Source organism: Scomber scombrus, chromosome 5 (genome assembly GCF_963691925.1).
Source record: "Scomber scombrus chromosome 5, fScoSco1.1, whole genome shotgun sequence".
NCBI classification, from domain to species: domain Eukaryota; kingdom Metazoa; phylum Chordata; class Actinopteri; order Scombriformes; family Scombridae; genus Scomber; species Scomber scombrus.
In genome coordinates, this window is record NC_084974.1 from 4,647,742 (window position 1) to 5,056,488 (window position 408,747).

General features: G+C 39.4%; 17 protein-coding genes and 2 long non-coding RNA genes across 33 annotated transcripts; 17 read left to right on the forward strand and 2 right to left on the reverse strand.

Moving 5' to 3' along the window:
* The first annotated feature begins 21,506 nt into the window (after positions 1 to 21,506).
* Positions 21,507 to 41,227, forward strand: LOC133980439 (alpha-2-macroglobulin-like). The gene is made up of 36 exons (XM_062419161.1): positions 21,507 to 21,633; positions 21,747 to 21,927; positions 22,227 to 22,383; positions 23,338 to 23,390; positions 24,023 to 24,043; positions 25,147 to 25,312; positions 25,400 to 25,484; positions 25,596 to 25,740; positions 26,436 to 26,553; positions 26,671 to 26,780; positions 26,867 to 27,034; positions 27,509 to 27,736; positions 28,627 to 28,690; positions 28,786 to 28,931; positions 29,298 to 29,447; positions 30,378 to 30,518; positions 30,613 to 30,703; positions 31,085 to 31,250; positions 31,556 to 31,781; positions 32,259 to 32,385; positions 32,547 to 32,668; positions 32,769 to 32,820; positions 33,361 to 33,444; positions 33,984 to 34,160; positions 34,834 to 34,909; positions 35,194 to 35,350; positions 36,120 to 36,194; positions 37,781 to 37,943; positions 38,256 to 38,443; positions 39,287 to 39,499; positions 39,820 to 39,944; positions 40,151 to 40,241; positions 40,328 to 40,396; positions 40,478 to 40,580; positions 40,753 to 40,794; positions 40,979 to 41,227. Exons 1-35 carry the CDS (start codon positions 21,548 to 21,550, stop codon positions 40,791 to 40,793), a joined length of 4,365 nt encoding a protein of 1,454 aa, XP_062275145.1. The 5' UTR covers positions 21,507 to 21,547; the 3' UTR covers position 40,794; positions 40,979 to 41,227.
* A 719-nt stretch (positions 41,228 to 41,946) lies between these two features.
* Positions 41,947 to 43,518, forward strand: LOC133980456 (uncharacterized). 3 transcript variants are annotated; one of them, XR_009925176.1, is made up of 3 exons: positions 41,947 to 42,161; positions 42,273 to 42,982; positions 43,065 to 43,518. It is a non-coding gene; the product is annotated as an uncharacterized LOC133980456 (long non-coding RNA). The 3 variants fall into 3 exon arrangements; XR_009925177.1 differs by having other exon boundaries at positions 42,290 to 42,982; XR_009925175.1 differs by having other exon boundaries at positions 41,947 to 42,982.
* An 8,445-nt stretch (positions 43,519 to 51,963) lies between these two features.
* On the forward strand, positions 51,964 to 57,316 carry LOC133980453 (tubulin-specific chaperone cofactor E-like protein). Its single transcript, XM_062419185.1, is given in 5 exon segments — positions 51,964 to 52,128; positions 53,129 to 53,268; positions 53,386 to 53,567; positions 53,675 to 53,931; positions 57,186 to 57,316. Coding segments are annotated over 5 exon segments (858 nt in total). The 5' UTR covers positions 51,964 to 51,980.
* Positions 57,317 to 76,566: 19,250 nt separating this feature from the next.
* Positions 76,567 to 96,143, forward strand: LOC133980441 (alpha-2-macroglobulin-like). The gene is made up of 35 exons (XM_062419162.1): positions 76,567 to 76,700; positions 76,814 to 76,994; positions 77,295 to 77,451; positions 78,405 to 78,457; positions 79,092 to 79,112; positions 80,217 to 80,382; positions 80,470 to 80,554; positions 80,666 to 80,804; positions 81,488 to 81,605; positions 81,723 to 81,832; positions 81,919 to 82,086; positions 82,561 to 82,788; positions 83,694 to 83,757; positions 83,853 to 83,998; positions 84,365 to 84,514; positions 85,446 to 85,586; positions 85,681 to 85,771; positions 86,151 to 86,316; positions 86,622 to 86,847; positions 87,325 to 87,451; positions 87,613 to 87,734; positions 87,835 to 87,886; positions 88,589 to 88,672; positions 89,212 to 89,388; positions 90,064 to 90,139; positions 90,424 to 90,580; positions 91,351 to 91,425; positions 93,013 to 93,175; positions 93,488 to 93,675; positions 94,522 to 94,734; positions 95,055 to 95,179; positions 95,386 to 95,476; positions 95,563 to 95,631; positions 95,713 to 95,815; positions 95,988 to 96,143. Exons 1-35 carry the CDS (start codon positions 76,615 to 76,617, stop codon positions 96,026 to 96,028), a joined length of 4,359 nt encoding a protein of 1,452 aa, XP_062275146.1. The 5' UTR covers positions 76,567 to 76,614; the 3' UTR covers positions 96,029 to 96,143.
* A 764-nt stretch (positions 96,144 to 96,907) lies between these two features.
* LOC133980457 (uncharacterized) lies at positions 96,908 to 98,123 on the forward strand. Its single transcript, XR_009925178.1, has 3 exons — positions 96,908 to 97,378; positions 97,490 to 97,668; positions 97,979 to 98,123. It is a non-coding gene; the product is annotated as an uncharacterized LOC133980457 (long non-coding RNA).
* A 7,649-nt stretch (positions 98,124 to 105,772) lies between these two features.
* LOC133980447 (tubulin-specific chaperone cofactor E-like protein) lies at positions 105,773 to 150,263 on the forward strand. 3 transcript variants are annotated; one of them, XM_062419169.1, is made up of 11 exons: positions 105,773 to 106,790; positions 108,534 to 108,661; positions 108,826 to 108,896; positions 110,632 to 110,811; positions 111,807 to 111,946; positions 112,064 to 112,245; positions 112,353 to 112,609; positions 115,700 to 115,826; positions 145,651 to 145,767; positions 145,870 to 145,981; positions 146,444 to 150,263. In XM_062419169.1, exons 2-11 carry the CDS (start codon positions 108,636 to 108,638, stop codon positions 146,648 to 146,650), a joined length of 1,419 nt encoding a protein of 472 aa, XP_062275153.1. In that variant the 5' UTR covers positions 105,773 to 106,790; positions 108,534 to 108,635; the 3' UTR covers positions 146,651 to 150,263. The 3 variants fall into 3 exon arrangements, with proteins under 3 accessions (XP_062275153.1, XP_062275154.1, XP_062275155.1); XM_062419170.1 differs by having other exon boundaries at positions 105,773 to 106,556; XM_062419171.1 differs by lacking the exon at positions 105,773 to 106,790 and adding an exon at positions 109,495 to 109,564 and having other exon boundaries at positions 108,338 to 108,661.
* A 5,667-nt stretch (positions 150,264 to 155,930) lies between these two features.
* usp2a (ubiquitin specific peptidase 2a) lies at positions 155,931 to 198,482 on the forward strand. 5 transcript variants are annotated; one of them, XM_062419147.1, is made up of 13 exons: positions 155,931 to 156,065; positions 168,802 to 169,639; positions 189,927 to 189,977; positions 190,573 to 190,696; positions 190,872 to 190,983; positions 191,709 to 191,819; positions 192,941 to 193,005; positions 193,113 to 193,216; positions 193,498 to 193,578; positions 193,699 to 193,777; positions 194,626 to 194,730; positions 194,923 to 195,043; positions 197,198 to 198,482. In XM_062419147.1, the coding sequence occupies exons 2-13, from the start codon at positions 168,866 to 168,868 to the stop codon at positions 197,280 to 197,282; spliced, it is 1,812 nt and encodes a 603-aa protein (XP_062275131.1). In that variant the 5' UTR covers positions 155,931 to 156,065; positions 168,802 to 168,865; the 3' UTR covers positions 197,283 to 198,482. The 5 variants fall into 5 exon arrangements, with proteins under 5 accessions (XP_062275131.1, XP_062275130.1, XP_062275132.1 ...); XM_062419146.1 differs by lacking the exon at positions 155,931 to 156,065 and having other exon boundaries at positions 168,736 to 169,639; XM_062419148.1 differs by lacking the exon at positions 155,931 to 156,065 and having other exon boundaries at positions 168,736 to 169,639; positions 193,501 to 193,578.
* Positions 198,483 to 201,394: 2,912 nt separating this feature from the next.
* Positions 201,395 to 204,717, forward strand: LOC133980434 (GTPase IMAP family member 4-like). 2 transcript variants are annotated; one of them, XM_062419152.1, is made up of 5 exons: positions 201,395 to 201,528; positions 201,603 to 201,757; positions 201,842 to 202,082; positions 203,151 to 203,501; positions 203,595 to 204,717. In XM_062419152.1, exons 1-5 carry the CDS (start codon positions 201,513 to 201,515, stop codon positions 204,152 to 204,154), a joined length of 1,323 nt encoding a protein of 440 aa, XP_062275136.1. In that variant the 5' UTR covers positions 201,395 to 201,512; the 3' UTR covers positions 204,155 to 204,717. The 2 variants fall into 2 exon arrangements, with proteins under 2 accessions (XP_062275136.1, XP_062275135.1); XM_062419151.1 differs by having other exon boundaries at positions 201,395 to 201,757.
* Positions 204,718 to 204,880: 163 nt separating this feature from the next.
* Positions 204,881 to 208,718, forward strand: LOC133980826 (TLC domain-containing protein 3A-like). Its single transcript, XM_062419634.1, has 5 exons — positions 204,881 to 205,169; positions 205,877 to 205,960; positions 206,103 to 206,322; positions 206,443 to 206,538; positions 207,940 to 208,718. The coding sequence occupies exons 1-5, from the start codon at positions 205,048 to 205,050 to the stop codon at positions 208,234 to 208,236; spliced, it is 819 nt and encodes a 272-aa protein (XP_062275618.1). The 5' UTR covers positions 204,881 to 205,047; the 3' UTR covers positions 208,237 to 208,718.
* Positions 208,719 to 208,926: 208 nt separating this feature from the next.
* Positions 208,927 to 217,081, reverse strand: gemin4 (gem (nuclear organelle) associated protein 4). The gene is made up of 6 exons (XM_062419633.1): positions 216,874 to 217,081; positions 213,805 to 215,817; positions 212,465 to 212,624; positions 212,089 to 212,359; positions 209,494 to 210,198; positions 208,927 to 209,335 (listed from the first exon to the last, which is right to left on the reverse strand). The coding sequence occupies exons 1-6, from the start codon at positions 216,893 to 216,895 to the stop codon at positions 209,114 to 209,116; spliced, it is 3,393 nt and encodes a 1,130-aa protein (XP_062275617.1). The 5' UTR covers positions 216,896 to 217,081; the 3' UTR covers positions 208,927 to 209,113.
* Positions 217,082 to 217,246: 165 nt separating this feature from the next.
* LOC133980295 (tapasin-related protein-like) lies at positions 217,247 to 224,756 on the forward strand. Of its 3 annotated transcripts, none has more exons than XM_062418973.1 (8): positions 217,247 to 217,347; positions 218,419 to 218,595; positions 218,677 to 218,952; positions 220,857 to 221,186; positions 221,619 to 221,954; positions 223,075 to 223,164; positions 223,380 to 223,396; positions 223,520 to 224,756. In XM_062418973.1, the coding sequence occupies exons 1-8, from the start codon at positions 217,302 to 217,304 to the stop codon at positions 223,532 to 223,534; spliced, it is 1,287 nt and encodes a 428-aa protein (XP_062274957.1). In that variant the 5' UTR covers positions 217,247 to 217,301; the 3' UTR covers positions 223,535 to 224,756. The 3 variants fall into 3 exon arrangements, with proteins under 3 accessions (XP_062274957.1, XP_062274956.1, XP_062274954.1); XM_062418972.1 differs by having other exon boundaries at positions 223,384 to 223,396; XM_062418970.1 differs by lacking the exons at positions 223,075 to 223,164; positions 223,380 to 223,396; positions 223,520 to 224,756 and having other exon boundaries at positions 221,619 to 222,394.
* A 393-nt stretch (positions 224,757 to 225,149) lies between these two features.
* Positions 225,150 to 229,805, forward strand: dhrs13b.2 (dehydrogenase/reductase (SDR family) member 13b.2). The gene is made up of 8 exons (XM_062418969.1): positions 225,150 to 225,260; positions 225,449 to 225,625; positions 225,701 to 225,976; positions 226,172 to 226,501; positions 227,408 to 227,755; positions 227,861 to 227,953; positions 228,132 to 228,151; positions 228,274 to 229,805. Exons 1-8 carry the CDS (start codon positions 225,215 to 225,217, stop codon positions 228,286 to 228,288), a joined length of 1,305 nt encoding a protein of 434 aa, XP_062274953.1. The 5' UTR covers positions 225,150 to 225,214; the 3' UTR covers positions 228,289 to 229,805.
* A 5,026-nt stretch (positions 229,806 to 234,831) lies between these two features.
* On the forward strand, positions 234,832 to 282,658 carry smtnl (smoothelin, like). 3 transcript variants are annotated; one of them, XM_062418975.1, is made up of 10 exons: positions 234,832 to 234,861; positions 253,549 to 254,466; positions 276,053 to 276,134; positions 276,912 to 277,172; positions 277,337 to 277,399; positions 277,488 to 277,548; positions 277,635 to 277,781; positions 277,888 to 278,011; positions 280,086 to 280,237; positions 281,831 to 282,658. In XM_062418975.1, the coding sequence occupies exons 2-10, from the start codon at positions 253,792 to 253,794 to the stop codon at positions 281,955 to 281,957; spliced, it is 1,692 nt and encodes a 563-aa protein (XP_062274959.1). In that variant the 5' UTR covers positions 234,832 to 234,861; positions 253,549 to 253,791; the 3' UTR covers positions 281,958 to 282,658. The 3 variants fall into 3 exon arrangements, with proteins under 3 accessions (XP_062274959.1, XP_062274958.1, XP_062274961.1); XM_062418974.1 differs by lacking the exon at positions 234,832 to 234,861 and adding an exon at positions 253,069 to 253,145; XM_062418977.1 differs by lacking the exon at positions 234,832 to 234,861 and adding an exon at positions 253,069 to 253,145 and having other exon boundaries at positions 276,915 to 277,172.
* A 1,862-nt stretch (positions 282,659 to 284,520) lies between these two features.
* Positions 284,521 to 286,816, forward strand: sebox (SEBOX homeobox). The gene is made up of 3 exons (XM_062419796.1): positions 284,521 to 284,623; positions 285,390 to 285,574; positions 286,139 to 286,816. The coding sequence occupies exons 1-3, from the start codon at positions 284,521 to 284,523 to the stop codon at positions 286,814 to 286,816; spliced, it is 966 nt and encodes a 321-aa protein (XP_062275780.1).
* A 2,814-nt stretch (positions 286,817 to 289,630) lies between these two features.
* tmem199 (transmembrane protein 199) lies at positions 289,631 to 293,068 on the reverse strand. The gene is made up of 6 exons (XM_062419349.1): positions 292,510 to 293,068; positions 291,698 to 291,771; positions 291,080 to 291,169; positions 290,864 to 290,906; positions 290,614 to 290,726; positions 289,631 to 290,419 (listed from the first exon to the last, which is right to left on the reverse strand). The coding sequence occupies exons 1-6, from the start codon at positions 292,691 to 292,693 to the stop codon at positions 290,324 to 290,326; spliced, it is 600 nt and encodes a 199-aa protein (XP_062275333.1). The 5' UTR covers positions 292,694 to 293,068; the 3' UTR covers positions 289,631 to 290,323.
* Positions 293,069 to 293,696: 628 nt separating this feature from the next.
* On the forward strand, positions 293,697 to 306,706 carry poldip2 (polymerase (DNA-directed), delta interacting protein 2). Of its 2 annotated transcripts, none has more exons than XM_062419144.1 (11): positions 293,697 to 293,919; positions 300,768 to 300,849; positions 301,171 to 301,268; positions 301,358 to 301,457; positions 301,971 to 302,046; positions 302,198 to 302,305; positions 302,609 to 302,745; positions 302,982 to 303,008; positions 303,680 to 303,805; positions 304,368 to 304,447; positions 304,588 to 306,706. In XM_062419144.1, exons 1-11 carry the CDS (start codon positions 293,702 to 293,704, stop codon positions 304,700 to 304,702), a joined length of 1,167 nt encoding a protein of 388 aa, XP_062275128.1. In that variant the 5' UTR covers positions 293,697 to 293,701; the 3' UTR covers positions 304,703 to 306,706. The 2 variants fall into 2 exon arrangements, with proteins under 2 accessions (XP_062275128.1, XP_062275129.1); XM_062419145.1 differs by having other exon boundaries at positions 293,698 to 293,919; positions 300,774 to 300,849.
* Positions 306,707 to 308,412: 1,706 nt separating this feature from the next.
* lrrc75a (leucine rich repeat containing 75A) lies at positions 308,413 to 375,558 on the forward strand. The gene is made up of 5 exons (XM_062419175.1): positions 308,413 to 308,661; positions 318,457 to 318,585; positions 354,428 to 354,540; positions 372,748 to 373,021; positions 374,956 to 375,558. The coding sequence occupies exons 1-5, from the start codon at positions 308,413 to 308,415 to the stop codon at positions 375,556 to 375,558; spliced, it is 1,368 nt and encodes a 455-aa protein (XP_062275159.1).
* Positions 375,559 to 381,091: 5,533 nt separating this feature from the next.
* On the forward strand, positions 381,092 to 390,602 carry crk (v-crk avian sarcoma virus CT10 oncogene homolog). The gene is made up of 3 exons (XM_062419431.1): positions 381,092 to 381,592; positions 382,422 to 383,011; positions 387,318 to 390,602. The coding sequence occupies exons 1-3, from the start codon at positions 381,373 to 381,375 to the stop codon at positions 387,453 to 387,455; spliced, it is 948 nt and encodes a 315-aa protein (XP_062275415.1). The 5' UTR covers positions 381,092 to 381,372; the 3' UTR covers positions 387,456 to 390,602.
* A 3,519-nt stretch (positions 390,603 to 394,121) lies between these two features.
* Positions 394,122 to 405,363, forward strand: ywhae1 (tyrosine 3-monooxygenase/tryptophan 5-monooxygenase activation protein, epsilon polypeptide 1). The gene is made up of 6 exons (XM_062418730.1): positions 394,122 to 394,378; positions 396,011 to 396,210; positions 396,893 to 396,999; positions 397,225 to 397,431; positions 398,781 to 398,917; positions 403,977 to 405,363. Exons 1-6 carry the CDS (start codon positions 394,315 to 394,317, stop codon positions 404,027 to 404,029), a joined length of 768 nt encoding a protein of 255 aa, XP_062274714.1. The 5' UTR covers positions 394,122 to 394,314; the 3' UTR covers positions 404,030 to 405,363.
* The last annotated feature ends 3,384 nt before the right edge of the window (positions 405,364 to 408,747 follow it).

The window sequence follows — 408,747 nt, forward strand, 5'->3', positions numbered from 1 at the left end:
AAATCATGCTACACAACAAGGGTCGCCTGATAATCATACTACAACAGTTATTTCAGGAGAAAAAAAATTGCATATTTTTGGGGAATTTTATTGTGAAAAATCGTCAATAGCGTTACTATTATACACGGTATACTCACCAAAATCATGCTACACAACAAGGGTCACCTGGTAATCATACTACAACAGTTATTTAAGAAAAACGTGGGTTTTCTTATTTTTGGGGAATTTTATTGTGAAAAATCATCAATAGCGTTAATATTATACACTGTATACTCACCAAAATCATGCTACACAACAAGGGTCACCTGATAATCATACTACAACAGTGATTTCAGAAAAATGTGTTTTTGTTTATTTTTGGGTAATTTTATTGTGAAAAATCGTCAATAGCGTTAATATTATACACTGTATACTCACCAAAATCATGCTACACAACAAGGGTCACCTGATAATCATACTACAAGTTATTTCAGGAAAATGTGTTTTTGTTTATTTTTGGGGAATTTTATTGTGAACAATCGTCAATAGCGTTAATATTATACACTGTATACTCACCAAAATCATGCTACACAACAAGGGTCACCTGATAATCATACTACAACAGTTATTTCAGGAGAAAAACATTTGCATATTTTTTGGGAATTTTATTGTGAAAAATCGTCAATAGCGTTAATATTATGCACTGTATACTCACCAAAATCATGCTACACAACAAGGGTCACCTGGTAATCATACTACAACAGTTATTTCAGAAAAACGTGGGTTTTTTTATTTTTGGGGAATTTTATTGTGAAAAATCCTCAATAGCGTTACTATTATACACTGTATACTCACCAAAATCCTGCTACACAACAAGGGTCACCTGATAATCATACTACAACAATTATTTCAGAAAATGTTGTTTTTGTTTATTTTTGGGTAATTTTATTATGAAAAAACGTCAATAGCGTTAATATTGTACACTGTATACTCACCAAAATCATGCTACACAACAAGGGTCACCTGATAATCATACTACAACAGTGATTTCAGGAAAAATGTGTTTTTTTAAATTTTTGGGTAATTTTATTGTGAAAAATCGTCAATAGCGTTAATATTATACACTGTATACTCACCAAAATCATGCTACACAACAAGGGTCACCTGATAATCATACTACAACAGTTATTTCAGGAGAAAAACATTTGCATATTTTTTGGGAATTTTATTGTGAAAAATCGTCAATAGCATTAATATTATACACTGTATACTCACCAAAATCATGCTACACAACAAGGGTCACCTGATAATCATACTACAACAGTTATTTCAGGAGAAAAAAATTTGCATATTTTTGGGGAATTTTATTGTGAAAAATCATCAATAGCGTTACTATTATACACTGTATACTCACCAAAATCATGCTACACAACAAGGGTCACCTGATAATCATACTACAACAGTTATTTCAGGAGAAAAAAAATTGCATATTTTTGGGGAATTTTATTGTGAAAAATCGTCAATAGCGTTACTATTATACACGGTATACTCACCAAAATCATGCTACACAACAAGGGTCACCTGGTAATCATACTACAACAGTTATTTAAGAAAAACGTGGGTTTTCTTATTTTTGGGGAATTTTATTGTGAAAAATCATCAATAGCGTTAATATTATACACTGTATACTCACCAAAATCATGCTACACAACAAGGGTCACCTGATAATCATACTACAACAGTGATTTCAGAAAAATGTGTTTTTGTTTATTTTTGGGTAATTTTATTGTGAAAAATCGTCAATAGCGTTAATATTATACACTGTATACTCACCAAAATCATGCTACACAACAAGGGTCACCTGATAATCATACTACAAGTTATTTCAGGAAAATGTGTTTTTGTTTATTTTTGGGGAATTTTATTGTGAACAATCGTCAATAGCGTTAATATTATACACTGTATACTCACCAAAATCATGCTACACAACAAGGGTCACCTGATAATCATACTACAACAGTTATTTCAGGAGAAAAACATTTGCATATTTTTTGGGAATTTTATTGTGAAAAATCGTCAATAGCGTTAATATTATGCACTGTATACTCACCAAAATCATGCTACACAACAAGGGTCACCTGGTAATCATACTACAACAGTTATTTCAGAAAAACGTGGGTTTTTTTATTTTTGGGGAATTTTATTGTGAAAAATCCTCAATAGCGTTACTATTATACACTGTATACTCACCAAAATCCTGCTACACAACAAGGGTCACCTGATAATCATACTACAACAATTATTTCAGAAAATGTTGTTTTTGTTTATTTTTGGGTAATTTTATTATGAAAAAACGTCAATAGCGTTAATATTGTACACTGTATACTCACCAAAATCATGCTACACAACAAGGGTCACCTGATAATCATACTACAACAGTGATTTCAGGAAAAATGTGTTTTTTTAAATTTTTGGGTAATTTTATTGTGAAAAATCGTCAATAGCGTTAATATTATACACTGTATACTCACCAAAATCATGCTACACAACAAGGGTCACCTGATAATCATACTACAACAGTTATTTCAGGAGAAAAACATTTGCATATTTTTTGGGAATTTTATTGTGAAAAATCGTCAATAGCATTAATATTATACACTGTATACTCACCAAAATCATGCTACACAACAAGGGTCACCTGATAATCATACTACAACAGTTATTTCAGGAGAAAAAAATTTGCATATTTTTGGGGAATTTTATTGTGAAAAATCATCAATAGCGTTACTATTATACACTGTATACTCACCAAAATCATGCTACACAACAAGGGTCACCTGATACTCATACTACAACAGTTATTTCAGGAGAAAAAAAATTTGCATATTTTTGGGGAATTTTATTGTGAAAAATCCTCAATAGCGTTAATATTATACAGTATATACTCACCAAAATCCTGCTACACAACAAGGGTCACCTGATAATCATACTACAACAGTTATTTCAGAAAATGTTGTTTTTGTTTATTTTTGGGTAATTTTATTATGAAAAAACGTCAATAGCGTTAATATTGTACACTGTATACTCACCAAAATCATGCTACACAACAAGGGTCACCTGATAATCATACTACAACAGTGATTTCAGGAAAAATGTGTTTTTTTAAATTTTTGGGTAATTTTATTGTGAAAAATCGTCAATAGCGTTAATATTATACACTGTATACTCACCAAAATCATGCTACACAACAAGGGTCATCTGATAATCATACTACAACAGTTATTTCAGGAGAAAAAAATGTGCATATTTTTGGGAAATTTTATTGTGAAAAATCGTCAATAGCGTTACTATTATACACTGTATACTCACCAAAATCATGCTACACAACAAGGGTCACCTGATAATCATACTACAACAGTTATTTCAGAAAATGTTGTTTTTGTTTATTTTTGGGTAATTTTATTGTGAAAAAACGTCAATAGCGTTAATATTATACACTCTATACCCCTTCCTGAGGAGGGCGGAAAGGGCGCAGCTCAAGAGATTGGTTGGCATGGGACTCAGACCATACCTTAGGATGGAATGCAGGATTAGGGCGCAGCAGCACTCCAGCATTCCCAGGCAAGCAGCGGCAGCACTCTTAATGCATCAAAAGGGCATGTAGCTCACCCACCCTTTTTGTCGACACAATAGCCAACAAGAATGTAGTCTTGAGCGAAAGCCATTTCAGCTCAACCGTTTACAGAGGCTCGAACGGCCCATGCCGCAAGGCTGACAAAACCATCTCCAAATCCCATGGGGGGCACAACCCTGTGGCAGTTTACGAGGCCCAATATGGGCCGCCTTTATGGCTGCCACAGTCCCCCTCAAAGTCGAGGGAGACTTGCCTGCCTCTAACAGCTCCTGAAGGAACTGAAGGATACCAGGTGCCATACAGGAGAGGGGATCCACGTGTCGTGTGGCACACCATGATTGAAACACCCCCCAACGATAGGAATAAGCAACCCTGGTCGAGGGAGCACGGGCCCCCTGCAAAGTACCCACTACAGACTGGGGGAATCCCAAGGCTAGAAATTCGGCCCTCTCAGGGGCCAGGCCCAAAGCCTGAGGCCCTGGGGAAAAGGATGAAAAAGAGTTCCCTCGGCCTGGTACGGGAGGTCCCGGCGAATGGGTAGCTCCCACGGTTGTCCCTGAAGAAGGGGCGGAATCTCGGCAAACCAAATCATCTGGGGCCAATTGGGGGCCACCAGGATGAGGCTGGACTCTCTGTAGGAGTTGGTGCAGGAGGAGGAAGGGAGGGAAGGCATACAGGAGGCCCGTCCCTAAGGGAGGATTGTCCCTCCCGATGGAGAAAAAGAGGGGACAATGAGTGTTCTCCCTGGATGCAAAAAGATCTGCCACGGCTGTGCCGTAGCGATCCCATATTCCGCTCACAACCTCTGGATGCAGCTGCCACTCTCCGGGGAGGGGTCCCCCCCTGGAGAGCCGATCTACAGCAAGGTTCTCCTGACATGGCACGTATGTGGCCCTCAGGAACTTGAACTGGGGATGAGCCCACTCCCATATTGCCCGAGCCAATCTGCACAGGCGAGGGGAACCTAGGCCCCCTTGCCTGTTGATATATGCCGCCTCTACTGTACTGTCTGTTCTCACCAGCACATGGCGGTCCTGTAGCTCTGTCAGGAAATGCAGAAGAGCCAAATGGATAGCCTGCAGCTCCAAAACATTTATGTGCTGCGCTAACCAGGGTCCGTGCCAAAGGCCGATGATGCCCTTGCCTTCGTGGACAACCCACCAGCCTACCAGGGATGCATATGATGACACCACCTGGCGACGCAACACAAGCCCCAGTACCGTCCCACGTGCCAAGTTGGTCGGCCGCCGCCTCCAACGGAGAGCCACACACAGTCTGCGCATCACCAATACGCTGGCCTGCAGATTCCTCTGTGGGCAAAATCCAAGGCCTAGGAGGCAGCGCTGCACTGGGCGCATGTTCAGAAGAGCCAGGGGTATGACATGCACTGTGACTGCCATTAACCCCAAGAGGCGGAGACATAGCCAGGTCACCCTGGCCCCAAGCCGGAACTGGGACAAGCAAGCCCTGAGGGCGGCCTGTCTCACAGGAGTCAAGTAAAGAGTCCCTGCCCTGGCATCCAAACACATGCCTAGGAACTCCGTGGACTGTGAGGGCTGGAGCCTGCTCTTCTTCCTGTTGAGGTGCAGGCCTAGGTACTCTAAGTGCTGCTGGAGACGAGCCACATCTCTGCGGCACTGCCCCTCCGAGCGAGCACACACGTTGGCTGGCCTCCAAAAGGACCACTGGAAGCAGCAGAACCTAATTGAGGTGGTCTTGGCTGTGGGGCTGGTCCCGGCCCCGTCGGAGCAAACCAGACATCTCTTGTGTGACCGGCAAACCGGTGTCACGAGCCGCCACGCTTTCACCAGCCCGGGTAGCAAAGACAGTCGCAGCAATCCAGAGAGGGGCCCGTAGACCAGCTCTCCCAAACTCAAAGTAAGTGGATATTGTGCACACAAGCCGTCTAAACACCCCCCCCCCCCCCCCCCTACATATGGAATACGTAGAATGGAGAGATAGTCTTGACACAATATAGAACATATGTTAGAATATATATTAATAATTTTTCCTCAAGCTATTTTTTTATATTCAAAGTCAAATGTTATCCACCAATAAGAAAATATAGTAGACCTAAGGAGAACACCAATGCCCATGTTGCAAATATTTAAATCACTCCAGTTCTGAAAAAAAAAAAAAGTTTATCTGAAATAACTGTTGTAGTACGATTATCAGGTGACCCTTGTTGTGTAGCATGATTTTGGTCATCCTACACTGTATAATATTAACGATATTGAAGATTTTTTGATATAAAAAATCTCAAATTATATCAAAACTAATTTCCCCAAAATAAATGTTGTAATATGATTATCAGGTGACCCTTGTTGTATAGCATGATTTTGGTCATCCTACACTGTATAATATTAACGCTATTGATGGTATTTCATAATAAAATTTCCCAAAAATATGCAAACTTTTTTTTTTCCTGAAATAACTGTTGTAGTATGATTATCAGGTGACCATTGTTGTGTAGCATGATTTTGGTGAGTATACAGTGTATAATATTGAAGATTTTTGAATATAAAAAATCCCCAAAATTATATCAAAACAAATTTTCCTAAAATAAATGTTGTAGTATGATTATTAGGTGACCCTTGTTGTGTAGCATGATCTTGGTCATCCTACACTGTATAACATTAACGCTATTGATGATTTTTCACAATAAAATTCCCCAAAAATATGCAAAAATATTTTTTACGAAATAACTGTTGTAGTGTGATTATCAGGTGACCGTTGATGTGTGGAGTGAATTTGGTGAGACAACAGTGAATAAAAGTGGAGATATTGAATATTTTTCGCTTTGGTACTGCGCTTTGTAGACGGTCCTTAAGCACTCGCTTTTCCGCCCGCAGTGCATAGAGAGCAATATATTTCCTGCAGCCTGAAGGACGACTCGTTTTGGCGAAAATGAGTTTGTAGTCAATAGTCTACCTTACTACGATAGGAAAGAGACATTTTTTATGTTTTAACAATGTTTCGTTTGTGAGTTATTGATCCCTGAAGTTCGAATCTGCCAATCTCTTTCTGACTTTACCCAAGTGTTTCCCCACCAGTTCTCTGTGCTACGTTTGGGTAGACTTGTAGTCAAGACCACCTAAACCGAGACCAAGACACTACCAAGACCAGAGGTTATCAAGACCGAGACCAAGTCCAAGACAGACTGAGTCAAGACCAAGACCAAGACCAAGACCAAGACCAAGACAAAGTCGAGACGAGACGAGACCGAGACGAGACCAAGACCGAGACCAAAAAAAACAAAAAAAAAACAGCTAGTGAGCTAGTGTTACACCATAACTTGCATCAATTGAATAAGAGCAGCATACTGGGGTAAGAGGTTCAGTCCCAGTTTAAATTCAATTTAAGAAGGTATTATTTCAACTACAGACAGAACAATGCAGAGACAGAGCATGTCATGATACATAATACTAACACATGCATGATCTGGTCATGTGACATTGGTATGGATAAAGAGTTTGGAGCCAGTACCAACTGGCTAGCTTACCTCTCCGGGTGTCTCCGCTCCTGGTGTCTGGTGAACGTTGATGTGGTCCCGGCTGTTTCGGTGAGAGAGACTTTGCAAAACTTGCATTTTGCAGAATGCTTCTTTCTTGCACCTGGACTGCAAATTTCTTTATGTTCCATGAATGCAAATTTAATGATGGCGGAATTGGCTGACATTATTATTACTAGGTCTGACTGAGACTGACAGCTACGACGTAAACCTAACGTTTCGCGCTGGCTACACTTGCGTCTTTTGATTCGATGAGCGCCAGTTTCTTAATCACAACAAAATACATGTATGTCATTGATTGGTTGCATTTGAAAGGTTGCATTTGAAGGGCGTGAAAGGCGAAATAATTTAATGTTGCATTATCGAATGTTATGTTTTTTATCATGGACATTATTTGTTGCAAATCTCCCGACCACTATGTCGACCTGAGACCGCAAGACCAAGACAATGAGACCAAGACAAGACCGAGGGATCCGAGACCAAGACAAGACCAAGACCAAAGACGGTCGAGACTGTGACAAGACCGAGACCACGTAAAAGTGGTCTCGAGACATCCAACTCTACTCAAAAGGTTGCACTTATACCTAAAAACAATATTTCGTGACTCTTGACGAATATGCCCAATTTGGCATGTGTCAGAGTTTGTCAATACGTACTATATGGGAAAAGGCATTAGGGGGCGCTAAAGAGCTGTTGGGGCAAACTTCGGGGCAAATGTGGTACCAAATGAAAGAACTCATTAGTTGAAACCAATGTGGCCGGTTTCAGGACTCTGTGAACATTGTAAAGGCCTCAAAACGGTGTTGGAAAAATGAAAATTGGTGAACGCCACGCAGCGTGGTCGACTTCCTGTTGGGTAAAAAAATTCCACAAAATTAATTTCCCCTTGATCCGATGAGAGCTGTGACATATTAAAATTTCATGCAGATCCGAGAGGACTTTTGGTCACATGACCTGACGTTTGGGGGCGCTATTGAGTCCCCTTACCACACTTGCGTCCAATCACGTTGAATTATAAAAAAATTTCACCAGATGTGACGTCTGTGCAAGGTTTCATGAGTTTTCATGTATGTTCAGGCCAAGAAAAAAAAGAGGGAGAAGAATCTTGGCAATAACAATAGGTCCCTTGTTCACTGGTCAGTGACTCGGTCCCTAATAAAGGCATATGATCACACATAGGACATGGAGACAACACAGACCTACAAAGACATCAGCAGGAATGCTTGAGCTGGTTTTAAGGCAGGCACAGTTGAAGGCTACAGAGTAAAAGTGAGTTTGAAGCATAGACTGTATATAAAATGGACGTAACATCCGTGACGTCACCCATTGGTTTGTGGACTGCTGCTTGGAATCGAATAGTTTCGGATCTGAGCAGCACCATCTTGAACATTTCCGGTGCATGCCAGGTAAAAAAAAACGCCCTAATGCATACCCTGCTTTATCGTCAAATATAAAATCAGGAAGGCCAAAATTTCACAAATGAACATCATATTGCATTGAAAAAGGCTTTAAACTAGCGATTGATACCATAAACACATTTTGAAAACGTTTACTGAGGTTAGAAATCAAGTGAGAAGTTGGTGAATTCTCCATTGACTTGTATTGAGACGGAAGTCCTTTTGACACCAAAACGGTCGCCCTCCTGGTGGCATTTTCATAGAATGCATTTTTAAGTTACTTCCGTGTTGGCATCATTTCAGAGGACCGGAACCCCCCCCCCGTCTGGTTTGAAGTTGTTTCATGAAAATCTTAATGGGGGCGGGGGGCCCTGTGCCTGTATCACTTCAGGCCAATTCATGCTTTCTGTGTCTGCATGGCTTTTAGGGTTCCACATAAGGGTTGATGTAAACTTTGTCATCGACCCATGTCTGCAAGGTCTGCGTGGACCCCTCTGCGGACATCCATGTGCAGCCCAAAATTTGTGACCATGTGAACTGTAGAAGAACTGTGCAAACTGTGCATCTGCTGGAAAAGCAAACAGTAATCCCTGTCTCATCTACTGTATGAATGTACTGTATCCTATTCTCATAAAGGTGTTCAGCAAAATACAGGAATTCCTGAGATGCCCTGTGTAATACAATACCCGTACAACTGCATTGGTGTGGACGTGTTGATTTAAGTTGATGGTGAGACAATGAAATATGATCCAGCAAGTTGTAACGACCTCAGACAGGAAGGAGGACTCAAACGCTTAACTCGAAGGAAATTTATTAAACAAAAAACGCTCTCAAGGAGGATGATAAAACGGAACAAAAAACGCTCACTTGGAGGACAGAATGAAACAAGGCTTCTCGGGCTGCATGACGGTGACGCTGACAAGACAAAACGAACTGACACAAGACAAGGGAGACAAGGACTATTTGAACATGAGGTAAGGGGACACAGGTGGAACCAATCAGGGGCGGGGTTGACAATCACAGCGGAGGGAAGGCACACAAAGGGAGGAAGTCAAGATCTGAAACAAGAGGGAAAAGGTGAGTACAAAATAAAACAGGAAGTGCATGACAGGACGGGACATGAGTGACTTGACTAAATGAAAACATAAAGGACCAACACATGACACAAGACAAGACATTAACAAATTTGACGAGACATAACAGTACCCCCCCTTCTAGGGCCGACTCCTGACGGCCCAGGACTCCCAGAGTGGGCATAAAAGTCCCTGACCATACTCTTGTCCACAACAAAACGTGAAGGGATCCATGAACGCTCCTCTGGACCATAACCTTCCCAGTCCACCAAAAACTGTTTCCCACGGCCACGGTTACGAACCGCCAGGAGCTTCTTAACAGTATACACAGGCCCGCCACCGACAATCCGGGGGGGCGGAGGGGGGGCGGCGGCAGGCACCAGAGCACTTTCCCTGACCGGCTTGATCTTGCTGACGTGGAACGTGGGGTGGACCCTCAAGGACCTGGGAAGGCGTAGACGCACAGACACAGGGTTAATGACCTTTGATATGGGAAATGGACCCACAAACCTGGGAGCCAACTTCCTGGAGTCGACATGAAGGGGCAAGTCCTTGGTGGCTAACCACACCCTCTGGCCAGCCCTGTAGGGAGGAGCTGGCTGTCTGTGTCTATCTGCCGCTGCCTTCATCCGAGCTGAGCTCCGGAGGAGGGCCCGCCGAGCACCGGCCCAAATCCGCTGACAGCGTCTGACCATGGCATGAGCGGAGGGGACCGTGACCTCCTTCTCATTGGCAGGGAACAGGGGAGGCTGGTAGCCGTTGACACACTGGAAAGGTGAGAGACCTGTGGCAGACGAGGGAAGGGTGTTGTGGGCATATTCCACCCAGACGAGGTGGTCGCTCCAGGTGGTTTGGTTCTGGGAGACAAGGCATCGTAGGCACGTCTCGAGCTCCTGGTTGAGGCGCTCAGTCTGCCCGTTCGACTGTGGGTGATACCCGGAGGACATGCTCACCGTGGCACCAAGGAGCCGGCAAAACTCCTTCCAGAAGCTGGAGATGAACTGCGGCCCTCTATCTGAAACGATATCACTGGGAAAACCATGGATCCTGAACACATTAATCATCATGACCTCTGCAGTCTCTTTGGCAGAGGGTAACTTGACAAGAGGGATGAAGTGTGCCATCTTGGAGAAGCGGTCGACCACTGTCAGGATGGTCGTATTACCTTTAGACAGCGGCAGTCCTGTTACAAAATCCATGGAGATGTGGGACCATGGTCTTTGAGGGACTGGCAGCGGGTGCAGCAGGCCTATTTGGGCCCGAGGTGAGGCTTTATTTCGTGCGCACACGGGGCAGGCCGCCACATATTCTGAGACCTCCCTTTCCATGGTCGGCCACCAGAACCGCTGCTTGATTACATAGATGGTTCGCTTGACGCCTGGATGACATGTGAGCATGGACGTGTGAGCCCAGTGGATTACCTTGGAGCGTAATGACAGAGGGACAAACAAACGGTTTTGTGGACACTCACTAGGTGCTGGGCTCACATCATTAGCCTGCTTCACCTCTGATTCTATCTGCCATGACACCGCTCCAACCACACGGTTCAGTGGAAGGATTGTTTCGGGTTCTTTGGCAACAGGTTCAGGGTCATGAAGACGGGATAGAGCATCTGGTTTAGTATTTTGTGAGCCTGGGCGAAAAGACAGTGTGAAGTTGAACCTGTTAAAGAACAAGGTCCATCTAGCCTGACGTGAATTGAGCCTTTTAGCTTTCCTGATGTATTCAAGGTTCTTATGGTCGGTCCAGACTATAAAAGGTTGTTCTGCCCCCTCCAACCAGTGCCTCCACTCATCTAGAGCTGCCTTGACAGCCAACAGTTCCTTGTTTCCCACATCATAATTTCTTTCTGCAGGTGTCAACTTACGTGACAAATAGGCGCATGGATGCACCCTGTTGTCTTCGGCGGACCTCTGGGATAACACTGCCCCAATGCCCTGATTGGACGCATCAACCTCCACCATGAACTGCCGCTGGGGGTCCGGAACCGTGAGCACAGGAGCTGTGGTGAACCTTTCCTTGAGGCACCGAAAGGCTTTCTCGGCTTGGGGGGTCCACTGAAAAAGTATCTTGGAGGAGGTGAGTGCATGCAGTGGTGCAGCAACAGAGCTGAAGTTACGAATAAACTTTCTATAAAAATTGGCAAATCCCAGGAACTGTTGTACCTTTTTCCTGCTGTCCGGAGTCGGCCAATTAGCCACCGCACTGACCTTTGCTGGGTCCATCTGTACCTTGTTGGCCGTGATAACGTAGCCCAGGAAGCTGACAGTAGCTGCATGGAAGTCACACTTTTCACCTTTGACATAGAGCTGGTTCTCCAACAGCTTCTGAAGGACTTGACGAACATGAAGCACATGTGACTCCTCATCTGGTGAAAAAATTAGAATATCGTCGATGTACACAAACACAAAAATGTTCAAAAACTCTCTCAGAACATCATTCACAAATGCTTGGAAAACAGCTGGAGCATTGCATAGCCCAAAAGGCATGACCAGGTACTCGTAATGACCATTAGGAGTGTTAAAGCCCGTCTTCCATTCGTCTCCTTCTCTTATCCTGATGAGGTGATAAGCATTCCTGAGGTCTAACTTGGTGAAGACGGTGGCCTTTTGGAGCAATTCAAAAGCAGATGCAATTAACGGAAGCGGGTAACGGTTCTTTACGGTAATGTCATTAAGAGGGCTATAGTCAATGCATGGCCTGAGTGAACCGTCTTTCTTACCCACAAAAAAGAAACCTGCACCAGCTGGAGAGGAGGAGGGTCGGATTATTCCTGCCTTCAGTGAAGAGGTTAGGTATTCATCCATGGCCGCTCTTTCCGGCCCAGAGATGGAGTAGAGACGCCCCTTGGGGATGGGGGCACCAGGTAACAGGTCAACGGCACAGTCAAAAGGTCGATGAGGAGGGAGAGACATGGCCTTCCTCTTGTTAAACACATCTTTTAAGTCATGATAGCATGAGGGTACATTACATAAATCTGGACAGTCAGTGTCAATGCCCCTGCTGCGTTCACTTCCTGGGCTCTCAGGGATGTTGGTCTGCCTCACCTGATTAACTTTACATGAGTGTGCACAGTCTCCTCCCCACCCCTTGATTTCCCCTGAGCGCCAATCTATGTGAGGGTTATGTTTTTTAAGCCACGGAAACCCCAAAATCAGTGGATGCTGTGCCGAGTTAAACAAATGAAACTGCATAACCTCGGTGTGGTCGTCTTTGAACGTCACCTGAATGGGTTCAGTACAATGAGTCACTCTAAACAGTCGACGACCATCCAAGGCACTGGCAGTTACCGGATGGGTCAGAGGAATAGTCTTAACCTGGTTCTGTCGAGCTAAGCTCCAGTCCATGAGACTTTCGTCTGCCCCAGAGTCAATTAAAACCCCATGAGTAACTGTCTGGTTGTTGATGGAGAATTCTACCTGGGTCAGTTGACGAGGAGGAAAGGCGGAGGTAAGCCTGCTCACCAGCGCTCTCCTCATGGCTGGTGAGCTCGACCCTTTCCCCGGACAGGTGGCAAGTTGATGGCCTGGCTGGCCACAGTAGAAGCAGCATCCCTCTTGCAGACGACGCTGTCTCTCCTCTGCAGTGATTTTGGTTCCCCCCAGCTGCATAGGTTCCTGTGGCTCTTGGGGAGGCCGCATTCTCCCAACACCTCCTGGCATGGGAGACGAAGTGGCCCTTGAAGGTTGGAATCCCGCAGAGTAACCTTCGTGACCTGGAGGACGACCTGCAGTCCGACGCCGCTCTCTCTCCCTTTCTCTGAGCCTGTTGTCCACCCGAATAGCCATGGCGATGGTGGCTTCCAGGTCCTGGGGGAGCTCTAAAGGTGCTAAATGATCCTTCACAGGCTCAGTAAGACCATTCATAAAAGCATCTATTAGTGCGGGTGTGTTCCACCCACTATCTGCGGACACAGTGCGGAACTCAATGGCATAATCAACCACTTGGCGCTGGCGCTGTTTGAGCTGCATGAGGACCCGAGAAGCATCTCTGGCAGGTGAGGAGTGATCAAATATTTTACTGAAATTATCTTGGAAATCTGCGAGTGACTGACAGATATTAGAGTCTCTGGACCATTCGGCCGTGGCCCAAGCGGCGGCTCGGCCCGTTAAATGGGACACAATGAAGGCAACTTTAGCCTGGTCTGACTCAAAAGCTGCTGGGTTGAGCTTAAAGTGCAGGTCGCACTGGACTAGAAAGGTTCTACAGTCACCTGAGTTCCCAGAGAACTTCTCAGGGGGGGCCAACCGCAGGGATATGGGGGCAACTGGTCCAGTAGGTGCCGCAGCTGAATTCTCTGCCGGTGGTGTTGCCGGGGGGGCTGTGTCTAGGCGCAAAAGGACTTGGTGTAGTTGACCCGCCAGGTGGTTGACCTGAGAAGTGACTGAGGCTTGAAAATCCTCCTGACGCTTGGAGAGTTCCTCCACACCCCGGCCGACGGTGCTTAGCTGCGTTGCATGCTGGTGGATATTTGTGACCTGTGCAGCCATGGAGGTTTGGAGATTCTTCAAGTCAGCTGAGTCCATTGTTGGTCAGTTCGTTCTGTAACGACCTCAGACAGGAAGGAGGACTCAAACGCTTAACTCGAAGGGAATTTATTAAACAAAAAACGCTCTCAAGGAGGATGATAAAACGGAACAAAAAACGCTCACTTGGAGGACAGAATGAAACAAGGCTTCTCGGGCTGCATGACGGTGACGCTGACAAGACAAAACGAACTGACACAAGACAAGGGAGACAAGGACTATTTGAACATGAGGTAAGGGGACACAGGTGGAACCAATCAGGGGCGGGGTTGACAATCACAGCGGAGGGAAGGCACACAAAGGGAGGAAGTCAAGATCTGAAACAAGAGGGAAAAGGTGAGTACAAAATAAAACAGGAAGTGCATGACAGGACGGGACATGAGTGACTTGACTAAATGAAAACATAAAGGACCAACACATGACACAAGACAAGACATTAACAAATTTGACGAGACATAACACAAGTCCGGTTGGATTAACCGATTGTATCTAAGATTCATAGACTGATTTTAAAACTCTGGAAATGTATCACACTGCAACTCTCTTTTTTTTAAACATTTATTTATTATGGATTTTGTTCATTTTACAAACAAACAGAACAATACAAAACAGCACACTAGCACACAATAAGGCATATTATAAAGAAGCAACATAAACAGAAAATATATAAATATGTTATAAAGCGTAGATATAGCATATGGTTTTTACTTATACAAATTCCACACTACAATCGTAAAAAATACATTGTATATACTTCAAAATAAAGACAGGACAAAAAACAAAACTAAAACTAAAACTAAAGAGACCAGAAATTACAATTATAATATAAACAACTTAGTCCTATTTGTCATCCATCCAACCATCTACATCCATATTATTATTCTCAAGAAAATTATAGAAAATATTCCATATTCTCCAAAACTTGTCAAGTTTGTTCTTTGTTGAGTAGCTTATCCTCTCTAAAGATAAAATAAAAGGTCATTCCCCTCAACCATTGTGCTGTGGTACAAGGTGTGTCTGATTTCCAAGAGCAAGCAATACATCATTTGGCTTCTAAGAAACAAATGTTCAACAACGACTTTACTCTTTGGGTGGTAATGAAGCCCTCTGGGTAGAGATTTAATATGCATAATTTAGGATCAAGAGGAACTTCCTCACCAATGATTTGGCTAGCCAGATCTAATACTCTCCTCCAAAATGATAGTATCTGTGGACATTCCCAGATACAATGGAATAAGTTGCCTTTTTGGTCTTTACATTTGAGGCAAGTGTCAGGTATATTGGGATTAAAGCGGTGCAGTTTAGCTGGAGTTATATACAATCTAGTTAGCCATTTATACTGCAGTAGTTTTGAATTTGTATTGATAGATTGGGTCTGACCCCTGAGACATGCATCTGACCATTCTTCCTCTGTTAAATCATCTTCTGTTAAGTCCAAGTCTGTTCTCCACGCTTGTAGTAAGCGTTCAGATGAATCTTTAGACTTACTCACAAACAGCTTATATAACAATGAAATTTGGCCCCTGGCATGTAAAAAAGCCAAAGTGTAGTCTTCCAGGGAAGATAGGGGAGGAGGTTTCATACTATTGCTCAGTTTGGAGAGGATGAAGCTCCTTAATTGCAAATATTTAAAAAAGTGCTTCGTAGGAATCCCATATTTTGACTTAAGCTCTTCAAATGACATAAGAACTAAGTTATCATTGTAGAGGTCAGCTATTTTGGCTATACCCTTAGAAGCCCAGATTTTGAACCCAGAATCCGCTCTACCAGGTATGAAGTCATCACTTCCAAAAATTGGAGAAAATTGATATAGTTTATTAGTTTCTCCCAGATATGCAAGAGCGTTGTGCCAAACCGTTAGAGAATTTTTGAGAAAGGGGTTACTAGTATGTTTAATTAGTTTTTGTTTGTTTGCAGAGTGTATATAAAGGTTTAAAGGAATGTTAACTAAGTGAGATTCTATTAATACCCAGGCTGGAGGAAGATTTCTCTCAAAATAAAACATGCTGCTCTAATTTGAGCTGCCCAGTAATACCATTCTAGATTAGGAAGTTGTAGCCCACCTCTATCATATGGCAAGTATAATAGGGAAAGTCTGAGCCTGGGGCGCTTGTTATTCCAAATAAAGTTTGAGAAAAGCTTTTTAAGTAAATTAAAGAGTGCAGGAGGGGGAGCAAGTGGAATAGACTGAAACAAGTACAAATATTTAGGTAGAATAGACATTTTCAAAACATTTATTCGCCCAATCATAGAGATTGGTAAATTTTTCCATCTATTTATAAGGTGAGTAACCTTATCTGTTAAGGAATTGTAGTTATTAGGCACAATTTTGTCAATGCTAGGGGCTATCTTCACACCTAGGTAAGAGAAACCCTTCAGGGATATCATAAATGGAGTGTGTATTGGAGGGTGTAGTCTTTCCCTTTCATTCAAAAACAATATTTCCGATTTGGAGTAATTGATTTTATAACCTGCAAAGCTACCAAAGTAATTTATTAAATCAAGTAAAGAAGGTAAAGTCTGTTTTAAATTGGAGCAAAACAAAATTACATCATCCGCATACAAGGCTATACGATGTTCCATATCCCCTTTAGTTATGCCTTTGAAATTAACACTCTTCCTAATTGCCATGGCAAGAGGCTCAATTGCCAAGGTAAATAACAATGGAGACAGGGGGCAACCCTGTCTTGTGCCTCTATACAACTTGAAGGGAGCTGAAGACAGACCATTTGTTAGAACTTTAGCCTGAGGGTTAGAATAAAGAAGCTTGATCCAGTTAAGAAATTTCCCCTTTATGCCATATCTTTGAAGGACCTCAAACAGGTAATGCCACTCTACCTTGTCAAAAGCCTTCTCGGCATCCAATGACAAAATAGCAGTGTCCATACATCCACTTTTCTCAAAAACAATATTAAGAACACGTCGTATATTGTGAAAGCCCTGTCGCCCCATCACAAAGCCGTTCTGGTCAGGGTTCACCATTTGTGGCAAAAGTATATCTAACCGTATAGCTAATACCTTACACAACACTTTAAGATCATTATTGAGGAGTGAGATTGGTCTATATGATCCACATAAGGTAGATGCTTTCCCTGGCTTTAATAACAGTGTAATTATTGCCATATTTAGAGAGGATGGGAGAGACTCACTCTCCAGAGACTCTTCATACATTTCAAGCAGAGGTGGTATTAGTGCATCCTGAAATGTTTTATAAATTTCGATGGGGATCCCATCTGGGCCTGGTGACTTTCCCCCTTTCATTGTACCAATGGCTGCAGACAACTCTTCATTAGTTATGTCCAGGTCTAAGTCAGCCAGCAAATTCTCTTCAAGAGGAGTAATGTTTAACAGATCCAAAAATTCATTTTGTTTTTGTAAAATTGAGTTTGAATGATCTGTGCTGTACAAGTTCTGATAGAAACCTAAAAAGGCATTGTTAATTTCCTTAGGGTCACTTGACTCTACACCATCATCCAACTGGATTGTATTTATTGTTCTTTCAGTTTCAGATTGTTTAATACGCCAAGCTAGAAGCTTACTAGCCTTTTCCCCTTGTTCATAATAGGACTGTTTCAGTTTCAGCAGGCTTTTAGTTGCCTTATTCACAGACATAACATTATATTTAGCTCTGAGTCCATTAAGTTCCTTAAATGACTGTTGAGAGGGAGTTTTAAAATGGACTGTTTCAATATCCTTTATTTTTTTTTCTAGTTGTTCCATCTCCAACCTCCAGGATCTGTGCTGATAACTTGTGTAGCTTATCATCTGTCCTCTCAGGAAGGCTTTAAATGCTTCCCACCGTATAGAGGCTGATGTTTGGGTTGTGTTAATTTCAAAGTAAAAGTCAATTTGTGCCCCAACAAACTTAATAAATTCTGGGTCTTTAAGCCAAAATGACTGAAGACGCCACCCTGTTGGGTTATTCAGAGGCTGTAGCATGTTCAAACTAAATGAAACTGAAGCATGGTCTGAAATGATGATGCTATCATACCAGCTACTGGGGACTATGGATGTTAGAGAAGCAGAAACCAAAAAGTAGTCAATTCTGGAGAATGTCTGACAGGTGGCAGAAAAACATGAGAAGGTTGACTGCTTAGGGTGAGTTTTCCTCCATATATCAATTAAGTTAAGCTCTCCAATAAACTGTAACAATTCCTTCCTTGACTGAGAATGGGAGGCATCTATCCCAGTAGATCTATCAACATCAGGCTGGAGAGTGCAGTTAAAATCTCCACCTATGATGAAGTTTCCAGGCAAATCGGCCACTGACAGAAATAAGTTTCTGAAAAATGAGGGGTTGTCGTCATTGGGCCCATATAAATTGACAAGATTTAACCTGACTGAAAGGATTTCACATTGGATAACAAGGTATCTCCCAAATCGATCTTCCTTAACATCAATAAGATGAAATGGTAGTGAATTGTGTATTAAAGTGATCACCCCACGTGCGTGGGAACTAAAAGAGGCTGAGAATACTCGGCCAGGCCATCTCCTCCTCACCTTCACTACATCTTCAGGAGTAAGATGCGTCTCCTGCAAAAAGACTATCTTGGTTTTCAATTGTTTAATCCTACACATTACTTGCTTGAGCTTGACAAGTTTATTTAAACCTCTTACGTTCCAAGAGGTGAACTGAAGATTATATAACATACTATGTTACTATAATGTAAATGTGTGTTGGAACTGAGTATTGAGTATTGTACAAAAAGGAAACTTAATAAAGTGCAAAAATAAACAAATATGTGCCTTAAAACATGAAAATCAACATAACAAGGTGTATTTCCCCAAATGAAATACACACACGCCTCCCCTGATCCATACTTCCAATAGGCCGCTAAACAGAGCCTGACTATGGAGCTTAAGCTGGTCCACCATGTCCACATGCAGAGGAACAGCATGCCTAGCGAACATGACAGAGCCACACAGAATATCAAACTTGAACATAATAGTGTGTTGCAATCAGACAGCTACTTTGCCACAAAGAGTAGACACAGCATTTAACAGTCCACAAATAGTTAACTGTAGCCCAAATGCGTCCGCATTCTCTAATCAGTCCAGAGAAATATTACCTGTATTGCGTCCGCCTTTACCACGCTATTCAGAGTCCACTGTTGTCCCACTTGCTTCAGATTTTAATTTTCGCACAAAAGCCTCCGCTTCCAATGCTGTGTCGAAAGTGTGCCGTCTTCCCTTGACCGTCACCAAAAGAGTAGCAGGATGGATTATTCCATAACGCATGTCGCGCATAGAGAGGGAGGAAAGTTCTTTCTTCGCTGTGTCAAAGACTTTTCTCCGTTTAAGCAGGTCAGCAGAAACGTCGGGGAAAAACATAACCTTATCGTCGACCAGTATTTTCCCCTTGGCCCTGGCAGCTTTCATAACCCTGACTTTGTCTGCATAATTCAGGAACTTCATCACCACCACTCGAGGTCGCACAGTGACTTGCGAGTTCACCTCGTTGATCGTTGTACCGACCCTATGCGCCCTTTCTATAACCACTGGCCCAGGAAAATGTTGTTCACCAAGCATTTCAGGAATCCATTTTTCCAAATAAGCAAACAAATCACCACCTCTTTCTGTTGACTGGCAGACCCACCAACCGAAGATTAGAGCGGCGTGCATGGTTTTCTAAGTCATCCACTTTTAGTGCTAGCTCTTCCATAGCCGTTTTCATGCTAGCGGTCTGTGTTTTCTGAGATGTTAAATCGTCTTCATTGGTGCTAATTCTGTCTTCTGCTTCGGTCATTCGGCCAGTCAGTGCCTTGAGTTCACCCTGCACTCCCTGGATAGCGTTCATTAATCCATCAAACCTTGACGTAAAATCCTCCTTCAGTGATTGAATAGCATCAAGAATTTGGTCAGAGCTAGAAGCATCGTCAACTGACTTTGCTGGTGGCCAGGAGGTATCCGTTGATTTAGTGGTTTTTGGAGCTTTGGCTTTAGGTTTCGTCAACATATTAGTAATTTCTGTATTTTAAGAGACAAATAGTAACTGTTGCTTAATTTAAAGAAGCTGGCTGATAGCTGCTACATTAAATCCATATGGGAGCTCTCTGCCACACGTGTGCCTAGCAGTGCGCCATAACCGGAAGTCCTGCAACTCTCTTTACAAATGTGCACATGTGGAACATGTCTGTGTTGGTGGACCCCTCGATTATAGTATGAATTGAACTGTGTGAGACCAGGCTGGATGAGACCATTTAACCCTTTATAGACAAACAACAAGATTTTTTAAATTCAATACGCAAATTAACAGGGAACAAATGTAGGGAAGCAAGAATGGGACTAATGTAATCTCTTTGTAATACTCTTGCAACAGCATTCTGAACTAATACCAACATGCATGTAGGTGGGGGAATATGAGTGCATGGATTATTTTTCTCTAGGTAAGACAATGCAGAGAGAACATGAGAAATAATGTTTGTCAATTGCTGTGATGCAAATAATATAACTTCAGATTCATTTTCATTGAGTTTGAGAACTGTTGTGGTCATTCAGGATTGTATCTCTTGAAGAGAGTTATTGAGGTCAGTTTGTTGTAGTTATTTAGGTCTTGGGGTAGGTAGAGAGAGAGAGAGAGAGAGAGAGAGAGAGAGAGAGAGAGAGAGAGATAAAGTTTTGGCCCAAAAGTAACAGTAAAATCAGCAGCTCATTGGACGTTGTTTCACTGCAAGCACTCATTCTGGTTGATAAACATAATGACATTAGTAAACTATACTGAAAATGATTTGAATAAAATAAACATAAAAAGTGGTAGCACACAATGCCTTTTATTATATCTTTTGCAAATACATGAGTGTAGTGTATTTACTGTTGCACTGTTTCAAACAGCTAACAAAATAATTCTCTGTTTAAATCAATCACCAATGTTTGACGACATTATCAGCCAACAGAGATTTACTTACTGGAATGCTTACTTGAGCTGTTTGCACAAACGTCCTACACTGGGTAAAGGGCAATGTTGCTGAAATCTTCGTACTGTAATACCCCACATAATTAAGGGAAAAAAATGACTGCAACCCTTACATCACGGCACTGTTGCTATTGGAATGGTGAAATATCTTAGATCACATTACAGAAAGTTTTACAGTAAGATATAACACTGCACTATAATTAAATAGCTTTTAAATACTTATACCCATGTAAATAATATAATGTTCAGTTCTTTAAAAACTGCCAGATAGATGTAAACACATGCTCATTATCAATTCAAAACTGAAAAGTGTCACCTGTTGGATTTGAATTGCAGTCAGCTTTACATACTACATTCAACAACATGTCTACAAAAGATTGACTTACGGGATGCCTGTAAATCATCAAATAAAGGGGTTACATGGTGTGTCAGGGTGTTTGTGTTGAGCGGGGGTGGGTTTCTGTATCAGGGACTATTTAAGAGATGCTGAGACTGAGGGTTATCACAGTCAGTCATGGGTCGTCCTGGAATTCAGCTGCAGACATGGACACTGTGTGTCCTCTTGAGCTGGATGTGTGTGGGTTTAATAGAGGCAAGACCGTAAGTTTATCTGTACTGTTTCTCTTTTTGTTTGTGTAATAACTAGTCGGTGTTTCTTCCTCTATCAGACCCAGTGAGGTATCTGCTGTATGTGTATGTTTCTGTGGCTGTAGGCAGTATATGGTCACCATTCCTGCGGTTATGGAAGCTGGAGCTGAGACCAGATTCTGTGCGAGTCTCCTGCAGCCAACCGAGAATGTGGTCATGACTGTCACTCTGATGTCCGATGTGAAGAACACAACTCTCCTCATGAAGTCAACCGACACAGACCTCCATGAATGCATTACATTTACGGTCAGCTCTCAAGATAGAAAATATGTTAATTTGGAGAACCTCAATATAGCACATGATGAAACACACTTGCACATATTTGAAACACACTGGAATTATTCACATTAAAAAATAATAAAAAATCACAAAGGTGTAAACTGACAAATGCAATACATCATATGTGATTTCACATTTTAGGTTTTTAACAGATCTGAAAATAGATGAAGTTAAATATTACGAGACTCTTCACTTGAATTCTGTTTTTAAAGTATGAGATTGTGTTTTCCTTTGGCTAGTGTCTATAAAATATATTTCTTTCACAGACTCCTACAGTGCAGAATACAGAGGTGCAGACATTGGAGGTGGAGGTACGAGGCAACAGATATCACTCAAGAGAAGTCAGGAAAGTCATGTTCAAAGCCTATCGACCAATGACATTCATCCAAACAGATAAACCAATCTACCTTCCTGGACAAACAGGTAACCATCTATGATGCTGAACCCAGTATACTACCATACCCCTGTGCAAACAGCTTAAGATGGGTAGAAAACCCTTTGCCACAATGTCAAAATACCACATATATGGACTTTTTCAGAATTTAAAATACAAAGTTTAAAACTTTTTTAAATGACTGTATAGAGGTACATTTTTTATGTGGCACCTCCCATTTCTCAACCCTTTTTATCTTATGACACACATTGCTCTGGCTAGCTAACATAACTACAATATAGAAGTGCTAAATGCTAGCTATTAGCAGTAATAACACTAGTCCACTACACACAGTTTATACTTACAACTAGTGTGAAATTACTTTGTGTCTTTATTTTAAACCATTAATGGGCATTACAGGTTAAAGCTTTTTAAAGTCATGCTTATATATGAAAAAAATGAACATTAGGAAGAAGTTCCTGCTGTTTAGGAGATGCACAAGCTAAGAGAACATACAGTACCAACCAAAGGTTTGGACACATCTTCCCAAGGCAAACTTTTGACTGGTACTGTACATTACTATATATTAAATTAGTACTGCCCACATACATAAAAATCATGCTTTTTCCATTCATCAAAATATACCAGAAATATGTGCCAGATGTGTTATGTTTGTGCAATAGCTCATATTGCATAATTAGATTAAACACTTACAAACATGCACCTTATGAAAATCCAGGGCTAGCTATTCACTATCTAAGAGATTAAATGGAGGTTTCCTTTTTGTGATATTGAACATTTTCTATGTTACTTTTGCATTTGTGCAGTTTGTAGCATAGAAGCAACTTCTTATGTTGATCATCTTACAAGCTATCATCAATCATTCCGTTTTTTTCCCCCCTGTCTAACAGTGTCTAACCCATACATGGGATAATAATGATTTAGTCTTAGTAGACAGATGTTTAACACTGTGTGATATGAGCTTTGTGTAATCTCTTTTTCAGTCAGTTTCAGAGTCCTTTCAATGGATACCAAGTTCAGACCTGTCAGTAGTGTGGTGAGTGAACTGTCTCTCTTTTCTTTCCGATTTAATTTATAAATCACAGTACTGGTGACACTGTGTGACGCCCCAGTGAACTGGAGTATACACACCAGCTAGTTGAACTGAACAAATGTTGCATAATAAAATGATCGACATGGGTGTGCTATTTAACCAAGCATGTTTCTAGTCAATCTGCTCCTGAACAAGGGTCAATAGTACAACCTGGGCCCCTTTAGGTAAACCTGTTTGTGCTGAGTCAAACGATTTTAGCTGATCCTGCGATAAATCTGTCAACCTCTATCATTTCTCTCTGTCTTTTGTATGCAGCACATAATCCTGTTTTCATAAGAAATAACTGGATCTATGCTAAAAATGAAATAAAAATCTCTTTGTTTGTTTTTCCAAAAAGACTATTAATCAGAATGCTAGTTTTATTTTAATGTCTGTTAAACCTGTTTCATTCAAAAATATAAGAGCCCTAGTCTATATTGACTGTGTACAACAATGAAAACATCGGAGTCCTGAGTATGTGTCATCACCGATCTCCTAAATAAACTTTAAACACTTTAACTTGAACTCACAGGATAATGTGTGATGAGAACAATAAACTAACTCCTTTAACAAATCTCTCTCTTTCTCTTTTGCAGTACAATATCATTGAAATTGAGGTAAGGCTATAATGAAAATATCCACTATCCAATATCCATTTTTGGAAGTCATTAGCAGAGGGGGTTGGGTTGGGTTTTTTATTTTATTTTCACACTATCCAATTGCCACCCCTTAAAGCTCATGAAATATTCATTGTAAGTGGAACTTAAGTTCATATTTCTCTCAACATTTTTAACTATGGGTCAGTGACAAATAAAGATTGGCAAGATGAGCATTTCAAAAATATCTTCAAAAATTGTCTTAAAAGCAGCATCAGGTTTTTTTAAATATACATTTTGTATTTTTGTTGGTTTTATGTCATTTGAAATGACATTTGCACCATTTTTTTTTTACCAAAAGTAAGACTGAATGCTCCTGAAAATGTCAAATGGTGTAACCACAAAAGAATGATAAATATAAATATTTGATCCAGCTACAGTGTATTTAAGTGTACTTATACAAATAATTACTTAATTTAAAAAAAAAACTTGAATGGTTTCTGATTTACATGATTCCCCAGATTAAATGTAATATTTAGAACAATTGTATTTCATTACCTTTATTTAATATAAAAAGGTTATAATGTCAGATCATGCCAAACTAGTTGATTTTTATGGTTACACCACTTAGACATTTTTGCCATAATCCTCTAATATATTCTCTCAAAATGGATTAAAAGCTGAAATTTGATGCTGGCTCCACAAACATAGGATGTGTGCAGGTTATTCATGCATTTATTTTCACATTTTAACCCCTTTAAATTTGACTAAACCACATGGACACAAAAAATATAAGTGACCTATATTAAAATAGATTCTTAAGTACCAAATTTTGTCTGCCAAGATACAGAATGTACTGATACCAATATATCTGTCACTGGACTTTTAGCCTGCCAATACATTCATCTGTAACTATTTATTAATAATTTCAGATAATATGTTTCGTAAAAAGTAAATACAATGTCAAGTACAATTTTACACTATGTAAATGTCAGCCCAGTGTCATCTGAGGGAGACTGAGGAAGAAAAAGAATCAGTGAGCAGTATGTTTAGGGCTGTGTTTGACATGAGTTTCCTATTTGTGTCTTAAATACATGTTCTTCCCATTTCCTTTCATTTAACAGGATCCTCAGAGTAACCGGATAGGACAGTGGCAGAATGAAACATCCAATAGTAAAATACTACAGTTTTCTTACTCCTTGAACTCTGAGGCCCGTGAAGGAATCTACCAAGTTATTGTGACGTCTGGTGAAGACAAATTCTACCACAGCTTCAAAGTCGAGAAATATGGTAAGTAATGGTCCATTTCTTTTCCCTTCCATTTCAATCTATTTGTAATGCAGCAAGAATGCTGATGAGTATCTTTTTCCCCACCAGTTTTGCCTAAATTTGATGTAAAATTGAAAGCATCTGATGAAGTAAGTATTGAGCAGGAAGACATCACAGTTGATGTATGTGCAAAGTAAGTACATATCTAAAATATATCCAGTTTTCTTGAGTCAGTGACCCTTTTGGAACAACACTCTGATATTTATTTGTTTGTTTGTTTGTTTTTGTTTTTGCATCGAACTAGGTACACATTTGGACAGCCTGTGCCAGGAAGTGTTAAATTTGAGATGTGCAGACCTTTGAGTCACTATATTGTACGAACTTATACAATGACCCCTGATGGGGGAGTCCTAGACATAGTTACTCCCTGCCACAAGGAGACAAAGCAGGTACAGTTGTTATAGTGACCATTTGTTTATGTGCTTCCAACAATAAAACCCTCTGTAACCAACTGGGATATACATAGACGACTATGTTCTAACCTATGTAATATTTTGTTTTATATAAATAATGATAAGTTCTATATCTGTATTAATCGAACTCCAGGAATCCAAAATGTTCCTAAAATATGTTTGGCTTCAGTTTTCTTGTCAGCACTGATGTTCCAGTTGTTTTTCCCTTTTTGTTCTCCTTTTCCTTTAATTTTTTCTTCATGTGGACAAAGAACACTCCCATTTTTTCTCTACACTTGACAGTTCACATTGTAATCTCTCATCAAACACACTGAATACGGTTGATTGTGACATACCATATTACCACTTACAACCAAACCTGTTTGGATCCACTTGGGTATTTGACATATTGGCATCAAAAGGAGACCTGATCTGATTAGACCCAATAAGTTGAACTTGGACCCGGACTCTCATCAGAGCAAGAACTGCATAAAGCCAATTCTCTTCGTGAGGCACCTTTGCTAATTCTGCAGATATTCCTGCCTTATAGACTATATTTCTGAATATAATATATTTTAAAAAATGGAAGGAAGGAAATTCCAAATTGTGTGAAGTTTAAGGTTATTAAAGGAGATAGTATGAGCACTCCTTCAACTTTTTCTTTTCTTTCTTCATTTGATTTCACTTCCTAGATGGATAAGAAAGGCTGTGCCACTTTGACCATCAAAATGTCCACTTTCACAAAAATTGACCAAAAGGCAGTGCAAGATGCTTTGGATATCACAGCCCAAGTGGAGGAGGAGGGGACCGGTAAGTCTTCTTATATTTTATAACATTTCTATTTCAAAAATGAATTTGTATAATTTTTAAAACAAACAAACAAACAAGCTACAATGTGATGTATTTTTACAATATGATCTCGTGCAGGTATTTCACACCAACAAGGGAAAAGAACAATTATTTCCTATGTTGTTGGAAAGCTGTCATTTATTGACACACCCAAGATTTATGAGGAAGGATCAACTGTGGAAGGAAAAGTAAGTGCAAAACCTGGTCTTTACTTTTCTACACACAGTGTAATTGAAACAATGAGCGTGCTCAATGATACAATTTGTTCTGGCAGGTTAAAGCAGTATACTATAATGATACACCCATTGCTGACAAGCCACTCTACTTGCTTGAGGGACAAAGTTGGTCACGACAACAGCTACAGAATCTCACAACTGACAGCAATGGTATCGCTACTTTCTCATTCAGCACAGCTACCTTCCAAGGGGACATCCGCCTCACTGTAAGTAAGAAGTAGCGTTAACAACCTGTGTCAACACATCAAAACTCTCTCCCCCACATGATAACGCAAATCAAAAACTCAAATCTACAATGGCCTTGAAATATACTCTAACTGACCAAGGTCTGATAGGAGCTGGTGGACATATTGGAACTAGTTTCTATACCAAAACATTTTCTTTGGTTGTGATTTTACCACCAACCCAATTGATTAATTTTGTGCTTAAATTAGATCAGCTTATTACATAATGTTCGTTAAATGTTTTCATTTATATTTTGATCACACTATGCCCTTAAATATAGTGTTATTAGAAAGCAGAAGGAAATTATAAGGACACAAAGCATATTGGTGAACAACAGGAAAATGACACTAGTTGAATCATAAAACCATTCACAGAACAGTTATGGCGTTTTCTAAAGATTGCAACAGCCTTAACCACCATCAGCTCATTTATAAACTTTATTTTCTACACTCTAGATCAGCACCGAACCAACACAGGGGTACTCTCTGTATAAAACTCCATACAATGAGGCTGGAGAACACACATTGTCTTTGATGCAACAGTCATCCCCTGATACAAAGTCAGTCAGCTTCCTGGAGGTGAAGACAAAGGATGGACCGCTTACCTGCGAGTCAGAAGAGGACATCTCCATTAAATACACTGTTGCTGGAGAGGCTCAGGGTTCTGCAGATTTGATGTATCTGGTGAGTGGTGGGCAAGCTATTTCTCAACTTGTTCCCAGTTGTCTCTTCCAGAAACATGGACACTGATTTTGAGAAACCTCCACAAGCCTAAGAAAAGTCATTATTTGCAAAGGCAACCGCAAAGTAAGCAGCAAATGTGCAGTAGTAGCAAGCTGTTTTAAAAAAGTTTGTAGATTCAGTTTTATGTTTTAACATTCTGAATGAACTAATATTACATCAGTGAAGTCAAATCCACAATGCTGGATTCGTAGGTTAACAAAGCATTTGAACATTTGAAAGGACCACCTTCTCACCAGTCAGCTGTGAGACAAAAGTGAGTCCTACAGGATCCCATTATGGTCAAAATAGTGACAATTACATCAGATCACATTAACAAACAAGTATTAAGACTTTTCTAACCCTAACCCCAAACCCCAACCCTAAACCCTAACTTTATTATGTCTTAATCTTCACATTCCGAAGTGTCACGATTCTGTTATAAAACAAAGCCTCTAAAGCAGCTTCAACTCTATTTTCCTGTTTTACATGCATGTATTCTAACTACACTGATGTATTGAGAGCCCTTCCAAACAAAAGGTGACCTAATCTCAACACTGTACCTGAATGCCTCCAGTGAACAGTAGACACACTGATGTAATGTGAGAATTACATCCCACTGCTACCAATTACTAAACGCAGTATGTTACAAATCAGGGCGCATCGATATTTAAGGCATCAATTTTTTTGTTTAGTTTTTGTAACTTTTACCTTAAGAACTCATTACTGACACATCTTTTGATATGGACATTACTCACATATTCCACTAAGAACTTCATAACACTGTTGTAATCTGTTGTTAAAATGAAGGTAAATGATTCATTCTTTGTGTCATTTTCTCTCAAATGCTTCAGGTCTTATCCAGAGGAGCCATTTTAATGCTGGGCTCTAAACAGATTCAAGTAGAAGATAAACCAGGTGGGTGACTTTGATCACAAGTTTGGGTGGAGGCATGTGAATCATGACTGTTAACAGAAAGCAGACAGTTCATAACAGTCGGTTTGCTTTTTCAGTGACTGAGGGTGAGGTGTCCTTTAAGTTGAAAGTGTCTCCAGAGATGGCACCAGGGATTGTTGTTGTGGCTTATGCTATCCTCCCCAGTGAGAATGTGATGGCCCACAGTGCAGACTTATCCACTGAGAAATGCTTCGGTCACAAGGTCAGTGAGAGAGGAAAAATAATTAAGATGAATGTGTCTGTCAGACATGGCTATGGAATCACACACCTGTTGAATGACATAATAACTTGTTGCCCTCACTGAAAACTTGTCACTCATTTGAAGCAATAAAGAGCAAAAGACTGTTGATTTGCTGCTACTAAATCATTTTTGGAATTGCAATTGCCCTTGCTGTAAGAGGGAAGGGGATACATTATCTCAGTGATTCCACTAAAATGCCTTCTGTGTAAGAATTAATCTGGTCTGTTGGCAACAACACACATTTGTGTCATGTTGAGGGGAACACAGGCCCTCAGGTCATACCTCTAAAGTCCAGATGGTGCAATATGTGTATTGTGTGTGTCTCAGGTATTGCTGGAGTTTTCTCAATCTTCAGCTGTCCCAGGAGAGGAGAGCACCATGCAGTTGACGGCTCAGCCTGGTTCTCTGTGTGGTGTTAGCGCTGTCGACCAGAGCGTCCACATCAAGGAGCCAGGGAAGACTGTGAATGCAGACAAGGTAACTGCTGCATCATCAGTCACACAGAGGTCACAGGCTATAGCCCAGACCCCACCAACCACTGCAGAGATATAGGAAATTAACTTAAGTGCATTTAACGGTAATGGTAACTGCTGAGAAATGCAGTTCCAGTGGGTGTTTTGCCCCATCAGCCAGAAGGGAAAGACAAGGAGTCCATTCTAGTCGAGCAGCAACTACTACAGCTTGAGATTGAAGCAAATGCTGAAGAACCTTAAATTGCAATGCCATTGACAGCCACTAGATGCTCCAAATGACTCCCATTCAAAAAGACCCAACTCCTCTTTGACTTCATTTTTTTCAGCAAGTCATTCTGGTCTCAATCACTACATTTTGGCCTTTTAACAAGTGTTCTGTTGGTCATTTTGGAAATGATCACTCCATGAATAAGATTGGAAGACTTATGGTAGCTTTGATGTCTACAGAATGTACATTGTTTGACAGCTGTGATTGACAGCTGACTGACCTGCTGCTCTCTCTGGCTCTGGGACTGTCACTGTCACTGAGTCAGAGTGTGAAAGGCGACAACCCACATTCCTTATTTGGACGTTCCTGGCTCCAAACAGAAAAGATGGAGCATAGAGCAGCAACTCTGGGCTTCAAACCGGCTCCAATGCAAACCAATGGTTGACATTGCAACTTGATATGTCCATCTTTTTATAAAGTCTATGTTTCTAGCCCATTTCCCACCTCAAATAAAGAGCAGTCAACAACCCTTTCCCTAAACATTGGATACTTCCAGGTTTGTTTCCCTTGTAGTGGATGAGACAATCCCAATAAAGACTACCAAAAGTTTATTCAAACTTTTTTTTTATGACCAATTTTAATTGCTGTGGTTTTGTCTTAAAATATAAGCAGTTTTAGCATGCTATTGTGTTGCAGATTATAACTTTGAATCAACTTTCTTTTCAGATTTTTGGCTTATTGCCTGTCACAAAAGCGTCCCATATTCCATATGAAGTTAGGGATTCCGTATCATGCATGCATGTGAGACCCAGAAGATATGTTTTGCCCAGACGTGACGGGACAGATGATGCTTATACAGTTTTCCAGGTAAATCCTACACAACGACACGCAAAACATAATTTTTCCTGTTGTACATGTGATGAACTTTTCGGTGACATCTGTGTGTGGTTGGATTATCTAGAATAATGGGCTGAAGATGGCAACAAATTTATTTATCAGAGTGCCTACATGCCTCCAGTATAAAGGAAGAGAATACCACTACAGCCAATATGGTGAGTAGTTTCGACTTTTTTTGTTTTGATATGATGTTAACTGTGTCATTGCTACCATTCACTTCTGTTTAAATATTTTTAGGGCTGCACCCCAAAAAATCGCTGAGTCAATGCATCACTTAATAAATACCAGAGTTGACTTGCACATTGTCAGTGGAATCACTTTTTTCTCTTGGAGGCCGCATTTAATAAAGAAATAAATTAGTAATTTAATGTTGATTAGTATGTAAACCTTTAACAACAAAGCACAGTGTTTGTAACAAGATAAATGCATACTGTAGATGAGAATACAGTCCCCTCCCCCCTCCATGCTGTGCTGTCAACTGTGAAAATCCTGAGTTGGGGGACAACTATAAATATTTGTTGTATGTTTCTTTTCAGGTGTTAGAGGCGGTTGGAATTATTCTCCACCTATGTTATCCAGAATGGATGTTGGTTTGGGAGGGGCAGGTCCAGGTGATTCAGGCGGCGGTCTTTCTCCTCCACCAATAGTGACAGTCCGCTCTTTCTTCCCTGAGACTTGGATATGGGACCTGGTGGAAATTGGGTGAGTTTCTGTCACAAAGGGTCTTGATGATCATGAAATGAAGAAATGGGAGTCTCAAGATAAACTATTGATGTGTTAAGAGAATTGGATGCTGTGTTCGAAGATGGTGTCCAATTCATTACAAGCGATAGAAAGATGTTTTTTAGGCTTCCCTGGGCTTCTGTGTTTTTAGGGCATGAAGCATGGGCATTAAAGTTCTACTCTGACTAAGCTGGCTGACTTCCTGAACACATTGATCTCATGAAAATAATTTGCTGATGTTTCTTTGATACTTTTTCTTTTTAACCCCTGATCTGCTGATCTAGAGAGTCTGGAACAAAGGATGTTCCAGTCACTGCCCCAGACACCATCACCACCTGGGAGACGGAGGCTTTCTGTTTGTCCCCTCATGGTTTTGGCTTGGCTCCAAGTAAAGAGTTCACCGTCTTCCAGCCCTTCTTCATCGAGCTCAGCTTGCCCTACTCAGTCATCCGGGGGGAGCAATTTGAACTAAAGGCAACCGTTTTCAGCTACCAGTCCAACTGCATGATGGTAATTCATATTTGTACACACTTATTACTGTTACATGACAGTTAGGCCATAATCTGCCTCCAAAACACCATAATGTTCTTTGTGTGTTGACCATGGTAGCTGCTCTGTGAGGCTGTATGTAGGAACAGTGGTGCTTTAAGCTACATGCTTATGTCAGCAACATGGTCATAAGAGAGGAGCAGAGTGCAATGAACAATCTAAAATCTGAAAAGACACAGAAGGGAAAAGATTATAAACTTGTCCACTGATTCAGACTGGAGCAAACCAGCTGTAGGTTTTTTGTCATTTTATTTAAACAGCTTACAGTAATTTTATGGTCATAGCACATTTTGGTTCATCCCTAGTGTGTTGTATCTTTTATTCCTAGCATTGGGACTTTTTATAAATAGGGTTCGGTTGGCTACATAATGGCCGCAGTTAGCAATTGTCATATGCCAATCATCAGTTTTATAATCAATGTTTGTCTCTCCTAAACAGGTAACTGTGACTCCAGACCCCTCCTTAGATGAAAACCTCACTCCCCTCTCTGGTAACCAGCACACATCCTGTCTGTGTAACAATGGAAGAAAAACTGTCACCTGGACCATGGTCCCTGCGTCCTTAGGTGAGTGTCAAACTGTACAAACTGCTGTCCTTTTTTTACCAGCACAACTCTCCTTCAGTGAGAACACACCTTTGTGAAAAACATTTTAGAATATTTTGGAACTTTTAAAATCTGAGAAAATGATCAATCAAGTTTCATACACAGTTTTTGATCATTTCAAGGGGTTATGAACGTGACTGTGAGCGCTGAGGCTGTGGCTTCTCAGGTTTCATGTGACAATGAGATTGTGAGCGTTCCAGACAGAGGTCGCATCGACGTGGTAACACGACAACTCATTGTAAAGGTTGGTAACCTAAAAACAAGATGACAAAGAAAAACATTTAAATCTGCATTTAATGTAAGATAAAAGTAACAATGGAACTCACACTCTCCTTTCCTCACAGGCTGAGGGAACTGAGATGACAAAGACCCACAACTGGCTGCTCTGCCCTAAAGGTCAGTATGGTTGATGGACCATCAAGAACCCATCACACCCAAAGAAGCTTCAGTTTTGTGGCATTCTTATTTTCTTATCAGTGGTGGAAGAAGTATTTAGATCATTTACTTAAGTAAAAGTACCCATGCATCCATGTAAAAATACTCCATTACAAGTAGAGCAGAATCAGCGTGATGTAGTTAAAGTATTACAGTAAAAATAGTGGTTTTCTCCCTCTGACTAGCATCAGTGTTAGAGCAGCACGTTACTGTTGTAGCTACTGGAGGTGGAGCCAATTTCAACTAATTTATATACAGTTAGCTTGTTTAGTCCAGTGGTTCCCAACCTCGGATTTGGGCCCCCAGATAAATCTCAGGGGTCATGAGATGATTAATGTGAGAGGAAAGAAGAAATGATACACAAATCCGTTTGTACTTAGTCATTTTCACCACTGTAATTGATGATCCACTGACCTTCATGTTCTATCGTAATAACAACCTTGTTTTAGTTGTGATTTCTGCTTTCTCCATCTCAGCTGACTGTTTTCTGTCTGTACACAGAGGAGACATTGACAGCGGATATAGTTTTAAAACTCCCTGAGAACGTGATTGATGGATCTGCCCGTGCCTCAATATCAGTCCTGGGTAAACACACATTTTATTTGTATTTGAGTTTTGCTTTAACTAAACAAATCCTTAAGTCTAACACGCTTCCTCCAAGCCTCCTCCAATGGACACAAGGGCTGGAGTGTCATGACATGTTTTGGTTTTATACTTATACAACTTATACTATAAAATCATTGCAGTTTTATGTAACACATTAAACTAATTTCTGTGGTCACAAAATGTGCATAAGTGCTAGTGATTGCAGGATTATGCTTGTACAAGTAACCCAAAAAATGCAATACAGTAGTGGGAAAGAATACAGAAACTCCTTGTATGGACTGCCTGCTGTATCTGTTCTTTTTGAAACTTGTTATATTTAAGAAAAATAGTTTGAAATAAAAACCTATTTTCATGCTTTAGTTTGTGTAAAACATTTGACTTGCTGTTTCTAAGCATATTACTTTTTTAACCATATACTTAATATTTTGCAAATAATGAAAATGCATTTTTACAAATCATATGTATTTAAATTAGTAGTGTTTATCAGATGCATTTAGACACTTAGTATTTTTGTGCAGGTGACATCCTGGGTCGGGCCTTGAAGAACCTGGATGGACTTCTGCAGATGCCGTATGGATGTGGGGAACAGAACATGGCTCTCCTGGCTCCCAACATCTACATCCTCCAGTACCTGAAAAACACAGATCAGCTGACCCTGGCCATCAAGGAAAAGGCTACCAATTTCCTGACAAGTGGTGAGTCTTTGATCAACACCTTCAAACCTGCCATTATCATTATTTATCAAGTTGTTTTGTGTTTGCCATCATTACTTATTGGCTTGGCAGAGAGGTTATCTGTCAAACTTTCAAATAACAAAATTACATGTTAAAAAAGTGAGCTAAGAAATAAAATACCTTGGTCTTTTAGTTACAGTACATGATGAAGAAGAAGGAAGATAACAAGCGACTTGAACTGATGACAATAATTACCATTCTTACTTGTTTCTTGTTGGTCTGGAGGCTATGAGTGGATTTCTGATAATAAGTTTTACTTTTCATTTTCTCAGATTTGTCATTATTAACAGTCCCTAAAGAAAAGAAACTCAGCAATGTGTTTAAACATAAAAGAAGAAAATTGTAGCCATTTCCATTAAAGTTCGATATAAAATATACAAAACTGAGACTAAGAAAATTACTGAAAGGGATTGAAAGAGATGAAGACAGTGTTGTGAAAAAAATCATAAACGAACATAACTGCTGCAAATTGTCAGAGAAGGTGGCATGATTTGGTATAACTGAGGGAAAAATAACTGACATTCAACTGATATGCATTTTATATAATTTTAATAGAAAATCATGAAGGTAGACCTGCCAAATACGTTTGTGGAAATAAAAAGTGTTTAATAGATATACTTTCATTGTTACACAGGCTACCAGAGACAGTTGAACTACAAACATGAAAATGGAGCTTACAGCACATTTGGAGCAGGACGGGGGAACACTTGGTGAGAACATTACTGAATCATATCTACATATACTTACAGTAAAGGTACAGTACATGATGTGATCATTGGCAGCTGGTGGCTTTTGTCTTTCTGGAAGCATTTAGTACTAGAGATTAATGATATGATTATCACTTTGAAGCTAATTACTACATGAATTATCACAACCTTTCAATCATGTTTGTTATGGTTATTGTATCGTGGTAACTATCGTGAGACAGTGCACACTTCAAGTGCTTCCTCTTGTTATGGTTTCTCAATGTCTAACCTTGTTTCAATATCCTTAGGTTGACTGCTTTTGTGCTGAGATCCTTTGCCAAAGCACAGTCTTTCGTCTACATTGACCCAGAAAAGGTTAAACAGACTAAGAGGTGGCTGGAGACTATTCAACGCAATAATGGCTGTTTTGAACAGTTAGGAAGACTCTTCAATAACAGAATGAAGGTACCATAAGATCAAAGTTTCCATTCATGGTACAAGTCAATTAATCAATCAATCAATCTTTATTTATATAGCGCCAAATCACAACAAAAGTCATCTCAAGGCAGGTCTAAACCGTACTCTTTAATTTAATTTAAAGAGACCCAACATTCCCACATGAGCAAGCACTTGGCGACAGTGGCAAGAAAAAATTCCCTTTTAACAGGAAGAAACCTCAGGCAGAACCAGGCTCAAAGTGGGCGGCCATCTGCCTCGACCGGTTGGGGTAGAGAGGAGAGAGAGAAAGGATAAGAGAAGTACATTGGAAAACGAAAAAAAAAAAGCATGTGAGAATAGCGGGTCCAGGGCATGAATCTGTCATCCAGACATCTACAACCCCAGATTACCTGTGAGACGAAAAGCACAGAGAACTCCGGGGGAGAAGTTTAAATTAGTGAATGCATTTATAGTACATGAATGTAAATGGACATAGATGGATAGAGAGAGGGAAGAGGAGAGAGGAGAAAGAAGCTCAGTGCATCATGGGAGTCTCCTGGCAGTCTGAGCCTATAGCAGCATAAACTAGGAGCTGGTCCAGGACAAGACTGGCCGGCCCTAACTATAAGCTTTATCAAAAAGGAAAGTTTTAAGCCTACTCTTAAATGTAGAGAGGGTGTCTGGTCCCTGGAATACCCTATTCCCAAGTAAAGGGGATAGGGTTAAGAGTAGCTAATGTAAGCCTGAATATTTTCTGTACAATGCTGATATTATTTATAATGCTTCCTCTCAATAGGGTGGTGTGTCTGATGAAGTCACTCTCACTGCTTACGTCACTGCTACCTTCTTGGAGATGGGCATGGCCAAAGATGTGAGTACTGTCTTTCGAAATATTTACAGTTGTGTTCACTGCCAACCCCATGTGGTAAAAAGTGTGAATACACGACATAAACCAATAACTTTTAAGTAAATTTGCCATAATCTCACTTTCATCATGTATTCCCAATGTGTTTTTAATTTTATTTTTTTGCAAGGAACGGTAACTTTCATAATACACTTTAGCTTTAGTATACCGCATTTCACAGCAAGTCCTGCAAGCGGAAGTTGTTAAATGCTAACAAAATTACTCAGGAAAGTGATGACTGACTTTCTTGATTGATTTTTAAAAAAAAAATCAAGTTTGAATAAGTAAGAACAAACTACATGTAGCTTAGCCCAAAAGCACAGTATAGAATCAACATCGTGCTGTTTGTTGGTGGTGCTTGTGTTGCCTCACTTTAAGCTAACAGATTTCAGACGTCCTGGTAATATTACTGCAGGCAGCTAATAGCCTCACTGTTATACACAATTTTTAAATTTCTGGTGCCAATTCCAAAATGCTTCCACCACAGATGAGTCCATTAGAATAATCAAATATACAATAAAACAATTCCCCATTTTAGAAAAAGGTAACAAGATGACATCAATTTTTGCTAGCAGTCACACAAAGGTGTTTTTAATAGCTGTGATAATGCAAACCCAGACTACATGAAGTGAGACATGTGCTGTTGTGTGTCCAAAACGATCCACGGGCAGCACCAAAGCCTCCTTCAACAATAACATTATCATTTTCTTTTAAGTAATGTGAGCGTATATGAGATTCCTACTGTTAGCTTGCAGCAAAGATAACTTATAGAAAGGATTAATATTATTTGTTTTATATTATTATTAGCTTATTGTTTACATAAAATTAGCTTTTCATAGCTGGGACCTTGGCCGCTTGATATAACTTCTATTTTTGCTTGTTGCTCCTGTTAGCACTAATGTTTTGTTGTCAGGGCGAATATCAATCCTACTAACACACAGTATTATCTGCCCTATTTCAATTTATAGCCTAATAATACATACTTTTCTTCTGCATCTGGGAGGAGTTTGATGAAAGAATTATTTCTGCTAACTAGCTACGGTTAGCAGCTAAATAGAGGCAATCATGGCACACACAGCACAGAAAAGACGTTAACTCTGAAGCTCTCTGTTCTGTTGGTTAGCATTGTTGGCTTAATTTAAGAATGTCATTGTGTTAGAGGTTTTTGTTGGTCTGTGTTGGCAGTGGTTTTGCTCTGTATGAGTCTTTGTTCAGTTTAGTGGTGTTGGTAAATCGTTTTTGGCTGTTAGTGGTTAGCTGCCAGCTTGTGTCTCTGTACCTATTTATGGATTTTATCCTTGAAGTCAGAATTGTCTCAACAACAATAATTAGTGTCCATTGAAACTCACAGAGGAGACACTTGATGTCTTAATTCATTTACATTTCTTTGAATAAAATTATAATTGAACATGATAGTTTAAGGCATTTTAAGAATTGTCTTTGGTCCATGAAAAAACATAAAAGAAAATGAATTAGCAGGGTTAAGATAAAACAAAAGCAGTTGAGTCATAAGCAGATACACTATAATGTGTTTTTTTTTTTATCTGTTTCAGGATGCTGTTGTGAATAAGAGCCTGTCTTGCCTCAAGGAGTCCGCCAGTGAACTGGATAACACCTACACTACAGCTCTGCTGGCGTACGTCTTCACCTTGGCTGGAGACATGGAGACCCGTGCTCAACTTCTGGAGCACCTAGACAAGGTTTCATTAAAAGACGGTGAGACACCCTCCTAAATGGCATCACTCTGACATCATTACTGTGAATGTAGCTCAACTTGTGCCTGTTTGTTGTTTGTCGTCTGTTATGATCTGAGTAAGCATGTTATTCTCTTGAGGACAGGAAAACTATGCCTGAATATGGACATGTAGTACTCTCATGCTGCTCCACCTAAAAACAATTTGATGCAGTTTACTGTGCACTGCCCTTCACAGTGTCACTGTATTTGGATCTCTCCGGCAAAAGAGGTCCTGATCATAATGTAACCACCTGATTAAATAAAGGTTATATATTGTAATTCGTTGTCTTTAGGGGGTTTCCTCCACTGGTCTCAGTCAACAACAGAATCATCAGCCTCTCTGTCTGTGGAGATCAGCTCCTATGTGATGCTGGCTAAACTCAGTGCCTCCCCTACTACTGAAGACCTGGGGTATACCAGCCGCATCGTCAGATGGCTGACAGGGCAGCAGAACCATTACGGAGGCTTCTCATCTACACAGGTACATCCCAAACAGCTGAGAAAATGGCATTGCACAAATGTGAGCTGTGGTTCATTGAGCTTACGGCCGTTTGTACAATTTGTGTGTTTTCATCATCTGATTTACTAAGACGGCAGCTCATTAGGCAAATTAGCGGTTTAATTGCACCTGGCAATTCCCTCCAGATGAAAACTCCAAGTGAAAGAGAGCTTATAGTCCCAGTTCTCATATGGGATTTATTTATTATCAGAGTGGTTTTGATTACGACATAGTTGCAGGTCACAACTCCACCTGAGAAAAACTGTTAGGCCATAGTTAATACAATTATGATCTTATGATCTTTAGCATATATCGATGGATTAATAAATGGTCTGTACTTATATAGCACTTTTCTAGTCGTAATGACTCAAAACGCTTTTACACTACATCTCATTCACCCATTCACGCACTGATGGAAGGGGATACCACACAGGGTGCCAACCTGCTTGAGGAGCCGGGAATCGAACTGCCAATCTTCCAATTGGTTGACGACCACTCTACCTCCTGAGCCACAGCTGCCAATATATCTGTTTACTTTTTTTAACAAATCACCTCTTTCTGTGAAGCCTCAGAAAATGCAGTGGAAATGTATAATCCCAAGTGAAAAGCTTCTAACTCTCAGTTAGAAGCATGTATCTGAATATCACCCGATCACAAAGACCCCATTTCAAAAATGTGACAGGAGTGTCTGTTATTTTATGTTAGTTTTGCTAACTAGGAACTTTGAACCGCAATTTCTCTAAACCACACAGAATGCAGAGAGAAATTGTGTCTAGGTAAAGATAGGTACATATGCACTTATGGTTTTTTGTGTGTGTGTTGTAGGACACAGTGGTGGCTCTTCAAGCTCTGGCTCTCTACTCCACTCTGGTGTTCAGTCCAGAGGGTTCGAGCACAGTGACAGTCCAGTCTCCCAGTGACCAGATGACATTTGATGTGAACCAGCACAACAAACTGCTCTACCAGGAGAAGACACTGCAGGATGTGACAGGAAAGTACAGTCTGGAGGTGAAAGGAACTACATGTGCTGTAATGCAGGTCAGTGAACACTGGAGTAGTTGTTTCTTACTCCAAATAAGGAATGAAATCTGACCATTTCATAATCATTCAATCATTTTGTCAAAAAGATTGGGAGACACAAAAATTAAGGATTTATTAATTTTAAATATTCTAACCCTAACCCTACTTAACGAGAGAAGCAATATCGCTCAAAATCATTTTCCGATCAGAAAACCTTAAACTACAAACATTAGCTTGTGAAAACAAGATGATAAAGTACTCCAGGGGGAAAGGAAACTCCTAACATTCCTATTCACTGTTTATGAATATTAAACCTTGCTTGTTTACCTGTTTTACAGATCTCTCTTCATTATAATATCCCAACTCCTACTGATGTTACTACTCTGATTGTTGAGGTAATACCAGAGGCCAGCTGCTCCAGCAGGCCTACCAGACCTAAATTCACTCTGAAGCTAAAATCACTGTAAGTGCATCCACGGTACAACTATGATAGAAGAATACTGTAATTTTAAACAAACAACATGTTGGAAATGTTTGGAAAAACTTTGTAGTTATATTGTAATACTGCCAATGCCTTATATTAAAAACTCTCTTTGCATACAACTAGCACAACTATAAAGTACAGAGTGATATCTTACTGTGTATCACATTTTTATGTCTCCATCACAGCTATAGGGGAGACCAGTTATCGACAAACATGTTGATCCTGGACATCAAAATGCTCTCTGGATTTGTCCCAAATCCAGAGTCTTTGAAGGAGGTAACTTATTACTGTAGTTTTAACTTGTAATATGTGTGTCAGGTGTTGACGCCATGGTAACCCAGCTGAATATCATGTCCTCACAGCTCAAAGGTGCTCTGCTGGTGGATAATGTTGAACAAAAGGAAGATCATGTTCTTGTGTACATACGAGAGGTAAGAGGAATTCACAGTGGACAATACTACATGATGCTTGCAGATTTATTACTATTTATGTGTCTGTTTTTCTTCTAACAGTTACCAAAGATGATCCTCAACCACAGATTAGAGCTCATTCAGGAGATCCCAGTGCAGAACCTGAAGCCAGCCGTGATCAAGATCTATGACTACTACCAGCCAAGTAAATGACATTAACCCCAAAATATTCTTCCAGACAAACTGACCAGTTATCAGAAGTACCATTTTGAGTACTGCAAGTTGTAAATGCGTTGGAGTTTTGGACACAGAGAGAAAGTTTGACACTTTTTTTCTCTTCTTTTTGTCTTTCCTCTCCTTCCTCTTTTTCCTCTCAGGTGACCAGGCTGAGACAGAATACACCTACCCCTGTGCTTGAGGTTACCATCTGCAATAACATACAAGAACACTTAAAACTATATTTTAATAAGAAAACCAAAAAGCAGTACTGATTTAAATTGGTTTGAAAAGTAACAGATAATCTAGGTATGTACAATGATTTGGAAATCAACTAATGTAGACTTGTAATGTAAACATTTCTTTCTTTCTTTCTTTCTTTTGCAGCATGAAAAATGAAGGGTGGTCAGTCCTTGAGTCATCACTGGTTTCAGTACAATTTCAAATGACTTGCATTTTATAATGATACAGTCTGTGTACGTTGTGTAACTCAATTTCGAAACAAAAATGAACACTTGTTTTGCTTGTCACTATTTTGTCACAAACCCTTCAAGTGATGTAACTCCTCTATATGTCTGAAGTGAAATCCATACACAATTTACAATAAAATGTCATTGGAATGTCCCATTCAAAACAGCTCTTTTGTCAAACTATGTTTTTTTAGTTGTCTTTATATGTATTTCATTTATTGACTAGAAATAATGTTGTGCAGGCCAGCTTAGTATAGAAAGTGAATGTACTTCAAAAGTATCAAGTATTGTAATGGCTTTCTTAGGAGTCATTTAGGTCAAGTTTAGGTAACTTAACACTGGCAGAAATATGATCAATGTCCATGAATGTGAGTATAAATAATTAGCTATGTTGTCAGTCCCACAGGGTTTTCCCAACAGTGAGTCCAAGCAGATCTCAAAAACATGAACATGAAAAACCGACATCAATTTGTGTATTTGTGTGATATGGGTGAAAGGAAGACAGATTTGTAACAGTTTGTTGATCAGTTACTGACTCTGACCTACCCTGTCTACCCAGTCAGTCATGGTTCTTTCTGTGATACAGACATGGACACTGTTTGTCTTTTGTGTAAAATATAGTAAGAGGAGAGATGTATACCTGCTGACTTACAATTTCTCCCGATGTATATGTACCATGTGTTTCTCTGGTTGTAGGCAGTACATGGTAGCAGTTCCTGCTGTTCTCGAAGCTAGAGCTGAGACCAAATTCTGTGTGAATCTCCGGCAGCCCAGCCACTCTCTCGTCATGACCGTGACTCTGATCTCCCAAGAGAAGCAAACGACTCTCCTCAAGGAGACATACAGCACAGAAGTTCATACCTGCATTGATTTTAAGGTCAGGACTCTAGTTGTACTCTAGTTGCGAATTGTTTTGACCCGTATGGGGGTTTTTCATTATACAGTTCTAACACTACTCGGCCACTGGGAGACAGTTCAGTCTCCCAGTGGCATTTGATGTGAACCAGCACAACAAACTGCTCTACCAGGAGAAGACACTGCAGGATGTGACAGGAAAGTACAGTCTGGGCGTGAAAGGAACGGCATGTGCTGCAATGCAGGTCAGTATACACATAGTATTAGTATTTTTAGGTCCTTTTCTTACTCTAAATATTGATATTCTTGTTCACTTTTTGTGAATATTAATTCTTCCTTGTCTATCGGTTTGACAGATTTCTCTTCTTTATAGCATCCCAATTCCTGGGAATATAACTGCTCTCAGTGTTGAGGTAAAACCAGAGGCCAACTGCACCATCAAATCCACCAGACCTAAACTCACTCTGAAGATAAAATCTTTTTAAGTGATGATCAAAAACCAGGTCCACAATGCATAAATGCATCAAGTCAAGAGGTAATTCTCCAAATTGAAGCTGATCGAGGCCCAGCTTAGAAAAAGATACGGAGAGAAATGCTCTCAGATCTTCTGTTGTCCATTCAGAGGGACATCCCAGTTTACCTTAATGAATTCATAAATACTTACAAAGTCATGGCCAAAAGAATTCTCTACTTATTTTACCCATCTTGTTTGACAAGACTGCTCAAAACAGCTAATTCTAAAGATGTTGTTAACAAAGCCTCGTCTGTGCATAAAACTAGTACAACTCAGTGGACCAGGAAGTGATATCTGACTGTGTATCACATTTTTTATGCTTCCATTACAGTTATAGTGGGAAGGAGACCAATACCAACATGGTGATCCTGGACATCAGGATGTCCAGGATCTGGAGGTAACTTATTACTGTAGTTTTAACTTGTAATATTTGTGTCAGGTGTTGACATCATGGTAACCCAGCTGAATATCATGTCCTCACAGATCAAAGGTGCTCTGCTGGTGGATAATGTTGAACAAAAGGAAGATCATGTTCTTTTGTATATACGGGAGGTAAGAGGAATTCACAGTGGACAATACTACATGATACTCTTTAGATTTATTACTATTTATGTGTCTGTTTTTCTTCCATCAGTTACTGAAGGACATAGCCATCAACCACAGATTAAAGCTCATGCAGGAGATCCCAGTGCAGAACCTGAAGCCAGCCGTGATCAAGATCTATGACTACTACTAGCCAAGTAAATTGCACACTCAGTCCTCTCATATACAGTGTTTCACGCAGGTCAAATCTTCACAGTATTTGTATTTTATTTTAGATAGAAATGCCTGAAAGTTGCAATACATACATTCAGTCACTAGATGTCCCACTATAACACCAGTGTCCCAGACCAAGACAAATGTGTGCATCATTTTCTCAATAATAATAATAATACACTTAAAAACATTTCTTCTAAACTATATGATATGATTGCAGTCAAGCTCATGTTCCACAATGGCAGAATTTTTGGACATATTTCCATGATGAAGTTTCTCCCCAAAGCTGTTTCAACACACCAGTGTAAAAAGATAAAAGTCATTTGATGAGACTGTTAATCTGATAGTGGTTTTTACACTTTCCTTTCATTTGCAGCTTGAAGTATGATCTCTACAGTTATACTAAAATCTCCTTATTATACTAAAGTCCCCTTCCATTCAAAACTGTGTTTTGCCTCTTGTTGCTCCACTTGAATGTTTGAGCTTCATTGTGCAGAATGATGTATGTGCAGAGTTTGATACTCAAAGACTGTTTTCACATTCAACTGTTGAAAGTGTAAACACATTCTGTATTGACTGTACATCTGAATTCAAGGTATGTACCCACTAGCTTGATTTGTGACATCATTCACAACTACTTTGGAGGAAGAAAAGTAGGGAACGTTTCATGTACAGCAGTGAAATATTTGTAGTAAAAACATTTGCTTATTTACAGGTTTTAGTTATTAATGAGGGAGTGATTTTACGGATTATAACAAGGTTTTTAGTATTTTTATATACTATTCTTAAAACATGTCTGGAAGGGATCTTTAAATCTCTATTTTTTTTAAAGATATGTGTATCTTGTCTCCTTGTATAAATATTAATGGTCCTTTATTATATAAATAAATCTTAACCTCATTATTTTGGTTCACAGGCTGCTCCCATTATGCTATTTGCAGCAAGTGATCTCAAATAATGCAAGTTTGCACCTACTGGCCATTTTTGGTTCCCAGAACGTTCTAGTTATGTAAGCCTTTAGTTCCAGTTACGTTCCCTGTACGTTACTTTTGGTTTGTTCTCTAACTGTTAGCTGTTGGTTACATGTTTGGCTCCCTCAACGTTCTCCTAACATTCCCCTAACCTTTTTGGATACATGTTGGTTCCCTCAACGTTCTCGTAACGTTCCCCTAACGTTCCCCTAACCTTGTTGGATACATGTTTGGTTCCCTCAACGTTCTCCTAACGTTCCCCTAACCTTGTTGGATACATGTTTGGTTCCCTCAATGTTCTCCTAACGTTCCCCTAACCTTGTTGGTTACATGTTTGGTTCTCTCAATGTTCCCCTAACGTTGTAATGTCTGTAGTATGTTATTTTATTAGTTTTTGGTTGCATATGACAACTATTTACTTGAGAATATTGACAGTGATGAATGAACAGGCAAATTTAGCAGGACTTGAAAGTTTAATACAAAAAAAATAATAAAATACAAATGTAATACAAAATATAATAAAATACAAGTTTGATTAAAAGAGAAAAGGTGATTTCGGGAGTGTCCGGGAGTGTCTTGTGTGTCCATATTGAATAAGTATATATATGAATAAGTATCAATCTATCTATCTATCTATCTATCTATCTATCTATCTATCTATCTATCTATCTATCTATCTATCTATCTATCTATCTATCTATCTATCTATCTATCTATCTATCTATCTATCTATCTATCTAAAGGCACATTGCATAGGCTACATGCAAATTAGTAGCCTAAGTGTAAAATATCAATGAAACAGGATTTGTCAGCTCTAAAAGTCTTCGTTCTCAGATCAACCAAAAAAACACCAGACATAACGTTGTGTGGAGGTAAACAGTGCAACCACAGCAGAACGTTGTGGTTCTGTGGTTCCCGAAACGTTAGGGGAACGTTAGGCTTTGTTAGGTTTCTGCATAACCAGAGGGAACGTTCTCTAAACGTTAATCCTTGGTTTGGTTATAACCTAACCTTTAGAGAACCAAATGCTAACGTTCTCTAAACGTGACATGTTATAAACAGCACTGAACTGAAGTGAAAGCTGGTTAAGAATTTCAAGCTAAAAAAAGATGTATTATTTTTTTCCAGGGGAAAGAGGGAAAATTCTACTTGGACTCCAATAGGTGGACATTGTTTTTCTGTATCCACTGGATGTGTAAGATTGAAATTATTTGTTAAGCAATTCTTCAGCCCAGAGAAACTTCCCAGCCTGATGTTGCGGCATCAAACTTAAAATCTTCCGCTCCTGAGTGGGTGAACTTGCTATTGAAATCCAAAACAAAAGGTGACCGCGAATCAAAAGTCATTAATAAAGTCATTTATTAACATATATGATTACAAAACGAAAGAATACGCGATCTGCCCTTTGCAGTCAAAAAATGGTGTCGCTTCCAGCACTCTCACCCATGTCAGCTGTCAGGTGATATCAATCACTTCTTAAATGACCTCTGCTCCGACCCCCAGTGGGACCGGCAAAGCACAAAAGAAATAATTCCCCAATTCAATCTAAACAAGTAAACAAAGTGTTTTATATAATAATTGGTAACAATAAATATTAATAATAATATGAATTAATGTATATTTTGGCCCCAACACCTGATGTTATATGTCTCTCTCTCTTACTCTCTCTCTCTCTTTCTCTCTAAAACTATTCCTAACAGGGAATTCGACAGTTTGTTTAACTTGAAGGAGGCAATGTCTTATGCCCTCTTTTTCCCCGTCCAGACTGATTACCAGTGCTGCCACCATGTGGACACAGGCCTATACTGCAACAGTTTCATGTACAGAAAGGTTTAAAACTAAAGTCTAAACCAGTAATTCCAAAATAACCCTTTTTCCACCATGTATTTTGTTCTGTATTATATTGCTTAAACTACATTGGCCTCAAACGTTTGGTAGGGAAGGTGGTCCTTTACTGTTGGTGGACCATACTTACACAGGTGTCCGGTGCCCCCCAAGACAAAAAGAAATACTGCAGAAGTGCCCTTGAAGGTTCCCCCACGGTATGCTAAAGTGCCCTCAAAGTTACCCATACAAAGGAGGAAACATACCAAAGTTCTGTAAGGACTGTATAGTTCCTGTTAATCAGAATTAAATGCGCTATAATGTAACATGACATGTGAAGTGTCCTTCCAGAGAAGATATTGAGATATTTCACCTAAGATGCCCTTACAATGAATTAAACTGGCCGTTATGGTATAAATTAATGTATCCTTTATGTAGGCTCTCCATTACTATTACTATTACCATAACTTTCCAGAGTTGTACAATTCACTCTGAGTACAATAAGCCATTGTGCAATGTTTTTGTGTCTGGTCTTTTACTGAAACTGGACTTTGTTCATATTTCGTGTCTTGCCGGTACATAAAACAACACACCTCTACTACATCAGCCCCCTGTGTTATAATGCAAGGCTGTTTTGGTCTGAATCCCTGCTTCAGCTTCCCATCAGTTCAACCTGAACGTTCCTTGTTGTGATATTAGTCCCACTCCGTCCCACAGTCAGTTTTGTTGTTTTGTTGTTTGATATTAGGCTATACACTGAGTAATGAAGCTATTAATTATAAGTTTTTCTTTATATATACATTGCAAGGTTGTCAGAGGAGACTGGTATCGGCAATTAAAGCCCACATTCATGAATACAGTCTGTAACACCATGTTTGACAATAAAAAGGCCAGCCACTGCACAAACCTGCAGCCATGAGCATACAACCTGCAACAGAAGTAAGTCCTCATCTAACAAGACAGTCACCAAATTAAAGGAGAAGACAGCTAAAAGCTCATCACTAACTATGCGGACTCTGAAGATCATTCATTCACTGTTTTGCTACCAGTATGTACATTTGCCTTCACAAACCATCACAGGATAAAAACTAGGCCACAACTGGTCAATGGTATTCTTTACGTTGATGAATTTCATTTGTGATGACACACAACCACAAGAAGGCTCTGGTGCACAAAGTAGCATAAAGCCAGTGACCATCAAGGTCCTTGAAGTAGCCTGTCAGAGCTCATTTCCGGATGTTTACACAGTTTAAATGTACACCATGTTAAAGAATAACAGATACTCCTGTTTTGTTATGAGTTGTACTGCATGACCTCATCCTTTCAGCTAAAAACAGAATCTGATTGATGCACATTACGGTGTCCAGTACACAATATTCTAGTCAATTACATATACACAAACACACAAAATGGGACCTGTAGTGCCCTGCTACAACTATCAGCAATTGGGAATGTATTGTACATATTGTACATAGTGTGTTGATTTGGCAATAATTGTTCTGGCTCCAGTGTATTTTACTACATCTTCTATTTCACAACATTTAACAATGCACTGACTCATCATCATAACCTTTTCAAAATAATAAAATGTTATAAAGAAAGAAACAAGTCCAAGTTTCAAAATGTAGTTACTGGTTTAATGCCACGTTAGAAAATCCATAATTGGCCTTTTTCACAGCAGATACATTTCTTTTCATAGCAGGAGATGCACAGGTGTTAATAATACATTAACAAAGGCCACTGTATGTACAACACATGGTTCCTGAACATCAATAATGTTATTAGTTACACCTGCACTTTCCCTGCTTTGACAAGTCTCAGTGTCTACCATGAAACAGCTCCATCATCATAATGAGAGATCTGCAGAGTGTCAGGCGAGCTACACATGAAACAAGACAAGACAAATCCTCATCAGCAGCAATATCAACAGCAACACAATGACATCATGGGCACATCTTGTCTGGAGGTACCTCAGGTCTTTTTCTGTTTTGTTTTATTTTTCTCTTCCCAATTTGATAGCACCTCATAAAATAGAATGTAACTTAAAAAATATTTCCAACTCAAAGGGAAGTTATTGAATTAAAAGAAGAAAAAAAAACGTTTCATGTGATAAGCTACGTCACTTCCAGGATGCAGGGGAGAGCAAAATGACAGCTGGTTTGTTTTCATCAACAAGGAAGATTCAGAGTAGATATTAAAGGTATGTAGAACGACGGATCTTCTTATTCTGTCAGTTTTTAGACGATATGTTACAGTAGGCTATTGTCATCAGCTATTGATCATCGACAGTATATCTATAGGGTTGCCATCTGTAATCCATGTCGCTGATGCTGGGGGTCAGACTCACCGATGCTCCGAGTCTGGACACTGGACACCGTCTGCTGGATTTAACCGTTATTGTTCACCAGTTTAACGTTGTTTCCTTTAGTTGTGGCTGTATTGTATTGTAAATGTATTGTTATTGTCTGTAGTGGGTTAGCTACTTGTTTTTATTTTTTGGGATTTTATTAAAAAAAAAAAAAAAAATTTAAACCCAGCCTCCACTCAAAAATCTGCCAATTTTAACAAATATATGTCCTTTTGACCGAATTTTAACGTAAAAACTGCAGTGTATGACCTTTTACGAATCACCAAGAGTTACACATAATTTTGGCGTAAATCTAATGACATAAATAGATATTACTTCAATGAAATAACAACTTTTATGCTCGGTTTGCCTGTTGTTGCCATCATTATTTCCCACGAAACACGTTACATTACTCCTTAAAGTGTAGCTAGTAAGCCGCCTGTAAAAGTTGACATTTTGTTAAAAGAAGGGTTTCATTGTGAATGACATCAATGCCGAATTTACAAACACTTCGTACTGAATCTCTGGACATCGTGTTTTGTACACTGCTCGTTGAATTGGTTTAACGAGAAGCGAAAAAATGTCAAAATGCGATATTTTTAAAGGGCGTTTGGTTTTAACGTTACAAATGAAACGTGAGCTTTTATCTGTCACCAAGAGTCAACACATCAGTCCAGCTTAAATCTCATAGAAGAAGCTGCACACACAACCACAAAATTACCGTTGTGACTGTTGTTGGGAGGACAATTACAATAAACTACTCCGTGAGGGGTTTGTAGGTAAGGGATGTACATATAAATGTTGAAATTCCGCCTAAATAACTGTTGTTTTCTCAATAAGATGTATGCCAAATTTAAAAGAACTTAGTGCTGAATCGTCGAATATCTTTTTTAAAAAAAATGTTTAATGTACGAGTTCAATGCAAGCAAATAAATATTAAATTACAAAAAATGTCTAGGGTGATTGGCACAGCCAACAAACGCCATTGAAAAATCTGTCACCTAAAGGTGCTCGTGCTTTATGGGCTGATGTTAAACATAACAACTCAACTTCAGACCTTTTTGAAGTCACACAAGTCACACATCATCTCAGCCTAAATCTAGTAGAGGAAGTAGCATTTATTGCAATTAAATATAAACCTTAATAATGAGTTTGCTCGCCAAACTGTTCACCTCGTGAAGTTGAACTTCCCTTCCAGATAGTATTACCTCACTCAGTGTGTGTTGAATCATATGCAATCATGTTTTGATGATTGAGACCTTTTGGCTTCTTTATCTGACCATCAATCATTGATTTTGTGTGTGTGTGTGTGTGTGTGTGTGTAATTGTGATAATTGTGTCATGTTGTTTACCCTCATGGGGAAAGTCCTTTGTCTGGTTTGTGTCTGAGTTACGCAGCTCATTGTAGTACTTTGCTCCACTTGCAGGAAAATCTAAATGTGTACTTCATTGCTGTTTCAGTAATACCGATATTGGCAAATGAGTAACAAGGCAGAAACTGACCTTTGGATCTTGCTTGTTCTCCAGTGTCATGAGCTGAGCGCCTCCCCAGTTCCTCTCTTCCCTGGCCTGTTCAGAGCAAATACAGACAGCTGACCAAAGAGGGACGAACATTTCTTCTGGAGACTCATGTCAACCCTGCCAGTCACTCTGGAGTAAGACAATACTGACAATACTAGGCCTTGTCTCTCATCTCCTATATAGACAACCTTGCATTGTGTAAAAGTAATGTTAATTTAGTCTCAGTGGCACTTGAAATGAATGAATATTTTGTCAGTGGATACAAAATGAATTAAGCTACTCCTGTTTCCTCTGACAGGCCATCAGTACAGAAACAGAAAAAGACAACAAACAGTGATAGAGGTCAAATCAAGGGAAACGTCTCTTCAGGTAAGACACTCTGTACCATATCTTTTCAAATGTAACCTTATTCTCTTTAAAAGTTTAGACTCATCCTCTTTCAAACAGGACACTGGCTCAAACTCCTTCAGTATGTATTTTATTTGTGTTTGTCAAAAATAAGTATTGCCTTGCAGGAAATAACTGAATTTATGAGCCGAAAAGTAACAAATTGCTTTCATACCTCACCACAATTTACTGCAGCCCATTTTGGTCAAATAAGATATTGTAACAGGATCCCTTTTTTTGATTTCAGCAAATCCACTACATAATTTATGCTTCCCTGCAGCAGATTCCACAGTGAGGCTCCATCCACCAACCATCTTAAAACACACACACACACATACTTATCATTTTAATTATAGATACTTAAGTGATACGTAAGGTTAAAAAAAAAAGGCTTCTTCACACTGTGTTATATTTTCAAAAGTTCAGCAGAAAGATCAGCTCTCGTGTTTCTGTCCTGCGGGCAAATTCAGGGATATTTAAATGGGACAGTGTCTCTGTGGTTTGCTGATAAAGAGCTGAGGACACCTCCTCATGTCCCTCCCTGATCCCATTATCATTTTGTACCCCTCTTTAAAAAGAACTGCTGACATTTAAGAGACTGGACAGTCATCCGGAAGAAGGCAGCAGCTATGTCTCTGCAATGTAAATGTAAGACTATTTTATTCTACATGGAACATTAGCTGCTTAATGAATGGATGATTTGTACAGGACTAGAAGAAAGAAACTAATTATTGAATGAAATATGGCAGCTGTGAAGACCTGCAGTAAAACTACAAATGAGTCAGTGAAATAAGTGGGCTGATGGTTCATGTTAGTTGTGTTGGTAGTTTGACATTATTAGTGCTGAGTGACAGGACACTAGTGTTCCTGTGTTTTACATCAGCTGATGAACTGAAGTCTAGACAGAAAGCTAGTTGGAGGGTTTCCTGCAGCTTGTGGACTTTCTGGAATGTTACAAATCTTTGATAAGTGAATGTAAAAGTGATGATTTTTGAGATTTAGTGTAAGATGCACAAACAGTTAATTAGTCATTTCGTTAACAGTAACATTAATAGAACAGAACATTACCTTTTGTCAAGTGACAAAAAAGTAATCAGCAACAATTTTGAACAAAATGTAGCCTCCAAAATGAGTCAATCAATGTGCTCTAGGTCAAACTGATAAAAGAAAAGACCTTCAACTGAGCCATAAAAACATAAAATATGTTTTGCATCTGTACAACTATCACTGCACCACCAAGTTTACTAGATAACATACAAGTCGGTTATAACTTGATGTAGACCAACGTTTTTGCAGTTGCAAAGTGGAGAAGAGTACAGAGAATATGTCAGTGACATTTATCTGTTTCTCTTTCATCTGTGCATGTATTTTTAATTGCAGTAGTGATAAGCCTGTTATATAACATGATACGTTATACTGTGGCAAATGTTTGGGTTTATGTTGAATGTGGTAGTTCTGGTCAATCTTTTGAAAGAAGAGCTTGCATCATTATTCATGGAAACTAATGAGGATCAAGAAGCTTTTAGCCAGTCTTTACTTTTCTAGTAGTAAAAGCCAGTTGTGAGCAGTATCAATTAAGTTATTTATCATGTTTTGTAGATGAAAATGTGCTTGGATACACTCTCATAGTACCTGTGTACACTTGAAAACAGTGAAAACAGAGTCTGAATGTGATAACTCATAACTTGACTCTTTCCCACACTGGCGGCCAGCTGAGAGGGCAGGGGTTCAGTGGAACGGAGACATGGAGCCACCAGAGGTCAATATGGGTCGTACCTTTGTGGAGGTGATGAGTGAAAAGTACAGCCCGGAGAACTTCCCATACCGCCGAGGACCTGGCATGGGCGTAGTGGTGGTGCCCACCTTAGGTCCCCAAGGTTCCCCCATGAAAGGTGAGCTGTAGATTAAACAAAATGATAGTTTTAACTTTAGCTAAACCTTAAATGGTTATGTTTACTTTACTTTACTATAATCCAATCAGTGTCAGTACTGCTTTCCAGAGTTTCCTGGGTACATGCATAAAAAAAAAAAACACAATTAAAAATGCATAGAATAGAAAATTCCCTCTCACATCTGCTGCTCTGCTTTGTCTCATCAATCCTCCTACATCACCCACAATACTTTTACCTACACACAGCCTGTGTAGAATGGGCTTAGTTTTAACATTCAATTGTCTACATTACTCAGAAATAAATCTTTTGTTGCTGCATTGCATTCTAGTCTTTTGAGACCAGTAGTGGAGACATCAGACCCATTACTGTAAGATAACATCCTGTCTTTTACTAGAGGTAGGAAACAGATACTGTAGTAAACAACTATATCAAAATTGCTATCAGTAAGTCAAGTTTATTTATAGAGCACATTTAACAACAAAAGAAAAAAAAAACTATTAAGAGCATCTATAGGCCATTGAAAACATGCATGTCTTGAGTTTTTGCCTTAAGGTAAGTGTCAGTGTCTGTGAAAAGGGAAAACTTGATTCTAAAGCTTTGGAGCAGCTGCTGCAAAGGCACGACCCCTTTTACCAACTAGCCTGGATCATGGAACAGTTGATAGGAATTGATCAGGACTATGTAAGATGCCTGGAGTTGGAGGGCAGAGAAGTTTAGAAAGCAATACAGCACAACAGTAACAGTTGTTGCAGTCGTCATGTCCTGGAGGAATGTTTGGTTCTCGTCTTGTTTGTGGTGTCAGCACAAGACTGCATTCATTAACATTCGTGAATATCAGAAGGTGGAGGAAATTCTTCACTCTCTCCTCTGATGTGCTACTGTTTTTTGACTCATTACACCTAATCAAATCCCAGTTGATAAAAACCTTTCTTTTTCTGTGTGAACCTTTCTCTTTGTAATCCTCATAAATTCCTTCCTTCCTCTTCCACCTTCCCCTCAGACCGTCTGAACCTGCCCAGTATGCTGGTGTTGAACAGCTGTGGAATCAGAAGGGCAGGAGAACAGGCTGAAATTGCTGCCTTCTGAACCCACGTGGTGGAACTGGACCTGTCCCATAATAAGCTGCAGGACTGGCATGAGGTGCAGTTTCTGGGTTTGTTTTATCACTCGAAGGTTACGAGATAAATATAGCAAATAGAGAATAAAAGCATATGCAGGGACACTTTTTCTCAATACCACATTATGTCTCGTTTTCAGATCAGTAAAATTGTCTCCAACATTCCCAACCTGGAGTTCCTCAACTTGAGCTCTAACCCACTGGCAGGAATGACCCTTGAGCCAAGGTGCGCTGAAGCCTTCTCCCGAGTCCGACGCCTCGTCCTCAACAACACCCAAGTGTCATGGGACACTATGCTGCTGCTCACCCAACAGATACCCGAGTAAGACAAATACTTCCATTAGATGATGAGTGGTTTTAAGTATGTCCAAAGCTCAGAACAGTGGTTTACATTTTTCTTCATCCTCTTTCTCCCATGCTGCCTCACAGTCTGGAGGAGTTGTTCCTGTGCCTTAATGAGTACAGTTGCGTGAGCACCTCCAGATTGGCCTGCCCCAGCCTGCGCCTGCTTCACATCACTGACAACAGCCTCCAGGACTGGGCCGAAGTCCGCAAGTTTGGTTCCATGTTCCCCGGCCTGGATACTCTGATTATGGCCAATAACAACTTGGCCTCCATTCAGGACAGCAAGGAAATCCTGCAACGTCTCTTCCCCAATCTACGCAGCATCAACCTGAACAACGCAGGTCAGTGGATCAGGCTGTTCTCTTGTTGTGTTTATGTTTGCATCATAGTGGTTATGTAGATGTATAATATAGAGCTGTTTAGAGCTGGGTATTGGTACTCGATACCTTTTAAGGTATTGACAGAAATAAATCGATACCAAGTAGTATCGATGCAACGCCTGTCAAATGATACCTCATTTGATCATCGATCATTTTTGCACCCAGAGCTAGAAAATATGACTATTTGTATGGACTTGCTCACATCCAATGAATGTGAGCGTTCTTTTATTTGATGCGACATGTGATTGGCCCACTGCCACAGTAGCTACAACCCATCTGTGGTGGTGAGGTCGTGTTGAATTTGAGTTAGCGCGCTTAGCAGTTCAGCAGCCAAGATGCCACCTAAACGCTCGAAAGATAAAAAACACTGGATAAAAGCAAGTGCACAAAATGTGTAATGGTTATCGAATGAAGTACTCAATTGGTATCCCAGCCCTAGAGCTGCTACATGAATATACTGAGGGAAAGTATCTTAAGATGGTTTCTATCTATTCTAGGAGGATAGTATCAGCATCGGTATGTAATGACTTAATAATGGATGGTAAAATTTGCACAAGCTAACGTCAACGTATTGTGAAAGGTTCATATTATTTGAAGAGTATTACAATAGATCCCTCTAGACGTCAGCTTTATATCTTGTTTCTATTTTGGGAAGAATCAGTGGTGAATCTATTTTTAGAGTTCTGTCAGGAGTAAAGGGGACTTCAATGCATCACTTCCTCCTATTTGCTTCTTCAGAGGCACATGAAGAAACAACCATCCGAGCAAGTTATTTTGTCTCAAGTTTCGGGCCTCAAGATGTATTTTTCTTCTGCCCAGAGACTGAGATTGTACCACTAGTTACTTCTTCTGTTCCCCTTGTTTCAGGCATTTTGGAATTAAGTGCAAATGTCTTGAATCATGTAATGATAAGGAGGCAAAGATTGGAGCCTAACATTATGATTTTGACTTACTTAAATTATTGTTTTGTTTTTTATTAAAAGAGAGAAACCAAAAATAAGTTTGAGAATACTTGCTGACTTCCCTACTCTGCCTGTGCTTCTCAGCCCCATGCTGATTCATTCAATCCAGAAATAAGAATCTTTAAAAATGTGTCTCAAATATATATATATATTTTTCCTCTCTGGTATATTCTGTGCTGTAGTTTTTAGCCAGTGTTATGTAAATAGTAGTAAACAGACTATTTTCAGCATTGGATTAGCACACATTTGGTGCACTAGTGAGCAGTAGGGTGGTTTATGTGAGACTGAGCTCTGAGCTCTATGGCATAAGGAATAAGAATAAGAGAGATAAGATACATCAGGCTTTGTACACAGTACTCTTAATACTTGTTAGTGGGATCAGTTCGTTGTTGGTTTCGGTTTTGTGGGATTTGTTGGCAAAGAGAAACATAGGTTTTTGCCAGTGGTATCCTTTAAGAAGAAGCATAATTCTCTCATTCTCACAGGAATTGAAATTAGTGTCTGGCTTTGTCTGGTGTAAAGTTAATCATGTAAAGTGTTGTTGTGTAAAGTGTTGTTTTTGTAGTCTATGTCCAAGCAGAATCAGTGTTAAATCTATTTTTAAAGTTCCTTTGGCAGTTGAGGGGACAAAAACAATATCTGAAGACTTGGTGTTCAAAAAGACTTCAATGCATCACTTCCTCCTATTTACTCCTTCAAATGCACATTAAGAAGCTACTGATTGGTGGCTAGTTTGAGGCAAGTACAACGCTGTGTCATTCATGACATGAATGTTGCCCAGTCAACCATCTCATGTCTAGCACCTTTTAATCTTAGACAGAGTGGAAAGAAAGGCAAACTCTTCAAGTCCAGAGTCAGGCACACTGAACTCAGCCAGGGACTGGAAAATGCTTGTTGACCCAGGCCAGACACTTGTCTTTCCCCCAGAATGTGCACCCATGAGGTGGGATGCTGGGGATTCATAGCCAACTCCACAATGAAACTGGCAGCAGAGCCAGCAGAAAGGCAATTAAAACACTCCTGGAGGCCATTAATTATAATTAAAAGGCTAAAGCACCCACAAACGCTAAGGTACACAACTGAAGATGTGTCTCACATAAGTCAACATCCTCTGGTGGTCAACTTTCCGCCCAACATCAGGACAAGGAACAACCACACTCAAGTAAAGTGCTGAACTGCAGGCATTGCAACACCCAGTCCTACTAACCAACCAATCGTGAATCTGATAAGTCGGCTGACAACAACTGCAAGTCCAGCAAATACACGTGCTGAATTTAGGCTGCTCTAAGGCTAGGCAGTGTTTGATGTCTGAATCCTAAAATCATTTACAAATCAATTAAAACTTGAGCTGTCTGATTGACATCATTCACACCCTGTATAAATTTAACCAATCACTTAAATCAGGAAGATCATATTGAGCCTTAAAGCTGCTATACCTTCTCATTTTAAACCATGCTTGCGTGATGCAGTATGCAATACTAGTTGCACTTTCGTCCAGCCTGAAATATCTCAATGACTACTATAAGAGACGTTCATGATCTGTATGGTCCAGCATTCAGGTTGACATTTTTGGACCAGAGTGAAACATCTTCACAGCTGTTGAATGGATTGCTATGAAATTTGGTGCAAACTAACTCAGGCAGTGTGCAATAACCCTGGAACACTAAAATACCCATTGTACCTACAATTTATATGTATTAATTTTGTTTAAAATACAAAATGTGTATCTTCATTTCTGAAGATTGTTGTGTTGCGTAAACATACTTGGCCAATAAAGATGATTCTGATAAGTATTAATAACTATCTTTTAACCTAACGTCTTCATCAGGTCAAGGATGGTGGGCATGGTAAATATGATCCCTGCTAAACATCAGCATTTTAGCATTGTCACTTTGAGAGTGCTAGCATGCTGAAGCTAGTAAATGTTAGCTCGCTAACATCCTAAACGAAGATGGTGAACATGGTAAACATGATTCCTGCTAAACATCAGCTTTTTAGCATTGTCACTTTTACTAGCATGCTGACATTAGCATCTAGCTCTAAGTACCAATGTGACTAAGTACAACATCATGTTGTAGACTCCTAGTCAGAATAATTTGGCTTATAGTTACTTAAAAAACTGCTCTGTAAAGTGTTAGCACATGGCCTGGACACAGCTGTCTACAAGAGACACAGTACATCTTCTGTTACCTGGTCTACTGTCCCTCTTTCTTTGTCCTAACTGTCCTAACTTGTCCGTATGTGTGTTTTCAGGTCTTAACCGATGGGAAGACATTGAGAAGCTGAACTTCTTCCCCAAGTTGGAGGAGGTGCGACTGCAGGGCATTCCCTTGCTGCAGGCCTACACCAATATGGAGCGACGCAGCCTCATGATAGCACAGTGAGTCCCATGACTGACATTAGTGAGAGTGGACCTCCTACCTAGCAGGTGGAGAGGTTCTTCTTTTTTGTCGATTATTTTTTAAATAGTTTTTCAATTTAGGACAAATAGTCACATCAGGGTCGTAGCACAAACATCACATAATACAAATATGAGGATAAAGTAAAATACACACATTATTTCTTTGCTTACGCAGATGTGGCAATGATTAGAGTGACTGATCTTCCATAGGCTGTTGCACCATATTCCACTTTTCCCAGTATTTAAAAAATGTTTCTCTTTGTAGGTGAGATTCTTTCTAACACAGATGATTGCTTGACGTCAAATTAGAAGTATATCTACGTTTGGTCCTCTCTGAACTGTAGAAGTCAATGGGCCAGATGCAAGAACCACTCGTACGCACAGATTCGTTCTTAAACCATGCGTACGAGTGATTTACGAGGATTTGCCGCATTCACCAATTTCCTCGTATTTTGGATTTTCTCTTAGGTACGAACAAAATTTACGAGTGATGCAGACCTGTCGTACCTCTCACGCACAACCAACCTGCAGTCCTCCAAAGCAATAAAACATGACTGTTACTGTCTAATTGTCTGATGGCAGTGTGCCAACGATATCATGTCTTTTGGGGGAACTAAATTTTTTTCCGGGGGGGGGGGGTTTGACATCATATACTATAAGCAAGATATGATAATCTCTTAATGAACACATAACACCTCCACAAGGGTACCCTCATCTCCAACTTCTTCTGCCTTGACCTGCGTTGTCATCCCGGGTGTTAGCAGGTCTGTGCTGACAGCAGTACGGCAGCAGGTGTAACATCAGCTGTTGAGCTTCAGAATCAACTGACTTGGATTTTCTTTTTAACATCACTGTATGCTGACTACCACTTAACAGAGAAATGAATAATGTCGATCTGCAGGCTAAGCGATTATTATATTGTCAGTATTTTAGAGACCCCTGAGTAATGGGTGTGAACTATAGGGGATGTAGAGAAGGGGGGGAAAGTGTATACTATGTCCCGTTCATTAAATTGCACTTCTGAATCCATAATCATGATGACATTACTCTGTTTGTAAAATAATTACACTATTTAGTATAAAGAAGTAGGCTATTTAACAATTTAGGTAGATATATCAGTCATTTAAATTGACAATTGAAACTATGATATAATGCAAGCTTACACTTGGGTAAAGTTAAAAAGAGATTGGCAGATTCGAACTTCAGCGATCAATAGCTCACAAACGAAACATTGTTAAAACATAAAAAATGCCTCTTTCCTATCGTGGTAAGGTAGACTATTGACTACAAACTCATTTTCGCCAAAACGAGTCGTCCTCCAGGCTGCAGGAAATATATTGCTCTCTATGCGCTGCGGGCGGAGAGGTGAGCGCTTAGGGACCGTCTGCAAAGTGCAGTACCAAATGAAAAATATTCAATATCTCCAATTTTATTCACTGTAGTCTCACCAAATTCACTCCACACACCAACAGTCACCTGATAATCACACTACAACAGTTATTCTTACAAAATGTGCTTGTGTATAATACTTCAATATCATCACTGTCATGTGCTGTCGTTCCATTGATTTCCCTTCAATATTAATCAATATTATACACAGTAGTCTTCACTATATTCACTCCACACAACAAGGGTCACCTGATAATCATACTACAACAGTTATTTCAGAAAAAAAATCTTTTTGCATATTTTTGGGGAATTTTATTGTGAAAAATCGCGTTAATATTATACAGTGTAAGATTACCAAAATCATGTTACACAACAAGAGTCACCTGATAATCATACTACAACATTTATTTATGGAAAATTAGTTTTGATATAATTTTGGGGATTATTTATATTCAAAAATATTCTATATCGTCAATATTATACACTGTATACTCACCAAAATCATGCTGCACAACAAGGGTCACCTGATAATCATACTACATAAATGATTTCATAAAAAGGTGTTTTTGTTTATTTTTGGGGAATTTTATGGTGAAAATTCGTCAATAGCGTTAATATTATACAGTGTAGGATGACCAAAATCATGCTACACAACAAGGGTCACCTGATAATCATACTACAACAGTTATTTCAGGAAAATGTGTTTTTGTTTATTTTTGGGGAATTTTATTGTGAAAGATCGTCAATAGCGTTAATATCATACACTGTACTCACCAAAATCATGCTACACAACAAGGGTCACCTGATAATCATACTACAACAGTTATTTCAGGAGAAAAAAATTTGCATATTTTTGGGGAATTTTATTGTGAAAAATCGTCAATAGCGTTAATATTATACACTGTATACTCACCAAAATCATGCTACACAACAAGGGTCACCTGATAATCATACTACAACATTTATTTTAGGGGAAAAACATTTGCATATCTTTAGGGAATTTTATTGTGAAAAATCGTCAATAGCGTTAATATTATACACTGTATACTCACCAAAATCATGCTACACAACAAGGGTCACCTGATATTCATACTACAACAGTTATTTCAGGAAAATGTGTTTTTGTTTTTTTTTGGGTAATTTTATTGTGAAAAATCGTCAATAGCGTTAATATTATACACTGTATACTCACCAAAATCATGCTACACAACAAGGGTCACCTGATAATCATACTACAACAGTTATTTCAGGAAAATGTGTTTTTGTTTATTTTTGGGTAATTTTATTGTGAAAAATCGTCAATAGCGTTAATATTATACACTGTATACTCACCAAAATCATGCTACACAACAAGGGTCACCTGATAATCATACTACAACAGTTATTTCAGGGAAATGTGTTTTTGTTTATTTTTGGGGAATTTTATTGTGAAAGATCGTCAATAGCGTTAATATTATACACTGTATACTCACCAAAATCATGCTGCACAACAAGGGTCACCTGATAATCATACTAAAACAGTTATTTCAGAAAATTTTGTTTTTGTTTATTTTTGGGGAATTTTATTGTGAAAAATCGTCAATAGCGTTAATATTATACACTGTATACTCACCAAAATCATGCTACACAACAAGGGTCACCTGATAATCATACTTCAACAGTGATTTCAGAAAAATGTGTTTTTGTTTATTTTTGGGTAATTTTATTGTGAAAAATCGTCAATAGCGTTAATATTATACACTGTATACTCACCAAAATCATGCTACACAACAAGGGTCACCTGATAATCATACTTCAACAGTGATTTCAGAAAAATGTGTTTTTGTTTATTTTTGGGTAATTTTATTGTGAAAAATCGTCAATAGCGTTACTATCATACACTGTATACTCACCAAAATCATGCTACACAACAAGGGTCACCTGATAATCATACTACAACAGTTATTTCAGGGAAATGTGTTTTTGTTTATTTTTGGGGAATTTTATTGTGAAAAATCCTCAATAGCGTTAATATTATACAGTATATACTCACCAAAATCATGCTACACAACAAGGGTCACCTGATAATCATACTACAACAGTTATTTCAGAACATTTTGTTTTTGTTTATTTTTGGGGAATTTTATTGTGAAAAACCGTCAATAGCGTTAATATTATACACTGTATACTCACCAAAATCATGCTACACAACAAGGGTCACCTGATAATCATACTACAACATTTATTTTAGGAGAAAAATATTTGCATATTTTTGGGGAATTTTATTGTGAAAAATCATCAATAGCGTTAATATTATACACTGTATACTCACCAAAATCATGCTACACAACAAGGGTCACCTGATATTCATACTACAACAGTTATTTCAGGAAAATGTGTTTTTGTTTATTTTTGGGTAATTTTATTGTGAAAAATCGTCAATAGCGTTAATATTATACACTGTATACTCACCAAAATCATGCTACACAACAAGGGTTACCTGATAATCATACTACAACAGTTATTTCAGGAGAAAAAAATTTGCATATTTTTGGGGAATTTTATTGTGAAAAATCGTCAATAGCGTTACTATTATACACTGTATACTCACCAAAATCATGCTACACAACAAGGGTCACCTGATAATCATACTACAACAGTTATTTCAGAAAAATGTGTTTTTGTTTATTTTTGGGTAATTTTATTGTGAAAAATCGTCACTAGCGTTAATATCATACACTGTATACTCACCAAAATCATGCTACACAACAAGGGTCACCTGATAATCATACTACAACATTTATTTCAGGGAAATGTGTTTTTGTTTATTTTTGGGGAATTTTATTGTGAAAGATCGTCAATAGCGTTACTATTATACACTGTATACTCACCAAAATCATGCTGCACAACAAGGGTCACCTGATAATTATACTAAAACAGTTATTTCAGAAAATTTTGTTTTTGTTTATTTTTGGGGAATTTTATTGTGAAAAATCGTCAATAGCGTTAATATTATACACTGTATACTCACCAAAATCATGCTACACAACAAGGGTCACCTGATAATCATACTACAACAGTTATTTCAGGAAAATGTGTTTTTGTTTATTTTTGGGTAATTTTATTGTGAAAAATCGTCAATAGCGTTAATATTATACACTGTATACTCACCAAAATCATGCTACACAACAAGGGTCACCTGATAATCATACTTCAACAGTGATTTCAGAAAAATGTGTTTTTGTTTATTTTTGGGTAATTTTATTGTGAAAAATCGTCAATAGCGTTACTATCATACACTGTATACTCACCAAAATCATGCTACACAACAAGGGTCACCTGATAATCATACTACAACAGTTATTTCAGGGAAATGTGTTTTTGTTTATTTTTGGGGAATTTTATTGTGAAAAATCCTCAATAGCGTTAATATTATACAGTATATACTCACCAAAATCATGCTACACAACAAGGGTCACCTGATAATCATACTACAACAGTTATTTCAGAACATTTTGTTTTTGTTTATTTTTGGGGAATTTTATTGTGAAAAACCGTCAATAGCGTTAATATTATACACTGTATACTCACCAAAATCATGCTACACAACAAGGGTCACCTGATAATCATACTACAACGTTTATTTTAGGAGAAAAATATTTGCATATTTTTGGGGAATTTTATTGTGAAAAATCATCAATAGCGTTAATATTATACACTGTATACTCACCAAAATCATGCTACACAACAAGGGTCACCTGATATTCATACTACAACAGTTATTTCAGGAAAATGTGTTTTTGTTTATTTTTGGGTAATTTTATTGTGAAAAATCGTCAATAGCGTTAATATTATACACTGTATACTCACCAAAATCATGCTACACAACAAGGGTCACCTGGTAATCATACTACAACAGTTATTTCAGAAAAACGTGGGTTTTTTTATGTTTGGGGAATTTTATTGTGAAAAATCCTCAATAGCGTTAATATTATACAGTATATACTCACCAAAATCATGCTACACAACAAGGGTCACCTGATAATCATACTACAACAGTTATTTCAGAAAATTTTGTTTTTGTTTATTTTTGGGGAATTTTATTGTGAAAAATCGTCAATAGCGTTAATATTACACACTGTATACTCACCAAAATCATGCTACACAACAAGGGTCACCTGATAATCATACTACAACAGTTATTTCAGAAAAACGTGGGTTTTTTTATGTTTGGGGAATTTTATTGTGAAAAATCCTCAATAGCGTTAATATTATACAGTATATACTCACCAAAATCATGCTACACAACAAGGGTCACCTGATAATCATACTACAACAGTTATTTCAGAAAATTTTGTTTTTGTTTATTTTTGGGGAATTTTATTGTGAAAAATCGTCAATAGCGTTAATATTACACACTGTATACTCACCAAAATCATGATACACAACAAGGGTCACCTGATAATCATACTACAACATTTATTTTAGGGGAAAAACATTTGCATATTTTTGGGGAATTTTATTGTGAAAAATCGTCAATAGCGTTAATATTATACACTGTATACTCACCAAAATCATGCTACACATTAAGGGTCACCTGATATTTATACTACAACAGTTATTTCAGGAAAACGTGGGTTTTTTTATTTTTGGGGAATTTTATTGTGAAAAATCCTCAATAGCGTTAATATTATACAGTATATACTCACCAAAATCATGCTACACAACAAGGGTCACCTGATAATCATACTACAACAGTTATTTCAGGAGAAAAAAATGTGCATATTTTTGGGGAATTTTATTGTGAAAAATCATCAATAGCGTTACTATTATACACTGTATACTCACCAAAATCATGCTACACAACAAGGGTCATCTGATAATCATACTACAACAGTTATTTCAGGAGAAAAAAATTTGCATATTTTTAGGGAATTTTATTGTGAAAAATCGTGAATAGCGTTACTATTATACACTGTATACTCACCAAAATCATGCTACACAACAAGGGTCACCTGATAATCATACTACAACAGTTATTTCAGAAAATGTTGTTTTTGTTTATTTTTGGGTAATTTTATTGTGAAAAAACGTCAATAGCGTTAATATTATACACTGTATACCCCTTCCTGAGGAGGGCGGAAAGGGCGCAGCTCAAGAGATTGGTTGGCATGGGACTCAGACCATACCTTAGGATGGAATGCAGGATTAGGGCGCAGCAGCACTCCAGCATTCCCAGGCAAGCAGCGGCAGCACTCTTAATGCATCAAAAGGGCATGTAGCTCACCCACCGTTTTTGTCGACACAATAGCCAACAAGAATGTAGTCTTGAGCGAAAGCCATTTCAGCTCGACCGTTTACAGAGGCTCGAACGGCCCATGCCGCAAGGCTGACAAAACCATCTCCAAATCCCATGGGGGGCACAACCCTGTGCCAGTTTACGAGGCCCAACATGGGCCGCCTTTATGGCTGCCACAGTCCCCCTCAACGTCGAGGGAGACTTGCCTGCCTCTAACAGCTCCTGAAGGAACTGAAGGATACCAGGTGCCATACAGGAGAGGGGATCCACGTGTCGTGAGGCACACCATGATTGAAACACCCCCCAACGATAGGAATAAGCAACCCTGGTCGAGGGAGCCCGGGCCCCCTGCAAAGTACCCACTACAGACTGGGGGAATCACAAGGCTAGAAATTCGGCCCTCTCAGGGGCCAGGCCCAAAGCCTGAGGCCCTGGGGAAAAGGATGAAAAAGAGTTCCCTCGGCCTGGTACGGGAGGTCCCGGCGAATGGGTAGCTCCCACGGTTGTCCCTGAAGAAGGGGCGGAATCTCGGCAAACCAAATCATCTGGAGCCAATTGGGGGCCACCAGGATGAGGCTGGACTCTCTGTAGGAGTTGGTGCAGGAGGAGGAAGGGAGGGAAGGCATACAGGAGGCCCGTCCCTAAGGGAGGATTGTCCCTCCCGATGGAGAAAAAGAGGGGACAATGAGTGTTCTCCCTGGATGCAAAAAGATCTGCCACGGCTGTGCCGTAGCGATCCCATATTCTGCTCACAACCTCTGGATGCAGCTGCCACTCTCCGGGGAGGGGTCCCCCCCTGGAGAGCCGATCTACAGCAAGGTTCTCCCGACATGGCACATATGTGGCCCTCAGGAACTTGAACTGGGGATGAGCCCACTCCCATATTGCCCGAGCCAATCTGCACAGGCGAGGGGAACCTAGGCCCCCTTGCCTGTTGATATATGCCGCCGCTACTGTACTGTCTGTTCTCACCAGCACATGGCGGTCCTGTAGCTCTGGCAGGAAATGCAGAAGAGCCAAATGGATAGCCTGCAGCTCCAAAACATTTATGTGCTGCGCTAACCAGGGTCCGTGCCAAAGGCTGATGATGCCCTTGCCTTCGTGGACAGCCCGACAGCCTACCAGGGATGCATATGATGACACCACCTGGCGACGCAACACAAGCCCCAGTACCGTCCCACGTGCCAAGTTGGTCGGCCGCCGCCTCCAACGGAGAGCCACACACAGTCTGCGCATCACCAATACGCTGGCCTGCAGATTCCTCTGTGGGCAAAATCCAAGGCTTAGGAGGCAGCGCTGCACTGGGCGCATGTTCAGAAGAGCCAGGGGTATGACATGCACTGTGACTGCCATTAACCCCAAGAGGCGGAGACATAGCCAGGTCACCCTGGCCCCAAGCCGGAACTGGGACAAGCAAGCCCTGAGGGCGGCCTGTCTCACAGGAGTCAAGTAAAGAGTCCCTGCCCTGGCATCCAAACACATGCCTAGGAACTCCGTGGACTGTGAGGGCTGGAGCCTGCTCTTCTTCCTGTTGAGGTGCAGGCCTAGGTACTCTAAGTGCTGCTGGAGACGAGCCACATCTCTGCGGCACTGCCCCTCCGAGCGAGCACACACGTTGGCTGGCCTCCAAAAGGACCACTGGAAGCAGCAGAACCTAATTGAGGTGGTCTTGGCTGTGGGGCTGGTCCCGGCCCCGCCGGAGCAAACCAGACATCTCTTGTGTGACCAGCAAACCGGTGTCACGAGCCGCCACGCTTTCACCAGCCCGGGTAGCAAAGACAGTCGCAGCAATCCAGAGAGGGGCCCGTAGACCAGCTCTCCCAAACTCAAAGTAAGTGGATATTGTGCACACAAGCCGTCTAAACACCCCCCCCCCTACATATGGAATACGTAGAATGGAGAGATAGTCTTGACACAATATAGAACATATGTTAGAATATATATTAATAATTTTTCCTCAAGCTATTTTTTTATATTCAAAGTCAAATGTTATCCACCAATAAGAAAATATAGTAGACCTAAGGAGAACACCAATGCCCATGTTGCAAATATTTGAATCACTCCAGTTCTGAAAAAAAAAAAAGTTTATCTGAAATAACTGTTGTAGTACGATTATCAGGTGACCCTTGTTGTGTAGCATGATTTTGGTCATCCTACACTGTATAATATTAACGATATTGAAGATTTTTTGATATAAAAAATCTCAAATTATATCAAAACTAATTTCCCCAAAATAAATGTTGTAATATGATTATCAGGTGACCCTTGTTGTATAGCATGATTTTGGTCATCCTACACTGTATAATATTAACGCTATTGATGGTATTTCATAATAAAATTTCCCAAAAATATGCAAACTTTTTTTTTTCCTGAAATAACTGTTGTAGTATGATTATCAGGTGACCATTGTTGTGTAGCATGATTTTGGTGAGTATACAGTGAATACTATTAACGCTATTGATGATTCTTCACAATAATATTCCCCAAAAATATGCAAAAAAAATGTTTTCCTGAAATGATTGTTGTAGTATGATTATCAGGTGACCCTTGTTGTGTAGCATGATTTTGGTGAGTATACAGTGTATAATATTGAAGATTTTTGAATATAAAAAATCCCCAAAATTATATCAAAACAAATTTTCCTAAAATAAATGTTGTAGTATGATTATTAGGTGACCCTTGTTGTGTAGCATGATTTTGGTCATCCTACACTGTATAACATTAACGCTATTGATGATTTTTCACAATAAAATTCCCCAAAAATATGCAAAAATATTTTTTACGAAATAACTGTTGTAGTGTGATTATCAGGTGACCGTTGATGTGTGGAGTGAATTTGGTGAGACAACAGTGAATAAAAGTGGAGATATTGAATATTTTTCGCTTTGGTACTGCACTTTGTAGACGGTCCTTAAGCACTCGCTTTTCCGCCCGCAGTGCATAGAGAGCAATATATTTCCTGCAGCCTGAACGACGACTCGTTTTGGCGAAAATGAGTTTGTAGTCAATAGTCTACCTTATTGATCGCTGAAGTTCGAATCTGCCAATCTCTTTCTAACTTTACCCAAGTGTTTCCCCACCAGTTCTCTGTGCTACGTTTGGGTAGATTTGTAGTCAAGACCGCCTAAACCGAGACCAAGACACTACCAAGACCAGAGGGTATCAAGACCGAGACCAAGACGAGACCAAGTCCAAGACAGACTGAGTCAAGACCAAGACCAAGACCAAGACCAAGACCAAGACAAAGACGAGACGAGACCGAGACGAGACCAAGACCGAGACCAAAAAAAACAAAAAAAAAAAAGCTAGTGAGCTAGTGTTACACCATAACTTGCATCAATTGAATAAGAGCAGCATGCTGGGGTAAGAGGTTCAGTCCCAGTTTAAATTCAATTTAAGAAGGTATTATTTCAACTACAGACAGAACAATGCAGAGACAGAGCATGTCATGATACATAATACTAACACATGCATGATCTGGTCATGTGACATTGGTATGGATAAAGAGTTTGGAGCCAGTACCAACTGGCTAGCTTACCTCTCCGGGTGTCTCCGCTCCTGGTGTCTGGTGAACGTTGATGTGGTCCCGGCTGTTTCGGTGAGAGAGACTTTGCAAAACTTGCATTTTGCAGAATGCTTCTTTCTTGCACCTGGACTGCAAACTTCTTTATGTTCCATGAATGCAAATTTAATGATGGCGGAATTGGCTGACATTATTATTACTAGGTCTGACTGAGACTGACAGCTACGACGTAAACCTAACGTTTCGCGCTGGCTACACTTGCGTTTTTTATCATGGACATTATTTGTTGCAAATCTCCCGACCACTATGTCGACCTGAGACCTGAGACCAAGACAATGAGACCAAGACAAGACCGAGGGATCCGAGACCAAGACAAGACCAAAGACGGTCGAGACTGTGACAAGACCGAGACCACGTAAAAGTGGTCTCGAGACATCCAACTCTACTCACAAGGTTGCACTTATACCTAAAAACAATATTTCGTGACTCTTGACGAATATGCCCAATTTGGCATGTGTCAGAGTTTGTCAATACGTACTATATGGGAAAAGGCATTAGGGGGCGCTAAAGAGCTGTTGGGGCAAACTTCGGGGCAAATGTGGTACCAAATGAAAGAACTCATTAGTTGAAACCAATGTGGCCGGTTTCAGGACTCTGTGAACATTGTAAAGGCCTCAAAACGGTGTTGGAAAAATGAAAATTTGTGAACGCCACGCAGCGTGGTCGACTTCCTGTTGGGTAAAAAAATTCCACAAAATTAATTTCCCCTTGATCCCATGAGAGCTGTGACATATTAAAATTTCATGCAGATCCGAGAGGACTTTTGGTCACATGACCTGACGTTTGGGGGCGCTATTGAGTCCCCTTACCACACTTGCGTCCAATCACGTTGAATTATAACATTTTTCACCAGATGTGACGTCTGTGCAAGGTTTCATGAGTTTTCATGTATGTTCAGGCGAAGAAAAAAAAGAGGGAGAAGAATCTTGGCAATAACAATAGGTCCCTTGTTCACTGGTCAGTGACTCGGTCCCTAATAAAGGCATATGATCACACATAGGACATGGAGACAACACAGACCTACAAAGACATCAGCAGGAATGCTTGAGCTGGTTTTAAGGCAGGCACAGTTGAAGGCTACCGAGTAAAAGTGAGTTTGAAGCATAGACTGTATATAAAATGGACGTAACATCCGTGACGTCACCCATTGGTTTGTGGACTGCTGCTTGGAATCGAATAGTTTCGGATCTGAGCAGCACCATCTTGAACATTTCCGGTGCATGCCAGGTAAAAAAAAAACACGGATTCTACTTATATGGGCATCAGGAGGAGCAAGAGGCGCCCTCCTAAACCTGTGAATCAATCAACCTGTCAATCACGACATAGCCACGCCCTAATGCATACCCTGCTTTATCGTCAAATATAAAATCAGGAAGGCCAAAATTTCACAAATGAACATCATATTGCATTGAAAAAGGCTTTAAACTAGCGATTGATACCATAAACACATTTTGAAAACGTTTACTGAGGTTAGAAATCAAGTGAGAAGTTGGTGAATTCTCCATTGACTTGTATTGAGACGGAAGTCCTTTTGACACCAAAACGGTCGCCCCCCTGGTGGCATTTTCATAGAATGCATTTTTAAGTTACTTCCGTGTTGGCATCATTTCAGAGGACCGGAACCCCCCCGTCTGGTTTGAAGTTGTTTCATGAAAATCTTAATGGGGGCGGGGGGCCCTGTGCCTGTATCACTTCAGGCCAATTCATGCTTTCTGTGTCTTCATGGCTTTTAGGGTTCCACATAAGGGTTGATGTAAACTTTGTCATCGACCCATGCCTGCAAGGTCTGCGTGGACCCCTCTGCGGACATCCATGTGCAGCCCAAAATTTGTGACCATGTGAACTGTAGAAGAACTGTGCAAACTGTGCATCTGCTGGAAAAGCAAACAGTAATCCCTGTCTCATCTACTGTATGAATGTACTGTTTCCTATTCTCATAAAGGTGTTCAGCAAAATACAGGAATTCCTGAGATGCCCTGTGTAATACAATACCCGTACAACTGCATTGGTGTGGATGTGTTGATTTAAGTTGATGGTGAGACAATGAAATATGATCCAGCAAGTCCGGTTGGATTAACCGATTGTATCTAAGATTCATAGACTGATTTTAAAACTCTGGAAATGTATCACACTGCAACTCTCTTTTTTTTAAACATTTATTTATTATGGATTTTGTTCATTTTACAAACAAACAGAACAATACAAAACAGCACACTAGCACACAATAAGGCATATTATAAAGAAGCAACATAAACAGAAAATATATAAATATGTTATAAAGCGTAGATATAGCATATGGTTTGTACTCATACAAATTCCACACTACAATCGTAAAAAATACATTGTATATACTTCAAAATAAAGACATAAAGACATCCAACCATCTACATCCATATTATTATTCTCAAGAAAATTATAGAAAATATTCCATATTCTCCAAAACTTGTCAAGTTTGTTCTTTGTTGAGTAGCTTATCCTCTCTAAAGCAAAATAAAAGGTCATTCCCCTCAACCATTGTGCTGTGGTACAAGGTGTGTCTGATTTCCAAGAGCAAGCAATACATCGTTTGGCTTCTAAGAAACAAATGTCCAACAACGACTTTACTCTTTGGGTGGTAATGAAGCCCTCTGGGTAGAGATTTAATATGCATAATTTAGGATCAAGAGGAACTTCCTCACCAATGATTTGGCTAGCCAGATCTAATACTCTCCTCCAAAATGATAGTATCTGTGGACATTCCCAGATACAATGGAATAAGGTGCCTTTTTGGTCTTTACATTTGAGGCAAGTGTCAGGTATATTGGGATTAAAGCGGTGCAGTTTAGCTGGAGTTATATACAATCTAGTTAGCCATTTATACTGCAGTAGTTTTGAATTTGTATTGATAGATTGGGTCTGACCCCTGAGACATGCATCTGACCATTCTTCCTCTGTTAAATCATCCTCTGTTAAGTCCAAGTCTGTTCTCCACGCTTGTAGTAAGCATTCAGATGACTCTTTAGACTTACTCACAAACAGCTTATATAACAATGAAATTTGGCCCCTGGCCTGTAAAAAAGCCAAAGTGTAGTCTTCCAGGGAAGATAGGGGAGGAGGTTTCATACTATTGCTCAGTTTGGAGAGGATGAAGCTCCTTAATTGCAAATATTTAAAAAAGTGCTTCGTAGGAATCCCATATTTTGACTTAAGCTCTTCAAATGACATAAGAACTAAGTTATCATTGTAGAGGTCAGCTATTTTGGCTATACCCTTAGAAGCCCAGATTTTGAACCCAGAATCCGCTCTACCAGGTATGAAGTCATCACTTCCAAAAATTGGAGAAAATTGATATAGTTTATTAGTTTCTCCCAGATATGCAAGAGCGTTGTGCCAAACCGTTAGAGAATTTTTGAGAAAGGGGTTACTAGTATGTTTAATTCGTTTTTGTTTGTTTGCAGAGTGTATATAAAGGTTTAAAGGAATGTTAACTAAGTGAGATTCTATTAATACCCAGGCTGGAGGAAGATTTCTCTCAAAATAAAACATTGCTGCTCTAATTTGAGCTGCCCAGTAATACCATTCTAGATTAGGAAGTTGTAGCCCACCTCTATCATATGGCAAGTATAATTGGGAAAGTCTGAGCCTGGGGCGCTTGTTATTCCAAATAAAGTTTGAGAAAAGCTTTTTAAGTAAATTAAAGAGTGCAGGAGGGGGAGCAAGTGGAATAGACTGAAACAAGTACAAATATTTAGGTAGAATAGACATTTTCAAAACATTTATTCGCCCAATCATAGAGATTGGTAAATTTGTCCATCTATTTATAAGGTGAGTAACCTTATCTGTTAAGGAATTGTAGTTATTAGGCACAATTTCGTCAATGCTAGGGGCTATCTTCACACCTAGGTAAGAGAAACCCTTCAGGGATATCATAAATGGAGTGTGTATTGGAGGGTGTAGTCTTTCCCTTTCATTCAAAAACAATATTTCCGATTTGGAGTAATTGATTTTATAACCTGCAAAGCTACCAAAGTAATTTATTAAATCAAGTAAAGAAGGTAAAGTCTGTTTTAAATTGGAGCAAAACAAAATTACATCATCCGCATACAAGGCTATACGATGTTCCATATCCCCTTTAGTTATGCCTTTGAAATTAACACTCTTCCTAATTGCCATGGCAAGAGGCTCAATTGCCAAGGTAAATAACAATGGAGACAGGGGGCAACCCTGTCTTGTGCCTCTATACAACTTGAAGGGAGCTGAAGACAGACCATTTGTTAGAACTTTAGCCTGAGGGTTAGAATAAAGAAGCTTGATCCAGTAAAAAAATTTCCCCTTTATGCCATATCTTTGAAGGACCTCAAACAGGTAATGCCACTCTACCTTGTCAAAAGCCTTCTCGGCATCCAATGACAAAATAGCAGTGTCCATACATCCACTTTTCTCAAAAACAATATTAAGAACACGTCGTATATTGTGAAAGCCCTGTCGCCCCATCACAAAGCCGTTCTGGTCAGGGTTCACCATTTGTGGCAAAAGTATATCTAACCGTATAGCTAATACCTTACACAACACTTTAAGATCATTATTGAGGAGTGAGATTGGTCTATATGATCCACATAAGGTAGATGCTTTCCCTGGCTTTAATAACAGTGTAATTATTGCCATATTTAGAGAGGATGGGAGAGACTCACTCTCCAGAGACTCTTCATACATTTCAAGCAGAGGTGGTATTAGTGCATCCTGAAATGTTTTATAAATTTCGATGGGGATCCCATCTGGGCCTGGTGACTTTCCCCCTTTCATTGTACCAATGGCTGCAGACAACTCTTCATTAGTTATGTCCAGGTCTAAGTCAGCCAGCAAATTCTCTTCAAGAGAAGTAATGTTTAACAGATCCAAAAATTCATTTTGTTTTTGTAAAATTGAGTTTGAATGATCTGTGCTGTACAAGTTCTGATAGAAACCTAAAAAGGCATTGTTAATTTCCTTAGGGTCACTTGACTCTACACCATCATCCAACTGGATTGTATTTATTGTTCTTTCAGTTTCAGATTGTTTAATACGCCAAGCTAGAAGCTTACTAGCCTTTCCCCCTTGTTCATAATAGGACTGTTTCAGTTTCAGCAGGCTTTTAGTTGCCTTATTCACAGACATAACATTATATTTAGCTCTGAGTCCATTAAGTTCCTTAAATGACTGTTGAGAGGGAGTTTTAAAATGGACTGTTTCAATATCCTTTATTTTTTTTTCTAGTTGTTCCATCTCCAACTTCCAGGATCTGTGCTGATAACTTGTGTAGCTTATCATCTGTCCTCTCAGGAAGGCTTTAAATGCTTCCCACCGTATAGAGGCTGATGTTTGGGTTGTGTTAATTTCAAAGTAAAAGTCAATTTGTGCCCCAACAAACTTAATAAATTCTGGGTCTTTAAGCCAAAATGACTGAAGACGCCACCCTGTTGGGTTATTCAGAGGCTGTAGCATGTTCAAACTAAATGAAACTGAAGCATGGTCTGAAATGACGATGCTATCATACCAGCTACTGGGGACTATGGATGTTAGAGAAGCAGAAACCAAAAAGTAGTCAATTCTGGAGAATGTCTGACAGGTGGCAGAAAAACATGAGAAGGTTGACTGCTTAGGGTGAGTTTTCCTCCATATATCAATTAAGTTAAGCTCTCCAATAAACTGTAACAATTCCTTCCTTGACTGAGAATGGGAGGCATCTATCCCAGTAGATCTATCAACATCAGGCTGGAGAGTGCAGTTAAAATCTCCACCTATGATGAAGTTTCCAGGCAAATCGGCCACTGACAGAAATAGGTTTCTGAAAAATGAGGGGTTGTCGTCATTGGGCCCATATAAATTGACAAGATTTAACCTGACTGAAAGGATTTCACATTGGATAACAAGGTATCTCCCAAATCGATCTTCCTTAACATCAATAAGATGAAATGGTAGTGAATTGTGTATTAAAGTGATCACCCCACGTGCGTGGGAACTAAAAGAGGCTGAGAATACTCGGCCAGGCCATCTCCTCCTCACCTTCACTACATCTTCAGGAGTAAGATGCGTCTCCTGCAAAAAGACTATCTTAGTTTTCAATTGTTTAATCCTACACATTACTTGCTTGAGCTTGACAAGTTTATTTAAACCTCTTACGTTCCAAGAGGTGAACTGAAGATTATATAACATACTATGTTACTATAATGTAAATGTGTGTTGGAACTGAGTATTGAGTATTGTACAAAAAGGAAACTTAATAAAGTGCAAAAATAAACAAATATGTGCCTTAAAACATGAAAATCAACATAACAAGGTGTATTTCCCCAAATGAAATACACACACGCCTCCCCTGATCCATACTTCCAATAGGCCGCTAAACAGAGCCTGACTATGGAGCTTAAGCTGGTCCACCATGTCCACATGCAGAGGAACAGCATGCCTAGCGAACATGACAGAGCCACACAGAATACTTGAACATAATAGTGTGTTGCAATCAGACAGCTACTTTGCCCACAAAGAGTAGACACAGCATTTAACAGTCCACAAATAGTTAACTGTAGCCCAAATGCGTCCGCATTCTCTAATCAGTCCAGAGAAATATTACCTGTATTGCGTCCGCCTTTACCACGCTATTCAGAGTCCACTGTTGTCCCACTTGCTTCAGATTTTAATTTTCGCACAAAAGCCTCCGCTTCCAATGCTGTGTCGAAAGTGTGCCGTCTTCCCTTGACCGTCACCAAAAGAGTAGCAGGATGGATTATTCCATAACGCATGTCGCGCATAGAGAGGGAGGAAAGTTCTTTCTTCGCTGTGTCAAAGACTTTTCTCCGTTTAAGCAGGTCAGCAGAAACGTCGGGGAAAAACATAACCTTATCGTCGACCAGTATTTTCCCCTTGGCCCTGGCAGCTTTCATAACCCTGACTTTGTCTGCATAATTCAGGAACTTCATCACCACCACTCGAGGTCGCACAGTGACTTGCGAGTTCACCTCGTTGATCGTTGTACCGACCCTATGCGCCCTTTCTATAACCACTGGCCCAGGAAAATGTTGTTAACCAAGCATTTCAGGAATCCATTTTTCCAAATAAGCACACAAATCACCACCTCTTTCTGTTGACTGGCAGACCTACCAACCGAAGATTAGAGCGGCGTGCACGGTTTTCTAAGTCATCCACTTTTAGTGCTAGCTCTTCCATAGCCGTTTTCATGCTAGCGGTCTGTGTTTTCTGAGATGTTAAATCGTCTTCATTGGTGCTAATTCTGTCTTCTGCTTCGGTCATTCGGCCAGTCAGTGCCTTGAGTTCACCCTGCACTCCCTGGATAGCGTTCATTAATCCATCAAACCTTGACGTAAAATCCTCCTTCAGTGAGTGAATAGCATCAAGAATTTGGTCAGAGCTAGCAGCATCGTCAACTGACTTTGCTGGTGGCCAGGAGGTATCCGTTGATTTAGTGGTTTTTGGAGCTTTGGCTTTAGGTTTCGTCGACATATTAGTAATTTCTGTATTTTAAGAGACAAATAGTAACTGTTGCTTAATTTAAAGAAGCTGGCTGATAGCTGCTACATTAAATCCATATGGGAGCTCTCTGCCACACGTGTGCCTAGCAGTGCGCTCTTTACAAATGTGCACATGTGGAACATGTCTGTGTTGGTGGACCCCTCGATTATAGTATGAATTGAACTGTGTGAGACCAGGCTGGATGAGACCATTTAACCCTTTATAGACAAACAACAAGATTTTTTAAATTCAATACGCAAATTAACAGGGAACAAATGTAGGGAAGCAAGAATGGGACTAATGTAATCTCTTTGTAATACTCTTGCAACGGCATTCTGAACTAATACCAACATGCATGTAGGTGGGGGAATATGAATGCATGGATTATTTTTCTCTAGGTAAGACAATGCAGAGAGAACATGAGAAATAATGTTTGTCAATTGCTGTGATGCAAATAATATAACTTCAGATTCATTTTCATTGAGTTTGAGAACTGTTGTGGTCATTCAGGATTGTATCTCTTGAAGAGAGTTATTGAGGTCAGTTTGTTGTAGTTATTTAGGTCTTGGGGTAGGTAGAGAGAGAGAGAGAGAGAGAGAGAGAGAGAGAGAGAGAGAGAGAGAGAGAGAGAGAGAGAGAGAGAGAGAGAGAGAGAGAGAGAGAGAGAGAGAGAGAGAGAGAGAGAGAGAGAGAGAGAGAGAGAGAGAGAGAGAGAGAGAGAGAGAGAGAGAGAGAAAGTTTTGGCCCAAAAGTAACAGTAAAATCAGCAGCTCATTGGACGTTGTTTCACTGCAAGCACTCATTCTGGTTGATAAACATAATGACATTAGTAAACTATACTGAAAATGATTTGAATAAAATAAACATAAAAAGTGGTAGCACACAATGCCTTTTATTATATCTTTTGCAAATACATGAGTGTAGTGTATTTACTGTTGCACTGTTTCAAACAGCTAACAAAATAATTCTCTGTTTAAATCAATCACCAATGTTTGACGACATTATCAGCCAACAGAGATTTACTTACTGGAATGCTTACTTGAGCTGTTTGCACAAACGTCCTACACTGGGTAAAGGGCAATGTTGCTGAAATCTTCGTACTGTAATACCCCACATAATTAAGGGAAAAAAATGACTGCAACCCTTACATCACGGCACTGTTGCTATTGGAATGGTGAAATATCTTAGATCACATTACAGAAAGTTTTACAGTAAGATATAACACTGCACTATAATTAAATAGCTTTTAAATACTTATACCCATGTAAATAATATAATGTTCAGTTCTTTAAAAACTGCCAGATAGATGTAAACACATGCTCATTATCATTTCAAAACTGAAAAGTGTCACCTGTTGGATTTGAATTGCAGTCAGCTTTACATACTACATTCAACAACATGTCTACAAAAGATTGACTTACGGGATGCCTGTAAATCATCAAATAAAGGGGTTACATGGTGTGTCAGGGTGTTTGTGTTGAGCGGGGGTGGGTTTCTGTATCAGGGACTATTTAAGAGATGCTGAGACTGAGGGTTATCACAGTCAGTCATGGGTCGGCCTGGAATTCAGCTGCAGACATGGACACTGTGTGTCCTCTTGAGCTGGATGTGTGTGGGTTTAACAGAGGCAAGACCGTAAGTTTATCTGTACTGTTTCTCTTTTTGTTTGTGTAATAACTAGTCGGTGTTTCTTCCTCTATCAGACCCAGTGAGGTATCTGCTGTATGTGTATGTTTCTGTGGCTGTAGGCAGTATATGGTCACCATTCCTGCGGTTATGGAAGCTGGAGCTGAGACCAGATTCTGTGCGAGTCTCCTGCAGCCAACCGAGAATGTGGTCATGACTGTCACTCTGATGTCCGATGTGAAGAGCACAACTCTCCTCATGAAGTCAACAGACACAGACCTCCATGAATGCATTACATTTACGGTCAGCTCTCAAGATAGAAAATATGTTAATTTGGAGAACCTCAATATAGCACATGATGAAACACACTTGCACATATTTGAAACACACTGGAATTATTCACATTAAAAAATAATAAAAAAATCACAAAGGTGTAAATTGACAAATGCAATACATCATATGTGATTTCACATTTTAGGTTTTTAACAGATCTGAAAATAGATGAAGTTAAATATTACGAGACTCTTCACTTGAATTCTGTTTTTAAAGTATGAGATTGTGTTTTCCTTTGGCTAGTGTCTATAAAATATATTTCTTTCACAGACTCCTACAGTGCAGAATACAGAGGTGCAGACATTGGAGGTGGAGGTACGAGGCAACAGATATCACTCAAGAGAAGTCAGGAAAGTCATGTTCAAAGCCTATCGACCAATGACATTCATCCAAACAGATAAACCAATCTACCTTCCTGGACAAACAGGTAACCATCTATGATGCTGAACCCAGTATACTACCATACCCCTGTGCAAACAGCTTAAGATAGGTAGAAAACCCTTTGCCACAATGTCAAAATACCACATATAGGGACTTTTTCAGAATTTAAAATACAAAGTTTAAAACTTTTTTAAATGACTGTATAGAGGTAAATTTTTTATGTGGCACCTCCCATTTCTCAACCCTTTTTATCTTATGACACACATTGCTCTGGCTAGCTAACATAACTACAATATAGAAGTGCTAAATGCTAGCTATTAGCAGTAATAACACTAGTCCACTACACACAGTTTATACTTACAACTAGTGTGAAATTACTTGTGTCTTTATTTTAAACCATTAATGTGCATTACAGGTTAAAGCTTTTTAAAGTCATGCTTATATATGAAAAAAATGAACATTAGGAAGAAGTTCCTGCTGTTTAGGAGATGCACAAGCTAAGAGAACATACAGTACCAGCCAAAGGTTTGGACACATCTTCCCAAGGCAAACTTTTGACTGGTACTGTACGTTACTATATATTAAATTAGTACTGCCCACATACATAAAAATCATGCTTTTTCCATTCATCAAAATATACCAGAAATATGTGCCAGATGTGTTATGTTTGTGCAATAGCTCATATTGCATAATTAGATTAAACACTTACAAACATGCACCTTATGAAAATCCAGGGCTAGCTATTCACTATCTAAGAGATTAAATGGAGGTTTCCTTTTTGTGATATTGAACATTTTCTATGTTACTTTTGCATTTGTGCAGTTTGTAGCATAGAAGCAACTTCTTATGTTGATCATCTTACAAGCTATCATCAATCATTCCGGTTTGTTTCCCCCTGTCTAACAGTGTCTAACCCATACATGGGATAATAATGATTTAGTCTTAGTAGACAGATGTTTAACACTGTGTGATATGAGCTTTGTGTAATCTCTTTTTCAGTCAGTTTCAGAGTCCTTTCAATGGATACCAAGTTCAGACCTGTCAGTAGTGTGGTGAGTGAACTGTCTCTCTTTTCTTTCCGATTTAATTTATAAATCACAGTACTGGTGACACTGTGTGACGCCCCAGTGAACTGGAGTATATACACACCAGCTAGTTGAACTGAACAAATGTTGCATAATAAAATGATCGACATGGGTGTGCTATTTAACCAAGCATGTTTCTAGTCAATCTGCTCCTGAACAAGGGTCAATAGTACAACCTGGGCCCCTTTAGGTAGACCTGTTTGTGCTGAGTCAAACGATTTTAGCTGATCCTGCGATAAATCTGTCAACCTCTATCATTTCTCTCTGTCTTTTGTATGCAGCACATAATCCTGTTTTCATAAGAAATAACTGGATCTATGCTAAAAATGAAATAAAAATCTCTTTGTTTGTTTTTCCAAAAAGACTATTAATCAGAATGCTAGTTTTATTTTAATGTCTGTTAAACCTGTTTCATTCAAAAATATAAGAGCCCTAGTCTATATTGACTGTGTACAACAATGAAAGCATCGGAATCCTGAGTATGTGTCATCACCGATCTCCTAAATAAACTTTAAACACTTTAACTTGAACTCACAGGATAATGTGTGATGAGAACAATAAACTAACTCCTTTAACAAATCTCTCTCTTTCTCTTTTGCAGTACAATATCATTGAAATTGAGGTAAGGCTATAATGAAAATATCCACTATCCAATATCCATTTTTGGAAGTCATTAGCAGAGGGGGTTGGGTTGGGTTTTTTATTTTATTTTCACACTATCCAATTGCCACCCCTTAAAGCTCATGAAATATTCATTGTAAGTGGAACTTAAGTTCATATTTCTCTCAACATTTTTAACTATGGGTCAGTGACAAATAAAGATTGGCAAGATGAGCATTTCAAAAATATCTTCAAAAATTGTCTTAAAAGCAGCATCAGGTTTTTTTAAATATACATTTTGTATTTTTGTTGGTTTTATGTCATTTGAAATGACATTTGCACCATTTTTTTTTTTACCAAAAGTAAGACTGAATGCTCCTGAAAATGTCAAATGGTGTAACCACAAAAGAATGATAAATATAAATATTTGATCCAGCTACAGTGTATTTAAGTGTACTTATACAAATAATTACTTAATTTAAAAAAAAAACTTGAATGGTTTCTGATTTACATGATTCCCCAGATTAAATGTAATATTTAGAACAATTGTATTTCATTACCTTTATTTAATATAAAAAGGTTATAATGTCAGATCATGCCAAACTAGTTGATTTTTATGGTTACACCACTTAGACATTTTTGCCATAATCCTCTAATATATTCTCTCAAAATGGATTAAAAGCTGAAATTTGATGCTGGCTCCACAAACATAGGATGTGTGCAGGTTATTCGTGCATTTATTTTCACATTTTAACCCCTTTAAATTTGACTAAACCACATGGACACAAAAAATATAAGTGACCTATATTAAAATAGATTCTTAAGTACCAAATTTTGTCTGCCAAGATACAGAATGTACTGATACCAATATATCTGTCACTGGACTTTTAGCCTGCCAATACATTCATCTGAAACTATTTATTAATAATTTCAGATAATATGTTTCGTAAAAAGTAAATACAATGTCAAGTACAATTTTACACTATGTAAATGTCAGCCCAGTGTCATCTGAGGGAGACTGAGGAAGAAAAAGAATCAGTGAGCAGTATGTTTAGGGCTGTGTTTGACATGAGTTTCCTATTTGTGTCTTAAATACATGTTCTTCCCATTTCCTTTCATTTAACAGGATCCTCAGAGTAACCGGATTGGACAGTGGCAGAATGAAACATCCAATAGTAAAATACTGCAGTTTTCTCACTCCTTGAACTCTGAGGCCCGTGAAGGAATCTACCAAGTTATTGTGACGTCTGGTGAAGACAAATTCTACCACAGCTTCGAAGTCGAGAAATATGGTAAGTAATGGTTCATTTCTTTTTCCTTCCATTTCAATCTGTTTGTAATGCAGCAAGATTGCTGATGAGTATCTTTTTCCCCACCAGTTTTGCCTAAATTTGATGTAAAATTGAAAGCATCTGATGAAGTAAGTATTGAGCAGGAAGACATCACAGTTGATGTATGTGCAAAGTAAGTACATATCTAAAATATATCCAGTTTTCTTGAGTCAGTGACCCTTTTGGAACAACACTCTGATATTTATTTGTTTGTTTGTTTGTTTTTGTTTTTGCATCGAACTAGGTACACATTTGGACAGCCTGTGCCAGGAAGTGTTAAATTTGAGATGTGCAGACCTCTCTATATTGTACGAACTTATACAATGACCCCTGATGGGGGATTCCTAGACATAGTTACCCCCTGCCACAAGGAGACAAAGCAGGTACAGTTGTTATAGTGACCATTTGTTTATGTGCTTCCAACAATAAAACCCTCTGTAACCAACTGGGATATACATAGACGACTATGTTCTAACCTATGTAATATTTTGTTTTATATAAATAATGATAAGTTCTATATCTGTATTAATCGAACTCCAGGAATCCAAAATGTTCCTAAAATATGTTTGGCTTCAGTTTTCTTGTCAGTACTGATGTTCCAGTTGTTTTTCCCTTTTTGTTCTCCTTTTCCTTTAATTTTTTCTTCATGTGGACAAAGAACACTCCCATTTTTTCTCTACACTTGACAGTTCACATTCTAATCTCTCATCAAACACACTGAATACGGTTGATTGTGACATACCATATTACCACTTACAACCAAACCTGTTTGGATCCACTTGGGTATTTGACATATTGTCATCAAAAGGAGACCTGATCTGATTAGACCCAATAAGTTGAACTTGGACCCGGACTCTCATCAGAGCAAGAACTGCATAAAGCCAATTCTCTTCGTGAGGCACCTTTGCTAATTCTGCAGATATTCCTGCCTTATAGACTATATTTCTGAATATAATATATTTTAAAAAATGGAAGGAAGGAAATTCCAAAGTGTGTGTTTTTAAGGAGATAGTATGAGCACTCCTTCAACGTTTTCTTTTCTTTCTTCATTGATTTCACTTTCTAGATGGATAAGAAAGGCTGTGCCACTTTGACCATCAAGATGTCCACTTTCACAAAAATTGACCAAAAGGCAGTGCAAGATGCTTTGGATATCACAGCCCAAGTGGAGGAGGAGGGGACCGGTAAGTCTTCTTATATTTTATAACATTTCTATTTCAAAAATGAATTTGTATAATTTTTAAAACAAACAAACAAACAAGCTACAATGTGATGTATTTTTACAATATGATCTTGTGCAGGTATTTCACACCAACAACGGAAAAGAACAATTATTTCCTATGTTGTTGGAAAGCTGTCATTTATTGACACACCCAAGATTTATGAGGAAGGATCAACTGTGGAAGGAAAAGTAAGTGCAAAACCTGGTCTTTACTTTTCTACACACAGTGTAATTGAAACAATGAGCGTGCTCAATGATACAATTTGTTCTGGCAGGTTAAAGCAGTATACTATAATGATACACCCATTGCTGACAAGCCACTCTACTTGCTTGAGGGACAAGGTTGGTCACGACCACAGCTACAGAATCTCACAACTGACAGCAATGGTATCGCTACTTTCTCATTTAGCACAGCTATCTTCCAAAGGGACATCTTCCTCACTGTAAGTAAGAAGTAGCGTTAACAACCTGTGTCAACACATCAAAACTCTCTCCCCCACATGATAACGCAAATCAAAAACTCAAATATACAATGGCCTTGAAATATACTCTAACTGACCAAGGTCTGATAGGAGCTGGTGGCCATATTGGAACTAGTTTCTATACCAAAACATTTTCTTTGGTTGTGATTTTACCACCAACCCAATTGATTAATTTTGTGCTTAAATGAGATCAGCTTTTTACATAATGTTTGTTAAATGTTTTCATTTATATATTGATCACACTATGCCTTTAAATATAGTGTTATTAGAAAGCAGAAGGAAATTATAAGGACACAAAGCATATTGGTGAACAACAGGAAAATGACACTAGTTGAATCATAAAACCATTCACAGAACAGTTATGGCATTTTCTAAAGATTGCAACAGCCTTAACCACCATCAGCTCATTTATAAACTTTATTTTCTACACTCTAGATCAGCACCGAACCAACACAGGTGTACTCTCTGTATAAAACTCCATACTATGAGCCTAGAGAACACACATTGTCTTTGATGCAACAGTCATCCCCTGATACAAAGTCAGTCAGCTTCCTGGAGGTGAAGACAAAGGATGGACCGCTTACCTGCGAGTCAGAAGAGGACATCTCCATTAAATACACTGTTGCTGGAGAGGCTCAGGGTTCTGCAGATTTGATGTATCTGGTGAGTGGTGGGCAAGCTATTTCTCAACTTGTTCCCAGTTATCTCTTCCAGAAACATGGACACAGATTTTGAGAAACCTCCACAAGCCTAAGAAAAGTCATTATTTGCAAAGGCAACCGCAAAGTAAGCAGCAAATGTGCAGTAGTAGCAAGCTGTTTTAAAAAAGTTTGTAGATTCAGTTTTATGTTTTAACATTCTGAATGAACTAATATTACATCAGTGAAGTCAAATCCACAATGCTGGATTCGTAGGTTAACAAAGCATTTGAACATTTGAAAGGACCACCTTCTCACCAGTCAGCTGTGAGACAAAAGTGAGTCCTACAGGATCCCATTATGGTCAAAATAGTGACAATTATAGCAGATCACATTAACAAACAAGTATTAAGACTTTTCTAACCATAACCCCAAACCCCAACCCTAAACCCTAACTTTATTATGTCTTAATCTTCACATTCCGAAGTGTCACGATTCTGTTATAAAACAAAGCCTCTAAAGCAGCTTCAACTCTATTTTCCTGTTTTACATGCATGTATTCTAACTACACTGATGTATTGAGAGCCCTTCCAAACAAAAGGTGACCTAATCTCAACACTGTACCTGAATGCCTCCAGTATACAGTAGACACACTGATGTAATGTGAGAATTACATTTAACAGAGGGCTCTCCCACTACTACCAATCACTAAAAGCAGTATGTTACAAATCAGGGCGCATCAATTTTTAAGGCATCAATTTTTTTGTTTAGTTTTTGTAACTTTTACCTTATGAACTCATTACTGACACACCTTTTGATATGGACATTACTCACATATTCCACTAAAAACTTCATAACACTGTTGTAATCTGTTGTTAAAATGAAGGTAAATGATTCATTCTTTGTGTCGTTTTCTCTCAAATGCTTCAGGTCTTATCCAGAGGAGCCATTTTAATGCTGGGCTCTAAACAGATTCAAGTAGAAGATAAACCAGGTGGGTGACTTTGATCACAAGTTTGGGTGGAGGCATGTGAATCATGACTGTTAACAGAAAGCAGACAGTTCATAACAGTCGGTTTGCTTTTTCAGTGACTGAGGGTGAGGTGTCCTTTAAGTTGAAAGTGTCTCCAGAGATGGCACCAGGGATTGTTGTTGTGGCTTATGCTATCCTCCCCAGTGAGAATGTGATGGCCCACAGTGCAGACTTATCCACTGAGAAATGCTTCGGTCACAAGGTCAGTGAGAGAGGAAAAATAATTAAGATGAATGTGTCTGTCAGACATGGCTATGGAATCACACACCTGTTGAATGACATAATAACTTGTTGCCCTCACTGAAAACTTGTCACTCATTTGAAGCAATAAAGAGCAAACGACTGTTGATTTCCTGCTACTAAATCATTTTTGGAACTGCAATTGCCCTTGCTGTAAGAGGGAAGGGGATAAATTATCTCAGTGATTCCACTAAAATGCCTTCTGTGTAAGAATTAATCTGGTCTGTTGGCAACAACACACATTTGTGTCATGTTGAGGGGAACACAGGCCCTCAGGTCATACCTCTAAAGTCCAGATGGTGCAATATGTGTATTGTGTGTGTCTCAGGTATTGCTGGAGTTTTCTCAATCTTCAGCTGTCCCAGGAGAGGAGAGCACCATGCAGTTGACGGCTCAGCCTGGTTCTCTGTGTGGTGTTAGCGCTGTCGACCAGAGCGTCCACATCAAGGAGCCAGGGAAGACTGTGAATGCAGACACGGTAACTGCTGCATCATCAGTCACACAGAGGTCACAGGCTATAGCCCAGACCCCACCAACCACTGCAGAGATATAGGAAATTACTTAAGTGCATTTAACGGTAATGGTAACTGCTGAGAAATGCAGTTCCAGTGGGTGTTTTGCCCCATCAGCCAGAAGGGAAAGACAAGGAGTCCATTCTAGTCGAGCAGCAACTACTACAGCTTGAGATTGAAGCAAATGCTGAAGAACCTTAAATTGCAATGCCATTGACAGCCACTAGATGCTCCAAATGACTCCCATTCAAAAAGACCCAACTCCTCTTTGACTTCATTTTTTTCAGCAAGTCATTCTGGTCTCAATCACTACATTTTGGCCTTTTAACAAGTGTTCTGTTGGTCATTTTGGAAATGATCACTCCATGAATAAGATTGGAAGACTTATGGTAGCTTTGATGTCTACAGAATGTACATTGTTTGACAGCTGTGATTGACAGCTGACTGACCTGCTGCTCTCTCTGGCTCTGGGACTGTCACTGTCACTGAGTCAGAGTGTGAAAGGCGACAACCCACATTCCTTATTTGGACGTTCCTGGCTCCAAACAGAAAAGATGGAGCATAGAGCAGCAACTCTGGGCTTCAAACCGGCTCCAATGCAAACCAAAATGGTTGACATTGCAACTTGATATGTCCATCTTTTTATAAAGTCTATGTTTCTAGCCCATTTCCCACCTCAAATAAAGAGCAGTCAACAACCCTTTCCCTAAACATTGGATACTTCCAGGTTTGTTTCCCTTGTAGTGGATGAGACAATCCCAATAAAGACTACCAAAAGTTTATTCAAACTTCTTTTTTATGACCAATTTTAATTGCTGTGGTTTTGTCTTAAAATATAAGCAGTTTTAGCATGCTATTGTGTTGCAGATTATAACTTTGAATCAACTTTCTTTTCAGATTTTTGGCTTATTCCCTGTCACAAAAGCGACCCATATTCCATATGAAGTTAGGGATTCCGTATCATGCATGCATGTGAGACCCAGAAGATATGTTTTGCCCAGACGTGACGGGACAGATGATGCTTATACAGTTTTCCAGGTAAATCCTACACAACGACACGCAAAACATAATTTTTCCTGTTGTACATGTGATGAACTTTTCGGTGACATCTGTGTGTGGTTGGATTATCTAGAATAATGGGCTGAAGATGGCAACAAATTTATTTATCAGAGTGCCTACATGCCTCCAGTATAAAGGAAGAGAATACCACTACAGCCAATATGGTGAGTAGTTTCGACTTTTTTTGTTTTGATATGATGTTAACTGTGTCATTGCTACCATTCACTTCTGTTTAAATATTTTTAGGGCTGCACCTCAAAAAATCGCTGAGTCAATGCATCACTTAATAAATACCAGAGTTGACTTGCACATTGTCAGTGGAATCACTTTTTTCTCTTGGAGGCCGCATTTAATAAAGAAATAAATTAGTAATTTAATGTTGATTAGTATGTAAACCTTTAACAACAAAGCACAGTTTGTAACAAGATAAATGCATACTGTAGATGAGAATACAATCCCCTCCCCCCTCCATGCTGTGCTGTCAACTGTGAAAATCCTGAGTTGGGGGACAACTATAAATATTTGTTGTATGTTTCTTTTCAGGTGTTAGAGGCGGTTGGAATTATTCTCCACCTATGTTATCCAGAATGGGTGTTGGTTTGGGAGGGGCAGGTCCAGGTGGATCAGGCGGCGGTCTTTCTCCTCTACCAATAGTGACAGTCCGCTCTTCCTTCCCTGAGACTTGGATATGGGACCTGGTGGAAATTGGGTGAGTTTCTGTCACAAAGGGTCTTGATGATCATGAAATGAAAAAATGGGAGTCTCAAGATAAACTATTGATGTGTTAAGAGAATTGGATGCTGTGTTCGAAGATGGTGTCCAATTCATTACAAGCGATAGAAAGATGTTTTTTAGGCTTCCCTGGGCTTCTGTGTTTTTAGGGCATGAAGCATGGGCATTAAAGTTCTACTCTGACTAAGCTGGCTGACTTCCTGAACACATTGATCTCATGAAAATAATTTGCTGATGTTTCTTTGAGACTTTTTCTTTTTAACCCCTGATCTGCTGATCTAGAGAGTCTGGAACAAAGGATGTTCCAGTCACTGCCCCAGACACCATCACCACCTGGGAGACGGAGGCTTTCTGTTTGTCCCCTCATGGTTTTGGCTTGGCTCCAAGTAAAGAGTTCACCGTCTTCCAGCCCTTCTTCATCGAGCTCAGCTTGCCCTACTCAGTCATCCGGGGGGAGCAATTTGAACTAAAGGCAACCGTTTTCAGCTACCAGTCCAACTGCATGATGGTAATTCATATTTGTACACACTTATTACTGTTACATGACAGTTAGGCCATAATCTGCCTCCAAAACACCATAATGTTCTTTGTGTGTTGACCATGGTAGCTGCTCTGTGAGGCTGTATGTAGGAACAGTGGTGCTTTAAGCTACATGCTTATGTCAGCAACATGGTCATAAGAGAGGAGCAGAGTGCAATGAACAATCTAAAATCTGAAAAGACACAGAAGGGAAAAGATTATAAACTTGTCCACTGATTCAGACTGGAGCAAACCAGCTGTAGGTTTTTTGTCATTTTATTTAAACAGCTTACAGTAATTTTATGGTCATAGCACATTTTGGTTCATCCCTAGTGTGTTGTATCTTTTATTCCTAGCATTGGGACTTTTTATAAATAGGGTTCGGTTGGCTACATAATGGCCGCAGTTAGCAATTGTCATATGCCAATCATCAGTTTTATAATCAATGTTTGTCTCTCCTAAACAGGTAACTGTGACTCCAGACCCCTCCTTAGATGACAACCTCACTCCCCTCTCTGGTAACCAGCACACATCCTGTCTGTGTAACAATGGAAGAAAAACTGTCACCTGGACCATGGTCCCTGCGTCCTTAGGTGAGTGTCAAACTGTACAAACTGCTGTCCTTTTTTTACCAGCACAACTCTCCTTCAGTGAGAACACACCTTTGTGAAAAACATTTTAGAATATTTTGGAACTTTTAAAATCTGAGAAAATGATCAATCAAGTTTCATACACAGTTTTTGATCATTTCAAGGGGTTATGAACGTGACTGTGAGCGCTGAGGCTGTGGCTTCTCAGGTTTCATGTGACAATGAGATTGTGAGCGTTCCAGACAGAGGTCGCATCGACGTGGTAACACGACAACTCATTGTAAAGGTTGGTAACCTAAAAACAAGATGACAAAGAAAAACATTTAAATCTGCATTTAATGTAAGATAAAAGTAACAATGGAACTCACACTCTCCTTTCCTCACAGGCTGAGGGAACTGAGATGACAAAGACCCACAACTGGCTGCTCTGCCCTAAAGGTCAGTATGGTTGATGGACCATCAAACATTGTGTAAAAGGAGAACCAAAAGTTAAGGGTGGCATAGATGACATTCACTATCTGCACTGAGGTAGCAATAATTGTATATTCATGGAATTTGTTTCAAGTTTGGCAAGTAACTTCTTTTAAATATCATTACTTAAATACATTTTATTATACTTTTTCAAGAACCCATCACACCCAAAGAAGCTTCAGTTTTGTGGCGTTCTTATTTTCTTATCAGTGGTGGAAGAAGTATTTAGATCATTTACTTAAGTAAAAGTACCCATGCATCCATGTAAAAATACTCCATTACAAGTAGAGCAGAATCAGCGTGATGTAGTTAAAGTATTACAGTAAAAATAGTGGTTTTCTCCCTCTGACTGGCATCAGTGTTAGAGCAGCACGTTACTGTTGTAGCTACTGGAGGTGGAGCCAATTTCAACTAATTTATATACAGTTAGCTTGTTTAGTCCAGTGGTTCCCAACCTCGGATTTGGGCCCCCAGATAAATCTCAGGGGTCATGAGATGATTAATGTGAGAGGAAAGAAGAAATGATACACAAATCCGTTTGTACTTAGTCATTTTCACCACTGTAATTGATGATCCACTGACCTTCATGTTCTATCGTAATAACAACCTTGTTTTAGTTGTGATTTCTGCTTTCTCCATCTCAGCTGACTGTTTTCTGTCTGTACACAGAGGAGACATTGACAGCGGATATAGTTTTAAAACTCCCTGAGAACGTGATTGATGGATCTGCCCGTGCCTCAATATCAGTCCTGGGTAAACACACATTTTATTTGTATTTGAGTTTTGCTTTAACTAAACAAATCCTTAAGTCTAACACGCTTCCTCCAAGCCTCCTCCAATGGACACAAGGGCTGGAGTGTCATGACATGTTCTGGTTTTATACTTATACAACTTATACTATAAAATCATTGCAGTTTTATGTAACACATTAAACTAATTTCTGTGGTCACAAAATGTGCATAAGTGCTAGTGATTGCAGGATTATGCTTGTACAAGTAACCCAAAAAATGCAATACAGTAGTGGGAAAGAATACAGAAACTCCTTGTATGGACTGCCTGCTGTATCTGTTCTTTTTGAAACTTGTTATATTTAAGAAAAATAGTTTGAAATAAAAACCTATTTTCATGCTTTAGTTTGTGTAAAACATTTGACTTGCTGTTTCTAAGCATATTACTTTTTTAACCATATACTTAATATTTTGCAAATAATGAAAATGCATTTTTACAAATCATATGTATTTAAATTAGTAGTGTTTATCAGATGCATTTAGACACTTAGTATTTTTGTGCAGGTGACATCCTGGGTCGGGCCTTGAAGAACCTGGATGGACTTCTGCAGATGCCGTATGGATGTGGGGAACAGAACATGGCTCTCCTGGCTCCCAACATCTACATCCTCCAGTACCTGAAAAACACAGATCAGCTGACCCTGGCCATCAAGGAAAAGGCTACCAATTTCCTGACAAGTGGTGAGTCTTTGATCAACACCTTCAAACCTGCCATTATCATTATTTATCAAGTTGTTTTGTGTTTGCCATCATTACTTATTGGCTTGGCAGAGAGGTTATCTGTCAAACTTTCAAATAACAAAATTACATGTTAAAAAAGTGAGCTAAGAAATAAAATACCTTGGTCTTTTAGTTACAGTACATGATGAAGAAGAAGGAAGATAACAAGCGACTTGAACTGATGACAATAATTACCATTCTTACTTGTTTCTTGTTGGTCCTGAGGCTATGAGTGGATTTCTGATAATAAGTTTTACTTTTCATTTTCTCAGATTTGTCATTATTAACAGTCCCTAAAGAAAAGAAACTCAGCAATGTGTTTAAACATAAAAGAAGAAAATTGTAGCCATTTCCATTAAAGTTCGATATAAAATATACAAAACTGAGACTAAGAAAATTACTGAAAGGGATTGAAAGAGATGAAGACAGTGTTGTGAAAAAAATCATAGACGAACATAACTGCTGCAAATTGTCAGAGAAGGTGGCATGATTTGGTATAACTGAGGGAAAAATAACTGACATTCAACTGATATGCATTTTTTATATAATTTTAATAGAAAATCATGAAGGTAGACCTGCCAAATACGTTTGTGGAAATAAAAAGTGTTTAATAGATATACTTTCATTGTTACACAGGCTACCAGAGACAGTTGAACTACAAACATGACGATGGAGCTTACAGCACATTTGGAGCAGGACGGGGGAACACTTGGTGAGAACATTACTGAATCATATCTACATATACTTACAGTAAAGGTACAGTACATGATGTGATCATTGGCAGCTGGTGGCTTTTGTCTTTCTGGAAGCATTTAGTACTAGAGATTAATGATATGATTATCACTTTGAAGCTAATTACTACATGAATTATCACAACCTTTCAATCATGTTTGTTATGGTTATTGTATCGTGGTAACTATCGTGAGACAGTGCACACTTCATGTGCTTCCTCTTGTTATGGTTTCTCAATGTCTAACCTTGTTTCAATATCCTCAGGTTGACTGCTTTTGTGCTGAGATCCTTTGCCAAAGCACAGTCTTTCGTCTACATTGACCCAGAAAAGGTTAAACAGACTAAGAGGTGGCTGGAGACTATTCAACGCAATAATGGCTGTTTTGAACAGTTAGGAAGACTCTTCAATAACAGAATGAAGGTACCATAAGATCAAAGTTTCCATTCATGGTACAAGTCAATTAATCAATCAATCAATCTTTATTTATATAGCGCCAAATCACAACAAAAGTCATCTCAAGGCAGGTCTAAACCGTACTCTTTAATTTAATTTAAAGAGACCCAACATTCCCACATGAGCAAGCACTTGGCGACAGTGGCAAGAAAAAATTCCCTTTTAACAGGAAGAAACCTCAGGCAGAACCAGGCTCAAAGTGGGCGGCCATCTGCCTCGACCGGTTGGGGTAGAGAGGAGAGAGAGAAAGGATAAGAGAAGTACATTGGAAAACGAAAAAAAAAAAAGCATGTGAGAATAGCGGGTCCAGGGCATGAATCTGTCATCCAGACATCTACAACCCCAGATTACCTGTGAGACGAAAAGCACAGAGAACTCCGGGGGAGAAGTTTAAATTAGTGAATGCATTTATAGTACATGAATGTAAATGGACATAGATGGATAGAGAGAGGGAAGAGGAGAGAGGAGAAAGAAGCTCAGTGCATCATGGGAGTCTCCTGGCAGTCTGAGCCTATAGCAGCATAAACTAGGAGCTGGTCCAGGACAAGACTGGCCGGCCCTAACTATAAGCTTTATCAAAAAGGAAAGTTTTAAGCCTACTCTTAAATGTAGAGAGGGTGTCTGGTCCCTGGAATACCCTATTCCCAAGTAAAGGGGATAGGGTTAAGAGTAGCTAATGTAAGCCTGAATATTTTCTGTACAATGCTGATATTATTTATAATGCTTCCTCTCAATAGGGTGGTGTGTCTGATGAAGTCACTCTCACTGCTTACGTCACTGCTACCTTCTTGGAGATGGGCATGGCCAAAGATGTGAGTACTGTCTTTCGAAATATTTACAGTTGTGTTCACTGCCAACCCCATGTGGTAAAAAGTGTGAATACACGACATAAACCAATAACTTTTAAGTAAATTTGCCATAATCTCACTTTCATCATGTATTCCCAATGTGTTTTTAATTTTATTTTTTTGCAAGGAACGGTAACTTTCATAATACACTTTAGCTTTAGTATACCGCATTTCACAGCAAGTCCTGCAAGCGGAAGTTGTTAAATGCTAACAAAATTACTCAGGAAAGTGATGACTGACTTTCTTGATTGAGTTTTAAAAAAAAAATCAAGTTTGAATAAGTAAGAACAAACTACATGTAGCTTAGCCCAAAAGCACAGTATAGAATCAACATCGTGCTGTTTGTTGGTGGTGCTTGTGTTGCCTCACTTTAAGCTAACAGATTTCAGACGTCCTGGTAATATTACTGCAGGCAGCTTATAGCCTCACTGTTATACACAATTTTTAAATTTTTTGTGCCAATTCCAAAATGCTTCCACCACAGATGAGTCCATTAGAATAATCAAATATACAATAAAACAATTCCCCATTTTAGAAAAAGGTAACAAGATGACATCAATTTTTGCTAGCAGTCACACAAAGGTGTTTTTAATAGCTGTGATAATGCAAACCCAGACTACATGAAGTGAGACATGTGCTGTTGTGTGTCCAAAACGATCCACGGGCAGCACCAAAGCCTCCTTCAACAATAACATTATCATTTTCTTTTAAGTAATGTGAGCGTATATGAGATTCCTACTGTTAGCTTGCAGCAAAGATAACTTATAGAAAGGATTAATATTATTTGTTTTATATTATTATTAGCTTATTGTTTACATAAAATTAGCTTTTCATAGCTGGGACCTTGGCCGCTTGATATAACTTCTATTTTTGCTTGTTGCTCCTGTTAGCACTAATGTTTTGTTGTCAGGGCGAATATCAATCCTACTAACACACAGTATTATCTGCCCTATTTCAATTTATAGCCTAATAATAAATACTTTTCTTCTGCATCTGGGAGGAGTTTGATGAAAGAATTATTTCTGCTAACTAGCTACGGTTAGCAGCTAAATAGAGGCAATCATGGCACACACAGCACAGAAAAGACGTTAACTCTGAAGCTCTCTGTTCTGTTGGTTAGCATTGTTGGCTTAATTTAAGAATGTCATTGTGTTAGAGGTTTTTGTTGGTCTGTGTTGGCAGTGGTTTTGCTCTGTATGAGTCTTTGTTCAGTTTAGTGGTGTTGGTAAATAGTTTTTGGCTGTTAGTGGTTAGCTGCCAGCTTGTGTCTCTGTACCTATTTATGGATTTTATCCTTGAAGTCAGAATTGTCTCAACAACAATAATTAGTGTCCATTGAAACTCACAGAGGAGACACTTGATGTCTTAATTCATTTACATTTCTTTGAATAAAATTATAATTGAACATGATAGTTTAAGGCATTTTAAGAATTGTCTTTGGTCCATGAGAAAACATAAAAGAAAATGAATTAGCAGGGTTAAGATAAAACAAAAGCAGTTGAGTCATAAGCAGATACACTATAATGTGTTTTTTTTTTTTATCTGTTTCAGGATGCTGTGGTGAATAAGAGCCTGTCTTGCCTCAAGGAGTCCGCCAGTGAACTGGATAACACCTACACTACAGCTCTGCTGGCGTACGTCTTCACCTTGGCTGGAGACATGGAGACCCGTGCTCAACTTCTGGAGCACCTAGACAAGGTTTCATTAAAAGACGGTGAGACACCCTCCTAAATGGCATCACTCTGACATCATTACTGTGAATGTAGCTCAACTTGTGCCTGTTTGTTGTTTGTCGTCTGTTATGATCTGAGTAAGCATGTTATTCTCTTGAGGACAGGAAAACTATGCCTGAATATGGACATGTAGTACTCTCATGCTGCTCCACCTAAAAACAATTTGATGCAGTTTACTGTGCACTGCCCTTCACAGTGTCACTGTATTTGGATCTCTCTGGCAAAAGAGGTCCTGATCATAATGAAACCACCTGATTAAATAAAGGTTATATATTGTAATTCGTTGTCTTTAGGGGGTTTCCTCCACTGGTCTCAGTCAACAACAGAATCATCAGCCTCTCTGTCTGTGGAGATCAGCTCCTATGTGATGCTGGCTAAACTCAGTGCCTCCCCTACTACTGAAGACCTGGGCTATACCAGCCGCATCGTCAGATGGCTGACAGGGCAGCAGAACCATTACGGAGGCTTCTCATCTACACAGGTACATCCCAAACAGCTGAGAAAATGGCATTGCACAAATGTGAGCTGTGGTTCATTGAGCTTACGGCCGTTTGTACAATTTGTGTGTTTTCATCATCTGATTTACTAAGACGGCAGCTCATTAGGCAAATTAGCGGTTTAATTGCACCTGGCAATTCCCTCCAGATGAAAACTCCAAGTAAAAGAAAGCTTATAGTCCCAGTTCTCATATGGGATTTATTTGTTATCAGAGTGGTTTTGATTACGACATAGTTGCAGGTCACAACTCCACCTGAGAAAAACTGTTAGGCCATAGTTAATACAATTATGATCTTATGATCTTTAGCATATATCGATGGATTAATAAATGGTCTGTACTTATATAGCACTTTTTTAGTCGTAATGACCACTCAAAGCGCTTTTACACTACATCTCATTCACCCATTCACGCACTGATGGAAGGGGCTACCACACAGGGTGCCAACCTGCTTGAGGAGCCGGGAATTGAACTGCCAATCTTCCAATTGGTCGACGACCACTCTACCTCCTGAGCCACAGCTGCCAATATATCTGTTTACTTTTTTTAACAAATCACCTCTTTCTGTGAAGCCTCAGAAAATGCAGTGGAAATGTATAATCCCAAGTGAAAAGCTTCTAACTCTCAGTTAGAAGCATGTATCTGAATATCACCCGATCATAAAGACCCCATTTCAAAAATGTGACAGGAGTGTCTGTTATTTTATGTTAGTTTTGCTAACTAGGAACTTTGAACCGCAATCTCTCTAAACCACACAGAATGCAGAGAGAAATTGTGTCTAGGTAAAGATAGGTACATATGCACTTATGGTTTTTTGTGTGTGTGTTGTAGGACACAGTGGTGGCTCTTCAAGCTCTGGCTCTCTACTCCACTCTGGTGTTCAGTCCAGAGGGTTCGAGCACAGTGACAGTCCAGTCTCCCAGTGACCAGATGACATTTGATGTGAACCAGCACAACAAACTGCTCTACCAGGAGAAGACACTGCAGGATGTGACAGGAAAGTACAGTCTGGAGGTGAAAGGAACTACATGTGCTGTAATGCAGGTCAGTGAACACTGGAGTAGTTGTTTCTTACTCCAAATAAGGAATGAAATCTGACCATTTCATAATCATTCAATCATTTTGTCAAAAAGATTGGGAGACACAAAAATTAAGGATTTATTAATTTTAAATATTCTAACCCTAACCCTACTTAACGAGAGAAGCAATATCGCTCAAAATCATTTTCCGATCAGAAAACCTTAAACTACAAACATTAGCTTGTGAAAACAAGATGATAAAGTACTCCAGGGGGAAAGGAAACTCCTAACATTCCTATTCACTGTTTATGAATATTAAACCTTGCTTGTTTACCTGTTTTACAGATCTCTCTTCATTATAATATCCCAACTCCTACTGATGTTACTACTCTGATTGTTGAGGTAATACCAGAGGCCAGCTGCTCCAGCAGGCCTACCAGACCTAAACTCACTCTGAAGCTAAAATCACTGTAAGTGCATCCACGGTACAACTATGATAGAAGAATACTGTAATTTTAAACAAACAACATGTTGGAAATGTTTGGAAAAACTTTGTAGTTATATTGTAATACTGCCAATGCCTTATATTAAAAACTCTCTTTGCATACAACTAGCACAACTATAAAGTACAGAGTGATATCTTACTGTGTATCACATTTTTATGTCTCCATCACAGCTATAGGGGAGACCAGTTATCGACAAACATGTTGATCCTGGACATCAAAATGCTCTCTGGATTCGTCCCAAATCCAGAATCTTTGAAGGAGGTAACTTATTACTGTAGTTTTAACTTGTAATATTTGTGTCAGGTGTTGACGCCATGGTAACCCAGCTGAATATCATGTCCTCACAGCTCAAAGGTGCTCTGCTGGTGGATAATGTTGAACAAAAGGAAGATCATGTTCTTGTGTACATACGAGAGGTAAGAGGAATTCACAGTGGACAATACTACATGATGCTTGCAGATTTATTACTATTTATGTGTCTGTTTTTCTTCTAACAGTTACCAAAGATGATCCTCAACCACAGATTAGAGCTCATGCAGGAGATCCCAGTGCAGAACCTGAAGCCAGCCGTGATCAAGATCTATGACTACTACCAGCCAAGTAAATGACATTAACCCCAAAATCTTCTTCCAGACAAACTGACCAGTTATCAGAAGTATCATTTTGAGTACTGCAAGTTGTAAATGCGTTGGAGTTTTGGACACAGAGAGAAAGTTTGACACTTTTTTTCTCTTCTTTTTGTCTTTCCTCTCCTTCCTCTTTTTCCTCTCAGGTGACCAGGCTGAGACAGAATACACCTACCCCTGTGCTTGAGGTTACCATCTGCAATAACATACAAGAACACTTAAAACTATAGTTTAATAAGAAAACCAAAAAGCAGTATAGATTTAAATTGGTTTGAAAAGTAACAGATAATCTAGGTATGTACAATGATTTGGAAATCAACTAATGTAGACTTAACATTTCTTTCTTTCTTTCTTTTGGTCTTTTCGTCCTTGAGTCATCACTGGTTTCAGTACAATTTCAAATGACTTGCATTTTATAATGATACAGTCTGTGTACGTTGTGTAACTCAATGTCGAAACAAAAATGAACACTTGTTTTGCTTGTCACTATTTTGTCACAAACCCTTCAAGTGATGTAACTCCTCTATATGTCTGAAGTGAAATCCATACACAATTTACAATAAAATGTCATTGGAATGTCCCATTCAAAACAGCTCTTTTGTCAAACTATGTTTTTTTAGTTGTCTTTATATGTATTTCATTTATTGACTAGAAATAATGTTGTGCAGGCCAGCTTAGTATAGAAAGTGAATGTACTTCAAAAGTATCAAGTATTGTAATGGCTTTCTTAGGAGTCATTTAGGTCACGTTTAGGTAACTTAACACTGGCAGAATTATGATCAATGTCCATGAATGTGAGTATAAATAATTAGCTATGTTGTCAGTCCCACAGGGTTTTCCCAACAGTGAGTCCAAGCAGATCTCAAAAACATGAACATGAAAAACCGACATCAATTTGTGTATTTGTGTGATATGGGTGAAAGGAGGACAGATTTGTAACAGTTTGTTGATCAGTTACTGACTCGGACCTACCCTGTCTACCCAGTCAGTCATGGTTCTTTCTGTGATACAGACATGGACACTGTTTGTCTTTTGTGTAAAATATAGTAAGAGGAGAGATGTATACCTGCTGACTTACAATTTCTCCCGATGTATATGTACCATGTGTTTCTCTGGTTGTAGGCAGTATATGGTAGCAGTTCCTGTTGTTCTCGAAGCTAGAGCTGAGACCAAATTCTGTGTGAATCTCCGGCAGCCCAGCCACTCTCTCGTCATGACCGTGACTCTGATCTCCCAAGAAAAGCAAACGACTCTCCTCAAGGAGACATACAGCACAGAAGTTCATACCTGCATTGATTTTAAGGTCAGGACTCTAGTTGTACTCTAGTTGTACTCTAGTTGCGAATTGTTTTGACCCGTATGGGGGTTTTTCATTATACAGTTCTAACACTACTCGACCACTGGGAGAAAGTTCAGTCTCCCAGTGGCATTTGATGTTAACCAGCATAACAAACTGCTCTACCAGGAGAAGACACTGCAGGATGTGACAGGAAAGTACAGTCTGGGCGTGAAAGGAACGGCATTTGCTGCAATGCAGGTCAGTATACACATAGTATTAGTATTTTTAGGTACTTTTCTTACTCTAAATATTGATATTCTTGTTCACTTTTTGTGAATATTAATTCTTCCTTGTCTATCGGTTTGACAGATTTCTCTTCTTTATAGCATCCCAATTCCTGGGAATATAACTGCTCTCAGTGTTGAGGTAAAACCAGAGGCCAACTGCACCATCAAATCCACCAGACCTAAACTCACTCTGAAGATAAAATCTTTTTAAGTGATGATCAAAAACCAGGTCCACAATGCATAAATGCATCAAGTCAAGAGGTAATTCTCCAAATTGAAGCTGATCGAGGCCCAGCTTAGAAAAAGATATGGAGAGAAATGCTCTCAGATCTTCTGTTGTCCATTCAGAGGGACATCCCAGTTTACCTTACTGAATTCATAAATACTTACAAAGTCATGGCCAAAAGAATTCTCTACTTATTTTACCCATCTTGTTTGACAAGACTGCTCAAAACAGCTAATTCTAAAAATGTTGTTAACAAAGCCTCGTCTGTGCATAAAACTAGTACAACTCAGTGGACCAGGAAGTGATATCTGACTGTGTATCACATTTTTTATGCTTCCATTACAGTTATAGTGGGAAGGAGACCAATACCAACATGGTGATCCTGGACATCAGGATGTCCAGGATCTGGAGGTAACTTATTACTGTAGTTTTAACTTGTAATATTTGTGTCAGGTGTTGACATCATGGTAACCCAGCTGAATATCATGTCCTCACAGCTCAAAGGTGCTCTGCTGGTGGATAATGTTGAACAAAAGGAAGATCATGTTCTTTTGTACATACGGGAGGTAAGAGGAATTCACAGTGGACAATACTACATGATACTCTTTAGATTTATTACTATTTATGCGTCTGTTTTTCTTCCATCAGTTACTGAAGGACATAGCCATCAACCACAGCTTAAAGCTCATGCAGGAGATCCCAGTGCAGAACCTGAAGCCAGCCGTGATCAAGATCTATGACTACTACTAGCCAAGTAAATTGCACACTCAGTCCTCTCATATACAGTGTTTCACGCAGGTCAAATCTTCACAGTATTTGTATTTTATTTTAGATAGAAATGCCTGAAAGTTGCAATACATACATTCAGTCACTAGATGTCCCACTATAACACCAGTGTCCCAGACCAAGACAAATGTGTGCATCATTTTCTCAATAATAATAATAATACACTTAAAAACATTTCTTCTAAACTATATGATATGATTGCAGTCAAGCTCATGTTCCACAATGGCAAAATTTTTGGACATATTTCCATGATGAAGTTTCTCCCCAAAGCTGTTTCAACACACCAGTGTAAAAAGATAAAAGTCATTTGATGAGACTGTTAATCTGATAGTAGTTTTTACACTTTCCTTTCATTTGCAGCTTGAAGAATGATCTCTACAGTTATACTAAAATCTCCTTATTATACTAAAGTCCCCTTCCATTCAAAACTGTGTTTTGCCTCTTGTTGCTCCACTTGAATGTTTGAGCTTCATTGTGCAGAATGATGTATGTGCAGAGTTTGATACTCAAAGACTGTTTTCACATTCAACTGTTGAAAGTGTAAACACATTCTGTATTGACTGTACATCTGAATTCAAGGTATGTACCCACTAGCTTGATTTGTGACATCATTCACAACTACTTTGGAGGAAGAAAAGTAGGGAACGTTTCATGTACAGCAGTGAAATATTTGTAGTAAAAACATTTGCTTATTTACAGGTTTTAGTTATTAATGAGGGAGTGATTTTACGGATTATAACAAGGTTTTTAGTATTTTTATATACTATACTTAAAACATGTCTGGAAGGGATCTTTAAATCTCTATTTTTTTAAAGATATGTGTATCTTGTCTCCTTGTATAAATATTAATGGTCCTTTATTATATAAATAAATCTTAACCTCATTATTTTGGTTCACAGGCTGCTCCCATTATGCTATTTGCAGCAAATGATCTCAAATAATGCAAGTTTGCACCTACTGGCCATTTTTGGTTCCCATAACGTTCTAGTTATGTAAGCCTTTGGTTCCAGTTACGTTCCCTGTACGTTACTTTTGGTTTGTTCTCTAACCGTTAGCTGTTGGTTACATGTTTGGCTCCCTCAACGTTCTCCTAACATTCCCCTAACCTTTTTGGATACATGTTGGTTCCCTCAACGTTCTCGTAACGTTCCCCTAACGTTCCCCTAACCTTGTTGGATACATGTTTGGTTCCCTCAACGTTCTCCTAACGTTCCCCTAACCTTGTTGGATACATGTTTGGTTCCCTCAATGTTCTCCTAACGTTCCCCTAACCTTGTTGGTTACATGTTTGGTTCTCTCAATGTTCCCCTAACGTTGTAATGTCTGTAGTATGTTATTTTATTAGTTTTTGGTTGCATATGACAACTATTTACTTGAGAATATTGACAGTGATGAATGAACAGGCAAATTTAGCAGGACTTGAAAGTTTAATACAAAAAAAATAATAAAATACAAATGTAATACAAAATATAATAAAATACAAGTTTGATTAAAAGAGACAAAGTGATTTCGGGAGTGTCCGGGAGTGTCTTGTGTGTCCATATTGAATAAGTATATATATGAATAAGTATCAATCTATCTATCTATCTATCTATCTATCTATCTATCTATCTATCTATCTATGTATCTATCTATCTATCTATCTATCTATCTATCTATCTATCTATCTATCTATCTATCTAGCTATCTAGCTATCTAGCTATCTATCTACCTATCTATCTAAAGGCACATTGCATAGGCTACATGCAAATTAGTAGCCTAAGTGTAAAATATCAATGAAACAGGATTTGTCAGCTCTAAAAGTCTTCGTTCTCAGATCAACCAAAAAAACACCAGACATAACGTTGTGTGGAGGTAAACAGTGCAACCACAGCAGAACGTTGTGGTTCTGTGGTTCCCGAAACGTTAGGGGAACGTTAGGCTTTGTTAGGTTTCTGCATAACCAGAGGGAACGTTCTCTAAACGTTAATCCTTGGTTTGGTTATAACCTAACCTTTAGAGAACCAAATGCTAACGTTCTCTAAACGTGACATGTTATAAACAGCACTGAACTGAAGTGAAAGCTGGTTAAGAATTTCAAGCTAAAAAAAGATGTATTATTTTTTTCCAGGGGAAAGAGGGAAAATTCTACTTGGACTCCAATAGGTGGACATTGTTTTTCTGTATCCACTGGATGTGTAAGATTGAAATAATTTGTTAAGCAATTCTTCAGCCCAGAGAAACTTCCCAGCCTGATGTTGCGGCATCAAACTTAAAATCTTCCGCTCCTGAGTGGGTGAACTTGCTATTGAAATCCAAAACAAAAGGTAACCGCGAATCAAAAGTCATTAATAAAGTCATTTATTAACATATATGATTACAAAACGAAAGAATACGCGATCTGCCCTTTGCAGTCAAAAAATGGTGTCGCTTCCAGCACTCTCACCCATGTCAGCTGTCAGGTGATATCAATCACTTCTTAAATGACCTCTGCTCCGACCCCCAGTGGGACCGGCAAAGCACAAAAGAAATTCCCCAGAGATTCCCCAAATCAATCTAAACAAGTAAACAAAGTGTTTCATATAATAATTGGTAACAATAAATATTAATAATAATATGAATTAATGTATATTTTGGCCCCAACACCTGATGTTATATGTCTCTCTCTCTTACTCTCTCTCTCTCTTTCTCTCTAAAACTATTCCTAACAGGGAATTCGACAGTTTGTTTAACTTGAAGGAGGCAATGTCTTATGCCCTCTTTTTCCCCGTCCAGACTGATTACCAGTGCTGCCACCATGTGGACACAGGCCTATACTGCAACAGTTTCATATACAGAAAGGTTTAAAACTAAAGTCTAAACCAGTAATTCCAAAATAACCCTTTTTCCACCATGTATTTTGTTCTGTATTATATTGCTTAAACTACATTGGCCTCAAACATTTTGTAGGGAAGGTGGTCCTTTACTGTTGGTGGACCATACTTACACAGGTGTCCGGTGCCCCCCAAGACAAAAAAAAATACTGCAGAAGTGCCCTTGAAGGTTCCCCCACGGTATGCTAAAGTGCCCTCAAAGTTACCCATACAAAGGAGGAAACATACCAAAGTTCTGTAAGGACTGTATAGTTCCTGTTAATCAGAATTAAATGCGCTATAATGTAACATGACATGTGAAGTGTCCTTCCAGAGAAGATATTGAGATATTTAACCTAAGATGCCCTTACAATGAATTAAACTGGCCGTTATGGTATAAATTAATGTATCCTTTATGTAGGCTCTCCATTACTATTACTATTACCATAACTTTCCAGAGTTGTACAATTCACTCTGAGTACAATAAGCCATTGTGCAATGTTTTTGTGTCTGGTCTTTTACTGAAACTGGACTTTGTTCATATTTCGTGTCTTGCCGGTACATAAAACAACACACCTCTACTACATCAGCCCCCTGTGTTATAATGCAAGGCTGTTTTTGGTCTGAATCCCTGCTTCAGCTTCCCATCAGTTCAACCTGAACGTTCCTTGTTGTGATATTAGTCCCACTCCGTCCCACAGTCAGTTTTGTTGTTTTGTTGTTTGATATTAGGCTATACACTGAGTAATGAAGCTATTAATTATAAGTTTTTCTTTATATATACATTGCAAGGTTGTCAGAGGAGACTGGTATCGGCAATTAAAGCCCACATTCATGAATACAGTCTGTAACACCATGTTTGACAATAAAAAGGCCAGCCACTGCACAAACCTGCAGCCATGAGCATACAACCTGCAACAGAAGTAAGTCCTCATCTAACAAGACAGTCACCAAATTAAAGGAGAAGACAGCTAAAAGCTCATCACTAACTATGCGGACTCTGAAGATCATTCATTCACTGTTTCGCTACCAGTATGTACATTTGCCTTCACAAACCATCACAGGATAAAAACTAGGCCACAACTGGTCAATGGTATTCTTTACGTTGATGAATTTCATTTGTGATGACACACAACCACAAGAAGGCTCTGGTGCACAAAGTACAGATGAAGCCCCTTGAAAGTTCCCGTTCAAGCTGAAAGCCAGCTGAATGGCAGCTGACTCCCAGCCGGCTGCCAGCCGACTCAGCAACCCCCTCCTTCTCCTGGGCGTGTCTATCTTTTCCTGTAAACCCACCTATTCATTGTAATACAGGGTATGACCAGGTGATGGCGCTTCTGTCACAGAATAGCCCACATATTCTATGAATTTTTACTGGTCATCCGAACCAGTAAACTTACTTACTACCTAACGTAACCCACTGACTTTTTATATGCACGCACCACAACTTAGAAAAAATATTTTAAATTTCAAGTAAGACCATGACTGAGCAAACAATTTGCAGACACAGATACATGACTATCTTGAATAAAAAATGCAGAGTGTCTATTTGCACCCTACACGTAGCCTATAACAACGTGAAAACATGGCGGGTATTCATCTTCCACGCCAACAGAAAAGGGCGAATTTAGAAAGGTTTCATATCTTATGTTTGTTCTAAAGACATTTCTGGCGGGAAAGTTGTATTATATTTTCATAATCTTTCCTCAGTGAATGCATACAAGCTTAAGCTTGTCAGTTAGACACGTTATAACGTAGGACCGGAGCGGTGGCGTAACGGGCAGCGTGTCCGTCATTAGTGCGGGAGACCTGGCTTCGAGTCCCTGCAGTAGCAGTTACTTATTGGCAATGTTTTCAGCGGAAAAACTCTGCTGCATTTTCATAACTTTGTTAAGTAAATGCATACAACCCGAAAATAACTGACTTTACAACCTTCAGGTTGTTAAATGATGGAAATCAAATCTTGACCGATAATTCTATGGTTCTCTGCTATGTGCCATGAGTTTAATATGTGTTTAATGATGTTCTCTTGGTTAACAGGAAGTGTGTTTGCCTGTAGAGTATTTTAAGAGTGTTTTTATTGTTTAGCAGTGAAGAAAGGAAAATGAATGGGATGTTTGTGCTAGAAAGAGAAACAAAGTGTGCGTGACAGGATTTGGCAAGAGTTCATACTGCAAAAAATCGGAACACATTTTCAAATCAAAAAATTAAATAGCCTACTGACTGATTATTTTGTTATTTGTTTTGAATCTAACACAAAAAAGAAAGACAAATTGCTTTTCATATTTCAATTTTAGGCTCAGATCAATTATACGAAATGGAAAAACGTAAACGACTGTATTTGATTTTAGGCAAGGCAACGCAGCTTTATTTATATGAAAATAAACATTTGACAGTGAGAAATTAGAAACAAACGTAAAAACAGGGAATTTAAAGGATGATTAACCTTCATTTGATGCTGGTTTGAATATTCTCACACAAATTATGCCAGAGTGCTAAAACTGACAATGAGTAGTTCAGCGTCTGCTAATTTGTGAATTGTAGAATTGTTGAAAAATGTGCAAGCCAACCCCGGTCTGTTCAGTGCATGCTGTAAGTCAGGTAAGCCCATCCACTTTATTAGCATTATCATTGCTTAACTTTTTGTTTGGGCTTAATGGGCTATTTGGTTCCATTGCCACACAAATCACGCAAGAGTGTTCATGGCCGTTGCAACTACAGTACTTTCTGAGAAGGGGTGCGGATTGGGCGGGGTGATGATGGGTTTGGGGGGATGGTTGGGAGCCTGTTCCATTGTCTTTCAAAGCGAATGCCCCCCTCCCCCCACACCTGTGCATGTCTCCTGGCAAACTGTGAATCCTTTGAATTTTTCCTCCCATGGCTCTATTACGCCTGCTCTCATTATGATCAAATTATTTTAACAATTATGTTTTATAACATATTGCCAATAAAATAAAAGTACTGAACAGACTCACTGGAGCTGAGGTTAATGTTAGCTGCACGGACAGAGACGTGTTTTCTCAAGCGAGTTCAAAGTTTTATCTATTTTACTTTCTTTTGACAATGACACGCTGGATGATGATTTCGGAGGTAATCCGACAGGAGAAGGATTGTGTAAATCAGTCGGTCTCAACAGGGCTTACGATTGGCTACGAGAAAGTGACGTGTCGGGGGGTGCCTCGAGTGGGAGATCCCCCTCCATTCATAACCCGTTGTGCGCCAACGTCATTCATTTCATTTCATTTCATTTCATTTTGACTTTTGACTTTGTAATTACCGGATAACGGAAACCCAGTATCAGTGTCAGAATATAATAGCAGCAATAAGAAAAGAATAAAGAACAATAAATAATAAATACAAAAAAACAAACGAACAAACAAAAAACTATAAGAACAATAATAGTAAGAAATATGTAGTAAAATAGTCGTGACATTATTTACATTATTTACACCGTCCATTGAAATACTATGTATTACAGTAAATAGCGCGTCCTGTTTTGAATCACTAGACGGGGTATGTCACATGGGCTATTTCTTGGTTTGACAGTGACAATGATTTGTCAGAGGTCCTGTAAAATGTACGGTATCTTCAATTGCATCCTTCTAATGAATTAACTCAGTTTATGTCCATGGACATTATAATGAAAAGGCTAAAGGCTTAATATTAGTTTGCATCCAGCGTGCTGCGTGGACTTCATTACATCTGCTGCACCGCTGCTACCACAATTATGAAATGCTAAGTTTATTGTCAGTGACTGTGACCTTCATAAAAGTAATATTTTACAAATCTGCATTATATAAACTAACGAAATTCGTTAAAGTAAGTCATTTGGCGACTTCTAAGTCATTAAACTAAGTCTTACTTTTACTGGCATAAAGAGTTGAATCAGGACGTCTGCTTTTACTAGAGTCTTTTTTACACTAGTATCTAGTACTGCATACTACACAGGCATGACTCAGAATAACAAGCTTGCACTTTTTAATCATAGTGCGTTTTGTTAATTGATCGGCCGTGTTGTGTTTTACCGGCGCACAGCAGCTTCAATTGCATCCTTCTAATGGATTGAACTATATTGCAACCTTCATTAGATAGATACATAGATAGATAGATAGATAGATAGATAGATAGATAGATAGATAGATATACGTTATTGATCCCAAGCTGGGAAATTATAGTGTAGCAGCAGCATTACACAGACACATAGTGACGATACAGTGACAATAACAACAACATATAGTATAAGGCTACTTTATGAAGAAGAATAGAAGTAAATACAAGTTATATTAGTGTGTAAAACTAACTCGGGTCTCCTGCACTAATACCTGCGCCTCCCCGTGGAAAAATGAAGCATTGCAACTAGTTTTCACTCAGGCAGTTTAGGGGCGTTTCCAGTCGGGGCCTCATTGACACGTCATCGCATTTCCCCCCTGCTTCCATTATCGGCCAGTCAAGGACCTATCAAGGGGCGGTCAAGGAGCCATCACGGAAACAGGGGAAATTTCTAGTGGCTTCATCTGTAGCATAAAGCCAGTGACCATCAAGGTCCTTGAAGTAGCCTGTCAGAGCTCATTTCCGGATGTTTACACAGTTTAAATGTACACCATGTTAAAGAATAACAGATACTCCTGTTTTGTTATGAGTTGTACTGCATGACCTCATCCTTTCAGCTAAAAACAGAATCTGATTGATGCACATTACGGTGTCCAGTACACAATATTCTAGTCAATTACATATACACAAACACACAAAATGGGACCTGTAGTGCCCTGCTACAACTATCAGCAATTGGGAATGTATTGTACATATTGTACATAGTGTGTTGATTTGGCAATAATTGTTCTGGCTCCAGTGTATTTTACTACATCTTCTATTTCACAACATTTAACAATGCACTGACTCATCATCATAACCTTTTCAAAATAATAAAATGTTATAAAGAAAGAAACAAGTCCAAGTTTCAAAATGTAGTTACTGGTTTAATGCCACGTTAGAAAATCCATAATTGGCCTTTTTCACAGCAGATACATTTCTTTTCATAGCAGGAGATGCACAGGTGTTAATAATACATTAACAAAGGCCACTGTATGTACAACACATGGTTCCTGAACATCAATAATGTTATTAGTTACACCTGCACTTTCCCTGCTTTGACAAGTCTCAGTGTCTACCATGAAACAGCTCCATCATCATAATGAGAGATCTGCAGAGTGTCAGGCGAGCTACACATGAAACAAGACAAGACAAATCCTCATCAGCAGCAATATCAACAGCAACACAATGACATCATGGGCACATCTTGTCTGGAGGTACCTCAGGTCTTTTTCTGTTTTGTTTTATTTTTCTCTTCCCAATTTGATAGCACCTCATAAAATAGAATGTAACTTAAAAAATATTTCCAACTCAAAGGGAAGTTATTGAATTAAAAGAAGAAAAAAAAACGTTTCATGTGATAAGCTACGTCACTTCCAGGATGCAGGGGAGAGCAAAATGACAGCTGGTTTGTTTTCATCAACAAGGAAGATTCAGAGTAGATATTAAAGGTATGTAGAACGACGGATCTTCTTATTCTGTCAGTTTTTAGACGATATGTCACAGTAGGCTATTGTCATCATCTATTGATCATCGACAGTATATTTATAGGGTTGCCATCTGTAATCCATGTCGCTGATGCTGGGGGTCAGACTCACCGATGCTCCGAGTCTGGACACTGGACACCGTCTGCTGGATTTAACCGTTATTGTTCACCAGTTTAACGTTGTTTCCTTTAGTTGTGGCTGTATTGTATTGTAAATGTATTGTTATTGTCTGTAGTGGGTTAGCTACTTGTTTTTATTTTTTGGGATTTTATTAAAAAAAAAAAAAAAATTTAAACCCAGCCTCCACTCAAAAATCTGCCAATTTTAACAAATATATGACCTTTTGACCGAATTTTAACGTAAAAACTGCAGTGTATGACCTTTTACGAATCACCAAGAGTTACACATAATTTTGGCATAAATCTAATGACATAAATAGATATTACTTCAATGAAATAACAACTTTTATGCTCGGTTTGCCTGTTGTTGCCATCATTATTTCCCACGAAACACGTTACATTACTCCTTAAAGTGTAGCTAGTAAGCCGCCTGTAAAAGTTGACATTTTGTTAAAAGAAGGGTTTCATTGTGAATGACATCAATGCCGAATTTACAAACACTTCGTACTGAATCTCTGGACATCGTGTTTTGTACACTGCTCGTTGAATTGGTTTAACGAGAAGCGAAAAAATGTCAAAATGCGATATTTTTAAAGGGCGTTTGGTTTTAACGTTACAAATGAAACGTGAGCTTTTATCTGTCACCAAGAGTCAACACATCAGTCCAGCTTAAATCTCATAGAAGAAGCTGCACACACAACCACAAAATTACCGTTGTGACTGTTGTTGGGAGGACAATTACAATAAACTACTCCGTGAGGGGTTTGTAGGTAAGGGATGTACATATAAATGTTGAAATTTCGCCTAAATAACTGTTGTTTTCTCAATAAGATGTATGCCGAATTTAAAAGAACTTAGTGCTGAATCGTCGAATATCTTTTTTCAAAAAAATGTTTAATGTACGAGTTCAATGCAAGCAAATAAATATTAAATTACAAAAAATGTCTAGGGTGATTGGCACAGCCAACAAACGCCATTGAAAAATCTGTCACCTAAAGGTGCTCGTGCTTTATGGGCTGATGTTAAACATAACAACTCAACTTCAGACCTTTTTGAAGTCACACAAGTCACACATCATCTCAGCCTAAATCTAGTAGAGGAAGTAGCATTTATTGCAATTAAATATAAACCTTAATAATGAGTTTGCTCGCCAAACTGTTCACCTCGTGAAGTTGAACTTCCCTTCCAGATAGTATTACCTCACTCAGTGTGTGTTGAATCATATGCAATCATGTTTTGATGATTGAGACCTTTTGGCTTCTTTATCTGACCATCAATCATTGATTTTGTGTGTGTGTGTGTGTGTGTGTGTGTGTGTGTGTGTGTGTGTGTGTGTGTGTGTGTGTGTGTGTGTGTGTGTGTGTGTGTGTGTGTGTGTGTATGTAATTGTGATAATTGTGTCATGTTGTTTACCCTCATGGGGAAAGTCCTTTGTCTGGTTTGTGTCTGAGTTACGCAGCTCATTGTAGTACTTTGCTCCACTTGCAGGAAAATCTAAATGTGTACTTCATTGCTGTTTCAGTAATACCGATATTGGCAAATGAGTAACAAGGCAGAAACTGACCTTTGGATCTTGCCTGTTCTCCAGTGTCATGAGCTGAGCGCCTCCCCAGTTCCTCTCTTCCCTGGCCTGTTCAGAGCAAATACTGACAGCTGACCAAAGAGGGACGAACATTTCTTCTGGAGACTCATGTCAACCCTGCCAGTCACTCTGGAGTAAGACAATACTGACAATACTAGGCCTTGTCTCTCATCTCCTATATAGACAACCTTGCATTGTGTAAAAGTAATGTTAATTTAGTCTCAGTGGCACTTGAAATGAATGAATATTTTGTCAGTGGATACAAAATGAATTAAGCTACTCCTGTTTCCTCTGACAGGCCATCAGTACAGAAACAGAAAAAGACAACAAACAGTGATAGAGGTCAAATCAAGGGAAACGTCTCTTCAGGTAAGACACTCTGTACCATATCTTTTCAAATGTAACCTTATTCTCTTTAAAAGTTTAGACTCATCCTCTTTCAAACAGGACACTGGCTCAAACTCCTTCAGTATGTATTTTATTTGTGTTTGTCAAAAATAAGTATTGCCTTGCAGGAAATAACTGAATTTATGAGCCGAAAAGTAACAAATTGCTTTCATACCTCACCACAATTTACTGCAGCCCATTTTGGTCAAATAAAATATTGTAACAGGATCCCTTTTTTTGATTTCAGCAAATCCACTACATAATTTATGCTTCCCTGCAGCAGATTCCACAGTGAGGCTCCATCCACCAACCATCTTAAAACACACACACACACATACTTATCATTTTAATTATAGATACTTAAGTGATACGTAAGGTTAAAAAAAAAAAAGGCTTCTTCACACTGTGTTATATTTTCAAAAGTTCAGCAGAAAGATCAGCTCTCGTGTTTCTGTCCTGCGGGCAAATTCAGGGATATTTAAATGGGACAGTGTCTCTGTGGTTTGCTGATAAAGAGCTGAGGACACCTCCTCATGTCCCTCCCTGATCCCATTATCATTTTGTACCCCTCTTTAAAAAGAACTGCTGACATTTAAGAGACTGGACAGTCATCCGGAAGAAGGCAGCAGCTATGTCTCTGCAATGTAAATGTAAGACTATTTTATTCTACATGGAACATTAGCTGCTTAATGAATGGATGATTTGTACAGGACTAGAAGAAAGAAACTAATTATTGAATGAAATATGGCAGCTGTGAAGACCTGCAGTAAAACTACAAATGAGTCAGTGAAATAAGTGGGCTGATGGTTCATGTTAGTTGTGTTGGTAGTTTGACATTATTAGTGCTGAGTGACAGGACACTAGTGTTCCTGTGTTTTACATCAGCTGATGAACTGAAGTCTAGACAGAAAGCTAGTTGGAGGGTTTCCTGCAGCTTGTGGACTTTCTGGAATGTTACAAATCTTTGATAAGTGAATGTAAAAGTGATGATTTTTGAGATTTAGTGTAAGATGCACAAACAGTTAATTAGTCATTTCGTTAACAGTAACATTAATAGAACAGAACATTACCTTCTGTCAAGTGACAAAATAGTAATCAGCAACAATTTTGAACAAAATGTAGCCTCCAAAATGAGTCAATCAATGTGCTCTAGGTCAAACTGATAAAAGAAAAGACCTTCAACTGAGCCATAAAAACATAAAATATGTTTTGCATCTGTACAACTATCACTGCACCACCAAGCTTACTAGATAACATCATACAAGTCGGTTATAACTTGATGTAGACCAACGTTTTTGCAGTTGCAAAGTGGAGAAGAGTACAGAGAATATGTCAGTGACATTTATCTGTTTCTCTTTCATCTGTGCCTGTATTTTTAATTGCAGTAGTGATAAGCCTGTTATATAACATGATACGTTATACTGTGGCAAATGTTTGGGTTTATGTTGAATGTGGTAGTTCTGGTCAATCTTTTGAAAGAAGAGCTTGCATCATTATTCATGGAAACTAATGAGGATCAAGAAGCTTTTAGCCAGTCTTTACTTTTCTAGTAGTAAAAGCCAGTTGTGAGCAGTATCAATTAAGTTATTTATCATGTTTTGTAGATGAAAATGTGCTTGGATACACTCTCATAGTACCTGTGTACACTTGAAAACAGTGAAAACAGAGTCTGAATGTGATAACTCATAACTTGACTCTTTCCCACACTGGCGGCCAGCTGAGGGGGCAGGGGTTCAGTGGAACGGAGACATGGAGCCACCAGAGGTCAATATGGGTCGTACCTTTGTGGAGGTGATGAGTGAAAAGTACAGCCCGGAGAACTTCCCATACCGCCGAGGACCTGGCATGGGCGTAGTGGTGGTGCCCACCTTAGGTCCCCAAGGTTCCCCCATGAAAGGTGAGCTGTAAACAAAATGATAGTTTTAACTTTAGCTAAACCTTAAATGGTTATGTTTACTTTACTTTACTATAATCCAATCAGTGTCAGTACTGCTTTCCAGAGTTTCCTGGGTACATGCATAAAAAAAAAAAACACAATTAAAAATGCATAGAATAGAAAATTCCCTCTCACATCTGCTGCTCTGCTTTGTCTCATCAATCCTCCTACATCACCCACAATACTTTTACCTACACACAGCCTGTGTAGAATGGGCTTAGTTTTAACATTCAATTGTCTACATTACTCAGAAATAAATCTTTTGTTGCTGCATTGCATTCTAGTCTTTTGAGACCAGTAGTGGAGACATCAGACCCATTACTGTAAGATAACATCCTGTCTTTTACTAGAGGTAGGAAACAGATACTGTAGTAAACAACTATATCAAAATTGCTATCAGTAAGTCAAGTTTATTTATAGAGCACATTTAACAACAAAAGAAAAAAAAAACTATTAAGAGCATCTATAGGCCATTGAAAACATGCATGTCTTGAGTTTTTGCCATAAGGTAAGTGTCAGTGTCTGTGAAAAGGGAAAACTTGATTCTAAAGCTTTGGAGCAGCTGCTGCAAAGGCACGACCCCTTTTACCAACTAGCCTGGATCATGGAACAGTTGATAGGAATTGATCAGGACTATGTAAGATGCCTGGAGTTGGAGGGCAGAGAAGTTTAGAAAGCAATACAGCACAACAGTAACAGTTGTTGCAGTCGTCATGTCCTGGAGGAATGTTTGGTTCTCGTCTTGTTTGTGGTGTCAGCACAAGACTGCATTCATTAACATTCGTGAATATCAGAAGGTGGAGGAAATTCTTCACTCTCTCCTCTGATGTGCTACTGTTTTTTGACTCATTACACCTAATCAAATCCCAGTTGATAAAAACCTTTCTTTTTCTGTGTGAACCTTTCTCTTTGTAATCCTCATAAATTCCTTCCTTCCTCTTCCACCTTCCCCTCAGACCGTCTGAACCTGCCCAGTATGCTGGTGTTGAACAGCTGTGGAATCAGAAGGGCAGGAGAACAGGCTGAAATTGCTGCCTTCTGTACCCACGTGGTGGAACTGGACCTGTCCCATAATAAGCTGCAGGACTGGCATGAGGTGCAGTTTCTGGGTTTGTTTTATCACTCGAAGGTTACGAGATAAATATAGCAAATAGAGAATAAAAGCATATGCAGGGACACTTTTTCTCAATACCACATTATGTCTCGTTTTCAGATCAGTAAAATTGTCTCCAACATTCCCAACCTGGAGTTCCTCAACTTGAGCTCTAACCCACTGGCAGGAATGACCCTTGAGCCAAGGTGCGCTGAAGCCTTCTCCCGAGTCCGACGCCTCGTCCTCAACAACACCCAAGTGTCATGGGACACTATGCTGCTGCTCACCCAACAGATACCCGAGTAAGACAAATACTTCCATTAGATGATGAGTGGTTTTAAGGATGTCCAAAGCTCAGAACAGTGGTTTACATTTTTCTTCATCCTCTTTCTCCCATGCTGCCTCACAGTCTGGAGGAGTTGTTCCTGTGCCTTAATGAGTACAGTTGCGTGAGCACCTCCAGATTGGCCTGCCCCAGCCTGCGCCTGCTTCACATCACTGACAACAGCCTCCAGGACTGGGCCGAAGTCCGCAAGTTTGGTTCCATGTTCCCCGGCCTGGATACTCTGATTATGGCCAATAACAACTTGGCCTCCATTCAGGACAGCAAGGAAATCCTGCAACGTCTCTTCCCCAATCTACGCAGCGTCAACCTGAACAACGCAGGTCAGTGGATCAGGCTGTTCTCTTGTTGTGTTTATGTTTGCATCATAGTGGTTATGTAGATGTATAATATAGAGCTGTTTAGAGCTGGGTATTGGTACTCGATACCTTTTAAGGTATTGACAGAAATAAATCGATACCAAGTAGTATCGATGCAACGCCTGTCAAATGATACCTCATTTGATCATCGATCCTTTTTGCACCCAGAGCTAGAAAATATGACTATTTGTATGGACTTGCTCACATCCAATGAATGTGAGCGTTCTTTTATTTGATGCGACATGTGATTGGCCCACTGCCACAGTAGCTACAACCCATCTGTGGTGGTGAGGTCGTGTTGAATTTGAGTTAGCGCGCTTAGCAGTTCAGCAGCCAAGATGCCACCTAAACGCTCGAAAGATAAAAAACACTGGATAAAAGCAAGTGCACAAAATGTGTAATGGTTATCGAATGAAGTACTCAATTGGTATCCCAGCCCTAGAGCTGCTACATGAATATACTGAGGGAAAGTATCTTAAGATGGTTTCTATCTATTCTAGGAGGATAGTATCAGCATCGGTATGTAATGACTTAATAATGGATGGTAAAATTTGCACAAGCTAACGTCAACGTATTGTGAAAGGTTCATATTATTTGAAGAGTATTACAATAGATCCCTCTAGACGTCAGCTTTATATCTTGTTTCTATTTTGGGAAGAATCAGTGGTGAATCTATTTTTAGAGTTCTGTCAGGAGTAAAGGGGACTTCAATGCATCACTTCCTCCTATTTGCTTCTTCAGAGGCACATGAAAAAACAATCATCAAGTTATTTTGTCTCAAGTTTCGGGCTTCAAGATGTATTTTTCTTCTGCCCAGAGACTGAGATTGTACCACTAGTTACTTCTTCTGTTCCCCTTGTTTACTCTGCCTGTGCTTCTCAGCCCCATGCTGATTGATTCAATCCAGAAATAAGAATCTTTAAAAATGTGTCTCAAATATATATATATTGTTCCTCTCTGGTATATTCTGTGCTGTAGTTTTTAGCCAGTGTTATGTAAATAGTAGTAAACAGACTATTTTCAGCATTGGATTAGCACACATTTGGTGCACTAGTGAGCAGTAGGGTGGTGTATGTGAGACTGAGCTCTGAGCTCTATGGCATAAGGAATAAGAATAAGAGGGATAAGATACATCAGGCTTTGTACACAGTACTCTTAATACTTGTTAGTGGGATCAGTTCGTTGTTGGTTTCGGTTTTGTGGGATTTGTTGGCAAAGAGAAACATAGGTTTTTGCCAGTGGTACCCTTTAAGAAGAAGCATAATTCTCTCATTCTCACAGGAATTGAAATTAGTGTCTGGCTTTGTCTGGTGTAAAGTTAATCATGTAAAGTGTTGTTGTGTAAAGTGTTGTTTTTGTAGTCTTATGTCCAAGCAGAATCAGTGTTAAATCTATTTTTAAAGTTCCTTTGGGAGTTGAGGGGACAAAAACAATATCTGAAGACTTGGTGTTCAAAAAGACTTCAATGCATCACTTCCTCCTATTTACTCCTTCAAATGCACATTAAGAAGCTACTGATTGGTGGCTAGTTTGAGGCAAGTACAACGCTGTGTCATTCATGACATGAATGTTGCCCAGTCAACCATCTCATGTCTAGCACCTTTTAATCTGAGACAGAGTGGAAAGAAAGGCAAACTCCTCAAGTCCAGAGTCAGGCACACTGAACTCAGCCAGGGACTGGAAAATGCTTGTTGACCCAGGCCAGACGCTTGTCTTTCCCCCAGAATGTGCACCCATGAGGTGGGATGCTGGGGATTCATAGCCAACTCCACAATGAAACTGGCAGCAGAGCCAGCAGAAAGGCAATTAAAACACTCCTGGAGGCCATTAATTATAATTAAAAGGCTAAAGCACCCACAAACGCTAAGGTACACAACTGAAGATGTGTCTCACATAAGTCAACATCCTCTGGTGGTCAACTTTCCGCCCAACATCAGGACAAGGAACAACCACACTCAAGTAAAGTGCTGAACTGCAGGCATTGCAACACCCAGTCCTACTAACCAACCAATCGTGAATCTGATAAGTCGGCTGACAACAACTGCAAGTCCAGCAAATACACGTGCTGAATTTAGGCTGCTCTAAGGCTAGGCAGTGTTTGATGTCTGAATCCTAAAATCATTTACAAATCAATTAAAACTTGAGCTGTCTGATTGACATCATTCACACCCTGTATACATTTAACCAATCACTTAAATCAGGAAGATCATATTGAGCCTTAAAGCTGCTATACCTTCTCATTTTAAACCATGCTTGCGTGATGCAGTATGCAATACTAGCTGCACTTTCGTCCAGCCTGAAATATCTCAATAACTACTATAAGAGACGTTCATGATCTGTATGGTCCAGCATTCAGGTTGACATTTTTGGACCAGAGTGAAACATCTTCACAGCTGTTGAATGGATTGCTATGAAATTTGGTGCAAACTAACTCAGGCAGTGTGCAATAACCCTGGAACACTAAAATACCCATTGTACCTACAATTTATATGTATTCATTTTGTTTAAAACACAAACAAAATGTGTATCTTCATTTCTGAAGATTGTTGTGTTGCGTAAACATACTTGGCCAATAAAGATGATTCTGATAAGTATTAATAACTATCTTTTAACCTAACGTCTTCATCAGGTCAAGGATGGTGGGCATGGTAAATATGATCCCTGCTAAACATCAGCATTTTAGCATTGTCACTTTGAGAGTGCTAGCATGCTGAAGCTAGTAAATGTTAGCTCGCTAACATCCTAAACGAAGATGGTGAACATGGTAAACATGATTCCTGCTAAACATCAGCTTTTTAGCATTGTCACTTTTACTAGCATGCTGACATTAGCATCTAGCTCTAAGTACCAATGTGACTAAGTACAACATCATGTTGTAGACTCCTAGTCAGAATAATTTGGCTTATAGTTACTTAAAAAACTGCTCTGTAAAGTGTTAGCACATGGCCTGGACACAGCTGTCTACAAGAGACACAGTACATCTTCTGTTACCTGGTCTACTGTCCCTCTTTCTTTCTCCTAACTGTCCTAACTTGTCCGTATGTGTGTTTTCAGGTCTTAACCGATGGGAAGACATTGAGAAGCTGAACTTCTTCCCCAAGTTGGAGGAGGTGCGACTGCAGGGCATTCCCTTGCTGCAGGCCTACACCAATATGGAGCGACGCAGCCTCATGATAGCACAGTGAGTCCCATGACTGACATTAGTGAGAGTGGACCTCCTCCCTAGCAGGTGGAGAGGTTCTTTCTTTTTTGTCAATTATTTTTTTAAATAGTTTTTCAATTTAGGACAAATAGTCACATCAGGGTCGTAGCACAAACATCACATAATACAAATATGAGGATAAAGTAAAATACACACATTATTTCTTTGCTTACGAAGATGTGGCAATGATTAGAGTGACTGATCTTCCATAGGCTGTTGCACCATATTCCACTTTTCCCAGTATTTAAAAAATGTTTCTCTTTGTAGGTGAGATTCTTTCTAACACAGATGATTGCTTGACGTCGAATTAGAAGTATATCTACGTTTGGTCCTCTCTGAACTGTAGAAGTCAATGGGCCAGATGCAAGAACCACTCGTACGCACAGATTCGTTCTTAAACCATGCGTACGAGTGATTTACGAGGATTTGCCGCATTCACCAATTTCCTCGTATTTTGGATTTTCTCTTAGGTACGAACAAAATTTACGAGTGATGCAGACCTGTCGTACCTCTCACGCACAACCAACCTGCAGTCCTTCAAAGCAATAAAACACGACTGTTACTGTCTAATTGTCTAATGGCAGTGTGCCAACGATATCATGTCTTTTGGGGGAACTCAATTTTTTTCCGGGGGGGGGGGGGGGGGGGGGGTGTTTGACATCATATACTATAAGCAAGATATGATAATCACTTAATGAACACATAACACCTCCACACGGGTACCCTCATCTCCAACTTCTTCTGCCTTGACCTGCGTTGTCATCCCGGGTGTTAGCAGGTCTGTGCTGACAGCAGTACGGCAGCAGGTGTAACATCAGCTGTTGAGCTTCAGAATCAACTGACTTGGATTTTCTTTTTAACATCACTGTATGCTGACTACCACTTTACAGAGAAATGAATAATGTCGATCCGCAGGCTGAGCGATTATTATATTGTCAGTATTTTAGAGACCCCTGAGTAATGGGTGTGAACTACAGGGGATGTAGAGAAGGGGGGGAAAGTGTATACTATGTCCCGTTCATTAAATTGCACTTCTGAATCCATAATCATGATGACATTACTCTGTTTGTAAAATAATTACACTATTTAGTATAAAGAAGTAGGCTATTTAACAATTTAGGTAGATATATCAGTCATTTAAATTGACAATTGAAACTATGATATAATGCAAGCTTACACTTGGGTAAAGTTAAAAAGAGATTGGCAGATTCGAACTTCAGCGATCAATAGCTCACAAACGAAACATTGTTAAAAACATAAAAAATGCCTCTTTCCTATCGTGGTAAGGTAGACTATTGACTACAAACTCATTTTTGCGAAAACGAGTCGTCCTCCAGGCTGCAGGAAATATATTGCTCTCTATGCGCTGCGGGCGGAGAGGTGAGCGCTTAGGGACCGTCTGCAAAGTGCAGTACCAAATGAAAAATATTCAATATCTCCACTTTTATTCACTGTAATCTCACCAAATTCACTCCACACACCAACAGTCACCTGATAATCACACTACAACAGTTATTCTTACAAAATGTACTTGTGTATAATACTTCAATATCATCACTGTCATGTGCTGTCGTTCCATTGATTTCCCTTCAATAGCATCAATATTATACACAGTAATCTTCACTATATTCACTCCACACAACAAGGGTCACCTGATAATCATACTACAACAGTTATTTCAGAAAAAAAATCTTTTTGCATATTTTTGGGGAATTTTATTGTGAAAAATCGTCAATAGCGTTAATATTATACAGTGTAAGATTACCAAAATCATGCTACACCACAAGAGTCACCTGGTAATCATACTACAACATTTATTTAAGGAAAAGTAGTTTTGATATAATTTTGGGGATTATTTATATTCAAAAATATTCTATATCGTCAATATTATACACTGTATACTCACCAAAATCATGCTACACAACAAGGGTCACCTGGTAATCATACTACATAAGTGATTTCATAAAAAGGTGTTTTTGTTTATTTTTGGGGAATTTTATGGTGAAAAATCGTCAATAGCGTTAATATTATACAGTGTAGGATGACCAAAATCATGATACACAACAAGGGTCACCTGATAATCATACTACAACAGTCATTTCAGAAAAAAAATCTTTTTGCATATTTTTGGGGAATTTTATTGTGAAAGATCGTCAATAGCGTTGATATTATACACTGTATACTCACCAAAATCATGCTACACAACAATGGTCACCTGATAATCCTACTACAACAGTGATTTCAGAAAAACATGTTTTTGTTTATTTTTGGGGAATTTTATTGTGAAATATTTTCAATAGCGTTAATATTATACAGTGTAGGATGACCAAAATCATGCTATACAACAAGGGTCACCTGATAATCATACTACAACAGTCATTTCAGAAAATAGTGTCTTTGTTTATTTTTGGGTAATTTTATTGTGAAAAATCGTCAATAGCGTTAATATTATACAGTGTAGGATGACCAAAATAATTATACACAACAAGGGTCACCTGATAACAATACTACAACAGTCATTTTAAAAAAACGTGTTTTTGTTTATTTTTGGGGAATTTTATTGTGAAAAATCGTCAATAGCGTTAATATTATACAGTGTAGGATGACCAAAATCATGATACACAACAAGGGTCACCTGATAATCATACTACAACAGTCGTTTTAGAAAAAAAATCTTTTTGCATATTTTTGGGGAATTTTATTGTGAAAAATCGTCAATAGCGTTAATATTATACACTGTATACTCACCAAAATCATGCTACACAACAAGGGTCACCTGATAATCATACTACAACAGTCATTTCAGAAAAACGTGTTTTTGTTTATTTTTGGGGAATTTTATTGTGAAAAATCGTCAATAGCGTTAATATTATACAGTGTAGGATTACCAAAATCATGATACACAACAAGGGTCACCTGATAATCATACTACAACAGTCATTTTAGAAAAACGTCTTTTTGCATATTTTTGGGGAATTTTATTGTGAAAAATCGTCAATAGCGTTAATATTATACGGTGTAGGATGACCAAAATCATGATACACAACAAGGGTCACCTGATAATCATACTACAACAGTCATTTTAGAAAAACTTGTTTTTATTTATTTTTGGGGAATTTTATTGTGAAAAATCGTCAATAGCGTCAATATTATACACTGTATACTCACCAAAATCATGCTACACAACAAGGGTCACCTGATTATCCTACTACAACAGTGATTTCAGGAAAAAAAAAAGTTTGCATATTTTTGGGGAATTTTATATTGAAATATTTTCAATAGCTTTAATATTATACAGTGTAGGATGACCAAAATCATGCTACACAACAAGGGTCACCTGATAATCATATTACAACAGTCATTTCAGAAAAACGTGTTTTTTTTTTATTTTTGGGGAATTTTATTGTGAAAAATCGTCAATAGCGTTGATATTGTACACTGTATACTTACCAAAATCATGCTACACAACAATGGTCACCTGATAATCATACTACAACAGTGATTTCAGGAAAAAAAATTTTTTGCATATTTTTGGGGAATTTTATATTGAAATATTTTCAATAGCGTTAATATTATACAGTGTAAGATGACCAAAATCATGATACACAACAAGGGTCACCTGATAATCATACTACAACAGTCATTTCAGAAAAAAGTGTCTTTGTTTATTATTTGGGAATTTTATTGTGAAAAATCGTCAATAGCGTTGATATTATACACTGTATACTCACCAAAATCATGCTACACAACAATGGTCACCTGATAACAATACTACAACAGTCATTTTAAAAAAACGTGTTTTTGTTTATTTTTGGGGAATTTTATTGTGAAAAATCGTCAATAGCGTTAATATTATACAGTGTAGGATGACCAAAATCATGATACACAACAAGGGTCACCTGATAATCATACTACAACAGTCGTTTTAGAAAAAAAATCTTTTTGCATATTTTTGGGGAATTTTATTGTGAAAAATCGTCAATAGCGTTAATATTATACACTGTATACTCACCAAAATCATGCTACACAACAAGGGTCACCTGATAATCATACTACAACAGTCATTTCAGAAAAACGTGTTTTTGTTTATTTTTGGGGAATTTTATTGTGAAAAATCGTCAATAGCGTTAATATTATACAGTGTAGGATTACCAAAATCATGATACACAACAAGGGTCACCTGATAATCATACTACAACAGTCATTTTAGAAAAACGTCTTTTTGCATATTTTTGGGGAATTTTATTGTGAAAAATCGTCAATAGCGTTAATATTATACGGTGTAGGATGACCAAAATCATGATACACAACAAGGGTCACCTGATAATCATACTACAATAGTCATTTTAGAAAAACTTGTTTTTATTTATTTTTGGGGAATTTTATTGTGAAAAATCGTCAATAGCGTCAATATTATACACTGTATACTCACCAAAATCATGCTACACAACAAGGGTCACCTGATTATCCTACTACAACAGTGATTTCAGGAAAAAAAAAAGTTTGCATATTTTTGGGGAATTTTATATTGAAATATTTTCAATAGCTTTAATATTATACAGTATAGGATGACCAAAATCATGCTACACAACAAGGGTCACCTGATAATCATATTACAACAGTCATTTCAGAAAAACGTGTTTTTTTTTTATTTTTGGGGAATTTTATTGTGAAAAATCGTCAATAGCGTTGATATTGTACACTGTATACTTACCAAAATCATGCTACACAACAATGGTCACCTGATAATCATACTACAACAGTGATTTCAGGAAAAAAAATTTTTTGCATATTTTTGGGGAATTTTATATTGAAATATTTTCAATAGCGTTAATATTATACAGTGTAAGATGACCAAAATCATGATACACAACAAGGGTCACCTGATAATCATACTACAACAGTCATTTCAGAAAAAAGTGTCTTTGTTTATTTTTTGGGAATTTTATTGTGAAAAATCGTCAATAGCGTTGATATTATACACTGTATACTCACCAAAATCATGCTACACAACAATGGTCACCTGGTAATCATACTACAACAGTCATTTCAGAAAAACGTGTTTTTGTTTATTTTTGTGGAATTTTATTGTGAAAAATCGTCAATAGCGTTAATATTATACAGTGTAGGATGACCAAAATCATGATACACAACAAGGGTCACCTGATAATCATACTACAACAGCCATTTTAGAAAAACGTGTTTTTGTTTATTTTTGTGGAATTTTATTGTGAAAAATCGTCAATAGCGTTAATATTATACACTGTATACTCACCAAAATCATGCTACACAACAATGGTCACCTGATTATCCTACTACAACAGTGATTTCAGGAAAAAAAAAAGTTTGCATATTTTTGGGGAATTTTATATTGAAAAATCGTCAATAGCATTAATATTATACAGTGTAGGATGACCAAAATCATGATACACAACAAGGGTCACCTGATAATCATACTACAACAGTCATTTTAGAAAAACTTGTTTTTGTTTATTTTTGGGGAATTTTATTGTGAAAAATCGTCAATAGCGTTAATATTATACACTGTATACTCACCAAAATCATGCTACACAACAATGGTCACCTGATTATCCTACTACAACAGTGATTTCAGGAAGAAAAAAAAGTTTGCATATTTTTGGGGAATTTTATATTGAAAAATCGTCAATAGCGTTAATATTATACAATGTAGGATTACCAAAATCATGATACACAACAAGGGTCACCTGATAATCATACTACAACAGTCATTTCAGAAAAAAAATCTTTTTGCATATTTTTGGGGAATTTTGTTGTGAAAAATCGTCAATAGCGTTGATATTATACACTGTATACTCACCAAAATCATGCTACACAACAAGGGTCAACTGGTAATCATACTACAACAGTCATTTCAGAAAAACGTGTTTTTGTTTATTTTTGGGGAATTTTATTGTGAAAAATCGTCAATAGCGTTAATATTATACAGTGTAGGATGACCAAAATCATGATACACAACAAGGGTCACCTGATAATCATACTACAACAGTCGTTTTAGAAAAAAAATCTTTTTGCATATTTTTGGGGAATTTTATTGTGAAAAATCGTCAATAGCGTTAATATTATACACTGTATACTCACCAAAATCATGCTACACAACAAGGATCACCTGATAATCATACTACAACAGTCATTTCAGAAAAACGTGTTTTTGTTTATTTTTGGGGAATTTTATTGTGAAAAATCATCAATAGCGTTAATATTATACAGTGTAGGATGACCAAAATCATGATACACAACAAGGGTCACCTGATAATCATACTACAACAGTCATTTTAGAAAAACGTCTTTTTGCATATTTTTGGGGAATTTTATTGTGAAAAATCGTCAATAGCGTTAATATTATACAGTGTAGGATGACCAAAATCATGCTACACAACAAGGGTCACCTGATAATCATATTACAACAGTCATTTCAGAAAAACGTGTTTTTTTTTTATTTTGGGGAATTTTATTGTGAAAAATCGTCAATAGCGTTGATATTGTACACTGTATACTTACCAAAATCATGCTACACAACAATGGTCACCTGATAATCATACTACAACAGTGATTTCAGGAAAAAAATTTTTTTGCATATTTTTGGGGAATTTTATATTGAAATATTTTCAATAGCGTTAATATTATACAGTGTAAGATGACCAAAATCATGATACACAACAAGGGTCACCTGATAATCATACTACAACAGTCATTTCAGAAAAAAGTGTCTTTGTTTATTTTTGGGGAATTTTATTGTGAAAAATCGTCAATAGCGTTGATATTATACACTGTATACTCACCAAAATCATGCTACACAACAATGGTCACCTGGTAATCATACTACAACAGTCATTTCAGAAAAACGTGTTTTTGTTTATTTTTGTGGAATTTTATTGTGAAAAATCGTCAATAGCGTTAATATTATACAGTGTAGGATGACCAAAATCATGATACACAACAAGGGTCACCTGATAATCATACTACAACAGCCATTTTAGAAAAACGTGTTTTTGTTTATTTTTGTGGAATTTTATTGTGAAAAATCGTCAATAGCGTTAATATTATACACTGTATACTCACCAAAATCATGCTACACAACAATGGTCACCTGATTATCCTACTACAACAGTGATTTCAGGAAAAAAAAAAGTTTGCATATTTTTGGGGAATTTTATATTGAAAAATCGTCAATAGCATTAATATTATACAGTGTAGGATGACCAAAATCATGATACACAACAAGGGTCACCTGATAATCATACTACAACAGTCATTTTAGAAAAACTTGTTTTTGTTTATTTTTGGGGAATTTTATTGTGAAAAATCGTCAATAGCGTTAATATTATACACTGTATACTCACCAAAATCATGCTACACAACAATGGTCACCTGATTATCCTACTACAACAGTGATTTCAGGAAGAAAAAAAAGTTTGCATATTTTTGGGGAATTTTATATTGAAAAATCGTCAATAGCGTTAATATTATACAATGTAGGATGACCAAAATCATGATACACAACAAGGGTCACCTGATAATCATACTACAAAAGTCATTTCAGAAAAAAAATCTTTTTGCATATTTTTGGGGAATTTTATTGTGAAAAATCGTCAATAGCGTTGATATTATACACTGTATACTCACCAAAATCATGCTACACAACAAGGGTCACCTGGTAATCATACTACAACAGTCATTTTAGAAAAACGTGTTTTTTTTTATTTTTGGGGAATTTTATTGTGAAAAATCGTCAATAGCGTTAATATTATACAGTGTATACTCACCAAAATCATGATACACAACAAGGGTCACCTGGTAATCATACTACAACAGTGATTTCAGGAAAAAAAGAAAGTTTGCATATTTTTGGGGAATTTTATATTGAAATATTTTCAATAGCGTTAATATTATACAGTGTAGGATGACCAAAATCATGATACACAACAAGGGTCACCTGATAATCATACTACAACAGTCATTTCAGAAAAACGTGTTTTTGTTTATTTTTGGGGAATTTTATTGTGAAAAATCATCAATAGCGTTAATATTATACAGTGTAGGATGACCAAAATCATGATACACAACAAGGGTCACCTGATAATCGTACTACAACAGTCATTTCCTGAAAAAGTGTCTTTGTTTATTTTTGGGGAATTTTATTGTGAAAAATCGTCAATAGCGTTGATATTATACACTGTATACTTACCAAAATCATGCTACACAACAATGGTCACCTGATAATCATACTACAACAGTGATTTCAGGAAAAAAAAAAGTTTGCATATTTTTGGGGAATTTTATATTGAAATATTTTCAATAGCGTTAATATTATACAGTGTAAGATGACCAAAATCATGATACACAACAAGGGTCACCTGATAATCATACTACAACAGTCATTTCAGAAAAAAGTGTCTTTGTTTATTTTTGGGGAATTTTATTGTGAAAAATCGTCAATAGCGTTGATATTATACACTGTATACTCACCAAAATCATGCTACACAACAATGGTCACGTGGTAATCATACTACAACAGTCATTTTAGAAAAACGTGTTTTTGTTTATTTTTGGGGAATTTTATTGTGAAAAATCGTCAATAGCGTTAATATTATACAGTGTAGGATGACCAAAATCATGATACACAACAAGGGTCACCTGATAATCATACTACAACAGTCATTTTAGAAAAACGTGTTTTTGTTTATTTTTGGGGAATTTTATTGTGAAAAATCGTCAATAGCGTTGATATTATACACTGTATACTCACCAAAATCATGCTACACAACAAGGGTCACCTGGTAATCATAGTACAACAGTTATTTCAGAAAAACGTGTTTTTGTTTATTTTTGTGGAATTTTATTGTGAAAAATCGTCAATAGCGTTAATATTATACACTGTATACTCACCAAAATCATGCTACACAACAATGGTCACCTTATTATCCTACTACAACAGTGATTTCAGGAAAAAAAAAAGTTTGCATATTTTTGGGGAATTTTATATTGAAAAATCGTCAATAGCGTTAATATTATACGGTGTAGGATGACCAAAATCATGATACACAACAAGGGTCACCTGATAATCATACTCCAACAGTCATTTTAGAAAAACTTGTTTTTATTTATTTTTGGGGAATTTTATTGTGAAAAATCGTCAATAGCGTTAATATTATACACTGTATACTCACCAAAATCATGCTACACAACAATGGTCACCTGATTATCCTACTACAACAGTGATTTCAGGAAAAAAAAAAGTTTGCATATTTTTGGGGAATTTTATATTGAAATATTTTCAATAGCTTTAATATTATACAGTGTAGGATGACCAAAATCATGCTACACAACAAGGGTCACCTGATAATCATACTACAACAGTCATTTCAGAAAAACTTGTTTTTTTTTATTTTTGTGGAATTTTATTGTGAAAAATCGTCAATAGCGTTGATATTGTACACTGTATACTTACCAAAATCATGCTACACAACAATGGTCACCTGATAATCATATTACAACAGTGATTTCAGGAAAAAAATTTTTTTGCATATTTTTGGGGAATTTTATATTGAAAAATTTTCAATAGCGTTAATATTATACAGTGTAAGATGACCAAAATCATGATACACAACAAGGGTCACCTGATAATCATACTACAACAGTCATTTCAGAAAAAAGTGTCTTTGTTTATTTTTGGGGAATTTTATTGTGAAAAATCATCAATAGCGTTGATATTATACACTGTATACTCACCAAAATCATGCTACACAACAATGGTCACCTGGTAATCATACTACAACAGTCATTTTAGAAAAACGTGTTTTTGTTTATTTTTGGGGAATTTTATTGTGAAAAATCGTCAATAGCGTTAATATTGTACAGTGTAGGATGACCAAAATCATGATACACAACAAGGGTCACCTGATAATCATACTACAACAGTCATTTTAGAAAAACGTGTTTTTGTTTATTTTTGTGGAATTTTATTGTGAAAAATCGTCAATAGCGTTAATATTATACACTGTATACTCACCAAAATCATGCTACACAACAATGGTCACCTGATTATCCTACTACAACAGTGATTTCAGGAAAAAAAAAAGTTTGCATATTTTTGGGGAATTTTATATTGAAAAATCGTCAATAGCATTAATATTATACAGTGTAGGATGACCAAAATCATGATACACAACAAGGGTCACCTGATAATCATACTACAACAGTCATTTTAGAAAAACTTGTTTTTGTTTATTTTTGGGGAATTTTATTGTGAAAAATCGTCAATAGCGTTAATATTATACACTGTATACTCACCAAAATCATGCTACACAACAATGGTCACCTTATTATCCTACTACAACAGTGATTTCAGGAAAAAAAAAAGTTTGCATATTTTTGGGGAATTTTATATTGAAAAATCGTCAATAGCGTTAATATTATACAGTGTAGGATGACCAAAATCATGATACACAACAAGGGTCACCTGATAATCATACTACTACAGTCATTTCAGAAAAACTTGTTTTTTTTTATTTTTGGGGAATTTTATTGTGAAAAATCGTCAATAGCGTTGATATTGTACACTGTATACTTACCAAAATCATGCTACACAACAATGGTCACCTGATAATCATATTACAACAGTGATTTCAGGAAAAAAAATTTTTTGCATATTTTTGGGGAATTTTATATTGAAAAATTTTCAATAGCGTTAATATTATACAGTGTAAGATGACCAAAATCATGATACACAACAAGGGTCACCTGATAATCATACTACAACAGTCATTTCAGAAAAAAGTGTCTTTGTTTATTTTTGGGGAATTTTATTGTGAAAAATCGTCAATAGCGTTGATATTATACACTGTATACTCACCAAAATCATGCTACACAACAATGGTCACCTGGTAATCATACTACAACAGTCATTTTAGAAAAACGTGTTTTTGTTTATTTTTGTGGAACTTTATTGTGAAAAATCGTCAATAGCGTTAATATTATACACTGTATACTCACCAAAATCATGCTACACAACAATGGTCACCTGATTATCCTACTACAACAGTGATTTCAGGAAAAAAAAAAGTTTGCATATTTTTGGGGAATTTTATATTGAAAAATCGTCAATAGCATTAATATTATACAGTGTAGGATGACCAAAATCATGATACACAACAAGGGTCACCTGATAATCATACTACAACAGTCATTTTAGAAAAACGTGTTTTTGTTTATTTTTGGGGAATTTTATTGTGAAAAATCGTCAATAGCGTTAATATTATACAGTGTAGGATGACCAAAATCATGATACACAACAAGGGTCACCTGATAATCATACTACAACAGTCATTTTAGAAAAACTTGTTTTTGTTTATTTTAGTGGAATTTTATTGTGAAAAATCGTCAATAGCGTTAATATTATACACTGTATACTCACCAAAATCATGCTACACAACAATGGTCACCTGATTATCCTACTACAACAGTGATTTCAGGAAAAAAAAAAGTTTGCATATTTTTGGGGAATTTTATATTGAAAAATCGTCAATAGCATTAATATTATACAGTGTAGGATGACCAAAATTATGATACACAACAAGGGTCACCTGATAATCATACTACAACAGTCATTTTAGAAAAACTTGTTTTTGTTTATTTTAGTGGAATTTTATTGTGAAAAATCGTCAATAGCGTTAATATTATACACTGTATACTCACCAAAATCATGCTACACAACAATGGTCACCTGATTATCCTACTACAACAGTGATTTCAGGAAGAAAATTTTTTTTGCATATTTTTGGGGAATTTTATATTGAAAAATCGTCAATAGCGTTAATATTATACAGTGTAGGATTACCAAAATCATGATACACAACAAGGGTCACCTGATAATCATACTACAACAGTCATTTCAGAAAAAAGTGTCTTTGTTTATTTTTGTGGAATTTTATTGTGAAAAATCGTCAATAGCGTTGATATTATACACTGTATACTCACCAAAATCATGCTACACAACAATTGTCACCTGGTAATCATACTACAACAGTCATTTTAGAAAAACGTGTTTTTGTTTATTTTTGGGGAATTTTATTGTGAAAAATCGTCAATAGCGTTAAAATTATACAGTGTAGGATGACCAAAATCATGATACACAACAAGGGTCACCTGATAATCATACTACAACAGTCATTTTAGAAAAACGTGTTTTTGTTTATTTTTGTGGAATTTTATTGTGAAAAATCATCAATAGCGTTAATATTGTACACTGTATACTCACCAAAATCATGCTACACAACAATGGTCACCTGATTACCCTACTACAACAGTGATTTCAGGAAAAAAAAAAGTTTGCATATTTTTGGGGAATTTTATATTGAAAAATCGCCAATAGCATTAATATTATACAGTGTAGGATAACCAAAATCATGATACACAACAAGGGTCACCTGATAATCATACTACAACAGTCATTTTGGAAAAACTTGTTTTTGTTTATTTTTGGGGAATTTTTATTGTGAAAAATCGTCAATAGCGTTAATATTATACACTGTATACACACCAAAATCATGCTACACAACAATGGTCACCTTATTATCCTACTACAACAGTGATTTCAGGAAAAAAAAAAGTTTGCATATTTTTGGGGAATTTTATATTGAAAAATCGTCAATAGCGTTAATATTATACAGTGTAGGATTACCAAAATCATGATACACAACAAGGGTCACCTGATAATCATACTACAACAGTCATTTCAGAAAAAAAATCTTTTTGCATATTTTTGGGGAATTTTGTTGTAAAAAATCGTCAATAGCGTTGATATTATACACTGTATACTCACCAAAATCATGCTACACAACAAGGGTCACCTGATAATCATACTACAACAGTCATTTCAGAAAAACGTGTTTTTGTTTATTTTTGGGGAATTTTATTGTGAAAAATCGTCAATAGCGTTAATATTATACAGTGTAGGATGACCAAAATCATGATACACAACAAGGGTCACCTGATAATCATACTACAACAGTCATTTTAGAAAAACGTGTTTTTGTTTATTTTTGTGGAATTTTATTGTGAAAAATCGTCAATAGCGTTGATATTATACACTGTATACTCACCAAAATCATGCTACACAACAAGGGTCACCTGATAGTCATACTACAATAGTCATTTCAGAAAAACGTGTTTTTGTTTATTTTTGGGGAATTTTAATGTGAAAAATCGTCAATAGCGTTACTATTATACAGTGTAGGATGACCAAAATCATGATACACAACAAGGGTCACCTGATAATCATACTACAACAGTCATTTTAGAAAAACGTGTTTTTGTTTATTTTTGGGGAATTTTATTGTGAAAAATCGTCAATAGCGTTGATATTATACACTGTATTCTCACCAAAATCATGCTACACAACAAGGGTCACCTGATAATCATACTACAACAGTCATTTCAGAAAAACGTGTTTTTGTTTATTTTTGGGGAATTTTATTGTGAAAAATCGTCAATAGCGTTAATATTATACAGTGTAGGATGACCAAAATCATGATACACAACAAGGGTCACCTGATAATCATACTACAACAATCATTTTAGAAAAACGTGTTTTTGTTTATTTTTGTGGAATTTTATTGTGAAAAATCGTCAATAGCGTTGATATTATACACTGTATACTCACCAAAATCATGCTACACAACAAGGGTCACCTGATAATCATACTACAACAGTCATTTCAGAAAAACGTGTTTTTGTTTATTTTTGGGGAATTTTATTGTGAAAAATCGTCAATAGCGTTAATATTATACAGTGTAGGATGACCAAAATCATGATACACAACAAGGGTCACCTGATAATCATACTACAACAGTCATTTTAGAAAAACGTGTTTTTGTTTATTTTTGGGGAATTTTATTGTGAAAAATCGTCAATAGCGTTAATATTATACAGTGTAGGATTACCAAAATCATGATACACAACAAGGGTCACCTGATAATCATACTACAACAGTCATTTTAAAAAAACTTGTTTTTGTTTATTTTTGGGGAATTTTATTGTGAAAAATCGTCAATAGCGTTAATATTATACAGTGTATACTCACCAAAATCATGCTACACAACAAGGGTCACCTGATAATCATACTACAACAGTCATTTCAGAAAAACGTGTTTTTGTTTATTTTTGGGGAATTTTATTGTGAAAAATCGTCAATAGCGTTAATATTATACAGTGTAGGATGACCAAAATCATGATACACAACAAGGGTCACCTGATAATCATACTACAACAGTCATTTTAGAAAAACGTGTTTTTGTTTATTTTTGGGGAATTTTATTGTGAAAAATCGTCAATACCGTTGATATTATACACTGTATTCTCACCAAAATCATGCTACATAACAAGGGTCACCTGGTAATCATACTACAACAGTCATTTCAGAAAAACGTGTTTTTGTTTATTTTTGGGGAATTTTATTGTGAAAAATCGTCAATAGCGTTAATATTATACAGTGTAGGATTACCAAAATCATGATACACAACAAGGGTCACCTGATAATCATACTACAACAGTCATTTTAAAAAAACGTGTTTTTTTTATTTTTGGGGAATTTTATTGTGAAAAATCATCAATAGCGTTAATATTATACAGTGTAGGATTACCAAAATCATGATACACAACAAGGGTCACCTGATAATCATACTACAACAGTCATTTTAGAAAAACGTGTTTTTGTTTATTTTTGGGGAATTTTATTGTGAAAAATCGTCAATAGCGTTAATATTATACAGTGTAGGATGACCAAAATCATGATACACAACAAGGGTCACCTGATAATCATACTACAACAGTCATTTTAGAAAAAAAATCTTTTTGCATATTTATGGGGAATTTTATTGTGAAAAATCGTCAATAGCGTTAATATTATACAGTGTAGGATGACCAAAATAATTATACACAACAAGGGTCACCTGATAATAATACTACAACAGTCATTTTAAAAAAACGTGTTTTTGTTTATTTTTGTGGAATTTTATTGTGAAAAATCGTCAATAGCGTTAATATTATACAGTGTATACTCACCAAAATCATGCTACACAACAAGGGTCACCTGATAATCATACTACAACAGTCATTTCAGAAAAACGTGTTTTTGTTTATTTTTGGGGAATTTTATTGTGAAAAATCGTCAATAGCGTTAATATTATACAGTGTAGGATGACCAAAATCATGATACACAACAAGGGTCACCTGATAATCATACTACAACAGTCATTTCAGAAAAAAGTGTCTTTGTTTATTTTTGGGGAATTTTATTGTGAAAAATCGTCAATAGCGTTGATATTATACACTGTATACTCACCAAAATCATGCTACACAACAAGGGTCACCTGATTATCCTACTACAACAGTCATTTTAGAAAAACGTGTTTTTGTTTATTTTTGGGGAATTTTATTGTGAAAAATCGTCAATAGCGTTAATATTATACAGTGTAGGATGACCAAAATCATGATACACAACAAGGGTCACCTGATAATCATACTACAACAGTCATTTTAGAAAAACATGTTTTTTTTTAGTTTTGGGGAATTTTATTGTGAAAGATCGTCAATAGCGTTAATATTATACACTGTATACTCACCAAAATCATGCTACACAACAATGGTCACCTGATAATCATACTACAACAGTGATTTCAGGAAAAAAAAAAGTTTGCATATTTTTGCGGAATTTTATATTGAAATATTTTCAATAGCGTTAATATTATACAGTGTAGGATGAACAAAATCATGATACACAACAAGGGTCACCTGATAATCATACTACAACAGTCATTTCAGAAAAAAGTGTCTTTGTTTATTTTTGGGGAATTTTATTGTGAAAAATCGTCAATAGCGTTGATATTATACACTGTATACTCACCAAAATCATGCTACACAACAATGGTCACCTGGTAATCATACTACAACAGTTATTTCAGAAAAATGTGTTTTTGTTTATTTTTGGGGAATTTTATTGTGAAAAATCGTCAATAGCGTTAATATTATACAGTGTAGGATGACCAAAATCATGATACACAACAAGGGTCACCTGATAATCATACTACAACAGTCATTTTAGAAAAACTTGTTTTTGTTTATTTTTGGGGAATTTTATTGTAAAAAATCGTCAATAGCGTTAATATTATACAGTGTAGGATGACCAAAATAATTATACACAACAAGGGTCACCTGATAATAATACTACAACTGTCATTTTTAAAAAACGTGTTTTTGTTTATTTTTGGGGAATTTTATTGTGAAAAATCGTCAATAGCGTTAATATTATACAGTGTAGGATGACCAAAATCATGATACACAACAAGGGTCACCTGATAATCATACTACAACAGTCATTTCAGAAAAAAGTGTCTTTGTTTATTTTTGGGGAATTTTATTGTGAAAAATCGTCAATAGCGTTGATATTATACACTGTATACTCACCAAAATCATGCTACACAACAATGGTCACCTGATTATCCTACTACAACAGTGATTTTTGGGGAATAAAAAGTTTGCATATTTTTGGGGAATTTTATATTGAAAAATCGTCAATATCGTTAATATTATACGGTGTAGGATGACCAAAATCATGATACACAACAAGGGTCACCTGATAATCATACTACAACAGTCATTTTAGAAAAACTTGTTTTTGTTTATTTTTGGGGAATTTTATTGTGAAAAATCGTCAATAGCGTTGATATTATACACTGTATTCTCACCAAAATCATGCTACACAACAAGGGTCACCTGATAATCATACTACAACAGTCATTTTAAAAAAACGTGTTTTTGTTTTTTTTTGGGGAATTATTTTGTGAAAAATCGTCAATAGCGTTAATATTATACAGTGTAGGATGACCAAAATCATGATACACAACAAGGGTCACCTGATAATCATACTACAACAATCATTTCAGAAAAACGTGTTTTTGTTCATTTTTGGGGAATTTTATCATGAAAAATCGTCAATAGCGTTAATATTATACAGTGTAAGATGACCAAAATCATGATACATAACAATGGTCACCTGATAATCATACTACAACAGTCATTTCAGAAAAAAGTGTTTTTGTTTATTTTTGGGGAATTTTAATGTGAAAAATCGTCAATAGCGTTGATATTATACACTGTATTCTCACCAAAATCATGCTACACAAAAAGGGTCACTTGGTAATCATACTACAACAGTGATTTCAGGAAAAAAAAACAGTTTGCATATTTTTGGGGAATTTTATATTGAAATTTTTTCATTAGCGTTAATATTATACAGTATAGGATGACCAAAATCATGCTATACAACAAGGGTCACCTGATAATCATACTACAACAGTCATTTTAGAAAAACGTGTCTTTGTTTATTTTTGGGGAATCTTATTGTGAAAAATCGTCAATAGCGTTAATATTATACAGTGTAGGATGACCAAAATCATGCTACACAACAAGGGTCACCTCATAATCATACTACAACAGTCATTTCAGAAAAAAAATCTTTTTGCATATTTTTGGGGAATTTTATTGTGAAAAATCGTCAATAGCGTTGATATTATACACTGTATTCTCACCGAAATCATTCTTCACAACAAGGGTCACCTGGTCATCATACTACAACAGTCATTTCAGAAAAACGTGTTTTTGTTTATTTTTGGGGAATTTTATTGTGAAAAACCATCAATAGCGTTAATATTATACAGTGTAGGATGACCAAAATCATGATACACAACAAGGGTCACCTGATAATCATACTACAACAGTCATTTCAGAAAAAAAATCTTTTTGCATATTTTTGGGGAATTTTATTGTGAAAAATCGTCAATAGCGTTGATATTATACACTGTATACTCACCAAAATCATGCTACACAACAAGGGTCACCTGATAATCATACTACAACAGTCATTTCAGAAAAACGTGTTTTTTTTTATTTTTGGGGAATTTTATTGTGAAAAATCGTCAATAGCGTTAATATTATACAGTGTAGGATGACCAAAATCATGATACACAACAAGGGTCACCTGATAATCATACTACAACAGTCATTTCAGAAAAAAGTGTCTTTGTTTATTTTTGGGGAATTTCATTGTGAAAAATCGTCAATAGCGTTAATATTATACACTGTATACTCACCAAAATCATGCTACACAACAATGGTCACCTGATTATCCTACTACAACAGTCATTTTAGAAAAACGTGTTTTTGTTTATTTTTGGGGAATTTTATTGTGAAAAATCGTCAATAGCGTTAATATTATACAGTGTAGGATGACCAAAATAATTATACACAACAAGGGTCACCTGATAATAATACTACAACAGTCATTTTTAAAAAACGTGTTTTTGTTTATTTTTGTGGAATTTTATTGTGAAAAATCGTCAATAGCGTTAATATTATACAGTGTATACTCACCAAAATCATGCTACACAACAAGGGTCACCTGATAATCATACTACAACAGTCATTTCAGAAAAACTTGTTTTTGTTTATGTTTGGGGAATTTTATTGTGAAAAATCGTCAATAGCGTTAATATTATACAGTGTAGGATGACCAAAATCATGATACACAACAAAGGTCACCTGATAATCATACTACAACAGTCATTTTAGAAAAATGTGTTTTTGTTTATTTTTGGGGAATTTTATTGTGAAAAATCATCAATAGCGTTAATATTATACAGTGTAGGATTACCAAAATCATGATACACAACAAGGGTCACCTCATAATCATACTACAACAGTCATTTTAGAAAAACGTGTTTTTGTTTATTTTTGGGGAATTTTATTGTGAAAAATCGTCAATAGCGTTAATATTATACAGTGTAGGATGACCAAAATCATGATACACAACAAGGGTCACCTGATAATCATACTACAACAGCCATTTTAGAAAAACATGTTTTTTTTTTATTTTTGGGGAATTTTATTGTGAAAGATCGTCAATAGCGTTAATATTATACACTGTATACTCACCAAAATCATGCTACACAACAATGGTCACCTGATAATCATACTACAACAGTGATTTCAGGAAAAAAAAAAGTTTGCATATTTTTGCGGAATTTTATATTGAAATATTTTCAATAGCGTTAATATTATACAGTGTAGGATGACCAAAATCATGATACACAACAAGGGTCACCTGATAATCATACTACAACAGTCATTTCAGAAAAAAGTGTCTTTGTTTATTTTTGGGGAATTTTATTGTGAAAAATCGTCAATAGCGTTGATATTATACACTGTATACTCACCAAAATCATGCTACACAACAATGGTCACCTGGTAATCATACTACAACAGTTATTTCAGAAAAATGTGTTTTTGTTTATTTTTGGGGAATTTTATTGTGAAAAATCGTCAATAGCGTTAATATTATACAGTGTAGGATGACCAAAATCATGATACACAACAAGGGTCACCTGATAATCATACTACAACAGTCATTTTAGAAAAACTTGTTTTTGTTTATTTTTGGGGAATTTTATTGTAAAAAATCGTCAATAGCGTTAATATTATACAGTGTAGGATGACCAAAATAATTATACACAACAAGGGTCACCTGATAATAATACTACAACTGTCATTTTTTAAAAAACGTGTTTTTGTTTATTTTTGGGGAATTTTATTGTGAAAAATCGTCAATAGCGTTAATATTATACAGTGTAGGATGACCAAAATCATGATACACAACAAGGGTCACCTGATAATCATACTACAACAGTCATTTCAGAAAAAAGTGTCTTTGTTTATTTTTGGGGAATTTTATTGTGAAAAATCGTCAATAGCGTTGATATTATACACTGTATACTCACCAAAATCATGCTACACAACAATGGTCACCTGATTATCCTACTACAACAGTGATTTTTGGGGAATAAAAAGTTTGCATATTTTTGGGGAATTTTATATTGAAAAATCGTCAATATCGTTAATATTATACGGTGTAGGATGACCAAAATCATGATACACAACAAGGGTCACCTGATAATCATACTACAACAGTCATTTTAGAAAAACTTGTTTTTGTTTATTTTTGGGGAATTTTATTGTGAAAAATCGTCAATAGCGTTGATATTATACACTGTATTCTCACCAAAATCATGCTACACAACAAGGGTCACCTGATAATCATACTACAACAGTCATTTTAAAAAAACGTGTTTTTGTTTATTTTTGGGGAATTTTATTGTGAAAAATCGTCAATAGCGTTAATATTATACAGTGTAGGATGACCAAAATCATGATACACAACAAGGGTCACCTGATAATCATACTACAACAATCATTTCAGAAAAACGTGTTTTTGTTCATTTTTGGGGAATTTTATCATGAAAAATCGTCAATAGCGTTAATATTATACAGTGTAAGATGACCAAAATCATGATACATAACAATGGTCACCTGATAATCATACTACAACAGTCATTTCAGAAAAAAGTGTTTTTGTTTATTTTTGGGGAATTTTAATGTGAAAAATGGTCAATAGCGTTGATATTATACACTGTATTCTCACCAAAATCATGCTACACAAAAAGGGTCACTTGGTAATCATACTACAACAGTGATTTCATGAAAAAAAAACAGTTTGCATATTTTTGGGGAATTTTATATTGAAATATTTTCATTAGCGTTAATATTATACAGTATAGGATGACCAAAATCATGCTATACAACAAGGGTCACCTGATAATCATACTACAACAGTCATTTCAGAAAAACGTGTCTTTGTTTATTTTTGGGGAATCTTATTGTGAAAAATCGTCAATAGCGTTAATATTATACAGTGTAGGATGACCAAAATCATGCTACACAACAAGGGTCACCTCATAATCATACTACAACAGTCATTTCAGAAAAAAAATCTTTTTGCATATTTTTGGGGAATTTTATTGTGAAAAATCGTCAATAGCGTTGATAGTATACACTGTATTCTCACCGAAATCATTCTACACAACAAGGGTCACCTGGTCATCATACTACAACAGTCATTTCAGAAAAACGTGTTTTTGTTTATTTTTGGGGAATTTTATTGTGAAAAACCATCAATAGCGTTAATATTATACAGTGTAGGATGACCAAAATCATGCTACACAACAAGGGTCACCTGATAATCATACTACAACAGTCATTTCAGAAAAAAAATCTTTTTGCATATTTTTGGGGAATTTTATTGTGAAAAATCGTCAATAGCGTTGATATTATACACTGTATACTCACCAAAATCATGCTACACAACAAGGGTCACCTGATAATCATACTACAACAGTCATTTCAGAAAAACGTGTTTTTTTTTTTTTTTGGGGAATTTTATTGTGAAAAATCGTCAATAGCGTTAATATTATACAGTGTAGGATGACCAAAATCATGATACACAACAAGGGTCACCTGATAATCATACTACAACAGTCATTTCAGAAAAAAGTGTCTTTGTTTATTTTTGGGGAATTTTATTGTGAAAAATCGTCAATAGCGTTAATATTATACACTGTATACTCACCAAAATCATGCTACACAACAATGGTCACCTGATTATCCTACTACAACAGTCATTTTAGAAAAACGTGTTTTTGTTTATGTTTGGGGAATTTTATTGTGAAAAATCGTCAATAGCGTTAATATTATACAGTGTAGGATGACCAAAATCATGATACACAACAAGGGTCACCTGATAATCATACTACAACAGTCATTTCAGAAAAAAGTGTCTTTGTTTATTTTTGGGGAATTTTATTGTGAAAAATCGTCAATAGCGTTGATATTATACACTGTATACTCACCAAAATCATGCTACACAACAATGGTCACCTGGTAATCATACTACAACAGTTATTTCAGAAAAATGTGTTTTTGTTTATTTTTGGGGAATTTTATTGTGAAAAATCGTCAATAGCGTTAATATTATACAGTGTAGGATGACCAAAATCATGATACACAACAAGGGTCACCTGATAATCATACTACAACAGTCATTTTAGAAAAACTTGTTTTTGTTTATTTTTGGGGAATTTTATTGTAAAAAATCGTCAATAGCGTTAATATTATACAGTGTAGGATGACCAAAATAATTATACACAACAAGGGTCACCTGATAATAATACTACAACTGTCATTTTTTAAAAAACGTGTTTTTGTTTATTTTTGGGGAATTTTATTGTGAAAAATCGTCAATAGCGTTAATATTATACAGTGTAGGATGACCAAAATCATGATACACAACAAGGGTCACCTGATAATCATACTACAACAGTCATTTCAGAAAAAAGTGTCTTTGTTTATTTTTGGGGAATTTTATTGTGAAAAATCGTCAATAGCGTTGATATTATACACTGTATACTCACCAAAATCATGCTACACAACAATGGTCACCTGATTATCCTACTACAACAGTGATTTTTGGGGAATAAAAAGTTTGCATATTTTTGGGGAATTTTATATTGAAAAATCGTCAATATCGTTAATATTATACGGTGTAGGATGACCAAAATCATGATACACAACAAGGGTCACCTGATAATCATACTACAACAGTCATTTTAGAAAAACTTGTTTTTGTTTATTTTTGGGGAATTTTATTGTGAAAAATCGTCAATAGCGTTGATATTATACACTGTATTCTCACCAAAATCATGCTACACAACAAGGGTCACCTGATAATCATACTACAACACTCATTTTAAAAAAACGTGTTTTTGTTTATTTTTGGGGAATTTTATTGTGAAAAATTGTCAATAGCGTTAATATTATACAGTGAAGGATGACCAAAATCATGATACACAACAAGGGTCACCTGATAATCATACTACAACAATCATTTCAGAAAAACGTGTTTTTGTTCATTTTTGGGGAATTTTATCATGAAAAATCGTCAATAGCGTTAATATTATACAGTGTAAGATGACCAAAATCATGATACATAACAATGGTCACCTGATAATCATACTACAACAGTCATTTCAGAAAAACGTGTTTTTGTTTATTTTTGAGGAATTTTAATGTGAAAAATGGTCAATAGCGTTGATATTATACACTGTATTCTCACCAAAATCATGCTACACAAAAAGGGTCACTTGGTAATCATACTACAACAGTGATTTCATGAAAAAAAAACAGTTTGCATATTTTTGGGGAATTTTATATTGAAATATTTTCATTAGCGTTAATATTATACAGTATAGGATGACCAAAATCATGCTATACAACAAGGGTCACCTGATAATCATACTACAACAGTCATTTCAGAAAAACGTGTCTTTGTTTATTTTTGGGGAATCTTATTGTGAAAAATCGTCAATAGCGTTAATATTATACAGTGTAGGATGACCAAAATCATGCTACACAACAAGGGTCACCTCATAATCATACTACAACAGTCATTTCAGAAAAAAGTGTCTTTGTTTATTTTTGGGGAATTTTATTGTGAAAAATCGTCAATAGCGTTAATATTATACACTGTATACTCACCAAAATCATGCTACACAACAATGGTCACCTGATTATCCTACTACAACAGTCATTTTAGAAAAACGTGTTTTTGTTTATGTTTGGGGAATTTTATTGTGAAAAATTGTCAATAGCGTTAATATTATACAGTGTAGGATGACCAAAATCATGATACACAACAAGGGTCACCTGATAATCATACTACAACAGTCATTTCAGAAAAAAGTGTCTTTGTTTATTTTTGGGGAATTTTATTGTGAAAAATCGTCAATAGCGTTGATATTATACACTGTATACTCACCAAAATCATGCTACACAACAATGGTCACCTGGTAATCATACTACAACAGTTATTTCAGAAAAATGTGTTTTTGTTTATTTTTGGGGAATTTTATTGTGAAAAATCATCAATAGCGTTAATATTATACAGTGTAGGATGACCAAAATCATGATACACAACAAGGGTCACCTGATAATCATACTACAACAGTCATTTTAGAAAAACTTGTTTTTGTTTATTTTTGGGGAATTTTATTGTAAAAAATCGTCAATAGCGTTAATATTATACAGTGTAGGATGACCAAAATAATTATACACAACAAGGGTCACCTGATAATAATACTACAACTGTCATTTTTTTAAAAACGTGTTTTTGTTTATTTTTGGGGAATTTTATTTTGAAAAATCGTCAATAGCGTTAATATTATACAGTGTAGGATGACCAAAATCATGATACACAACAAGGGTCACCTGATAATCATACTACAACAGTCATTTCAGAAAAAAGTGTCTTTGTTTATTTTTGGGGAATTTTATTGTGAAAAATCGTCAATAGCGTTGATATTATACACTGTATACTCACCAAAATCATGCTACACAACAATGGTCACCTGATTATCCTACTACAACAGTGATTTTTGGGGAATAAAAAGTTTGCATATTTTTGGGGAATTTTATATTGAAAAATCGTCAATATCGTTAATATTATACGGTGTAGGATGACCAAAATCATGATACACAACAAGGGTCACCTGATAATCATACTACAACAGTCATTTTAGAAAAACTTGTTTTTGTTTATTTTTGGGGAATTTTATTGTGAAAAATCGTCAATAGCGTTGATATTATACACTGTATTCTCACCAAAATCATGCTACACAACAAGGGTCACCTGATAATCATACTACAACAGTCATTTTAAAAAAACGTGTTTTTGTTTATTTTTGGGGAATTTTATTGTGAAAAATTGTCAATAGCGTTAATATTATACAGTGAAGGATGACCAAAATCATGATACACAACAAGGGTCACCTGATAATCATACTACAACAATCATTTCAGAAAAACGTGTTTTTGTTCATTTTTGGGGAATTTTATCATGAAAAATCGTCAATAGCGTTAATATTATACAGTGTAAGATGACCAAAATCATGATACATAACAATGGTCACCTGATAATCATACTACAACAGTCATTTCAGAAAAACGTGTTTTTGTTTATTTTTGGGGAATTTTAATGTGAAAAATGGTCAATAGCGTTGATATTATACACTGTATTCTCACCAAAATCATGCTACACAAAAAGGGTCACTTGGTAATCATACTACAACAGTGATTTCATGAAAAAAAAACAGTTTGCATATTTTTGGGGAATTTTATATTGAAATATTTTCATTAGCGTTAATATTATACAGTATAGGATGACCAAAATCATGCTATACAACAAGGGTCACCTGATAATCATACTACAACAGTCATTTCAGAAAAACGTGTCTTTGTTTATTTTTGGGGAATCTTATTGTGAAAAATCGTCAATAGCGTTAATATTATACAGTGTAGGATGACCAAAATCATGCTACACAACAAGGGTCACCTCATAATCATACTACAACAGTCATTTCAGAAAAAAAATCTTTTTGCATATTTTTGGGGAATTTTATTGTGAAAAATCGTCAATAGCGTTGATATTATACACTGTATTCTCACCGAAATCATTCTACACAACAAGGGTCACCTGGTCATCATACTACAACAGTCATTTCAGCAAAATGTGTCTTTGTTTATTTTTGTGGAATTTTATTGTGAAAAATCGTCAATAGCGATAATATTATACAGTGTAGGATGACCAAAATCATGATACACAACAAGGGTCACCTGATAATCATACTACAACAGTCATTTCAGAAAAACGTGTCTTTGTTTATTTTTGGGGAATTTTATTGTGAAAAATCGTCAATAGCGTTAATATTATACACTGTATACCCCATCCTGAGGAGGGCGGAAAGGGCGCAGCTCAAGAGATTTGGTTGGCGTGGGACTCAGACCAGACCTTAGGATGGAATGCAGGATTAGGGCGCAGCAGCACTCCAGCATTCCCAGGCAAGAAGCGGCAGCACTCTTCATGCACGGAAAGGGCATGTAGCTCACCCATCCTTTTTGTCGACACAATTGCCAACAAGAATGTAGTCTTGAGTGAAAGCCATTTCAGCTCAACCGTTTCCAGAGGCTCGAACGGCCCATGCCGCAAGGCTGACAAAACCATCTCCAAATCCCATGGTGGAACACCCGGCCTCCTGGGAGAGGGAGCAACCCTACAAGCCCCCCTAAAGAACTGAGCAATAAGGTCACAACAACCCTGTACCAGTTTACGAGGCCCAACATGGTCTGCCTTTATGGCTGCCACCGTCCCCTTCAACGTCGAGGGACACTTGCCTGCCTCTAACAGCTCCTGAAGGAACTGAAGGATACCAGGGGCCATACAGGAGAGGGGATCCACGTGTCGTGAGGCACACCATGATTGAAACACCCCCCAACGATAGGAATAAGTAACCCTGGTCGAGGGAGCCCGGGCCCCATGCAAAGTACCCACTACAGACTGGGGGAATCCCAAGGCTAGAAAATTCGGCCCTCTCAGGGGCCAGGCCCAAAGCCTGAGGCCTTGGGGAAAAGGATGAAAAAGAGTTCCCTTGGCCTGGGACAGGAGGTACCGGCGAATGGGTATCTCCCACGGTTGTCCCTGACGAAGGGGCGGAATCTCGGCAAACCAAATCATCTGGTGCCAATTGGGGGCCACCAGGATTAGGCTGGAATCTCTGTAGGAGTTGGTGCAGGAGGAGGAAGGGAGGCAAGGCATACAGGAGGCCCAGTGGCCACTGATGTGCCATCAAATCCGTCCCTAAGGGTGGATTGTCCCTCCCCATGGAGAAAAAGAGGGGACAATGAGTGTTCTCCCTGGATGCAAAAAGATCTGCCACGGCTTTGCCGTAGCGATCCCATATTACGCTCACAACCTCTGGATGCAGCTGCCACTCTCCGGGGAGGGGTCCCCCCCTGGAGAGCCGATCTACAGCAAGGTTCTCCCGACCCGGCACGTATGTGGCCCTCAGGGACTTGAACTGGGGATGAGCCCACTCCCATATTGCCCGAGCCAATCTGCACAGGCGAGGGGAACCTAGGCCCCCTTGCCTGTTGATATATGCCGCCGCTACTGTACTGTCTGTTCTCACCAGCACATGAAGGTCCTGTAGCTCTGGCAGGAACTGCAGAAGAGCCAGATGGATAGCCTGCAGCCCCAAAACATTTATGTGCTGTGACCAGGGTCCGTACCAAAGGCCGCTGATGCCCTTGCCTTCGTGGACAGCCCCCCATCCTACCAGGGATGCATCTGATGACACCACCTGGCGACGCAACACAAGCCCCAGTACCGTCCCACGTGCCAAGTTGGTCGGCCGCCGCCTCCAACGGAGAGCCACACACAGTCTGCGCATCACCAATACGCTGGCCTGCAGATTCCTCTGTGGGCAAAATCCAAGGCCTAGGAGGCAGCGCTGCACTGGGCGCATGTTCAGAAGAGCCAGGGGTATGACATGCACTGTGGCTGCCATTAACTCCAAGAGGCGGAGACATAGCCTCCAGGTCACCCTGGCCCCAAGCCGGAACTGGGACAAGCAAGCCCTGAGGGCGGCCTGTCTCACAGGAGTCAAGTAAAGAGTCCCTGCCCTGGCATCCAAACACATGCCTAGGAAGTCCGTGGACTGTGAGGGCTGGAGCCTGCTCTTCTTCCTGTTGAGGTGCAGGCCTAGGTACTCTAAGTGCTGCTGGAGACGAGCCTCATCTCTGGGGCATTTTTCCTCAAGCTATTTTTTTATATTCAAAGTCAAATGTTATCCACCAATAAGAAAATATAGTAGACCTAAGAAGAACACCAATGCCCATGTTGCAAATATTTAAGTTTATTGTTTCAGACAATACTGTCAATACTGTAAAAGGAGCTCACAGCTGAGTCAGAGTCCTTTGAAAAGCTTAATAAATGGTTAGATTGCCATCATCTATCAAATAATGAAAAACTATGTACAGATGTTTCAGTTGTGCAAATGTAGCATGATTTTGGTGAGTATACAGTGTATAATATTAACGCTATTGATGATATTTCAAAATAAAATTCCCCAAAAATATGCAAAAAACATTTTTCAGAAATAACTGTTGTAGTACGATTATCAGGTGACCCTTGTTGTGTAGCATGATTTTGGTCATCCTACACTGTATAATATTAACGCTATTGACGATTTTTCACAATAATATTCCCAAAAAATATGCAAAAAGATTTTTTTTTCTGAAATAACTGTTGTAGTATGATTATCAGGTGACCCTTGTCGTGTAGCATGATTTTGGTCATCCTACACTGTATAATATTGATGATATTGATGATATTTCAAAATAAAATTCCCCAAAAATATGCAAACTTTTTTTTTCCTGAAATAACTGTTGTAGTATGATTATCAGGTGACCCTTGTTGTATAGCATGATTTTGGTGAGTATACAGTGTATAATATTAACGCTATTGACGATATTTCAAAATAAAATTCCCCAAAAATATGCAAAAACACATTTTTCAGAAATAACTGTTGTAGTACGATTATCAGGTGACCCTTGTTGTGTAGCATGATTTTGGTCATCCTACACTGTATAATATTAACGCTATTGACGATTTTTCACAATAATATTCCCAAAAAATATGCATAAATATTTTTTTTTCTGAAATAACTGTTGTAGTATGATTATCAGCTGACCCTTGTCGTGTAGCATGATTTTGGTCATCCTACAGTGTATAATGTTGATGATATTGAAGATTTTTGAATATAAAAAATCTCCAAAATTATATCAAAACTAATTTCCCCAAAATAACTGTTGTAGTATGATTATCAGGTGAAAATTGTTGTGTAGCATGATTTTGGTGAATATACAGTGTTTAATATTAACGCTATTGACGATTTTTCAAAATAAAATTCCCCAAAAATATGCAAAACTTTTTTTTCCTGAAATGACTGTTGTAGTATGATTATCAGGTGACCAATGTTGTGTAGCATGATTTTGGTGAGTATACAGTATATAATATTGACGATATTGAAGATTGAGTTTGTAGTCAATAGTCTACCTTACTACGATAGGAAAGAGACATTTTTTATGTTTTAACAATGTTTCGTCTATGAGCTATTGATCGCTGAAGTTCGAATCTGCCAATCTCTTTTTAACTTTACCCAAGTCAAGCTTACAATATAAATATTAGCGGCCGAAACTACAAAGCAACTTGTCCACAGTTACTTGTCCACAGTTACTTTTCCACAGTTACTTTTCCACAATATAAACTGACTATTTATTAATAACTTTAATTCATTTAATTGAAATATTGCTTATCGAAGTAATAGTTTAACTCCCTGGCTGATGACATAAATCATGTTCAGTCATTTTTGTTTTTATTTCTGTGATGCTGCGCGCAACAGCTGAGACAGCGTTCACAGCACGGGTCATTTTTTCTCATTCTTTTTCTTTCTCAGGACCTTTAATTCCACCACTAACACTAAATAATAATATGTGTTTCTGTTGATCTATTTCTGAGAGCGGGACCTCAGTCTGAGAGCTCGTAAAGTTCTTATTCTTAGTCTTTAGTGCCATTTTCATGAATGGAGCTTCTCCACAACCTGCCGGTCGTCTGACCTTATATGGTATTTTGGGGGCGTCATTCATGTTAATTTACTATTCTCAGGAACGCGCGTTCATTTAGAACAGGTGGGATTCATCATGTTTACGAAGGTCATTTGCGACTGTTTCCTGGTGATACAAGTGTTTGGTGTATCCGACGTGGCACACTCGTAAATTCCACCTCACGAGAAAAGTACGACAGATTTAAGAAGAAAAATACGAACATATTCTTGCATCTGGCCCAATGACCTGGTGCATTTCAGATTCACATAGTATCATAAATATCTGCAACTGGGCTGCATCATATCTATGTGCCTCTCCGCAGGCTTCCCTCAATATCGCTGTTAAATGGCAGCGTTGTGACTGACAGCGAGAGAGAAGACGCAGAGAGGTTTTTCATCCGTTACCATTTCGATTACCCTGAGGAGGAGCTGCCTTACAGGTGCACTCTCTTTGTGAAGTCTTACACAATATCATGACTGTTTGTGTGATGTGTCAGTTTGCAGTGTAAAGGCTGACAACACTCTCTGCTTTTTTCTTGAAGATACCATTGCCTTGTAACCAAATATGGAAAGCTGGAACCCCTCGCTGAGATTGACCTCCGGCCTCGCTGCCGTGCCCAGGTGGAGGTTCACTATGAGGAAAAAGTGGAACAGGTCAGTTCATCAGTTAGTCAGGTATTGTTCAGAAGAGTTTGTGAATGTGCAATAACTTGAGAGGCAGGTCCCGAGATGGTATCATGTTACCTCCTCTATTCATACTTAGGATTCACTGAATAACCAATCCTACCCTTGATTACTCAAGCATACTCATACTTTAGCATACTGTAAAATTCAAACTTTTACTTTGCTAAGGGACACAATGACACTTGTTAACACAATAATAAATATATAGATTCAGTTTCGCTTGACTTTATATATAGGAAAGATGGAAAGCTGGCAGCTACGTTTGCATTTTACATATATTGATTACAGCATAGGATTCAAACATTCTGCTTAGGGTCAAATGTATGTAGTGAATTTACCATACCGCCACCTTTGATTTATTTTTCCATTATACTTACTTAAGGAGTATCAGTATAATGCCTAAAACGTATAAACTGTTTGATTTTGTCTCAGCTGAGCATCCGTTTGGACCAGACAGTAGCAGAGCTGAAGAAGCAGCTGACAACAGTGGTCCAGCTGTCCACCAACAGCATGAGGATCTATTACATTGACAAGTGCACCGCCTTTGGTCCAGAGGAATTGAAGTACAACACCCGGGCACTCCACTCCTACAGTATCCAAGACGGTGATGAGATACTAGTGGTGCCCAAGATCAAGTGAATAGCCGGCTTCCAACTGGCTGATTAGGATAACTTGATTGTTTCATTTGATTATTGGTTGATTGGCTAACTGACATTGAAAAATAATTGGAAACTGCACATGGAACAGCATCAGCAGCCTACTTGTTGGAATGAAGAGGGAGCAAAACAAGAAAATGATGAACACCATCATGGGGACTGGACAGTGGCGTACAGTGGGCTGCTGGGAGGCGCTGACTGGAAATGCAGCCAGTCTGGAGAGAATTATGTTTTTATTTATTTCAGCTTTATTTTAGGGCATCCATTGAAGTTGGTGGACAAATCTGTCACACTGGAGAACAGGCCAAGAGAGAAACTCGCAGTCCGCTAGCAGCTTATGCAGAAGGGAGAGCACTGCTGTACCAGCAAAGCTTTGCTGTAGCTCTATCTTAGTATACGGCATTTACCATAGCACCTGCAAGGCAAGTATCCAACACCACTGGCTTGCCCAAAAGCTACCCTGATTAGTCATGAGGCAGCGCTGCCCAGTGAAGAGGGACTGCTATTCTCAGCTGCACTTTTACTGTAGGCACAAAATCAGGAGGAGCAGCAGTCGTTAAAGGAAAAATCCTGCCTAAACACTATTAAATGCAGGTGTTGGTGATGAAATTTGCAATTTTTTGGCTCCATTTTGTTGTTTGGTGGTGTTTTTTCATAAATTCTTGAGGATAACTTGCCAAACACAAAAAGTTTAATCAGTGAAAAATACCAACAGATTCCAAATTCTTCTTTGTAGAGCTGTCATAACATTCAAGAATCATTTAGAAATGTATCCTTGAATAAGCTCCTTAAAGATCCCCTCCAGACATGTTTTAATATGTATAAAAAAGACCCTGCTTTGAATTATAATTTTCATCTGATGAGGTTTTTCCACAAAATAGTTTGATAACCTTCATAAAATCTCTTTTCCCTCACTAAAAAAAAGCCAGAAATCATGAACATGCTATTTTAATTTAGCTACTAGACACAACATGTCTCCTACTTCAATGTAAAGTCCATTCTCAGTGTTTATGCTCTGCAGGCTTCAAATTTCCTCATCACACTTGTGTAAGTTGCATTTTGGCTCCAAACTAGTTGTGATGTCACAAATTCTGCTCGTACAAACATGTCTTGAATTAAGGTTTAGGTAAGCAAAGATACATTTCCTCCTTCAGCAGATTCTGCACAGTGAAGCTCAGGCAGAAAACTGAAGGAGAAAGGAAAACACATTTTGAGTGGAGGGGGATTTTTAAGTGGGAGTAGATGAGGCAGAGAGTGAGGAAATTGGTCATACGAGAAGGAAAATGACACCACTTTATGACAAAATGGGTCGGGGAGTGTAATGGTCACAAATTGATGCTAACAGCGTGAAGACCATGTGAGGGTTGATTTTTCCTTTAGCACTGTGTCTCAAATCAGAGCACACATGCACACAGTCACACATGCCCACACAGGTTACCACAAAGCAGCTGTTGTCATGTTATGTGCTGCCCCCTACGGGCTTTATGTGTCCCTGCTGAAAATGGATCCCTGCCACAATAAGTTTAGGGTCTTTTGTGTAGGGAACCAGTGATACACACACACACACACACACACACACACACACACACACACACACACACACACACACACACACACACACACACACACACACACACCAGGGTACCAAAAGATAATCTGTCATTGCACATTCTGTACAGGAGAAGTATGAGGGAATCTACATTTTAAATATCACATAAGTGCAGGTTTAATTATATCCAGATCATGTGATTTTTAGTTCAGCACAACCTAGGGTAGAAAGATGAGGTTCAGAGGTTTAGTAAAGTGTTAGATAATTAATATGCTTTTAATAAGAATACGGTTTTATTCAATGCTCTATTTTTGTCTTACGTGATTTAAATAATTGGATTATTTATTTATTTACTTGCTTATGATCATGTTTTATTGATTTTTTTAAATGTCTAATCAATATACATAGTTTATTTATAATTGTCAAAGTAACTAATCAGTAATTATCTTTGAACAGATGCTGATTTTTGGCTTAGTGTAAAGGGGCGCTCCACTAATTTTACACATTAAATGTAGTTTACTAATCTTGAATCATCTCAATCTTGAAAAACTTTAAAGTTTGTGGAAAAAACCCCAAAGAAACTCAAAGACATAATCTGGGATTAGGCTTGACACTTTTTAACAGAAAGTCTGTTTTATGAAATGTTGTTGGGATTGAAAAAGACCAGCATTTCAGAGGCTACAAGGTCTTATGAAAGACTATCCAGATGCAATATGGGAAATGTAGGCTCCAGTGTTATAGGGACTAAAAATCAGGATAGCTCGACCTCTGCTGCTTCGATTTTGACTGTTCCTTTTTCAAATCTGTCTTTGTCGAGTGCCCCAACTTTCAGGAAGTGCAATGCTAAAACACTGGAGAGCCCATTTAAACTGAAATATTCTTTCACGCCTCTATATCAGTGTTTCATCCACCAAGTTAGCGTATTCTTCATTTCAGACCATCCTGGGCAGAGATACTTTCACCAAAGATAGCTCATTACAATATTCTAATTAATGCGGAATATATTCTGTATGTATTGATTTAACTATACAGCATCCACCTTATATAAGAGGAGCGTTGACATTTGATGCTTGGTGCCATCGATTTTTCCTATGGCAAGCAACTTAGCAGAGTAGGGGATTCCTGACAACGCATAGTGTTATGGCCATGGGAACAACCGATACGTCAAGACACAAAATGAAATATTCACATTAATTGGCTTTTTTGGAAATAGATGTATAGATATAAAGATAAATTCCTCCACTGATGATGACAAACCCAGCTCAGCATGCTTTGGCTTCTTTTTAACAGTGTTTTTTCCTCCAAAGTATCCGTATCTCAAGTATGTATCCCACAGTACCTATTATACTTAACCTGTTTATTTTATAACACTACTGCTATACTTGAATATTAGAAGGTGTTATATAATAACACAAATGAGTTTGTATGAAAGTGTAACAACGCCATAAAGCAGGTTATTATGGAAGGAAAAAAAAGAGATAATACTGACACCTGTTTCCCCATTCTATCACAGAATAATGTTGCTGAATAAATGTTAGTGTAGCATGAACCACAGCCATAGAAACCAGCACACACACTGATGCAGCAGTGCAGTGCTGGCATAAACACATCCAAGTCTGGACTGAAGTATTGAGTTCTGGTGTCTGTGCTTATCAGTGTAAGATTTTTGAAGTGAGAACATGCAGTGTGTAATCGTATGCGAGGTGGGTGATTTTTATGATATGCATGTCTTTTATTTAATTATTTTCTGTGTTTGAGAGGAAAGTGGCCACTATGCCTGCCTACATTTATGGAATAATACACTTGATGGAACTTTTATATGAAGCCCAAGGGAAAATATTCATGATGTAAATGTATTGTTCATCTATTGAATTTATTTATTTATTTTAATGAATAGTTAAATGTTGTCATGTTCATGCTGTCCAACCTGCTAAAATCTGAAAATATTGGGTAAGCCATTTCACAGCCCTTAAAGCCGCTAAAATTTTGGTTTCAAATGTTAAGTATTTGTCTGTAACATTAAAAATTCATGATAAATGAGTAACAATCAGTGTTAAAATTGGAAGAAAAAAAAAACCCATTCAATTTCATTTATTATTTATTAAGAGAAACAACAAAATCTGCTTATTTGGGACTGTGTGGGGGTAGCTTTATAAGATTTGACTGGCAGTAGCCTGGCAGCACAAACAAATTAGTTTTTCAACACCATACATCATCAATACTGACATCTTTATATGTCTGAGATGTTTTCAGCTCAGCTTAACCCTCAAGAGTAAACATCAAGTTTTGGTGTCTAAGAATCAAAGGGTGTTGCCTTTTACAGTCGCCTTTTAAAGATTTTAAGAGGGAGAAATGCATCATAGAGGCACAATATCTCCCATATTTAATATCCAATATATAATATGTACATAATATATTATTTATAATCCAACACAGTATCTCCAACAGCTGTAGCCCCGTTAGAGCAAAATGCAAAACCTCAGGACGCTGTACTTTGAAAAAGAACTAACTCTGCTTATTGTTGATTCACTATCGCCATCAATATCTCCACCTGCATACATAAGCCAGAGCTGAACAGGACATTTAAAGGAATATTTAGACATTGTGGTAAATTAATTTTTTGCCAGAGTTAGAAGATATCACTTTCATGTCTGTCTGTTCAATATGAAGCTACAAGCAGCAGCTAGTTAGCTCAGTTTCAAGACAGGAAACAGAAGAAATAGCCTGGCTGTCTAAAAGTTATGAAATGTGCCCACCAACCCATCTAAAGCTCTCTAATTAACACCAAAAAAACATGTTGTGGTTTTACAGTGGATTATGTGTTGGTCGGACTATGCTATTTCTTGGCAGTTGCAGTGACTTCCTGTATTACCCTCTCTGAAATGATCCTGCGGTAATAAGTCAGCTTTAGAGGTGTTGGTAGGTGAATTGTGTGACATTTGGACAGAGACTGGCTAGCTGTTTCCTTGAGTTTTCAGTCTTCATGCTAAGATAAGCTAATTGGCTGCTAGCGGTAGCTTTGTATTTAGCGTATCGAAAGCAAAGAAGTGTTTTTCCCAAAATGTCAACCTACCGCTTCAAGGCAGTTCTCTGTGGATGTCAAAAGGCATTCAATAAAAATGAAGTCACTATTTTAAGTAGACAAAATAACCCTTTAAATTCAAAGACCATTGCTCTGTCTCGAATCACATACTTCTGTTAGTGCACTTCTGTGTAGTACACTATATACTTTCTTATGTAGTGTGCAAATTTAAACAGGTTAGTGTTGTCTTAAATCAAACAGCCGTCGTGCACTTACTGGAATTGACGATTAGCTAGTTAGCAAGTTAGCGGTAGTACGCTATAAGCTAGTGTTAGTAAGCTAGCGTTAACATTTGCGTTATCGTTCGCGGCACCAAATCATTACAGACTGCTTAATTAGCCCAATAAACCTACTGATTGCTTATATGTGACAACAGTATAGTGGTGCTTAGTGAAAAAAACACATGTATAATGCATTTGTATAATGCAGCAATGTTCACTGTAGTTACAACATCGTCCAGTTTGAACAGTGTTCCCTCTCCTTCTGCTATGTGGTAAAGATGGTGACCGTTGAGAGCGCTGAGTGTCCATAGTTCCAAACTCAACCTTTTGACTGGTTTGAGTGCACCATCCAGGTAGTGACAGTGCACTGCATTTTCCCATACTTCTCAGTGTGAACGCACTTATGCACTCAAAATATTAAGTGTAAGTAGAGAAGTACAAGATTTGAGATACAGCAACTGTCTGCTCCACAATCTGACACAAATGTAATAAACTGATACCAGCACTGTTTAAAAACTGAAACACTATTATGTTAGATTAGGGTTTTCCTGTTTAAATGGAGATAATTCCTATAATTAAAAAACTCAATATTTCCTTTGCTTAGCTGAACACTCACACATAATGCCAGACATCTGGCAGCTTCACTACAGCACATCCTGTTCAAAAGGAAACCTGTGAAACTAAATAGATACTTATAACTCTGGATATATCAGTAAATACACTGCTTGAGTCATCATCTGCCTCTAAAAGTAGTGCACCAGACCTCACGTGGATCTCAAAAGGCTATATTTGTCTTTGATTATAGTGGTATAGATTTTGGTGGGATTAAATGTTCAGGATGGCCAGGGTTCATCCATGCTCAGTCTTATACGCCAGTGTTTAAGCTAATCAATTCACTCAATATAGGTAACACGGGACTGTTCATAACCTGTGGAATTGAAAGCATAATCTTTTTTTTGGTAGAAGCTTATATTAAGTATTAAATGGAACAGAATGAGTCATCTTTCTTGTGTTTGTATATGTAGAGGAAGATGTGTCACTGAATGGTAATAAATTGCAGTCTCCCTTCTCAGTGTGTGACACTTTGTGTTATTCACAACCATGTCAGAGCTTCGGATGTATATGAAAATATATGGTATAAATGGGTATACTGCAGAGTGATATTATGACTCATTCACTTTAATGCAAACACTAACACGCTCCAGCATGAATGACTACTGGAGTGCTGGAACTTGGAACACTCAAAAGATCCTCCTCCTCATCATGGAAACTATATAAGTTATAGTCTCCTTGCTGCTCCTTGATCTGTCGGTACAGAGAAATATATTCTTATTAGGAATTGAAGGAGTCTGCAACAAATACACAATGTTCATTTATGTGCTTGGAGGTACTTATATATATAATTAAATTGAATGGTATAATAGTGACAATAATAATAATAATTGCCATTATTAGTATTATTATTAATAATATTAATATTTAAATCCATAAGTAGCCTATTACTTTGTTTATATTATCATAATACATTTAATTTGTACTGCGCTTTTCATTTATTGGGAAACTCAAAGTGCTACAGTATTAACATAACACACAACATCAAGAAAATAATAATAATGTAAAATAAGATTGGGGGGGGGGTATTAAAAACACTACTAGCCTCCTAGTATTAAAAAGAACAAAACATTTTTTTTTCCAGCCAACCACAAAACAAGGAAAAGTAAGTATTTTTAAAGTATTGTTTCCCTTACTCAAGAGATATCAATCTTCCAGTTGAATGATGTTGAATGAAATCTCTGATGTTTACGTTCATCCCCATGGTGACGGTGTAGGAGGCAGTTCACTTCTCTGGCTGCTGACGCTCACAGAGAAGTACGGGCCAATCAGAGACGAGCTCTGTTACCGGACTGACGTCAGAGTTAAAGCGATAGAGACCGTTACTCGGATGCAGAAAGTCTAGTACAGCGAGCGGATAGAAGGTATGACCAAAATACCAGCGTAGTTTTGATTGAAACACCATGGAGGTGTAGCTTTCTATCCAAATATTAGCGGCCGCTCGTAACAGCAACTTCAGTAAGGGTCCAAAAAGCAGCACAAGACAGCCAGAAAGCTACTTTTTAGGGGGCGTTTCGCTGCCCGCTCGGCTCGGGATGATCTCCAACTGTGCGGTGAGTAAATGCAGTTACCTCGATAGGTGCACAAGCACAAGCTCTGGCAACGTAGCATTGTCTTGCACGCAAACATGAATGTGTCCTTACTTAACACATTTCAACACATTTTAAAGGTTCCAATGAACCACTAGAATATTCGGCTTAAAATATGGCTCTTAATGTAAATTTAATATCAAAGTTTTAACCCCAAAACCCGACGATGTGCAGCGGGAGAAGACAGAAAAGTTCAGCTACTGTCGAATTCAGTCTGGCTTATTCTGTCGGATATAGGTTAGCTATGAGGAATAGTAGAGTGAGCACTGTATTTAAACGGTGCTAGGTATGTTATTGCCTGTGGTATGTATGCGGTTTGCTGATATGCAGTACCGCAAGTCGCATACACGGTCTGCTGTATAACAGCCCTGCTGCTGTGTCGGCTGCAGATAGATAACGTATAGCCTACTGTTTACACGAGTTAGCTTACCAAATAGCTAGTTTACTAACGCAGGACGTCCACGGAGGTTACATACGTCTAATAAGACGTGTAGGTTAGTTCATTGTATCAACTTTGTACTTCGCTTATTTCTCAGTCCTAAAGGGAGTTTCAACCTGCTCCCCGCCCCCTTCGCGGATAGTACTCTGTCAAATCTGCCCCGCGTCCATTACCGAGCTGAGTGGTTATCTAATCACTTGTGGAATAACAATATCATCGCACTAAGTGAGAATTTTTTGAAATACATGAGTTATTATTGTCTCAAAGGGAGCCAGCGCATAACCAAACATGAACCGGCCACACTCTAGTGTCGAGTATGGCTCCTGTGCGGTGCCAGTGTCGTCCCATCTCCTCTCTCCGTGTCATGTAACGCTATAACGTTACCCCTCAGAGCCCGTCCACCACACCACTACGGCTGTCTTTTTCCATTGTCTTACACACGTACGTCAGCTGTTGTCCTGTGTTAGAAAATACTCGATTTTATTTGGTCATGTACAGGGTAATGTGTATCTCTCATGCACCACTATTGCAAGCCTATGACATACATGTGGGGGAAACATGGTAGACTTAGAAATGTACATAACATGTAGCAGATATTAAAACTGAAATGGAAGAACCATGATCATTGAAATTGATGAGGGATTTCAGTTGTATATATGAAATTTCAGAGCAGCAAACTTATTATTACTCATTATGACAAAGTGAGGTTTATAGAGCCTGTACTGTATGTATGCCATTTGCTGTATGCATACAGTGACACTATTACAGGTGGGGCTCAGAGATACCTGCAGATGAATCATGATCTGGTGAAGCTCTCACAGCACTCACTTCACATTTTAAACCAGTCTTCGGGTTTTGGCATTGCGGTGGACTTGCTGCTCACCCAGCTCGGCGCAAAGAAGGCCTTAATGCTAGTCCTTTAAGAGCAAATTGGAATGCCACTGAGTGTTGAGTGACCTGTGGAGGTCATAGGCGTCTGCTATATTTACCGGCTCTGTAACTTGATCTGTGGCATTCTGGATCGCTGTGCTCATACTATCCTCTCACACTCTGGGGCCACAGCCTCCCAAGTAGCACCCCGTTGCTTTCTGTCTATCGGCTCAGAACAACACGGGTGAGCCTCTGATAAAAAAACAACTTAACTGCCGCTCTTCCTCCCTTTTTTTCCCTATTCTTTTAGGTACCTGCTCGTCAGTCAGACAGCTGTTTGAAGATAGAGGATACGCTATAATGTTTTAGAAAGTTCTGGATTTTTCTAGCATGAGAAGAAGAGCTAAAAACACAACTCTCCAGGGTAGGGCATATCACCAGTTGCAGCAGACAGGGAAAGTATACAGTAGCTAAATGTGAGCTTTGATACAAGTGCATAAGAAGCTCCGTGAGATGGAGTCAACCTATCAACTTTCTTTTGACCTGAGCTTTATAATAGAGCAACTTTTCCGGATTTGATAATACAAGCTGAAGGATGCATCATCAATCTTTAATTGTCGGACATGAAATCCGGAGAACGCGTTGACCGGTGGCCTGTACATTCACTTCCATGCTGAGGTTGCCTGCTTAAAGTGAAACAGTTTGCCATTGAGGGACAGCACAACACACAGATAGAAGCTGCTGGTTTCTGCTGTCTTTGTCACTGTCAAAATGATATTTAAGTGCAGCAGTTTGTTATTAAATGTCCTCAATCAAGAGAATAAAAGATGTTTTTTTTTACGTTCATGTTTCTTGTGTGTTGAACAGTAATAACATGTAACGTGTCCTTGTGTTTCCTCAGGAGTGATCGGTGTCGTAGAGCCCCCCGAGTGTGTGCGAGTGTGTGTGTACACTGTGGGGTAGCGACCGTAGGATGAGCTGCCCTGGAGCCATCGCAGTCTGTGGGGACTGACACACACCGCTGCAAATACGGCAGGTAACACCTTCATACGCATACCAACATGTTTTACACCACAGTCGATCTGGCCCGTGTTTTGACCAGCTGTAATGTTATTCTGGAAGAAGCTGGAAAAAATAACTTGTGTGTTGTGTTTAATCAGTGTAGTGACACACAATGAAATGACTCAGCTGGTGAAAGTGATGCTGTGTCTCAGTTTACTACACCACTGCCATGTAGAGATTTAGACTCTTTTGGGCATTTTAATAGTGGTGCTAAAAGGTTTTCATGAAGCAGAAATGATAGAAAAAACAAACAGGTGGAGGACATGTCTCTTGCATTAGACACTGAAACTGCACAGTGCATCTGCTATTAAATATAATGGTGGTAACTTGACTTACATTGGAGACAAAAACTTTTTTTTAAAAGCCCCCCATATTTCAAAAATGAGTTTTGCTTTGTGCCTTCATTTAAATATTTGGCTTGTACTGTGCAGGATGACGTCTGTGCTGATGATGAGTTTGTTTTCATATTTATCTGCTGAAGGGGAAAAGTTTCTCTGGGCTCACCAAAAATCTTAATTTAAGACTCGTCCGTATGAGCACCATTTTGTGACCTCACAACTAGTTTGGATGCCAAATACTGTCAAGTATTTAACTTACGTAAGTGTGATGTGGAAACTTGAAGCCTCCAGTGCACATACAACGAGAAGCAGGCGGGTGGGGGGGCCTAAGCAGGCAGACATTTCTCTCTTCCCATGGCTGAGATTGTCACCACAATGAGAATAGCTTGTCCACCTTAAGTTAGCCCAGTCAGGTCAGGCTAACCTGCTGCCGCTAACTTCAGAGTTAACCCCTTTCAGTTTTCCAGCAGTTGGGGAAACAACAGATGAGTCTTTTCTTGGTGTTGAGAAGCTGCAGCATTTATTAACTGACACACTGCAGCCTCTACTCTACATTAACTGCCAGACTGACAACTTACTGCTAACCTTTTCCTCTGCTACACTCACATTCACTGCCACTAAAAGAGCTATGCCACTCTTATAACAGCACCCTTCACGTAGATGTCCTTTAAAACATGAAGAGAGGGAGATGATTCTGGGTTTTGACGCACTAGTCAGTGAGTCACAACAATTTCAAGGGTGCAAGTGAAAATCATTAGCAGCTCATTGATATTAATGATCGTGTGAGATTTCAGCAGTAGGCGCTCATAATTCTGCAGCGGTGGTGTGCTGCTGCAGAATGAATACAGGAGAGACACTGCAGTGAAATATCAAATATCTTGTGTCCAGTAGTGAAACTCTTGAAGTGAAAAACAGATTCCAGATTTTACAATGAAGGAGAAGCAAAAGATGATGAGGAAAAAACATATAAGACAGAAATTATTACTGAAAGCATTCTTTATATATATCTTAAAACATGTCTGGAGAGGGGATTTTTAAAAGTCACTTTATAAAGCTGATATGTGAAATATGCTAGCAAACTCTATTTACACTAGGGCCTAACTACAGACTTTTTGGGGCTGATGCTGATATCGATATTAGGGGGTGAAAAAATCCTGATAATGATATAATGGTCGATATATCGTTTACATACAGAATATATACATAAAAGCAATGATTACTCAAATGTGGTTATCAGACATTAGTGACAAAGATATGTAATGGAGGCTGTGATATTTTACATTTGAGCAAAATTACATTTGGTATAAAATGACATCAGTGCACTGAAACATACTTAACTGGGAATTCAATAATTATAAATATATATAATAAAAAACAACAACACATAGAGCACTAAAAGCATATATATGTACATATTACACCTGAATTCAGGAAAATAATTAAATATACATAAAATGCCCATATATCTTAAAAATGGTTTAAAAATATATATGTCTGTGCATATCAAACATCATACACACAGATACTGATATATCTGTCATAGGGCAGTATCGGCTGATAATATCAACTGACTGATATATTGGTCGGGCTCTAATTTACACATTCACCAGTATGTAAAATGTAGGCCTGTCACGATAACTATTTTTGTTGGACGATATATTGTGTCAGATATAATTGTGATAAACAATATTATTGTCATTTGAAAATCATTTTATACCACTGATATAATGATAATATAATAGCATAATAATGTAAAGGGGGGCGGGATTGGATAGTGGGTGCTACACTTCTGTAAAAACACAGACTGCCATTATAGTTGGGGAGTTATTTACCTTTAATTCTTCTGCAGTCTCCACTCAGAACATACACAGTGAGGAATGGAGGACACTACTTGTTTAGCCAATGTGACATGAATAGCCTCTTAGCTGTTAATGTGAAGTGTCACAATATTGTGGTCAAAAAAATGATCAAGGTCATGTATCATACGATAATTTCATATATAGACATGTTGATGTTGACAGTTATGTTAAGTCAATAAATGGTCTGTACTTATATAGCGCTTTTCTAGTCGTTATGACCACTCAAAGCACTTTTACACATTCACCCATATTAATACACTGATGGCAGGGGCGACCACGGTGACAACCTTCTCATCAGGAAGAAACAGCAAAGGGAGCAATTTGGGGTTAAGTATCTTGCCTAAGGACACATCGGCATGTAAACTGGAGGAGCCGGGAATCGAACCACCAATCTTCCAATTGGTGGACGACCGCTCTACCTCCTGAGCCACAGCCACCAATAACGCTATTATAGTGACAAGCCTGTTAATTCTCAGTTGGTACCATTAACATTACAAGTGGTGATGTGATCCATTGTTTCTATACAAATTTTGATTACTGCAGCTTTAAAAAAAATCCAAACTAAGTGACTTCATCAGTATCACACAGCTTACTGCAGACTGAGTCTTTGTGAATGGATCAGAAGCAGCCGTTCCACCAGTATGACTCAATGTTTTTTAACCACTTGTTGCTTTAAGCAGCTCTTGCGTATCTCCAGCATCTCTCAGCATCACTCAGCACCGATGACAAAGCCCTGACAGGTGTTTCAAATAATAATGGCGTCTAATTGACCAAATGATTAGCTCAATGAATAAAGCATTACAGCAGTCAGCTGAACAGGCCGCAGCATCAATCACCGCAGCCTGACATATTCATCTCTGAGGTCACTGCTGCTTTTATGGCCCACCGTGAGTCACCGACAGATGGTGGTAATGATATATGCTAATTAGCGGCTCCTCCCCCAGGTTTTTATATTGTTAGGAACGTGGTCATGTTGTGAGCAAGACATTTCTTTCAGCACTAACTGCATATGAATAGAAATCATGAGAAAAAAAAGTTTCCCCCTCAGTGGATTGCGGTGTTATGGAGAGTTGTTTTTGAGGGTTTAATAAGTTGTGTGGAATATGACAGGTGACTAAGCTTTCACAGTCAAAGCCGGAGAGATTACAAAAGCTGGAAATGAAAGACAACAAAATCATTGATATTAAATTTCTTCTTTTTTTTATATAGCATTTTTATGAGGAAGATATTTTTAGTGGGCACTTTAATTGTGTACTTTTATTTTGAAGTGTTTTACCAGCACTCTAATTAAATTGTCTTTTCTTTGAATCTAGCTGTAAAGCCTGCACTATACATATTATACTGCCACATGTTTGACTTTCAAACCTGTCGCTAGGAGAGACTGGAGGAGATCCGGCAGACTAGTTTTAATATGAAACATTTTGGAAACTATAGTTGTAACGGACTGTTAGGGAGGGCACAGAGAGGCGTCAGTGTGGCCCTCACAGACATCAGCGGCGTCTTATCTGCTCACATTTCATGGTATATATAGCCGCCTGTAAGACCAAGCCAAACCCAGAACAGCTCAGAGACCCCTGAATAACCTCCATGTCGATGTACTAACACTATTTCCTTTAAGAAGCACTTTTTTTTAATCTGGTAGCAGTTTTGGTATGTATGATATTGAAGCAACAACATTGTTTCCAGTGACAGCAGGCAACAGTTCTCTCTCAACAGGCTCTGATAAACCCATCTGCACTACACAGCACCAAATTTCAGACAGAGTTCAGTTATATTTACTAAAAGTGAGTAAGACACCAAAACAGAGCTAGAGTGAGAGTGACTTTTTGACTTCTAATCATCAGGTGGACAGCAACAAATAAATACTATTGTTGCCCTGCATCTGGTGGAAGTAATTAGTGCCTAAACACTACAATTCCCACCAGCCTCAGTTGCAACTGCAATGAGGAACAAGTAAATAAAAATATTTTAAAATTTTTTTGTAATTCTAAAAAGTCACACCAACATCTTACATACTGTGTAATCCACAGTTAACTAATAGTGTTTACATTGAATAGACCTGTCACGATAACTACTTTTGTTGGACAATATATTGTCTCAGAAATAATCATGACAGACTTTATTATTGTCATTTGAAGATCATTTAATACCACTGATATAATGATAATATAATAGCATAATAATGCAAGGGGGGCAGGGGGTAAAAAAACAGGCTGCCATTATGGTTGGGGACAGAGTTATTTACCTTTAATTCTTCTGCAGTCTCCACTCAGGACGTACACAGTGAGGAATGGAGGACACTACTTGCTTAGCCGAAGTGACATGAATAGCCTTTTAGCTGCTAATGTGAAGTGTGGTGATATTGAGGTCAAAAAAATGATCAAGGTCATGTCCATGTATCATACGATGAGTCCATATATAGACGTTGATAATTACGTTATTGTATGATATAGTAGATAACATTTTTATTGTGACAGGCCTAAGATTTAATTAACAGAATGCCAATTTGTGTATATTTCAGTATATAATAAGTATAGTGGTGGATTTGGGATACACTGACAGAGTGACCAGTGTGTTAACAGCTGGTTGCGCTGCCCGAAGATGGTTAAAAAATTCAGTGAATGCAGGTATAAACTGCTTATCCTCCTGTGTTTATTAATAATAACAATGTTATTTAAAGGGGGGGTAAATGATCTAATTAGCTTTGACAGAAACACATACTGAAGAATGAACCACATTGTACTGCAACAACACAGTCTGGTACAGCGATGTAAATAAGTTATGGTTTTGGTGGAAACAGAACAGAGCTAATCAGAGCTCTGTAGGCAGAATTAAGAATAATAAATCAATAATAATAAATCAATACAGTTTAACAGGATGTTGTAAGTCGACTTGGAGAAAAAAAACCTCTTAAATTGGCTATTTCTTTGACCAACCCCCCAGCAAAAAAGAAATCAGCTAAATGGTAAGAATACTGAATACTAAATGGTAAGAAATGGCAATTAACAAGAATTAAATAGATTTTTTCAAATGTTTGAGAATCACATGAGTTACAGTGCAGTTGTTTTGCTTCATAATCAGTTAGATTTACTGACATTATCATTGATCCACACTCATCATCAACACACCACAGATGTGGTCAGTTTGTGCCATAAGGAGTGAAATATCAAGCTATTTGTCGCCCCTATGTTTGACTACATGTGTTATCTGCGACTGTTTCCATCTCCATCTCCATGGAAACTACATCCAACCCAGCATTAAACTTGACTTTAACATACAATCACAGTGCTGGCCTCAAATCGGCACTGACTCAGCTGAGAAAGGAGAGCCAATCATTTACTATAGTACAGCACTTTTACACACACACACACACACACACACACACACACACATACACATACGCACATACTCTCATTCCAAATCACCAGTGGGGGAGCGTCCATGCTGGTGTTACATTCATGGCGATGTCACCCCCGGGCGCGGCGGCTGTAGTGTTCTGCGTCATCACACACACACACACACTCTCACACTCTCTTCCTAAAACACTTGAGATTTACTCTGCTCTCTAATGGGCCAGCGGGAGACCGGTGAGGACAATATGTACTGTAAGAGATCTGACTCACTCACTCATTACAGTGATGGATTTTACAACAGATGCACATTTCAGAGAGATAATTGAGCCAATCAAAATCAACAAGAGAATTCACAATATGCCTGGGGGGTCCTTGAAAACGCCCTGAAACATATCAGTTTAGGCTTTAAAAGGTTTCTCTAAATGATTTTCTCCATATAAGCCAGGTTTGCTTTTTGCAAGGACTCTTCATTAAAATATTGATTCATCATACCACACCAAACTTTTTAATTTCTCTTGATTGTAGTTTCTTAATATCCATGTGGGGAGTGTAAGGCCTATATTTAATTTTGTTGATAAACCAAAACTTTAAAGTTTGTCTTTGACTTCACACATCTAAATACAGATGATTTAAAAGCCTCTAGTGCTTCTACTACAATAGAAATCATCCAAATTCTTCAGAGTGCAGCTCAGTAAGTCAAATCACTACTTTATCCTGAATGTTTGCAGGGCCTGATGTAAATCTTCTGTTAACACTTTTTTCAACTTACTTTAAGTAATGACCCTAGCACATCTCTGATTCAATATTGATTCAATAGGAATGAAAAAGTTCATAATGGGGGGAGTATTGATGTATATTGGTGAGGACCTATGGGATGGTTGTGAGGATTGTTTTTGGTGTTTTGTGGTGGTTGTGATCATGTGGTTGCAGACAAATGTATGTATCCAATCACGTACATTTATAGTTGTATTGTTGTAAGTGTACTGTCTGGTTGCTTTGTGTTGTAGCTTCCACTTGGACAATGAAATAAAAACAATATAGATGCAGCTTTAAAATTAACCCTCAGGTCAGTTTAGATCCAGGAGGACAACAGGCGTCCTCAACTCAAAAATGAGGTATAGTTTCATTAAAATGTGGCTGATTGACCATGAATTCCAAAAATATGTGTAAAAACTGTGGGAAAAAGTTGAAATTACTAAAAAAAAAGGTCCAACACAGAATTCGGAGATAATAGTTAAACCAGACTAGGTAAATTTTGACCCGGGAGGACAACATTTTTATAGTCAATGGGAGGACAACAGTAGGGCAGAAACACACAGGGAGAGAGAGACGGGAATGACTTGCAGCATAAGTCCCTTTCTGGAATCAAACCAGGGACGCTGTAAGTAGTGGCTTGGCGGTAACCACTCGGCTACCAAGGCACTTCTGCTGGTGTTACAATTTACGGTGCTTCTTGCTTGTGTCTCTAAATCACTTCTGTATTCAGCTCGGGGTCGTGAAAACGAGGCTTCCTGAAAACAGTTTGGAGCTTGGTTTTCTGAAACCTGCCCAGTAAGTGAAACCTCATCTCTCCAGCTCTCTGCCATGGATTCCCAGCAGTCAGCTGCTAAAAACTGCCTTCCACTACGCTGCAGAAAGCCTCTCTCATGCGGTTACTTCTGCTGCTCTGTTGACAACTTGACAGCTTTCTTAAAACAGATTTAGTAGAAGCTTCATACACCAACCAGCTCATTCATAGTAGTAGATTGTTGTGTTTTTTACTCTGACCTCTATTATATTATGAATATTTGATGCTGTCTTGTTTTCCTGCAGCACAGGAGCTTCTCTGTAAAGGAAGGAAAGGAGTCATCAGGCTGTGGCTCTGACAGCAGCTGGCTAAGTGTACATTGGCTCTGGAACATGCCCTGCTGCTACTTTACGTCCTTACTGCGTTGGTAGCAAGCAAACAAATGCAATGCAGCTCGTTGCCATGGTAGCCATGGTAACTATTGGTTAGCACAACATCAGGGGGGACAGAAGATTCAGAGTAGCCAGAGTACGTTTGTGTGTGTGTGTGTTTGTGTGTGTGAGTGAGTGAGTACAGCGCATGCTTGTACGTGTGTTGTGGTTTCTGTGGAGACATCTCCTCTCAGAAGTGAAATCCATAGTTTGCTCGTCTTCATCAATCCTGTGCGTCCATGCTGTGCCATGCAGTATGGTGCTGTGCGGTTTGGTGTTACTCCCACAGGCGTGACTTGCTGTTTGCACTTCACTCCCAGCAGCTCACCCACCAGGGTAGCCCGAGCTTGTCTACATCTTTGACACAGCTGTGGAAATATAGAAAGGTGTGTATGGGTGAGACAGGTAGGTTAAAAGATCAGAAGTAGACACATGAGAGCCACAGACATCCTGTCTGATGAGAATTTGTCTTATACAGCAGGTCTTAGATGCAGGTCTACTCAGTCCACTCACACATGTTTTTTTATTCCCTTGTTTACACAGTGAGAGCAGTCACATAATGTAGGTTGGAGCTGGTGTGATGATAAGAATGTGACAGGATTACCGGCTGCAGCCTTTTTAATCGGTGGAATTTGCAGTGATGAATGAAAGTTTTGACTCAATCAAAAAGTCGGTGTTTTCTCTTCATTCAGGCAGTAATTGAGCAGCTCAGGGTAGCAGAAACTGTGCTCTGCAAAAATGATCTGGATAGGAATTTTGGTTTGGGTAATACAGTATTTTATTGGAGTATACTATTATGTCTTCCACACAGATTATAAACCCATTAGAACAAACTATTCCATAAAGGTTCATATGGCTACATGTTTTCATTCCAACCCAGCAGGAGCACACCAGGCCTGACTCGTTTAATCCACTGATTTCAGTCTTCAGACAGTTGATTGGTCGAATCATGTGTGCTCTTGATTGGTTGGAATAACAACCTTCAGACACACGGCCCTTTATGGAATAGTTTGGACATGGCTGCATTAGATACATGTACAGCCTGATCGATGCAGGTAGGTGATTCCTGATAGTGGGGAGGAATCAGATGGGGGTGGAAGAGGATTCCACAGTTATGGGGCAGCAATAAAGAAGGCCCCGTCCTCAAAACACTTAATCCTGGATCTGTGGACAGACATCAGTCACTGGTCAGATGAGCTCATGTCTCTGCCAGTATGATATGGGGACAAGAGTTCTATAATATATGGGGGAGCATAATGTACTTTTTTTAAGTGAAGTGAGCACATCACTTGTCATTGTGATGTGACAGCACTGCGTCTGACTGTCTTGTGATATCAGCTATATATAAGTGTTGTTAATAGCTTATCAACAGTTCTATCTGCATCAGTCATTATATATTTTTGCTATTTGTTAGTAAGTTAGTCGTCATAATTAAAATACTGTATATAACAGCTGATGTCGGAGCTAGGATACAAAAGGCTACTGATTCAGGCTGCATACTCAGTTAAACTTGAAGAATCAGTGTTAAAGATTTGTTCATCCAGGTACTGATCACCTTTTAAGGACTAGGTGTGGTGCTTGTCACCTTGTTTATTCCACTTCATTTCCCCCCATGTTTTCTGTCTCCAGTAACCGACAGAGGAGGTGATAGATGGTCTAGATCCAGGTTTCATCCTATCAGAGAACTCAAGCTCCATGTTTTACTGTTGCCAAAACCAAAATAACCCTGCAAACGCTGCTGCTGCCAAATCATAGAAACAAACCTCACATCTCTACAGAGCCTCGCTTCAGCTGGCTGACTTACAGCAAAGGCCGAGCTCTCTGTGTTGTTAGCCTCAGCGGCTTAGCAGTACCTCAACTTCACGGCCGCCGCCACCCGGCCCTCCTCTGTGTGTTTTGGCCAGCAGCGTTGGCCTGCCTCCAGCACGCTGACTGTCTGCCTACTCCAGATCCATATGCTGAATTATTGATAAACCCTTGGTCACAGAGAGAAGCAGAGGCAGAGTGAGAAAGAGATAGAGATGCAGAAGGAGGGGAAATTACACCGGGAAGAAGTAGGCGCACTCGGAGAGAGAAGGCAGGGTGCCGAGAGAGAGAGAAGGGATAGAGAGCTGTAAGAGAGAGAGAGATTAAAGAAATAGGAGCCTCCCTCACTGAACTCAACACGGATCAGCAACACCAGATACTTTTATTTATTCAGACACTGCTGTGCATGTGAACAAGAGCCCGTCTCTGCCTCGGCCGCCGCAGGAACACACTGTGCCCCACGGCCTCCCGACAAGCAGCTGGAGTCTCCCGTTATAGCCGTGGGAGATGCACTATACTGAGAGAGAGAGAGAGAGATTCTATCCTATAATTTTCATTTAGCTCCTTGATTTAATGATGGGATTAAAGGTGGTAGGAGAAGAAGCCTCCTGTGGGTTTTCCAAGTCCAGCTCAAGATGCTTAAGTAGTGAATCAGCAAGTTAGTGCTCATTTGGTCACCACAGATCTCTCTCCCCCCTCTCAATTGTGTATCATGCTTGTCAGAGTTATGAGATGTGGACTTATCTTATAGTATCCATGTTGTAGGCTGCAGCTGGCTCATGCCTGGTTAAGCAGCAGTCTAGAGAAATAACTGTGCCTGACAATGAAACCAAATGTGTTTTTAAAGGGGTCATATGAAGTACTTCTCAGCCTGTGAAAATCATTCAACAGCTCCCTTTGTGGCTCAAGTGGCATCACTTGCGTAATCTTGGTTTAGGCTCAGGAACTATACATTTTAGCCAAAAAACAGGAAAGTGTTAAATGGAAAATAAAATAAGAAACACAACACCTCAAACTTATCTGCATCTCAGTCAGAACTCGAGACAAGACAAATACACACAGAAAATACAGTACAGTCAGCCACAAGGAGGAGGCGTTGTCAATAAACAGTCAACACACCTGAGCCGGACACACACACACACACACACACACACACACACACACACACACACACACACACACACACAGAGAGAGACAGAGCGTAGATGTGTAAAAATACACCAAAACTGACAGAAGTGTGAAGTAAAAAAAAAACTGAATGAAGAAACATCTGCTAAAAACAAAGTTCAAAAACATGTGAAACCATCATGTATAACAATAAAACTCACTACAGTGCAGAGTTACCTCTAGCAGTACTAATATAATGTACATTATAACACAATCTTCCTATTAAAATCCTTATTAAAATTCCTAGGTTGTAGAGAGTCTATTGGCGCTTTTCCACTAAACAGTTCCAGCACGACTCGGCTCGACTCTGTTTTTTTTGCGTCTCCACTAGGGATAGTACCTGGTACCTGGTACTTTTTAAGTACCTGCTCTGCCGAGGTTCCAAGCGAGCCGAGCCGATACTAAATGTGAGGTCAACAGACTGCCGGCCACTGATTGGTCAGAAGAGTTGTCGCTGGAAGAGTCATGAGCCGTCCCACACAAGAATCAAACCCGGCATTTTTAAATACCGACGACAGCGTTACAGCTATACGAAGTCACAGCAGTTTCGCAGAGCCGTGCTATGACGACCCCGCCCACGTTGAGTAGGTACTTTATTCTAATGGAAAAGGTCTGTCCTGGAACCGTACCGTACCGAGCCGAGTCGAGTCGAGCCGAGTAGTGCTAGAACTGTATAGTGGAAAAGTGCCATAAGAAACATCCCAAAAAGTTCCCCTTGACACGTTTGAGAGAGGTCAGTAGTCAAAAAACCTGCTGTAAGCCAAACACATCATTCTACTGGATACATTCTTTCACATAATTTCATTCTTGTGCTCTCTCTAATGTGCTTGTTTTATGCTTGTTTATATACATATATAGAACAATTAAAAATACAGAGGAATATGAGGAAGAATTGCCGAAAAACCCTCCAGGGGCTTGCAGAGCGGTATTCTCCAGGCAGCAAAATTACATAGTTACATCTTTCAAATAATGAATGCAAGTATACAGCCCATCATCATTGCCAGACTGAGAACTTGAAGTGACAGTGAAGTATGGAAATGAGGTTTCTGCTAGTTGACATTGACATTCTTGGTGTAACAAGAGATAAACCCTTTAGAGAGAAATTTTAGCCCGATCTTGGGGTGATTAAAAAAAACTTTATTTTAATGTAATTGTTTCACTGGGAACAAATGTCACATGGTACAAATCCATCTTGTGGTGGGGCCAACAGCATCTGTCTGGGCTGAGTTTTTACACAGGAAGCCTGCATTAGAAATCAGGGTTTTAGAGTTTGAAAGACATGGATTCCTGCCTGCCTCAGGTCCCCTCCAGACATGTTTTAATATAAAATACTCTACTTTGAAAAATAATTTGTGTCTGAAATGATTTATCCTTCTCCCGCATTAAAAAGTCCATAATTTGTATATATTCAATCATTTTAATTTGAAAAGTTTACCAGCTGGACACAAGATTTTTTCAACTTCACTGTAAAGTCAATTCTCAGTGTTTGTGCACAGGAGGCTTCAAGTTTCCACTTCACACTCATGTAAATTGAATATAGGACCAGGATGGGCCTCTACACTATTGCTGACATCACACATTGTGCTTGTAGGCACCTTAAAGTTGGATCGTCCACTTTCAATAGATGAAAAACATCCTTCTACTGTCAAACTCTGCACAGACATCATTCTACAGTGAAACTCAAACATCCAACAGTAGGAACAAGAAGAGAAACATATTTTTGATTAAAGGTTGGACTTTGACAATACCACAAGGAATTGTAAGTGTTATAACTTCTATTATTGTTAAAGGTGAATGTATTAGAGACATTTCAGATCCATTTGCTCTTAGTGCTGAATCATGTAGTTGTTGTAAGTTGATTCTGATGCACTGAATGGAAGCTAACGGCTGCTTAAAAGTCAAGAAAAACACACTGAAAGATTTAAAACACTACAGCGTGCTTTGAAAAATGGATGTAAAGGCCAATTGATTTGTTGTAAATGGGATGAAACATGAACAAAATGCTGATTTAATCCTTTAAATAACAGGATGATGAGCACCTAATATATATCATTTTAGATGCATAGTTTTCATGATAATATGCTAAAAAGGTGGAAGTTGTATTGTGTCTTTCAAATCAGATGGATGCTCAGTGAAGCGAGGATGAATGACGTCCTAACTGCTCCCTACATTGTTGCTGTAGTCTAAGTATTGATTGATTGCTGCTGATGAACTAATACAGAGCTCTTGTCTCTTTGCTTTGGCTGCAGTCGATGCAGTCTTCCAGAGGCTCTCCCTCCCCGTGGCTGAGAAACCAGCAGCAGCAGCACCAACATGTCCCGCGTCTCCTCCACCGCCAAGCGCTACACTGGCTCCTCCTACGCCAGCCACTACAGCTCATCCCTGACCCCGGGCCTTAGCTCCTACGGCGAACGGGACAGGCTGTCGTCCTACAAGTCCCCCACTTCCTCCTCTTCCTCAGGTTACTCCTCCTCCAGCTATCTGAGCAGCTCGGCCACCCGCAGCCGCAACTACAGCACCTCCTCGGACCCGGACCGTGACCGGGGCCGAACCATCCCACGTGCCGACATCCTTGGCAGCAGCAGCAGCCGCCGGAGTGAGAGCCTCAGCCGAACGCCCATCAAAAGCTACGGGGGGTCGGGGCTGAGCGGCGGGGGGTCGTCCTACATCGGCTACAGTTCCTACTGTCCGTCCTCGGCCCAGTCCAGCTACCTCTCCTCTTCACCGGTGGCCTCCAGCATCTCTCTCAGTCGACGAAAATCTGTATCCCAGAGTGACTTAAGCAGGGACCTGGCCTCTCTGGGCCTCAGCAACACCTCTGCTTCCTCTACCCCATCTTCTTCCACCAGTGCCCTGCGGAGCTATCGCAGTCGGGCCAGCGATGTGGCCGACTCATACAGTACCAGCTCCCGCCCGAGCTACTCAGGCCTGTCACGGAGCTCGACTCAGGAGGCCCTCTCGCGGAGCTCCACCAAGGAAGCCTTCAGCAGCAGCAGCAGCAGCAGCAGCAGCAGCAGAGCGTACAGCTCTTCGACCTGGGAGCCGAGCAGTAACGGGCTATACGACTCCCCCACCAGGGACTCCACGGTAAGAAAAGGGTCCAGAGTTCTTGCACATGCTGGCCTGACATTTCCTGTTTTTATCGGGCAGGTACTTACCCGACAGAGGATCAATAATTAGAGGCTAAGTAAGGCTCAATGGAGTCATAACTGCAGTCTCCACTGAGGTACACTGCTTCCATTTATTTGCTAAAGCCCCACAATGCTTTGTGGTAACAGAAAGTACTATTTTTTACCAAATGGGGGCACTATTGTTTAAATTAATGTCAAAGCCAGGAAGATCTACTGTGCAATGATATGCAGTACCAGTACCACTCTCACCTTTAACATGTTCTCTATACAGTCTGAGATTATTTTTTTTGCTCTCATAAAAACAAACTCATACATAATCATACATAAATCAGAGGTCGTTATTTCCATTGTGTGCAAGCAGCTCCATGGTAATGTGACAAACGAGCTCTCACACATGGATACCTGACCTCTCGTAACCCAGCAATTAGCTAGCTTACACCTCTTGCAAATTGTTGCCGGGCAAAGATGAGCCGCAGGCCACTCACCTCATCTCTGAGCTCAGTATTAATGACCTGAGCTTCCTCTGTGCAGGTCAGAACGCCCAACTGACCCACTTCCCACTCTGGATTAGTCCCGATAACTGCTAACATGAATGGAGCGGGGGAGGGAGGAAAGAGGATGGGTTGAAGAGGGAAGAGTAGAAGAGAGACCCTAACCCTTAAGGAGAACGTGTGGTAATGTTTATTTGACATGTTTTTCTAGTGCGTTTAAAGCAATTATGAATCAGTTTTAAACATAATCGATATCGAAGGAGCACAGATCTCTCACATTGTGCTCATTATCAAACATTATGATTGTAATCGGTTAATCATTACTTAACTTTTTTAATACTTTGAGTAGCACTTTAACTGAGTCATGTAGCTGTTATTGGCTACCACTGCTCCAGCATTAATTATTCAGTGCGTCTCATTGAGGTGATGAGAACAAGCTTCCACTAACTTGTTCAAATTCCACCAACATTTATACTATTTTGGAGGATTAGACATAACATTAAAGTGAAGACCCGTTCTAAATAAGAAGAAAAAAATATGATTTTCCAAATCAGTATTTCAGGTCTTGTGATACGCCTAAAAATACACAAATACTCTATGTGTATATGGAGGGTGGAAGGGTGCCAAGATAATGCAATACAATATAATGAATAGAGAACATTTGCTGATATTTCTCTCTCTCTAATATCATTGTAAATGGGATATTTGGGGTTTTTAGACCACTGGTCGGACAAATGTGACATTTAAATGTGTTTCCTTGGGCTCTGGGAAAATGCGATGGTTATTTTTCGTTATTTTAACATTCCGTTAATAGACGATTCAATAAAATTGAATCAAATAAATATTCTCCAAATAATCAAGAATAACAATAATTATTAGTTTATGCCCTTAAAACAAGAACACCAAAAATTAACTGCTCAAAAACAGTCAATTCAGCACCTTTCTTTAATGTTCTTCAGTTGGAAACACATTTATTATTGGATATTGAAGTAGATTACATTCTATCATACAAGCATATGTGTACATTTAGGGCTCATTAGGTGTTGATATTGACTGTCTTTTCATCCATGTGAAAGATCTTGAGTGTCCTAAAGGCCCTGCACACCCACACATGTGGTTTCAATTAGTAAGGCTAATTAGACCTCTACTCAGGTGAAGGTGGGCGATGCTGTTCTGGGAATTATGTGATGTCACCGGATACCACAAACTAATAGGATTGTCTGTACACATCCACACAGTGCTGAGAAGAGGTCTCATCAGTTAAGTTAAACATGACTGTCCGACACTTATCTGAGAACTTTGTGTTAACATTTTGTGTAAATTGTGTCAACCTTTGGTGCTTGTCAGTGTGTGACAGTGCAGAAAAAGTGTGCATGTTTGACGATGACTACTTGCTTTATATGACTCTTGCATCTAGGGAAAGTTCAACAATATTAAATGGACACATCACAGCCTCACGTTTTCTAATCAATCAGGTGCTCCTGTTTAACTCATAAGGTTTCCATTCATGATAAAGATAACGTGACCCAGCTCGACCTACACGTTATAAAATCATCAGCTCTCGTGAGTCAAACATCATGATCATTTTATCACCATGAGACTACTGAATGACCTGTAGAGCAACAAGGGGGGGTTGTACTAAAGCTAGAAATCAAGTGCCAGATAAAAAGAATTCATTGTTGTTTGCTGACAGCACTAATTAGATAATGCACTACTGTATGAGCCTGGAGCTCTGAACCTTGAAACACAAAGACACTGTTTGATATTCTACTCAATTGTGGACCACAAGCTAATGCCCATGTTTCTAATATCAGTTTAATTCAGTAAATGGTCAACCTTATGTCAAAATAAACAAAAGTCCACCGAAGGGGCAAATTAATAGGTAATAAATTCTAACTGACCTGTTCCTGCAGTGGAATCGGTGACCAATGTCAAGCCTAAACTTGACTGTTACCCTCATGTAGCTTATCAAGTAATCAACACCTACCCATCATGCAGAGACTGTCACCATTTGTGCTATTTTTACTGTAAATGAACCCCAGGCTTAGTTAACTTAGGTAGTTGATTAATAGAAAATATATTGCCATTTTGCTAATCAATTAATTATCTTACTCAAATACCAAGGAAAAATAACTAACCTTTATTGGAATTTGTCATTATTTTTGACATTTTGCACACTAAACAATCCATTATTCAAAAGAATTATTGATGATAGATGAATCAATGCATAATATTACCATTAGATACAACCCCAGTTTATTCTACATGTAATTGTATGGATGTATACTGGTCCCAGTAAGTGCTGAGTATCACCCCAAACTCACTTCTTAAAGCGCTCTCTGAGCAGTTTTTTATTTACTAGCAAACATACCTCCTAGCAAGAGAGTCAGAAGTGTGTGATGCCTGCATGTAGGTGTAAATATATGCGTAACACTGTCTCACTCATTTGAAGTGTCATCATGATGATGTAGAGCGGGTGTGTCTGTAGTTTAGTGTGGGGCCAGTATGTTGTGTGATGACTGACATATTTTGAGGGAAAGATGTCACGAATGATCTCATGACTGATGGATGCTAGAATGACGGCCCCTGTGACTGCTGCCTGACCTCGTATCATGTCATGTTAGGTCATCCATCCTCAGGGAACCCAGCAGTAAACATCAAACCATTTAAGCTTGTAATCAGAAAAGCTTGCTTGTCAGGCTGCAGCTATCAGTACCATTATCAGTTCATCTACTCGTATGTTTTTTGGTAGGACTATAACATGTCAACATAACAAATAACTCCCATCACAGAGCCCATGGTAAAAATGTCTCATTCTTTATGACCAATAACCCAAAACTCAAAGATATTTAGTTTACAAAGATGTAGTCACATAGTCAACAAGCTGGAAGCAGAGAATAATTACCAATTAAACAATTAAAATGATTGAAATAGCTGCTATCAATTGACAAATCAATTCATCAACTAATTGTTGCAGCTCTGTTTAATAGAGCTACCATTTCACTTGAAGCTATTTATTATTTCCATTAAGGCTTTTCTAAGTAGTGCCTCTATTATAGAAAGTTCAACAAAGTTATTGGTCTTGTTTGGTGTATAAACAACCACATATCCCTCGTACTACATGTCAATATCTTGCCTCCCAGCTGCTCCCTGTCTTTCTATGAAAGTAATCCCCTCAGTACCTTCCCAAAGTTTCACTGAGCACAATGCAGCAAATATACAGCTTCAGACAAATATGACACTCACTCTCTAATTTACATTTCACATAATCTTTTTTTATTCATTTTTTTGTTGTCATTGTTGTTCTACTGTTTCCAGTATATCAGATATACAATGATCATTCTTACAGAATGACTAGAGAACAACTTAAATTACCTCTAGTCCTCCTCTTGTTCCAGTATGAATGTTTAAACTCACTAATGTTGAAGGGTCTCTTGAAATAGATTTGGCAAAGCAAGTTTAACCCAATCGTGATAGTTTTCAGAAGCTTGCAGCACAAAAATAACAGCTGTCGGTGCCTCATGGTGCTGTTTATTTTGTTCCATGTTTATGAGTAAGGCAGTCTGTTTGGCATTTCTACTGTATGAGCCTTGTTTTTCATGTTTTCAATTCATAATATTCAAATGAGATCATGACACATTTTTAGAAAAAAAGCCTCATGATGTAACCTCTCTTTGGTTTTACAAAGTTTTGTTCAGGAGCTATGAATGAGCTGTAAACCCCAGACTAGATTCAGTATATAATTAGGAGGCAGCTCCTTGTAAAGACATCCTTTCACTCACACAGAGGGAACTCTTTGGCCCCAGTAAACAAACAGCCGTTCTGAGGCCAGGGTGGCACGCCTCAGTGAAAGCTGTCTCGATTGTGCCCCGAGTAGATCTTGTTCTTGCTTTGTGTCTAGACTTTGTGTTGAGTCAATAATATTTTTAGACTGCCCTACTCCCCGTTAGCCACCTCTGTCAGGCAGCTTATGGTTTGATGAAAAACACAGTCTGGTGTGATTTGGAGCTCACTTTGTTTTATGGTGAACAAGGTCCAGTAGTTTTAGTAATTCAGTTTTATAAGCTATTATTATGGGTCTGTTTGATAAGTAGGGTTTTTGGGTCAGTGTTTGGCATGACTATCAGGACAGATATATGAGGGTTTAACTAAAAATGTTCAAGTACTGTACCAAGCCCATGTATGCTCCTGTATCAATACTGGGATCTGGACTTCAACTCAAAGCAATACTTCGTAGTACTTCGAAGTAAAAGTGTTTCAATTGTCTTTTTACACTCAGATCCAGAGTGATTTGACATCTCTCTATTCATCCATTCTCTAGATTATTATCCAGGACAGGGTCATGGTAGCAACAATTAACATTTACAGTCTTGAAATGTGTTCTTCTGTTCTTGGGGTATGCCTTTATCAGGTATCCAAACCATCTGTAGTGTCTCCTCTGATGCACTGTTTGAACCCTGAGATTCAGAAACATTCACCCACTCGTGCACTGTGAGTCTAGCCAAAAGCTTAGCATGTTTTAATTCAACCACTTTGGTCACTACCAAAAGCTCACAACTACAATTGAGGATTGACAAAGGCTAGCAATAAATCAAGGGCTTTGCTTTAGTGGGTCAGTGCTACTCTCTGGAACACAGTCTGATACTATGGTTACATTACTGGAGGTGAAGAAATCATACCTAGATTGTGTTTTCTTTGTCCTGACCACGGTCTGAATATGGAGCATGAACATTCATGTCGTTGGAATTAATCTTATGTGATAATGTGACTTAAATATGGAACTTTAGTTACGTGATAATAGGTGGTCATATATATGGCTTGAAATGTATATAATTAAAAACATAGAGAGTGGACCTTGAGTTTAGGTTATTTTGTCAGAATAATGGAATGTTTTTTTTTTCTTTGGGTTGTTTGCGTTTGATTTAATAAGCTAGAATTCTTCATTATAAGCAGATTGGCACTTCGTTTGAAGAACTGAAAAAGTGAGTTAGACACACTAATAGCATGTTCACTTTGCTAGCTCAGTGGTTTTGTAGCCAACTTCAGACTTGATCTGACATTCAGTTCTGCAGAGACTGTACTGAAGACTTCATTCTGTTCTGGGACTCTCCCACGTTTCCTGACATCTCCCTCATGCTTCCACTGAGGTGATGCCAGCATTTAGCATCAGTGCTAGCAAGTTAAAGAATGCTATGTACTTTATAGGAATGTAGATCAAAGGCTGAGGTCTGCCACCTACAACAATTCATTGTTTTAATCGCCCTCCAAAGGAATATGTTTTGCCTGGGTAGAATTTAAAAACTTGAGTGAAGAGATTGTCAGCCTAATGTGCCTAATTTAGCTTAGGGAATAGAGCAGCTATCCCAGGGTAATTGTACTCTGACATCTCCTAGATACAGTAACATTGCTCAGAGACTGCTTTTGTCCCATTTTTATACCAGACTGCACAGCCATTTGCATCAGGTATCTGAATACAAACTCTCTGACTCTTTGCCCGCTTCTAACGTTGTAGTTTTCCACCTGAAGGATTTAGACACTCAGACACACACACACACACACAAACACACACTCGTTTAGCCCGGTGATGGAATGTACTCTGCAGCTATTTGTTGTGTACACAGGCTTGAGCCTGGGTCATGAGATTGCTGCTTGGGACATGTTGCACTTCTCTCACCCTACATATTGGTTCAGTTGAAATCAGACACAGTAAGCACAGTATGAATGGCAATAATTGTAATTCAATCACGTTGCATTGATGTGATCAGTAGATGATCATTTAAAGGAAAGCATACAAAAGATGGCTGAAGATGATAAGCTGCATCATTTTGGGAACTTCTTAAAAGGTGTCCAAAAGGTCAAGCCTCAAATCATTGGTCACTGAGACCTTCAGGCACTTGAAGTCAACAGCTTTGTGTAACCACCAGCACTGCTACAGCATTCTACACCTAATATTTCCTCAACAATCCCTCCTCAGCGTCTTCATCTTGGAATGTCCAAAGTGTCGAAATATAACCCTTGTTTACTAAAAATAATCTAACAGCACATAGCCAAGTCATCCTGGCTCAGTTAGAGTCCATCACAATTTTGTTTGTTATATGACCATGGTCATGAAATTGAGAAACACTGATGCAAACTCATGTGATGAATTTTGCGTTCCAAAAGCTCTATGGTTGCAATCAAGATGAGTTTTTTTAATCAGTATCATCCAACTGTAAAACCCTGTAAACAAATGTTCCTCTTATTTTATATTAGCTGTTGATGCTAGCATTATTTCTTTCAAACAGTGTTTGATTACTTCTTCTTACTTCTCAATTCTTGGATACTCTGCCCTAAAGCTGCTACTGCATTATAAATATTACGACATACAGTTATCACTGACCCCACAAATCCCTTCTGTTCTATGTAGCATTTGAGCATCTTTCAGCTCATTGTTTTAGTTTTAGCTTTACTTTTTCGATTCACTTTCACAGCTCTCTTCCGTCTTGTGTTCAGCAGCAGCCGGCAGCTCTTTTTAGCTAAAATGTTCTGAAAATTGTATTGCTCGCTACCTACTCACTGCTAAATGGCAGACAGCTAACTAAGCTGGTGAAAACAGTGGAGATATTAGCAGCTAAAGAGACAGATATTTTTGTCAGAAGCTAGTGGAGACCAAAATAGAGCTAGAAGAAGGCTGAATATTCGACTTACATTTATCAGGTGGCAAGAAACAAGTGAAAACAGTGAACGCTAATGTCGTTCTGTATCTGCTCTAAGTGTAAATAAGAAGCTGTTTGCTAAGTTTGCTATGTAACTTAAAAGGTGATACCAAGTGGAAGTTGTATTTATAGCTTGTTTGTGTTGCCCCCAAGTCACTAAAATTAATAATGCAGGTTTAAGATACTGAAGAAGTAAATATTTATGATTGACACTTTTTTACACTAAAGTCTGTTATGTAAGCTAATAGCATTAATTAGTATAGACTTTTCTTGTCACTAGTTTCAAGGTAACAATATATATATTTTGAGTAGTTTTAGTTTCTTTTTTGTTTTTACCATTTTAATACAGTGCAACGATCAATCAAAAATGGTTAACTCTATTTGTTGTATGTATCTTAAACATAATTCACCTCACTATCTATGCTGTGTTAGTAAACACACTACATTGGGTAATGTGGATGAAATCCAGGATTGCAGCAGTCATTCGTCTTCATCATCTTACTATGACCAAGCACTAAATTAGAGTGAAATAACAACCAAAACATTATTCACTGTGTTGCTGGTGATTCACTGGACACACTTTAAGGACCTTTTTAGGTCAGCTCACCCTAATTTTAGAACCATAAGGTTAGCCTTCAATAAGACCTTTTTTATAGCAGACATTTGAGTTTAATAATAGGTAAAACACAGATGCTACTAATAATTTTAATGATGACCCTGTTCCCTTAAACTGTCCCAGTGAAATGGACTGCAGGTATCATTAAGTTTATTAATAACATTGTGCTTTTTCTCCTGTGCCATGTTCAAATGTCCTCTGTGAAAAAGCTCTATTGTTACATTTATCCTCTAGTGTTTTTTTCCTCTCGTCTGTTATTATACTGTTTACTGCCTTAACAGAGGATATTGTGGCATATGAGTATTTACGTTTAGTTGTGTGTAATGATCACTATGAAGCAGATGAATAGTCCCCTTGGACCACAGCATAAAGTCCTTCAGGCTGATGCAGCAGCGTGGAGAAGGATGGACTCTGACGTAGGCAGCACGACTGGAGGCGGTCGCTGACGTTTGGTGTAGGCCGACTTTTACCCGAGCAGTCCTGTAAAACGGAATGAGAGCACAACATACATGATATGCCATTTACAGACCTGCTCTACACCTGCGTACAATGATACAGGAGTCAGTCGCTCTTTTGTCATCAGGAAGCGTTTCCTCTGCGCTTTATCGCTCGCCATATGATTATTACAGTGTAAGAAGAAGAATTTAAAGGGAAAGTAACAGGTCTTGTATTCGGCGTGATTTGTATGGTAGCTAGGTCCCGTTATATGAATGAATGAATGACAACAGGCAGAGAGCCTATCAGAAACGGAGTGAAAAGTCTCAATCGCCTGCAACAGAAAACGGCCCAATATCCAGGAGGAGCCGTGCGGAAAAACCGTCACCGCTTCTGAATAACTCGCACCGGGTCGTCGGCTTCTTCTCTCCGCCAGCATGCCGAGCATGCGACAGTCCTACACGGTGACCGTACCTGAGGAGCCGCCAGCAGCCGCGTTCCCGTTTCTGAAGCAGGAGATGCGGAGGAAAGGCAGCATGTCCGGCTCGGTGCTGGTGTCAACTTTTGTAGGGCTCCTCATAAACCAAGCCAAGGTAAGAGACAGAAAGAGAGCGTCTCACCAAACTCCATTTACAAACGAGACAATGTCATGTTTCAAATTGTAATATTTATTTATTTTTATCGGCAAAGCTCGGGAGTTGTTAAGGCAGGATATCTTTGTGAATGCTTTGTTTTCACTATAAAATGAAGCATGGAGCAGTTATTCAGTTACAGTCGTAGGTGCGCGTGTGGGATCCACTAACGTTAAATTATGTCACCAAAACACTCCGCTGTGGTTGGTAGAAAGCAGTGTGGAATAGTAAATATGAATATATTTACATACTAAATCGTTACTCTTATTATCGTATTGTTCTGAATTTACTAGTAGCTCGGGACAATAAACTGTATGAAAAAGGTTATTGTGCTTAAAAGCCAATGTGTGAGCAAGAATTGGTACACCGGTTCACAGATTGTACAGGAGAGTTACAGCCGGCAGGAAATACCGTTTAGTCGTTTTAAAGAGGACCGGGATGTGCGTGTGACTGACAGCGTTATGTATCTTGTAAAAGATGATGTCAGTTTAACGCTGAACTGAGTCATTTCCAGAGGTAAGCTGCTCTCTTAAGCCGCTGTACTGTGATGTGCCAGGATCAGCAGGCCTGCACTGGCAGGTCACTGGTTATATAACCACCGTTTAATCCTCATCATACACTACAGCTGCTCTTACTATACTGCTCTAATGTACTGTAGGCTCATAATGGAAATAAGCACAGAAATAAGCCATTCTGACAGGGCTTTCTTTATGCACTCAACTATCTAGGATATGTGTTTTGCCTCCGGCTGCCACATATGGACACAACCACATAATGTAGGTCTGAGTACATAATGTACAGAATAATCACCAAGCTGGTACTTCATTTAGACAATAGACTCAGGGCAGTGATATTAACTTAGTTACTACTGATATTTCTTTAGATTTTTGATCATTTTACAATTTTCATGTCCTATAATATCAGAAATTAAAGGAATGGAGGGTTTCTCCAATCATTTCACTCTTCTCAAACATCTTTAGAATAATATTAATGAAGTCAAAACAAAACATCTCTTAAAATCCAGGTCAACTTGGTGCTGCCAAAAGCAAAGTGAAGCAGATATTTCTGTGTTTTACAGAGTTAACTCCTCCCACACCTCAATGATTTGTGTAATCACAAGTTAAAAATAAACTGAATAATCACTGATGTGGTTGGAAATGGGTTTAGTAGTTAGCATGGAGCCCTGCTGTGTCTGACTGATAACAAGAGACAGTTCATTTCTAATGTGTATTCTTCGGCTTAAAGCTGTCACTACTGTCTTCCCCCCGTGTAGATAAATGGATGTTACAACTGCTCGTGCTTTGTTGCGTAGAGTGAAGTGAGCTTTAAAAGCCTGCTTGTCAGCTGTGTTTGTTATGATAGGAGGAGAAGAAGAGGAATGAGTTTTACTTAGTGATCACCACAGGCTTGCTGCTGCCTCTGTGTGTGTGTGTGTGTGTGTGTGTGTGTGTGTGTGTGTGTGTGTGTGTGTGTGTGTGTGTGTGTGTGTGTGTGTGTGTAGTCCCAAGTTACAGCGTGGAGTGAAGCTGATGTGTGCCAGCTTGTGTTATGTAATTTGAATTCACATTAGAATACACTTTAGCGCTGGCCAGGCCCGGCAGCTTGGCACGCTTCATGTTTTGTTGTCAGCGTCCCACCTGCTCCTGTCCCGTCCTTCTCTGTCCACTCTTGCTCATCATCTGTCCTCCGCTCCTCCCTCCCTTGTTAGGCCACTGCAGGCATGGCGTTGGAACGTGCTTTGTCTTTCCTCTTGACGCACGTGTGTGCGTATCAGAAAAACGCGTGCACAAACTTTTGTGAATGTGTGTGCGATTATCTGCGTACATCCACATGTTTCTGCACAGCAGGCTCACTGCACAACAGCACTGACAGCTGTAAGGTCAAAGGTTGCTTTCTGCTGCAGCTCTCTAAAGCGTCCTCTACAATGTGATCAGCTGTACCTAAAACTAAAGCTGAAATTAATAATTGATCAGTCAGTTGGCATAAAATTAATCAACAATTTACATCATTTATTGATTATTTAATTCATTTATGAAGTATAAAAATCTGTTCCCATTTAAAGCATTTAAAAGTGTCATTTTAAACAGGCTATTTAGTTGTCAGTCTTTTCGGAAACATACTATCATCCTCGCTGGTTTTTCTACCAAACACAGATATTAGCGGCCTGTGGTTTATTTCAGAGCCTGTATGTGCAGCTCTGCTTTGACTGCAGTGGGAGTCACTTGGCAGTAGATGTTTCATATGAGGGCAGCGCGTATTTATTCATGCTTACAGTACTGAGGTGTACTGCTGGCACTTTGATACACAGTATTAGTATTTGGTTATTTTCCGTCTTCTTGTCAGGAGCTGGAGCCTTTAAACATAGGCCCCAGTGTAAAGTTAGCTGGCGGTTAACTTGCCTGTCATTGAAATGCATACCAGCAGAGATGGGTGAACAGTGCTGTTGCATAAGAAACCCATGCATTGCTTTATGGTCACATGCTTTCTCTCTCTCGCTCTCTCTCTAGCTGTTAATCTAAACAATGTTGGGTTTTAGCGTCACAGCCCTGCTGAGTGTCTTCACACACTCGAATGATATGCAACCAAGGGGCCAGTTCACAGGATCACACGCTATATTTATTTATATATATATTGTGTGTGTGAGGGTCAGTGTGTGATACTGTGTGAGAGAGAGATGAGCTGTGGCTCCACGTCAGCGTACTCAGGCTCAACAAGCTCTTGATGACTGATTTCATCCTTCTGTGTTTTTTAGAAGGGAGAAAATAAATAGATCAACTGTCCTATCTTGTCCTGTTTTTGCCGAAGCAGAGTATGTGCAACACAAGTGTCACTTTGCTCACATGGGAGTTGAGACTCAAGCAGCAGAGCGAGGGAACTCATAGAGAGCGAGAGACAGAGTGAGATTGTTTATGATGGTCTGCCAAATAGAGAGACAGGTCAGAACAGACTGTTCTGCTGCCCGCTTACTCTCTCTCTCTCTCTCTCTCTCTCTCTCTCTCTCTCTCTCTTTCTCTCTCTCTCTCTCTCTCTTTCTGTCTCTCTCTCTCTCTCTCGTGCTGGTATGCCAGCCAATCAGCAGTTGGCATTCTGCACTGCCAGGTGGACCCAGGCATCCCGCTGGTGGTGGTGTGAAGTTTAGTTTACAGCCTGAGCAGAGAGAGAGAGAGGGAGGGGAAGAGGAGGAGGAGGAGGAGGAGGAGGAGGAGGGGTGGTACTTGTTATTGCTTTGGTTTTGTTATAACAGCACTGCCAATACTGCAAATAGGTATTAGTCATCCACATTGATTTGGATGGTGAGCTACATTAGTATGCAGCAGTAATGTGTTTGGATATTACTAGTTTGGTTTCAGTGGAGAGTTCAGAGTATTTTTGAACTTCACCAAAAAGATTGGTGTGATTCTGGGAGAAGTATTGATGTCACTTAGGGTCAGGATATATGCCTGTTTACTGTTGTCATACTGTTTACAGAGTTTTAACTGTCCCTGAAATATGAGTGTACCATGCCATCATGGGCAATGTTGTAAATCAATGAGCAGAGCTGCTTTATGCTGGCATTTGATTTTTTTTAAGGTATGTTTTTGGGCATTGTTTGCAACAAGAGGAAGAGAGAGGCGGGGGGCATTGAGGTTATAATTATTATTATTATTTGTACAGCACCTTTACTACAATAATTACATGCACAAAGTGCTTCACATCAAAGGAACATAAAAGGAAGATAAAAGGCGCATTAAACAATGTTAAAAAAAGAACAGAAAAGAAATAAAAACATTAATGTAATATAAGATGGAGTATAAGTACATATACTAGTACATAAAGTAACTAAAAAATAGACAAAAATCTACATAAGATAAAGTAAACTGCAACTATTAAAAGAAGTGCACTAGTAACTGATAGAAAAGCTATTTAAGCTAAAGTAAAGAGATCAGTCTATGTGATACAGTATGTGCTGTATTTATTCAGCTTGTATCAATGTGTTGAAATATCTTGCTTTGTCAGGTATTTCATTTGCTGGTTTATGAGGCTGCAACTAACTGTTATTTTTCATTATAAATTAAACTGTTGGTTATTTTCTAGATTAATTGGTTTGTAGTTTTGATCTATAAAATGTTTTGAAAATGGTGTCCACCACTTATTTCTATAGCCCAACATTCAACCTCAGATGTGTTGTTTTATTCTGACCAACAGTCCATTACCTTAAGTTATTCACTTTACCATCATAGACGACTAAAGAAAGCAGAAAATATTCCCTTTTAATAAGCTGGAACAAGAGAATTTTAACATTTTTTTTATTAAAAAATGACTGATTATCTGACTATTTTATTTGTGAACAGCTCTTAAATTGACTCACTATATCACTAGTGGAATAAAATGATACATACACATTGATTGAGGATTTTGTCCCGTCTTCTAGTGTCATTAAAAATATCAGCAGCCTCAACGAATGAAATATTTTAGTACTGCTGTCAGCACATTATTCAGACTCTATTGTACCAGGGCTTCTATAATATGTGTACTCTTAATATCAAATGGTGCAGTGCTTTTTAGAAGGCTCCTGTGCCCTTATACATTCAGTTTAGAATAATCTTCCTTTTGGGGTTTCATGAGGCTGTATCACTTGTGCACTTTAGCTCATTTTCCCACACAGTCTCCAGAAGGTTTAGATTACTCAACAAGTGCACAGAGGGCTGTTTGAGGTTAGTCTGGATGTAATTTTAGCTTCACTTGTGTTCAAACAAGAAGAAGTGTTCTTTGTCCACCTGCCCTGGCAACCAGTACGTTGTAAAATTCACATTAAATCTTACTCAGACACTTGTTTAGAGTGGGATAGGGACTTCTAAGTGATATACGCACTCATAGTAGAAGATGTGTCCATTCCAAATTGATTTCTCTCTCTCACACATTTATTTCCTTATATGAGCAGCCTTAAAAATCCCTTCAGTTGGTCGAGCCCGTCCTTTCTGTTGTCACCTTTAAGATCAAAATCAGCTGATGTGCAACAGTATGTGAGGCATTTGTCACGCTGGATTCCTTAGATTATGCTTGATGTAAACACACAATGCGTGCTAGACAGTTTAATCTCCCCACTGTGGGGTCAAATGTCACGGAATGGGGGGAGGGGGGGAGTATTTGTCCACGCAGCAGTTTAAGACACGTTCTCTGTTCATCTATCCAAAAAAAAAAGGCGATGTAGAATTTTTTTAAGTTTAAATGTTTGAAGATAAAATCTAAAACTGTCATGAAAAAATGTCAATCTTTATCTCTGTCTTTTAGTCTCTGTGTTTTAATCCAGTGTAATGTCGTCTTCCTCTTTTTTTCATGTTATGTCACTCCCGGAAAGCAAAGCCACTGTCAGGGATTATTCATTTCTTCCTGCCTCCTCACCTCGCTTTGACCCATTTCCTCTGCTCTGACACCACCCTGCTGTACACCCCCCCCCCCCCCCCCCCCTCCCAACCCCCTCTTCCAGCAGCAGTCCTACATGTTTGAATTAATCGAGCACGGTGTGGACGGACAGATTTCTTTTTTTTTACTTCCACTACCGAGCCGGGGTACAACTGCCAAAAAGGACATTTCCGCCGTCTCTTATTTCCGCCATTATTACCAGGTGCTTCAACCCCTGCTTCTGTTTTTTTTTATTTTTATTTTTTAAACACAGCCTCCGAGGAGTAGAGTTTCAATAGTAGCTCACTAGTCGCTTGAGCTGCTTTTGACATTTGTGAATAGAGCATTTACACAGAGTTATCCCCCCCCAGGCTGGCTCTTTTGTGTACAGTATGTATCAACCCGCTCACAAGGAACCTCTGGGATTATGAACAGTGGATGTATGTTCCCTCTTGTGACTGTTGGTTTCATTTATCTCCTCTTCTACCCCCCCTCCCCCCCTCCCACCACTCATCCATTCTTTCATCTCTCTTCTTCTACAAAACAGCATTTCTTACTTTAAAGAAAAAAAATCCTTTGCGCTTCGTAGTCTAATTATTCTCCAAGTGCGAGAGTGCAAATGAGACAGATGTAGTGGTTTATGAGTGTGTTATGTAAGGTAGTTAATTATTAGACCGTATTATATCACACAGTGAAAAAATACTCTACTGCAGAAGGATGCATGGAGGGCAGATGGAATAACTGTTTTTAATGCTATGTAGCACTGAGGTGATTTAAAGGTCACTGGCTTCTTATTTTACTGGCAAACAATTTCATTTGTTAGTTTTACTGGGTGAGTGACAAACACCTAGTTTTGGTGTCATCTAAGTCCTGGAAACTTGGTTCCAATCTGGTGCGTTTCTCTGTAATGTTAAATATTCACAAACAATCAAAGTTAAAGTTTAAAGGTGTAGTGTGTAGAATTTATTGACCTAGTAGAAAATAATATTTATAAGTATGTTTTAATTAGTGTCAAATCACCTGAAAATAAGAATCGTTGTGTTTTTGTTACCTTAGAATGAGCCCTTTATATCTTATCTCTTTCTACGGTAGCCCAGAAAGGTCAAACCGAACACTGGCTCTAGAGAGGGCCTTTGACATTTTTCGCAAGTTTCACAGCCTCCGTAGATTGTCCTACACACATGGAAGTAGGCCTGTCACAATAATTATCCACTTATCGTACAATAATGTAATATCATCATGTCTATATATGGACTTATCATACGATACATTGACATGACCTTGATCATTTTATTGACCTCAATATTGTCACACTTCACATTAGCAGCTAAGAGGCTATTCATGTCACATTGGCTAAGCAAGTAGTGTCATCCATTCCTCACTGTGATGTCCTGAGTGGAGACTGCAGAAGAATTAAAGGTAAATAACTCTGTCCCCAACCATAATGGCAGTCTGTGTTTTTACAGAAGTGTAGCGCCCACTCTCCAATCCCACCCCCTGCCCCCCTTGCATTATTATGCTATTATATTATCATTATATCAGTGGTATTAAATGATCTTCAAATGAAAATATTGTTTATTGTTATTATTCCGGAGTCAATATATTGTCCAACAAAAGTAGCTATCTTGATAAGTCTACTTGGAAGGGGAAGGGAATGGAGGATGGGTACTCACTTGCAATCTGTATCATCACAGCTAGAGGCCACTAAAAATCCTACACACTGCACCTTTAAGGGGGGGGAAAAACTCACAAGACTTTAACAGTCAATAACTGAGCTCTTGTGCGTCATCAGGACTAGTTTGATAATATTAGATTGATTGCCAGCGGTCGGACAATTGTCAGATTCAGATACATCACGAGACATTGTCTTTTCTTTTTTTTTCTTTGAGTGAAGCCCAATTTAAAAACAGTGGAAATAGCCCGAAAACTGCTCTAACTTTGGCAGATCAAATAGGATTCTGTCGTTCAGAGAAATTTAAATCATCACACAAATGCCAAATGAACTTGTGCATCGTGTCATTTTGTTTCCTGCTCTTGTAAACGCTGCACGGCCAATCCGGTGCAACTCTACATGAATTTGATCCCACACACACACTCCGCGCTGCTTTTAAACTGCTTATACTGGTAGAATCACGGCAGAATTTGCATGAGGGAATTAGCTGTCATTACAGTCATGCTAGAGGCTGGGATCATAGCTCGAGCCAATGAGTCACAGACACACACACACTGTTCATTCAAGAATCCCATTGGCCACACTGCTTAAGAAATGAAGACTTGGGTTATAATTGCATTTTTATTGAGTGTCTGTCAATGGGATAGACAGTGGGATTAAATAAGAGACAATTAGTGTCATTTACATACTTCACCCTGCCCTCACCAAAAATGATGACAGTTTGGATTTTGGTGTCCTGTGATGGTCTTAATGCCATCTTTAAACCAGAGTAATAATTTGGATTAAATCCTGAATCAATGTCCTTGTTCATATGAGATAGTAAAACTTAAATTCTGGATAATTAGCACAAAACATTGTCTGTTGTCAGCTGCTGTGTTAAAATAATCCTTGTCCTAAACTCACCACTGCTCCAAGTCATTCACTCCTAGTTCCTCACACGCATACACACACATGCATTGTGTCACACACACTCTCACTCCGCTCTCAGCCCCATCACCGTGATGTCACAACGTCCTCTTTCCATCCTGCAAAAAGAATAAGAATGGCCTTGCTACAGAGACAAGAGCCAGGATTCTGTTTCGTCTTCCGTGACGTCTGGCAGGGCAGCCGAAGGATCTGCCAATTGCGAGCAGACAAGCAAGCGTTATTAAAAGCAAAGCTGCTATTTTTGGGAGTGGCCGTGGCATTACACAGCAGAGTGAAGCAAAGTCAGACATACGCATTCCAACAGTAGAGAGGGGAAAAAAAGTGGCTGTGTGTGTGTTACGCAATAACATTTGAGGTGACCAGAGAGGATTTGTCCTGCTTCCTGTCATATCACAGTCATCATCACTGAGCTGCTGAAGCTAGACGTACAGCAGGAGGCGTATTTATGTTATGTTACCACGGCTAATAAAGCGCTCCATTCCCCACAGTGGAATTCACAGAAAGGAGGATTTAAATAAGCCACAGTTAATTAAACTCTTTCTGCTGAATAATAGACTGCAGAAGTTATTTATATAATAGTAAGAAGCCCTTCCTGTATCATAACTAAATAAGCTGCAGGCTCATGTTACTGATGAGCAAGCGAACACACTTCAGATTTTGTGAAACTCCACAAACAGGAGCGCTCACTTTGATTATTGTCGTCACTCTAAACATAAAATGTTCCTAAAGATCTTGACCTGAAATTAAAGAAAATTATTCAACAAGTACAACAAGTAATTTGTCTACAGCTGCAATATGTCTGCTGGATGTTTAAATAGACGATTGTCTGCTCACAAGTTCGCTATAACAACTTTATAAGATGATCATATATCAGGGTGGCAATTCACACACAGAAAAATGAATCTGTCAATCAAATAAATGATCATAAAACTAATAAGTCATATTCAGCCCTACTTCTGCTTTGTGAGCAGCTGATAGTCAAATGAAGGCCACACTCTTGTGTTGTTCTCCCTCTTGCAGCCTGTTAAAAAGCTTTCTGCTCCCGTAGAGTAGAAACAGCGTGGAGCACTTTGTACAGTTGTAACAGTCGAATCAGAAGATGATTAATGTGGAGGCACACAAGGTTAAGGATGCTCTCAGATCAGAGCGCTTCCCAGCACGCGCACCACCCTACCGAGACTATTATATGACACTTTGAGTGGTGTGATCACACAGGACTCCTCCCTCAGGTCAGCCGGCATGCAGACTGCAGTCACTCATGTATGCAAATGAATCTGTGGTGCTCTGAAGGGTGTGGTGCCACCGCTGTCCCCCGCTGCTCTAATACATACTCTTCATACTGTTTACATCAACTCACTTGATGGTTTCGCCCAATCAAGACATATGTGTATCTGAAAATTGGTGTCATACTCTGGTTACAAGCCTTTACAAGCACTTTTGATCAAAATTTTAAAATAATTTTGCCTTAATTCAAGTTTTTAAATTATATTCCCTTCATTTCAACCCCTGCATCAATATATGAGAGAGTATAGCCTCTCTAAAGTATTTAAAAGAGGGTTTTAATGTGTTATTCCTCTTCTAGTAATAATAAATACAGTTATGGTGGAAAATGCATAGCTGTAAGTTTACTCTCGTCAAATACACACTTCAGCTCAAGAAGAAGCAGTTTCCATCATTTCTCTGATGTTTGTCAAGATGCATTTTGGGAAATGTAGGAATTCAAAGAGAGGTGACGTTTATAACACTTAACTAATTGATTTCAGACTTTAATTACAGTTCAGTTTAATAAATACTTCCAGCACAAGAACGAGATAAATAACATATGTCTAGAAATGTAAATTTTTTCACACTAGTCAGCAGTTATTGATGCTGTAGCTTCAACACAGGTGAGGGTTAACAGGCAGCGTGTGTCTGTGTGTGTGTGTGATACATTTCAACATCCAGTGAGATCAGGTGACCGGTGTTAAGCTTCCGGCCCCGCAGAGACCAGCTTTCCACTCTACAAAACAGAAGCTCCAGTTACCAGCTTTTTCGATTCACCCCCTTGTTTCGCTTTCTCGCTTTAAAATACTCAAGTTATCACGTGGTTTTCATTCCTCACTTACTAGTCGACTCACCGGTCAGTATGTCGGGCAGAAGAAGAGGAATCTGTCTTCATTTCACAATCATAGCAAAATGATCAGAACATGATCAATAAAGCCGACATGTATTCTGGTTGAGCTGTTGTGGAAAAAGTTTAATTGTCTGCCGCCTCTTCTTCTCAGTGGAGGGTCCGAGTGCATTCCATACCCACCCCCGTGTTCTTTGTTAGTTCTTCCACTTGCTACTCAATTATATAACCACCACTGCACTTATGTAATGAAGTTTAACTGCTGAAGCCTTGATATAAGCAGTGCAAGGCTTTTTAAAAAACATTTTAAGATTTTGAAAATATGATATGTGATATGTTCATCCATCTGCCGCGTTTCACCGAGCGAAGACGTCTGCCTCGTTTCTGAATAAGCGCACGAGTCCAAAAAAAATCCTAAAGGTGTAGCGATGTGTGTGTGTGTTATCTACCGCCGTTGATAAATCTCCGCCATCTGGGAGCGATTACCAAGAGAGGAACCGAGATAACACAAAACTAGTTCCTCTCTACAGATAATGCTCACCAGGAAAGGAAAGGAAAAAAAAACAACTGCAGTCTGTCTTCATTCCTACACAGACACAACACACACATTTTAAATGCAAAGTGTAGATAGATAATATCTGTAGTTCATGTCCTGGTTTTTATTCTTCCAACAGCTGCCTGAGGATATGATTAAAGTATAAATTCAGCCCTAAACAGCTGGTGGTGATGTACGTTACATTCTTGTGTTCTTAAGCGGAAAGATGACTACAAAGAAAACACAAGGATGAACTGATGTTACATGTTCCAACCCCTGCATTACTATATGAGAGGATATATATTATATATCTCAAGTGTTTAAAAGAGGGTTTAATGTGTTCTTCCTCTTCTAGTTATAATAAATAGAGTTATTAAAGGGTGGAAAATGCATAGCTGTAAGTTAACTCTAAACTCTCAAATACACACTTCAGCTCATAAAGAAGCAGGTTCAATCAGTTGACTGTTTGTCCAGATGCATTTTGGGAAATGTAGGAATTCAAAGAGAAGTGACATTCATAACAACTCACTAATTCAGTTCAGACTTCAAGTTAAGTTCAGTTTAAAAATACTTCCAGTGCAAGAATGGAATAAATATTTATTTAAAACATGCTGTTCATATGTCTCATGGCTCCTGGAATAAAAGCAAACCACCATTTGTTCACATTTAATGATTGTCGGGAGGTATTTAAGTTTAAACTATTAATGTAAGCAAAGTGGATTCACTGTCTGCGTCTTTTGTCTTTCAGAACTCAAAGAGCGCCCAGGGTCTGGTCGGACTGAAGAACCTGGGAAACACTGTGAGTACAGCAGCTACGTACAAATGTGATTACACTATTACAGTCTGGGGCCAAAAACCTCCTGTTGTAGTGATTTCTTCCTCTAAGCTGATTTATGAAGGAGAAACTCACACATAAAATCCCTGAAATCCAGTTAGTGTTCCAGTGATATCAGTTTGTTGATATGTATCCTCACAAGCGTGGTGGTCTAGCAGAGTGTCTGCCAGGCAACAGGCAGAAGGAGTGCTCCTAAAATAAACGTGCGCATGTGTGTGTGTATGTGTTGCTGTCAGTTTGTGTACAGTAACCTAATCAGGGAGCTTTGAACTATGGACTTGTTCTCTCTCTCTCTCTCTTTAACTGGTTTGATCTTACCAGATTGCACGTGTCTCATGTGGACATGTGACTGGAGCAGCAGTATACACACATAATGCTCTGTGTGTGTGTGTGTGTGTGTGTGTGTGTGTGTGTGTGTGTGTGTGTGTGTGTGTGTGTGTGTGTGTGTGTGTGTGTGTGTGTGTGTGTGTGTGATTCTTCTGATTGAGAGTCATCTGTTAATCAGGAACGTGATATTTTGTCTGTAAGGGAATCTCATTGTTGTGCTTTGTCTCTGCAGTGTTTCATGAACAGTATCCTGCAGTGTCTCAGCAACACACACAGCCTGCGAGACTACTGCCTGCACAACTCGCACCGCAGAGACCTTAACAACAACAGCCGCACCAACACAGCCCTCATGGAAGGTGAGAAACATGTCACACAGCCCCCCCCCCAGAGTCCACCACAAACACAGCAAATTACAGATACATTACTTCATATGTCTTTAAGATTTGCTAAATCTGCCACAAAACATGAAAACGACACTGCCTTTTATGTCTCGGCCTCTGAGTAACTCGACTGTTTTCTGTGTTTGCGTAGAATTTGCCAAGCTGATGCAGACCATGTGGACGTCATCCAGCAGCGAGGCGGTCAGCCCGTCTGAATTCAAAACTCAGATCCAGAGATACGCTCCTAGATTCGTTGGATACAAGTAAGCTTTATTCCCCTCTTTGCTATGTGTTTATAAGCTGTCATTTATCCAAGGTCTTTTTGTAGCGCCACAGCTTGTGATTTATTTGACTGTACGAGCAAACGTCTAGAGGAGGCTTGGGTGATATCTATTTTTTCATACCTTCATACTTTCCTGACATTTCACTGAGGTGTGAAGTCTATGACAGTGTTGCTGGGTTTAAATACTTACGCTCCATAGTATAATGAATAGATAGGAAATAAGAGCCAGTCTTCCATAGATGACACTTGTTGCTACAGCGACACATCAGTAAGCTGAATAGAGATGATGTGTGGGTGGTGGTAGCAGACTGGCAGTTGAATAAAATCATGTTGTTAATAAATTGCTTTTGTAGTTGGGAGAAGATGAAGTTATATTTGGTAATAATTTCATGATTCCATATTACTGGTAGTGACCATCTTTCTCAACTCAGCTGATTGTTCCAGCAGTAGAGACTGACCTCTGGTGGCACATGTTGTGCAGTACAACACATTGTCTCAACATAGCATCAAGACAGCATCTCTGTATCAGTTTACTAGAAAGAGGAGCATCTGTGTTTTTTAGGGCATTGAAAATCATACATTTAAGGATTTCTAAATACCCTGGTATACTGGTGATACCACCCAAGCCTAGTCTAGAGGTCAGACATGATTGAGAATACAGTTACGCTGGATGATATTCATACTGTGTGTGTGTGTCCCTTGCAGCCAACAGGACGCTCAGGAGTTTCTGCGTTTCCTCCTGGACGGCCTGCACAACGAGGTCAACAGGGTCACCGTCAGGCCAAGAGGCACTGTGGAGGACTTCGACCACCTGGCGTAAGTAATCAGCATGACAGATGGTGTGCGTTTGACGTATGTGTGCGCATACCTGTGCTGACACCTTTATACACAGGTTTGCAGTCAGGCTCAGAAGACATGCTGTATCTAAAAAGACAGAATGCAGACACAATTCAATTAAATCTCTGAATAACAGGGTCAATGACGAGTCTTAAAAGCATCGAGTTTAACTTCCATAGAAGCCTTAGGCAATATTAAAATGTCTTACATTTAATTTACCAAGGTGTGTTTTTGTATCTGATTGCTGGTAGTCAGGAGATGTCTTATACCTATAAACTATGATTTCATTAAGAAAGTCTTAAATTAAATGTAATGAAACCTGGGAATTACAATTTATTAAAAGTAAACAGGTATATTTGGACAAGACCAGGAATATTTGTGAACTGTACAAATTAAATATGCTACTACTGTATTGTTTTGTAATGGAAATAGAACTGAAATTATCTTGGAAAACCATTCAGACCATGGTAGCATCCTTGTATATATTCTGGATTATTGTATGCAAACATGAACCATGAAGGCTTCATCAGGAAGCTTTCATTTCAGGCTGCATCCAACACTTTTTCCTCCTGTGTGAAGTCTCTGGGGCCCAGATCAGCTTAATGCTCCAATTCTTTCTGGATATAATTATCAGTTATCTAACCATAGCTTGTTTAAGGGTCACAGTTAATCTCTGCAATTTTCCAAATCCCACAATTACTCTCAAAAACAGCCCCACTCCACCTAAATATTAAAAACAATGCAGATAAATGTTTATTCACTGCTTGTGTGTCTGGATAGAAAGAGGTTTTTTGTTTTTTTTTAAAAGGTCTTTCTTAATCCTTTAATCCATATTTATGGTGTCTGTCACCTAGACATTTAGAATAAAGTAGGTCAGATACTACTAGATCAGTAGTGGCTGATTACTGCTGTCACCTGTTGCATTATACCTCTCACTGAATCGCAGCAGCTGAGTTTGGACATTGTTGCACATCAGTGTTTGGTCTTAAGTGCATAAAGTTATTGTTGATATTTGGGGTCTGAATCAAGCATCATGTTGTCTACTGTGTCATAATAAGACCATAACAGTCTGTAATGTCTCATCTGTGCTTTATGTGCAGGGACGAGGAGAAAGGGAAGAAGATGTGGAGTAAATACCTGGAAAGAGAAGACAGTAAAATAGTCGGTGGGTAGAATGATCTTAAAAATCTGGATTTATTTGTTTTTCAGGCTGATCTTTTAAACAAACGTGCTATTTAGGTGTCAAACTGAAATAAAATCTCTCTCTTCCAGACCTTTTCGTAGGGCAGCTCAAGAGCTCTCTGACCTGCAGCCACTGTGGCTTCTGCTCCACTGTCTTCGACCCCTTCTGGGATCTGTCTCTACCTATCGCCAAGGTAAGTGAACACATACACACACACACACACACACACACACACACACACATAAATGTAATATAAACATGTGAATGTGGGTCATCAGCAGATACGATGTTGGAGTTAAAATCTCTGAAGTGCAGCTCCTAACGCAAGCTCCTTGGTTTCCTCCCTGTCTCTGTTTGTGCTTTGCTTTGTGTGTGTGTGTGTGTGTGTGTGTGTGTGTGTGTGTGTGTGTGTGTGTTGTTTTGTGTGGTCGCTTGTGTGCACGCTAATGTCAATGCATCTATGTTTGTGCTCAGAAGGGCTACGGTGAGGTGAGTCTGATGGACTGCATGCGGCTCTTCACCAAAGAAGATGTTCTGGATGGGGATGAGAAGCCAGTGAGTGACTTGTTATACATTAATGACCTTCAGTTTACTTCATAGTAAATGAAGTAGTACATGAAAGTCCTTCTGTTTCATGCTGAATGTAGCTTGAACCAGTTCTGTCTTTCTCCACAGACGTGTTACAGGTGTAAAGCGAGGAGAAGATGCACTAAGAAGTTCACAGTACAGAAGTTCCCCAAGATCTTAGTGCTGCGTATCCTTTCCTCTGGGATCTGTGTTTGATATTACTGCATAATATATGTTTGACATTTGCAGTGAGCCTGTAGCTGGGAGAGCATGATGGTGCCAGCTGGATAGTGTGTATGTTCAGTGATTATGGAAACTCTGCAGTACACAGTGTTTCCCCACAGAAACAAAACACAATAAGTAGAGATTAGACCAAAATTGAGTTCAGTTTTTACTATATAGAAAATGATTATGCCATAGTAAAAACATACATCCGTGAACCATAGAAGCCGCCGTCTCACAGAACTCTACCTACACAGCTCAAACAACAGAGCTATATCAAGTACAAGCTAGCTGATGAGCCACAGCTTACCTTAGCTAAAAGTACAACTCATTACTTACTTACTGATTTTTTTCCCTAGCTGTTGTCATCTTTGTAATTGAGTGAGTTAAACCACATATGTACGCAAAATAACGAGGCAGTAACTAAATGCAGTCGTGAGAAAAGAATAAACACCCAGCTAAACCTCTGCTAAATGAACATATTTTGTTGGTAGATTATGCATATTTCCCTCATTCCCTCAAGGTATGATTTTTTCTAATGATATTATTTATATAATAATCTCCCTAAAAAGACATTACAGCTTTTCTGTCTGGTACCCAGTTTGCCAGCTGCTTTGAACACTTTTTTTCAGTTTCCCTGCTTCCATATTTACTGCTAGTAGTTGACTGCAATTCAACAATTACTGTGATAAAAAATGACTCATTACTATATAGCGTTATTTGTTTTATTGGATTATAAAAGTGTGTAGCTGCCAGTAGACTTTTGAGCGTATAATCAGAAGAGTTCCTCCTTGACTCCTCCTTGCCGTACAGACCTGAAACGCTTCTCTGAGGCACGAAGAACCAGCAAACTGTCCACCTTTGTTAACTTCCCCATGAAGGATCTTGACCTGCGGGAGTTTGCCTCTGGAAGCAGCAGTAAGTACCAGCTGGAGGGTTTTAATGTTGGTTTGTAAATGTAAAGAATCTGAAGAAGAAAATTCAGCAGAAAAAATAACCGATATATGAATTTTGTGGCATTACACTATACTCAAAGATATTGTGCAGCAGTGTGAAATGTTGTCTAGTAGATGGATAAATAACTCTGCTCATGTCTCTGTGCTGTTGCAGTAAATGCAGTGTACAACCTGTACGCAGTGTCCAACCACTCAGGCACCACTATGGGCGGTCACTACACAGCCTACTGTCGCAATCCCAACTCGGGAGAATGGTACACCTTTAATGACTCCAGGTAGGTTTGAACACACATATAGTCAAGTTTATTAATGCAGCTTCCATCATGAAGCTGCATGAAATACTTGAATTCAGTACAACGTGCCTTATATTCCTCCTGTGTTCATTTCCATTCTTCTTCTTGTAGAAAAACACACAGAAGTATACCACGATTTTGAACAGCTTGTCTCTAAGTTAATTTCCTGTTAGATATTTATAGTAGAAAAAGCTCCAAGAAGAAACAGTGAGTGAAACAGAAGCAGACTATTACGCAGGAATAATGGTTGAACCTGCAGATAATCCTCCTCTCCTCCTTTAACTCCTCTGCTGCCTCATGAGCATCCAGTTCTTCCCTCAGGGGTTTTTCCTGCCACGCTGCAGTCATTCAGAACACTCTACTCTACTGCTCTCATTTTCACTGAGTCATACAGTGTACAGACGGGCACACATTAAAGGAAAAACTAACTTGAAGTGTCTCAGTAAGGATTGTGTTGGGACACCACGTACTGCAAGAACAGCTTCGGTGCTGTGTGTTAATAATTCTACAGTCTGAACTCTACGAGAGGGATGAACTCCTTTCTTCCAAAAGATGGTGGTGAAGAGCACTGTCTAGCACGGTCCGAAATCTCCCATAGTGGGTTGAGATGTGGTGACTGTAAAGGCCACAGTGAGCATTCAGTGACCCTTCGTGCCCTATGGATGGGTGCATTGTCATTCTAGAAGTGATACTCCCATCAGGATAGAAATGTTTGATTTCCGACCATATTTACTGATGTATTTCCTACAGATCTAAATGCAGATGTTACTTTACATGCTGATCCTTTTTAAACAGCAGCCAGCTGAGCAGTCTGTGTGACTGAAGCTCCCGCCATCTGTGCCCCAACAATCAACCCCCTTTCAAAGCCTCATTATGTTTCTTAACTCGTTTATTAAGGTTTCTCCTTTGTCAATCATCTGTATATCACAGATCTCATACATTTCTTCAGTCAGTACTTCCTGTCGCTTTTTCTTCCAGCTGTTTGTAATCATTAGGTGAATACAGTGGGCTGTAATTCATGTAAATTCTCAGTTAGTGGCTCAAGCCTTTAACCATAGTAGCAGAGAGAGGCAGGTTTATACTAGAGACAAGCCCCTCTCTCTCTCATGTCCCTTGTTCTATAGTTAATGCAAACAAAGCTGCAATCAATCATCATCTCTGCTGCTGCTCTGAGCATCACTTGTCCAATAGAAATAATGTTTTCATGCATTGATTAAAATCTTGTCGTTCCATTCAGCATTTTTTCCTGATCGATTTTTAGGTAGCTCAGTATGTACAAAATGATTAAAAGGCTTTTTTGTGGCTTTTTCCTTTCAGAAAAAATGGCAAAGTGGTGACAATTTAAATGAATTGGTGAATGAAACTAGTTTTTTGTTAAGAAGAGAGTAAATGACAAATGAAATGTACTGAATTTACAATGGGAACTGTTGCAGTAGGCTCTGTATGTGTTCACATTTAAAGGACATTATTTGCAGCTTTAATATGAGAATTTACAGTATGTAATATATGATCATAGTTTCCTGTCCGTCTGTATCACAGAAGTTTTATTTCTGTAAATAGAGGAAAACACCTGAGTGAAATATAGGGTATGTGTGTATTATTAACTTAGTATCTACCAGGGTCTGCCTGACCTGACAGAGCAAATCTGTACATATCTTGTCTTAAAGATATTTCCACCACACAAATGTTTCCAGAAATCCAGAAATGTTAAGGACTCAATGCTTTACATGAGGTACCAAAATCTGCAGTAAATACAGTTCTGTCCAGATAAAAACTGCTTGCAGGGGAAGGGGGCGTACTGAGGGTTGAATATGCAGCACTGAACTTCACTGATTGGTCAAATACACACAACCTCCTCCACAGCATTTTACAACTTATATTTAAAAGATCTCACAACATCAAACACAGTGTATTGATCACAAGCTTTTTGAAACGTTTTGTTCCAAATTCAGTTTTAGCCAAATGAGGCCACAGAGGAGATAAAATGAAAGTTGTTGCAGTATTAAATAGGCAGAATTTTAAATGTAGTTTGGTCCTGAAATCACATGTATCAAGGTTGTGTTTTTCTGCTGTTTTGTGCATCATAATAAACTGTACACCCCCTCCCTCTCTCTCTCTCTTTCTCGCTTTCTCCAGAGTAACGCCAATGTCCTCCAGCCAAGTGCGCAGCAGCGACGCCTACGTCCTGTTCTACGAGCTGGCTTCCTCCTCGCGCATGTGAAGCCTCCTGGAGGACAGCGGGCCACAGCACCACTCTTGACAGACGGACGGACGGACGGATGGGTGGATGGATAGAAAAAGAGAATGTTGGTGGAGCCTGGCCTATTTTGGACTTGTACTCGGACATATATCACACACACACATGAAGGCTCACACCCCCCACCAGCCTGGAGCCTACTTCTGTCAGAAGAGGGAGTTAGAGAGGGGAACACTCTGGAAACTACAGGAACCTGATGAAACCAGCCCTGCTTTCTCTCTCTCCCTCCTTCTCTCTCTTTTTCTCTCTGTCTTTATTCGTTGTCTCGCTCACTCTTGGCGGAGGTGTGTGTTTACTATGTGTGTGAGTGTGTGCGTGAGGCTGACACAGGGCAATAAAATCCCATCTGACCGACCAACCGGTGAATCCGTCCCCATCTCAGAAGTCCCTCTCTATGCACTGCAAACCGAACTCTCATCCTGACTGCGCCTTCGTTTTTTCTTCGTTTGCCTCGAACCATTAAACTGACTTGTTGCAATTTTTTGACTTTTTTTCTGCTTTGAATTTATGTTGTTTTTATGTTTTTTCTTTTTTTTTGTGGGCTGGGGAGGTTATTACCCTAGCACCATGAGTATCATCATCACCCCCTTTTTGGACTGTGGATAAACTGTGCTTAGTGTGAGTGTAACAGGACTGCTCATGGTTACATGGAGCTCACAGCCCACCGGCCCACCCAGTTTTCCCTTCCACCACACCATTAACACTCCCACGTCTCTGTTTGCATTTTCTTCACTTTTTCTTTCTTTCAAAGTGGTCGGGAGGCCGGTGGCACTGTGAGCGTTACACACGTCTCAGAGGACGAACCTCTAACTTCTGTTTAATTTAATTTTTTGTCCCCCCTCCCTCCCCATGTGTGGCTGCTACTGATGTTTTAAAAGTGCTGTGAATGAATGAATGGACAGTCCGGTTCGGATCTGCTAAGGATTTAACAATATAGACGATAATAACAGTAACAATCCTCATTCGTCACGTATGAGGTCTTTTCTTCCTCTCTTGTTTCATGCCATTGAACAACACGTATGAAAGAATGTTTTAAAGAAGAAAAAAAAACACTATATCTGTATATTTTTATATCCTGATGAGTCACACTTTTTAACAGTGGCAGTCAAACACATGAGTAAATATATATAAATATATATATGAATAAAAGTCAACAAAACAGTGGTTTTACTTTTAGTCTTTGTCTTTTTTTGAAGCTTTTATGAAGGGTAATCTGCACTCTGGATCATAAAGGTTTGTTTGTTCTATTCTGTTTTATTAACATAGCACCAAATCACAACAGGAGTTATCTCAGGGCACTTTTTTCTGATAGAGCAGGTTTAGTAGAGACCCAACATTCCCACATGAGCAGCATTTGGCGCAAGTGGCAAGGAAAAAGTCCTTTTAACAGGAAGAAACTTCAAGCAGGACTGAGCTCTAGGTGGGCAACCATCTGGCTTGACTGGTTGGGTTGAGGGAGAAAGAAAGAGAGACCGATGCAACAATAACATTAACAACAATAGAATTATGACTACTAATAATAATATCAGGCATGGTCTGCAATCACAACCCACGTAAACTCATGATCCATAACCAGGATGTCCACGACCACGATCCAAAGGAACCTCTGAAATGAGACAGCACAAAAACTCCAGGGAAGAAGCCAAGTTAGTTACCTGCATTAATTGTACATAAATGTGTACAGATGGAGAGGGGGAGGAGGAGAGAGGAGCTCAGTGCATCATAGGAAGTCCCCTGGCAGTCTAGGCCTATAGCAGCAAAACTAAGGACTGGTCCAAGGTAAACCTGGACCGGCCCCAATAGAAGTATAAAGTAGCATAATATAGAAATGGTTCCTCAAAGTACCTATAGTATCTATAGGTATCTATAGACTATTTGAAAATATTTTAGAGATTTAAATATAAGTATGTAAATTTACAATAATACTCCAATGGGGAATTAAACTTTTTACTTAAGAGATTTTTGAGGAAATCAATGAAACATTTTTATACTAACCAGATGTTCATACCAAATAATCATAGTTAAAGCAGCTAGAATAAATATTTTATAATTACATTGTATCAAATTTCACTTTGTAACGTGAGAGGTTCATAGTCATACACCAACAGAGAATCATCACAGGCTCTGCAGCTCTCCTCAGCTTTACAGAGCTTTGTATTGAGTTTCAACTCATTGTTTAGCTGCAACTTGACTGTTTTAGTTCTCTCTTAGCACTCTTCAACTGTTTTCAGAGACAAGGCTGTAAAAAGCCACCTCACACTACCTACTCAGCACCAAATGGCAAACAGACACAGTTAGCTGTAGACTAGCTGAACACAGTTGAGTATTTAGCAGCTAAAAGGCCAGACATTTCTCTCAGGAGTTGGTAGTTAGCTAAACCAGAGCTAAAACAGAGTGAATATTGGTCTAAAATGCTAGCTAGCCAGAAAAAAACCTCTGTTGCAACTGCTAGCTAACAAGTTCAACGTATCAATTTGAAACTTGTCTCTGCTGCCCCCAAGTGGCCACAAAAATAAATAAATATGATTTTTTTTTTTTAAATGTTATGAAACTGAACTAATGCACATAGTAAAAACACACTTTAGTGGCGTGATTTATCTTGGGTTAAAACAGCTCAACCGCTTCTCTCATCAGCTTATCGCCACAGAGATACAACATTTTCTTTTGGTGGATCACTTAGTAATCATCATGGAAGAGCCGTGACCTGGCCTACTTCCTGCTGCTCTATTATCCATACCTGGCCTATTTCTTTGCGGCCCCATTGTGAGATCTGATGACATGAGAGGTCCTGCAGGCAGGAATAGTTGTATAGGCTGATACATCACACCTAGTCAGACATCAGAAATAAAAATGATAAATGAAGAAACAGATCCACATGCAGTAAAACGTCAACTCCTCATGGAATAGTTGGTGTTTAGAACATCCATCTTATTAAAGCTGTACAACACAGACTGGGGGGAAACCATGAAGTCAGATTGTTGTCATTCCAGTTTGTTTGGGAGTCATTCTTCAACAGAAATGACAGCTTGGCCATCATCATAGGAAACATACATTATAAAAATACATAGGAATGTATGTTTGCAGGGAAAGTCAGAATATTCCTCGAAAGAAATGTTCAATTTAAACCAAAGTAAATATTGAAATCATATTTGTTTAGTTGTGCTCACATTTTTTCATATTCAGATGACCTGCTGTGCTGTGATTAACAGACTGTATGTTATGATAGCATTTAGGATTAAATAACTGGAAATGTACCAAACGAAAATTGTATCCATTTTCCCTAAAATTTGTACCAAATGACACAGTGTTGTGTGAACCAAACACTTTTTTGGTTAATGAAAATGAATACGATGATGGGAAATGTAAAGAAGAATCCAGGTTATTCACAGTTAACAGGTTAAGCTACCTTTGTTATCTATAATCAACATCCATGCAGGTTGGCAGCAGCAGACAGTTCACCTCTCAGGGGAACTAGACAACACAGGATCACGCTGGCTTTTACATCACTGTGCTCAGGGCCTATTACAAAGCCTGCCAACTATTTACTGTCTGTACCTTTGTAAACATTAACTTTCTGGTTAAAATAGAGTGATAGTCACAATATGGCTGTAACTGTTTAACTAATCTTATCAGCTTTTCGCCACAGAATCTTCCAAATGCCTTTGAAGGAATAAAAGAAAGTGTTGCTGTATAAACTGTGCTAACATCACCTAATGTCAGTGCTATAAACACAAATCCATCCAAGCAAGGCTTTAACAGCAATACACTTAGAATTAGGCAAGTGGGAATTTTATTGCTTATGAATTCAACTATTCATTTGTAAGAGTGTAAATGTACTGTGTTTTCTTTAAAAAGTTACATAGCATGTAGTGTGTGTGTGTGTGTGTGCATGTCATTTTATTGGCCAAAACCACTTCTCTGGAACTCGTCTGAACTTTGAAACTGATATGAAATAGCCCTGTGGACTGGCTCAACCATGATTCACATGTACGTGACTAGCTTTATTTGTTGGTGTATTCAATTCCAATTGGACAACTCATTAATCAAAAGCAGGAAGTAAATACAGAACTGGAAGCATAGAAAGAGACTTGCTGGAAGAAGACAGCATATTTCAGACCGAGGCTTTCACCCACATTCTAACTGTGGATTTATATCCTGAGATTTGTTTCTATATTAAAAACAGAGAAGCTGTACATGGCAGCCTCATATGGTAAGCTATTTTAAGCAATTAGAAAGAAATTGTATTTGAGTATGCATGGATGGGACATTATAAATGTTTTTCAGCTCCAGAGCCAGGTATGTCCAGTGTGTCTGTGTTGTTGCTGGGTGAGAAGCAAAGTGGGAAGAGCTCAGCAGGAAACACTATCCTGGGCAGAGTAGCCTTCCACAAAAAAACAACTCGCAGCTCCAAGGAGGATGGCTCCATCTTTGGAATACAGGTGAATGTTTAAGCTCATGGTTTGTCTTAACTCATCTGAACTAAATCAAGTATTTACTCATCTTAACTAAACTTGATCGATCAGGTGACAGTAGTTGACACCCCAGGGTGGCTCTCCCACTCCATCACTCCAGACAAAGTGTCCAAGGAGCTCCGCAGAGGCGTGAACCTCTGCCACCCAGAGCCTCATGCCATCCTGCTGGTGCTGCCCATCACCACCACTTTCGGCCAGGAGGAGCTGAAGGCCATGCTGGCCCAACTCAGTTTGCTCAACACCCCCGTATGGCAGAAAGCCATGGTCCTCTTCACTCATGGAGACAAGTTAGGTAAACTGATTATCAACTACTGATATGTTGTCTTACGCTCATTGACCACTGTTATGTTATGTTATGTTATGTTATGTTATGTTATGTTATGTTATGTTATGTTAGAAAGTTACCTTCTTTGACTTTTCTCTAATTTAGCTTTCTATACTTAGCTTATAATATTGGATTGTTTCACCTCTTTGATTTTAAATGAAACAATCTGAGAAGGGAAAATCACTCAGTCACAGAACCAATATGTGGGGAACCCCTTTCTGATGTGAGGAAACCATTAGTTAACCACTGTGTCAGTGAGGAAAGGCTGACAGGAGGAGGAAGATATGACATCAGATCAAATGAGTATGTGTAATGTGAAAAGGGTCGATTTAGGAACCCACAGAGAAATATTGCCCGACTCTGCAGTTCCCCTCAGGTCTACAGAGCATTTTAACATGTTTCAGCTCATTGTTTTGGTTTTAAGGCCCACAGCTTTACTGTTCTGGTTCAATCTCACTGGTCTCATTAACCTGGTTTTCTAGATGCAGCTATTTTGGTGACAAACTCTCTGTCACTCGGATGTCCAGCACCAAATGGCAGGCAAAGTTAGTGTCTAGCTGGAGGACATAGTGGAGCATTTAGAAGCTTAAGAACCAGATATTTTTTAGGTGCTGGTGGAGACCAAAAACAGAGCTAAACTAGGATTGTAATATTGGACACAATCACAACTACAAATGAATGCTAATATTACTCCATATGGTCTGGATGTATAAATAGACAGCTGTTTGCTATATCAACTTTATAGGGTAATATTGTGTTTACAGCTTGTTGTGCTGCCCCCGAGTTTCCAGTGTAGATTTATATGTGTGATTTGTTGGGTTTTTGGTTAGAGGAGTAAGAATAATGTAATGTATGTTTCTAATGAAACAATAAAACATACTGAGCAATTAAACATACATAACATAGATATTAGCAATAACATAAGTGATCCTGTGGAAGAAAAACCTAGAACTAGCTCACTCATTAGTGTTTTTAATATTGTGTGTGACACCATCTCCCAGTCTAACAAACTCATTGGGGTTACTTGTTTTGCAGGGAGATTGCCTATCCGGGAGCACATCAGGCAACAGGGTAGTACTCTCCAGTGGCTGTTAGAGCGATGTGGGAACAGGTACCAGGTTATGGCCGGCCAGTCCAGGGCCTCAGAATTTCAGGTTACAGAGCTCTTTGAGAAGATCCTGAAGATGATGGAAGCCAAGAGACATCCCTTGGAGGTCCAGCAAAGGAAGTACACCCAGCTGAGACGGGATGTGAGCATGAAGCAAGAGAGTAGGTGGCAGGGACGACCAGTGGAGATAGAAATGTCAGTGATGTATGAGGAGATCGATGGGATGCCAAGACGAACAAATAAGGTGGAGTCAGGACGGCCATATATGCCATATATAGGTAGGTTCCTCCAATGGTGCTCTGATCAGATCTTTCTAACCAATCAGCAGACCAACAACTGAACCAGATTATGTACTCTGTGTGTTATTGCAGGATTCCCAGCAGGCCAAGCTTTTTTTAAGCCTGCCCTTAGCCTCATCCTGCTGGGAAGGAGGAAATCAGGGAAGAGCTCAGTAGGGAAGATGATCTTGGACAGTGGAGAGTTCAAGAAGACCAACAGATGCTCTGTAGGCCAGAGGGAAGTATTAGGATGGTCTGTGACAGTGGTGGACACCCCTGGGTGGAGTCAGTTTTGTCTGGCCGATCCTGGGCAAGTGAGGACGGCGATCAGTCAAAGCCCTTCCCTCTGTCCTAAGGGAAACAAAGTGGCGTTCGTGCTGGCTGTACCAGTGGACTCATTCAGAGAGAAAGACAGGAGGGCTATAGAGGAGTATCTCAGCATTTTGGGACAAGAGGTTTGGAGGAGAACTGTGGTGCTGTTTACCTACGGAGAACAGCTGAAAAAAAGGACACTGGAGTGGTACATCGAGAAGATGGGAGAACCTCTGCAGTGGGTACTGGGCAGATGTGGTTACAGGCATTTTATTCTTGATACAAATACAGCAGAGGATACTCATGTGGCTCAACTTCTGGAGATGGTGGAGCGATTATAGAAACAATGAATATGAACAAATGAGAGAAAATATGGGGAGACAATATTTGTTTAGTACAATTTGTATTTATTTGTATTGATTCCATATGGATAAGATCAACATTAAATGATGGACATGATATGAAAATATAGCAAAAAAATAATAAAAAAAATAAAATGAAAAGATACAGCTACAACATAAAGCAGTGGTCTCCAACCCTGCTCCTGGAGAGCTACTGCCCTGCATGTTTTAGGTATCTCCTCACTCTAACTCGTTATCAAGCAGCTGAGGCTCGTCAAAGGGCTTGATAACGAGTTGATTATTAGAATCAGGTGTGTTAGAGTGAGGAGATACCTAAAACATGCAGGGCAGTAGCTCTCCAGGAGCAGGGTTGGAGACCACTGACATAAAGTGATGCTGATACAGTAAAATACTCAAAGTAAAAACTAATCAATGTATATAACATAAAAATGTAAAGAAAATAATATATATGTTAATGTTGAGATGGGTAACACTCAAAACAATATGTCCATGTTTAATATGTTTGTATGTGATTGTTTTTTTGAATAAACACCTGAACCCAAGGTCAATATTACCTTTATTTTGAAAAAGTCCGTTCAATATGAAAACAATTACGGTTATTTAGGTCAAACCTTGCTATTGGTTTACGGCGCTTCTCTTTCAACCAATCACAGCCCTCAAAAATAAACTCTTGTATGACAAGGAAGTAAAGCAGCAGCACGGAAGTATAATGATAACTCCTTTAATAGCTCCATGGAAAGATAATGTCGTTCACTGTCAGCTGTTGTGAACTTTAACCTTTGTTTACTTTTAGTCCTGTTGTCTGTTTTCAATGAGGGCGTTTCTTATTGATAATTGATCGCCGGTGCAGCGGCTGCAGGAGGAGGAAGAAGATGTTGGCCGCCTTGGTGTATGGAGCTGTGGTGTTTCCAGGACTGTTCTGCAGCTGCAGGAAGCTGCTCAGGTCTGCTTTCACACAGTGGACTGAAGCAGACGTGGTTTCTGTCAGTGAGAGGTCAGCAGTACCCGCACCTGTCGCGCGCCCCCGAACTTCATTCACATATGCTGCAATTTAATGTTTTCTTGCTTATGGATCAATGAAAACACGCTGTGATGATTCCTTTACTACTGTACAATAGTTAATGTCATGTAGAGGTGAATTCGGCACATATTTAATTAACCAGTGAACTATTTTAACTAGTTAATTTTCCAGTTTATTGTAGAGTTTTTGCCTGTTCTTCTTTGAGCTAAACAATGGGGGCAGCAGTGAGCAGTCAGTAATTCAGTCACACTTTGAGTAATTGTAAAGTTGAACACAACAAATTGGAATCATGAATGAATTAACACAGTTGTTCCCAAACGTTTTCACATCAGAGGCCATTAAACTGACACTAATTAGACCATGGGCCCCCAGATTTTCACTTTTAGATGTTTTAGAAAGTGTATGAAACCCATTACCAGAATAGTCATAGATTATGTTACTTATAGATGGAATTGTACTGAAAATACGTTTATTTCGCTGGGGACACCCTGGAACCCCCATAAGGACCCCTATGGGTCCCTGGGCCCCAGTATGACAACACTGGATTAAGTGCTTAAATAATGTTGTATGATGTACACCACAAATACATATTCAGTGTACTTAAATGGAGTTTCGAGTGATCGTTTATTTACGTGTGACATATTGGTGTATTTTTGCTGACTTGTGCAGTTTTTTTTCAGGCTGGTTTCTGCCGTCCATGCGTCCTTTGCTACTGCAGCTGGAGTAATAGTTGTGACATCATGCAGGGACGTCATGTATGACAGGTAGGTGTCACCTACTCTGTTAAACATGGTAGATACACACATACATACACATTATGCCTTTAATGTTTTATATCAATATATCGTGAATGTTTCTTGGTATGTAAATGATGTGAATTTAATGCTTGCTGTCTCATCTACACAGTCACTGGCTGGTGAATGGATTTGTTCTATTTGGAGCTCCCTATATGGCCAACGACCTCTACGCCATGTATCTGAGTCACTACCATACACAGAAGGTCAAAGGTCATGCCAGTTCATACGGCCGCCACTCTCTGCAGACAGTGAAGGCTTTCCTCATTAAGGAATGGATGTTGGTGCTCCATCATGCAGTGCTGCTTCTCATTTTCATGCCCATCACTCTGGTAAGAAAAGGGAAGGATCTCTATCTGGTTATAGTGTGTTGATACATGTTGTGATGAGTTTAATATGAACATACAAATCTATAAATGCTGCTGACTGAACAGCGTGTCTTTGACTTTCAGTTCTTCAGAAGAGGACTGGGTGATTTCTTCATCGGTTGCCTTTTCATGGCAGAGTTCAGCACTCCGTTCATCTCTATAGGAAAGATCCTCATCCAGGTGCTGTTGTTGTCTTGTCTTAGTTTCCCTACAAAGACTGTCAGAGCTTGATGACAGCCTGTAATAATGTGGTCTCTGTGGAGATAGGGATTGTCTTATGTGTGGCTCACACAAAAATGTGACATCAGCTGGTTAAAGCTAACAGTTGCTGAGTTCATAATGCAGAGGCAAAGTGAGCTCCAAAGTATATCAACATCTTTACGTCGAACTAAACTAAAATGAGAAATATATCAAACCAATATTTTTTTATACTTTATTTATTGACATATCATTTTATGCATCTTGCACATGTAATATAAGCTTAGTTATGACAACTTTTGTTTTTGTCAACATAACTTTTAAGGTATCGACTGAAATAAATAGATACCAAGTAGTACTGAAATGTCTCCAGTCAAACAATACCTGCAACTGATGCTTTTTTTTTTAATGGACTTGCTCATAGCCAATCAATGTCAGCATTCGATTTAATGCAAAATGTGATTAGCCCACTGCCACAGCAGCTACAACCCATCTGTGGTGGCATTTTATGCAATTCATTGCTTCTATTCACATGATGGGTATCGAATTAAGTACTCAATTGGTATCTGTATTAGTTTAAGGGTCCTTGGATTGGTGTATAGTCATATAAATTCGTAGTAAAAAAATGTCAACATTGATTTTATTTCATATTTGAAAGTCTGCGTACTGTATGCCACAGGTCCATAGGTCTTTTTTAAGGTTTCTACCTTCATCAATTAGCAGCAAGTATTTAAAGAAAAGGTTAAAATAAAATAAAATAAAAGAAAGAGGAAAAAAACATACAAGGACTTTTTCAAAATAAAGGTACCTATGGCGCTCCCTTTAATGACTGTCAGCCTTAATATATCAAACTAAAATTAGCCTATTTGTAATTATATTGTTAGCAACACAAGCATCCACTGGTAGATATATAAGTCTGGACAGAAATAAGAGGGGGATGAGTGTCCCATTTAGTTAGAATGTAAGAATGTGAAATGGTACTAAAAGCTTCCAATTATATCTTTTATAAATGTGTTTGTTACTCCAGTTAGATAAGCTCCCAGTTAGGACTGCTCCAACCTCCAAATCACCCACAAAAATTAGGAGACATGTTCCTTGCTAGCCTTGTGGCAGTGTAAGAGGTAAGAGAATTAAAACATGTCGGTTTTATTTAGAGTAGGAACCTTCTATGCTCATACATGTGTACAAGACAGTTGCACAGCCCCAAGTAACTTCGATTTTTTTTTAGGGTGTAAAGCTCTTTAAGGTCTTTTTTCACACACATTTTCTGCCAACTTCAAAGTATTCTATAAACTACTTTACTTCTTTGCATTATTCCCATTCTTCAACCATCTTGTTGACACTCTTTCTGTCTCTTGTTTCTCTCCCTTCTCTGATACCCAGCTGGGCTTCGATGACACCCTGCTGCACCGAATCAACGGCATCGTTGTCCTCCTGAGCTTCTTCACGTGTCGGATCCTGGTCTTCCCCTTCATGTACTGGACGTACGGCAGACAGTTTGGGATCCCCCTGCACAGAGTGGCCCTACATCTGCCTCTGCATTGCAACGTGGGTAACCTGGTGATCCTGGCTCCGCAGATCTACTGGTTTATCCTCCTGCTGAAGAAAGCGAACAGACTCTACCTCAGACAGAGGAGAGGGAGGGGAGGTGGACACAAAGACAAGCCATGTACAGACTGAGAACAAATACTGAAAACACTGATCACTGATGCTCATTGCCCACTGCTCTTGCAATAATTGGCTGGAGGGCAGTGCAACATTTATTTGTTTAGTTATTTGTTGGATTGTTCAGTCATTCAAAGATGTGTCAGTAGCTTTAAGCCCAACCTGAACAAATGTGGTATATTATGAGAGTAAAGCTGAAATATTTAGCTTGAAATATTACAACTTTTTTTGTACATTTTTGACTTTTTGTTCCAGTAAATCTTTCTCCTTAAATTATTACGACTTTCTCTACATACATTTCCCTTGTATCGGTACATCTTAGCATTTCAGGGTTTGTTGTGCACTACGTCATTATTTACTTTGATCTGTAAATTATGAAATGAACTGCTGATGTGTAATGTTCATGTTTCCTCTCAGGAAGTGTTAATCAGCTGCTACTATGATACAGTACTGCCTTAAATGTTTTGTTAGTTTGTGCACACTGGTGAAGCCTTACTGTTGTGCAGAATATTTTTGTAGAAATTAACTCTTAAATTAATAAAAATTCTTCATGTAATTCTGTGTTCCTGATTGATTTGATGATGAAGGTTAGAGGACTACATTATCTCAGCTACTGAACATCTCAAGAAGAGTTCAGTCTAACAGTTCAATTTCAGAGTAGAAATGAGTATTACAGACATCTGCTGTGAAATAATGGCTTTTTATTCACCCATATTCCAAACCCATCATGTCTGGATTCAGGCAGCTCAGTGCAGTGTGACAGACAACTGAAATTATTTAGTTTCCCACCAAACAAAATCTACAGTTTCTACAGTGGCAGATAAGTGCTTCATACACATTTAAGACAATCTACGCCTTCCATCAGTCAACACCACCACAAAAACACACATTTTCAGGCGGCGGATGACACGAGCTGAGCGATCTTCTGCTGCAGCACAGCCTTCATCTCCTGGTTCTCCAGGTTGTCTGTGATGGTGGTCAAGAAGTGCCTGGTGTTGTCGCTCTCCAGCGGGCTGCTGCTGTCTGGGAAGGCACCCATGATGGCTTCGTAGTGACTGAGGATCTCCAGACTGCACAGGAACAGAGGCTCGCACTGACCTAACGGCATCATCACCTGAGGAAGAGATTGAAATCCAGTTTGATGATGAGAAGAGGAAGGTAGACATTTCCAAAACTTAACTTTTGGCCATCAAATTATAGTCTAAAGCTTCATCTTGAAGCTGAAATACAAGAGTTTTGGTTTTCAACTGATTATAAGTTAATAATTCATACCTGGATGTGCTGAACATGACAAAAGAGCTGGCTGAGAACAAAAAGGACTTCCTGGCTGGGAAATGTCTCTGCTTCTTCCTCCATTTGTTCTAATTTTATGGGTGTACCTTCTTCAACCTGTCTGTCATCTTTTAAAGAGTCTTTGGACACTTCAGATGTTTTGGCTGCAGGGTCTGTGGACGCTGGCGTTGAAGAAGAGACAGCACCAGTACCAGATGAAGGCAGAGGCAGCTTGGCTCTCAGTGTGTTGATCATGTCCCTCACAGCGTGGGCGTATAACCTGCCAATGTGGGCCCAGCCGTCCGCTGACAGCCAGTGAGAGCAGCTGGAGCCGCAGAGCAGCTGCAGGACCCGCAGCAGAAGCACAGACAGGCGGAGCTCACATGAAAACTTCCTCAGATCCAGGAGGGGCAGGAAGTCCACGTACTCCAGCGAGAAGGGGACGTGGAGCCGACCCGAGGAGATCAGCTCCCTCAGGGCTACCAGCAGCCGGCTCCACTGGGAGACGGAGCACCAGGGCAGCGCCTGGGTCAGCGCCACCAGCAGGCCTTTGCTGAACATGCCGACGTGGTCGGGCCGGCGCTGGTCCAGAGAGAGACGAGACAGCATGGTGGACTGGAGGGAGTCTGATAAAGAGCAGCACTCCATCCAGGCCAGAAGACCTGTGCCCTGACCATACTGGGGCAGATCCAGACCTGACCACTCCTGCAGAGGATGGAAACTAGATGCATAAACAGGAATAATATGGCACAAACTGAAAGAAAAAGAAAAACAAACTATGACCTCAGCAATGACTAACAGAGTGTGTGATTCTCAGAGCACAAAGTTCATCACAGCTCATCATGAACTAGTTAAAGATGTTTTTATCGCAGGTCTGAAATAAACATCTATGAATCACCAGGTCGTGCTGTATGTACATGAGTAAACAAGGTGAGAACTGCGCAAGCCAAAGACCTTAGTCATCAAATTGTTTCATAAACAACCTGGTTGGACCCTGAAACTACACACATCAGCAGAATTAGAGCCACTAGTGGACAAACTAAATCAAACACTTTGAGAACCTGTAATATTAATAATAAATAAATAATCCTAAATATTTTTATGGCACTTTTTTTGGGGTACATTTTTTATCTTTCCTTCATAAAAATGTAGTATATATATATATATATAGTTACTTTTTCACAAACATTTTAAACCATTCTCCTAAATTTGTGTTGCTGAAATTAACAATGTATCATTAAGTTAATACAGCAGCTCTATGATTGGTTTAGACTTAAACAAATACAGTGTATAATAACAAGGCTTCATGAAGGTTATAATGCCCAGTTCTAGTTTTGTTGTTGTTTCAGAGAGATGATTCAACTTTATATGAGAAACTCTTGTCAGTATAACATGATAACAGATGTTATAAATACTTTCAACAAACACTAAATGTCAGGGCTGCTGTAGTAAACTGCTCTGCTTGAAGAGAATCAAGTTGTCATCACTGAATTTATGAACACTGAACATGAACATTAAGTCAGTGACCACAAACCTTTGAATTTAACTAATAATTTAAACTTGTGAACTAGCACAGCTGGTTGTAACATACATTAAAATTATGAAATATCTCCAGCCGGTGACGACACTCTGTAGAGAAATGATCAGCTGTCATCTTGTCATGTCAATTTAAGAATCTTATAGTTCAGTTTGAATCTGATCAGCTTCACAGATCTGAATCAGGACCTTCAGTAATAGGATTAAGTAGCTGGTGACGTCTGCAGCTGTTAATTAAATGCATCACATACATATATTAACATTTCATATTAGAGCTGTGACTAATGAATACATTTGCAGATTATTATATATACGTTGTAAAATAGTTAAATGACTGTCGAAATTTCCCCCAAATTGCTGCTTTTGTCTTAACAGTCTAAAAACGTAAGATATTTTGTTTGTTATCACATAAAACAAACAAAAAACATGCAGTCATTCAATTTGAAAAATTGAACCAATTAATTTATAGGATTTTTGCTTCAAAATGCCACAAACCATTTATCAACCAATTGTTTCAGCTCTATTTCATTTCATTCCATTTGCAGATACAGATACAGATTTGTCAACATTAAAAACTTAGGCCTGTCACAATAACTCATTTTGTTGGACGATATATATTGTTTCAGAAATAATCGCGATAAATTATATTACTGATATAATGATAATATAATAGCATAATAATGTACTGGGATTGGAGAGTGGGTGCTATGCTTCTGTAAAAACACAGACTGCCATTATTGGCCAGGATAGTTATTTACCTTTAATTCCATATAAGCTGCACCGCTTGTAATTATTGTGACAGGTCTAAGGCAGACACCAAAAGCTGTATCGACTGTGTTTCTGTCTTCTTGGATAATAAGGTGATTTGAGCTGCAGTTACTTAAAAGATTAGATATGGTATTGTCTATCATCATGATATTGAACAAAATGTGATAAGGGATTGGAAAGGGTTCAGACTGGATCCTGGATTTGAACTGTTGTCAGTGTAAGAGTGGAAGATGACTTTTAAACTCTGACATCACTAAATCATCCCTGAAAGACATTTCCAGGAGTTCCTACCTGCTCAGGTAGATTGCACACTGCCAGCAGAGAGGAGGGCACTTCGTTTTTGAAGTGTTCCCCCCACACAGGCTTCAGGTGGAAGCGGACCGTCCAGTCCAGCTCCTCCATCTTGTTGTAGAGCCAGAACAGAGCTCTGGACCAGCTGCTCAGAGCAGCCGCCACCTCTGCGCCCACCACCTGCCCCAGTGAGGTCAGCAGGGACACCAGCAGCTCCTTGGTGTCCATGGACCAGTGGTGGACAGCGCCCTCTGGTGTCTGCTCCCAACACCTGGCAGAAGTAGAGAAAGAAAGAAAACAGTAGAGTAATGATGAGCATCTGGATGTGGATTAAAGACCACAAGAACAAAAAGAAGGGGGGGGATGTTTGGTCCACCTGAGAGTCTGGTTGAGCAGCTGGGAGAGGACGAAGAGCAGAGGAAATGGAGAGCAGTCCAGCACCCAGTGTGGAGAAGAAGAGTCCCCTTCATGGACGTCCACAGACAAGGCAGTGTGGATAAGTTGCAGACTCAGCTCTACATCCACTGAGCTGTGACCTGAAGGGAGTATGGAGACGTTTGTTAGCCAGCATCAGTAATGAAGGCCAATTCCTACACTGATGAATATTCAAGTACAGTATTGATACTGGACCAAAACCATTATTGATATTTGATTGACAAAAACAACAACAATGCATTTCGACTGCTTCGTATTATATCTAAATGTTAGGGGTTAATATCTCACACTGCACTGTAACTTTTTATTCTCCTGTTTTATATGTCTTGTTCTATTTTAGCTTAATTTTATTTCCGATTTAACACATTAAATATTATTTAAATATCTTTTTATTTTGCAATGTGTTGCTTTTACATCCTGTCCTGAGGCATTTTATGTTTTATGTCAAGCATTTTGAATTACCTTGTTGTTGAACTGTGCTATACAAATACATTTGCTTTCCCTATTGGCCATATATTTTTACTTAATAAAAGATCCCTTAAAAGTGCACTAATCAATAAGTTTGTATTAACAATGGCTCAAATCACAATGATGCTTGTAGTGTTAGCGTCTTTCAGCTGGTCGTTTTGTTTTTACAACCTGTAACTTTAATGTTTTGCTTCACTTTGCAGCAGGCAGCTATTTTCAGTGAAAAACCTATAAAAAGTTGGTCAGTGCTCTCTGGAAGACAAACTGTGTAAGAGGAAACACCTTCTGAAGGTCCTCAGTATATATATTGGTATTCTTTTTGCTAATCGTTTAACAATGTTCAGAAACAATGGTACACATATACAGTATCTGTGATGAGCTGGTATCATCCTGACCAGTTTATTGGGCTAACTGTACATTATGGTTCCTTCTTTAACTTAGGACTAGAAATTTGACCATATCTTTCTTTTTTTCAGGCTCTTCAAACCCCATCTCACAGCCTTCATCAGTCATGGTGCTGGTTTAAACCACTTTAAGATGATGACTGTTTCAGAATAAGCAAACTGACTGCAACCATCTTCATTGATTTAAACCAGTGACATCTGAACAAATGTCATTTGCTGATAAAGGCTGTGAGATGTGGTCAAAAGCTTTAGAATAAACCAGTTAGTGAAGCTTGAGTTTTGATTATTTTGACAAACCAATGCTGATACTTAATATCAGCATCATATTGGTTTAACTGTGTGTAAGATCCCATTTCTAGTTGCATGAGTGCTCTTTTTAAACAGAGAAGATTCCTATTCCCACACTCACCCATAGAGAGGTTAGGCAGGACGAAGGTGTTCACAACCTCCTGAGGCAAAAGAAACCGTTTTTCTTCTCCCTCCACTGTCATGACTGGCATCATCAGCAGACCCAGAAACTTGAGGAACTGCTCCTTTTCATTGCCCGACAACGACCTGGTCTTGACCACTTCCTTTAGACACCAGCAGAGTAGTCCTCTACCACTCGCAGGAGCCCTTCTGTCTATATCCTCATTTGGCCCTCTTCTTACCCTCTGTCCTCGGAGTCCGGGCAGCTGCTGCAGGATCTTCGCCATGAGAGCAAAAGCTCCTTTGTTGAAAATTGCTGAATGGCAGCAAGACCTCAAAGTGGCCTCTGGGTTCTGAAAGGCCACTCTGGCTATTAAAGAGACAGCTGTGCTCAAGTTGCCCTGCTTTGCTGCTCCGGCCCCTCCTTGGATGATGCAGTTGAAGGCCATGTTGAGCTCCTGCTCAAACCCCTTGGTCACTACGGAGGGGATGGAGCGTCCGAAGAACCCCCTGCTGGACAGTTTGAGCATGGTGCCCAACGCTTTATTCTTGTCTTCTAAGGAGAGCGAAGAGAAAATGTCTGCTACGACCTTCATCAGCCTTCTGCACTGGCTCACACTGGAGCCCTCGCTGTGGAGTTTACTGGTTAGGGTTGAGGAGAGTTTGATCAGTGTGTCGAGCTGCTGGAAGGCCGCTTTGTTCTTTTCCAGGCAGTCCATCCACTGCTCGTCAAAGTCCGCCCAGCTCCTCTCACTGGCAAACAACACCGCAAAGTTGTGATAGTCATCAAGACGGTGACTGATGATGGTCGTGGTGACCCTAATATTGACCTCAGGGTTGCTCTCTATGGCAGGGAAGGTCAGAGACTCCAGCAGAACTCTCAGGATGTTCTTCTCAGCCTTTTGAACACTCATTTCGGTCACATTTTCAGGCAAATCAGCTTCTTCTAGAGCGGTCAGGACTCTTTGGACACTTTGCTGCAGTTTGAATGCAGAGTAACTGGGATTAGAGCCATCACACACTTCTAAAAACCCACTTTTTTGCCAAAATTGTGCGAGTTCTGTCACAATCTTAAAGGCTTCAGTTAGTTTCATCTGACTAGGCTGAAATCGAGATGGACTGTTAGAGGTACTGAGGTCTCTCTGAACTTCATGAATGAGTTCAGGACTGAGTTTCTCGTTGTTCTTTTCTCTAATGATGACAGCTTTTGACAGGATGTGCATATTTTCTTCGGTTGGAAGCGCAACTGCTCGTTCTGTCAGGAATGATGTGTAAAGAGCATCAAGAGAGATGGCGAGGGCTTGGAGGCAGAGGTCTGTCGTAGATATGTGATCTCTCATGTCTTTCAGTGCATGAAGGAGAATGTACAGGATGTCAGTGTTTGGCAATGATGCTGATGTATCCAGTTTAAACCTCTTGGCGGCCTGATGGGACATGCTGGCAGGCTTGGTGGTGAGACGAGTGAACTGGTTAGCGAACATCGTCTCTATGCTCTCCTCCCCCACTGCCGTCCGCTCATCCCTGCCTTTCCACAGTTCCCACCACAGCTCCAGAAAGAGTCGGACATCATCCTCGCTCGTAGGGTTGCTCTTCACATGCTGCGTCAGCCTTTCCAGCTCGCAGCAGATTTGAGACTGAGGGAGACACAGGAGTAGATGTGCAAAGATCTTTGAAGCTGACATGGACTTTATCAGTTCCAGCAGGACCACATGGTTGACCTCAGGGAGGGCGTTCTGGAGAGGGAAGAAAGGGTTCTCCCTCCACGCTGTCTCGACATCCTCTTCGGCCTCCCTGCACAGCAGCTTCAACCACACAACACAAATTAATTTCTTTCTCCAGCAAGCAGCCTTGCTGTTAGGAGGACCACTGACTTCCTCCTGCCCGCAGATTTCTCTGACTGCAGCTAGGATTGGATGCTCTACCCTGCTCCAGTCTGCTTTTTGAAGGGAGGACAGAGAAGATGGGTGACACAGCTTGTCAGCCAGGAGGAAAGCTCCCTGAAGAACAGCCGAATCTGAAATCAAAAGAGAACAGGCATCAAAGAAATGGCAAGGAACAATATTTAATTCAATCAGAGTGGGAGTGCACTGTCAGCTATCTAGATACCAGGACCCTGAAACTGATGCAGCTAAATGAATTCAGCCATCACTCATTTTATTATTCACACCTGTCTTTTTCCTACTGTGATAAGTCATAATGTCTTCTTTGAAACAGGCCAATTTTAGAGGTACATAGATGAAATGACAGGGGTGTTAACTAGGGCCCAACGATACTGAGTTTTTTGGGCCTATGCCGATAGCGATATGAGGGAGGAGAAAAAATTCCAATGCTGATATATTGGCTGGTAATCTTACAGAATATGTGAACACACATTGTTTTTCAGCTGTGGTTACCAAACAACAATAAAATGTTATGGAGGAATTTTACACTTTAAGACTAAACTTTTATAATTTTATAAAATGACATCAATGCAATGAAACAGTGAACTTCATTGATAATTTAATATGTATATATTAAACTTAAATTAGGAAAAATTAGTTTATATACATAAAATGTGGCCTATATATCTTTAAAGAATATCGGCACATATCGGACGGCATAAACACTGATACCAATATATTTAGGTCAATATCGGTCGGCTCTATTTATTAGTAATCTAGTGCAGGTAGTTATATAAAAAGTTATACCTCGTGTCAAACCTTATTTATAAAAAAAAAACTGGCTTATTGTTGTTTTGCTTACCAATAAGATGTAGTGGAAGAATACGTCTGAACACATTTTAAGAATCTTCATCAAAATTAATGACTTTGCTGGTCTTTTTCTTGCTATATATCACTATAAACTAAATGCATATCTTTATGGGTTTGAACTCTGAAAACAAGACGGATATTTCTCTATTATCTGACATTTGACAGACTTTGCTGATATCCGTATGACTGCTATTATGCAACATATTCGCAAAAAAAGCAACATTACCGATAAACATGGTAACATAACACCTCGAAAAGAAATGATACTCTACCGCAGACGTGTTTAAAGGTATATTATACAAAAAAGTGAACAAACTCACCTTTATTCATCATCAGTGTCATAGCTGCCGGGAGCTAAATGTAAGCTTTTGCTAATTTTAGTCAAGTTTTTAATTCCCATTCATGAGCTGCAATACAGAGTATCAGTCAGAAGAGTCCAAATAGTCCACTGTACCAACAGCGCTTCACAACACATAAATGAAGCCTATACAGCTGGAAAATCAGTCTACCTGAGGAGCTTCACACAACTTCTCAGCAGCATGTCAACATTTCGTACAGAGCGCTTCCGCAGCAGAGAGACGACAGATGAGAGAGACCCACTGCTCTCAAGTGTCCACATTTCCTCACAGCGCCCCCATCAGGACACTGTATAATACTACTGTACTCAAGCAATTAATGTTCTTTTCCGCTAAAGTAAAAGTGAAACCTACACCTGTCAACTCTGTCGGATTTCTACCACTGAACAATCATGGGTTTAATTTTAAGGATACTTATTTACTTGTATCTATATGCAGGTAAGTCATTATTTGACGTTTTATTACAGACTGAGAAGGTTTGCAGTTTATGTTTCGAGTTGATGTTTTCCAGCCATAATATCCTACAACAGGAAACTTTACTATTCTAAGTATTCACTATAGCCTGCTGTTGTATATTATACTTCCTGACTGACTGGGAACGAGTGATGATTTGCTGATACACGCTGCAAATGCAACGTTAGAGACCTTTTATGTTGACCAGTATGTAAGTGAGGAGAAAAGACGTCATCTGCAATAATCACGAGCAGCGGGAGGTTAACTACAGCTCACTTAAGGAATTTCTTAACATTTTAACGACGTTAAATTTTGAAGCTTTTTACATTTGTTGAGCAATGTTGCCATGGTGAGGTAGACAACTGTATGTTTTGCCATGAAACAAGGAAACTATAATAAACATACTTTTATAGATTATTTGCCATGAAACATGAAACGGGTTTGACTTGATTGCACATTGCTCAATTTGATCTGCTTGATAAGAGCCTTAAGATATCTGTATAGAGTCACAGTCACAGCGCCACTTAGTGGCAACAGGGAAACTTTGTCACAAACTTCCTTTGATTTTCATAACATTTTAAGTTGTGAGGTGTACATTTGATATGCAGCAACATCTACATTTAGTTTATTTTTGAGCACCAAATAGTGGACACAAGAAGTGATAGTTATATCCTACATGCAATTACCAATATTCATAAAAATATATATCCATGTGACGTATCCCTCTGGTAAATGTAGCTTATTGTCTATGGGGTACAGGAAGTGGAACCTAAATGACACACAATTCATCAAATGCATACACAATTTTCAATATGCCATCTCCAGTGACACATACTGCACACACAAAAAATATTTGACTCATTCACAGTGTCTATCTATCTGTACTGATTTATTCTCTCACTCTCTCTCTGTCTCCCCCCCACCTCTCTCACTCTCTCTCTCTCTCTCTCTCTCTGTGTGTGTGTGTGTGTGTGTGTGTGTGTGTGTGTGTGTGTGTGTGTGTGTGTGTGTGTGTGTGTGTGTGTGTGTGTGTGTGTGTGTGTGTGTGTGTGTCAGGTATGCAGTGTGTCCATCAGATCTCATGGCTGCGCTGTCAGTTCATAGACGAACATGTGTCTGTGAATAGTGAGGGTCACACTGTGACCGAGCTGCGCCACAGAGAAGCTAAGCTGCAGTTTGGCCAAAAAGAAGATACTCCTATTAATCCAAATGCCATCACGTTCCTGGTCATTGGTAAGGCCTGTAGTCTATAGGCACATCACACAGATAACTTTTATATTCTATTGTATTCTATTTAATTTTATTGTGTTGTAGGATCTAAGTTGGAAATGCGGCGGTATCTGGAGGGTGTGGAAGCAGACCAGCTGAAGTGTGAGATACGTAGGTACAGCACAGCAGGCATCCATGTCCGCTGGCCTGTAAAGGGGACAAAGGAGTACAACCGCTGGTTCACCTGCACCCTCAAACACATCAAGGGCCTGTTCACTGTCACCAGCTTCCTCAGACACCCATCTGACCAACCGCCCTCTGGACGGCCGGACTACCACAGCTGGTCTCCTATCAGCAACACAGAGATGCTCATCACAACAGGTAATAGTTACAACTGGTACCAATATTTTTGACGTACTATAATAGTTAGTTGTAACATAGTTTATGACACAGTTTAAACTTTTTTATTACTGCAGGGCGGCATAACTCAATTTGACAAAGTTATACAGTAAGCTATAGTTGACAAACAATGGAAGAATGAACAGCAGAAATCAAGGCAGAAAACAGTTTACATGACACCAAGACAACACACAGTGCTCACAAGCAGATAAGGGAGAGGGAGGCTGTAGGTCAGATTGTGTATGCATGTGGTGGTATAGATGTGTATGTCACAGCGCTTGTAAGACTAAGTTGTGTGTGTATGTCCATCCATCCATTTTCTGCCACTTCCCTGACACAGCTCTCACTGCTGTTATTTATGGATTGATGTTTGTCACAATGGCCTGGCCAAGTCTTATACTCCTGCAGCACTTCCCATGAGGTTCCCTTGTAAGCCTTGGACCAGGACAGAATCCAGATTGCATTTTCTGAATCTGAGGTTTGACTATCAGACCTCCTTTCTAGCACCCTGGCATAAGCTTTCCCTGGAAGACTGAGCAGGGTAATCCCCCATGATTGAAACACACCCTCAGCAGGTCACTCATCATTTAGTCCCAACAGGCAAGTCCCTGCGCCCACTGGTCCCCCTTTTGAAAAATTTGATTTACCACCCCTATATGCCAGGCCACAGACCATGTCCCTCTTGACTACCTCAGCGACCTCTGAGAGAGATATTGGTAAGGCTTCCCTTGAGTTGTCCATCTTTGCCTCCTCCACAGAGGGCATGTAAATTGGGTTTAGGATTTTCTCAAAGTGTTCCTTCCACCATCAGACAATGTTCACGGTCTAACTCAGCAGTTCTCCTGCCCTGCTGAAAACAGCCTGCGCTAAGCACTGCTTCCCCTACCTGAGTCGTCTGACAAACCGAAAGTCCCACTCCATAGCCTCCCTGAAATCCTCTTCCACCCAGGTTTTTTCCACAGCAACCATTGAAGCAAAGACCAGGGTACTGGTATCTGTCTGCTTCTTCAGGATACCCCTTGGCCTACCAAGCTTAAGTTCTTCCATTTTCAACTTGACAACTGCCACCAGCAAGTTCTCAGGTCGTCACCATGACTGGCACCGGTGACCTTCTGGCCACAACTCAGAGCAGCTGACTCCACAATTGAGGTCCTGAACATGGCCAATGTCCCCAGTGTCCCCCAGGATACATGAGACATTCCTCTGCAGCCTCTGCCAGACTTTTCCACTTCACCCCGACTACATCTTGGGTTTACCAGTTTGCCCCACAGACTCTCCTGCTACCTGATCAAATTTGCCACCAGATGGTGATCAGCTGTGCTTCTCTCTTCACCCATGTAAAGTGTTGAAGTCCCCTAGCATAACTAGGGCCCCACTTAATGTGTACAGCTGTTTTTAGATATTGTGGTAGATAACTGACAGTTATAGGACAGATGTGGATGTGTGAAATATTGATGTTATTGAGTAATTTGTCAGATAACATTTTGCTGCTAGAGGTTGTGCAGTGAACTAAGGAGAATAATGTGTATTCTCTGGCTGTCAGTGGCCTAAGTTGTCAAAAATAACAAAGGCCAAAATCACACATGAACTATGCTGTTTAATGGCAATTTTGTGTGCATATGGACCTGTCCATAGCTCATGATTCTATTCGTGTTACCTCCAATTATAATTGGACTGAGAGAGATTTGAAAGACGGTTATACAAATTAATAAAAAGAGATGTGCTATCAGTATTCTGGCCTGTACATGTTTGCAGTACTTATTGAGTTGTTAGAGATATGGAACATAGTTAAAGATTAGTTCAATATCTCAATCATAGGCTGTGTTCATGTCTAAAAACTAAGCTGTATCTATGTGTGCCTCTGTCTTATATCTGTCTTTTTATAGTTACCATGGTCATGATAACTCAATCTCCATCAGTGAAAGTAGAACTGAGGTCCCAGACAAAACTGCACTGCCAGTTTTTCCTTGATCACAAAGCACCAAACGTCACCGTGGAGTGGCACTGGCAACATCATGGAACAAGAACCCAACTCTTCAAGCACAACAGCCGCTCAGGGCAGAGCCAGGGGACTGGAGTTAGGCTGACAAGCCTCATTGAAGGGGACGCTTCTTATACACTCCTCTCCTCTGAGATGGGCAGTGAAGGGACGTATGTTTGTTCAGTGTCAGTGATGCCGCTGTCCGCCAGTCTGGATATAAAGCTGTATGTCAAAGGTGGGAAAGAGTAAAAGCTGATACTAGTATCAAATATCTAGCAGCTACGCCATAGTTCAATCAGGAAGACAACTTCAACCTTTACTCCTTCTAAGCCCAGACATATTAATATATACTGCAAGGCTGCAACTAAAGCACTGCAGCTATTTTAATTATCGCTAAATCTCTCACATAGTCACATATTAATGATTTATCAGTTATATCATAAATATTGAAACATTATATAATTTCCCAGAGCCAAATGTAGTTTGCTTGTTTTGGTCATTTGGGTCAAGATCAAAAATATTTGTTTACATTAGTATAAAACGGGGAAGGAGCGATTGATAAGCTGGAACCAGCAGATATGTAGCATTGTTGTTTGAAAAGTAACTGAACTACCATCAGTTTTAATTGCTAAGTTATCCCCTTCTCTCCCCTCTCCTCACTTCTCAGAGCATCCCCAGGTCTCCCTCAACATCGGACCTACTCTGTCACTGCAGGAGGGCTCAGTGAAGAAGGTGGTTTGTGCGGCAGAGAGGTTTTACCCTCTGGATGTCGAGATAACTTGGTACCAGCATGACCCGGCAGTGTCAGGCCAGAGACCTCCTCCTGCTAAGGTGCTGCAGGAACTGTCCAGCCACAAAAGCAACCCGGACAAGACCTTCTCGAGCTCAGCTTACTTCTACTTAGAGGCTTTAGTCGGGGTTTCGGGCAGGCTGTTTACATGCAGTGTCTCTCATGAGTCCCTGAACGAGCCCATCAGAAAGAGTTTCACTCTGCATGTTAAAGGTGAGAGGAGGGTACCATATCACTGCAGTTCCCTGAGCTACCACAGAACATATCTGATACCTCATAGACTCAGGTCAACCTATAAAGGTATCACTTACAGAGACTGGGAAAGTCTCCACATTTCGTTGTTAAAATGAGTTGAAACAAGTAGAGCGTAAAAACAAACTTGCATTGCAGAACCATTCCAAAGGCTTTAGGGTGGCCCCGAGGCCAAAACCAATCACTGACCAATTTGCAGTACATCACCCACTGCATGCTGGATAGGAAGAACTACAATCATGGATATCTACAATATTTATACAGATATCCACATTTGTATTTTTTCTGGTAAAAATGCAGTTTTACATATCCCATTAAAAAAAGGTTCTAGCCACAATATTTTGGGATATACAAAATGATTTATGATATGTTGAATGTTTTTTCTTTGGGAAGTGGTTCTATTTTCATATAGGAAATTTAAATTGACACTAGTAGAAATTGGCTTGTATATATCTTAAATGAGATTTTTTTCCTAGTAAGAAATTTATTGCAGATATCAAAAAATGCAGTTGTGGGTATTGAAAGCCCAATACACATAAATGGCAAAAGTGACATCATTTTTTGTTTGAATTGTATTACAGATAACTGCAATAGGTATCCAGTCTAGCAATTAAATGTTAAAACAGCTTGCCATAGTGACATGTTACTATGGGGGTGAATGGGGGGGGCCCTGAGAAAATGTAAGGAGCATAGATTTGCTAGCGGTTGTTCATCCTGCTGTTCAAGCAACTCCCAAGACTTTGGTGGGCAGACATCTCTGGTATCAAGAGACTAGACACCTCATGTCTTTCTGTTATCTGTTTTATTGGTACCAAGTCTAGCTATTAAATGTTAAAACAGCTTGCTATAGTGACCTACAGTTCACTATGAAGGTGAATGGAGGAAGAGCATCATTTCTGGTAAGGTGAGTCCTCGACAAAATGCACAGGATGTAGGTTTGGTAGTGGTTGTTCTTACTGCTGTTCAAGAAACTACTATGCATGTAGAAATCCCCAGACTTCGGTGGGCAGACATCTCTGATTGTCTGGTAACGCGAGACTAGAAACCTCATGTTTTTCTGTTGTCTGTTTTATTGTCCCAGAACCCATCAATTGGCGGTTTTACGTCGTTTTCATCATGGTGGTCTTACTGTTGCTCTACCTTGGTATGAAGCTGGTCTACTGGAGCTTGGGTGAGTGTGGAGAACCTCGTACAAAAAGCTTGATAGGAAATTATACAGGTCAATGCTAAATCACCAGCAAATAATCATCCTATATGGGCCCAAATATGATCAAATGTATCTGTGTGCTAGTTACATGAAAACATATGAGAACCACTGTGTTTGTTTCATTTGACATATGAAGCATTGATGCAAGAGAGACTAATTATCATTTATTTCCTCCACAGGAAGATATCAGGCGCAGGTAAGATGTTATGAAAACCTAACGTGTTCCTTTAAATCTTAAGTTTTGATTTAACCATCACCATCAATGGAAACATTTTAATGTCTGTGTATGTGTCTGCATATGTGTGCTTGTCCTGAGCAGAAAAAAGTATACTGAGCAGCCCTGATGGAATGACCAGAACATCTTGAAGACCAGTAAAGGCAGATTGTCCACTTGTGCTTTCAGAATGTCCCAGATGTTTGTTTTTTATCTTGTTGGGTTTTTGGTTTTGTTTTTTTGGGATTTTTCATTATCAGCACTTAGTGCAATATACTTAATCTTTGAAATCCTTCAACCTCCTTCTTTGAGGTTTTACGGTTCTTGGCATTCTTGATATTGGATTACTGCTTCCTTCCGGATTTAATCTTCCTACAGTTGTCTAATCAGTCAATTGCTCTAAAAAAAACAAACAGCCATTTTCCTCCTCAACATTGCCACCAAAACCTTTTTTTCTTAAAAAGTTGGTTTGACCAAAACAGCATTGGTTGATCAGTTGCTTAATGACTACAGTTCACATTCTAAGTCATGAATAGTGTATTTCAAAGTTTACCTTTAAAGAATTTATATCTTTTAAACAAGCAATTTGAATTGGATCTCTAATGTAATTTAAAGATAAAACTTGTCCCAATCAAATCTCATCCTTAAACCCCACTGATGCCTTTTATAGGGAATGTTTTCAACAAGATGTTTCTTTACTGAATCTACCTGTGTATTAGAATTACCATACAACCACATTAGAGCAGTCATATATAAGATTATTCACAAATGCTACCTCGTTAAGCATTGAGTTTAAACCTGATATTGGTGTAAATTGTTCATATTGTAAAGCTCAGTCAGAAACACTAACACATTTATTTTGGATTTTATATAACACCATATTAATTTGGTAAGATCTTGCTGGATTTATTATGGCTAAACGTTATAATAATAATATTTTTTATTCATAATGTGCTGTAATTTTCAGGGATCCACAGACATAACTAAATGTTTAATTGTTGATATTATTTGCCAAACATTATGTACATAAATGCATATTTTCAGAGAGCAAGTGTTTATTTATGTTTTAATGAAGGAATTGAAACTTCACAAAAAGACACTGCAAAGTTTATCTGCCTTTTCTCCCTAATTATTTTAGTTTTTCAAATTTGTATAACCAAAAATCAACCTTGTGTGATATATGATTTTTGTCTGCATCAGCCCTACATCTAAATCATTGTCATGAACCAATTACTTTTGTTTATTTTTATTGTATTTATTTTCTCCATTTTTGTATTTTACTTTTTTAAAACTCTGTATTCCTATTGCACTGATATGTTCATGGAGACTGAAATAAAAGAGGAAAAAAAGACTCGCTGCTCAGCTCTGGTTCACATATCCCCACAGCGCCTCTAGAGGACAGAGTACTGTACGTGTGTCGGTGTAAAAACGAAACCGCCTGATAAATAATGCTCACATCGAAATTAATTTAGCAAAATATATCAGTATCTTTACCTTGCTGGCTTTATCTACAAAATACTGTAGACGAATCCTCAACATCCAATCAAATTACCAACCCGGCAAAAAATGTAGGACACAGACACAGGTGATTGTTTAAAACATTAAATATGCTTGATGTGTTTGTGTTTATTTGAGCTTTTTTCAAATATTCTTTTGAAAGATTTTGTCTTTTATTCTTTCGTTTTTATTTTTAAACGTCACACGTCATGCGCTCAAAGTTTTGTTTCTTTCAAAGTGAAAGTGAAACCTACTAACTATCAGCTCCGTGGTGCAACAAGGAGAGACAACCACCGAACAATCATGGGTTTAATCTTAAAGATACTTATTTACTCGTGTCTCTGTGCAGGTAAGTCTTTGCCTAAAGCTATATTACAGATTTAAAAGGTTTGCAGTTTACATTTCGAGTTGGAAAGTGTTTTTTTTACAGCCATAATGTCCAGACTACAACAGGAAAGAAACTAATATTCTACATACGGTCTTAGTCTCTCTCTCCCTCCCTCTCTTTCTGTTTCTGTGTGTGTTTGTGTGTCTCAGGCGTGCAGAGTGTCCATAAGATCTCATGGCTGCCCTGTCAGTTCATTGATGAACATGTATTTAGGAATATTGAGAATCTCACTGAGACTCAGTGGCTCCACAGAGACGCCATGCTGCAGTTTGGTCAAAAAGGAGACACTCCTGTTAATCCAGATGCCATCACCTTCCTTGTCACCGGTAAGGCCTGTAACCTGTAACACACTGAGAACTTTTCTTTTCTGTTGTATTCTATTTCATTGTATTGTGTTGTAGGATCTAAGTTGGACATGCGGCGTTATGTGGAGGGTGTGGAAGCAGACCAGCTGGAGTGTGAGATACGTAGGTACAGCACAGCAGGCATCCATGTCCGCTGGCCTGCAAAAGGGACTGAGGAGTACAACCGCTGGTTCACTTGCACCCTGAAACACACCGAGGGCCTATTCATAGTCACCAGCTTCCTCAGACACCCATCTGCACAACCACCCTCTGGCCAGCAGGACTACCGCAGCTGGTCTTCCATCAGTGACACAGAGATACTCATTACAACAGGTAATAGTTACAAATGGTGCCAATATTTTCGACTTTACTTACAGCCAATATGATAATGTTTGGATAAATAAGTTAGTTTTTAGTTGATAGTCGAGTGAAACCTGGAGTAATCTTCAAAATGTGTGTTTATGTCTAAAAACTCAAATGTATCTCTGTGTGCCTCTGTCTTTTTTCTTTTCTTTTTTGCTTTTGTAGTTACCATGGGCATGAAAACACAAACTCCATCAGTGAAAGCAAAACTGGGGTCCCAACAAAAGTTCCACTGCCAGTTTGCTATCGACCACAAGGGACCAAATGTCACTGTGGAGTGGCACTGGCAAAATCGAGGAGAGAGGACTCGACTCTTCAGCCATGCCAGCCGTTCAGGGCAGACCAAGGGGACTGGAGTTGGACTGAGGAGTCTGGCAGACGGGGACGCTTCTTATACACTGCAATACTCCAAGATGAGCAGTGAAGGGACATACATTTGTTCGGTGTCAGTGTTGCCACTGTTTGCCAGTCTGGATATAAGTCTGCACATCGAAGGTGAGAGAGAGTTGAATACATGATACAGATGTCCACTTACAAGCTTTTTTTGGAGTTTTAAATTACATCTAATGGTCTTCATCAGCAGATGGAGTTTGCTTTGTCAAACTGCTGTTTGTTAAGAATAGCTTTTGTGTCAGCAATAGATTGAGGAATGACTACTTGACGTGAATCAATAAAATAATAATGGACTAATTTTGGAACTCTCAGAGTTTCACAGTTAATTATATTGTCATATTTTAAAAGATTGATTTGAAGTTTTGGGAAATAAGCATTTTAGCTTTCTTGCTTAGATTGGGGAAGACTGATGCCACTCATGTCTGTACCGTAAAAAATAAGCTTGAGTCAGGAGATGATAAGTTTATCTTAGCATAAAGCACATAGAGAGTCCCCCATAAAACCACAACTTGTCTTCTTAACATTTAGTTTTTATGTTGAGATTAAAAGAACAAGTTATACCATGATAATTAGTGAGTTTTAGAAGTACCTGTTTGGGGTTGTTTGTTTTGTTTTTTTACTTTGGGCAGAGCCATGTTAGGCTAGCTGTCTACTGGCTCTAGCTTCATATTTAACTTACAGACATTGAGAGTGATATCAGTCTTATTGTTTAACTCTCACCAAATAAGTGTGTTTCACAAAATGCTGAATTACTCCAGCTAAGACAGACCTCTTTTATCCTATTGATTAATATATAGGTCAGCAGTTATCCATATATTCATTATCATTGACTAAATATTCTTTTGATTAATTGAAAAACAGAGAAGCATCAGTTAGTTGTTTGAAGTCTGAGAAGTAACTCTCTCCTGGAAAAATAATGAATGTTGCACACAGTACTGGCTAATGGCACCTGCAGAAAGAAACCCCTCACTGAAAATGAATTTTATTTTCTCCTCCTCCTTTCCTCAGAGCCTCCTCGTGTCTCCCTCAACGTCGCACCTATTCTCTCGCTGCAGGAGGGTGAGGAGCAGAAGGTGACGTGTGAGGCAGAGAGCTACTACCCTCTGGATGTGGAAATAGTGTGGTATCAACAGGACCCAACAGTGTCAGGTCAGAGAGTTGGTTCTCCTCTCCCCAAGGTACTGCAGAATGTCCTGCTGTCCAGCCACAAACACAACTCAGACAAGACCTACTCGCTTTCGGCTTTCTTTTACCTTGAGGCTTCACTCGGGATCTCGGGCAGGCAGTTTACATGCAGCGTCTCTCATAAATCCCTGCGAGTGCCCATCAAAAAGAGTTTCATACTGAATGTTGAAGGTGAGAGGAGAGTACCATGTCACTGCAGTTCTCTGAGCTACCACACAGTGGCAGCAGAGGAACATATCTGACACCTCTTGTCTGTTTTCTGTTTAATCGACACAGAACCAACCAGCTGGTTTTTTTACCTCTCTGTTGGCCTCATCATTGTCCTACTGCTGGTCATTCTTGTAGTAATGCTGCCCAACTTGAACTCAGGTGAGTGTGGAAACCCTCATAAAAACAGGTTGATATCACCAACATACAATCGCCCTATATGGGTGCAAATATGTTCAAATGTGTTTGTGTGTCAGTCACATGAAAATTTGAGAACCACTGTGTTTGTATCACTTTGACATATGAGGAGAGACTAATTATGATTTTTTCCCCTCCACAGTAAGAAATCGATCAGTGCAGGTAAGATGATATGAAAACATGACTGTTGTTCATTTTAATTTCAACAGTTTTGATTTAACCATGACCAGCAATGGAAACCACATTTTAATCTCTGTGTATATATGTGTATCTGTCCTGAGCAGAAAAAACCATACTAAGGACGAACTGAGCAGAACTTCAGAAACACCCGTGAAGGCAGACTCCTCACTCCCTTCCTCCTCCCTTGTTCATTTTTATTTTAAATTGTCTCAGATGTTTGATTTCTGTTTGTTTGAAAAGGTGACTTTGGGTTTCTGTGAAACTAAATATGTTTTTTATGTTTTGCTTTGATTTTGCTGATGCTAAAAACTACTGATGAAGGACACAGATTTGTCAGAGTTACAGTAGGGAATGCTCAATATTGTAGGAATGAAAATTGGTGCTTTCACAAAATATTTACACAATGAGATTTTTGATAAATAAACATCAGTAATGTGGATATAATGACTAAGTGGGGTAAATGCAAATAGTAGAACAGCTACAGCAGTCTGGTAAGTTCAGACTGCATCATCAAGACAACACGTATGCCATATGATATTACAAAATCCAATATCGAACATGATATATCTAGTCTCATATCACAGTGTCGACTTTATATTGATATATTGCCCAGCCCTATGCTTAGGGATAGATATAAGCATGACTGATGGCTGAATTACATTTTCTTGCTTCAGTTTCAGGGACATAGTCCTATTGTGAACGCTGCCTCACTGTCACACTATAACTGGAAGACTTGAACAAAAAACAGTGGCACCATTAATATTATTAGTAACCCCTCTGTCTTATAGCCATGCTAGCGAAATATTGTCACATGTCTCAACAGCTATTTTATGGATTGTTTTGAAATTTTTGGGGACTTTCATGGTCCCCAGAGATTCATGCTGGCTTTGGTAATCCCCTGAAGTTTTTCGTAGCATTATCATTGTCAGCATGCAGTTGTGAACGTTTGGGTCAAGTCTCATAGCTGCTGGCATGGCCGTAGACTGTTGAATCTATTTTATTGTAACAAGTCAAAATATCTGCTGTTTAAAGGCCTGTAACAATTCATCACTAAACACCAGTCTCACTGGCTGTTGCTGAAACAGTTGCTTTCCAATTGCTGATAATGCAATAATTAGTCACAAGGCAATGAAATATAGCTGCAGTGAGTTAACATGTCACAAAACCAGCTAATAGATTGTTGGTCAATGTTTTTTTTGGGTTTTTTAAAAAGATTTTCTCTGGCATAGACACATTTATTAGCAGTAGAGAGACAGGAAATCACACGAGAGAGGGGGGTGTGTGACATCAGCAAAGGTCCTCTGGCCTGGATTCGAATCGGGGTCCGCTGCGTATGTGGCATGTGCTCTTAACCGCTCGACCAGCTGCACGCCATTGTTGGATAATGTTAAGTTTGAGTCTTAATGTCATACAACCACCAATGAATGTAATGATACCTTTAAATGAAGACTGAATAAGAACAAATGTCACATGTTGTAATCATTTAAACACTGATTGGATAAGGTACTACATTAATTGTTTTTTGTCTTAATCTTTGGTTCCATGTGAGTGAAATTAAAAGTGTTCTTGTAGAAAGGAATGTGTCCTCTTAATCCATCAGACTGAATGTTTTTCACTTGCTCTTTATGTTGCTTTATGTTTAATACCCACACTCAACAAGTAAAATAAAAGCCTCTAGTAAAACTCAGAGTCAACCCCTAGAAATCTTCTTTCCTATTACATTACTTTCTCTCGGTGGTTTTCTCTTTTTATCTGACCCTCTCATTTCAAACACGCACAAAAACATCCTTGTAAAACACACTCAAACACTGCTCGTATATGTCAGCCGTCAGCTTTGAAGCAGACTGACGAAGAGAAAAGATGGAGTCCATAGAGAGGACAGCCAAACCGGTCAGTCAGGTAGGAGTCCATTTACGGGGATAAACAGAGCTTTACTTAGACTGATACCAGATGTGTGTTTGTGTGTGCTGCCAGTGCTCTGTGCCCTAAGGGGTGAGAGAGAGTGTGTGTGGCCCAGGTTTGATCACAACACTTCAGAGCAAGACAAACAAACAGACCAGCATTGTACCTGTCTTCATGACAAAGGGAAATTTGTTAAAACAACAGACTTGACATTTGATGTTCTTGACAGAAATACATAAGAAAAAAATCCAGTGTGGACTACCCAATGGCACACAAACAGCTAGAGTCAGTAGCTGCAGCATTCATGCACACACCATCATTTCAAGATAAAGTAGCATTTTCTGAAACTTGCTATATTCATCAAAAAATAAAAATTAGTGGTGAGAGACAGTTGAACTCTTGGACCTCACATCAGTGGTATTATTTGTGCTAGAGCCTCTAAACCACATTTCTCATAATCTCTATCCCATAATACTGTCTGCTCCAAAGATGACTGCTTTTATTTTCTCTGTATTTTCATAGAGGATGATCAAAATTTTGGAAGTGATTTTTCACTGCAGGAAATCTTGTAATCTTCTGGTCCATAAATTGGCCCCAACTTTGCAAAGCTGTTCTGACCTCTCTCAGATTACAAAGACAGTTTTATAAAACGAGAAATGTGTCTCTTAGTGGTTCATTTAACTTGTTTTTGGAAATCATTGTTGACATAAACCTGCATTACTTGATATTTTTTGGCGAGTTGGGGGCAGCGCAACAAGCGCTTAACACAACATAGACATATGATCATATACAACCAATAACTAGCAAAATTGTGGCAAACTGTAGACCCTTAATCCAAATAAAAATGCTACTCCTGTTTTCTTTTATTGTAAAGCAATCTTTTTTGCAAAAAAGATCCCCTAAAACTGATCAGATGACATATGATGCAACATGCACAGTAGGGGACAAAAAAGTTCTAAATAATCTAAAAATCAATGCCATACAGTTTGTTGAAATGTGACACCTCATTTCTGAAATAACTACTATGCAAAGAAGACCATGCCTTTCAACATAGCTACACAATCTATGTATTCAAAGAAAATGTACCAAACACAAAATGCAACAATACTTTTAAATGATTCCCCTCATTATATTGAATAAGCACAATACTACAGTAGATTGTACACAGATTATGTATCTTCATCCTTTCTTTGGTGGTTGTGCTGTGATACGTTCCCATCCTTAAAAGACTAAATAACTGACCACTCTGCTTGACATCAACACTGTCTCATTTAAATCTAATGAAAATACGAAGAAATCTATTGGATTCTGTGGGAAAAGTATATCGGTATCAGTCCTCAAAAAACAACCACAGCCGGCCTATCTGAGGCTGTAACATTTGAACCGAGGTTTAGAGAGAAAGAAACAGAGAAACCAACATGACAGTTGAGAAACTACATGTTGCATCAGTTCTGCATAGTTACAGTAACTTAATCCCGTCACTGATCTTAAGATGATGAGCTTCTTTGTAAAGACGGGAGACATGCCAGGGCCGGTGCTGGAGGTGGGTTGATTTCACTATAGATACACGGAACAAAACACACTCTTATTCCTGGATGTTGTAACTGAAATGACAACAATTAGCTCATCTTAAGCTGCTGTTATGGGTATAAAAGGCGAAGTGGGGGCATGTCTGAAATAGCTATATAAAATAAAGGACCACAATTCACTTTTATGATTTGATGATGAAATTTATTACCAGGACATAGGTGTGTCAGCGGTTACAGTTTGAACAAGATAAGCCTGAAGAGCTGCACTATATACAGCAGCTCTTTGTTTGAAATGCAGGTGCACATTTAAGCCAACCATACTTTTATGTGGGCGGGAATTTAAGGGTTAATTAGAGTTTTTGTCATCTTTTGCCAACTTCTGGTCCTCTTTATGACCAGTGTTGGGCAAGTTAGATGACAACTGCAATCATTAACACATTTCATAATCACCTTACTTTGCTTATCACTCAAACATGTCTTTAAAAGAGTTCAAAGCCACGACAGGTTCCATTGTCTGTTTAACACGTGTAGAAAAAGAAACGTTGGGCCTCATGCGAGAACATTTCCATATTTTTATCCTATAACTTTTATTTTTCTCTGTGAGGTTTGCTTGTATGAGTGTACTAAATCAGATTCAACAAACTCTCTTAACTGCCTGAACTTGTCCTAATTGCTTTGTTTTGTTGCCTGATAAATGCCACCTGTTTATGAGTGGTAGCACGTTCGTGAGATTTGATCATTAGCATAATCCACACCGCTAAAATTGCCATATATGGTTCAACTCTTAAATTCCAAGTACGAGAAAATCAGCCTGTCCTCACTAAAAAACAACAGTATAGTTCTAAATTCAGCTGGCAAAAACGACTGCACTTCAGATGATGTCAGCATGAGGGAGCAATTAGCCTTATTGGTAAGAGGCAGGATGGTTGGATGGCTAGATATTTAAATGCCAAAAAGCAGAGTTTCACTGCTGGTGTCGTGTCTCCAACAGTGAATTGGGTCATTTACCAAAACTTTTAATGGGTGTTTACTATTGCTATGACAACAAAGGCTGCATAAATTTAAGGAAGTAGAAACCATGTTTCAAGTGATCATTTTTAAGCCAAACCATGATCTTTTCCTAACCCTAAACAAGTGTTTTTTTGGGTCTAAACCAAACCAGACCTTCACCACAGCAATGTCACACCATAAAACATCATTATTTTTAACAGTGATTTGTAACAGTTTTGGTAAGAGGCATGTCACACTCTTAATTACATTGAGCTATGTGGTCATTTAATTATGAGAATGTGTTGGAGAAAAACTGATGAATGCTATAAATGTTCAAAAATCATTTGTGCAAATTATGAATGAATCATTTCATAGGAGTGGTTCTTAATGAGGATCAGTGTGGTTTATCAAGCAGCCAGCATAAAGTTGGGAGGTTTTTACATACCATTAACAGCTAGCTCAAGGTTAGCCTACATTAAGCCCCATCCTCTGCATTGTAAATAACAGAGCATTACTGGGATTAGTAACTGTATCGTAGCCTAAACACCAAATTTCACATTGTAATCCCTTACACACGCCATTATTGAAAAAAGTAATCACATTACTGTAACGTATTACATAACTATGCATTACTGTGTGTTTATTCATACATGTCAGCGTGTCAGTCAGCTGAAATGGAGGCCTCTCAGGTTTGCTGACTGTGATCCTGCTGTGTCCCCACAGACAAAACTTGTACTCAGTGGAAATTTTAATGTCAAGAGCAGAGAATTTCTGTGTGTTTGTGTGTATGTGTGTGTTTAAGTAGCTCACTAGACCCTACGACCAAACCGCTGGCCACACACTTAACTACTGCACGCATAATAAAGATGCATGTAAAGCTAGTGGAAAATTCACTCAGTGTGTTTTGAGAGTGCGTGTGTGTCGGTCCCTCTGCGGCTTCAACTCGTCTCCTTTTCCCTTCTTCCTCCTCACCGCAAATGCTTCAGATTTATTTCCTCCTCGCCGTTCTTTCCTCTCCTTTTCTCTCCTGAGTTCAGCTCAGAACTCACAGTGCAGCGCTCCTATGATCCATGAATACCTCCACAGCGCTAATGATGCTAGTTCACCCATGTGGCTCTCCTCTCCTAAGCTGTTGTGACAGATATCAAATAACACCGGACTGATCTCAAACACAAAGGGTGTTTGGAAAAGCAAAGCAGCTAATTGTTCTTAGTGACAGACCTTGACCCATGTGGTTTATGTTCAAATTCAACACTCTGCCTTTGCCAGTTTCTCCGGTGAGGTCAGGTTGCAAGTCTCACTGAGTAATTAAAAAAATATAAAAAAAATACATGCAGCAGCTCAGAGGCGATGAGCTCATCTTAGAAACACATGCATGCAGTTTTTTGGCCTGGCTGACGACAAACGCCCGCCAGCCAGCAGCTATGGATGCGCCAGGTTTTCATGTTGAAACATCAGAGTTGCATAAGAGAGTGAGTGCGAAATATGATATACGGCATGCTGCAAACCAACATTTAAGTCAGATCGTAAAAAACAGAGTCTTGTCATTGCATAGCTATGCAGCAGGCGTCATGAAAATGTAAGAAACAAATAGCCGCCTCAGATCACAGGGGAATTTCTTGGTTGTGTTTGGAGAAACTACGGCCCAATAGATTATGAAATATGTTTGTGTAGTGTTATCACAAGCACAAAGTGATCCAGTGTATGTGGTGACGAGGTGGAGATGGAGGAATTGGAGACTTATTGGGCAACAAAGTGGGACATATTTGTGCCAAAATTATTTTGTCTCCTATTCAGATTAATTTTAGTGTGTATTTTTAACTTTTATTTGTTGCTCTGTTTGTGTTTACATGGAAACCGTAAGTGATAGTGGCCCTCAGAGACTGAGTGTGAGTGCCTGTTTATGCTGCCTGACTGTCCTTTGTTTCTTTCAGTGAAGATTCAAATGTCTTCATTGTGTGCCATACCTCCATCGCTGTGCCTTCCACAGCACATAAGTGGGCACACTCTCAGGGTATCAAAGTATCATGTATTGCTCTAAGGAGCTGGCATCCACCAAGGGGAAAAAGCAATAAATCAAGTTAAGAGGATCCATGGAGACCAAGCTCTGCTTTGTAAAGTTTTGTGTTTGTTATGGTCAACACAGTAACAGGTTGTGTGTCGGTCAACAGTATTTTGAAAACCGAACTCCGAACTCTCCACTGAGCCAGCTGGCTCTCAATGCAGCTCTCACTCAAAGGAGGCCTTTGATCTGACTCATGATGTTTGATGGTAAGTGGTAATGGATGACATTTGCGTGTGTGTGTGTCAAAAAGAAAATAATCTACCCTAAATTTAACACTGCTATGCTTTGCATGTATGGTTTCATTTTGTTGCTTGGTGCAGTATTTCTCTTATTAAAATGGATATATAGCCCAAAGATAGATGACATTTTTAGTCATGTCTAATGCAGCTGGAATGGAGTTTAAAGCTAGAAACCACAATTCTAAAATACATCAACAGTATGTGTCAAGTTAAGATGTCAGAAACACATGCTGAAAGTCAAAGCTGCTCAAAGTGAATCTTTATCCTGAATGCTTGAGTGTCTTTGTCTTTGAGTTTCTGTTTTTATTGGACCAAAACAGCCAATGTGTCACCTGTAGAGATATTATCAGTTTGCTTGCTGGCAATGTATGAATGTGTGCGTGTGAGTGTGTGTCATCTCTGAATGATCTCAGAGTTGCACCATGAACTTTTGGTGTTTGTTGTTTTTTCTCTTTGTTCATTGATAAATTGGAGAGACACAACCTGATTTTTTCCCTTTCATTGAAACTCGCAGGCAGGTTTGGGTTAATCTGCATCTGTCACATCTTCACATTGATTTTCACATTTTTTTTACATAAAGTCTGAACACAGCTTAAAGGGGACAATTGCTCTTGTGTTTGGCATTTACATACTGTTATGATGTGTGAGGTCAAATATTATTAGTCCAAGTTCCAAAACTTGAGAAGAATGTATGTATAAGTCCAGGTTTCAGCTTGCCCTGAACACTTCATTTGCAATGTTTTTTTAGGTTTTTTTTAAGTTTCATGATGAGATGATGTCCATAAATAGCTGCCCTTGTGGTCCATTATTTGTTGCTGCAGTTGTTTGCGTTTTCCACTCCGAATCAGATTTTGACTCGAACATGTACGCATGTATTTAAGAAGTTTGTATTTCATGTAAAGAATGAGAAAAAGTCGTGAAATCCTACTACTATAGTTTTCTGACGTACCCTCCAGAGTTGCTGGAAGTCTGCTGAGGGGCAGCTGTCAAGAGTTGGCCAATCAGAGCAGAGCGGGTTCATCGGGAGGGTAGGCTTAAAGAGACAGAAGCTAAAACGGTCTGTTTCAGACAAAAGCAGAACTGAGGGGCTGCATAAAGGGTCAGTATAAGATAAATAAGGAGGTTTTTAAACTGTAAATCATGCAAAAATATAGTTGAGGTCCAGAACAGAAATATAGATCTGGAAATGTGCATGACACGTCCCCTTTAAGACCCTTTACCTAGATTCCTGATTGTCAGGATTGGATTGTAAAAAGTTGTTTTGGCAAAATAAGTGAATGTCCTCTGTCCTCTATCATAGTTTTTCATGCTCTCATTTAATTTTGGTAAGAAATATTCCACGTAAATAGGTTTACTGAGATGGATGGATTACCTAAAGGGCCTACTGGACACAGGCCAAGAGACTCCAAGAGTCAGGGGCCCCTAAACAGTATGAAATGGCAATATGCACTTCTGGAAAACGGAAGAAAAAGTCTGAACTTAAAAGGATTGTTTATCATCTCAAGTTCAGCATTGACATCATGTGATAGATGTGATAGTTTTTCAAATCTGAGGGGGCTCTAAAGTGTCTTTAAATGGTCATCATCTCTTAATCAGTCCATGTGTAGTGATATTTAAAAATCCCTTTGATGCTACAGACTTTATTTAGCAAACTATATTTCTGCATTAGGGAATAACAAATCCTGTCGTTCTTTATGTTTCCCCCAGTTATTCAAAAGTTTCCATAACCACCAGCTCTTTCAGCTCCATAATACTAAATCAGGTTTGTCTCCTGTCCAGCTGAAAAACTTAGACGACTGTATATCTTAAGGCTCTTCACTGAGGCTCCACTGTCTATCTGTGTGTGAATAGTTGGGCTCTGACATAAATACATCTATACATTTTCCGAGACTTGTATGGAAACATCTCTAGTTCCACCTCCCTAATCCCAGCATTTCTCTGATAAAATTATCAAAGAAGCCTCGCCAGCAAGATGACTGATGTTCTAAAAAAGTTTGAAAGAGTCTCCTGTTTTCCGCACCGCACCTCTCTGCGTGTTCCACACTATAATTTAAAAGCAGACATCCAACTACTACTTTAGTGGGATATATCGCTGATTTTTATGAGGAGGTGGTATTCAGGATGGATCCATACAGAGAGATGATTTAAATAACTGAAGGGAAGGAGGCTCAGAGGAGACAAAATATGTGATGCAGCATGTGCCAACCGCACTGTAAGCCCTGCTGACTCTGAGATTAGGCTCAGTTTTAATTTATAATGAAGAGGCCAGATGTGTGTGTGTGTGTGTGTGTGTGTGTGTGTGTGTGTGTGTGTGTGTGTGTGTGTGTGTGTGTGTGTGTGTGTGTGTGTGTGTGTTTGGGGTTAGATGTCAGAGAAACAGCGTAACACGGAAAAGGTCAACCGGACGGATTCCCAGACTGTTAAACAGCAAGAAGGGACATTAAGGAAAATACAGTTGTTATGTTCTCTTCTCGTCCTGTATGTCTCTCTTGCTCACTTGGTGTGTCTCTGTTTCACACTCACATGCGCAGACACACACGCACACATGTGTTAAGACAACACACTCCTGATTTATTTGCTCTCCTGGGCCCTGATAAAACTCATCACGAATGACGTAATTTGCACAGCTAGAAGATGGGACAGGCAGACACTGGCCGGCTGTATGTGTGTGTGAGTGTGTGTGTGTGTGTGTGTGTATCAGGTATTCCTCATGTTGTTGGGACATCTGTTTAGACTGTATAACTTTGGTCAACCATACTCACACATAAGACTCAGGATGTACATGAAGATCTATAAAGGGCACATTCATAAATGAAACTACTCATTCATTTATGATTTGAATCATCAATGTAACACATATGAAACCTCACAGGCCAATGATTTGGAATAGACTCCAATGAAAATTTGTGGAAATTATACATATATAGTAACTACTGTGTTCTTAAGGTTTTTACATATTTGAGACATCTGTGTGTGCTGTGAGGATCTGCATTACATAACTTTTGTCATCTGTCTAGTCCATTCAATTTCATGAGCAGCCAATATTGTTGCAGACACCCATTGTGATATAAAGAGAACTGTGTGCACATCTGCAGTCTGCTGTTTGCTTCAGTTTTTGGGCTATCCGTCAATCTTTGGGTGATCTCACTCAAATAACTGTCTCACATATTTTGGTCTGGATGATGAATAAAGGAGAGGCCTCCATTTATTGCTGTAATATAGATTCCAGCCACCTGTGGCAGCACTGAATGCACTCTTGCAGAGCAGCACTCCAGTTGGTGAGCAATTAAAACATTCTGCGCCATCTTTGATTTCACGTTTTTCATTGACTTTAATGTGAGAGATCTTTCTTGATTGCAATCATATTTCAAATCAAATCAAATCATATTTTTCTAACTTTTCACCCACCTGATGTCAATTGTTTAATTTATGCTATGTAGAAGATGTTTAATGATAAAATGTCCATGTTATGGGAGATGGCATCCAGGTATCCTGGATCAGGGCTACCCCCTCTCAGTATGTTTGTAAGTAAGAGGAGCATTTGGACATCACCTACTTGACAAGTTGGGATGACAAGAAATCTGGGGCTTAATATTAAGCTATTCTGATGCTACAAATTGAACCATTAATGTGCACAATATTGAATGTGATTCCATTTTGGATTTCCAAGATAAAAACATTCCCAAAAGGGTTTCAGTTGCTTAAATAAATGATTGCATTTTTTTGGAACATTTCAAGTGATTCAAAAAGTCAAAGATAACACAAGGAGACATTTTTTACATTTGTTTATGTTTTCACTTATGTAACTGTGCTTCCCAGTTAAGCTGAGGTATAAATCTGTGACGAACAACAGCCCATAAAGGACAGCGGGTCAGCGAGGGGTCCAGAAGTACTCCGACATCCAATGTATATAGATCCCACCATGGCTCACTCTGATTACATTACTCCTTACACATTACAAAGTGAAGTGACGCAACATGAACTTATTGTGTTGTCTGGACGGATTCAACAGGATTTACAGTCTCATGAAAAACACCCGCAGAGTTTTATGTCCAGCCCTGACAGAACATTTAGATGAACTGTAAGAGCTGTAAGTGCATGTGTGGCGTCATTCTACATGTGTATGCATATAGCAGTGTAAATATTATCAAATGTACTAAGTAGATATATAGCAGAAAAGTAAATGGTGCCTATACCTCTCACCTGTATTAGATTTATTCTGTTTGGAGGAAGTGTCAGTTCATCATTTTTACATTTTGGCTGTCTGGGTAATAAGCAGGTAGTTGACAGTGACGGGGCGTTGCTTAGAGACACGGTGTGTTTTACTGCTTGAGTCAGGTCTGCAGAGTTTATGTGAACATGGGAGTAAAATGTGCAGAGAGAGAATGAGATAAACAGCATCTGAGGATAAGATATTAGTCTATAAAGTGCAGAGAAATGTAAAAGAAACCACATTCTTAAGTGGTTTTACGATGAATGTTTTCCTTGTATTACACAGTACTTATATATTGGTTTAGTGATGTATTAAAATGATGATGGAAAAAGGATCAATATCGTCCTTTGATATAATGATTAAATTAATTGTTGAAATGACCAATGCCACTAAAAATTGTTCATGGGCAGCTTTCAACCTGAAGGATTCTCATAAAATTTTGACTTGTGGTCACATAAAAACATGCATTTATTTCATTCATTAGTTTCAGTCATGTCTAACCAAAGAAATGCAGCCAGTGCTTTTTATGAGGATCTTACTCAACAGACCAGCCTAACTTTGCTTTTGCACAACTAAATTGACCTAAAAGTATTACAAAATAAACATAATGAACTAAGCGTGGTGTGGTACTGACTGATGATTACTGTATTAACAGTGAGCAACGTGTTTCACTCAGCACTTCATGAGGCTCAGTGTTTTTTCAGGCACTCATTAGCCCAACAATGTAGAGCTATTCAAAGCAAACGCGGTGCAAAGAAAACACCTCCTCTGACAGTTCTTGCTGTGATCTCCTAGAAATTAGATTTATATGCTACTAATTTGCAACAGCAAATTCTTTTTGAAGGACATGTATTGTGGCACAAGTGTTTACAAATGTTTAATTTGTTCTCCTACAATAGCAGCCAGTCCTCACAAGAAAAACAACAGTACAGCTGTGCTCGAAAAGGACCTATAGTTATACTTATGCCATCTAGTGGCCATAGTAAATATGACCAGCTCAGATGATGTCAATATAAGGTGATTTCCTTGTTGGGTGGAAGGCTAGATAGTTAGATGGCAAAAGGTTTGTATCTAATCACCTAACGTTAGGGTTTTGCTTACTGTTACCATGATGACGAAGGTTGAGTAACTTTAAAGAAGTACTTACTATGTTTCAAGTGATAATTTTAACCCAAACCATGATCCTTTCCTAACCCTAAACCTAACTAGACCTTAACCACAGTGATGTCATACCATAAAACGTCATTATTTTTTAACAGTGACTTGTAAAGGTTTTGGAAAGTGGCATTTTACGCTCCTGTGGGTCGTTCTGAAAATGCTACTATGGGCCTATGTGGTCATTTAATCATGAGGATTTGTTGTACAGTAGACAGAACTTTTACTGTATTGATATTTATCCAAAACCATGATCTCACCCTTACCTTAAGATCAGCAACCTACAACTTTATGCTGAGCACTTTTTTGTTTTTTACTTGGAGGCTGGGGACATAGAAAAGAGAGATTCCAGAAACTTTTATAATGATCTCTTTCACAGACATGAATCCACGGCTGGAAAAGTTTAAGTTTCCTTTTTTGTCAGTTTTTCAGCAAATATGCATTCCAAAGCTTTCAGGCAAATTTTATCCTCATTTGGAAAAACTTTTAACTTCTGACTTAACTTTTTGATTTGAATAATTCATTTTCATGACGTGCATAATATGGGAAGGATCAGCTGGGGTGGATGGGTATGACCTGGAGCATGACTTTACAGGACTCATTGGATGCACCTAAATCAGCTGAACCGACAGCTGAGCTCAACCCAGAAAGAAACTGCTTTTAAACCCAACAAGAAAATGATTTCATGTGGCTGAATCAGATTGGTTGAAGCAAATAGGGGAAATACCAGCAGACAGCTGACTTGAGTTGGAAGCGGGAAAGGAAATCTTTTGCTATGCTTCATTTCAGAGTTTTTAGGTTCTATTGACTGTTAAAGCTGTTGGAGGAAATGTGAAACCTTGACATTAAAATTGTCCAAAAACTCTGAACTCTGAACCTTTTTTTTGTAAAACACATAATACCAGTCTTTGTTCTTACATCAGTGTTGTTGGTGCTGTACGGTGTGACATCTGCTTGAAGTCAGAAGCTTTGTAAAATCTCCTGAGTGTTGTCAGACATGCTCATAGATTATAGGCAGCTCTGCTGGCCACAGCTAATGATGTTGTCTTTCCTAACTGGAGCTTCAAGGAAAAATGGCTCGGCTTGATGGATGTTCTCTAAAAACCCTACTAATTGGCTCTGTTCGTGCTTGCATGAGCGTGTGTGGTTGATTTTGTGTGTGTGTTCAGCTCCAGGGCCTGGATGAGGAAAAGATGATGTAATGCTGAATCAGGGCCTTGCTGCCAGCTGAAGGGCTGATCTGGTAACGCTGTGAGGTTTTGATACAGCGGAGCAGAGCATGTGTGTGTGTGTAGATTACGGAGAAAGAACAATTGATGGATATGACTGAGATGTATTTTGGCTCAGTTTGGGTGCATGACATCATCTTGCCCCTATACACACATATACAACACTCTTGCTTAAGAGTCAATCAAAAGTTATCGGCGTGCATTCGAAGCTGTGCACTGATTGGGCTCCTGGGAAAAATGCATGACTTTCTCACACTGTAGGTTTGTGTGTGTGTGTGTGTGTGTGTGTGTGTGTGTGTGTTTATTCTTGCTTTCGTCAATAATTAAATCCTAGCAGGTGTGTGAAGGAAAATGTAATATTTTTCCATTATTAGTGACCGAAAAAATGTTAGCAGTGTCAATTCAAGGAAACATTGATGTCATAAATCCTTCATCAAAACCAAGTATGTAGTTTGTGTGTGTGTGTGTGTGTGTGTGTTTTAGCGTCTCCACATGCACGAAACTTCCCAAATTCCCATCCAGCTCTTGGGGTCACATCCTCAGAGTGGTCCCCTGTATCCTCTCTACTGTTGACATTAGGGGCCTGTCCGCTTCCACACCTATCTAATCCTGACGCCGTCCCACAGAGGACACCCGGTTCAGACTCATTCATTGTGTGTCCCTCAGTCTGCTCACTGTCTCTGATAGTAGCACTGCTTACTCACACTTGGAGAGCACGAGTGTGAGTAACATGCTGGAACATCCAGTTCACTATAGCTTTTTAATATCACTGAAACAAAGACAAGGTTTCAATCAAACTATTGTATGAGGTGTGTTTTATCATACATGAGGTAAAGCTGCACCCAGTTTTAATTTAACAGATGAAAACTATGACAAAAATATTAATTGACAATCGTTTTATGAAGGATGAAAACAAGCCTAAAATTATATAAAAAGGCCGAATTCATCATTTTTTTGTCAATGAATAACTAGTATACAACAATGTGGGGAAAAAATGACAAATGCACACAACTAATTATTATTTTAATGCAAAGTCTTATCAATGACCTGTATGCATGTGCAGAATCACACGTGTTAGCTCCTGATTAGTAAAATAATATCTTCCACAACCCCAAAATATTTGATAATATCAAGTGTTGTGGATGTGGATTAAAAATTCAAATAACTAAATATGTCTAAAAATAATGTACATTTTAGTCACAAGACTAAAACTAAATCCAAACCAAGTACTAAAATGAGCTTTGCACACTCCTGAGCTGCTACACTAAACGGGTTAACTCTTGGTATCTTCTTCTTTTTCTAAGCAAATAAAACAAACTACAGTTGACGTCTGAGCGTGTTTGCATAAAGATAGAAAGAGATAGTTGTGGTTTTATTTGTCTAGGTTTTGACATATTCATCTCTGAGGTTTCTACTGCCATCCCAACACAATGGAGGAGAGAAGAGAAGAAATGACATCTAAAAATTCCCAATTACTCAGGATAAACAGAACACACGTCAACGGTGTTTAAAGAGATTATTTAAGTAGAAAGTAGTCCCAGTGCAAACTTTGCAGGGAAGTCTGAAGATTATCTGGAGATTATCATTGTCTGCAAGGACAAGTTGCTCCTGAATTTTTTAAATGCCATTTACACTGCTGTGAGCACCACAAATAGACTTTTTAAACTAGTAATTCAACATGTTGCCACTTCTCAGAGGTCCTTGGACACATTTGGAGCATAAAACATTTTATTGCTGGCTTCAGTTACATGAGCAGTGTGATCCACACATAGTGGTGATGGAAAGGCTTCATAGTACATGTTCGGTAATTTCATCCACATTTCTTGTTAAAATAATACAGTAATAAAGCTCTTCAGTTGAGACAGCATGCTGATTAATGTGAAACAGACGCTGGCAAACCGCAGTGGCTTCTTCGTCCTTTTGAAGGCAAAAAATGGTAGATGTTGTGAAAATAAACCAAAAGCTGACACTGAAAGAGTTTCCAGAAGTGACCCTGTACACATTCCCCCTCATCCCACCCTGTTGCTCTCCTTAACCTTCCCAAAAGTATATATCAGACACATCACCCTCTTCTCCACAGCCCCAATCTCAAGTCTCTATCATCACATCGCTCCTCCATCTCCACCTCCCTTCGTCTGCGCTCTGTCAACCGTCCTCCTTCCTCCCCACAGACTCTCACGCCACATCACTCAACTTTTTATCCCATTACACCATACCAGCATCTACCTATTTCCCTGGCATTCGATAAAAGAACCTTTATTCATCCCATCGAAAATCAAGTGATGGCTTTGATATGAGTCACACAGAGGTAGACGAAAGCAGGCTTCTCATCTCTGGCTGACAACCATGGATTTTGTTGACTTAAATAATGACTGTTGCTAGCAGCTGTAGCTACCTAGCATAAGTTAATGCTAACTTATGCTAACACCCCATGAGTCGGTTGATGACGCTATCTCCGGTTTACTTTTTAATGTTTCCAGCTGACTCGTTCTGATGCCACATACATGATGTGTAAAAAGACTGAGGCTTAAGCTACATAGCCCAGCTGATGATCCAAGACATATAAATTGAGGACCTTGCGTGTGTAATGCAGTTAATGTAGAGCTAGTTAGCATAGGATAGTATACAATTTGGAATGACAATATCTAATCTAACCCTTGGCTGGTTAGAATACATTATTTGACTGTCAGTACAGTTGGATTCAGTGTTCATCTGAATTCAAATAGAAAAGGATTTTAGGATGACGACAAACCAGTTAAGCTAACATTAACACTAAAGCAAGTTTGACAAATAAAAATGAGGATAGAGATCCTATTATTACTCTAATTTCTGATGTACCACCTTGGTTACCTTTATATTTACGTCATGTAAACCCAACATAATAATATAATAAGTTAATGACTTGCCCTGTGCCTTTGTAACGACTGGTTACTACTTAAGATATGTAAGCTAGTTTGCCGGGGTATGCTAACGTTTGCCCTTTATCGTAAGAGCGAAAAATACAGTTTAGTTATACTTTTAGTTTAGTTTACTTAGTGTATAAGTGTGTAGATACCATGCATCACTCTCACTACAATCCCATGAACATTGTAACAGAATGCGGAGAAACCCAAAGCTTTAATAGGCCGTCCTTGCTTTTACAGCAGTGCCCCTTTACACTTTCATTTTATTCAGATTTGATAATTGCATTGCATTTGAGGTACAGAAAATGGAATATATTGGTATTATATTCCTCTTTCTCCTTCCAGGGTGGTCTTACTAGCAGCACTGAGACTACTTTGCCAAAACACTTGTGTACCTTAATAAGACTCAGTATAAACATGACATAATAATTGAATATTTTTAGTAGCTGCACATGAAAACAATACATGTATTTCTCTTTTGGCCTACCCTTCTCAGCTCCATATGCATTTAATTAAAGTTGTGCTTTGAAGTGTCAATGACATCATGACTTGGCTGACGTCCCATGGCCCTATTTAGGCATGACAGGTTCCCATGGAAACTCTGATGTCATGGGGGGGTTCAGGGTGAGGCAAGTTGGAGTGGATGATGTTTTCAAGCCTGTTTTCGGGTGAGACCTGATGTATGTTAACACATGGACAGACTATGTATCCATGGTTGTAAAAGATACAATTCAATGCTGGCTGTGTTTTCAGTTTCATCCTTCAAAAAGTTGGGATGAAATCCTACAACAAATAATATGGTTCAACTCATGCTAACTGAAGGGAAACCAATATTTTGGAAGAATGTATTTGATCATGACCTGTCTGTCAGCCTGAAGACTCATGCAGCGAACTGCCTGGCACGATCTGCTGTGTGTTATTGTGTCTTGCTGTCAGTCTCCAGGCAGAGATATCAGGGCCAAGCTGTCATGATTTTACAGAGTGTGAGTTAAAGACTGATGTGAAGAGGAACGGGCTGGCTGCATGCTAGGGAAAGTGAACGAGACCATAAATACACAAAAATCTACCCTTTTACAAAGTGCAAATGCTTTCAAATATAGCTGTCATGGATGTAATTTAAAACAGGGTGTTTGGTTTTTATTTAGGGGGAAACAGCGAGCCTGGCTCGATAATTAGCATGTTGTTTTTGAAGTGTAAAAACAAGTTGTAATTTTACAGGGGGTATGTGTGTTGAAAGTACAATGTGTTAATTACTGAACTTTCTTTTTTTTTTTTTTTTTAACCTTTTGACACAACTAGGCTAGCTTCTACCATCTGTGTAGCTTCGCATTTAATTTGCATGAGTGCAAATTAAATTTTATCTTCCCAAAAGGTATGTTTGTTCAACTAGCTGCTTATACAGGAAAGCTGGAAAATGTTCAAGAATAGAAAACCGCCAAAAGCAATAACCCTGACATAGAAACTACCTCAAAGAGTCAGTAAAAACTCAGTGTTTCAACTTGTCAATGCATGGCTGTTTCAGCTTGTTTATTACCACGAGGTTTGCTTACTCATGGTAATAAACTGAGTCATACCTCACACAGGCTAAACAGGTAGCTTATGCTTATGTACTGTAAGCAGTGATAGAGGAAATACTTGAAGTAAAATTATAACAATATTAAATCACTCCGTAACAAGTTAAAGTTTACATCTGAAAACCTCTCTTAGTGATTAAATATCACCAGACTGCAGAAAAAATTTAAAATTTAAAAATGTAAGTAAAATTTCAGAAATGTATTAGTGGCTATCAGACAAATATAGAAGAATACAGAGTGCATTTCCTGTATTTCCTCTCCCTTCTGAAGTGCACTGGAATAGAAGAACCAAGTACAACTCCCTTAACTGAATTTGTGTTGATTATCAGTAGCAGTATCATTTAATTTGACCTACATGCAGCATGACTCATTTTCATGTTTATACAAAGTTGACTTTGGCAGCTTGCTCTCATACAGCTCCGCTTTCTGCATGCAATGTTTGCATTGTGTGTGTGTGTGTGTGTGTGTGTGTGTGTGTGTTTTTTTTTTTTTTTTTTTAATTTTATGGGAGTGTGGACATATTTGTGTTCTTTTTAAAGTGATGGTGACGTACACTCGTCTCTGTGGCACAAACTCAGAGCCCTCTTGTTAATGTTTACAGTCTGTAACCAGCAGTGTGTGTGTGTGTGTGTATACCCTAACCCCTTTAAAGAGATATTGGGGGATAATGATGTAGGGGAAATTAGAGAGGACTGAGTTTGAATGTGGTTGAGTTTGGTATCTTCAGCTTTAAAGTTTCACTATGTTTATACAAACATACCTATAATTAACAACTTAATTATAAACAACATATTGCTTAATGACCGCCTATGAAAAATTATTAACTTAAATACAGCACTGAATGTTCCTTTCATGTCGCCAGCTGTAAACTGTTGCCAAAAAAAAAATGTGTTGGAAATATACCAGTTGGTGAGACTGAAAAGCAGAAGTAGAGAGAGTCAAGAGTCATGTCAGTGTTTTAGAGAATAGATTCTTTATGCTAAAAATCTGATTTGAATAAGGTTTACATAAGGTATTTTCATATTTCCAGGATGTACATTTACAACTCCGACACCCAAAACAGCCTGTTTTACGTCAGTTCAGTGACAACTAAATATATACATTTACAGCACTAGCACTAATAATGAGATTTTCACAATAAAAGTTATGACCTTTCTGTAAAACATAACCGTATCAGACGGTATTTAGTGATGAATGCTGAATCACAAATACATGTACAGTACATTCATTTTCCCATGAACATAAAATGATACATTGGCTTTGTTGACATCATTTTATGAACTGTATTGTGGAGTCATCCTATTTCCCCGCAAAAGCCTCAGTTTGAGAACTTTCATCACATCAGGATGCGTCATCTATCCGTCTGGTGTCTGTCTTGTTTTGACTATTTGGGCAAACTTTGTGCAGTAATCACAATCAGAGATGTGTTTGGACTGATTAGACTGCTGTTCTTTCGGTTTTGTCTCATTGTGATGTTGTGAATGTTTGACGACAGTGAAACATCTATTATGAGTATCACAGGCAGTGCTACATATGAAATTAAACCAAAACAGTCATTAAATAAAGCCAAAATTGAAATAGATTTAATAATTTACATAATTTACCATGTTTTGTATACTAATTTTAGATAGGTCATCTAAAACCTGTCTAGAAACATGCTCACACTGTAAAACTCTTTTAAATACTTATTTGACCAATTGTCCTAAATCTAGTTTTTGGCAGCAAATACACATATTATATAGTGATATATATAAATTATGTTCTATATATATCTTTTTTTTTGTCTTGACTCAAGAGATAAATACATAAAGTTGTGGATTTGTCACGTGACAGACACTCAATGGTGAGGAAGCATATGATAAATAGAAAGTATTTATTGTTAAAGGCTTGGGAAAGGTAATATAGGCATAGGGAACCTTGGGCTGGTAACTTGGAACTGGGGCTTGGGATCGGACTGGAAGCGGGGAAGACAGGGGGATCTGGGGCAGGGAAGCAGGGCTGACAAGATGAAATGAGGGACTAGAGACAGGGCAGATGGACCTGCAATAGACAGAAACAGGGTCAGGCTCAGGACAACAGGCAACAACAACAACAACAACAACAACAATAATAAAAAAACGGATAAATGCAGGAGAAGCTGATTGAAGTGTGATAACACTGATTTCTGCTACATACAGAAATCATCTGGCAAGAATGAATTAAGTTAGTGAAGTTAGTCTGTTAAGGAGTATCTGCCCCTAAAATAAATGATGATGAGATATGTATTCCATGTACTGTAATTTGTTAGCTATTGGGACCAAAAACAAGAAAGTCTGCTTGAATTTAACAAGGAAGCTAACAAGCTTGTTCACAAACATTTTGTCATTTGACTCTTTTACCCAAAGCAACTTACAAGCATGGCAAGACAATCAAGCATTCAGGGCAGTGAATCAAAAAACTGTGGTATAAATTCACTGATTAGGTAGAGGTGAAATTTTGTTTTAAGTTTAAGTAAGTTAAAAAAAAGACTCAATGTATCTCTATGAACCAATATAGCATCCTTTAATTTTTTATGCATTTTCATACAGTCTTATACAGGAGTTTCTCTCTTACTCATACTTTTCTGTCATGCTTTACTTTGAAAGACAATTCCCTTGATTGATTACATATCAACTAAAGGAGGCATATTGGATTTGATTGAAATGATCAAAAGCACAGACTGTATGTTTGTTTCATATTCACCTCTGGTGTTATGCAACGTAAAAGTACGTTTTTACACAGGGGTATGTTGGTTTTAACATACATGACTATTAAATTCTGCATCTGTTCATAATCCTCTTTACACGTCTAGATATGAGATAGATTTGCTGGCATCAGAAGGTTTATTTTCTTTATCTTTGCTAAATTAATTCATTTCAGTACGTTTCACAGAAGAAATGTTTATGTTCATGTTTATCTATCAGAAAAAGCACAGAATGAACTAATAATAAATAATAATGATTAAAATAGTAAACACAAAACAGCTGCTGCTATTTATTCCTCACACTCCATAAATGTAACATGAAAGTCAGAATTACCTCTGATTGTAAGTTTGTTGGTTTAGTTTGATTATTATTTTTGGGAAAGTAATACACTAGTCTGAAAAGCTTCACATTTTGCCAGAGACACACGTCCCAAATTGCTCATGAGCACACTGGTACTTTCTGAAAGATATACTTCATCTGGTTGTGGGATTAAACTGGTGATTTCTTTTTTTTAATTTCACAATCATCTCAAAGGCATCAGTGATAAAAAAAAAGTGCTTTCTTCACTTCTTGCTCTTTACTTTTTGCAGATGTTTGGCTCTTGTCAACCATGATATATTGTATGTATAAGTACGCTACATAGTGCAAACCCCCAGATGTCTTCCAGCCCGCTACGTGGCCTAATCCACACTTAATCAGTTGAGACAGACTCCCCACACAGAGGAAGATGTGTGTTTGCAAATGTCTCTGCAATATCAACAAAAGTCTACCAGGTTGAAGAGCAGATGAGAAGAAAAAACCGAACAGTGTGTGACCTCTCCTCCTAGTTCCCTCCAATAGTTATCTCAGTAATCACACTGGACGTTTACAACCTGAGCTCTGCACAGAGGGGGGGGGGGGGGGGTCAGAGTCAGAGAAGTAAAACATATTTGGTCATTATCAAAACAATGAAACAGCTCAACTTGGACTGTGGGAGGCTTTGTAGAGAGAGGGGGGGGGGGGGGGGGTAGAGAGAGATCTATTGTGGTGACGACAGCTGAATTTTTCATTTCATACCACTCTGATTCATGCAGGGTCATTTGGCATTACCTGCTGACTCACTGTTCCTGGAAAACTGTGTTTCCCACATGGTGGAGATCAGGGACTTAAAGATGTCCATTAGGGACAATCAGGGTGCTCCAAGCAAAATGAGAAATTGGTTTAATCTCACTATCATTAACCTTAATCCAATTTGATCATTTAGAAAGTCACATCATCATTTAACTTTAACAACTATATAATAACTTTATCTGTATAGCACCGTTGAAAACAGTCGTTACAAAGTGCTTCACAGAGCATAGGAAGACAAGAAAATGAAAGGCAAAACATCAAGCAACAAGAAATAAAATCACTCAGAGTCCAGGTGCAAAGTTATAAAATGAATAGAATGAATAAGTAATGCGGGTTATAAATCGAGGGCAGGTAAAGCCTGTCTGTAAGAATGTGTTTTAAGAATGTCGAAACTGAGGCGGTGCTCCTAAGTTCCTCTGGCAAGGCGTTCCAGAGTCAGTGGGCCTTAACAGCAAAGACTCTGTCACCCCTAATGGCCAACCTTGATCTGGGAACAAGGAGGAGGACTTTACCACGTTCATGAGGGGTGAGCAGTTCACAGATGTATTCTGGAGCAAGACCTTGAATATAATTAGTAAAATTTAGTCAATCATATCACAGAGTGAATCGTGGTTTTGCTCAGTAACACAGGTACTATAGAGAAGTTGATTTTTTTGAATAAGAAAAAAAAATTGAAATAGAAAAAAAAGTTTAAAGCTGCTAATACATTTATGACTAAAGTGGTCACTTGTATATGATGCCAGAAATAATTATAGATCACTTACTCTGCAGTTCCCCTCAACTCTACACAATGTTTAGGTTCCTTGAGCTCATTGTTTTTACATTAAGCAAGAATTAGTGGAGACCAAACCAGAGCTAAAAGGAGAGTGAATATGAAATGATTCCTTCTCTCTTTTTCAAGGATGGAAACCTTCCACATGACAGAAGTATGATACAAAGGATACATTTGCAGATGTATCTACATTAACTTGGTTAAAGACAGGACAGCGCTCTGCTATTTTAAGAACCTCAGATGAATGATGAAGCTGACACCCGTGACCTCTGATCTCTACAGTGGTTTGTTGCCGTCTGTGTCTTGTACTGCCCCCAGCGGACTCACATAAAACCCTGAGGGGGGGTGCTGAATGTGTGTGTGTGTGTGTGTGTGTGTGTGTGTGTGTGTTTGTGGGTATGACTTAAGCTACTTTTGGGGACAAAAGACAGCAGTAGATTGGGGACAGCTTGTGAAATTGGGGACACATGTTGGTAAAGTGGACAAAGTGGTTGGTGAGTGAAAGTGGTTAAGGTTAGGGTTGGGTTTAGGTAAGTAGTGGTTATTGTTATGGTTAGGGTAAGTCTCCAGGAAATGAATGTAAGTTTATGTAAATACCCCAAAAGTGACAGAGGTAAGACTGTGTGTGTGTGTGTGTGTGTGTGTGTGTGTGTGTGTGCGTGTGTGTGTGTGTTTATGTGTGTGTATATGTGTGGGAGAGAGAGAGGGATAGACAGAAAGGTGGGGGGAACAATCTTCCAGTAAATCACCTCACCGAGCCCCCTCCTCGTCTCCCAAGTCTCCCTGCTCACTGTCTCACACACACACTCTTTAACACACACATACACTGTTGACAGTAAGCAGGAGGGTGAAATGTCAAAGCATTTGCATGTGTGTGCCTAATGCGCAGACACACATACGCACACACTCACACACACACACACACACAATTGCTATCTGGTGTGGAATGTTTGCTCTGTTGGGGTCCAGTTACACGGGGGAGGGTGGTGGTCCTCAGCAGTCAGCTTGGCAGTCTGTCTGTCTCAACGTGCAATTAAACACATCACTACAATAGAACAGAATAGAACATAATAGAAAAGTGGGAAAAAAGTACATGTGAGGACACAGTGGGATGTATACCCACCTTAACCCCCTATGTAGTCATTTACACTCCAGTTATGTCATACATCTGTGGGATAGATGTATTATAAGTAGTATCAAAGTTATACGTTATATTGTACACCCCCCATCAGTCACATTTTTCACTTTTGTAGGTTGCAGTCTTTATCTTAACAAAACACCATTAGAGTGGGGTTGGAAAGATTATGAGAGAAGTACAAAGGGATTGGGGAAAGGATTAAGTGTGAGAAAGTGTGTGTGTTTGCTTTGTGTATTTAACTGAAACAATTAAAGGGGAGATATTGGTGATTTTCTGTTATTTATATACTGTTAGGATGTTGGATATCTATGTTAAACATGGTCAAAATTCTAAAATTAACTTAAGTAGAAATGCTCCCTGCAAGTCAACCTGCTCTGAATGCTTCATATTTTTGACGTTTTTCTTTACCTTGCCAATGAGCTGAAAGCCATAAATGGCCATCGATTCCATAGGCATAGTTGCAAATGTTGCATTTTCCACTAATGTATTTCAGATCACATGTTCGAATGTGTTTGAGATGATGACGTTTCAGGTAAAGAGGAAAAGTAGTGAAACCCTGCCACTATAGTTGGTCTCAGATTATAATTATGTGTCGTGTCCTGTTCAGTTGGACGTCAGATGGGCTGCAAAAAAACTGTCTTTAAGCTAACTCTTATACAATACAACAAATGTTTACATTTCTGATTAATATGTTTATGGTCAGTTATAAATAAATCAAATAAGCAATACTGATGCTGTATTGATGGCTGAAATTACTAACAAGAACACACTTATCATCAGATCAATAATACTTCATATATGGAGGTTTAAAAAAAAAAAAAGGAACAATGTCCATTAATGGTAATTTAAATGTTTTTGTTTTCTATTGTAAGTGGTGATGATATATATAGCATGTGATAATGCATCTTGTCTTATCCATTATTTTATAATATCAGAACACCTTATCATGCACTAGTATACATAAGAGATTAGGTGACGTGCATGTAATTCAACACTGCAAATAAACCTTTGAGAGTATATTTCTTTCCAAATAAAAGAATGGAAAAGAATAGGGGAGAGAGAAAAAGAAGATGACAGAAGAGTAGGAGGAAGAGGTGCGGTAAGAATAAGAGAAGAGAAAGGGAAGGAACTCCTTCCAAAAGTTTACACAGTGCAAGGATAAAAGCTACTCAGCCTGCCTCCCTCGCTCCCCTCCCCTTGCATTTACTACTCTTTCCATGTTGTTTCTTCACTCCACCACCGCAACCACCACCACCACCACCACCACCCTCCTCCTTGATCCCTCCCTTTCTCCTCCCTCCTCCGGGCTAAAAGAGAGGAGTGATCAACCTGAGAGTTTAAACAAACCAGAGAGGCGGCAGGGCACACTCACACTGATACAGCTGTTCAAGGCTGAGGAAGCTCTACTGGAGTGTAGCGGAGAGTGAAGCTGAGGTAGGTTTGTTGCAGCTGTGGCTGAAGATTACCTCACTGCTATGTTTTATGGGAGGTTATGAAACATAGCTGGCTCAAAAGATATTTATACTTTCTTTCTCTCACTGTGACTCCTTAAAAAATCTGATCAAGTCAGTGCAGTAACTTTGGTTTGTTGTACCTGAAATGTTGTGTTTCAATCCATCTTGTGATGTTTTGGGTGTTTGCTGTAGATTCTGAATGAATGCAGATAACACAAACCTTGATTTGATTGTCACCATCTGGGATATTTTCCAATGTTTGTTTGTACGAGACATCACTCGTGAGTTCAACGAGTGTCTAAAGAGTCTCTGAAGAGTCTCTGAAGAGTTTGACAGCTGTTAATAAGTCAAAGGTCAAGTCTTTTTTCCTTTTGTCTGACCAGTGTGCTTACTAAAGGAGAAGCAGCCCAGGACATATCAGGACAGAGCTGAAGGAGTGGGGATAACACAGACCAGACCTTTGCCCTCCTGCAAACTTTCACCTCTCAACTCTTGTCCATCAGTCCCCTCCCCTCCAGCCAAGCCCTCAGACTAAAGCTACACATTCTCCAGTGACCAGAGTATCTGACTTGCAGACGTCAGCATAACAGACTGAAAAGTTGTCAGCCGTGGCAACAGCTGCACTGATGGAAGCCCCAACCCTGGCTGAGATGGGAGACTTGTGTCACCCTCGGTCTTCCTCTCCGGAGGGGGAGACGGTGTGTGCAGCTCTAGCACGTTATGAGAATACTCTCCGGGATGCCATCAGGGAGATCCATGTGGATGTCAGCGTATTTAAGCAGGGCATGGAGCGTCGTCTGGAGGAGGAGGTCAACCTTAGCAGGCCTCTCGGGCGAGCTGTGGCTCAGCTCCAGCAGGAGAACCGGCAGCTCAGGAGTCAGCTGGAGGCTCTTACCCGACAGGTGGAGCTCCTCACAGGGATGTCGTGTGACCGCAGCACCTTGTTGAACAACAGCCACAACCACAGTCAAAACAACAAAAATCACCTTAATGACATTCAGGAGAACCACCATGAGATAAATGAGGTGATCTACGGGAAGGGTCAGGCTCACACTCAGAGCCAGGCTCTTCTCCACCTCCAGCCCTGCACCCTGGGGAGCCAGCCCCAGACCTACAGTGGCCTCAGCAGTCAGTCCAGTCCTGCATCCCCCCCTGCCACTTTTTCATCCTCCCCCAGCTCCAGCAGTCCTCCTGTTGGCTCAAGAGTTTCCTCCATGGTGACGGGCCCTGTGTCCAGCAGCAGCCCATCCACCACCCGCTTCTCCAGCCGAGCCACCTTTGCTGTGTCAAGCAAGACCAACGTGAGTACAACATGTTTGTAGAACAGAGATGGTGGATACTTTCATACAGAATCCTTTACAAGTTAAGCTCCCAAACAGTTTTTATCTGGTCTACATCAATATCCCTGAGCTATATTCCTGTGAACAAGTTATTCATCTATATTGATCATGTAAAAGTGAATATTGTTACAATAATTTGTTCATACAGACTGGTCACATTTGCATACAAACTACTACTACTTGGAGTGGAGCAGATGGACATTTCAATAATTTATCCATAATTTATTTATTATTTTAAGCATTTTTCCATTATAACATCTTTAGTTATTTTAAACATTTATATTACGATGCTTTCAGCTAACAATTTCTATCCATTATGTTTTGCTTTTTCATGTGCCTATCTATTTGAGTACTTTATTCATTACATTTTGCTAGGCTATTTCAACAATTAATCCATTACTTTTAGCTAACTGTTTAGCTTTCTCAGCTTGTTTGCTACCATGAATAGTTGTCATGCACTCTCAAAAGCAACAAACAGTGCTCATGTTCTGCTGACCCAATACATTTTGAAAACCAATTTCTGTTTTCTTACAAAGTACAGATACTGTACAGTTTTTTGTTGTATTCCCTGGTAACTTCAGAAGTACCCAACAGGCGTACAAGTGGACTTGGTTGGGAATCATTGTTTAACATTTCAAGGACTTCCTGAATAGATTTCAATTCTCTAGGGGTATCTCATTCAAGAAAAGGTATAGTTCGTATCCTCCCGAGCTGCGGTTTGTGGTATTTGTACTGATTCGCCACTTAACACTGTCGTTCCAGATACTTTGTAACATGGATGGAAGTTTAATATATAAGACCAGAAGAGGTAATCCAGTAATGCAGTTTAAATGCAGTTTTCCAGTTTGGGAATGTGAGTTTGACTGAGGCTGTGTTGAGTTGTGGCTGTGTGGATGTGTCACCACGGTTGCACAATAGGCCTCCATTGGGATGCTTAAGGATTTATGAAGTACAGTAACATGAGTTGAGCAGCAGCAGACTCCTGGGAGGTGAGGTTAGTGTGGTTGTGTGGTTTCTCAGACCTGAGTCAAATATGTGAAATTAGCATTGTGAAATGAAGGCCTTGGTTAGTCACTCGCTGTAAAAAAAAAAAAAAAAAAAAAAAATTGACTCCACTTTTCAAAGTTTTTATGCTTTAGCTTTACCTGATGGATTATGTGTTTCTGGTTTGAGAAAATTCCAACCCCTGATGTTGTGAAACTGGTTCTAAAACCCACACAATAAATTTAGGACAGTAATTTTAGCTGGACCAGCCATGGACCAGCCCTATAACCCCGAATGTCTGTCAAGGATTGACTGACTGCCCAGTGTCAAAGTCTTCACATTGGCTATTGCTCTTTCAAAATAAACACACAATGAACAGTTTCAATTACCCTGAGCGCAGTCTTGAAATAAGTTTTGAAAAAAAACACACATTTATAGAATGAACAGTGTCACCACATCGAGATATATCAAGTTACACAGCTGATGGACTGTTAGCCTAGCATACTAATTCTGCATAGACATATGGATGGAAGTGCTTATAGACATCCACAGATAAAAAACTGATGAAACCAGGGTAAGTTAATAGATAATTAGAATAGTTATTAAAATTAAAATACGTTTTCTTTCAAATCAAACATGCCAGTGGAAAGTATTGTTTTTGCAACTGCATTTATACCCTTATTTTTGGCTCAAACATAGCTTAACCATGTCATGTGATATTTTATTTCAGTACACTTTAACAACAAATATTAATGGAACCACTACAGAAAATTGCAGATGAACATTTATTATCTAGGAATTCACATTATAGACAAAACCACTGACTATCTGTAACAGATTGGCCACAGTTTCACACACTGACCATGTGCACTTCAACAATACACAAGGTTTTGACCTAGTCTTGTTTTCCTCATTTCCTAGAAGGCTGATTTGTCTACACTCGAGGTGTGTGTCAATCATTTGACGGTATGAGGAATACAACTGGTTTCTGTTTATGTCCAGGCTATGATGCATCATGGGTTATCACTGCATGAGTCATAACCAAACTGCCTGTGTCAAGAGTTTTAGTGCTCCGTGGTTTCTGAATCATTGGAATAATGTTTTACTGTCACCCTGGGATGCTGTTCACAGAAGCATGTCTAAAGTCTCGGAATTGTCCCTTTCCACATCATTGCGTAGTTGAATTGGTTTCCTCTTTTGGCTTTTTCTTTTTTCGGCTGAGGCCAGAAACAGAATCTCCTGGATGTAGTCCATACCACTGTTGCTGCATCACTTAACCAGTTGATGATGAGCGTGCAGTTTTCCTGGCATTTTTTTGACCATAAATTCATGTTTGTTTCAGTGCAGGGAGGAAAATCTGTCCAATCTGCCTAAATATTTAGATACATTAGAGAGCAGACATCAGCTGGAGACAATCAAGATTTTCTTTTTCTCTTTTGTCTTCCCATTGTCAGGTGATCGATGACCCTGCTATGTCTGTGATAATTTGCAGTTTGGCGTGATCCCCACAATATTCCTGCCGGGAATTATTAACATTATTTTTCCTTCATTTTTTTGTTCCAGACAGTCATATTTTAACCAAATATGGAAAAATATACAGCTGCTGTCTAACTCTCACCCTATCATCATGCACAAACCTGTCTAGCTCACAAAAAGGCATATGGTAAGGTGTGCACAGGGTGAGGTGCCAGCCTCTACCTCCTCTACTGGTCTGAGTTGTTTGGTCCACGCTCAGTATGTTAGCTTTCATAAACCAGCTGTATATCTTGTACCATAAATCAGCATAGTCAGGTAGTCCACATCCACAACACCTCAGCGGGATAGGTGCTGGATAGAAAAATTAAATTTGCAATACAAGGAGTGACTGTATATCCAATCCCTGGAAGAAAAAGCTCAGTTTAACATTATTGGCAATGTTTCGACCTACATTATCTCCTCAGACAAATACTTTGATTTACTGTTGGGGTGCTCCTTCAATTGCAGTTTATCTTATAACACCATTGTGTATCAATCAACAGTAGATGATAACAGCATGTTATTTTGTGTATTTATTACCAGTTGTGATTAAATCTTCTGTGACAAAAGGGAGTCCAGTTGTAGTCAGAGAATGTTATTTACTTCCAGGATGCTCCCTCTCGTAGTGGAAAGTATGATATTTATCATGTATGAGGCCAGTTATATGATTCTCTTTGTGTTTGGAGCACAGTCGGCCCTCTGTGAAGCTCTGCATTTTGTCTTGGCTGTAAACTCACAGCAGACACACATCCTTTATGCATACAGAGTCTGTTTTTGATGGTCTGCTACACGCAGGAGGTGGCCAGATCAACATTTTTACGACATTGCATGCAACATGACCCAGTTTGGTAAACATTTTGGCAAATGATACAGATTGCAGCTACAGAAGACATTTTATCTTTGTTCATGTTTTCTCAGGACCCTTTCTCAGGTTATGTGTCCAAATGTATTTAAAAAAACATATGTTTTCTGTACACATTATGCAAATAGCTGGCACTCATCTATCTGCAATTACCCAAGTATTTGGTGGATATAACAGAGGAATGTTATCTGCTGTGAAATCATGTGGTCAGAGCTAAACAACACAAGGGCACCTTTGTTTCGTTGTGTCTCTGCTGTGGGAGATCCCCTGCTGTCAGCCAATCACACAACTGCAGGGGCACACAGATGAGATCAAACAAGATTCAGAAAGTCTGCAAAAAGTTCACTGTGTGTGTTTGTGTGTATGCTGCTCTCGTGATAGTAATCAGGTACATGGGATTTTCTTTTTTTTCTTGTCCACGTAGTGAAATCTTGATGCATCGCTGTTACTGTAGAATCCTGATTGCAGCTCGCTCCTCCTGCCACATCCTCACCTGTCTGACAGAGAGAGATGTGGAAGATTCAGTGCATAAAGTTCAGTTGGCTGTTCAAACAGGTTTGATACCTGTGATATACTGACAGTTACACACACACACATACACACATACGGACACACAGACAACGCACACACTGCAGGCAATCTTAACAGCTTGAATCCAAGCTGAAGCTCTCCGTGCCAAAAAGATGTGTATAGGCGTGTCTGACTCCCAGCCTGCTCTCCAGCTGTTACTGTGCACTTTCACCGTGACCTGCCAAATTGTCACAAGAGGACACACACCTGCACACTCACACACACGCTCCCATCGAAAACACACCTGCGGCATGTCAACACGATCCCTTGCGTATCAAAAACACACCTGCAGTAAGTTTCTGTATGAATTATGAAGACCTTTTTTTGTGTGTGTTCTCTCTCCGTCCATTTTCTTCTCATCAAGCAATAAGTCAAATGAAAAATGTGTTGCTTTTTCATAGCGTTTTTCAGGTTAAATAAACTGTAGGTAGATTTATTCCTCTCAGTCAGTATTTATTGACAAAAAATCCAGATGTTGATGAATGTTTTCCAATATTTGGGAAGTTTTGTCATAATTTGCCACCTCTGTTCCACTTTCCTGATTCAGTACATTGGAATTCGTATAAAAATACTTGAATGGATACCCAGCTGTGTGTGTGTGTGTGTGTGTGTGTGTGTGTTTCCATCTGGAAGGTTTTTTATATTTGTAAAGAGGCAGCTGTGTAGCCCTTTTCTATCCTCTAATGGTTCTGAGCAACAGGAATTAGGCAAGATTAGGATTAGGACAAAGACCTAGGCCTGCCCAACAATGTCTCCTCTTCCTCCTCTGCTTCCCATCACTCTCACACACACACACACACACACACACACACACACACACACACACACACACACACACACACACACACACACACACACACACACACACACACACACACACACACACGTCTGCAGACAACACAGCTTTAGCCAATTACAGGGCCAAAGCTGCACTCTCAATGGGCCATTGTGTAGGTTCTTGTGCTTCATTGGAAGTACATTGAGTGTGGAGGGATTACAGAATCGACCCTCCTCTGAATCATTCTTTAATTTCTTTCTCTTCCCTGTTTCCAACCTGTCGTCCTTATCTCACCTCAGAAAGTTTTACAGTTTTTCAGCAAGATCCTGATGCTTTTTTCAAAAATATACGACACATTCATTTGTATCTATGATACATTCTTAAGTTTGATCAGTTTTTATGCAATAAATCTTACACACTGAGGATGAAAGTTCATTTATAATTAGTAGTTTTGCAAAAAAATACCTCATGGTCCATGCTTTTTTTCCCCTGAGCTTTTAACCACATCTTATGGTCTTCATTAGTGAAGAGAGTTTGCTCTGTTGTCATGAGGACGGCTCAGTTGCCATCAAGTGATGGAACTATGGAGCTTCGGTCACGTGATAGCAGGTGGTTGTAGGGGAGATTGGTCCTGATCAGCAGGTGAAAGCTCTGGAAAAAGCAATAAAGTGGACCTTGAGTTAAAATATTTTTTTTAATTGTTTTTAACAATCAGGTTGGAACTATAACTGAGGTGACATTTAGTATATACACTAACGCCCACTATATTCATCTTGTGACAAATTCACAGAAAATGTGAATCATTGCGGCTTGATGATGCTGATTGGCATGTGGTGCCCCCGACCAAATCACGTCCTCATCTGCCTCCTTCCACCAATCAGATAACAATCACATATCGAAAGATGAGATCACATGTGCAACATACTTTAAAGCCCCTGCAAGTTTCCACGAATAAGAGTCAAGCCCACACAGACGAGGGCACGACTCACATGAGTATGTACACAATGATTGTTGAGGACAGTGTGTATACAGCTGCAGAGGAGATGGAGCCCTGCTGTGCTCTACTACATCCACAGATGTTTGTGATCTTTAATATTTGTATTGAATAAAGCATTTTAATCCATCTCTCCTATGTAGGTTTAACCTGTGTAATCTTTCTCTAAGCTGTATTCATAATAAATTAAAGGCACCCACATTTAACTCAATACACTAAGCTTGGTCTGGTATGATCACAGTAGCTTCCGATAGCTAATATTAGCTCAGTCACATTTTTTTGGCACTTTTCTACTTGTGGTACTGTTGTACACTACATTTCAGTGTTTACCATTACCATTAAAACAGCACTTTCAGTACTGATCAATTAGATTGATGGCACTGAATGGATCAAATTCAATTTTTCATAGAATGGCTGCATCTGATACATTGGATACTTAATTATAATTTATTATCACTGTCATATTTCTTTATTCATTCTGGCTCAGATTTTCTCTCTCTCTTAATAATTACCTACAAATACCTTCCCAAACCACACCTGTATTACTAAAGACTCCAATACTGCAGAGCATTAGATACAGTATATTTCCCTAGCACCTTGTGTGTGAAGGTGTGTGTGTGTGAATGTGTGTTGTGGGAATAGATAGACACATATCTCAGCAGAGCTCCATTAGGAGATGAACAGATCAGATTGGCAACGTCAGGTCAAAGGGTTATCTACTGCTGTCTGTCAACACACAGCCTGGGTGCGTTTGATTTATGGCTCAATGCAGCACTTGCATCATATGTTATGTAAGAGCAGATTACTTGAGAGAGAGGCATGACGTCACCCATTGGTTTATACTGGAGCTGCTTTGAAGCCTAGAGTTGCTGCTTAATGTCAGCGCCATCTTTTCAGTTTGGAGTCAGGACTTTCCAACTAAGGAGTGCAGAGTTTCTTTTCACACTCTGGAAACACGCTGGACTTTGAAGCTAATGCCGACTAATCTGGAACACCTAGCAGTGCAAACATTAACTAACTAACAGGGTAGTTATCGTTATCAATATCAAGCATTGAAACAATAGTCCCAAAGTGAACTGTCAATCACTACTGTCAATCAACGCCCTCAGGCAGACATCAAAGCTACAATAATTCTTTATATCTTACTAACAGAGCAATAATTTCCAAATGACCACCAGCACACTTATCAGAGACCAGAATGGCTCATTAAGAACATTTGTTGACTTAGTATTTCATGCTTTTTGAATGGGAGTCTATTGGAGCAAGGGATTTTTTGGAGCCAGCATCTAGTGGCCACCAGTGGTTCTGTGCTTAAAGGGACTTTATTGCAATGGCCTCAATTGCAAGCTGTGGTTTTGATTTGAAACCGCTTGCTTGAGATTGAAAAGTTTAGATTGGGGCCATTGCGGTTGTGTTTTGTTGCCACTTAACATCAATAAACCACACACACATTCTGAGGTGTATCTGCTGTCAACAGTGTGGTACAAACTCAGCAAAAGTTGTTGCTGGTGGTGGCAGACAATGGAAGGAATGAAAGGCAAATCATTCTTGCAGTGGGCAACAGGATTTATGGCAAATGTTGTTTTAATTCTGAGAAACATCTGTAGCTACTCACAATACGACTGCTGTGAGACAGAAGGTACCCATTGTCTCCACATTTGTCTCATTTCAAAGCTATTATACCAAGCTAATAAAATGAGTTAGACAGTAATGATAAACTGATGTTCAAAATCGGGACTGAACATTTAAGATGCAATTTGCTCTGATCTCATTCTACCTTCAGTAGAATATGTACCAGCTAATAATGAGAATGATGAAATGTGTGTGTGTCTGTGTGTGCAATAGTACAAATTCCATCAGGCTACAGTCCCATTGACGCTCAGTCTCCATCCATTAGCTCCATCTCCTACTAATGTTAAACAACTCAAACCTCGATCCTATCTGTTTCTTATCTGCAGACACACGCGGGCAACAGACCCCTTCATTTGCCCTGCAGCATTTCAGTTTAGTCACAGTCTGCAGATAGGTTGATGGATAGATTGTGCTTTCAGGGCACTTCTATGTACTGATCCCAATCCAAAGTGAATTACGCTGTGATTACTGTGATTACTGGCTGCTGATACACGTGTACGCATGCACAGACACTCCTTGAAGTTATGGAAAAGGTGGAAACACATTCTGGTTGGGAGAGTTTATCCAACACAGAATATTCTTCCCACATTTTAAAATGTGATGCAACAGCTAGCTGGTGTCGTTTTTCTCCATATTTGGAAATGCTGCTCTGGTCTTTGGCCTCAGCAGAGTTTCGAAGGATAATCATGTTATGGTGTTGTTTGCTGAGCATACAGTATTTGGTTGACCCTATCTAAATGTATGCGAAGTGAAGATCTTTCTACCATATAAGTCATTGGCAGTCACTCATAGTGAGTATGACTGTCTTCTCTGTTGTCGATCTTCATATGTCTGGGAGGCTGATTGTGGTTTTCTCTCTCATCTTGTGGTTCTGTTGTTTTGTCTCTGCGTCACAGTGGATTCCTTTTCATGACACACAGCTCCTTCCTGCATGGATTTATTCCAGGAGAGCCTGTCCAGTGCAATGTGCCCCCAGTTGCTCAATGTGATGCGGAATTTTTGATGTGCGGTGGACTGGTCTTGATATTGTCTTTGAAAGGTTTCCTTTGCCTACCGGGTGCTCGCTGACCTTCCTTCCACTGGAAGTACAGGATCTGTTTGGGGAGAAGTGTGTTGGACATGCGGGTGAGTTGGTGCAGCATTATTGTGGTAGTGATGCTGGTTATGTTGGCTTCCTCCAGCACCTGGAAGTTGGTGTGTCTGTCTTCCCAGCTGATCTTCTTCATAAGGATCTTTGGTGGTGTTGTTCCAGACCTCTTAGCTGCCTGCTGTAGGTGGTACATGACTCCTCATGGCTCCATACGTCCCATATAAGACATCAACTTTACCATACATTCTTCCAGGACTGTTCAGTAAGATATTTTGATGAAAGTGGCCAAGAAATTATAACTAAAGCTGCAATCAATTTTTCCCCTACAAGTTGTATATGCCTTTTGTTGTCATGACTAAGCAAATAGTTGCTCATTTACACATCCAGCAGCATTTATATATGGAATGATGTTTTTAGCCACTGGATGAATGTCTGTTATTCACTCCTCTTTAGTTCTGCAGTCTTCACCAACTTCTGTGGGAATTTTATTTGATACTTGCTCCACTTTTTTCCCTTGATAGTCGCTAACTTTGTCTGCTGCAGCTGCCGCCTACTGCTCCATCTGGAGCCGGCGCGAGTGAACCGAAACATTAAAGTTGCTGTAAAACCAAGACAATGAACTGAAAGACCCTAAAACGCTCCATAGAGCTCTTTTGGCTCATTACTAAACAATCCCCAAATGGTCATTTGAATCAATATGAAAATACTGGTTAATGTAGGTCATGTAGAGTTAGGAGAAAATGTATAACGCTTTAACATTGTTTTATAGTTTGTATGGAGAGAAGTCATTTCACTTCTTCATACATCCACCAGATCACATCCGTAGATAAATGAGTGTGTTTGATTCTGTGTGTGAGCTCAGCTGAACGATGGGTTACCATGCAGAGCAGTGAGAGTGATTGTAGTGTTTATCTCCATGACGAAGACATTTGACATTTACACACTGTCTGTGGAGACTCCCTGGGTGAGCCAGCAGTGATATGTCTCTGTTACTGTGATGTACAACTCCCGGTATCTGCCAGAACCCACAAATCCATCCAACTATCCATCCATCCATCCACCCATCCCTGTCTCAGTGGCCCCTTCCTTACCCCTCTACCAATCCCCCATCTCCCCCTCAGAGATCGGCTGCATTTTACGGCTGGATTCCTGGCAGCATACCCCTCTACACACATACCCCCACCCCCCTCTTTGTGGCTATTAATACAGCCATGAGAAAGACAGAGAAAGTTTCAAGTATGTTTTTGTGATGAAGCAAAACACACACAACCATATGGGATGTTCACTAAAATCTTAATTATATGTTGCATTAGAATCATAACTCTAATTTTAACATCTCCACATGGGAATTATGACTATTTGTCCCTCTGTTATTAATTTGCATGAACGGCTTGGCAATTTAACTGCTTATCAAAAGATTTTTGAATGCTGGTTTGGCAATATTTACCAGCAGTAAGAACTTAAAATAGACGTGGATTGATATTGAAGAAAAGAATAAAAAATGAAAGCAGGGCACAGCTGAAGAGTCTGTGTGTGTGTGTGTGTGTGTGTGTGTGTGTGTGTGTGTGTGTGTGTGTGTGTGTGTGTGTGTGTGTGTGTGTGTGTGTGTGTGTGTGTGTGTGTGTGTGTGTGTGTGTCTGTGTGTGTGTGTGTGTGCGTACACATGCTGGGGGTTTAACAGAGGTATGCAGCCACTCCCTGGCTACCCCTGGTTCTCTTAATGACTTCCAGACAATAGACCGTGTTCCTGTCATCATCTCTGTGGAAACAGGTTAATAACTGACTGGCCGGTAGGACAGCTCACCCTCGCTGCCCTGTGGAACCAGTAAGCCTTACTGGAAGTTAACTTTCTTAGGGTCGCCTCCCCACCCACGTTAGATTGATCTGTCCTGGGAATACTCCTGCAGATCCAGTGTTTTGGAATGATAATGTCTCCAAGGCATTTTAAAAGAAAATTGGTTTTAGAAGCTGGGTGACACCGTGCAGGGTCACTGCTGAGAGAGTAGGGGGGTTCCTGAGGTTTTCAGCTTTGTCAGACATTAAGACTCCCACCGCAGGAGGCTGACCCAGATATAAGCACTACTTTGGGCATTTTTGGGGGGTTGAGCAGAAGCAGGAACCTGACCCAGAGTTAATCTATCTGTCTGTCAATCACCGTGAGGACATGAAACTATTAGGATCCCTGCGGAGAAATGAGAGCGTTTACAGTAAAAGCATACAGACAGTGAAAAGTGGAAAATAAAAACATAGCAAGTGGTTGATATTAACAGTAGATGAAAAACAGATGACAGCATCCAATACTGGTGCATATTAGGTGGAAATGTTGAAGGAATATATGAGGGGAGGAGAATAGATAGCAGCTTTATCAATATGTGTTAAATAAAAGCTGTGGACAGAGACAGGAGGAAAAATATGTATGTTAATATTTGCTTTATGACTTGAAAAGTGATATGTGAGGGAAATTGTGCAGGTATGTATGAATTAAATATTTACATCTAGTTAACAGCTGCTAAATGTTCAGTTATATAAGTACACATTTCAGTAAGAGTCTCAGAAACACATGATAGGAAACACATAAAACTCTACATTAAAAGTTAATGCTGGATGTAAAGAGACTAAAGTTTCCCTCTGTGGATGTGTGAGTCTAAATTCTCATGGTGATGTGATCTTCTGGTAATGCAGCTTCTCCAACTTTTGTATGTTTATGTGTTTTTTGCATGCTGGGCTGGCCTAAGGACCAAGTATAAACATGATACAGGGTGTGACGCTGGCAGACTGGGTAGATTGTGTGACGGAGCTGGTCGTAATAAAGATGTCTTCTCCAGCTGTCTGATCATGTTGTGGTAACTGACAACAAGTGCTGTAGTAGAGCCAAGTTGTCTTAGAATAAGGACAGTAAACCTGAGTAGCATGCTTACTTTTATCAGACAGGCAGATGAAAGAAAAGTTGAATGAGAGATTGCACTCTCAGTTACAGAAGCTGGTGGAACAGAGGCTAGCACAGACATAAAGTCATAACTTTGATTGTCTATAATGTTTAACATGTTCACCATCTTAGTTTAGTGTGTTTATGTAGGTATTAGATCATAAACCAAAGTACTGGTTTGCATTTTTAATGAATAATGGCATTAGATCGGGTATGTCCAAACTATTCCATAAAGGTTCATGTGGCTGCAGGTTTTCATTCCAACCAAACAGCACACCAGTCTTGATTAATTTAATCAGCTGATCTCAGTCTTCAGACAGTTGATTGGTCAAATCATGTGTGCTCTTGATTGCTTGGAACAAAAACATGCAGGCACATGGCCCTTTATGGAACAGTTTGGACATGCCTTCATTAGATGAAGAGGTATGTGGTGAACCAACAGATACACCAGTAGCACTGCTGCAAATTAGGAAAAATCAGGAGATTTATTCATAATCAAGGTGAATAAAACCTAGGATATGCTATTCAATTCATTTGGCTATGTTCTATACCAACTTATTGGGTGCAAGATGGGGTGTTATTACCATGATAGTCTACTTAAGTCAGCACCTTACTCTACATAACCATGTGTTACCAGAAAATGCTAATCAGTCAAATTACATCATTACCATTAATTGGAGATTGGATTTGAATAAAACACCAGTATCATCTGCACATAACCTGCTGTATATGGCTACTGAAGCAGTGTGCTCTTTCACCTGTGTTTGTCCACACACACCTGCGTGGCTGTCCACTGTAGTCAGCTGTTTGTTAGAAACAGGCATGAAGAGAGCAGTGATCGTGGTTTTCTGTGTTCACTGACCTCTCATCTAGCGGAGGTCAGCACGTCAGACTCCCCCACATAATCCTGCCCTCCTCTGCCTCACTGCCAGGAATGGAGGAGCAAAGTAGAGGAGGAAGGAAGACAGAGGGAGGTCAGGGAAGACAGGGGAGTTGCTCTCTATTGTTGCCATATGTTGGAGCTAGAGTTTACAGAGGAGGGAGTAGAGGAGTGAAAAATGATCCTCTCCCCACAGCTAGCAGGGCCTATTTCTCATATACTTGGCCTGAAAGAAACTGAGTACAGACTGTTCCTCTTCCACGCTTCTTACTAATCTTTCATCATGAATTAACCAAGAGCAGACAAGCGGAGTCTGATGGGAGAGTGGGAGCAGCTGAGCCGAGCAGCAGTGATTTGCTGCTGTGTTGTGTGTTGGAATAAAGGTCGATGTGCTGCTAGCAGGTTGTGGGTTTAATCCTAAACTCTGAGGCTGGCATCTTGTGGGTATTTAGTAAGACTACTACTGCAGGGCCTTTGAGCAAGGCATTGAAAACTGCAGCCTGATGTCTCTAAGACAAAGCCTGAGTAGCAGACTCTGTTGAGGAAGTTTAGGAAGGATACCTAAAAAAAGACTAACTCTAGTCACTATCACATGAAGCTTAAGTGGCAAATTAAAGGTCCTGCTCTTCCACATAGGTGAGTTCAGTTACTCTGAGTAGCTGATTAGACCTCTGCTCAGGTTGAGACTGGGCTGATCTATAATACAAATAATCACATTAAGCTTTATTTATATGCAGCATCTTTAAAAACAAAGTTACAAAGTGGTTTACATGAGACGGACAAATACAAGTACTGACAATGGAATAAAATCTAAATCCTTCACAATAAAATAAAACATTAGAAGCGGGAAAACCGAATCATGTTTTATGGCTTAACCCTAAACACAATGAATGACAAGATTAGCACCTGATTTTTAAAATGCTCTTAAGTCTGAGGAAGGAGGTCACTGTCAAAAATTACACCATAGTTGGGAGTGGGTCTTTGTTCACTGCTAATGAGGTAATGTTTTGCCATCTGTTTATTTGTCTGTCAGACCCTAACCATAACCTTCACCCTTGAGGGGACCCCAAGTCCATTATGTATCTTTCATTCATTTATTGTCAAACAAAGGCACAAAATACCCCAAAAATATATAAAACTGCCTCTAATACTACTACTAGGAATAATAAAGGTAAAAGTTGACCCGTCCTGACAGGTTGACAAAAACAGATGTCAATCAAGCACAGTCTCTTCACCTGCACAGTCCTAGGTGGAGGTATAATCAGGCAAAGTGAAAGCACCTGTGTGTGTGAGTAGTGGCTTTATCTGGATTTTAATCTTTTCATTCCCAAAATTTGATTAAACACTTCAGGCTTTTTTTTTTCTTTTTACAGCTGACTTGCCATAGTGGGTGAGGCACAGGTGTTCTTAATAAGATTAACGTGACAAGTCCTCATTAACCTGTACTTCTCCTACTGGCACCTGCCAATATGTCTTTCAAAGGCCTTCTGACTGGTTCAGACAGAAACTGGTCTGATTCAGGAACAACACAAGATAAAAACACATTACCCCCGTGATTAGAAAGAGTTGGACAGAACAAACAGCACACTGATGATGAACAGGGGCAAGGCTAAAAATAATTATTTTGTCAGAAGGGTGGTGTTGGAGGGAAGGCCATGCCATGCAGTCTTTCAGATTAAATGTAGCAAGAATTTGTTCAGCAAATTTCATGGCAGTCAGCCTGTGATATCAGTTGATGTTGAAGTTCAGTCTTGACCCTGAAAAAGAGGGACAATCTCACCACACAGTCCATTCAGAAGGTGGAAGTGTGACACAGTCTTCATAGATTAAATTTCAATTTTTTTAGGAGCATTTAAAGGACTTGTACACATGGGCCTAAAGTTTAGACTAAAAGTTAATTCTTGACCTTGGAAAAATGTAAATTTGAGCAACTTAGAACAACTGACTCTGTGTACAAAAGCATATGAAATCATGTATTTTTAAAGGGTAACGTCGCACAATAACTCACATTCAGTTTTACTATTTATGAAGAAAACTTTTCCTTTACCTACACACCCCATGTGATCCAGCACAGTGGGCTCTTACCTACAATTAGATATACATCTTCACAGTTCAAAGGCTGTACATATTTTCCCCTCCCAGCAAAAAGTAGTATTCCCTGCGATTTTTCTCACAGAGAAATTGCAGGCTGTGTGAATGTATTTGAAGAACAGGTGGTTTTAGTGTCTCTGTCTTCCTCCAAGAAGATTCTTCTATACACTCCTGGGAGGAAATTACAGAGCAGGGGGTCCCCTGTCACTAACTGTTTCCTCTGATAACTTAACAGTAGCCTACATGTATGTGTGCACAATAGCATGCTTCTTGCTTCATATTGGTACATTTGTACATACGGTACACAGTAAGGACTTATTGTGTTCTGGGTTTTTGTTTATTGATGCCATAGAAAAATGCAGTAGTAAGGGTCACAAGCTGTCACTGTTTTCATTGTGGTTGACAGTGACTAATGGCTTTCTACAAGCTCTGTAATAATTCATAATGTGTTGTATATTTTAAGCCTGTCCTGTCACCTTACACAAAGAGTGGAAGCATATGGAAACTGCTAGCCTGGCTCTGTCCACAGGTTAAAAAAGTCTGTCAACCAGCTGCTGTTTTGATAAAGTAACACTAGTAATCTAGTTATTTAATCTGTAAACAGACAGAAATGTCGTCTATAAGTGACAAGTTGTGGTTTTACAGGAAGTTACAAGCTGCAACTAATTTAGCTAGCTTAACACAAAAGCTAGCAAAAACACTGCTGAGCAGAGCTAATTGTCTCCTTGCTCTAGCTTTATATTTAGAGAATGACATGAAAGTATTATTAATTTTTGTTTTGATGCACTTTAACATCGTTCTTTTCGTTTAAAATCTGTGAGATTGTGAGTACAGAGCTAATGCTACAATGCGTCGAATGTTCTGATAGCCTACCCTCCGAGTGCACTTTAGCTCCCAGCAGACCCCCAAATACTCCCCTGTCGAGTCGTCCCATCCACACCTCACCCCCACACAGACACAGCCTTTATTGAAGTGTCGGTGATGAATATGCCAGTGACAGCTGAACAATATCCTCTGACTAAACACAGGACATGGCGCTCACCCAGAACCCTCATACCTCCTCCTGTTTGAACAGACAGGTTTCCCAGCGCAAGTGATCCCAAAGCAACAGCCAATATTGTGGCAGTTTGCAAAAATTGTGTTGTCCCTTACGTCCACTGGATTTATGCTGAAAGTGGTAGGTAAATACCAGCTGAACCACGACAAAGAAACACTCTCTTATCAGTGAATACTGAGGTTAAGAGTTGAAATCCTTTGTCATTTTAAAGCTACATGAACCTATGATTTTTGTACATTGCACACCACTCTGGAGCTAATAGTTGAGTTCAGTGAGTCCATTTTCACCAGATGAAAAGTTTGCTAACCGATGTTTAGGAGGCACCTTCCCATCACTGAAGTTTGATCTTCTCCTGTTGACAGAGGGTGTTTCTTGCCACTGTTTGTGGGGACATTTGTCCACGGCTGACCACAGTGTGACAGCTCAGGAATAACAAACTCCTTCTCGTTCTTCATCCTCTTCATTGTATTATTCATCTCTTTTCTCTGCCTTTTCTCTCACACGCACTCAGGGCTTTTCCACATTTTCTGCTCCGTTTCACTCATTTCGTACAAACATTTTATGGTTCCCCACTCATGATGTAATGACTCACTAGTAAGGGATTTGTTGTTCCCTTAAGAAAGAAAAGGGAGCTCTTGTCTGCTTACAATTCTGTCACTCCATTATAAGACTGTTATGAGGGAAAGACTTTGCATATACTGTGTGTGTGTGTGTTCATACATGTATGGGTTGTTCCTCTTCTATGTAGTGAAGTAATATGGTGACAGCTGCTAACAGCAGACCAGACTAAACAACTGCTCAATCCCCTTTAAGCTTCAATATTGTTTGATTTATTTTTTAGAAGTCAGAGACAAATTAGACTGAAGCTAAATGTAAACACATCCATACATGCATCCAGGGTTCCTTACACAGATTAGCGCAGTCTATTTTAGTGTCATCTCGACATGATGGTCCCTACTTTTAGCCACTTATCAGTAGAGAGCAAACACTCCAATAGACACGTGTGTAGCAAGAAAGAGAAACGTGACGTGTAGAGTAGTATAGAGTTTGGGTTTGTGAAGCCGCCACCAGCTGAGGTGATGATATTGTTAAATTTGATTCCTCATTTACAAGGATACAGGGTTTCATCCAGAATTGGTTCCTGGCACAAGTGTTTCTTGGGACCATCATGGGACAAAAGTACTTATAAGGTGCTCATACACTCAAAAATAGAATGTTGATGGTAAACTGGTATAATGTTGTTCATGGTGACCATCTTAGTTTAGTGTGTTAGTATGCTAATATTCAGCACTACATACAAATGTCCTACTTTTGCAAGCATTTGTCCTTTAAAATAAAAGAGAACGTGATTATCTGTATATAATTTTATGGCAATCCATTCAATATTTCTTGAGATATTTCAGTCTGGATGAAAGTAGTGGACTGACAGACATTGCCATCTGCTAGTGTGGCTAAAAAATCATTAAAAAGCAGTTTAAAGATATTTAAGAAAAACAGTTTATCTCGAGCAACTGTTTTATACGCATGGTTTTAAAAAATTATGGAGTAAATAGCACGTTTTACAACTTCTCAATGGGCACTTGTCACCAAGAAGTTCTATGCTGCCCAAATATTTCATGTGACTAAAGTCCCATTCAGGCAGGGGATTTCCAGCGGGAAGTGGAGTGATTTCAGTATTAGCTGTACTGGTCAGAAAATAATTACAGCCCTCTTCTGTTTTTTGGCAAACTGGTCTTCCTGTGATTTAGGTCCAGTCCATAGAGACACATTGTATTATCAACGTGTAGGAGTTTTAATGAAGCTGTGCGAAAAATATAACCTAATCAGAAAGACACATTCAAGTAGTTTGCAATTGTTTTTGTTAATAGTCAAACTACAGCTACATAATTTAAGTAAAATATACCAATATTTAAAATAATACCAACAACAGTGACATGGTTTTCTAATGAGTTATTTTTTGAATTGCAATCAGGTCCAGTTCTCCAAAACTAATGCAGAAAGTAGTTACTATGGAAACCGACTCACTTGGGAGCAACTGTGTATTTACATAGGTGTTCAGTGCTGGTGAGGACTTGTATATGCATACCTATTCAATATACACTGCCTGCCACCAAAAAAAAAGGTCACACACTCTAATATTTCGTTGGACCGCCTTTAGCTTTGATTACGGCATGCATTCGCTGTGGCATTGTTTCGATAAGCTTCTGCGATGTCAATTTATTTCCGTCCAGTGTTTTGCATTAATTTTTCACCAAGATCTTGTATTGATGATGGGAGAGTCGGACCACTGTGCAAAGCCATCTCCAGCACATCACAAAGATTCTCAATGGGGTTAAGTTCTGGACTCTGTGGTGGCCAATCCATGTGTGAAAATGATGTCTCATGCTCCCTGAACCACTCTTTCACAATTTGAGCCCGATGAATCCTTGCATTGTCATCTTGGAATATGCCCGTGCATGCCCGTATTATACATAGCCCTGAGTTCTACTGTTGTTTTTCTACGATTTGATTTCACCAAACGTTACACCAAACTGAAACGTTTGGTGAAATCAAATCGTAGAACTTTTTTTTTGGCCAATGTATATTATTCAATATTTGCAGGGTAGCAGCTGCTCGAAGTGATGTTGACCTATGTTAGAACATTGTACTCGATGGCTTCCTGGCTGCGCTATATGTCCAAATATTTCCAATGGTCTTTATCAGTTTGTGCTTTTCACCTTAAGTGGAAATTCAACAGTAAGCACGTAAACACTCTGGGTTAAAAATGTATAAAATGATAACGCACGCAAGAAGAAATACAATATTTGAACACTGGCCATGGACAGGAAGGAGCTCAAGGTTCTCCCAAAGTTCAACATCACTTTCAGGCAGGATGAAACAGATATGTTTAATCAGGCAGGAGTGTTTTTGCATTATAAACCAAGGCTTCTTTAAGTGAGCGTGCACATGTGATGGGTGCAGCATGTCCTCAGGTCCCTTGTCAGTTCTGTGCCATGTTAAGTGTTAAGCCCATAGCGATCAACAGTGTGTTCTGCCAACAAATAATACCTAGAGATATCAGAGAGTTTACAGGAATCTCAGCAGCTCCACTATCATGTTTCCCACTCTGACCCACAGTGGACGTCTGCTGATCTGAATACTTAAGCCGGGGGAAGCTCCCCTTCCCAAAGCCAGACATTCTGCAATTTGTCTCCCTCCTCCTGCTGGATAGCCATCTGTTTCCACCTCACTACTCTGTCCCTTCTCCCTGTTCCCGAACGTGCAATATACAACTACCTCCCTCACCTTTTCATATATAATATTTTCTCCAGAAGTCCTCACTTTTTCCCTTATTCCCTTCCAGGTGTGTCATCAGCCCTTTATGAAATGACCCCCTGACACACACACACACACGCACGCACGCACGCACGCACGCACACACACACACACACACACACACACACACACACACACACACACACACACACACGCACACACTCCTCTTGTTTTAACACACACACCCCACCAGCATTCCTATATGGTGAGCTCAGGCAGACACACTCACATTTACACACTCCCAGCCATTTCCTCGAGTGAGCACAGCAGGCTATCTCTCTGTAAAAACTGCATATTGCTCTTTATGTGTGTGAGAGACGGGAGGGGATAGAATAGTGGTTTCAGGGGTCTGCTTTGCCACAGACTTATTGCTGGAAGAAAATGGATATCTTTACTTATATTCATAAGGAATGAAAAGGTGAAATTATGAAAAAAGATGTACTTCTATTCTATATCTATATCTGTAGGCTAGCTAGCCATGCAGATAGTTTTGGTTTTCATTGGTGAGGTGTTAAGATATCTGTCTCTGACATACCTGCCTCCACACTAAAATGCCTAGAAGTACATGAAATGTACATTTGGTGCTCACAGCATTGAGAAATAACATTTAACTTCTCTTTACATAAATAGTGTCTGTCACTCCATGAAAACTGTGTTGCAATGAAATCTGTGCATTTTTCCAGAGCAACCAGAACATTAAAGAGATATTTACATTGATTTGGACAAAAACACAACTCTAAAGTAAATCTAATGTTGCTCTGTATCCACTGAATGTGTAAAATGAGCAACTGTGTGATAATATCAAAATGTTGGGTTTACAGCTTGTTTTTGCTGTGTCCAAAAGCTTAGAAAAAATAAAATAATGGTTCATTAAAACAACAGTTATTAATTCCCCACATTGTCCTGCATTTTAGTTGTTCCTAGCATAATGTTGCTAGCTGCTAGCATATGTAATAACACCTATGATCATGAGTATCATGACACCTCCCCATTCTCTGGTTTTCTCACTATGTCACAGTGTTTAAGATCAGAGCAAAAATGTAGGTTTTAGGTCTTAAGATGTGACTCAATAATGGAGACACGATATTTTGAAGGTTTCATATGCTGTGCATTGCACCTGGGTACAACTCGAAGCAGAACCCTTTTGAAAATGACCACAATGACCAAAAGGTCAAGTCTAATTCATGTATATATTACAGCTATACTTTATATTCATGTCACTTTTTATAGTACTAGTATTGAATGAAAGTACCATAGTGCTAGCGCCCCAAAGAAAGAACAGAACTGTAGATAGTAAAAGGTTAAAGTACTTGCAATAAAACTGGATTTATTTTGAATAGACATCCTAAAATACCATTTGCACTGCAACTTTCTGGCCATTGCAAACATATTGTGAATAATTCCAGTTGTTTTTGTGTACCGTCACATCCTCTATCTGTCTTTTTAGTGGATTCAGACAGCAGAGACAAGCTGACCAGATGCTATGTTTCTGCTTCCAAACATGCTGACATTATCTAAACACAGAATTGATGCATCAGTGGTGAAATAATGTTCTCGGTCAAACAAAGCGCAGAAATCTATCCTGTCTATTTAATTCCACTGTTACAGCCAAGTTTGAATCACCACCAGCTGTTCAGATTTATTTGATGCCAGAGAGCGGGGGTATCCATGTGTGCCTGAGGGTGCATCGCATCTCCTGAAGGCCTTTTCTCAGGCTCTGTTACACTGACATGTTTGACGTGGTTTGCTGCTGACCTTGAGAAAACGTGCATAGCTATCAGTGCTGCACTATTGACCTGAGTAGTGTTGTTCTGTGCCAAGGGCGCTGACTATCAACACACCAGCACAAAGCTCCATCTATCTGTTTGACAGGGCCACATGGAAAGTGACTGCTTGACCCATAACCCATGTGGGTCAGTAGCACCATGCGGTTAAGAGTTTGAGATAGAGGTATCTGCTCAGGATGGAGATTAGCTGTTCCATGTGGCTGATTGTGTTTGGACAGAGGAAGGAGAGCCTCCGCTGCACGTCTGTGCTGATCGCAGAAACAGGAAAAAGACAGGGTCACATATTGCACACGCTGAAATGTGACCTGATGACTAATGATGTTTGACATTAAAACTTGATCTCAATCACTTTAGCAGTCCGGCTGCCAGATCCGTGGATAAATTTTGGCAGCTGGCCCATCACTGAGCATGTCAGTGACAGCGGTGCCTGATTTAAATAAAAGGCTTCACGTCTTATCACAGGAGAGGAGATAGACACACGGAGCACAGCGGAGCCCTCACTGCCTCTCACACCTACAACAACCTGCTGATTTATCCAAGGCTGTAAAATGGCCAACTTTGAAGTGAGTCGTGCTGTGCTGATTTGTAGCTTTGTTTTTGTCTGAAGTCATGTCAAAAAATCCCATATGTTGGAAAAAAGTCCAAAAAACCTGAAAAGAGTGAACGGTCCAACAGTGACTCAATAAGCAATGGACATCTGGATTTTTTTCTCTTTTTTTTTTTTTCAAACCAGACTAACATGACTCTTTCTGATCCAAACACAACGTATTGGTTTCTAAATGGATCCACACAAAACCCAGAAAACATCAAAGGGCCAACAAGGTCATTTTTTATTCCCATGCGTCAAAAAAATCAATCAATACAACTTATCAATACCACAGTGATTCATTCAACAGGTGCTTAAATTGCTGCCTTTTTCCATCATTTCCTATTTTGTGGAAAAACCTTCCCTAACAGCCCTCCAACTGGTCTCCGGGGAAAGGTCACAGATGACTTCATGCTCTTTTTTAAGAGCAATGAAGGCTGCTTGCGTTGATGTTAACTGTAAACTCCATGTGTGTTTCAGAGTATTGAACGAGAGGAACCAATAGAAGTGGACCCAGCCCCAACAAATGCTGGACTGGAGAATGGACACGCTACTTCAACAGGTAGCCTGCACATTAAAAGTGTTACACATCATGGTGGTGCAAATTGTCCTCACATTTAGAGCTTATGCACAGGAGTGATTTCAACCTTTTTAAGGGCTATTTCTCATAATTTACGCTCAAAGATCAGTTTCCTAGTCATAGTGATGACTACTCAGCCTATAAAAAATAGTTGCATAATGTCCCACCAGCTTTTTTTTTTTTCTCTCCAAAACTTTATTGAAGTTTTCAATGTACAAAAAAGAAATCAGTCATTCAAGTTCACATTTTGTGCAATAGCAACAACATTTCTTACAATCATGTAAAAGCATAACAAGAGTCATTAATATTAATAATAAACAAATGTCCCACCGGCTTTGAGTAGGAAAATAATCCTTGATGATGTCATAGTGATGTCATCAGGGTTTAGTTTAAAAAACATTTTACAGACATGGGCATTTACTAGGCAGAGAGGGTCAAACAAAAACTAAAGAGGTGGATGATGGGAAGTATAGGATCCAGTGTTTTTGTGGTTTATCAGAGGTCCGTTGCTGAAAACAGTCCCCTGCTGTGTCTGGAAATTATGCAAATGAGAGCTGTGAGACGCAATTTAAACGCTTGAATTGGGGGCTGCAGAACCAAAACAATGAGCTAAAAGTTGCTAAACCAGAGAGAACTGCAGAAAACAATTATCTGTGGGTTTGTTGCTACAAGGAACACCTTTCACATTACATAGTGGATCCCAATGTTAAGATGACAATTAAAAAATTAATGTGATCACTCTACATGTTATTATCCCAGCAGAACATTCAGTGTTGGTACATGGAAAGATTTCTCCACCCAATGACTTCCCACATGAACACACTGCACCTGTTGCCATGCGGATGCCCCATCTCCCCATCACCGCTACGACCAAGACAGCGGAAATCAAGGGCTCTCCCGACTCTGCCAACAGCCCCACCGGTTCCCAACCCTCACCAGTCTCAGAGGACCCACCTTGCAGCCTATCAACTCCTAGCACCAACCAGCCTGAACCAATACCAGAGTCCCCGATTCAACCAGGTGGGTGATGTTTTCAGCTTTTTCTCAGCTTGGATATAAAATTTAAGTTTCAACCTGTGAAAACCCCTTTAAGTTGTTGACTTTCTCCAGTGTTTTATTTGTCTTTTCAAATAATAATTTACAGTTAGTTTACTTACAGTTTCCTTTGGCTTTCTTGTTGTTAGTGTCATCTGTGAAGACATGGACCCCTACTCCTATCAGAGCTTTGGGATCTCCACGACTTCAAGGTAAGCCATACTTGCAGACATCTTACAGACACATATCCTGCATATGTATAGTTAAATATGAATTAATGTGACCATTTGTGTTTTGCAGAGAAGGCAAATTCAGCCCCTATTAAGTCTGTGACCTACTCAGGGCTACCGGAGCATGACAGGTGAGTGGAAGATGATTGAAGGACAACTTGTAATTCAGGTCAGATATGTTTTGGTAGCCTGACTCTTCTATGCTCCCATTCTGCAGAGATGGTGACGTAACCAATGGCAGATCCTTTGGGCCAGGAGGAGAGAGGAGGCGAGAGCTGGTGAGGTCACAGACTCTGCCACGAAACATTGGTGCTCAGGCTCGTCGATCTATCTTCGAGAGACTGGACTCTGAAGCCAATAACAGGTGATGCCACATTGGGGTCATGTGTGAATTATTGTAGATAAATAGTTTCCTACATTAAAATAAATTACATTAAAACTCACTCCTGCTTCCATTTGGTCCTGTACAGTCGTCCCAAACCAGTTGACTCTAAGCCCAAATTGAAGCGCTCTCAGAGTTTTGGAGTTTCAAGTGCCAGCAGCATAAAACAAATCCTTCTTGAGTGGTGCCGCTCCAAGACAATAGGCTACCAGGTAAGTCACCAAGTTATCCTGTCATTTATTGCATTGCATTGCATACATTTTAGATATAGAATATCTTCAACCCATTTCTGGCCATATTTCTATCATTTGGCCCTTATCTCATTAATACTCTGTGCCTGTGTTGGTCCATATACAACAAATTACACAAATATTAAATTACTGAACATTTTCCAAATCAGGTCATATGTGATTACATTTTTTAAGCATTTTTTCAACCTTTTGGACAATCACTGGCATCACCATAGATGGAAAAAATGCCATCAAATATTTGTTTGGGATTGTGTCTTGTTGTATCTTGTGAATACCCTGCCATTTGTATACCTTAAGATATCAGAACTTCCTACCAGCCAACTTTGGATATCAATCCAGGCTTTTAACTCCAATAGCATGCACTATTGTGTCAGAGTTAAAGACAAGTATGATCATAGTGATGGATTACCTAACCAACCAAATCTTTACAAGCTGATTTTTATAGTGTACAAAATGGCTGTTAAAGTATTTGTGGATTGGAAGAAATTTGGGAAATTTCATATAGTTGCTTTCTTTCAGAGAGATGAGAATACTGATATAAATCTTGTGTCCGTGCCTTTAAAAAGCTGGAACTGGAAGGTGTTTAGCCTAGTTTAGCAAAAAGACTGAAATCAGTGGGAAACAACTAGCATGGCTCTATGCAAAGATTAAAAAAAAAAAAAAAAGCCAATCAACACTTAAGCTAATAATGACAATCTAGTTTGCTTTAACCTTTCACAAAAAATAAATTTTAAACTACTTGACTAGCTGCCTGGAAACTGCACTGTGATGCTCAGTTGTTTGCCAAGAAGGAGTTATACCATGTGACTTTCCCTAAAAAACACTTTATCTGTCTGTACAGGGTAATTTGTATAAAGATATAAAATGATAAGTGCGGTTTAGATGTGATAGTAGGTATATTTTTGAAGTCTGGACAGAGCCAGGCTGGCTAGCTGCAGTCTTCACACTAAGCTAGGCTAAACTCCTCCCAGCTCCACCACATTTAGTGGAATGACATGAGACTGGTATTCATTTTCTTGTCTACCTCTCGGAAACAAAGTGAATAAGCATACTTTCCTAAACGCTATTCTTTTAACAGGGACCAGACACATTAATTAGCGTTACTTTAAGTGTCTAACGTTAGCCAAGATAGGAAAAACATTCTGAAAGATTTAAAATAGCAGCTGTGGTAAAATATTTTCACAATTTGTCGAAAATGGGCTTTAACATGCAAAATCTAAAGCATAATGCTTCAGTATGAGGTGAGACATCAAGTAATCTGTTTTAAATAAGCGTAACTCCAGCCAGTATCCCAAATAGATTTAACCTTTCAGCACACAGCACAGTGTTAATGTGTTTATTATTTACCTCTAAACGACAGAGGTGTATAGACGCAAGTGTGCTCATGAGTATGGCTGTGTGTAATTGTATTTGTGTGTTTTTGGGGGTTGAGGTAGTTTAGGTCATGGCTGAGTAGCCTACACCGACACATTGCTGCATTCTGGTACCCTTTCTCTTCACAGCGGCCTGTGCCAGCTGCTCCATGTGGCTCTCGTTATAGTCAAGCCAGACAAAGCCAAGACTCTTATTAACTGGGAGCAAACACTCACACACATGTGGGAGAGAAGAGATGTTCATCTGATGACTTGACATGTTGCATTTTATTCACGGCGAGCTCCAGACTTATAAAGGGCAGCCTTGAAATGACATTATTTGAAAAGCATGTAACAGACTGAAAACAGTAAAGAAAAGGAGGAAAGGAAAGTCGACGAAAGTCTGTTTTATCCATCATAATTATAGGCTAGACAGTGAATGGGGAGATGGGTTTTATGAGGCTACAATAAGCTGCCAGTCAGTTTTACAAGTAATGTTCTTTTGCTTCCTTCAGTCTTTCAGCTCTTACTGGTTTTCCTCCATACACACACACACACACACACACACACACACACACACACACACACACACACACACACACACACACACACACACACACACACACACAAATAGACACTTGCCACATCATCACCAAACTTTCTTTATCTCTGTTTCTATGCAGAATATAGAGATCCAAAACTTCTCATCCAGTTGGAGTGATGGGATGGCTTTCTGTGCTCTGGTCCACTCCTTCTTCCCCACTGAGTTTGACTACAACTCTCTGTCGCCTGCCAACCGCAAACACAACTTTGAACTGGCCTTTGGAACTGCAGAGTGAGTGGGCATCAATGTCAGACTATGAAGGCAGTCCAGTTTTTTTTTTTAGAAGTGGTCCATTTTTCTGATGTGGTGCAATTTCATTTATTACATATTTATTGTTGAATTCCTAATGGTAACACAAAAAGCTAACGATGGGACACAGAGACATTTTGATTGGATATGATACAGTGCTGTTTCAGATGTTTTCTCAAGTATAAAGGTAGTAATACAAAAACTAAAAAAAGTCAGATTTCCCATTACAGTCTCTCTTTTTAGAGGAAACATTTTGGAAAATGTAATTTCTTTTATCCTGAGACTTAGATGAGAACATCAGTAACAATCTCATGTCTGTTAGAACTGGAGCTAGAAGACTGTTAGCTTAGCTTAGTATAAAGTGGAAATAGAGAAATACCTAGCCTGGTTCTCTCCAAAGTTAAAAAACGCCTACCAACACCTCATACGTTCACTTTAGAAGTGTTTATAGCCAGATTTTTTAACCATGGCCAAAGCCAAGCTAGCTTGTCACCTTAGCTTCCAGTCAGCATGCTATCTTTAGGGTAACCACATCCTGGGTCCATCAGACATTACGGCGGCATTGATCTTCTCATTTCTCTCCGGCAGAGATAGCAAATGAGCATATTTCCCAAAAAGTCAAACTATTTGTTTGAATCCATGATTGAAAATTAACTTCTATGTAGCTTAACTTTTAATTGCTGTCAGTAAAGGTTTCTGAATTTTCTGCTGAACCGGTCTCAAAAGGATTTATAGACTTTAGCTATATTAACAATGAAAGTGCCATTGTGGCTGAATAGTCTTGATTTGTTTTCTTTATTCCTTTTATTATATAGCCCTCTATTTTTTTATGAGAGTACATAACATTCCCACATATCCTTTTTACCGCACGCCTTTCTTTGAGATTGTCTGATGAAAGGTATGCATTCCTTTAGCCTGACTCCATGTCTTCACATATTATTAATCACATATTATTGTTCCCTATGACAGAGAGTGTATATACAGACTGCCTACTGCAGATCAGACATTATACAGGCCTAACAACATATAACATGCACAAACTATATGTCAGGGCTTAAAGAACACCACTGTAAGAATGTGTTATTCTTTGACCGATAACGCTGCTGCAGAATTAAGCTGATTTCACTCAAAAACAATATACTCTTGGCCTATAGAATCAATCCTTCATATACAGTGTCAGCTTTAGATTTGTCCTCTTAAAGAGATCACAGATGAGAGACTTATAGGTCAATAAATATATATGAATGATTGCATAGCCTACATGGTTTCCTTCTTTAACCCTGTCTTCTCAAAACATGTTTGTTAGCGTGTGAAGGAAAAAGTCAGTGTTTTCATCAGATCTCTCCAAGACACAATACAGAGTATGACTTTAGACACATTAGATTGATACTTGAGGCTGATGATATTGGGCTGTTTTTGTGTGTCTTTCTGAAGCTTTTCCAGCCTTGCAGCAATGAAATTCTGACTTTTCAAATCTCTTTTTGATTAAATTCTAGATAGAAGATATTCATGCTGTATAAAGTGTCTATTCCCCTGCAGCTGAGCTCACTTGCGTTTCTCTGTTTGTGTCTCCAGAGTGAAGGCTGGGTGCGACCGGCTGATCGAGGTGGATGACATGATGATCATGGGTCGTAAACCAGATCCCATGTGTGTCTTCACCTACGTCCAGTCCCTCTACAATCACCTGCGCAAGTTTGAGTGAAGCTAAAACGTCGAGGATCTCATCATCTTGCACCATTTGATGCTCAAACTTTTTCAACCCTCTTCTTTGTCAGGTGTTGAACAATGGGAGGTTTTGCTTATTCTCTGTACTCTGTGCTGTACTTGAGCTGAGGGGAGAGCCAAAACTGGCATGGGTGCACTTTGAAAAGACTAGACCGCCCCCAGGTGGTGGATCAGTGAACATTCATCCACATGCTGCAGAAAAAAGCCTCCCTCATGGGCTGACACCTCAGTTCACAGATAAACAGGGGACATTGACTCCTGGAGAGAATATTGTGTATGTAAGAGTGCAGAAAAGAAATGTCAGGGTTGGTTTGTTGACAGTTTTTCTTCTGTGTGTGTGTTTGTCTTGAGATATAAAGTGTTCGAACTGTTGTTGTGTTGTATAAATCTTTATTACTGTGACACTTGAATATGAGTGTCTATATTAACCTTCAACATTGCACCAGTGGAGAGGAGGTATATTTCACATGTCACTGAAGAGCTAAACTGTAGGTAACTTTTTGTGATGGAGACTTAGTAATCTGGAGGTCTCTGATAAAAACTCCATAGAAAATGAAATGATGCATTTGTACAGTGGAAATTGTTGCTGAGTGATTTTTACTGTACGTCCACATTCGCTGTGATATCATGTTATTTAGATGATGCTGAGATATGGAAAATAAAACCAATAAATTGTACTGTTTGACACCTTAACTGTGTATGTTGTGTTACTCTTGGGGTATGAAAGAGTAATATTCTGCACTGCAAAAAAGCTGAAAGGTGAAACAATCTAACCTCACTAAACACTGACTAGGATGAAAGAAAAAATGTTTGTGTAATATCAGAAAAATTGCTAAATGCTTTATTCAGCAAACATCATAGTGTCACTATTAAATCTCATTTCTGCTTTTTGGAGGAGATCTATGATATCTTCTCTCTAACCGTGGGGAGATAACTTCTGTTTCTCAACTTAAGTATATTGATTTGGAGATAACGTTTAGTCAATTTCCCTCTGTATCTGCTACTTTTGGATTGACTCAACAACATGTCCTTACAGCCATTTAAGATTTAAGATTCTCATTACCTGCATTGTTCCCACTATTTCCTGGCAGTATATAAAATGCAGGAAAAAAAGACACATTACAAACACACAGGCACTGTTCCCTAATCCTTATCAGTGTTTAATCCAAGACCTTTTCACTGTGTTTATTATTGGCATCAAGAGCTCATGTGTAAAATATCAGAACATATACTTCCATATACTCATAGCTTTATAATGTCTACATGATATAATGTCTGATACATGTGGGAGCCAATTGTGGCTAATTTCCATTCAGTGCTGGGTTATCATTTGTTGAAAATGTATGAATTCCTGTTGGTGGCTGCAAACAGTCCAGCTACAGCAGCAGGCAGGAGGTCATATTACTGTTGGTATAAATCTTTATGGGCCACTGTAAACTGTATTTGAGGTTTGCTGGCAGAGAGACAAACAGCACATATGAAATACTGGACGCTGGACACACCATGTCCAGCGTTTAAAACACATCACAGGTCATCTGTCCACGTCTCTGCTGATCAGACTGTGAACAACATGCTGTTAAACAAAGAGATCAGTATGATATGATCAAACTGCACACATGTGGCATGGTGCAGGGGGCAGAAATCATTTACATGGGATGCTTTTGATTCAAAATGTTTTTATTTAAATATAATCTCAAATTCTTAAATTAGACTTGCAGCATTCAACGGTATCTTATTTGTCCTCAGTGTTTACAACTAATCTTACTTAAATGATTCTTGAATGTAGAATAATGCAGATTCTTCTATATTAAAACATATTTATAAGCAAGTTTATTTGCATTGGAATCATGTGATATAATCGCACATCGCTGTGCTATTTTGAAATAAAGAGGTTAGACTAGATTAAATCCTCTATGACCTACTTGGACAATCTTGTAAAATAATGTTAATGTAAGTGAGTCTGACATAAAGTTAACAGATTGTAATTGTTTTTATCTTCAGACATGACTCACTGAATCATTTCTGCCTACAGAAATTGGTAAATTTTAATTTTAAAAAAAAGAGGAATTATTCTAACAAAATTCTAAATTGTCATTTTAAGGGAAAGATGCAAAGTGTAGCTATAATCTGAACGCATTTTCTGTGGACAAAATGAAGAAATTCTTAAGTCAGTATCCAATTTTAAAATTGGGCATTTTTGTTTTTATTCCCTAATATTAAAATCATAAATACCTTTGTTGGATCTATTACCAAACACTTCGTTATTATGTCCCTAAACTCTTCAAGTACGGACAGCTTGTGTACAGTGGTTGTACACAGACAGACACACAGAAAACATCTCTGCCCTGCTGTCAGTATCTAGGGATTAAAAGCAGAGGTGAATAACACCTGGATTTGCTGGGTGCTGGGTGCTGGTTGCTGAGTGTGGGGGTGTCCCCTCTGGGTATAAGAAGTGGTCACTCCTCCATCCATGTCAGATCATCAGTGGATGTATAGGCCTATGTGTGTGTGTGCATGTGTGTGTGTGAGTGTGTGCAGTTATGGCTCTGTTCATGGACGCAGACTTGTCTTTACTCAAGCAGAGCCAGCAGAAAGACATGGTGGACTTTAAAGCGTTATTCGGAGAACAGGATCCCTGCAAAGGTGAGTCACCAAAATATGATTTAAATAACCATTTGAAGACAATATTTTTTTTTCTTACATCATAAATAAATTTCAGTTAAACAAACCACAACAAATATAAATTAATTATTTAGTTAAATATGCTACTTTGCTTTATCGAGATTAGCATTTTTTCAGAAGATAATTAAAAAACAAATGAAATCAACATAACATTAACTAAAATAAAAATAGTAATACTAAAAATGGGTTGATGTGGGCTTAATATTAATATATATAATATAAAAGTTGAGAAAAATTTAAATAATTTAAATAAATATTTTGTTTAAAAAAGACATAAAACTACCAGTCATGAATCCAGATTGCTTCAGTATATGATACTATTAAACTGAAAATAACATTTCATAGTAAAAAAAAAAAAAAAAAAAAAATATATATTATATATATATTTATTTTCTGTAACAAGCAGCCTACTATGAAACAACAAACAAAACAAACAAACAAACATCATAAAATCCATTAGTCCATCCCTTAATTTGGTTGAAACATGCAGATAAAGATAACCTAAAAAAGCCCTAACAGATTAAACAATTTTATTCTAGGGAAAACATTTCATTATAGTTTTTTTCTTGACAAAATGTATGTAAAAGTCTTTATGCCTTTAAAAAATCCAATACATTGAATTTCCTCCCTGTCTCCTGATTTATTTTCAATGAATTGAATTTGTTTTCTTGTTTCCTGCTGGATTTGGATTCATTACTACTTGAAGAGGTGCGCAGTGAGAGCACAGTGTCCTCCCCGGAGCCGGACCGGGCCACGGGTTTGATAGAAGGTCAACGGAAGAGGAAGAGGACCATCTTCAGCCGAGCCCAGCTGTTTGAGCTGGAGCAGGCCTTTGCTGTGACTCCCTACCCGGACATCACCCTGAGGGAGAGGCTGGCCGCGCACACACACCTGCCCGAGAGCAAGATACAGGTGAGTCCAGCAAGATGCACTACAGAGACCCTTCAATCTTTCAGAGAATATATACTAACAGTTTATTATTATTATTATTATTATTATTATTATTATTATTATTATTATTATTATTATTATTATTATTGTTTCACCCATTTAAAGCTGCTATAGTAAGTATTTAACGATTAATTAAATGACCACGTGTATGTACAAATAGTTGTTTGTAGTGATGAATCCACAGAGATGTATTACCCAGCTCTTTAGTTTCCTGAGATTTACTGAGCATTTTAGCTTCTTCATTGTTTTGGCTTTCTTTCAAAACTTCAACGTTTTCTTCTGTTATTTTTGCAGCAGCAGATTGTTTTCCATTTTTCTGTTGTTTCTGCTGCCCCCAAGTGTCCAAAAATCTGTTATTGCAGGGTTACATTTTTTTATTTTCGGCTTTTTTTGCTGATGAGAAACTACAAAATTGATTTAGAATTTAGAAGGATGGCAGTGCTCAGCAGAAGGGTTCATATTTTTCTGTAGGAAAACAAACCAAAGGTGAAGTATAATTCATAAAAGTCGTGCCATCTCTCACAGGTGTGGTTCCAAAACCGAAGAGCCAGAAGTATTAAGACTGGGAGATTCCCCAAGTCCACAAAGCATGTTCTAGGAGGCAGAGTGCTTGCGGAGCCCTCCCCAGGTCCTGTAACCTCAGCTTTCCCCGCCCCAACCACCCTGGCAGACATATTCAGGCCGGAGCACAACCACCCCTGTGAGGATGTTCCTCAAATCTACTCCGACTGGATCCAAATCTACAGCAACCAACCTCCATCTTCCTCATCTCTCCATCAGCAGACCACACTCAGCTCCCCAAAACTCCCAGAGTCCCGTCTCTGGGAGGAGGAGCACCACCAACGGCAGCACCTAGGATCAGCTCTTCCTGGTTTGTTTGCTCAGCCTCTCACCAGGCCGCCTCACCACTCAGCCTCCACCCGCTCCTACCAGGCCTTCAGGAACTTCAAGCCCCAGAGCCTGGCTCCGTCTGGGGCTCATCAGGGCGTGTACAGCGGGAGTACTGGAGTTGCAGGTCAATCCTCTGTAGACCAGGTGGTCCCTTCCCACCCTCAGCCAGTGTACTGGGAGGTAGCTCAGGGCCAGGGACACCACCACCACCACCATCATCATCACCCACAAATGGGACCACAGACTTCCATGGGTTACATCTCTGACCTGATTTACAACGCTGCTATTGTCACCAACTTTCTGGAATTCTGATGAATGCAGATGACATTTGGAAAACTGGATATTTTTGCACTCAAGACTTCTCCTTCTTTCAGACTTCTTCCTTGAGTGTCTAAATGTGTCTTGTGTCCAGCTGAGAGCTTCATGTTTGTCAAACACACCTCTAATACTGTATACTGTAGAACTGTTTTCATGTTGTTGGTTTGTCCTTGTAATTGTTTTTAGTGTGTTCCAGTCATATTTGAAATATGTTAAGTGATTCGTGTGATTAATTTCATCCAAGCCTCCAGTTGAATTTACAATATCTTAAATTGCTTTGGCTCAGTTTCCACATAAGGTTTATTTATAATTTGCAAAACTCTCGATGCAAAAAACCAAACTGACCAGCAAAATCCTTCAATTCAAACACAAAATGTAGTCCTTCATCCATCACATGTTCAGTCCTGAGACAGACATTGTAAAGTCCATTCTCAGTGTATGTGAGCTAAAGTTATAAACTAAACCATGATTGGCTCCAAACTAGTTGTGATGTCACAAATCATTGTTGTACAGTTGAAACACACCTTGAAGTCAGTTTTAAAGTGAGCACAGAGAAACTTTCCTCCTTCAGCAGATGAATGTGAAAACCAACTCTGCACATGCATCATTCTGAACAGTGAAGCTCAAACATCCGACTGTAGAAGCAAAGCACATTTTTGAGTGGAGACGGACTTTTACAGTATCAGATGAAAAGCATTGCAGCATATGCAAAAGTGTAGCAGTGAAAAATGGAAGGAAAATAGAAATGTTATAATATTTCCTTTCTTGTCATCACAATCAAAATGTTGAATGAATGTTGAACAGTAATTGTGGTTAAGTTTTCCAGCATTACTCCATGCAGCTTATTGTATTTTAGATATGTAACATCTGCTGTCCCGATTAAAACAAACTTTTAATGACTCTAAATTTCATTATCTCTTGCATATTTAAATACATACAATAGAATATATTCAGTAAATAAAATGACAGTTTTAAAATGTTATTCTTGCATCATTTGAAATATTGACGTCTGCATGAATTATATATTTTTTTCTCATCGAAAAATTGAGAAAATGACTGCTGCAGACTCTGTTGATGAGAACTGTTTGACAGAATGATTTGATCATGACTTTTTAAATTTCAAAATGCAACAATGATTACATTTCAGTATCATCTTTTACCTTATTGATATTTCCACTTTGTGTGCTACGTGAGACATTGAGACCGGAAATAAGAACTGTTTGTAAAGTGTGAGTTTAGCTAATAAAGTTGAACCAAAGCAACTGTTTAATTCAGTACTGCAGAAAGGTGAAGAGTCACAAGAACCCATTCTGGTGTGTTTCTGCTCTCATTTTGATGCTTTCTAACTAAATAAAGGACTAATCCAGAGATTCGGAGAGCGGCTCATAAACTCAGTAACCCGTCGGCTCTTCTCCACAGTGGGATCATTCGTACTCGGAATCTTCTCACAGCTGCCAGCTCCTGTTTACTGTGCCATGTTTAATGCTGCTACCCCACAAGTATTATCTTTCAAAACATCCTGATTAAAATGATTCCTTGTGGTAAGATACCATGACAGGAATAATTATTTTCTAAGTCAAAATATATTGTTTTTTATATCTCTCTGTACTGTAAGCATCAGGAGGGTTAGATGGACAGAGGAAGAGGGGGAAAAAATGAAAAATAAGAACTAAATTAAAGCCAGGGCTCAGGGTCTATCAGCTTACAGGCTCTGTAATTCTGCCTGGATTTAAGTTTTGAAATATTACATGAGAGGTATAATACAGAGGCAAATATGACAGACAGTGGTGCACACTGTTCGTCCAGCACTGGACAGTGATCTCTGCATATCATAATCATCTTTAATACCAAATAATCTTTCAATAAACCTTTAATCCTGGTGTCAAATCTCAGATCTTAGGAAGATACTTTTTTTTTGTATTCCAGATGTAGTTACATCTTTTAATCCCCCCACTAATATGACGGGACATGACAAGAGGAGGATGGGATAATTTACAGAAAATATGAATTAATATCTCAAGACGGGATCAGAGAAAACAGATCCCATCCTACTCGACTTGTTTTGAAATAAGATGCTGAATGTGGTCAATCTTCTCTTCAATCGTACCCCATGTTTGTTTTTGATATGTTGGTTGGCTCTATAATTCAGTTCAGAGCAAATACAGTAAGCACAGATCAGAGGACAATTATTCCCGCATCTGTCAGGTGGAGAGGGATAAAATAATTCAAAGGACGTCAGTAAACAGTATTATTAACTGATACCACAGCTGGTGGGCTATTTGGAAGAGTCAAAACAAGGTAAAGTACAGAGCAAAATTAAAGAGAACAACTTGACAAAATAACTTAAAGGTGCAGTGTGTAGAATTTAGTGAAACGGGCTTAGCAGAAATTTAATATAATATTCATAAGTATGTTTTAATTAGTGTATAATCACCTGAAAATAAGAATTCTTGTGTTTTCGTGACTGTAGAATGAGCCTCTACATCTACACAGAGCCCACCATGTTGCACCATCAGCCCACAATGGACAAACTAGAGAGGGCCCTTTGCTTTTTTTCACTAGTTTCGCAGACACTGTTGGTTTTCCTTCCTGCTTGGAAGTGGTGGTTGTGGTGGTGGGTGTTTAGTTGATAGCAATCCACAATCTCACCACTAGATTCCATAAATCCTACACACTACTCACTAAAGCTGCATTCACACCAAAAGCGTCTGACGCGAAAAAATCGCGGTGCTTGATCATAAATATCAAATTTTGGATTTTTTTTTTTTTAGCAAGCAGCCAAAATCTATATAAGCATGTTAGCATTTATCTAAAGTAGAAACTACACAAAACCGCTAATGTTGATGTAGGTTTTTAGTCATGCTGGAATGGACATTGTATAAACAACAGTATATACGCAATGATTTTATAACTCTACACTTGCGATTTTGATGACTTCTGAAGATTTTATTGAACACACAAACATAATTACATCAACAGAACAGAGGGAATCATAAGAAATGTCCAACATTCATTTTTACAGGGCAGAGCCAATGAGAAAGAGGAGGCAGAAAAACTAGAGGCTGAACTTTTAGGGAAAATATGGAAAACATAAAAACTGTGAATAAATAAGAAATCAGTCATATTTTGATTTGATTAAAAAAAAGTCTGTGCAGGTGGAATGTCATTAAAGATAAAGCTCTAGTATTTGACAAAGAACAGATATTTACAGGTGAGAATTTTCAATCTGCTTTCTTGTAATGTTTCAGGTCCCATTTCAGGCTACCGGTGATAAAATTTGTAAATTATCAGTAACTCCAATCTTACTCAGAAACTCGACTGATTTTCCTTTTAAATAACAATAAAAAAGTCCACAAGCAAACAAAGTTAGATACGTGACCATCACAAAGCTCTGTGGTCTTCCATTGATGGGAGCGAAGTTCTTATTGGAGTTCTTATTGGTGGTTGGTTTTACTTCCAAACATTATCGTGCTCCCCTCGTTGGATGTGTATGGCTGGTTGCTATGGTTCCCCCAGTTCTCCCTCCATGGTCCGGACCAGGACATACAGCTCAGCAAGTCCGACTACAGATGCAGCGATCACAGCTGATATTACTCGCTGAAAAACAAGTGTCAGACCAGGTTATAGAACATTTAAAAAAATAAAAGCTTTATTTCTAATTTAGAGATGCACAAGACAACTTAAAGGGGGATGAATAAAACATTTGAAAGATTTTGTATAATACTCAAAAACCTAACGATTAAATGACAACTGCATATATAGTATAGATATACAATTAATTGTTTTCTTACCGCTGTGATCTCAGTGAACAGGTACTGACTGCCCATGTAGGAGCAGAAAAAAGCGGCGACGATTGTCACCAGGAAGTTGAACACGGTCAACACGACGGCTTTGACTGATCTCACTGTGGGAACAGAGGACGAAACAAGTTCATTGTCAATATGATGGCACGAAATTCAGATTGTGTTTGCTGGACTTGTGATAATATAATAATAACACAAAACAAATTCAGGTGATGTGAATTGTGTACACCACACGAACCTTGGTGTCCAAAATCTGCCAGTGTTCCGTTACGGTTGATTTCCTGAAGACAAAAAAGAAAGAAAGATATTTAATTACAATGTGCAACATGTGCAAGTATTTACTGGAAAAATCAGTCAGTGTATGTTCCTTCCCTACTCATAGATAAAATAATGAATCCAAAAAGATTCAAGTAGATATAAAACTGTTTTGAGGTTAAAATATAAGATCATTTACCTGAGTGTTTACATTACGTGTGATCCGATTGTATTCCTCGTTGGCTAGTTTGGCTTTGATTTTCTCCAAACGTGCGACCAGCTGAGGGTTCTGAAAGAATGAGTACAAGAGAAATGTCAGTGTTGTTCCTGCTTGTTCCCAGCTCGGTTCCTGATGAAAGTGGTTTGATGTTTCATACTGAAGTTTTATTAGTGTCCCTCTCAATGACTTGCATTCACATTATATGGAAGTGACTGCTGAAATGTGTCATTGACAGTTATTTTAAAAGGTTTAAATGTTTTCTCATTCAGATTTGTTAGAAGCCATCAAGACATCAGTATTAAAACAGTATCTAGACTAAAGTGCCTCCTATTTAACTTTTCCTCACATGTATTACTGTGTTAGTACAAATCACAAACTGACTTCTAAAATGAGATTATTAAATGTGTGGCTTTATTTTGCATAAATGATCATTCTTTTATACTTCAAGCATTTTTGTGTTGGTCATGAAACAGTATACGAGAAGTAGGAAGCTTGTCTCTGCCGTCCTCTCCATGTGTTGTGAGTGCAGTATGACAGTAATGTGTTAGACCAAAAATACAATATGACAAAATAAGGCTCAATGATGGTTGGACTTACTCTGGGAGGCTTGACGACCTCAGGTAGATGCAGTGAGCTGTCCTCCAGCAACTCATGCAGGTAGAAAGGATTACCTGGAGAAAACCAGCCATAACAAAGTGTGTTACACAATATATTACTGTTACTGTTAATACTGTTAATATTATTGGCATACTCTAGCTTCTAGTACATGTCAAATCTCTTTTGGTGCCACTCCTCACTGAGGATATTCTAAAGCTCGAAGACTGATGTTGTTGATATTATTATTATCATCCCTCCTGTTCATACTGACTATTAAAAGATGTTCTTCAAATGTGCTTTCAATGGAAGTGATGGAGGACAAAATCCAAAGTGTGTCATTTAAAAGTAGATGTGAAACTTCAAGTGGATATCTGACACATTTACAGTCTTTTTAGCATCAAATTCCCTCTTTGTGTTTCCCTGTTGAGCTGTGGTGGAAGTATAGTAAATTAAAAAAAGAGGGACTTTGGTACTAAAAACACTGGAATTGTTGAAAAATATCAACTTGAGTTGACTGATTTGGATGGCTTGATTTTGTCCCCCATCACTTACATTGTAAGTGCATTATGAAGAGATCTGTTCTTATTGAAAATAATAATCAACAGCATGCACTTCTACATGCATCATATCTATATTGGCAATTCTTTCCTTTTAAGTTTTCTTTTTGGGTTTTTCAAATTAGGCATATATTACCAATCAGGCCAATTAGACACATTATAGTTATTGAGATAACAACTGCATGGCTCAAGTCTGTAAACTGATTTAATCATTAGTGACAGAACATGTTAAAACTGTAAAAGACGTGTCTTCACCTTCATCCTGCAGGTGTTTCTTCAGTTTTCTGGCTGTACTGAAGGGTAGGGTTGTCGCCTCTGGTTTTTCAAGAATAACCTCCAGTTCTTCTTTCAGTCCTTTAGGCAGAGATGAGTCAGTCTTTTCCAGCAGCTCTGCCACCCTGTTTCTGAATTTATCTCCCACTACAAATGCAGAAGCCATGTTTTAAATGCAGCTGACTGTCACTGCTGTGACTGTGATTAAAATAAAACCCTGTTTGGTTTGTTTTCAGTGAAGTAACAGCAGACAGCTTCAGACTGTTGTCAAAAAGTAGCCAGAAATATATTTTAAACCTGCTTTCAGTCGGTCTGCGCTGACATTCATCGTTTAACAGCTGACAACAGCGAGGTGTAAATACTAAAGCCAGAGTAAGCGTCCATGTTGCTGGCCTTGTGACACGGTGACGTAGTCGATCACATGACCACTGTGTAATACATGTAATACATTTTAAATCACGCATTTTGAAAATTATCTAATAATATTAATAATTGGTGTAACATGTTAATGTTTATTCAATGATTGGAAACAAGTTTGTATTTTAAAATTCACATTGAAATTAAATGCTGCTCCCTTCAGTCCACGTGAGCTGCTGTGGTGCGTTCATGGTCTTCCCGTAAGCACCGACAGCCAAGCTTGAAAGATGTTTAACTCGATGCGCAATAATGTAACACTACAAATGTAAACAACTGTACTTTTTTGAAGACAGATGTATCACTTAGATCTGTGACCTGTCAATTCAATGGTATATTTTTAACTGTCGCGCTTTTATGGAAATCAAAATTACCAATGGACCGGTTAAAACTCCACTGCACACTGAACAAGCCAGCAACAAACACAATATTTATGAATCACTGTAACTTACTGTTACAATAATTTACTTCAATGGAGTATTAGGGCCACACTGAGAAAAAAGCCTTAAAAAGGCTATTACAGTTACTCATAATAACTGTTGGGTCTCATAAAATTCCAACTTTGTGTCGTAAAATGAATATGTTCTCATCATTATTACAACTTTATTCTTGTAATATTACCATATGGGAATGTTTCACATGTGGCCCTAATCCTCTTCCAAGTAAGTCATTCTTAATTGTTTATTAAGCATTATTTAGTTGTCGTTTTTACTACCTCGCAGCGGGGCCCCTGAAGGCAGCATCAGTAACCCTGCTACACATGCGCGTGAGTGACCGTGCCAGGGCAGGAAAGATGGCGGCCTGTGCGTTACGCCGAGGCTTGCTGAGCACAGTCAGTAACTACAACAGAAAACACGCTCACAGGATACTGAGCGTGGCTGACAGCAGCGGTGGCCTGGAGGTGTACAAACCGCGGCTGCAGTGCCGGGCCTGCGGACTGCCCAGCGGGCTGCAGCAGAGGAGGTTCATGTCGTCACGGTAAGAGACGCAGCAGAGTCACAGCTAACAGCTAACAGCTAAGACTTTAGCCAAGTACGAGCGCTTCAAGATGGCACCGCGGTTACACCGGCCACGTTACTGCGGAGGGTGCAGGTGTTTCATGTGCTTCATTATGAGCCTTGTGTTTAAAGTAGAAGCTGTCATCTAGTAACAGCTAAGGAAACAAAGTACAGTTGTCCTCTGCTGGTCATTAGCTTACAAGGCAGCTAGCCAGCGTGGATTGAGCAACACCTGACTGAGCTGAGCTGATCTGAGCTCTTATTTACACACCGTCGGAACGAAAGATACGTACGTCACTTCCTACGTACAAGTTATAATCCATGAAAATAAACTCGACGGGACACAAAGTGCGCGCCTGTACGTAACGTAAACTCTGACATGAATATAGTGGAGACAGGAGAGACTGGCGACCCAGTTGGTGAGTTGGTGAACTGAAGCCAGGTTGTTATTTAATGATTCCTCTCACACATTTAATTTCACTTCATGTCAAACTTTAATTACAGATCCACGTTATCATAAACATTCAAACAACAGGGAGCAATAACTAATCCATAAGCACCTTTTAAAAGATAGAAGCTAAACTCAAATCTTAACCAATTTCATCTGTAATTTATTGTTGAACTATTAATAAAATATTGAGCGTTATGTGTTGTCTCACCACCACCTCCGCAATTCCCAGAGCACAAAGGATAGATGGATAGATCTTTATTGTCATTGCAAACGCTATTTGAGCAGTCCAATGCAGCATAAAAAAAAAAAAAAAGATAAGTAAGATATCTGCACATAACACTAATACACATACGCACGCGCCAAGCACATCTCGCCCATACCTATGACCACATACACATTCATACTCAGGTGGCCAGGCTGTGTGCTCACACTCGTGGTCAGTTGTGAAGCAGCTCAGCAGCTGACATGTCAGGATGTGGCAGGTGGCAGGATTCAGGAAAGTCCGACTTGCCTTTCCCAGATATTTAAGCGTGAATGCACTGATTCCTTTTCACCTCAACCATGTCAATTAACTGATGATATTATCATCATCATCATCATCATCATTATCAGTATCACCAGTTGTAGAAATCCAAGAGGACAGCAAATAACTTTAAAGAATCACAGAGTAGAGCTTTAATAGATTTAAAATATATATTTCTATTAATTTACCAAGTACAATATTTCATATTGTTTTTTTGTGTAAAATTGTAGCAGTGAACATGACTGTCACTTCTTCAGTCACCTCACTGTTACATCTTCACCACCTAAACTCATATATATACTATATACATTTGTGAAACGCCTGTATGCTGGATTTTATAGTTAATATAAATGAGTACAGCGTTTATTGTATGTTAGATATGGAGTGTGTGGTCTCATACATTATATATATATATATATTTATATACACTCACCATTTGGGCCCCACAGTCAATAGCCGGATTTACATGCAGCCTCATTTTCTGATTAGAATAGGCTTAGAAGCACAAACCGAATGAAAATCAAAAACACCAAGCAGTGAGCTTCAGTGCCCCTGTGCTTCCACTCGTTCATACCACTGATGCTCAGTAGTTAAACACATCTGTGTGAATATTTAGCCTCTGATATATCTGGGATAAACTCTCCCCGTGATCAGGCTGCCATTTAACCTGCCATATAAAAAATTGGTTTTCCACCAATCATACCCTCTAAAAGCACGTCCAACCAGACTTGTTTATGAATCCCAGTTTTAAGAAAAGTTTCTGTGTTGGTAAGCTACTGCTGCTCCATTCAGTGACACATAATCAGACTAACATACCTTTACCCCCCCACCCCTCCAAAAAAGGCACTAATACTGCATAAACTACATAGATGGCATACCGTGCTGTTGAGTCACCCTGAATCACTGCAAGGGAAAGTCCTTCACTGCGACAGTTCTAGTTAGATGAAAACATGCTCAATCAATACATTTTATATCACACTGATAGAAACGTCTCTCTCTTATGATTTCATATGTGTAAAGTTTTATAAGTTTGGTAACACTGATTACACAAACAGTCTGTTGTTTATCTACCATAACATTTGCACCAAATTCCTCCCTAATAATATTGAAGTCAGGTAACATATTGTCAAAATGACTGCATTTCTTTTCTTGATGAACGTTGTATGAGTAAATATGTTAATGTGGAAGCACTCAGTGTTTATATATCACTGTATGATGTAATGTTGCATGTTCTGTAGTTCACTTTGGATAAGGGTGCTCTCTCATCTAGTGTTTTAATCAGTTATTATTATTATACAAGACAAAATAATGAAGATAACATTACTCTGCCCATCAGTGTTCAGTATCAGATCTGTGTTTCACAGACACTGATGAAATATTCAGTAAAAAAAGATAAAAATCATTGTGATTATGTTGAAATTACACAGTCATTACTGCTCCAGCTCTTATAGTTGACAGAGAGATGTAAAACTGGCTACAGATACAACATATCTGCTATCTTTCAGCAGGATTAGTGAACGCAGCTTGCATTTCCACATCCATGAAAGCAGGGTAATTTCAGGGTAAACAGAGCGTGGAACTTCCTGTTTATAATGAATTGAGATGTTCTAGTTGATAACTGAGGGTCACAAGTATTGCAGTATTGTATTTAAAAAATGAAATGACTCCTTGCTCACAAATGAATTGAAAGCAGTGTAGAGTATGTTTACAGAGCCTTCATCATGTCTGTTTTATTAAAGAGAAATCATATCTGGAGCAGCAGTTCCACTAAATGTCCTCAGATGACTTCTGCTGCTACATATGTGGACAGACTGGCTCAAGCTTTTCAGCATCATCTCATTTACGTCGAATACACACACCTGCTGGTTTCCAGGACACTGTTCCCTTCACAAACGTGTTGGTCTACATGTTTAGTAGGTTCAATATTTATTTCTTTAAATCACAGTACATTATTCTTTTTACATAGCAGTGTGTCACCAGTGGTCCCAGCAAGTCACACCCGTAAAGCAGCATGCACAATACACCTCGACATGTCAAAGTAAGAACAGCAAAGGTGCATTTAATGACATTAATGTAGACCAAATAATCCCAGGTGCTTTTTCCAATTTCTTGTTGGATGATATATTGTCTCAGAAATAATCAATAAATGATATTATTGTTATTTGAAGATCATTTTATACCACTGATACAATGATAATAGTATAATAATACAAGGGGGTGGGGGGTGGGATTGGAGAGTGGGCGCTACACTTCTGTAAAAACACAGACTGTCATTATGGGCCGGGACAGAGTTATTTACCTTTAATTCCATATAAACGGCGCCTCTTAGCTGCTAATGTGTAGTGTGGCAATATTGAGGTAAAAAAAAAAAGGATCACGGATATGGATAAGTCCATATATAGACATGATGATGTTGATAATTATGTTGTTGTACAATAAGTCGATAATGTAATTATTGTGACAGGTCTAGAAAACTGAAGATAATTTAATGACAGTTATATTTTAATATTTTAAAAAGTATAGAATGCACAGAAATGTCTTAAAGTCTTACAGTGTGGCCAAACAATACAGGATTTTCAATGCCAATAACAATATTATTAGAGAGTTTTATAAATTTGGTAATTGTATAGTTTAAAAAAAACAAAAACAAAAAAAACACCAATAAAATTTAGTTGAGGTTTCTTTTTAAATGTGTGTGGTTTTTTTGTTTTTGTTTTTAACAAGTGCGACTCAGAAATGTAGTGGCCAGGACTCTGTACAGTTTAAAAATAAACTTGTCTCTACTCTCTGGTGACAGGTTCAAAACAACATAACTGACATGTCTGCACTTCAGTTTCTTGCCAAATGCACCAGTACAGATATATCTACAATGAGCTCATATCATGTTTTGTCAAATGAAAATCTCTTCAGACATTTCAAACATTAACACAATGTCCCATGTTTACCTGTGAAATTTTTTGTTTTTTTACTTCAGTCAGCCTGAACATGTGACCAGAGCTTACAGACTTAGTCCTATCATTACTAACGCAGGGAGAGTCATCCTGTCTCTTCAATCTACAGCTAAAATGTTAAATCATTTAGTCCAGACAGTGCTCTAAAAAGGCACTTGAGTCTATGTTTTCGGCACAGTCAGCATATTTGTGTGTGTGTGTGTGTGTGTGTGTGTGTGTGTGTGTGTGTGTGTGTGTGTGTGTGTGTGTGTGTGTGTGTGTGTGTGTGTGTGTGTGTGTGTGTGTGTGTGTGTGTGTGTGTGTGTGTGTGTGTGTGTGTGTGTGTGTGTGTGTGTGTGTGTGTGTGTGTGTGTGGCAGCAGCAGTTAACTTGGCTGTGGGCCATTGCAGAGAGAAACTTGTTATCTGATATAAAGCCTCAGTGAGTGAGAGAGTGAAGGTGGGTATACAGGTGGGTGAGCAGTGGTCAGAAAAGCAGCAGTGACTCAGCACCAGCTTTTATCTCTTAACTTTAGCTTATGTAACTCTTTCATAACGTCATCTCCTCCTCCTGTTCTGTCCTGTCGCTCGCTCTATCCCCCCCACCTCTCCTCTGACACCATGACAGCGCTGTGACACAACGACACGCTTCACTCCTTCACATCAGGAAGAAAAGGCTGATGTTAAATGTCCGCTCTCTTCATTTATTGGCAGGTTGAGCTGCTGGCCGGGGGTAGTAGCTGCTGGCCGAAGCAAGTTCCAGCGTTGGCAACAGCATCGGCTCGTCTATATTTAGATTTGATTATCTGTGGCCGCACAGTGTATTGACATTTCTCAGATCGTTGCAGAGGTAGAAAGAGATGAAAGGAGCTTGTGTGGAAACCTGCTAGAGCCAGATATGGATGAAAATATCACTACACTCCTGCAGTTGTTGCATATATTTAGAGAGATCCAGCCAGAGTTTTCTGTTAGACCACTGACAAATTAAAAAAAAAGATGTTATGTAAGAACACACAAGTGAAACATGAGTGTTTAAGTATGTACCATATGTTATCTGACTGACATGACACAACATTACTTACCTTTTTTAAATTATAGTACCAGTTTGGACTACAAGAACTGAATAAAAATCTCCATCTAATCTCAGATTGTAGGTTTAAGATGGACTGAAATTCTGAAATATCACGAATAACTTTGGTTCAGAGAAAAATCCAGATGGTGGAGAGACTTTTCATGAAAAATACATAAACTTACAACTTACTGACTGCTGAAGGTTTCTTCTCCACTTTAACACGGAACACTTGGAATTGTTAGATATTTCAGGAACTACACTTGTTACCTTAAGTTAGATGTGCCCAGCAAGGAAGTAGTCTTGTACATAAATCCAATGTGAAACAACGTGTTGTTTTTCTACACTTAGATTTTTGAGCAGATTAAACAGAAATATAACATGCTGATTAGAGAGCTTTAAAGGTGATGGTAGTTTTGGACAGAGGCTAGCTGTTTCTACATGTTTCTTTATGCTAAGATAATCAATCAATCAAACATCACAGTTGATTGACAAGCTGATAATAAGACAAGAACAAGTATAGACCGAGGACAACGTAAAGAAAAGGAATAAAAATTGAGACCAGTGTATGTAAAAGAGAATATAAGATTGATAAAAATCTTTAAAAAATGTAAAGTAAAATAAGTAAGTGGGGGAAAAAGAGAGAATAAGAAAAAAAAGTTTATTAAAAGTTAAAGTAAAAAAACTAGGTTAAAAGAGATTTAAAAAGACAAAACAAAAGTCAAATGAAAAAAAAGAGAAAGTTGAATATAAGCTAGACTGTTACATGCTGTAGCTTCATATTTACAGTACAGACTGTAGAGCGCTAATCATTTCCTACTTCTCAGCAAGAAAGCAAATAAATGTGTTTCCCAAAATGTTGAAGTTCTGTAAATGTAAAGTTACTGTTGCATTCTTCAAAATCGTAGCCTAACATGCTCGCCAACATGGCTAAAGCATGAAGTTAAATTGTCACCCATCAGCTGGTAAAACGTTACTTCCAAAATTAAACACAGCCAGATAAAACCATCACTGATCTTTATTAGAGAACAGTTCCAGGACCTTTCTGACACTCGCATCGCAAATGTCGTTGACTTTGCGGGGGAAAAAAGTGGTTTAAAAACAGCGAAACCAGGTTACCTTGATTATTCTTGTATAATACACCCAAGATATGAAAATAACCTGAACCAACCTAATGTGCGACAGTAAATCCCACCGCCCATATATCCACCTCATTAATCCCCACTCTTTATCTTTCTGTTGTGCAGATTAGCTTTGCAGGGAGCGCAGAAGTATGCGTGTTATTTATTCAAAGTGACCAGCTGTTGTTGTCGGGCTTGTCGATATATACTGTAAGTGTGTGTGTGTGTGTTGTTGCGAGGCTGAACACGGAGATTAGGTTGAGTGGGATCTCTTTTGACATCTGACAAGTCGAGGTGTTTTATTCAATCTCGTCAAAATTGCGATTGAGATTACAAGAGGAGGGGAAGGAGAGAGGCTGAAAGGAGGCGGTGGGATTTTCCCTCCTGCAGGGATGATGGAAATTATCTCTAAAGGAGGGAACATTTCTGTCGAGGCTCCTTAAGGACTTACTGGCTATATGTGTTTGTCCTTACATGATGTTTTTGATCCCGGGCCCCACGTTTGTACTGTAAACAAGACTATGTATTCCAGTCAGATGACTTCCTATTTGATGGCTAAAGTTTGTTTTACACATACACACACACACACACACACACACACACACACACACACACACACACACACACACACACACACACACACACACACACACACACACACACACACACACACACACACACACACACACACACACACAAGGTCCAGTGTGTAATGGTGTTGCCTGTATTTGGCAGGAACAGGCCTGAAGGGAAGATTTTGGAGACGGTGGGAGTGTTTGAGGCTCTGAAGCAGCACGGCAAATATGAAACAGGACAGGTAAAAGACACACACACACACACACACACACACACACACACACACACACACACACACACTGAAGATGGACCACTTCATCATTTGGGTCAATGTTCCACTGATTTTCTGAATCTTAAAATACAGTCCAGTCTGTTTTAAGTTTTGATCCATCTGCCAGTATCTTTGTGTTGTTATGACTACACATTTCCAATACTGAAGCACTTTGCGTGATCCTGTGTTAAAGGAATGTAATCCCATCTAACTTGTGCTTTATTAAACCTCCCGCATATATAATCTCATATATAATCTTATCCCCTTTTCTCCTTGTTGTTCTCTCCTCAGCTGTTTCTCCACAGTGTGTTTGGCTACAGAGGCATCGTCTTGTTTCCCTGGCACGCCCGACTTTACGACAGAGACATCACCCCTCCCATGTCTGACAGGTAAAGCTCCATGACTGGCAGACTGGGCTAAAAATAAAGTTTTGTGGTTCTTATATAATTGAGATCCTGTCATGTCTTTTCACTCCCAGCAAGCCTGAGCCTCCAGGAGCCCATGGGTCCAAGGAGGTGAAGGGGAAGACCCACACCTACTACCAAGTCCTGATTGACACCAGGGACTGTCCTCACATAGTGAGTCACTTTATGTTTTTAGCAAGGTCAGATTCTCACGCAGGACCATAAAGCACTGCCTTTTGTTTCACTTCAATATAAAATTCTTTAGAAGACATTTAAGAAAAAATCAGAACAGATGAAAACCTTCAGCTGATTTTGTGTTGAAGCTTGATGCCAATAGATTGAACCTTAGTAATTTTGCATATTTTGAAAGGCCAAATTTTTTTCATGACCGGATGGAAAAGTGTCTGAGTCACTGCACAGAAAAAAAAATCAACACCAGAGTCTTATATTATCACATTCTCAGTCAGCCTTTTTATTTTTTCACATGATTAAAACGAGCCTATGTAACTGGTCTCAGGGTTAATTACTTCTGCCATTAATGGGGTAGTAAAAATGTACTATGACAATTGTAGACACCTAATAAGCATTTTGACTGTCCTGACACCCAGTGTAGTGTAGGGTGGTTCAGCTACAGCTGTGTGTGTTTGCACTTCATGTGTGTGACTGTTGGTTCATGTTGTTTGACAGTCTCAGAGGTCCCAGACAGAGGCAGTGACGTTCCTGGCCAACCATGATGACAGCAGAGCCCTGTACGCCATACCAGGTACGCAGCAGTGATGGCAGGTTTTATTTATTAGCTGTTCCATTAGACTGAACCTCCAGTTACAGTAGAGAAGGTTCACATTTTAATATGGTTATAATTGTTTTCTGTCTCCTTCCCCATGTGACTCTATATCTCTGTCTCTTTCCATCAGGTTTGGACTATGTGAGCCATGAAGACATCCTGCCCTATAATTCTACAGAGCAGGTCCCCATTCAGCACGAGCTGTTTGAGCGCTTCCTCCTGCACAACCCTGCCAAATGTAAACACTCGCCTCCAGTCCCTACTTCAGCTTCCAACAGTGTTCTCCACACAAGCCTTTACTGTCCTCTGTAGTTGTCATTAAGAGCCCATTTCATCCCACCGTGAAGTTATTATTTAACACATTCACAACAATATTTACTGCCAAGTTTAATATTGGCTTTACTGTTTACATATTAATAATGCGTTTCTGTTTTTGATAGAAAACCTGGAGCTCATGTAGGATTCAGTTTTGTTACTTTCTGTACTGTATCTATCCTCAGTAAATATTTGTGTGTGTTCTGTCCTTCCCTGGACTCTGCAGCTCCTCCGTTCACTGCAAGAGACACCTTGAAGGCGTGGCAGGAAAAGAACCACCCCTGGCTGGAACTCTCAGACGTCCACAGGGAGACCACCGAGAACATCCGAGTCACTGTCATCCCCTTCTACATGGGCATGAGGGTAAATGAACAGCTTTCAGATGCTTAAAGAAATGTGAAGCTTCGACTGGACCTCATAAAGCATGAAGCATAAAGACATAGCCACAACAGCTTACGTCTTGTTTGCAATGCACTGTACTGTGTTTGGGTCTTCCAGTCAAGATCCTAGCCTTAAGCATTTATGTGTTTAGTTTGTGGACTTCAGGGGTTACAGTTAATCCTCTCAAATACTAACAGCATATTCTTTCTCTTTCTCAGGAGGCCCAGAACTCTCATGTTTATTGGGTGAGTAACTGATTTATTTGACAGGTGCACTGTGTAGAATGTAGTGCCATCCAAAGAATAAACCAGACTTGGCAGAAATGGAATATAATATTCATAAATATGTTTTTAATTTGTGTGTAATCCCATGAAAATACAAATTCTGTTTTTGTTACTTTAGAATGAGCCCTTTATATCTACATAGGAAACACTAGCTTTAGAGAGAGGCTTTCATGGTTTTCAGCCACCGTAGGTTCTCCTAAACATTTACAAGGGAAGGGGTAATCATTTGGTTGTAATCTGCTGCCTCCCCTCTAGATGCCACTAAATCCAACATTAGTTAGGTACTAGCCAGGCACTGGTTTAATTCACTAGCAGACTTTGTGCATTAATGCTTCTGTGTAAGATTTAGGTCATAAAACAAGAGAAAAAATGCTGATAGCAACTTTCCAGAGCCCAAGATTAAATCTTCAGCAGTCCAAAACCATAAGATCTTTAGTTTACAATGATATATGACAAATAAATACAGCAAATTCTCTCATTTGACAAGCTGGAACTGAAGAGTTTAGTATTTTTCCACTATTTTTGCTTGAAAAATGACAGTTATCTAAATAGCTTCTGTTTTTCTGTCGATATACTAATCAATTAATAGTCTTCTCGTCTCGACTGTATTTGTGTGCATTATCTTCCTGTAGTGGCGGTATTGTATCCGTTTGGAGAACATGGGCAACGAGGTGGTTCAGCTGAGAGAGCGGCACTGGAGGATCTTCAGTCTGTCTGGAACCCTGGAGACTGTTCGAGGACGAGGTGTTGTCGGCAGGGTCAGTGCAACCCAACTCTTTCTTATGTTGTCAACATACAGTGTAGCTCTTTGTAGATGCTTTGCTGCTGCAAAAATGTGTCAGTCACAAACGCAAAGAACATGTCAGTGACAATGGTGCGTTCCATTTGTACTCAGAAGTCGGAATTTCCGAGTTCCCAATCGAAAATCGGATTTCTGCCTCATAAGGTCGGAAGAACGTCACTAGCCCTTACATCAAAATACAAGATGACTACTACGTGCATCAACAGTGTGAAAGTTGTAGTAATATCCTGTTTTTTAGCAGTTGTGTCCAACTTCTCTCTGTGGACATGTTGCTATGGTGATTGTATGCGTAAAATATAGCGAAATCATTTTTATCAACTGGTATTGCTATCAATGGCTGACCTGGCTAGAACCGGTTTCCGACTTTTCGAACCGGAACCCTTCAAACTCGTGTGTCACATCATTCCCATCTACGACTTCCAACTTACGAGGTAAATGGAACGCAGCATTAGCGTCTTGCAGTTGAAACGCCGCATTTGTTTAACATCATTATTCTACTCCTATGTGTGATGTCACAGGAGCCAGTGTTGTCCAAAGAACAGCCAGCATTTCAGTACAGCAGCCACGTGTCTCTTCAAGCCCCCAGTGGTCACATGTGGTGAGTTTGATCCACATCCCCACTGCTGCCATGTTGCAGTATTTGAAACATCTTGACATAACCTTTTGTGCTCTGTTTCAGTACTAATTTACCATTTGCAATATGACGATCACTCACCCTGTCCTGTTATTTGTGTTCAGGGGGACGTTTCGTATTGAACGGACCGACGGCTCTCACTTCGATGTTCGCATTCCTCCTTTCTCCCTGGAGAGCAACAAAGATGACAAAGCACCCCCTGCTGGCTACACATTCTAACTGCGAGTAGTCAACCCCACTCCCCCACCTTCTCCACCTGCAAGGCCCCAGGCACCCTGTCAGTCTTAGCCGTGCCTGGCTTGTCCTGAATTGTCCTTCCCTTGTATCATTGCCTCAGCCTTCAGCAGAATAGCATCAGATTAAGGAAAGGGAATATATAGATAATCCACATGCAGGCCCAACTAGCCTTTTTTCCTGTCAGAGTGCACCCAACTGCAGTCTGTCATTGATTAAATCATATAAGGTAGAAAGTCCTGTGCATCTCCACTCCCATATCATGTTTGAACATGCACAGTCTAGTGGATTTGGGAAGTACGGAGGTGAAATATTGTTGCCAGGCAGAGCTGGGCATGTTTTGCATTAAATTGCTGAAATATTGACCAGGTTGTTTTTATGGTGGGAGTTGTCCCTGTCGAGCTGTGGGTTCAGTGAAAGAGGAGCAGCTCCATACTGCGGCGTCAGGATACTTCAAATCAACAAGAATACATGAGGCATGACTGCACCACGTTTTCCGTATCCGTTTTTAAAGCATAACAGTCACGTCAGACCTCTGTGGACTGTTGATGAGAGGCAAATTAGTTACAGTACACAAGTATTCCTGTTTTTACTGGTTTACAATGTTATGAAAAAGTGGTTGGATTTAGGATTTGATTGACACTTCAGTAGAAAAAGTCTTTAATGTCAAAACTTGATCTTCATTTCCTGTAGTACAGATATAAACCACATTTTGTGCAGATTTTCACTCCCTTCAGGTCAGTATGTAGTTGTGGCAGCAGTTACACTACAAGTCTTTGGTTTGGTCTGGAACTGCTTTGCACAAGTTTGCACACATTTTCCCTGTTTATTTTTTCCCAAGCTCATGTTCTGCCAGGCTTCTTGGGCCCTGATAGTAAACAGCAGTTTAAAGTCCTGTCACACAGTCTGGCATATTTCTTGATGTCTGGACTGACTCAGCCACCTCAGGATACAAATATAGTGTTTTTTGAAGCCATCCACTGCCGGCAGCAGCCCACAGCATGATGCTGCCACCATCAGGCTGTACGGTGGGAATTGTGCCCCCTCCCCTCTCTCTTTGGTGTCACTCCCACATGGACATTCAGTTTTTGAAGCTGGTGGAAGCAGATTTACAGCTATGCCATATTCTATTTTTCTTTATGGTGATTAATCCAGCTGTACTCTACGGGATACTCACTTACTCGGCCACATTTCTTTGTATCCTTCCATCTACTAGTAATTTTGGGAAATTTTGATTACAATTTTTAACCTGTTACAGATTTGTTCAGTTTTTTCTTCATGATGCCGTACAGACAATAACTAAGGTGTATTTAACCTTCAAACCACTTGTCACACCTTCATTATACCCTGGTGATCTTCATACAGATGATCATGTGATTCAGATGTTGTTATCAAATAATTTCAGTTTGATATTTCCACTTTATTTATATCAATTATGTAGAGATCTAGTTCCCTTTTTGACATTTAAGTCCAAGAAGTGAAGTGTTAAAAAAAAAAAAAAAAAAAAAAAAAAAAATCCTAAATCCATTCACAGTGATTCAGTAAGTTAAACCAACAAAACTAGAAAAAGTTAAGGGGGCTTTTAAAATGCAACAATGTGTTGATGGATAAAAATAAATGCCTGTTTTGGTGGAAAGGAGGAAATGGTCATGTCTTAGTTCTATCTTTCAGTAATAAATGATGTGTACCATAAAGTAATTAAACGGAGCAGTCAGACAGAGGCATGTGTGTCCGCTCCACGTAAAAACCAGAATGAAGTCTTCATCCTGTAGACACGAGGTGGATGTCTTTTGTTAAGGCTGACTGTTTGACTTTTCAAGCTCTGTGACAAGAAGTTATGAGCCTAATATTTCTCTCTGTAATGCGAGGAAAGAAACTAACATGTTTGTTTTTGATATGTGATTTGAAGAAACTGTTGGTTGAAATACTACTGTAAATAGAGATGTAATTAAAGGCAAAACAAATAAATATACCTTTTGAAAAATACAACATGACATCTCGTTGGTTTTTATTTTGTGCATGTAGCAAGAAACACGTGTGGCGAGATGGAGAAAAATGAGTTTTATTGGCTGTATTATGAATAACCACCACCAGATGTCAGTATATTCATATGTCTGCTCACTCTGACTACATACAGATCAATAGTGTATGAACAATGTTTTCACATTTACTGTGCTGAATACTGATGAACCTATTATGTCTCTAATAGCTTGCTTATAAAATGAACTCGTCCTTATGCATATTTCAGTGTTTGGAAATAAGACTGGACTGAATTAATGGTCAGACATGTTAAATACACCCATCACTTTATTCTGATTCATGAAAGCCCTTTTAACTAAACTTGGACTGAAAATATGCGTTGTTCTCTTCCGAACTTGATAATAAAATCTGCTGGTTTAAAATGAATATTGATTGTCTTATCGACAGAGACGGAAACACACTCACGCCATTTATAAATTAGTATGTTGCTCCTAGTGCTTCATGCGGCAGAACCCAGAGAACAAAACGGCGAGAATGAAACAGATTGAACTATTCAAGTCTGGTGTTTATATGCAAACCCCCAACATGAACCAATTAGTTTAAATTAAGGCTTTAAGAAATGAATCGATACTTTCATAATTAGCTGTATCCCGATTTTACAGGAAGACTGTATACCATTTTAAAAGCAATGAGTCATCGTGTCCAGATATTTGAACTTCTACTTTTGAACAACGCAAGATTAAACTGACAGATGTTTTTAATGGAGTCTGGTGTGTCGACCCCCCGCGAGGAACAGAGCAACGGGTTAACAAACTGCAAATTTGGTGGTGCGCGTGCTCTTCCAGCCCCTCCTGTCTCCATCACTGTGTGAAGAAGGGAGGGTGGACTTGTGCTCACGTGCACGCGCCGCGCGCCCCCATTCAGTTGAACAGAGGGTGCAATACATAATTCAGTCCCAGCCAGGGGACACCTCAGACTCTCCCCTCCTGCCAGCCCGCGGAGCCGCAGCCTCCACACTGCCCGAGGACCGAGAAGCCGATGCGGTCGTTTGCTGCTCTGCGCCGATGGAGAATCAACCTTGGAGAAGGGCGAAGGCTGTTTGTTGCAGGTAATGCATGACTTTGAGCGGCTGAGAAAGGAGCAGACGTAAACATTGGCATGCCCTATTTTAAGCACCTCCTCCTCTGCTCCGGGACAGAGGGTTCTGTTTGAGAGGACAACAACAGAGGAGAGAGAGAAGATAACGGCGCTGTCGATGGTAAATATTTTGGAGACGTGGTGAAGTTGTGTTCGGGATAGGAGGCTGCGGCGGGCCACGGTCTGCACTGTCGGTATCCTGCATCCTGACTTTGCTGTGTCCGTGCTTTGCGGCCATGCTGCAGGCAGCATCCTCAGACCTGTTCCCGACTTGAGCTTCACTCTCTGGGATTAACAAGTTCCCACAAGCAGAAAACTACTACTTCTTCATGTTTTGGGGTATTATTTTATACTCTTGGAACATTCAGTCTTCTGTGTAACTGTGATGATATTTTCCATTAACATTGAAACAGTCTGGATGTTATTTCTCACAGTGCTTCACATCGGCAGGCTGTGACATGTAATCAGCTGCACACATTTGAATGAACAGTATCTCACATGTTAATTAAACCTGCCTCTGCATGACAGCAGGGTGGCTTCAGTCTTGTTATTATCATAGTTCACATTAACACAGCACCATGGGTGCCAAGCAGACCAAAGGCCAGGAGCCTGGAGGAGCCAGTCCCCAGCACAGCTGGAAGCGGACTCCCACCAAGGAGCGGGGAGACATCTTGGCGTCCCTCATGCTGAAGTCAGGGGACCGGCTGAGCCGTGGGGGGACACCACCGCCTTACCAACGCCGCATTGGCATGATCCAGGAAATGATGCTGATGGCCAAGCAGGGCAAACAAGATGAGGCCACAGAGATGCTGAAGAACCTCCGACAGGTAGCTGCTCTGTGTGTTTGTGTGTGAAGGAGTGTGTGAGTAAAACCCTAGGGGACAGAACAACAGCACAACATTCCTGATTCACTTCTCTCTGTTCTGGCCCCTGTGTGAGCATGTTAGTTCTTCTTCAGCTGATGCCAGCACTGATGCTGAAATAAGCCAGGCTTGACTGACTGTTGACACACTGACTAAACTGATTCAGGGAATTGATGAATTGACCGCCTCCCTGTCTGTGTGACTGAGCAGGAGCCCCCCTGGTTGGTTGGTTGGATGGTTGGTAGGCGGGCGGGCGGGCGGGACATGTTGTGCTCAGCCTGGTTCTGCAGCACTGGTACAGTGTGACAACTGCTAGGATTTATAGCCTTTCTCAGTATTTCAAGACATTTGCAGTGCTTGGCTGCTGCTGTTGCTGCTGCTGTTGTTGTTACTACAGAGCAGAAGGAAAAGGCCAGCAGTGGACTGGAAGAATCTGGTGCGGCAACAAACAAAAGGGAAGCAGGAGAATGAAAAGGCAGAAACACCACCAGTTGAATTGAAGGATTTGTAGAGCTGCAAAGAAAGGGGAAGAATATGAGCACAACAGGACTGAAATGATGAAGTTCATGTGAATATATGTGTAGTGTTTGAATAAGAGGAAGCAAACATAAGTTAGAGAAGCAATAATGGAAGAAGAAATAGGTTTGTAAGCTCTCATCCCCGTAGACAGCACAGCACTGAATCCATATGCTGCCAGTGTTTATCCCCCTATGACTCAACCACAGGGAACAATGCCTCCGGCTTACAAACACACATTGCTTTCTCAGTTTATTGTTTTGGTTTTGGTGATTCCATCATCTCTTTTCTGTTACTATTTGTAGTGTTCTGATCCATTTAGATAGTTAATCCTTGAATCAATGGCAAACAGTGGAGCGGAGCAAAACCTCTCCATCCATCATCATTAAAAGCAGGGGATTACCGTCTCTGTCGCTGCTTGATTAAGCTATGATACTCCAGAGGAGGAGAATCACGTTTTCTAGTCTGAAAGTGAAGGCACAATAACACAGCAGTGTAGTTAGTCTAACAAGTGAGCAACAAAGCTGTGATTCTGTGTTTAGAAGAAGACCCATGAGCCAAGGCTAAAACAGGGCTACATCAGTATGTTTCGACTACTTTTGAATGTGAAGCAGGTATTAAATATGGTCACGGTCATGGTTTAAAAGCTGTTGAATCATTTGTTGTATGTAAACCACTGGTGGCTGGTGACTCAAGAAATTGGGGAGGAGAGGAAGAAAACCAACCTACAACGTAATGTTTCTAATGTTCGAAGCAGTAAAATAATTACTTCGATTTTAAGGGGTGACGCAGCACCCATAAAAGCCATAAAAATTAAAAAAACACAGAGGAAACAAAGTGTGTGGGAGGGTTCCGCTCACTCTATACACGTTGGGAGATTATCTTGGTTGCTGCTGTGAGGCCTTTTGTTGTGTCCAGTCTTCCAAGAACAAGAGAGAAGTAAAGGCTGGCTTCTTTAGATCTTATAAGGTTTAAAGAAGTCTAACACGCAACAACATAGCAGTCAACATGGGAAACATTATACTTCATACCAGACAGAATGAGCGACCTCAATTGAAAGCACTTTTATGTTTTTTTACTGGCATCTGAAGAGAGCGGCTTGTATTGTCGGAACACTTGTCCAAGCTGTTTTCATGGATCTCTTTTTTATTCAGCCTCATTGATACATTTTTAGGTATTATTAGCAAACAGCCACTCTGCAGTTGACATCCATTAAGGCAGCAGGTACAGCTGTTGGGAGATTTGCAGTGAGCTACATACGAAGGACTGCTTTTCAGTCATTAAGATACCTGCGAACAATTTATAAACTGAATATGACCTTTTCTTGTCTTGGCTTTTGGCGTGGTGTATTTACTCAGTGTTGTTTCACGATCAAGCAGTGTTGAGAGAGGTAGGATCATGTAAACAGCATTCAGAGCTTGGCCTCTATCCACTGCCCACTGGATGAAAGATAAGCCATGTATCTTTCATCCAGTGGGCAGTGGATAGAGGTCAAGCTCTTCTGACCTCTGAAGGATTTTTCCTTGATCGTGTGGTTGAAAATGGGATTAAGGAAAAGGAAATGTCCACGAACACGACACACACCAACTGAGTGAAAGTAAATAATATGGAGGGATACGGGGGATGTGTCAGATGGATGGATGGATGAGTGTTCTGAGAATTAAGGAGGCTAAAACAACATGTTCTACCTCGGTTTGACTCTTTCTGCCAAAGGTATTAACTTCATATGGATGAGAGCAGATTTTCATGGTGGATCATGAAAGGTGAAATTAGAAGAGCTCCATGTGCTTCATTCTGAACACTTTGTGATCTGGCAGAATGGTACATAACAGACTGATCACACAATGAATTGAATAAAGACAATTACGGAAGGTAGAAAAAAAAAACACACAGGGAGCTGATGAGGAAAAAGAGAGGAAGGGGTGGCGAGTGGTTACATCAACATTAGAACATAGGGGGAACTATGAAAAAGGAAAGAGGGGATATGACTCACAGAGGGAAAAGGAAAAGAGAGATGAAGTGACAGAGACGGTTTGTTTGTAGAAGATAGGAGCTCTTCGCTGGTTACCAGGTCCCCCTCCATGTTGCCCGGAAACCATGCCGATTGCCAGAGAGCTCGGACTAAATAGACAAGATTGATTAATCACGTAGGAGCTCTGTTAAGAGCTAATGGGCAGGCCACCTTCTTAATCACCACCCTTCAATTAAACCAGAGATAGCATCTCTTAACCACTTCCCCCCAAGGCTGATCGCTAAGCTATAACCATCAGTCTCTGAGGAAACCACCACCTTTAAATCTAGCCTATGTGCCTCCCTCTGAAGTCCCTAGTTTGCTGTAAATAGCTGCATCTGAGTTTTAACTTGTCTTACGCCGGGAACACGGCGAAAAGCGGCCTGCGGCGAGTTGCCATGCAATCTCTATGTAAACTCGCGGCAGCCGCAATTCGCCACCACAGCAGTGAGTTTACATCTGTGTGTTTCCGGCGTTAGGCTGGAGATATACCCCTGGCCCTGTCATGTCCTTATACTGCCTCTACACTGCCCCTACTGTTCATGTGCGTATTGCATTTTGCTGAGGCCTAGCGTTAATTTCAGCCATCATGCAAAGTTGTGAACACATGTTAAAACCAAGTCTATCTCTGGCTTTATGGTATTTGGCCAGTGTTTTGTCAGATTTTGAGGCTGTTGAGTTTGGTTGCCATTAATATTTTAGCTGCTAATGGTCATTACTTGGTGCTGAAGAACTATTGTCTTTCTATTTTATTTTTTTGTTTGTTTTCAAGCTCAAAACCTCCAACAAACACAATAACAAGGAGTCAGTGTTTTTCCTCAATTTCATTGTCAGCTTTGTGTTGCAGGTGTTCCCTGTGGTGCTGCACGCTGTGTCATCAAAACTATTTATGTGAACGTTATACAGCCTAAAAGACTACAACCTGTTACATACATTGCACAGTGAAATGCACATACTCCCTTACATCCCTTATCAGCAGCTGGAGGGCAGCGTCTGGACATGATGCTATTTGTTTGATTGATTGTTTCAGCTTTGTTTTGGCTGCACTTTAAATGACAGTGGTGTGAGAGCTGCCTGCTCTGTTCCATCAAAGGCTAAATCAGACTTGTTCAAGTGCAGTTTTTACAAGCTCACTTTAAATTCAACTTTCTAGCAATTTAAAAAAAAAAGCTGTTATCTAATTTATAATACAATAATATCGTTTATCGTGATTATTTCTGAGACAATATATTGATAGGCCTACTTACAAGGAGTGAGGAGTTATGATATTTGCTTGGTAAAAAGAACTACAGATGTCATTAAACCTGTGGTAAAAGTACAACAATTGTTGCATTCATGTCATAACTGAGTTATTGTAGTTACAAGAGAGAGACTTGAAAAATAGCTTTCACACCAACGATGTGGTCATAATAACAACTGGAAAACGGAATGTTTTGACATATCAAACTTCATAATATGGAAGTGCCTAAAAATCCATAAGGACGCCTCATGTTGTTCATGAGGATTAAACCCAGATTTAATGTATATATTGTCATGTTGTCAATGCACAGTATTTTTAACCTTCACCCAGCCAACTCTGTAATCATACAACCATGGTGATGTAAAGGCTCACAAGATGTGAAAATAAGAATCTTTCCCCCCATCCCATATTACATGAATGCAGCAAAAACAGTTACATTTAAATGACATCCAATAATACTAATAAAGTCAATTTAATTAAAAAGGAGCTTTACACTATGTATTTATCTGTGTCAAACAGGATTAACTATTATCTTGGAATAATGCGTGAACCACATCAGAATAGAGACTCAAACTCATTACATCTGGATTAGCTACCGTTGCACTATTTATTTTTTCTTGGGATATAAAATCCATATTGTACAATAATCCCACCTTTTTAACTTTCATGTCTGCTGTCTAAATATCTACAGTGTTCAGCCCCTCCCTGGTTTGCTGTTATTAGACACATCCACTCAGCCATGTACTCTTTTTTACTTATGTGGACGTATGGAGTGCACCACATGACATATTGGGTAAGGTCATGTTCCAGTGCAAGAAGTTTTGGTGATTTACATTAATGTCAGTATGATTTTGAACAAGGTATTCTTGCTTCAGGAACACAACATAGAGGGCCACACAACCCTTTTTATAAATGATAAACAAATACTAGGATACATTAGACCCTTCAATGCTTATGATACATTAATTAGATTCCCAGGATTCTGTGGGTGTGTACAAACGTGCTTAATTAACTGGATTCTTATTAGCTGACATGTAACATTTTGGCAGGACACATTGAATGGCACACAAGATGAATTATTGCTCTTTGTATATTGAATTTGAAAACCAGCAATTAAGAATATGTATAAAACTCAGCCAATAAAAGCTATTTTTTGGGTGGGATGTCATGTCAGTGTAGGGACCCAGTGCTAACGGCACAGCTAAGGTGCGAGACACTGTTGCACATGTGTCACAGAAACCAAACACGTGCTAGGTGAGGAAGGAACATTCAAAAGAATTGATAGATTGCCATGTGATATTCATCTGTCCTAATTTATTCATGATTTGTGGATAGTTTGGTGACCCGGCACGGCTCCACCCTACTTCAAGCTGAAGAGAGGCCGAACAAACTGGACAAATTTCCTACACTCAGACCTTCATATAAAGATAATAATAATAATAATTGTTCATTAGTAATCTAATCATGTCAGAGATGGACCACAAAGTCTAGTCAGTATGTAGTCCTTAATAAAAGGTCATTGTGTGCTTCATATATGGGTGCTCCAGCCCCAGGTTGCCATTTCCTCTTATTTACCAAAGAGCCTGCACTTGAGCTGTCATGTTTGCCCTGCCCGTCTCCAGCTCCATCTTTGTTCATCTGGTCTCAGACCAGCGCTTTGATGTTGACCGTCTCTAATTAGCGTGGGTGGTGCTTCCTAATGAAAGAAAAGCCCACACTGTTTTTCCTCATGGCATAAATGGTTGATGTATGTGTGTGTGTGTGTACGCACTCAACACACTACCCTCTCAGAGTTCAAGGAAGTAGGCTCTGCATTTTTATTTCTATTTTTCCCTTGTCATGTATATTTCATGAAGGACCACTGTTAATAATGTATGGCTCTTCAGGAGGGTGGATAGCATTTATGTACTTTTGTCTATTGTTTTTATATTTTTCCACTGCAGACCTGATCACCAAACACACACACACACACTCCCTCAGCAATGTCATGTGACGCTTTGAATATGCTAATTGTTGATTCATAAACCTTTTGGTGTTTGGGTTCAGATTAGAGCGAGCTGAAGATTAATTCATATTCAGGGTCGAGCTATTTGCATAACGCCTCAAATCCTTATCACACTATGAAGGAGGACACAATCTGTGCTCCTCTGACTCATCGTCTCACACAAACTCACACAGAAATGATCTGTATTTCTTCAAATTATAGCCACCGGTGTAATCATTTTCAAGACATAAAAATCTGTTCCAACTAACTCCCATTAAAACAAAAAAACTTCTCGCTAGAAATAGTGAGTTGACCATTTTTTCAATAAATCATTTTGGTCTCAATATCTAAATCCAGGCCCTCTAATAAGTGTGCCTGTGGCCATTTTGGAAATTATTGCTGCATAAATAAGATTTGAAGATTTATGTGAGCTTTGATATCTGCTGTGTGGGTTTAGATTGACAGCTTTGATTGACAGTTGGCTAACATACTGCTCTCCCTGGCAATTCTGTGGGACTATTGTGGTAATATTTCAGTAAATGTAATGTTACTTATAATACCTGCCCTATTAGAACCACATCCCTCTTTATATACAGTCAATAGAGTTTCCCAAACTTCTTTAACTCTACACTCAAGCTATTAACAAGCAAACTTATTTTTGGCATTGACAGGGGTCAATAAGAGTATAAATTCAGCTAGTTCTACAGAATAAAGTCGACTGGAGATGGAGTAGTTAGACACACTGCAGACTAGTCATAAGTCTGCATTCATTATCCCTTATCCAAACATTGTGTAAAGGCTAAAAAGGCAAACAGGCCAATTATTTTCATGCTATTGTCTCTTCTGCCAGGTAGACATGCCGGTCCACACACATACACATACAGGATTCATTTGAGACACATTTAAGATGCATCTACATTACACCACATGTGACTGTGTGATCTCAACTGGAAACTCTGCGAGTCTGTGTATCCTGGTCGCCACCGAGACAAATCACAACACATACCTGTTGATGCACTAATCATAGGATTCACTCGTCTGTTACATTTCCATTAACGTCGCTCTCATCTGAAAGTGCAGCAGCTGATTAATGACTGTTTGTGTGTGTGTGTGTGTGTGTGTGTGTGTGTGTGTGTGTGTGTGTGTGTGTGTGTGTCTGTCGTTCAGTCAAAGCTCCCGTCATCATTTACTGCCCCTCCTACGCAGAACAATAGGCAGCATGGAAACCTCAGTGAGTCATACCTTGTCGGTAGGAGACCATCTCTCTCTCTCTCTCTTTCTCTCTGTCTCTCAGTTTCCCGATCATAGTCAGCCCTGTTGCCAATTAACAAGCTATGAACTGTCCGCTTAAACAAACCCATAACACACAGAAATATATGAGCGTGCACAAGGCATTAACAGCTGAAATAGCAGTGCTGATAGAAAAGCAGAGCCATTACATATTGTGAATAGAGTGTTGTGCTGGAGTAGACAGTACGTATCGTCTCATTAACATCCTGTCATATAGGATGTATACAGCTGGCTACATATGTGTTCGTGTTAATCCAAGGGTTGGTCATAAACTCAATAGTCCCCCTGAGGAGAAACAAATACAGGGTGTGAACAAAATAAGACAGCATAGATTATTATACAAGGTTTGCAAATTTAGCTCAAGTGTCCATTCCTGATATTGGGAACATAAGCTATCAGTAAGAACAACAAACAAAAAACATCCCAACAAAACGTCTGACATACTTGTTTCCAAATCTCTCAACCACATCTCATGGCCTTCTTCAACAGATGACAGTGCTCGATTTGACAATCTCCATGACAACTGAGAAACTAAATTCCCCTTCCAAAAAGTCAGATCTTCTGTTTACAGTTTCTGTCAGTCAGGATTATTTTATTAAAAGTGATTGAATTTACAATACTTTTAACCTAAATGCATTGAAGTAACAAGACATGCTAGCAGCTCTGTGAGGCTGTATTCAGGCGCAGCAGTGCTGTGTGCTAAATGCTAACCGTAGCATGTTAACATGCTCACAATGACAATGCTAACATGCCAATGTTTAGCAGGTATAAAGTGAGTCACTGTGACGTTGCAATAACAAGAACTGTCACTTCTGGGTTGACAACTGGCGGTTGATTTAAATTGCAAAACTATGATATCGACAAACTTGCTTATTTCTGTAACTGAACATATATTGTTAAACACAGTGGTCCGACCTATCTGACGTAACGATATTCTAGCTAACGCAACACTAACAATCTCAATTAAGTTGTTCCTTTAATAACTTACTGACACAAACAGTTGGCTTGTCCTGGATCTCCTCCCCTTTCAGACGCTGGGTCCTGAGCTGTCTTTCAGCATGTTTGCTCTTTGCAGATGGAAACATGAAAAAAAATGTAAAAACAAGAAAAGTCTTGGGAGTGCAGCTCCCAACCTGAAAAACCCCAAAACCTTCTCCACTTTTGTTGTTACCAGGATCCCGATACACAACAAGAACCAATTTCTCTTCACTTGTTCTTTGCCCCTGTTTACTCCATGCAATTAAATTAAATGTGATGTAGGGGTTTTCGACTCAGAAATTATTGTAAACAAACACAATGATTGATTATATATCCAGCAGTAAAGTTTTCCATGGTGACCATGTTAGTTTTTGTTACTGTAGCATGCTAACATTGCTAATTAGCACTAAACACAGTACAGCTAGATGGTAAGTACAGCTGAGGTTGATGGGAATGTCTTTAGTCTTGGACGTATTTGGTCATTAACCAATAATATTGGCAGATATTACCAAAGATAAAATAATGAATCTTCTGGGAACCATGAATATCTGTCCCAAAGTTTGTGGCAATCCTTTCAAGATAAGCTTGGACCAAATTGGTGGACAGATTGACCACCATCATTAAGCCCAGTTGTTGCAGAATGCCCATACTTTTACTGATTCCATTCATGTCCCCAGAGGATGAGCCCTTTTCTATTTTGGACACTGCATGGCCTTGGACATAATGTCAAGATCTCCCATAATCCAATTGGCACATTCCCATGAAATAAGCACATTCATGTTACCAAGTGAGCCCATGACCTTTCCTTTACTTCCACACTCAGGACAAACTCTACATTCTGTGTCCCACTACTAGAAAGGCTTTAGATGTTGAATCTTTCTCCAAAACAGAGTACATTTTTGGATGCCTATAAGGGATCATGGTAGATAATCTAAATTGTTAATATCCTTAGACATTTAAACCCAAACAAATCCTGCAAGGCTGTATATGTGCAGCCAGCACTGTCCTTTGCATTAGTATTAGAGGTGATGACAGTAGCTTTGGTACACACTTCACAATACCTTTAACTGCTCTGGTCTAATCCACTCTGTGTATTCGTTCCCCCTCAGTTGTCATTAAAGCTGACTTTTTAAGATTTTACAAGGCCTCTGTTCATGCATGAAGCTCTGTCAACAGGTTTATGCTTCATCGGCTTTGATGGAGCTTGAGATGTGTCAAATTTTCATTTTCCCTCACGAGTAAGCAGACAGTCAGAAAGTGGGAAGCAAGGCAACAGGCTTTAATTTAATGCTTAAGGGGGTCAGTGAGTTTACAAAGCAGCGCGGCAAATGTAAAAGCCTTTTGAAATTTAGTTTGCATTACATTTTTGTGTGAATGTATGGTTGTGTGTGTGTTTGTGTGCATGAATGAATTTGTACCTTTTATGTTTGTATAAATGCACAAATATAGTATAAAATATGTATGTGATCAAAAATGAGTTGTACTATAGTCACTGAATAGTTTATATACATTATGTCATCAGTGTTTTATGTCACTGCATGGTTGTGAATGGGTCTTCATTTTCTTTCATTTCCATATTTATGTAAAGCACAATGAGTTTTCTCATGTGTGTGAAATGTGGTGTATAAATAGATTGCTTTACTTTTTCTACATGAGCACTGCCTATATAAGTGCCGTATGTACAGTTGGTAAGTGAGGTTATGATGGTTTTATTTAATCTGTGTGTGTGTGTGTGTGTAGGACCTGGGCATGGAGTCAACATCTCTGGATGACGTACTGTACCGCTACGCCAGCTTCAGAAACCTGGTTGACCCCATCACGCATGACCTGATTATCAGCCTGGCCCGATATGTCCACTGCCCCAAGACGGTATGATACACTAACCCACACATACATACACAGTAAAAATCACCTAATGTGAAGAATACTTCCTAAATATTGCCGATTACAGGAAACACACTTATGCACGCACACACACACACACACACACACACGCACAGGCTGATATGATTCATTGCGATGCTGCTATCAAATCATCTCTTGACTCATTTTGTCTGACACTATTAGGTTACGGAAGTGCTCTAAGTGGTTGTGTGGCTGTGTGTGTCCTTGAGGGTACTGCAGCGCCTTGTGTCTGTTCATTCATGTAGTCCAGTGTGTCATTGAGAGAGAGAGAGAGCGTGACAGCAGCCATACGGGATGAAAAATGCAGGGAGGAAAGGAGGAGTGATGGAGATGAAGATAGGAATGAAGATGTGTAATTGCAGAGATGTATTCTGCTGAAATGCTATTGCCCCAGTGCAAGCTTAGTCTTAGCTAATATTAAACCCATTTCAATGTATTTACTGTAAAAGGTCATGTAGATCTGACAAACAGTTATTATATAATTTCTCAACCTTCTGATTACACTTCAGTTCCAAAATAAAAGTGATAGTATGTTATTGACATGAAAAGCTTACTGACTGTTCGCTAAGCTCAGACCTGCTTAAATATTGTTGCTACGTCAGTCGAGTTTTGTGTTGCATGGCACTGGCACATACACAGTTTAAAAAGAATGAATATTTTAATTTTTGACAATGGGCTTATTCCTTGCTGCAATGACAAACTTGGTGAAGAAATGAACTGTCTCAGGCACATTTTATTAGCTGTAGCTTTGGCAGGGTAGACCTAGTTAGCACTAGCATTATAGTATGCAGTAAAGGATAAATATAGATCTGACTGTTATTTCTGCTAGCTTACTGTAGAGAAACATCCTTAAACAAGTACCTTAGGTTAGATTTATGCCTTACTGTTTGGAAATTCACTTTTTTCAAAAGAGGCTTTTATGAGGATAAACTGATGATGTTGGAAAACGTAATGCTATCTCAGGCAACATGCTTGGCTAGGCTTGCTTGAGGTTAAATTTACCCAAATGCAATAAACACAGTGGCTGTCCTGAATGGGTCTTTTTCTAACATAACCTGATTAGGGTTTTAAAAATGACAATACCAGTACCAATCCATGTACCCTTAAAGTGATACTGTGATGACCACCTTTGTTATTGCTCTGCCTGGTTGGTCTGCTTGTCCTGTTTACTCCTCCTTCCAGAAAGTAATCAAGCAGAGCCAAGGTCATCAGGCTGAAGCAGTTCACCTGGGCTGTGGGCTGGGCCACCTTTTATACAAGCTGGCCTGCTCATTCCCTCTCTCTCTCTCTACCAGCAGCAGATCCCTTATTCTTTGTTTGCTTCATTTGGTTGTTATTTTCTCGCACACAACATATTCCCACATCCATGCACTTCCCTACACCACTGATTCTACAGATTTAACATGTAGTCGCGCTAACTAAAATTCACCACGACTTCACCACCACAGACGGGTTGTAGCTGCTGTGGCATTGGGCCAATCACATGTTGCATTAAATTGACGTTTGATGGGAGCTGTTTTGATACTACTTGGTATCCATTATTATTTCAGTCGATACCTTAAAGGTCGATACCTTAAAGGTATTGAGTACCAATACCTAGGCGTACCTGTAACCCCACAACATAATTTAACATTGGTTGACAATGTGCTCCTTGGCCTTGGAAATAACACCATATTAGTCTACTGTCGGTATTAGCGGGACATTCTGACGTTTAGACAACAGGTTATGATAGAGCAGATTAACACACTGTCTTTATAAAGTGTATGTAAGTGTCTTTTGTATTAGTTTTGTTCAAGGTCAAGAAATGTGAGAGACATAGCGAGCAACATTCAAGGGTAATCTGAGTCCATCTGAATAATGTGTGTCTGCTAGATTTTCACCTTGACCTTATGAAGACCTCAATAAACGCCATGTCAGTTCAGTAATTGTGTATATTTCCTGTGAAAACAGGATGCTGGAGATGTAGGGCTCATCAGTGTAATTATTACATATCTGCATATGGTACAACTCCCATTATATGAAAGAGGAAACTATGTACAAGGATAAATGAAGGATATAAGTCCCAGTTTGCGTTGTGGAGGCTATGAAATACTTATCGATGTAAAAGCCACATTCTGAGATTCTCTTCACACATGCTGAAGCTGCAGAGGAAAGTGGAAGGGTTTGTGTACAGTTCATGATAAGTGGACACAGAGAGGCTGAGAAGTGCTGGGGAACGAATGAAAGACACACCAGAGGGGGTGTTGTTATGTGAGGAGAGAAAATCAACAAGAGAGAGAAAGTACAGAAGGAGGAAGGAAGAGGTGTTATTTCCCTCATTATGCTTTATCCGTCCTTTCCTTCAGACAATGAAGGTATGAATAAACTCAATTCCATGTAACAATCACTGTTATGTGACAACTAATCTATTACAAATTTTTATATCCACGTGATGAATAAAAAGACGTTTTTTCATATGAATTTCGGAAAATGTCCAGAGAATCAGGTCCGGAGATTGTCTGTGCCAGATGTGTTCTCACCTACAGGAAATACTCTGGTTTAGGTGAAGGGTGGTGCCTGGGTAGAACAAGCAGGAGACAAGACGTGATGCAAAACGTGTGTGTGGTCACATATTCGGTTCATAAACAACGAGTCTCAGGCGGTTCCTTGAATTTGTTAGATAGTTTTGGCGTTGGGCCTCACCAACAGAAGGTCTTGAATCTTGTTGTGTCTCCAGGTATACATTTCCGTCGGTGTCTGCATGTAAATGATCATTCTTTTTCACCGTTGGATGTTTGTATTCTTCTGGCAGTTGCATGACAGAAACTTCATCAACACACCCACTCGCTCCTCTGGGTAATGTCTGGATAAATTCAGGGTTGCCGTGCAGTGAAAGGAGCTTATATCTGATATTCAGTCTTCTTTTAACTCTTTTTGGTGCTGTGCAGGTAGTATACAGTGGGTGTATTTTAGGGCAGTAGTACCAAAGAAAATGTTGGTTGACTTAAATCATACCTACTCTTCAACCAGTCTGTAGGTCGATAGGGAAAAAAACAAGCAAAGTTAGCCCTCAGAGCCAATGAGTAATTACACTAATGACATAGTGTAAGGCACATTATGTCATCAGCAGACATACAATACGATTGATAGATCTAGCTTTTTCTTCTTCTTTTTTCAGTTTTATGACAAGTGGCAACCAGAATTAAAGTGCATTACCATCACTTACTAGTTATCTGCTCCCACAAACAAACAGCCCTATCTTTTCACTAAACTTTTGGGGGTTGGAACCCCTGGACAGGGCACTGATAGGAAGGAATTCTGGAGACTGGGAGGAAAAGTTGAAAATACACACATGATGGCCGATTGATGTTTTAGTGGTGCAGTTTATTGGACGGTGTCGGGAGAAAGATGTTACTTTTCATATAATATCAGGACAGAACCTTATATAGCGTGAAGACCACACTCACATCATAAACCATTTTATAGGACTTACATACAGTACATTAAGTCTACATGAAGACTTTCTATTACACCGTATTCTAATCATATGGTGAGAACCTCAAAATCCATCTCATTCACAGACATTAAGTAACAGAAAATACAAAATGATCTAACTATCCTTACAGGCACCCAGGGTGGGTCCATGTGTAACACCAACAATTGTCCAACCAATGAGAATTCCATGGGACGAAAGCATATTTATCAACCTATTGACTAGTTTTTTCTTTTAGTTTTTTTGCTGAAAATAGCTGCCTGCTGCTTCTGAAAACAGCACTGATGAGAGCAGTGAGAATTTTTGGTTGTTAAACAAAAACAATGAGCTGAAAGACACTAGAACGCACCGTAGAAAAGAGGGGAACAGCAGGGTCATGTGCTGTGGGTTTGTCACTTCAAGCGACCCCTTTCAGATTAAACACAGTCATTTGGTCAATGTAAAAAATATTGAACATTGCAGCTATAATTTGCGTTCATCTTTAGACCTTGCATTCCTCAATTCTTTTTATGGCTTCAGCCCCAAAAGACTGCAGGACCATGCAGAAACTTGTGAGGATGTCCCAGACTCACTGATTCTCTCCACAGAGGAAATGTCCATCAAGCAGTGCCATAAAAACACAAAGAGTATTCTGAGGGACTTTTCGCACCCAACACACATGACATACTATGCCTTCAGGCAGCTGATAACACTGCATTTGTGCCTCAGCAACATATTTTAAGGATGTTGTTTTCTTTTTACAGGCACTGTGTTGTTTTATACAGCTGTAATTGTGGTTATTTTTAGGCCCAAATCTGCAGTGATTTTATTCAGATTAAAGTGTTATACATGCACCATACATAAACTCTGGTTAATGCTACTACTATGAATTATAAAACACTCTCCTACACACTTGTGACTAATTAGATTACAGTCAATCCAGGATAAGTCCTCCCATACATCGCCCAGGTGGTATTGATTGATTCTACAGCAAATATGAAATCAATCAAAACTGCATCATATCCATCCTATCACATAAGGACAAAACAGATTAAAAAGGACAATACAGAGTAATTAAAAATCAATATATTAGTATTAAATCTAGTGCGCTGTAGACAGGATCTCACTCAAACACACACACACACAATAAAGACCAAGAAGGTATTTCTTTAAAGAGAGCTGAGAGAAGCTGGAGTTACATGAAAAGTCTGACTTCAGTTAACTCACATGAACAGCTGATTTTTTTTTTATACCTTTCCTCAAATGCCACCTTGTTTACAACAGGACAACACTGGAAAAGGTGTTGTTTACCTTGACGATGTGTAAGAGGTTAGCTGAGCCCGCTGTTGCCTGCAGCTCTTTATCTAACCAGCTTACTGTGGCTGTTTCTTCTTTTATCATTCCTCCCTGTCATTGTGCAGACCTGTTTTTTAATAAACAGGAAATTAAGCAAAAAAAGAAGTTAGTTAAGTTAAATTTTTGAATTCCTATCTCACTATTTTGACTCAGATTTTCACTTGTTTTTAGAACTTTGTCTTTATTTAGATAGTAACCGTAGAGATGCAGACAATACATGCAGGAAAGGAGAGAGAATAAGATATGACATGCAACAATTGTACCATATCTATTGTTTTCTAATTTTCTTTTAATTTATTTTTCCTGGGGGAAATATACTTCCATACAATAGCAGCTAACCTTAATAACAATAAAAGCCTTCCTGTGACTGAAAAGTAATATGAACTAGCAGCATCCTAACAGTTAACACAGCCTTGGTGCAGCTGTAGGAGAGCAGTCAGAAAATAGCGTTTCTATTATTATATCTAACATTTTCTATTAAATTAAAGTGAGAACAGGAAGTTAGAATTTAACTCTTAAATTCTTGAAACCCTTACATTACACAGGAAGTACTAGAAATACCTTTTTAGCCTTTTCTTGTCTTACATTATAGTGAAAGTCTCTTTAAGACATCATATTTGATGATGATAATGGAAAAAAGTTGTTAGTTGCAGCCCCAATTTATACGCATTACAAGTGAGGTGTCACTGGAGTAGTGTACTTCTGCACTAAACAGACACACACACACACACACACACACACACACACACAAATACAGACATGCTCATATACAGAAATCTAACTTTCGCTCTCATACTCCACTTTTATTCTCACACTCTTTTACATTCACACAGAGACATAGCAGCACAACTGCCTGCATACCAAGTGTGAAAGGTGTATTCATTGCTGTGTGACTCCGGCTAAGCAGGATGGCTTGTGTATCTATGCTTACAGCAGCTGAAAGCTTTGATGCTTTGTCACTGCAGCTGCGGTGAACCTCTCTTTGTGTCTTCTCTGTCATTTCTCTTCTTCTCTCCACAGCACTCAATTCTTTGCTCTTACCTTTTCATCCACTTTTTCTCTCTCCCCCACGTACCTTTGTTCCTCTCTTTCTCACTTATCTTATGCGTCATTCCACTTGCCCGCGTCGCCACGTTTCTTTTGGTATGAATCCAACAATCGGCTTCACGTGACTCAAAACACAGTATTTGTGTCTGTGTGTGTGTTTCTGTGTTTGACCTGGCTGATACTGGCTGGGTATTTCATATCAAATACAAGCCAATCAGAATGATATGATGTTTGATTTGAAATATAAGCATCATCTATTATATTATTTACTCGATCCATTTCTTTATTTTGTCAAACATAAAAAAATTAGCTGCCTTAATTCAAACATACAGAAAGAAAATGCATAAGAATCTGAAGGTGTTTTTTTTTTTTTTTTTTTTTTTTTTTTTACATTTTTCATGATTACAAATTTAAAGTTTAACAGCTGGACACAAGATGGCTCCTACTGCACTGTAAAGTCTATTCTCAGTGTTTTTGGACTGGAGCCTTCACATTTCTACATCACACTTGTGTAAATTGCATACTGGACCAGGATTGGCTCAAGATTAGTTGTGATGTCACAAATCATGCTTGTAGGTACATGCCTTTAACTCACAGTGCACAGATGAACTTTCCACTCTCAGCAGCAGAATGTGAAAACAGCCTTCAGGTGTCAAACTCAACTCAATCAGTTAGTGGACCAACAGAAAATGATTATTATTAATTGACTAGTTATTTTGAAGGGAAACCAATATGAGGATTTGCTTTTTTTCTCAGTTTTATACCGTGGTAAATTGAAACTATTTGGGTTTTGGGCGATTAGTTGTAGAAAACAGAGCATTTGAAGACACACACCTCAGCTTGGTTAGCCAATAAACTGATAAACTGAAAATTAAAATGCCAGCAAATTAAAATGACCATTATAATTTCAGAACAAGTGTTGGAAACCACATAAACAAGCATGCTCAGTGATGTGTCGCCATCACAGACCTCTCCAGTGATGAAAAATGCAGTCGTGGATATGACACTCTTTAATGGCTGTTGGCTAAATTATTGCATAAAATTTAATTTTTCAGCAAGCCAGTGCTACATTAGTCATGTATAACACTGAAGGATGCATGTGCCAGTAATAAATATCCACCCACTCATTCATATGTCCTCCCACAACGTACAGTTATTTCCAAGCTGTTCACATGACAATTATCTCTCAACTCATTATCTCATCTTATAATCAGCCGTGCCTCCATTTTCAACATATCACTTTCCATTTAATCATAACAAATGGGTTCTGGAGATTATATTGAAAAAAACTTACCTGTAGTTTGGCATATATTCCTGAACATTGGACAGAGCTCCTTCACAAATTATGAGAAAATGTAAAGCAGATGTTAAAATGTATTGAACAAGTGTATTTCTGAGGGTAAAGTAAGCCTGCTTGTAAAATGTACTGTATGATTCATAGCACTTAATCAGATATTAAGGTACACTTCTCTCAAGGATCCTCAACTTCTCTTAAGAAATAAGTCAATCTTTAAAGTGAATAAGTGTGCTCACTATATACAGTACCAGTCAAAAGCTTGGACACACTTTCCCATTCACATTAATGAGAAAGTGTGTCCAAACTTTTGACTGGTACTGTATATCATACAGTTTATGGAGAAAATACAAGCAGCCTGAACTGATCAATCTCAGTTTTTGCATTTCCCCGTTTGGTATCTCTGTAGCCGCCATAGCCCAGACATGTTGAGTAGACTAGACACATGTAACAACCAAAGCTAACCTCTTAACACAGAAGATGATTTTATTAGTAATAGAGGTCAGTTTTATGCCTGGTAAGTGTCTCTTTTTCCCCTTTCTGTCTTATTCTTTGTCATACTCTGAGCTCGTAGTGGCATTCCAGTTGAATAGCTGAAAAAGACCCAGTGAGATTTCTATTCCAGCAGAGAGATGCTATTTACTGGGGAAGATTTGAAGGCTTTGGCTAAATAGGTGATGAAATGCAATATAAATTGAACTTGATTCAAACTGAACCGTAGGCAACGGTTAGTATGAAAAGAGATCTTAGCAGTTGAGTGTGTGTTTTTAATGAGGAATACTCACAAGAAAGTTATTGATGACTCATAAGTCACCGCTGCTTCGCTGTCAAACACCACGGGGGTCACACACACACACACACACACACACACACACACACACACACACACACACACACACACACACACACACACACACACACACACACATACACAAACACATACACACACACACACACACACACACACACACACACACACAGCATTAACACACACACATACACTGCTTCAGCCTCTCCATCACTGTGTCTGTCTGTGATGGGGGTCTTTTATCTTTCACACTCAACTATCAGAGGCTGTGCTGTCATTCTCAAAGTGCTAAATGAAGTGAAATATTGGCCAAAGGATAATACATGGCACCTACAGCATGAAAGACAGGAGAGTGGAAAGAAGGATTCAAACCATGTGTGTTTTAAAAAAAAAAATATTGGTACAAAAAGTTGGTTTTTGTTTGAAGCTTGTAATTTGTCCATTTTCATGCACTATAAATGTAAACAAAAATACTAGGATTCAGTGTTTCCCCATATTTTACAGCTTTATTTCAGAATAGAAAGAGTATTTATGACATTAACTGGAAAATGATAAAAATGTCTTTGCATTTCTGACTGAATTAAGGAAAATTATTGCTGCTTCTGTTTTAAATCTTGTTTGACTTGTGAGTCACTACGATCAGGCTGGAAGATTCATGAGTGCTGACAGCTGTGTCAATTTTATTCAGTCTCAGGCAATCTGGTATAGTTGTAGAGATTTATACATAGTATTATGTATTAGACTTGATCCAATTTTAGTCATGCGTTTTTTAAATTTTTACGTCAAGCTGTGCTCATAAAATCTCTACAGTGACTTAATTTCACAAACAAAATAAAGGGAGAAAAATTCGGAGGAAATTCAACAGTAGCCATAATCTGAAGATGCATTTAATAATACCGTAATATCTAAGAGTTAATCACTCACATGAGGGCACAACACACTGAAACCCATCCTTCAAGGAATATGCAACCAAAAACCTATTAATTAGCAAACATTCACCGCAAGTGAAAGTGTTGTAGCTTTGTGCTAAGGCAGCAATAGTTACTTATATTGGTGACTCCGTTTCACGAAAAACTTTGTATGAAATTGTCCATAGAACCTTCTCAAACGTTTCTTGCAGCACAATTTACCTCTTCGCACTGTTCATATCCTCATTATGTTCCAAACACGTTAGTGTACCAAAGTATTATGCTAACTGCGCTTCTTTAGTTTGTTGCTAGCTGTTAGCTTATTTTGGTAAACCTGCACAGTTTACGGCAGTTATGAGTGTGACTGATAATGTATGTCTTTGGTTGCATAAATTAAAAGTGAAATATTTTTTTAGGCTACTGCTGTTGTTATCTATAGTGAGTACATGATTATTATTCTTACACGTGTTCTCGTCTAGAGTAAGCCTAGCTAACGGTTCTAGCTAAGTTGAGCTTTTCGGTCAACTCTATCTATCTTTATTGTTACGTTTTTCACTTTTCAAATACTATGGTTAGGCTTCGCTTCTATTATGTTTGTCCTCTTGTTTAGACATCATTTCCATACATTAGGTCTAAACACTGTTCCAGGACATTTTCTATATAACCAAAAATACAATTTTGAATTTATTTCATTTTTCTGTTCTATAGGTTTTGAATTAAAAAATACTGAATTAGGCTTTTATTTAAAAAAACAAAAACACCTTGAGTGAATGTAAGTAGTATAGCTGTGTCTTTAAAACACAATATAACACAATATAGGGACACAACCTCTCTGTCCTCAGTGGTAGCTGTGGACCTATACAGCAAAATTATTCCCTCCTCAGATGCTGTAAAAACAGCCAACAGCCTGCACATCTTCCACCTGCACAACCTGACTGCTGAAAAGAGATTGAATTATCCAAACAATTTATCTGCAGAATGGAGGGACAGTTTAGCAGTAATTTACCAGAGCACGCAGGGCATGCAGTGAAAAATAAGGCTAAAGTAATGGTTCCATTTGTCCTGTATAAGCTAACTTTATCAGCAGGGTAGCCTGAGGGGAGGGAATAGAGATGAAGGAGACAGATAAAGAAGAGAGAGAGAGATGGAGGCAGAGGGAAATCGGAGAGAGAGAGAGAGAGAGAGAGAGAGAAAGAAAGGGGTTGTCAGTTCTCCAGAGAGTGGAAAGATTCATAGATGTGTTTTGTATAAATAATGTAATGAGAGGGAGAGAAGGACAGGAAAAGGACATAAGAAAGAGAAAGAGACAGAAAGAAAGAAGAAAAGCAAACGGAGTAAGTTAAAAATAGAGAAAGGGTTAGGGTTAGGGTTAGGGTTAGTTAAAGAGAGATTGATGCAGTAAAATGTAGAGAAGACTACAATGAAGCCACAATGCTCCAGCCAGATGCTGCTGCTGCTGCTCTCATCACCCCAAGCTCTCCGTCGCATTCATTTCAGCACAATTCAATTCCTGCAGCTTTATTGACATGATGAGACCACTCTTACTGTACATTACCAAGAGTGTCGGGACAAAAAAAATCAATATATTTCAACTATGACTGCACAAATAAACAAGAACTGCAGGGGATGGAAGCTAAAAATGTCTAAAAAAGAAAATATCTCTTGGTTGGTTGGTTTCCTGGTGCAAAGTAGACATTCCAATAATGTGAGCATGAAGAGAAATGTAATACCTGTGTCTAATAAAACCTAGTATGTACAAAATGTTGGCTTGTCAGCAACTAGGACAATGTGTTCTCATCTTGACATCTGTGCATATTTGAGTTTATGCAATGGTCCCTAAAAGGTTTTCATCAGAGCACGAGTGACAGGACCTTCTCAACCCTTAAAGGAACCACGTCATATACAATGTGAAAATGGCAAAAACTAGAATTTTGAAACAGCAAAAAGAGTTTACAGGATTCATGACATTGCATCAGAATAAGAACCTGTGTTCACTAGGCCTGTCACCATAACTGCTTTTGTTGGACAATATATTGTTTCAGAAATAATCATGGTAAACAATATAATTGTCATTTGAAGATCATTTAATACCACTGATATAATGATAATATTAAAGCTGCAAGCAGCGATGAACGGGCCCTCGCCCCCCCATGCACCGCCCCAAAACAGCGTGAAGTGCCGTACGTGCTGGTCGGTGCATGCCGCAGTCGCAGGGCAGACACATCGGGCACGTAGACTTCTTGGCACCCAGGCTTTTATTGAACAATGTGTGATGGGGCTAACTCACATTGCCTGTGTCCACGATGTGGTGCTAGAGATCACCCACCAATTATATGTCATGTTGTAGTGTATGATGTAGAGAACACGCTCTGTAAATTTCATATAAATCGGATAATGTTTGTCATATGAGGCTGACTTCCTGTGTCCAGTAGGTGGCGCTGTGTATATGACATAGCATTGATGCATAGATGTGTTCAGGGCGGGACCATCTACATGCGTGATTAATTTGGTGTAGATCGGACGATGTCTTTAGGAGTTGTAAGGATTTCCTGTTTTTGGCGAACGCCCAAACTGAAACGTTTTTGATAACTTTTCATCTCCAAGGTCTCAAGATGTTTTTGAGTGAATTTGAAGTTGGTCGGATTATATCCCGTTAGGTGGGCGCTATTGAGCCATTTTGCCACTTCCATTAATGCAAACCATTAAATATCAAATTTTTCGCCGGGTCTGGCTTGCGTGCAAAATTTGGTGACTTTTGGGGCATGTTTAAGGGGGCAAAAAGGCCATTGAACTCGTAGAAAGAGAATAATAATCCTTACAGATACAATAGGGCCTCACACTGGTCAGTACTGGGGCCCTAATAATAGCATAATAATGCAAGGGGGACAAGGGGGTGGGATTGGAGAGTAGGCGCTACACTTCTGTAAAAACACAGACTGCCATTATGGTTGGGGACAGAGTTATTTACCCTTCTGCAGTCTCCACTCAGGTTGGCACAGTGAGGAATGGAGGACACTACTTGTTTAGCCAATGTGACATGAATAGCCTCTTAGCTGCTAATGTGAAGTGTGGCAATATTGAGGTCAAAAAAATGATCAAGGTTCATGTCCATGTATCATACGATAAGTCCATATATAGACATGATGATGTCTATGATTACGTTATTGTATGATAAGTCGAAAACTAACTTTTTTGTGACAGGCCTAGTGGTCATAAGTGCATGGCTAAAAGGAACTTGTTTTAGTTCAAAAAGAAAGAAAAAGATAAATCAAGTAATGCCTGAATGTGACACGTTAATACATTAAAGTATAATGGACACACTGTCAGTCTGTTGTTGGAAGTGAGGGGTGTGTAACAAATAATTATTGGGTAATTGCTATTTTAAGGCAGAGGAAAGCGATTGCGCTACTGACAAAAAAAACTAAACAAAAAAACACGTTATACTGGTAATCCAGCCCTTATTTTAATGAAAAGAACATGTATTTACTATTAGAGTACAGCTTATTATTTATATCATCTGTGTATAATATAAAGCTATAGTGTGTATTGTGTATTAAACCTAGAGCACAGTAACTTAACATTACTAGGGGCAATAAAATACAGTTCCAGCTTGAACTTATATATATTTAATATAACCTAAAATTTATGTTTTTAATTAAATTATCTGTAGATACTGATTTGTTACCAAACTATTGTTCAATGCTCCACCCCTGACGGCCACACTCCATTGATTTCACAGCAACATTCAGAGTACAGTAATCATAGTGTGAAGTTTAGCAGTTAAATGTGTGAATAGTGTAATTTGTTGAGAAATATTAGACGCAAATCTCGTAAAAATCCAAGAAATGGCCAGTCTGTGGTGGTCAGTGTCATCTTCTTTGCCACAGTGTGCTGAGGAGGTGGCATCAGGAGCTGTGGTGCAAATAAACTGAATGAGGTGAGGAAAGCCTGCTCTGTAGTGGGAATGGAACTGGACATAGTGGAGGAAATGACAGGGGCTCTTTCATACTGTATACCACCAACATACATTTTTCTCTAAAACTACAATTTCTTTTACAATATAACCAAAAGTAATACTACTAATGTAATTTAACTTAATCTAAGACTAAAAGGATAAAGGCTTCTTCTTTTTCTCTGCAGCTTTCTTCTCACTGACATCAGCTTCTTCCAGGACTTCTGAGTCCTGTTACTCAGTGATTGACTCCCCTTCCACAGGCTGTGGGACTCTGACTCCAGTTTGGTTGAGTTTGGTTATCTGCTCATGTGACGATAATCAGCCAATCAAATACGTGCATTCGGACACACTGAGGGTCTCGACTGTCAGGGAGATACATATGTGTTGAGATGTTTAGTTATGAAGTTATTACTGTAGATGTAAGCTGGTTTAAGTTTAAGTTAAGTTTAAAAGTAAAAAGGGATTTTTTTTTCTTTTTCTAAAACTAAGCACTTTATTGAAAAAGCACAATCAAAAGCTTTCTCTAATGCACTTTATTTTAAAATGCCATATTTATTTGATATAAGAAAAGAAAATGTATTTATCTTATTCTTTTTTATTTTATTATTTATTTGAATCCCACAGGTTCTGGGTAAATACTAATAAATGTTGTTGCCATATTCTAGAATTCTACTGTATTTATTTGACATTCTACAATCTAACCACTAGACACAGATGGAACTACAATGCTACTTCAAAGTACTGAAAAGTAACACAGATGCTGCACACGTGTATATAATCGCATGAATTTTTGCATATTGCACATTTATATATTGCAGATTTATTTACACAAATTGTTTACAATATATAGTATTTAATTTAATTGATTTATTTTATTTTATTTTTATCATTTTATTTTTATCATTATATTTCATCATTTTCATCCTTGCGCCTTGCAGCGCAAGGATGAAAATGATGAAAGGATGAAAGGAGGTGCTTTTTTTCCACTGGACCGCTGTGTCAATTTGAATTTCTCCAAAGATGCATCTTATCTCATCTTTTGGCTTATAGTTTGTAGGCTTGTTGTTCATTAGCTTTGTGGATGGTGGTCAGTTTCATTGTGTGTGTGTGTGTGTGTGTGTGTGTGTGTGTGTGTGTGTGTGTGTGTGTGTGTGTGTGTGTGTGTGTGTGTGTGTGTGTGAGTGTGTGTGGGTGGGTGGGTGGGTGGGTGGGTAGGTGTGTGTGTGTGTGTGTGTGTATGTGTGTATACATATGTATTTATATCCATATTACATTTATACATTTTTCTTTAAAGCTACAATTTCTTTTACAACTATTATAACTAAAAATACTACTACTCGTGTAATTTAACTTAATCTAAGACTAAAAGGATAAAACTGTGTTAGCTGCCCTTATACAACTCTTGTCTCACTGAAGGTTGTGGACTCTCGCTCCACTCTTCTCCTTCTATTTCTCTTTCTTAAACCCAAGAAGTGCCGGACTCTTTTCCAAAAAGAAGGCTTCTTCTTTTTCTCTGCAGCTTTCTTCTCACTGACATCAGCTTCTTTCGGGACTTCTGAGTCCTGTAACTCAGTGATTGACTCCCCTTCCACAGGCTCTGGGACTTGTGACCTAATAATGGCCTCTGCTTCCACATGTTCTGAGTCCCATTCCTCAATGATTGACCCCTCTTCCACAGGCTCTGAGTCCTGTGACACAATGATGGACTCAACCTCCACAGGATATGGGTCCTGTAATACAATGATGGACTCCTCTACCTCAAGTTGTGGGTCCTGTAACACACCAATTGTCTCCTCTTCAACAGGTTCTGGGTCTTTTGACACAATGATGGACACCTCTTCTTCAAGTTTAGAGTCCTGTAACACAGCGATGGATCCCTCTTCTTCAAGTTCCATTTCCTGTACCACAGCGATGGACTCCTGTTCCTCAAGTTCTGAGTCCTGTACCACAGTGATGGACTCCTTTTCCTCAAGTTCTGAGTCCTGTACCACAGCGATGAATCCCCCTTCTTCAAGTTCTGAGTCCTGTACCACAGCAATGGACTCCTCTTCCTCAAGTTCTGAGTTCTGTACCACAGCGATGGATCCCTCTTCCTCAAGTTCTGAGTCCTGTACCACGGCGATGGACTCCTCTTCCTCATGTTCTGAGTCCTGTACCACAGCGTGGGACTCCTCTTTCTCAGGTTCTGAGTCCTGTACCAAAGCAATGGATCCCTCTTCCTCAAGTTCTGAGTCCTTCACCACCGCGTGGGACTCCTTTAAACCCAAGAAGTGACGGGCTCTTTTCCACAAAGAAGGCTTTTTCTTTTTCTCTGCAGCTTTCTTCTCACTGACATCAGCTTCTTTCAGGTCCTGTAACTCAGTGATTGACTCCCCTTCCACAGGATCTGGGACTTGTGACATAATAATGGCCTCGGCTTCCACATGTTCTGAGTCCCATACCTCAATGATTGACCCCTCTTCCACAGGCTCTGGGTCCTTTGACACAATGATGGACTCAACTTCCACAGGATATGGGTCCTGTAATACGATGATGGACTCCTCTACCGCAAGTTGTGGGTCCTGTAACACGACAATGGTCTCCTCTTCAACAGGTTCTGGGTCTTTTGACACAATGATGGACCCCTCTTCTTCAAGTTTAGAGTCCTGTAACACAACGATGGACCCCTCTTCTTCAAGTTCCATTTCCTGTACCACAGCGATGGATCCCTCTTCCTCAAGTTCTGACTCCTGTACCACAGCGATGGACTCCTGTTCCTCAAGTTCTGAGTCCTGTACCACAGCGATGGACTCCTCTTCCTCAAGTTCTGAGTCCTGTACCACGGCGTGGGACTCCTCTACCTCAAGTTCTGAGTCCTGTACCACAGAGATGGATCCCTCTTCCTCAAGTTTAGAGTCCTGTAACACAGCGATGGACCCCTCTTCTTCAAGTTCCATTTCCTGTACCACAGCAATGGATTCCTCTTCCTCAAGTTCCGAGTCCTGTTCCACAGCGTGGGACTTCTCTTCCTCAAGTTCTGAGTCATGTAACAGAGAGATGGAACCCTCTTCTTCAAGTTCCATTTCCTGTACCACAGCGATGGATCCCTCGTCCTCAAGTTCTGAGTCCTGTACCACAGCGATGGACTCCTCTTCCTCAAGTTCTGAGTCCAGTACCACCGTGTGGGACTCCTTTAAACCCAAGAAGTGACGGGCTTTTTTCAACAAAGAAGGTTTCTTCTTTTTCTCTGCAGCTTTGTTCTCACTGACATGAGTTTCTTTGAGGACTTCTGAGTCCTGTAACTCAGTGATTGACTCACCTTCCACAGGCTCTGGGACTCGTGACGTAATAATGGCCTCAACTTCCACAGGATATCGGTCCTGTAATACAATGATGGACTCCTCTACCGCAAGTTGTGGGTCCTGTAACACGCCAATTGTCTCCTCTTCAACAGGTTCTGAGTCTTTTGACACAATGATGGACCTCTCTTCTTCAAGTTTAGAGTCCTGTAACACAGCGATGGACCCCTCTTCTTCAAGTTCTGAGTCCTGTACCACAGCGATGGACTCTTCTTCCTCAAGTTCTGAGTCCTGTACCACAGCGATGGATCCATCTTCATCAAGTTCTGAGTTTTGTACCACGGCGTGGGACTCCTCTTCCTCAAGTTCTGAGTCCTGTACCCCAGCGTGGGACTCCTTTAAACCCAAGAAGTGACGGGCTCTTTTCAACAAAGAAGGCTTCTTCTTTTTCTCTGCAGCTTTCTTCTCACTGACATCAGCTTCTTTCAGGACTTCTGAGTCCTGTAACTCAGTGATTGACTCCCCTTCCACAGGCTCTGGGACTCGTGACGTAATAATGGCCTCTGCTTCTACATGTTCTGATTCCGATACCTCAATGATTGACCCCTCTTCCACAGGCTCTGGGTCCTGTGACACAATGATGGGCCCCTCTTCTTCAAGTTTAGAGTCCTGTAACACAGCGATGGACCCCTCTTCTTCAAGTTCCATTTCCTTTACCACAGCGATGGACTCCTGTTCCTCAAGTTCTGAGTCCTGTACCACAGCGATGGATCCCTCTTCCTCAAGTTCTGAGTCCTGTACCACGGCGTAAGGCTCCTCTTCCTCAAGTTCTGAGTCCTGTACCACAGCGATGGATCCCTCTTCCTCAAGTTCTGAGTCCTGTACCACAGCGATGGACTCCTCTTCCTCAAGTTCTGAGTCCTGTACCACGGCGATGGACTCCTTTTCCTCAAGTTCTGAGTCCTGTACCACAGCGATGGACTCCTCTTCCTCAAGTTTTGAGTCCTGTACCACAGCGATGGACTCCTCTTCCTCAAGTTCTGAGTCCTGTACCACAGCGATGGACTCCTCTTCCTCAAGTTCTGAGTCCTGAACCACGGCGATGGACTCCTCTTCCTCAAGTTCTGAGTCCTGAACCACGGCGATGGTCTCCTCTTCCTCAAGTTCTGAGTCATGTACCACGGCGATGGACTCCTTTACCTCAAGTTCTGAGTCCTGTACCACAGCGATGGACTCCTCTTCCTCAAGTTCTGAGTCCTGTACCACAGCGATGGACTCCTCTTCCTCAAGTTCTGAGTCCTGTACCACAGCGATGGACTCCTCCTCCTCAAGTTCTGAGTCCTGTACCACAGCGATGGACTCTTCTTCCTCAAGTTCTGAGTCCTGTACCACAGCGATGGATCCATCTTCCTCAAGTTCTGAGTCCTGTACTACGGCGATGGACTCCTCTTCCTCAAGTTCTGAGTCCTGTACCAAGGCGATGGACTCCTCTTCATCAAGTTCTGAGTTTTGTACCACAGCATGGGACTCCTCTTCCTCAAGTTCTGAGTCCTGTACCCCAGCGTGGGACTCCTTTAAACCCAAGAAGTGACGGGCTCTTTTCAACAAAGAAGGCTTCTTCTTTTTCTCTGCAGCTTTCATCTCACTGACATCAGCTTCTTTCAGGACTTCTGAGTCCTGTAACTCAGTGATTGACTCCCCTTCCACAGGCTCTGGGACTCGTGACGTAATAATGGCCTCTGCTTCTACATGTTCTGAGTCCGATACCTCAATGATTGACCCCTCTTCCACAGGCTCTGGGTCCTGTGACACAATGATGGGCCCCTCTTCTTCAAGTTTAGAGTCCTGTAACACAGCGATGGACCCCTCTTCTTCAAGTTCAATTTCCTTTACCACAGCGATGGACTCCTCTTCCTCAAGTTCTGAGTCCTGTACCACAGCGATGGATCCCTCTTCCTCAATTTCTGAGTCTTGTACCACGGCGTGAGACTCCTCTTCCTCAAGTTCTGAGTCCTGTATCATAGCGATGGACTCCTCTTCCTCTTGTTCTGAGTCCTGTACCACGGCGTGGGACTCCTCTTCCTCAAGTTCTGAGTCCTGTACCACAGCGATGGATTCCTCTTCCTCATGTTCTGAGTCCTGTACCACAGCGATGGATCCCTCTTCCTCATGTTCTGAGTCCTGTACCACGGCTTGGGACTCCTCTTCCTCAAGTTCTGAGTCCTGTACAACAGCGATGGATTCCTCTTTCTCATGTTCTGAGTCCTGTACCACAGCGATGGATCCCTCTTCCTCATGTTCTGAGTCCTGTACCACGGCTTGGGACTCCTCTTCCTCAAGTTCTGAGTACTGTACCACAGCGATGGATTCCTCTTTCTCATGTTCTGAGTCCTGTACCACAGCTATGGATCCCTCTTCCTTAAGTTCTGAGTCCTGTACCACAGCGATGGACTCCTCTTCCTCAAGTTCTGAGTCCTGTACCACAGTGATGGACTCCTCTTCCTCAACTTCTGACTCCTGTACCACAGCGATGGATCCCTCTTCCTCAAATTCTGAGTACGGTATCACAGCGATGGACTCCTCTTCCTCAAGTTCTGAGTGCTGTACCACAGCGATGGTCTCCTCTTCCTCAAGTTCTGAGTCCTCTACCACAGCGATCGATCCCTCTTCCTCAAGTTCTGAGTCCTGTACCACAGCGATGGATCCGTCTTCCTCAAGATCTGAGTCCTGCACCACGGCGTGGGACTCCTTTAAACCCAAGAAGTGACGGGCTCTTTTCAACAAAGAAGGCTTCTTCTTTTTCTCTGCAGCTTTCTTCTCACTGACATCAGCTTCTTTCAGGACTTCTGAGTCCTGTAACTCAGTGATTGACTCCCCTTCCACAGGCTCTGGGGCTCGTGACGTAATAATGGCCTCTGCTTCCACATGTTCTGAGTCCCATACCTCAATGATTGACCCTTCTTCCACAGGCTCTGGGTCCTGTGACACAATGATGGGCCCCTCTTCTTCAAGTTTAGAGTCCTGTAACACAGCGATGGACCCCTCTTCCTCAAGTTCCATTTCCTGTACCACAGCGATGGACTCCTCTTCCTCAAGTTCTGAGTCCTGTACCACAGCGATGGATCCCTCTTCCTCAAGTTCTGAGTCCTGTACCACGGCGTGAGAATCTTCTTCCTCAAGTTCTGAGTCCTGTATCATAGCGATGGACTCCTCTTCCTCTTGTTCTGAGTCCTGTACCACGGCGTGGGACTCCTCTTCCTCAAGATCTGAGTCCTGTACCACAGCGATGGATCCCTCTTCCTCATGTTCTGAGTCCTGTACCACGGCTTGGGACTCCCCTTCCTCAAGTTCTGAGTCCTGTACAACAGCGATGGATTCCTCTTTCTCATGTTCTGAGTCCTGTACCATGGCGATGGATCCCTCTTCCTCATGTTCTGAGTCCTGTACCACGGCGTGGGACTCCCCTTCCTCAAGTTCTGAGTCCTGTACAACAGCGATGGATTCCTCTTTTTCATGTTCTGAGTCCTGTACCACAGCGATGGATCCCTCTTCCTCATGTTCTGAGTCCTGTACCACGGCTTGGGACTCCTCTTCCTCATGTTCTGAGTCCTGTACCACGGCGTGGGACTCCTCTTCCTCTAGGTCTGAATCCTGTACCACAGCGATGGATTCCTCTTCCTCATGTTCTGAGTCCTGTACCACAGCGATGGCTCCCTCTTCCTCAAGTTCTGAGTCCTGTACCACAGCGATGGACTCCTCTTCCTCAAGTTCTGAGTCCTGTACCACAGCGATGGACTCCTCTTCCTCAAGTTCTGAGTCCTGTACCACAGCGATGGACTCTTCTTCCTCAAGATCTGAGTCCTGTACCACAGCGATGGATCCATCTTCCTCAAGTTCTGAGTCCTGTACTACGGCGATGGACTCCTCTTCCTCAAGTTCTGAGTCCTGTACCACGGCGATGGACTCCTCTTCATCAAGTCCTGAGTTTTGTACCACGGCGTGGGACTCCTCTTCCTCAAGTTCTGAGTCCTGTACCCCAGCGTGGGACTCCTTTAAACCCAAGAAGTGCCGGGCTCTTTTCAACAAAGAAGGCTTCTTCTTTTTCTCTGCAGCTTTCTTCTCACTGACATCAGCTTCTTTCAGGACTTCTGAGTCCTGTAACTCAGTGATTGACTCCCCTTCCACAGGCTCTGGGACTCGTGACGTAATAATGGCCTCTGCTTCTACATGTTCTGATTCCAATACCTCAATGATTGACCCCTCTTCCACAGGCTCTGGGTCCTGTGACACAATGATGGGCCCCTCTTCTTCAAGTTTAGAGTCCTGTAACACAGGGATGGACCCCTCTTCTTCAAGTTCAATTTCCTGTACCACAGCGATGGATCCCTCTTCCTCAAGTTCTGAGTCCTGTACCACCGTTTGGGACTCCTCTTCCTCAAGTTCTGAGTCCTGCACCACCGCGTGGGACTCCTCCAAACCCAAGAAGTGACAGGCTCTTTTCCACAAAGGAGGCTTTTTCTTTTTCTCTGCATCTTTCTTCTCACTGACATCAGCTTCTTTCAGGACTTCTGAGTCCTGTAACTCAGTGATTGACTCTCCTTCCACAGGCTCTGAGACTCGTGACGTAATAATGGCCTCTGCTTCCACATGTTCTGAGTCCCATACCTCAATGATTGACCCCTCTTCCACAGGCTCTGGGTCCTGTGACACAATGATGGACTCAACTTCCACAGGATATGGGTCCTGTAATACGATGATGGACTCCTCTACCGCAAGTTGTGGGTCCTGTAACACACCAATTGTCTCCTCTTCAACAGGTTCTGGGTCTTTTGACACAATGATGGACACCTCTTCTTCAAGTTTAGAGTCCTGTAACACAGCGATGGATCCCTCTTCCTCAAGTTCTGAGTACTGTACCACAGCGATGGACTCCTCTTCCTCAAGTTCTGAGTCCTGTACCACAGCGATGGATCCCTTTTCTTCAATTTCTGAGTCCTGTACCACGGCGTGGGAATCCTCTTCCTCAATTCCTGAGTACTCTACCACAGCGATGGACACCTCTTCCTCAAGTTCTGAGTCCTGTACCACAGCGATTGACTCCTCTTCCTCAAGTTCTGAGTCCTGTACCACAGCAATGAATCCCTCTTCCTTAAGTTCTGAGTCCTGTACCACAGCGATTGACTCCTCTTCCTCAAGTTCTGAGTCCTGAACCACGGCGATGGTCTCCTCTTCCTCAAATTCTGAGTCCTGTACCACGGCGTGGGAATCCTCTTCCTCAAGTTCTGAGTCCTGTACCACAGCGATGGACTCCTGTTCCTCAAGTTCTGAGTCCTGTACCAGAGCGATGGATCCCTCTTCCTCAGGTTCTGAATCCTGTACCACAGCAATGGACTCCTCTTCCTCAAGTTCTGAGTCCTGTACCACAGCTATGGATCCCTCTTCCTCAAGTTCTGAGTCCTTTACCACGGCGTGGGACTCCTCTTCCTCAACTTCTGAGTCCTGTACCACAGCGATGGACTCCTCTTCCTCAAGTTCTGAGTCCTGTACCACAGCGATGGACTCCTCTTCCTCAAGTTCTGAGTCCTGCACCACGGCGTCGAACTCTTCTTCCTCAAGTTCTGAGTCCTTTACCACAGCGATGGATCCCTTGTCTTCAATTTCTGAGTCCTGTACCACAGCGTGGGACTCCTCTTCCTCAATTCCTGAGTCCTCTACCACAGCGATGGACACCTCTTCCTCAAGTTCTGAGTCCTGTACCACAGCGATGGACTCCTCTTCCTCAAGTTCTGAGTCCTGAACCACGGCGATGGACTCCTCTTCCTCAAATTCTGAATCCTGTACCACGACGATGGACTCCTCTTCCTCAAATTCTGAGTACTGTACCACAGCGATGGACTCCTCTTCCTCAAGTTCTGAGTCCTGTACAACAGCATTGGAACCCTCTTCCTTAAGTTCTGAGTCCTGTACCACAGCGATGAATCCCTCTTCCTTAAGTTCTGAGTCCTGTACAACAGCATTGGAACCCTCTTCCTTAAGTTCTGAGTCCTTTACCACGGCGTGGGACTCCTCTTCCTCAACTTCTGAGTCCTGTACCACAGCGATGGACTCCTCTTCCTCAAGTTCTGAGTCCTGTACAACAGCATTGGAACCCTCTTCCTTAAGTTCTGAGTCCTGTACCACAGCGATGAATCCCTCTTCCTTAAGTTCTGAGTCCTGTACCACAGCTATGGATCCCTCTTCCTCAAGTTCTGAGTCCTTTACCACGGCGTGGGACTCCTCTTCCTCAACTTCTGAGTCCTGTACCACAGCGATGGACTCCTCTTCCTCAAGTTCTGAGTCCTGTACCACAGCGATGGACTCCTCTTCCTCAAGTTCTGAGTCCTGCACCACGGCGTCGAACTCTTCTTCCTCAAGTTCTGAGTCCTTTACCACAGCGATGGATCCCTTGTCTTCAATTTCTGAGTCCTGTACCACAGCGTGGGACTCCTCTTCCTCAATTCCTGAGTCCTCTACCACAGCGATGGACACCTCTTCCTCAAGTTCTGAGTCCTGTACCACAGCGATGGACTCCTCTTCCTCAAGTTCTGAGTCCTGAACCACGGCGATGGACTCCTCTTCCTCAAATTCTGAATCCTGTACCACGACGATGGACTCCTCTTCCTCAAATTCTGAGTACTGTACCACAGCGATGGACTCCTCTTCCTCAAGTTCTGAGTCCTGTACAACAGCATTGGAACCCTCTTCCTTAAGTTCTGAGTCCTGTACCACAGCGATGAATCCCTCTTCCTTAAGTTCTGAGTCCTGTACAACAGCATTGGAACCCTCTTCCTTAAGTTCTGAGTCCTGTACCACAGCGATGAATCCCTCTTCCTTAAGTTCTGAGTCCTGTACCACAGTGATGGACTCCTCTTCCTCAAGTTCTGAGTCCTGTACCACAGCGATGGACTCCTCTTCCTCAAATTCTGAGTCCTGTACCACAGCGATGGACTCCTCTTCCTCAAGTTCTGAGTTCTGTACCACGGTGTGGGACTCCTCTTCCTCAAGTTCTGAGTCCTGAACCACGGCGATGGACTCCTCTTCCTCAAATTCTGAGTCCTGTACCACGGCGTGGGAATCCTCTTCCTCAAGTTCTGAGTCCTGAACCACAGCGATTGACTCCTCTTCCTCAAATTCTGAGTCCTGTACCACAGCGATGAATCCCTCTTCCTTAAGTTCTGAGTACTGTACCACAGCGTGGGACTCCTCTTCCTCAACTTCTGAGTCCTGTACCACAGCGATGGACTCCTCTTCCTCAAGTTCTGAGTCCTGAACCACGGCGATGGACTCCTCTTCCTCAAGTTCTGAGTCCTGAACCACGGCGATGGTCTCCTCTTCCTCAAATTCTGAGTCCTGTACTACGGCGTGGGAATCCTCCTCCTCAAATTCTGAGTCCTGTACCACGGCGTGGGAATCCTCTTCCACAAGTTCTGAGTACTGTACCACAGCGATGGACCCCTTATGCTCAAGTTCTGAGTCCTGTACCACAGCGATGGACTCCTCTTCCTCAACTTCTGAGTCCTGTGCCACAGCGATGGACTCCTCTTCCTCAACTTCTGAGTCCTGTACCACAGCGATGGATCCCTCTTCCTCAAGTTCTGAGTCCTGTGGCACAGCGATGGACTCCTCTTCCTCAAGTTCCGAGTCCTGTACCACAGCTATGGATCCCTCTTCCTCAAGTTCTGAGTCCTGTACCACGGCGTGGGACTCCTCTTCCTCAAGTCCTGAGTCCTGTACCACAGCGATGAACTCCTCTTCCTCAAGTTCTGAGTCCTTTACCACAGCTATGGATTCCTCTTCCTCAAGTTCTGAGTCCTGTACCACAACGATGGACTCCTCTTCCTCAAGTTCTGAGTACTGTACCACGGCGTGGGACTCCTCTTCCTCAAATTCTGAGTCCTGTACCATGGCGATGGACTCCTCTTCCTCAAATTCTGAGTCCTGTACCACGGCGTGGGAATCCTCTTCCTCAAGTTCTGAGTACTGTACCACAGCGATGGACTCCTCTTCCTCAAGTTCTGAGTACTGTACCACAGCGATTGACTCCTCTTCCTCAACCTCTGAGTCCTGTACCACAGCGATGGACTCCTCTTCCTCAAGTTCTGAGTCCTTTACCACGGCGTGGGACTTCTCTTCCTTAAGTTCTGAGTCCTGTACCACAGCGATGGATCCCTCTTCCTCAAATTCTGAGTCCTGTACCATGGCGTGGGACTTCTTTTCCTCACGTTCTGAGTCCTGTATCACAGCGAAAGACTCTTCTTCCTTAAGTTCTGAGTCCTGTACAACAGCGATGGATCCCTCTTCCTTAAGTTCTGAGTACTGTACCACAGTGATGGACTCCTCTTCCTCAACTTCTGAGTCCTGTACCACAGCGATGGACTCATCTTCCTCAAGTTCTGAGTCCTGAACCACAGCGATGGACTCCTTTTCCTCAAATTCTGAGTCCTGTACTACGGCGTGGGAATCCTCCTCCTCAAATTCTGAGTCCTGTACCACGGTGTGGGAATCCTCTTCCACAAGTTCTGAGTACTGTACCACAGCGATGGACCCCTTATGCTCAAGTTCTGAGTCCTGTACCACAGCGATGGACTCCTCTTCCTCAACTTCTGAGTCCTGTGCCACAGCGATGGACTCCTCTTCCTCAACTTCTGAGTCCTGTACCACAGCGATGGATCCCTCTTCCTCAAGTTCTGAGTCCTGTGGCACAGCGATGGACTCCTCTTCCTCAACTTCTGAGTCCTGTACCACGGCGTGGGACTCCTCTTCCTCAAGTTCTGAGTCCTGTACCACAGCGATGGATCCCTCTTCCTCAAGTTCTGAGTCTTGTACCATGGCGTGGGACTCCTCTTCATCAAGTTCTGAGTCCTGTACGACAACGATGGACTCCTCTTCCTGAAGTTCTGAGTCCTGTACCACAGCGATGGACTCCTCTTCCTCAAGTTCTGAGTCCTGTACCACGGCGATGAACTCCTCTTCCTCAAGTTCTGAGTCCTGCACCACGGCGTGGGACTCCTCTTCATCAAGTTCTGAGTCCTGTACCACAGCGATGGACTGCTCTTCCTCAAGTTCTGAGTCCTGTACCACAGCGATGGATCCCTCTTCCTCAAGTTCTGAGTCCTGTGGCACAGCGATGGACTCCTCTTCCTCAACTTCTGAGTCCTGTACCACGGCGTGGGACTCCTCTTCCTCAAGTTCTGAGTCCTGTACCACAGCGATGGATCCCTCTTCCTCAAGTTCTGAGTCTTGTACCATGGCGTGGGACTCCTCTTCATCAAGTTCTGAGTCCTGTACGACAACGATGGACTCCTCTTCCTGAAGTTCTGAGTCCTGTACCACAGCGATGGACTCCTCTTCCTCAAGTTCTGAGTCCTGTACCACGGCGATGAACTCCTCTTCCTCAAGTTCTGAGTCCTGCACCACGGCGTGGGACTCCTCTTCATCAAGTTCTGAGTCCTGTACCAACGCGATGGACTGCTCTTCCTCAAGTTCTGAGTCCTGTACCATAGCGATGGATTCCTTTTCCTCATGTTCTGAGTCCTGTACCACAGTGATGGATCCCTCTTCCTCAAGTTCTGAGTCCTGAACCACGGCGTTGGACTCCTCTTCCTTAAGTTCTGAGTCCTGTACCACGGTAAACGATTCCTTTTCCACAGGTTCTGGTTCCTGTAAAACTGCAGGGGACTTTCTCTTCAGAGCTTCCATTAATTGGGCCACTTGTTTTCGGAGGGTCTCTCTTTCCTCTCCCGCAACTTTCTGTAGCTCACAATTTGTTGTGGCCTCTTGGTGGAGTTTAAATTTCAGGTCCTCCACCTCCATACGCAGGGTCTCCTCCTTCTCAGCAGCATCTTTTGTTATCTCCTCCATTTTCTGACAGAGGGCTTCTTGCTCCACCTTCAGGTTCTGATACTGCTCCTTGTATTTTGAAGCCTTGGAAGAATTGTACAAAATCTGTACTAGATTTTTCTCTTTTTCCACATCATACGTCTGCTTTATGTTGCTGCTTTCCTGGTAGACAACAGCGTATTGCTGAGAGAGGTTATTGAAGGAAGTATTGAGCATCTCTAACTCTTCCCGCAGTTCCCTCTCCCTCACCTCCAACAATTCTCTCTGGCTTATTTGCTCAGTCAAGTCTTCCTCCAGTTTTTTGCCATGCCGCTTCATATGGACAAACTCGTTGTTAAGTATGCCTTTGTCTTGCTGGAACCGTGTATTTTCTTCCTGTCTCCCCAATCTCTCTTTGTGGAGCTCCTTGGTCAAATACTCAACCTGTTCCCAGAGCTTCTGGTTTTCTTTCTCCTCTGACTCCAGTTTGGTTGAGATCTGATTGATCCTCTCCTCTTGAGAAGAACATTGTTCTGTTGCCCTTCTGAGCTGAGTTCTTAACTCCTCAAGCTGTTGGTCATTGTTCCATCTTATTGTCCTGCTGTAAATAATGTACATCAGGTTGTGGGTCCAGGTGTAGGATCCCCTTACTACTGAAGTTATTCTTGAAACCATTGTGTCTGGTGTTGCAGTCTGTCTCACAGTTGTTTATCACTTACTGAAATTAAATTTCTCAATTGCCCGAAATCAACAGGTGAAATTGTTCGTTAAGAGTAATGGAAATCAACAGATTACATGCATAAACATTTGTTAAATCAGTACAGTTTTGATGCTTGGGGGATCAAAGTGATGACATCATACACATGTCATGGAACTATTCCTTTTATAGGGCTTTGATTTGTGAGGTCAAAGTGATGACATCATACACATCATGGAACTATTCCTTTTATAGGGCTTTGATTTGTGAGGTCAAAGTGATGACATCATACACATTTCATGGAACTATTCCTTTTATAGGGCTTTGGTTTGTGAGATCAAAGTGATGACATCATACACATGTCATGGAACTATTCCTTTTATAGGGCTTTGGTTTGTGAGATCAAAGTGATGACATCATACACATGTCATGGAACTATTTCTTGTGATGACATCATACACTTATAATGGAACTATTGCTGTCAAGTTTTGGGGTTTCGAATTATGCTCTGATTTAAATTTGAAATTGGAAATCATTGAAGTCATAATATAAACCTTTTAGGGGTAGTTTTCATTATCCGGGAGAGTCCTGAGTTTCTATGTAAATTAACATTAAGGAGTTTGTTTAATATTTGAAATGGGAAGACAGTATAGATCAAAAAATGTCTGGAAGTTGCGACCCCTCACGCTTCACAACTCTAATTTAAAGCTCCATTCATTCATTCATTTGTGCCTGTATGTGACAAAAAAACAACAAGTAAGCTAGAAAAGTCTGTTTTAGGAAGTGAGGGGTGTGGCCTGCTGTAACAAATAATTATTGGGTAATTATTGGATCTTCCAAAGAAAAATGCATATAAATTAGAATAGAGCAAATCAATAAATGCATCCATAGCTTAACAAACTATGCCAGCAGATTTGCACTTACGCACCGCAATGCTTTAAGCCGAATGCTAACGTCAGCATGCTAACATTCTCAAAAATTATAATACTAATGTGTGCATGAACTATAATGTTTACAGTGTTCATCATCGTATGTTAGCATGCTAAAATGTTACGGTTTCACCAAAGTCACTACAATTCATTCAGTAGAGAACATGAATGCGTGTAGCGAAAACAATTTATCCAACAGAAATACAGACATTTCAAAGCAGCAAATGTGAATCTTATGATGGTACTGGCAGAAACCACCAAAATCATCAGGAGTCATCCTCAGGGGAACATGAGAGTCTGTACAAAGTTTCATGACAATCCATCTAGCACTTAAGCTATTTCAGGACCAGCACATACTGAACCTAATTGGCCACTTTGGGACAACACAAAAAAGTTGAAGGAAGCCGTTGTTTATGTAATTAATTACACCTGTGCTGTTCCTGCTTTGACATTTAGAGATGCCATGACGGTGCTTCACATCAGTGTATGTTCATGTGAAAAAAGTTCATATTAATTTCCAACGATGTCTCCTCCTTTTATGCTAATTTGTGTACATCTGAATTCAATTGTTGCCCGAGTGAAAGTTTTATCAGTAAAATCACAAACACATTTCTTGTTATTTATGAGGTTCTTGAAATGGGTTAGGGTTTGATTCCTGTATAACAATAAATGAAATTAAAACAGGTCTTTTCTCAATGAAAAATGAAAAATCAACAGGGACTGATAGTCTTTCTGTTGAGTATTGTATTTATTTTTGGGATCTTCTTCAAAACCCCTTATTTGTACAGAGAATGTATTGATCAGACGAAGAGAGAAAATTATAAAACGTAAAGATATTACTTTTCTAACAGTTGATTATAAAATCTTAGCCATGGCTTATGGCTTAATCATATTGTTGCTGAAATCACAAGCTTTATTAAAGACTTATATTAGAAGTACTATCAGACTTATCTTAGATTTATTGGACTATGCAGACTCAGTACATTCAATAGATTTGATTTTTTTCGGTAGAGTTAGTGGAAGTGCAGATTTTGTCACAACTAGCATCCCCTTTCTCATTCCACCTCCATTGTTTACGTAAAAATATGGATTAGTGCAGCTTTAAGTGACAGCACATAAATAAAAGAAAGATAAATAAGTTAGAGTGTCTTCACTAAGTGTAGAAATGGCCGGCATGATAGAGAAATATGAAAAATTGGCTGACTATGAATCTAAAAATGTCAATTTACATCATGAATACCAAGTTTTCTCAACTTTGCAACTTCTGACCACACACATACATTTACAAGAACATCTTCACAATGTCTCAGTGCAAACCATTATCGCTTCATTTAGTTTGAAAAATGAGAAATTCATTTGGCAGCAAACGAAATGGAGGAACTTTTTCTCGGCTTCCCTCTGTCTATTCATTCATTGACTTTCACAAATGCTTTCTGCTAGAAAATTGATTTTCTGCTTTGCTATCCAACTTTTACCCTTCAGTTTGTTGCCAAGTTGGCCCAAAATACAAACACTGGCCTGAATAACACAGTGTGGTACCTCACAGTTTAAGAAACACTGAATGTCTTTGTTTATATCACTTCTTCCCCTTGCCATCTGTTTTAGACTGGATACGGGGACCAGCAAACCTGACTCACCTCCTGAATAAATGCATTTTAAATGGTGGAAACCTCACACACACACACACACACACACACACACACACACACACACACACACACACACACACACACACATACATATATGCAGTTATGGTACAGCAGAGATTGTGGTGACATTGAGGCAGATGGGTACAGCTGAGGCAGTGTATCAGTAATTGTGTAGCTGTGTCTGAAATTGCTTCCTCGTTCACTGTGATGAAAACTCAGTAGGGTTCTCTATACAAAGTAGTAAACAGATGTCGTACATTTATGGTTCGTCATTATTTTGTGTCACAACCAAGAGACGTAATGTCACAACTGTAATTTACAGTCTGTCAGTTGAGGGGGGAGGGAGCATAAGAGAAAATAATAGAAAATAAGTGTACATGGTAACATTCTTCATCCTATTATATGAATGTTTGAGTATGTGAACATACACTTCAATGGCATAATGGCACGAAGTGAATGAAATGTAGCTCTCCAGGTAGCAAATAGAGAGTGACTACAGACTTCAACACAGTGTGTAGAGTTCCCCAGCCTTGCATGTGTTTCATTGATTCATTCAAACCTTTATGTATACATTGTAGGCCATTCAGAGCAAGTTCTCTTTTACATGGACACCCTGATTATTATACAATTAAAAAATATAAGAAACAATAAACATCATCAGCAAATAGAAATAGCAAATAAGAACAGATAAGCAATACGTAATATGAATTATAGTCCGATCACATCGAAAAAAACTACAGTTATCAAGACAAATACCAGGATTTTCAACTTTGTTCGATAAACACGTTTCAGAAAACACAAAAATGTCAGGGTCACTTTGCTGCACAAAGACTTTAATATAGTCCATTGTGAATTCAATACTACCCACATTCATATGAACAATTCTCATGCCCTTGCAATCCAAGAAGCTTTACATGTTAACATCAGCTTTCTAAGTTTTCTCCACATTTAAGTCACAACCTCCAGAGCCACAACTGTTGATACTGATAAGCGGAGAACATAAAGTACTAACAGGTTTTGTTTTGATCCTATGATTTGCTTTCTTTTATGCCAAGCAAACAGTCCAAATCATGATCAGGTTGTATGATGATGGGTGTGTCGTCAGAGCTGTTGTGGAGCAGTTAGTCAGGGATGGGAGAGGTGTGTATGTGTGTCCTGTCATGTCAGAAAGTTGGCGTTGAGAGAAGGCGTGTGCTAATTCTTTGCTCCATTGGTCCTCAAATTCTTTAATTATATCCTTGTATCTTTCTGCCGTCTATTGCTGCTGCAACACTTCATTGCTCTGTCTTACTCTGTGATATTGTATGTCTAACTTGACGTTTCCCTTTCCTTATTCCTTTTTACAACCCTGCGATTATGACTGACAGCATCAAAACCATATACACGTTATATACCTGAATACAAAATACATACCTGTCACTACTTACATTTCACATTTCACGTTTACATTGGATTGTTATTTTTTCCTTGGCTTATGTGCTGTATGATTGATGGATGACTGAACACTAAGCTCTGTTGAATGATTTTCTTGTACCACATACATTTCAACCACACTTTATCCATATTTTTAGAAGGCCAAGTTTGCAATAAATCCTCTAAATCACATTTATTATATCAAGTCATCACTTATTGCTCTTGCTCTTTTCCAGAATAGCCTGTATTGATGGTTATATCATAAAATATCTAAATAAGGGATAAGTGATGCATGATAAACCATAGACAATATTCTATCAAGATTTTACATTTACATAATTACCATAAAAAACAATAAATAAGACACACCTTTGATAAAAACATGTTCATTTAAAAGTGGGGTGCATCTTATACACTAGTGCATCCTATACACCAGTAAAATACAGAAAGGTTGGATCTGGATTTTGTTATAGGTCTGTAAAGGGCCGCCCACACTAAGAACGATAACTATAACGAAAAAGATAACGTTGTGAGCGTCCAAACTTATGAACTATAACATTCTGTTTGTCTTATGGACTGCACGGTGCACAGTAGCTTAGGGCATATCAAAAGCTCTGGCTGCAACAAGATAGGAAGTGTCGCTGGCCAACCAAAATAGAAAGACCAGGGCCTCACTGATGGGTAACATTATCATAAAAAACAAAACAAGACAGAGGCACACATATTTACAATAGTACAGTGATGAGCGACATTAAACAATAGAGAGAATACAGTACAAGAGTAACATACAGTAGTGCATAAATTAATATAAGTCAAACAATATATATTTTGATGTCTATTCTGTTACCTTTGCTTTCAGTCTTATGTTGTCACTGTATGTTGGAGTAAAAAAACAATTAGAACTTAAATGACTTAAAATTATATTTATTTTGACTGTAGTGTGACTTTTACTTGTAAAGGATAATTTTTTACATTGCTGTATTGGTACTTTTCAAAGGATCTGAATACACCACTGCATACATGTGCAGATGTTTTCTGACACCTATACATACACTGTTATAACATTATATGCTTTTATGTTATGATCAGTATAGCCAGAGCACAGACATAACGTAACTATTCATAATTTAAAAAACAAAGAAGCAGTCATAATTTGCAGGCATTGCTGGTAAGTACACAACAAAGAGAGAAAAGTTGTGAAAACAGAACTTTTAATCTAACGTGATCTCACAGAAATACGTGAAATGACCACAGCCTCTTAACACTGAATCCCGTGGTGGTGGCACGTAATGTGAAAAAAGACAGAAGATCATAATTGACTTTACATTGGTATTGTTGCAGTGGTATGTGTAAATTTAACACATTACGTGCCTCCACCACAGAATCCTGTGTTAAGAGGTCATGGTCATTTCACGTGTTTCTGTGAGATCAGGTTGTTTTAATCAAGAATGGGAACTCTAATCCTGCGTCATAGCATTAGCATTAGCATCATGCTAACTTATTACGTTATTACACAGGAGGGGTTCAGGAACATGGTTGAGCTTAGGCAGACCTCTCAAGTCAACCTGGTCCCAGAGCTTCTGGTTTTCTTTCTCCTCTGACTACAGTTTGGTTGAGTTTGATCTTCTCACGTGACGATAATCAGCCAATAAAATCCGTGCATTAGGACACACAGAGAGGAGATGTTTAGTTATAAAGTTATTAGATGTGAAATTAAGTTGCTGGTTTAAATTTAAGTTAAGTTTAAAAGTAAAAAGGGATTCTTTTTCTTTTTTTCTAAAACTAAGCATTCTAGAATTCTACTGTATTTATTTGACAGTCTACAATCTAACCACTAGACACAGATGCTGATGGAACTACAATGCTACTTCAAAGTACTGAAAATATAACACATATGCTGCACACGTGTATATAATCTCAGGAATTTTTGCATATTGCACATTTATATATTGCAGATTTATATACGCAGAGATTGTTTACTATATATAGTATTTAATTTAATTGATTTATTTTATTTCATTTTTATCACTTTCATCCTTGTGATGCTACTTTTTTCCCCAATGTATCGCTGTGTCAATTTGAATTTCTCCAAAGATGCATTTTATCTCATCTTTTGGCTTGTAGTTTGTTGGCTTGGTGTTCATTAGCTTTTAGGATGGTGGTCAGTTTCAGTATGTGTGTGTGTGTGTGTGTGTATCTGTGTGTGTGTGTGTGTACATATGTATTTATATACATATTACATTTATACATTTTTCTCTAAAACTACAATTTATTTTACAATACAACCAAAAATACTACTACTAATGTAATTTAACTTAATCTAAGACTAAAAGGATAAAACTGTTAGCTGCCCTTATACAACTCTTGTCTCATTGAAGGTTGTGGACTCTTGCTCCACTCTTCTCCTTCTACTTTTCTTTCTTAACCCAAGAAGTGACGGGCTCTTTTCCACAAAGAAGGCTTCTTCTTTGTCTCCGCAGCTTTCTTCTCACTGACATCAGCTTCTTCCAGGACTTCTGAGTCCTGTAACTCAGTGATTGACTCCCCTTCCACAGGCTCTGGGACTCGTGACACGATGGCCTCTGCTTCCACATGTTCTGAGTCCTGAGACACAATGATGGACTCAACTTTCACAAGATATGGGTCCTGTAACACACCAATGGATGCCTGTTCAACAGGTTCTGGGTCTCGTGACACAATGGACCCCTCTTTTTCAAGTTTGGAGTCCTGTAACACAGTAATAGACCCCTCTTCTTCAAGTTCCATTTCCTGTACCACGGTGATGGACCCCTCTTCCTCAAGTTCTGGTTCCTGCAAAACTGCAGGGGACTTGCTCTTCAGAGCTTCCATCAATTGGGCCACTTGTTTTCGGAAGGTCCTTCTTTCCTCTCCTGCAGCTTTCTGCATCTCACAGTTTGTTGTGGCCTCTTGGTGGAGTTTAAATTTCAGGTCCTCCACCTCCATACGCAGGGTCTCCTCCTTCTCAGTAGCATCTTTTGTTATCTCCTCCATTTTCTGACAGAGGGCTTCCTGCTCTACCTTCAAGTTCTGATACTGTTTGAGATTTTTCCCTTTTTCCGCATCATACGTCTGCTTTATGTTGTTGCATTCCTGGTAGACAACAGCATATTGCTGAGAGAGGTTAGTGAAGGAAGTATTGAGCATCTCTAACTCTTCCCGCAGTTCCCTCTCCTTCAACTCCAACAATTCTCTCTGGCTTATTTGCTCAACCAAGTCTTCCTCCAGTTTTTTGCCTTGCCGTTTCATATTGACAAACTCTTTGTTAAGTATGCCTTTGTCTTGCTGGAACAGTTTATACTGTTCATCTCTCCGGAATCTATCTTTGTGGAGCTCGTTGGTCAAATACTCAACCTGGTCCCAGAGCTTCTGGTTTTCTTTCTCCTCTGACTCCAGTTTGGTTGAGATCTGATTGATCCTCTCCTCTTGAGAAGAACATCGTTCTCTTGCACTTCTGAGCTGAGTTCTTAACTCTTCAAGCTGTTGGTCATTGTTCCCTCTTATTGTCCTGCTGTAAATAGTGTACATCAGGTTGTGGGTCCAGGTGTAGGATCCCCTTACTACTGAAGTTATTCTTGAAACCATAGTGTCTGATGTAACAGTCCTTCTCACAGTTGTGTATCACTTACTGAAATTAAATTTCTCAATTGACCGAAATCAACAGGTGAAACTGAGAGTAATCGAAATTTACAGATATATACATGTACATGATATGTACATGCATAAACATTCATTAAATCAGTATAGTATCAAAGGGGGGATCAAAGTGGTTTGTGAGGTCAAAGTGATGACATCATACACATGTCATGGAACTGTTTTTGTGATGACATCATACACTTATAATGGAACTATTCCTGTCATGTTTTGGGGTTTCGCATTATGTTCTGATTCGCTTCTTCTCAATAGTGACAGCTGCAGAGGCTCATGGGAATTTTAATATTCTAAGCCGTCCACCAAAATCACAGACAGAATGTGGTTTCTGAGCAACAAAATTGAAATAATTGAGGTCATAATATAAACCTTTAGGTTTAGGATTTTTTACATTATCCTGGAGAGTCCTGAGTTTCTATGTTCATTAACATTAAGGAGTTTTTGTAATATTTGAGATGAGAAGACAGTATAGGTCAAAACATTTGTGGAAGCTCACACTTCACAACTCTAATTTGCCATGATTTATCTTAAAATGTATTAGTTTCCTTGACATGCTTAAAGTCTGTGTAAAGTAAAAATAAATATGTGTTCTGAGTTTGACATACCACAGAAAAATGTGTTGTTAACCACCCTGCCAAAATTGAATGATTAAAACAATCGCCAAATATATGAAATCAGGCTTCAAAGTTGTGTAAAAATCAACCTTTTTCTCTGCTCCCAAACGCTGTGGGAGTGCCTGCCAAGTTCGCTGAAACCCCGCCCCTACCAAGTGTCACCTGTCAATCAAAGTCACTACCTCTACCAGAAACATGGACGCTACATCTGAGAGCTTTCTGCCGCTAGCTCGGCGGCTAACTCAGCTAACTGGCTAACTGTAGACTGTAGTAGTAGTAGTAGTGTGCGCTGAATGTATTTATACCGCTACAGCAGCAGGGGCGGGTTTATGCCAACGCGGTGGTGATTTTCAGACCTGTCCACTAAATCCTGAACACAGAAATGTTGAAACACAGTTTGCCTGAAGCCTAGCTCCACAATTCAAATCTAAATGGTTGAAATGCTTTTTACACATTTTTTAGAAATACATTCATGACCTATTTGATGTGTTTAGAAGAAAATGTCTGAATTCACTTTACACGATCTTTAACTTTTTTTTAAACAAGTTTTCAGTATTGTTTAAAGACAAAGTATTTGTATTTCTTATGAGTTTTTTGTAAAAACATGATCTCACATTTATGTTCTATAATGTCTCAGTTGCCTTCTTAAATGTAGTTAAGGCTTATTTTTCCTGTGAATTGCATAAAACTGATAAAAATGTTTTTAAAAATGCCATTCAGTTAAGCATACTATACCAGTGAAGCTTACAACTAGCTGTTGTCATCACAGTTCTTGTAGTGCTGAAGACCTGCAGTGTGGCCACCTGAAGGTTTTCCTCAGCAGCTGCTCTGTAATTGTGTTGATAGTCTGTGTGAACTTTTGTTTCTGTGTGTCCAATAGGAGGCCGACTCTCTTGGGGCGATGGAGAAGGTTTGTCGTCAGCTGACCTACCATCTCAGCCCCCACTCTCAGTGGCGGAGACAGGGTCTGCTCAAGAGGAAACCTCAGGCCTGGTGAGCATCTGTGTGTGTGTGTATGTGTGTGTGGTGATGATACAGTATGTGTCTCTGAGTTTGTTAACATCTCAGTGTGTCACCAGTATGTCATCATCTGTTGCCCCTTTGGATGCCATGGAAACTTCCACTGATGTCTCTCTTTATTTTCTTACTCTCACAGTCGGAGATGAAATCAATTCCTTCTGTGTTCCCTTCTCTCTCTTCTTATTATTATCTGTTATCCATCTTTTTAATTCTACTTTCTGTATCTTTATTTGTTATTCTTTAATTTCTAGTGACATTTAAAACTTCCACACCAACCTTTCTTTCAGATTCTTCCACTTTGCAGCAACATTATGTAGAAACCTTGTTTTCAACCAAATGAAAATGCAAATTTGGATGAATTTGATATATTACTTTAATTAGGATTTTACACGGCCAAGAAAGAAGTGGAAATCAACACGTTCAACAACAACTGAAAGGAAATGATAGGTTTAGAAAATTAAAGTGAGACACATGCAATTTGGTTTTGTAGGCACCTTCATTTTCAATGTTTACTACATCAGAAGACAGTCTACATGAAATTTGCTGGCCTAGAGAACATGGAGAGAACAGTAAATTAAATCATCTTGCCTTAAATTGCCATTTGGATTCATTTATTTTTCAGAGAAGGAAAGAACAGACATAGCAATTTTGATTATACATTTATTATGAATTATGAGTATATTTTGAGTATATAGTGTATATTTTCTCATTTGTAGACATGGCCATTCAATTTCACCTGATGTACTTTACAACATAATATTCATATTTGTGGTGGTTTTCTAAATGAAAGGTTGTTGAAATATATCAGTAATATCAATAACATTATGAGGGGATTTCAAGGCTCTGTTTTGTTACATTTGCTGCAACCTAATTCTAACATGAAACCATCCAGACCTGCTATAAAATGCATCCTGGTAGGAGCAGATGGTATCAAAATGACGTTGTAACAAGATACATTTCGAGAGGATTCCCACTGCTGTGTGGACGGAGGATCAGTAGGACATGAAAATCTCTCCTCCTCAGGTGTCAGCATGAACACCAGGCGTCACACTCCCCGATAAAACAGACCATTTGCAGACAAATAGTGTGTGTGTGTGTGTATATCCAAACTGTTCAGTTTGGATATAATGGACCCAGGTGAATGTGTCAGTATCTTCACAGTAAACAAAACTGATAGTTGCTCATCGCTCAGCCGTAAAAACAATGTCTTTACCTATAATGTAATTAAATGATAGCTGCAGACATGAATGAAAATGAGTTTGATAATTATCTTAAGTAATTCTGGACTGGTGGACGGGATTTAATCAGAGCAGCGTTGCAGTCGGCACTTGAGGCTGTCATGAACTCCATTCGGAGTGATTAGGCAGAGAGGAGACAGGGCTCATTTACTCTGTGTCTCAGGGCAAGAGATGAGATTGAATCATCCTTTTGCATGAAACACACACCATCATCGTCCTCACATACGCACATACCTTTTAAATTACATCAGCCACTCGTGGACTCATTGAAAAAAGGTGAACGATAAAAAAGGTAAAAGATAGACACCGTAGATTAAACAGATATTGGCATCTCACTATTGCAGAGGTGATGAGAGTAGGTCTATAACTGTAAGTATGTATGTTTTAATGAGTAAATAGTTCTTTTGTTATCTTTAACCTCCCAACCACTTTTTGAGCCTTTACTGTGTGTTGTGTAGTTAACATCTGTTTTTGTTGCCTTGTTGTTCATTGGCTCTGTGGATGGAGGTCAGTTTCAGTGTGTGTGTGTGTGTGTGTGTGTGTGTGTGTGTGTGTGTGTGAGATCTTTCCAGTAACTGTCTCCAGCTATGTGCTCCCACTGTGTAACAGCAGTGTTACTCTGTGGTTAGTCTGCTGCGTTTAACTGGCTTCCCAGGTGACCACAGTTAAAGGGACAGTTCACCTGTGTAGTCATACAAAGAATCAGATCATCTTGAGCTGAAAATAGAAAAAACTGTTGGAAACCGAGTGTACAGAGCAGTTTGAAGCTGGTGCTTTTTCCTCACAGGGTCCCCTTTAATATGCTCTAAATACTTCACACAGTATATCTGAGCTGCCAGCATCATGACTCAGATATTCAGGCTCTATATGTTTGTGTAAGATTAAAAATAAAGACCTTACAGACAGGATGGAAGAACTCACTAAATACTTTGCTTACTTATCCCAATACTTATGCAAATAAGTCCTCATCTGTACTGAAAGGCCTTGATATTTTTGTGAGTAGTTAAATACTTGAAAAGGCACAAAAAGTCAAGGAAGTTGGTGATCTTTCACACAAAAAATCTCTCTTCCACAAAACAAACATCACTTCAGTACAATTTGTCTCTTTTGAATAAGTTGGCTTTCAGACCACCAGGTTCAGGTCTTACATCACATTTCCTGCTAAGAGTGTTTTGGATCAAGACGGCAGTGTGATCAGATCCAGCTGGGCTTGGCAGCTCTGGATCTGATCTGAACTTTTTCTTTTTGAGATCTCAGTCATCCCAATCTGAAAAAATGACACTTTAGCGAAGAAAATAGACATTGTTGCTGTTAAGGAAAGAATGTCTAAAATGTAAATCTACTGGCTAACACTTTGTTGTTGTCTGTAAAACAAGACTCACTGTGGTTGTGAGTCGTGGAGAAAAAAAAAGATTAATAAGGATTACTGTTCGTTGTCTGGCTGTTGAACAACAGCTCCTTTCAATGCACTCAACAAGTGTGCTCAGTGGTTTGAAAATGAGGCAGCTGCAGAGCTGGACTCCTCTCTGCTTTACAACTGAAATCTGGGACCCCTGCAGAGGAAAATGTGAGGTTAACAATCTGACAGCATATGTTCTGAGGGCAGAATGACAGAATATATTCTGAGGGCAAAATGACTTCTTTTTTTAAGCAACATCGGGACTAGACATTTCTCTTTAAGAAGGAATTTGATTTATCTGCCTGTCAGCTGTGTTTGATTGAATTCATGGGTGGGAGAGGAGAGGAAGCCAGGAGACAGAGAGGCAGATGGAAAGAAGAAAAACTCCACAGGCCTTGAACTCACACCAACTTATCAACCCACAGTATCATCATGAGATAATAAAAGCAACATTACAAATCCAACAACTTTCACACTGTATTATTTTTATCTTAAAAGTTAACTCCAGTGTTTTACAGCTAAGTCCAAACATTCAATCATTGATAAAAACCATCATGATCCACAAGAGCACCACTGAAAGACTCAGGAGGAGCTTCAACTCTCGGGCCACTTGGCTCCTAAATGAGGTCACTGCCTAAGACTTGCCCACACACCCCCCAACCCCTCCCCAGCCTTTTCTGTCTGTCTGTCTGTCCCCGTACCCCTCTGTGTGTCCGCCTTTCAGCTTGTCTGCCACCTGCTGACTGGCTAGCTGTTGCTGTCGTACTGACAGATTTATTGGCTGCCTCCCACCTGTGTGCTGACAGCCAGCAGAGAGAGAAGTTGAGTGTTGACTCAGGGTGTCTGCGCCTCTCTCTGCTCTTTCTTGCGCCTTCATTTCCCTTCATATTCGCCATCTAACCAGCAGGCAAAAACAGACAGGGAGGATATTTTCCTTAATATATATTTAAATCGTTGTGTCTGTGTGGGAGTGAAGGACATGTAAATCAATATAGGGTTTGACCACTATGGCTCACAATTATATTATGAAGTAACTGATGGCTACAGACTCAAACATTTGATATTCTGTATGATTTGACAGAAACCCCTGCTGAGAGAAAAAGCAGGCAAAAAGCAATTATTGAAAATGTAGAATTGCTTGTTTCTAACCCATTTTTCCTGTCTGTAGGTAGCCATTGATTTTCGAGCTTGTATCCTTTCACACTCAATCACTGCTGCCTTTGTTGCCAAGCTCACGACTGATCAGGAGTCAATAGAAGTCTCAGTCTAAGGGAAGTTTTTTATGTAATTTTTTTGATGAAAGCATGCAGCAGCTTCTTTACAGATAAAGTTCCCAGTCGTTTGATCGTGTACATGTGATTTCTTATTCAAACATTCCACAAACCACATTCAAAAGTATCATATTCTTATTTACGTCAATATTTTTATATCAACAATGGCTTTAGTAGCTCCCTGTAATCACAAACCCACAGAGAGTTTTCCCTTGATTCTGCTTTATAGAGCATTTTAGTATATTCCAGCTCATTATGTCTGTTTTACAGAACACAACTTCACTGTTTTGATTGACTCTCACAGCTCTCATTAGCCTCATTTTCAGCCATAGCAGGCAGCTGTGTTCAGACAAAGTTAGCTTGCTAGCTGGTGAACACAGTGGAGCTAACGAGACAGAAATCTCCCTCTGGAGTTGGAGACCAAAAAATAGAACTAAGAGTGTGTTCATCTGCCCCCAAGCAACCACAGAAATACACAATTAATACTGCTTTAAATTAAATCTGACTTGCATGCTGTGTTCATATTATTGGCGGTTAAAATCAAAATCAGTGTTTAACCTTCCTGTTGTCTTCCCGTCAACTGTGCAACTTTTGTCGTTGTGCGTCAAAATTGATCCAGTCTGGTTTGACTGTCTATACCTAACCCTTTATCTAGATCTTTTAAGCCAACTTCATTCCAACTTTTGAACGCAGGTTTTACACATATTTTTGGAAATTAAGGTCAGTTGGCCTCATTTAAATGAAATGATACCTCATTATTGAGTTAAAATAAAGCAGGAATGATGAAATATCTTGACTCGGTCTCGCTCCCTTAAAGTCTTGGTGTTGTCATGCTGTCGTCTTGGTCTTGACTCGGTCTCGGGTTAGGTGGTCTTGACTACAACAATAATGGCTACACAAGCAGTAGAGAACACTGCAGACCTGAATAATGCACACATAGAGTGGGGATCCACTGGTATGCATGTTAGACATTTTCCTAATAACATTGAATGAGAATTCAGTGAGCACTTGCAGAGAGCTCTTTATTTGCTCTGTCTGAGATCAACCTGAGATGTATGAATTGAGGAGGCTGGGATGAGAGTAGATTGAGTTCATAAAGAGACCTCTCTGATGTCTCTGCCTGAGATCAAAAAGAGACACAAAAGTTAAGACTTAAGTAGGAGCTTGATGAGATCTCCTTTGAAACTTACAGGGAGCCAAAGCTGAGATTTTGTGCGCCTGATTGCTCAGGAGAAACAAATGAGAAACAGGAAAAATGAGCCACAGTCTCACCTTGGTCTCAAAGTTGTCTAGGAGAAATGAATGAGACACTATTTAAATCTCTTCTCTGTCTTTCTTTTCCTCTGGGAAACCTTGGATTGCAAATATCTCAATGCCATTTCAGTTTTTCTGTTTTAAATGCCATTAATGGGGAAAAGAAAAGTACACTGGCACAAAGGTCTCTTCACAGAGTCCGACCTGTGCTTTTGTACATAAAAGCAACAGCTTAATTAGTATGTGTCCTCAGTTTGAAAAAGGACACATTTTAGCTGCCCACATGGTCACATTAGTCAAAATGATTTGGGATAGGAAGGTGAACTTCAGACTTTAAATATTAATACTGATATAATGTACCAATTTGGAGATAATGAAGTTTTAAAATGAATCTGAACACTTCAAAAGCACTCAGATTATTTTCTCATTTTAATCCATTTTTTCCCCTCTTTCCTTGACTCGCCCTCTGAATCATTCTCTCTGCCCTCCCTATCAGGTCCTGAAATTGTTCACTTTTGCTTTCCCTCACTAGACAGCATAGTTGGCTTAGCAAGCATTATCCCCCAAGGCTGTTTCTGGCTTTACAAAAGCTCCTCTCACTAGGCCCTGCTCTCCAATGTTATCGTTGTTTTCTGTGTTAAATCATCTTTATTTCCACTCAAGTGTGTCCTGAATTATTTTATTAGTTATTAGTTATTTTTGCAGAATTTCCCAGCGTCCATTTTTATTAATAAATATCATCTATTTGTGCACATCAAGCCTGCCATCTTTATATATGGTGACAGCAGTACAAGCACACAAAATAAACCTGGGGAAAACCATGAAACACCCGTTTTTAAACATACATGAGACTATGAGAGAACCACGGGTGAGACTGTGTGAGGAGACGATGAACGATTCAGGCGGATTATGCTTTACATACATTTTAATGATCCGCTCTCACAGGGCTTAGAAGAAAAAACGGAATTTATTTTATGAAAGAACCGTATGTGTCATATCAGAGCACGTGTTTAATCCCACTACTTCTTATGTCTTCAACACATGCTAAAAATGTGTTGACTGTCCACTCTCATCTATAAAACATATACTCGCTGAGAAGATTCATAATCTGTCTTTTATTATGCAGCACACAGTCATGTAATGTATTGTGTAAAGCACAGAAATTCAAATGTAACCTTTACTGTCTGTGTTCATGATATAAAGCCCACTACTATACGGTGACATAGTGCCACACTGGTCAACTAACACCATTCATGTTGAATGCATTTATATGAATACATAAACATTTCAAATCCGATAAAATAGAACTGATGGTTTGGCATTTCCATCTCCAGCCTGTCCTCCTCCGCAATTCAACAGATTTTGGTGTCTCCTTTGGACGTCAGAACTTATTATATAAAGCTGATGACATGTCAATGCCATAATAATGCATCCTGTGTTCTGTGTTACTGTATTATAGTATGCATTTTATAATCAGGATTAAATAATGAATGAATGATGATGATGAAAAAGTTTTGAGGTAAAAAGCTGGAAATTAGATCCTCAAAGTAGCTGGGATGAATCTGATTGGCTGATACGCAAGCCCTCCCCAGGGAGAAAAACCAACTGCCCCTCTCGAAACCAGATTTGCTTTCTGCTCTCTCCTCACACTCTTCCATTTATTACCGTATTATTCTTATTCTTTTAATCTTTAGTTATTCTTTCCCTTATCTTATTTTGCGCGCCAATTTTATTTCTTAACTAAGTTTTCGTAATCTTGTATTTTTCATCAGCAAACGTACACATAAAAAGTAAGCATGTGACAGTTTTGCATTCACGCAGTTTTTTGAGGATTTTGACGTGTGGCCAGCACTGAGATCTCTCCAGAAAGTTGTTAAACAGTGAGCTAATCAAATTGGACTTTTTCCTCCATCTGTCATCAACCTATGAGAGCTTTTCGGCAGATAAACGTCTGTCAACCCTACAACTCATCATAATTGAGAGGGACAAAGGGCATATACACACGTAGCCGGGTATCTGGAGATTTTAGGTTCCCGAACGTCACAGTATGCGATAGAAAATGCATGAACGTCAGTTGTTGGACCTTTGTTTAGGCTTTATGCAGTGTATTTATGAGGTTTCATGTAGATGAAAACTTTTCTGAAAACGATCTGGTATGGACGATGTTATTATTGAAAACGGAGGGGGGGAAATATCCATTTTTATAAATACACAGCTACGTGTGTACGTGGCAGACAACCACCGGACCAGGCAGTCTGACAGGAGACAAGCCGACCCGTACCATCCTCACCCCGCCCGGACCAGCGACACTCTCTGAGATCTTCCACTTGGCGTGCGTACACGTGGTAAAACTCAGTAAAACTTATACGTATTAATTCACTCAATTATGTGTGTGTGTTTTTTTTGAAGTGATACAGGGGATCTATTGAACCGTAGAGCCCCGAATTCAGAAATTTGACTGATTTATCAAACTTTATTGACTTATTAAACTTAATTAATTAACCAATACTTTTTTTTTCTTAGCAAATCTGGTAAATGGTGGTGACCCTTTATTAACGAGAGCTTATTGATAAAACATCCAAAATTGCTACACCGTCATCTGTTGCGTCTCAATGTGACTCATGTTTACTCCCAGTGGACCAGTGACCTCTTGTAGCTGTGTGAATAATGGTATTACCCACTGAGCTGACACAGATAAAGACGCTTTGTACCGAGCAACTCTCAATTGTTTGCCAGTGTGTATTTGTAGATGAACAGAAGCCAACTGCTTCAGTCGCACTTTGGCTTCTGCTTCACCTCATTTAGCAGAAAGATATTAACCGAAGTTTGTGACAATGTGATAAATACTTCTTTAAGAGAGTAGTTTGGTTTACAATGATTTCAAATGGATTTTTTGTGACGTCAAAAAAGTTGCTTACCTCACTGGGGTCCTCTAGTGGCAAGGACAGCTCAGAATACGCTGCTCTTAAGGGCATAGTGATCAATTGTTGGCCACTAGGGTGCAGAAAACCATCAAAACCAGAGATGACCCAATGCTTGTGCCACCCAACATCAATCAAACTGTGACTTTAGAAAGCTACCATCAATTAAACTTCACAAACATACATTTTTGAGTAAATGTAATTGTGTCACATTTCCAGCTTGAATGTGTTAACAAAAAATGTACCTACCTACAAATTCAGCAGACACAGAGCAAGCATTCATTTGGAGTCATGTTTCTGGCAAACTGATGCATGTATGTCAAATATTAATGTAACTTCTGGCTTTTTGTTTTGGCTTCCATCAATTGAGAACATATCTGTCTCCTTAGCTGCTGAAAGCTACACAATCAGCTATTTGCCATTGTCTTTTGTTTGGTGCTGGGGGTGTCGTGTACAGTGGGTTTATCATAGCTGTTATGCCTATTGGGGTTGATGAGAGTGGAGAGTCTGAACCATACTAAATGTCTGATAGAACAGAAACAATGAGCTAAAAGAAGCTAAAAAGCTCTGTAAAGCTGCAGGATTAGGTGATACCTCCCTGATTTCTGCTCTACAAGTGATTCTTCCACATTCATGATAATTCAATGTTAAAATAGTTATGAAGAGAAAAACAATCTATCAATTATGCCCTCAAAGTATCTATTTTTTTCCATCAGCAATACTTCCCTTTTAAAATAATAAAATACTTATCCAAACATGCAAAACATCCCATCACACATTAGTTAAGTGACATCTTGCAAAAAGCTCCCAATTTCTATCTTTGTCCAAAACAACTAAAACCAATTCATATTCAATTCCCAGAATTTCTGAGGTATATGGTTCAGCCCCTTGGAGAAGTACAACAAAAATATACTCGTGGAACAATAGACCCGATGTTGGTGTTTGAGCTGATGAAGCAGCTGGGCAAGTGGTGTCCAATTAGTGTCATGGATATCCGTGCATATGCTAACTGTTCTTCGACCTGAGCACTCCAGCAGCTTATTTCTCATTCCTCTGCGTTTGAACTTGGCCTAATCAGTTTAATGAGATGCTATCGTGATTGCTGGGAATGTGACTTTGCATAAATGGCAGACCAAAAAAAATCTTTTATCCAAGTTGATGTTAGTGGAGTCAGTCATGTCTCTAGAAATATTTGAAATCTGCTCAATCAGATGGAGAATAGTGCTTTACCATTTCCTGCTTAATGTCTAAGAAATGTTCCTCCTGCTCTATGCTACTTTTGTAAACCTGAACACGGGGTGTTTTCTCACCTGTGCTGTCAGAGAATGTGAGAGGAGAGGAAAGAGAAGGCAGAAGGATACCTGACATCTTCAGCGTGTGCACACACCAGCTGACTGGGTGATAAATGATCTCCGGATCTGGCAGAATCACATGCAGGTCGTTAGAGGAGAAATAAAGACAACATCTTCAACCATGCACAGATTATTAAGACCATTGCTCTCTAATAAATAAATGTAGCATCAATTTCTTAGACTCTATCATCTCCTTCATTCACATTTCACATCTGAAGTGGACGCTGGTGGACAAATGTCACTTTCACCTGGATTCACCTTGTGAGTCTGTTTAGGGAAACAAGCGGGTGGTATCAGATTTTACAGAGTAAGAGATCAAGCAGGGAGAGGAAAGCACTCACGTGGATTTGTGTTGTGTATGTTGACTGATGATATAGAGAGATACAGTCTGACAGGAACAGCCAGGGAGAGGATGACACAGGGATGGAGGTGAAACACAGTTAAGCCTCGAGTTGACGCAGTGAGACAAAAGTGGCATTTTTAGAGATGCGATATGAAGGTCCTTGTGTCTTTATACACAGACTACATTTATAGGAGTAAGTGGAGGAGTAGCTTATGACTCATGAGATATTATTCTGTCAATGTGATAATTAGAGGCAATTAAGTCAGACATCAGCTTGGGAGCACTAAGCACTTCTTTAGCCCAAACTTTAGGACATTCAGCAATATGTGTCTAATTCTGCGTGATGGCCCTTGACATGGTGAAAAACAACAGACTGTATATAAAGATGGACGTATCGAGGTGTTTCACCACGCATTGGTTTGCACTGGAGCCAGTTTGAAGGATTTATATTTGTATTATGGTCGGCACCATCTTTTCTGTTTGGAGCCAGGATATTCCAAATAACGTGTCCTTTCACGCTCTAGAAACACTCCCGCCTACCTCGGACCCAAGCTAATACTAGCTTACTTTAAACACCAAGCAGGGCACACTGCTAATTAAGCTAAATTGTGTAGGGGAAGTATCATAAACAAGCAATGTTAAACTTTTTAATGTCATTTCAACACATGTACATGTAAAAGAATGGATGCGCATGCGCAATTCATTTGCAGTCTGGACGCGGAGTGGTGTTGGTCTCCTCTCTGCTCTGACTGCAGCTGGGTCTGCTGCACGAGGCTACTGTGAAACTGACTGTGAGTGCTTTGGGACGGAGGAGGGGCTCACGGTAGCACCCACTACTCGTTGAGGACAGTAACTGCAGAGCGATACGTGCTTTCACTTCAGAGTCTCCAACACACCAGAAAAGTCTCCAATAACACCAGAAAAAGTCCCTAGATTTGTCGCTAGTCGCTTTTGAGGAAAAAAGTCGCTAAGAGTAGTGTGCGCTGAATGTATTTATACCTCTACAGCAGCAGGTGCGGGTTTATGCCAATCACTGCCGCGTTACGTAACGCAGCAGTGATTTTCAGACCCGCCCACTAAATCCTGAACACAGAAATCTTGAAACACAGTTTGTGAAGCCTAGCTCCACAATTCAAATCTAAATGGTTGAAATGCTTTTTACACCTTTTTTAGAAATAAATGTATGACCTATTTACAGGTTTAGAAGAAAATGTTTGAATTCACTTTACACCGTCTTTAAATCTGACAGTGATAAAGCACAAAGACGGTACTCTTGCTTAAATATTGCAAATAATGATCCTTTTTCCCTGCGTAAGACCAGTGTGGGGTCCATTCAGTACATATTTTTTTCAGTCATGTAGCCATGTCACGAGAGAGTTTTCACAAGATTTTAACGTTAGCTAAAATTGTTGGCACTGGCTAAATCTGATTTTGTCTGAAATCAAGGACCCATTGCCAACATTATCATTAAGACAGAAAAGGTGGACAGGTGTAGGAAGACAAATGGGCTTAACAAATGGTCAGTTACATTTTGTAGTAAAAATATGAAGTTTACATCTGTGTCTCATATCAAGCTCTCCCTCCCAACATCCCACTGATTGTTGTTCAGACAGGGGTGGGTGACCTCAGTTCAGAGCAGGGGTATGTCCCTCTTTTTACAGCGTGGGATTCTGGTTCAAAGCCAAAGCCATCATGTGCTCTCTCATAGTCTCATCTGCTTTTTATTTGCTCACTCCTAGTCTTGCCTCTTTTTGTTTATTGCCTTAGAGTGAGCAGGCCAGAGTAATGTTGGAAAAAAAGTGGCATATTTCCCTCTTAGAGACAGAGAGGGGAGGGGTGAAGCATGGGAAACAAGTCCACAAACATTTCCATCGTGCTGGCAAAACGAGATGAAAGGCAGCGTTTGGAGAGAGTCCACAGGTTGAGATGTGTGTGATTTTACTTTCTTGATTCATGCAATCCCTCTTGTGTGTGTGTTTCCTGTTGAGTGGAGAATCCAGACAGACAGAGCAGTACTGGGAGAGAGGAGGCCCAGCTGAGCATGGGAGGAGAATATGAGCCGTAACAATTAGATCAGTGGTTTCAAACCACGTGTAATGGAAAGCCAAGAGCGCAGATGCACCAGCTGTGTTAACTAATTAGCACACTTTCACTCAGAGAGGAAATGGGCTATTGCGTGGAGTTGGGTTGGTGCAGAAACCTCTGGGGCCTCTGTGGGAAATGGTTTGAGACCATTTACCCAGACAGTGAGGGGTAGCTTCATCAGCCTTGAGGTGTTTTCGCTGTTCATTTGCATTTACTTGCAAGACTAGACTCTTTTCAAAGTTTTTATTGAGCACATATTAGTAGTAGTAAAGTATAGTATATATTGAGTGGGTGAAAACAGGTGGTCAAAAGCTTTATTTTCTTGTCAACCATTAAATGTAAAACCTTCCATCTACATTACAGTGCAAGAACTACTTTATGTTATGTTGTAAAGGAGTGATACAATTTATTATACTATACTGTAATTAATGATGCACAATTTAAAAAAAAATTTATTTTTTATTTTTTAATAATATATTTTTATTGAGCATCAATGATACAAGGAATGTTCACAAGAATAAAGCGTAGGAAAAATCCTTGGAATAATGCTCACATATTATTTTCATTATTTTCTACCCTTGTTTCCTTTGTTGTATATACACAAATAACAACTCAGCTGCCCACCCATCCCACCCACCTGGAACATGTAGGACACCCACCCAGATGAGAAGAGATAACATATATATAGGTTTATCATTATTGAAGCTGTACACCGTGTACTATGGTTCTGCGTGCAAGCAGTGTTGTGAAAGCGATGATGTTTTTATGTCTTTTCCTTATTGCAGAATGTCTTCTATCTGTGGTGCCAAATATGGCCGATGCTGCATTGGGTTGGAGATCAATATTAAGTACCTCTGGTAGTGTTTTAAAGATCGCAGACCAGTAAGTTGTCAGGGCTGGGCATGACCACCTTAACCTGCCTGTGGGCCCCAAACCCAAACCCTTGCCATTACAAACACCTTTTGAGTTAAGTCACCTATTGCAGATTGCCAATATATACATTACTGTGCAAAAGTTTTAGGCAGGTGTGAAAAAATGCTGTAAACTAAGAATGCTTTCACTCCCACTAACTGCAGGTTTGGTGGTTGGTCCATGTGTCAAAGTGTCCTTGAGCAAAGCACTGAACCCCAAGTGGCCCCAGATGGTTTGGCCAGCACTTTGCATGGCTGCTCTGCAACCATCGCGTGTGTGTGTGTGTGTGTGCGTGTGCGTGCCTGTTTGTGTGTGAGTGAATGGGTGAATGAGAGGCAAAAATTGTGAAGCACTTTGTGCGTTATGGTAGAAAGGAGCTATATAAGTGCAGTCCATTTCCCATTTATCATTTCCAGCAGCAGCAGTAAGCAGCTGTTTACAGAGAAAAAGCTTTCATGAACCCACTGCACACATGACCTGATCAGCAACCAAAAGGTACACTGACAAAATTAGCAGAATCAGAGCTAAAGGGTGAGTGAATATTGAACTCATGTTTGGCAGTTAGTCAGAAACAGGACTCCAAAATATTCTGAGCACTCTGAATGAAAAATGGTTTGTTAACATATGCGCCATATCCACTTTATAATGTGGTAATAGATCAGTGTTGAGCTTTCAGCTAGTTCTGCTGTCCCAGTAGATCAAAAACATCAATTTCTACAAGTAACACATTGTCCCATACATTGTTATTGTTCTTTTCCACTTAATGCTAATGTTTCATTTTGAAATGTGACTTTTTCCTTCTGAGAGGTTCCAAGTACATCCCCAGGTTAAAGGGAACAGCTGTTGCAGGTGATGAAATATCCAGATTTCCCACAGGAGATGTATTAAGTTAGTGGAGATGACAACAAGGCAACGGGAATAAACTAATTACATTGAATTCTTTGCAAACCTCATTACTTTTTTTATTGGCTAGTTTGGTTTAATGTGCAAGAAATATAGTAGGTGCTGACAAATGACAAAGTGGTAGATTTGTAACTTTAAATAAATCATTTGAGGTAAAACATATCTTTTCAACTTTTTTACGAGGGTTCCTGCCTTGACCATTAAGTGCTTTAGGGACTTCTACCTTCTTGTTTTGAGAACATTTGCACTGGAGATCTAAGTAATTGCTAAATAAATTGCAGGAACATCTTGAGGTCCCCTGAGATATCCGGTTGTGAATTATTGTTGAGAGATTTCTTCAAATCCCATCACAGAGAAAGATGTCCATAATAGACAAACACAGAAGTGATGTGAAAGGGGCATAAATCAGATGATGACTATCCAGACTGTTGACATATTATCAGTCTTGTCAAGGCTAACAACTGCACAGAGTTGATTTAACAAATATATATACTGTCTGTCAGCCAGCACAAACATCTCTTTCCTATGTTGTCATCTTGTCAGTTGGAATCAGAAGTAAAAGGAATTTGGATATGGGCCAAACAAACAAGTCGGAATTCCACCATGCTGAAGTCACCACATGTGACACAGTAACATATACAGTGTAGTTTTTGGTGGTATAAAACAATTGGTGTGTCAGGTTGTAGAGGGACTTGAGCTTTGTGGACTATCCTGAGCTCCCAAAATTCCATATACTCCAAAACTGATATAATTAAATATCCCCAAACCACCTTGCTACCGACTGATTTGTCATCATGTTTTGATTTTAAAGGTTTCATATTATATGAGGCGGCATAGTTGTCGGAAAAATCTTAAAGATCTTGGAAGTAGCATTTGACATTTGACATTTGGCAAGCTAATCACAATGTCCAACTCAACCATCTCCATGACAACTGAACAAACTCCACATGGTGAAGCTCATAGCTCAAAGCTCCCCAAGTACATGCACAGTGTAATTTAGAATAAGTTTAACATGTCTTGTAATATACACATTGCCTTAAGTTGAGCTGAGTTTGACAGCAACGAGAGGGAGGGCGGTTGCTGTCTTCATGAACTCACATAACTATATGATGCTGCTGTCTGAGGTGATGATGGTTCAACTTTTTCCAGTGTGACCATGGCAACCACAGAAACTACTGGGAGAAACCATAAATGAGCTGATTTCACCAGTCGAGTTTCCAAATTTCCATTTTGTTCACCAGCATAGCACAAACATATCAATGAAGCCCAACAGGCTTGTAGGAACATCAAAGTCTGATGAACCAATAAATGATATGACACTAGTTAGCAAAACATGTAAAAAATTATGTTCACTTTCTCATTCAAGTGAATGGAAGGTGCGTCCAGACTTTTCACCGGTACTGCACATGATGAGATAATACTAGGTGGACAGCAGCAGCCTGTGGTGTATGGTACAGGTTGTTAGTAGGATCAGAAGTAGTCGAGTGGCCTGCTGCCATCAATCAAAATATAGATGATGTTGCCTGGCAGCAGACAACAACAACAACCACTCACTGTCTGGAAGCACTTTAAGGTTATGAGACACTATAGATCTGACAGGATATGCTTCAGAAGCCGACCAGCACTGTGACAGCCTGTGCTGAGGGAAGTGCAAAGTCAAATAATACCCTATAAGTTCACCACTATGAGCAATGCTTCTCACAGCACATAATACAAATATCGATTATAGCCGCTTTAAAGTTTACTACAGCATTTCCAAGCAGATTTCCCTGCCCTTGCTAGTAGGTAAGCCCCCGTTTTCCAGCACGGCCAAATAAGTCTTTTTCACAACAGACATATTATATTCTCCCAGTAGGAAAAGCACAGGTGTTATTAATAACATTAACAATGGCTCTGTTCTAATTAAATATCCCAGTAAGTCATGACAGTGTGACAGTGAGCCAACATTAACAATATCAGCAGGAGCCAGTTGCCACAGCTGTTCTTAAGTTTATGTAACTAAGCTAACTTACATTGTAACTAGGCTATAACTTGAGTGAAGATTTAGCATTTTGCATCATTAAATTGAAACCATTTGCACCACACAGTTCTTAGCAATTACTAAATATTTATACCCTCTAACTGCCGGCTGAATCTGTTGCATACGCTATAGCTGAATGAACCAACTGACAAAACTTAGCACTAGCACTTAGCTTGCTAATCATTCATGCTATAGACTGAGCAGTGAAACAGGTAATGTGGAATATGGTTGACATTTCTCATAGTTGGTTGCTTGTGATTGGATTTACACATTACACATACAAGTGTTTACCAGATGAAACATTTATTAAGTTTCAATAATGGAACTAGATTTAGTCAATTGATAGTTTGAAACTAGTTAGTAGTTATTAATGAACCTGAATCAGCCATCCTTCATTGTATTATTTACGCCTGTGAACTACTAGCCTCAGGAGCAGGTGTATAGGATAATGGGGTAGTGAAGGGCAGGTGTGCAGGTAGGCGGAGAACCAGGAGACTGGGAAACACTGAGAATACACTGAAGGAATTACATGATGAGGGGTTAGTTAGTAATCAGACAGGAGTGGAGGACTAAGCAAATGATTGTGATGTGATGAAGATGCTGCTGTCTCCATGACAACGCTGACTTAAAGTTCATAACCTGTTTTGCTTCTTGATTACAATGTAGTGACAGTATAATCCCAAGTATGTCAATTGTGCATGTGACCTTTGCAATGCAATTTGCGACATCTAAACAAATTGTGCAATAATATAAAAAATCAACAAGCCTGTGCCAAACAATGTTGGTGATTAGATTGACAGGCAGTTTTGTTGACAGTTATATGCTTTTACCCCCAAAAACCAAACCACAAATATAGCACAGTGACAGATCATTCCCAGTACCCCTTGGGAGAGTGAGGAAACATTTTTGGAAGGCTAAATTTGACCCATGTTCTCTGCTATGCTTTGGGCTCCTCCAGCTTAGATTGTGGTATGTGAATAGATACATATATTCAGCTGATGTTAACTGTTGAATCCTGCAGTCACATTTCAAAGTAAATCTTTGGCCAGCTGTATTGTGATCAGAGGTGTAGGTCTTTGCCGCAGCTCTTGTTCTGTCAATGTAAAACAGATTTGATGCGCGTGGGTTAATGCTAAATGATGTACTTTGTGTGTGTGTCCCTAAACCTCTTTTGCATGAGTATGCTATTTGTGGGTGATAATTGGCATTGGCTCTCATGCCCAGTGTCTATTACAAGTATTGTTTTCATTCGTAAGCTTGGAAAAATTTCAAGAACTTCTGATCTCATTGTTTCTTTTTTTATGAACTACAGCCCTGGTTAATTCTCTGCCAAATCCAGGCACCCCACTGTGTTTATTTTTAGCTTGGACCATGTGGTTGGAAAGTATAGCTTTAAGTCCTTTGCTTCACGTCAACCATTTTTCATTCCCCTAACTTGAGTTTCTTAAGCCCTAAATCCCCTTAGTGTCTTTCTGTCTTTGTCAGTGCGTCCCCAGAGGTCTCTTTAGCTGCAGTATTTGTAGTTCTCAAGGGTACTATGTTCATGTAGTTTCCATTAGCTGCTGAAGCACAATGCATACTCTGTGTACATTATCCGGTGCAGTGTGGATTCCTAATTTGTCTTGGTCTCTGTGTTTATTCTTCATCACATATGGGCTTTTTAAGGACTGATTATGAAGACCTGAGGTTTTAATTTGTTTCATTTCTGTCTTTATATTTGAAAACAGACCATGTGATAATGAAAATTAAAAAACTTGCAGACTGGAAACAACTGTAAAAAAAAAACTTTTAAAAATCAACCAAAATACAAACATTTTGAGCACCCGTTAAATTCCCAACCCACCCCACACACCCCTATATGTCCACAATTAAATACATAACACCAATGTAAATACTAGCAGTAGGCTTTAACATACATGAACATACATGTTGACACTTTCATTCACACATACACACATTATTAAGAACAACTAAAAATGGACTGAAAATGCTTTTTAAAATGATTTAGAGTTACAATCAGTGCTCAAAATAATGAATGTCAACAGGGTGATGAGAAAATAACACTTTATTGTGAACTGTGCCCATAATTAAGGATATTAAGAATAACCTGTTTTGCTTATTCAGAGGGTCTGCTCTAAACTGGGTGCATGAATCAGAACAAACATTCAAAGAAAGAAACAGTCAACCCATCGTTTCATGCATTGTGTGTGATCTTGAGCTGTCGTGACTTCCGTGCTCTTCACAGTGAATTAATCGCAGTCAGTGGGCCACAAATATGGAAGCGGAAACAGTAATGTGTGTGAAGTTACAAGTTTTATGTGATTAGTTGGGGGTGGTTAATGTTGCAGAATGTGGGATGCCATTGTATAGAATACTTGTGTACATACATAAAACAGAAGTTTCAAAAAAGGAAAAACATTTTTCAACTTAAACATCAGCATAATGTATACAACTTTTGCTTTTCTCATGTGTTTGTCTGCAGCCTGAAGGCAGTGCTGTCGGCCTCACCATCCACCGGTGCGTTGGATCTGTCCGGTATCCCTCTGACAGCTCGGGACATGGAGCGTCTGTGCTCGCACCTGCAGCGTCACGCCTCCAACGTGATCAGCTTGGAGCTGGGCTTCACCGAGCTGACCGACGAGGCTTTCCTCCTGCTGCTACCCACTCTGTCTGTTCTTCCTCACCTGGAGACCCTGGCACTGAATGGAAACAGACTGACCAGAGCTGTTCTGAAGGAGCTGACCGATGCCCTGAAGGTCAGAAACTCCCTGTTGAAGTAAACAAATAAGACCTATTGCTTTTAGTTGCAAAGAATGGTATCTTTCCTTACTGAAGAGGACATACTTTTCCATGAGCTTTTAACCCATTTCACTGCTTGTCTATGGCAGAAACCTCAAACCATATTAAAAGCATGTATTTATCATTTGTGATGTCATTTTGCAAATTTAAATTTGGCCAGTGGGACGAAGACTGAGTGGTGCTGAGGTGGGAGAAACAAGCAGCAATCACCATAAGTTTAATATTCAAGAACAAATATCAGTTGAGTAAACCCATCCCCAAAAATATACTTCTCTTTGAACGTTAATCTTTTTTTAATAGATAATTAGCTCATCCCCCAAACAGCAGAAACAGATTAGCAGTGACATTAAATAAGTCTGAAGATATTAGAAATGAACTAAAATCAACAATGAATTTATTAATAAGTTCTGTGTGTGCATCCAAAGCTTTATGTATCTTACTGTATCATAGAGCTCCATTGTTGTCCGAAAGCTGTTAAAAATATGTCAGTGAGACACACAGTTGTACAGTATGACATGTTCCTTCATTACCATGAACACACACACTGTAGTTTATTTTGAGTCAACCCCACACAAAACACACACACACACACACACACACACACACACACACACACACACACACAGTCCTGGTGCCATAAATACCGACTAGCCTACAAAATGTGTGTTAATGTGCAGCTGAAAATAGTCCCAATCAAAAACACCATTTATTCCTGTTTGACTGTTTCTAAAAATAAAAAAATACAGTGCCCAGTTGTTAAAGGATGATATTTGGCCTTTAATTTGTGTAATTTGACTTGCAAATAATATTGACATTCCAATTAACCTAAGCAGTGCTTTGTGTCTTGTGCTAATTAGCAAGTGTTAGCTTTACTGCCATTAGAAACTCTCATGTAACTATCCAGCGATGTTTGAAAAACCCTGAAGATCGTTTAGAGGCACTTAGTTCTTTTCTGACATTATTTCCACAATCCCGAAAGACTCTTAATTGCACAATAAAAAGATTGCGACTGTTTCCTATCCATGTAGTCAGACATGGATAGGAATGACAAGACAGCTATCTTTGGTTTGAGACACATGCTGTGTAAATGAGGTTTAGGGCGTTAGAAAGCTAGCGGTAGCAAGCTATTGTTAATAAGCTAGTGTTAGTAAGCTAGCATTAACATTTGCGTTATCGTTCGCAGTACCAAATCATTACAGACTGCTAAATTAACCCAATAAACCTACTGATGGCTTATATGTGACAACAGTATAGTGGTTCTTAGTGCAAAAAACACATATAATGCATTTGTATAAAGTGGTGATCATGTTCACTGTAGTTACATCTTCAGCTGCCACTTCATCTTTGAACCGTTGTCCCTCCCCTTCCGCTACATAGCGAAGATGGCGGCTGTTGAGAATGAGAAGTGTCACTCAACTTTTTGACCGTTTTGAGAGCACCATACTGGTACTTACGGTGTACTGCATTTTTCCATACTTCTCAGTGTGAAAGCACTTATGCACTCAGATTATTAAGTGTAAGTACAGAAGTACAAGATTTGAGACACAGCAACAGTTTTCAGATTTTCTTAATAGGCTTGTTGAAAGTTGAAAGTATTGAGAGTTGTACTAACACATTGTTGGTTTTGGTATTTTCATGGGATTTCTTCTGTATGAAAAATATAGAATTTTGTCTTTTAAAATCATTTTTCTTTGCTGCCATTCAATGGTAGTATCAAGAATGGCACTGTGGTTGACAGCTGTGCATGCTGCAGTGCAATGGAAAAATCTACACATAATAGTGTGTGTTGAAGCTGACCATCTTTTTGACAGTTATCTCATTTGTTTGCTGTAATCCTCTTAAATGTGATGATGATCTTGTTATTAAAGTGTGTTTATATTTTTTCCTTTAGGATCCAGGCAGTTTCCCCAGCGTGACATGGATCGACCTTGGCAACAATGTGGACATCTTCTCCCTGCCGCAGCCTTTCCTGGTCAGCCTGAGGAAGCGCTGTCCAAAGCAGGGCAACCTGCCCACCATCCTGGAGTTCGGAGAGAGTCAGGCCAGCGACCCACCCGAGAGGCTGAGGGGTCTTGGTGAGGAGGAGGAGACCGATGACACAAACCGCACCGAGAGCATGGGCGACCTCCGGTCAGAAGTGGAAGAGGAACTGGATGGAGACATGGAGATAGAGGACATGATGGAGGAGCTGCTGGACTTTGACAGGGAGGTGCAGGGGAAGGAGGATGAAGAGGAGAGCATGTGGACCATGGAGGAGCAAAGAAAAGTGGAGAGGGGGAGGAGGAGGAGGAGGACAGGGGAGGAGGAGGAGGAGGAGCAGGGGAAAGAGCAGGTGGGGCAGAAGGCGGTGATGGACGAGGACGATGACGACACAGAGAGCCACTCCTCCAGACTGTCCTGCTCCAGCCATTCGCAACACTCCTCCCCAGCCACCGAGCCAATGAGAGTAGAGGAGGACGACTTGAACGACGACCAATCAGACCACTTGACCTGATTGCTGCTCCCTGCTCCGCTCTGCTTATATTTCCCCTCCTGTGTCGAGTCGTGTCCGGAAGGAGGCGAGAGGACTTTTGTCTCCAGCAGAGGCTGACTGAGCGTGCTCGAAGCTGAAAGTCACACAGGCTGCAGCGTTGGAAGGATGTCATCCATTGAACATGCTTATTCGATACTCCACTCCACTGATCAGATTTTTGAGCAGCCACCACAGTGTTCAGACACTGGCAGAGTGACAGCTGAAGCTCGGTGACTGTGTGACTGCAGCCGCTGACTGTAATGTGAGAAGACAATCCCCTGCAGGACGTCCGTCTGTCATAACTGCCTGTTGTTTCAAAGTCTGACTAGACTAAGGATGCTAATGCATAGAATAGACTGATTAATTATATCACCTGAGACTTTTATGTATAACTGGGAATGTTTATCTTTATTCAGGTCCTTCCTCCTTGTAACCATGTTAATACCTACATGTGCCTGTAACACGTCCCGTTAAGAGTGTGTGCGGCCACATAGAGAGATATAAAAAGAGATCAGAAAATATAGAGACTTACAAACTAGTCAGGGCCCTTAAAACTTTAAGAAAATTTGCCAAAAACTAGAAGTAGAAATATATAAAATGCCTCCCACATATGTTGACGGTTAGCCAGATGGATCGCAAGATAGACAGAAATCCAAAGTCAAGCCAACAGATTTGTGGAAGCTAAAGAAGCAAACACATGTCATGGAAGAGGAGTGCGCTGAAGATGAAATTAGTCAGCTGAAACCAAAAGAAGTAAACAACCGATGAAGGAAGAAAAATAAATTGAAAGGAACAGAGCTGTTGGTGATAGATGCGATACTCTGATTGCATGTGTCCCAAAGCCAAGTGCTGGGTATCAAGTTGAAATATTTAGTAGCCTTTTTTCCCCTCATAATCCAGGTCATGTTTCACTAGACAGCACTGTACAACCTAAGCTTATCAACTAAGCAGCACTTATGTTGATGGGCTGAAGCAGTTTATATGTATTGATATATAGGCTGCAGCTATGACCACATTCACGTATTGTGTCTGCTGGGTTACAATACTATCCACATGCAGTATGTAGCGCTCACCCCACCCCAATGTGTCACTTACAGTCTTATAGTCCATTGCAAAGCTTTAAGAAACAAACTGTATTTTTGAATGTACAGTATCTGTCCATGGCTAATTGTTTAGATTGTAATTTAGCTATTTAAAGAAGATTACCATTCAATTCAAGGACTGATATTTGTTATTTTTGTGGTATGGGATGGTCCAAGCAATATTTGTGTACATGAATTATGCTTCAAAGCTGAACCGCACTGCTCATTTGTGATATTGTAAAAGTCACAGCCTGGCGTTGTTGATAACAGAAGGGAAGATTTAACTGAGGCATAGATTATGAACTTGTATAGTAGACAGCCTCACTTTATAGTAGTTATTAAATGAAATAAATGCAAACATATGTTTCCCCCAACGGCTGCTCCGGGCAGAAATATATTCACTTTTGGAGCTGCTAACATGTGTGGCATCAAATTAAAAGTGTTTCAGTTGCATCTCGAATCTTTCAGCAACCCCAGCTGGCTCTGTTATTGAACATTGGCTGTATGGAGTAAAAGCCTGAGGCTGGGAATACATTAACAAACACCAATATAGTATAAATCAAATAATATGCCAGATTTTGCCAGTGAGTGTAATAACAACCCTAACACTGTATTTGATGGATATTAACTAAAAAACAAGACTCTTGTATTGGAGTATTTGAGATGTATAGCTGTTCATGTTACTGCTGGAATGTTTTAAAGGGGCACTCCACTTATTTTACTAATTGTAGGAGGACTAATCAATCAATGAGAACACTTTTATAAGTGGTACTGAAGTCTAATTAAAAAAATAACTGATGTCCTAGAAAATACATTGTTTAACTGCATTATGGGACATGTAGGATCCAGTGTTTTTGAAGTTCGACAAATACTAGGAAATAAAAGTCAGGATATCTCAGTCTCTGCTGCTTCAGTTTTGACCTTTTAAATAAAAAAACATCTCCAGTCCTCGAACTTTATGGAAATGCAATACTAAATCTCTGGAATACCCTTTTAAAATGTGGTAGGTGTTGCTTATCTGTGTTGAATAATAATTCTTATCAAGAGATGTTGGATGGGAACCATTCTGTATGTCTGATAAATATAACTGATATCTTACCTCTGAATTGATTGCTTGAGGCTTTGTGGAAAGGTCAGCTTGGCTGCATGTTGAAAATCCAAAATGTGGACCTGGACTATCTTGACAGTATTGCCGAGCACTTGCAGATGTAGATTATCCATTCTACCTTCCATGCAAAGCTACAAAAAATGTTACCACAGCCGTAATCAGATAAGAAATGAGCCATGCATCAAAACTGAAATTAAATTCAGAAAAATGCCTGATCAGTATAAACAGATTGGTAGATTCGGTGCTGGCTTCATTTTATTTACAGCACCAGTAAACTTAGTTACAGCAGAGCCTCATAAACTAAAGCAAGCAGCCAATTAAATCAATTTGATAGATAGATTTTAATTACAATACCCTATTTTGGAAAACAGCCCTGTTATGATTATTTTTACATATTCATATAACGGTGAACTGAAACTAACCTGACTTCTAAGCCTAGTATCTGTTTAACACTGAAGGTGTTGTGACCTTACCATTACCACAACTACTTTGCCCAGAGGTTTATCATACAGTGGCGTTGTAGTTTAATGTAGAAATTCAGTGGTATTGCACTTGAAGCTAATTACAAAGATATATTTCCCTTTAAGCTACCTTTACAATAAGCTATCATTGCATTATCCCATTCAAATCGCAAATAGATCATTACAATGAACCCTTTAAACAGAGGCAGACGGGTTGCGATGCACGACTCTACAGTTGTTGCAGCTGAGCAGCATCGTCAGACGGTTAATGCGAGACAGAGTAAGATTGTCCTTGAAAACCACAGTCATTTTCTGCAATTGAAGCCATTGCGTGGAGAGAAGTCAATGCCACGCAACTAAAACATTGATTTGTCATAAAGTGAGTTCAGATTGTGATGTGAGCATTTGTGTGCCATCAAGTACCGGTTGGTGAAGATTACTGGCTTTCTACAGCACTGTCAGCGGTTTGGACCCTGTTCTCAAAGTCAAACTGACTCACTCCAACTGACTTTGGCTCCAGGAACTCTTGTGAAAAGCTTCGAGACTTATTCTCAGGTTTTATTGTGGTTTTTATCTTGCTTTTCGCTGTTAACAGGACTGTCTGATGGCAGAGAGAGAAAGAGTTTGACAGTGGAAGTCAGAGTTATGTGTACATATTTTTGGTAATGTGCTAAAGCCATGCACCTACTCTGCTTTTATGTTAAGGTCACGGCAAATCAAAGCAAGCAGGTCCTAACTAGAGTAGACTGATATGTCAAACATAATCCTGAGTTTCAAGAACTCCTATTTATTACCCTTAGATTCACATAATGTTTCAATATTAACCAAAACTCACATATCACTCAGCTGCACTTCATCCACTGCAACCCCTTTGTTAATAATCAAATACAAATTGTAGCCACATGTCTAATTGTTTGGTCTCCCAGTGACTAAAGACCGGACAGAATGACTTGTCCTATAGTGTGTTATTGTAAGATGTGTGGGACAAGGCTATGAGCTTGAAGTGACCAATTGGCTGTGTGAGTCTTTTTGGTGTACTCTGAGAAGTAAAACAGAACATGTTAATGTGAATCTGAAGACATGAGAGTCTGTAGCCTTGAATATTTTGTCTCTCTGCAAACCTTTCTTCTATATGTATTTGTCATTCTACAGTATACCTCTGTATTATTCTCTATACAGCATCATTCTTCGGTCATTCTCGCCTTTCCCCAGAGCTCCCGCAGATCTTTAATTTTCATGCCACATTATCGAGGTGACAATGGTCTGTGCATTCATTTACGAGTGAAGTTGTTATGCCATGGATCTTACCAATAAATTCTATGATATGAAAAGACATCACGTCCTTCTGTACTTTTTTGTGTTTTGAATATGATGACTGCTTGAGAGCTGTTATCTACAGCGAAGTTTGGAGTGCTGGTGTCAGCTAAAGCAGAGACTACGCAGACCATGTTTCATAGATTGTTTTATAGATTTAATTGTGGTTTTTTAACTATTTACTAAAGATTTATGGATCAGTTACAAGGTCTCAGTAAGAACAACGTTGCCAGCTCACCATTCATTTCACTTGGTGTTGAGCCATTAATTTTCTGTAGTTGTAAATGTCATTATTAACTGCATTAAACTATCATGTGTATGTCTATAATAAAGGGTCAATAATTTCTAAGTTTCTGATAAGACAATTGCTACATTAATAAAATATTTTCTACAATGACACAAGTTCAGGGTTAAATGTTAATAAATTGCAAATAAAATCCGACTTCAGATCTAATTTAAATGCAGCTAATGCAAACCCTGCAGCTGCTTTATTTAAAAAAAAAAAAGGGGGGGAGGGGGGGGGGGGGGGGGGGGATTAATGGTCCACTGAATGGGTCTTTATCATGAACTGAAGAGCAAAAAGAATACATAAATATGCCCATAAATAATCTATGCAGAACTATTATATTGTATTTATCATATTATACATAATATATTTATGATACTCATATGGTATTTTAATACAAATCTAAGTCTGCTTATTACAGTAGGTTGATCATTTTAGGTCAGTGCTTTGGTTGCTGAATGTAACTACACAACATTTTTCTTTCTTTCTTTTTTTATATATATATTTCAAGTTCACCAATCTGTATATATTAAGCGATCTTTGTATGTTATTTATTTACTTATTTATTTATTGTGGCCAAATGTTTTGGTGATGGATATCAAACCACAACAGATATCAGTATAACAGTGTTGATAGTGAAATGAAGACTTGTACATAGTCTTTGGCTGACATCTAGTGGTATAATTCATACATTGCAACAGACCCATTATTTACTGGGTTAAATGTGCTAAATATACAGTATATTTTGAGACCTGAATGGTTGTGGCAGCAAAATGTGAAGTGCGTGGGTATGTCTCTGTGTGTGTGTGTTTATATAATTACAGCACTGCTGCTGATCTGGCGCAATAATCAGGCAAGTTTGGTTTCACAATGAGCCACAGTCAAAAGCACAGGAGCGTCAAGTCACCAACAGTTAACATGAACAGGAACGCGCTTCACTCACTTCACTTTACTAAATAAAAGACTATATTTACTGAATAGAAAACCTGCGTAAACACTGAGTTATAAACAATGAATGCAATTTGCATGCTACAGTGATATGCCTATTCTTAATTTTAAAGCGCCACTTTTTTCTGAAAATGTACCTTTGTACTTCATTAAACCGTGTCGCTCTACACCGGAAGTTTAAAACTCTGTTAACTTGACGCTTGACGTTAGCTTGACGTAGCGCGGCTGGTCTACGTCCCTCCTACGTCACATCCCGTGAGTGGGGTCTTTTTTTGTTTTCCCGTATCCGCCATTTCAGTTTTTGAAGTTAGTTGTCATCGGTCGCTGGGTTTTAGCTGGAATTCCGTCTCCTAAACGTGTTCTGCGTCAAAGATTAGACCTGAATCCGGGTCGTAAACCACGTAAGAGTCGTTTTCAGCTCGTGGTTGGGTTTCTGTGTCGGCGTGTGGATGTCCAGACGGCCAGCTGCGGGTGTCGCCTGTTTACTAAACGTGCTCTAGGCGCTAAAGTTTTTGTATGAGTTGAAGGCTTTGCGTGTGGATCGCGGGAGGGAGAGAAGGGAAGGCCCGGTGAAGCCTCGGCTTTGGAGTGGTTATCATGGCCGGAAATTTTGACGCGGAGGACCGCGGCAGCTGGTACTGGGGTCGGTTGAGCAGGCAGGAGGCTGTGTCTCTGTTGCAGGGGCAGAGGCACGGCGTGTTTCTGGTCCGGGACTCCATCACCAGCCCCGGCGACTACGTGCTGTCGGTGTCGGAAAACTCCAAAGTCTCGCATTACATAATTAACAGCATCAGCAACAACCGACAGTCCGGTCCAGGTAAGATAACATTGGTGGGGAGGGGGTGTGGAGAGAGAGAGAGAGAGGGGGGTGGGGGTGTCGGTGTATGGAGATGCTGATGTGACCATTCTTGCATGACTTGCACCAAAGCGAATGCGAAATAGTGTCTTTACCTATCTGTTATGAGGGTAATATAAGCAGGCCACACATTAACACATATCACTGTAGTGCACTGTAAAGACAAACACACATCTGGACGTGGTTTCAGAGCGTTTCCAGATGCACACACATGTAACACACCAGACATGACTCCATACAGCGCTTTAGTAATGCCTTGAGATTGATGCGCATGTTATTCCTACACACTCGTGTCACCAAAATACACCATGGTGGTGGGCGGTGTGAGTGTTCACATACACTGTATTCTCATGTATACTGTCACCTGGCTGCACCGCTCAGATTAGTCGACATAACTAGCTGACCCTGAACGAGCTGTAAACGTTTAAAAGTCTGTCATACTGCCAGGTTTTGGATAGACTTTGACCAGATTTGTTCCCTGCCTCTGCTGGGATTTTGTCCTCTGTAGGAAGTGCAGTAGAATATTTTGTTGTGTTTCCTCATACCTTCTCAAAAAACCATAGACTTTTCAGTTGAAGGAACAAACATGTATGAAAAGGGGAAAGACATGCAAGGACAAAACGAGGAAACAAAAAAACCACCCTGCTCATTCTGGAAATCACCTTCTTGATGACCTAAATAGTCAGGATTCAAACCTCCTATATTTGAATATGATGGAGCAGATAGTATTTAGAGTATAGAGTGTTTGGTTTCTCTGACCCCCTCTTCTATCCTCTCTTATTTGAACCAGGTTTGGCCCATCCCAGGTTTCGTATCGGCGACCAGGAGTTCGAAGCTCTCCCCGCTCTGCTAGAGTTCTATAAGATCCACTACTTGGACACAACCACCTTAATAGAACCCATCAACAAGTCCAAACACACCTCCTTTATCAGCGTAGGCCCCGGGGGAGGCCCTCTGCCGCGCCTGGAGGACGAGTTCGTCCGAGCGCTCTTCGATTTCCCCGGCAACGACGAAGAGGATCTCCCGTTTAGGAAGGGCGATATTCTCCGGGTTCTGGAGAAGCCAGAGGAGCAGTGGTGGAACGCTCAGAACTCTGAAGGCCGGGCGGGGATGATCCCAGTGCCGTACGTGGAGAAGTACCGACCGGCGTCTCCAAATTCGGCGGCGGGGGCCTGCGTACCTGGGGGGCCACCAGGTGGGACTGGATTGTTAGGGAACTCTGACGGCTCTGCGGCCCAGTCCAGCGCTCCGCTGCTGGGAGACCCCAGTCAGTACGCCCAGCCCACCCCCCTCCCAAACCTCCAGAACGGACCTGTCTATGCCAGGGCCATACAGAAGAGGGTGCCCAACGCCTACGACAAGACTGCCCTGGCTTTAGAGGTAACTATGGGTGTGTGTGCTGTTATCTGAAATCTTTACTTGGTTTCTGGACTCCAGCCTGACTTCACACTTGTTCTTTGTGAACGTGAGCTGGTGGGAAGACGATGAAGAATGGATGTAGGTCCGGCCCTTAAAGCTTATCGAGGCTGAGCTGGCATTCTTTTGCTTTCTTTCCCATTGTGCTTTTGATTATTTCTTCCTCAGTATTAGTCGAGTAAGTTGAATCAAGGTCAGAAAGTGCTCGGCCTCGATAATCTGCTCATTTAATATTTTGTCTGCACGCATCGGTCCAGGATCACACAGATTGATCAGTGTAAAGTGTCCATAATGTTTATTAACTCTTCATCTTTCTGCACTAGCGCTGTAGTTGAGTCGGGGGTTGTTACTGTTTATCCACAGGTTTGAACTTGATAGTAAAGATGAGAGGGCACCCAAAACAATGAAAGCTGCCTCTAAGCTCTCCTCTCTGCTCACTGTGGCTGTGGCTGTTTAACTGTCCGGAAGCGAGAGCGCGGCTCCCACGGAGCAGGTCGTTGGGGGAAGGAAATAGTTTGTGTTTGGGAACAGGACCATTTCCTCTGGTCTCTGTGAAGCCGGGAGTCCGGCTGAGCCTTGAGCCAGGAGCGGGACTAGAAGACAGGCTCCGTCTCTGCTGGATGCCACCGCTTATAAAGACACTAATACAGATCCTTTCTTTGACTTGAGCTCATCCACAGATCTACTGCTGCTGCTGGTTGATTGGTTGGTTCATCTTTGTCCTGCTTATTTGTGAACTATATAAACTTGAAAATGAAACCAGAGAGGTTTGTTTGACCTCTGCTTGGTTTAAAATATGACAGGATCACTTTTGTTGGAGTTTCTGCCACTCCCACCTGTGGTAGACTTTTATGGCTCTGACCTGTGTGCGAGGCAGCTTGCCCCCCCACCCCCCCTGCTCAAGCAGTCCAGAAGTGTGACTCAGCAAGGCGGCACTGAACAGTTAATAATTAGCTAGCATTTCCTCGTCTCGTTCTCTTAAACCAGATATAGATATGGCTATATGACTATATGTTGAACTGATTAATTCATATTTAATTACACAATTACATTTGGCTTTAGCATATTTTTCATACACATTCATGCCAATAAAGCCATTTCAGTGGAAAAAGTAGAGAGAGGAGAACTGAGAGAGTGTCTGTGTGAACTCTCTGTGAACTCGTGTGTCTTTAATTGCTCCGGAGTTACACAGTTTCGGGCCAGTTTAGTATATTTCACTAATTTAGTTTTTATCTTAATTTGGGCATACAAAGATGGATGATTATACCCGAAGATGTCTGCACATGTTGGACGCGTTGGAGCCTTTAGCAACAACCTTCCGGCGACATTTTTCTAAATATCCGAAATGGTCCCACACTGCCGACTTGGTGCGTTTGTTTGATGGATATAATTGAGTATCACTCCAGGCAAACTGAAAGCCTGACACTCTGAGTATACAATATGACTACATGCCACACACGCACACATATACACACACACGATGCGTCTCCTGTCGCGATTCACGAGAGATTTTCCGCTACTCCAATCTCGCGAGATACTGTAATTGATCAAATTCTTCCGGTTATCCTACCGTGACATTTATAATCATGGTTCATTGTAAAACCAGTTAATTCTGACATCCCTATCTGTGGCCTAAATACCTCAAACACCTCGCAATGTTATGCCATCCAGTACGTCAACAGACAGCTGGATGTGTCAAATGGCTCCGGCTTGTTATGTAATGATGAGCGTCTGCATGCTTTTCACCATGCAGACATCTCAGCACCTCTATTTAAAGCATCCTGCATATAAAGCAGAGGCAAAGGGCTTAAAAATATGTGGGGGGAAAAAATAGCACTGTTAGATGTTGTAATAAAGCACAATCCAGTCATATCATAAGTTCATTGTACTCCAGGTAAGCCGTCTGTAAAAATACGCCTCATTTTCTTTGGGCGCTGTTGAAATCAAGTGGAATTGTTTCCTAATTCAACAGAGCGAGGGGAGCGAATGACCCACAAAACACTATTAACAGCAGCCAGCAGTCTGAATTAATGATATCCACAAGCAACAGCAAAAGCATGCAAACACAGCGGCTTCAGTTTATACTGTCGCGCCGCATCTGTGTCACCGTTCACATATGTTTAGAGCCGAAAACAAGGTCACGCTAAAAACATGATTCGGGCTCCAAATGTGAGGATGTGCTGTTTTTTTCCCAGCTAAATATCTTTGGGTTTTGGACTGTTAATTAGACAGTACATTTTCTTCTTCTTCTTCATTCCACCATCAATTACTGACCTCACCAGACATTTTTAACTATCTTCCTCAAGATAGTTTCCTGTTTCCTTCTACATATTATAGCTCTCCTTAGAAGTATAAACCCAAAAAAACTTTTTATTTTTTTATTTTTTTATTAGAACAATACTTTTTACAGAACACAACATTTACTTAGTGGATAGAGAAATATAAGTCATAAATAGGAAATATACAAAATTACAGCCACATTTTCAGTATATTGCTCAGCAAATTCAGTCTGTTGAATCTCCATTTTTCAAAACAAAAGCAGTAAATTAAACTTTTTTTCCAAATTTACTTTTCAAAAATCTCGTGACTCTCTTAATAGTTATTAAAGTAAACTCATTTCATTCTTCGTTCTGGCATTTTCTAGATTAAATGATTCATCAGAAAGAATCCTGAATATCATTAGTCAACAATGAAAGCAACTGTTATTTTCAGCCCTACATGTTTGTTATACATCACAATTTAAAGGACATGTTCGCAATTTTTTAATTGTCCTAAAACAGCAGTCAGGTGCCCGTATGATTGAATTTCCTCCTGGTCATACTGAGCATTAAGAGATCTCATTCATAGTAAGCTTCAGTGTAAATGATCGGGGACAAAAATCCACAGTCCTTGCTCAGTGCAAAACTGATTTAGATGTATTTACATGAGGCTTCAGATTAGATCAAATAATACTGTGTTAGTCAAAAATGTGTTAATAAAAATAGAGCATTAATAGAAAGAATAAAGGGCCAATACTGATATTACTGAGCCAAATATTACTAATATCAATATATTGGCTGATAAAGTTATATGTACAGAATATATACATAAAGACACGTTTTTTTTTGCAAAGATTCCTCAAATGTGGTAATCAAACACTTGTGACATGGATATGTAATAGAAGCCAGGATATTTTACAGTGTAACAATAAATATAAAAATGGCACTAAAACCTTAAACACCACTGCAAATTTAATCGTATGCATTTGAATTAAGAAAAAAGATCAAATATACATAAAATGCTGCCTATATAACTTTTTTTTTTAAATTAAAAAATACATTTTGGACAATATATTCGCCAATGTATCTGTGATAGTTCAATATCGGTTGAGCAATATATCGGTCTGGCTCTACTATTTAGTATGAATCCCTGTTTTTGCTCAACAGAGGTACACAGCCTGTTGCTGTGGAAGATATCCTCTTGATTTGACTCACTCGTATTAGCTTCAGATAAACATTTGGATACATTTTTACACAAAATGAGGACTGTGGATTTTTGCCCACCATCACTCCCATTAGAAGTGCATCAGGAAGTGACCTTTTAATGAACAGGAGGAATGTGATTTCAGTGTTCACATTAATTAATTGCTGTGTTTATGTATTTCTAAACATGTTTAACTGATACCTTTTATGCTGATGTGAAGCATCTGGTTCCACCATTGTGTACGAATGGTGCTACACCAGTAAAACTGAAATGACTCTTCTTTAAGATACCGCTATACTATAAGTATATAAATATAAGTAGTACAGTACAGGAAACCATAGCAGAGCTGCTCAGCTGTCAAACATATCTAAACTACTTGACTAGTCGTACTGCATGTGTGCTTGAGGTTAAGTGTGCAGCTGCGGTACGGGGGACAAAAAATATAAACACTCATTTTTTAAAGTCTCGCTGCATCTGGAGACATCTGGTTACACAAATTGTGCCAGGTATTCATAAGAAGAGAAGACTGTGAGAGCTGCTTTAAAGGTTATCAGACTGATACTATGAGCCATAGAGAAGTCAAGAGTCTTACACACACCTGAACTTTGGAACTGACTTTAGTGCTGTTTGCTCAGGTTCAGTGACACAGCCACTCCTCCCTGTCACACTCAACCGTCACGACACAAGCATCCAGTGAAGGATTATGTACATTTAAGTCTTAATTTAGAAAATGATGATAGTAATCAATCTCATCACTGTGCCTGTCACATAATCACTGCTTCCCTCTCTCTTTCTCCTCCCTCTTCAGGTGGGCGATACGGTGATGGTGACCAAAATAAACGTGAACGGCCAGTGGGAGGGCGAATGTAAAGGCAAACGTGGCCACTTTCCCTTCACACACGTCAAACTGCTGGACCAGCACAACGCCGAGGACGAACTCAGCTGAGAGCGGTCAGCCAGCCGCAAACTGGACACTAGTATTAGACCCTTCCTCATCCTCTTCCCTCCCTCCCTTCCTTACTTCCTTCCTTCCTTCCCGTTCCACGTTGTCACCCACCCCCTTTGCTCCCTCTCCCCTTCACGTCTGCTCCAGCTCTTACCTGCACCAAGTACAGTTTCAGAGAATCACTGAGAACAAATAAACCGCCCCCTCGCCGGACTTTGTAATGCACACACCCTCCATCTGTACCCCTCCTATAACCTTAACTGCTTCCTCCTACTCCTCCTCTTCCACCTGCTCTGACCGGCCCCCCCCCCTCCCCTAAAAGAAAAAAACGGATCCTACACTCTACTGTGGAAGATGAACCGGGTCCCCCCTTGTTCCGCGGATTAGGCAACACCCTTCAGATATTCCCCCTCTTCGTCACCCCCCATCCCCCTTCGCTGCGGACACGTTATCGCTCTTCAGGAGACTTCTCGCCTCAGAGTTCGACCATTTCCTCTTCCTGTGTTGGAGCCAGTAGACAACAAGTGTCATTTTTCATCCTCGTCTCCCATCGGTCACCACAGTTACAGCGCTGTAGGATCACTCTATGCTGCATTCACGCGACAAGTGGAAACGTAACACTGATATTTTTGAGTGTTGGCCTTTTTTTTTTTCTTCTTCTTTTTTTAATTACAGACTTTGTCTTAAACCTGATCCGCTCGAGTCGTCTCACACTTACAGTGCATGCATGCGGTGGATTTAAAACACAGAATATTAGCTGGAACACACTATAGCAGCAAATTACTTTTTGATTTTTGTCAAAATTGTCATCTCCTCAGTGGTGGAGATCAAAGAATTAGGGGTCCTGAGTAATGAATCCCTGACGGTTATTGAAGGTATCTGTAGGCGTTTATAACACTGACACACACAACACTGAACAATACCTTCTGATAATGTTCACCACTTGAAAGGCGAAAGGTATTTTTAGGTTTGAAAGTAGTTTGCATCTACCGTTTTTGTCATTGGACTTGAATGCAGCATTATTTTTGGGGGTGACCCACACGCCAGCACACTAAATAAACACTCTAATGAACTACAGCTGGGAGGATTAAACCAAGGTTTTATCACATCTGAAAAGAGAGGAACAGCCAAGTCACCCGGAGGTGTACAGCCCTTCTACAGAGCAGACCCAAGGACCAGTCCAGCCCAGCCCAGCCCCTCCCAACCCGACTCCCTCCCTCCCCCCCTCTCGCCCTACACCAAATATCCAACGGAGAAAACACAACTCGGAGTCGAGATCAGCAGCTATAGGAGCGACATCACGTATAGTCGTAGCCGTAGACCAGGACCCAGCAGTCAAACCTGAGAAACTCATGTCGAGGTGGAGATGAAGGCAACACTACATCTACACAAGCTCTTCACACCTCCAACCTTGGCCCCTCCCCTCCTCATCCACCCATCACCAATGACCAAGTACCACCAAGTAGTCTTTTTGTAAGGAAAAAAAAAGAACATATTGTTATGAAATGATGTATTATGTGATTATCATTACATGCTAAAATATTGTTTTTTTTGTTCTGTTTTTTAATCTTTGTAATTGTCCTCATAGCTGATTATTTCTTTTTGTCCAGGGGGAGAAAGAAAGAAAGAGTTTCTGTGTATACTTTCTAAGCGATGGGTTCAACGGCGCAAAAAAAACGGATAAACTTGACTTTTTTTGTGTGTGGGGGGCACATCTGTTTGGCTCCCCGGCCCCTCATGAGGCCACACGCGTTCTCATTCTAAGTTTTTGGACATGAATGAAGTCGAACAGAGTGAATGTAGGATGTCCAACATGTTAGTAGCGTCTTCTCATGTTTTAGTGCTCGCCAGTTCAGCCCATGGAGTGGACCTTAGCATAACGGGACCGCTCTGTGTCGTCAAATGTGTCCAAGAAAGAAAAAGAAAGTGGTATGATTTGGTACCTTCCCTTTTTTTTCTTTTTTTTTTTTATCCTTTTTGCCACCTTGCATTGTTTTTGTTCTTTTAATCCTCAGGTTTAATCAGCCTGTTCTTCCTTCGTGCTTTCTCACTTAAATCTTGTGCCACTGTTTTATTTACAGCCTTGTCCATTTATGATGCACCAACCAACACGGACTGTTTCTTTTACTGTCTTATCTCTACCCTCTGCCATTTTTCTGTATTGCCAAGAGATCATACGAATAGATCAGCAAATTGTGACATAGTCCAGATTGATCCCCCTCCCGCCCCCCCTCTCCTTCCTGAGGTCGTTTTCTGTAGAGAATGAATCAATCCTCTCGTTGACACCTGACAATCATCACCCTCATTTATCATAATGCAGAAGAAGACCGTGTGTAGTTCAGAGCGGTGCCACAAACCTGGACCACTGTGAATTTGATCTGTGAGAACTCACCGTCTCTTCCAAGTGGAGGGTTCATCTCAGATGTCACGGTTCAGCATTTCTGGACAGTGTGCCTCGTCACCTGTAGGTGGCACCTTCTGGAAAGCTGTTCTGTTAGTGCTGATGAGATTTAAAGGAGATGAAATTAGATTTTGAACAATGCACTTAACTGCTTTTACACTGTCGGCATTGATAAGTGCTCTCTCTCTCATTTTTGTTTTTGTTTTAAATTGATCCCTGATTGTTCTCCATGACCTCACAGCTTTGACTGACGAGCTCTGCCCTGCTTTCACATTTTGTTCTTTGGCCATATTCCAAACCCGTGTGGGAAAAAAAAAAGATTCACTATTTAACATGATTCGGCTGACTTCTTGGACAAATCTGGTCTAGGAAAGTAACATTTGTGTTTACTGCCAGCTTTTGACACAGTCCTTTTTTCTTTTTCTTTTTTTTTTTTTTTTGAAATCTGTGTAGTTATAATCAAATCAAACTGCTTTGTCACATGCACTGCACTGCAGGTGCTTAGCTACATAAATCATTATCTTATAAATTGTGTTGTTAATGAAACCACCAAGAAGTATTTTTTTAGTAGCCCTGCATGAAGTCATTCCAAGAAGGGGTGGCAAAGTGCCCGTGGGAATTGTGTTAATATCAAAACGTGCCATTTTATTATAACACTATATTCTTTCAAAGACAATGGAAATTACCCTTTTATTTTCAGTAGCATGTAATGTGTTAATATACTAGTAAATAAAGTCAACCCCATGACAAATGATGGTTAATTTGCCTTTTTGTATGCTTTAAAACTATGTGCTGCTGAGTCAGGAAAGCTCTTACTTGGTATTTCGTAACCACTCTGACATTAAACATTTAGTTAGAGGTGCAGTGTGTAGAATTTAGTGGCGTCTAGCAGATCATACTTGACAGAGATTGAATAATATTCATAAATATGTTTTAATTGGTGTAAAATCAACTGAAAATAAGAATTGTTGTGTTTTTGGTCCCTGAGAATGAGCCCTTTATATCTACATAGAGCTTGGGGAGAGGTATTCAGTTGGTTGCAATTTGCAACCTCACCACTAGATGTCACTAAATCACACTAGCCCTAAAAAAAACCCCATCATGTATGTTAATCCTGGATGTTCTGATTGTGCAAAACAATTTTTCATTCTTGCTTTCCTTGACAGTTGCATACTAGATAGAATTTATTACTATTCATACTACCACAGGATTTTTTTTGTAACACTGTATTAAGTTAGGTAGTCTTAGTATATAGTGGGAATGTATCCAAAGTAGTTATAACAGTATATCCTCTAGCCCAGGGGTGTCATACATGCGGCCCGTGAGCCAGAACCGGCCCGCCGAGGGGTCCAATCTGGCCCACTGGATAACTTTGCAAAGTATGAAAATTGCAGAAAAGTAATCCAATATTTCTGCTGCTTTTCCACCCTGACCAGAATACAATTGTCTGAAAAAACGATGAATACATATTGTCATATTTAAACCATTCATATATCGAACACACAAAATGTTGTCACTTATAGTAAAGTTATAACATACATATATTATTTATAGGTTATTATGCAATGGTTTAACTGATCTGGCCCACTTGAGATCAAATTTGGGCTGCATGTGGCCCTTAAACAAAAATGACTTTGACACCACTGCTCTAGCCTATTAAAGCTACTGTATACTCCTTAATATGTAGTACTTATAGTGAAGCTTGCAAAAAAACTGAAATGTATCTTTTGGTGGGGGAACTGCAACAGTGGGACCAGTCCTACAGATGCAGTTTACCGAGAGTGAGTGATGAAGTTACATTATTGGTCAATGGGCCCAGTGCTGAAGGCCCACCATTGGTTGTTGATCTTTCAAGGTGAATGGTGCAACAGTTTATGTCATCAGGGGGCGTTTACAGTTGGGACAACGATTACCTGGGGACCTCGTGTGTCTTTTACATGGGATAAGAAATCTGTATGCTAGTTTATTGAATTGACTGGCATTGTCCCCCTGGATAAGCAGGAATACACGACAGACTGCAAACTTGTATAGTCTGTAATTGACCTAAATACATAACTGTGATATAGCCGGCAAGAGAGACGCTCCGCTGTGCGTTTTGATTTTATAACTGAACTAATACCATGATGCAAACTCTTTATTTGTTTGAATGTTTTCACATCCCAAATGATGGACATCAGAATTAAAACCTGAGACTCGTGCAGCTGTAATATCAGTTTAATAGGGTGGCTGCTCGACAGGTGGCCTTGATTTGACTAACTGTGGTAACATGGACGGAGAGGAGCCTCTTGAATTTGCACCCAAAATGCTGTCAAAACTTTCATTCACAATTTCCACCGCAGCCTCCATAGATCTCTAAAGCAGCAGAAAAACATTAAAACTTGACGGCAGGTAAATTGCGCTAAAATGTTTACAGATAAGCACGGGATTAAGATCACAGACCTCCGTAATTACAACAAATGACTGGTTGCACGGAGGCCTAATCATTTACTTCTGACTGTAGCTCATTCAAAATATATGGCACTAAGACTAGGAGAGAAAGCTTTCCATGCATCCGGATGAACCAGAGCGCACAGTTAAGAACCCCAAATAACTATCACTCTAACTCAATACAGAGTGAATGTGAGAAAAACCAGACATCCGCAGAGTGAAACAGGTGAAAGAGCAGAGGGGTTAACATGTACTTAGAATAGAATTCATTTCAAATAAATTCTTTTTCAAAGCTAGGTAAAGTATTGTTCTGGCAACTGCATTTTTAACTCTTTTTTTCCCACTAAAACATAGCAATTTCACACATTGACCATACATGGTCCAGCCATATGAGGTTTTTGACCTAGTCTAGATCTTTCTCTTTCTTTAAAAAAAAAAAGTACCTGTTTTTTAATCTCCATGGCTTTTACTTAACTGTTCTTTTTCCATTACAAAAGTAAAAGTCTACAACAGAAATAAGATAACCTCCTGGTTAAACTAAGGGATGATGAAATATGAATGCTGTTTTAAAGGTACAATAAGTTATTTTTCTTCCTTGTGTGGAAATACCGCTACCTACTGGCATAGTCAAAAAAACAAAACAAAAAACCCCCAACTCTCTGCTGCCCTGATGAGCATCATGAGAACAGACGACCACATAAACGGTAAAAGAAAAAGAAAAAAAGAAAGGACATAGCCACAGTGATGTCACCAATTGCTTTATGAACTCCTGTTTTGAAGCCTTAAATTTGTCAGTTTGACAGTCACCATCTAATTTTTTTGGAGCCAGAAATGACCATATTTGGACAAGCGGGTAAAGCTGACCCCAACGCTAGCGTTTGCTACTCACTTGGTTAGCCTGGTTAGTTAGCATTTACAGTCTATGGTTAACTGTGAGATTGTTAATGCAAATGTTTGCCAATCACAAGATAAACTTAAACCATACCCTGCTTTATCATCTATTTTACTCTAAATGGGAACATCAATTACAAAATGAACATGATGCTGTATTGAAGAAGACTTGAAACTAGGAAAATGTTTACTGAGGTAATAAATCAAGTGAGAAGTAGGCTCATTTTCTCATAGACTTGCATACAATTCCACTTCGTTTTGCAACCAGTGGAGTCACCCCCTGCTGGCCATTAGGGAGAATGTTCTGCATTGGATTCATTTCTCAGACATTATCCCCCCCCCCCCCCTTGTCACAATGATTTGCCCATTGTGTCATCCTAGCTATGTGCTTGTTTATAGGTAAGGAAAGCATTTTTATTGTGATATTGCTCTATCTAACACTGAGACGTGGTAAGAGTCATTCCCTGCCCAGCAACAGCCACGCATAGGGCTGGCTTTCTCTTAGCCCAAATAAAATTAATGAGCTGTGATTTTTTTTCCATATATGCTATATAGTGCGTTTGTAAAATACTTCAAATATTCAGACTAATAAGACAGGTCAAATTAAAAAAAATATGTGAATGAGTACCATTTTAATGTATGTTGCAACTGTCTCCATGCTTAGGGTCATTTGCGACACCTGACTTCTTCTCTTCAAATACAAATTCTGAGATCATTATCATATGTACATATATTTTAATGATGCGGGTACAACGCTGTCGGGTATGAGTTCATTGTATTAAAATCGCGGTGGTCTACTGTGAATAGTATCCGAGTAATTGAGCAGAAAGTGTTGCAACCGTCCCCACCTCTTTAAAGGGGCGTACAGACATTGGCCTGCACTGTCCGGTGACTGGACAGCGTATAGGAGCTGTGTGATTTATGTGCGTATGTGCAGTACCCGGATGAGACGAGCACAGCGCAGCGCTGCCGGCGGGGCGGAACACTACTCTTCATCTTCATCTTCATCATCATCATCGACCCAGTTGGTTTTCTAGGAACCGCCGACAGACCCTGGCAACACACACCACCGTGCTTTTTTTCCACTAAAGATTTGTCACGTTGATTCACTTCGCTACTCTACCCGCATCTCGACACACAATGGGAGAGCGAGAGGACCTAGTTTATCAGGCCAAACTCGCCGAACAGGCAGAGCGATATGACGGTAAGCGGCGATGTGAGGGCCGGCTGGCAGCCTCAGAGCAGGACGTGTGTCTCCTTCTTCTAGCTAATGTTAACGGAGCGCTGCTGTACGAGGTAGCTCAGCGTTAGCCGCGGTTAGCCACAGAGCTAACCTGACTAAGACCTCCCGTTTTTTTCCTTCTAACTATTCACTATCATTGCCCCACGTTGAAAGATGCTGGCGTGTTATTAAAATAAAAGCCACAGCCAGCACGGCTCTGTGTTTTTAAAGGGTAATTGTTCGGATGTGACTGACAGAGGCTAACGTTAGCGAAGGGGCTACAACAAAATGGCGGATTAGCGGAGCGTGAGCTGTCAGGAGTTGCCTCCCCTGCACCACGCTAGCTTCCGAAGCTTAACGCTTTAGCTACTGGCTTGATCAGCTACTTTAAGCACCCCGGTGTCATATTAACATTCATTGTAACCATATTAACGTATGGAGCCAATTTGAATATTAGCGAGGCAGTGAATGATTGTGAGTGTGAGGGCAGCTGTTCACTCGGTGGGGTGTTCCCCCCTGCAAGCAGTCTGTACGGATCGATGGGGTGAAAATGACTCCCTCTTGCTCTCTCTGGTTCACTCCTGTCAGACTGTCATACCATTACAGGCCTTGTAACGGTTAGAGGCTGTTTTTAGACGGCTGCTTGAAGCTACGATCATACGTTGCCCGGTAACGTTATGTGAATGTGCCATGACTCATTCACGAGTGTATTTACAGAGTGATTTATGGTTTTACTGTTTTAAATGGGAACCTTTCCGCAATCTAACTTAGTCGTAATCATATAGGTGATCTGCATCGGGTTATCAAATGTTAACATGCTGTATTTCTAAAGGATTGTATAGATTAGTCATATCCTCCCCATAAATTACATCAGCCCCTGTCTCACAATCTGAAAGTACAGTCTGAACGATTTGATCAATGAACCCACACATTCAATCATTATTTATTTTTCTAAAGTAGCACCACCTTTCTTCATTTTATTAAGGTGATGATTAAATTTGCTGAAGATGTGTCATCATTTGAATCAAAATCAGCATTATATCTTGCCAGCCATCATCAATGTCTTTACAGCTTCACAGTTTCATACCGTCATGAGACACATATCAATGATCTAAGTAAGTGGTTGATATGTGTGTGTGTGTGTGTGTGTGTGTGTACTGTGCTGGATTGGTGCCAGTGGATAGGTCGAGGTTTGGCTCCGGTCAGGACACCGCCTCGACATGAACTCTCAGCAGCTTCTGCCATGTCACAGTTAAACCCTTAACATACGCTGTAAGCTGTAAATGATTACCTCTGAGCACCACAGCCATGCCAGAGCTCCTCATCCTTAATGCATGATTTTGCCCATCTGAAAACCCCATGGGTCTCTAAGGCGCATTTAATCCACCGTTAGGACCATTAATGCATATTGTCAAGTCAAATTATGCTATTCTTTTTTTTTTTTTAAGTATGTGCAGATGGTAGACTAATGGGGTTTCTCAGAGGTAAAATTGACAGCTAGGTTTTTAGGCATACTCTCAGGATGGAAGGTTGCAGAGAAACATGATCTTCTGAATAAAATGATGCAACAAGAATACGAGTGCTCACGGGAGTTTTTGTATGCCCCCTCAACAGAGATGGTGGAGTCTATGAAGAACGTGGCGGGCATGGACGTGGAGCTCACAGTGGAGGAGAGGAACCTACTATCAGTGGCCTACAAGAATGTGATCGGAGCTCGGAGAGCTTCCTGGAGGATAATCAGCAGTATCGAACAGAGGGAAGAGAACAAGGGCGGAGAGGAGAAACTGAAGATGATCCGGGAATACAGGCAAACGGTAAAGCTTCCATAAACAAGCTGAGAACGGCTACTTAGATATTATCTGTCAAGTCAGGAGCACTTGTGTGGGGTCACTGTCACTAATCTGTTCCTCATTTCAAAGCATCTCAGAACGTGCTAATGTGAGATCACGTTTAATATTGATAATACACTGTGAGCAGCTACTGGGCAGACAGCATCTGAGTCATGGTTGGCAAGTTGTGCACTCTCCTGCTTTTATGAAGGGAAATAAGAGCTGGCTATAATTCTGGGAGAGGCTAGAGTGTGTCGGAGAGATGGGAGAGGCAATTGGACTGCAGTCAATGATCTAATGGGATTCAGAGATTCACTTCGTTAGTCATTCTTCGGCTCCCTTGGGGGTGGGGGGCATTTTTTTTCTATCACCATTATAGCACCTGGTGAGCGTTCAACACCTTAATTTGATTAGTAAGAATCAAATATTGAGGCTGCAGCAGAGCGTAAGGATGTTGTTAACTTGGAGTTTAAAGGGGCAGATACATTTTTGGCTGCACGTGGTCAGTCCACACTGACCCCTCCAGTTATTGACAGATGACTCACTTAGACCATCACACCCAGGCAGAAGCATAGAGTATAATTTGGACTTTAAAAAGGGCTTTAGTGGCAAATGAGCAAAATGTTTTTGCTGATCAAATAATCATCTTCTGTTTGTTTTGTGGCAGGTTGAGCAGGAGCTGAAGTCAATCTGTGGTGACATTCTGGAGGCACTGGAAAGGCACCTACTCCCCTCTGCTGTCATGGGAGAGTCAAAGGTCTTCTATAACAAAATGTAAGAGCTTTGAGGACGAATTAATATATTAATAATTAATTTTTTTAAAAACCTGTTAAGTCCTGGCAGAGAATGCTGAATAAGCTTTTGTCTTTGCTTTTTTAATTGAGTGGAGCAGTTTACTAGTTTCATCATACAGTACAGACTTTCATCTAAAGAAAACATTACATGAGTCATGAAAGTCAATATTGTGATCACGTCTCTCTTTTTTTCCCCCTATTCCAGGAAGGGTGACTACCACAGGTACCTGGCAGAGTTTGCCACCGGCAACGACAGAAAGGAGGCAGCAGAGAACAGCCTGGTGGCCTACAAAACCGCCACCGATCTAGCCATGTCAGAGCTGCCGCCAACGCACCCCATTCGCCTCGGCCTCGCCCTCAACTTCTCCGTCTTCTACTACGAGATCCTCAATTCGCCCGATCGCGCTTGCAGGTCGCTGTTTGTGCTATATTATGTCTCTTATGCGTGTCTTTCGCTTTCACCAACAGTGATAAAGCAGAGTCATCTGTTAAAATGTGATCACAGCAGGTTGAGTAATAAAATGTTATAACAGGGTTTCTGCCAGAAAAATGGTTAGGCCTGGCCTTCGTTTTGCTTAAAAAAAACAACAAAAAATCCCTTTAAATTCATTATCATGCATCAGCACCCGAGTTCATCATTAGAATAAACTCTAATTTGTAATGTCTTAAGTGTGTTGTAAATACTTAGTCAGCAAAATGATTCATTGAAAGTAATCCTTGAGCGTTCGCAGCAGCAGAGTGAGACCCCTGTCCTCCCTTCTGCCCTCTGCTGTAAACACACATCGGTGTAAGTGAGCAGCTGGTCTCATGTCTCCTGAGTCCCACTGCTGGTTTTTAGCCGAAACAACCAAGATACTGAAACTTGGCTTGTGTCTTGAGGATATGTTGCATTTATTAATGACAAATAGGCACAGGAATAAGTACAAAATGCGTACTTATTCCTTAAAGAAGCTACTGAAGTACTGTACAGACTTGGAGTAGAATGATTGAAACTCTGCATTAGTAGAGCTGCAATTGTGAATCACTTAATCAATTTAGTTGATATGCAGAAAATTGATTTACAACTATTTAGGTAATTAATTAATTAATTGTTGCAGTCATTTTTTTAAACAGGAAAAATCCCCCCATATATATATATATGAACATAGCACCCAAAATTGTAGGTAGGTCTGTAATAGTGTTAAGAGATTTAAACCCAGCTACAGATTTGGGAGTAAAAGTTCATCAGACAGTTTGTGTAGGAGTGTTGGAGACCTGACAATAAAGAACCCAGGTGCCACCTCTTGTTTTCCATCACTCTTCACTAATCCTCCCTGGTTGCTCCGCGTTACATTGTTCTGACTTGTGAGACTGAAACTTTAGACTCTGTGTTCATATTCATGTTGATGCTCTTCCAGCTTAAAGTATTTAATGTATTCATCACATTATATCACAGAGGATAAAACTGAACGTCTGTTAACATGGATCAATTTCTTTTTTTTAAAAGTCTAAATGTGTATGTATGAAAACAAACCAATATATTGATGGCAATACAAGTGTGTAACATATAATGGTTAATAGTGTTCAGTAGTGGCACCTTTACTGTCACAGTGTTGAGTCATGTGTTCTGTATCTATCTTCTATAAAACAATGCCACACAGCCTGCTACGTATTCAGGATCAGACCGAGGACTAGAATCTGAAGTGGCCACTTCATGATTTCATAATAAATGTTAATCTTCTGATGCACAGTTATGAAGAACTGCCGAATCTGTTTCCTCAGGTTGGCAAAAGCCGCGTTTGACGACGCCATCGCAGAACTGGACACACTGAGTGAAGAAAGCTACAAGGACTCCACACTTATCATGCAGTTGTTACGTGACAACCTGACACTATGGACTTCAGATATGCAGGGAGAAGGTAAGACGGCGACACATAACACTCATACACTTAGAAGACCTCACATTAATAAATCTGTTTATCCATGTAGAACTTCTTTTTGCAGGTATAGATGCTGATGCACTGATGAACTAACTCACCCCACTCACTCATCTCTTCTCACCTCCCTAAAACCTTTGATATTGATTCTGCGAGCAGCTTTATATGTTCTCATGATCAGTGCAATACACAGTGATTGCTAACGTATGATATTGTGCTCAACTCTTTACAAGGAAATGGAAGATTAGGAAATTAACCCAAACCCAGAAGAACTTGGTGTGTTTTTAAGATCGGTTCTTCTAAGGGTACTTTAAGAAACTTCAGGAGTGAGAGCAAAAAGCCTCTCCTCTCTGTCCTCTCTTCTGCGCTCTGTGAGAGCACACGGACACACACACACACACACACACACACACACACACACACACACACACACACACACACACACACACACACACAGGCAGCAGAGAAATTGAAGTGGAAACAGTGAACCAGGTGAAGTAAAAGATAACATCAACATGTAGGAAAGCATTCATTGCAGCTATGTTTTACATAACCAATAAATTGTTATGAACAAGGAAGTCTTTCTTTAAGCTAAACAGTTAGGCTACATAGTTTGTAACACATATTCAAAACTAGTCAAATTCTTGTAGACTTATCTACTGGCAGTCCCCCCTCTTCTCAGTCCAGCAGCTCCCTCTATCAACAAAAGAAAGAGGAGGACAGGAGCAATGACTGTGCTAGTAGTGACAGACATCTGTGCTTTGCATTCTTTCTAAACTTCACTTGGTATTTTATTGTTTGTTAATATTTATTTTATTGACATTTTAGATTTTTTTTTTCAAGTGAAATATTGAGTTTATAGTGAATTGCAGTGGTAAGCATTTCTGTTGCTGCTCGAGAAACTATATTGTTATATTTTAAAATGTAAATCGGTTCTAATGCCGCTTACTCTTTAAAAAAAATACTCTAAGAATAAAACAGTTCTTTAGTAATTAAAAAGAACTGATAAGAGTATTGATAAAGAACCGAACCAATAAGGAGGATTGATGAAATCCCAGCTATCCCCCACCCCTATGACAGATTTACATTCAATGATTGTCGTAGCTTTGTCATCATACAGAGCCCAGGAGGTGTCATGGAGAGTTTGTGCACAATTTAATCATTTGTGCTCTACATTTAAATATTTGTTTGTATATGTTTCTTTGTCAGCTGAAAGTTTGAAGATGAAAAAGACAACATTACATTTTGAAGCACCTCAGAAGCCTGAACTTTATAGGAACTTGATGTCCACAGTGTCATCAACATTTTTACAGCGAAACATTGTGATCTCAAAGATAAGAAAGTATATATCACATATCAGTCCAAGATCTAAATAAAACCGTGTTAAATGTGTGACTGTGACATGAAGATGCAAGACTAATAGCATGACAGTGATACTTTATACTAAAGGGATAGTATGACATTGCAAAAATTGCAGTATTTTATTTTTTTTGCCATGAGACTTCCTTGGCTCTGCATCATCAGATTTCATTGAATAATATAACATTGTCATCTGTATAGGAGCTTTGAGTACTGGACCTTGGTGCGATTAGTACAGTTGTTTAAGAGTCTCAAATAATTAGTTATGTGTATTTATCTTCTCTTCACACATGTAGTCCAGTTTCCTTTGTTAAGCGTCCTCTACTCTGCATACACCATAGATGAATTAATTTGAAGCATCTGCTGCCGAGCTTGTAAGAAGAAACGGGCACTTACAGCGTTCGACCCCTCTGGAGGGCTTTAAAGTGCACAAAGGATCTGCTCCTGTCTCGTAGGCATCCAGATGAAGGCTAATGTGATTTCTCTGATCTTAGATGTTAGATTAAAGTTGAGATACTGGAAAGAAAAAAAACGAGTAACAAGGACATCCGGATGTTGAAGGTCAATGAGGGTGAGCCCGGATCTTAAAAAAAAAAAAAAAATCCAAACACTTGATGAATACACAGTCATCTGTTCAAGTCTGGTGTACACGAGGCTGCTTTTCCACCTTGCACCATTTTATTCTAGCGCTGAAAGATTTGAGGAACATGTTGGAATAACATTTATCTGACCAATACTGGGATTTAAATGTGATCATTTCAAATTAAAGTACAGGCAGAATAAAGCACAGGACTGTAGTTATAAAAAGCTGCAGTTGCATGTTGTCCTTCCATGTTATTCATTTATTACTTAAAGTAACAGTTGGTCAGTTATGGTAATAATGACACACTGCTGCTATATCAAGACCACTTCACAGCCCTGAAACCTGGAGATCCAGATTCAGAGGTTTTTACGGTTATAACCCAAAAACAATGATATGATACATTTGATACTTGATACACTTGTCATTGACTCAATCCAAATATCCAGACTTGTCCACTTGCTGACTCAAGGACTTAATGTAATGAGGCTTATATTACATAAATTAATACCTGTATGATTAAAAAACATTCAGAAAACCTACTTAAATGGATTACAGGCTCAGGATGTTGACATGTCATAGTATATATGACAAAAGTCCACGAGGGCTCATGACACCAGGTTGTATATGTAGACATAGAACTTACTGCTATGTGAGTATTTTACGAAGAGCAAAAAGACAGTCCTCGTTATTTTTTTAAACATTAAAAATTATACAATGTTGTCTTTTTCTACAAAGCATCATTGGTCAGATGCAGAGGCTCCAACATGCTGAGCGTCTTAATAACCAGACAGCTAAGATGTCTGTTGAGTTTTCTTCACCGACTCTTTGAAATAACGTTAATTAGCTGCTGCTTCAAGTTTCCTGGCAACGGTCGTCTTCATCAACAGTTGAGATTCTGTTAATTATTAAAAGTTTGCACTCTTTCATAGCGTTTTCTCCATAAACAGTCTATCCTTCAGCCCTTGTTTGATTCCTTTTCTTTCCTCCCTCCATTCATTCCAGCAGTCTGCATTACAAAAGCAGCCGTGTCTGGCCGAGCGTCCACCAGCACCTTTCTTTCTTTCTTTCCTTCTCAGTGACTCATCATCTCTCTTGTCTTTTTTTTTTTTTTTTTTCTCGTTCCCTCTGCTGTAGAGTCCTAAAGGAAACAAACCTGACTGTTCATTTCCCATGTTAACTGTACTTTGTAAGTGTTGCTCACCCAAAGCCTTGTTGTGTGTGTGGCTGCCTTTTTATTTTCCTCTCCGCACTAACCCTCACTCACAGTTTAATCATTCGATGCATTCACCTGCTGCTTTGTCACTCGATCAATAGGTTGGATCTTTTGATAAATTATCGGCAGGCAGAAATCTTTGATCAGCAGTCAGTTGATCGTTCACTTTAGTTGCCTGTTAGACCTGTATGTTCACCCAGGAGCAGAGGTTTAGATCATTATTGGCATGTTACACTGATCGTGTACACTGCACTGCATTTAGTCAACTCAAACCTACGTGACTCTGGTTGAGGACAAAGCAAAGAAACCCCTGATTGATTTGTATTGAAGTAATAAAGCATTTGACCTTCTCCATTATTACCAAGTTGAAGATGTCAGATGCGTATGCATGTGTGTTTTTGTGTAGAGGTTAAACTGACTCAATATAGTTCAAGCTCTCTTTTTTTACACTTTCAGTTTTTCAGACACAGTTTTTTAATTTGCATTTGATTCCTTGTTTCACCCTCACTGGACACTGGGGGGGTGGGGGGGTGGGGGTTCAGCATGCAGGAAATTGCTGAAATCTGTAATTAAGGATCATTATTCAGTTTTTTCAGATCTTCATGGAAAAAGTTAAGTTGTTTTTTATTTTTAAAGGGTGGAGCAGATCAGTTTAAACTGAATTTCACTTGGATTTGATTTTTCCATGCATTTGAAAGTCGTTTCCTGATGCAAGAACCAGTAAAACTAAATGAGGTCTTCTTGCAGCAAAGTCAGCTCAGATACTGACAACAACCAAAGACAAAAATCAGGGGGGAAACACATTATTTTTTAACTTTCACATTCATTAAAAATAAGCGCATACTTTCAATTCTATTGTTTTCATTAAAAATAGAAAGAAATAACCCAAGCTTTACTGTTGGCAACATTCCAAATTGAATATCCCGAGGTTTTAATGTACCTGTGTTGGGAGAAGATTGATGACTTGCCAACTTGCTGTTGCTATACCGTCAAGTTTTTCATCATAATATGCAAATTCGTGAGGTCAGTTTTAAACAGTGTCTCAGCTTCCTCATTTGTGGCCAGCAACTGTCAATTATTTTTACTAAAATATGATTTTATCAGCTGTACTTTAGCTAACGGTTTCATTTAATAGCAACAACCCTGTAAAAGGCAACTTAAATTTGCCCGTGAGTATTATTCTTGTTTCACTGCAGAGCTTTTTAGTCCTGGTGTTAAATCTGCTGTCAAATCGTTCCAACACGTTCCTGCTTTGCTTTCATACTCGTTCTAATGTTCACACGGTGTGTTTCTTCTTTTTAATGTTAAAAAAAAAAAGGCTTTTCAGATGAGAAACGATAAGCTTGGCAAACATCACGCTATCGTGACGTTAGCTTGGAGTGTAAACTTCCCCAAATCCAGTAAAGAGCCGGACAGAGCCACTAATGTTAGCTGACATTAGCTAACGTTAGCTGACAAAATCCAGGACTGACTTTTACACAGAAAAATACTTCATGGGAGATGTGCTGCTCACAAACAGGGCTTTTTAATACCTGTAATTTATAACCACAACATTATATATAGTTAACTATGTATTGTATAGTGCTCCTTTGCTTTAGAAGTGACTAATGCTTGGTTACTAGTGTAGTTAGGTGCAATAACTGCAGCTTACGTTAGCATTAGCAAACAAATGCACTTTTTCATCATTTTGTTACATTTTGCCTTGTTTTTTGTTTGTTTTGTGAAGGCTTAAAGCAGACCTCACCCTCCAGACTGTTAATATCCACTGTTCTGGGGGGCGGGGGAGGGGTTTAACAGTCAGTCAGTGGGTTTTTGTCCTGCCTGCCTGTGACTCAGCATTAAGGCTGGAAAACATGTTTTTGACTCGGACTGTTTTTCTTTACCAGGTGAAGAACAGAACAAAGAGGCACTGCAAGACGTAGAGGATGAGGCCCAGTGAGACTATGCCACCAACAGCCAACAACTTGAGACCCTCCCCTCACCTCCTCACACTCCTCGTCCCTTCACCTTCGTCCTCCTCCTCTTCCTCAACCCCCCTCCCTCCTTCCAATATCCTCTTCCCTCTCTGCGTGTCACCCTCCTCTTCCCTCCTCTCTTCCTTTTTCCTTCTTTCTTCCACCTCCTCCGCAGCTCCGAGACCCAGCAGGGCCACGGAGCTAACAAGTTTATTTTTTCTTCTTCTTTTTTATTTTTATATTAGCCCTTACATCATTCAAGAAAAATACCACTTAATTGAGACAGTAAATACAATGTTAGAAAGACAAAGATAAAGAGAGTCCCTGGATTTTTTTTTTCTTTTTTTTTTTGTCCTGGTACAAGCGGTTCTGAAATGTTATCTTTGTTTTCATTATTGTATTTTTGTTTGTTTGTTTTTTTGGCTTTTTCCTCAATATTTTTATCAGTTGCTGGATGTATTGAGAATTTTTTTTCTTAATGTAATTACAGAAATTAACTTTTATTACTGATAATGTTGACTATTAGTTATGGGAGCTATTTTATCTGTTTTTAGTGAAAATGTCATGCGAATCATTTTACCTTTTTATGGGCAGTTCGAAAAAACTAAAAAAAAAGTGCCCTTTTGTTAACTTAGTTTTTCAGAGGAAGTTGGCAAAATTTGCGATATCCACGTGGGGCAAAGAAGTGCTTAACTTTTACACCATAGTGATTCTGTTGTCATGTTTTTGTAGTTGTCTTTGGACTGTACTTTGTGCTGAAATACTGTAACTGTGCACACATGCTGAATCTCTGAAGGTCGACTTATAGCTAGCTGGTGGTTTTAATTCATCAAAAGAAAAAAAAAAGAAAAAAACTTTCGTCACTTGTGTAAAAGACAAGTCTCAATTTGGCCCCCCTGCTCCTCGACAGACAGCCCTAAAATATCAAGATTGTCAGTGCTTGCATGAGTTAGCAAATATTCTTTTTTCTGCTGCTTCTCCCCCCCTACTTTGTACTAAAGCTCCTCTAGAATCAGAGGTTTACTTTCTCTGTCGTTTCCTTTGTTTGTTCTTCTTCGTTTTGCTTCATTATGTGTAACTTGGAGCTGATTTGTACTACTGGATATCTGACTGGAGCCACAGACAGGGAATCTGTATTGTTCTTACTGAAACACAGCATGGAATTAACATTAAACAATCTAAATTAAACATTACAAACTTGACTGTTTGCTTTTATTCATTTCAACCATTCACCCAGTTTTTTTTCCAGAAGACGCTCATTTTGCGTTTTTTTGTCATGGTTCAGTGTTACATGAATAAATGAAAGCATGCAGTGTTGCTACTGTGTCTCAGGAAGTCGTAATTACTGGTTTGTACTCCAGGCTGTTAAACATTTACATTATAACCTTCTTAGAATGAGCCAAATACTTACTAAAACTTATTGACAGGTGTTTCACTCTCAATACAGGCTTTCTAAAACCCCAAACAGGATGAGGCTTATCTCAGCGCTTCCATACACAGAACAAATGTTGCTACTGGATTCTGACTCGGCAACTGTGAGCATAATCTTAAATTTATATGTTCTATTTATAGTGTTTGAGAGACAAATGCAATCTTAATGCCTGTGGTTTCGCCGTGACAGTGTAGCTCATGACTCTACAGCTCCTGAGTTGCAACTTTGCGAGCTGCTGATTGAAATGAGTAGTTGTCAACACTTTCACTGAGATGTGTGAGACAAAGATCACACTATTTAATTCTTTCATGTTTTTATAATAGATTCATGACCTCAACACAAGCCAAAAACCTTGCTCCTGTATGTGTATACTCACCAATTTCTTATCAAGCACACACTCACATGTTTATTCTGAGAGGCCCTAACCTTTTGCCTCCCTAGTTTCAGTTGCTTGTAACCTCTGTAGCAGCTGGGGCCTATTCTACTGTTACATCACATAACAGCCTGAGCTCAGTGTCTAAATGTAGACTCGCAGGTGAAAGTGGAGGAGCCGGTCAGACAGAAGGATTTCACTAACAGCCAGTCAAAATGACTTCCTATTGCTGGCTGCTTTTGTAACCCCCTGCTGAGAGACCCGGATCAGGAGCCATCTGTGTGATAAGTTCATAATCCCCAGAAGACAAACCTTTGCCATTTCCCCACCTTTCTTAAGTGGTATCCTCAATAGATATCGTCTTTCTGCAATAGCAGTGAATTTAATTCCATCATATATATGTATATATATATATATATATATATATATATATATATATATATATGTGTATATGTATATATATATGTATATATGTATATATATATATGTGTGTGTGTGTATATATATGTGTGTATATATATATATATATATATATATATATATATATATATATATATATATATATATATATATATATATATGTGTGTTCATGCTCCCAAGAGGATGCACAATAATGGTTTTGATGAGCTGAGCTTTCAGATACTGGCAAATACCAGCCTTTTATATCAAAAAAGCAATTTCATAGATAGCAAACTCACCTGGGGTTAGGTCCAATTCTGTATACAGACAGATATGCGTGGTCCCCAGAGGATGAAGCCTACTGACTGGTGACCCCCTGAATCACCAGCATGTTGATATTTTCACTCACATATTGAAATATAATGTAATATAACATCTACAGGATGGATTGGACATTTGAAGTTCCACACTTGGTTGATTGATGCATGGCCTCCCTTGAAATTTTGTATAAATACTCATGGTCCCCAGAGGATGAAGCCCACTGACTGTGGTGATCCCCTGCATCACCAATCTATTGAAATATCTCAACATCTACAGGATGGATTGGACCTTTTTAAGTTGTGTTATTGGTTGATTGATTGCATGGACTCCCTCAAAATGTTGTATAGATATTCATGGTGCCCAGAGGATGAACCATTTGAAATTTTGAGTTAAATGCAATTATTATAGCATGGATTTCGGTCAACTTTGATGCAGAAATGTATGGTCCTTTAGTGATTCCCCCTGACATTTAATCTAGCATAGTCATCTAGCCAAATTTGCAAATTGTCCAACACTTTGGTTTACTTGTCTGTTTGGTTTCCTTTACTATGTGCCTGTGGACATGATTGGTAGGGCGTTTTTGGAGCCCATTCATTCAAATATCTGTCTACCTTTCCTCAACATAAGGTCAAAGTGTGGTTATAGTGATACACAGTCACGCAGAAAAATGTCAAGAATGTGAGATTGATACTGAAACGGAGAAGAAATGTTTTCTCTTGAAAGCCACCAGGAGAGGAGTGGTGGACTCCTCTGACTACATCATTGTGCAGCAGCTCCTCTAGTGCCCTCTGCAGGTTAAATGTGACACATACAACGAGAGGTGGTGCCCATAAAAAGGATTTAAATGCCACAGTTTGCTGCAGACGTTGCTCTGTGAGGTGTTTCTATGACGAGAAGTGCACAGGGTCAACATGAGGATCTTATATAAGTGGACTGGGTGTTTCGGTGTAATCATCAACTTTTACTTTTGTCTTCCCTGTTGGCACATAGCCGTCTCTCTGTACCACAGACCGTAAGAAGTAACGTTTTAAACCTTGTAAACGCAGACATGTCATTGCAAAATTAACTGTGACACCTTTGGCACAATTATTTATTGATATCCTAAGTCACCTTTTAGCCATGCCAGTCTTTGATTTGCCTCTGTGTGAAGGCTGCTGCATAGACACAGGTTCTGCAGCAACATGATCTCCCTGTCACACACCTGTTTTCATTTGAAAACATTTCCATCTCACTTTCAGCTCCTCTGTTCTGTATCTCGACCCTTCTTCATCATTTTCACTCCAGACCCGCTACTACTGACGTGACGTGAAGCATGTTACAGACTCTTACAAGGTTCTTAACAACCTCATATATTGTCTAATTAAACATGGTACACACATGGAGCTGTGATTCCCAACCAGGGGTAGCTACTTGAATGCCAGGGCGACGTGGAAAGACTGTAGATTAGTTTAAGTAATTACAAGATTTGAAATTGTGATTGGATTTAAAAAATATATGCACATATATTGCAAAGTGTTGAAATTAGATAGCTAAAAGTTATGATCAGTGATTAAAATTCTTCGATAAAAGTATGGATAAAAAGTTGAAATAGTGAGCTAAAGGTTAGGGACAAAAAGTTGACAACAATAATGGATAAAAGTAATGGTTAACGGTTGAAGGATGAATGCAATTACAACATTTTATGAAAACAAATCATAATATATACCCTTTTATACCATCACTAGTGTAAAAGCCAGTCATAAATTCAAATGAACCCATTTGAACTATGTCTACAAAGATGTACTAAGTTAATCTGACAAGAGGAAACATATTAGACAGAAAATGTTGGTAACCACTGATTTAGAAAACCTTTCTGTAAGTGTTTCCTCCACATATTATTTTTCTGTCTGTCTATTTATCTCTAATTAAATGATGTTCTCGGTCAGGTTGTGTTGCATAACCTGTTCTTAGTCAGCGATGTAAAACTGGAAAGTTGTCACACCAACAGACAGAGCCTCATGAGTCTGTGGGAGATGTGTTGGCAGTCCAGTTACCATGGCACCTTATGCTTTCTCCTCCACTGAGCAGCCTGTTGTAACATGAAACCTCAAGAGGGCAGCAAGTTCCAGCTAATCGGACAATAGATCACTCACCGTAAAATCATTTCCATATTTCTACAGGAGATGGTGGTGAATGTG

Coding starts and splice junctions, on each gene's coding strand:
- LOC133980439 (XM_062419161.1), top strand. CDS start 21,548: ATGGGTCGTCCTGGAATTCAGCTGCAGACATGGACACTGTGTGTCCTC. Junction 21,634..21,746: donor GGTTTAATAGAGGCAAGACC/GTAAGTTTATCT, acceptor CTGTGGCTGTAG/GCAGTATATGGTCACCATTC. Junction 37,944..38,255: donor CAAGGTTTCATTAAAAGACG/GTGAGACACCCT, acceptor CGTTGTCTTTAG/GGGGTTTCCTCCACTGGTCT.
- LOC133980441 (XM_062419162.1), top strand. CDS start 76,615: ATGGGTCGGCCTGGAATTCAGCTGCAGACATGGACACTGTGTGTCCTC. Junction 80,383..80,469: donor CTTCGAAGTCGAGAAATATG/GTAAGTAATGGT, acceptor TTTCCCCACCAG/TTTTGCCTAAATTTGATGTA. Junction 82,789..83,693: donor CTGCAGATTTGATGTATCTG/GTGAGTGGTGGG, acceptor CAAATGCTTCAG/GTCTTATCCAGAGGAGCCAT.
- LOC133980447 (XM_062419169.1), top strand. CDS start 108,636: ATGTCAACCCTGCCAGTCACTCTGGA. Junction 110,812..111,806: donor CCAAGGTTCCCCCATGAAAG/GTGAGCTGTAAA, acceptor CCTTCCCCTCAG/ACCGTCTGAACCTGCCCAGT. Junction 115,827..145,650: donor CGCAGCCTCATGATAGCACA/GTGAGTCCCATG, acceptor GCCTCTCCGCAG/GCTTCCCTCAATATCGCTGT.
- usp2a (XM_062419147.1), top strand. CDS start 168,866: ATGTCCCGCGTCTCCTCCACCGCCAAGCGCTACACTGGCTCCTCCTAC. Junction 190,697..190,871: donor CAACACAGCCCTCATGGAAG/GTGAGAAACATG, acceptor GTGTTTGCGTAG/AATTTGCCAAGCTGATGCAG. Junction 194,731..194,922: donor GTTTGCCTCTGGAAGCAGCA/GTAAGTACCAGC, acceptor GTGCTGTTGCAG/TAAATGCAGTGTACAACCTG.
- LOC133980434 (XM_062419151.1), top strand. CDS start 201,578: ATGGGACATTATAAATGTTTTTCAGCTCCAGAGCCAGGTATGTCCAGT. Junction 202,083..203,150: donor CACTCATGGAGACAAGTTAG/GTAAACTGATTA, acceptor CTTGTTTTGCAG/GGAGATTGCCTATCCGGGAG. Junction 203,502..203,594: donor GCCATATATGCCATATATAG/GTAGGTTCCTCC, acceptor GTGTTATTGCAG/GATTCCCAGCAGGCCAAGCT.
- LOC133980826 (XM_062419634.1), top strand. CDS start 205,048: ATGTTGGCCGCCTTGGTGTATGGAGCTGTGGTGTTTCCAGGACTGTTC. Junction 205,170..205,876: donor GTGGTTTCTGTCAGTGAGAG/GTCAGCAGTACC, acceptor GTTTTTTTTCAG/GCTGGTTTCTGCCGTCCATG. Junction 206,323..206,442: donor TTTTCATGCCCATCACTCTG/GTAAGAAAAGGG, acceptor TTTGACTTTCAG/TTCTTCAGAAGAGGACTGGG.
- gemin4 (XM_062419633.1), bottom strand. CDS start 216,895: ATGACACTGATGATGAATAAAG. Junction 215,818..216,873: donor GACACTGATGATGAATAAAG/GTGAGTTTGTTC, acceptor TTTTGATTTCAG/ATTCGGCTGTTCTTCAGGGA. Junction 210,199..212,088: donor TGTGCAATCTACCTGAGCAG/GTAGGAACTCCT, acceptor CATCCTCTGCAG/GAGTGGTCAGGTCTGGATCT.
- LOC133980295 (XM_062418970.1), top strand. CDS start 217,302: ATGGGTTTAATTTTAAGGATACTTATTTACTTGTATCTATATGCAG. Junction 217,348..218,418: donor TTACTTGTATCTATATGCAG/GTAAGTCATTAT, acceptor TGTGTGTGTCAG/GTATGCAGTGTGTCCATCAG. Junction 221,187..221,618: donor TATAAAGCTGTATGTCAAAG/GTGGGAAAGAGT, acceptor CTCACTTCTCAG/AGCATCCCCAGGTCTCCCTC.
- dhrs13b.2 (XM_062418969.1), top strand. CDS start 225,215: ATGGGTTTAATCTTAAAGATACTTATTTACTCGTGTCTCTGTGCAG. Junction 225,261..225,448: donor TTACTCGTGTCTCTGTGCAG/GTAAGTCTTTGC, acceptor TGTGTGTCTCAG/GCGTGCAGAGTGTCCATAAG. Junction 225,977..226,171: donor AGAGATACTCATTACAACAG/GTAATAGTTACA, acceptor TTGCTTTTGTAG/TTACCATGGGCATGAAAACA.
- smtnl (XM_062418975.1), top strand. CDS start 253,792: ATGGAAGCCCCAACCCTGGCTGAGATGGGAGACTTGTGTCACCCTCGG. Junction 277,400..277,487: donor GGGATCTCCACGACTTCAAG/GTAAGCCATACT, acceptor TGTGTTTTGCAG/AGAAGGCAAATTCAGCCCCT. Junction 280,238..281,830: donor CTGGCCTTTGGAACTGCAGA/GTGAGTGGGCAT, acceptor TTGTGTCTCCAG/AGTGAAGGCTGGGTGCGACC.
- sebox (XM_062419796.1), top strand. CDS start 284,521: ATGGCTCTGTTCATGGACGCAGACTTGTCTTTACTCAAGCAGAGCCAG. Junction 284,624..285,389: donor AGAACAGGATCCCTGCAAAG/GTGAGTCACCAA, acceptor GTGAGAGCACAG/TGTCCTCCCCGGAGCCGGAC. Junction 285,575..286,138: donor TGCCCGAGAGCAAGATACAG/GTGAGTCCAGCA, acceptor CATCTCTCACAG/GTGTGGTTCCAAAACCGAAG.
- tmem199 (XM_062419349.1), bottom strand. CDS start 292,693: ATGGCTTCTGCATTTGTAGTGGGAGATAAATTCAGAAACAGGGTGGCA. Junction 290,907..291,079: donor CACGTAATGTAAACACTCAG/GTAAATGATCTT, acceptor TTTTGTCTTCAG/GAAATCAACCGTAACGGAAC. Junction 290,420..290,613: donor TGTTCACTGAGATCACAGCG/GTAAGAAAACAA, acceptor CTTGTTTTTCAG/CGAGTAATATCAGCTGTGAT.
- poldip2 (XM_062419144.1), top strand. CDS start 293,702: ATGCGCGTGAGTGACCGTGCCAGGGCAGGAAAGATGGCGGCCTGTGCG. Junction 302,306..302,608: donor CCTGCACAACCCTGCCAAAT/GTAAACACTCGC, acceptor TGGACTCTGCAG/CTCCTCCGTTCACTGCAAGA. Junction 303,806..304,367: donor GACGAGGTGTTGTCGGCAGG/GTCAGTGCAACC, acceptor GTGATGTCACAG/GAGCCAGTGTTGTCCAAAGA.
- lrrc75a (XM_062419175.1), top strand. CDS start 308,413: ATGGGTGCCAAGCAGACCAAAGGCCAGGAGCCTGGAGGAGCCAGTCCC. Junction 308,662..318,456: donor TGCTGAAGAACCTCCGACAG/GTAGCTGCTCTG, acceptor GTGTGTGTGTAG/GACCTGGGCATGGAGTCAAC. Junction 373,022..374,955: donor AGCTGACCGATGCCCTGAAG/GTCAGAAACTCC, acceptor TTTTTCCTTTAG/GATCCAGGCAGTTTCCCCAG.
- crk (XM_062419431.1), top strand. CDS start 381,373: ATGGCCGGAAATTTTGACGCGGAGGACCGCGGCAGCTGGTACTGGGGT. Junction 381,593..382,421: donor CAACCGACAGTCCGGTCCAG/GTAAGATAACAT, acceptor TATTTGAACCAG/GTTTGGCCCATCCCAGGTTT. Junction 383,012..387,317: donor AGACTGCCCTGGCTTTAGAG/GTAACTATGGGT, acceptor CTCCCTCTTCAG/GTGGGCGATACGGTGATGGT.
- ywhae1 (XM_062418730.1), top strand. CDS start 394,315: ATGGGAGAGCGAGAGGACCTAGTTTATCAGGCCAAACTCGCCGAACAG. Junction 394,379..396,010: donor ACAGGCAGAGCGATATGACG/GTAAGCGGCGAT, acceptor CCCCCTCAACAG/AGATGGTGGAGTCTATGAAG. Junction 397,432..398,780: donor TCGCCCGATCGCGCTTGCAG/GTCGCTGTTTGT, acceptor CTGTTTCCTCAG/GTTGGCAAAAGCCGCGTTTG.